This window comes from Musca autumnalis, unplaced genomic scaffold (genome assembly GCF_047663935.1).
Source record: "Musca autumnalis isolate F117 unplaced genomic scaffold, ASM4766393v1 scaffold_5, whole genome shotgun sequence".
NCBI lineage: Eukaryota > Metazoa > Arthropoda > Insecta > Diptera > Muscidae > Musca > Musca autumnalis.
The window spans coordinates 80,280,728-80,857,443 of NW_027412088.1; positions in this window are offsets into that span (position 1 = coordinate 80,280,728).

Genomic DNA, 576,716 nt, shown 5'->3' on the forward strand with positions numbered 1-576,716 from the left:
TGTAAATTGGGACATACAACAATTTTAATAAGATGTTTGTGGAAAGTTTGGAAAGAACTTGCGTAAAACAAGTGAGAACGTCGTTAAGTTTGGCCGGGCCGAACTTGTTATTACAAGTAGTTTGCTTTCGTTTATGAAGAAGACTAATTACCAAATTTCAGAAAATTTCGTCGATCTATACCGACAAATTCCTGCGGAAAGTTTTTAGACTCAAAGAAGACTTATTACCAAATTTCCGATATTTCGGTAAGATAATGTGGCTATAACCTAATACCTTTACCGACGAAGTTCATATGGAAACTTGTATACCCAAAATGAAGACTAAATACCAAATTTTAGCCATTTCAGGGGAATATTGAGGTCACAACCTTCAAAATACCGAAAATCGGGAGGTACCGTTCAATGAGGGCTATATGAAGGCGTGGACCTATACCGACAACATTAGAGGGGAAAGTTGATTAAATGAAGCGGTGGACCTATACCAATAAAATTCTGGGCGAAAGTTTTATACTCCAAATTAAGACTAAATACCAAATTTCAGCCATTTCGGTGGAATATTGAGGCCACAACCTTTAAAATACTGAAAATCGGGAGGTACCGTTCTATGGGGGCTATATGAAGGCGTGGACCTATAACGACAAAATTCAAAAGGAAAGTTTTGTACCCGTAGGAAATACTAAATACCAAATTTTAGCCATTTCGTGGGAATATTGAGGCCTTCACAATATCGAAAATTGGGAGGTACCGTTCTATGGGGGCTATACGAAGGCATGGACCTATACCTACAAAGTTCTGGGGGTAAGTTGTATACCACCAGCGAAGACTAAATACCAAATTTCAGTCATTTCGGTGTGAAAATGAAGCTAAAACCTTAAAAATGCGGAAAATCGGGTGGTACCGTTATATGGGCGCTATATCAAAACGTGGACTGGTATAGCCCATTTGCAATACCAAACATGCTAATAGTAATATAAACTTCTACACCAAATTACGAAGCTCTATCTTAAAAATTGCGAGCTGTATCTTGATTTCAACATATGGACGGACAGGCGGACATGGTTATATCGACTAAGAATTTTACCCTGATCAAGAATATATATATATACTTTATAGGGTCTCCGATGAATATTTCGATGTGTTACAAACGGAATGGCAAATTTAATTATACCCTCCGTATTATGGTGGAGGGTATAAAAACGTTAAGTTCGGACGGGCCGAATTTTTCATACGATTCAGCCTGACATATGTATTCAGAGTTTAAATTTAATATGTAGTTTTCTTTTTAGTACTAAATACCAAAATACATCCAATCTGGGCGGTTATGTGGGGACTATTCCAAATAACTATAAAAAAGCTACAGCATGCAAACAAAACAAAGAAATTTCCCTTGCCGTTGCAGTTGATAATATACAATCAACTCTCAACCGAAGTTCAGGAATTTTGCTCGCGAGAAAAAGAAACGAGTCAAGATTTCTTTTCAGATTATGTGCAGAGTACTCGGAAACTAATCGGGAAAAAAACGAATTAAATTTTCCCTTCAGAGTATGTGCAGAGTACTTGAAAATAAATTGGAAAAAATCGAATCAAAATTTCTCCTCAGAGAATGTGCAGAGCCCTCGGAAAATAATCGGAAATTATGGTAAGGAAATCTCGGAAAAAATCTGATATCAGATCCATCGGCAAAAATTGTTGATTGGGCTCTCACTTGATGCAAATTATATCAATGTATCAGTTAGAGAAAAGAATGTCTAACATCACGGTGCGCCTGAACCAACTTTAAATGAAAGGTGCAAGCACTTTGGCATATAAGTGTGTTTTCCTTTATAGTTTTGGTTTGTTTATAAAGAACTACGTTTAACTTCCATGCTACAAAATTTCGCAACCAGTATATAAAAGTATTAAAAACATGACAGAGGAATAATGTAATATCTCGAAATATCGATCCCTTTCATTGTCCGTCCATTAAAAATTGTACGCACGCTACAGGCCGAAATTATTGACCAATCTTCACGAAATTTTCACGAAAAATTGTACGGAGGGCGGGTTCAGATCAGAATAGACCCCTATAGTTTTTAGCGACGATCGTGAAATATTTAGGAGGTGAAATGGACCAAAAACAAAATGTTTTTGTAGCTTGCAATTTAACGTGATGATCAGATAATATTTTACGGGTTAAATTGACCAGAACTTTTGTGTGAAAATTGGTAAAGTTGTTAGTGAAATGACTATAATCTTTATATAATAAATATATAATATTTATTCCTGGAAACTATGTTATTATATAAGTTACTAGCAAAGTACCCGCTACTTCGTATGCGGAAAATATATATTTTAATTGATATTTATTTTCATGTAAGTACTATTCGTACCACATAAGTCCGATTTTCCTCACACCTACACATCAAGAGCCGCCATAATTGTTGAGATATTTTAATTGGGGTGCTCAGCGCTAAGACGGCTTAACCCACCAACCGCGATCCTCATGACGTTATTACCAAATAACAACAGTAATCATAATTCTAAATCTCACGAATCCAGATCTATTCGTTAGTCCAATACAAAATTGTACCATGCATTGAACCATCTTCGTAACCCTAAGACTACCAAATCCTAATTGTACCAAATTTAGTACTTTTTGTAAACATAAGTACGAATTTCCAAAACAAACTCCAACAGTAATCTAAATTCTAAATTTCAAGATTGCAGCTCTAGCTATATCCGTTCACCCAAATCCAAATTGTACCAGATAGATTTGGTATCATTTCGTACTTTTCGTACCCATAAGTACATATTTTCAAAACTACCACAGTGATTTGTTCAAACAATAAGCTTAATTCCGAATTTCAGGATTCAAGATACATCCGATAACTCAAATCCAAATTTGGTACCATTTAGTACTATTCGTATCCAAAGTACGATTCCAAATGTATCCTATCACTGAAATCCAAATTGTACCAAATTTAGTACCATTTAGTACTTTTCCTACCCATAATTAAAAATTTCCAAAACTTTATCAATCCTGCACTCCAACAGTACTCCTTATTCCAAATCTGGGGATTACAGCTATATCCGTTCACTCAAATCCAAATTGTACCAAATTTGGTACTATTCGTACCCATGAGTACGAATTTCCACAACTACCTCAACCCTACACGCAGTAATCTTAATTCCAAATTTCAGGATTACAGCTGTAAGCGATCACCGTAATCCAATTTGTACCAAATTTAGTACCATTTAGTACTTTTTGTTCCCATAGGTCTGAATTTCCAAACTTACCTCTATCCAACACTCCAACAGTAATCTTAATTTCGAATTTCAGGATTCCAAATGTATCCGATAACCCAAATCCAAATCGTACCAAATTTGGTACCATTTAGTACATTTCGTAGCCATAAGTACGAATTTTCAAAAGCACCCTAATCCCATACTCCAATAGTAATCATAATTTCAAATTTCACTATTCCTGCTCTATCCGATCACTCAAATCCAAATTGTACAGGATTTGGTACCATTTAGTACCCATAAACAAAAATTTCCAAAACTACCTCAATTGTAAACACCAACAGTAATCTTAATTCCAAATTTCAGAATTCCTCTTACATCCGTTCACCCAAATCCAAATTGTACAAAATTTAGTACCACTCAGTACTTTTTGTACCCACAATGACGAATTTAGTACTTTTCGTTGCCATAAGTACGAATTTCCAAAAGTATCCCAATCCCACACTCCAATTGTAATCTTAATTCCAAATTTCAATATTCCAGCTTTATCCGATCATATTTTACCAAATTTGGTACCATTTAGTACTTTTCGTAACCGAAAGTACGAATTTCCAAAATACCTCTATCCTACACTACGACAGAATTCCAAATTCTAAATATCAGGATTCCAGCTCCATCCGTTCCCCCAAATCCAAGTTGTACCTTACTTGGTACTATTTAGTGCCTTTCGTAGCCATATGTACGAATTTCGTAAACCACCTCCATATCTCAAAGCTACACTCCAACAGTAAAAGCAATTCCAAATTTCAGAATTCCAACTTTATCAGTTCGCCCAAATTCAAATTGTACCAAATTTAGTACCATTTAGTACTATTCGTACACATGAGTACATATTTTCAAAATCTCCTCCTTATATCAACTCATCTCCTAAACCTTGATTTTAATTCCAAATTTCAAGATTTTAGCTCTATCCGTTCACGTAATACCAAATGGTACTAAATTTAGTACTATTCATACACATGAGTACACATATTCAAAATCACCTCCTTATATCAACTCATATTCTAAATCTTGATTTTCATTCCAAATTTCAAGATTTTAGCTCTATCCGTTCAAGTAATACCAAATGGTACTAAATTTAGTAATTTTTAGTACTTTTCGTACACTTATAGCTCGAATTTCTAAAAACCCTTTGGTACACCTTTTTAGCTCTCCATCAGTGAACCTCATTCCAAATTTCAGAATTCTAGCTTTTCGCGTTTGCCTAATACTAAGGGTACCATATTTAGTAACTTTTAGTACTTTTCGTACCGTTCTAGTTCGAATTTCCAAAAACCCAGCCTTATCTGACACCTTCGGACCAAGAGTGACACTCACCCAAATTTTCAAGATTCTAGCTCCAGCCGTTTAGCCTGGGCGTTGATTATGAATCAGTCAGTCAGTGAGTCATCATTACTCAACTCTTTTATAAGTATAGATTGTAAGATTTCATTTGGTATATTTCTTCTTCGGAAAATATTTCCAAGAATGAAGCTTTTTGGTAGATTTTGGCCCAGTACGCAACAATTAAAATCACTGTTCAAAATTTAAACAAGTAATTATAAAATTGATTTTGTAATGCAATTTTCTTAAAAAATGCTGTATATAAAAAATTCTAATTTTATGTAGATATTTTTTTTGCTGATATATAATGTAAAAGGAATCATACCTTTGGTGACCCAGGGTAAAATGTGGTAAAAAGCCTTTGACGTCTTTCCTCTAAAAATGTATATTATTTTTTTATTTTGAGAATTTACAGAAAATGAAAAACGATTTCTAAAACGATCTGAGAGAATCGTTTCATAAACATGTTAATTGATTTTGCTAAACCATTGCCGAAAATTCTATATACCTAAAATGGAAGGATTCCAAGGAATCTAAAATCGAATATTACCTTAACTTTTTGAATTTTGGTTTTACATGTCGATTTGAATTAATGTGATATCTTTGACAATACTTACTGTTTGGTATTATAATGTAATAATTTTAAACTTACCTTTATAATGATATTAGCAAAAATAAAAATAAACAATGGATATGCATACACGTAAAAAATAAAACTTTATTATTTAAATTGAGATGAATTTGATGTTTAGTTGTTGTAACTTTTACTATTTTACTTCAAAATCAGGATTTTCAAAACTAATATTGAAATAAATATTTATAATCCAGAAATAAATAACTATTTATAATGCAGACAATGGTAGTAAAAACGTCTGCCTGCATCTGGTTCATAATTATCCATAACATGCGTGAAATAGACATGTTTTTCTTCTTTCTTGTTGCTGTTAATCTGTTAATATTGATATTCAGCTGTTCCAATCATTAATCATCAGATATAATGTTCGTCCGGCATTGTTTGGTTATTTTAAATTATTGAGGGAGTTAAAAGTGTTGTTATATATTTAACTAACATTGAATATATATTTAATATTATTACATAAATAAACTAATATATCACGTTGGAAAAAAGTTACACAAATTTAGACACTATAGCTCCAAATACACGCACTTTCGCAATAAGTAGGCCCTCACGACATTGGGCCTTAATGCCAAACGAAAGACTCTTCAAGGCGAAATCGCAAAACATTACATTGTTTTAAGCTCTTTCCTCTACAAAGTCATGAGTTTCTGTTGTTCATCCAATTTAATGTAATTCTTCAATGGTTTTGTGTTTAGTTTCGTAGACAAAGGAACAATTATATCATTATACCCTCATCGCGAAATTTTTAGTGGCCTCACCATTAAATTTTTCGATATAATTCGTGGAGATTAACAAACAAAAAAACTTTTTAGAAAATATAGATATTTTCAATATACCCTCAGTCGTTAGGACTATATTCGAAAAGTATAGTTTTATATCTGGTGTTGGATCGGTTTGATCTTTTTTGCAACCAGTTGTCCTTGAGGCCACTGTTACCAACAATTTTTTTTTTTTGTGGGCAAGTTCAAACTCTCTGAGGTAATAGTCCTAAAGCTCGAATAAACCCTGTTGGCATAAACAATACTTGCTAGTGAGCAATAGACATCCCAAGGGAGTAACCGATATAATTCAAACTTTGCACATCGTATTATTTCTTACAGGCTTGGAATGGACTACATCGGACCACTCCTTCGGATATCTCGCACACAACGTCAAATGAATATGCTTCATAAACACATTGGGTTTTATTTTGCGTATACACAATGGAATTTACATTTGAAATCCAGTGGGTTTTGTTAATCTAAACCTAACATTAACTCAAATTCAATACCAAACATATTGTCAGGTCTATGGCTAAAATCGCCAAACGAAGCCAATTTTAATGTTTTAAATTCGCTTACTTGTATATAAGTACTTGTTTTAAATGATCGTGTTCCATTATGCAAATACTTAAGAAACTATTACAAAGTGAAAAATGCAAAAATGCCAGATTTTGGACCGGAGCATAGGCACTTGAAAACAAACTAATTCGCTTAAGAATTTGGTATGAAGAGATTATTATGGTTGAAAACTTGCTCTTATGCTTCATAAAAATGGATGAGACGATGATATCGGTACAGACTGATAAAAATTAGTAAAAACTTGTAAATTGTTACAATTTTAAAGTTGTACAATTGTATTTTTATGAAGAACATTTCACGAAGCGAGAACTATTACAAGAACAAGTAAAAAAGTAGCAGACGGCTTTGCCGATAGAGACATACCCTCAGACTGTATATATTGAAACAATTTTTCCCAAAACCGTGGTTTTTAATATTTTTGGGAGTTTGAAAGGGCAAAAATGTTAATTAGGATTAAAGATCAAAAGTTTGAGTAGGAGATACTAAAAGGAATGGATCAAAATTAACCATTAAGGAAGTCAATCACGAGCCACTACATATGGTGCCATAGGGGTTTTTACACCCTTCGGGATGTTTGCTGAAGAAGTATGGACTTCTCCTGAAAAATCTTTGCCATCGTAATTGAGGCAGCGAATGCAAGTTGTTTCAACAAAACTCAAAGTGATTCGATAGGAGTGAACTATCCGAAATTTTGTGTGGAGGTACCGAGTGGACAAAAATATAGTCCATATTTGAATATGATCTATATCTATCTAGTAGATATATTAGTATGGACCAATTCGGCCAATTCGGCCAAAGAGTTACCGTAGGAACAAATTTTCCGAACATTTTTGAAGTTTTGTGGGGGAGGCACCTGAAGGTGTAGACCAATATGGCTTATCGTCGAACTTAAACTATGTTTGGGCAAAATAATACTAAGGCAAAATTTTGGACGGAATCGGAAGATCCATTCGAGAGTTATCTTGCGTTCCAACACCCTCAGACGGTGTCATAAGGCCTTTTTGGCTATTTTCTAAGGAAGTATGGACTTACCCCTAATGAAACTTGTACCGTCGCAGGGGTGCAACAGAAATCATAGCAATTCGTGAAATGGCCCTAAACTGAACTGTTTCGAAATTGTGTGTGGGAGGTACCCGAAGGAATGGACCTATTGAGTCCATATCGAAACCTTATCTAAGTCTGGTACACACTTTACGATAGGCAAATTATAGACCAAATTGTTTACTCCCTTCAAGAGTTATCGTGTGCACAAATTTTCCGAACATTTTCGAACTTTTGTGGGGGAGGTGCCCGAAGGGGTGGACCGATATCCCCCCGGACTTAAACTGAGTTTGGACAGATTATTACGAAGGACAAATTTTGGACGGTTAATCCGTTGAAGAACATTTTCATAAAAACACCTAATACGACTTCACATTTTTTCGAAAGTATTATGTTTACATATGTCAAAATGTCGAATGTGCTTAAAAATACATATTTCTTTATGATGAAATTGCGTACAATATGAAAAAGCATAGTTTTTGCAAAAAATAGTAATTTAATACCCCATAATTTTTAAATCTAAAATCACCAAGATCAATATTTTTGGAACGCTTTAAGTGATAAAAAAGGAAAAATTATATTTTTTATTTCCTTTAAATATTTGTGGCAAAATGCGTATACAAATATATAAGACGTAATTCATTTTGAAATACATACGTATGTATATATATTTATGCTTCTGAATCCGTTATAAGAAGGTTTGACTGTAGTTTTTTCATTAAAAAAAACGCTTGACGAAGCTTGGACTCAAACCAGTGTGGAATGAAAATTACATAGAAATCGCATAACGACGACTGCACTTCTGATCAAAAGCATGATTAGCGCCATATATGTTTCAATATGGGAAATGTTGTGAAGTAAGTTAAATTAAGATTTAAGCTTATCCAGAATGCAAATTTAGGTCTTAATCTTCTCTTGATGTCAAAAGCTTTTGTTGCAAATAATGCACAAACAGAATGAAACTATGAAACTTTATTGGCACAATTCAAATAAAGAATTTGAAGAATATGTGGAGCTATAATTTATGTTGAACTGAAATATTTTTTAAAATTGTTTAAGCAAACATATATTTTGATTGCAAAAGAAGACATCAGCAGGCCTTATAGGGTCATCTTGTTATTGAATCTTGTTGTTAAATACATATTTTGGTATTTTTTTTTTTTTTTTTGGGATAGTAATCATGGTTGGTCTGTCAGAAATTATGACGTCGTAAACCTAACCAAAAATAAGTTTTTCGACAAAAAAAAAAAAATCACGCTGTGAACAGATGTGCATAATGTACAAAAGATGGCGTGCTAAGTACGTTATCAAATTTATTGTTTAAGTGTTTTAGTTATTTAAAAAATTAAAGAACAAAATCAACATTTGAGTTTGTTATTATGTAAAATTTAAATATAAAAACATGATTCTGTAACTTGTTTGAAGTGAAAAATGTGGTCATAACGTATAGTTTTTGAGGTTTATGATGTTTACTACTTTTTACACTGTTTCTACGGGTATATGACATTTTCGACGTTTACAACTTTCTGACCGTCGAAAACATAAAAAACATCATACAGACCATCTCTGATAGTAATACGAAAAGTAATATATTTATTGCCGAAAATTGTTATATAGCAGGATATACAATATAGCAACATATAAAAAACAATAAAACTTCATGTTCAAGGCAAGTTCAACATTTTGTAAACCCTTTAATTAATGTCGGTATTTCCGCAACTGAGCAGAGGTAAAGGATCAAATATTGTTCTTATATTACACATTCATTGTAAAACTGTGCATGAAAATAAATAACAAATACTTATTTGGGAATATTATTTAATGTTATTTATTTTTATTTAATTTGATTTGTATTTATTCGTTAGAAGTAAAACAGTAGGACAGCTTCATGTTTTAATAATAGTATGACAAACGCCAAGTACGTATGAATTTGAACAAGTAAAAAGTCGTTAAGTTCGGCCGGGCCGAACTTTTTATACCCTCCACCATAAAATAATCTTAATTTAAACGGAATAATTAGGGTCCTTTCACAATTTTAGGTGTAACAACTTTTCGACAATGGATAGACTCCTACTGCCTCCCACTATTGCTTAAATTACACTGTGAACACAAATGTTGGGGCAGAGATAATTCCCTTTGGAGATGAAAGCCCTTGGTGTGTGTATATTAAAAACCCCGAAGGACAGATGCGCCGTGAGTCGAACTTCCGTGTTATGGCTTGATGAAGTTTTTGCAAGAGACCCTGTAAGCCATTATGAATTATCATTATATCTTTGTTTGTTGTTTTTGTAGAGCACTTAAGCAACAGTGAACAAAGATATAACGCTAATTCCTGATGGCCCACCGGGTCTCTAACACAAATTTCATCACGCCATAACGCGGAAGTTCGACTCACGGCGGATCTGTCCTTCTGGGTTCATAATATACTCACCTAGGCATTTCTTCCCCAAAGAGGAATTTTCCGTGCCCCAGACTTTCACTTGTTGCACAGCGTTATCTTATCTAATCTAAAAAAATGTGTTCAGCTAGGTGAAAGGTACCACCTACGGGGCTATATCAAAGAGTAAACCTATCTTTAAATTTTTTGGCGGAAAAGTTTTATAGCTGCAGGGAACTTCAAGAGTCAAATTGGGGGTAGTTTCATCAAAACAATGTAGACCCTCAAAAATGGACCCATGTTGACGAATTTTAATGAAGAAATTTCGCGACCACTGAAAATTCCCGAAAATCGGGAGGTACAGTTATATGGGGGATATACCAAAACATGGACCTATATTGACGATAATTTTTGAATAGACAAAATTGTAGCTAAAATTCTCAAAATACCGATCATTACAGCTAGTTCGGTTAAAAATTGCAGCTAAAATTCTCAAAATACCGAAAATCGGGAGATACCATTATATGGGGGCTATACCAAAACATGGACCTATGTTGACGATGTTTCGTTGGAGATGTTTTATGACCACTGAGAACTTCAAATGTCAAATTACATCTATTTCGGTTAAAAACTGTAGCTAAAATTCTCAAAATACCGAAAATCGGGAGGTACGGTTATAAGGGGGCCATACCAAAACATGGTCCTATGTTGACGCTGTTTGGTGGAGATGTTTCATGACCACTGAGAACCTCAAATGTCAAATTGCAAATAGTTCGGTTACAAATTGTGGCTAAAATTCTCAAAATACCGAAAATCGGGAGGTGCCGATATATGGGGGCTATACCAAAACATGGACTTATGTTAACGATGTTTCGTGGAGATGTTTCCCGACCACTGAGAACCTCAAATGTCAAATTACAGCTAGTTCGGTTAAAAATTGTAACTAAAATGCCCAAAATACCGAAAATCGGGAGGTACGGTTATAAGGGGGCCATACCAAAACATGGTCCTATGTTGACGATGTTTGGTGGAGATGTTTCATGACCACTGAGAACCTCAAATGTCAAATTGCAATTAGTTCGGTTACAAATTGTGGCTAAAATTCTCAAAATACCGAAAATCGGGAGGTACCGTTATGTGGTGGCTATACCAAAACATGGACCTATGTTGACGATGTTTCGTGGAGATGTTTCCCGACCACTGAGAACCTCAAATGTCAAATTACAGCTAGTTCGGTTAAAAATTGTAACTAAAATGCCCAAAATACCGAAAATCGGGAGGTACGGTTATAAGGGGGCTATACCAAAACATGGTCCTATGTTGACGATGTTTGGTGGAGATGTTTCATGACCACTGAGAACCTCAAATGTCAAATTGCAATTAGTTCGGTTACAAATTGTGGCTAAAATTCTCAAAATACCGAAAATCGGGAGGTACCGTTATGTGGTGGCTATACCAAAACATGGACCTATGTTGACGATGTTTGGTGGAGATATTTCATGACCACTGAGAACCTCAAATAGCAAATTACAGCTAGTTCGGTTAAAAATTTTATCTAAAATGCTCAAAATACCGAAAATCGGGAGGTACCGTTATATGGGGGCTATACCAAAACATGGACCTATGTTGACGATGTTTGGTGGAGATATTTCGCGACCACTGAGAACCTCAAATAGCAAATTACAGCTAGTTCGATTACAAATTGTAGCTAAAATACTCAAAATACCGAAAATCGGGAGGTACCGTTATATGGGGACTATACCAAAACATGGACCTATGCCCATATCCTTTGGAATATAAGTTTGTTGATCACTAGGAACCCTAAGTGCCAAATTATAGCTAATTCGGTCTGCAAATGTGGCGAAGAACGCCAAAATACCTCAAACCGGGAGGTACCGTTATATGGGGGCTATACCAAAGAGTGGACCGATATAGCCCATTTTCGAACTTGACCTGCCTATGGAAAAAAGACCCTCGGGTGCAAAATTTCAGCACTCTATCTCAATTATTGCGGACGCTAGAGTGATTACAACAGACGGACAGACGGACGGACAGACGGACAGACGGACATGGCTAGATCGTCTTAGAATTTTATCCTGATCAAGAATATATATACTTTATAGGGTCGCAAATGAATAGTTCGATGTGTTACAAACGGAATGACAAACTTAATATACCCTCCATACTATGGTGGAGGGTATAAAAAGGAAATAAGATTTATATGATAAAACACTCCAAAAAAGTTATTTAACACACATACATATTACTAACATTATTATTGATAATGGTAATAATGAATACTCCGCCTGCATGTCCAATCCCAAATCTATTTACATTATATTTATTTGATAAAAAATGAAATACAAAACTAAATTAACTTACCTCGATTTAGTTTTTAATATTAAATATTTTTCAATATTATAATCTGTTCGTATGTGCACACTTTTAACATACAATCACTTCACTTTGTACAAATATCACTACTTCTGAAAACGTTATTAAATTCTACTTGGAACTTTATTATTTCTAACTTTGCACTTTGAAATTAGGACTCCACAAGGCAGGTAAAAAGTCACGTGTAGAATATGACATCAACACTGCAGCCAACCTTGACTTTTTTACAAGGCTATTATCAAAAATTATCACTTCTGTCATTAACTTTGACTAAAGCTAACGAAAAATAGTATCCGCCTTAAAGTATGCAACGTTCGTTATTAAGCGTATTAACGCTATATTAAAATAAATTATATGTAGTCACAACTGTCCGCTGAACTTCGTTTATGAAACTTAAAATATTATTATGCTCTTTTAATACATTTCAAATTTCTTTAAAAATTGTATTTTAGAAGTGGTACTGTTTTGCATGAAAAACTTTACTTCTGTTGATATATTTTGATACCAATAGTACTATTTTCGGTAATTGTTTGTATTCAATGTTATACCCCAATGACAAACCAAAAACACGCCAATTAAAGGAAAAAATTGAATTTAAAAATTTTTTATTTTATTTAACCGGTGCCAAAGGTGAATTTTACTTTTCTCAATACTACACTGCAACAGTAATCTTAATTCCAAATTTCAGGATTTCAGATTTATGCAATCACTCAAATCCAATTTGTATCACAATTGGTACCATTTAGTACTCTTCGTACCTCTAAGTACGAATTTAAAAAAAAAAACCTGTGTCGTACACTTCGACAGTAATCCTAATTCTAAATTCCAGCTCTTTCCGTTGGCCCAAATCCAAATTGTACCAAATTTGGTACCATTTAGTACTTTTCGCACCTATAACCAATTCCAAAGCTACCTCAATAGTACGCCTACGCCAGGTATTTTAATTCCAAATTTGAGGATTGCAGCTGCATCAAATCATCGAAATCCAAATTGTATCAAACGTAGTACCATTAAGTAGTTTTCGTACCCATAAGTACAAATTTGCAAAACTACCTCAGTGTTATGTTCAAACAATAAGCTTAATTCCGAATTTCAGGATTCCAGATATATACGACCATTCAAATTCAAATTTGGTACCATTTAGTACTATTCGTATCGAAAGTACGAATTTCCAAACCCACCTCCATCAACACTCCAACATCAATTTTAATTCCGAATTTCACGATTCCAAATGTATCCTATCATTGAAATCCAAATTTTACCAAATTTAGTATCATTTAGTACTTTTCATACCCATAACTAAAAATTTCGAAAACTTTAGTAATCCTACATTGCAACATGTATTTTAATTCCAGATTTGAGGATTGCAGCTACATTAAATCACCGAAATCCAAATTGTACCAAATTTAGAACCATTTAGTATTTTTCGTACCCATAAGTACAAATTTCCACAACTGCCTCAATCCTACACGCCAACAGTATTCATAGTTCCAAATTTCAGGATTACAAATGTGTCTGATCACCCAAATCCAAATTGTACCAAATTTGGTACCATTTAGTACTTTTCGTATCCAAAGTACGAATTTCCAACCCTACTTCACGATTCCAAACGCATCCTATTACTGAAATCCAAGTTGTACCAAATTTAGTACCATTTAGTACTTTCCCTACCCATAACTAAAAATTTCCAAAACTTTATCAATCCTACACTCCTTATTCCAAATCTCGGGATTCCAGCTACATCCGTTCACCCAAATCCAAATTGTACCAAATTCGGTACCATTTAGTACTGTTCGTACCCATGAGCACGAATTTTCACAACTACCTCAATCCTACACGCCAACTGTAATCTTAATTCCAAAGTTCAGGATTACAGCTGCATCCGGTCACCGTAATCTAAATTGTACGTAATTTAGTACCATTTAGTACTTTTTGTGGCCATAGGTCCAAATTTCCAAACCTACCTCTATGCAATATTCCAACAGTAATCTTAATTTCGAATTTCAGGATTCCAAATGTATCCGATCACCCAAATCCAAATTGTACAAGATTTGGTACCATTTAGTACTTTTCGCATCCATAACCAAAAATTTCCAAAACTACCTCAATCCTACACTCCAACAGTAATTTTAAGTCCAAATTTCATAATTCCTGCTATATCCGTTCACTCAAATCCATATTGTACAAAATTTAGTACCACTCAGTACTTTTTGTAGCCACAAGTACGAATTTAGTACTTTTCGTTGCCCAATTGTACACTCCAATAGCAATCTTAATTCCAAATTTGACTATTCCAGCTCTATCCGATCACTTAAATTCATATTGTACGAAACTTGGTACCATTTAGTACTTTTCGTACCCAAAAGTACGAATTTCCAATATACCTCTATCGTACACTCCGACAATAATCCTAATTCTAAATTTCAGGATACCAGCTCCATCCGTTCTCCCAAATCCAAATAGTACCTTATTTGGTACTATTTAGTACTTTTCGTACCCATATATGCAAATTTCGAAAACTACCTCCATATCTCAAAGCTACACTCCAACAGTAATAGTAATTCCAAATTTCAGAATTCCAACTTTATCAGTTCGCCCAAATTCAAATTGTACCAAATTTAGTACCATTTAGTACTATTCGTACACATGAGTACATATTTTCAAAACCTCCTCCTTATATCAACACATCTTCTAAACCTTGATTTTCATTCCAAATTTCAAGATTTTAGCTCTATCCGTTCACGTAATACCAAATGGTACTAAATTTAGTACCATTTAGTACTATTCGTACACATGAGTACACATTTTCAAAATCACCCTTATATCAACTCATCTTCTAAATCTTGATTTTCATTCCAAATTTCAAGATTTTAGCTCTATCCGTTCAAGTAATACCAAATGGTACAAAATTTAGTAATTTTTAGTACTTTTCGTACACTTATAGCTCGAATTTCCAAAAACCCTTTGGTACACCTTTTTAGCTCTCCATCAGTGAACCTCATTCCAAATTTCAGAATTCTAGCTCTTCGCGTTTGCCTAATACTAAGGGTACCATATTTAGTACCTTTTAGTACTTTTCGTACCGTTCTAGTTCGAATTTCCAAAAACCCAGCCTTATCTGACACCTTCGGACCAAGAGTGACACTCACCCAAAATTTCAAGATTCTAGCTCCAGCCGTTTAGCCTGGGCGCTGATTATGAATCAGTCAGTCAGTGAGTCAGTGAGTCATCATTACTCAACTCTTTTATAAGTATAGATATTTAGAAAAGGAACGCTTGACCTATCCATCGATGCTAATTAGATTGATGTACGTGATAGGATAACAGAGTTACAACCTAGTATATACAGGGATCCCTCAGTTGTAATCACGCTAAAGATCGCAATTACAGTCTAATACTGACAAATGTTTGCATAGTATATAGTGTGTAATATTTACTATAACTTTTGTTGGAAAAATATCCAAATTTAATTTTTAATCAGTAATTTTAATAGCCTTCGTTTAATTGTTTATTTCTGTGAATATTTATTTCCCTTCTTTCATCGTTGCTTTCATGTTTTATCGAAATTTAATTTAGACAATTTTGCACTTTATTTCTATACGTTATTTATTTTTAATTATTTGGCATCTTTTAATATGTTTACAGTTAAAAATTAGCAATGGATTTTCTCTAATATAACCTAAGTTTTTTTTTCAAATTTTTACAGATCGACCTTAAAAACGTGTTTTCGTTATCAGGACAATATTACACACATGGTAGTGGTGTGGTATGTTTTGTTATAGCTCTAATATACACAGGTTACTCTAATGTATAACACATATGAGGGTGTATGGATTTATTTATAATATAGAAAATTTAATCTGCTTACAATTTGTTAAATGCGAAAAATGTTTAAAAAGACTTATGAAACAATTTAAATTATACTTTGCCAAGTTTATTCCATTTAAAAATGCATTGAAACAGGACCCACACAAAAAATAGTTTGAAATATTTTTACAGTGTTTTATTTAACTTGCTTTGGTGTCCGTTTAGTTCAAATCTAGTAACTCATTTTTAACACAGTTGCAGTTGACTTTGTACTTTTCAGATTTGGATGACAATACATAAATATGTAACCAAAACCAATATGGGTCCATTTTTTCTTATAGCCCCCATATAACGGTACGATTTAAAGTATTTTAAGGATTCTATATTCATTTTTAGGCCGACTTGGCTATAATTTGGCATTTGGTGTTTCTAATGGTACAGAAACTTCCTCAACAAAAATTGTGAACATAGGTCAAGGTTTTGGTATAGCCCCAATATAGCGGTACCATCCGATTTTAAAGTTTTTATCTACATTATCGGCCTAAATTGGCAATAATTTTGTTATGAGGTTCTCAGTGGTCAAAAAAATGAATTACTGAAAAGTTAAAAATAAAATATAATTAAAAATATTAAGTTACAGTGTTTTATTGATAAAAAGACTTAAAACTAGAAAATAATTTTTCATGACGGAGTCTCTCAAATAAAACGCTTGCATTGAATTAAAAATTGTGACAATATTAAACGGCAAGCGGTTTATATGAGAGATTCCACCATGAAAAAATATTTTCTAGTTTTAAGTCTATTTATAAATAAAACACTGTAACTTAATATTTTTAATTATTTTTTTTTTATTTACTAAATCATCATATTATAAAATCTTATATTTTAAAAAATAAATAATTTCAAAATTATTAATTGATATAGATTAATCTTTAATAAAAGAGATAAAAGTACGATCTGCGAATCTGCACCTGGAATGTTCGCACTCTTTATAGAGAAGGTGCAGTCTTCGCATTGGCAGACGTACTTGAAAAGTACAAGGCCGATATTACTGCCATACAGGAAATACGATGGATTGGGAAAGGCGTCACAACAACACCTAAAGGTGACGCACTGTATTATAGCTGCCATGACGTAAAGCATGAGTTTGGTTGCGGATTCGTAGTTAGTCGGAGACTAAAACATCTGGTATCCAGCTTCACCCCAGTGAATGAAAGACTTGCTGCAATTCGAATAAAAGCTAAATTCTTCAACATCAGCTTTATTTGCGCTCATGCTCCCACTGAAGAAAAGGACGAACAAACCAAAGATATATTTTACGAGCGCTTAGAAGAAACATATGACCGTTGCCCTGCCCATGACATTAAAATCATTCTAGGCGATTTTAATGCCAAAATTGGAAAGGAGAATATCTTTGGCCCAACAGTCGGGAAATTCAGTCTCCACAGTGAAACATCTGACAATGGTATGAGGCTGATAGACTTTGCAGCTGCAAAAAACATGGTAGTTAGCAGTACCAGATTTAATCATCTCGATATTCATAAGGGCACCTGGCTGTCTCCAGATCAAAGAACAAGTAATCAAATTGATCATGTTGTGATAGATGGAAGACATTCATCCAGCATGTTGGATGTACGATCGTTCCGAGGCGCAAACATTGATTCGGACCACTACCTTGTTGCAGCAAAGGTACGTACCCGTCTAAACGTTGCAAATAAAGCAAGAACAGACACAACGCGGAAGTTGGACATCGATAGGCTGCAAACACAACAGATAGCCACAGCATATTCCACACAACTAGCCCAATTGCTTAACACGAGCAATCCTTGTCCCGATAACATAACAACACAATGGCAACATATTGCCCACTCCATGCAAACAGCCGCAAAATCCATACTTGGATTCCAGAGACCTCCGCAAAGGAATTCATGGTATGACCAGGAGTGTCGTGCTGCTACCGAAGATAAAAATGCGGCATATAGAGCTACTTTACAATCAGTAGCAACGCGTAGCGCACGAGAGAGATATCGGGAGAAAAGGAGAGAAGAGAAACGTCTTTTCCGCAAGAAAAAGAGAGAAATGGAAAAGCGGGAGTGTGAAAAAATCGAGATGTACAGGAGCCAGAATGAAGTCCGAAAATTCTACCAAAGAGTGAAGCATCAAACAGATGGCTTTGGTACAGGCACATCCTCCTGTAGAGACCAGCAAGGTAATGTGGTAGCAGATACAGATAGCGTGCTCAGGATATGGAAGGAACATTTCTCCAATCTGCTGGTATCCAATAGTAGTGCAGACTATGATACCACAGATCAAATTCCAGAAGATGGTATAGAATGTATACCGCCCGGACAAGATGAGGTAAAAACAGCAATCACTCGGCTGAAAAATAATAAAGCAGCAGGAGCCGATGGCTTACCAGCCGAGCTGTTTAAAACCGGAGGCGACGCGCTGATAAGGTGTATGCATCAGCTAGTTAGCACCATCTGGCAGGAAGAACGCGTACCCGACGATTGGAACCTGAGCATCCTATGTCCCGTCCACAAGAAAGGAGATAAGACTGTATGCTCAAACTATAGGGGCATAAGTCTTCTCCCTATTGCCTATAAGATAGTGTCAGGGATATTGTGCGAACGAATAAAGCCAATGGTCAACGAAATAATTGGACCATACCAATGTGGCTTTAGACCTGGCAAGTCCACCATTGACCAGATATTTACCCTGCGGCAAATCCTAGAGAAGACCCAAGAGATGCAGATCGACACATTTCACCTTTTTGTCGATTATAAAGCAGCATTCAACAGTCCCCTCCGATCAAAGGTATTCCACGCAATGTCTGAATTTGGTATCCCCGCAAAGCTCATCCGGCTTTGTAAGATGACATTAACTGATACTAGGTCCTCAGTTAAAATTGGAAAGAACCTCTCCGAAGAATTTTGTACCAAAAGAGGTTTCAGACAAGGAGACAGCCTTTCGTGTGATATTTTCAACATTTTGCTGGAAAAGGTAATGCGAGATGCAAATGTCAAAAGAAATGGCACAATTTACACCAATAGCCACATGTTACTTGCCTATGCTGATGACATAGACATCATGGGACGATCAGTAAAGGAAGTAACTGATACCTTTAGGAAGGTCGAAGCAGAATCTGCGAAAGTGGGTCTGGCGGTAAACGGCGAAAAGACCAAATTGATGGTGTCGACGCGCAAAGCGTCCATAGAGCTCGGACCAACCGTGGAAGTTGGTACCTACAATTTTGAGGTAGTTAAAGACTTCGTCTACCTCGGCACTGCCATAAACACAACAAACAACATCAGTTGTGAAATAAGAAGAAGAATTGTATTGGCCAACAGATGCTACTATGGTCTAAGTAAGCAATTTAAAAACAAAGCCACATCTCGTCAAACAAAAATAACACTATACAAAACGCTGATACTACCCGTGCTAATGTATGGCTCCGAAGCATGGGTACTTGCGCAAGCAGATAAGGCAGTGCTTGGTGTGTTTGAGAGGAAAATTCTTCGAAAGATCTACGGGCCGATTTGCGTTGACGGTGAATATCGACGTCGTATGAACCACGAGCTATATAAGCTATACAAAGAAATTAATATAGTTAAACGTATCGAGATACAACGATTGCGTTGGCTAGGCCATATCATCAGAATGAGCGATGATGAACCCGCTAAAAAGGCGTATGAATACATGCCACATGGCGGTGCACGCAGAATCGGCAGGCCTAAGCTTCGATGGAGCATACAAGTGGATGAAGAAATGAAAAGGCGCGGTATTCCAAAAAGTCAAGCGAAAAACAGAGAGGAATGGAGATTTTTTCTTAGTTCGGTCTATGGAACAAATGTTCTGTCATGGGCCAACTAAGTAAGTAAGTAAAAGTACGATACGATTTCTGTTTTGTTGTGGTCAAATTATGTATGTTCTTATTACACTGTGCAACAAATGTCGGATCTTAATATGAGAGGTTTGAAATGTTCCCTAAGACATCTTAATATTTGCAACATACCTATAAAATCTTATATTTAACGTTCTTACTATCACGTTACCAATATTTGGGAGCGGTTTTTCTTAAACATTTAAACATTGCGGAGCTTACACATCTGTTGTTATTGTGTTGCAACTGGCAACCCAATTAACGTATCAGACCAGTGCTACTATTAACATTCAACTATGGATCTTTAATATCTACTGCTTCTTCGTTTGGGTTGTTCGTTCTATTTCCTCTTCATATTATTATTTTATTTCGTTTAGATAAAGTTTCTCTGGTTGTGATGTTTATTTGTGTTTTATTTACTATGTGGTACCGGCTGTTTCATGGTGGCAAATTTTTGCATATCAAAGATGTTCCATTATTTATGAAATGCATGAAGCAAACAAGGCCTGTTGGTTGGTTGGGTGACTCTCACCTAGCACAACCAGTGCGCTGCAGGGTGCGATTTGGTCGTTTAATATTAAAATTATTACGCCAAGATCAACTTGAAACGACTAAAGAAAAACAAAGGAAGAAAATATTGAGAGAGAAAATATGACCAGAGATAACACAAACTCGTTTTTACTTACTTACTTACATAGTTGGCCCATTACAGAACATTTGTTCCATAGACCGAACTAAGAAAAGATCTCCATTCCTCTCTGTTTTTCGCTTGACTTTTTGGAATACCGCGCCTTTCCATTTCTTCATCCACTTGTGTGCTCCATCGAAGCTTAGGCCTGCCGATTCTGCGTGCACCGCCATGTGGCATGTATTCATACGCCTTTTTAGCGGGTTCATCATGGCTCATTCTTATGATATGGCCTAGCCAACGCAATCGTTGCATCTCGATACGTTTAACTATATGCATGTCTTTGTATAGCTTATATAGCTCGTGGTTCATACGACGTCGATATTCACCGTCAACGCAAATCGGTCCGTAGATCTTTCGAAGAAATTTCCTCTCAAACACACCAAGCACTGCCTTATCTGCTTGCGCAAGTACCCATGCTTCGGAGCCATACATTAGCACGGGTAGTATCAGCGTTTTGTATAGTGTTATTTTTGTTTGACGAGATGTGGCTTTGTTTTTAAATTGCTTACTTAATCCATAGTAGCATCTGTTGGCCAATACAATTCTTCTTATTTCGCAACTGATGTTGTTTGTTGTGTTTATGGCAGTGCCGAGGTAGACGAAGTCTTTAACTACCTCAAAATTGTAGGTACCAACTTCTACGGTTGGTCCGAGCTCTATGGACGCTTTGCGCGTCGACACCATCAATTTGGTCTTTTCGCCGTTTACCGCCAGACCCACTTTCGCAGATTCTGCTTCGACCTTCCTAAAGGTATCAGTTACTTCCTTTACTGATCGTCCCATGATGTCTATGTCATCAGCATAGGCAAGTAACATGTGGCTATTGGTGTAAATTGTGCCATTTCTTTTGACATTTGCATCTCGTATTACCTTTTCCAGCAAAATGTTGAATAGGTCACACGAAAGGCTGTCTCCTTGTCTGAAACCTCTTTTGGTACAAAATTCTTCGGAGAGCTTCTTTCCAATTTTAACTGAGGACCTAGTATCAGTTAGAGTCATCTTACAAAGCCGGATGAGCTTTGCGGGAATACCAAATTCAGACATTGCATGGAATACCTTTGATCGGAGGGGACTGTCGAATGCTGCTTTATAATCGACAAAAAGGTGAAATGTGTCGATCTGCATCTCTTGGGTCTTCTCTAGGATTTGCCGCAGGGTAAATATTTGGTCAATGGTGGACTTGCCAGGTCTAAAGCCACATTGGTATGGTCCAATTATCTCGTTGACCATAGGCTTTATTCGTTCGCACAGTATCCCTGACACTATCTTATAGGCAATAGGGAGTAGACTTATGCCCCTATAGTTGGAGCATACAGTCTTATCTCCTTTTTTGTGGACGGGACATAGGATGCTCAGGTTCCAATCGTCGGGTACGCGTTCTTCCTGCCAGATGGTGCTAACTAGCTGATGCATACACCTTATCAGCGCGTCGCCTCCGGTTTTAAACAGCTCGGCTGGTAAGCCATCGGCTCCTGCTGCTTTATTATTCTTCAGCCGGTTGATTGCTGTTTTTACCTCATCTTGGCCGGGTGGTATACATTCTATACCATCTTCTGGGATTGGATCTGCGGTATCATCGTCTTCGCCACTATTGGATACCAGCAGATTGGAGAAATGTTCCTTCCATATTCTGAGCACGCTATCTGTATCTGTTACCAGATTACCTTGCTGGTCTCTACAGGAGGATGTGCCTGTACCAAAGCCATCTGTTTGATGTTTCACTCTTTGGTAGAATTTTCGGACTTCATTCTGGCTCCTGTACATCTCGATTTTTTCACACTCCCGCTTTTCCATTTCTCTCTTTTTCTTGCGGAAAAGACGTTTCTCTTCTCTCCTTTTCTCCCGATATCTCTCTCGTGCGCTACGCGTTGCTACTGATTGTAAAGTAGCTCTATATGCCGCATTTTTATCTTCGGTAGCAGCACGACACTCCTGGTCATACCATGAATTCCTTTGTGGAGGTCTCTGGAATCCAAGTATGGATTTTGCGGCTGTTTGCATGGAGTGGGCAATATTTTGTCATTGTGTTGTTATGTTATCGGGACAAGGAGTGCTCGCGTTAAGCAATTGGGCTAGTTGAGTGGAATATGCTGTGGCTATCTGTTGTGTTTGCAGCCTATCGATGTCCAACTTCCGCGTTGTGTCTGTTCGTGCTTTATTTGCAACGTTTAGACGTTGCTGCAACAAGATAGTGGTCCGAATCAATGTTTGCGCCTCGGAACGATCGTACATCCAACACGCTGGATGAATGTCTTCCATCTATCACAACATGATCAATTTGATTACTTGTTCTTTGATCTGGGGACAGCCAGGTGCCCTTATGAATATCGAGATGATTAAATCTGGTACTGCTAACTACCATGTTTTTTGCAGCTGCAAAGTCTATCAGCCTCATACCATTGTCAGATGTTTCACTGTGGAGACTGAATTTCCCGACTGTTGGGCCAATGATATTCTCCTTTCCAATTTTGGCATTAAAATCGCCTAGAATGATTTTAATGTCATGGGCAGGGCAACGGTCATATGTTTCTTCTAAGCGCTCGTAAAATATATCTTTGGTTTGTTCGTCCTTTTCTTCAGTGGGAGCATGAGCGCAAATAAAGCTGATGTTGAAGAATTTAGCTTTTATTCGAATTGCAGCAAGTCTTTCATTCACTGGGGTGAAGCTGGATACCAGATGTTTTAGTCTCCGACTAACTACGAATCCGCAACCAAACTCATGCTTTACGTCATGGCAGCTATAATACAGTGTGTCACCTTTAGGTGTTGTTGTGACGCCTTTCCCAATCCATCGTATTTCCTGTATGGCAGTAATATCGGCCTTGTACTTTTCAACTACGTCTGCCAATGCGAAGACTGCACCTTCTCTATAAAGAGTGCGAACATTCCAGGTGCAGATTCGCAGATCATGGTCCTTAAAACGTTTGCGGGGTTCGTCAACTTTAGAGGGGTTTGTTTTTCTTTTCTTTCGTTTTTTCATAGTAGGCAGTTTTTTTCTAGGGGAGGGTTACTAACCCGACGCCCAAACCCAAGTTTTTAACGTTCTTATGGGTGAACGCGCGGCACATGTTAGCTCACTACCTTTAACGGGTGTTAAAGGCAGTTCCCCAGGTGACACCACGGGGAGGTCAGTGTCCACTTGAGATGAAAGAGGGACCAAGATAAATCCTGGGCTTTGCCATGTTAAAACCGGTCAGGACCGTTCCTTGGTATCTTCCATCCCCTACGTCACCCACAAACTCGTTTTTACAGTGATATAAAGGGTGTTTTTTTAAGGCCGATAGAACTTGAAATTGTAAAAAATAACACAAAAAATTAAATTGTAATCAAATTTTTTTTTATTCGAAAGATCAATATGTGACATTAACATTTGAAAATGATTTCGGGCATATGGGCACCGCGGCTGTCCTTGACGAAGTACATTCTGTACGTCCAATTTTTGGCCACTTTTTCGAGCACTGCTGGCAGTATGTCACGAATAACACGAACAATGCTGGCCTCCAAGGCATCAATTGTTGCTGGTTTATCAGCATAAGCCAGTGACTTCACGTAGCCCCACAGGAAATAATCGAGAGGTGTCAAATCGCACGACCTTGGAGGCCAATTGACAGGTCCACTTCTCGAAATCAACTTATCGCCAAATTATGATTTCAATAAGTCGATGGTTGCGTTCGCCGTATGGCACGTAGCGCCATCCTGTTGAAACCACATCTCCTCCGGATCAATGTCATCCATATTTTCAAACAAAAAATCATTGATCATGGTGCGGTAACGATCTCCATTAACCGTAACGCGAGCTCCGGCCTCATTTTTGAAGAAATAAGGTCCGATGATGCCACCAGCGTGAAAACCGCACCATACGGTGCATTTTTCTGGATGTAATGGAGTCTGTAGGGTCTCTTGTGGATTGGTCTCACTCCATATGCGGCAATTTTGCTTATTAACAAACCCGTTAAGCCAAAAATGCGCCTCATCGCTGAACGCAATTTTGCGATAAAACAACAGGTCGAATCGACGACTGATTTTCTAAGTAAATTTGGATAATTTCGTAGCGTTGTTCAAGCGTGAGTCTGTCTATTCATGATGATTTGTCAGAGTATACTGAAACAAATAAAAAAAAAAGTTTCATCAAAATTTAATTTTTTGTGTTACTTTTTACAATTTAAAGTTCTATCTAGCTTAAAACACCCTCTACATTTACTTATGATTTAGTTTCTTTTCATATTTGAAACTTAATATTATTTTTTTAATAAGAAAGTAAAACATTTAAATATTTAACAAAAAAAAAGAGAAAAGACTTTCAAAACAACATTTGCTTGTTCTTGTCTTACGGAGCTTGTTTGGCTTTCTACAGAACATCTATCCCACAATCCGAACCAAGAATAGATTTCCAATCCTCTCTATTTGTTCCTTTTCTTTCAAAATTTATATTACACTGTGCAACAAGGTTTCTGTGCGGTGGAAAATTCCTTTTGGAGATGAAAGCTCTTAGTGAGTATATTAAGAACCCAAAAGGAAATTTTCCCCATAGGTCAAGTTTCTGAGATATCGCGCGATGAATTTTTTGAATTTTCGCCTATGATGCTTGAGAAAATAGCTTTATATCTCTGTTTGCCGTTATTGTAGCTTTGTTTTGAGATTACATGTCTTCAGTCAAATCGAATGGCGAATCTTTTTGTAGAACATATCATTCTTCTAACACAATTCCTTTCACGTCCTTTTCGTCCTTTCTTTCTTGAACCGTAGTAAAAGTACCACAAGATGAGATTTTACAGCATCCAAATATTCCACAAAAATGTTGCTCAGAGAATTTTAGGTACGGTTCTCATTGACAACTAATCGATATCGTCACGTTTTCATTGTCTTTTTTGACATTTACCCGGTTTTTGATCAGAAAAAACCTATGTTTTCTTTTTCTGTATATTCGTTATTATACCCTATACCACAATGTGGAAAAGGGTATAATAAGTTTGTTTTCCCAAAAATTCATGTAACGCCGCGAAATATTCGTCGTAGACCCCTCATGTGGTATACCAAACTTCATATCTCGACGAGATAAAGCGATTTAGCGATGTGTGTCCGTCCGTCCGTCCGTCCGTCTGTCCGTCCATTAAAAATTGTAATCAAGCTAGAGGCCGCAATTATGGACCGATTGTCACGAAATTTAGTATGGAGGTCGGGTTTGGACCAGAATAGAACTGATTAGTTTTTGGCGATGATCGTGAAATGTTAAAGGGATGAAATGGACCAAAAACAAAATTTTTGCTCGATTTTGTAGCCGCTCTGTAGGTCGCAATAATAGTCCGATCGGCGCGAAATTTTAAACGTAGTTTTGGTTTGAGATGAAGAAGTAGCGTGCAAGTCAACGGTATGATCGGATAATATTTAGCGGGTTAAATTGATCAAAACTTTTGTGTGAAAATTGGTAAAATTTCTAATGCACATCTTATAACTTTATCCCAAGAAGACGCGTTTAGTGGTATAGGGTATCACATGGTCGGCCCCGTCCGACTATAGTCTGTTCTTACTTGTTTGTTATGTATTGGTAGGTAGACATACCCATTGGTTATCGCTTATATTGACATCCGGGATCTATCTGAAATATTTACCATATATAGCTCACGATATGCTGAACACGTTAATGAAAAATTTTCTTGGAAAATAGATCCGGTTATCTAATATTTTGATCCGGATATAGCGATATAAAACCCGGATTTTGTACCAATTTTAAGTAACCGATTAAGCTTATATGTATACCATTAGAAAGCTAATAAAATTGCCAATCAGGAAAAATAAATTTTTTGACAGCATCTTACCTGAGTTCGGTGCTAAAACAAAAAACGCGTATTCTTGAACCGTTTTTAAGGAAAAATATCACTGCGCGTAAATATGGCGATCAAAGCTTGGTGGGTGAAATATTCTTTTTGCCGATGAAAGTGGATGAAGTTAATATTATGAACCCGGAAGGACAGTAATGCCATAGGTCAAACTTCTGAGTTATACCTAAAATTCTCTGAGCAACATTTTTGTGGAATATTTGGATGCTGTAAAATCTCATCTTGTGGTACTTTTACTACGGTTCAAGAAAGAAAGGACGAAAAGGATGTGAAAGGAATTGAGTTAGAAGAATGATATGTTCTACAAAAAGATTCGCCATTCGATTTGACTGAAGACATGTAATCTCAAAACAAAGCTACAATAACGGCAAACAGAGATATAAAGCTATTTTCTCAAGCATCATAGGCGAAAATTCAAAAAATTCATCGCGCGATATCTCAGAAACTTGACCTATGGGGATAATTTCCTTTTGGGTTCTTAATATACTCACTAAGGGCTTTCATCTCCAAAAGGAATTTTCCACCGCACAGACCTTGAGTTCCAATTTGTGGCACAGTGTTATCGGGGGTTTTGATCACGTCTACTACTTATGGCTTTGAAGAAGCCATGGCCTAACAGTTTTGCGTGTACCGCAATGTGGCTTGTGCTTATACTCAATTTTTGTTTCTCATTTCCATGATATGGCCTATATAACGCAATCGTTGTAATTCTATAGGTTTAATTATGCTGATGTCGTTATATAGCGTTTTATATTTTTCTTTCAAATACACCAAGCATGCGCAAGGCTCACTGGGTGAAATGTATAATTAAGTATCGTTTTTTAATAAAAAGTGAAAAATTAACATTTCTGAGTTAATACAATTTTGTTAAACTGGTGTTAAATTAGAAAATAATTTATTAATTAGATTCTTGTAGTGGCTTTAAAGTCAATTGGTGTTTTTCCAAGGCGTTTTACAACTAATAAATTTATTTCTTTTTTCAGGCTTCTTTAAGCATCATCAGGGCGCCATGGGCCTGCCTCTTGGCAAGTCATATACATCTCATGTTTCTTACACAAAATTGGGTACGTAATCATCAAGAAATTTTATCTGGTTTACTATTACCTAATTTATGTTTGTTTTTGTTTCAGATGTTGCTGTGTGTCTTAACAGAAGCATTATACATTAGTTGCCTCACATGACCATGATTTCCTTTAGGCCAGAGGGTGTTATAAATTCGTCTAGAAATAATAATTTAGATTTCCAGGACAGAAGTATGCCGATCTATCTCATCATAAATTGTAGCGTATTTAAACAAAATTGAGCAGTATTGCATAAATTAAATTTTTTGTCATGCAAATAGTGGCAGTTTTACATGAAAATTTTGCTCACTTCCTTTACGTACATAGGTTCTCGCAGGGGCCAGAATATTTTTGCAGAAGTTGGTTGCTGTTGCAGCTGCCGACATTTTCAACAAAAACATTAAGCCTTACACTTAAACCAACTAACTTATTTGTATTTGCATGCGGCGAAGCCTAAATAAATAAACAAACACAACCAAAATACAATCAAAATATACCAATATTTTTGATAAAAAAATTGAAGATCTTTCACATGTTTTAATTTTGAGGGAGATTTTTTCGAAATGAGTCTTATGGGGTTAGCCCTAGACACAATGTTCATAGATGAGAAAAAATACAAATAATCGCCGGAGGGATTTTCAAATAAATCGCGGTCAAAGTTCACATTTGTAGGGTTTTTTAGGTTTTCGCGATTTTGCTTGGAAACCGGAAGACCTAACGAAATGGGATTAAAGAAAATGTTGTAGCAGTGAAAATTCTCTACCAGATTGACCTAAATGGCATTTTCGGAGGTTTTACCATTTTAGAGATATAGAAGTTCAAAATGGGACAATGTACTGCCTGTATGGCCCTCTATAAAACAATGTCATGTAGGGTGCACCTTAACTAACTTTGAATGAAAACCGCTTACATCTGGGAAGTTTTCTCGGATTCTGGAACAGCAATAATCATAGATGAGAAAAATGAAAAAAAAAAACAAGAAAAAATCCCTATATAGATTTTTAAATAAATCGCGGTCAAAATTCACATTTTTAGGTTTATTTAAGGTTTTCGTCAATTTGCTTGGAAACCGCAAGTCCTATCGAAATGAGGCTAACGAAAATTTTGTAGCTTTGAAAATTCTTCAGAGAATCGTCCTAGGATTAACTATTTTTGAGATATAGGGATTTTCTTGAAAACGGTAATTCTTATCGAACTGGGACTAAGAAAATCTTATAGCTGTGAAAATTCTCTATTGGTTTTCGTAATTTTTTCCTACGTTGTACCATTTGGAAACATTCCAGTAAATTGTCAAAATTTGAACTTTTATATATTTTATATCTATATGACAAGAAAATGCTTTTTTGCGCGACACCGACGACTATTTTTCCCCATTATGATATTTCCAGTACCTAAATCGATTCCAATTCTCACTCTTATTCATTTTTTTATGGGTTTTTAGTTGGCAGCGTTGAATGTTTTGGAAATGTACCGGCCGTATGACGTGTGCGGTACAAATTTAATTAGCCATATTAACATATAAAGAATATATTGCCAGGTTTCTACGTTCAACTTAAATAAATTCCAAATCACATACAACATACAATCAAAATTTTCTATAATGAACATCCCTGTATCGAATACTTCTCTATTACGAAGTTGTTTTTAAAAAACAAGTAAAAAATTATCAGTCGGCTTTGCCGACAGAAATATATCCTCAGCATGTGTATATTGAAATCATTTTTTCCCAAAAAACGTATGTTTTCGGGGGTTTTAAAGATTTTGATTAGGATTAAAGATCAGAAGTTTTGCAGATGAGATACTAAAAGGAATGGATCGACATTGACCATTATGGAAGTAAATCTCCAGCCACTACACATGGTAGGGGATTTTTACAACGTTCGGGCTGTTTGCTCCAGAAGTATGGACTTGTCCCTAAAAAACTTTTGCCGTCGTAATTGAGGCAGCGAATGCAAGTTGCTTCAACAAAAATCAAAGTGATTCGATGTCAGGTCTTAAAGTGAACTTATTCGAAATTTTGTGTGGGAGGTACCGGATCGGTTGCTCCCTTCAAGAGTTATCGTTCGCACAAATTTTCCAAACATTTTCGAACTTTTGTGGGGGAGGTACCGGAAGGAGTGGACCGATATAGTCCATCTTCGAACTTAAACTAAGTTTGGGCAATATATTACGAAAGCCAAAATTTGAACCGAATCGGCTCATCCCTTCGGAAGTTATCGTGCGCCCCACCAGACAGACAGACAGACGGACGGACATTGCTCAATCGACTCCAAATTGTCTGAAACACATTTCGTCCAAACATGCTTAGGGTCTAAAACCATTATTTCGATGAGGCACATTTTGCCCGTATGAAAGTCTATATACCCTCGTTAGCATAAATGCTGAGCGTATAACAAGTGAAAATTCTCACCCAAAATAATCTCTCTATAACTTACTTTCGCTATAACGTAGCAATTCATCGGCCTATAAGTGCTACGTTATAGAGAAATGTACAAAACATGTCACAACATTTGCTAACGACTTTCTTTTACAACTTGTAAGAAATACCCTGGAGGCCAAAATGGAGGTAAAATTTATGCTTCCAGCCTTCTGCACATTTATAACAGAAGACAAAACTTGTTCATTTTAACAACACCATTTCGTAAAAGTTTTTCTCTCTTTTTCTTATCAGCGGTGCTGTTTATTCTTTAAGAAAAATTTGACACTACATTAACCAACACTTTGTGCCTGCTACAAAACCAACGACTTTTTTGATCCTTTAGATATGTTTGCTTTAGCACCGTCGCTTCGCTTCTTATGAAAACAAAACTTTTACTTTCGAAAAGGAAAAGTAAACTGTGAAAAATATGAAAAGAGTGCAGTCTCTCAAAACAAGCCAAGCAAAATGTGACAGACTATGCCATGAAAGTTTTGAAAATTGTGTTAGAAAGTGTTAGTTTTTCTTTTATGTATGTTTTCCATTTTCTTCTTCCTCTTTTTAATAGAGTCTCACAAAGAAAGCCACTGGGAGAGTAAATTGCAAAAAATGCGTTTCTGTTACAAATATGAGCGCAAACCATGAAATATGTTATAATAACACTGTGCTACACGAAAAATATTCAAGGGTTCTGACGCAAACAGACTATCGTGTTGGGATCCATTGACAATGATTCCTTTGGGTCACTTCGCTATTTGTTTTATAACGGTTATTGTAGTGAAGAATGCGTTTTTTTATTTCAAATTTTCAAACTTAAACGGACATATTTTTTCCAACGGATTTCTATACTTAGTTTTTGCTTAGTAATATCTTTCGAACAAGCCATTAAGTTTGTAAATCCCAAAATAATGGGTTTTTATAGTACTTTTTGGTAGTCGTAACTACTTACAAAACTCCCTACTAACCCATTATTTTAACAAGGGCATGTCGCACTGAATGACTAGTTATTCTATGACCAATATAACCACTAGAATAACTAGTTATTCTAGTTATTCTATATGAATACGACCCTGCTTCTCAACTGTCAAAAAGTCATAAAATTATCAGTGAAGGAAAAATTATTAAATTATAACATAAAAGTGTATTTTCTACAACAATATAGAAAAATAACTCATATTTTTTCACTCTTCTACTCGGTATTATTGAAATTGTTTGATTTCTCGCTGTATAAAACAATATATTTATAATTGTTCCTGCTTTGTGCTACTGCCTACATTTGCCAGTGACGTTGTTGTTTTACACTCCGCCGGGCATTTTTCTTCTTCTCTTTGATGTAAACAAACAAATGAACAAAAAGAGACCAATTGAATTTACTTCGCCTGAAGAAATAAACAATATCAATAAAAGGAACCTCTATCAAACAATGACCAGCGCAACATCGGATATCTTCTCATGGGACCGGCTTTGTAGCCTACTGGATGAGAAATTAAGTGATGTAGCTAGAAAGGAAGATATTGCAAATATAAAGGAAGAAGTTAACGAGCTTAGAAATGAAAATATAAGAATGCGACAAGAGATTACAAGACTAGAGTCAAGACTGGAACAGATAGATCGCAAAACCAGATCGTCGAACATAATCGTAAAGGGACTGAAAAGTACAAATGTAAGCGACGCGAAGTCTGAGTTCCTACAATTTTCTTCTGGAGTGCTTAACTTACGCATCGGAATTGCGAGCATTCGGAAAATAGCCGGCAAAAACCATAACTACTTCCATTTTAATCTTGAAAGTGCTTTGCAAGCGTCAAATGTATTAACAGCAAATAGCCGTCTGAAAAATGGTGAAATATTTATTCAAAAAGACTATACCAAACAAGAACAACATTCTCGATATAAACTACGGGAGCTAAGTAAATCCCTGTCAAAGTCGGATAATCAGTTAAAAATCAGACTCGGTGAATTTTGTCTGTATGTGAACGACAAGAAATATACGTGGTCTGATAGCATGTTTGTGGCCCAAAACAACAATGATGCTGTTTATTTGCGCGAATTACTGGCTTCTACAAATTATAGCCCTGATGTCATCTCCCGCACTGGCAACGTATCCCACCAGGAAGTACAATCTATCGCACCTACCCAATAGCAGTTCAACCTGTGTCGTTTACTATCATACAATATTGCAAACATGGCAAGTTCACTGAACTTTGGAAACTTCGTAACCTATTTAAACAACTTTGACGTCTTTTTCTTGTTTGAAACCCATATTCTGCGTGAAAAACGTCATATCTACACATCAATGTTTCAAAATTATTCTCTTCAATGGATCGATGCCGAAAAAATACACTCTGCTGGGCGTGCCAAAGGGGGTTGCTTATATGGATTCAAGAAAACCTTACAAAAAATATACAATTTTAAGTTCCAAACATTGCAAAATTATAATGTGATTCTTTACGCAAAATTTAATGAAAATGTATTTTATTTCATTCCTCGCTACATAAACTGCACAAATTGGAATACTGATTTTCGCATCTTTGATGATTTTTTAACCCAGTTCTCTCCTACCAACTTCTGCATTGTTGGGGATTTAAATGCCAGAATAGCCACAGAGCAAAATCTGGACAAGCATATCCTAGAACATTTTCCACATATAAATAATATTAGATGCTCAAAAGATAAGACACTTAACAGCAATGGTAAACTCTTACTAGACACCCTTGACGACGTTGGTGGGATTGTTCTGAACGGCCGCATACATGGGGATCCAAGCGGTGAGTTCACTTTCTGTGGTGGTGTTGGTAGTTCTGTGATCGACTATTGCATATGTTCGCATAGTCTGCTGGCGTATGTATACGAACTTAAGATTGGCAATAAACCTTTTTCCGACCACATGCCGTTGCATGTTACCTTTCGCGTTCCAATGATGAACAACTCTGTTTCACACAATGATAAGCCATGTTCATTACTTTGGAATAAAAGAACTGCGTCAACATATTCCCAAAAGATCAGCCGACTATCCACTGACTCAATCTTAGATGTGCCAACATGTATAGATGATATGGTCGAAAATATTAAAAGTAAAATCCGACAAGCTTACTCCGAGCCATCCAAAGGATTTGAGCCAAAGCAGGATTGGTTTAACTGGAAATGTCTACGTCTGCGTAATGTAATGATGAAGTGGTTAAATACATACAGAAGATCCAACCTACATGATGTGAGACAGAAGTACATAAGAGCTAGAAAAAATTACATGCTGTGCTGTAAAAATCGGAAAACGGAATACATTCACGAAAAGATAGACAAACTAAACTCTATCTCATCGTCCAAGGATTGGTGGAAGCTATCAAATAGCATGAAGAAAAAACATGTTTCTTTAAACTCCGAACTGAATGCAGATGATTTTCAGCAATATTTCTTCTCGCTTTTAAATTCGAATCATCTGTGCGAATTAGATTGGTGCATGCCAGAAATTATAAATCAATATTTTGATTCACCTATAGTAGTAATAGAACTTATGTCGGTTTTAAAGTCCTTAAAAGAAAACAAAGCCCCTGGTCCTGATGCCATATGCTATGAGTTTTATAAAAATGCTCCTCTTTGCTTTGTAAATGAAATACTAACCATCTTGAATATTATCTTCACTGAAGAAAGGTTCCCTAAAAGTTTTCACAATTCTATTTTACTGCCTCTTTACAAAAAAGGTGATCCTAATTGTCCAAGCAATTATCGTGGGTTGTCACTTATAGACACCCTTTGCAAAATATTCAATAATATTCTTTTAAAACGCCTTACATGTTGGATTGAAAACAATAACATACTTTCCGAGTTTCAAGCCGGCTTTAGAAAAAACTATTCTACTACAGACAATATCTTCAATCTGGTTAACATAGTACACTTGAATAAAAACTCCGGGAAAAATACATATGCATTTTTCGTAGATTTTTCGAGCGCCTTCGACATGATTCCCCGGAATTCCCTATTCTATAAACTAGCATCTGCTGGGCTGTCTTCTAAGTTTATCCGCATTTTGCAACTATATTATGCTGAGAACGTAAGTCAAATAAGATTCGGCAGCACATTATCAGATCCAATCACCGTTAATCAAGGTGTGCGGCAAGGCTGTGTTTTAAGCCCTATCCTATTCGCACTGTATCTTAATGATCTGTCAGATATTTTACCAGGGGGGGTTAACGTATCGGGAACCTGTGTTAAAATCCTTCTCTATGCAGATGAAATAGTAATTTTATCAGACTCGCCAGATGAATTACAACATATGATTGACACATTGTATATGTACTGCCAAATGTGGTGTTTAAAAGCGAATATGGATAAATCCAAAATCATGATTTTCCGCAATGGTCCACGAATCTCCAAGAAACTGAAATGGAATTATGGTGACCAGACAATAGAAATTGTTAATAACTATAAATATTTGGGTATTGAACTCACCTACAACATATCTTTCAGAAAACACCTGGCAACTAAACTGAGATCTGCTAAAATGGCTATTACGTCTACATGGACTAACTATATCAATAACCCAAAAATTACTAACACCAATAAACTAAAAATTTTTTCGGCAGCATCCAAATCAATAATGTTTTATGGCGCTCAAATTTGGGGGTATTTAAAATTTGATGAAGTTGAAAAACTTTTAAGATTTTTTGTTAAAAAAATGTTACAATTACCTAAAAACACACCTAACTATATATTGTTCCTTGAAACAGGCCTAAAAAGTTTATATTTAGACACATTGAAACTCCACTTCGACTACATAAACAGAGCATTAAATCTTCCCATTGACAGATTACCTCGAGAACTGGCAAACAAGGTTATTAGTGATTCAACATATTGGGCGTCAGAATGGACAAATTTATGCAGTAAAATTCAATATACTCCTCCGAATCAAATTGCTCCCTTATGTAGGTACTCACAAAGTATCCTGAAAACACTCAAAACACATGAATTGAGCAGTAATATTAGATTGGCAAGAGGTTCACAATTTCACGATTTATATCCGCAATTGAACTACTTTGGTGAATCCTCAATTTTACTCAATTTCTCATCTCACATGGTTGGTATTTTGATCAAGGCAAGGAGCGGCTTATTAGATCTAAACTCGCGCTGTTTCAAACGGTCTACCATAGGTACATGTACATTATGTAATGTAGGCGACGTAGATAATACATATCACTTTATTGGAATTTGTCCTGTATTGAAGGAATTCAGATATAAATACTTTTTGAAATCATCACTTGCAATGTATGAAGTATTAAATATTTTAAATGATACCAGAGGCTTTAACATTTTATACAAATATTTAATATCCTGTTTAAAATATCGGAAACTTATTTTAGATGAATTTTGCTAATGCTCTTAATAACAGAATTACAGTATTATACACTTTTAATATAAATCATTATTAATATACAATCGAAATTTTTCCATGCCATTCCGACTCACAACGTTCATGTTAAGTCGTTTATAGATTAAAACATTTTGTATATTTTTACAATTTCTATAATGTAATGAATATTTTAAAATCTATTAAATAAATAAATAAAAAATAATAACTAGTTATTTTATGGTCACAGGAAGTTGAAAAATAAGGTATAACTTAAAAAATTAATTTATTTTTTTATTTCTAGAACAGTTGAGGTTTAATTCGTTTTCAATTTCAACACACTTCAAATATTTTATTTTATTTCTTTTTTATTTCGCCATCTACTGGATTTGAACACACGAACTTCTGCTTTGTAGCCTAATACGCTACACACTCGGCCAAAAAAGAACCCGGCAGACGGTGAACGTTGAACACACAACCCTTGGATTTGTAGTCGGACACACAAGCCACCGTACTCATTACTTAATAAGAAGTAATATAAGTAGTTATTTTTGTATGCATTATTTTGTAATGGGTTACATAATGACTAACGGATCCGAATTTTTTCCGGGAAAATTATTTTCCTCGTGCTCTATGCTGCTTAGAAGACACCAAACAGTAAAATAATTTACTTTTACCGAGAAGGAAATTAAGGTATCTTTCGAAAACGTGATATCGGTTGAAAAATAGATAAGTTATGTAATTTTTTGTGTTTTAACTTTCTGGGTTTTTATGCAAGTCCGTCCCTCCGTCTGTGAGATTGGACTCTGAAATTTTGGAACGATGGGTCTTTTGTTTCGGGGCAGGTCTAGTTCGAAGATGGAATATTGTAACGAACAGCCAGTTATTTATTGTGTAGATGCATTTAGTTTGTCAAAAATAAACGAAATGAACATATCTAAAGCATGCGGGATCTTGAGTAGAGGTAGGACTTCGGGAGCCATTGAAGCTTAGCTACAGTCGGATTCGGGGTTCTCGTCCTTCTCTATACAAGCCTTGTTTAATGTTACAAATATTAATATAGACTCCCTATTTTTTTATTCGAAGCTAAATGGACCAAAATTACCTGTATCGAACTAAACATAAAGACCCCTTGCAATGATTTGAAATCTACGGTGATTAAACGAAAAACTCTGTGAAGTATGACCATCTTCCTAAAACACATAGTTTTCAAGGAATTTCAAATAAATAATATAGACTCTCCGATATTATGAGAGCTGTACCTCGTAACCCACACCATCCTACGCCCTAATGATACATATTTTAAGTTGATTAGGACCCCTGGTCAAATATTGTCACTCCCTCACAATGACCCTACTCCATTTGAAAGAAACGTCTATTAAGTTTTGTTTACAAATTCATTTTGAACTATTCAAGGTTTTATTCACAACATATTAAACTATAATACTAGGCTTACAGTGTAAGGTAATAACTATAGATTCAAGATTTTTATGTTATTTATAACATGATATAATGATATAATTTAGTTTATAAATTCAACGAAAAAGTTTGATTGTTTGGTTTTTTTCTTTGAGTGTCCTTAAAGGGTTAATATCTTAAACAAAGTATCTGGATTATTAAAAGCAAAAATATTAATATGCAAAAGAAAACAAAATAGATCAGGGGTGAGCTCGCCTGTGTGCTAGCACACAGCCAAATTGTGAAAACGTACTCTTAGTTTTTCGTGAACCATTAACAATTAAAAGTTTATGCAATTTTTTATTTATATTTTTTAATAATTTGCATTGTGGACGATTTTAGACAACATTAATGTTTAAAAAATGTTGATATAAGTAATGAAACACCAAGAAAAATAAAATATTAATTCTCTCTTAAATTTCCCTCTCTCTCCATTTTGCTCAGCCCTAAAATAGATCCACGCAGTATGTAATAGTAATTCTTGTTCTATTTGATTTTACTATAACGTGAGAGATAAAACGTAATGGGGAATAATTCCCAATTTGAGGAAAAAAAAAACAAAGGGGGGGAGGCGAGCAAAACTATTAATGAGAGTATGACACTGTTTTCTAACTTATTCTCTCTCGGTACTGTTGATCGATACCAGAAATTTATGAATGAAAGAATAACAAAAACTTACCAACATACTTCTGCACGTCGTGAAGGCCTCCAGTCGCTGTGTATGCTGATTGTTGTTGTGTTTACGCAAAATGTTTTAATGAATGATATTTTGTAGGGGTGCCAATAAATCATTAGGTATATGAATTTCTAGGATCGATCATAATAATTTTTTTTGGGAGAATAAAACTTTTGATTCATTATCTATATATTAGGCAAAGAGGGCATTAATATTTCAATTTATGTTTTTGCACATCAATATAAATACGTACATACTATTAAATCAAGGGGTTTCAATGAAATTTGCCTTTCCTTTGGTAATATATAGATAACAAATAGAGGGAAAAGAATAAGGTATAATACTTAATTATAATACTTAATGACTGCAGTCGTAATTTATGTTACCAGACGGTTTTGTTCCTTCTGCCTTGATATTTACAGTAATGCTTGTTGATGAAAAGTGCAAGTAAAACTCAGTTGTCCAGTCGTTGGAAAATTTGGAAACATCAATATTGGAGATCATAAATACTGTTGACAAAGATATGTGGTAAATTGACCCGTGGAATTTTCCCACATATAGTTATCTTCATAGATCCTTAGGACAAAGCTGTTTTTAACCGATGTTTTATTCTTCGAGCCAAATTTATTTTAATCGAATTAGTGCAGATTCCGATAGGAGATGATTACGTCATCAAACGTTTATGCGACCAAATAATGGGAGTTGTTATGTGGTTTCCAGGGAGTTCCACATGTAGTCGTGAATCTGGCGGTAAGATAATATGGGATTAGCGTGCCTTGGGGTATGAGATGAAATCCAAATATGATGTGAGCCAAGAACGTGATGATAAATGCGAATTGTTTCAAATCGTGTGGTGGTCAATTGTAGCGCTTGTATTGTTAGCAATGCTTGTGTGTTTGCAGATCAATAAAGCTGGCGGATTGGGGAAGTTAAAAATCCGACTCTACCCTTTGGGTAGAGCAGGAAGGTTATCTCTTCTTGTAGGTGTTGTTTCGATATCAAGTAGTATGTTGACGAGATTTTTTTTGTAAGACTTTTCCAAATAAGTATGTATAAAATTTTACTGTTCTATTCCAGAACACACTATGTGGCCGCTTAGTGACAAAATCACATGCACTTTTATGGTTTTATGTATAATTGAGATTTGTTGTAAGTTTGGATGACAACCAAATAATTTAAGCTGCACGGATTTACTTTGTGAAAAGTCCCTAAAATGTGGACAATTAAAATTTGCACTAATGGATCTAAAGAAAATTCTCACCTTTTTTAATAAAAGGATTTTTTTTGTTAAAGACAGAGAGATCTTGGATTTTCACTATTTAGTACTATTTAATCACTTAGGATTGAAAAAATTTTCACTGATTTTCTGGACGTATTTTATCTTTTTGATGCTGGCTGTTCAAAGTTTTGCAGAAAAAGAATTAAAGTTTGTCAAGCTATGGATAATCAGACTTCTACTGCCAAACATGAAAAGTGTGAGTAGAAAATGTCAAAAAAATGGACCATTGTGTTGCCAACATTTACGGGATGTGATCGATAATTTATCGAATATTTGCGAATATATATATTTTTTGTCCAGCTAAACAATTATGGAGAAAAATGTATTTTAAATAAAATTATATTAATAATATGATAGTTTTCTTCGTAAAAAAGGGATAATTCCAGAATCGATAAGTGACGAACTGAACAATGGTAAGAGCTGGATTGTACAGTACTTAAATTTGCATACGTATCTCAGACAACTGTATGAAATTTTGGGAGAGCGAAGGGCACGATCGTTGAAAAGTCAGGATCAAAACAAAAGATGTAAAAATGATTTTGCAATACAAATTCTCTTGCGGTCCAATATCAGTGACATAAAAACAATGAATTCTAGTCGATCAAATGCTATCTACCAAAACATTTTCAACAATGGCCTTGAACATTTAATGAAAGTATTCCATAAAGCAATATATATAAAGAGGTCGTATCAAAATTGGATGAGGAATGATATTTGTTGAATCAGCAAAAGGCGGACTGATGTTATATAGATTCATTGCAGAGCCAGAACATTTTTGTTACGGAGAATGAAAGACAAAACAAACCCTTGGTGCAGTGCCGGTATAATATCAAAGATGCTTAAGTCAAAAAGAAAAAAAAATAGAAATATTGATGTGTGACAAAATTGTTGTGTATTTCGAAATGAAGAAAAAATAAATGTTGATTTTTTTTGAGTTGGCCTAAGTGTCTACCACAATATATAGGTCCACCGCGATTACTGTTTACCGCCGAGTCCGAACGGCGTGTCTTACGACACCACTTATAAATAAGTTTTACATGGCTTAAATACTCAGGAAATGTCGTATTTTGCCAACGTTGAAAAATGTTTGATGTTGCCTGGCCGGGGAATCGAACCCACGGCCATCAGCGTGCAAGGCTGGTGTACATACCTTTGCCCCACGGTGGCAATCCTTCATTCATAATTAATAGTCGAACATATTTCTATTCCTTTTTTTTATGGAAGATGATACTTCCTGTCCTTCGAATACTTTTCATCCCTACATCTGGATAAAGAAATATATTTGTTTATGACCATTCATCAGCAACAAATATAGGTGTTTTAAATTTAAAATAAAATCAAGTGTTCAACAAAATCATTTCCTCCGCTGAAGTGTTACCACAATCCAACTTAACCTTAATAACCAAGTCATCTTCAATAATTCTCTTACCACAAATCAATAAGGAGAGGAAAACGCAAATAACTCAGCCTGCACTTAATACTCTAGAGACTTTTTTGTCCAAAATAAACTAGGATATTTTGTACTTACCGTAATCTAGAATAATTGCCACTCAACAAAGTGCATAACCAACATAACCTTGCAACAGACACTACCACAGATGCATGACGGGTGAGATAGATGGGCAGAGGCAAGTAAAAAAAATTTTTGCTGATTTGTAGGAGTGGTGGCAGCCCTCCAAAAACATCAACAAAATAAAAGCATATAGTCAAATGTCAAATCCTTAAGAATAGTTTTACTCCCAAACACGCACACAAATTTCCTTCTTTGCTTAAAACACTAACAGCAGATTAAGACAATAAGAACAAGTTTTTCATTCCTTGCATTTGCAACTCAAGGTTGCCAAGCAAACGGCAAAAAAAAAAATACACAGAATTTATGTTTTCTTTAAAGATTCCATGGATTTATGGTAGGTAAGATTAAAGAATAAAGAAACATCAAAAATATCAAGTAAAAACCATGCTAACTATGCATAACATCGTAAATGAATTAAACACTCTTCTTTATTTTCAGGTTTCTTTTATTTTTGTTGCTTTTTGCTTTTTGTTTTATTAAAATCACAAGATTGATATTTGCTTGCAGCAAACTTGTATTCTTGTTGTCCTGTTAGTATAACATTTGCAGAAAAGTAATCTTTATATATAAAACTCAATTGTCGTTTGTTGGTAATTGAATCAGTTGAAAACGGCTGGAGCGATTTGGATAAATTTTTGTGGAAATGTTAGTCATAGTCCAGTTTAGGTTTTTATGCAAAGAAAAATTGGCCACGCCCACTTTTCCGCCCACTTTTAAAAATATGTTTTATCTACGAAACTACTCAATAGATTTTCCTGAAATTTTCAGGGAGGGTAGAGTAATGGCCCCCGGTTGGAATAGGCTACATATTTGGTTAAATTTCGGATCGGGCGGGGTACCTCCCCTATGCCCTATTTTTGTAAAAAAGCAATATTTGCAACAATTACAAATGTATCGCTTTGAAAATTAATTTCCTAGTCAATGGCGATTGTGTTGTGTTGTGCTTATTTGGGGCATTAAGACTGGACAACGCGCACCTTTTTAAATATGTTATATCTACGAAACTACTGAATCGATTTTTTTGAAACTTTCAGCGAATGTACAGGGTTGGTCCCCGATAAAAATTGGGTACATATTTTTTGACTTTTGGATAGGGCGGGTACCTCCCTTATGCCCTATTTTTGTAAAAATTTATTTTATTTGCGATTCAATGGCGATTGTGTCTCCAACCTTACGTACTTATTTTGGGACTTAAGATCCGACCACGCTCACTTTCTAATTAGGTTATATCTACAAAACTACTGAAGGGATTTTCAAGAAAATCGCGATTTGTCTAAGCTATTGAATCTTTATAAATAAAAATCAAATATCGTTCGTTGATAATGGCATCAGTTGAGAACGGCTGGATCGATTTTCGACTTGGCACATGCCACTTTTACGCCCACTTTTTTCAATTTTTATCATTTCTACAAAAACTACTGAACCGATTTTCCTGAAGTTGCCAGGGAATGTACAGAGATGGCCCCGCTTAAAATAGGCTACAAATTCAGTTGAATTTCGGAAAGGGCTGGGAACTTTTTAAAAATGTTATTTTTAAAATAATTACGAATGTATCTATTTGGAAGTTAATTTGCGAGACAATTGTGGTTGTGTCTCCGACCTTACCTACTTTTTTAAGAACAAAACTTGACCATACCCACTTTTTTTATGTTACATCTACAAAACTACTGAACCGATTTTCCTGAAAATGTCAGGGAATGTACAGGCATATTTTCTTGAATTTTGAAGGGGGCATATTTAAAAAAACGCCTTAACTTTATGAATAAAAATCAAATGATGTCATAACCCAACTTAGGTTTTTTGGAAAGAAAAGTTTACCACGCCCCCGAAAACAGGTTACATATTTTATTGAATTCCAGAGGGGGCGGGGTACCTCCCCTATGCGATATTTTTAAAAAACGTTATATTTGCAAAAATTATGTATGTATCGGAATAAAAATTTAGAAAAGGTACTTCTAGGGGACTATAGGCCCGACCACGCCTGTTTTTTTATATGTCATAACTCCAATACTACTGAAGGGATTTCCATAAAATTTGCAGCAAAAGCTCAATGTTTGCTGTTGTTATGTATATTTTATGAATTTCGGAAGAGGTGGGTTACATTCCTCATGCCTTTCTGTTAAACGCTATATGTATAAGCCAAACTTATGATTATATCGGTTTCAGCATACATTTTAAGGCAATGAAGTTGTGTGAAACCTAGGTACATATATGGAGCCAAAATACCGAACCACTTTTTTAATATGTTATATCTTGAAAACTGATGACCACGCCCACTCTTTTCAAAAGATTATTTTTCCAAAACTACTGAACCTAATTTTCAGAAAATGTTCAGGAATGTCCCGTGGTCCAAAATGCTATATATTTGTAGACGAATTTCGGAGCCTATTATTTTATAATCGCTATATTTGCTAAACTTATGAGTGCATCAGGATGAAAATTAGTTTTCGAGACAACGGTGGTTGCGCCCCCGATCAAGAAAAACTATATATTTACAAATGTACTTAAATTGTGAGGTTCAACGGTGCATCAGCCATGAAAAGCTAAAACATATAAGTCTCAATAAGCGGGAGAATTCGATTAACCCATTTTTTTTTAACTTTTAAAATTAGATCGCTTTAGGATAAAGACAGGGACATGGACGTTAGAAATCCTAAAAGGCACAAATTGGCGAAAAATCCGGAAAAGGTTACAGACAAAATCTGTTGATAGATTTAAAGTCCTTCTCGGTTTGACAATGGACCGAAGACGTGAAATAGAAAATACCTATTTTTGAATTGTCAAGCATAAAGTCGATAAAAAATTGTCATTAAAACTCATTACGACGGCCAGCAACGCGGACCGGGGTCTGCTAGTGCTAGATAGGTAATGGAATAAAATGAAAAATGAAGTTTGAAATTCAACACAAAAGGTTCATTTGAAATTATGAAGAAAGGGATTTTAAATGATTGCCTTAAACTGAATGAGGATTTCATTGGATAACCAATTCTGCAATGTGTTTCAAATTTGTTCTGCCCAAAACTATTAAAATGGTCATGTATTCGATATGGAACATGTGGCGTATACGTTGTGCCACTAGTTATTTACCACAGAACTCAATGAACTATTTTATCTCCTTTAAAATTTACAGGGGTTTCCTTCTTAAAAAAATTAAAAATAAGTAACTTTTTAGCACAGATTTACACAAATTTTTCCAACGACTTTTCTGATGTTTGATTTCATGATTATTAAAGTCCGTCAGATAATTCATATTTTATTTTATTTTATTTTATTTTATTTTATTTTATTTTATTTTATTTTAAAAAATATTCAACATTTAACATATTTAAATGATTTCAAATTACGCATCTTTGACTTAGACATACTCTTACCAACTAGTTCCATAATCTGCCCCTCCAACATGACCTTGTTATTTCTAGTTTTAAAACATAACTTTCCATTATTTTGTGTTGAAGTTTGTTTTTGTTCTTCACAAAAGAATAAATGAAATTATTTTGCAGGATATGCATTTCTTTTCTTTCTATTCATAATTCTGAACAACAAGTAAAGAACATCCAGAAAACCGAAATAAGAAAAAAAGTTTACTTTATGAATGAAAACAGCCAGAAGGAATTCTACATTTGCCAATGAAACAAAATAGTAGCATCAGCATTTATCCAATTACCTCAATCTTTACAAAACACACCAAACAAAAAGTAAAGTGCAAAATAAGATGTATGAAGAATCTAAAAACGAATTGCCAAAGGCTTCAACAACAAAGTTATGCTGATGAACCATCATCATTGATGATGAAGATGATGATGTGCTGATAGCTGACCATAGTCCTTTTGGGGGAAAATTCTATCCGGTAATTAAGTCATGTGTATGGCTTTATTAATTGTAAAGAATTTTTTTTTGCAATTGAATTCAAAGATTATGAAAGAAAAGATGAAAATGAAAAAGTTTTTCCTTCATACAGCATGTGGAATCAATTTTTTGTTTAATTAATAAAATATATGAAATATTCCATGTAAAATTTAAATTCTTGAAATAATAAAAAACAATAAGGGCTATAGTCGGACATAGAGGTGGGCAATATTTGTGTTCGTGGCACCAGAAAACACGACACAACAAAAAAATACGCACATAAACAACACATTAGCGAAAACTATGTACGACAAAACAAAAAAATACGCACATAAACAACAACACATTAGCGAAAACTATGTACTACACGCTTTAGCCTTGTTGTGGTTCGATTCCCAGGCCAGGCAACATCAAATTTTCAACGGTGGCAAAATACCCCTCCGTAATTTTGGCAACATTTCTTGATTATTTAAGCCATGTAAAACTTCTCAACAAGTGGTGTCGGAAGACACACCTTTGGTACTCGGCGATAAAAAGTAGGTCCTATACTAATGAGGTAATATGAGTCGGGGTGTATACATGGATATGAGAGAAGTCTCCCTTGTCCCTTGTGGGATGATTGTGGAACAATTATATAAATAGCAAAACATGGACCTATATTGACAATTTTTGTAGAGGAGCAACTGAGTACCTCGAATGGCAAATTAGAGATCACTGGGAACCTCAAATGTCAAATTGGCAAAATTTTCCATACTCAAAATAAAAAAAATAGAATAAATTTAATAACAATTATAATAATTCATAAATTTCATTAGAATGAATCTAATAATAATAAAAATAATTATACCCTACGCCACTATGTGGGGAGGGTATTATAAGTTGGTTTTGGCCGAAATAATGGTCGTAGACCCATACTTATATATACCAAAATGAATGTCTCGACGAGCTGAGTCGATCTGGCTATGTGTGTCCGTCCGTCTGTCCGTCCGTCCGTCCGTCTGTCCGTCTGTCCATCTAATCCTTGTAATCACGCTACAGGTCGCAATTTTGGTCGGACCGTCACCAAATTTTGGGTGTTGATGAGGGTCCCGGAGAGGAAGAAGCCTATTGATTTTGGTGATGGTCGGATAATATTCAGGGGTCGGAATTGGCAAAAAACTTATTTGGGGAAAAAGTCAACGTTTTATTTCAAAGCGAATATCTCAGTATCTATAAGGGGTATATCAAAGGCAAAACCTGCTAGTGAAGGCAGAAAATATCAGCTTTACAACGATGTATAGTAGGTTGTCGTAGGTGGTCAAACAACGAAGATATCGCAATAGTCGCTAATAGAACCCAACTTTTCATTTATTCGATTTTAATTCTAATGACGAATAACACAGCTTTTGTTGGGGACCTTCCAAAAACAAAGTCTGACGATGAAAGTAGAAAATCCTGTCTTTACAATGATTTAAAGTAGGTTAGCGTAGGTGGCCAAATAACGGCGATATCACAATAGTCGGTAATACGTCCCATTTTTCCACTTTTAAAGAAATCACGCTACAGGTTGTAATTTTGATCGGATCGTCACCAAATTTTGGGTGTTGATGGGGGTTCCGGAGGGGAAGAAGCCTAATTATTTTAGTGAGGGTCGGATAATATTTAGGGGTCGGAATGGGCAAAAAACTTATTTATAGAAAAAGTCAACGTTTTATTTCAAAGCGAATATCTCCGCTTCTATAAGGGCTATATCAAAAGCAAAACCTGGTAGTGAAAGTATAAAATATCGCTTTTGCAACGATGTAAAGTAGGTTGTCGTAGGTGGTCAAATAACGAAGATATCGCAATAGCCGCTAATAGAACACAAATGTTCATTTTTGTTATTTTAATAATAATGACGAATAGCACAGCATTGATTGGGGACCTTCCAAAAGCAAAGTCCGACTATAGAAGTAGAAAATCCCGTCTTTACAATGGTGTAAAGCATGTTGGCGTATGTGGCAAAATAACGGAGATATCGCAATAGTCGGTAACACATCCTATTTTTTAATTTTTTGTAATCACGTTACTCGTCGTAATTTTGATGGGATCGTCACGAAATTTTGGGTGTTAATAAAGGTCCTACAGAGGAAAAAACCTATTGATTTTGGTAATGGTCGGATATTATTCAGGGGTTGGAATGTGATGGTTGATGGTTGGCGTACATCCCACTTTTCCATTTTTTTATTTGAGTTATTCGGACGATGCACTTAAATGCGTTTCAATAAAATTGACCTGTATTAATGAAGACATTCAGAACAAAGGCGCTAAGCTATCCCAATTTTAATATTTTGAATTTTACCAGTCAAAAGCTTATGCACAGGCGAAGTGGTGTAGGGTATCACATAGTCGGCCCCGACCCGGCTATAGCCTTGGCTCACTTGTTTTTATATTAATGTGCTTTTAGCATTCATATTAAAACTGTTTCTTTTATTGAACATAAATATTGCTCCTAAACAGACTTGAAATTTGAAATTGTTTCAATCGCTTTTAATTCGCTAGAAATATTTTGTGTTTCGCGTTGCCTATATGAATATCCCACCAAAGATTACTCTGGAGTGTAATCCTCAATATTTAGTTGACGATAAACTAAATTACCATCCACGTAAATACTAAACGGATCGGATCTCCATAGCTGAGGACGAAAACGAACCAATTTGGTCTTATTTGGATTGATTGTTAGTCAATTTTAGCGGAAAAATTCAATAATTAGAGCTGCATCACGTTCCATGCGGGTCCTTAATTTCACATCATATTTGTATGTCGTGGTCAAACATTATTAATTCTCTAACCACTGCCTGCAAATTTTTCTTTAAATTAATTTGATCCATAACAAAAAAAAAATTCAAAGCAAAACGAAACTGGCTGTAAGTTGTACAATGTACATTTTACACACATCAAAATGCTCAGGCATTCTAAGTTTTAAAATAGTACTCAGTTTCCAATTTGCAATTTAAAAATCTAGTTTTATTTTTTGTCATTGCACACACATACAAAGACCGACCACCAATCACACATTCACACAGAGAGGAAAGTTTTGTCTTAGCCAAAACCGATTGAATACAACATTGTACATGTTTTGTTGAGCATTTATTTTTTTGTTTTTGGATTTTATTTTTTCTCACTCATCTAGAAATAGGGTGACGTAGCAAATTGGCCTTTTCTCGGCTTGATGGCATTTGTAACTGAATCATGTTGATGTAAAGGATATTCACTTGACCCCAATTTAAGTTTTTGTTCTTTTGCTATTTTTTCTGTTTTTATAAGCACAATTTATCCAATCTAAAACTAACTAAATCGTGGCTTGAGAAATTGCACCAGAAAGACAAGAAGGAGAAGAATTGAAATACAAAGTGTTTATGAAGTAATTGTTTTTTATTCAATTTAAAGAAAATTGTAAAATACGTTTATAGAAGTACCGACGCGACTTATGTGGGTAAAAATATTCTTAACTAATTTGGTTTAACCAACAACAACAATGTTAAATAAGAACTATTCACGGTTCTAACAGAAAGAAATACAATGACATGGGAACGTCTAACTGAAGTCTTATATTTCAAGACCTGTCGACTTGTACTTTGGTCTTCTAAAGGAAGATCTGTTGCCCTCTAACGGAAGACCTATGATCTTCTATAGGAAGATGTGTGGTCTTCTATAGGAAGATCTGTGGTCTTCTATAGGACTTACCGACTCCTTTAGGATGTCCTGTAGATTTCTATAGAAGTAATTTGTCATCTATAGGAGGACCTGTGGTCTTCTATAGGAAGACCTGTGGTCTTCTATAGGATGGCCTGTGGTCTGCTGTAGGAGAACCTGTGATCTTCTATGGGAAATCCTGTGGCCGTCTATAGGAGTTCCTGTGGTTTTATACAGCTGTATAGGTAGACCTGTGGTCTCCTATAGGCAGACCTGTGGCCTTCTATTCGAAAACCTGTGGTGTTCTATAGGGAGTCCTGTGGTCATCTATATATACGAAGACCTGTGGATTTCTATACGAAGACCTGTGGCCTTCCACACGAAGACCTGTGGTCGTCTATACGAAGACCTGTGGTCTTTTATACGAAGACCTGTGGTCTTATATACAAAGACCTGTGGTCTTCTATACAAAGACCTGTGGTCTTCTATACGAATACCTGTGGTCTTCTGTACGAAGACCTGTGGTCTTCTATACGAAGACCTGTGATCTTCTATACGAAGACCTGTGATCTTCTGTACGAATACCAGTCTTCTATACGAAGCCTGTGGTCTTCTATACGAAGACCTGTGGTCTTCTATACGAAGACATGTGGTCTTCTATACGAAGACATGTGGTCTTCCATACGAAGACAAGTGGTCTTCTATACGAAGACCAGTGGTCTTCTATACGAAGGTCTGTGATCTTCTATACGAAGACCTGTGATCTTCTATACGAATACCTGTGGTGTTCTGTTCGAAGGCCTGTGGTCTTCTATACGAAGAGATGTGGTCTTCTATACGAAGCCTGTGGTCTTTTATACGAAGACCTGTGGTCTTCTACACGAAGACCTGTGGTCTTCTATACGAAGACCTGTTGTCTATTATACGAAGACTTGTGGTCTACTATACGAATACCTGTGGTCTTCGTGGTCTTCTATACGAAGACCTGTGGTCTTCATGGTCTTCTATACGAAGACCTGTGGTCTGCTATACGAAGACCTGTGGTCTTCTATGCGAAGGCCAGTGGTTTTCTATACGAAGACCTGTGGTCTTCTATACGAAGACCTGTGGTCTTCTATACGAAGACCTGTGGTCTTCTATACGAAGACCTGTGGTCTTCTATACGAAGACCTGTGGTCTTCTATACGATAACCAGTGGTCTTCTTTATAAGAGTGCTTTGGTCTTCTTTATAGAAGTCCTTTGGGCTTCTGTAGGAAGACCTGTGGTTTTCTATTGGAAAACCTGTGGTCTTGTATATTAATACCTGTGGCCATTTATAGAAGAAGAAGAACTATGGTCTGTGGTCTTCTATACGAATACCTGTGGTGTCTTCTATACGAAGACCTGTGGTCTTCTGTGGTCTTCTATACGAAGACCTGTGGTCTTCTATACGAAGACCTGTGGTCTTCTATACGAAGACCTGTTGTCTTCTATAAGAAGGCCTGTGGTCTTCTATAAGAAGGCCTGTGGTCTTCTATACGAAGACCTGTGGTCTTCTATACGAAGACCTGTGATCTTCTATACGAATACCTGTGGTCTTCTATACGAGAGCATGTGGTCTTCTATACGAAGATATGTGTTCTTCTATACGAAGCCTGTTGTCTTTTATACGAAAACTTGTGGTCTTCTATACGAAGACCTATTGTCTATTATACGAAGACCTGTGGTCTACTATACGAAGACATGTGGTGTTCTATGCGAAGGCTTGTGGTCTTTTATACGAAGACCTGTGGTCTTCGTGGTCTTCTATACGAAGACCTGTGGTCTTCATGGTCTTCTACACGAAAACCCATGATCTTTTTTTGAAAACCTGTACGTATGGTTTTCTATATAAATTTTTGTTATATTTTGTGTGATGAGAGACCAAGGTAATCGTAGGCCCTACCACATAAAAGACAGATTAGGGTATCAGCCATGCCTTGTTTCACCGAATGTCACAATTTTCTACCATTTACACTCAAACAAGTCAAACAGGTTTGAAATATTTCAAACCCTTTACATATTGCAACCCACCACTATATTGTTTTATATAATAACATAAATTTCTTCTATTGGGGAATCTGGGAAATTTTAAAACATAATTGAATATATTGATTATTTTTCGCCGTTGTATTTTCCTCAAATTGAAAGCTCTATTCCATTCCCTGACTCCTCCAGTGTACTTAACTTAATTATCAAGAAGTGGAGTGAAGCACAAGTTCCTACCATAAAATCAATAGGATTACTAGCTAAACTGGGTAATAATAGTCAACACCAAAATATTCAACATCCCGCTGGTTTTACTGATTACCAAGCCGTTTAACAAATACATTCACATACATATCACGGAACGGAAGTTTTTGGAGATTCTGAGAAACTACAAGGTTCATAGATGAGAAAAATCAAAAAACAAAAAAAAATCGACGGAGGGATTTTCAAATAAATAGCGGTCAAAATTCCCATTTTAAGGGGTTTTCTAAGTTTTCACGGCTTTGCTTGGAAAGTCCTTTCGTAATGTGACTAAAGAAAATGTTGTAGCAATTACTATTCTCTACAATATAGACTCTTATGACATTTTCCTATGTTTTACCATTTTTGAGATATAGAAGTTCAAAGTGGGACAATGCATTGACTGTATAGCCTCCTTATAGAACAATGTCATGCACGGTGCGCCTTAACGTTAAATGAAAACTGCTTACACCTGGGAAGTTTTTGCGGATTCTGAAACAGCAATGTTCATAGCTGAGAAAAATCTGAAAAGAAGAACAAATTCGCGGTCAAAGTTCACATGTTAAGGGTTTTTAGGCTTTCACGATTTTGCTTGGAAACGGCAAGTCCTATCGAAATCGATCTAAAGAAAATATTGCAGAGGATTTTCAATGCTACAACATTTTCTTTACTTCCATTCCGATAAGGCTTGCGCCTTCCAAGCAAAATCCTGAAAACCTAAAATAAACCTAAAAATGTGAACCCTCCAGCCGTTTTTACTTGATTTTGGATTTTTCTCATCTATGAACATTGCTGTTTCAGATGTAAGCGGTTTTCATTTAAATACATTGTTTTATAAGGAGGCTATACAGTCATTGCATTGTCCCAATTTGAACTTCTATATCTCAAAAATGGTAAAACCTAGGAAAATTTCATAAAGTTCAATCTAGTAGAGAATTTTCACTGCTACAACATTTACGATAGGACTTGCGGTTTCCCACCAAAATCGTGAGGACCTAGAAACCCCTAAAAATGTGAACTTTGTCCGCGAATCCCTCAGGCGATTTTATTGGTTTTTTGATTTTTCTCATCTATGAACATTGTAGTTTCAAAATCAGCAAAAACTTCCCTTGTGTAAGCAACTTTCGTTTAAAGTTAGTTAAGGCGAACCGTGATATGTATAGGGAAATTTAATTCAAAGCAAAGGCGAGGGTATGCAAATTCAACATGAAATGCTTCTTGTAGCTAACAAGTTTTACAAATTTTGAATGGCACCCCTTTGTTTTCGGCATTAAAATCTAAAATGTGCAAAACAAAATTAGGAAACAATTGTTATCACACATCAACAAAAAATCTAAAATGAGAATAAAAATTATTTTTCTCTAATGGAAACAAGAACTAACATGGTCGGAGGCTAGATACATACGCATTCATATCTGAATACAGACAATGCATTGGTTTTCTCCATACTGATGGCATTGAGAATCACTTCGCAAAACATCTGCTAAATTTACTTTTGGTTTATACACATGAACAATTTGCTTTAATATTTTTGTTCCCAAAAAAGGGAAATTGTTTAGGAAAATAAGAAGGAAAAAGGAAAACTATTTTTGACAGAATTTATGTGGTTCTCAACTACGTAGAGTTTTTAAGTGTTGAGTTCAAACAACTCTCCCTTACTTCTGTGAACAATTGTTGGTTTTTATTTTTCTGTGGCTAACAATTAAAAGTTATAAAACTGAATGTAATAAATGATGAAGTTTTTTTTGTTATATTTTTTCCTTTAGTTTTAAATTGAAGTTGCTGCCATAGTTTATTGGGGAGAATACCAAATATGTATATAATATGTGTTTTTAGTTAAAAACTACAACACAAAATAACAATTACTAGTTATTTTTTGTGGAGCATATATTATCAGCCATTTAATTGGCTGATATGTTAATTATGATATTGCGGCAAGATTGTTTGGAAGTCTTACCATTTTTCCGTTCTGGTACATTTTGAATAAATTTCTATGGCAAAGAAATTTGTGACAGTTTCTTGTTTTGGTAGCTTTATTTTTATTTAAAAGTATCAAACCTTTAGGTGAAATGCAAATGATGTAGTGATAAGGTTTAAATGGTGCCTGTTAGCTGCTTAACTAACCCGGCGTTCAGAAATGCCACTATTGGCAAACGATAGCAAAAATACAAACTTTTTCACAAATACATTTACAAATTTTTAAATATGTATAGAGAAAAGTGTGAATGTATTGGTGAAAATATTTTGTAACTTTGCTATTGTCTTGCCAATACTGTCTTTGTGTAAACGCCTAGTAATGTACATATCGCTCATTTATTCAAAGAGTGACACATCTCCAAAAATCAAGTTTCGAGAAAAACGCGTTTTAAGTTGGTGACTGAAATTTGACTTCCCAACTTATAAAGATTAAAAAGTTAAAAACAACTATGTTCCTGGATGTAAAAATTCTCTACAAGTGGTGTCTTAAGACACGCCGTTCGGACTCGGCAATGAACAGTAGGTCCCATATCATTGAGCTAATATGAATCGGGATGCACTCATTGATATGAGAGAAGTCTTCCTTGTCCCGTATGGGATGTTTGTGGAACAACTATTATGTTCCTGGATTATCTCAAAAAGGACAAGACTGAAACTTCTATCTAATCAATGAGAGCACGTAGGGGTAGTCATGGACATATTCTTACAAATTTCAGGTGGACAGTTTTATACGAAGACTAAATACCAAATTTCAGCCATTACGTTGTAATATTGCCACCACAGTCTTCTAAATACCGAAAATTGGGAGGTACCGTTCTATGGGGACTATATGAAGGCGTTAACCTATACTTACCTACAAATTTCAAATTGAAAGTTTTTTACGACCAACAAAGTGTAAATACCAAATTTGAGTCTTTTCGGTGAAATTTTGAGTCCACAACCTTCAAAATACCGAAAATTGGGTGGAACCGTTCTATGGAGGCTAAATGAAAGCGTGGTCAGATAGAGCCCATTTTCAATACCAAACATCCTGGGAGTGTTAGAAAACTCTGTTCCAAGTGATAAAGCTCGTTTAAAAATTGCGAGCCGTATCTTGATTTCAACAGACGGAAGGACGGACAGACGGACATGGTTACATCGACTTAGAATTGTATTATGATCAAGAATAATTTATGGGTCTCTGACGAATATATTGATGTGTTACAGAGACGTACCACAGTGGAAAAAAGTACCGATTTAGCGCGCCAAAAGTAAAAGTCGATATTTTATCGTATGTTTATCCATGATTTAGATAATTTTAGTTAAAAAGGGATCATTTTAATTCATTTATTAATATATTTGGTAATTTTTATTATTTAAGGGTAAAAATACTTAAGATTTCTATGTACATTTTTAAAAACTATGAGTGTGTTAAATTAAATTATATACATATTTTTGTGTGTGTTGAATTCATTTTTTCATAAATATTAATCACTCTCGGAATCCGAGTGTTGATCTGAATTATGATTATTTGGTAACAATGGGTCCTGCAACAAGTTAAGCACTTCGTCGGATAGCGACTCACTACTTCTACGGCTTATAGTTGTACATCGAGACAAACTGGATATTATTGGATCTGACCAAAACAGTAAACGGTTGAAAAGGTCACACAGGTTGAAAAGGTCACACATATCTCGAGATATTTTCTTGTATACAGCTCTCTATAGTTCCGAAAGCCCTTATTTCTAGACTCCATGGCCTCCTCTGACAACATTCCAATGGGTAAAACTGCACATTTGATTATATCAGCCCCACGTAATAATATTTTATGTATGCTTGAAGGCATGTAAAACCATGGTTACAATTCGACAAAAAGGTTAAATGTTTCTACAGTAATTTTTTTGAAAGCATCAGAGTTGATTGCATATCCACAAGCCATTGTTCAAAGGATGATGCCAAAATTGTTAATTAATTTTTCATTAACACCAGTTATTGCGGATGCTAAGATTGGTTTGCTAAAAAAGCGCCTAGCAGTATTGCCGTCGTTAGTTGTTCCCGATACTGACTTTGGTGATCAACAAGAATGTGCATTTTTCCCTTTAATTCATCAATGATTCGGGTCTTTCTTTCCTCAAAAACGGTCTTATCTGTACTATTTATTTTCCATTTTTTTAAATGCATCCTGTACGAAATATGCAAAACACATTCAAAACATCGTATTCTTGCAAGCAAAGTGGACAGCCCATACTCATAAAAATTGGCGTTTGGTACCAAGTTAAAAATCTGCTTAGAGTCGTTCATTATTTTTGGTGTTGCGCCACAAATTCCGCAAGTTTGTGTCGATGAATCCGTAATAGCGCTAAAGTCTTTACCGTCGATCATTGTCAGGAAAAAGTTGTGATCAACCTATATAGCAGGATCTTCAATGTTTTCAATTTGTTCTTTGATACAATTAACTTCTTTCTTGATTAAAGCAATGGTCTCTTTTTCAAAAATCAGCTTGATTGGGCGACAAAAACGAGTTGAAGAAGGGCGAGGATTCTGCCAAGCTACGATGTTACCCACTTTAAGTTGCAATGGAACTAAGCAAATGGTAAAGAGAAATTCGTCGGTTTGGTTGCCAGAAAATTGTTGCTTATAGGTAGAGTGACCTGAACTGCCATCACAACCCCATTTATAAGACATTACAAATTTTCTTTGTGAAGTTTTTTTTATAGCTTCTAAAATGACATTCTTTTGAACTTCCACAATTCTTGAACTTCCACAATTCTTGATGCTTGCAAAGCGACTTCAGCAGATGCGCCTGTAACCTTTACTTCCGATTCTTTCGGATAACACCTTTTTTTTTTTTGCTTTCTGTAAAATATTGTAAGGAGGATAGATGTTTGCATTTCGGCTTTTGGCTCCTGACTGCATCAGCATATAAGAGCTTTTACTGTATCTTCCGTCCACATAAAGTGCCAATGCTTCTTCTGGTGTGTATGGAGTCGGGGTAACTTGATTGCAAGTTAGGTTTTTTAAACTTAGAAGCTCTTGTTGGCGATGTTACTATTGCTTCTAGCACTGCAGCTGTATCCCTTTCACCAGATTTATACGAACTCACCCGAGCAGCGACTAACAACTCTTCTCTGCTTTTATTTTGAACAAGTTCTGATATCTTACGAACTTTTGATCGAGTGCTTGATTCAGAAAATGATTTATGTGGCCGTCCCATCTTCTCAGTATCATAGTTCGAAGGCCACTTATCCTGTTCCATAGTGAAATCAATACTTTTAATTAGCCATTCTGTGTGGCGACGCTCCACAATTGTTTTAATTCTGTGTGCGGCAATCCATTTCTTGTTGAAATTTTGCTACATAAATTGCGAACTATTTCTGTATTTTTTGTAGTCTGTTCATCACTATTATCAGTACTCAAACCAAGCTTATGTTTTACGTGTTCTATTACATTATTCACTGCATCGCATTTCTTGTTTGATTGGAGCCAAACTTCAAAAAGTTCACTGTGCAAAATCGGCATTTTTTCTAAAAATGTTTATAAAAAAAGATGTTGCAGTTTGTTGCAGCTAAAATTTTACAAATTTGTTAAGAACTATTTGTACTAAAAGTACCATAAAAAATCTACGCGCCATCCCGCGACACTCCCTAGTAATAGCTTTAACAACGTACACGAGTTGAAAAAAAATCGGATGTCACATGTTTTAATTGTAAAATCCGAGTTACAATAAAAAACTTCTTATATTCAAAATTTTTTTACTTACCTGTCTTCACGAAATGTTAAATACAATAGAGCTTTAAAATTACTTTGTAGGAAGACTTCACGCGACGATCGCAAATTTACTACTAAAATATATTACGAAAACCAGTTCATAAATTCTCAACGAAAAATATACCGTTATTCCGCTCTGACTGACACAATCAGATTATTTGAAGTGCAGTTAGATTCTGTGGACACTTTAGATTAATACTGTACTAATAATTTTTAAATTGGCGTTTGTGATTTTTTTCACTTTTGGCGCGCTAAATCGGTACTTTTTTCCACTGTGCGTACTCGCCGAAATGGTTTGGACCGACAAACTTTTTTGAGCTACTTTAAAAAATTACTTCGTTTTTGCTATATAATAATTCTTGTTTTTGGAAATTTGAAATGAAATCTTATATTGTTCTGAAGGTTCTGAACTAAAAATGTACTTTATTAACAGGTTGTCTGAGAAATATTAATTTTTTTAGTACTCTTTTTAAGAGAAACTTTTTGTAAAACTAAAATTCTTCTTTATGCCATGTCATTTCACTATCAAATAGTAAAGTGTTTTGGAATTCTGTAATGAATATATAGGTTTTGGGGCTTTAAATTCATTCTATATTAAAAAGATTACAAGTTCAGTATTGTGCGGATTATAAGTGCATGACAAGAAATGTCTATTGGAAAAAAATATGTCGTACATTTTGTCAAGGGTTTTCCGTAGAGTATATCTCGAAAATCAATTATCAATCAATCAATTCTGCCCTAAACGAAATTTTGTATTCCTATTTTATATCAACTTGTTGCTAAATAGTAGTAGAAAATAATGAAGAAAAATTTATCTTTGTTCATCATAATGTGCTAATATCTGATATAAATAGCATATCCATCTGATTTTTTTCCTATCAGTAAGAAATTTGTAGTTGAAAACAACCGTAACCGAAATTAATGCTCAAACATTGGTTATATGGTATTAAAATCTCCTATAATTTGTATTGTATATTGCATTCTCAGCCTTAAGGCTAACGATAAAAATGTACCTCATCGATATAATGGTCTTGACTAATTATATGTTTTGACCCTCATCAAACTATTTGGAATTGATTTAGCCCAGTTCGTAAGTCTATCTATCTCGAACAGATCAACAGATTTGGTGTAACTTTCGAACAGATCAACAGATTTGGTCCAAATTTTGGATCTCGCAATAATGTGTCCAAACTTTAAGTCATATCGGTCCACTCCTTCTGTCACCTCCCCCACAAGGCTTCAAAATATTTCCCTAAATATTTCAAATTAATATTTCAAAAAATTTCTCAATAACTTTCGAAAGTCCAAATCGATTTTTTCGAGACACAGATAAGGTTCGAATATGGATTATATCGATTCACTCATTCAGGTACCTCCCACACAAAATTTTAATTATCCGATTTGACCGAAACGTTAAACATCCAAACTTACTTCCAAATGTACATATATCAAGTATCAAGAGGGTCTACTTGAGACAACATCTTCGGATACAAGTTCACATAAGTGTAGTTTAAGGGCTGTTCGAGGAGTAATTGAACCTTTTGGTACTCCTTGCGGTCTTTTTTACAGCGATATTCTATTTTTCGTGGGTAAGTCCATAGTTAAATCTTACGGTGACCAACTAAAATGACGGATTGACACCATCACTATCAAAAGAAATGACTTCCAAAATCAGGTCCACTTCCAAAATGTACTATTTCGGTCGATTCTTTAAGGTATCTTCTGTACAAAAGGGGCAAATCTTTTACGCTTTTATCGAAGTCAAATTTATGAGCACACCATAAGCATTTATTCGTAACTTTCACTATCGTGAAGTTATATACCCTAAACGTTTCGATATTTTTCTCGGAAAGTTTATAGGTCAAAAAAAAACTACGAAATTCTAAAAATCCCTGACTACACAATTTTGGGAAGATTTTGGTTATGTACCCCGTAGTTGATCTGTCGGCAAACTCGACTGATACTTTTTTATTTGTTTTCCAGAAAACAAAAGTTATGCATTTTCATAAGTTTGCTTAGAAATGCTTAGTCTTTGGGCATAGGCCTTGGAAAGTTTTAAATGTCATCGAGTCCATAAACATCTACTCGTACAATTAAGATTGAAATGAGCGGGAACAACAACAATTGACGTATCAGACGGAGATATTTTTTCGACCATGAAATAAAATAAAATAAAATAAAATAAAATTAAATAAAAGAAAATAAAATAAAATAGTAAAGTTTTAGAGTTTTTATGACATAAAAGAATATTATTTTTTTCCCAATAATACAAAACTTTTTTTAATGGGACTGAAGTTAGTGTGTCATATCTGGATATGTAAATTAAAGAAGAAAAAACGTTATGTTAGCGCCGAACTGTTTATATCCTCCAAACTCTGTGTATCTCTGTTCACACCAAATTTGCCTCACCGACAACCCTAATTTGCATTTTTCTACAATATAGAATATATGTATTAAGCATACCTAATTCTGCTCAAAAGTTTGCCCTGTATGCTCTCATTTTCGCTCTCTGTGATTTCTTACTGCATTTGCCTTTATAATATTCTTGTAATGAAACATTTGATAAGTAAGCATCAACCAGTACTGTTGGCTTTGGAAAGCGGTCGTTCTAGTTCAATACATTCAATAAAGAACCATTATTGTTCTTACTCCAAAATCCTAGCACATCGCTTTTTCTTTCCTTTTATCCATTTCTATATTCCTTGTGATATACTAAAATCAACTAAACACCTTTAAAATAGCTATACGTAACGCTACACAACATTTTTAACTTGCATGATTTGTTCAAGTTTTCTTTCTGGAAGTTTTTTGACCTACTGGGAACCCCAAATAGCTAGTTTTAGTTAATTCGGCCATCTAAAAACTTGCAAATACCTAAAATCAGGCGGTGCCGTTATATGTGTGCTATACCACAAGGTAGGCCATACGTAAATGATGGAGAAGTTTTTAACCACAGACAAATAACATCCAATTTAGCCGAAAATGTAGAATTCGTGTTACCATTAGATAGGACCATACAAAAACGTGGACTTATGTTCTCAATTTTTGGGAGGAAGTTCCCGAAGGAGTGGACTATATAGTACATACCCGAATTTGAACTATGTTTGGAAATTTAATAATGTCATAGCATGATCGACTCCAAATTGTCTGAAACGGATTTAGTTTTAACATATATGGAGATTAAAATTATTATTTCAATGATTCACATTTCAACACCTCCCACCATAATATTCTTTATCAGCATAAAATTCTAAGGCGGCATAACCATGGTCGTCCGTCTGTCTATTGAAATCAAGATACAGCTCGCAATATTTAAGATAGAGCTTTATAATTTGGTACAGAAGTTCTTACTACTTCTGGTATGCTTGGTATTGAAAATGGGACACATCGGTCCATGTTTTGATATAGAACGGTACCTTCCGATTTTCCGTATATTGAAAGTTTTAGTTATATTCTCTCTACAAAACTGTCTCCATAAAATGTTCTGTTGAAAATTAACATGTGGCGTCCGGATTATCGAGATTATACTGTATATGAATGGGCATCCGAGCCAAAAAAATCTTCCAATTATTAAAGTGAGATTTTCTCAAGATATGAGATATGAAGTGGTTAAACCTGTCGCGGGCACAAAAAACGCCATTCAGTAATACCCACTTATGTTGGTACAATAACTGACAGATCGAATGTATTTAAGGTCTCTTCTGTATTTTGAGGCCCTTTTTGGACATTTGAACTTGCCGACTGAAATGTGGATTAGGAATTAACTGCAATACGACACAAATTTTGAACTTTTGTGGGGGAGGTACCCACAGGGAGGACCGATATGGACCATTTTAGAAGTTAAACTAAATTTTGCCGAAATATTAGGAGATCCAAAGTTTGGATCAAATTGGTTGCTCCATTCAAGTGATATCGTATTTTACATGGTGCTCTTGAATCAAATTTAAATGGAAGGTGCTTACACCTGGGAAGTTTTTGCGGATTCTGATGATGATTTCTAAGCAAAATCGTGAAAACCTAAACAACCCCTAAAAATGTCAACTTGAATCGCGATTTATTTAAAAAGCGCTCATGCGATTGTTTTTTGATTTTTCTCATCTATGAACATTGTAGTTTCAGAATCCACAAAAACTTCCCAGGTGTAAGCACCTTCCATTTAAATTTGATTCAAGAGCACCGTGTTTAGTGTAACTTTTTAAATATTGGGGAGAAGTACCGGAAGTTGTGGACCGGTATTGCCCCATGAAACTAAGTTTGGATATAATATAACAAAGACCAAATGTTGGAACAAATCGGTTAAACAGTTCCAGAGTTATTGTTCTCTCCGACCGCCACATATGGTGACATAGGGGGTTCTACACCTTTCGGGCTGTTTTCCCGAAAAATATGCACTCGCCCCTGAAAAAACGTTTACCGTTTAATGGAGGTAGCGAATGCAAATCGCTTCAACACAAATCAAAGTGATTCGAGAGCAGGTCTTTAAGTGAACTTATCCGAAATTTTGTGTGAGAGGTACCAGAAGGAAGAGACAAATATAGTCCATATTCGAGCCTGATTTATATCTGGTAAATATATTAGGATGTGCAAAGTATGGATTACATCGGTCACTCCCTTCAAAAGTTATCGTGCGCACAATTTTTCCTAACATTTTTCAACTTTTGTGGGGGAGGTACCTGAAGGAGTGGACCGATATGGCTTATCTTCGAATTTTATATTTGGACAAACTATTACGAATGCGAAATTTTGGACCGAATCTGCAGATCCATTCGAGAGTTATCTTGCTCTCCAACCACTACACACGGTGTCATAGGCGCTCTTTGCAACTTTCAGGCTATTTTCAGGATGTATAGTATTGCCGTTGATGAAACTTTTACCGTCGTATGGGGGGGGGGGGGGCAGTGAATGCAAGTTGTTGCAACAAAAATCAAAGCGATTCGAGAGCAGGTCCTAAACTGAACTTTTCCGAAATTTTGTGTAGGAGGTACCAGAAGGCGTGACCGATTGTGTCCATATTGGAACCTCATCGAAGTTTGGTAGAAATATCACGATGTGCAAATTATGGACCAAGTCGGTTATTCCCTTCAAGAGCTATCGTGCGGACAAATTTTCCGAACATTTTCGAACTTTTGTGGGGGAGGTACCGGAAGGTGTGGACCGATATAACCCATCTTCGAACTTAAACTAAGTTTGGACAAAATATTGCGATAGCCACCTTTTGGACCAAATCGGTTTATCCGTTCGAGAGTTATCGGACAGACAGACAGACGGACGGACATTGCTAAATCGACTCTAAATTGTCTGAAAAACATTTCGTCCAAACATACTTGGGGTCTAAAACCATTATTTCGATGAGGCACATTTTGCCCGTATGAAAGTTTATATACCCTCGTTAGCATAAATGCTGAGTTTATAAAAATATAATTTTGTATTTATACCCTCAGCCTTTAGGCTAAAGAGGGTATTTACACTTTGATACGACCAAAAATGTGCCTCATCGAAATAATGGTTTTAGACCCCAAGTATGTTTGTACGATATCCGTTTCAGACAATTTTGAGTAGATCTAGCAATGTCCGTCCGTCTGTCTGGCTGGCTGGTGCGCACGATAACTCTCGAACGGATCAATCGATTCGGTTCAAATTTTGGGAAATATTTTGTCCAGATTTGATTTAAGTTCTAATATGGGTTATATCGGTCCACTCCTTCCGGTACCTCCCCCACAAATGTTCAAAAATTGTCGCAAAATTTGGGCGCACGATAACACTTGAAGGGAATAGCCGATTTGGTCCATACTTTGTACATCGTGTAATTTCTACCAAACTTAGACTCAATCGGTTCACTCCTTCGGGTAACTCCCACATAAAATTTCGGAAAAGTTCAGATTAGGACCTGGTCTCGAATCGCTTTGATTTTTGTTTACGCAAGTTGTATTCACTGTTTCATTAGGGGCAAGTCCATACTTCCTGAGAAAATAGCCTGAAAGTTACAAAAAACCCTATGACACCGTGTGTAGTGGTTGGAGCGCAAGATAACTCTCGAACGGATCTGCCGATTCGGTCCAAAATTTGGCTTTCGTAATATTTTGTCCAAACTTAGTTCAAGTTCAAAGATGGCCTATATCGGTCCACTCCTTCCGGTACCTCCCCCACAAAAGTTCGAAAATGTTGGGAAAATTTGTGCGTACGATAATTCTTGAAGGAAGTAACCGATTTGGTCCATACTTTGCACGTTATGAAATTTCTACCAGACATAGATGAGGTTCCAATATGGACTCAATCGGTAAACTTCTTCGAATACCTCCCACACAAAATTTAGGAAAAGTTCAGTTTAGGACCTGCTCTCGAATCGCTTTGGTTTTTGTTGTAACATCTTGTATTCACTGTCCCCTATACGAAGGTACAAGTTTCCTCAGGGACAAGTCCATACTTCCTGAGAAAGTAGCCTGAAAGTTGAAAAACAAACCCTATCACACCATGTTTATGGCTGGAAGCGCAAGATAATTATCGAACGGATATGCCGATTCCGGCCAAAATTTGGCCTTCGTAATATTGTTTTCAAACTTAGTTTAAGTCCGTAGATAAGCCATATCGGTCCACTACTTCAGGTACCTACCCCACAAGAGTTCAAAAATATTCGGAAAAATTGTGCGCACGATAACTCTTGATGGGAGTGACCGATTTGGTCCGTACTTTACACATTCTCATAATATCTACCAGATACAGATCAGGTTCGAATATGGACTATATTTGTCCACTCCATCCGGTACCTTCCACACAAAATTTTGGATAAGTTCACTTTAACCCTGCTATTGAATCACTGATTTTTGTTGAAGCAACTTATATTCGCTGCCTCAATTACGATGGTAAAAGTTGTTTCAGGGGCAAGTCCATACCTCTTGAGAAAACAGCCCGAAGGGTGTAAAAACTCCCTATGGCACCCCCATGGTCTATGTCGGTCCATTCCTTTAAGTACCTTTTCCGCAAAATTTTTGAACTTTAATCCTAATCAACATCTTTGTCGGTTCATACGACCAAAATTTTGAAACCACCTAAATACATAAGTTTTTTGTGAAAAAAGTGTTTCAATTTGCACAGGTTGAGGGTACATTGATATAAAGGAAAAATTGTATTGACAAATTTTAAAAAATTAAGAAAAAATAGTAGTAGAATCCCACTACCAAATATGATTTAAAATTTGTTGTAATTGTTCGTAGTATAATATAAAAAAATTTCAAGAAAATCGAAGGGGTCAATCGTTGTTAAAAATTGATTTTAAATATTAAATCGAGAAAATTGCACTTAAGCCAACTGTGCAATTTTTTGTCTATTTTTATTAAATAACTGATAAAACAGCAAAACATACAAAAAGATTTTTTTTCAAATTCTACCAATATTAAAGGAGTTATGCGTATTTCTTTGCATATAGTTTTTACAGAATTTGACTTTTTCAAGGCGCGAATCTCTGGAGCCGTTAGTCAAAAAATCTGAATATATACTTAAATGTTTTGCTGATGAGCACCATCACCACAGCAAAAAATAAAAGAAATCAAAACCACATATGCACTTATATATAGTTGTTACCATACATATAATTGGATACGTATGATTTTAGTCGTTATGTATTCCCATAGTATGCCACTATAACAAGAAGGTTTTGTGGGATATACATACATATATCTGCACTACCATGCTTTCGTAATACATATTATATACATACAAAGAAAGTCTTAACATCATGTTTGCGATATGACACTTTTTAGCTGTAGTTATTAGGCTAAAGAAAAGTTTTCGGTGTACATATATAAGCATACCCCATAGATTTAAGAGAAATATGGAATTTGCTTGGAGTCTTTTATACATATATAATGCTAGATTAGACATTTATACCGAGTTAGATCCCCTAGTTCAATGACACTTTTGTTGTTTCTCTCTTAAATACGATTTTCTGTAACACACATGTATCCGTTAGTTGTCATTAGCAATGTATCAGTATACTCGTCATAATCATTCAGACATTGGCCGTACTCAAGTGTTATCTTTTCGAGGACTCTCCACTACACTTGAGCAAGCAGTGAGACGGGCAGGTAACAATAACCCTAGACACAAACAGGACATTAAAATATTATATAAAACAACTACTACAAAATACATAAAAGGGCAGAATACGGTCTTGATTTTGAACAATATAATGAAAATAAATTGGGTTTAATTTAATATTTTTCGATGCCATGTCTGGCTTTTTTAAGATAAAAAAATAAAACAAAAAAGTCTCAAGTGCAGAAATCTAAGGCACGTACTTAAATCTAATTACCGCATATATATACTTACACTTAATGTTTTATGTAAGAAAACCAAAAAACTCCACAAATTATGGTTTAAGATTATTTATTGCACCTCCCACCAAGAGACAGGATAAATTTTTCGTTGGTCCTTTGTCATGAAAAGAAATATTATTTCAAACTCCAACGAGATTGCTCCATTACTGAGTCATTTAGCTACTCCAACACCATTGCTGTGGTTTACAACATCAACATAATCTTAGACATAACCTTCATTATGATTGCTTCTGGCTTAAATGAAAGAGAGAGCAAGCAAAGCATGGATCCAAAGATCCATAACAAATTTGCATCTAACTACCAACACTTTTTACGGCTTCAAGATCCTTTCCTTTTTAGAATGTTTTTTATTTCTTAGTTTACTTATTTGTAGGAGAGAAGTTAAAATTCCCAGAATTTTACTAATTTTATAGATTTATGATGGCCAGAAAAAAAAAAAAATTTGAAAATGCTTTCAATTGCAAAACCAAATAACACTTTTCCATCATTTCATACGAGTAGGTATGGGTATAATGTTTGTTGAAATTAATTAAACCAATTTGATAAATATATCAACAATTCATTGAAATCCCGAATATGAGAATAAACAGCTTGTGTGAACATTGTTTGAAATATGTTTTGTAGGAAGTATGACATGAAATACCGCCTTAACAACATGAAAAAGTATTTTACAGTTTTAGAATGTTCTGAAGAATTGATGAACATATTATTTGGAAAGGTTACTTAGTTCAACTCTCAATAGTTTAGCTTTTACTGACCATAATTCCAGAAATTATGTAAACTTTTCAATTTTGATGCCTAGATGCAATTTTTCATAGTTCTGCTTGACACTTAAGTACTACTACTTTAGGGCTACAATATTGCTGAAAACCGCAAAGCAATATTCTTATTAGTTTATGAGATAAAGGACAAATCAATGAAAAAGCGCCGTTTTAGCCTGGTTTAGATGAGTACATAAAATCTAAACGCGATCTAAAAACCCGAAACCCAAATAGGGCTTTGTAGTCTCAATATGTACTTCCACAAAAAACCCACTAGAAGTTGTTTGCATTTTCAGTGTTGCACAGGGTTATCTAATAGGTCACAACGTCCCTTTCGTAAGAAGACCAGAAGAACTTTGTAATAAAGACACAAGTGACTTATTTTATAAGATGTCCGTTATGGACGAACTAAGAAAAGATCTCCATTCCTCTCTTTTCATTTCTTCATCCACTTGTGTGCTCCATCGAAGCTTAGGCCTGCCGATTCTGCGTGCACCGCCATGTGGCATGTATTCATACGCCTTTTTAGCGGGTTCATCATCGCTCATTCTTGTGATATGGCCTTATAAAGCTCGTGGTTCATACGACCTCGATATTCACCGTCAACGCAAATCGGCCCGTAGATCTTTCGAAGAATTTTCCTCTCAAACACACCAAGCACTGCCTTATCTGCTTGCGCAAGTACCCATGCTTCGGAGCCATACATTACCACGGGTAGTATCAGCGTTTTGTATAGTGTTATTTTTTATTGACGAGATGTGGCTTTGTTTTTAAATTGCTTACTTAAACCATAGTAGCATCTGTTGGCCAATATAATTCTTCTTCTTATTTCACAACTGATGTTGTTTGTTGTGTTTATGGCAGTGCCGAGGTAGACGAAGTCTTTAACTAGCTCAAAATTGTAGGTACCAAGTTCCACAGTTGGTCCGTGCTCTACGGACGCTTTGCGTGTCGACACCGTCAATTTGGTCTTTTCGCCGTTTACCGCCAGACCCACTTTCGCAGATTCTGCTTCGACCTTCCTAAAGGTATCAGTTACTTCCTTTACTGATCATCCCATGATGTCTATGTATACAATTTTCTAAACAAGCAAAATACTTAGTTGACTCATTGTATAAAGAATATCTGTGCACATAAGTTTCTCGAAGAATATTTTATCGTTCTCTTCTGCCTTTTGTAGATTCTTCGCACAAAAAACTTTTGACAGCAACTGAAGACTACGGTCTGAATTCGCTTTTTGTACCACCTTCCTAAATTGGCCTTGCAATGCACATAGAAAAGAAATGAAAACAACCAGTTGTAAAACAGATATGCCATAAAAACAAAAACTATGCCGTTAATAATAATTTCAATGTGGTTGCAGCTGCAATTAATATTGAAATGGGAAAAGGAATTTCAGTCGGGAAAACTGTCGTAATGTCTATGTCTGAAGAATTTTTTCTGGAACACATAAGCATCTGAAGTTGTTAGGAGTTTTTTTTCCAGGAAAAAATTAAAGCCGTCTTTGGCTGGTTATTCCTTTCTTGACTTATGTGGCCCATAGCACCACCTTCTCACAAATTTTCTCTTTATTGTCATTCCGGAATTCTTATTTTTTGTTCTTTTAAAATGACTTTTGTTCATTGTTTTTCCAAAAAAAGCAAACTCACACACTCATAGATACTTATTTTTTTGTTATTCTGCTCAATTTTTCTCCTTCTTCTGCTTCACCATCCATCCTCTGTTATAATTCATTATATGTTTCCTTACTGGTTTTACAGGTTATTTTTCATAACAAAAGTTGTTACTTCCTTTGTTGTTTGTGTTTATGGTCTTCTGTGGTTTGTTTTCCTTTTCCAAAGAAACTTGGTATACGACTAAAAAAGATTACATTGCAGGTTTTTATTACACTTGATTAATGCCTATTCAATTCAGTGAAGCGTCAACAAAAGGATGTTGTTGTTGTTAAAGGAAACACAATGCTTGGGGAAATCCCCAATAGGTAATTTGTTAATGCCATGTCTTTGTGACCAACCTGCATATAATTATGAAGTCCCTTAAAATTAGTGATAACCACTTTATGGTTTTTAGATTTTATTCAAAGTCATCAAATCAGTAATCATTTGCAAAGCTATATGGAGAAAATCACAAAATAGTGGCGTTTACATAACAAAAAGATAAAAGGTATGTCTTAATTATACACCCTGATAAGCACCAGTAAATGTCTATGGGGACTTTAGAGTGAAATCGGACACTTTTTCAAAGAGAGGTTTATGATGTCCTGTATTTTTACTTGTTGTTATGCTTCTCATCAGCCAAACATTTAAGAATATTTTCAGATCTTTTAAATACTCATAACTTCTATCTTATTGGTCCAATTTAAAAAACAAAAAGTTGAAAAAAAATTTGCCCAGTGGGCTGGATGCAATTTTCGGAATTTAATATTTAAAATCAACTATTAACAATGATTGTACTGTTCGATTTTCTTGAATTATTTATATTATTAAATTTTAAGTCCTATTTGGTAGTGCGGTTCCAATGATTACTATTTTTCAATCCATTTCTTTCTTTTGTAATTTTACGTTTGTTATATTACAACAAGTAAGAAAAGTCTATAGTCGGACGGAGCCACTACACCACTACCCTACGAATTAGCTTTCAGCAAATCAAAATTGCTTTTGGACAATTAAACTCATTGTAAGAAATAACTTTTTTGAGTCTGCAACCTTATCACATTAAGTTTAAATAATAATATAATAATAGTTCCACAAACATCCCAGAAGTGACAGGGAGTGCACCACGATTCATATTACATCAATGATATGGGTCCTGCTGTTTATCGCCGAGTCCGAAAGGCACGTCTGAAGACACCACCTGTAGAGAAGTTTTACGTGGCTGGAAAACTCAGAAAATGACGCCAACTTTACTGAGGAGTATTTTGCCATCGTTGGAAATTTGATGTTTGCTGGCCGGAATCGAACGCCCTACCTTCAGCGTGCAAGGCTGGTGTGCATACAATAGTACCACGGTGGCACCAATAAGTAATTTTACCAAGGACATGAACATATGCAAAACCATATGCAAGACTTTGTGGCCCAAATATCCCACCGAATTGACTGAAATTGTGTATTAGGTCTTCGTTGGGGGTATAAAATATTCGACCTGAAATTTATCGGTATAGGTCTATGTCTTCATATAACTCCCATAGAACCGTACCTCCCGATATCCGGTATTTTGAAAGTTGTGGCCTAAAGATTGCACTGAAATGGCTGACATTTTGTATTAAGTCTTCGTTGGAGGTAAAAAAACTTTCCAACTGAAATTTGTCGGTATAGGTCCACGTCTTCATATAGCTCCCAAAGCCAGTACCTACCGACTTTCTGTACTTTGAAGGTTATGTTCTCAATATCCCTTCGAAATGGCTAACATTTGGTATTAAGTCTCCGTTTGGGGTATTAAACTTTCCACCTAAAATTTGTCGGTATAGGTCTAGGCGTTCATATAGCTCCCATAGAACGATAGCTCCCCATTTTCGACATTTTGAAGATTGTGGCTCTGGTTACAGATTTCTCTATTTTATTGACTTGTCTGAAGTGAATTTCAAACAGAAAAAATGTACACATAAACATTTTCGAAGATATTGAAATATATGTTGCTTACGAAAATATGTATAATACATAAATTTTCCATATGCAAAAAATAATATTTGCATATGCATAATTTATACATTTGGCTTATTTCTTCTCCTCTTTCGTATTTAAATAATCATCTTCTGAAGAAAATATCACTTTAATATTTAATAGATTATTCAGCTCAGAAGCCCATTCATATATATCCCGAGATGTAGTTACTGGATCACCAATTTAGTTAGTTCATTGTCTGGCTGGTACAATAATTGCTAATTCATTTTCAAAAATTTAATACAAACAAATTTCAAGAAAGTCGAAGAGTACAATCATCCATCATATGGTAGGTATATTAAAATTGTCATTCCGTTTGTAACACATCGGAATATTCATCGGAGACCCTATAAAGTATATATATTCTTGATCAGGGTAAAATTCTAAGTCGATATAACCAAGTCCGTCTCTCCGTCCGTCTGGTGAAATCAAGATACATCTCGTAATTTTTAAAATAGAGCTTTGTAACTTGGTATAGAAGTTTCTATTACTGCTAAGATATTTGGTATTACAAATGGGCTATATCGGTCCACGTTTTGATATAGCCCCCATAGAACGGTACCACACGAAATGGCTGAAGTTTGGTCTTAGTCTTCGTTGGGGCTATAAAACTTTCCCCCAGAAATTGTTGGTATAGGTCCACGCTTTCATATAGCTCCCATAAAACGGAACCTATCGATGTTCGGTATTTTGAAGGTTGTTGCCACAATAATCCACCGAAATAACTGAAATTTGGTATTTAGTCTTCATTTGGGGTAGTAGATGTTCCATATGAAATTTGTCTGCATAGTTCCGCGTCTTAGTATAGCCCCCATAGAACGGTACCTCCATATTTTCGGTGTTTTCAAAGTTGTGGCGTCAATATTCCTCAGAAACGGGTGAAATTTGGTATTTAGTTTTCGTTTGGGGTATAGAACGTTCCCCCAGAAACTTGTCGGTACAGGTCCACGCTTCGGTATAGCCTGCATAGAACGGTACCTCCCTGTTTGCGGTATTTTGAAGGTTGTGCCCTCAATATTCCACCGAAATGGAAACTAGGCATTTGGTCTTCATTTGGGGTTTGGGGTACTAAAGGATATAGGTCTTCGCCTTCAAGTAGCCCCCACTGAACGGTACCACCCGATTTTCGGTATTTTTTTAGCCTTAGGGTTTAGCCTCATTATCACACCGAAATGATTAAAGTTTGGTACTTAGTCTTGGTCGAGGGTATAAAACTTTCTCCCAGATATTGGTCGGTATAGTTCCACGCCTTCATATAGCCCCCATAGAACGGTATCTTCCGGTATTATGAAGGTTGTGACAACAGCAACCCACCGAAATGGCTGAAATTTGGTATTTGGTCTTTGTTTGAGACAAAAGCCTTTCGAACTGAAATTCGCCGGTTTAGGTCCACGTTTCGATATAGTACCTCCCGATTTTCGTAATTCTGAAGGTTGTGACGTCAATATTCCACCGAAAGACTGAATTTTGTTATTTAGTTTTCGATGGGGTTAAAAAAATTCCAGAAGAGAATTATCAGAATAGGTCCGCGGGTTCCTTTATCCCCCATAGAAGCGTACCTCTTGATTTGCGGTATTTTGAAGGTTTTACCGAAATATCGGAAATTTGGTATTTAGTCTTTTTCGAGTCTAACAACTTTCCACCAGGAATTTGTATGCATATATCGACGTTTTGATATAGCTAGCCCCCATGGAACGGTACCTTCCGAATTTCGGAATTTTGAACGTTAGCCACATTGTTTTACCGAACTTGCTTAAAATTTTAAAATTGTTATTTAGTCATCTTCATAAACCAAAGGAAACTAATTGTTCAATTTTACTTCAATACAACTGGTAGTGGAGGGTATAACAATTTCGGCCTGGCTGAAATTAACGCCGTTCTTGCTTGTTAAAATTTGAATCGCGAAATTCCATGAAAGCCCACTGTGAATTTTTTATTAAATGGCTGATAAAAAAAATAAAAAAAAAAAATTAATTTGGACCAGTACTAGATATGTTATGAGTTATTCTTTGCATATAGTTTTACAGAATTCGACTTTTTCAAGGCGCTACATCACTGGAACCGTTGGTAAAAAAAACTCTGAAAATACCTATACTAAAATATTTTGGTGTTTATATATAAATCATCACGAGGTCTTCTGTTGATATTGGGCCTCAAAAGATTTTCGGTTGATAGCTGACCTCAAAATGTCTTTTATCTATAGAGGACCTCAAGAAGTCTACAGTCTATAAAAGACTTCAAGAGATCTTTTCTCCATAAATAACATCAACAGTTCTTCCTTCTAAAGAAAACTTCAATAGGTATTTTTCTTTTAGGCACCTCAACAGGTTGTCACATTGGTTGTCTTAAAAGTATACCCATAAACATTCATTAACATCTGCTTGCTATAACCCCAATATTTATGCAAATCGAGTTAAGTTTACTCTTACTGTTTTGCATTTTTACAAAACACCAACACATAGACACATCCTCCAACATGCACACAATATCATTTTGTTACTTGATTTGCAGTTACCCAAAGATATTGAGTTGCAATCATTTGTGTCTCTGACAACATTTACCATGCCAACTCTATGACGGGAATGCTATGTATGCCAAGTAAAACAAAAACATAACAGAACAGAACATACACTCAGACTCTCACACGAATCCCAGGAATCTTAGACAATTTTCATTGCAATGATAATTGTACTATTGATTTGAGGATTGTAGGAATAAAGTAAAAGTCAAAATACAATTAACAGAATAAGCTTTGAAGAAATGTAAATAAATTTAAATTGAGTATAGATTGAAGAAAAAGCGATTCGAATACGTAATTCATTGGTATACGAGTAAATAAGTGAATGGGCAAGATATAGATAATCAAATAAGTTTTATATAATCTTGGTATGCAGAATTTTAAAATTGCAAAGTTCTATGGAAAATTGTATTAGCATAAATAGTTATAGTATTTAAGGTATATTCCAAAATTATGGATGAATAGAAGTAAATTATTTAATGAAATTCCTTATTGTGAGTTATTCTAATGGCATGGTATTGTTAATAGAATCAATAACTTAATTACTGCAACATTTGTTGAAATTCCACATGCCAAAGTGAATTTAATAACCAATTATGCTTAAGGTGTAAAAGGGATTTATAATATCAAGCTTTATGACAATAATAATGCATACAAATTGGTTTGTGGTGGGTGATGAAGAATAAATAAAATCTAAAGATCAATTATCAAAAGAATCATAAAATATTAGAAACTATTTATTTGTGAAAAGGTTGTATTTCGATTAAAAGAGTATGATGTTTATGAACATCAACAAATTAATTGTTTAGAAAATTATTTAAATGTTTAGACAAGTTAACATTCCATGACCCATTCGGTATTGTATTCGTTGCGAAGGCATCTGGGAAATCATTGGAATTTTAATTTAGAACACATTAGCATTTTCTTGAAAAGCATTTTAAATTGTTTATTTTTATTCGTCTCCCATTTTGATTCACAACTACCTATCAAACATTCCAAGAAAATACATTTTGTAAACATACATTTTTGTTTGAATATTGTATTTAAAATATAGTTTTTAGTGCAAAAAAGGGTTATAATAACACAGCGACTTTGGTAAACAGTGAAGTTATTGAAGAAGTTACTAAAGAATAATATTGACTAGTTTAATATTCGTATGGCTAGTTCGAAAGTCATTACTCTCCCCTTTATAATGAAAAACAGTGTGTGCAAATCGGTTGTGGAAAAAAGAAGTAATGTCCGTTTAAAGTTGAAAATCCAAGAAAACCCATTTTTCACTACATTTACCGTTATAAAATGAAAAACCAAGAAAACCAAAGGTATTTTCGTCTTCTGTAGACTCCCACAAAACCGAATTTATGCATTAGAACCCCTGCAAATTTTCACTGTAGCACCGTGTAATTAATCTTATGTATTTAGAAAAATGTGTATAAATAAAAACACAAAATTCATCTCTATTGGATCGATGGAATGGGTTCAAATGCTGATGAAAAGATCAGATCTTTCACGACTTCTTTGTATGGGTTCAAATGCTGATGAAAAGCTGGGATCTTTCACGACTTCCTTTGCATTTTTTCAAATGATAATGAAAATATCGGATCTTTCACGACTTCGTTTGGACCAATGCAAATGATGCCATGAAATCACGTCATCGCATGGAACCCGTTCCCTCACATTTTGCTGGGATATATATTCAAACATGTATTAATAAAAGACTTTTTGTTAATAAGAGAAAAAAATATAATAATTAATGACATTTCATTAATTACTTCATAGCTACGTTCTATAAAAACTTGAAGAACATTACCAACTATAGCTACAAAGCCTCTGAAATTTTTGGGGGACAAATGTAAATTTGCAAGAAATTTGAAATCTGGTTGTCTAGTTGAGTTCATTAAATGAATTGCAATTATATACATCTATCTCTGTAAAATAGAAAAAGTAAGAAAGTATCAGTCAGCTGAGCCGACAGAGATATACCCTCAGCCACGTACCCGAAGAAAAAAAGTTAACACGATACTTCTGTAGGTTTTTTAGTTGTTGGGAAAATTTTCCAGGATGGAAAGGGCCGCAAAAAACTACATGTTGCAACAAAATTCAGAATGATCCAAGACGAGTGCATTTTTTCCAAACTTTGGGTAGGGTGTACCCGTAGGAGTGATCCGATATACACTACACGTCAGTAGAATAGAACACCTAAATTTTTGTTAATGTTAGCTTATTTATCCCAAAACGAATGAATCTGTGTTTTTAATCTTGTGGGGATTTAAAGACTATGATGTTCCATATCAAACACAGAAAAAAATTATGTTTCTAGCTCTTCGCGAAATGATTTTCTGATCAATTTTCCGATAGTACTATGAAAAATATGCATTTATTTTTGGTCATCAGGATAAAACAGTCCTTTTATTTTCGCGAATTTTTGAGATATTAAGTCCGAATTCAGTCGATAAAGCAAGGCTTTCTAATAATTTTTCACCAAAGAAAACCTATAAATAATTCCGTGAACTCCGAAATAACAGCGTAAAAGGGTTTAAAATTACAGATAATTGAAACATCTCGAAATATCAATAGGAGTCGCGCAGTTGTATCGCATTTCTTCACAATAAGATAGAATATGACACAGACAATCTCGACGGATACATTCGAGTGCTGCGGATGCTGATAACATGGAACATTTTCAAAATAAGTATAAAAAACGTCAACATTTCTTATAAAAACCTTGATGTTTTGTTCAATAAAATGATTTTTCTTTTTTTTTGATTGCTTGAGTGAAGTATTCCCCCATTGGCTCAACTTCATTTATTACCCTCTATTACAGAGAGTAATGTTTTTCAAAACGAACTGACAGTGTTGCAAAATTTTACTGATCGCTACTAATATCATGATTTCATCCCGGCGAAGGGAATTATCAATTGGCTTCTCATGACTTTTTTGCGAAAACCGAACTCTTTAAGTGTCTAGTATTCTCATATGAATGAGAATCACACTCACTTTTCGGCTTTTCCAAAGAAACACCAAAATCAAAATATTTTGCAACATGTCAGCAAGTATCAACTAAGAATTCCTCGAATTCTGTGAGTTGAAAAGAACACCAACACAGTTGCCTGTGAGGTTGTTATTGGAATTTTTTTTTTAACAAAGCTCCATTCGCCCGTGCCTCGGCTGTTTTTTGTTTGTTTTGTTTATTGTTGAAGATTCAATCTCATTTTCGATTGCTTGAGTGGAGTATTCCCTCATTGGCTCAACTTCATTTATTACCCTCTATTACAGAGAGTAATGTTTTTCAAAACGAACTGACAGTGTTGCAAAATTTTACTGATCGCTACCAATATCATGATTTCATCCCGGCCAAGGGAATTATCAATTGGCTTCTCAGTTTTTGAAATGAGGAACGGGCGCATGGAGCTTTGTTAAAAACAAAAAAAAAAAAAAAAAAAAAACAAAATGATTAGAAAGCCCCGCTTTATCGACTGAAAGAAAATTCGGCGCTAATATCTCCTCAATTCGCAAAAATAAAATGACTGTTCTATCCTGATTACCGAAAATAAATGCCAATTTTTCATAGTACTATCGGAAAAATGATCAGATAATCATTTCGCGAAAAGCTAGAAACATAATTTTTTCTGTGTTGGATACGGAACATAATTTTAGAGAAATGACGTCAAAGACAGAAATATTCTTCGTCAAATTTTATTATGGGTCATCAAAGAAATGATATGTCTGTTTACATTATATGTCATAGAAAAAGCAGTATCAATTTTGCTGAAAAAAACATGATAATATTTCGCAATTTTTATGATTTTTTCCCCTTCTCTTTTCGAGTTGATACAAGAAAGTAATATGAAACTTGGTTCTAGTTAAAAAGTGTCAAAAGATGAAAAATTCTACACAACATTTCACTATGAGTTTTAAAATAAACCATATATCTAGGTGTACTCTTTACTTAAGAAAATTAGATTACAAATGTATATCGTCTGCTCCGTCGGAAAAGGTCGTAAGTCCACTTTTTTTGGAAATCGCGTTTTTGTTACAGGATGATAGTACAAGTCAAAACACGTCATATGATATAAAGAAAATGGTAGTATGTGGCGTTTTTCTATATGTTTTGCCCTTGTCGGAAAAGGTCGTAAGTCCACAAAACGTACAAATGTGAGTACGAAAAGGTCGTAAGTCCACAGGGAAATGTATACTTTAAAAGATTACTACAGCTAATGTAGTTCAGATATAATGTTTAACGTCATCCATGGTTTGGGGTACAATGTAAAGAAGTAGCCTACACCTTTGGATGATAACCGGATGATATTTGGCGGAGCCTGTTGACCAAACTTTTGAACAAAAATGTGATAATTTTTATATTGCAACGAAAATTTACATTTGAAATCTAAATTCCCCTATAAGCGAACTGATTATGAAAGATGGACTTCTGGCCTTTTCATTGATATAAATTGGGATGCTGTATGTGTTGAAATACCTCATATATTGAAAAATTCAAAAAAATCAAAATTTTTACTGTTTTTACTGTCGTATATCTTACTTAACTTTATCAAATGGTAATTTGTGGTATCTCTAGGGACATTTATTCACATAACGAGATTAGTTTGTATTCTGAATTCAATAAAGTAATACCTTCTAACGGACGGGTAAGTGCAATGTTTATATTATTAAATGATTCTAAAATTTTGAAATGATATTAAACTAAGACGGCATCATGATTTTTGCTAACAAAGAGCAGTATGCATTTGGAATGGAATTAGAAAATGTTTTCATGGGTCTAGTTCCCTATGGTTTAAGGGTGATTCTGATGACGAGCTCTGATGACGTCAATACCAAACATCCTAGAAGTAATAGAAACTTCTATACCAAATCACGAAGATCTATCTAAAAAATTGCGAGCTGTATCTTAATTTCAAAAGACGGACAGACGGTCATGGTTATACCGACTTCGAATTTTACTCTGGTCGGGTCTTATTGCTTAAATATGTACCCAGGATTGGGGAAACGGAATCGTTCGTAAGTTTTATATATAGCGCATTTAAAAAATAGGACACAGGTGTAACCCGCTCCTCCGAAATTCAACCAAATACATATATAGCCTACTTAAACCAAGGGACATCCCTGTGCATAATCTGAAAATTACATGGAATAAGTACTTAGGGTTGGAGATTCAACAACCGTTGCCTCGCAAATTAATTTTCTGACCGATACTTTAAAACTTTTACAAAAAAAGCGTTTTTTGAAAAATAGGGCCTGCCCCCGCTTTCTCCGAAATTAAAAAATATAAATCCTATTTTCACCTCGGTTGTTCCTTGTATATTCTCTGAAATTTTCAAAAAAATTGGTTCAGCCGTTTTTAAGTCTATGCGGAACATACAAACATACACACATTGTCTTTTACATATAAGATTTCACACAAAAGTTTTGGTCCATTAAACCCGCTAATAATTTGCCTTAAACTCAAATCATTCTTAAAATTTCGCTCCGATCGGAATATTACTGCGATCTACAGGACAGCTACAAAGTCGGGTAAAACTTGTGGGTTTGGTCCATTTTACACCTTTCGATCATAACCGACATCTAATGGGGTCACTTCTGGTCGGAACCCGACCTCTCCAGAAAATGTCGTGGCGATCGGTCCAAAATTGAGGCTTGTAGTTTTATTACAATTGTTAATGGATGGACGGACACACATAGCTAGATCGCTTTATCTCGTCAAGATATGAAAAAATGGCAAGGGGACGAATACTTCGCGATGTTACACGAATATTGGGCAAAACAAACATATAATACCCTTTCCACATTGTTTTGTAAAGTATAAATATTTTATTTTAAAAACGTCCGTAAATTGTAAGAAAAGGTCGTAAGTCCCTACAAAAATACAAAACTGTACAAGGAAAAGGTCGTAAGTCCAAAGACATCCAATTATCTCTCAAACGCGACGGAATTTTATTAAACAAAGTACAGGTATTGAAGCGGAATAAATAAACGAAAAATACTGCCTTTACCACCATAATAAAATCTTTAATACAGAAAGCGCTGGAATGTTTTTTCTTCCTACTGAAAAATTTATTGAAAGGGACTTACGACCTTTTCCGACGGAGCAGACGATATATATTAGGATGAAATTATGTGTTTTAATTTTAGACTGTTAATTGTACATAATTCCATTCTGGAAAAAAATCTAGAAAAATTCTTTACTTTCTGGTAATATTGTTAAAGAAAGAAATGTTCCAAATGAAATTTCATTATGAGCCTCTGAATAAAAGAAATCTGTAACCATAACATATAACATTCTTAGCGGCCCTTGTTTTTGATATAGGGTTTAGGTCCATATTTTACAATTTTTATCCAGATTGTCGTTGTGATTGGACACTATAAATATGTATCTTATTGATGGGTTTTCGTTATATTTTCATACAGAAGATGTTGTGCGCTCCTTTTAAACAGCTTTTGACATTTACGGAATTAACCCTAGAAAATGGCATAAATGAGGATTTGTTATGGTCATTCATGAGACAGCTATTTATGTATTTTTTTAGGATTAATTCCGTAAATGTCACCAAAACAGGAGTTACTTACATCACTGTATTATTTTAGACCACGTAAAATCGTGCATGTGAGAGCCCATATGACACCTATATTTTAACTGGACCATAGCCGTAAACCTCTTACGTATTTTCGCATACTATACGATATAACCAAGCAATGGCTTTGTTGGGGGGATACACCAACTCGTATAGGGTGACCACAAAGATTGGTACACTTTGGTCACCTGGCTTGCCATCAAATCACCGCTCTACTTATAGTTTACCCACCGCCAGATGTTGCTCCGTTTTCTCGTTGAGGACTGTAAGTTCTAATTTATGTGTCTGCGCGGAACACCAATTAACTTGCTTGCTGGGCAATAGAGTAAGACGTCCCGAAGAGCTAGATAGTTTCACCAAGAAAAACGACACGGAGCGAGGAATTCTTTATTGTTTATTATTGTTTTTTTTTTCCAATTAGCAAGAAAACACCAGGGATATTCTTTTACAAAAAAATAAGGTTACTTTTTTCTTCTCACTGCTTTGTGTTTCTTTGACGTTTTCCTTTACAATGACAGGAATGTTCTTTACATTCTAAGGCCCATACCAAAGACATAAATACAATTAAGACTCGACAAAATGCATGCAACAAAAAAATGTTTACGAAACTATGTATAGAAACATTACCCTTAACAGGTTGCAGTTAATTCAAAATGGCAACCAAGGAGGCACATTTCATGTAATGGTATCAGAAACGAAATTTAAGAATTCAAGGATCTATTCAAGAATAATTCTATGTCAATTGGATCGGTAAATTCGGTTAAATACGTAAAAATGTATAAAAGAAAAAAATGTTATATGTATCACCATATCGTAATATAACATTATGTTAACTTCAAAAGCCATTCACTGAAGAATGATAGCAAAAAAATGTCTTATCTTGTTGTATTTATCAAAGACATAAATACAACAAGATAAGACATTTTGTTTGCTATCATTCATCAGTGAATGGCTTTTGAATTTAACATAATGTTATATCACGATATGGTGATATAACATTTTTTTCTTTTATACATTTTTACGTATTTAACCGAATTTACCGATCCAATTGACATAGAATTATTTTTGAATAGATCCTTGAATTCATAAATTTCGTTTTTGATACCATTACATTAAATGTTCCTCCTTGGTTGCGATTTTGAATTAACTGCAACCTGTTAAGGGTAATGTTTCTTTACAAAGTTTCGTAAACATTTTTTTGTTGCATGCATTTTGTCTAGTCTTAGTTGTATTTATGTCTTTGTATTTATGTCTTTGCCCATACCCATGATACAATAAGAAGGTAGCATTATCAGCCCAGCTTATGGTAACATAATGTGTCAATTGCATTGAATTTATGTCAAATTGTGACATCTTATGTTACCAAAAACGGCATTTGCTGCTACCTTCATATTGTATCAATCCCATACCTATATACGTCCGTATACCCAGGGCATGCATTCTTATGAGAACTACCGAAATACGTCGAGCGTATACTTTTTGTAAGTTGAACAAACTCAACTATGACAGAACGTTATTGTTTGTATGTGTGTGTTTTGTATTTTTAAAAAGCCCAACAAAACATGAAATACAATTCATTGCAAAGGAAAATTATTTGTTTTACGAATGAAAACATTTAAGTAAGTTTCAACGTATTTGGGTAATACGGACGGTTGTTGTGATAGAAAGGTAAAATATTTGTGTACGTCCAGTCGTTATTTAGGTTTTGCAGTAAAAACTCTTTCTCTCAAATAAAAAACTCAAAGGCAGCTACTTCAAGGACGGTCGACCAAACAATGTCGCCGTTGGTAACGAGGGGAGAAGACGTTTATGGGCATTGCCAGCAATGAAAATTATCAATGTTGCTAATGTAGTGTGTTTTCCCATAAACATACTCCCCCCTTGGGACTAGGTCCCAAAAAACTTTAGCTTTAAACAAAAATATATTTAATCCAAAAAATGAGGAATTCAAGGCTAAATAGCATTTCAGTTATTTAAACTATAATAATTATTATTGTGTAATAGTATAATTATGAAATAGGTACACAAAAGGTTTATCCTAGAGATCAATAGACAGGAACTGTAATGGTGCCAACTGAATCCATTAGTTGACTAGGGTAATTGTTTTATTGCTTCAGCGGAACCTCGCAAAAAAAGTACACCCGAAGATTGTATTTTGTGAGTATGGCATGTTAGCTTCTAATACTGGCAGTCCAAGATATATACCTTCTGAGGCATCTTATCCCAATGTGACGCTGATAGGGCCTGGGGTCCCAAATTTTGTATCTGCTGCTGCCTTTTTGGGGTAAATACGGCGTATGCAACACAGATCTAGCGGGTGCGAGGGCATGATACGCTTTCCTGGAGCTCTTACGCAGTATCGTGGTGTATTTTCGCACATTGTTTGTTGTGGAGGTCAGTACTACCTTGGTTAACAACATGAACTGAGGCCCGTCTTCGGGCAAGGGGTGACCAAAGTGTATGGTGCTATCCTGCGCTATAGGGTTCAGGAGCGCTCGGATTTTCACTGGCTTGATTAAACCGGGGCTATAGAGCATTATTTCAGCTGTCATTCTGAACCAATAGTTGCGCTCTGAATTCATAGGGTGCATGAGGGTGTGGTGTGGCAGGTGACATGTATGACAACCCCCTCTTGCCGGGCAATGCTTGATTATGTGGCCCATTCCCAAACAGTTCAAGCAGAACAGAGATTGGCGAACAAACTGCTTCTTCTTCTCTGGAGACATTTGAAGAAAGACCCGACAGTGGCGTAAAGATTGTCGGGTTTTACACACCGGACATTTAAATTGGTCATTGTAATTCATCTGAAACGGAGAATAAGTATAAATTAAGGACACAATACAATTATAGTTTGGCGTTGGGCAAGACAATATTGGCTGGTCTTTGCAGTAAGAGTTATTCCGAACGATAATTTGTGGACAGGCCGAGAAATTACGCAATTTTGGGTTTTCAGGTCCACCACTCGGACATGACCGTCCTGCCCTTTTGTGAAGGTTGATAACCCGACCGAGGCGCCATTCATTCGGGGCCAACGAGTCGCTTGAAAGCACGACGACGTCATTCAGTTGAACGTCGTCTTCTGCATGCTTCCATTTCGTGCGTTTATGTAACTCTCTTACGTATTCTGATTTCCAGCGTTGACAGAATTCTTGAGTAATCATTTTTAATCTCCGCCACCGGTTCTGAAGAGAAGTTTTGGTTTGGAAGGTATAGGTCGCTGGTTCATATCCGGCTCGAAGGACCATATGTTGGGGGGATAAAGCAACTCGTCTAGGGGGACGAAAAAAATTGGTACACTTTGGTCACCCGGCTTGCCACCAAATCCCCGCTCTACTTATAGTTCTAAATTATGTGTCTGCGCAGAACACCAATTAACTTGCTTGCTGGGCAATAGAGTAAGACGTCGCAAAGAGCTAGATAGTTTCACCAAGAAAAACGACACGGAGCGAAGAAGGCTTTAGTTTTCAACAATATTTGTATTTTATTTAATTTCGCTTTTTATTGATTTTGTTTTCAATTAGCAAGAAAACACTAGGAATATTCTTTTACAAAAAATAAGGTTACTTTTTTCTTCTCACTGCTTTGTGTTTCTTTAACGTTTTCGTTTACAATGACAGTACTCCAAGAATCTACTAATTTTTACTATTTTTCCGATAACATAAAGGAAAAAATGTTATCGTAGTAAAAAATAGTAGCTTCTTGCAGGTTCTGGAACAGAGCATTTTTCTCTTAAATAAACAACTTAAAGGCAACTACTTCAAGGACGGTCGACCAAACAATGTCGCCGTTGGTAACGAGGGGAGAAGACGTTTATGGACATTGCCAGCAATGAACATTATCAATGTTGCTAATGTAGTGTGTGTTTGTGTAGTCTTATCCTACACGCAGATAAGAGATATTGTAGGAGCAATCATATTTTAAGAACAAAATAGTGTATTTTAAAGATCTGATAATATAAATTGTTGTTTTGTTGTTGGACAAACAATATATATTTTCAGATTTTTAAAATACACTATTTTGATCTTAAGATATGATTGCTCCTACAATATCTCCTCTCTGTGTGTAACTACGTAATTTAAGTTAAATGTACTAAAAATACTCTCTTTTTTTTAGTGTCCAATCACAACGACAATCTGGATAAAGAATGTAAAATATGGACGTAAACCCTATATCAAAAATAAGGGCCGCTAAGAATGTTATATGTTATGGTTACAGATTTCTTTTATTCAGAGACTCATAATGAAATTTCATTTGGAACATTTCTTTTTTAACAATATTCTTAAAAAGTAAAGAATTTTGCAATATTTTGATCTAGTATGGAATTATGTACAATTAACAGTCCAAAATTAAAACACATAATTTCATCCTAATATATATACATTTGAAATCTAATTTTTTAAGGAAAGAGTATACCTAGATATATGGTTTATTCTTAAACTATAGTGAACTTTTGTGTAAAATTTTTGATCTTTTGACACTTTTCACCTAGAACTAAGTTCCATATTATTTCATGTCTCAACTCGAAAAAGAAGGAAAAACAATTCATAAAAAATTGGGAAATATTATCATGTTTTTTCAGCAAAATTTATACTGCTATTTTTATGACATATAATGTCAATAGACATTTCATTTCTTTGATGACCCTTAATGAAATTTGACGAAGAATATGTTTGTCTTTGACGTCATCTCTCTAAAGTTATGTTTTGCGGGACAATTTTGAATAAACTCAGATGAAGTCCGACTGTAACCCTAAAACGTGTTTTTCATTTTTAAACATTTCTGGCGATAAGATAGAATTTACAGATTTGGTGTATTCTGAGACCTATGGTAAAATTTTATGACCAACAATTTTGTAAAATATTTGGATTTGATATGATCATATTTTAAAGGAGTTTTTGAAAGATTTTCGAAAAAATTACCTAAACGACCCCTTTGATGAACCGCATGAGGGTTAAATTTTTTAAAAAGAATATTGTCCACATTCTTCTCTGTTAAGTTGCCAAAGACACTATATACCTAAAATGCAAGGATTCCATAATATCTTAACTCGAACATTTTGAAAAAACTAGAAATTTGCGGAACTTGCCCCGCCTGTCTCATATTTGTAGCTCTACTTTCATAATCTACTCAGTTTTCTTTCATCTTTAATATCGGAACATTCTACATACATTCTAAGGCCATGTTTATATTATAGCCTTTTGCAGGGTTAACCTTCTTAAAGAGGATTTATTTGACCTATACGCAAAGGAATTGACATTTGAAACCCAGTCGGTTTGTTAAATCCGGTTATATATAAACGTAGTATAATACATAAATTTCCTAAAATTAAGTAAAATAAAGCAAATGTATACAAATAAATGTTTGTTCAAAAACTTAAATCAAAATTTGTCTTTGTAAAAATGTTCAAAGGCATTTGGAAAACTTAGTCGGTGCGGAAACTTTTTTCACTGAATCGAACTAAAACACGTGTTTTCGTTATTAGAACAATACTCCGCACATGGTATTGGCAAGATATTTTTTGGTTATAGCCCTAATGTATATGTACATATGAATACATTTGTTCATGTATAACTACAAATCTTGATATTTTAATTCCTTTAAAAAGGCCATCAACCCCTTAAAGAGTGCATTAAAAAAGAGATGAAAGGCTACCCTCAATACGGGTAAAAGCTACATTCTTTAACATCTGCATTATCTCCTCCCGTGCTCCTATCGAAGACAAACAGAACAATGATATATTCTTAAGAGTGACATTAAAATTTTTGGTCTAATTGTCGAAAAAAATAGCTTCTACAGTGATACATCAGACAACCGAATGAAGATGATTAACTTCGCTGCCGCAAACACTTATTAGAACCCGATTTCGAGCCCCATCATGTTCATAAGGCCATATGACATATCATGAAAGCACTTAGCAAACTTGTATGCTCGTAGGGGCAAACATCGATTCATGTTCTGCAGCAAAACGAAAATTGCGAACTGACACCACATCACCCTGATTGCCTGGCTTCGATTTCCATTTTCCAAGAGTACCAAAAACGCATTAGCGTGATGTTGGCATAAATTTCCTGAGTATATTTTTAGCCATGTATAGTAGATGTTCAAACATTATGGTCTCCTGAAAAGATATCTTCTCTAAGAAGCCAAGACAGTTTCCTTATCTTTTGTGTGAAGATGTCCTTTGCAACTTTCGAAGCAATTCAAATATATTTTTGTTAACATCAATCGTCTTGGAATTAAATGTAAATCAAATGTAAAATCCTAATATTAATGACTTTCCCACACCATTCACACAAGTCAGGTAATTTATTTGTAGGCATTTGAAGGAACCAACGAAACGATATTAATATTGTTTGCTTGCGAATTTATGAATAATTGCAATGAAGTTTATTTGAGGCGCTCAGAGCCAAAAGGGCCTAACACTCATTTTCACAAAAAAGTAAATAAAATAAATAAAAAAAAAAATCGAACTAACTATGCTAGTGGAATCGGAACCTTTTAAAATATATACTAAAAATTCTCTATTGCATAATTTGACCCTACCACATTCTGAAAACTGTTCTGTGGATGCCAAAATGCCCTAAGCCGGTTACTTTTAAATCAGGAGTTTATTTGAAAAATAAATCAAGATAATTATGGGTGTTTAAATTTTTAATTTTCCTGAAGCGAAAAGCTTGAACTGGGATGCAATTGGACTTAACAGGGAAGAATATGCATTTATAGCATTAGATTTTATAAAATCTCTGCCGACCACCATTCAAACTACAAAAGATAGCAATGGACCTATTGTCTTAATATTCATTGCCTTATCACTAACATGTCATTCATGTATACCTAGAATGAGGGAAAAGCTTTACCTGGCCTACAGGAAAATTTGAAAAAACTGTTGCTATCTGTATAGACTTTGCGACAATTTCTCTAATTACAGAATTTATCAGCTTTTTAATTTTACCGACTTTTGTCGGTAAGTAACAAATGTGTTAGAAAATCCCACTACTTGCCACCATTCGATCAAGACAGCTTTTTAGTTTAATGGCTTAGGATTCAGTGGATTCGATTCCAAAATGTAAAGGCATTTATTATTCACTACAAATATTCAAATAACATAGATATTTTATTTCAAGAGGTTGATATTGATATCTCATATAAAACATCACGAAGCTCTTGAAGCAACTTTAAATGGAAGGTGGTTACACCTGGGAAGTTTCAAACGTTTTATAAGGTAGCGATACCGTCAATGCATTGTCCCAATTTGAACTTCTTTATATCAATAACGGTTAAACCTATGAAATTATCATAAAGGTCAATATTGTAGAGAATTTTCATAGCTACAACACTTCCTTTAGTCCGATTTCGATAGGAATTGCGCTTTCCAAGCAAAATCGTGAAAACCTTAAAAACCCCTAAAATGTCAACTTGAAAGGCGATTAATTTTAAAAACACTCCGGCGATTTTTTTGTTTTTTGATTTTTCTCATCTAAGTACATTTGTATTTTCAGAATCCGCAAAAACTTCCCAGGTGTAAGCACTTTCCATTTAAAGTTGCTTCAATAGCACCGTGACATTCATTTTATAAAAAATTAAGAACAAACTCGAGAGCCGAAGAAGAAGATATTCATGAAGAAGACCAGTAATTATTATTATTAGTTTGTATTATTTAAAACTGTAAAAATTATTTTTATTATATAACTGAAGAAATTTTGTATGTTTTTAAAAATGGAGCCAAAATGGCCTAACCCTCAGTTCCTATTAACACAGTTTTTTGAAATAGATTCGAAATGGCCTAAGCCACTTTTTTTTTTTTTTTGTTAACCGTATAATACAGTTTTTATCTAAACTTATTAAGAACTTAAAACTTTTTAAGACCTTATGATTACCATAAAACAAATATTACAACTAATATTTATTTACCATTAACCAAATTATAATATAAATATTTTAAAAACGTATTTTATTTTAACTTCGTTTTTCTCAGAACCATTTTTTTGGGCTTAGGCCGTTTTGGCGCTGAGCGCCTCATTTATACAAAGAAAGGTTATTTATTTAAATTGTACACATAAACATATGGATGAACACACATATATACATGCAACGTTCAAAATAACCCTGTAGGAAATGTCGATAGTGAATCTATACTGACTTACTACTGACATTGTCAACAGTACTACTGACAAACTGTAGACAACTAATGTAATTTCCTATAGACATTTTGTATGAACGTGTCATTCGAAAGTCAGTACTGACATTGGAACTAGTATGTCAGTAGTAAGTCAGTAGTTCCTGAAGAACCATGTGTTGACATTGGAGGTAGTGAGTCAGTAGAGACATTGGGGGTAGTGAGTCAATAGTTCATAAAGGGTCATATGGAGACATTGGTACCAGACTTTCCTTACTAAGTTTTTTTGGCTTATATAAACTTTTTATAGATTAAAAAGTTATATGGTACTTTTAAAAGAAGATGATCTTACACTTTTGTTTAAATAGTATATTTTATTAAAGAAAAATACATATTATTGAAAATGCAAAAGAAGTAAAAATTGCGTATAACGGGTTTTAAATAAGAGCTAAGTCCAAGAATTCCATATAAATTCAAAATAAAGCCAATGTTTTCGAGGCCGACTAAACATTTGAATATTTAATTAATAACAAAGTCATTTTCATTGACAGAAATATCATCGCCTTTTATTTTCTTGGCCATAACACTTTGAGCGACTTGTCTGCTCAAAATATTTCTTCTTCTGCTGCACTTAACCTTTTATCATGCGATTCGCTGAATGTTGATATAACATCTAGGAATTGAAAAGAATAAACATGTATAAAAAAACAAAATGTCCATACATTTGCTTACCTATTACAGCTGTATAAACACTGGACATTATAACTCATTATTATGTTATGTTCAAATATGTATATTGGGTTCAGCATTTCCAGCAAGACAGGACATTATATTCGCCAGGCTCCACAATCTTCTCTAAAGATTCCACAAAATGTCTAATTGTCGAAGTTTCACCAAACATGTTGTCAGCCGCCTCAGAATTTGTATTTTCATAATTGTCCATTTTTGCACTTGTCTTTTATAATTTCTTTTGGTCATAGTTGTTATTAAAAGCTGAATCACACGTTAAATCCACGATATTTTATTGATTTCTCACAAAACACTTTTTTTCACGAAGCGCCAAAATTATTTTACACCAAACAATCGTTGCGCTATCAGCTGTTAAAATAATCAATGCTTCTTCTTATTAAGATAAAACTATCAATAGTTGACAACCTGTTGACAAAGTGTTGACTTTGTCACCATAATAGTAGACAAAGTGTTGACATGTCGACACATGTCCCCATGCTTCCTACAGGGAATGCATACATACGTATACCAGAACACATTGTTGCATTACGTCCATATGTATGTTTGGTTTCATAAACGTGTGTCATATATTTCACGCAAGAAGTATGACTTAATTTGATACTGAAATCAGACTTGCTTTTACCGTAAGTGTTGCACAAGATTCTAACACACACCAAAACACGTGCAGACACTTACTAAGTCTCAAACAAACAAACAAGGGAATATTTTTAATAAATTTCTGAGTTTTACTGTCAAGATAAATTATGTGGTAAAGCTACAAAATTGAGAAACCATTATATGTAACTAAAACTCACAAACTATTGGAAATTGTGTTTGTGTATGTGTAATATACGATTGTATAAAATAAATAAAATAAAACAAATAAAATTGTTTTGGGTTTGTAATAGATTTTTTTTAAGATTTAATTTTTTGTCTTTCTTTGACTTATTGGAAAAGTTTACTACCAGCGGCAGATACGAGGTTAGTTTTATAAAACTTGGGATACTCACTTTATATGTCTGGATAGGCGACCTTACAGACGATGTTTTAAGAACTGGTAGTGGATCCAAAAATAGTTTAAAAGATCCACATTTTAGTGATCCACTTTTTTGTGATCCACATAATAGTGGCCCCAAAACTAGAGGGTTTCAAACAACAAACAAAAAAGAAGAAAACTCTAAAAGTCTGAGAGAGGAATTGGGTGCAAAATTTTGAGTGCTAAATTCGAAGTAATGGAGGAAAAATTGGTGACAAATTCTAACAGCCTCAAAGTGGAAAAAGAGGGAAATTCTAGAAAAAGAACATAACACAAGCTTCTGAATGGAAAGTAGAAAACGTAGAAGAACAAAAAAAAAAAACGTTTTAATAAGAAAATTCAGTCGGTTGATGAGAAAATTTGATCAGTTGACAAGAAATTTCTGGCTCACGACAAGAAATTTTTTGATACTGTGAAGAAAATGTCAGAATTGGAAATCAAAGGTGGCCCCATGAGAGTTATTGATAACAATCTGCAAATCAAAACTCCTGTGTTCGCTGGAACTAAATCAGTCAATGTCTACAAATTACAATTCGAAACTGTGGCTTTCAGAAGTACATGGAACGACAACGACAAGGCTGTAGCACTCCTTCTTCCATTGAAACTCACGTAATACAGAGTAATCCTGCCGAATCTTCAAACAGCTAATCTGATATTATTGCTTCACTCGAACCTAAGTACGGGAGTCAACATATGTAAGAATACAACTAAGGAAGCAGAAGACAAATGAGACCCAACAAGATTTTGCAGCTGAAGTTGAGCGTTTCACGCAGTTGAGATATCCAGAAGAGACGCATTCATTGGTGGACTCACGAAGATTAACGCATTTGCATGTGGTATTCGTGATCCAGAGATAAAAAATGCAACATGTGATGGGAATATTTGCAGAAACGCTGACATTTGCTCTGGCCCTAGAAACCAGGAGGGTAATGGCGAAACCTCAAGCTTGCTATAAGCGGAGGCTGGAAGTTTTGGAAATAATCCCAAAACTGTCGTCGACCTGGTGAAGGAAACTTTAATTCAGGATATAGGCGAAGCAACACAAGGAAAAAGAAGAAATAAAAGTACATGCTATAACTGCCGAAAATCTCCATCGCGATAGTGGAAACCAAAACTCAACGGCTAAAGGCTTCGTCAATTGTGTAATCCGAACCTAGACATTGAACACCGGTGCATCAAAGTCAATCATAAGACAGAATTTGGCAAAAGAGAAAGAACCGCCATTAACTGGGGTTAAATTACGGACGGCCACAGGGGAGACAACAACAGTTTATGTCTATCAACGGTGGAGAAGTAATAACTGGTGCGGACTTCATGACATGGTCCCATGTCGAAGTACCGATAAATGTGGATTACAACGAGAAGTTCTGAATCTGACGAAATAGTCGTAAATTTCCGTGAGCTTAAATTGCCTTCTGTCCACTAGAAAAAGCGTAAAAAGGCATCTGTCAACTATAGAAGACCTTAAAATTTTTCTGTCTACCAGCGAATACCTTAAAAGGTCTTCTGTCTTCTAGAAAGAGCTTAAAAGGTCCCTTATCTTCCAGTGAATATCTTAAAAGCTCTTCTGTCTACCAGAGACGGCCTTAAAAGGTCTTCCGTCTTCTAGGGAAGGCCTCTATAGAGGACCTTTAAAGGTCTTTTGTCTACTAAAGAAGACGTTAAAAGGTCTTCTGTCGTCAAGAAAAGACTTTAAAAAATCGTCTGTTTACTATAGAAGGACTTAAAAAGTCTTCATTATTCTATAAAAAATCTTTAAAAGGTTTTCTGTCGACCAGAGAAGACCTTAAAGATCTTCTGTATACAAGAGAATACCTTAAAAGGTCTCCTGTCGTCTAGTCAATACCTTAATATGTCTCATGTCTACTTGGGAAAACTTTAAAAGGTCTTCTGTCTACTTGAGAAGATCTTAATAGGTCTTTTGTCTTCTGGAGAAGTCCTTAAAAGGTCTTCTGTCTGCTAGAGAAGACCTTAGAAGGTCTTTTGTCGACTAGAGAAGGCCATCAAAGGTCTTTTGTCTACTAGAGAAGACCTTAAAAGGCCTTATGTCTACTTGGGACGACCTTAAATGGTCTTCTGTCTAATAGCGAATATATTAAAGGTTTTCTATCGACAAGAAAAATTTTAAAAGGTCTTGTACTTATTAAAGAAGGCCTTAAATGGTCTCCTGTCTCCTAGGGCATACTTTAAATGATATTCTGTCTACTCAGGAAGATCTTAAAAGGTTTTCTGTCTACTACAGAAGACCTTAAAATTCCTCCTGTCTTCTAGAGAAGACCACAAAGGGTATGCTGCTTACTAGCGAATATCTTAAAATGTCTACTGCCTACTAGCGAATATCTTAAAGGTCTTCTATCGACAGGAAAGTTTAAAGTCCTTTCCTGTCGATAGAGAAGACCTTAAAACGTCTTTATTCTACTATAGAAGACCTTAAAATGTCTGCTGTCTTGTAGAGAAGACATTAAAAGGTTTTCTGTCAGCTAGAGAAAACCTTAAAACGTGTTCTGTCGACCAGAGAAGACCTTGAAAGGTCTTCTGTCTACTAGGGAAGACCTTGAAAGGTCTTCTGTCTACTAGAGAAGACCTTGAAAGGTCTTCTGTCTACTAGAGAAGACCTTGAAAGGTCTTCTGTCTACTAGAGATGGTCTTAAAAGGACTTACGTCTTCAACAGAAGACCTTAAAAGGCTCGATGTCTTCTAGATAAGACCTTGGTAGGTCTTCTGTCTACTGAGGAATACCTTTAAAGGTCGTCTGCCTACTAGAGGTATTCTGTATTCTAGAGAAGACCTTAATAGGTGTTGTGTCTACTTGGGAAAACCTTAGAAGGTCTTCTGTCTGCTAGAGAAGACCATTAAAGATCTTCTGTCTACTAGAGAAGACCTAGAAAGGCTTTCTAAAGAAGACTTTAAAAGGCCCCCATTCTTCTAAAGAAGATCTTGATTGGTCTCAGGTCTACTAAGGAATACCTAAAAAGGTCTTCTGCCTACTAGAGAAGTACTTAAAAGGACTTATGTCTTCAAGAGAAGACCTTAAAAGGTATTCTATCTACTAGAGAATATTTTAAAAGGTTTTCTGTCGACCAGAAAGACCACTGAAGGTCTTCTGCCTACTTGGAAAGACCTTAAAAAGTCTTCTGTCTACTTAGGAAGATCTTAAACGGTTTTTTGTCTACTATATGAGGCCTTAAAAAGTCTTCTGTCTACTATAGAAAACCTTAAAAGGTCCCCTGTCTTCCAAAGAAGACAAGGTTAGAGAATACCCTAAAAAGTCTTCATTATACTATAGAAGACCTTAAAAGGTCTGCTGTCTTCTAGAGAAGAACTTAAAAGGTTTTCTGTTCGCTAGAGAAGACCTTAAAAGTTATTCTTTCGACCAAAGATGACTATTAAAGGTCTTCTGTCTACTAGGGAAGACCTTAAAAGGTCCTATGTCTACTTAGGAGGAGCATAAAAGTTATTCTGTCTACTAGATGAGGCCTTAGAAAACCTTCTGTCTACTATAGAAGACCTTAAAAAGCCTCCTGTCTTCTAGAGAAGACCTTGATAGGTCTTCTGTCTACTAAAGAATATCTTAAAAGGTCGTCTGCTCACTAGAGATGAGCTTAAAAGGTCTCCTGTTTTCTAGAGAAGATCTTAAAAGGTCTTCTGCCTACTAGCGAATATCTTAAAGGTCTTCTGTCTATTAGAGAATACCCTAAAAATCTTCATTATACTATAGAATACTTTAAAAGGTCTGCTGTTTTCTATAGAAGACCTTAAACGGTTTTCCGTTCGCTAAAGAAGACCTTAAAAGTTCTTCTTTCAACCAGAGAAGTCTATTAAAAGCCTTCTGTCAACTTGGGAAGACCTTAAAACGCCTTCTGTCTACTTAGGAAGACCATAAAAGTTCTTCTGTCTTCTAGAGAAGGTCTTTTACATACTAGACCTGTCTTTTAGGGACGACCATAAAAGGTCTTCTGTCTACTAACGAATATCTTCAAATTTCTACTGTCTGCTAGAGAATACTTTAAAAAGTCTTCCATCAACTAGGGAGGACTTTTAAAGTTCTACTAGAGAAGTCCTTAAAAGAGAATACTTTAAAAAGTCTTCCATCAACTAGGGAGGACTTTTAAAGTTCTACTAGAGAAGTCCTTAAAAAGTCTTAATTCTACTGTAGAAACCTTAAAATGTATTCTGTCGGCTAGAGAATATCTTAAAAGTCTTGTGTCGACAAGAGAAGACTTTAAAAGGTCTTCTGGCTACTAGAAGATGTCTTAAATAGTGTTCATTATGCTATAGAAGACCTCAAACGTTCATGGACATATGTCCACAATTTTTCGTACTTAAATTTTGAGCTACGTTTATGGGGGCTATTCCAAAACGTTGATTTATATAAACAAGTTCTGGTAGAAGAGTTTTTTAACCTTTGGAAGAACAAAATCCTGAATTACTAAAGCTTAATTTTGAAAGGGCTATAGCAAAACGCGGACCTATATAGCCCATTTTCAATACCATACGTTTTGCGGATCTACACTTGAATAATATTTTATTCAATTCGGACGCTAGTTGAATTTCCACAGACGTGCCCGCCCGTTATATCGATGGTTATTTCGATGTAATTCTACATCTCGCTGATCAAGAATATATGTGCATACTTTGTTTATGATTATTTCGACGGAATTAAAAAAAATAATATATATTGTGAAGGGTATAAAAAGCTAATAATTTCCCATGACTTATATATTTTGCCCAGTTATATTTCAAGTATAAATTTCTTAGATATGTTATCCATCCTGTTTGAGGTTTTAATAACTGTATATTAAAACAGGTATGTTTGTATGTGCCTGTGTTTGTTTATGCTTCTTAAAAGAAGTGTAAGAAATCAATTAAATTTTAATTATAAAACTCGTATATTTATTTACATATCTAAGACCGGTAAATACTTCCTTTAATGACTTCAGTATAACAAACTACAACTCTGCAGCATAACAAACTACAGGTAAAAATTAATAGGCAATCTTTGTACAAAGTATGATATCAACAGTATCATATAAATCTAATAGGCATTTAAATTGTTATGTAATTTGAAAATGAAAATGTTAAAACAACAAAAAGAAGAGTGCGACATAAAGGGCAGCTTTGAACGCCGAATACTTCGAGTGTTTTAGAGATTTTTCAAGTGGTTTTCTTCGTAATATATTTTAAGGAACCCAAAGTCGACGACTTATATTTCTTTAGGTTTTTCGGATGGCTTCATTGACAGTAGACGTGCAACAGACGTAAATGCTACCATTACCATTAGAAATGAAGAAACGTTAATTATATTTTGCATGTATGTTTCACTGAACCAGCATTTTTTTTGCAAAATACCATAGAAAAAATAATAATGTAAAAAATTCCATTGTTCCTTTTTTAGTTAAAATGATAATACGAAATGACCAAACATTTAGTTGGTCAGTAGCAACAGCACCAGCAGCAGCTGCTAAGGCATTGTTCCCGTGTTGCCTGCTAAGGGTTTGAGAATACAAAATTGATTGCTCCCAAGGACCTTATTGTGGGTATGATAAGGCCATAGAACATAGTGAAACCACAACAGTTAACAACCGAACCGAGTTCCGCTCAATACAATTCAACACAAATTTGATTTTATTCCATTAACAACACTACAGCACAACACTTAATGAACTAAGGCAGGACAGTATTGGTGAACTGTATTATTTCCCTATTTTATATCCTCCACCATACTATGGACGATATATTAAGTTTGCTTTTCCGTTTGTAAAGCATTGAAATAATCACTTGCGACCCAATAAAGCATATATAATATTCTTAAGTAGGGTAAAATTTTGAGTCAAATCCAGCATCAAGAAAAATTGAGATAGGAAGCTGAAATTTTGGAAAGATAAGCATCATAGGTTTACAGGCAGTTCAATTTCTAAAATCTGCACGGCACACGTTTGCTTATCTATACTTATAAAAGAGTTCAGTAATGATGACTCACTGACTCACTGATTCACTGACTCACTGACTCACTGACTGACTGACTGACTGATAATCAACGCCCAGACTAAACGGCTAAAGCTAGAATCTTGAAATTTTGGGTGAGGGTCACTCTTGGTCCGAAGGTGTCAGATAAGGCTGGATTTTTGGAAATTCGAACTAGAACTGTACTAAAAGTACTAAAAGGTACTAAATATGGTACCCTTTGTATTAGGCAAACGCGAAGAGCTAGAATTCTGAAATTTGGAATGAGGTTCACTGATGGTGAGTTAGAAAGGTGTACCAAATGGTTTTTGGAAATTCGAACTATAAGTGTACGAAAAGTACTAAAAGTTACTAAATTTAGTACTATTTGGTATTACGTGAACGGATAGAGCTAAAATCTTGAAATTTGGAATGCAAATCAAGGTTAGAAAGATGAGTTGATACAAGGAGGTGGTTTTGAAAATGTGCACTCATGTGTACGAATAGTACTAAATGGTACTAAATTTGGTACAATTTGAATTAGGGCGAACCGATAAAGTTGGAATTCTGAAATTTGTGAATTACTATTACTGTTGGAGTGTAGGTTAGAGATATGGAGGTAGTTTTCGAAGTTCGTACATATGGGTACGAAAGGTACTAAATAGTACCAAATAAGGTGCAATTTGGATTTGGGGGAACGGATGGAGCTGGAATCCTGAAATTTAGAATTAGGATTACTGTGGGGGTGTAGGATAGAAGTATTTTGGAAATTCGTACTTTTGGGTACGAAAAGTACTAAATGGTACCAAATTTGGTACAATATGAATTTAAGTGATCGGATAGAGCTGGAATAGTGAAATTTGGAATTAAGATTACTATTGGAGTGTGGGATTGGGATACTTTTGGAAATTCGTACTTATGGCAACGAAAAATACTAAATGGTACCAAATTTTGTACAGTTTGGATTTGGGTGATCAGATACATTTGGAATCCTGAAATTCGAAAGTAAGATTACTTTTGGAGTGTTGGATAGAAGTAGGTTTGGAAATTCGGACCTATGGGAACAAAAAGTACTAAATGGTACTAAATTTGGTACAATTTGGAATACGGTGATCTGATGCAGCTGTAATTCTGAAATTTGGAATTAAGATTACTGTTCGCGTGTAGGATTGAGGTAGTTGTGGATATTGGTACTCTTGGGTGCGAATAGCACTAAATAGTACCAAATTTGGTACAATTTGGATTTGGGTGAACGGATATAGCTGAAATTCCAAGATTTGGAATAAGGAGTACTATTGGAGTGTGGATAGATAAAGTTTTGGAAATTTTTAGTTATGGGTAGGAAAAGTACTAAATAGTACTAAATTTGGTACAATTTAGATTTCAATGATGGGATACATTTGGAATCGTGAAATTCGGAATTAAAATTGTTGTTGGAGTGTTGATAGAGGTAGGTTTGGAAATGCGTACTTTGGATACGAATAGTACTAAATGGTACCAAATTTGGATTTGAGTTATCGGATGTATTTGGAATTCTGAAATTCCGAATTAAGCTTATTGTTTGAACATAGCACTGAGGTAGTTTTGAAAATTTGTACTTATGTGTACGAAAAGTACTAAATGGTACCAAATCTGGTACAATTTGGATTTGGGTGAACGGTGAACTGGAATCCAGAGATTCGGAATAAGGATTACTGTTGGTGTGTAGGATTGATGAAGTTTTTGAAATTTTTAGTTTTATGGGTACGAAAAGTACTAAATGGTACCAAATTTTAATTTATGTGATCGGATACATTTGGAATCCTGAAATTCGGAATTACGATTACTGAAGGAGTGTTGAAAGAGGAAGGTTTGGAAGTACGTACTTTGGATACGAAAAGTACTAAATGGTATCAAATTTGGTACAATTTGGATTGCTGTGATCGGATGCAGCTGTAATCCTGAAATTTGGAATTAAGATTACTGTTGGCGTGTAGGATTGAGGTAGTTGTAGAAATTCGTACCCATGGGTACTAAAGTACTAAATGGTACCAAATTTGGTACAGTTTGCATTTGGGTGAACGGATATAGCTGGAAACCCGAGATTTGGAATAAGGAGTACTGTTTGAGTGTAGGATTGATAAAGTTTTGGAAATTTGTAGTTATGGGTAGGAAAAGTACTAAATAGTACTAAATTTGGTACAATTTGGATTTCAGTGATAGGATACATTTGGAATCGTGAAATTCGGAATTAAAATTGATGTTGAAGTGTTGATAGAGGTAGGTTTAGAAATTCGTACTATGGATACGAATAGTACTAAATGGAACCAAATTTGGATTTGAGTTATCGTTTGAACATAGCACTGAGGTAGTTTTGAAAATTTGTACTTATGGGTACGAAAAGTACTAAATGGTACTAAATTTGGTACAATTTGGATTTTGGTAATCTGATGTAGCTGCCATCCCCAATTTTGAATTTAAAATACCTGTTGAATTGTAGGATTGATAAAATTTTGGAAATTTTTAGTTATGGGTAGGAAAAGTACTAAATAGTACTAAATTTGGTACAATTTGGATTTGAGCGAACGGATAGAGTTGGAATCAAGAAATTTGGAATTAAGATTATTGTTGGAGTGTAGGATTGAGATATAGAAGTAGTTTTTGAAATTCGTACTTATGAGTGCGAAAAGTACTAAATTTGGTACAATTTGGATTTGAGCATACGGCTAGAGCTGGAATCTTGAAGTTTGGAATTAAGATTACTGTTGGGGTGTAGGATTGATGAAGTTTTGGAAATTCGTACTTATATGTACGAAAAGTACTAAACTGTCATAAATTTGGTACAACTTGGATTTGAGCGAACGTGTAGAGCTGGAATCAAGAAATTTGGAATTAATATTACTGTTGGAGTGTAGGATTGAGATATGCTACAACTTGGATATGAGCGAACGGTTAGAGCTGGAATCTTGAATTTTGGAGTTAATATTACTGTTGGGGTTAGTTTTGGAAATGCGTACTTAGTTTTAGAAATGCGTACTTATGCTTACAAAAAGTACTACATTTTGTACAATTAGGATTTAGGTGAAATTATAGCGCTCGAATCATAAAATGTGGAATTAGGTACACTTAGGGGTACGAAATGGTTCCATGTATGGTACAATTTTGTATTGGATTTTGTATTGGTACAACTTGGATTTGAGCGAACGTGTAGAGCTGGAATCAAGAAATTTGGAATTAATATTACTGTTGGAGTGTAGGATTGAGATATGCTACAACTTGGATTTGAGCGAACGGTTAGAGCTGGAATCTTGAATTTTGGAGTTAATATTACTGTTGGGGTTAGTTTTGGAAATGCGTACTTAGTTTTAGAAATGCGTACTTATGCTTACAAAAAGTACTACATTTTGTACAATTAGGATTTAGGTGAAATTATAGCGCTCGAATCCTAAAATGTGGAATTAGGTACACTTAGGGGTATGAAATGGTTCCATGTATGGTACAATTTTGTATTGGATGAACGGATAGATCTGGATTCGTGAGATTTGGAATTAAGATTATTGTTATCATTAGCTTATAACGTCCGATTTAAGAAATATGTGCCATAAATATACGTAAAAAGTTGTAAATGGCACAGGATTTGGTACAATTTGTTATTGTGTAATGGGAATTTTGAAATAATAGGAGGAGGTTCGTATGTATATATTTACATGTAAAGTACTAAATAGTTCTATAATTGGGGGAACAGATAGAGCTAGAAATGAGGATGGCGGTTGTTGGGTTAGGCCGTATTTGCGCTGAGAACCTCAATTAAAATATCTCAAAAAATGTGGATTACTCTTGATGTGTAGGCGTGACAAAAATCGAACTAAAGTGGTACGTATTAGTACACAAAATGTTTCCACCATTCTATATTATATATTGTTCATTTGTTTTATATATTTAACGCATACGAAGTAGCGGGTACTTTGCTAGTAGCCCCATATAACAGTTACAGTATTTTTATCTAATTTGAATTTAGTGTTCCCAGTGGTAAGAAAACTTCTCCAGAAAAATTTGTGGACATACATGTAAATAAATCCAAGTTTTTGAATAGCTCCATGTGCCCGTACCACCCGATCTGATCTACTTTATTTTCAAACCAGATCAAAAAAACCTGATCTAGTAAAAATTGTGGACATGTCTAGATCCAAGTTTTGGAATCGCCACCACAAAAAAGTGCAGCCTATTTGGGGTAGTCTGAAATTTTTAACTACGTTTTCAGACCGGATTAGATAGTGATCGGAAAGTTTCTCCACAAAAAATTTGAACAACTTTCTTTGGGTTGGTATAGTCTCCATATAACGAAAAGACTATTGGAAGTAACCTTTCCAATGGAAAAGGTCTTAAGAAGTACCTTTTCATTGGAGAGGGTATAAGAAGCACCCCTTCCATTGGAAAGGGTCATAAGAATCACCCTTTCCATTGGAAAGGCTCTTAAGAAGCACCTATTCCATTGGAAAAGGTCTTAAGAAGAACCTTAAAAGGAAAGGATTTCAAGAAGCATATTTTCCATGGGAAAGGGTCTTATTTAGAAGCACCCTTTCCATTGCAAAGGTTCATAAGAAGTACGCTTTTAAAGAGGTACCCTTTCCAAAGGAAAGGGTCTTAAGAAGCACCGGTTTCATTGGAAAGGGTCTCAAGAAACACCATTTCCATTGGAAAGGGGCTGAAATAGCACCCTTTCCATTGAACATGTTCATAAGAAACACCCTTTTTATTGGAAATGTTCTTTGGATACATCCTTTCCATTAGAGAGGTTCTTTAGAAGCAGCTTTTCCATTGGAAAGGTTCATAAGAATCACCCTTTCTAAGTAAACACCTTTTCCATTGGAAAGATTCTTAAGAAGCACTCTTTCCATTGGAAAGATTCTTAAGAAGTACCCTTTCCATTGGAAAGGTTCATAAGAAGAACCCTTTCCATTGGAAAGATTCTTTAAAAGCACACTTTCCATTGGAAATGTTCATAAGAAGCACCCTTTCTATTGGAAAGGTTCTTTGGAAGCAGCGTTCCCATTGGAAAGGGTCTTAAGAAACACCATTTCCATTGGAAAGGGTCTTAAGAAGCTCCGTTTCCTTTGGCAAGAGTCTTAAGGAACACCGTTTTCTTTGGCAAGGACCTAAAGAAGCACCCTTTTCAATGGAAATGGTTTTAAGAAGTACACTTTCCATGGGAAAGGGTCTTAAGAAGCACCCTTTCCTTTGGCAAAAGTCTTCAAAAGTACCTTATCCTTGAGCAAGGGTCTTAAGGAGCACCGTTTCCTTTGGCAAGGGTCTTATGAAACAATACTTTGTTTGGAAAGGGTCTTAAGAAGCTCCCTTTTTTGGCAAGTGTTTTTGGAAGTACCGTATCTTTTGGCAAAGGTCTTAAGAAGCACAGCTTTCTTTGGTTAGGGTTTCAAGAATCATCCTTTTCTCTCTGTTTTCTTTAGTACTCATGCTCCTGAACCATGTAACTTTCACTTCAGGGTTAAGGTAGCGGTCAGATGATGTTACTATGCGCTTGTGGATAATAGTTTTTTGTAAGTTTAGATGTAGCCCTATTATTGCTGCCACAAACATGGTAATAATTGCATGAATCTCCCACTGTATCTTATAATACCATTACAAAACCTTTAGTTTTTCCATTATTTATAGACTTGTGAAATATTACCCCTCATTTTTTTGCTTTTCTTTCACTTCTACATTATCATACAATCACTTATTTTCAATCATAGCTGCGAATGACTTGAAAACCGTAGAGAAATAGAAATGGCGGTAAGTCAAACAACCATTGTGGTCTACTCTCAGAGCTAGAAGTATAGCTTTTTTGTGTCGTTTGACCTCAGTGGAGAATCAAATTCAAAAAGATGGCATAGAAATAAACCAAGATCCTATTACTGGGACAATGTCCTGCCTGATTGAATGAATGAATAAACGAGTGAATGAAACAAGTAAATTCATTAAACACTCTTGGGAATTCAATTTTTCTGTCCAAGCGTAAATTTAGAGCAGAAAATAATCAGATAATTCTATTATTGATGGTAATGCTATTCATATCGACCTCAGAGAGGGTGGGAAGATGTGGTGTGGAGGATATTATTACGAAAGTAATGAGAAACTACTTCATTACAGACAACATACTTTGTTCAAATCAAATACAATTACAAGTTTATCAGTGTATACGTACACTCAAAATTATTTGTTAAAAATTACAATGAAAATCACCGTGATTTTTTGTTGATTTTTTGGAGGTGCGTAATAAATAAGAAATTAATTATAGAGCGTAATTTCAAACACAAATTTTTGCAACAACAGTAGTTTCGACAGAATATACTTGAAATTAAACACAAACTGCTTAATCTCAAACATAAGGGGTTGCAAAAACTGCAATTGCTACAGAAAGTATTTGAAATTAAACACAAACAGTGGCAAATTAATTTTCACACAACAAAGAATGAAGATGAAGAATATACTACTTGATAGTAAGCGAAAAATTCTTTTCTTTCTGTTAGTACATTTATAAAAAAACACTGTAGCTTAATTTTTAAAATTATTTTTTATTGCTTAAGTCAGGAGTATTCCCCCATTGGCTTAACTTCATCACTTTCCTCTTTGCAGAGAAAAAAAATGTTTACAAAACGCACCGACAGCTTGCAAAATTTACTGATCGCTACCAATATCATGATTTCATCCCGGCGAAGGGAATTATCAATTGGCTTTTCAGTTTTTGAAATGATGATTTTTTTAGTGAAAACGTGAACTCTTTAAGCATCGAGTATTCTCATGTTAATGAGAATGATGCTCACTTTTCGCTTTCCCAAAAAAACACCAGAACAAAATATTTGCAAGCTGACAGCACGATTCAACTAAAGAGATCAGGTTTTCACTAAAAAATCATCATTTCAAAACCTGAAAAGCCAATTGATAATTCCCTTCGCCGGAATGAAATCATGATATTGGTAGCGATCAGTAAATTTTGCAAGCTCTCAGTGCGTTTTGTAAACATTTTTATACCCTCAGCCTTTAGGCTATGAAGGGTATATACACTTTCATACGGGCAAAATGTGCCTCATCGAAATAATGGTTTTAGACCCCAAGTATGTTTGGACGAAATGTGTTTCAGACAATTTGGAGTCGATTGAGCAATGTCCGTCCGTCTGTCTGTCTGTCTGTCTGGCTGGAGCGCACGATAACTCTCGAAGGGATGAACCGATTCGGTTCAAATTTTGGCTTTCGTAATATTTTGTCCAAACTTAGTTTAAGTTCGAAGATGAGCTTTATCGGTCCACTCCTTCCGGTACCTCCCCCACAAATGTTCGAAAATGTTCGGAAAATTTGTATGCACGATAACTCTTGAAGGGTGTAACCGATTTGGTCCATACTTTGCCCATCGTGGAGCGTATACCAGACTTAGATCAGGTTTTAATATGGACTCAATCGGTCCACTCCTTCGGGTACCTCCCACACAAAATTTTGGAAAAGTTCAGTTTAGGAACATCTCTCGATTCGCTTTGATTTTTGCTTTAGCAATTTGTATTCACTGCTCTCCATACGACGGTATAAGTTTCATCAGGGGCAAGTCCATACTTCCTGAGAAAATAGCCTGAAAGTTGCAAAAAAAACCCTATGACACCGTGTGAGGAGGTTGGAGGGCAAAATAACTCTCGAACAGGTCTGCCGATTCGGTCCAAAGTTTGGCCTTAGTAATATTGTGTCCAAACATAGTTTAAGTTCGAAGATAAGCCATATCGGTCCACTCCTTCAGGTACCTCCCCCACAAAAGTTCAAAAATGTTCGGAAAAATTGTGCGTACGATGACTCTTGAAGAGAGTGGCCGAATTGGTCCATACTTTACACATCCTAATATATCTACCAGATATAGATCAGGTTCAAATATGGTCTATATTTGTCGACTCCATCCGGTACCTGCCACTCAAAATTTCGGATACATGTTCACTTTAAGACCTGCTTTCGAATCACTTTGATTTTTGTTGAAGCAACATGCATTGCTGCCTCAATTGCGATGGTAAAAGTTGTTTCAGGGGCAAGTTCATACTTCTTGAGCAAACATCCCTTAAGTTCTAAAAAACCCCTATGGTACCATATGTAGTGGCTGGAGATCCATTCTTTTTAGTATCTCCTCCGCAAAACTTTTGATCTCTAATCCTAATCAACATTTTTGTCAGTTCAAACGCCCAAAATTTTTAAAACTCCCTAAATACATGCGTTTTTTGGAAAAAAATTGTTTCAATATACACAGGCTGAGGGTATATCTCTGTCGGCAAAGCCGACTGATACTTTTTTACTTGTTTTCTCTGCAAAGAGGAAAGTGATGAAGTTAAGCCAATGGGGGAATACTCCTGACTTAAGCAATCATATGATTGAATCTTCAACTAAAACAGAACAAACAAAAAACAGCGAAGGCATTATTTTTTATTTTTAACTTATTGGTACATAATATTTTTTATTTTTTGACCCATAACCAAATTACAGCCAATGATGGCCGAAAATGAAAATGAAATCGGGCGAAACCGTTATATGGGGGCTATAGAAAAACCTGAACCCATATCCACAATTTTTGGTGGGAGCTATAAGAAAAAAATGGACTCATATTCCTTTTGGTCTCATATTCATGTATTTTCATCCAAATCTGAGAAATGTGCAAAGTTTTAGCTCGATTGGGAAAAGTTCATGTAACACCGCCAAATATCGGTCCTAGACCCCCAATGTGGTATACCAATCTTCATATCTCGACGAGATAAAGCGATTTTGACATGCGTGTCTGTCCGTCTGTCCATTATAAATTGTAATCAAACTCCAGTCCGCAATTATGGACCGATCGACACGAAATTTTGCATGGAGGTCTGGTTCAGACCAGAATAGATATCTATTGTTATTGGGAATTAGCGTGAAGTATTTAGCGGGTGAAATGGAGCAAAAACAAAATTTTCAACCGATTTTGTAGCTGCTTTGTAGGTCGCAATAATAGCCCAATCGCCTCGAAATTTTAAATAAGTTAAGAGTATATGACAAAGAAGAAGCTTATAATTTGAGATGGTGGTCAGGTAATATTTAGAGGCTTAAATGGACCAAAACTTTTGTGTAAAAATTGTGAAAATTTTTTGTATACAGTATATATTTAATCCTGGAAGATACATTCCGGGCAAGTAAGCTTTGTTTGGAAAAGGAACTCTTGACCTTTCTATTGATGCCAATTGTGTGGGTGTGCATGATTATATAACAGAGTTACAGCCTAATGTATTCAGTTATTTGTTTGTAGTATATCAATTATAGCTTAATAGTAACGACATTTTGCACGAAGTAAGAGTTTAGCTCGAAGAAGATGCCTGCAATTTTGTATAATGATCTGATATTATTAAGCGGGTGAAATGGACCATTAATTTGGTATGAAAAATATCAAAATTTTATTTTTGGTCCATATTTAAATTCCTGGAGTGCATATACCGGCAAAATAGTCTACATATGGATAAGAACTACTGACCTTTCCCCTGATGCAAATTGCAAATAATGAGTCTGCTACATAACGGGCTTACTGCCTATTATATAATGGGTTTTGTGTAGAGAACCTTATTTTCCTCCGCTACAAATTTGAAATAGTAGTCTGATCGGCGCGAAATTTTAAGTAGGGTTTGGGTTTACGACGAAGAAGAAGCTTGCAATTTAACATGATGATCAGATAATATTTAGCAGGTTAAAGGGAGCAAAACTTTTGTGCAAAATGTTTATTATGTCCTAAACGACAACGTGAGTTATATTTGGAAATCTTATAACCTTTCCATTGATGTCAATTATGTTCGTGTACGTGGTCAGATAACAGATTTACACCCTATTATATACAAGGATCCCACAGTTTTAATTGTCTGCAGTGTAATTGCATTCACGCCAAAGGTCGCAGTTATATTTCAATACTCACAAATTTATGCACGAGGTAAGAGTTTTGGTCAAGGAAGATGCCAATAATATTGGATAATGATCGGATAATATTTAGCGGGTAAAATTAACCAAAACTTTTGTTGGAAAGATATAACAATTTAATTGTGGCTCCACATTTTTATTTCTGGGGGACATATTCAAATTACGAAACGAAACTAGAAAGCCAACAATATGTAACATATGAATGGGGGTTTGGTTTGCTTGTAACGAACTACATTTAGTTGCTATGCTACAAAATATCGAGCAAAAGTAATGTAGTAACTAAAAAATTGGTCGTTTGTTTTCATTGGATGATTAGTTAAAATTAGCGAAAACTTCTTCTAAATGTATTTTGATATTTCTATGTTTATACAAATGTTAATATTTAAAAATAAAAAAAAAAAAACATGAATGTATGTATATCACGAATATTGTCAATTATTTCATATTCCATTTCAGAAAAAAGGATAATTTTTTTCGCACTACATCAACTATTTTTGATATGTAGGTTAAGAAAAAATTCTTAGTACGAATCTGGTCGCGAGCCAAACTTTGGTTGTTGCACATATTTTGGTCAAAAAATAATTTTTTCTTTGAAAAAATATTTTTTAACATGCATTATGTAGTAGAAAATATTGTAAAAATCTAAAGAATACTTCCTTCATTTTACTTAAATCTCCCAATAAAATAGACGGATTTTGCTTTATTGACATTCATATTAAAGCTTTCCCATTAAGGAAGGTAATTAGGTTGATGAAGATATATCTCAAAGCTTCTGAAATGGAAATAGAGGTCAAATAACCCATTTTAGTTTTTATGCATTTTAACATACTTGTAAATCGGGTAATTATCAAAATCATTTTGTCCGCATGTGATTTTCATGTACACCAAGACCATATCTATTATGTTGTATATATTTTTCGAAATATAGTTTGGACTCTAAGATGTAGCATCGGCTGCATCTTAGCATTAAAAAACCTATAAAATATCGCTAATTTGCGCAAAGTGCATACAATTTTTATCCGCATCCGATTTCAGTGTCCACCATGAAAATCTACATCGATATGTATCTATTTGAAGGCGATCAATCAAGAACCGTGGATGTAGCATCACACACTATTTTTATACCCTCAGCCTTTAGGCTAAAGAGGGTATTTACACTTTGATACGACCAAAAATGTGCCTCATCGAAATAATGGTTTTAGACCCCAAGTATGTTTGTACGATATCCGTTTCAGACAATTTTGAGTCGATCTAGCAATGTCCGTCCGTCTGTCTGTCTGGCAGGCTGGTGCGCACGATAACTCTCGAACGGATCAATCGATTCGGTTCAAATTTTGGGTATCGAAATATTTTGTCCAGATTTGATTTAAATTCGAAGATGGGCCACATCGGTCCACTCATTCAGGTACCTCCCCCACAAAAGTTCAAAAATTTTCGGAAAAATTGTCCGCACGATAACTCTTGAAGGGAGTAACCGATTTGGTCCATACTTTGTATATCGTAAACCTTCTACAAGAGGAAGATGAGGTTCCAATATGGCCTCAATCGGCCCACTCCTTCGAGTACCTCCCACACAAAATTTCGGATAAGTTCACTTTAAGACCTGCTATCGAATCACTTTGATTTTTGTTGACGCAACTTGCATTCGCTGCTTCAATTACGATGGTAAACCTTTTTTCAGGGGCAAGTCCATACTTCTTGAGTAAACATCCCGAAGTGTGTAAAAACCCCATATGACACCATATGTAGTGGCTGAAGATCCACTTCCATAATGGTCAATGTAGATCTATTCCTTTTAGTATCTCCTCCGCAAAACTTTTGATCCCTAATTCTAATGAACGTTTTTGTCGCTTCAAATTCCCAAAATTTATAAAAACCCTTAAATACATACATACGTTTTTTGGGAAAAAATTGTTTCAATATATATATAGGCTGAGGGTATATCTCTGTCGGCAAAACCGACTGATCCTTTTTTACATGTTTGGGATAAAATGAATATAGCTTCCTTATGAGTGAAGTTTTTAAATCTCTGTTTCCGCTTAAACGAAGATGATGCACTAGTTTCTTCATTGCAGTGGAAACGATCCGCACAAAACGCGATGAAATACGCGATATTTTCAAAAGCAATTTTAGGTGATTTTTTTTCTTTGGAATTTCTCGTAACTCGCGTTTTAGTAGAAGGCTTTTCACGAGGAATAATTTATTGGATCCGGAACGTAAAAAAAATGTGCAATGGAGTACGAGGTATCCTAGAGGCAATTGCAAAAAATATAATTTTTAGAAAAATGTTCGCACAAAATTTACGTATTTGTATGCATATCACTGTGCAACATTTTTAAGGCGATCGTGTGCAAACAATTCGAACTGAGGATTTTTTGAACGTACAGACCCAAGCGACAAGAAACCCCAGTTGGGTTTTGTTGTGTCAGATCCAGCACGGATTTTATGGCCCCACCTAAGCATGATATTGAGTTTTTAAAGAAATTCGGGGCTATATCTCTAAAACCAATGCGAATCTTCTTCTGACCTCTGAAGCAAATTTGTAGATAAGGACAGGAATAAAATATTTGGAGAAATAATGAACTCGAAAAACTACATTTATTGCCTCAAATTTCAAAATATATGCAAAAATTCCACAATTTTTATACATTTCGCCACGTATCTCCAAAACGGTTAATTTTTCTTAGTGTTTTCCTTTGGAAAAATATTCCCTGGAATATAATACACAACTCTTCAGAACATGTTGTCATTGTTGTAAAATGCCTCTATGCCGTTGTTTTCAGTACACCTTTCAACGACGATTTAATAAAAATGTCAATAATGTAGTGAAATCCGAAATGCGAGAATAAACTGTTGGTGTGAACTGTGTTTGAAATACGTGTTTAAAAATATATGATGCAAAATAACGCTGAAACAAAATGAAGTAAGCATTTTAGAGTTTCAGAATATTCTAAGGAATTGTAGAGAACTTTATTTGGAAGATTTTTGCAAAAGGTTACTCTGTTCAACTCCCAATAATTTAGACGAAACTGACCAGAATTTCAGCAATTATGTAAAATTTTCTATATTTTATAGATTTTGATGCCCTAAATGGAGTTTTTCTTATATGGTTTTTTCAAAAAATAACTTCTACTAGTTTAGGGCTACAATATTGCTAAAGACAGCAAGGCCAAATTCCCATTCGTTTCTGAGATAAAGTCCTGATAAATGCAAAAAGCGTAGATTTAGCCCGGTTTAGATGAGGCCATAAAATCCGAACTGGATCTGACAGGACAAAACCCTACTAGGGTTTTTGTAGCCTAAATATGTACTTTCAAAAAATGCATACTAGAAGTTGTTTGCATTTTCAGTGTTGAATAGTGTATTTCCATGAAGCTGTGCAGACTATATTCACAATATACGTATCAAATAATTCAGATTCGCAAGTACTACAATCCTTTATATGATTTTTTGAAAAACCTGTTTGCGGAATGAAATTAGAAGAACATTTCAAAAAACACTGTAAATCTGGCTTACCTTCTTGACCTTCTTCAAACAGTTTCGCACCTAAGTATACGACTGCGTGATCCACAGTGCTGCCCTGCATTTTATGTATTGTAGAAGCCCATGATAGTGGGTGGGATTGATAAAAAATTGTTATCAGCCATTTGGTAGCGGCGGCCACCTTAGATTTCAATTTTGCATAGTAAATTGTATTCTACTTGTTGAGACCTTTCATTTGATACCCATGTTGATGGGATTGATAAAACCTAAGTTATCCGCCATTTTGTAGAGGCCGCCATCTTTGATTTTAATTTCACATAGTACATTGTATTCTACTGGTTAAGCACTTTCATTTGATACCCATATTGCTGGGATTGATAAAACCTACGTTTTCCGCCATTTCATTGTCCATAAAATATTTACTCCTCTAATGGTATTACACTGAACTCAGTACAGTGACCCCTTTTCGCCATGACAACAAATAACACAGACACTATTTTCAAATCAATCAACATGACAGGAAATAACGAATCACCCGATATATCATCCAATTCTAGGCCACACAAAAATCTATTTATCTTATTCAATGAGGCTAAAGGACAGAAAATATTCTTAGTATTCTCAGTGTGATATTCTCTTAGCCATTTTAATAACAAAACAAATGGTATGCCATTTTTATATATTTTAGCCTTGTCATTTTCAAGTCCATGGGGTAAGAATTTTATGCAAAGCATTTCAAATATATAACTTATTCAAATTTAGGAAATGCCTTAAAGTTGAGAATTTATTTCATACCGAAACTAAGTTTACTCCAATATGTGAGCAAACGAAGCAAAGAATAAAGAGGTGTAGTGGCGTAGCTTACTTTGAATTTTTGCATCATTGTAAATAAATCTTCAAGTTGTATCTGAAATAGCAATTTTAGCTGGATTGTTGGTCTATCCATGTCATATCAAGCAGACCAATTGGTTTACTCAAATGTCTATGAGGAAGCTGCTGCTGTTGCTGTGATTTTGATGATTATTATGGTAATGTTGATGAACCAGCCGCAACTAAGGCATCATTTTGCTTCTGGAACTATTAAATTTAATGCAGCTGCAAGCAACAGGACACAGCAAACATGTATTTGTAACAATTGACCTCATTTTTCCGCTTTTTCGTATTCCCAATAGTATTCCGAAAACTATGCTTTTCCACTATTTCTGTCCAATGTGAGTAATGGGTAGTGTATCCTTTTTGGTGTTTCCTATTCTAGCAGGAATTTATGCGAATATTCTCATCTCAGCATCTTCTGCTTCCTTTCTCTTATACTCTCATGCTCCCTCTGTTTAGCCGTTGGCCATCATCTAAGGAGACATAGCTAGGAATATTTTTAACCAAATCACGCACATCACGTTCACCAATGAAACTGGCAGCTGGACACTAAACTCAAAGCTGCAGCGTTGGCAGATGAAGTAGAACATCATTATGAAACGGCATGAAAAACCACTTAAACAAATTAGATAACACAACTTGTTGTTGCTGCTGTTGGTGTCCAAAGATAGATGGCGTCCATAGTAAACGGAAAACTAAACAAAAATAAACGTTTTCAGAAATTGTCGTTTTATGGATACTGAACTAGTGACCTCATCACAGTATATTTCAAGAAGTTTTAGCGTGGTCAGCCACAGCTTGGACATGTTAGTCCAGTTGTTCATCTATAATGGAAATTTAATCAGACATATGGGTTCACATACATTAGTTCTCAATTTATTCAATAAAATGATTACTGATTTCTTTGTAGGTTAATTTATCTGTTAGATAATTGTTATAATTGTTAGATAACACCCAGTGGTAGTTTCAATTTGGCTCTGTCCCTGGATCAAACTTCAGATTTGTGTTTGCCGATATTAAATCCGTTGAACTTTTAATCGTTTAAAAATGATTAAATTATAATAGAAAGATATACAATTGTAAAGAAAAGACAAACTGCATTTTGACAAAAAAAAAAAAAAAAATCCTCCAAACGAGTGCTACTAGAAACGTTTCTGGCCTTATAATGAAAAGGAAAAAATTTATCGTCAAAATTAGTTTCATTGTTTTATAAAGTATCATCCAGCATGATTTATACACTTTTGCACGTGCTCAAACCAATTGTTGAAGTGCTTTTTCCACTCCGAATGAGACACCCTAAAACATGATTTTTAAACGATTCTGCAGCATTATTTGGCGAATAAAATCCTTGACCATGCTTTTGTTTGATGTGTGATAATAACAAGTAAAAAATTATCAGTCGGCAGAGATATTCCTTTAGCCTCAGACAGTCTATATAATACGATATACAACATTTGGATATAATAGGTACTTGCAACTTTTAGCCTCAATATACCACTGAAATGGCTGGAATTTGGAATTTAGCCCTCGTTGGGGGTATAGAACTTTCCACCCGAAATTTGTCGGTATAGGTACACGTCTTCATAATGGCCCCATAGAACGGTGCCTCCCGATTTTATTAATTTTGAAGGTTGTGGTCTCAATATCCCAAATTGCTGAAATTAGGTATTTAGTCTTCGGTGGGGGTATACAACTTTCTACTTGAAATTTGGCGGCATATGTAAGTTCACGCCTTCATATAGCACCCATAGTTGGATACCTCCCGATTTTCGGTATTTTGAAGGTTGTGACCTCAATATCAAATCTGAATGGCTTAAATTTGGTATGTAGTCTTCCTTCAGAAATTTGTCGATATAGGTCCACGTGTTCATATAGCCCCATTGAACGGTAGAATAACTTTTCGTTTATTTGTGTTGCTGTGATCGACTGGAGTGAATTCGAAAACAAGATAGTTTATTCTTCGATTTACCATACCTATCTCATGTCTGGTTTCGTTGCAGCTATAATAAATACAGCAAGCAATCTTTGTGTCTGACCTTTTCTATTGTAATTCCTGTAATGTTATCACAAATAAATTTCAGAACCTGCGTGGTCGTGGCTTTCAAAAGGTTTGCGAGAGCCGTCAATATTATTATATCATGTACTACACAATTGTCTCAAGCTTGGGAAAACATACGCTGAGCAACTTGGTTCGAGAAACGCGTTCTTCGGATTCGATTGGGGTCCGCAGTCTGTCGGTTTGTCAGCTTGGTGCGCACGATAACTCTCGAACGTATCAACCGATTTGGTTAAGAATATTATTTTCGTGATGGCCCTCGTTATGGTCCACTTCCTTGTGAACCATCCCACAAAAATGAATTTTCGCACAATTGAAGTTTAAAATATTTTGCATCCGGTTGTCTTCTCGGCACCTGTTACCACTGTACCATTTTTAGGAGACAAATTCATACTTCCTGAGATAATGCCCAAAAAGTTCTAAAAACCATGCCGGAACCAACTAAAATGTCATCACCATCAACAACGTAAACATTTTTTTCTGAACACCTTCGGGAAACTCCTTAACAAAAGTTCAATTTTTTTTTTTTGAAATTTTTATCGAAGATAGTCCATTGCGATTCTGATTACAAGTCCATCAAGCTTCTTTATATTATTATCGAAAAGAATGATTCCCAAATTTAGATCCAGTTCATTGATGGAATATGTCTGTTTATTTTGTTTTCACCTCTTCTCGGATCATTTGGCTGACGGTATATATCTGTCGACCAAGCTGACTTAAATTTGTGTGTACTTGTTTGGTAGATATTTTTGTCAAATGTATAAAGTTGCTATAACTTCAGTCTGTCTTTTGTGAAAAAAAGTGAAAGCACAAAATCGAAATTCCATTTTCGACCAAAAGTAGCCAACTAACGCTTCACGGAATCATCTCCTTCCCAAAAGAAGATATAAGTACAATTTTCATTACATTATTCCAACTGTAGCAAATTTTCATTCGAAACTGTCTTAACGAGTCTTAAACGTGCTACGTTTGTTAATTGTTTCCTTTTTCATATACATCATTGCGGCAACATAAAGGAGTAATTAGCGGTAAGCAGTATCCTTGCACATTTGTTGCAACTATATGAGAAACACTCTGATATGTACATATGTGGTGTATTACAATATTTTTTTGCAGAAATTTCACTTTTGCAACAACGTTGCGAACAACCGTGTTGCAATTTGACATTGCAAGCAACAACCTCTTGAGACTTGCATGAAAAACTCTTTTTGAATTGATTTTCCTTTTAAGTTGTTTGCATGTACCTAGTGTACATGGCATTATTTTTTGAAATTTTAACATAGTTGAAGCCAAGGTTTACCCATGTATAACTCGGGAATTGTGGTTGTATTGTATACATATTAAATGCATTTGGAAGAAATTAAATGTTTTTAAACTTGGCAAAAAATATTGGCTTTAAAAGTTAATTAGCGTTAAACTGTGGCTATATTTATGTTCAGCCGACTGAGATATACCCTCAGCCCATGTGAATTGAAACTATTTAGGGCCTTTTAATAATTTTTGGTCCTTTTTGGTTATTTGAACTTGCCGAAAAAAAAGTCGATTAAAGGATTAAAGTTCCAAAATATTGTGGAGGAGGTACTTAAAGGATTGGATCGACATAGTCCATTATGGAAGTGGAATCGCTCCCACTAGTGATTTCAGTGGGTTGTCGTGTAACTCTTGGACCAGTATGCCAGGAAGCATGGACTTATCAACGGATAACATAATATCAGTGTAAACAGGACCGCAACGAACAACATCGGTATACATTTCCAAAGGATCTTCAAACAGACCCTAAACTGCACTTTTGTGGGGGAGGTACTCTAGGGAGAGGACCATTATGGGCCATTTTAGAAGTTAAACTATATTTGGACAAATTATTAAGAAATCCAAAGTTTGGACCAAATTGGTTGTCCCGTTCAGAGATATTGTGTATACCATTTTAACGAAATTTTTCAAATATTGGGGGGAAGTACCGGAAGTTGAAGACCGGTCTTGCCCATCTTCGAACTGAAACTAAGTTTGGACAAAATATGAAGAAGGCCAAATTTTGAACCAAATCGGGTAATCAGTTCGAAAATTATCGTGCTCTCCAGCCATTACATAGGGTGCAATAGGGTTTTTTTTACACCTTTCCTCCCTAAAAAAACTTTTACCGTGCGACAGCGAATGCAAATTGCGTCATGTTATTTCATTGACCATAGGCTTGAGTCGTTCGCATAATATCCCTGACAATATCTTGTAGGCAATAGGGAGAAGTTTTATGCCTCTTAGAGCATACAGTCGTATCTCCTTTTTTGTGGACAGGGCACAGAATACTCAGGTTCCAATCGTCGGGTTCTCGTTCTTCCTGCCAGATGGTGCTAACTAGCATTATGCATACACCTTATCAGCGTTTCGTCTCCAGGTGAACAGCTCTGCTGGTAAGCCATCGGCCTTATTATTCTTCAGCCGGTTTATTGCTATCTTTACCTCATCTTGGCTGGGCGGTATACAATCAATGCCATCTTCTGGGATTGGATCTGTGGTATTTTCGCCGTCTTTGCTACTATCGGATACCAACAGTTTGGAAAAATTTTCTTTCCATATCCTGAGCACACCAGTTGTATCAGTTACCAAATTACCTTGCTGGTCTCTAAAGGAGCTGTATCAAAGCCATCAGTTTGATGTTTCACTCTTTGGTAGAACTTTCGGACTTCATTCTGGCTCCTGTACATCTCGATTTTTTCACACTCCCGCCTTTCCATTTCTCTCTGATACCTCTCTTGTGCGCTTCGCATTGCTACTGATTGTAGAGTAGCCCTATATGCCGCATTTTTCTCTTCGGCAGCAGCACGACAGTCCTGGTCATACCATGGATTCCTTGGTGGAGGTCTCTGGTATCCAAGTATGGATTTTTTGGCTGTTTGCATGGAGTGGGCAATATTTTGCCATTGTGCTGATATGTTATGGGGACGGGGAGTGCTTTCATTAAGCAATTGGGCTAGTTGAGTGGAATATGCTGTGGCTATCTGTTGTGTTTGCAGACTACCGATGCCCAACTTCTGCGTTGTATATGTTCGTGCTTTATTTGCAACCTTTAGACTGGTACGTACCTTTGCTGCAACAAGGTAGTGGTCCGAATCTATGTTTGCTCCTCGGAACGATCGTACATCCAAAAAGCTCGATGAATGTATTTCATATATCACAACATGATCAATTTGATTACTTTTTCTTTGATCTGGAGACAGCCAGGTGCCATTATTAATATCGAGATACTTAAATCTGGTATTGCTAAGTACCATGTTTTTAGCAGCTGCAAAGTCTATCAGGCTCATACCATTGTCAGACGTTTCACTGTGGATACTGAATTTCCCGAGTGTGGGCCAAAGATATTCTCCTTTCCAATTTTTGCATTAAAATCGCTTAGAATTATTTTAATATCATGGGCAGGGCAACGGTCATAAGTTTCTTCTAAGCGCTCGTAAAATATATCTTTGGTCTGGTCGTCCTTGTCTTCAATGGGAGCATGAGCGCAAATAAAGCTGATGTTGAAGAAATTTGCTTTTAATCGAATTGTAGCGAGTTTTTCATTCACTGGGGTGAAGCTCCGACCAACTACAAATCCGCAACCAAATTTATGTTTTGTGTCATGGCAGCTATAGTACACTTCGTCACCTTTAGATGTTGTTGTGACGCCTTTCCCAATCCATCGTAATGTCGGCCTTGTACTTTTCAAGTACATCTGCCAATGCGTAAACTGCACCTTCTCTATAAAGTTCGCAGATCATGGTCCTTAAAACGTTAGCTGGGTTCGTCAACGTTAGAGGGGTTTGTTTTTTTTTCTTTCGCTTTTCCATAGTAGGCTGCTTTTTCTAGGGGAATGTTACTAACCCGACCCCCAAACCCAAGTTTTTAACGTTCTTATGTGTGAACGCGCGGCACATGTTAACTCGCTACCTTTAACGGGTGTCCACTTGAGATGATAGGGGACGAAGATAAATCCTGGGCTTTGCCAAGTTAAAGCCTGTCAGGAACGTTCCTTGGTATCTTTCATCCCCTACGTCACCCAGATATCACATCAACGGAAAGACTTATTAATGCCAGCCACCTAAGTTAATAAGTAAGCCCTTTTCGTTCAAACAAAAAAATCGTCAACTTATGTCTCTGTGCAGTTCTTCTTCATTGCGTTACTGAATACAAACAATTCTGTTTGAAATTGCTATGAGAATATATATAAGTGTGGTTTTATTATTTTTATGTAGCTAAAGAAGTGAATCAGTTCAAAAAGTAACAGAATTTTTCATATCTTCCAGATCTGCCGCAACACTAACAAATGTTGACTATAATAAGCTACACTTTCGAAATGATTAACACTTTGGGTGTTTGTCAGATATAGTCGTTCATTAGAGTATTTAACTGGTTATCCTCTTCCTCATCTAGCTCTCTCATGCTCCTCTTTATTTGTATTCTTCTGACCAGGATAATACCGGTAAATGATTATCATTAATCATTTGCAGACATCACCTAATTGGTATAATCAGTACAAAGTAACTACAGACAGTGTTATTTTCAAGTTTTACGCAAAGCACCTGCTGTCCCAAGTTTTCAACAATTTTGTGGGATTAGTCATGGTTTGCGACAAGTGTTTCAAGTAGATTTCCTTCCTGCAGAGGAGGGAAGATTAGGAACTGTAAGTGGTGTTTGTAAAGTTGTGTGTTAGTCACTATACACAGATAAGTATGTGGCCTTAGAAGTATGGTAATTTCCTTTCCCACACTCTCTCATTGCATCTTTCCCTCTTTTTTTTAAAGCGGATGTGGGCAAGATTTAAGGGCTTATGGCCACTTATTGAGCACGAAAAATTACATTCTTCATTCTTGTGCTACTTTCGAAATTTTTTTGTTGAAAAATATTCCACAGTGTTCTGACAAATGACCGTCTACGAAACACTGTTTTTACTAAAGCAGTTTGCGTTGCCAACTGCAGCTCGAAAGCGAATAAACCAATCAGCATATGTTTTGGTTGAATCATTAATTATCTAATATACTATGCAACACTGAAAATGCAAACAAATTCTAGTACGAATTTTTTGAAAGTATATATTTAGACTACAAAAACCCTAGTAGGGTTTTGTGCTGTCAGATCCAGTTCGGATTCATCCAAAACGGGCTAAAACTACAGTATTTTTTTTGCATTTATAGATCCTTTATCTCAGAAAATATTAGGAATTTGGCCTTGCTGTCTTTAGTATAATTGTAGCCCTAAGCTAGTACAACTTATCTTTTAAACAGACCACATAAGAAAAACTCCCTCCGTGATAGAGGCAAATTACAACAATGGCATGTTCTTAAGAGTTGTGTAATACATTTCAGTGAATATTTTTTCCAAAGAAAATATTCAGAAAAAATTAACGGTGTTGGAGATATGGTGCGAAATGTATACAAATTATGCAAATTTTCGATATTTTATAAAATTTGAAGCAATAAATGTAGTTTTTCGAGTTCTTTATTTCTCCAGATATTTTATTCTTTCTCTTATCTACACATCTGCTTTAGAGGTCAGATGAAGATTAAACAGGTTTCAGAGATATGGTAATATTCAAAAATGTTTTACAATCGTTGAAGTTGAGGTTCACCATTTAATAAATCGCGAACTGTCAATATATTTTATATAATATGAATATATTTATATTAATTGAAGTGTTTTAGCCGTGGTCGCATAAAATGAACCATAACAAATAATTTATGTGGAAGCTGTGTTGGTGGTAATATTAAACAAGTAAAAAAGCATTAAGTTCGGCCGGGCCGAACTTTTCATACCCTCCACCATAAAATATTCATTCCTGTCCCCAACTTTAAGTGAGTACGTTAAAATGTCAGATAATGTACATAACATGCTTCATTCGGGAGGCCCTTTTATATGGTGCCTATATCTAACTGTTGACAATTTTTGGTGGGCTAGAAATTGGGAGGTACTGTTATATAGGGGTTATAATAAAACATGGGTCTATGTTGAGAGTTTTTGATGGGAGCCTTTAATGTCAAATAACTCCAAATTCGGTTAAAAAATTTAGCTAGAATCCTCAAAATATCGAAAATCGGTACATAACGTGGGAACTTCAAATGTCATTAACAGCTAGTTCGGAGGTATCTGGGCTATACGAAAATATTAACTTAAATGAACAATTTTTGTTGCAGAATTTTTGTTGACTTTCAAATTTCAAATTACAGAAAGTTCGTCCAAAACTAAAGCTAAGGTACGGAAAATCGGGAGGTTTGTTTTGGGGCTATACAAAAACATGGACCTACGTTTGGTTAAACATTTTAAGTAAAATCCTCAAAGTACCGAAAATCGGGAAGTATCGTTATATTGGGGCTATGTTGAAAATTATTGATGCAGATGTGTGGTGACCACTACAACCTTCAAATGTCAAATTACAGTTAGTTCTGTTAAAAATTGTAGCTAAAATGGCCAAATTACTGAAAATTGGGAGGTACAGTTACATGGGAGCTATATCCGAACATGGACCTATGTTGACAATTTTTGATGGATAGGTGTTGTGACCACTAAGAACTTCAAATGTCAAATTACTGCTAGTTCGGTTTAATATTGTAGCTAAAATCATCAAATTACTGAAAATCGGGAGGTACCGTTATATGGGGGCTTTCTTGACAATTTTTGGTGGAGAGGTGTGGTGACCACTAAGAATTTCAAATGTTAAATGTTCAAATTACAGATAATTCGGTTAAAACTTGTTGGTAAAATTCTCAAAATACCTGAAATCGGGCGGTAACGTTATATGGGGGCTATTCCAAAACATGGACCTATGTCCACTAGTTATATAAGTTTATTGACACTTAAGAACCCTAAATGTCAATTGATAGCTAAATCGGTCTGAAAATGTAGATAAAAACGTCAAAATACCGTAAATCGGGGGGTACCGTTATATGGGGTTATACCAAAACGTGGACCTATGTCCACAACTTTTGTTATATAAGTTTATTGACACTTAAGAACCCTAAATGTCAAATTATAGCTACATCGGTCTGAAAATGTAGCTAAGAACGTCAAAATACCGCAAATCGGGGGGTACCGTTATATGGGGGCTATAGCAAAACGTGGACCTATGTCCACAACTTCTAATATGTAAGTTTATTAACACTTAAGAACCCTAAATGTCAAATTATAGCTACATCGGTCTGATAATGTAGCTAAAAACGTCAAAATACCGTGTATCTGAGGGTACCGTTATATGGGGGCTATCCCAAAACGTGGACCTATGTCCACAACTTTTGTTATATAAGTTTATTGATACTTAAGAACCCTAAATGTCAAATTATAGCTAAATCGGTCTAAAAATGTAGCTAAAAACGTCAAAATACCGCAAATCGGGGGGTACCGTTATATGGGGGCTATACCAAAACGTGGACCTATGTCCACAAGTTTTGTTATATATGTTTATTGATACTTAAGAACCCTAAATGTCAAATTATAGCCAAATCGGTCTGAAAATGTAGCTAAAAACGTCAAAATACCGTAAATCGGGGGGGTACCGTTATATGGGGGCTATACCAAAACGTGGACCGATATAGCCCATCATCGAACTTGACCTGCCTGCAAACAAAAGACGCTCTTTCCCAAAATTTCAGCGTCCTATCTCCATTTTTGTGGATGCTAGAGTGATTACCACAGACGGACGGACGGACGGACGGACGGACGGACGGACGTGCACAGATCGACTTAGAATTTTACCCTGATCAAGAATATATATACTTTATAGGGTCGCAAATGAGTATTTCAATGCGTTACAAACGGAAAAACAAACTTAATATACCCTCCATACTATGGTGGAGGGTATAAAAATGGGTAAAAATGTGTTGAAGTTTACAAGTGTTTTTGTGTTCTTTCTTGATTTCTGGTCAAACCGCGGAAAATTCAGACCTGAGCCAAAAAAAAGAATTGAAGAATACCCCTTGGGCAACATGGTTCTAATGTATGACTTTTCGATATATACACTGCATCCCCCTAAAATCGATGCTGACATTTTGAAGTTTTGAAATCTGGGTTTTTTGAATTTTTCTTATAATTGGAGGGCGCAACCAAATAATTTCCCAAACTATTTATTGGATTGTAGAACTCGTGATTCCACGTCGTTTGATGTATATCTCATGAGTGTGCTTCATACAGCTCCCTAGTAATAAGAGTCGGAAGTCGAAATTTTGGTGCGTAAATTTTCTTTAAAAACCTATTTTTATACCCTACACCACTATGTGGGGAGGGTATTATAAGTTGGTTTTGGCCAAAAAGTTTGTAACGCATCGAAATAATGGTCGTAGGCCCATACTTATATATACCAAAATGAATGTCTCGACGAGCTGAGTCGATCTGGCTATGTGTGTCCGTCCGTCAGTCCGTCCGTCCGTCCGTCTGTCCGTCTGTCCGTCTGTCCATCTAAACCTTGTAATCACGCTACAGGTCGCAATTTTGATCGGATCGTCACCAAATTTTTGGTGTTGATGAGGGTCCCGGAGGGGAAGAAGCTTATTGATTTTGGTGATGGTCGGATAATATTTGGGGGTCGGAAAGGGCAAACAACTTAGGTGGATAAAAAGACAACGTTTTTTTCCAAAGCGAATATCTCAGCTTCTATATGGGGTATACCAAAAGCAAAACCTGACAATGAAAGTAGAAAATATCACCTTTCTAATGATGTAAAGTTGGTGCTCGTAGATGATCAAACAACGAAGATATCACAATAGTAGCAAATAAAACCCCAATTTTAATTTTTGCGATTTTAATTAGATTGACTAATATCACAGCTTTGGTTGCAAATTTTCCAAAAGCAATGCCTGACTATGAAAGTAAAAGATCCCGTCTTTACAATGATGCAAACTAGGTCGGCGTAGGTAACCAAATAACGGAGATATCGCAATAGTCGGTAATACATCCCATTTTTCTATTTTTTTGAAAATCACACTACAGGTCGCAATTTTGATCGGATCGTCACGAATATTTGAGGGTTAATGGGGGTCTCACAGATGAAGAAGCCTATTGATTTTGGTGATGGTACGATAATATTTAGGGGTTGGAATGGGCAAACACTTATTTAGAGAAAGGTCAACGTTTTATTTCAAAGCCAATATATCTATTTCTTTAAGAGGTATATAAAAAGCAAAACCTGGCAAGGAAAGTAGAAAATATCACCTTTCCAGCGATGTTAATTAGGTTGTCGTAGGTGGTCAAATAGCAGAGATATGACAATAGTCGATAATGCATCCCATTTTCCGATTATTTTGTAATCACGCCACAGGTTGCAATTTTGATCGGATCGTCACGAAATTTTAGGGGTTAATGGGGGTCTCACAGAGGAAGAAGCCTACTGATTTTAATGATGGTCGGATAATATTTAGGGGTCGGAATGGGCAAAAACTCATTTGGAGACAAATTCAAAGTTTTATTCTTTGTGAATATATTGGATTTTAGTAGGGGTATTCCAACGGCAAAACCTGTCAATTGAAGAAGAAAATATTACCTTTACATTGGCGTAAAGCAGGTTGGCGAAGGTGGTCAAACAAGGGAGATACCACAATAGTCGGTAATTCATCCAATTCTTCCATTTTTTTGCAATCAAGCTACAGGTCGTAATTTTGATCGGATGGTCACGAAAGTTTGATTGCTTATGGGGGTCCCAGAGAGAAAGAGGCATATTATTTTTGGTGGTAGTCGGATTATATTCCCTAAAAGAAATGCTTACCAGTGAAAACCGTATGCACAGCGGTAGTGGTGTAGGGTATCACATGGTCGGCCCCGTCCCGACTATAGCCTTTGCTCACTTGTTTTGATATATTTTTTTCGAACTTTATTTGGACTCTAAATTAGAATAAATTAAATTTACTCCAAGATTTTTTCAGTATTTCTTGATTTTCCGCGAAAATAGAAATACATTTAGTAAATATTTAGGCATCTACGGATAGATATTAAATGCTGTTAACGCTTTATATATACATTTTCTTATTAGAGCAAAAATTGAATTTTTAAATATTTGTTCTTTATAAGGGAATAAAACCCCCCATAACTTTGGAGCGCAGCATCCAATTTTGTGAACGCGAACAGATTTGAAACCACGACTTTTTTCTTAATCTATGTTCCAAAAATTGCGGATGTGCTCGCAAAATTTTTTTTAACATTTCTTCCAATGGAATTGCAAAAGAAATTTGAAATTTACCATATACTTTATAGGGTCACCGTGCTGCAATGGTATGCACACCCGCCTTGCACACAAAAGGTCGTGGGTACGATTCCCCGGTCAGGCAACGTCAAAAATTTCAACGGTATTTCAGCCATGTAAAACTTCTCTACAAGTGGTGTCTTAGGACACGCCGTTCGGACTCGGCAATAATAAGCAATAGGTCCCGTATAATTGAGCTAATATCAATCGGGGTGCACTCATTGATATGAGAGAAGTCTCCCTTGTCTTTGAATATTTCGTTGTGTTACTAATATTGAGACAAATATGACAAATTTTATTATACCCTCCATATTATGGTGGAGGGTATAAAAATGCATAGTTTTTATACCCTATACCACAATGTGAGAAAGGGTATTATAAGTTTGTTTTGGTAAAAATTCACCGCGAAATATTCGTCGGAGACCCCCAATGTGGTATACCAATCTTCATATCTCGACGAGATAAAGCGATTTTGTAATGTGTGTCTTCCGTCCGTCTGTCTGTCCATTATAAATTGCAGACACGCTCCAGGCCGCAATTATGGACAGATCGTTACGAAATTTTGTATGGAGGTCGGGTTCAGATCGGAATAGATCCCTATTCTTATTGGTGATGATCGTGAAATATTTAGCGGGTGAAATGGACCAAAAACATAATATTTATCCAATTTTCTAGCGGCTCTGTAGGTCTCAATAATAGTCCGATCAACGCGTAATTTTAAATAAAGTAAGAGTATATCACAAAGGAGAAGCTTGCAATTTGAGATGGCGATCGGATAATATTTAGAGGGTTAAATGGACCAAAACTTTTGTGTGAAATTTGTGAAAATTTTTAATATACAGCTTATATATTAATTCCTGGAAGTGACATTCCAGACAAGCAAGAAATACGTGAAAGTGGAAGACTTGACCTTTCACTCGATGCCAATTATGTTGGTGTGCATGATCAGATATCAGAGTTACAGCCTAATATATTCCGTTATTTGTTTGTAGTGTAATAATAAACTCGCTAGAAGTTGCAATTATACATCAATAGCCAAATTTTGCACCGTGTAAGAGTATAGGTTGAAAAAGATGCCTACAATTTTGAATGATGATCTGATATTCTTTAGCGGGTGAAATGGACCATTACTTTTGTATGAAAAATATAAAAAATTTATTTTTGGTCGATATTTTAATTCCTTGAGGACATATATATTTCGCAAAGTAGCCTACATATGGGAAATAAACTACTGACCATTTCCTCTGATGTAAATTGCAATAAAGTGTTTGTGGGTTCTGTGTAGAGAATCACATTTTTATCCCATGCTACATATTGTCCCTCCAAAACTTTATGTAACACCACGAAATATTCGTCCTAGACCCCTTATTTGGTATGCCAAAATTCATATCTCGACGAGATAAAGCGATTTAGCGATGTGTGTCCGTCCATTAAAAATTGTAAACAAGCTTTTTATGGAGGTTGGGTTCGGGCCAGAATAGAAATGATTGATTTTTGCTGATGATCTTGAAATGTTCAGGGGATGAAATGGACCAAAAACAGAATTTGAACCAATTTTGTAGCGGCTCTGTAGGTCAAAATAATAACCCGCAAAATTTTAAACAAAGTTTGAGTTTATGATGAAGAAGAAGCGTACTAACCAACGTGAAGATCAGATAATACTTAGCGGGTTAAATGTACTGAAACTTTTGTGTTAAATTGGTAAAAATTTCAATAACGTAGCGGTTAAACAACGGAAGTAGTAGTACTACATAGGTGGGTTTCATTACATTTTAGTTTGTGTGAACTAAATTTTCCTTTCCTGCTACAAACATGTCTTTGTCATGCTAGATAACTTTTTGATTTTGGTCATAAGTATTATACATTACATCTCTGATATTTGATAATTAAATTTTCACAATCATTGAAAAGAAGTTCCGTGGAGAGCGATTGTCCAGGGATAGTGGTATAGAGTATCCCATGGTCGGCTCCGTCCGACTATAGACTTTTCTTACTTGTTTGCCATAAATCCGTCAAAAATTTTTTTTTGAAAAAGTCTCTCGCTTAATTACAAGACTTTTATATGAATAAAAATCCCACAAAAATATATGAAGATCGGATCATCCGTTTTTGGGCTAAAGTGGGCACCGCATTCAAAAATGACATTTCGAGAAAACCGCGTCTAAAACTTCGATGTTACATACAAATCATAATGAATTTTCTCTTTCTAACGCTCATATCTCGGCTAATTTTTGCCCGATCAACTCGAATTTTTTGCAACATATTCTATTCTCCCTGTACTTTAAAATGAGCTATTAAAAAATTTTCGATTTTGTAAAATTTTTAAGTGGCCATAACCCCTTATGTATGTTTTATCCCTTAACCATATGGATTGCCTCGTTTTGCTCTACGTTGGGCTGACAGTTGAAGTGTTGGCGCTTATACTTTTCACGCGAGTTTTTCGTTGAAGCACCACTTTAGAAAACCAAAACCATGGTTACTTATCTATGTTTGCAATGGCAGGGAGAGGACATTTCTTCGAAATGGCTTCTGTCTCTTGTTTTCATCCTCATGTAATGGAAGCCCTAAAGCAAGTAACGATGTCAAATGGCTCCGTTTCATTTGTTGTGTGTCAAGAAAAAGAAAAATCTCACCACATCACCTCACAAAAACACACACGAACAAAAAATTGAATTCATCGATGATGGTGTTCGCTCATGTTTAAAACTGCGTAAAAACCTTAGTAATCATATATTCGAAAATGATCAGGTTAGCATTATTGCCAACGCTTTTGATTTGATGTCTTTTAGCATTTCTTTTCTTTTGCTGCCATGAATCCTTTGTAATATACTTCTGTGATGTTAAATGGTTTTAGTAGTGTTCTTACCCTAATCCTCGCAAGAAGGTAAAATTAAATCTCACAAAAAAAATGTCATTTCGACACCTCCAAATAATAGTATGCTAAGTCTAAAAAGTGAGTTTTGCAGGAGAAGCTCTCAAAGTTTGGAATTTTTTTTGAACTTCAGTACTATGCTAAGTCAATATTTATTTATAACTTCTGTTCGGATTGACCGATCATTACCAAAATTAGATAGAATTTAAGTTAAAGGACGTTCGACACTTCCAAATAATAGTTTGCTAATTCTGAAAAGCGAGTTTTGCAGGAGAAGCTCTAAAAGTTTGGAAATTTCTTTGACCTTCAGTACTATGCTAAGTAAATATTTGTTTATAACTTCTGTTCGGATTGTCCGATCATTACCAAAATTTGACAGAATTTAAGTTAAAGGACGTTAAATATAAAAATGTAAAGAACTTGAAAACATGCTAAGTCGACTTAGCATACTATTGTTTGGAGGCGTCGATTTGATTTGATAGAAAGAGTTCTTGCTTTTCTGTGCAAATTTATTTGAAATGCATATTGCAACACTTCGATGTGCAATTTGATTTTATTATTGATTGAATTTCGTATAAATGGGACTTTGATAGACTGTTAGAAGTGTAGATATAGCGTCAGAAATGGAGTTTTATCTTTACAAAATGTATAGGCGAAAATCTATAGGCCGTAATAAGAATTACTTACGCACAATCTCTAAAAATATGCGGTATAGGATCAGTGGGAGCAGTTCTCCCCTGGAGCTGCTAAAATATTTTATATTTCATTCACTTTAAACTACTTTGAGCCCAAAAACAAATCCAATTTTAAAAGTTTTTTCAAAACTTTTTCAAACAGATTTTTATACCCTACACCGCTATGTGGAAAGGGTATTTCAAGTTTATTTTTGCAAAAATGCATGTAACACCGCGAAATATTCGTCGTAGACCCCCAATATGGTATACCAATCTTCATATCTCGACGAGATATTGCGATTATGAGATGTGTGTCCGTCCGTGCGTCCATCTGTCCACTATAAATTGTAATCAAACTCCAGGCCGCAATTATGGACCGATCGTCACGAAATTTTGCATGGAGGTCCGGGTCAGACCTTAATAGACACCTACTGTTATTGATGATCGTGAAATATTTAGCGGGTGAAATGGACCAAAAACATAATTTTTATCCAATTTTGTAGCGGCTCTGTAGGTCGCAATAATAGCCCAATCGCCTCGAAATTTTAAATAATTAAGATGAAAATTGTGAAAATTTTTAATATGCAGCTTAAATCATAATTTCTGGGATACACGTTTCGGGTAAGTAAGCTATACTGGGAACACTTCTCTACAAGTGGTGCCTTAGGACACGCCGTTCGGACTCGGCGATAATCTGTAGGTCCATATCATTGAGCTAATATGAATCGGGGTGCACTCATTGATATGAGAGAACTCTCACATGTCCCGAGTGGGATGTTTGTGGAACAACTAAAACATTGATCCATTGATCTCATTTTCGTAACAATTTGCATTGTTTTTGTTAAAATTAATGTATGTATGTTAGGCCGGGGCGATTTGAAAAATTCAGTTATAGTTTTTTTGTGGGGTTTTTAGACTTTAAACACTATAAGTTACCGATTTGTTAACCGATTTAAAACAAGTAAAAAAGCGTTAAGTTCGGCCGGGCCGAACTTTTCATACCCTCCACCATAAAATATTCTGAACTAAAATGGAATAATTAGTTTTCATTCCTGTCCCCAACTTTAAGTGGGTACGTTAAAATGTCAGATAATGTACATAAAATGTTTCATTCGGTAGGCCCTTTTTTATGGTGCCTATATCTAACTATGTATGTTGACAATTTTTGGTGGGCTAGAAATTGGAAGGTACTGTTATATAGGGGTTATAATAAAACATGGACCTATGTTGACAATTATAGCTAGAATCCTCAAAATACCGAAAATCGGTACATAACGTGGGAACTTCAAATGTCATTAACAGCTAGTTCGGAGGTATGTGGGCTATACGAAAATATGAACTTAAATGAACATTTTTTGTTGGCTTTTAAATTTCAAATTACAAAAATTTCGTCCAAAAAATAAAGCTAAGGTACGGAAAATCGGGAGTTTTTTTTGGGGCTATACCAAAACATGGACCTACGTTCGATTAAACATTTTAAGTAAAATCCTCAAAGTACCGAAAATCGGGAAGTATCGTTATATTGAGGCTATGTTGAAAATTGTTGAGGCAGATGTGTGGTGACCACTACAACCTTCAAATGTCAAATTACAGTTAGTTCGGTTAAAAATTTTAGCTAAAATTGCCAATTACTGAAAATTGGGAGGTACCGTTATATGGAAGCTATATCCGAACATGGACCTATGTTGACAATTTTTTCTGGAGAGAGTCTTGTGACCACTAAGAACTTCAAATGTCAAATTACTGCTAGTTCGGTTTAATATTGCAGTTAAAATCATCAAATTACTGAAAATCGGGAGGTACTTTTATATGGGAGCTTTATCAATACATCGACCTTTCATGACAATTTTTGGTGGAGAGGTGTGGTGACCACTAAGAACTTCAAATGTCAAATGTTCAAATTACAGATAAATCGGTTAAAACTTGTAGGTAAAATTCTCAAAATACCGAAAATCCGTTATATGGGAATACCGAAATCCCTTATACCGAGGTACCGTTATATGGGGCTATACCAAAACATATATTTTCATAATTCATAATTTTTTCGAATATAAGTTTTTTGGTCACTAAGAACCCTAAATATCGAATTATAGCTAATTCGGTCTAGAATTGTTATATAAGTTTATTGACACTTAAGAACACTAAATGTCAATTTATGGCTAAATCGGTCTGAAAATGTAGCTAAAAACGTCAAAATACCGTAAATCGGGGGGCACCGTTATATGTGGGCTATACCAAAACGTGGACCTATGTCAACAAGTTTCGTTATATAAGTTTATTGACATTTAAGAACCCTAAATGTCAAATTATAGCTACATCGGTCTGAAAATGTAGCTAAAAACGTCAAAATACCGTAAATTGGGGGTACCGTTATATGGAGGCTATACCAAAACGTGGACCGATATAGCCCATCATAGAACTTGACCTGCCTGCAAACAAAAGACGGAGAGGAGTGGTGACCACTAAGAACTTCAAATGTCAAATGTTCAAATTACATCTAATTCGGTTAAAACTTGTAGGTAAAAATCTCAAAATACCGAAAATCAGGAGGTACCGTTATATGGGGCTATACCAAAACATGTACCTATCTTCATAATTTTTTCGAATATAAGTTTTTTGGTCACTAAGAACCCTAAATATCAAATTATAGCTAATTCGGTCTAGAAATGCGACTTAAATCGTCAAAATACCTGAAATCGGGCGGTAACGTTATATGGGGGCTATTCCAAAACATTGATCTATGTCCACAACTTTTGTTATATAAGTTTATTGACACTTAAGAACCCTAAATGTCAATTTATAACTAAATCTGTCTGAAAATGTAGCTAAAAACGTCAAAATACCGTAAATCGGGGGTACCGTTATATGGGGGCTATACCAAAACGTGGACCTATGTCCACTAGTTTTGTTATATAAGTTTATTGACACTCAAGAACCCTAAATGTCAATTTATAGCTAAATCTGTCTGAAAATGTAGCTAAAAACGTCAAAATACCGTAAATCGGGGGGTACCGTTATATGGGGGCTATACCAAAACGTGGACCTATGTCCACAACATTTGTTATATAAATTTAGGGACGCTTAAGAGCCCTAAATGTCAAATTAGAGCTAAATCGGTCTGAAAATGTAGCCAAAAACGTCAAAATACCGTAAATCGGGGGTACCGTTATATGGGGGCTATACCAAAACGTTGACCTATGTCCACAACTTTTGTTATATAAGTTTAGTGGCAAATAAGAACCCTAAATGTCAAATTATAGCTAAATCGGTCTGAAAATGTAGCTAAAAACGTCAAAATACCGCAAATCGGGGGGTACCGTTATATGGGGGCTATACCAAAACGTGGACCTATGTCCACAACTTTTGTTATATAAGTTTAGTGGCAATTAAGAACCCTAAATGTCAAATTATAGCTCAATCGGTCTGAAAATGTAGCTAAAAACCTCAAAATACCGTAAATCGGGGGGTACCGTTATATGGGGGCTGTACCAAAACGTGGACCGATATAGCCCATCATCGAACTTGACCTGCCTGCAAACAAAAGACGCATTTTCCCAAAATTTCAGCGTCCTATCTCCATTTTTGTGGATGCTAGAGTGATTACCACAGACGGACGGACGGACGTGCACAGATCGACTCAGAATTTTACCCTGATCAAGAATATATATACTTTATAGGGTCGCAAATGAGTATTTCAATGCGTTACAAACGGAAAAACAAACTTAATATACCCTCCGTACTATGGTGGAGGGTATAAAAATAATAACTTGTTGTTGTGTTGGATCGAAAATCTCTATGGTTTGGCCGTTATATGCCGAAATGTCCATAAAACGTGGATAAAAAACTTAAAGTCAAAATCGGGAGGCTCGTTTTCCACCGTAGACCTATGGTCTAGTAGACTTTTTGTTCAGTTCAATCCCAGGAATCAGAAACGCGAAGGGCCCATTAAGGTTTTTTTCCTTACAACAAATCGGCCCGTCCAAATGTATAAGTCTTCTACGTGCGTTAACATTAGGACCTACCATCTTCCTTTTCGTCTATATTTCTTATGTATTCTCCATCATTTTGTATTTAGATGCGAGTACTGAACGGCAGCAACGTTTTGTTTAAAGCAAATCACGCACTCTTAACGTTCAAGATAAAAATGCCAGAAAGTCATATTTTGATGGTTGGTTTACAGCTCATTTAATGAAACCTTTGCGAAACGAATGTATTAAAGATTAAATTGAATGGGATATTTTGAAAACGTTTTTGTCTGTTTCTTTTACAGATTGCTACTGTTTATTGTCAATGTATACCAAGGAATGTCCATCTTTCTTTTGTATTTACCTTGATGAACAAATAAAATGTTTAAATTCAAGCACTGAATTAAATTCCTGAATTTATTGGCAAATTTAGAATACTTTTTCATAAAGTGATGACTTTTTTCATACCTTAAATTGTGGACATTTTTCAATTTTAATTAAATTGTCAATTTATTAGAATGACAGAAAAATTTAGTTAAATTAAATAAATCGGATTATTAAAACATTTAAAACTGAAACTCTCTTTCTTGCTTCCGTTTAAGTTTGCATTCTGTATAACCCCATTTTTTATTTCCAACAAATAAATGTTGTATTGAAATATTTTAAATTCGTGTTGTTTTTTCATAGCAAAATTGCCACCGAAAGCAGGTGTCGACCACTAACCACAATTTATTCTTTACACTAGGGTAAGTTTGAACCAATGTAACCCATACATATTGGACTTTGTAATTTATTCGAGGTTTGGTTTTGGGTAGAAGGTACGCTTGACTAAAAAGTTATTGTTCTTTAGGTGGAATGATAATATGGTGGGCAGTTTTAGGTAAACGCCAAAAGCATGTTTTTGCATATTGCAAAATGAAGTTTTTTAAGCTAAGTGTAATAACTCTTGGTCTCATTTGGTTAATGGAAATACATTTAAAACAATAATCTCTTTCAAATATTAAGAAAATAATGCATTCGTAATTAAAATTGGTAAGAAACAACAGATGATAACTTTCATAAGTAGACATTTTAATTAAAAGCATTAATAGTATAGGGATTGTAACAGTTCTGCTTCTAAGACTGTACATTAAATAAAAAGACCGAGGAGTTTAATTTCATTAAAATACATATATTATACTGGGAGCATAGTCATCAAATGGTTTATGTTTAACCCTTTGAATGGACTTAGCTGAATGAGCGAATTCTGTAATTTGTATTCTAGTTAGATTCTACTTATGAGAAGCGATATTTTCGTCTAGAACAGCGTTTCTTAAAAATAGTAGTAAATTCAATTCAGAGTCGCATCTTACAACTTAAAATAGGTTTAGATTGAGGATAAATAAAATAAATAGCTTTACATTTGAATTCAAGATTTTAACGTAACATATTTAATAAAATATACACAATGGATCACGTGAGATTGAGATACCTCATTTTGGAGGATTTCGTTTTTTATGAAGCGTTACAATGAAGGTACATAATTATTTTTTAGATTTTATTAACCCTCCACCATAAGATGGAGGGTATACTAACTGTCATTTCGTTTGTATCACATCGAAATATTTGTCTGAAAAATAATTTTGTGGAACAAAAAAAGTATCACTTTTCAAAATAGCTACTTTTTGATAAGTGAAAAGTGTTATTTTTTCCACAAAATTACTTTTCAGTTTCTCTTTGTACTTAGCAAATTTTACTATCACTGTTCTCTTTCGAAAAGTTGTTGTGCTCTCTTGCTTCATTTTTCCTCCATCTTGATAAGTCTCTCCGTTCTCTTTCAAAGTGTCGATGCTATTTGTTCCACAGAACATTTGATCATCTTTGCATTATTTTCTTCTTGGCAATGATAAAAAAGAACAAAATGAAAAAATAAATAAATAAAATAAAACGAAATAAAATAAAACAAAAATTAAGAAAAATAAAACAAAACAAGTAATCGGACGGAGCCAACCATGGGATACACTATACCACTATCTCTGGACAATCGCTCTCCACGGAACTTCTTTTCAATGATTGTGAAAATTTAATTATCAAATATCAGAGATGTAACGTATAATACATATGACCAAAACTAAAAAGTTATCTAGCATGACAAAGACATTTTGGTAGCAGGAAAGGAAAGGACAATTTAGTTCACACAAACTAAAATGTAATGAAACCCACTTATGTAGTACTACTACTTCCGTTGTTTAACCGCTACGTTATTGAAATGTTTACCAATTTCACACAAAAGTTTCAGTCCATTTAACCCGCTAAGTATTATCTGATCTTCACGTTGGTTTATACGCTTCTTCTTCATCATAAACTCAAACTTTGTTTAAAATTTTGCGGGTTATTATTTTGACCTACAGAGCCGCTACAAAATTGGTTAAAATTTTGTTTTTGGTCCATTTCATTCCCTGAACAGCAAAAACTAATCATTTTTATTCTGGCCCGAACCCAACCTCCTTAAAAAATTCGTTACAATCGGTCCATAATTGCGGCCTTAAGCTTGTTTACAATTTTTAATGGACGGACACACATCGCAAATTCGCTTTATCTCGTCGAGATATGAATTTTGGCATACCAAATAAGGGGTCTAGGACGAATATTTCGTGGTGTTACATATACTTTTGGAGAGACAATATGTAGCATGGGATAAAAATGTGGTTCTCTACACAGAACCCATATATATTAGGCAGTAGGCCCGTTATCTAGCAAACACTTTATTGCAATTTACATCAGAGAAAAGGTCAGTAGTTTTTTCCCATATGTAGGCTACTTTGCGAAATATATATGTCCTCAAAGAATTCAAATATCGACCAAAAATAAAATTTTTATATTTTTCATACAAAGTAATGGTCCATTTCACCCGCTAAAGAATATCAGATCATCATTAAAAATTGTAGGCATCTTTTTCGACCTATACTCTTACCCGGTGCAAAATTTCGTGACAGTAGGCCCGTTATCTAGCACACACTTTATTGCAATTTACATCAGAGAAAACGTCAGTAGTTTTTTCCCATATGTAGGCTACTTTGCGAAATATATATGTCCTCAAAGAATTCAAATATCGACCAAAAATAAAATTTTTATATTTTTCATACAAAGTAATGGTCCATTTTACCCACTAAAGAATATCAGATCATCATTCAAAATTGTAGGCATCTTTTTCGACCTATACTCTTACCCGGTGCAAAATTTCGTGACTATTGATGTATAATTGCGACTTCTAGCGAGTTTATTATTACACTACAAACAAATAACGGAATATATTAGGCTGTAACTCTGTTATCTGATCATGCACACCAACATAATTGGCATCAATTGAAAGGTCAAGCGTTCCACTTTCAAGTATATCTCACTTGTCCGGAATGTCACTTCCAGGAATTAAGATATAAGCTGTATATTAACAATTTTCACACAAAAGGTTTGGTCCATTTAACCCTCTAAATATTATCCGATCGCCATCTCAAATTGCAAGCTTCTCCTTTTTGATATATTCTTACCTTATTTAAAATTACGCGTTGATCGGACTATTATTGAGACCTACAGAGCCGCTAGAAAATTGGATAAATATTATGTTTTTCGTCCATTTCACCTGCTAAATATTGCACGATCATCACCAATAAGAATAGGGATCTATTCTGATCTGAACCCGACCTCCATACAAAATTTCGTGACGATCGGTCCATAATTGCGGCCTGGAGCGTGTTTACAATTTATAATGGACAGACGGACGGACGGACACACATCTCAAAATCGCTTTGTCTCGTCGAGATATGAAGATTGGTATACCACATTGGGGGTCTCCGACGAATATTTCGCGGTGTTACATGAATTTTTACCAAAACAAACTTATAATACCCGTTTTCACATTGTGGTATAGGGTATAAATAAAATAAAATAGAAATAAAACAAAAATAAAAAACTCTGAAAGACAGTGTAAAACCCAGAAGCATCGATTTGTGGGGTGGTTCGTAGGGGGTTGTTCGGTGGCTGGAAGTTTGGAATGGGGTGGTTCGGAGGTTGGTAGTTCGAAATGGTGTGGTTCGCAAGGTCGAAGTTCGAAGAGTGGAAGCTCGGAATGAGGCGGTTCGGAGGTTGGAATCGATTTGTAGGGTGTTTCGTAGGGGGTTGTTGGTGGCTGGAAGTTTAGAATGGGGTAGTTCGGAGGTTGGAAGGTCGAAATGGGGTGGTTCGCAGGGTCAAAGTTCGAAGAGTGGAAGCTCGGAATGGAGCGGTTCAGAGGTTGGAAGTGAGGAATGGAGTTGTTCGCAGGCTGGAAGTTGAGAAGGGTATGGTTCGCAGGGTGGAAGTTCTGAGGGCGATGGTTCTTAGGGTGGAAGTTCGGAGAGGGGAAGTTCAGAGGGGGTGGTTCGGAGGGTGGAAGTTCGGAAAAATTAATTCGATCTTTATTATTTCTTATCATTACGGTGTTTTCAATAATTCTGAACAAAATCTCCCGTCGTAACGTTTTAAAAACTTTACTTTTTTACCAATGTACATTGGAAAAGAGGACGTTTACCCCGCAAACTTATCAAAATTTGGTCTGCAAAAACAAAATGGAAAAGGATTCTGTGGAACGAAAGACCTTAATTTTTTGCAAAGTCTTAGGAAAATACACTTTGCAGTTACAAATTTTCACTTAGCAGAAGAGGACGTTTGTGGAACAGAAATTAAAAAGAGAGCAACACTTCTTTGAAAACTTAGCAAACTCAACTTAACTTTAGCAACTTACCACTTATCAAAAAGTAAGGGCTCTGTGGAACGCAAAAAATTGCGCATTGTCAAAAATATTGCTATGTGCAAAATGAAAAGTTGCTTCGTGGAAAAAGCCCAGATATCAGTGCTAAATTTCTGTGCTAGATCAAGTATTATTATACCCTACACCACTATGTGGAAAGGGTATTATAAGTTTGTTTTGGTAAAAATTCCTGTAACACCGCGAAATATTCGTCGGAGACCCTCAATGTGGTATACCAATCTTCATATCTCGGCGAGATAAAGCGATTTTGAGATGTGTGTCCGTCCGTCCGTCCGTGTGTCCGTCTGTCCATTATAAATTGTAATCAAACTCCAGGTCGCAATTATGGACCGATCGTCACGAAATTTGGTATGGAGGTCGGTTTCACATCAGAATAGATCGCTATTTTAATTGATGATGATCGTGAAATATTCAGCGGGTGAAATGGACCAAAAACATAATTTTTATCCGATTTTGTAGCTGCTCTGTAGGTCGCAATAATAGTCCAATCACCTCGAAATTTTACATAAAGTCAGAGTATATGACAAAGAAGAAGCTTGCAATTTGAGATGGCGATCAGATAATATTTAGAGGGTTAAATGTACCACAACTTTTGTGTGAAAATTGTGAAAAATTTTAATATACAGCTTATATCTTTTTTCCTGGAAGAGACATTCCGGGCAAGTAAGCTGTACTTGGAAGAGGAACGCTTGACCTTTATATTGATGCCAATTGTGTTGGTGCACATGATAAGATAACAGAGTTACAGCCTAATATATCCAGTTTTTTGTTTGTAGTGTTATCATAAACACGCTAGAGGTCGCAATTACAGCTCAATGGTCGCGAAATGTTGCTGGAGGTAAGAGTTTAGGTTGAAGAAAATGCCTATAATTTTGCATGATGATCTGATAGTATTTAGCGAGTGACATGGACCATTGCTTTTGTATGAAAAATATACAAATTTTATTTTTGGTCCATATTTTAATTCCTGCAGGGCATATAACGGCAAAGTAGCTTACATATCGAAAAATAGCTACTGACATTTCCTCTGATGCAAATTGCAATAACGTGTCTTCTAGATAACGGGCCTACTGCCTAATATATAATCTGTTTTGTGTAGAGAACCACAATTTCCTCCCATGCTACAAATTGTATCTATCATGACAGAGAATTTTTCAGTTCAGTTTTCCAATTGGATTTTTCATACAAATATTGCAGCATTTGGTCGCTTCGCCAGCTATTTATACTCTCGGCCTCATCGAAATAATGGTTTTAGACCCCAAGTATATTTGGACGAAATGCGCTTCAGACAATTTGGAGTCGATTTAGCCCTGTCCGTTCATCTGTCTCTCTTAGTGTCTAGCTGGCTGGTGCGCACAATATGTTACCACAATGAACTATTTATATAATTGTTCCACAAACATACCAGTAGGGACATGGGAGGCTGCTCTTATATCAATGGATTTATATTAGATCATTGATATGTGACTTAGTTTTTATTGCCGAATCCGAAAGGCATGCCCTAAGTTGCCACTTGTAGAGAAGTTTTTCATTGCTGAAATACTCAGGAAATATCGCCAATATTACAAAGGGGTATTTTGCCACCGTTGAAAATTTTATGTGGCCAGGCTTGGGCATCGAAACCGGGTATTCAGGAGGCAAGGCGGTTGCACATAGCTAATTCCTAGAGGTTGTGGTGTAGGGTATAACATGGTCGGCCCCGTCCGACTATAGACTTTGCTTACTTGTTGGAAGTGTTTTAGTGCTAAATACACTCAAGAAAAATGTATTGAATTATGCCAAACTCGTAGTAAATGAGGTGTAACTCATCGAAAATTTGACACAAAATAAAATAGAAGTCGTAGAAGAAATAGAAATTGCTAGCTCAGAAAACTCATTTTTTGAATTATGTCACTCTTTGAGTAAATGAGCGATATATTCTTGATCAACACAAAATTTTGCGTCGATGTCGGTATGTCTGTCAAAATCAAGATTTAAGACACAGCCACAAATTTGGTACAGAAGATTATAATACGCCTATGAGTTGTGGTATTGAAAATGGTTTATATTAGTCCACGTTTTGATATAGGGCCCACAGAACAGTAACCTCAGATTTTCGGCATTTTTGCAGGTTTAACCACAATTGCATTCCTAAAGAGAAAGAATAGCTCACAATCTTCAAACTGAATTAAAATCTATAATTGTGTACAAAAATCCATCTCCTTAAAATCCATGATACGATCAGGAACATCGTAAGGCTACAGGAGAGAAGAACGCGGCATATAGAGCAATCCTGTAGTCAGTAGAAAGACGAAGCTTACTTACCCAGCAAAATTTTTATAGAAGTGGTTCTATGAGATGCCATGATTTCACTGGATCTTTTGCATTGGTTCAAATGAAGTCGTGAAAGATCCGAAGCAGAACAACAACTGCGCTGCAGGCCATCTCCACACATATTTGCCGAGGACTTAATCAGAGCAAGCCGTGCGATAGAACAGTGATAGTGGCACTTGATTTATCAAAACCCTCTGATACTGTCAAGCACTCAACGCTGTTTGAGGTCATCGGGCATACTACGCTCCGGCCAAGTTTGAAACGTTGGATAATAAATTATCAAGAAGTCCAATACCTGTAAAGTGAAGGTAATATTGCCGGAACTATCTAACCTATATCTCCCCTGAATTCCAACCGCAGCAGACGGCATTGAGATTGTACGATCTTGGCGTCAGGTGCCTTACCTAATGACATTTGTGAAAGGCTGAACTCCTTTTTGTCAGATTTTATCACCTTTTTCCACGGGAGGAATATACAAATATCAGCAAATAAATCTACGGCCACTCTGTTCATCACCTGGGCGGCAGAGTTGAGAACAGTAGAGTTGAATGCCATGGTCGATGGTAGCAGAATTCAGACCACAGATCCAGGCAGGCCATTGGGATCTTCATGATCCAGAAAGAGACGTCCAACGTTACAGAGATAACCCCTAGATCAACAAGCCTATCAGGCAGGTTTAAGTCGCATTCACATGGATGCAGTCGAAGATGCAATAAACAACTATCGTGTGAAAGCGGTCCTCGGAGAACATCCACCAACTATCACAGCTGAGGAGCGTCAGCTGTCAGGACAAAGCAGAGTAGTTTTTGCTGAATAAGCTCGGGATGGTGCAGACGTTTAAATTCCTATAGGACATGGATTGAAGATACCGTGCAAAACATCTACCCAGCATGCAGCAGCGGCCCGCACGACACACTGCACCTTTTCAACTGCCCTACCAAACCTACTAACAAACTAAAGTATGTAGCTTGGTGGTTACAAACCATCGAAATAGCCACATTCTTGCAACTGATAGACCCAGAGTCAGATTAAACAGAAAAATGAACATACAAACATATACACTACTGTTACAACAACAACAAACAGCAATTGTGGATGTAAACTTTTTGATGATAATTAAATTAGAGTTGTTTCATAAATTCCTTTGAATTAATAAAAAAATCATTAAAATCATATTTCAATACAGCATTTTCCATTTTCCGAACAGAACGTGAAAATTTCAGGCCTAAGGGTTGGTGAAAATGACATGTCAAAGCATTGATGGAAATGACATGTAAAAGCATTTGTGAAAATGACATGTCAAGCATTGGTGGAAATGACATGGCAAAGCATTGGTCAAAATAACTTACTTTGGATCCAAAAATAAATATAATCTTTTGGGGTCCACGCTCATATAAAATTCATCGATGAAGATGCTAAAAAGATGACATGTCAGATCAATTGCACCCATGATTGGCATCGAACATTTGGCAGGCTACTTAGTTGGCCCTCCACAGGATATTTGTCCAATACACCGAACTAATAACACATTTTCATTCCCATTTATTTGTTGCTTTATTTCTCCACTTTGGAATATTGCGCTTTTCGATTTCGCCTTCCATTTGTTTACTTCATCGAAGCCTTGGCTTCCCAGTTATGCGTCTACCGCCATGCGTCCCGTATTTTCTTGTGTATATGCCAATGCCGAGGTAGACGAAGTTTTTAACTACCTTAAAATTATTGAAACCAACTACCACAGTTGGTCCGAGTTCTAGGGACGCATTGCGCGTCGACATTATCAATTTTGTCCTTTCGCCGTTTATTGACACTAGTGCCTAGAGGAAGTGGAGCAGGGTATCACATGCTCGGCCTCTCATACTTGTTTCTAGTTCATATAGTTTTTAATGTTCTTATAGGTGAAAACGTGCGGCACATGTTAGCTCACTAGCTTTAACAGTTCCCCATGTGACACCACAGGGAGGTCAGTGTCCAATTGAGTTAAAAGAGGGACCAAGATAAATCCTGGGCTTTGCCATGTAAAAGCCGGTCATGACCGTTGCTTGGTATCTTCCATTCCCTGCGTCACCGATGTATCATGTATTCATTTGAGATGCTACAAATTATGCATATTTTAAATGAAAATAAAATTCTTAGTCTTGTAACGTTGTCCGCCCATATTATGTATTTCGAGAGTGTTTTGTAATATTTTAGGATAATATTTTTAGGGTTTTGTATTGTGGGTAGGGATAAATGTAAAATTCAAAACATTAAAATTGTAGGCATATGTCTAGTTAGTGACATAGTTTGCTTGGGTGTTAGTTGGTATCTTGGATTCTGAATGCTTAGAAAACTTCCACGCAGAAATCGATCAATATATTTCCATGTTTTGGCATATACCCCATATGACTGTACCTCCCGATTTAAGAATTTTGATATTTTCAAATACTAGAATGACTGTAATTCGGTATTGCGGATTATAATTGTGCAGAAAACTTTGAGGTCCCATTGGTATTAAGCATTGTTTAAAAAGTGTAATTTATCAATTTGCATATTTTACTCCTCTTAAGAATAAAATTTGATGTGGCGGAATAGGGTAGTACTTTTATTAACGAAAAGCCATTAATAATTAAATATATTGTGTTTTACGTCGTATAGTGGTGAGGGAGGGTATAAAACGTCGGTCCAGCCGAACTTAACATCGTTCGTATTTGCTTTTTTTATACCCTCCACCATAGGATGGGGGTATATTAAGTTTGTCACTACGTTTGTAACTACTCGAAATAATCATTGTAGACCCCACAAACTATATATATTCTTGATCAGCGTGCAATTCTACATCGATATAGCCATGTCTGTTCGTCTGTGGAAATCACTCTAGCGTCCGAACGGATCGACGTACGTGGATAAAATTTTGGGAAAATCTATTATATGTACGTAGGACTTTTGGTATTGAAAGCGGGCTATGTAGGTCCACGCTTTCGTATAGTCCCCATACAAAATAACGCGTGACGCGTCGTCGTTTTAAGAAATTTTTAAGACATTTGTCCCATTTTACCACCGAATTGGTTGTAATTTGGTATTTTGTGTCTCCACAGGCCAAAAAACATTCCTACCAAAGTTGGTTTATATAGGTCCACGTTTTGGTATTACCCCCATATAAAGTACGCGTCATTTGAATATATTTTGAATGTATTAGTTCCATTTGACAACAGAATCGGTTCTAACTTTGTATTTTGCATTTCCAGAGGCTAAGATACATTTCTTCTATAAAATGTTTATATAGGTCCATAGGACGATATCTGCCGATTTTCGGTATTTTGAAGGTTTTGGCCTCATTATCACACCGAGATGGCTGAAATTTGGTATTTAGTCTTCGTTTGGGGTATAAAACTTTCCCCCAGAAATTCGTAGGTATAGGTCCACGCCATCATATAGCCCCCATAGAACAGTAACTTCAGATTTTCGGTATTTTGAAGGTTGTGGCCACATTAATCCACCGAAATGACTGAAATTTGTGTGGAAGGTATAAAAAGTTCGGCCCTACCGAACTTAACGCTTTTCCGAACATTATTTGAACAAAAAAACCTACTTTATAAAATTTAATCTCATTTGACATTTGAAAGTGAAAAGTGCCATGACTACGTGCATAATAATGAATTTAAATGATATAAGTTTTATTTTATGAAGACTCACACAGTTGTACATACGTAATAAACATATGTAGGTCTATCCAGGTTTACACACATATGTATGTACATTAGGGTTATGACTTTTTGACATTTTTCCTCAAAAATGATTTCCTGTAGTAGAGATGAATGAACTTTTGCCTATTAATCACTATGCTATCGTTTATTCCCTTGAAATATAAAAAAAGTTCACGCACAAATCTATTTTAAAAAAATATTTTTTTGAAAAAATATATGAAACGAAAAAAATTTTTTTTTCAAAAATTTATTTTTTGTTGCTCGAATGAATAAATATAAGCCTACTAATAACTATAATAACGTTTATTTCATTCAAATATTAAAAAAGTCGCGAAAAAGTCACTTTGAAAAAATTTTAAATTTTTTGTTTTTTGTTAAAAAATTATATTTTTGAATAAAAGCGTTTACGACATTTTTACGATTCTCAGAATTGAAGAAAAATAGTGAGAAATAAATTTTATGTCATTTTAATTATCTCATGTGGCTCTAAAGTTTATTTTCAATTATATATCTGTTTTCAGTGACTTCAAAAAATTGTCCATAATTTTGATAAATTCAAATTTTAAAATCATTTTGTGCGTGAGGTTTTTTCACCGAATCACCTTATAATTAAGATTTTATATAATCATATGGCAAAACTCATCACGCTATGATACAGGGATATGAGGTTGTAAAAAAGTCATAACCCTAATGTACATATGTGTTCTTGCATAGAATTTTCATTACATGGACATCACAGCACGCAACAAAAAGATGCTGATGACAATATTGCAGTTCCCAGTAAGCACTTGTCATATTCAATTCAAAGAACGGGGCTATGCAGCCCCGAAAGCACTAAACTACTACTCTTTTTACCTTCATCGAGTGAAAAGCAAAAGGAAACATACATACCCGTAATATATTCATAGCTATAAAAAGAATGTTTCAAATTTTGCAATCACTTCATATGTGTTTCTGAAACAAGAAGATGGCAACAAGGAAGATACCGTGAAATACGAAACATGTAAAGTATGCCGGCCAAAAATTTGTTTCAATGCATTAAAAGTTACCAACTTTCTACTAACTGTTATGGTTACAACAGCTATACCGCAATGAATGGCATTTGAGTGCTAGTGTACTTTTGGTTGCGCCAATGTTGCCAGATGTTTATTCTTTAAGAAACTACAAAGAAAAAATATAATTTTCTTATTATTAGGAGTTTGCATTTGAAACGTTTGTTTAAAATGTACAGCAAAAATTCAAGCGGCATTATAAGCATTTTTCAAGTAAACAACTACTGCTACCATAAAATTCGTACTTGGTTATAAAAGCGATAGATTGGGCATCTGGTTACTAAATCATAGTAATGACATATATTTTGTATACGCCACATATTACGACACAGTGCACACATGCTCTCAGGAACTGTTTCTCTCTTCACGCACACAATTGAACTAATATAACAAGTAAGAACGGCCTTAAGTTCGGCCGGGCTGAAATTGTTATACCCTCTATCACGAGTTGCATTGAACTAAAATGGAACAATTAGATTCCTTTCGTTTATGAAGAATCAAAATGTCGATCCAAACCGATACATTTCGGGCGGAATGTTTTTAGACTCAAAGAAGAGTAAATACCGATATTTCGGTAAGATAATGTGGCTAAAACCTTCAAAATACTGAATATGAAGAGGTAAGCTTATTTGTGGAATATTGGAAGACGTAGACCTATATTAATAATTCCCTTCTGGAATTTTTTATAAACAACTGGAAGACTAAATATCAATATTATACCTACCTATACCTACAAATTTCAGGTGAAAAGTTTTATACCATCAACGAAGACTAAATACCAAATTTTAGCCGTTTCGCTGGGACATTGACGCCAAAACCTTTAAAATTGTGTGGTAGCGTTCTATGAAGGCTACATCGCTCATTTACTCAAAGAGTGACATAACTCAAAAATACGTTTTCTGAGTTAGCATTTTCTATTTTTTCGACGACTTCTACTTTATCTTGTGTCAAATTTTCATACTGATATCTCTAAAACTCGTTGAGTTACAGCTCATTTACTATGAGTTTCGCATAATTCAACACAAAAGTTTTGTGAGTTTATGAAGCACTAAAACACTTCACAACATTCTTGATCTTGAAATTTAGCACTGATATCTGGCTAGCTGTTTGCAAAATATGGTCCAAGTAGTTATTTTAGTTTTTGTGCAACAATATTTTTAAAGGGGGAAGTCAAATGGACCTACACCGACAAATTTAAGGTGGCATGTGTTATATGCCTAGCTAAGATTAAATACCAAATTTCAGCTATTTCTGTGGGATATTGATACCGAAAATCGGGAGATACCGTTCTATGGGGACTACATGAAGGTAAGGTTTTATACCGCCAGAGAAGACCAAATACCAAACATCAGCCATTTCGGTGGAATATTGAGGCCACATCCTTCTAAATATCGAAATTCAGGAGGTACCGTTCTATGGGGGCTATATGAGGGCGTGAACCTGTGCCGAAAAATGTATAGGGGAAAGTTTTATAGACACAGTGAAGACTAAGTACCGAATTTCTGCCATTTCGGTGGATTATTTTGGCCACAATCTTCAAATTACCGAAAATCGGGAGGTACCGTTCTATGGGGGCTATATGAAGGTGTGAACCTATACCTACAAATTTCTAGGTAAACGTTTTTTACCCCCCAATGAAAACTAAGTACCAAATTTCAGCCATTTCGGTGTGATAATGAGGCAAAAATCTTCAAAATACCGATAAAGCCCATTTGCAATACTAAACATCGTAGGAATAATATAAACTTCTATACCAAATTACAAAGCTCTATATAAACAAGTAAAAAGTATCAGTCGGCTTTGCCGACAGAGATATACCCTCAGCATGTGTATATTGAAACAATTTTTTCCAAAAATACGTATATATTTAGGGGGTTTTAAAAATTTTGGGCGTTTGAACCGATGAAAATGTTGATTAGGATTAAAGATCAAAAGTTTTGCGGAGGAGATACTAAAAGGAATGGATCGACATTGACCGTTATGGAAGTGGATCTCCAGCCGCAACATATGGTGCCACAGGGGTTTTTACACTCTTCGGGCTGTTTGCTCAAGAAGTATGGACTTGCCCCTACAAAAAACTTTTGACATCGTAAATGAGGCAGCGAATGCAAGTTGCTTCAACAAAAATCAAAGTGATATCAGGTCTTAAAGTGATCTTTTCCGAAATTTTGTATGGGAGGTACTGGATAGAGTGGACAAATATAGTCCATATTTGAACCTGATCTATATCTGGTAGATATATTAGGATGTGTAAAGAACAGACCAATTCGGCCACTCCCTTCAAGAGTTACCGTACGAACAATTTTTCCGAACATTTTTGAACTTTTGTGGGGGAGGTACCTGAAGGAGTGGACCGATATGGCTTATCTTCAAACTTAGGCTATGTTTGGACAAAATATTACTAAGACCATATTTTGGACCGAATCGGCAGATCCGTTCGAGAGTTATCTTGCGCTCCAACCACCTTACACGGTGTCACAGGGGTTTTTTGCAACTTTCATGCTATTTTCTCAGGAAGTATGGACTTGCCCCTGATGAAACTTGTACCGTTGTATGGAGGGCAGTGAATACAAGTTGCTAAAACAAAAATCAAAGCGATTCGAGAGATGGCCCTAAACTGAATTTTTCCGAAATTTTGTGTGGGAGGTTAGGTTAGGTTAGGGTTAGGTTGATAAGAGGGGTGATACTAGATCACCACATGCCCATGTGGACATACACTTAAGCCATAAGTAGGCCTGTTGTGCGCTCTAATTTTGGGTTATGGAAGGATTATCCTTTTTTTTTTTTTTGACTTAGTCTAGGATCTCTGTCCTATTTACATAGTCTCTGATCTTTTTGAACTCGATTGTCCTAATTTGGTCGAGTCCTGGTATAATGTCATTCCCTAGTAACTGGGTTCTCAGATTTGTGAAGGCTTGACAATGGCAGAGGTAATGTTCCAACGTTTCGTCGTCCTCTCCGCATGCTCTGCATTCACTGTTTTCTGCACAACCTATTTTGTGCAGGTGCGCTTTTAGACCTAGGTGACCTGTAAGGATTCCTGTCAGTCTACTAATATCTTTTTTACTTAGTAAAAGTAATTCTTTTGTTTTGTCCTCGTCTGGGTTTCCCCATAGGATTTTTGTGTTTTTTCCCTTCTCTCCACTACTCCAGAGGGATACATGTGCATTTTTTGCCCATGTCTTTAGTTCTAGTCGCGTAGCTTTAAACGGCTTAGCGTTTTCTAGACTTACCGTTGGTTGCTCCTTGGCTTGTTTTGCCAAGGAGTTTGCTATTTCATTACCCCTAATCCCGGTATGCCCTGGTACCCATATAATGTTTACCTTACCGTGTTGGGAGTAATTATTTATAGATTTAATACATTCCAAGACAGTTCTAGATTTCACTGTCTTGGTTGATATAGCTCTAATGGCTGCTTTGCTATCCGTAAGGATATTTACAGTGGTAGGCCTTGTGTGTGTATCGAACCAAAGCAGACACTCTGTTATCGCCCGGAGTTCCGCCTGCAGGATCGTGTTATGATCCGGCAGACGGAGGGAGATTTCCGTTTCCGGTTCCATTATATAAAGACCCAGTCCGGTTCTCCCCCCTAGCACAGCCCCATCCGTAAACCCACAGCTTCCAGCGGGAATCTGTGCTAGAGCTCCCTCGATCCACATGTCTCTGTCAGGTATTGACACTTCACACAAGGCTACTTCACTAGTTTCAGGTATACGGTCCGATACTACCTGATTTATAGATTCACCCGTTGTGACCTTTAATATGTTTTGGTGGTATGTTTGGTGGCTCTTTTCGATCCACTCGCTCATCGACTTTAGCCTTACAGCTGCGATGGCTGCCTCATACCTTACCTGAATCTCTATTGGGTGTACAAACAAAATTGTTTCTAGAGCCCTAGTCGGTGTGGTCCTCATTGCTCCGCTAATGCTTAGGCAGCATGTTCTTTGGACCTTTTGCAATATTTCCACATTGCATTTTTTGTCCATGGCTGTCCACCATACCACAGACGCGTAGGTTAGAATTGGTCTAATTACGCTTCTGTATAGCCAGTGTATCATCCTAGGATTGAACCCCCATTTTGAGCCTATCGCCCTTCTGCAGGTTGACCAACATATTTGGGCCTTGTTGGCCCTTTCTTGTATATGGTCTTTCCATTTAAGTTTCCTATCCAGAATTACTCCTAGATATTTAACTGTACAAGAGATATTTATTGTCTTATCTAGAAAAACTGGTTCCTCGTAGTGTCCCATTTTCGTTTTCCTAGTGAATAGACATAATTCTGTTTTTTCCGGGTTGACGTTCAGACCTCTCGGCCTGGCCCAGTTAAAAGCAATTTTTAGAGCCGTTTCTGCTCTACGACAGAGTTGATTCGGATTCTTTCCCCTCAGAAGTATTATAACGTCGTCTGCGTAGCAGACTGGGTCAAATCCTTCTTCGGTTAGGGTCCTCAAGAGACTGTTTATGGTGGTAACCCACAACAGAGGTGAAAGTATCCCTCCCTGTGGCGTTCCTTGTCCAACTTTGTCTCTTATTTTCACGTCGTATAGCCCGCAGCTTATCCATCTATTCCTTAGCATGTGGTTTATCCAGTTCCTTAAGGCCCTGTCAACCTGAAACTCGTCTAAGGAGTGGATAAGTGTCTCGGTGCTTACGTTATTGAAAGCGCCTTCGATGTCGATGCATACAGCAAGTGTGTACATTTTCATTTCGAAGGTTCTTTCTATGTGGTGTACTACCTCATGCAATGCGGTTTCCACTGATCTGCCTTTAACGTATGCATGTTGTTTGAATTTAAGCATATCGTTGGGGATCTTACTCTTTATCATGGTGTCGACTGTCCGTTCCATTGTTTTGAGTAAGAATGAAGTTAAACTTATCGGTCGATAAGATTTTGGTGTTGCATAACTTGCCTTGCCAGGTTTGGGTATAAAGACTACCCTTGCCTCCTGCCAGGCTATAGGAGTGTATGCAAGTTTTAAGCATGCATTGAAGATCCCGACCAGTTTGGACGCAATAAAGTCCACTTCCCTCTGTAATAAAGCCGGGAAGATCTGGTCTGGTCCAGCTGCTTTATATGGTGAAAAGCTTAAAATGGCTTGTTGGACCATTAAGCTGTCGATCTTTGGTGCTTCTTCCGATGAGTTAATACATTCCGTCGATGCCTCAGTGTTAACCATGGTATTCTGCGGGAAGTGCGTTTTCATCAGAAGGCCTAGAGTTTCTTCTGTTGTTTCAATCCTTTTTCCATTTCCATCGACCAATTGCTCGGTCTGTGTATGGTTGTGTGGGAGGTACCCAAAGGAGTGGACCTATTGAGACCATATTGGAACCTCATATTACTCTGGTAGAAAGTTTACACTGTACAAAGTATGGACCAAATCGGTCACTCCCTTCAAGAGTTATCGTGCGCACAAACTTTCCGAACAGGGGTGGACCGATGTAGCTCATCTTCGAACTTAAACTAAGTTTGGGCAAAATATTACGAAAGCCAAAATTTGAACCGAATCGGTTCATCCGTTCGAGAGTTATCGTGCGCTCCAGCCAGCAGGACAGACAGACAGACGGACATGGCTAGATCGACTCCTAATTGTCTGAAACACATTTCGTCCAAACATACATGGGGTCTAAAACCATTATTTCGATGAGGCACATTTTCATCGTATCAAAGTGTATATACCCTCCTTAGCCTAAAGGCTGAGGGTATAAAAATTGCGAGCTGTATCTTGATTTCAACAGACGGACGGACATGGTTATGTCGACATAGAATTTCACCCCGATCAAGAATATATATACTTTATAAAGTCTCCGATGAATATCTCAATGACAAATTTAAATATATCTTCCATATTAAGGTGGAGTGCTTAAAAACCATGATCCATGATCCGGTTATAAACTGAAGAATTGTAGGCATTTGTGAACTGGGTATCAGAAACAATGGATCTATGTATTTCAATAAAATTCCAAATCCGTCATTTATTACAAGAATTAAAATGTCAGCACAAACACTAAAAGTTTGAGAGAAATATTACTATTCGAACTGGGTGCCGTAACAAACTCCCAAAATGGTTTTGAGAGTAATGCTGCCTTGGTTTACGGACAAAATTTATTTGAACGTTACCCATATCATCCGCTAGATGTTAACGTATACTCGAGAAGTGATTAGAATAAAAAATGTGATTTTTTGCGTGAAATTTAGCTGAAATAGAGAATAACTCCGACCTAATTTTCCTACATTTTCTTCAACGAACTCACAAAATAAACTTGAAAAAGTAATTTCTCTTACAAAAATTTTATAAATTCCCTCAATATATGTTTTTGTTTTTGCTATAATATGCAAACCGCTAAACAGATTTGTATATTTTCCATTTGAATCTTCGCAATGTTTTGATTACGTGCATATTTTTAAAATATTTTTCAGATACATTAACAGCTTACATTTTATTCAAACAAGCCAGCAATTTGTTTACTTCTTTCTTACTTTCCGCAAAAATTTACAACTTTTTCACTAAAGTTATGGGACCTCAGTAAACATATAGTATGTAGGAAGCCATAAATTAACACTGTTTCTCAATATAATGAATAGCGATATAATTTTGCATCAGAACGCTTGAATATTTTTCTGGTCATCTTTTGTAGCACAGTGCTATTTATCGACATTTTTCGAAAAGTTTGCACCTTCTCAAGGCCAAAACTGCCTGAAGGAGGGTTCCAATGCTTTTGCGATGTATTAGAGAGTTGTTAACTACTGTCTTGGCTATAATTGTTGTCCTTGTGTTCGATCGAAAATCTCAATGGTTTGGCTGTTATATGCCAAAATGTCAAAAAAGCATGGATAAAAAACTTAAAGTCAAAATCGGGAGGCTCGATTTTCACGATGCACCAATGGTCTTGTAGACTTTTTTGCTAGTTTAATCCCAGGAATAAGAAATGCGAAGGGCCCATTAAGGTTTTTTCCTTCCATACAAATCGCCCGGCCTAATTAACATGTCTATATTGAAAAATTTAAATAATTATCATGTATACAAAATATATAGGGGCATCTGTTGGCACAATTCTCTGCAGGAATGTTGTATTCCGTCATTTCGGTAGGATAATGTGGCGGTGCCGTTCTCTGGATATATATATATATATGTATATATTTCAATTTACCTAATGTTTCATGGGCGGCGAGTGATAATAATATTGATTTCTTACCCGCTGTAAGTAATATTGGATTGCTTATATCAACTTAAAAACATTGCCAACGAAAATACCTTTGGTTAATTTGGGTCACTTCGTTTTTATACCCTCCACCATAATATGGAGGGTATAATTAAATTTGTCATTCTACTTGTAACACATCGAAATATTCATTGGAGACCCTATAAAGTATATATATTCTTGATCAGGGTAAAATTCTAAGTCGATATAACCATGTCCGTCTGTTGAAATCAAGATACAGCTCACAATTTTTAAGAAAGAGGTTTGTAATTTGGCATAGAAGTTTCTATTCTATCCTATTACTTGGTCCACGTTTTGACATAGCCCCCTTAGAATGGTACCACCCAATTTTCGGTATTTTGGATACTTTAGCTTCATTATCGCACCGAAAGGCTGAAATTTCGTAATTAGGAAGTCAGAAAAGTCGGAATTTTGCCGGTATAGGTCCACGCCTTCATATAGCCCCCATAGAACGGTACCTTGCTATTTTCGATATTTTGAAGGTTGTGGCTTCAATATTCCTCCGAAATGGCTGAAATTTTGTATTTAGTCTTCATTTGGGGTATAAAAGTACCCATATGAAAATCTTCGGTATAGGTCCTCGCCTTTATATAGCCCCCATGGAAGGTCCCTCCCAATTTTCGGTATTTTGAAGGTTGTGGCCTCAATATTCTTCCGAAATGTCTGAAATTTGGTATTTAGTCTTCAGTTGGGGTATAAAACTTTCCATATGAGTTTCCTCGGTATAAGCCCACGACTTCATATAGCTCCCATAGAACTGCACCTCCCGATTTGCGGTATGTTGAAGGTTGTGGCCTCAATATTCGTCCAAAATGGTTACAATTTGGTATTTACTCTTAATTTGGGGTATAAAACTTTCCATATGAGTTTTTTCGGTATAGGTCCACGGCTTCATATAGCCCCAATGGAACGGTACCTCCCGATTTTCGGTATGTTGAAGTTTGTGGCCTCAATACTCCTCCGACATGGCTGAAATTTGGCATTTAGTCTTCATTTGGGGTATAAAACTTTCCGTATGAAATTTATCGGTATAGGTCCACGACTTCATATAGCACCCTTAGAATGGTACCTCCCGATTTTCGATATTTTGAAGGTTGTGGCTTCAATATTCCATCATATGAAATTTGTCGGTATAGGTCCACGCCTTCATATAGCCCCCATAGAACGGTACCTACCGATTTTCGATAATTTGAAGGTTGTGGCTTCAATATTCCACCGAAATGGATGAAATTTGGTATTTGGTCTTCATTTGGGGTATAAAACTTTCAATATGAAATTTGTCGGTATAGGTCTATGCCTTCATATAGTCACCATAGAACGGTACCTCCCGATGTTCGGTATTTGGAAGGTTGTGGCCTCAATATTCCTCCGAAATGACTAAAATTTTTTTATGTAGACTTCGTTGGTGGTATTAAACTTTCCCCCAGTTGTATCGGTACAGGTCCACGCCTTAATATAGCCGCCATAAAACGGAACCTCCCGATTTTCGGTATTTTCAAGGTTGTGGCTTCAATAATCAATCGAAATGGCTGAAGTTTGGTATTTAGTATTCTTTTGGGGTATTCAAATTTAACCTCTACATATCGACGCCTCCAAACAATAGTATGCTAAGTCGACTTAGCATGTTTTCAAGTTCTTTACATTTTTATATTTAACGTCCTTTAACTTAAATTCTGTCAAATTTTGGTAATAATCGGACAATCCGAACAGAAGTTATAAACAAATATTTACTTAGCATAGTACTGAAGGTCAAAGAAATTTCCAAACTTTTAGAGCTTGTCCTGCAAAACTCACTGTTCAGAATTAGCAAACTATTATTTGGAGGTGTCGAACGTCCTTTAACTTAAATTCTGTCAAATTTTGGTAATAATCGGACAATCCGAACAGAAGTTATAAACAAATATTGACTTAGCATAGTACTGAAGTTCAAAAAAATTTCCACACTTTGAGAGCTTCTCCTGCAAAACTCACTTTTTAGACTTAGCATACTATTATTTGGAGGTGTCGATATGTCGGTATAAGTCCACGCATTCATATATCCCCATTGAACGGCACATCAATGTTTTCGGTATTTTGAAGTTTGTGGCCTAAATATTCCACCGAAATTGCTGAAATTTGTTATTTAGTCTTCGTTGGGGGTGCAAAACTTTCCACCTGAAATTTGAAGGTATAGGTCCACGCCTTCATATTGCCTCCGCATTTTCTGTATTTTGAAGATGGTGACTTCAGTATTCCACCGAAATGGCTAAAATTTGATATTTAGTCTTCATTGGGGGTATTCAACTTCCCGCTCTAAATTTGTCGGTATAGTCCCCGCCTTCTTATAGTCCCCATAGAACTGTACCTCCCGATTTTGGGTATTTTAAAAGTTGCGGCTTCAATATTTCACCGCCTTCATACAGCGCCCATAGAACGGTACCTCCTGAATTTCGGTATTTTGAAAGGTAGCCACATTGTTTTAACGAAATTGCTGGAATTTGGAATTTAGTCTTCCTCATAAGGCCCATACCTATATACGTCCGTATACCCAGGGCGTGTGTGGTGAAAAAAGTAGAACACATGTATTCCTATGAGAACTACCGAAATACATCGAGCGTATACTTTTTGTAAGTTGAAAAAATGTAACTTTGACAGAACGTTATTGTTTGTATGTGTGTGTGTTTCGTATTTTAAAAACAAAAGCCAAACAAAACATGAAATACAATTCATTGCAAAGGAAAATTATTTCACGATGCTCTTGAAGCAAATTTAAATGGAAGGTGCTTACACCTCGGAAGTTTTTGCGGATTCTGAAACTACAATGTTCATAGATGAGAAAAATCAAAAAACAAAAAAAAACGTCGGAGCGCTTAGGAGGCGATACAGTTAATACATTGTCCTAATTTGAACTTACATATCTCAATAACGGAAAACCCTACGAAAATACCAGAAAGGTCAATCTTGTAGAGAATTTTCTTGGCTACAACATCTGTCTTAGTCCGATTTAGGTAGGATTTGTGGTTTTCAAGCAAAATCGTTAAAATCAACACAACCCTTAAAAATTCCATCTTGAATCGCGATTTATTTAAAAAGCGATCCGGCGATTTTTTAGTTTTTTTTGTAATTTCAGAATCCGCAAAAACTTCCGAGGTGTAAGCACCTTCCATTTAAATTAGCTTCAAGAGCACCGTGATTGGTTTTCCGAATGAAAACATTTAAGTAAGTTTCGGTCGTGGTGGAGGGTATAAAAAGTTCGGCCGGGCCGAACTTAACGCCGTTCTTACTTGTATGTTTTATAACTGTAAATATGGTGAAAACGTGTTTTTTTACAACACAACACGTGGTCGTACGTCAAACAGTGCTGAGAACTAAATTTCAAACTTTTCGATGGAAATGTAAAATGACATCTGGCAACACTACTTGTTTTCTAGTTCCTTTTGTACACTGCGTAAACCAATAATAAATATCATAGAGCAGAACTGGAATGGAATCCGTTGGCAAATTGCCGTTCTGAAAATCCACAGAATTACATGGCGCAGAACCATAAACACCGACCTTGAGAAGATAAACAAATCTTTTGATGAAAAGAAAAACTTTTGTCAAAATTGAATGATATGTGGAATAGTAAAGTTTCTCTATTCGTTAAATTTAAAAACCAATAACATTATCTAAAATTCACAGGGAGCATCTGAGAGAATCTGGCCACTTTATTACATAACCATAAAGTTGTTTAATTTTTCCTTCGACGACGACAATCATGATGGTTGTTCTGGTTTAAAGTTGTAACAAAACTGATATCCAGCATCTGTGACAGTTCATTCTTTGTCAGAAGAAGGATATTGAGAACATGCGACATGCAAATCACATATGCAAAAAACAACGACGTCAATTATTTCTAATCTGTGGGTTTTACATGAAAGGGGTTTCTTTCGAACGAAGATAATTTCAAAAGTTTTTGGAAATGGTTCAAATTAAGTTTAGAAAAAATAACTACAATATTAAAATAAAACGAATATAGATTTTTGTTCAAAATAACATGACTTTTAAGCCTTTTGGTTTTGGTTTCCTATAAATTGTATAGGATTGGTTTTGATGGCACTTTGTAGCTTACCTCATATATATGTAGATATGTATATATACATACATAAGTGTAGTTTTTGCAGCAATACACAGGCTAACAGTCCTTTTCATGTAAAAATGGAAGGAAACTCCAAGAAATAAATTCTCAAAACAGAATCTATGATAGTCGTATCTTTTGAATGTTAACAAACCGCAGCATCAAATCTTCAAACTTTATGGCAGAATGGTTACATTTCGCATGTTGTTTATTGTTGATTTGTGACATGTTTATGATTGGAATTCGGTTAACTGCGTATCAACCGAAAATGTTTTAAAAGGGGAAACGAATACAATGACTTTGTTATGCATATTAGTTGAACGAAAGTAAGGAACGTCTTGCCAATAGATTTATAACGTATTTGTTATCTATTGACGCAGAGTGCACTATAGGTAATTAGGACAGATTTTTAGTCGATTTCTACACTATTAATAACGCGAATTTTCTATTTTCATTTGAAGAAAGAACTTGTCAAGTTAGAGAGATATGCAAAATATTAAAAACTCGCGGTATAACTCTGAATCAAAATCAAAATTTCCAAGCAAAACAAAAAATATTAAAAATGATTAAAACTCAGAGCAGAATCTAAACGCATTTTGTAAAAGTTTGGTAATAACCAATCACATATTTATGGTATTCAGTAGAATGCTGACATTGTGCACTTCTATAAACCTGACAATAAAAGTAAAAATATCGCCTTTCTAACAATGTAAAATAGGTAGTCCACACAAGATTTCACAATAGTCGCAAATAAAACCAAATTTTCATTTTTGCAATTTTAATTATAACTACGAATGTAACAGCTTTGGTTGGGGACTATGAAAGTAGAAAATCACATCTTTACAATGATGCAAAGTAGGTTGGCGTGGGTGACCAAATAACGGAGATATCGCAATAGTAGGTAATACATCCATTATTCCATGTTTTTGAATTCAGGCTACAAGTCGCAATTTTAATCGGATTGTCACGAAGTTTTGGGGGTAAATGGGGGTCGAGGAGGTTAAGAAGACTACTGATTTTGGTGATGGCCGGATAACATTCAACGGTCGGAATGGGCAAAAAGCTTATTTGGAGAAAAAGTCAACGTTGTATTCCAAAGCAAATATCTCAGCGTCTATAAGGAAAGAAGAAAATATCGCCTTTCTAATGATGTAAATTAAGTTGTCATAGTTGGTCAAACAACGAATATATCGCAATAGTCGCTAATGAAACCCAACTTTTAATTTTTGAGATTTTAATTATAATGACGAATATCACAGTTTTCAGTTGGCGACTTTCCAAAAGCAAAGCCTGACTATGAAAGTAGAAAATCCTATCTTTACAATGATGCAAAGTAGGTTGGCATTGGGGGCCAAATAACGCGGTAAAGTCCGTAATATATCTCATTATTCCATTTTTTAATCACGCTACAGGTCGCAATTTTGGTTGGATCCTCACGAAATTTTGAGGGTTAATTGGGGTCCCATAGAGGAAGAAGCCTATTGGTGATGGTCGGATAATATTCAGAGGTCGTATGTGGAGAACATTCAACGTTCAATTCATATGCGAATATCTTCTAGTAGGCGTATTCCAAAAGTAGTCAAATATAAAATTAAATATACACATCAAAGCAAACATAATATCAACACGGTTATAAAATTAAATATTAACCCATTTCGTTCTTGGTGTTCGATTTTTCAGAAGTAAAATCACTTTTTTTCAAAAAAATATTTATGGATGAAAAGGGTAACAAGTTTTAGTATATATATTAAGTCTCATGAGTCAGCAAATAAAAACAAAATCTTCCCTTGAAAACTCCCCCTCCCCTAAACTGTTGGATACGTTTTTAATCAATTTTAAAAAATTATTAAAAAATGAAATTTAAAAAGTAATCATGAGGAATTATTGCCAATATATGTTATCGCTTCACAAAATATTAAGACATGATTTATATGCGCAAGCGCGAATTTACGTATGTGAAAAGTTGACAAAACGTGGACCAGTACTGACACATTTCCGGGGAAAAGTTTTATAGGCCCAAATAAGACTCAGTACCACTCATCAACCATTTTTTCATTCAAAAATGCTAAAATAAATCATGTTTATATAGAACTTGGAAATTGGCATACGTTAGGAAGAAATTTTACGATATAAAGGGTAATTTGATTAACTCTGTTATTAAGAGCTGTAGGGCATTATCTAAGGAAATAAGGGAAGCAGGAAGGTGGAAATACTACTGCAATCGGTTACTCCATTCCAAAGCTATGGTGCGCACCATTTAAGAAAACCTTTTGAACTTTAGTAGGGGCGTTAACCGAAGGAGTAGACCGAAATGGCCCACCTTCGAAATCGAGCAAAATTTAGACAAAATATTACGAGAACCAAATTTTGGACCAAATCGGTTGATTCGCTTGAGCGTTATCGTCGACTACCGACGTCTAGACAGACATGTCTAAATCGACTTCAAATTGTCTGAAACGGATTTCATCCAAACTGTACTTTTAGTATAAAATCATTAAAGAGCGGTACCCCAGGAGTGTACTAGAGGTGGGCGAGTGTCGTGCCGTGAGTAGTGCGTGTTCGTGCCTTCTCGAAAAACGCCGTGTTTGTGCGTGTCGTGCCGGAATGCATTTTTGGCCGTGCGTGATCGTGTTTTTTTGTTCGCACTATATGACACGATCGTGCTAAATTTTTGGTCTCCCTTTAGAAGTCGTGCAAGATACCTTACTTAACACGAATATCGAACAAGAATATAAAACCGAACAAAATATTCCTAAAATTATTTGCTTCGTTTTTGTAGTCTGGTACTTATAGCCGTTTTTTTTATGGAGAGGCCAGGGTATGAGTGAAAAAAGATGATGTTTGCCATTTGTTTTCTTCATGAGAGAAGCAAATACAAAAACTACTCTGAGGGCTAACACAATATACTCTCTTTGCAAATCAGATGTTTATCTGACTGTATTATCTGTTATGAATGATGTTATTGAAAAACATCCTCTTCCCGAATTGAAAAAACTGGCTGACTGGACAAAAAACGTTGTAAGATATTTTAAACACTCGGAGCTAAACAACAAATTGTCGAAAATGTTAAAACAAGGTATAAAAACACATTGGAATTCAACATACACTGGTGTGCGAAATAATAGAGCCAATAAAGTTACAACGCATTAAACGTTTTTAAATCACTTCTGAAAAGTGTGTTATGGCGCAATTTACATCTTTATAGTGGGGCATTATCCCATAAATAAAATTCAGTCAACGTTTGTCCAATTTGGGGGTTGACCTTGTATTATGCAGGGCAGAGCCTGTAAAGAGGTGTGCGAAATAATAGAGCCAATTTAAGTAAATAAGACAATTTCTTAAGGAAATTCAAATTTTACTGTCAAAATCATAGGGAAAACGTTAGTTTTCCTCCCTAACATTATTTTCTTGAATAACCCTGCACCAAAAATTAAAATTTTAACTCCCCTTCCAGAGTTATTGAGGCTGAAAACCCATATGGGCCCAGAATCAAAGATAATGTCCCATAAAGACCTCCAATATATCGGAAATTTCAATAATATATGTGTGATTGTGAAGAAAATGTGCTAAACTACTATCAAAAATAAGAAAACATCAAAAACCGGCCGAAAAAAGTTAATATTTTTATGATGTTAGAGCAAAAAATGGGGGGTTCCTGTAAAGAATATTTCCCTTTGTAGCTCCTCTGCTCCAATAAACGAGTAAATAATTTATTGTTGTCAGCTCTAACAGATCTTAGGTGTTATTTAAGAACAGCCTACAAAATTTTTTGGGTACAGAAATCACGAATCTTAAACATAAAGAGAGAGTAAATTTATAACTGTTCTCGAAGGATACCCATCTGTGGCTACCTCCTTTATTGCTGAGTATTTCTGGCTTTATAAAACATCGGTGTTAGCTTTATTAAATGTCAAGGCTACCAGTGGTGAATGAGAATGATATCCGAAGCTGTCCGTTCAAATTAAATAAATTTTACACCACCTGTCAAGGAAAATAATCGGCCATAGATCAACCCACGCGTTTATCTACGATTACGTGTAAACATATTCTGTATTTATGTTTAAGATTCGTGATGTCTGTACCCATAAATTGCGCCATATCACACTTTTCAGAAGTGATTTAGAAACGTTTAATGTGTTGTAACTTTAGTGGCTCTATTATTTCGCACACAGGTGTATATTATGCTTGAGAGCATATACCAAGTCCAGAATGAAATTAAGAGTGTTTTGCTACAAAATAATGAGTTGGATCGTATATCTTACTTAAAGTTTTCATTGCTAGAACTTCTATTGGGTTTTCATAAAATATACAAAGAGTGTTCCGATACATTAAGCTCGGAAAAGTACCCTACTATGCACATTTTTGCCCTTTGGTCTAAAAAACTTTTGAATGTCGACCTTTAGCCAAACTAAAACCAACAAAATATTACAAAAACAGGTCAACAATATAAAAACAATAACAGTCTGCTCAATTGATACCATTGACTCTCAATTCATGAAAGACTTGAAAGCTAAAACTAAACAATCATTGCTTAAACCCTTTGTACCAACAATGACGGATCTTATAGGGACGTTTTTTTTGCCGTTTAAGAAGATGGTTTTTCATTAGCTAATGTGAAAGCAATGTTACTTGATATACAAAGTGAGAACATATGATGAGCAGGAAATTACAATGCCACATTTACACGAATTATCAGAGTTTTTGGATCAAAATGGCAAAAAGACGAAAAATTAAAATGTCTTCAATTGATACAGAAATTGATACATATTATCGAGTGCCGTATCTAGCCAGACTGATGTTTTAAAGTTTGGAAACCGTCTAATCTAAAATATTTAAAACAAATGGCCAGGAAATTTTTGACTATACTCGTCAGCTCAGTAGCGAGCGGGAGATTTTTTTCCACATCTGGAAATATTCTCAACGAAAGGCGTACTAGATTTTTGAGTTCAAACTTGGACAAAATTATGTTTTTAAATAAGAATAGAAAAATTATAAATACACTAGGGGACCCGGCGAACTTCGTCTCGCAGTTTGTTGAGTACAGAACTCAGTTTGACGAAGAGAGAAGGTACTGAGAGGCAAAGCGTTTCTGTTTTCTTCGACTCTCTCTTCTATAAACTGACAATAGCCGCGAGAAAATTAGCAACTGTAAATCGGGACAAAGATATATTTTTTTAAGCAAATAACACATTTTGCGATTTAAATAAAAATATTCGGTAGCATAGCTGAAGCAAAATAATATCATAACGCCCCTATTCGTTTCATAATCGATGGTTTTCTGCAATTCTTGTTTTCACCACTGAACACGATATTTCACTCAAGTAATTGAATTCGAAGGAAAGATGCGATTGTAGGAATTTGAATTTAATGCTGAATATAGTGCTTATTTAAATTTGCGTTTTAATCAATTAACCTATTTTGAGCAGAGGGATCCGATCGTTATCAGGTAACCACCTTCGTCAGTTTTTTTATGACTTCGTTATCTCCCTAATTCTACTTGCATTGCAACTTCGGAATTAGATGCAATGGCTCTGGAAACAGGGAGAAAGACGGTAATTGAATTTTGACTGAGACTGTACAATCCAGTAATTGGTACATTGATCCTTGTTAGCAGAGCTTTTCTATTAGTTGCCGTTCTATGTGTGTTTCGGATACTTGAAATTTTGTCACACTAACACGTGACTGTTGTCGATTACTTGGTCACCCTATATTTAATTTCCACGTAAATAACATAGTCAAATTATTATCACAAACTAATTAACGTTTAAAAGTATTTACCTATTTATGTCGCCCGATAAAGAATATTTGTCAGATAATTCGACCAAAAAATCTCCAGTACCTCCGATTTCTTGTTTTTTTCATTCCAATTTTGAATATCATCCTTTTTCGATGTACATACATACAGTGCACCAACAGTACCAGTGCACATATGTATGTATTTGGCCATTTGTAATTGCTTTCCAGCTCTGCGGGAACTAAATGGGAACTCGATGGTTTTCTGCAATTCTTGTTTTTACCACTGAACACGATATTTCACTCAAGTAATTGAATTCGAAGGAAAGAATGCGATCGTAGGAATTTGAATTTAATGCTGAATATAGTGCTTATTTAAATTTGCGTTTTAATCAATTAACCTATTTTGAGCAGAGGGATCCGATCGTTATCAGGTAACCACCTTCGTCAGTTTTTTTATGACTTCGTTATCTCCCTAATTCTACTTGCATTGCAAGTTCGGAATTAGATGCAATGGCTCTGGAAACAGGGAGAAAGGCGGTAATTGAATTTTGACTGAGACTGTACAATCCAGTAATTGGTACATTGATCCTTGTTAGCAGAGCTTTTCTATTAGTTGCCGTTCTATGTGTGTTTCGGATACTTGAAGTTTTGTCACACTAACACGTGACTGTTGTCGATTAATTGGTCACCCTATATTTAATTTCGACGTAAATAACATAGTCAAATTATTATCACAAACTAATTAACGTTTAAAAGTATTTACCTATTTACGTCGCCCGATAAAGAATATTTGTCAGATAATTCGACCAAAAAATCTCCAGTACCTCCGATTTCTTGTTTTTTTCTTTCCAATTTTGAATATCATCCTTTTTCGATGTACATACATACAGTGCACCAACAGTACCAGTGCACATATGTATGTATTTGGCCATTTGTAATTGCTTTCCAGCTCTGCGGGAACTAAACTTATTGAATTCATACTCCTCAGTATCAATATATATTTGGTACAGCGTAAATTTTGTACCGCATAAATCGGAAGTTGATCTTTCGTTTAAAAGTATACATATATGCCACAACCTCACTTCCAATGAAATTACCTCGGAGCTCTTGATTTTTCAAATAACCTACCAATTTTGTGCATTTGCACTTTTTCCTAAAAACTGTGGAAACCACTTTCGGCGTTATTATCTTCATCTTTTCAATCGGAATCTGACCGAAACCACCACTAAATTTTACAAACTATAAACTAAGCCCTCTCCTATTAACCATTTTTCGCTGTTTATTTCCTAAAAAGACGCTTGAAAATAAATGAAAATCGATTTGATTGTGAATAAAACATTCTATACAACTTTCAAGAATTGACAAAACAGAGGCGTACAATGGACCATACAGTTGGTGCATATACAATTTTCGCCAGAAACTGTCCAAATAAGTGCCAAGGTGTACTCCAAACGCGAAGCTCGATAGAAATTTGTGGAAAAATCGACTTTCCTGAAAAAATATTTTTGCAAATTTTTCGCAAATTTTCGCGATTTTTTTAGGTTTTATCCTTTTCTGTCATTAGACCATTCCGAATTGGTGCGAATTGTCAAAATCTGTTGAGCCGTTCTTGAGTTATAAGCGTAGTAACTAACATCATCCTTTTTTATATATATAGATAGATAAATGTACACCTATATCGATTTCTCCTATTTTTGTTATTTCGTGCGTGAGTGTGCGTGTTCGTGCCTTCTCGAAAAACGCCGTGTTTGTGCGTGAATGTGCATAAAAATTTTGGTCCGTGTTCGTGCATGTTCGTGCCTAACTTTTTAGGCACGCGGCCATCTCTATAGTGTACCGATGCCCATCTTTGAACTTTATCTAAGATTCGCAGAAATAATACGATATGCAAAGATTGGACCAACGCAGTATCCAGCGTTCGTGCGCCACAGCCGTAGGGATTTTTACTGCTTTCAGACCCTTTTCTTAATAAAATCAAAGCGAATAAGAGGAGACCTTAAATTGCCCTTTTCCCAAATTTTGTGTGGGCGGTACCCGAAGTCCATATTTGAAACTGATCTATGTTTCGTAGAAAGATTTCTTTCGAGAATTATCGTGTGCTCAATTTTAACGAAAAGTTTTGAACTTTGGTGTGGGTAAACTAAGTTTGGGCAAAAAATTACGAGGCCAAATTTGAAGGTCTGTTGATCCGTTCGAGAGTTCTCGTGTCCAGCCAGAACGACCGTAAGTCTGGTAAGAACGGCGTTAAGTTCGGCCGATTTTCAAATAAATCGCGATTTAAGTTCACATTTTTAGGGGTTCTTTAGGTTTTCACGATTATGCTTGGAAACCGCGAGTCCTATGTAAATGGGCCTAAAGAAAATGTTGTAGCTGTGAAAATTCTCCACAAGATTGATCTTTTCACTAAAAGTTAGCTAAGGCGCACTGAGCACTTCTATTTCTCAAAAACTGTCAAACCTATCACAGCTACAACATTTTCTTTAGGCCCATTTACATAGGACTTGCGGTTTCCAAGCAATGTCATGAAAACCTAAATAACCCCTAAAAATGTGAACTTAGTTCGCGATTTATTTGAAAATCCCTCTGGCGATTTTTGTTGTTTGTTGATATTTCTCATCTATAAGCATTGTAGTTTCAGAATCTGCAAAAAACTTCCCATGTGTAAGCATCTTCCAAGAGTAGTATCCCAACTGATAACACTGGTCAACACGACTTTTGTTTCAACCGAAGCTGTTGTTGTTTCTAAATGAAATCGGCGAGCTATTTTCAAATCTGGTCACGGTTTTTCTCCATCAGCTCTTGTTCTTGAGATATGGCTTAAAATCGGTTTTACCCAGAATTTCGTTATTTTCGGATACAAACAAATATTTTTTGCGGGTTTTTCGACACTAATATATTAAGAAGATGTTGTACGCTCGATACAAAACGTTTTTTGAAATAATTATGGCGAATATTTATCAAAAAATATAGAAAACATACGATGAATCTTGTAAAAATTGCATATTTTGAGTACTTTAAGCTGTAATTACGTCATCGGATATTCAGATATGCTCAGGGTGTCTGCTATATAGTCCTGTATTCAAAAATTTAATATAAAGCTCATAGCGCCCACGATTCGCCCATAACCTAAAAATCGTTATGAAGACTGCCATTGAAAAGCAAATGGCATATTTGGTAATGATATCACAGGTAAATGATTTCCCTTTAGCAGTCTTCATGACGATTTTTAGGGTATGGGCGAATCGTGGGCGCTATGAACTTTATATTAAATATTTGAATACAGGACTATATAGCAGACACCCTGAGCATATCTGGAATGCCATATGAAGCTTCTATGACTTCCCCCGATGACGTAATTACAGCTTAAAGTACTCAAAATATGCAATTTTTACAAGATTCGTCGTATGTTTTCTATATTTCTTGATAAAAATTCGCCATAATTGTTTCAAAAAACTTTTTGTATCAAGCGTACAACATCTTCTTCATCTATTAGAGTCGAAAAAGCAGCAAAAAAATATTTGTTTGTATCCGAAAATAACGAAATTCTGGGTAAAACTCGTAAAAACCGACTTTTAGTTATATCTCAAGAACAAGAGCTGATGGAAAAAAACCGTGACCAGATTTGAAAATAGCTCGCCGATTTCATTTAGAAACATCAACAACTTCGGTTGAAACATTCAACTTTTTCAATTTTGTTGAGCAGTGTAATACATACTGCCTTCAAAACAGCTCATATGGGTCGTCATCGTTGTTCTTTCCGAAACATGGACCAATTCCGAATTGAGCGAAATAAAAAAATAGACAATACCGGCTCGACCAAAACCTGGATATTCTGGATTTGGATAGTTAACGAACATCGGGAGCACCGATCTATGGAGGCAGTATAAAACGTTGACATGTACCGATATATTTCTGGAGGAAAGTTTTTTAACTGCAGCGAAGACTAAATACCAATATTCAGTTATTCCGGTTGAATAATGTGTCTAAAATTTTCAATATACCGAAAATTGGGAGGGACAATACCGGAAATTTTGAGGTGGAAAGTTTTATACCACCAACGGAGACTACATATTAAATTTCAGCCGTTTCGATGGGATATTAATGGCACAACCTTCAAAATACCGAAAATCGGGAAGAACGATTATAAGGGGGCTATTTGAAGGCATGTATTTATACTGACAATTTCTATACCAAAAGTCCTACGTACATACAATAGATTTTACCAAAATTTCATACTTCAATCCGTTCGGACGCTATGGCTATATCAATATAGAATTGCGCACTGATCAAGAACATATATAGTTAGTAGGGTCTAAAATTATTATTTTTAATAGTCACAAACGTAATGACATACTTAATGTACCTCCCATAGTATGGTGGAGGGTATAAAAAGAAACCAAGGTATTTTCATGGACTCCATGAAAATCGAAATAATGCATCGAATCACTGCATATTTAAAAGAGAATCGGGCTGTCTCTTTGATATGGGGCGAATCTCTTCCTCTCCCTTTGCCGAATTTCTTAAGATACGATTTTTTCATATAAGAGCTTCGGGACTTATATAGACACTAAAATTCAAACCAGCGATTTATTTCAAAATTGTTTATCTGGTCTTTCATGGCATATTATTATCCGCTATACAAGTAAAATACAACTGGCACAGTAAAACTGACAACAATGTAATGACAATGACAACAACATGTGAGATGCTACTAAAACTAAAAATGAAAAGACATTTACAAGATGTTTTCGCTGATTTTTACCTAATCATCCAATGAAAAAGAACGACAAATTTCTTTTACTTTTACTCTACATTTTGTAGCATAGCAACTAAATGTAGTTCATATGTTAGACAGTGCTAACCGCTACATTGATATAATTTGCAGCAAGAGAGAGGTCACGAGTTGCTTTTCTAGTTTCGTTTTAGTAATTTGTCTGAATATGTCCCCCAGAATTTAAAATGTGGAGCCAAAATTAATTTTGTATATCTTTCCCACAAAACTTTTGGTTAATTTTAACCGTCAAATATTAACCAATCATTATCCAAAATTATTGGCATCTTCCTTGACAAAAGCTCTTATCTCGTGCATAAATTTGTCAGTATTGAACCATTATTGCGACCTTTAGCGTGAATGTAATTACACTACACACAAATAAAACTGTGGGATTCTTGTATATAATAGGGTGTAACTCTGTTATCTGACCACGTACATCAACATAATTGACATGAATGGAAAGGTTAAAAGATCGTCTTCCAAATACAATTCACGTTGTCGTTCAGGATATTATACAAATTTTACACAAAATGTTGGTCCATTTAACCCGCTAAATATTGCAAGCTTCCTTTCCGTCGTAAACCCAAACCTTACTTAAAATTCCGCGCCGACCAGTTAAAATTTCGAGGCGATCGGACTAGTATTGGGACCTACAGAGCAGCTACATCGGATTACAATTATGTTTTTGGTCCATTTCACCCGCTACATATCGCACGATCATCACCCATAAAAATAGGTGTGTTTTCTGGTCTCCATGTCAAATTTCGTTACGATCGGTCCATAATTGCGGGCTGGAGTTTGATTACAATTTATAATGGACAGACGGACGGTCGGACACACATCTCAAAGTCGCTTTATCTCGTCGAGATATGACGAATATTTCGCGGTGCTACATGAATTTTTCCCAAAACAAGTTTATAATACCCTTTCCACATGGTGGTGTAGGGTATAAATATCAGAGTTAAGACAGATTGCCGTGGTCTATTTTCAATTGAAAAATGAACGGCAAAAACTTATCTACACTACAGAGAAATTACCCCCAATTGTGAAAGAAAATTGGACGAAAATTGTCTACCATCCAAGAATACAAAACACCGATTTACAACGATTTTTTTGTAAAATATGGTTAAAACCATAAAATTATAATATATATAAAAATATAACAAAATGTGGGCCTATGTCTACAATTTGTTGTAGATATGTTTTTTACCACTAGAAATCTTCAACGACGGATTACACCTTTTTTCGTCGGTACATGTATTCGCAGTTAAAATCTTCAAACTTTAAATTTTTAGGATTTTTTAGGCTTTCAGGATTTTGCATGAAAACCACAAGCCCTATCGAAATGGGGTTGAAGAAAATGTTGTAGAAAATTGAAAATTCACTGATATAATATTTGCTCTAACTTATTTCAATAGGAATTGCGGTTTCCAGCGATTAATTTAAAAAGCGCTCCGGCGATTTTTTGGTTTTTTATTTTTCTCATCTTTGAACAGTGTAGTTTCAGAATCCGGCATAAACTTCCAAGAGGTAATATCCTTCCACTTAAAGTTGGGTCGGGTGCACCGCGTTTTGGGTATACAATTTTCCGTGTTTATATAGCCCCCATACAAGGGTCTCTGCGGATATTCGGCATTTTTATGGTTTTAGCGTCCTTATCAAACCGGCTGAAGTTTGGTAATTATAAAATATTCCAGTAGATATTATATAATATAATAAGAATAATATATAATATAATAAGATAATATAGTATCCTTCTATCCTCCCCAATTTTCGGGATATTGAATGTTATACCCTCAATACCAAACCGAAATGGCAGAAATTGGGCATTAGGGATATAACTTTTTGCACTTTTTTGCAAATATCAAAAATACCACCACATAGCCGTGTAGAGCATGAAAAACTATTATGAAAAAAGGTGTAATTTTTTCTCTATCGCGAAAAAAGTTTCCGCACCAAATGCATTGAAGTTCAGTAATGCATTTTTTAATTTTAGCTGTTATGACAACATATTTGCTTTTAATTAAATTTTTTATTTTTTTGTAATCTAATTTAAAATCATTACCAAAGCGTTCTGGACCAATTTGTTCTCAAATCGCGCGATTTCGGACCATTTTCGGAATTTTTGACACTATTGCAATTTTTGTTTTTTCTTTATAAACTCGTGAATTTTATGTTTATATTTATTGTACCTATCGGACAAGAGAATATGGTGTCATTTGCATCAAATTCGCGAAAGTTACAGACAGTTTTTAATGACTTTGCCTGTGAGAATTGTATTTTTTTCTATGAATATTTATTCAAACAAAGCAAATTTAAAATTGTAAGTAGAAAAAAATATCAAAAGGGTTTCAGTAATTACAGTCGGCGCTGAAACTTTTTTCACCGAATCGATCTTAGAAACGCGTTTTTATTATTAGGACAAAATTCCCCACGTGGTACTGGTGTTGTATTTGTGTAAAAAACATATACGATTCTCACAGGCAAAGTCAACAAAAACAGCCTGTAACTTTCGCGACTTCGTTGCAAATGACCCCATATTCTTTTGTCCGGTAGCTACAAAAAATATAAACATAAAATTCACGAGTTTATAAAGAAAAAGCAAAAATTGCAATAGTATCAAAAGTTCCTAATATGCTCCGAAATGGCGCGATTTGAGAACAAATTGGTCCAGAACGCTTTGATAATGATTTTAAATTAGATTACAAAAAAATAAAAATTTTAATTAGAAGCAAATATGTTGTCATAACAGCTAAAATTAAAAAATGCATTTCTGAACTTCAATGCATTTGGTGCGGAAACTTTTTTCGCGATAGAGAAAAATTGACGCCGTATTTCATAATAGTTTTCCATGCTCTACACGGCTATGTGGTGGTATTTTTTTGGTTATAGCCCTATTGGGCATATAGTCTTCTTTGGGGGACATAACATTCCAGATGAAATTTTTCGGTAAAGGTTCTCGTCTTCATAAAGCCCCCATTGTACAGTAGCTCCCGATTTTCAGTATTTTGAAGCTTTTAGTCTCAATATCCCACCAAAAAGGCTGAAATTTGGTTTTTGGTCTTCCCTGTGAGTATAAAATTTTCCACCATAGGTTCACAGCTTCATATAGCCTACAAAGAACGGTACCCCCGATTTTCGGTATTTTAAAAGTTTTTGCCACATTAATGACTAAAATTTGACATTGGACTTCATCGAAACTAAAAAACGCTGCTCCAGAAATTTCTCGATAGAGTTCGACGTTTTGATACAGCCCCCATGGAACAGCACTCTCGATTATCTGTATTTTGAAAGTTTTAGCCACATTTTTCAACCTATATTTCAGTCATGTCGGGTACGAAACATCCCTTGCAATCGAATGAGGCAGTAAAGGTCAGGGTTTTGGTATAGCCCCTATATAAACACACTTTTTTTACCGAATTGGTTCTTGATTGCCAAATTTGCACACTCATGAGATTCACATCATACGAGGTAAAATCACAAGTTTTTTAATCCTTTAATTAGTCTTGTTGCGCTTCCGGATTATTAAAATCAAAAAAATCAAAAATCATACACTAGTATTATGGAGCCCATGATTTTGATTCTTTCTTTGGTTATAGGTCTATGAAATGTAAGGTTAAGTCAGAAATCGGAAAGCAACATAAAAATTTGTTGGCGTCAACTAAATTTGTTTACATAGATGCCAACCCAGATTCCACGTAAATTATTTTTAATAGTCAATATTATGAGACCTCTCCTAAAGCACTTAATTTTATTGAATTTCAGTCATATTATTTAGAATATGTTAACAGTTCGCGAATTCTTAAGGGGTGAAACTTGGAATCGAATCGATAAAACTTTTTTGGTTTTATTCTAGCCCCCATGAACTGGTTCTGTCCAATTTTATTTATTTCGAAGCGAGATTGCTGCATTTTGGCATTGTGCGTTGTCATATTCGAATTCCAATAAGTAAAACGTCGTTAAGTTAAGCCGGGCTGAACTTTTTATACCCTCCACCATAAAATATTGTTTATTAAAATGAAATATTTAGTTTCCTTTCCATCCTTTAGATGGAACAGTTTTTCGACCATGGGTAGTTCCGTCAAACAAGGTAGCTAAGACCCACAAAATAATCGGGAGGTGCCGTTACATGGGAGCTACACCAAAACACGGACGTTTGTTGACTATTTTTAGTGAAGAACTTTCGTCAACACCGAAAACTTCAAATGTCAAATTAAGGCTAGTTCGATTTTTGGTGAGGAAGTTTCGTAACCACAGAGAACCTCAAATGTCATTTACAGCTAGTTCTGTTGAAAATTGTAGCTAAAATCCTCAAAATACGAAAAGCGGGAGGTCCGCTATATGGGGGGTTTACCAAAACATGGACCTATATTGACGGTTTTTGGTGGTGATGTTTCTTGGCCACTAAGAACCTTAAATCTCAAACTACAGATAGTTGGTTGAAAATTGTAGCTAAAATCCTCAAAATACCGAATATCGGGAGGTACCGTTATATCGGGACTATACCAAAACTTGGACATATGTTGACCGTTTTTGATGGAGAACTTTTGCGACCACTGAAAACCTCAAATGTCAAATTACAGATAGTTCGGTTAAAATTTGTAGCTAAAATCCATAAAATACCGAACATTATATGGGGGCTATACCAAAACATGTACTTATGCCCATCATTTTTGGAATAAAAGTTTGATCATCACCAGGAACCCTAAATGTCAAATTGTAGCTAATTCGGCTTGAAAATGTAACTAAAAACATCAAAATAAAAACGTGGGTATAGCACACCATCGAACTTGAACTGCCTGCAAACAAAAGACGCATTTTCCTAAAATTTCAGCGTCCTATCTTCATTTTTGGGGATGCTAGAGTGATAACCGCAGACGGACGGACGTACGAACGGTCTAGCATAGATCGACTCAGAATTTTACTCTGATCAAGAATATAAATACTTTATAGGGTGCGCAAATGATTATTTCAATGCGTTACAAACGGAAAAACAAGCTTAATATACCCTCCATACTATGCTGGAGAGTACAGAAATTGTAAATATTGGTCAAACAACCAAGAAGCCCTACGTGAGCTATTTTAAAGGGTTTCGCTACATTTTCCTTCTGAAGCGGATGTAACGTAGTATTTTGGTTTTTAATATTTTTACAATCCCACACAACATCAGTATTCCGGACAGCGGCTGCCACCTCAGGGTACATATGTTTGTATTTGTTCCGATTTTCTGTGTTGGGAGCAGCATATTTCGGAATGCCTGCTACGGATTCTTTTGGTCCGTGCCGGAACAGAGGAAAACCCATGACCAATATATTTGTGCTCGGTTTGTCGCATCCGCATCTTCACCCATATCTAGCGTTCTGTGAGATGCAATATATGTCAGGAGTGGGTTCATCTAAGGAGTTGCTCTAGACTTGTCCACGTGAGGGACTACGACAGGGACTCTGTTGCTGTATGCTCCGTGAACACAGTCCCCAGTGAGTCGTCATGCGATTACGAAACACCCCCGCAGTCTCCTCGACAGCAACCGCACACACAATATTTAACACCAGCCGTTGTTGTCCCAATCCCAGAAAATGCAATCTCCTCCAACCTCCACGAGGAAAATTATCAATATAAAGTGATTATCATCAGTTAATATATTTTGCTCCTCCAAACTATACCGTGGAGGAAGAGTTAGTACTTTCATAAACCAAAGGAAGATAATTGTTACTATTCACTTCACTTCAATACATGGCTTCAATACCTTAGTTTACCATACTTTCTTCATAATAATAAACGCGTTTTCACTTCCTAATGTATAAGGATATTTTAAAATTCTTTTTCCTAAAGCACATTAATATAGAATATTATTTGATACCCTTCAATCTAATCGATAAAACATTTTATGTGATTTACACTTTTCTTTGCACTCAAATGACTGTCATGACAACTGATGATGATTCGCAATGCAACGGTTAAAAGAACAAAAAATCAATGTATTTTCCTGCAAAGAAATAAAAACCAAACAACCACAAAATGATGGCAAAGGAATATTAGAAAACAGAAAATCTGCTCGTTAACCAATGCCAAGTTGAACAAAGAAATAGATCTGAGCTGGTGTAAATTACATCGGGTCTTTCTGTGCCATGAATGGTAATGGCGAGGTTTTATTATTCTCGACACATGACAAATGAAACGGAATCACTTGACATTGTTACTGGTGGTATTCGAGAATACCAGCTACAAGTCAAACCACTTAGGGTATATGTTTCCATATCCAACCATTCAAAGCATTTCGCATTAAGGAGCGCATAATAACACTACGGTTATGTTGGCCATATTACCATCATTCAACAACATCATCCGAGGCGCTATCTTAGGTGTTGAAATGTGTTGATTTTGTGTTGCTGTGATAGAAACTCCCTATTTCAAAGACAAACACATGCATACGAGTGATACGGTGTACAAGCAATACCATTACCTGGTTAGGTAATTTCGCAGAAATGAAATGTCAGAAGAAATGTCGCATACGAAAAGGATTTTCTATTTATTGGGTGATACTGATTATTCTAATTATGTGCGGACATAAGGTGATTAATGGTAGCTTTGAAAGGAGAAGAAGAGCTAGGGAAAATGGAAAATATAGATATTGAAAATGTTAGTGATAATATAAAACTATTATAAGAACATATAAATAATATAGCGTTTGATGTTATAAATACTTCACGTTAAATTATCTTTTTTGTTCCTAAATATAGTTTAACCTATGTGGCTCACTGCACAACGCGCGAGCAAATACCATTTAACATTTCCCTCCCTTATAAATCCTGCTTAAGTAGACATATTTATATTGTCACACAGGAAGTTGGTAAGCATAGCTTATTTTCTTATGCGAAAATGCAAAACTATGCGAATAGGGTAATTATAACAGGCTTAGAGCGTATTTGAAAAAAGCTTGATTCAGGATAATAACATAAATTAAAAATTCAAAATGTTGTACGTGATATTTAAAATGAAAATTAACTATTTCGTTCCCGTGTTAACAGGAAATCATGACGCATTTTCGGCAACTATTGTTAACATACTCGTATATTATAAAATATGAATATTAGAGTTATGACTTTTTGACATTATTTCTCAAAAAAGAGTTCCTGTAGCGAGAATGAATGAACTTTTGCCTATTAATGTCAAAAATAACATTCTTTCCATTTAATTATTAAAAAAGGTCACGTACAAACCACTTCGATTTTTTCTGTTTTTACAGTGTTTTATTTAACTTTCTTTGGCCTCCGCTTAGTTCTAATATGGTAACGAAATAATGGTTTTAGACTCCAAGTATGTTTGGACGAAATGTGTTTCAGACAATTTGGAGTCGGTTGGGCATTGCTCCGTCTGTCTGCCTGGTTGGCTAGAGCGCACGATAACGCTCGAACGGTTACAACGATTCGGTTAAAATTTTGGCTTTCGTAATATTTTACCCAAACTTAGTTTAAGTTCGAAGATGGGCTATATCGGTTCACTCCTTCCGGTACCTCCCGCACAAAAGTTCGAAAATGTTCGGAAAATTTGTGCGCACGATAACTCTAGAAGGGAGTAACCGATTTGGTCCATACTTTGCCCATCGTGAAATGTGTACCAGACTTAGATAAGGTTTCAATATGGACACAATCGGTCCTCACCTTCGTGTACCTCCCACACAAAATTTCGGAAAAGTTCAGTTTAGGGCCATCTCTCGAATCTCTTTGATTTTTGTTTTAGCAACTTGTATTCACTGCACCCCATACGACGGTACAAGTTTCATCAGGGGCAAGTCCATACTTTCTGAGAAAATAGCCTGAAAGCCATATCGGTCCACTCCTTCCGGTACCTCCCCCACAAAAGTTCGAAAATGTTCGGAAAATTTGTGCGCACGATAACTCTTGAAGGGAGTAACCTATTTGGTCCATACTTTGCCCATCGTGAAATGTGTACCACTCCATCCGGTACCTCCCACATAAAATTTCGGATAAGTTCACTTTAAGACCTGCTATCGAATCACTTTGATTTTTGTTGAAGCAACTTGCATTCCCTGCCTCAATTGCGATGGTAAAAGCTTTTTCAGGGGCAAGTCCATACTTCTTGAGCAAACAGCCCGAAAGGTGTAAAAATCCCTACAGCACCGAATGTAGTGGCTGGAGAGTTCGAACCGAATACTTCGTTCGGCGACATGTTGGATATCGTATAATTTATTCGAATATTAGAAGAATTCGAAGGTAGTGCTCGGTTCCGGTACCACTCTCAGGAAATTCCAAAATATTCGCTAAAATGGTACGCGCGATATCTCATAAACGTAGCAACCGATTTGGTCAAAACTTTGGATCTCTAAATATTTTATCCAAACTTAGTTTATGTTCAAATGTGGATCGTATCGGTCCACTTCTTGGGCTACTACCCACACAATTGTTCAACATTTATACGATATTATGTTTTTCGTAGGCAAGTATGGTACAAAAGCCCTATCTATCGTCCCCAACAAATTTTGAAGCTTTAATCCAATACATATTTTTGTCGGTTCATACGCCCAAAATTTTGAAAACCCCCCTAAAAATATACGTTTTTTGGGAAAAATTGTTTCAATATACACAGGCTGAGGGTATATCTCTGTCGGCAAAGCCGACTGATACTTTTTTACTTGTTTTTAACACAGTTGCAGTTGACCAATCGAACTGAAACTTTGCACATTTTTCAGATTTGGATGACAATACATAAATATGGGCCCATTTTTTCCTACAGCCCCCAAATAGCGGTACCACCCGATTTCAGATATTTTGAAGATTTTATCTTCATTTTTGCCCGAATTAGCTGTCATTTGGCATTTGGGATTTCCAATGATACAGACATTTCCCCACCAAAAGTTGTGAACATATGTACAGGTTTTGGTAGAGCCCCCATATAGCGGTACCACCCCATTTCAAGTATTATGAGGATTTTATCTTCATTTTTAAGCCTAATTAGCTATAACTTGGCAATGGGACCCCCCATTGGTACAGAAACTTCTTCACTAAAAATTATGGACATAGGTACAGGTTTTGGTATAGCCCCCTTATAGCGGTACCACCTGATTTCAAGTGTTTTAAGGATTTTATCTTGATTTTTTGCCAGAATTGGATGTAACTTGGCATTTTGTGTTCCCAATGGTACAGAAACTTCCCCACCAAAAATTATGGACATATGTCCAGGTTTTGGTATAGCCTTTATATAACGGTACTTTCAGGCTTTTAAAGTTTTTATCTAAATTTTCGGCCTAAATCTTTATATATAAAACTCAATTATCGTTTGTTGGTAATTGAATCAGTTGAAAACGGCTTGAGCGATTTGGATAATTTTTTGTGGAAATGTTAGTCATAGTCCAGTTTAGGTTTTCATGCAAAGAAAAATTGGCCACGCCCTCTTTTCCGTCCACTTTTATAAATATGTTATATCTACGAAACTACTCAATAGATTTTCCTGAAATTTTCAGGGAACGTAGAGTGATGGCCCCCGGTTGAAATAGGCTACATATTTGGTTGAATTTCGGATCGGGCGGGGTACCTCCCCTATGCCCTATTTTTGTAAAAATGCAATATTTGCAACAATTACAAATGTATCGCTTTGAAAATTATTTTCCGAGTCAATGGCGATTGTGTTTCCGACTTTACGTGCTTATTTGGGGCATTAAGACTGGACAACGCCCACTTTTTTAAATATGTTATATCTACGAAACTACTCAATCGATTTTCCTGAAACTTTCAGCGAATGTACAGGGTTGGGCCCCGATAAAAATAGGCTACATATTTTTTGATTTTCGGATCGGGCGGGTACCTCCCCTATGCTCTATTTTTGTAAAAATGCAATATTTGCAACAAATACGAATGTTTGGGAATTTATTTGCGAGTCAATGGCGATTGTGTCTCAAACCTTACGTACTTATTTTGGGACTTAAGATCCGACCACGCTCACTTTCTAATTAGGTTATATCTACAAAACTACTGAAGGGATTTTCACGAAAATCGCGATATGTCTAAACTTTTAAATCTTTATAAATAAAAATCAACTATCGTTCGTTGGTAATGGCATCAGAAGAGAATGGCTGGACCTATGTTCGACTTGGGTTTTTATGCAAAGAAAATTTGACCATGCATACTTTTACGCCCACTTTTTTCAATTTTAAATTTTTATCATTTCTACAAGAACTGAAATTGCCACGGAATGTACGGAGATGACCCCCGCTTAAAATAGGCTACAAATTCAGTTGAATTTCGGAAAGGGCGGGGTACTTCCTCTATACCCTTCTTTTTTTTAAATGTTATATTTACAATAGGTTTTTTGGAAAGAAAAGTTTACCACGCCCCCGAAAACAGGTTACATAATTTATTGAATTCCCTAGGGGGCGGGGTACCTCCCTTATGCGATATGTAAAAAAACGTTATATTTGCAAAATGATGTATGTATCGGAATAAAAATTTACGGATTAATCTACAATCTGGGTACTTTTTTGGGGCCTATAGGCCCGACAACGCCTGTTTTTTAATATCTCATAACTCCAATACTACTGAAGGGATTTCCATAAAATTTGTAGCAAAAGCTCAATGTTTGCCGTTGTTATGTATATTTTATGAATTTCGGAAGAGGTGGGGTACCTTCCCCATGCCTTTCTGTTAAACGCTATATGTATAAGCCACACTCATGATTATATCGGTTTCAGCATACATTTTGGTAGGCAATGAAGTTGTGTGCACCCTAGGTACATATTTGGAGCCAAAATACCGGACCAGGCCCAATTTTTTAATATGTTATATCTGATGACCACGCCGATCATGACCACGCCACGCCGACTCTTTTCAAAACATTATTTTTCCAAAACTACTGAACCTAATTTTCAGAAAATGTTCAGGAATGTCCCGTGGTCCAAAATGATATATGTATATTTGTAGACGAATTTCGGGGCCTATTATTTTATAATCGCTATATTTGCCAAAGTAGTGCATCAGGTTGCAAATTAGTTTTCAAGACAACGGTGATTGCGCCCCCGATCAAGAAAAACTATATATGTACTTAAATGGTGAGGTTCAACGGTCCATCAGCCATGAAAAGCTAAAACATATAAGTCTAAATAAGCGGGAGAATTCGATTTAACAATTTTTTTTTAACTTTTATAATTCGATCGCTTTAGGATAAAGACAGGGACATGGACGATATTAAATCCTAAAAGGCACAAATTTGCGAAAAATCCGACAAAGTCCGTAACAGAAAAGAAAGGTTACAGACAAAATCTGTTGATAAATTTAAAATCCTTCTCGGTTTGACAATAGACCGAAGAAGTGAGGTAGAAAATACCTATTTTTGAAGCATAAAGTCGATAAACAGTTGTCATTAAAACTCATTACGACGGGCCAGCAACGCGGACCGGGGTCTGCTATTTGCCTATAATTTTGTTCTTAGTGGTCAAAAAAAAATTATTTATTAAAAAGTTAAAAATAAAAAATAATTAAAAAAATTAAGTTTCAGTGTTTTATTTAGAAATGCACTTAAAACTAGAAAATAATTTGTCGCTTAGCCTCAATAAATATGTTCTTTCTCATGATTGAATCTCTCAAATAAAACGCTTGCATTTAAATTATAAATGGTGGCAAAATTAAACGGCAAGCGTTTTATTTGAGAGATTCCATCATGTTAAAGAATATTTTTAAAGCACAATCAGAACATTAATCGTGGATTTTTAAAAAATATTTTCAAGCACAAGCAGACCTTTAATCGCGAATTTTTAAAGAATATTTTCAAGCATATGCAGACTATTCATCGTGGATTTTTTAAAGAATATTTTTCAAGCACAAGCAAACCATTGATCTTACATTTTCTAAAGAATATTTTTCAAGCACAATCAGACCATTAATCATGGTTTTCTTAAAGAACATTTTAAAAGCACAAGAAGGCTAAAAATCGTTTTTTAATTAATATTTTTAAAGCACAAGGATGCCAAAAATCTTGGATTTTAATTAATATTTTTGAGCAATAGAAAATTTTTGTAAATGGTGATCCCCACTTGTAAATTTCATAAAATGGAAAACTTGTTTAATTTTTGTTTTAAAGTGAAGTAGCATTAAATACGCGGTAAAATTTTCAAATCGATCGGAACAATATTGCTTAAGATATAAGCTTTGGAAGGGAAAAATTTATTGTGTGCAACATAAAAGCCAAAAACAGCTCGAAAACTAATAAACATGTTGTAATGCAAGTTTAGGGGGTTATCGAGGACATCAAAATCTATTCTATGGTAAAAAAACGTTGTCGTTTTTACTGTTAAAAGAAGTGACACTAACGGTTATATCACAAGAACTTCGAGGCTTAGACATAGATGGGCAGCATTGGAGCTAAGTTGCCATACTGAAATTTTAATATTTGCCACATTTTGTCAAAAGAATAAATGACAATAACAATGCACGACCATGCTTCGTTCTGCTGCCATTTACAGTTATACAAAAGGTGATTGCCAAAATTTATAAATTATTAAAAATAAATAACCCCTTTTTAATGGAAACACACACCTGGCTGTGTAAGCCATTAAATATTACAGCAACACACAAATGTAAGTGACAGCTCATTTTAAGAGGCCAACAAAGAAAACGACATTGAAAGGAAGTAGCGTTTGTATTGTCGGCAATTTTCTTCCACACACCCTCACACACTCTGATATGTACATTGTAAAAGGACAAATGAAATGGAAATTGACATCTAATTTATTAGCAATTTTCGGCGAATAAAGTTCGTTTCTTTTATTTTGGCAAGCTATGCACTATTGTTGCGTGATTTCAGGCTATAAGTTTTGTAGACATTTTGGGGGTGAAAGTTTTTATTCTCTATTTGCTTTTTATTTTGTTTCCTTCTGTTCGGGCGATAAAGATAAATGCCAACTACAATAGTTGGTTATGTTATATGCATTTGAGAACATGTAATGGTAGTTAATGTCTACTGTCTAGACATAAGTGGTTGTAGATAATAATGACATAGAATTAAATGTATTTCTTTTTAGATATTTTGACGATAACATTAATAATTCTGCGAAATGTAAAGGATTTTATAATATACATATGTACATAATCATGGTACCATGTATATAACTAAGTAAGCCACATCTACATACCTAGTAGTCGAATTAGTTGATAGAATATTAATTTCAAAACAATTCAAGTAATAACTAAAATATGAAAATCAAAATCTGTACTGGAATTCTGTAACTCGTTTTTTATTTACCGACAAAAAAAACATAAAAAATTAAAAGCAAAGTTATGAATAACAAGACAGAACGGCGCACAATGGTTCAGAAATCGATTTTCTGGCCAAAATTCTTTTCATCGATTTTAAACTTCTATATGGGATTCGATAGTAAACATATTGAAACTAGGGAAACCAAACAAGTAAAAATTCGTTATGTTCTGCCGGGCCGAACTTTTTATACCCTCCACCATAAAATAGTTTTTATTAAATAATTAGTTTCCTTTCACAATTTTAGATGGAACCATTTTTCGACCATGGATACACCAAATACCTAAATTATCTAATCTAATCTAAACAAGTAAAAAAGAGGTAAGTTCGGCAGGGCCAAAGTTTTAATAACCTCCATCATGAAATACTCTGATCGGTCGGTACCGCTATATAAGGGCTACAATAAGACATAGACCTATGTCCATAATTATTGTTGGAGAAGTTTCTTGATCACTGGGAACCTTAAATGGAAAATTATAGCTAATTTGGTCCACAAATGAAGCTAAAATCTTCAAAATACTGGAAATAGGGCGGTACCGTTATATGGGGCCTATACCAAAACGTGCTCCTATCTTGGCACTTTTCAGTGGAGAAGTTTTTTAGTCATTGGGAATTTCAAGTGTCAAATTTCTGTTAATTCGGCCAAAAAATGTAGCTAAAAACCTCAAAGTACCTTAAATCAGGAGGTACCGTTATATGGGGGCTATACCACAACGTGGACCTATCTTGGCAATTTTTAGTAGAAAAGCTTTCGGTTCATTGGGAATCTCAAACGTGAAATTTCAGCTAATTCGGTCAGAAAAGCTAAAAGTAGCTAAAAGTCTCAAAATACTTTAAATTTGGAGGTACCGTTATATGGGAGCTATACCAAAACGTGGACTTATCTTCACCATTTTTGGTGCATAAGTTTTTGTGAAACTCCAAGTGCCAAATTGAAGCCAATTTGGGAGGAAAATGTAGCTAAAATCCTCAAAATATGTTAAATCGGGATGTACCGTTATACAGGGGCTATACCAAAACGTGGACCTATCATGACAATTTTTGGTGGAGAAATTTCTAGTCCATTAGGAACCTCAAATGTCAAATTTCAGCTAGTTTAGTCAAAAAATATAGACAAATTCCTCAAAATACCTTAAATCTGGTGGTACCGTTATATTGTTGCTATACCAAAACATGGATCTACATATATAGCCCATCTTCGAACTAGACCTGCCTATGGAAAAAAGACACTCGGGTGCAACAGTTTAGCGTTCTATCTCTATTACGAGTATTGCGGACGTTATAGTGATTAAAATAGATAAAATCCTCAAAATGCCTTAAATTGGACCTATACTAAAACCTGGACCTATATAACCCATCTTCGAAGTTGACCTGCCTATGGAAAAAAGACAGTCGGTGCAATAGTTTAGCGTTCTATCTCAATTATAGTCCGCAATAATTGAGATAGAACGCTAAACTCGGACGGACAGACAGACATGGCTACATCGTCTTAGAAATCTGATCAAGAATATACATATGGGGATTTCTGAGTGAAATCGGACACTTTTTCAAGATGAGGTTTTTGATTTCCTTTATTTATTGCGGTGGCGATGCTGCTGATTAACAAAACATTTTAGTATATTTTCAAATTTTTTTTGACTAACGCTTCCAGAGATATCGCGCCTTGAAAAAGTCAAATTCTGTACAAACTACATGCAAAGAAATACTCATAACTTCTTTAATATTGGTCCAAATGGGACCATCTTTTTTTTGATTTGTTTGTTTTTTTATCAGCTATCGAAAGAAATATTTAAAAGAAAAATGCACAGTGGGCTACATTGCAATTTTCGGGATTTAATATTTAAAATCAATTTTTAAACATGATTGCACCCTTCGATTTTTTCAAAAAAAGTTTATGTTAAACTACGTTCAATTACAAAAATTTTAAGCCCTATGTGGTAATGGGATTCGGACGATTACTATTTTTACTGAATTTTTTAAAATTTGTCAATACAATTTTTCCTTTATACCTTCGTCCAAAATTTGTATTTCCTGTATTTTTGAATCTAAGAGTACATATTTATCATTATATATTATATATTTATCATAACAAATAGAAAAAAATCCACAGTGGACTTTAATGGAATTTTCGCTGATGCATTTTCAAAATCGAAAAATGACGCAGTTATTATGATGTTTGAGATAAATTCATAAATATAAAATCAAAACAAATATTTATAAATGAAACTTTTAATTTTTTTAATAAAATAATAAATTTTGGACAAAGGTATAAAGGAAAAATTGTATTGACAAATTTTAAAAAATTCAGAAAAAATAGTAATCGTCCGAATCCCATTACCACATAGGGCTTAAAATTTTTGTAATTGAACGTAGTTTAACATAAAATTTTTTTGAAAAAATCAAAGGGTGCAATCATGTTTAAAAATTGATTTTAAATATTAAATTCCCAAAATTGCATTGAAGCCCACTGTGCACTTTCCTTTTAAATATTTCTTTCGATAGCTGATAAAAAAACAAACAAATCAAAAAAAAGATGGTCCCATTTGGCCCAATATTAAAGAAGTTATGAGTATTTATTTGAACATAGTTCTTTAAAAATGCGATAATTTCAATAGGCGATATCTCTGTACCGTTGGTCAGAAAATAATTTTAAAATATACTAAAATGTTCTGTTGGCTAGGAGCATAAATTGAACCGAAAACAATTGAAATCAAAAATTACTTTTCTCCGAACTGTCCGATTTCACTTGGAATTCCCCATATATACTTTGTAGGGTCGCAAATGATATGTTCGATGTGTTACAAACAGAAAAACAAACTTAATATACCATCCATACTATGGTGGAAGGTATAAAGTCCGGAGAAAGGTCAAACCTACAGGGCTATATCAAAGTGGCGCTAACATTTGCAACAGGTCAACAAGGTTTCTTTCTCAGCACCCCAAATTCTGCCTGCCAGCAATTTGAGGGCCTTGTTCCTTTTTCTGATTTTATCGCAAATAGCTATGGCTGGTGCGGACGACTTAAAAAAGCTATCACGTTAGACCCAATATTTTGGGATAGTTTGTGCTCGGAATCAATATATTCAGTGGGAGCCTCATTTCTGCCGTCCAAGTGGCGAATAGTATGGCAGTGGATTTAGCGGCGGATATTTCATACTCCTCGAATGAAAGAACTGCACTAGGTCAGTTGTGTAGACATTTAACCTATCGCATATGTCATCGACGATAGGACCCGACGCCAGGATCGTACAATAATCCGCATACATTACGATCTCTATGACGTCTGGAGGGTGTGGAATTTCAGAGAGGTAGAAGTTAAACAGTTCCGGCTCTCCTCTTCGTCCTATCACTCTCGGGTTGCTCTATGAACTGCCGTTTAAAATAACACGCGCACCTCTTTTGGTCAGTTACTGTCACGCCGTTGAAGTAACAGTCGTTCTGTCATCCTTCTTTCCAGGATTCGAGAATGATTTAACCGTTGCCCACAATTTACTTAATTCTGTACCAATATTGCATTGCTTCAGGTGATCTAGCCACTTTTTCCGCATATGGTCGTCTACTAATCTGTTGACTTCAAGAGTAAGCTCTCTAACTCTCGGGTCTTCAGGGTTCGTACGACGAAGCTCATCACGCTCATTTGCTAGTCCCGTCGCCTCCGCTGGGAAATTTGGTCTTACTTCGGGTATTCGACCAGCAGGTATGTATTGAGCGGCTGTTGCAGGGATGATGCCCTGAAAGGTTCTTTCAGCTACCCGAGGATCTGAGGAGATGGGCAGCTCTCTGAAGCGGTGATTGGTAAAATCTCTGAACCCATGTCAATCAGCTTTCCCAAGGTTTAGGAAAGTACGACGTTCAGAGGTTGTGCAATCGGGTGGTCTATTTACGGAGACGACGATAGGCAGGTGGTCCGAGCTGAGGTAACTGACGGATTGCCAGGATACGTCATTTATCAGACCTCGTGACACCATGGTGATATCTGGCGAGCTGTGACAATATCCTCGTAGGAGCGGGTTCACATAACGTGCAAAACGTGGAGCTATCGATTTGCTCGGCCAGCCCAGTACCCCTCTTGTCATTACATAGAACGGAATGTCAAAGCTCATGATAAGCATTGAAATCCTCTAGCACCAGACGGTTATTGCCCTCTAAAAGCAAACTAATATCGGACATATAACGCCGGACACAGCTATTCGTCGGCGGTATGTACACAGTAAGCAACTCTATCTCGGCAGTACCATACTTTACTGCCACCCCCATACATTTCATGTATGGGTCACTAGAGTCAAGCTCAAGCGAGATAGGTGTGTACTGGACAGAATGATGTATTAGTAATGCAAATCCTCCTCCTCCGCTTCCTGTGCGATTCTTCCGCAAAACGTTACGATTTTTGGTGGAGAAGTTTCGTGGCCACTGAGAACATAAAATGCCAAATTAGAGCTAGTTCGGTTAAATATTTTAGCTAAAATTCCCAAAATACCGAAAATCGGGAGGCACCGTTGTATGGGGGCTATATCAAAACATGGAATTATGTTGGCGATTTTGGGTAAAGAAGTTTCGTGACCACTGAGAACCTCAAATTACAGCTAGTATGGAATGCAACGGCATAGTCTATTTTGGAAGCCGGTCCTATTTGGGAGTAATTTCTTTTCGGTAGTTAACGCGCCATCCAGTCATTTCAATTGGCCACCGTAGGACTCAGCGATTTTGGACCACTATGTTAGCGATTTTGGACCACTAGGATCTTCGAACAGACATTACAATGGACTTAAGAAAAAATGGTGAACTTTTGTGGGGAATGTACCCTAGGAAGTGGACCGAAGAAATTTATCTAAGATTAGCAGAAATATTACGATGAGCAAAGAACGTACCAAATCGGTTACTGCCTTTCAGAGTTATCGAGCGCTCCATTTTATCGAAAAAAGTCAAAAGTTCAAAATTTTTGTGTGGGAAGTTAAGCTTGGACAAAATATTTTGAAATCCAATTTTTGAACCGAATGGGCAAATCCGTTCGAGAGTTATCGTGCGTTACAGCTACAGCATATGGTCCCAGAGGGTTTTTTACATCCCTCAGGCCATTTTTAGGAATTATGGACTTGCCCCTAAAAAATCAAATCCATTTGAGAGCAGCTTTTAAGCTGCACTTTTCCGAAAGTTTGTGTGGGAGGTACCCGAAGGAGTAGGAGGAGGACCTTTCGGTTGGTAGTCTGGCTATCCACTGCACTCCGCCACCCCAGGATAAAATATTACAAAACCCAAATTTAGGATCGAAGCGGCTGATACATTCGAGAGTTATAGTGCGCTCCAGCCAAACAGTCTGACGAACGGATATTGCTAAATTTTCTGAACAGAACTTCAAACGTTCAAACGTACTTGAGGTCTAAAACCATTATTTCGAAGAGACGCATTTTGGCCGCATGAAAGTGGGTGTATTGGTCTAAAGACTGAGGGTATAAAAACTCACTATATATTAAATCTTGCATCTATACCCGCACATCTCTGTAGGAAAGTTGTTGCAGCCGGTACCGAAAATCGGACGGCACCGTTTATGGGGCTATATCAAACCCCTGATCTAAATACTAAATTTCAGCCATTTCGGTATGATAATGAGGTTAAAACCTTTAAAGTAGCGTTCTATGGGGGCTCTACCCAAAACGTGGTCTTATACTGACAACATTTCTTGGAGAAAGTTTTGTGGTCCCAAAGAAGAATAAATGCCAATTTTCAGTCATTTCGGTGTGATAATGATGTTAAAACCTATAAAATGCCAAAAATCGGGAGCTACCGTTCTATGGAGGCTATATCAAAACTGAGACTTTTGCTGAAAAATGTCTAGGAAAAATTGTAGAGCCACATAGAAGACTAAATATTTTCCTCCTTTTCGGTGTGATAACGAAGCAAAAATCTTGAAAAATATCGAAATTCGGGCTGTACCGTTCTATGGGCGTTATATCAAAACGTGCAGCTGTAGTTCATTACAACAAACATTGAAAACCCTTGAAAGTACCGGACTTGTACTGACAAATTTCTGGGGAAAAGTTCTGTGGCCCCCATATCCTCTGAATATTATTAATTCGCAGCTGTTTAATACTTTCAGTTTATTAATGTTTAATACATGTTGTAGCCCTCAGTTATGCTTTCTCTCATTCGAGAGTATCAGTAGCACCAATCAATTGATTATTCACTTCATTAAGGCGATCAGATGTAACCCACATATTGGAGGATTAGGCAATCACTCTTCACTACTGTACATTGTATTTCCACGATATTTATTCCAATATAGCTTACATTTTCATACAAATGAGCAATTTACTACATACTACATAATTTTACAAATTATTTCTTTTTAATTTAAATAAGAATGCATTAAAATGAAATTTATTTGAACAATCAGATCAAATAAAAAAATGCGAGCGTCGAATCAACACCCACAACAATTTAATTGTCTTGAATTGATTTTATTTGATTGGAAAATTTCAATGGACTCCCAGCGAGTGCAGAGTTTTTGCGAATTGACTTTTATTGAAATACACACGTAGTGCGTGGTCAACTACAATCGCAAAAGCCGCAAGGGCTCACTACAATCACGCCAATAAAGAATGGATAATTTTAAATCAAAACCTTGTCTTTAATTTGGTGCAGTTTCGCGGACAGTTTATATACAAATTAAACATATCCGAAATGTACGTAAATCGAAAGAAAGAAAGAAAAAATAGGTGATTCAATCAGCGTGGAGGCGCCCAATTGACACCAATATGCGATGTAATTTTTCCATCTAAGGTTCCAGTTCTGTGTGCACCTGCGTGTCTGTCTAAAAGTAACATCTATTGTATATTGGTATAATATTATTGTTACAATATTAAACAAGTAAAAAAGTATCAGTCGGCTTTGCCGACAGAGATATAGCCTCAGCCTGTGTGAAGTGAAACACCTTTGAACTTTAGTGGGGGAGGTACCGGAAGGAGTGGACCTACAAGCACCACCTTCGAACTGTCGTGCTCTCCAGCCACTACATGGTGCCATAGAGGGTTTTTACATTTTTAGAGTTGTTTTCTCAAGAAGTATGGACTTGCCCCTGAAAATACTTTTTCCGTCGTAATTGAGGCAGTGAATGAAAGTTGCTTCAACAAAAATCAAATTGATTCCAGAGCAGTTCTTAAAGTGAACTTATCCAAAATTTTGTGTGCGAGGTACCCGAAGGAGTGAACAAATGTAGTCCATATTCGAACCTGATATATATTTAGTAGACATACTGGGATGGGTAAAGCATGGACCAAATCGGTCACTACCATCAAGAGTTATCATGCGCAGAATTTTTCCGAACATTTTTGAACTCTTGGGGGGAGGTACCTGAAGGAGTAAACTGATATGGCTTATCTTCGAACTTAAACTAAGTTTGGACAAAATTTTACGAAGGCCAAATTTTGAACCGAATCTGTCCACTACACACGGTGTCATAGGGGTTCTTCGTAACTTTCAGGCTATTTTCTCAGGAAGTATGGACTTGCCCCTGATGAAAGTTGTACTGTCGTATAGAGGACAGTGAATAGATGTTACTACAACAAAAATCAAAGCGATTCGTGAACAGGTCCTAAACTGAACTTTTCCGAAATTTGATGTGGGAGGTACCCGAAGGAGTGGACCGATTGAATCCATATTGGAACCTAATCTAAGTCTGATAGAAATTTCACGATGTGATAAGTATGGACCAAATCGGTTATTTCCTTCAAGAGTTATCGTGCGCACAAACTTTCCGAACATTTTCGAACTTTTTTGGGGGGGAGGTACTGGAAGGAGTGGACCGATGTAGCTCATCTTCGAACTTAAACTAAGTATGGGCAAAATATTACGAAAGCCAAAATTTGAACCGAATCGGTTCATCCGTTCGAGAGTTATCGTGCGAGTTACGTATCCGTACCCCACCGACCCCTACGCCACTGCAAACATAAACCACATTATGATGAAATACGAAATATCAAATATCAATAATGCAAGCAAACACAGCGAAAACTAGCGACAGCAACTGAATGTGCTTCCACTGGTTTTCGACTGCAAAACAAAATGCAAAATATGCTGTGTGGACATTTTTCACTCAGCAACTTCAAGTTCAATGTTATAAAATTAATTTAGTCTTAAGATAGAATTTGCTCAATAAAGAACTAAACTAAAGTTTATTCTTTTATTTAAACGAATAACTAGATTCTTAAGAATCCATAGTTAAATCATATAACTGGCGCAGTCAAGGCGGTTTAATTCAAAAGAATTAAGCTTCAACGAACTTACACATAAACTTACAAATAAATAAGCCGTTTTTAGTTTTGAGAAAAAGAAGATAAATACATACAACAATTTAGAATGTTAACTCTTCAAAAAGTAAATATTGCAAATAAAATGGAACAATTGAAAACTATAATTAAAATGCAAGAAGAAAAGAAACAACAAATTCAACAACGAAAAGTTAATGAACCCTCTGAACTGCAAGAACATTATGAATTAGTGAATTTATGTCCAAAAAGTATGTTAGATATAAAAAAAAATAATACGATAAGACGCTACAAAAAATCTCAAAAGAAGCATACAAAACCAGAAGGCATATGGCATTATATGGAACTTCTCGCTAGACGAACAAATAAAAAACAGGAAAAGATGCAAAATTTTGAAAACAATTTCCAGAACAAAGTGTTACTATGGATGTGGCAAATAATGTTCTTAAATGATATAGCTAACATAAAGTCTTAACGGTTTTTATTTTTAACAAAAATAAACTATAAATACCAAAAAAAATACATTAAAACTAATTAAAAAAACAATAAAAAGAAAAAGACTATATTGATAAAGAAAAATAAGCTCAAACAACTGATAAAAAATAATATGAAAAAATTATTATTAACAACAAAAATGTGCAAAAAACAGGGAAAATATCTTAGAAGAAACAAGTGCCAAGAAGAGAGAAATATACACTGAAAAAATTACAACATTATAAAAAAAATGTAAAAAAAAACTAAACCAACTTTTAAATGTATAAAATACAGAAGAAAAAATACAAAATTTTAAAAATTCCAACTACAACAAGAAATGGAACAGAAGCAACATCAAATGGAGCAAACATGCAACGAGAACAGAAATAACATCAAGGAACATGAATTCCCTTTATAAGCCTAAACCTGGATTTGGAAAGAGTTCAAACAAAGAGGAAGATATATATCCAAGTATATACTAAGAATTAATATTAATTCAAATGTTATTAATAAAAAGAGAAAAAATACTATTATTATTAATCAATATTCGATAAATATGAAGAAAAATGGACAAAAAAAAAAAAAACTTATCAAAAGTATAAATTAATCAAACTAATTGTAAATTTATTGGTTTACAGTACTATATATAAGTGTGTACTAACAGTCATATGTATTTACTAACTATGTAATATTTAATGATTACAATAGAACTAATTTTTTATGTGGAATTTAATTTTTCTATTAACCGTTATCACCATCTTAAGTATGGGTAACTTTCTATGGCTATATTAGTATATAATTCAAATAAAACCACAACAATTGAAAAAAAAAACAAACAAAAACAATAATGAAGAAAGTGAATGAATAAATGTTCACTTCCTATTGAAAAAAAGGCTAACAAAATACATAATTTTTATTCCTAAAGGTTCAATGTCAAATAGAGAAATATTCAAAATATTCAATTAAACTTGTCTAATTCTATTAAAAGTTGGGTGTATTCCTCCGAAGAGTGAAACCCCTTTGACTTTTATTAAAGAAATAATGGAACCACAAATTTGAAACAAAGAAAAAATCTTATACAAAATGTGGAAATAGTTTTGATGAATTAACAAAGTGAATTTTGTATGAAAACCAGCAATAAAATCACAAACAAACATGCTTAATTTATGGATAGTATTAGTAAATTAAAAAATTTAATATGAATACATATATTGAATAAATATACAATTCTTACCAGAAATGAAAGTAAATAAAATATATTTTTTTTATAATAACTAATAAAGTTTGAATGCCAAATTATAAAATTTAAAACAAGAAACGGAACTAATATCATGACCTAAAACAGCACACTTTAATTCTTCTAATGAAATATGAAATTAGAACAAATAAAGTGTTGCGTAGTTGCAAAGGTTATGCTTGCCAATGACACCTCTGAAGAGTATCCAATTCTTAATATGTTTTATATTAGGCAAAGTTCAGAATATTTCCGTAATTTGGCAAATATCTTTAATCAAACAATATAAAATATAAGTTATTATAAAGGTTATATAATAAAAATTATAATAATAATATAAAATAATAATGAAGAATATAAAATTAAAATAAAAACAAAAAACTAAAATAAATGGTATAATAAAAAATATATATATAACAATAAAAATAATAACAATAAAAACTAGTAATAAGAATAATAATAATATATACTAACAACAATACAAAAAAAAAAATTATAATAATATATAATATTAACAATAAAAAAAATAAAAATAGTAATAAAAATAATAATAATAATTATAATTATAATAAAAATATTTACTCATAACAATAATAAACAACAATTAATAATAAAAATAATAATAATAAAAAACAAATAAACTAAAATAAGAAGTATAGTAATAAAATATCATAAAATTTATATATTCCAAACCAGTGTACCATTGTTTGAAGAAAAATTCTCCTCTCTTGGGTCTGAAGATTCAAGAGGATTAATTGTCATTTTTTGTTTTTTTTTTAAGTACTTGTTTGGGACAAATTTCAAGCTTAAAGGTAGGAATGCCAAACAAGGAAAATATCAGTGTACTTTTAGCTGAATTATCCCCAGCCGAAAACAATTAAATGGTTTTTGAGGTACTACTGATAATCAAAATTTTCTGGGTTGATCCTCTTAAGAGTGACACCCAATTGGCTCCAATTATAGAATGCCAAATGACAATGAGAAGGAATAATCAAACATTGGGAATTGTGATTGGAGCTAAAAAATGTTTAATAAAAAATACATATAATGAAAAAATTATTAATACAATAATAAAATCGTAACACTGCTTAATAGAATTGTGTAAAATGATATAAATATAGGAAAAAACTTAAGAATAAAAATGGTAACTAAAAGCCAACTTAAAAATTCAAAAAAGTAATGATGCCATAAATAAAAATTTAATGTTTCTATTTAGTAGACAAAAGAATTATGCAAAAATTGTGAAAAGTCTCTAAAGAAAAAGGGTGCCACCGTGGTGCAATGGTATGCACGCCCGCCTTGCACGCAGAAGGTAGGGGGTTCGATTCCCCGGCCAAGCAACATCAAACAGTTTTCAACGGTGGCAAAATACCCCTCAGTAATGTTGGCGACATTTCCTGAGTATTTCAGCCTTGAAAAACTTCTCTACAAGTGGTGTCTTAAGACACGCCGTTCGGACTCGGCGATAAACAGTAGGTCCCATATCATTGAGCTAAATATGAATCGGGGTGCACTCATTGATATGAGAGAAGTCTCCCTTGTCCCGTATGGGATGTTGTGGAACAATGTTTTGTTTTTGTTGCTCTAAAGAAAAAATATAAAAGTCACAAGAAAAAAAAAATAATCTTGAATTGGCTTGAAACAATGTTAAATTAAAATTTTGTTATCTTTTTATATACCTACATATACAAAACGGTAACGATATCAAACAAACAATAAATAAAGAGTCACAAGAAATTATGGAACTTGAATTGACCAAAAATTAATAAAAATAGGATCATGTATAAAGAAATGAGTAAAATACTCTATTTTATAAAATAGATAAATTCAATATAGACTTTTATAAGTTAAGCCTGATAAAAATGGGTGTACTACTATATAACAATAACTGTTTAATATTTTCAATAAAAATACCCATAAACTATACAAAACACATTGTCAAAATAATTGTCCCTATACCTAACCATAACTTTTACGAAATAGAAGATAAACAAGAAATGTTTGTAAATATTAATAATATATCCTATACTTATGATGACGATAAAACACTAAAATATCTAGTACTATCAAAGAATTGTATATTTAAAGGATATTGTAACTTAATTTTTAACAATAACACTTCATTCGAAATATTTGACGATGAAACTATTATTATTAAAAATGCTCGCAACATGAAAATTAACAATAGCTGTAACCAAAATACGAGCAATATATTAAATGGAAATAACATTTTAATGTTCTCAAATTGTAAGATTACTATACAAAATGAAAATTTTTCGAATCTAAAAGAAAACTACTTCGAGAAAATACCAGATTATAATACATACAGCAACAAAGAGTTTACAACTAAAATTACATTTAACGATATTGTCCTTAGCAATACTAAAAATATTGAAAAGATCGAAGAACTAAAACAACATCAACATATCTCATATTCCCTAATCGTGGTTATGTTTGTAGTGACGGTAACCGGTATGACAGTAATAATTTATATATTCAAAGGAAAATCAGTAAATATAAAAATTAACGAAACGATTCAGGAGAATCCTTTGACAAGAGGGGGAGGAGTTACGTATCCGTACCCCACCGACCCCTACGCCACTGCAAACATAAACCACATTATGATGAAATACGAAATATCAAATATCAATAATGCAAGCAAACACAGCGAAAACTAGCGACAGCAACTGAATGTGCTTCCACTGGTTTTCGACTGCAAAACAAAATGCAAAATATGCTGTGTGGACATTTTTCACTCAGCAACTTCAAGTTCAATGTTATAAAATTAATTTAGTCTTAAGATAGAATTTGCTCAATAAAGAACTAAACTAAAGTTTATTCTTTTATTTAAACGAATAACTAGATTCTTAAGAATCCATAGTTAAATCATATAACTTGCGCTCCAGCCAGCAGGACAGACAGACAGACGGACGGACATGGCTAGATCGACTCGAAATTGTCTGAAACACATTTCGTCCAAACATACTTGGGGTCTAAAACTATTATTTCGATAAGGCACATTTTCATCGTATCAAAGTGTATATACCCTCTTTCGCCTAAAGGCTGAGGGTATAAAAACTATTTCCCGCTAACATCCCCAAATGGGATTTTCAATAATAAGTGCAGATAAAGGACATTCTATGCCTTTCAGAAAATTACATCTACATGCATTCGGGTAGTGGAATGCCTAGATAAAATATTTTGAGTGCAAAGTTCGTCTGAACTGGTGGATAATTCAAAGAAAACCCAAAACTAATTTTATAACGACCTCTGAAAAACATGTTAAGACCACCTAGGATATTTGGACCCTAAATGAAGAAAAAACAGCTTAGCCACTGGCGGATATACTCAAAATGTATAAAGCTGATATTATCGTCTTACAATGGAACTAGAAAGGCGCCACCACAAGAACTCAAGGTGACCCACTAAATTATAGCTGCTGAGAAACAAGACATGAGATTGGGTATAAGTTATAATATCTCATAATTCAATGAGGTTGCCAAAAGACTGGCGACGATCTATTCTAATGATATCTGATAGACACTAAATAGTATAATACTTTTTATGTGCGTATTTCAAACGTCCGTCCGTCCGTCTCTCTGTTAAAATCAAGATACAGCTCGCAATGTAAGGCAGAGCTTTTTAAATTGGTATATATTTTTATATTACTACTAGCTGACCCGGTCCGCGTTGCTGGCCCGTTGTTTGGGTTCTCCGTGTAAACTTTAGTTATCTATCCAGTATTGATACACCCATAATTAGGCATCCCTCTAGAAACTTCATAATATAAATCAATGTTTTGACATAAATTCCATATAATGGTATCCCCCAAATCTATATATTTAAGATATAAAATCTCTTTTATTATACCCTTCACCATAAATCGACATTTTAAAGCACTTTGTGACCCACATATAATGGTCGGTGCACGTTAATTGACATTGCTATATATTGGATTGTTGGTCTCGGTTGGGGTCGTAATTATTACTGCAAAGAATTGTTGGTATAGATCCACGTTTTGATATAGCACCCATAGAACGGTACCGGCTGATTTTCGCTATTTTTGAGGATTTAACATCATTATCACACCGAAATGGCTGAAATCTGGTTTTAATATATTTTAAAGATGAGAGCATAAATATTCGTATCGACCGAAAGACACGCCTTTTTATTTGCGCTCGGTATGTAACAGTAATAGGTTCACGTTTTGATATAGCTCCCATAAAACAGTACCTCCCGCTTTTCGATAGTTCAGAGATATAGCCACTGTTCAGTATACGTCCTCGTTTTGATATAGCTCCCATAGAACGGTGGCGCCTGATTTTCGCTATTTTTGGTGGATTTAACCTCATTCAGGCCTATCGAACGTAACGCTTTTTTTCTTCGCGCTCTATATGCAGTGGTGGTAAAATACCCCTCAGCGAAATGTATGTTCCTTCGGGATATGTATGGCAACATTTATATAATTCATAAAAACTTACTTCTATAAATTGTAGTTGTTATTATCGACATTTTGTTGTATTTAAGAAATGTATATTTACCTAGCTATTCCAAGGACTGAAATCAATGCTCATGAAGTTTCACTTCCCACATTTTGAGATTTTATCCGTAATTATAATATTTTCAAAAATCGAACACGATCGCGGTCTTCTGATTCTAATGATGATATTGTATTGTATATCATTAACTTTGTCTGATTTCCAATGGATCTTTCTGGAATTTCGATCTTGTGACATCTCAAGTTATCCGGATTTTACTGTATTCCAAAATGTGGAGTTGATCGCGCTGTGCCACTTATTGTTTAGTGTTCAGCGTTTATAGCGTTTTTTAGGCATGCTTACAAAAATATGTATATTATCTGAAATAATAAATGTTTGCAAATTTTGTGATGACCGCGATATTTCACTTTTCGCGATATTTCACTTCCGCGAAGACCATTCAGGGTCAAGACAGTAATTACAGTAGTATTGCAAACAATCTGTAAACAATACGTTCAAAAATATCATGGACTTCAGATTTAAAAAAAAAATTTTGAAGGAGAACCTCCGGTCACTACACTTAGCCGTATTAAAATAGCTCACGACCGCGCTATCCCACTTGTTCAAGCTAGTGTTTATATCATTTTTGTGTCACGCTTACTAAAATTATGTATATTAATTGAAATAATACATTTTTGAAAACTTTGCGATGACCGCGATCATTCAGGGAAAACAATCTGTAAACAATACATTCAAAAATATCAAAGATTTCAGATTTTCTTAAAAACATTGTGGGGGAGGACCTTCGGTCACTATAAAAACAGTTCTAATTAATTGAAATAATACATTTTTGAAATTTTTGGGATGACCGCGATTTTCACTTCCGCGACGACCATTCAGGGTCAAGACTGTAATTACCATAGCATTGCAAACAATTTGTAAACAAAAGTATCTTGAATTTCGCGGTTTTCTTAAAAAAATTGTGGGGAGGACCACCGGTCACTACACTTAGCGGGATAAAAAAAGTAGATTACGACCTATTCTTAGACCTAAAAACTCCACATACAAAATTTCATAAGATTTCCCAATCGATTTTTCGGAATTTCTATATAGCGACATCTCAAGTCATCGGGATTTTACTGTATTCCAAAATATGGCGTTGACCGCGTTATCCCACATATTGAAGCCAGTGTTTTAGCGTTTTTGTAGTCACGCTTACTAAAATTAGGTATATTATCTGAAATAATACATTTTTAAATAATTTGGGATGACCGCGATATTTCACTTCCGCGACGACCATTCAAAAAAATATATAGCCTATTTTCAGCACCGGTGTTCCCAGTACATTATCTGAAATTTTCAAGAAAATCTATTCAGCCTAGGGTTTTGGGTAGGGAAATCCCGCACCGGGAATTCCCGGGAATTCTCGGTTTTTTAGTTACGGTATTTTCCCGGGAAACAAAATCATATTTCCCGGAAATCGGGAAATATCGTTTTGCCCGTCACTTTTATACTATAGAATCAGAATTCGATTAGATTTTACAGAATCAATAAACTAGAAAAGATTTGGAAATAACTTTAATCTACAAAAGTGCTTTCAGGGAAAAAGTTATAAGAGCCGCACCAAAAACATGGTCTATAACGACGGAGTTTTAGTTTGTTTTATTTAAGTGCGAAAGAATATTTTCTATTTTAAAGATCCATTTTTATACCCTTAGCCATTGGGCTAAAGAGGGTCCGGTCCGTCTTGCTAGCTGGTGCGCACGATAACTCTCGAACGAAGCCACCGATCAGGTCAAACATTTGGCATTCGAGATTTTATTCAAACTTAGTTTAAGTTCGAAGATGGACCATATCGGTTGTCCACTACTTCCGGCACCTTCCCCCAAAAGTTCAACAATTATCGCTAAAATAATGCGCACGACAACTCTTGAAGGGAATAACCGAATCGGTCATAATATTGCACATGGTAATATTAGTTCCAGGTATAGAACACAAAATTCGGAAAAAGTGTAGTTTTAGAGCTCCTCTCGTATCGATTGGAAATTTTCAGCAGTTTCTCTTTACGACCCCTTTACGACCGTACATATTGTTTCGGGGTCCATACTTCCTGAGATAATGTCTTAAAAGCTCCAGGAAACCTTGACGGCAACAACTAAAATAGAAAATTGGCAAGATAACTCCTGCAGGAAGTTTTTAATTGGTCCAAACTTTGCATATCTTATTATTTCATCTAGTCATGTATCAGGTTGGAATATGGAATATATCGGTCCAGCCCTTGGGGTACCTCCAACACAAAATGTAGGTAAAGTGCTGTTAACAGATAATTTCGAATCGCTTTAAAATTCTTCCCAAAAAGTTTTACTTGAATTGAAATCCCTGTTACGACGGCGCAATTTTTTTTTTTTTTTTGGGAGGGCAAGTCCACTATTCCTGAGGTAAAGGCCTAAAATCTCAAAAAAACCTACCGATACCAACTACATTGGGTGCTATGTAAGATAACCGTCGAAGGGAGAAATCTCCCACACTCTCTTCTTTAAATGTTTGGCAACATGTTTTGTGTGTGGCCCTAGTTAAAACAGTACACATTTTTTCGGGGCAAATCCATACTTCTTAAGACATTGGCTCAAAACTCAAAAAGCCCCTAGAAACGTCAGAAGTATTGTGTTTGTTTCTTTTCTTTAGGTCCGAGGCTGAGGGTATATCTCAGTCGGCACAGGTGATTGATACTTTCTTACTTGTTTCAAGCAATCATAAGAATAATAAAAAATACGATTTTCGAAGTCCATAAAATTGGAATTTCTGATCAATAACTTCATGTTTCAGCCAAATCACTTTCCATATAGCGATTTTCTTAGCTTTAGATAATGGAAGTGTGGGCAAAATCCGGCCAGATTGTGAATTTTTCCACATTTTTTCGTTTTTAATCGATATAATCATATAAGTTACTATGGGGAGATATAAAAATCACGGAAATATTGATCCACTCTCGTATTTTAAAATTTCCCGGGAAATCCCGGATTCCCGGGAATGTCGATTTTATGATTCCCGTTTCCCGGGAATGATAAAAACCGGGAAAACCCAAAACCCTAATTCAGCCGTTTTTGAGTCTATTCGGAACATACAAACAAACAAACAAACATACTAACATACACACATTGCCTTTTATATATTAGATTATTTATATTACTATGTTTGGTATTTAAAATGGATATATTGGTCCCTGTTTTGATATAGCGCCCACAGAACGGTACTTCCTGATTTTCGGTATATTGAAGGTTGTGGCCTCAATACCCTACCAAAAGAGAATAAAATCAATCCCACGGCGCACAGTGTTGCCGCGTGGACAAAAATCAAAAAATGTGATGTTACCTTTTACAAATGTTTATGTTTTTACTTACAGTTAACACAGCCGATACAACGAATCTGAAAGAATTTTGTCGATATGTGCATCCATAATGAAGTTATAGCTCTTTATATAAGAAAAATATTTCCCAGGTAATTTAAAGCGATAATCATATGAAAATTAGACGACATTTAAAATAACATTTTCTGAAAAGTTTGTTGATAATATAAAAAGTTTTGGATGGGGATTTGATGGGTGGGCTACGAATATAAAATTTTAGTACAAAAAGTTGACATCAACTACACATGGGCAAAGTACCGTTATCAAGAATTACAAACTTAAATTTGACAAAAAAAAAAAAAATATAAATTCTTAATATTTCGTAGAGTACATCTTTTGATTGCCACCTATTGCCACCTTGGCTCTTGATTTCCGTTAATTGGACATCTCTTCCGAAGCGAAATGTGTACTAACATTCTGCCCATCTCTGCAACCTTCTGAGATATATCGGTTCAGATTTTATATAGCCCTCATATATATCTTTTCCCGATTTTGCTACAACTTCTTCAATTTTGATCAAATAGCCTTCAAATTAGTTATGTGTTTGTTTCTTAGGCCCCTGAGTAGCTACACAAAAATCGGTTCAGATTTGGATATAGCCCCCATATATATCTATCTCCGATTTTGCTATAACTCGGTCAATTTTTGATAAATAGCCTTCAAACCTTCAAACAAGGGAGTTTCCTCAGGCTCCTCCCAGTTTTACCGTTGACCTAGGTTGATGAATATTTCCACAAGTACTTATGAGGGCACAGGAATGAAAAATACCAACTTTGGTCCATATCGGTTCAGGTTTGAATGTGGTTTCCATATATAATTTTGCCCGATGTCACTCATTTACGGATAATTACATCATATTTTCGTAATTTAATCAATATCTCACATACATTGCGTGTTTAGTGCATCGAATACATAAAATCGGGCGAAAATATATATGACAGCTGTACCCAAATCTAAACCGATTTTGTTAAAATCGGTGAAACTGAAAAATGGGCTTAAGAAACATCCCATGTTAAATTTAAAATTTTAAATATTTTTCAAAAATTTACGGATTTATAGCAAAATCGGTGAAAGATATATATGGAGGCTATATCCCAATCTGTACCGATTTTTGCGAAATCTAATCAAAATCGGTAAAAATGAACAGTGGCCTGAGGAAACTTCCCATGTTAAATTTGAAGGCTATTCATCAAAAATTGAGCTATTTATAGCAAAATCGGAGAAAGATATATATGGGAGCTACATCCAAATCTGAACAGGGACCTAAGAAAATGTCACATATAACATTTGAAGGCTATTCGATTAAAATTGACCAGGTTATAGCAAAATCGGGGAAATATATATACTGGGGCTATATCCAATTCTGAACCGATTTTTGTGAAAATCGGTAGAACTACTCAGAAAGAAATATTACGTATTAAATTTGAAGGCTATTCGATCAAAATTGACCGAGTTATAGCAAAATCGGGGAAAGATATATATGGGGGCTATATCCAAATCTGAACCGATATAGACCAAAGTTGATATTTTTCATTCCTATGCCCTTATAAGTACTTGTGCAATAATTCATCAACCTTGGTCAACTCCTTCTATTTTTGTCCACTTTTGTATGGAAGCGGCAACACCACCGGATTTACTCGGAGGATTCTTAGACCAGGGGCCGTCACCTCAACGATTATAAGTTTGTGTTCGTGTATTTCTTTCACCATGGGAGCGGCAAATTATTCCGGAATGCCTGCTCCGAACTCTTTTGATCCGTGTCGGGATAGAAATGAGCCCCGCATCACACCACCTGTCAGCATTGGTGAGTTGTAATGATGCAAGGAATGTGTGTGAATCGATGTGCCCGACGACCCGAAATAAGACCAAATTTCCCAGCAGAGGCGACGGGACTAGCAAATGATTGTGATGAGCTTCGTCGTACGTACACTGAAGACCCGAAAGTTAGAGAGCTTACTCTTGAAGTCAACAGGCTAGTAGAGGAGCATAAGCAGAAAAAGTGGCTAGATCACCTGAAGCAATGCAAGATTGGTACAGGATTAAGTAAATTGTGGGCAACGGTTAAATCACTGTCGAATCCGGGAAAGAAGGATGACAGAACGGCTGTTACTTTCAACGGCGTGGCAGTAACTGAACCAAAGAGGTGCGCGTGTTATTTTAACCGGTAGATCATAGAGCACACCGAGAGGGCTAGGACGAAGAGGAGGAGGTACCGCCACAATTTACGATGCGCGATGTTACAGATGCCATTCGAAACTCGAAATCATCCAAAGCGTTGGGCCCACACCGAATATCGGTGGTAATGCTTAAGCAACTGGATGAACCCGGAGTTGAGTATTTAACATGTGTCATCAACCTATCGTTAGCCACCCATATTGTACCAGAAGCATGGAAATTTGGCAGGGTGGTCCCGCTACTGAAGCCTGGCAATTATGCCAGCAGAGGGGAATCGTACAGGCCGATTTCACTCCTGTCGCCAGTAGCATATTGTACCAGAAGCATGGAAATTTGGCAGGGTGGTCCCGCTACTGAAGCCTGGCAATTATGCCAGCAAAGGGGAATCGTACAGGCTGATTTCACTCCTGTCGCCAGTAGCAAAGTTACTAAAGGCACTACTCCTCTCTACGATGAGAAGCTGTTTCACCGTTGCCCAACATCAACATGGATTTCGGAAAATGCATGGTACTACAACACCATTTGACGCCTTATCGACACATATCAGTGGAGGACTGAACCACAACAGGCCGTGCGACCGAACAGTTATGCTGGCTCTTTACATCGAAAGCTTTCGATACTGTCAACCATGCCAAGCTGTTCGAGGATATAGAGAAGACTACTCTCCAGCCGTGTTTGAAACGTTGGGTGATCAATTATATGTGAGCACGCCAGTCGTTTGTGGAATTCAAAGGCAGGAAGTCCAAACCCCGTAGAGTGAATCAGGGAGTTATCCAAGGAGGGGTGATATCTGCGCAACTGTTTAACCTCTACCTCTCTGAAATTTCACACCCTCCAGACGGCCTGAGATCGTAATGTATGCGGATGATAGTACGATCTTGACGTCGGGTCCTATTGTCGATGGCATATGTGATAGGTTAAATGGCTACATAGGTGACCTAGTGCAGTTCTTCCATTTGAGGAATATGGAAATATCCGCCGCTAAATCCACTGCCACCCTGTTCATCACTTGGACGGCTGAAATGAAGCTCCCACTGAACTTATTGGTCGATATTGGTTGTAACGTTCGATAGCACGTTTAAGTCGTCCTCGCAAGCCACAGCTATATGCGATAAGATCAGAAGTAGGAACAAGGTTCTCAAGTCGCTGGCCGGCAGCACTTGGGGTGCTGACAAAGAAACCTTATTGACCTGTTACAACGCAATATGCCGGTCTGTGGTAAGCTATGTGGCACCAGCGTGGTATGCAAATATTAGCGCTACGCAGTGGAAGAAGATTGCAACCTTCAGAATGCCGCCCTGAGGGCTGCAACAGCGTGCCTTCTCATAACACCAGTGGACCATCTTCATGAGGAGGCGAAGGTTTTACCCGTGCGTCAACACAACAAGATGTTATCGATGCGGTACCTGCTTGGGTGTTACCGCAGTGAGCATCCCAGTCACGATTTAGTGAACGGGATTCCCCCGCCCAGGCACGTCAGGAGAAATCTTCATGATCTAGAGAGAGAGGTCCACAGGCATAAAAGAGAACCTCTAGATCAACCAGCGTATCAGACAGACTTGGATAGCATTCATACAGACATGGTTGCGCAGGCAGTACAGAGGTACAGTGTGAATGCGGTACTTGGAGACCATCCTCCATCCATCGCAGCAGAATAGCACCAGCTGCCGAGGCGAACACGAGTGGTTTTAGTCCAGTAAAGACCCGGACGTTGCAGCCGCCTCAATTCGTATTAAGCTCGAATTGATGCCACGATACCCAACACATGCCCGGCATGTGGATTGGGACCTCACGACACACAATATTTATTTAGCTGCCCAGCTAACCCCCACTCTCCTGTCTCCTGTTTCTTTGTGGACTCAACCAGTCCAGGTTGCAGTATTCTTGAGTCTGGATACAGAAGAACCAGAGCCTGATAACCAAAATAATACCCGAACGAACATATATGCGTTGCTACAACAACAAGTAGACGAATTGTTGGTATAGACCCATGTTTTCATATTGCCCCAAACTGTGGCCTCAATATCACACCGAAATGGCTTAAATTCAGTATTTAGTCTTCGATGGGGTCTGAAATATTCCAGGAAGGAATTTTTGGTATTACTCCACGTATTCATATAGCCCCCAATGAAGGGTACCTCAGATTTTCTGTATTTTGAAGGCATAAGGAGGCCATATCCACCAAAATAGCTGAAATTTGGTATTTAGTCTTCGTTGGGGGTATAAATCTTTCCACCAGAAATTTGTCGGTATAGATTCACGTCTTCATATAGCACATAAAAAACGGTACCTGTCGATTTTTGATATTTTCAAGGTTGTGGCCTCACTATCCAATCGACGCGGCTGAAATTCGGTATTCAGTCTTCGTTAGAGTTACAAAAAATTCCTCCAGAAATTTGTGGGCACATGTCGACGTTTCGATACAGCACCCCAGAGCGATACTACACAGTTTCGGTATTTTTAAGGTTTAAACCACATTATTTAACCGGAACAACTGATATGTGGAATTTAATGTTCGCTGTGGGTACAGAACATTATAACATGTTCGGAACATCCCTTGCAAAAAATCTGCCAGTAAAGGTCCACGATTTTTTAAGGGTTTAAGATTTGTTATGAAGATTTTTGTCACATTTTTGTACCGAATTGGCTGTTGATTTGCAGTTTGAAGATAGAAAACTTACTCGCAACGAAACTTTCCGTATACACTCCACGTCACACATATGGGAAACATAGACCAAAAGTTGTTCAAAAGCCAAAATATGTATCGATGGAGCAAACAAGTGGAACGAGAGATGAAAAGGCGTGGTATTCCAGAGAGCGAAGCAACAAATAGAGAGAGTTGGAGATATTTTCTTAGTTCTGCTTATAGAACAAATGTTCTGTAATGGGCCAGCTAAGAAAGTAAGTAGGGTATATACCCTTTCATAAGTAAAAAATGTGCCTCATCGAAATAATGGTTTGACGACATTGGTTTCAGACAATTTAGAGTCAATTTAGCAAAAGCAAAGTCCATCCGTCTGTCGGGCTGGTTGACTGGAGCGCACGATAACTCTCGAACCGATTTGGTTCAAAATTTGGTTTTCATAATATTTTGTCCAAACTTAGTTTAAGTTCGAAGATGGACCAAACCGGTCCACTCCCTCGGTTATCTCTCCCACAAAAGTTTAAATTGTCTCGCAAAAATTATTCGCGTGATAACTCTCAAAGGGACTAATCTATTTGGTCCTTACTTTGCACGTCGTATTGTTTTTTCCAGACGTAGCTCAAGTTTGAATGTGGACTATATCGGTCCACTTCTTCGGGTACCTCCCACACAAATTTTCAGAAAAGTGCAGTTTAAGACCTCTTCTCGAATTGTTTTGAATTTTGTTGCAACAACTTGTATTCGCTGGTCCCATTACGACGGTACTAGATTTCATGGGCAAGTCCATACTTCCTGAGAAAATGGGCCGAGGATCCTTTGGAAATTTTTACCGAAGGTACTCCTAGTGTCCCTGTTTACAGCGATAATATGTTTTTCGTCGGCATGTCCATGTTGCTTGATATATTGGTCCAAGTTCTAAATTATATGGTGACTACTGAAATGACTGGTGGGCGCGGTATTTCTTTAGGTAGCTCCCCCGCAAAACTTTTGACTTTAATCCAAATCCCTATTTTAATCGGCAAGTTGATACGCCAATTCTGAAAACCCCTAAATACGAAGTGTTTCAATTCACATTGGCTGAGGGTATATCTCTGTCGGCAAATCCGACTGATATATTTTTAGTTCTTACAATTTACGACACAAAAGTTAAAAAGAAACATCACAAAAATATAATGCCAGTATCAAAAGAAGACTATTTCAGGCTCCGGCATAAAGTACATGTGTACGAGAAGCAACAACAACATCATCCGTGCAGTAACATGTTGTAACCAACCACCAAGCGAATAAAGAAACCTAGAAAGTACTCTTTAGTTAATGACTGAGTCAGAGAGACAAGCATAGATAAGGACACTTGGGATATTTTCAAGTGAAACGGAGAACCACGAAAAAAGAAACAAACTGAAGGCAAACATCACATATCAGCTAACAGAAGATCATGGCACCTACATTCTTTGCCCGATGAGGATGCTGATGATGGAAGCAAAGCAGTTTTGTTTATTTCTTTGAACCCTTTTTTGTTTGTTTGACACTAGCCTGCGTCAATGTTGTGTCCTCTAGGAGACAGAGTCAATGAATGCTTTGTTTGTTGCATTGCAGACTTTTAATGTTGTAGTTGCTGCTGTCGTTTTTGTTGCCGTGAACAAGTTGATGTCACACACTCGGTATAATAAATCATGTAAAGTCAATGATAGTCACTGAACTGTGGAGTGGAGAAAGTTTACAGTGAATGTGACATATGAAAATGAACATATAAAATATGTATGTGTGTGTAGAGTCACATCTGCTGCAAGTTGAAAGGATTCATCCGGCATGTTGTTGTCGTCGTTGTCTGTTTCTTGTAAATGTGGTTTGTGTTGTCGTTGTTCTTCTTATTTTGCATTTGTGGTTGCAATGTGAGCGAGTAAAACGTTTCGACGAGCTCCTACCAAGTTATGAATAAAAATTCCTTTCATTCACATTTCGTATGAATGCATCAGCTGCTAGTGGTGCTGGTGATGCTGCTGGTGGTACTACTGTGTGATACCGTTATCATTTTTTTTTAATTTGTAAGCCATTTCCGTCATCAACATTATGGTTGGCTTCCCCCTAAGGTGGTTTTCATTTCAAACTCACACAACCACACAAAGTTACAAACACACGCAAAGCTACTAGAACATCCCAGCAAACCAAATGTCGGATGTCCGACATGTCTGAACAACTTCGGAAGCAACATCGTTCAGATTTCTTTTCGATTTCTAAACGATTTTTCGGAGCGGAAATAGTTCAGATTTTTTACCGATTTCGTTCCGATTTCGGAGCGAATGTCCGAAAGAAATTTCCTTTCCGAATTTCCCAAGGATTTTCTTCAGATTTCGTTACGAAATCGGATCGAAATCGATACGATATCGCTCCGACATTTCGTTCCGAAATTATGTCAACCACTTCATACAACTTTCGTTCAGATATCGTTACGATTTCGGATCAGACATCGGACGAAGCGTCCGAATAAATAAATAAATTAATTAATTAATAAATAAATAAATAAATACAGTTTCGCTGTAGCCTTCTAAGTGAACACACGCATACGCGCAAACTACGTGCATCAAGTTTCGTCTGTAAACGATTAAAGATAACACTATATAAAACAACATTTTGTTATATTTATCTACCGGATTTGCAAATAGATACCTCCAAAAAAACAAATAATGTCGGATATCGAGGAACAAACAAAAAATATTTGTGGACAATGTTCTTTAGAAATTAAATCATTTCTTTATGTTCGTTGCCATCATTGCAATCGTCTATTCCATTTCTCCCCATGCTGCTCACTCTCCGAGAGCTCATATAAAGGCATGGGCCAACCAAAAAGAGCTCAATGGAGATGTAAATACTGTTCACTAAAATCTCCCAATATTGGATATTTGGTTTTGCCTCCGGAGAATGAAATACAACAACAAGGCAAGCAACAGAGATGTGAAAGTGACGAAGCTAGCACTAGCAGTAAAAGGTTCAAAAACTCAAGTACACCAACATCATCATTAAGCAACAACAACAACGAAAACAAAGATATGGAAGAATTAAAATCTAGTTTGTCTGGTTTGTCTGGAGAGCTGCATAAAGCAACTAACGATGAGTATCACTATGATGAGTGCTAAACTTGAGCAAAATAGTGAGAAAATTGAACAGCACACAACAGAGATGAACAAAAACATAGCAACACTAACAACACAAATTCGAGATCTGCAAAAAAGAGAGTGAAAAAACAGAACAAATAGAAAAGCTAAATAAAAAAATTGAGAGGCTTGAACAAAAAGCAATCGATAGAAACGTCGAAATAAGTAACATATCGAACATGAATATCGATGTGAAAGATGTTGTAAACAAAATAAGTGAGAAAACAGGAGTACCGATAAACAACAACGACATCGATAGAGTATACAAGATACATAAAAGGAAAAATATTATTATCGAGTTCTCAACTCTCAGCAAAAAAAGAGAAGTAATGAGTAAAATAAAAAGACACTCATTGCAAATAAGTACTGGGACTGGAGAAATGAATGAGAACGGAGAAACTAATGATATTAACACAATATATTTAAACGACGAACTCACTCCACACAATCGTCGCCTGCTTTGGCTAACCAAAACAAAAGCCAGGGAATGCGGTTGGAAATTTGTTTGGGTCAGAAATGGATGCATTTATGCCCGCAAAACCGAAAATTTCCCTTTCTTTTTAATAAATAACTCTTCTGACCTTGAAAGCATTACATCTGCAAATTAAAATTCACACCTTAATTCTGTACTTATAAACAATAAATCCCAAATTAATAAAATCTAAAAAGATATTTCTTTTCTATAAAAAGCGAGCTCAATAAAAACAATAAAAATCGTAAAAAATAGTGAAAAAATGAATTACACTGAAGAAGTTGTCAGCAATTTCAATGAAATTAAGGCAAATTGCCTGAACTTCACATTAAATATCTTACATTCGCCCACCCAATCAAAGCATATCACTTTTCTTGAGTGAATTAGATGAAAAATTGGGTGCCATTGGCAAAAAGAACAAAATATTCCTTTTAGGTGATATTAACATTGATATTATCAAACAAAACACAACGACATCAAATTATCTCAATATCCTTTCATCGAATGGATTACAAAGTATTATATCCAAACCAACGAGGGAAGACGGGAATGGGATGGCAAAAACCTGCATTGACCACTTATTTATCAGATGGGATAAACATTTAAGAGAGGTATACTCTGCAATAGTAATCACACCAATATCTGATCATCATGCGGTATTTGGATCTATAGAAAAATTAAGCTGCAAGACAAAGCAACACACGCAATCCACAAAATACGTACTCAATACTAATAATGTGAATAATCAAATAAAAACCATAAATTGGCAAGATATTATAAACCGTTCAAATAATACAACCGAACTTTATAACAATATACATAACGCGTTCAGCAAAATTTACGAGAGCTCTAAAAAAGAACACATGAATTATAAAAAACGTAATCCTCATCCATGGTTAACTGAATCGTTATTAAAGTCATGCAACATAAGAGATCGACTGTATAAAAAGTGGTGTCAAAACAAAAATAACAAAACAAACGAAATAATCTATAAAAACTTTAATAATAAACTAAATAAAGAAATTCTCTATGCAAAAAACAATCACCTATATAATCGGTTCGTCCAAAATAAGAATAATCCTTGTGAAACCTGGAAAATAATAAACGAAGTTACTGGAAAGAAGGCAAATAATATACATAGATGATCACATTAAACTCAACTTTACCGGCGAAACCACAAAGGAAACAGCAGACAAGTTTGCAACAAAATTCAACCAAAATGTGTTAGCGATAGTTCATCCATGCAATATTGAAACCTTAAGTTCCAGAGTTGACAGAAACTTGTCAAACTCAATGTTTATGGAATATGCGACTGAATCTGAGATACACAACATACTATGTACATTAAACACGAATAAAAGCGCAGGAATGGACAACATAAGAGCGGTTGATCTGAAAAATAATGCACTACCCTTACACCAATAATTACCAATCTTATAAATGGGAGTTTAAGAGAACCTGTGATACCGCAAATATTAAAACAATCTATAATCAGACCTATATATAAAGGAGGTAACAAATCAGACTACGCTAACTATAGACCAATCTCTATATTATTGAGTTGAATAATTTTATTGAAGTGAAAATACAAAGTACAATGAAGTTTGTATGTAGAATAAAAGACAAAAAGCAAAGGTTACTTATACAATGTAAAATATTAAAATGATTAAACACAGTACTTCAACACTTCCCCTTGTTTAAATGATTAATATTTAAAATATTTACGAAGTGCAGCAATCGAAGTTTTGGTAACGGTTTGGTCATCATGTCTGCAATTTGATATTCAGTTGAGTTTTGAGACACGATAATATCGCCTTCAATTACCTTTTCACGAATGAAGAAGTGCTATAAAGAAATGTGCTTCGTTCGCTTGTGAAACTCTGGATTTTGAGACAGTCTTATAGCAGCAGTATTATCGATGTGTATTACCGGTACTTCATTATAATTAATTAAGTCATTGTAGAGGCTTTTCAACCACATCAATTCCTTAGCGGCCTCACTCGCTGCTATGATTTCAGCTTCGGTTGTTGAGGTAGATACGGTTGGCTGTCTTTGACTTATCCATGATATAGGACTGCCTGCATAACATGCTACTACTCCAGTTGTTGATCGTCCTGTGCTCATACAGCCTCCATAATCTGCATCACTATAGCATTCCAATTTCTTTAAACCGTTCGTTTTGTAAATTATTCCATAGTCAAGTGTGCCAGCAATGTAACGAAGAACCCGCTTAAGTCTTTGTACATCTTCAATTGTAGGGGATTCCAGAGATCTTGACAGAACACCGACACTAAATGCCAAATCTGGCCTAGTTCCCAACATTAAATACATTATTGCTCCAACAGCTTGACGATATGGAAAATCATTTGTTGATTTTTGAACTTCTGCAACGGTCGTTGTACTTTCCATCGGAGTTGATACTGCTCTACATTCAGAAAAGTTAAATTTTTCCAAAATTTTCTTAGCATATGACTTCTGACTTATCTTTACAGAATCATCCGACTTTTCAATTTCTAACCCAAGAAAGTAATTTGCATCTTTGTGTGTAATTTTGAATTCAGCTTTAAGTTCATCTAGAAAGATCTTCAAGTCGTTTACATCAGACGCAGCAACTAAACCATCGTCTACATACAGAGCAAGAATGATTTTCTTCCCCTGTTTTTCTCTGATGTATAGACAACTGTCAGCCGAGCTTGTTTTAAATCCCAATTTGGTTAAAAAATTTCGCATTCTAGTATTCCAGCACCGTGGTGCTTGTTTAAGACCAAACAGACTTCTTTTTAGAGAACAAACTCTATTTGTTCCGTCATCAAATCCTTTTGGCTGTTTCATGAGAATTATTTCGTCCAACTCTCCATAAAGGAATGCAGTCGAAACATCGAACTGTGATAAGTACATCTTCTCTGTGACTGCAACACTTAACAGAGACCGAATTGTGGACATCCTTGCTACCGGACTAAAAGTTTGGTCATAATCAAGTCCTTTTGTTTGATTATATCCTTTAATGACTAGTCTCGCCTTGAAGGTATCCACACTGCCATCCGCTTTGGTTTTTACTTTGTAAACCCATTTTGATGGGAGAGCTTTAGCACCCTTCGGAAGTTCGGTAAGTACCCATGTTTTGTTTTCTATTAACGAATTCATTTCCTTTTCCATGGCTGCTACCCACTCTGATCTTTGGTCGCCTTTAGTAGCTTCAGAATATGAATTTGGAGTTTCTATGCTATTAACAAACTCCTGGGAAACCATAGCCAATTCGTCATGAGTTGTTTTTGAAATTATTACCTTTCTATTTCTTAATTTCCTGTAATTGCAATTCTCTTCTTCAGATTCTTGTCCATCGTTGCTTCCTGATATAGCATCTTCAAACTCACTGTCAGATGTTGCATTTCTCTCTAAATTATCTTCAGGATTGCTGCTCGTAGGTTTATCATTTTGTTCTTCTAAATTTGGTGAATCTTTGGCTAATTGATCATCTTGTGGTTCTATGTTTGGATCCGACTCTTCATTCAGTCCACTCTGAATTTCATCATCTTGAATTAAATCATTGAAACGTCTAATCTTTGACAAATCAATACGTTGTGTATCAGGATTTACGTTGGATTTTATTATGGTTTTTTCTTCTAAGCGATTATTATTTGTTTTCTCTACAAATTTAACATCTCTCGAAACATGAACATCTCTCTTTTCTGGTATATAAATACGATATCGCTCGTCTCCATCATATCCTACCAGGTATCCTTTTTCAGCCTTTTTGTCCATTTTCTTTCGCTTTTGACTTGGAATGTGCATATAACATGTCGACGCAATGATTCGCAAATGTCGGATTCTAGGTTTCTTACCATACCATTTTTCGAATGGGCTAATATCAGCTTCAGATGACTTTCCTGTTCTGTTTAAAATATATATTGCTGATTTCACAAATTCACACCATATTGATTCTGGAAATTCAATTTCGTTATTTGCGTACTTGAAAGTCCTTGCCATTTCTACGATCATTCTATTCTCTCTTTCAGCACACCCATTTTGCTGCGGGGTATATGGAGCAGTCAACTTATGAGTAACTCCATGCTGAGCAAGAATTTTTCTGACGTCATCGTTGTCAAATTCGCCACCGTTGTCGCTAATTAACGTTTTTACAGTGTGAACTTGATATTTTGCGTGAATCAACATCTCTTTAAGCGAATCTTTCACTTCTGATTTTTGTTTTAAGAAAAACCCATATCGATATTTCGTATAATGATCTTTAAATACTACAAGGTACCTGTATCCTCTGAATGAAGGTGGAAAAGGGCCACATACATCTGTTGATACTATTTCTCCTTGTTCACTAGCAGCGTCACGTCTTCCGAAAGGTTTCCTAGAAGACTTTCCAAAAATGCATGGTTCACAATTTTCACTTGTATTCTTCACTGAAATTCCCATTTCCTTTTTAAGCTTCATTTTAACATGGCGATAGTCCTGATGTCCCCAGCGTTCGTGGTATAACTGTAACACCGACTTTTCTTCAAGCAGGGATATATTTTGTGTGTGTGAATTTGGACGGACATTAAGCTTGTATAGTGTGCCATTGATTTCTCGTTGACCATGTACCACAAGTTCTTCATCGACGTACATTTTGCATTCATTTGTGGTAGATGTAAATTTGCTATTTGGGTTTCTATCGTGTGCAGCTAAAATCGAAAAAAGGTTTCGAGATATAGTTGGAACATACCATACGTCGTTTAGAGTTACAATTCTTTCCTTATTGTTGACTTTCGATAACAGCTCTATTTTTCCCTTCCCAATGGCTTTTAAACACTCTTTTCCTGCAGACTGTATTGAATTGGGTTGTTCAAATTCTTCGTATTTCACAAAATACTTATCTGAATTGGTAACATGCTTTGTTGCACCGTTGTCGAACCACCATTCCAAACTTGAATCTGCGATATTTACTTCATTTGACATCGCATGTAGTGCCACATGTGTATGATTCTTAACTGGTTGCGACTTGGAAGGCTTGCCATCTGCAATCCACTTGCGACATTCTTTTATCCAATGGCCTTTCTTCTTACAGTAATGGCAAATACTGTCCTTTTTAGCATTTACATTCTTGCTTTTGGAATACTTCTCATTGATGACTAAAGCTTCTTGACCTTCAACATTCTCAGGTTTCTTGAAATTGCGTTCATATAGGCAAAGCTGCATAATAAGTTCGTCTAAGGACTTATCCTCATCCCGAGTTATCATCATCCAACTCGATTTGAACATTTCGAACGATGATGGTAGCACGTGCAGAATCTTGCAAATAAGAAGCAGTTCTGGAAGTTTTTTATTACCTTTTAATTCCAAACCAGCGTTAATTTCTGTCCACAAACTTTTAAGTTTAGAAATGTGCGTTGAAACATCCAAATTTTCAACCCACTCAAACGAGAAAAGTGCTGTGCACATCTTGAACAATTGGTCCTTGGATGTTGCTTCGAATTGTTGGTGTAATGCTTCCCAAACATCTGCTGCCGATTCTTTGTCCATTACCTTCATATATATCTCATCAGATATGGTACTAGCAATAAGGGTTTTGGCGAGACCGTTCGTTTTCCTGTAAAACGCAGACCGAGTATTGTAATCTTTCACTACAGCTTCAGTTGCTCCCTCTTTTAAAGGTTCTGGCTTTGTAATTTTTCTTGAAACCACATCCAGAGCTCCTTCATAAAAATCTAGGAGATCTTTGACTTTTCTCTTCCAAATTGCCCAATCGCATTCTCCTGTTAATGGCTTGATGGTCTTGCAAAACTCCATGATTCTAAAGTTCAAATTCTATTCACAAATTGAAAAAAAAATTTTTTCACAATTCTTGAATTTAATTTTTTTTCTTTTTCAAATGTCATGGAGGGCCCATAACCTATTGAATTGAATAATTTTATTGAAGTGAAAATACAAAGTACAATGAAGTTTGTATGTAGAATAAAAGACAAAAAGCAAAGGTTACTTATACAATGTAAAATATTAAAATGATTAAACACAGTACTTCAACATATATTACCGGTGCTAGAAAAAGTTCTAGAAGAGATAATAGTACGAAGACTAAATGGATTTTTAACAAAATATAAAATAATAAATAAAAACCAGTATGGGTTTCAGAAAGGCAAAAATATAAACCAAATTCTTGGCCATTTCAGTAACCACATAAATAAACAACTCAGCCAACAAAACAACTGTATTGCGCTCTTTATTGATTTTAGTAAAGCCTTCGATACACTCTCGCACGAAAAAATAATCAACGTATTAGAAAAAACTGGCATAAGAGGTCACTGCTTAAAATGGTTTCAAGATTATATATCATCGAGATCATTTAACGTGAAGATAGACAATACTAACAGCATAAAATTATCTACATGTTACGGAGTTCCTCAAGGATCCAAACTAGGTCCAATTTTGTATCTAATTTACACCAACGAAATGACTCAACACCTACGCCACAGCAAGTCCTTCACATACTCGGATGATACCGCAATAATAGTTGCACACAAAGAAATCGCAGAAGCAACACACATAATGCAGAATGAGTTCAATATCATCACAAAATGGTGCCACGACAAATGCCTTGTAATCAACCCAATCAAAACGAAAATAATGCACATCAGGCCCAGAAATGTGCCAAAACCCAATATACAGATTGTCTTTCATAATAATGACTGCCTACATGCACAAATCCGCGAAGTTGAAGAAGAGCGAGAAGATAAATGTAACATTCACTTAGAACTGGTCGAAAATTATAAATATTTAGGGATTCATCTCGATCAAAACTTTAAATGGAAAACGCATATTCAAAATCTAGAGAATAAATTGAGAAAGACATCGTTTGCCCTTTATCATCTTGGTAACTGCGCTCCATACTACGTAATGAAACAGGTGTACTATTCGTTAGTAGAATCTCAGCTAAGACACGGCATTTCAGCGTGGGGAAACGCACGTTGCTGCAGATCTCTACAGGAAACTCAAAATCAATATTTAACAAGTGAGCAAAGGCTATAGTCGGGACGGGGCCGACCATGTGATACCCTACACCACTACCCCAGTACATAAGCTTTTCACTTGTAAACATTTATTCTAGGGTACATAATCCGACTACCACCAAATATATTTTGGTTTTTAATCAAAAAAATATGCCTCTTTTTCTCTGGGACCCCCATCAGCAAACAAAATTTTGTGACCATCCGATCAAAATTTCGACCTGTAGAATGGAAGAATTGGATGCATTACCGACTATTTTGGTATATCCCTTGTTTGACCACCTTCGCCAACCTACTTTACACCAATATACAGGTAATATTTTCTTCTGCCATTGACAGGCTTTGCCGTTGAAATAACCCTACTAGAAATCGATATATTCACAAAGAATAAAATTTTGAATTTGTCTCCACATGAGTTTTTCCCCATTCCGATCCCTAAATATTATCCGACTATCACTAAAATCAATAGGCATCTTCCTCTGTGGGGCCCTCTATCAACCCCCAAAAATTCGTGACTATCCGATCAAATTCCAACCTGTAGCGTGTTTACAAAAATGGAAAAAATTGGATATATTATATTTTATAATATATTTTGCGATATCTCGGTTGTTTGCCCACTTACCCCAAAATACTTTGCGTCAATATAAAGGACATCTTTTCTTCTTCCATTCATTTTGGAATAATCCTACTAGAAGCGGAAATATTCGCATATAAAAACAAAACCGTTGACTTTTCTCCACATAAGCTTTTCGCTTATTCCGACTCCTGAATATTATCCGACCTTCATCAAAATAAATAGGCTTCTTCCTCTGTGGCACCCGCATAAAATTCTAAAAACTTCGTGATGATCCGATACAAATTGCGACCTGTAGAGTGATTACAAAAAAATCGGAAAATGGGATGCATTACCGACTGTTGCCATATTCCTGTTGTTTGAGCAGCTACGACAACCTACTTTACATCATTGTAAAGGCGATATTTTCTACTTTCCTTGCCAGGTTTTGCTTTTGGATACACCTCTTAAATAAACAGAGATATTGGTTTTGAAATAAAACGTTGACCATTCTCCAAATAAGTTTTTGCCCATTCCGACTCCTGAATATTATCCGACCATCATTAAAATCAGTAGGCTTCTTCCTCTGTGGGACCCCCATTAACCCCCAAAATTTCGTGACTATCCGATCAAAATTGCGACCTGTAGCGTGATTGCAAAAAGATAGGAAAATGGGATGCATTATCGACTATTGCCATATCTCTGCTATTTTACCACCTACGACAACCTACTTTACATCGTTGTAAAGGTGATATTTTCCACTTTCCTCGCCAGGTTTTGCTTTTGATATACCTCTTAAAGAAACAGAGATATTGGCTTTGAACTAAAATGTTGACTTTTCTCCAAATAAGTTTTTTTGCCCATTCCTACCCCTAAATATTATTTGACCATCACCAAAATCAATAGGCTTCTTTCTCTTTGGGACCCCCATTAACCCCCAAAATTTCGTGACGATCCGATCAAAATTGGGACCTGTAGCGTGATTTCCAAAAAAATGGATAAATGGGATGTATTACCGACTATTGCGATATCTCCGTTATTTGGTTACCTACGGCTGCCTAGTTTACATCATTTTAAAGACGGGATCTTCTACTTTCATAGTCAGGCTTTGCTTTTGGAAAGTTTCCAACCAAAGCTGTGATATTCGTCAATATAATTAAAATCGCAAAAATGAAAATTGGGGTTTTATTTGCAAGTATTGTGATATCTTCGTTGTTTGATCACCTACGAGCACCAAATTTACATCATTAGAAAGGTTATATTTTCTACTTTCATTGTCATACCTTTTGGTATACCCCATATAGAAGCTGAGATATTCCTTTTTGGAAAAAAAATCGTTGTATTTTTATCCACCTAAGTTTTTTGCCCTTTCCGACCCCTAAATATTATCCGACCATCACCAAAATCAATCGTGACGATCCGATCAAAATTGCGACCTGTAGCGTGATTACAAGGTTTAGATGGACAGACGGACAGACGGACGGACACACATAGCCAGATCGACTCAGCTCGTCGAGACATTAATTTTGGTATATATAAGTATGGGTCTACGACCATTATTTCGATGCGTTACAAACTTTTTGGCCAAAACCAACTTATAATACCCTCCCCACATAGTGGTGTAGGGTATAAAAAATGTCATCATACATCAAACAACAACTCTCACGAAGATAGAACACACGACAGTAAAAAAATTATGTATAAAAAGCAAAATATTCTAAACATCAATGAACTGTATGCAATAACAATAACATCAGAATTTTCAGAAGATCCAACCTTGCCAAAAAAATAAACCATCAACAAAACACCAGAAGAAGATTAGAGGGTCGTTACATCATACCAAGCTATAGAAATGAATATGGGAAGTTATCTCTGGATGTCGCTCTGCCAACTATTCTGAATGAATTTCCAAAAGAGGTGTTAGAAATAAGAAATAAAATCACCAAAATTAAACATATGAAAAATTATTTGTTAAATAAGTAAGAACAAAAATTATAATGAATTAAGTAAAGAATCAGGATACACATGAAGTCTACAGCCCAATTTGAATTTTGTTAATAGTAAAATATTTAAACTTTATATCCTACAGACAAGCCAATTTGGCTTCGTAGGTCAATGTAATGTCTAAATATTTTCATGAATAAAGAAGTCCTGCGGGACATAAAAAATAAAAAAAAAAATAAAATAAATAAATAAATAAAACCAAACCAAACACACTACACGGTGCGCCCTAACTAACTTTAAATGAAATGTGCTTACACCTGGGAAGTTTTTGCGGATTTTGAAACTCCAATGTTCATAGATGAGAAAAACCAAAAAACAAAAAAATATCGCCGCACAGGGATTCAGAATCGTCTTTTCCTTGTCAAAACTCTGTAACTTTTAAACGGATAGAGATATTTTCATAATTTTTTTTTTTTGTTGGACAGATAACATAATCAGCTTTCCGATGCATTAAAATCCTTTTCGGTCTATTAGTTACAGATGAATTCAAGGTCAAAGTTAAAAATTTTGGTTTCTTTTCATATTTGGCATCAAAATGTGAGTGTTTTTGAGTTGTTCATATCGAGCCCTTCCCGCGAAAAAGATGTAAGCGACATTTTTTCGATTTTCGTGTTTTTACGGAAATCTATGAAGAATATTCCAACACACCATCTCCCAAATTTTTAGAACTCAGCCATGTACCGTTACGAAATAAGAGCAAAAACAATTTTGATGTAAGCGCCATTTTTGCTTTTTGTGTACATTTGTTTGTGACAGCGAATTGTCGCTTACATCAAGTTGCACATTTACATACCATGTCGTTGTTCAACTATATTACAAGAAATACGTTTTAATCTTATAATTCTTCGAATAAATACCTGCTATAAAATAAGTGTGCTTTGTTTTTCAATTGTAAATAAGAATTACTCTAAAAATGATTTGTTTCAAACAATTGTTTTTGATGTAACCGCCACTTCTCAAAGTAAAAGCCTGATTGCGTGACAGCGAAAAAGATGTAAGCGACACAAACTACCGTTATATTGAAGATATTCCACATTTTTTTATTTTTTCAGTAAATAGGATTTAATAACAGAACTATACCAAATTTGAATAAACAATTTTGGTTATATCAAAAGTTATTCAATAAAAACCGTCTCCTGTAAAATTAGCTTTTTGTCTAGGGTGTCCAAAACTGAAACCGGTTAACCGGTTACCCGGTTTAGAGTTACAAAACCGAAACCGGTTTTCGCCAAAAACGTCATTTTCGGTTAACCGAAAAAACCGGTTAATTGTGTCGGTTAACCGGTTTCAAAAAAATAGTAATATTTTTAATATTAAATTGAAAGTAAACTAAACTTAACTAACACAAGGCATTGCAGAGTGGATCCACTTGTATGGAGAAAGTGGCCAAAAATATTTAGAGTGTAAAAATCAAACCAATGCGCCAGTTACAGCTTTGTGATGCTGCGAAGAGTGATTTAAGAAACTACGAGCGTAACATTCTCACCCCTTTCCCCTCTGGAGGGGGTATACGGTAAGAATTGTTTTATGCTATTAGTACAAAATGACATGAACAAAGCTCCCGATTATCTTATGAAGCAAAAATAGGCTTGGGGAAACAAAACAATCTCCAAAACAACATAAAATCCAACCAATTTAGCGGATTAAAAAAATCAACATTTTTGTCTGAAAATTTGTAAAATGTTTAATATAGATCTTACAGCGTTCTTCCTGGAAGGGACGTACCGCCAACGTTAGACAAATTTGGAAAAAGATTTCTTCATCTTGCCACTGATGCCAATTATGTTTATGTACGTGGTCAGATAACAGAGTTATACGCTAATATATCCATAGAAACCCTATTCTAGGGCAGCTTTAGTCAGCGACCCACCATTTATACCCTGGCACTAGATGGCAGCTGATTTTAATACTGAATAATCTTAAACCCATGACCTACTTTGGAAAATTATTCCCGAGGTGGGCACTGGTGGGCATCATGACTAAAACCTTAGGTCAAATTAAAGTATATGATCGAATTGGCATTACAAAATACAATAAGAAAATGTGCAGCTAACTAGAATTCCTCAACACGCTAAAACACTATTTTTTTAATGAAAATTAAGCTATTACCTCCTCCTTCAAAAGCCACTATAATATTTGGTTATACGTATTAGTTCGCGATATTTTGAAAATATTTACTTGCACTTAAAATATAGGTTATACTCACAACAAAAAATATTATTAAAATGTTCCAACTTTTGAAGCTATTCTTAAGAAGATCGTGTTCGAATGAAACAAAAACTAATATATTTTTAGAAACGTCCATCTCATAGCTGTCAGTATTGTCAGATGTTGTAACAAAATTTTGACATTATTTTTTTATTTTTGGCCAATGGGTGGATCCACTGTGCATTGGCAATGTTGTAAATATCAGATACCTTTAAATTGGAAAAATATTTTGTGTAAAATGTATAGTTTGCCAATCTAGTTCAATTGAACGATCTATGAAAAAACTGCGTATACGTAATATCACAAGGTAGTTTGAATAACGTTACTCATATGTTTTTAAATTAGTACAGTAAACTAAGAACTTGTCGAATTTAAGGTTGTAAAGGGTAACGATAACAAAATACATGTTTGATTCCGGCCTGATAATTTGACGTTCTCAACACATGAGGGAGAATCCAGACTTAATAAAATGCAAACTTAATTCTTTTGGTACACAATTTTATATATGTAAGGTTTTTTACAATTTTTAGAGCACAACTTCAGTCTTAATTTTACTGTTCTCACTTCGAGGTTGAATGTCAAATAACAGGGATATTATGAGATAATTATATAATGACGAAGTCGTCTTACTTAATTTACCCCTTTCCGCATATTTTTAATCAAATATTTATCAATTATGAGCAATTTTGTACCTATTTTACAAAACCGGTTTAAACCGGTTAACCGGTTTTGAAAATTTGTGAAAACCGAAAACCGGTTTTAGAAAAAATTGAAAATTTCGGTTAACCGAAAACCGTTTTGTTTGGAAAAACCGGTTTTTTGGACACCCTATTTTTGTCGCTTACACCTTTTTCGCGGGAAGGGCTCGATATGTTCTAACTATTTAAACAAGGTCAAACACCAATAAACAAAACAAACATAAAAAACAAAAAAAAAATTTTTGAAACTTAAAAAAATGCCTCCTTGGGATTTCATTAAACTCACATGACTCTTATTAAGACTCATATATTAAACAAGTAAGAACAGACTATAGTCGGACGGGGCCGACCATGTGATACCCTATACCACTATCCCTGTGCACTAGCTTTCCGGGCTAGCTGTTATAAGATGTGCATTAGAAATTTTACCAATTTTCACACAAAAGTTTTGATCAATTTAACCCGCTAAATATTATCCGATCATACCGTTGACTTGCACGCTACTTCTTCATCTCAAACCAAAACTACGTTTAAAATTTCGCGCCGATCGGACTATTATTGCGACCTACAGAGCGGCTACAAAATCGAGCAAAAATTTTGTTTTTGGTCCATTTCATCCCTTTAACATTTCACGATCATCGCCAAAAACTAATCAGTTCTATTCTGGTCCAAACCCGACCTCCATACTAAATTTCGTGACAATCGGTCCATAATAGCGGCCTCTAGCTTGATTACAATTTTTAATGGACGGACAGACGGACGGACGGACGGACGGACACACATCGCTAAATCGCTTTATCTCGTCGAGATATGAAGTTTGGTATACCACATGAGGGGTCTACGACGAATATTTCGCGGCGTTACATGAATTTTTGGGAAAACAAACTTATTATACCCTTTTCCACATTGTGGTATAGGGTATAAAAAATGTGTAAAAAAGCTATAATTTATATGGGAAACGGTATCGAAAAAAGACAATTTTTTACCCATGTAATTTCAAAAAATTTAAAAAAAGTGTTAAACGCACCGATCGGTACTGCTACAAAAGTATAAATGGACTGAAAGAGGACAATTGGGGCCATCATTCTGTGAAAACGGAACTTTGTTCCAAGCTGCTCCCTAAAAGTTCTTGTCCACTAAAATTTGAATTTCACTAAAGCTCACTATGTGTTAACCCTACGGTAATTTGTTGAAACAGGTGTTAAAGACAACAATCCAAATACATAACAAAGAAACAGGAACACAATATATGATATAATTTCAGAGATATAGCTATTCCTTTCTTAAGAAAATGCGAAAAAATGATCGTCTTTTGGTTTCCTTAGTTTCAATGTGTTTACTATCTAATCCGATATATAGATATTAAGAATTGGTGACGACAAAAAAATGGGGGTTTGGCCAGGAAAAACGATTCCTGAACCCCTGTGAGCCGGAGTGATTTTCAAATAAATCTCGGTCAAAGTTAACATTTTTAAGGTCTTTTTAGGTTTTCACGGTTTTGCTTGGAAACCGCAGATTCTATCGTAATGGGACTGGAAAAAATGTTGTAGCAGTGAAAATTCTCTACAAGATTGACTTTTATGACTTTTTTCTAAATATTACTATTTTATCGTATCGCCTCCCTATAAAACAATGTCGAGTACGGTGCCATTAACTAACTTTAAATAAAAACCGATTTAGCAATGTTCATAAATAAGAGCAAGTAAAAAAGGCGTTAAGTTCGGCCCGGCCGAACTTGCTATACCATCCACCACGACTTGACTTGAAGTAAGACTGAATAATTCATTTCCTTTCATTTATTAAGAAGACTAACTGCCAACCGTGGTGCAATGGTATGCACACCCGCCGATCCCACGCTGAGGGTCGTGGGTTCGATTCCCCGGCCAAGCAACATCAAAAAAATTTCAACGGTGGCAAAATACCCCTCAGTAATGTTGGCGACATTTCATGAGTATTTCAGCCATGTAAAACTTCTCTATAAGTGGTGTCTTAAGACTCTATAAGTGGTGTCTTAAGACTCGGCGATAAACTGTAGGTCCCATATCATTGAGCTAATATGAATCGGTGTGCACTCATTGATACGAGAGAAGTCTCCCTTGTCCCATCTGGGATTCCAGCACTTTCGGTAAAACAATGTGGACAATTTTCAAAATACAAAATACAAAATTCGGGAGGTACCGTTCTATGGCCGCTATATGAAGGCGTGGATCTGTACGAACAATTTTCGAGGAATATTGAGGCCACAACCTTTAATATACCGCAAATTGGAGGTACAGTTCTATATTGGCTATATGAAAGCGTGAGAAAAGTTTTATGCCCCCAACGGAAACTAAGAACCAAATTTCGCCATTTCGATGTGATAATGAAGCTAAAACCTTCAAAATACAGAAAATCGGGAAGAACCGTTCTATGGGGGCTATATGAAGGTGGGGACATATACCGATATTGAAAGTTTTATACCACAAATGAAGACTAAGTACCAAATTTCTGCCATTTCGGAGTAATATTGAGGCCACAATCTTCAAAATACCTCAGATCGGAAGGTACCGTCCTATGGGACCTATATGAAAGCGTGAGCCTATATCAACAACATTTTTGGGGAAAGTTTTATACCCTCGACGAAGACTAAGTACCAAATTTCAGCCATTTGGGAGGAATATTGAGGCCACAACCTTCAGAATACCGAAAATCGGGAGGTACAGTTCTATGGGGGCTATATGATGGCTTGTGCATATACCGAAACAATTTATATGGAAAGTTTTTTACCCCAGATGAGGACTAAATGCCAAATTTCAGCCATTTTGTAGGAATATTGAGGCCACAACCTTCGAAATAATGAAAATCGGGGTATATGTAGGTGTAGGCCAAATTACAAAGCACTGTCTTAAAAATTGCGAACTGTATCTTGACGGTTTCGGGTTTGGATACCCTAATATTTATGTACTAAATATCACTAAAGTCTCTTGTGTATAATGGGGGTCCCTTTACATAGCATGGATTATGTTTTATTACTTTAATTTTTTTGTTTCCCTTTCCAATGTGCAATCCATTCAACATTTGCATCAGCATCAGTGTTGTATCTTTGATAAATCCAGAAGAAGATGTCGGAAAAGGATGCAAAAAAATTCACCATTAATGCAAATGAACAGGTTGTGGTAACTAACGCTTACGTAATTCACATAACCAAGCAAATAAAATATGTGTTAATTTCACTTTCATTCCGTTTGTTATGTGTTTCATCATTCTTTGACATTTGCATTGTTCTTTATTCACTAGGAATTATCTATACTTATAAAAGAGTTCAGTAATGATGACTCACTGACTCACTGATTCACTGACTCACTGACTGACTGATAATCAACGCCCAGACTAAACGGCTGGAGCTAGAATCTTGAAATTTTGGGTGAGGGTCACTCATGGTCCGAATAGGTCAGATAAGGCTCGGTTTTTGGAAATTCGAACTAGAACAGTACGAAAAGTACTAAAAGGTACTAAATATGGTACCCTTAGTATTAGGCAAACGCGAAGAGCTAGAATTCTGAAATTTGGAATGAGGTTCACTGATGGAGAGTTAGAAAGGTGTACCAAAGGGTTTTTGGAAATTCGAACTATAAGTGTACGAAGAGTAATAAAAGTTACTAAATTTAGTACCATTTGGTATAACGTGAACGGACAGAGCTAAAATCTTGAAATTTGGAATGAAAATCAAGGTTTAGAAGATAAGTTGATATTAGGAGGTGGTTTTGAAAATGTGTAGTAATGTGTACGAATAGTACGAAATAGTACTAAATTTGGTAAAATGTGAATTTGGGCGAACCGATAAAGTTGGAATTCTGAAATTTGGAATTACTATTACTGTTGGAGTGTAGGTTTGAGATATGGAGGTAGTTTTCGAAATTCGTACATATGGGTACGGAAGGTACTAAATAGTACAAAATAAGGTACAATTTGGATTTGGGGGAACGGATGGATCTGGAATCCTGAAATTTAGAATTAGGATTACTGTCGGAGTGTAGGATAGAGGTATTTTGGAAATTCGTACTTTTGGGTACGAAAAGTACTAAATGGTACCAAATTTGGTACAATATGAACTTAAGTGATCGGATAGAGCTGGAATAGTGAAATTTGGAATTAATATTACTATTGGAGTGTGGGATTGGTATACTTTTGGAAATTCGTACTTATGGCAACGAAAAGTACTAAATGGTACCAAATTTGGTACAATTTGGATTTGGGTGATCAGATACATTTGGAATCCTGAAATTCGAATTTAAGATTACTTTGGAGTGTTGGATAGAGGTAGGTTTGGAAATTCGGACCTATGGGAACAAAAAGCACTAAATGGCACTAAACTTGGTACAATTTGGATTATGGTGATCTGATGCAGCTGTAATTCTGAAATTTGGAATTAAGATTACTGTTGGCGTGTAGGCTTGAGGTACTTGGGGATATTCGTACTCTTGGGTACGAATAGTACTAAATAGTACCAAATTTGGTACAATTTGTGTTTGGGTGAACGGATATAGCTGAAATTCCGAGATTTGGAATAAGGAGTACTATTGGAGTGTAGGATTGATAAAGTTTTGGAAATTTTTAGTTATGGGTAGGAAAAGTACTAAATAGTACTAAATTTGGTACAATTTAGATTTCAATGTTGGGATAGATTTGGAATCGTGAAATTCGGAATTAAAATTGCTGTTGGAGTGTTGATAGAGGTAGGTTTGGAAATTCGTACTTTGGATACGAATAGTACTAAATGGTACCAAATTTGGATTTGAGTTATCGGATGTATCTGGAATTCTGAAATTCGGAATTAAGCTTATTGTTTGAACATAGCACTGAGGTAGTTTTGAAAATTGGTACTTATGTGTACGAAAAGTACTAAATGGTACCAAATCTGGTACAATTTGGATTTGGGTGAACGGATATAGATGGAATCCCGAGATTCGGAATAAGGATTACTGTTGGTAAATAGGATTTATGAAGTTTTTGAAATTTTTAGTTATGGGTACGAAAAGTACTAAATGGTACCAAATTTTAATTTATGTGATCGGACACATTTGGAATCCTGAAATTCGGATCCGTGCGGAGTTTTTTTTCCACTGTTTTCTCCCATCGGACGCCTCCCCAGGTGGTGGATAGGGGAACGCTCATCAGATATGATGGGTACCGCAAAAATAAAATATGCGGGGCGAACCAAAAAACAAAGGGAAAATGGCAGCGTCTGACCAAAAATTGGCGGCAGCAAACAGCGTCTGTACTTCATTGGAGCGGCTGAATTTGTAGACGGAAAACTTTAAACCCTTCAGAAGGCAACGGGAAACCACTGAAGTAAGATCCCTTGTAAACCATGCATCTATGAATATGAACAACAATATACGGCCCTCATTCTCCGGAAACGAGAGGGTGCTAAGAATCCCCGGAGGTAAAACAATAAATACTTTAAATATCGGAACATGGAATATACGAAGTCTATATGAATCTGGCAAATTAGCAAACACAATATCTGAAATGAAAAAACTGAATATAGATATACTAGGAGTGTGCGAAACTTGGTGGCCTGATAGTGGAGATTTCACTTCGCACAACATGAAAATCTTTTATTCTGGAAATCTGGATAGAAATCATAGGAATGGAGTAGGAATAATCATGAAGGAAAGTATAGCAAGATTCGTAACAGATTACATACCGAAATCGGACCGAACTATGTTTATACAACTCGACACAAAACCAGTAAAAATAAATATAATTCAAGTATATGCTCCCACTGCTGACAAAGGCAAAGATGAAATAGAAAACTTTTATGAAGAAATCAACGACTTACTAAGATTAACAAAATCTCACGAAATTACCATTATCCAAGGTGATTTTAATGCGAAAGTGGGAAAACACGTGGTTCCTGGAATTACGGGTCAATACGGTTTAGGATCAAGAAACGAAAGAGGTGACAGACTTGTACAATTCTGTCAAGAATACAAAATGATAATAACTAACACCTTGTTTAGCTTGCCTGCAAGACGTCTTTATACATGGAAATCGCCACTTGACAGAAATGACAATGTTATTAGAAATCAGATCGATTATATTCTTATAAATAAGCGCTTTAGCTCAAGCATAAAAAAGACGTCGACATACCCGGGGGCGGACGTGCCATCGGATCATAACCTATTAATGTCTAAATTACGAATTAAAATTTCTGCATATGCTAAGCGGACCAAACAAAAGAAAAAGATTGATATACAGAAACTACAGGATCAAACAGTTCGAGCCAATGTGAAACAACTTTTAAGCCACGTACTAACCTCAGTCAACAATGAAAATGTAGAAAATATTTCGGAATCCATAAAATGCGCCATTAAAACTATTGCTGACAATAATCTGTCCTATACAGAAAAGCCACAAAGAAAAGATTGGATGACAAAACAAATACTGGACTTAATGGAAGAACGGCGAAAATATAAGAATACGAATTACGAACTGTACTACGAAATAAATAGAGAAATACAGATTAATATACGCCATGCCGAAAATGAATATCTTAATGATCAATGCAGAGAAATAGAGAGATTGCAACAATTACATGACGACTTCAATCTTCATAAAAAAATTAAGGAAGCTGCTGGAATATACAACAGAGGAATACCTAAAGTAATATACAATGAACATAATGAACCTGTTTTGGATACTATAGACAAGAAAAACATATGGAGCAAGTATATAAAAGTCCTTTTTACTGACGAAAATCGGTCCATTTACGAAAGGCCGGTAGATCAACAATTATCTGGGACATCTATCACAAGATCGGAGGTTGAAACAGCAGTAAAGGCGCTAAAAGATAAAAAAGCATGTGGACCAGACGAGATTCCTTCCGAATTGTTGAAGTTAATTGATGGTGAAAACATTAACCTTCTGACGAAACTTTTTAATTATGTTTACGAAACTAATAAATATCCCAAAGATTGGCTCACATCCATTTTTATAACCATTCCTAAGAAAACTCGTCCAAAATTTTGTAATGACTATCGATTAATTAGTCTAATGAGCCACGCACTCAAAATATTTCTAAAGATTATTCACTCCAGAATTTACCGGAAATGTGAAAATGCAATGGGGACCACCCAGTTTGGTTTTAAAGATGGGATGGGAACACGCGAAGCTTTATTCGCCTTACAAGCGTTAGTTCAAAAATGCCGAAATTCGCAGAAGGACGTGTTCATATGCTTTATTGATTATGAAAAAGCATTTGACACGGTCCAACATGACAAAATGATAGAGATTTTATTGTCCATTGGAGTAGAAGGCAAGGAGCTTGAATGCATAAAAAGTTTGTACTGGCACCAAACAGCGCAAGTCAACGTCAATGGCTAACTGACTGAAAATATTAATATTTCTAGAGGTGTTAGACAAGGTTGTGTCCTGTTCCCTCTACTTTTCAATATATACGCTGAACGAATATTCAAAGAATCAATAAATGATATCCGGAAAGGAATATATGTAAATGGAACTTTCATCAACAACATAAGGTATGCCGATGACACCACTCTTATAGCTGATAATATGTCAGGACTTCAAGAACTCGTCAACAGGCTGACCACTTGCAGCGAAAAATACGGTCTTAAAATTAATATCAACAAATCGAAATACATGGTCATCAGTAAACGCCATACATATACTAATGCGGCCCCATTAAAAATTAATGAAATAAATGTGGAAAGAGTCCAAAGCTTTAAATATCTGGGAGTTATAATCAACAACGAATGGGACATTTCTAAAGAAATAGCCTGCAGGATTGAAATGGCTAGAGACACATTCTTTAAATATAAAAAGTCTTTACAAGCCATAATGTAAACTTGAAAACTAAAATAAGATATATTAAAACATATGTATGGTCTGTCCTATTATATGGCGTGGAAACATGGACCTTAAAATCCGTAGATATGAAAAAACTCGAAGCCTTTGAGATGTGGACATATCGACGCATCCTAAAAATATCGTGGACACACTTCATATCAAATAATGAAGTTCTCAGAAGATTACACAGAGAAAAAGAGCTGTTGAATAACATAAAGAGACGAAAAACATCATACTTGGGACACGTTATGAGAAATCAAAAATACAAACTGCTGCAAAGTATTATCCGTGTAAACTTTGAAGGAAGGCCGACAAGAGGGAGGAAACAACTTCTGTGGATCAACAACATCCAAGAATGGACCGGCATACGTGACGTCATAAACCTGCTAAGCGAAGCTAGAAACAGAGAGACTTTTGCCGATATTATAAACAATATTTAATAATTCAAACTATTGTAATATTATACTTATATTTGCATTTTGGTCGCCAACATTCGAAAATCGAATAGGCAAATAAAGAAGAAGAAATTCGGAATTATTGTTGGAGTGTTGAAAGAGGAAGGTTTGGAAATTCGTACTTTGGATAAGAAAAGTACTAAATGGTATCAAATTTGGTACAATTTGGATTACGGTGATCGGATGCAGCTGTAATCCTGAAATTTGGAATTAAGATTACTGTTGGCGTGTAGGATTGAGGTAGTTGTAGAAATTCGTACTCATGGGTACAAAAGTACTAAATGGTACAAAATTTGATACAGTTTGCATTTTGAACGGATATTTTATTTTAATTTATGTGATGTTGATGTTGGAGTGTTGATAGATGTAGGTTTAGAAATTCGTACTATGGATACGAATAGTACTAAATGGTACCAAATTTGGATTTGAGTTATCGGATATATCTAGAATCCTGAAATTCGGAATTAAGCTTATTGTTTGAATATAGCACTGAGGTAGTTTTGAAAATTTGTACTTATGGGTGCGAAAAGTACTAAATGGTACTAAATTTGGTACAATTTGGATTTCGGTGATCTGATGTAGCTGCCATACTCAAGTTTGGAATTAAAATACCTGTTGAATTGAAGGATTGATAAAATTTTGAAAATTTTTAGTTGTGGGTAGGAAAAGTACTAAATAGTACTAAATTTGCTACAATTTGGATTTGAGCGAACGGATAGAGTTGGAATCAAGAAATTTGGAATTAAGATTACTGTTGGAGTGTAGGATTGAGATATGGAAGTAGTTTTTGAAATTCGTACTTATGAGTACGAAAAGAACTACATTTTGTACAATTAGGATTTGGGTGAAATTATAGCGCTCGAGTCCTAAAATGTGGAATTAAGTACACTTAGCGGTACGAAATGGTTCCATGTGTGGTACAATTTTGTATTGGTTGAACGGATAGATCTGGATTCGTGAGATTTGGAATTAAGATTACTGTTATCATTTGCTTATAACGTCCGATTTACACAGGATTTGGTACAATTTGTTATTGTGTGAAGGGAATTTAGGAGGAGGTTCGTATTTATGCATTTACATGTAAAGTACTAAATAGTTCTATAATTGGTTTTGGGGGAACAGATAGAGCTGGAAATGAGGATGGCGGTTGTTGGGTTAGGCCGTATTTGCGCTGAGAACCTCAATTAAAATATCTCAAAAAATGTGGACTGCTCTTGATGTGTAGGCGTGACGAAAATCGGACTAAAGTGGTACGTATTAGTACACAAAATGTTTCCACCATTCTATATTATATATTGTTTATTTGTTTTGTATATTTAACGCATACGAAGTAGCGGGCACTTTGCTAGTAAATAATAAAATAGTTAAAATGAAGAAACGACACATTGATGCCAAAATGCTATTGTTGTCATAATCACCCATTATGTTATGGGTTATACGAATGTGTATTCAAACGATGTGAAAGTGAAATTTGCTTTATTGAGGTGTTCAACAACACTTTCTCTACTGAGGATAACACTTTACAACAAAATTGAAAAAAGGGAGATTATGAACGACACAAAAAATAGAAGACACAAGTATATGTGCGTTTTGAAAGAAGATCATGTTTTTATGGCCAGTTTCGAATTCAAATTCGTTCAAAATACTTCCAAACTTGTGTTTTTCGAAAAATAGCTCCTACGAAAAGTGAGATGTGTTCCTTCAAAAAAAAAAAAAACCCCATTCGAACTTCACATAAAAGTCAATTTTTATGAAAAAGTCTTAATTGGATACGCGAAAAAACAAGCAGCAGATAATTAACCTCCACATGGACCGGATATGACAAACATATATACGGTCGGAGAATACGAAATATATGGTAAAAACCAAAATTCTTTTGCAATTCAATTTGAACAAATTTAAATTTTTTTGCGAGCACATCTACAATTTTTGGTATTGAGGTTAAGGAAAAAATATTGGTTTCAAATCCGTTTGCGTTCACAAAATTAGCCGATGCTCGCAAAAGTTAAAGCGGTTCTTATTCCCATATAAAGAAAAAATATTTAAAAATGTCTTATTTGCTTTTATGAGAATATGTTTGCATAAATCGTTAACAGCATTCCATATCTATTGGTAAATGTTTAATATGTATTTAGTAAATTTATTTTTATTTTCGCGAAAAATCGGAAAATAAAAAAAATCTTGAAGTTAATCCAAATTATCCTGCCCCTGAGTCCGTACAAAGCTTAAAAACAAGTAAAAAAGTATCAGTCGGCCTTGCCGACAGAGATATACCCTCAGCCTGTGTATATTGAAACAATTTTTTCACAAAAAAAAAAAAAACGCATGTATTTAGGGAGTTTTAAAAATTTTGGGCGTTTGAACTGACAAAAATGTTGATTAGGATTAAAGATCAAAAGTTTTGCGGAGGAGATACTAAAAAGAATGGATCTCGAGCCACTACATATGGTACCATAGGGGTTTTTTACAACTTCAGGGATGTTTGCTCAAGAAGTATGGACTTGCCCCTGAAACAACTTTTACCATCGCAATTGAGGCAGCGAATGCAAGTTGCTTCAACAAAAATCAAAGTGATTCGAAAGCAGGTCTTAAAGTGAACATGTATCCGAAATTTTGTGTGGGAGGTACCGGATGGACTGGACAAATATAGTCCATATTTGAACCTGATCTATATCTGGTAGATATATTAGGATGTGTAAAGTATGGTCCAATTCGGCCACTCTCTTCAAGAGTTATCGTACGCACAATTTTTCCGAACATTTTTGAACTTTTGTGGGGGAGGTACCTGAAGGAGTGGACCGATATGGCTTATCTTCGAACTTAAACAATGATTGGACAAAATATTACTAAGGCCAAACTTTGGACCGAATCGGCAGACCTGTTCCAGAGTTATTTTGCCCTCCAACCTCCTCACACGGTGTCATAGGGATTTTTTGCAACTTTCAGGCTATTTTCTCAGGAAATATGGACTTGCCCCTGATGAAACTTATACCGTCGTATGGAGGGCAGTGAATACAAGTTGCTAAAGCAAAAATCAAAGCGATTCGAGAGATGGTCCTAAACTGAACTTTTCCAAATTTTTGTGTGGGAGGTACCCGACGGAGTGGACCGATTGAGTTCATATTAAAACCTGATCTAAGTCTGGTACATGCTCCACGATGGGCAAAGTATGGACCAAATCGGTTACTCCCTTCAAGAGTTATCGTGCGCACAAATTTTCCCAACATTTTCGAACTTTTGTGGGGGAGGTGCCGGAAGGGGTGGACCGATATAGCTCATCTTCGAACTTAAACTAAGTTTGGGCAAAATATTACGAAAGCCAAAATTTGAACCGAATCGGTTCATCCGTTCGAGAGTTATCGTGCGCTCCAACCAGCCAGACAGACAGACAGACGGACGGACATTGCTTAATCGACTCCAAATTGTCTAAAACACATTTCGTCCAAACATACTTGGGGTCTAAAACCATTATTTCGATGAGGCACATTTTGCCCGTATGAAAGTGTATATACCCTCGTTAGCATAAATGCTGAGGGTATAAAAATTAAAAATATATACAGTATCTTGAAAATGCGCACAAAAATATGAAACCAAATTCTTCAAATCCTTCGAAAGTTATCTTGCGCTCCAACTACTGCACACGGTGTCATTTTGTACCTTTCAGGCTATTTTTTCAGGAGGGAGTGGACCGATTGGAACCTCATCTAATTCTGGTAGAAATTTCACTATGTGCGAAGTATGGACCAAATCGGTTACTTCCTTCAAGAGTTATCGTGCGCACAAATTTTCCGAAAAGGAAATTGAATGACGCTTTTAAATTTTACACGCAAAAAATAGTTTTTTTTTTAAGAAAATTCACGCATCAAATTTTGGCCTTCAGACTCCAATTACTAGGATGTTGTCAGAGCACACTTATGAGATATACATTAAACGAGGTAATATCACGAGTTCTATAATCCTATTATGTGGAATAATTACAAAATTCAAAAAAAAAACCCGAAATCCCGGCTTCAAAATGTCAGCATCAATTTTAGGTGGATACAGTGGATATATCAAAAAATCATACACTAGTATCATGTTGCCATGGAGTGTTTTTTTCAGTCTTTCTTTGGGCATAGGTCTATAAAGTGTAAGATTAAGCCAGAAATCGGAAGGGACCATAAAATACTTGTTGGCTTAAACCCATTTTTCTACATTGATGCCAACACAGCTTCCACGTAAATTAATTTTAACGGCCGACATTATGGGATCCCTTCTAAATTATTTTATTTTAAAGAATTTAAGATATTCTATATAGTATGACTACTATACACTGCCGCTCACTTGAATAGAACCCCCCTGTAAATTTTTGTTCAACCTCCATTTTTTCCGAATTATACAAGATATGAAGTTTTTAAGTTTTATTATATTTTGCTTCATGTGTTTGGAGTAAACTTAGTCATTCATTTGCATTCAAACCCAATTTGTATTAGAATTATGCAAGGAAATCAAAATAAAGCCAAAAATTGAAGTGAAAAATTTGGTTCATTTGAATAGAACCCCCCTTTAAAACTTGGGAATACAGAAAGATTGTATTAGAATATCGATGCATATTCACTCTATATTGAAAACGAAGTACTTTCAGTAATATTCAGTAAAAGTATATCACTCCTGATAAAGGATACACCCGTATATCCTGCTTTGGCAAGGATTCTTTAAATAATCAGGTGTAATGCCCAACAGAGCTTGCTTTTTTCATTCAACAAGTTTATTTTTGGAAGCGTGCTGTGTCCTTCAGTCGTATATTTTACGCATAAGTCATTCCAATACATTTTAGAGAATATTTACCCCTGTAGAATATGGCGGCCCCACAAGGATACCCGCATTTCTTTTCAAAATGTTAAGTTTTGATGACTCGAAGTGTACAAAAGTTTATAAAATCGTGATGAAATTTCCACTCGGGATATCCAAAAATGTTATTCACTACTGGATACGTCTGTTTCAGAACTCCTTTATAGGTTGTCGTGCGCATTTAGGGTGAAGTAAATTGACGCCCATGTCCTTAAAAATTAGTAATGCCTTCCAGCACCATAAAAGCACATTCATCGCTACAGAAACAATTTAGAAGATGGTCTTCCATTCAATAGACGCGAAAAAAATAGATATATAGTTATTCAATTGTTTACTTAATGAGGATAGTCCTTACTAATAATGGAGGACTTGGGCGTCAATTTCTTTTACCCTAAATGCGCACGACAATTTACAAAGGAGTTCTAAAACAGGCATTTCCAATAGTGAGAAGCATTTTCGGATATCCCGAGTGGAAATTTCATCACGATTTTATAAACTTTTGTACACTTCGAGTCATCAAAACTTAACATTTTGAAAAGAAATGCGGGTATCCTTGTGCGGCCGCCATATTCTACAGTGGTAAATATTCTCTAAAATGTATTGGAATGACTTATGCGTAAAATATACGACTAAAGGACACAGCACGCTTCCAAAAATAAACTTGTTGAATGAAAAAAGCAAGCTTTGTTGGGCATTACACCTGATTATTTAAAGAATCCTTGCCAATGCAGGATATACGGGTGTATCCTTAATCAGGAGGGATATACTTTTACTGAATATTACTGAAAGTACTTCGTTTTCAATATAGAGTGAATATGCATCGATATTCTAATACAATCTTTCTGTATTCCCAAGTTTTAAAGGGGGGTTCTATTCAAATGAACCAAATTTTTTACTTCAATTTTTGGCTTTATTTTGATTTCCTTGCATAATTCCCAGCAAAAAAAAATGGAAGTGGTGCAAGTTGGAGTGAGGATTTCATTACATGCATGGATGCGCTTCCAGTGGACTAATGAAAAAGGCAATCCTTTTCCTCACATTTGGATTACATCCAACAAGCACTTTTATGTATAAACGATAAAAAATTCAATTTTCATTCAACAAATGAAATTAAAGTAATACGGCGTTTATATTATAGTTTTTTGCAGGGTTAACCTTCTTTATGAGGATTTGTTTGAAGTATATACAATGGAAATGACATTTGAAACACAGACCCACTGGGTTAACCTTGTTATATATAAACGGCCTATAAGAATAAAACTAAAATGTCTTATTAATGGCCTGTTCCCGTACTTTACAAAGTGGTAAAAGTCGTAAACGATTTTCATACAAATTTTGTGTACGGGAACGCAAAACTCGTAAAAGTGGTAAAAATTGTAAAAATGGAGTGCTTCCTAGCTGCGTGCTGCGGAAGCAAAATGGAGTGCTTCCTAACTGCGTGCTGCGGAAGCAAAGTGGAGTGCTTCCTTTCTGCGCGCTCCCTTGAAAAATTCACTGAGGAATTCATAGAAAAAGAAGCACTTCGTGACACTTGCACCAGTGATTTAACTGCTTCCGTGGATGCAAACTTTTTGCTGGGATTCTTATACAACTTGGGTTTGAATGCAAATGAATGACTAAGTTTACTCCAAACACATGAAGCAAAATATAATAAAACTTAAAAACTTCATATCTTGTATAATTCGGAAAAAATGGAGGTTGAACAAAAATTTACAGGGGGGTTCTATTCAAGTGAGCGGCAGTGTATAGAATAGCTTAACAGCTCGCGAATTTTGAAAGGGTGAAACTTGGGTTCATCGATTGTAATACATTTTTGGTTTTTACCATATATAAGTTTTCATAACATGCCACATATGTATGGCTGTTTTTAATTCTAATGAAAAAATGCATCGAATGCTGGCACAATGTTAAGCAATACTCTGGAGTTGATGGTTGTTGCTTATGATGATGGCGGTTGTCATCCTTATTTAGTGAAAACATCATTACCGACAATATCAACAAAACACATATCGCTCATTTACTCAAAGAGTGACACATCTCCAAAAATCAAGTTTCGAGAAAAACGCGTTTTAAGTTGGCGATTGAAATTTGACTTTCCAACTTAAAAAGATTATAAAACAAAAAATAAAATAACTACTTGGACCATATTTTGCAAACAGCTAGCCAGATATCAGTGCTAAATTTCTGTGTAAGATCAAGCATGATTTGAAGTGTTTAGTGCTTCATAAACACAAAAAACTTTTTTGTTGAATTGTACCAAACTTGTAGTAAAACAGCTGTATCTCGTTGAGTTTTAGAGATATAAGCGTGAAAATTTGATACAAGATGAAGTAGAAGTCGTAGAAAAAATAGAAATTGCTAACTCAAAAAACCCATTTTTTGAATTATGCCACTCTTTGAGTAAATGAGCGATATGCTACAGCAACATTGGTGGGAATAAAAGTGATATCTTCGGAAGAATGAACACAATGGCAACAACAAAGATATCTATATATAAAATTGCATTATTACAGTGAAATAATTACAATTCTCATGCTGTTCTTGCTTTTTGGTCCTTTGATGATTAACAACAACAGGCTTATTTTTTTTTTGTGGTTTATCTTATAGTTTTTTGAAAGCGTTGATGTATATATTCATACATGTAGATACATATGTAAATATATGACCCCAGTGATAAATGTTAATCTGTACTGACAAATATCAGCAGAAAAGACTAACAAAGACTAAATACCAATTGTCGTCCATTTTTATACCCTCCACCATAAAATAGTCTTAATTAAAATGGAATTTAGGGTCCTTTCACAATTCTAGGTGGAACAACTTTTCGACAATGGATAGACGCCTACTGCCTCCCACTATTGCTTAAATTACACTGTGAACACAAATGTTGGGGCAGAGATAATTCCTTTTGGAGATGAAAGCCATTGGTGTGTGTATATTAAAAACCCCGAAGGACAGATGCGCCGTGAGTCGAACTTCCGTGTTATGGCGTGATGAAGTTTTTGCAAGAGACCCTGTAAGTCATCATGAATTAGCATTATATCTTTGTTTGTTGTTTTTGTAGAGCACAGCAACAGTGAACTAAGATATAACGCTAATTCCTGATGGCCCACAGGGTCTCTAACAAAAATTTCATCACGCCATAACGCGGAAGTTCGACTCCAAGAGGAATTTTCCGTGCCCCAGACTTTCACCTCCATTTTGTTGCAAAGTGTTATCTAATCTAATCTAAAAGAATGTGTTGAGCTAGGTGAAAGGTACCACATACGGGACTATATCAAAGAGTCAACCTATCTTTAAATTTTTTGGCGGAAGAGTTTTATAGCTGCAGGGAACTTCAAGAGTCAAGTTGAGGGTAGTTTCATCAAAACAATGTAGACCCTCAAAAATGGACCCATGTTGACGAATTTTAGTGAAGAAATTTCGTGACCACTGAAAATTCCCGAAAATCGGGAGGTACAGTTATATGGGGGGATATACCAAAACATGAACCTATATTGACGATTATTTTTGAATAGACAAAAAATACCGATCATTACAGCTAGTACGGTTAAAAATTGCAGCTAAAATTCTCAAAATACCGAAAATCGGCAGATACCGTTATATGGGGCTATACCAAATCATGGACCTATGCTGACGATGTTTCGTTGGACATGTTTTATGACCACTGAGAACTTCAAATGTCAAATTACAGCTATTTCGGTTAAAAATTGTAGCTACAATTCTCAAAATACCGATAATCGGGAGGTACCGTTATCTGGAGGCTATACCAAAACATGGACCTATGTTGACGATGTTTGGTGGAGATATTTTATTATCACTGAGAACCTCAAATGGCAAATTACAGCTAGTTCGGTTAAAAATTGTGGCTAAAATTCTCAAAATACCAAAAATCGGGAGGTACCGTTATATGGGGGCTATACCAAAACATGGACCTATGTTGACGAAGTTTTGTGGAGATATTTCATGACCACTGAGAACCTCAAATGTCAAATTGCAGATAGTTCGGTTAAAAATTGTGGCTAAAATTCTCAAAATACCGAAAATCGGGAGGTACCGTTATATGAGGACTATACCAAAACATGGACCTATGTCCATATCCTTTGGGATATAAGTTTGTTGATCACTAGGAACCCTAAGTGCCAAATTATAGCTCATTCGGTCTGCAAATGTGGCGAAGAACGTCAAAATACGTCAAATCCGGAGGTACCGTTATATGGGGGCTATACCAAAGAGTGGGCCGATATAGGCCATCTTCGAACTTGACCTGCCTATGGAAGAAAGACCCTCGCGTGCAAAGTTTCAGCACTCTATCTCAATTATTGCGGACGCTAGAGTGATTACAACAGACGGACAGACGGACATGGCTAGATCGTCTTAGAATTTTATCCTGATCAAGAATATATATACTTTTTAGGGTCGCAAATGATTAGTTCGATGTGTTACAAACGGAATGACAAACTTAATATACCCTCCATACTATGGTGGAGGGTATAAAAATAGAGAGGTACCGTTCCATGGGGGTACACGGTGTGCCTTAACCAAATTTAAATGGAAGGTGCTTACACCTGGGATGTTTTTGCATATTCTGAAACTACAATGCTCAGAGATGAGAAATATCAAGAAACAAAAAAATCGCAGGAGGGATTTTCAAATAAATCGCGAGTTAAGTTCACATTTTTAGGGGTTCTTTAGGTTTTTACGATTTTGCTTGGAAACCGCGTGTCCCATGTAAATGGGCCTAAGGAAAATGTAGCTGTGAAAATTCTCCACAAGATTGACCTTTATGATACTTTCGTAGGTTTCACCGTTTTTGAGATATAGAGGTTCAGTTAAAATTTTTAGGTTTTTTTCTTAAGTCTTCAAGATTTTGCATGGAAACCGCAAGTCATATCAAAATGAGACTAAAGAAAATGTTGAAGCTGTGAAAATTCTCTACAAAATCGGATGATTTATTTTTTCCTAGGTTGTACTATTTTCAAGATATATAAGTTTAATTTGGGAAATTGCAGTAATGACATTGTTTTATAAGGATGTGATACTGTTAGTGCATTGTCTCAATTTGAACTTCTATATCTCAAAAACGGTAAAACCTACGAAAATATCATAAAGGTCAATCTTGTGGAGAATTTTCAGAGCTACAACGTTTTATTTAGGCCCATTTACATAGGACACGCGGTTTCGAAGCAAAATCGTGAAAACCTAAAGAACCCCTAAAAATGTGAACTTAAATCGCGATTTATTTGAAAATCCCTCCGGCGATTTTTTTGTTTCTTGATATTTCTCATCTATGAGCATTGTAGTTTCAGAATCTGCAAAAACTTCCCAGGTGTAAGCACCTTCCATTTAAAATTAGTTAAGACGCACCGTGGGTACCGTTCCATTTTATGTACCGCGAGGGGTTTTCCACATTTTTGGACTGAAATTGCTGTAAACTGGTGTATTGCGTATTCTCAGAGGGTACAAATGTGTATTTCTGAAAATTTCCCATTCCTTAGGAATAAGCCTTGACCTGGCGGAGGAGCTTAGTATTTTCATAAATGAAAAGAACCATAAACAAATAAATGTGGTTAAGTTCGTTAAGCCGGGCCGAATTTTTTATACCCTCCACCATAAAATATTCTGCACTAAAGTGGAATAATTAGTTTGATTTGCTTTCAGCAATTTTATGTGTATACATTTTTCGATCACGGATACCAAGAATGTCTAAATAAGATCAGAAAATATATCTTAACATGTTTTCAATCGGGCAGTACCGTTATATGGGGGCTATATTTAGTTGTGAATCTATGTTGACAATTTTTGTTGGACAAGTTTGTGACCGCTGGGAACATTAAATTTCAAATAACATATAGCTCAGCCAAAAACTGTATGTAAAATCCTAAAAACATCGAAAATCGGGAGGTATCAATAAATGGCGGCATATCTAAATATTGAAATTAGGGGGTACATTTATATGGGGGCTACAGCACGGATGAATGAATTTGTGCCTATTGTTTCGCGGCTTACCTTTTGTATGCCTTTTTGTAGTAATAAGAGTTGTTGTTTTTCGTTTTAAATTCAAGGTGTTGATTTTTATTTACAATTTAGGTTAAGTAGCAAATTTAATGTAGGTTTTAAGTAGGCAATATTTACAAATTTTTATTCACAATTCTTTAGGTTTTAAGTTTAGGCAATTTTTAGGTGATTTTAAATAGGCAATTTTAGCAGGTAAGTTTTAGGGCAATTTTTAGGCAAATTCAATTTAGGTGTAAGGTAAGTTTAAGGCAAATTCAAATAGCAAATTTCAAGTAAGTTAAGGTAAGTTTAAGGCAAATTCAAATAGCAAATTTCAAGTAAGTTAAGGTAAGTATTTGTGTGTGTGTGTTTAACTTAATTTCAGCTTGTAAGTTTTAAGTAGTAAATTGTAGTTTGTAAGTAGTTTTAATTAGGTAAATTTAGGTTTTAAGTTTCAACAATATTTTCGTGTTTTGTACTTTAACTTATTTTGTACTTTTGGTATTTGTGTGTTGTTTCTTTATGTTTATAAATTCAATGTACATTTCTGTTGTGTAAATTCACTTTAGTTTAAAATTTAGCTTTTTGTATGTTCAATGTTCTGTAATAATTTTAAGTGTGTTATAAATGTTCACTGTTTTGCACTTGTCACTGGGGGGAAACTTTAAACTTACGCGTTCGCGGTTATAAAAAACTGGCCGATGCAATAATTTGCATCAGCTTAGCTAACCGATTTACAAATCTACTTTATGCTTATTTACTTCCAATCGGTTGGAATTTACCGGTGACTGTGCATGAGTGTGTGTGAACTATTTACCATGTTTACACCTTTTAGGTTTTACATATTTTCTATTTTTTGCCGCAGTCACCGCTAACTCCAATCGACAGTGGCGAGCAAAAGTTTACACATTTATAAACATTTCTGGGCCCCCGAGTGACAAGTGTAAACTACTATACGATTCTATATATACATATATGTTGCTCCATACGATTCAAGGCCTCTGGCATATTCCTGATTGGTCCAGCGAACACGTACCCCAGCTGCGTGTTGTAGGCCCGCACATCTCCAACTCCCACCGCCACGCATCCAGTCTTCCTCAGTGCATTGTAGGTATCGCCCCCTAGCTCCACTTCTACGGGCGTGTTCCCCCTGGAATCTGGGTCGGCATTCGCGTAATTTGTGAAGCCTCTTGTCGGGTCTTCCAATAGGGACTCTGAATAAAGACGCCTGGGAAGGTCGTCGACTATTAAGGCGTTGACCCTGAGTGTCCAATTGCTGCTAACGCGTCGGGGCGCAATGGTGAATGTCGTGACTCGTGCCCCATTATACATTCGTTGCTGAAGACCAAAGCGTCTGAAGGCAGCGTATGATATTTTCGACATGGTGGCCGATTGGCTCACAAGCGCCCTCACCATTACGAAGCCCTCTATCCCCTCTGCCATAATTCGTATCATTGCGGTGGGCACAAATACCAGATCCCAGGCAAAGGCCGGCGCATTGACGGCTTCAACGTTTAGGGGCACTTCGTCCAATTGAGACGCCCCGTGCAATAAAGTGTGGTGCCGACTGTCACACCTCCGACAGCCGACCAAACTTGGACAATCGGGTGCTAAATGGCTCCTTGCCAAACAATTGCGGCAATAGCCCCGCCGCTCCACTGTTTCGTATCGCTGGAATGGGGTCTGGCGTCGGAATCGAGGACAGGAGCTGATGTTGTGGTCCTCCTGGCACAGTCCACAGGCATATTGCCAGAAACTCGGCCTTTCGTTGACCAGGCGGGGGTTTGGCCTTGCTTCCGAGCGGCTTCTACTTGGGGATCGATTGGGGCTGCGGGCGGGCTGATTTTGTACGTGGGCTGGGCGGTTACTATTGGCTGGGCGATTGGGGCTGCGAGCTGGACTGCTGGGGCTTCGGCTGCGGTCTTCATAGCGCCAATCCTGGTTTGGAAGGTAGGCTGCCATGTCTGAAATAAAAAGAATGCGAGTACTAAGTTTTTTAGGTAAGGGTCCGACTAGTCAGTCGGAGAAAAGTTTGACTATTTTTGTAATGGGTCTGCTTATATTGCCTCCAGAAGTCCGTATGTCCACTACTCGAGTATTTTGATCCGTCCCCTGATACGTCCTTATAATCCGTCCCATCTTCCACTCATTGGGAGCGAGTCTATCGTCCTTGATAACAACTAAATCCCCCTCTTTAACGTTTTCCTTTTCGTATTTCCATTTGGTTCGTCGATGGAGTTCGTGCAAATATTCTAACTTCCATCGGTTGCAAAAATATTGAGATATGATTCTAAGTCGTTTCCAACGATTTACTAAATTAATGTCAGTGTCTGAGACATCAGGCTCCGCTGGAGCAAGAATAGAAGTTCCGATGAGAAAATGACCTGGAGTCAGGGGTGAAAAATCATCAGGGTCGTCGCTAGCTGGACTTAAAGGTCGCGAATTGACACAAGCCTCAATTCGGGCTAAAATTGTTGTGAATTCCTCAAATGTAAAATTCATTTTTGGTAAACTTTTCTTTAAGTGAAGTTTAAAAGACTTAACGCCGGCTTCCCACAAGCCGCCCATATGTGGCGCACCAGGTGGGATGAACTTCCAATTAAGGTTTTGATAAAAATTGCTTTCAACTGTAGTTGATTGTAGGCTTTTCATGAGCGCGATTCTATCTCGTTTTACCAAATCAGCTGCGCCAACAAAATTTGTTCCATTATCAGAATAAACGCAAGAAGGGCATCCTCGCCTGCTGACGAATCTTGAAAAAGCAGCGAGAAATGCGTGAGTTGAAAGGTCGCTTGTAGGCTCCAAATGTATTGCCTTTGTAGCAAAACAAACAAAAAGGCACACATATCCTTTTGTGATAAAACAAGCTCTTCCCGAATAACTTTTAATGTTAAAAGGTCCAGCGAAATCGACACCTGTGTTCGTGAAAGGCCTAGATAAAAATGTACGCTCAGGCGGAAGAGAGGCCATTATTTGTTCCTGTGTCCTCTTTTATGTATTATGCATGTTTTACAATTCCGAAGTGTCTTTTTGACCAACGATTTCAATCCAAATATCCAAAATTCGGATCTTATTATTCGGGTCATCAATTGATTTCCACCATTTAACGTGAGTTTATGAACAAAGTCGACCAATAACTGACTAAAGACCGCTCCGTGCGGCAAAATTATTGGATGGCGCTCATTGTATGTAAGTGCTGTAGATTGTACCAATCTTCCATTGGCTCTCAATATTCCTTTCGAGTCTAAAAATGGATTTAATGTCAAAAGCGAACTTGTCGATGAAATCCGAGTCTTTTTCTCCAATGATTCATATTCATTCAAATAGAAGAACTTTTGAGTCTGTATTATGCTAGCTCGTTTTCCATCTTGAATCTCGGTAGCTGAAAGCTCCGTTGAAGATATTCTAAGTTGTTGTCGGTTTGATCCGGTATTTTTCCAAAGACGTAAGGCATACGCATATGATCTGTAAACCTTTGCTAGCGATGAGAAGTTTTTTAGAGGGTCATCCTTTTCCTCAAAAAGCGTGAGAGTTCTAACAGCTTTTGCTTCCAAATTTGTATCGCTTAGTATTTGATTCGATGGCCATTTTTCTTTGGGCATTTTGAGCCAATGAGGTCCATGCCACCAGAGGTCCTGAGTCTTCAAGTCGGCAGGCGAACATCCTCGACTTGCTAAATCCGCTGGATTGTCCTCCGAGTCAACATGCCTCCAATTCTCTTGGCCAACACTCTCAGAGATCTCCGATACTCTATTTCCCACGAATGTGCTCCAATGACAAGGAGGCTTTTTCAACCACGCCAAAACAATTGTGGAATCTGTCCAAAATTGGGTCGAAAAGTTGGCTATTTGTAAATTGCTCGTTATGGAAACTGCCAATTTAGACAGCAGAACCGCACCGCAGAGTTCAAGTCGAGGAATAGAAAGCTTTTTTATCGGAGCTACTCGTGTCTTGGCGGCTAATAAGAAGGTATGAGTGCTGTGATCATTATTTTCAATGCGTACGTAAATCGCAGCTCCATATGCGCTTTCGGATGCGTCACAGAATCCGTGAATTTCTACAGAGCCATCTAATGTGAATTTTATCCATCTTGGAACCTTGAGTTTTTCAATCTTTTGGCTATTTATGACGAAATTTTTCCAATTCATATGAGTTACTGGCTTCAGTGAGTCATCCCAATCGATTTTATCCAGCCAGATTTGCTGCATAATAAGCTTCGCTACTACTACCAAAGAGAAGAAATCTCCAGAAAAGAGAAGAAATCTCCAGAAATATTCCATCTAATGCCCAGTGTTTTTGTGGAAGCATCCTCAGAAATATCCAACCAATTCAGTGGTAGTAACTTTTCCTCCGGAATATCCTTTATAACGTTATGATCATTCGAAGCCCATTTCATGAGCGTAAAACCAGCAGAGTCCAAAGCTGAGACTAATTCCTTTCTGGCCGTGATCGCTTGTTCTAATGTATGACCGCCAGCCAATACATCATCAACGTATAAGTAATTTAGTATTATCTCTGCTGCTTTCGGGTGTAGGTCTTTAATATCCTCTGCTAACTTAATGAGCGTTCTCAATGCTAAAAATGGCGCGCAATTTACTCCAAAAGTTACTGTTAATAACTCGAAATCCTCTACAGGTTCTGCCGGTGATTTTCTGAATAAAATCCTTTGGTATTTTGTTTGCTTTGAATCCAAAAGTATTTGCCGATACATCTTCGTGATGTCGGCGTTGAAAGCATATTTGAAAAATCTCCATTTCAAAATTTGTAGTACTAAGTCCTGTTGTAGTATGTCATTGAGACTTGTTTTATTCGATGCTGGGCACGAAGCATTGAATACGACTCTTAGTTTTGTTGTTATTCGATCAGGTTTTATTACTGCGTGATGTGGCAAATATTAGTTTGGTGTGTAATTGATTTCCTCAGGCTTGATCTTCCTCATATGCCCAAGTTCCAAATATTCGAGAATTGATTTATCATATTCTTCCTTTATTTCGGGTGTTCTCATAAGTTTCCGTTCCATTCTATAGAATTGTGCTAAGGCAATGTTCCGGGAATTTCCCAATTCCTCACATTTTTTAAATGGGAGAGTCACAACATATCTTTCATCCTTGTTTCGTATTGTTGTATCAATGAAGTTGGTTTCGCAAAATTGGTCTTCTTCTGACCGTAAAACTTTTTTAGGGGTCTCTTCCACCTCCCAAAACGTGTAAGTATTTTCTCAATTGAAGTTGTATTCAGCAAGGCAATTTGTTTTCTTTGGATAACATTTCCAGGAATGGGTCCTCCAACGATCCATCCAAATTTAGTTCTTTGAGTTAAAATTAATCCAAAAGTTTTCATGGGAATTCCAAGTGTAAATATCAAAGGTCCTATATCCATACCGATGAGTAAGTCAATAGGTTGACTGATGTAAAACTTTGGATCAGCTAGCTCCAATGATGTTATATCTCGAAGTTGTGATTTATCTAAGTTTTGTGGTGGTAGATTTGATGGTAGAGTCTTTAAAACCGGAGCCCAAACGTCCAGTTTAAAGCTAGGGTCGAACTTGGATTTCAATGTAAACAGGCAAGATTTCGTCGAAGTCTCCGAGACAAATTGATTTAATCCAGTGATATGTACTAAGTTGTTCTTTGTTGGTAATTTCAGCAGATTTTTTAGTTTTTCCGAAATGAAAGTGGATTGTGATCCAGAGTCTATGAGTGCTCTTGCATCATAAAGTTATCCTCTGGTTTCTATTTGTACCATGGCAGTAAAGAGTAGTGTACCTCCAGGTTGTTGCTGACTAATTTGCTTTTCCTGAAGGGTCAGAGTTGTAACTGTTGCTGGTTCTAAATTGTTTGTGGACTGTATTTGTTGTGTATGAGTGGCGGCACTGTTTCTAGGTTGTGTCTCCACTCGAGCTAGGTATGTATTTGAAGATTGGGTTTCCGTTCCCTTATGTAACAAAGTGTGATGTCTCATCGTACAAGTTCGACATCCAAAACGACTCTTACAATCCTTTACTCCATGGTTCGCTGACAAGCAGTTGTAGCATAAATGAGATGTCTTCACGATATGAATTCTATCATTTACATTCTTCTTCTGAAATTCCGTACAATCTCGTATAAAGTGTGTAGATCTGCAAACTTGGCATGTTTGGGCAACTTGTTTGTTATTTTGAGTTCTATTCTGTTGTTGTATCTGGCTAGAATTGGGTCTTCCTCCCGAATTATTCGTACTCCTTGTAACAATTGTTTGAAATGTGTTAAAAAATCTAGGTTTGTTGAGTGTGGGTGGTTTCTGCTGATTGAATTTCGAAGTCGAAGGTTTTACATTTCCAACTGATTCCATTGTTTTGAATTTGTTTGTTAAAAAAGTATCAAATTGTTCCCATTTCGGGAGTATTTTGCAGTTGCTAAGTGAGTTCTCGAATTCCTCCAAAAAATTCCTCGGTAATTTTGAAGAGCAAATGTATATTAGAAGAGGATCCCATCCTTTGACATCGACTTCCAATAATTCCAAAGTTTGTATGCTGCTATTGACAGTTCTTTGTAATTTTTGTATGGAGTGACTTGAATCTGCGGAAACTCCTGGCAGATTAAAAAGTGTCTTTATTTCCTCATTTACTTGCATCCGTTTATTCTCGTAACGATCAGTAAGATTTTTCCATGCAAGCTCAAAACTATCATTGGTTAGTGGTACGTGACAAATAATTTCCTTTGCTTCCCCAGTGGTCTTCTGCTTCAAGTGGAATAATTTTTCTACGTTGCTTAGTTTTGATCCTTTGATATAAATTGCAGTAAATAAATCTCTAAATGTGGGCCACTCCCGATATCCTCCTCTAAAGATCTCTGTATCGCATGGTGGTAAGCGAGATACACCAGTAAACTCCTTTTCCGTGGCTTGTTGGGTCACCAACGATTCTCGTTTTGTAGTCTCCAACATTTGTTTATCACGAGCATTTTGTAATTGAATATTTATTGAACTCAAAGTCTTCTTATACGAATCCATCGCCTTCATATATTTCTCCCTTAACTTGTTTTTATCAATGACCTTTTCTCCTTCCTTTGTATCATGCTCCCGGCAAGCTATATAAGCCTCTTTTACTATGCTCCAATTTGATTTTAATTCCAAACGTGTTGTCTCCAATGTTTCCACGGTGTCATCTGGATTGGTAATTGAAAAAATTGAAATAAAATCCGAAAGATCGTTGACGCTGTTCGCGAATTTATCGCATAATGTTTTGTCCATTTTGCTAATGGTGCGTGAAACTTTTCAAAAATTTTGTTGTTCTACAAAATCCGAAAGAAGCCCAACGAAAAGGACTTACTTTGAAAAAGATTTGAACTTTTCTTAACCTTTTGATTCTCAAAAGTTAGAATGTTTTCTCTTTACAATAGCTGACAACGAAATAGTGGGTCAATTTTTTTCCAAAACTACGCGAAAATCTTGAATATATTTGAAGAAAATTGAAAATATATTCTTAGTCCTGATCACCGCTGTAGTTCCTCAATCCAAAGTCTGGAGAAAATCTTGAATTTTCAAGGAAAATCGTTTTTAAAACGATTGCAAATAATTTTTGATTGAGCGAAAAGTCAAACGAGAGTAGCTTGATCCAATTATAAACGAAGAAAAAATCAATTAAGCGAAGAAAAAACCGAATAAAAACGAATAAAAGTCCAAAAAGAAATGTCGGAGAAATTGAAGAAATATCCAGGAAAATTTGTAGTGATTGGCTGCTTCATCCGTCCACCAAACGAGATTTAGTCCATCGTCGAAAATGTTTGCTGGGTTGCCGCAAAAATCCAAAAGTCGAAAAATAACGATTTGTAAATCCGAATATTCCACAATTGCATAAAATCTCTTTCTAAGTATCCTTTACCAGGAGGATTTTATGGCTTTTCGAAATATTTTTGTTTTTCCAAAAAATATGTTTTAATTTGTATAGAGCCAGAATATTTGTCTAAATCGGCAAATATTCTAAGTAAACGCTAAATGTTTTTCCAACAATGCAAAAAAATTGCGGTAGACGACAGTAATTTGGTTTAAACAAGCAACGTGGAATACCAACAGGTCTCCAAACGATTAAAAACCAACGCAAAATTCATGAAAAAAAGTATAATTTACCACAAAGTGGTTAATAAGAACAAATTTTTACCAGCAAAATATTTCTGCAATAAATCACAGAAATATCTTGGGTCACATAAAGTTGCTGAAAATTTATAGAAGTTTATGAAATCATGAAACAATATAGTAAAGGGTTAGACTAACTACTTTGGCAAAAAATACTTTTTCAAAATTATCGATGTTTTGTATGCTGGGTTGATGGGCCGTCTGTCCAACGGACGCTTATTAGATTTCGCATGAAATTTAGGTTATGTAGTTTTGTATGTCTGTGCACCAGACTTTTTCCAAACGAATTTCCAAAAAATGATTTCAGGTTATGTATTGTTGTGTAAAAAGCTCTGTATCGTTCCAACAGACAAACTTATTTTCAGAAAAAATCCAAGAAAACGTTGATATGTTAAGTATATGCATGTAATTGTTGTGTCTGTCCACCAGACGTAATGTATATTTTTTCCAAAAATGTTTTCTAGGTTATGATTCTTGTTCAAGTTATGTTCCAAAAAGAAAGTATTTTTGCCAGAAAAAAATCAAAAAATATTTTTAGGTTAGTAAATAATGATATGTCTGTCCGCCAAAAATATCAAAAAAATTCGAAAAAGTTTGATTTAATTTTAGCTGCTTGAGTTTCTGTCTTCTTCAATATTTTCGTAGAATATTCTAGGTTAGGATTTATTGCACAAGCATTTGTCTGTCCACCAGACCTTGCTATTTAATTCGCTATGTATTGTTTTGAAATATGGCGTTATGTTTTTCCAATATTCGTATGTACTAATTAAGTATGTGGTTTAGGTATTCGTAGTGACGCCAACTTTCCAAAGTTATTTGTATATGTAAAAATATGACGATTATGTATTTTTCTAAACTTCCACAAGAATATGGCGATTATGTATTTTTCGAGGGACGCCAACTTTCCAAATTTATGTATATGTAAAGATTTTATATATTCAAAAAATACGGCATCTATGTATTAAGCCGAACTCCCTGTTCAGCACAAAATATATCGTTTCCACTAATTTCCCAGTCTGTCCGTCCGACAAAATGGCTCCAAAGTACAATTTTTCCCAATTTTAGGTTAGAATTTCCAAAAATTGCGCGAAAAAAAGTCTGTGGGGCAATAAGCAGGCTCCAAAAAGAGGGTCAAAGGATTTTCATATGTGGCTCAGGGCAAATATTAACGATTTGCCTGCTCCAAATATGCGTTTGATATAAAAAACTTCCACAAGTACTCACTTTGACGTTGAATTTGGGTCGTTCCTTGGTGTTGGTGATGTTTTAGTGTTGGTTGGTGTAGTTTTTTGTAGAAATTTATTTTTGCGTTTTTCGGTTGTGTTTCGATTTTTATTGTTTCCTACCCCTGTGCACTGTATATAACGTCTATTTTGTCTGTATGATTATGTATGTTAACTTTTTGTATTAATTTGTGTAAATTTGTATATTTAAATTTTTCTAAATTTTTTGTAACTCGTACCACTGTGTTATGTTCGTACCACTGTGCAACGTTAATTTGTTTTATATTTGTGTAGGGTCACTTTGTGTATGTAAAAATTGGTATTTATTGTAATTTTTTATTTGAGTATTTTTTCCACTGTGTACCACTGTTATAATTTTGTCGTTTGTACCACTGTGCACTGTTTTACTGTTTGTACCACTGTTTTTGTTCGATATTTTTTGTTAATAATTTTATTTTTATATTTTTAATTTTTTGTATATAAACTTTTGTGCCGCACTGTATTTCCTCACTTTTGTGTTTTAGTGTAGTTATCTTCGTTCCCTTTTGTTTTCTAAATGTATTTATTTTCCTTGTTCCGTTTTGTTTTATAAAAGTTCAATTTTTTGTTCACTAAAGGGAACCACTATTTAAACTTTTTTTTGTTTTTTTTTTCTTTTTTATGCCGATCTTGTACTACTCACGGGGTTATGTGTTTGTTGTAAATTTTTTTTCGCACTTTCGTGTAAATATGTATTCACTGTTTCTTTTATATTTCTTGTAAATTCTTTTTTGTGTCACTCACAGATGTTTGTATATTTTTTTGTAGTTTAACCACACTTTTTGTATGTATGTATTTATGTATGTATATTTTGCCACTTTTTCGTCCACTCACTGTTCTTGTTGTATTTTTTTGTAATTTGCCCGCACTTTTTGTATGTATGTATGTATGTACTTTTTTTGTGTTTTTAGTTATTTAAAAAACGTCACTTTTATCCGGCACTGAAGGATCAAATGTTTCGCGGCTTACCTTTTGTATGCCTTTTTGTAGTAATAAGAGTTGTTGTTTTTCGTTTTAAATTCAAGGTGTTGATTTTTATTTACAATTTAGGTTAAGTAGCAAATTTAATGTAGGTTTTAGTTTTAAGTAGGCAATATTTACAAATTTTTATTCACAATTCTTTAGGTTTTAAGTTTAGGCAATTTTTAGGTGATTTTAAATAGGCAATTTTAGCAGGTAAGTTTAAGGGCAATTTTTAGGCAAATTCAATTTAGGTGTAAGGTAAGTTTAAGGCAAATTCAAATAGCAAATTTCAAGTAAGTTAAGGTAAGTTTAAGGCAAATTCAAATAGCAAATTTCAAGTAAGTTAAGGTAAGTATTTGTGTGTGTGTGTTTAACTTAATTTCAGCTTGTAAGTTTTAAGTAGTAAATTGTAGTTTGTAAGTAGTTTTAATTAGGTAAATTTAGGTTTTAAGTTTCAACAATATTTTCGTGTTTTGTACTTTAACTTATTTTGTACTTTTGGTATTTGTGTGTTGTTTCTTTATGTTTATAAATTCAATGTACATTTCTGTTGTGTAAATTCACTTTAGTTTAAAATTTAGCTTTTTGTATGTTCAATGTTCTGTAATAATTTTAAGTGTGTTATAAATGTTCACTGTTTTGCACTTGTCACTGGGGGGAAACTTTAAACTTACGCGTTCGCGGTTATAAAAAAAACTGGCCGATGCAATAATTTGCATCAGCTTAGCTAACCGATTTACAAATCTACTTTATGCTTATTTACTTCCAATCGGTTGGAATTTACCGGTGACTGCGCATGAGTGTGTGTGAACTATTTACCATGTTTACACCTTTTAGGTTTTACATATTTTCTATTTTTTGCCGCAGTCACCGCTAACTCCAATCGACAGTGGCGAGCAAAAGTTTACACATTTATAAACACCTATTAATCACTAAAATAAAGCGTATTCAATCGATTTTAAAACATTTTTTTTTTGTGAAAAAATTTATGAAATAAAAAAAAAATTGCAAAAATTATTTCCTGTTGCACGAATGAATAAACCTAAACCTACTAATAAATATTCCATTTAAATATTGAAAAAGGTCTGTATAAACCACTTTAAAAAAGTATTGATTTTTTTATTTTTTGTTTAAAAATTATATCTATGAATAAAGCGTTTACGACATTTTTATGATTCTGAGAATTATAGAAAATTAGTGAGAAACAAATATTATGTCAGCTTGGTTATCTCATGTGGCTCTAAAGTTTATTTTCAATTATATATAGCTGCTTACAGTGAATTCAAAACATTGTCAATAATTCTGATAAATTCAAATTTTAAAATTATTTTCTGAGTGAGGTTTTCCACCGAATCACCTTACAATAAGGATTTAATGCAATTATGTAGAAACTTTAAAATAGTCATAACCCTAATGGACATATGTTAACAATTTTTGGTGGAGAACTGTTATGATCACTAAGAACCTCGAACTTCAAATTACAGGTAGTTCGGTTATATGAGCGCTTTACCATCTTAGAAATTGACCTGCCTCGGGTTCAAAAATATAGCGTTCAATATCCATTATTGTGGACGCTAGACTGATCACAACAGATTGCTAGATCGACTCAGAATCAGGGCTTCGGAGTCGGAGTTGGAGTCGGAGTCGGAGTCTAGCTAATTTTGCTGGAGTCGGAGCCGGAGTCGTGAAAAAAAGCTCGACTCCGACTCCGGGCAACAATCTGTTCTACATTTATCAAAATTTGTCAAATCAATTTAAATTATTTAAATATTCATAATTAAAAAAAAACTCTTAATCTCTATTTTGAATACAAAATGCATATCGGAAACATTTGTGGGTCAATTGATTGGAATAATGTTTGCATGTTCCAAATATACTTAGGGAAGATCTTTTAGAAGATTTACAGGCCATTTTATAGAAGACTCACTGGTCTTCTCTTGTTAGTTTTTATTAGAAGTCATCTATGTCTGGTGTGAAAGAACCTGTTGGACTTCTATGAAAGACCATGTAGTACTTTAAGGGAAATCATACGAAAGACCTACTAGACTTCTTGCTGAATTTGTATGAGAAAAGTTAGAATCTTCTTAAAGACGATGTTCCTGCTATTTTTTAACGACATATTCGGTCTTTTGAAGAACCAAGCGTCTTTTATAAAGAAGTCTGCTTTTTTAAAATAGAATAGTGTGTGGTTATCTATAAGTAAACCAACTTAATCATTTCTCTCTTTATTTAAGGGGATATTCCTATGCTATCCTGTTGTTCTTCGATGAGAAGAGATCAAATGATTTTTCGATTAAGTCATGCATCTGGGATAAATTTGCCAATATATTTATACTGAGGAATGAAAAATATTTAACAAATTGACGCTAAATTATGAGCATTACCTCTATAAGATGGTGGATATATAAATTTCCAGAATTTAATCATTTCCGATTGTCAGTTCGGCTTAGCCCTACTAAACGTTGGTTTTACTTGTATGCTTTTTGAGGTGGTAGACAAAAGTTACTGTCCACCATAAGATACTAACTTGTCATTCCGTTTGAAACACATCGAAATATTCGTCGGGAACTTTATAAAGTATAAAGATGTAAAATTGCCGGTATAGGTTTACGATTTAGTATAACGGCACGGCCCGATTTTATGTATTTCGAAGGTTTTCTTTTGTCGCATTACGTGGTGCAATACGTAAAAATAACTATGGACGGACAATAAGAGATAGGCCTACAGGTGTAAATCAAAATTCTTAACGGTTTGAAGAAAATGATCCCTTTTGACATAAAGGTTTCAAGTAACCTTAAGCACGAAAGTGTATGTTAAGGGGCAATACGCTATTTTGGTCTTCTATCACGTTGCGGTGTTAAAATATCGTTAATTTTCAATAACTCAAAAAAATTACAAAGAGTGTTACCGGTCAGTAATTATGGTAATTTGGTATTTCGAGTCTCATTGGGTACATAAGTCAAATTCGGAAAATTCGGTGTTCAGGTAGAGAAACTTTGTAACGATACCGTCCGATTGCAGTTGCTTTGAAGGGTTTTGCTACACGTTCTGAAGTGGGAAGTATACTGCAGTGCGTGTTACTTTGTATGTCGTATTGTCAACGAGAAAAGAAACGAACAATATAGGTCTATGTTTTGGTATCCTCCCAATGTAATTTATCTTGAAAGCTCAAACTGAGATGACTGTAATTTAAGTTGTGAATTTTATTTTATCTATTTTCGGAGTCGACTCCGGAGTCGGAGTCGAGAAAAAAATGGACTGGAGTCGGAGTCTGACCACAAATTGCTCGATATATATATATATATATATATATATATATATATATATATATTCAGTTGACAATTTAAAAACACGAAATAAGAAAATAATCATCCCCGTTTACATTGTTAACAAATTAAATTAGCTCAAATACTAAGAATTTTAGCACCAAGCAAAAGTCGTACATCAATTATAAAGACAAAGTATTTGTTAATATCATTAATCCTAGTACATGTTTTTAAGTTTTATTAAATCCTACGATCGATTTAGAGTGACATCAGTACTTCTTTACAATCAATAGGGTCAATTCTGGAAACTTAAATCAGATTAAATGGGATAGAAGCGTAAAAATTATTTTTATGAAACCAAATGACAAAATAATTAACTAAACTTTACAAAAACATTTTGTTCGATTTAGCAGATATTGCAAATTAAAACTACAACACAATCCAATGCTTTGATGTGTGCATTATACCACGGATGTGTGTTAAAAAGAAAAAAAACATATAAAATATTTAAAATAATTCGAAAATTTAAAGAAAAATATTTTCTTGTGGATATTTTGATACACGAATTTCAAAATGAGTTTATTTTTAGTGTTCCGACTGTCTACTCGATTGAGAAAAATATTTGGAAGCTTATTCTTCCAATGAAAAGTAAAGTTTGTACCCCATAAATAAATTGTCACTTGGTGATACAAATTGTTTAAAAAAGTTATACATAAATGTTTTCCAAGAGCAATGTTTAGAATATCAAAACAATACCAACGAAGGCATAAAATTTATTAGAAGAGTGTAATTTTATAGATGCAACAAGTTCTGTGCGGATCCAGACCTTATATAGCGAAAAAGCCCCACTTACCGGTTCTTGTCTACTACACGAATAATAAAACATAACGCATCAATGTATCCGTGAGTGTGTGGGGCTTATCTTTCAGACATGAATCTTTTTTTTATGGTTTGTTTGCGATTTTACTGTTCTATGGAGTTGTTACTACCTAGCGAATGATGTACTGGTCAAGGTAAGCATTGTTCTTTCTGCCAAAACTCTGACTTCAAGCATAAAAGGATAAAATTTGCGTTCACTGCTATTTATTAATGGTTTCAATAACATTGGTTTGCTAGAACGTAGTCCAATAATAATCAATAAATCATCTATAGTGGTTTTAAAGCTTGAAAACTTCTCCAGATGATATGTTCTTCCAAACATCTTTAGAGCTTTTCAGAACAAGCGGAGACATATTTTATACTACAGTTGTACAGAACCGGGTAAAAATATCCTAAGTCGATTGCAGAATTCAGCTGAAACCAGGAATATGCACAAGGATTAATTATTTTAACAAATACGTTGTCTTTATAATTGCTGTACGACTTTCGGTTGGTGGTAAAATTCTTAGTATTTCTGTTAATTGCATTTTTTAACAATGTAAACGGGGTTGATTGTTTTGTTTATTTTGCGTTTTTAAATTGTCGACCGAATGGACTCAAAAGCTGCGTAAATACTTTTTTGATATCCCTTTTTGTGTCGGAGATATAAGTCAATTAAATAAATTTCATTAGGTGTACGACTTTCGCTTGGATCCACTGTATATATATATATATATATATATATATATATATATATATATATATATATATATATTGTACAGATTTCCCCAAAAGGACGAGGAATCTGTAATTATTGTTCCAAACTACCGACGTAATTTAGAGCTTTGAAATGTTTGTTGCCGGCAAATGCAACAACTACAACACAGCAAATATTGGACACCACAAGTATATGAATACTTACGTGATGTTTATTTGGCACAATGAGGAAAAACACTTATTTTAAATTCGTAAAATCACTGCCAGACGACATATGGTTTTATTGTTTGGGTTTAAATTGGGGGTTTATAATTTTGGCGATCGGGGCGATCTTGACACTTTCACGACTACTCGAAAAGTAAAGAAAAGAGATGGCGGCAAATTATTAGAGGTGGGAGACTATCGATTATAAATCGATATCGATCAGCCCCTTCTCTATGTCCATTAGGGCGGATTGCAGCGGTTGGGGTGGAACCTTAACATTCTCCCCCCCTTGCACGGGTGCAACCTTCACTACAGACGCCAGCACTTTCATTTGATCTGCGATCTCCTTTAAGATCTTTTTGGTGGTTTCCTCTTCAGACATTTCTGGTGGCTCTACCTTTGGATTCGCCATTCGTGGGTTACCCTGTTGCGGTTTGGTGCTGCTATTGGGTTTGACATTGTTGTTGGCGTTGGGGTTGGTTTTGGTGTTGTTGTTGGTTTTGGTGTTGTTGTTGGTTTTGGTGTTGTTGTTGGGAGGACATGTTGACATACGTTGCCTGTTGTTGTTGCCCCGCTGTTGGGTTTTGTTGGTTGGCGGGCGGTTGGTGATTTGTTGATTGTTGCCCCGATGTTGACTCTTGTTGGTTGGCGGGCGGTTCGTGGTTTGTTGGTTTTGGTTGGTGCCCCGCTGTTGAGTCTTGTTCTTTGGCGGGCGGTTGGTTGTGCTTTGGCTCTTGCCCCGCTGTTGACTGCTGTTATTTGGCGGGCGATTGGCCGATGGGTAATAGGGTTTGGTCTGCCTTTTTTGTCGGAAAACTGCCGGCATGGCCACTCGATTTTCGGGATGCAATAGGGTATGATGCCTTTCCCTGCATATTAGGCACTTTCCGGGGGAATCGCAAGCCCTCACGAAATGGTCCCGGGACAGGCAATTCATGCAATATTTGTGCACTCTCACCGCATATTCCCTGTCCTCCGGAATCATTCGTTTAAACATGGCGCATGAGTTGAGTTTGTGATGCCTGTAGCACACGAGGCACTTGGTGGACATCTCCCTTTGACCATTTATGTTCTGGAAAGAAAGATGTAGAACAAACCAACAAAATTTTGACCATACGACATATGGCCCGTTAATAAAATGATCTATCTTTCCAAACACAAAGACGACACATAGGACTACTTATTTTTCTCTACGGGTAGAACGCATAGTTTAGAAATTGGCCTCGTTATTATGCCATCAACAGTCTTTATATCTGCTACCCTTACGTGTTCATTGTCACCTATGTATGTCATTATTATGCGTCCCATTTTCCAATCGTTTGGGGGCAAGTTGTCCTCTTTTATGAGAACGAAATCGCACTTTTCTAAATCCCGTTCAGGATATTGCCATTTATATCGCTTATGTAATTCTTGCAAATATTCAGTTTTCCATCTCCTACTGAATTCATGATGCAAGACCTTGAGCTTTTCCCACCGATTGATGTCAGAAATATTATCTAAGGGTAATTCTGGTGAAAACAATAAAGGACCCCCTCTAAGAAAATGAGCAGGAGTCAATGCTTCTAGCTCTTCAGGATCTTCGGACAAAGGAGAAAGGGGGCGGGAATTCAAGGCACTTTCTATTCTAACTAGAACGGTGCTGAATTCTTCGAAATTGTACTTTTGTTGGCCACTTAACTTTTTGAAATGAGTTTTAAAACTCTTTACTCCCGCCCCCCATAAGCCACCCATATGTGGAGCACCGGGCGGAATAAATCTCCATTCGAAGCCTCTAATGGCATATTTATTTGAAAGGGATTTTGCCGAAATTTTGATAAAAATATCGAACTCTTTCATCAATTCTCTGCTCGCACCAACGAAATTAGTGCCGTTGTCAGACATGACGCATTTTGGCAAACCTCTTCTGCCAATAAATCTTGCAAAGGTAGCTTGGAACGCATCAGACGTTAAACTTGTGCACGCTTCCAGATGTATTGCCTTTGTTGCAAAACACACAAAAATACAGGCGTATGCCTTTTGAAATGGAGAATTTTTGAGGTTACCAGCTTTAACTTGAAATGGACCGGCAAAGTCCACACCAGTATAAGTAAATGGTAAGGTAAGCATTGCCCGTTCTGGTGGCAATGCTGCCATCAGTTGTGATTTGACATTTTGTTTGTGCCGGGCGCACACCAAACAATTATGCACACATTTTTTGACGGTTCGTCTCAGTCGAGGGATGTAAAATTGATTTCGAATCGTCGACATCATTAATTTAGTGTCAGCGTGCAATAATATTTTGTGAACAAAGTTCACGAAAAGGCCACATAAGTGTGAGTTTGTCGGTAAGATGATCGGAAATCTTTCATCGTGCCTCATGTTAGAATTTGTTAATCTCCCGTTTACTCTCATGAGCCCCTCGTTGTCTAAAATCGGATTCAAAGTACGTAAAGTACTTTGACGTGAAACTAACTTTTCGTTTTCTAAGTCGTGGTATTCTTGCTTATAGTGCAATTTTTGAGTAAGTCGAACTAAAACTCTTTTAGCATGATCAATTTCTTCATGCTGGAGCTCATTCGTCTCGGGCACCTTAGTCAGTTTTCTCGCTCTATTGACAAAACGATATATATATGCGATGATATGGGTTGTTCGCTGATAGGACGAGTACTTTTCGAAAAACTCTCTGTCACTATCTTTTCTCTCTTTCAAGTCAATGCAATGCACCATTACCCTTCTTGCTTCTGGTGGATCAAGAACTTCTGGATTGGATTTTGGCCATTGGGATTGTGGACTTAACAACCACTTTGGACCATTCCACCAAAGAGAACTTTGGGACAAACTAAATGAATTACATCCCCTTGTACCTAAATCTGCTGGATTACACTCAGATATCACATGTCTCCAAGTAGCATTTGGGACGTTTTCAATTATATGGGCCGTTCTATTTGCGACATACGTGGTCCATGCGGACGGATGCCTTTTCAACCAAGATAATACTATCGTTGAATCTGACCATAGATTAATCGAACCACTTGGTATTTTTTGTGTCTCAACTATGTGCTTTACTAGACCAGAAAGTAGTTCTGCACCACACAATTCTAATCTTGGAAGACTTAATTTTTTCAATGGGGCTACCTTGCTTTTCGCAACAAATAAATTAACGGACGTATTGACTTCGGTCTCTGTCCTAAGATAAACGGTAGCACAGTAAGCTTTCTCAGAAGCGTCGCAAAACCCATGTATTTCAATCTTACTTCCAGGGCGAAATTGTACCCATCTTGGAATTCTTATCGATTCTATCCCGTCAAATTGCTCAACAAAGGCCTTCCATTTCAACATAATGGATTCTGAAACGACCTCATCCCAAGTAACCCCATCTAGCCATAAATCTTGCAATAAGATTTTGGCTTGTATAATAATCGGTGCCAACCACCCTGCTGGATCGAATAATTTTGAAACGGTTGAAAGAATTTTTCGTTTCGTAACATCTCCCACCACCGAAAGTGGTTCTGTTTTATAGGAGAATGTGTCTGTTAATGCATTCCATCGAATGCCTAGGGTTTTTGTTGCACTGCTATCCTCAATTTTTAACAGTTCCTCGTTTAACAAATCTTGAGGAGCTACATCAGCCAGCAGAGCTGGGTGATTTGCGGTAATTTTCTTTACTGGAAATCCTGCCGATTCCAATGTTAAAATTACCTCCTTTTGTGCCTGCAGGGCTGAATCAATAGTATGACCGCCTGCTAATATGTCATCGACATATGTTTCTTTTCGTAATATATTTGCTGCTAGCGGCCGCTCAATTTGCCATTCTGTGGCCACCTGCAATAACGTTCTTATTGCCAGATATGGAGCACAGTTAATACCAAATGTAACGGTATTTATCTCGAAATCTTCAATTGCACTGTTTTCATGTCTTCGAAACAAAATTCTTTGATACGGTCTATCAGATTCATGTATCAGTATTTGTCGGTACATCTTCTCAATGTCACCATTGAAAACATATTTATAAAGGCGCCAATTTAGAATAACTGAAGTTAGTTCATTTTGTAAAATTGGGCCCGAATATAAAACATCATTGAGCGAAAACGAACTTTTTGTTTTGCTTGAGCCATTAAACATTACCCTAACTTTCGTGCTTGTGCTTTCCGGGCGAAAGACAGCGTGATGGGGCAAATAATATGAATAATACTTATTATCAATTTTCCTTTCTTTGGAAGTACAGGGTTTCATGTGTCCTAAAGTGATATATTCATTTAGAACATCTCTGTACGTATTGGCGAGAGCTCTGTCTCTGTTTAATCGCTTTTCCATGTGTTCATACTGACATAACGTCTTGAATCGAGACGATTCCAAAAACATGGAGTGAGGATATTCCTTTTTAAACGGAAGTTTTACTACATATCTTCCGTCCGAGCGACGGTACGTTGTTTCTTTGTACAACTTTTCGCAATATGATTCTGACTCTGTTGGGATAGAAGCCCGTTCGTTCCCAGAATTTCCTTAATAAGGAACTTAAGTCTTCTTCTGAATTTGAAGATACTTCGACTGTTGCCAATGAAATACTGTCGTATTTTATTGGACCATAAATATACCATCCGTAAATGGAGTTTTGTGCAATCATATTGCCTAGAACATTTTTCCGAATACCGTTTAGTAATATAGATGGAAGTATATCGCTTCCCATCAGCATATCTATTTGGGCTGATTCCGCGAATCCGGGATCAGCAAGTTTTAAATCATGAACTTCTCTTAAGTTCACATCTGGAAGGGACCGAGTTGGAAGCAAGCTGGTGAGGTGTCGTACGACTATGACTTCCGCTTCCTATTCAAAAGATGTTTTGTCCGCGCAAAGAGTTATGACGCAAGACTGATTTGCGTTAGTAACTATGGTACCACTTAACCCACTTATTTGGAAGTCAGCTGCGTTTGTCTTTATTCCTAGACGCTTTACTACTTTACTCGTCAAGAAAGTTCTTTTAGATGCAGAATCTAACAAGGCACGTACGGTGAAGCTTTGCCCAGAATGCCTAATTTGCACCAAGGCCGTTGGTAGCATGACATCATCGTGATTAATTGTGACAAGGGTTTGAATATTGGAGGCCGAAATTGCGTTAGAAGAGCAGGGCAATTCATGTTGTGACTCGTTGTTTGTAAAATGTGTCTCTGTCTGACGATTTGTCTGAGATCGAGTGTGATTGTTTGACTCATGCGCTACGTTATTAGCGTCTGATTGTGAGCTGTTATTAAAATGCAACTTTGTATGATGCTTTTTCTTGCAATACATACATCTATGCATGCTGACACAACCTTGACTATTGTGTCCACCCGTTAAACAATTATTGCATAATCGTTTTTCTTTTACAACTTCAACTCTCTGTTTCACAAACATACTGTTAAAACGTGGACAGTTTCTTAACAAATGATTTTTTCTACATAAGACACATCTGTTTAAATTCGTCACGTTTGCAGTGTTTGAGTGGGCTCCATATTCGAATTGTGAATATTGGGGAGCTGATTGAATTTTATGGCGATTAATTCTTTCTAATACCTGATGCCTATTCGTAAGAAAGTCTTCCATTTGAGTCCATTTTGGTAATTCAGAGTGAGATTCAAGTGATTGTTCCCACAATGTTAATGTCTCTATTGGAAGCTTAGAAGAACACAAATAAATTAAAATTGGATCCCACTGACTCACACTAATTTCGTGAGCTTTTAATATTGCAAGACAGTCGCTTATTGTTGATTGGATCCTTTTTATACCCTCCACCATAGTATGGAGGGTATATTAAGTTTGTTTTTCCGTTTGTAACGCATTGAAATACTCATTTGCGACCCTATAAAGTATATATATTCTTGATCAGGGTAAAATTCTAAGTCGATCTGAGCACGTCCGTCCGTCCGTCCGTCCGTCCGTCTGTGGTAATCACTCTAGCATCCACAAAAATAGAGATAGGACGCTGAAATGCGTCTTTTGTTTGCAGGCAGGTCAAGTTCGATGATGGGCTATATCGGTCCACGTTTTGGTATAGCCCCCATATAACGGTACCCCCCCGATTTACGGTATTTTGACGTTTTTAGCTACATTTTCAGACCGATTTGGCTATAATTTGACATTTAGGGTTCTTAAGTGTCAACAAACATATATAACAAAACTTGTGGACATAGGTCCACGTTTTGGTATAGCCCCCATATAACGGTACCCCCGATTTGCGGTATTTTGACGTCTTTTGTTTGCAGGCAGGTCAAGTTCGATGATGGGCTATATCGGTCCACGTTTTGGTATAGCCCCCATATAACGGTACCCCCCCGATTTACGGTATTTTGACGTTTTTAGCTACATTTTCAGACCGATTTGGCTATAATTTGACATTTAGGGTTCTTAAGTGTCAACAAACATATATAACAAAACTTGTGGACATAGGTCCACGTTTTGGTATAGCCCCCATATAACGGTACCCCCGATTTGCGGTATTTTGACGTTTTTAGCTACATTTTTAGACCGATTTAGCTATAATTTGAAATTTAGGGTTCTTAAGTATCAATAAACTTATATAACTAAAGTTGTGGACATAGGTCCACGTTTTGGTATAGCCCCCATATAACGGTACCCCCCGATATACGGTATTTTGACGTTTTTAGCTACATTATCAGACCGATGTAGCTATAATTTGACATTTAGGGTTCTTAAGTGTTAATAAACTTATAAATTAGAAGTTGTGGACATAGGCCCACGTTTTGGTATAGCCCCCATATAACGGTACCCCCCGATTTGCGGTATTTTGACGTTTTTAGCTACATTTTCAGACCGATGTAGCTATAATTTGACATTTGGGGTTCTTAAAAGTCAATAAACTTATATAACAAAAGTTGTGGACATAGGTCCACGTATTGGTATAGCCCCCATATAACGGTACCCCCCGATTTACGGTATTTTGACGGGTTTAGCTACATTTTCAGCCCGATTTAGCTATAATTTGACATTTGAAGTTCTTAAATGTCAATAAACTTATGTGACGAAACTTGTGGACATAGGTCCACGTTTTGGTATAGCCCCCATATAACGGTACCCCCCGATTTACGGCATTTTGACGTTTTTAGCTATATTTTCAGACCGATATAGCTATAATTTGACATTTAGGGTTCTTAAGTGTAACTAAACTTATAAAACAAAAGTTGTGGACCTAGGTCCAAGTTTTGGTATAGCCCCCATATAACGGTACCCCCGATTTACGTCATTTTGACGTTTTTATCTACATTTTCAGACCGATTTAGCTATCAATTGACATTTAGGGTTCTTAAATGTCAATAAACTTATATAACTAGTGGACATAGGTCCATGTTTTGGAATAGCCCCCATATAACGTTACCGCCCGATTTCAGGTATTTTGAGAATTTTACCAACAAGTTTTAACCGAATTATCTGTAATTTGAACATTTGACATTTGAAATTCTTAGTGGTCACCACACCTCTCCACCAAAAATTGTCAAGAAAGCCCCCATATAACGGTACCTCCCGATTTTCAGTAATTTGATGATTTCAGCTACAATATTAAACCGAACAAGCAGTAATTTGACATTTGAAGTTCTTAGTGGTCACAACACCTCTCCATCAAAAATTGTCAACATAGGTCCATGTTCGGATATAGCTCCCATGCAACGGTACCTCCCAATTTTCAGTAATTTGGCAATTTTAGCTACAATTTTTAACAGAACTAACCGTAATTTGACATTTGAAGGTTGTAGTGGTCACCACACATCTGCATGAACAATTTTCAACATAGCCCCAATATAGCGATACTTCCCTATTTTCGGTACTTTGAGGATTTTACTTAAAATGTTTAACCGAACGTAGGTCCATGTTTTTGTATAGCCCCAAAACAAACCTTCCGATTTTCCGTACCTTGGCTTTATTTTTTGGACGAACTTTCTGTAATTTGAAATTTAAAAGTCAACAAAAATTGTTCATTTAAGTTCATATTTTCGTATAGCCCAGATACCTCCGAACTAGCTGTTAATGACATTTGAAGTTCCCACGTTATGTACCGATTTTCGATATTTTTTTAATCGAATTAGGAGTTATTTGACATTAAAGTCTCCCATCAAATACTGTCAACATAGGCCCATGTTTTATTATAACCCCTATATAACAGTACCTCCCAATTTCTAGCCCACCAAATATTGTCAACAGTTAGATATAGGCACCATAAAAAAGGGCCTCCCGAATGAAGCATTTTATGTACATTATCTGACATTTTAACGTACTCACTTAAAGTTGGGGACAGGAATGAATATTTTATGGTGGAGGGTATGAAAAGTTCGGCCCGGCCGAACTTAATGCTTTTTTACTTGTTATGTCTTCACTTCTTTCAGACTTTGCTGGCGCAATTTCGAATAAAAGTTTGATTTGGTTGTCAACTAACAGACGTTTATTTTCGTAGCGTTTTTTTAATGCATCCCACGCTAAGGTAAAGTTTAAATCGGACAAAGGGAAACGATCAACGATCCTACCAGCTTCACCTTTTGTTTTATTTTTTAGGTAATATAATTTTTGCGCTGATGTCAATTGATTGTGGGTACCATATATGGCCATGAACATGTCTCTGAAAGTTGGCCATTCTTCATAACTTCCGTAGAAGTCTTTCGTATCACAAGGTGGCACTTTAATGCACACCTCAGATAAATCAAAAGTTGTATTTTGTTGGTACATAGCGTAACTATGGAACAGGGATGGATGTGTGGAGTCTTCTCTGTTCGTATTGTTAGAAATATTTCTTTTCTTTTTTATAAGTTCCATTAGATTGGCTCTCGTTAATTGATATTTGTCCCGAACGGACTCGTACTCTCGTTTTGCCTCTTTACGACATTCATTGTCTATTGCCTTGTCTTCGGCCAAATAGACGCTCTCAAAGGCAGTACGGACGTTATGCCAATCCTCATCAATCGATTCTAATTTGGTTTCTATTAATGATTCTGATAATTCATTTTCTGGGGTATCTAATATTTTGGTACACATTCCCACCAGATTTTCGATTTCGTAAATGAGACGAGAGCAAATCGTTGATTCCATTTTATTATTGTTATTATTATTTTTATATATTATAGATTAAGTTGTTATTGTAGATATTTTATTTATTTATTTATCTATTTATTTATTTATGTATATTTTATATTTTTTATTTGCACTATTTGCCTTTGTATAACTTTTAAATTTCTTTTGAATAAAGAGATTAAAGTTATTTTGATATATTTATTTATTGGCTTTAATAGTATTTTATAATATACTCCTCGAAAGTTTATTTTTTAAACTTTGGGAGTAAAAATCCACTATATATTTATATGAATATTTATTTTTATTAATATTATTTTTTATTAATAGATTATTATTTATTTTTAGTTTATTTTAATTTTATTTTCAATTTGTTATTATTTAATAATTAAATGGAATACAATGAAATGCAAAATGTCTTTACGTGCGTTACGTTAAGTTACGTACGTTACGTTCAATAGTATACGTGTCTTTACGTTTATCACTAATTGAACGAATGTTTATAGGTATTCAATGGTATTCGGTTATCGGGTATTCTCCAAGTGCATGCCACTAATATAATAAACAACAAACTGATGTCTGTCCGTGAATTAGTGAAATAACTTTATTTTAATAAATGAAAGTGTTATTTCTTTATTAATGTGGCGAAAATATTGTAAAAAAATATACAAATATTTTCAATAAAGTTAATGGCTGCAAAACAATATGAATTGGTGTATTCTGTTTTCAACTTGGTGTTAGTGTTGTGCTATGTCGTACTTTGATGAACAAGAAGAAGACAATAGCAAATATCAACACAGATAAAGGGAAAATATAATTTTTGAAATTTTTTATAATTTTCGAGAATATAATGGCAAATCTAGGCCGCTAATTCTTTTTAAAAGGCTCGAAGGACCATGTACAGATTTCCCCAAAAGGACGAGGAATCTGTAATTATGTTGCCTTGAATGTTTGTTGCCGGCAAATGCAACAACTACAACACAGCAAATATTGGACACCACAAGTATATGAATACTTACGTGATGTTTATTTGGCACAATGAGGAAAAACACTTATTTTAAATTCGTAAAATCACTGCCAGACGACAGATGGTTTTATTGTTTGGGTTTAAATTGGGGGTTTATAATTTTGGCGATCGGGGCGATCTTGACACTTTCACGACTACTCGAAAAGTAAAGAAAAGAGATGGCGGCAAATTATTAGAGGTGGGAGACTATCGATTATAAATCGATATCGATCAGCCCCTTCTCTATGTCCATTAGGGCGGATTGCAGCGGTTGGGGTGGAACCTTAACATATATATATATATATATATATATATATATATATACACTCCACGTCAGTAGAATAGAACACCTAAATTTCGGTTAATGTTAGCTTATTTATTCCGAAGAGAATGAATCTGCGTTTTTAATTTTGTATTGGATCTAAAGTCGATAATGTTCCATATCAAACACAGAAAAAATAATGTTTCTAGTTGTTCGCGAAATGATTTTCTAATCATTTTTCCGATAGTACTATAAAAAATAGGCATTTATTTTTGGTCATCAGGATAGAACAGTCATTTTATTTACCCGAATTTTTGAGATATTAACGCCGAAATTTCTTTCAGTCGATAAAACAAGGCTTTTTAATCATTTTTCACCAAAGAAAACCCACAAATTTTTCCGCGGACACCGAAATAACAGCGTTAAAGGGTTTAAATTGACAGATATTTGAAACATCTCGGAATATCAATAGGAGTCGCGCAGTTTTGTCACATTTCTTCACAATAAGATAGAATATGACACAGACAACCTCGACGGATACAATCGAGTGCTTCGGATGCTGATAAGATGGAACATTTTTAAAATAATATCTGTCAATTTAAACCCTTTAGCGCTGTTATTTCGGTGTCCGCGGAATAATTTGTAGGTTTTCTTTAGTGAAAAATGATTAGAAAGCCTTGCTTTATCGACTGAAAGAAATTTCGGCGTTAATATCTCAAAAAATTGGGTAAATAAAATGACTGTTCCTGATCCTGATGACCAAAAATAAATGCCTATTTTTCATAGTACTAACTGAAAATTGACCAGAAAATCATTTCGCGAAGAGCTAGAAACATAATTTGTTCTGTGTTTGATACGGAACATCATAGACTTTAAATCCCCACAAGATTAAAAACGCAGATTCATTAGTTTTGGGATAAATAAGCTAACATTAACAAAAATTTAGGTGTTCTATTCTACTGACGTGGAGTGTATATATATATATATTATATGGTCGCAAACGATTGTCCCATGGCGTTAAATTCGGTGGTGCTGAACTTTTAATACACTCTACCACAAATTATATTGGAACCATCTGAAACCTAACAACTAAGAACGGCGTTAAATTCGGCCCTGCTTAACTTGTTTTGCCCTCCACCACGATTTGTATTGAAGTAAAATGGAATAATTAGTTCCAGCAATTTCGGTAAAACAAAATACCGAAATTCGGGAGGTACCATTCTATGAGTGCTATATGAAGGCGTGGACATGTATGGACAAATTTCGAGGGGAAGGTTTTATACTACCAATGAAGACCAAATACCAAATTAGAGCCATTTCGGTGGAATATTAAGCCACAACCTTTTAGATATCGAAAATTGGGAGGTACTGTTCTATGGGGGCTATATGAAGGCGTGGACATATACCGACAAATTTCATATGAAAAGTTTTGTACCCCCAACAAAGACTAAATACCAAATTTCAGCCATTTCGATGGATTATTGTGGCCACAACCTACAAAACACCAAAAATTGGGAGATCCCGTTCTATTGGGGCTATATGAAGGCGTGGACTATACCGACAAAATTGATATAGGAAGTTTTATACCCCAAATGGAGAATAAATATCAAATTTTAGCCATTTCGATGGATTATTGTGGCCATAACCTACAAAATACCAAAAATCGGGAGATACCGTTCTATGCACAGTGGATGCGCCCAACGACAAAAATCAAAAAAATCATGTCGTCGTTTCAAAAATTTAAAAATGCAAATAGCTTCAAAACATTCCAAATTTTTCGAAACTCAACTTATTTTTTCCATTTTTCGCAGTTCTTAAGGAGAAAACGCCTCATGAACATGACTAATTTTGAAGAAAAATATGTCTTTAAAAATGAGAAAAAATACTTATATTCTAAGCGTATTTATGAAACAAAGGACTATTTTTAACGGCTTAACTTAAGATGACTCATTTAGTAAATTGCCTAAGCTTCATTTTTCTAGTTATGAAAATTCCTTTAAATCGCAAGGGTTGCCAAATATGTTGGTTATAATATTGGTAAAAATTAAATTATTTAATATAGATGTATGGATTTCCTTGAACTTTTAGTCAGTTTCAACAAATTCGAACAAATGGCCACTAGTGCCAAATTGTAGCCTAGCGCCTGTTGATTTCAAAACTGTATAGACTTTTTGCGGAAATTTGCGGTTTTGGCAGTTATGACCAAAAGCTTAACACACATTTATAGTTGCTGAATTTATATTTTTTGGAATACTTTTAAGTAATTTTATTATCCTTTCTTAAATTTGGTTTCAATATAACGTTTTTTGTGCTATTAGCGATTTCTATGGTCATGGTAACTTAGACCTGTAATGAAAACTCGCGAAAAAAAGATTTGGGGGAATCACTTTAACAAATAATTTATTTTATTTTTGGGACACCCTAATGTTGGACCACGCTAAAAAGTGGAGATTTTTCCCCGCATTGAGTAAAAAAAATCATTATTACAAGTAATTCTGCAGACAAATGTGGGTAAATCTTATAAAGTACAAAAAAAGATGGTAACCCTATATGGAGGCTGTGGTCAAAAGTGGACCGATACGACATTTCTTTATAAGATAATGTTCTGAAATCTGAGATCATTATAAGAATATAGTCGCTTAGAATATTTGGTTGACATCTGCCCAAATAAATCGATATATAAATCATTGGGGAGTAAACCAAATCATGGACCAATACTGAAAATTTTTCGTGGGGATGCTTACAATACAATAATAACTCCTGGTACCGGATTACAGCAAATTTGGTTGAACAATGTCTTGGTAACAGTAAAATACTTAAATTCAAGATGATTCGTTTCATGGGAAACACGCGAAATTTTGGACCGAGGACCTCAATATTTTACGTAGAGTGTTTTTAGGCCACTATGACCCATTGATAACAATTTCAGTTCGATATAGCATTTAGAAGTATTTTTGTCACACCTTCCCATGTAAGTGCCACCACTGTGCTATGGGGGCTATATGAAGGCGTGGACTATACCGACAAAATTCATATGAAAAGTTTTATACCCCAAATGAAGACAAAATACCAAATTTCAGCCATTTCGGGGGAATATTGAGGCCACAACCTTCAAAATACCGCAAATCGGGTGGTACCATTTTATGGGGGCTTTATGAAGGCGTGGGTCTATACCGACAAATTTCATATGAAAAGTTTTGTACCCCAAATAAAGACAAAATACCAAATGTCAGCCATTTCGGAGGAATATTGAGGCCACAACATTCCAAATACCGAAAATCGGGAGGATATGAAGGCATGGACTTATACCGACAAACTTCTTGTAAAAGTTTTATACCCCCAACGAAGACTATGTACCAAATTTCAGTCATTTCGGTAAGATAATGAAGATAAAACCTTCAAAATACCGAAAATCGGGTGGTACCGTTCTATGGGGGGCTATATCAACACATGGACCGATATACCCCATTTGCAATACCAAACATCCTAGGAGTAATGGAAACTTCTACGCAAAATTACAAAGCTCTTTCTTAAAAATTGCGAGCTGTATCTTGATTTCAACAGACGGACGGATTGACAGACCGAATTTTACCCTGATCAAGAATATATATGTACTTTGTAGGTACTCCGATGAAATATTCGATGTTACAAACGGTATGACAAATTTAATTATACCCTCCATAAAAAATACCCAGAATCGAGCGGTACCTTTCTATGGGGAACATATAAAAACGCGGACATGTACCGACAATTATCTGCCTGAATATTTTATAGCTACAAAGAAGGCACATAGCAAATTTGAACTATTTCGGTTCGATACATGTGATAGCAAAACGTACGAACTCTATACCAACCATTCCCTGTGGTAATATTTGACACCCCTGATACCAAACATCGTAGGACCATGATATGTATAATATGGAGGAGGTACTGTATTTGAGATAAAAAAAATTAATAATGTCCTTGAAAATGTGAGCAAATATGGAACCTACTGTGAAAAAATTCACGTTTTTTTTCTATACAGTACATTTTTGGAATGAAAACATTTGCCTTTTCCAGAATCTGCAAGAATCTACAATTTATTTACAACAATAACAAGTTTTCCTTTATATTATCGAAAAAATAGTAAAACCTAGTAGATCCTTGCAGTTCTATAACAGACCAAATTTTTACACAAAAGTTGTTGTCCATTTTACGCTCTAAATATTATCTGATGTACTTTAAAAAAAATTCTGACATCGATTTTTTAACAAACACCCTAATGTACTTATTCACACCATATATTCAAACCGACAAGGAAAGCAGTAAACATTTTTGAAACAACTGTGATGTGAAGATGACGAAAAAATGTTTCTTTAATGGGAATTGTGTTCATCTTTGGGGTTCCTGTACAATCAAGGAATGCACTTCAAATCTTGTATCAGCTGATTCAATGTAACGAGGCAATAAGACATATGCATAGTTACAGGTATTAATCATGACTGTTTTTGTAGGTACCGACAGCCACACATTCCTTATTTTCGGAAGAAAAATAATGAAAACGAATGCTTTTGTACATCATCAGAACGAAACAGAGCAAACAATACATAGAGCAGAAAGAGAAAGCTTTCCAATTTTTGGTTGATTTTTCATTTCGTGGAAAGAACGAATGAACGATGGATCTCAATTGTTATACTGCCCTAATTTCTTTGAATTTCAAATTAAATTTCCATCAATAATGAGGAGAATATAGTTCGTTCTTAATATAGCTCCTTCTATTTTCGGTTGCTTTCTATTAACATACAAAGTGAGTTTTATTTTTCTTTTTTAAGTTCTTGCAAAAAGGGGATAATTCGAAAAACATTGCATTTTCACTTGAATGATTGCAAATTCCTCAAGGCTGCTGCCATACATTTTTTTGGAAGATAATTTTACTAGTTTCTTCTCTGTTAGGAGATTTTAGTTAGATGTAATTTCTTAAAGGAATGTTAAGAATTTTGAAGAATGACCAACAATTTGGAAAAATTGCAAAATTAGTTGTGCATATTTTTTGTTTTTTGAAAATCTGCTTGTCGAATTTTTAAGTGAATAAAACATGGGATAGATGCAGAAAACATAATACAAAATTCATAAGCAATTAGTATATGGAAAGGGTATTATAAGTGTGTTTTGGTAAAAATTCATGTAACACCGCGAAATATTCGTCGGAGACCCCCAATGTAATATACCAATTTTTATATCTCGACGAGATAAAGCGATTTTGAGATGTGTGTCCGTCCGTCCGTCCGTCTGTCCATTATAAATTGTAAACACGCTCCAGGCCGCAATTATGGACCGATCGTCACGAAATTTTGTATGGAGGTCCCTATTCTTATTGGTGATGATCGTGAAATATTTAGCGAGTGAAATGGACCAAAAACATAATATTTATCCAATTTTCTAGCGGCTCTGTAGGTCTGAATAATAGTCCGATCAACATGTAATTTTAAATAAGGTAAGAGTGTATCACAAAGGAGAAGCTTGCAATTTGAGATGGCGATCGAATAATATTTTGATGGTTAAATGGACCTAAACTTTTGTGTGAAAATGTTTAATATACAGCTTATATCTTAATTCCTGGAAGTGACATTCCGGACAAGTGAGATATACTTGAAAGTGGAACGTTTGACCTTTCAATTGATGCCAATTATGTTGATGTGCATGATCAGATAACAGAGTTTACTTACTTACTTAGCTGGCCTTTTACAGAACATTTGTTCCATAAGCCGAACTAAGAAAAAATCTCCAATCCTCTCTGTTTGCTGCTGTATTTTCCCAATCTGGGATATGTAGCTTTGTGATATCTCGTTTCACTTGTTCGCTCCAACGAAGCTTTGGCCTTCCAGATCTGCGAGAACCTCCATGTGGCCCGTATTTATACGCCTTTTTAGCGGGTTCATCATCACTCATTCTTATAACATGGCCTAGCCATCGCAATCGTTGTATCTCGATTCGTTCAACTTAATTGATGTCATTGTATAGTTGATACAGCTCGATGTTCATACGACGCCGATATTCGCCGTCAACACAGATTGGCCCGTAGATCTTTCGAAGAATTTTTCTCTCAAACACACAAAGCACTGCCTTATCTGCTTGAGCAAGTACCCATGCTTCGGAACCATACATTAGCACGGGTAGTATCAGTGTTTTGTACAGTGTTATTTTTGTTTGACGAGAGGTGGCTTTATTCCTAAACTGCTTACTCAGCCCAAAGTAGCATCTGTTAGCCAACACTATTCTTCTTCGTATTTCACAACTGATGTTATTTGTTGTGTTTATGGCGGTGCCGAGGTAGACGAAGTCCTTTACTACCTCAAAATTATAGGTACCAACATTCACAGATGGTGCGGTGTTTATGGACATATTACGCGTCGATACCATCAACTTGGTGTTTACGCCGTTTACTGCCAGACCAACTTTAGCAGATTCTCTTTCGACTTTTGAAAAGGTGTCAGCTACTTCCTTTACCGATCGACCCATGATGTCAATGTCGTCGGCATAAGCCAGTAACATGTGGATGTTCGTGTATATCGTTCCATTTCTTTTGACCTTCGCGTCTCGTATGACCTTTTAAAGCAGGATGTTGAATAGATCACACGACAGGCCGTCTCCTTGTCTGAAACCTCTTTTGGTAGTAAACTCTTCGGAGAGGTTCTTTCCAATTTTAACTGAGGATCTCGTCTCAGTTAATGTCATTCTACAAAGTCGAATGAGCTTTGCAGGAATACCAAAATCAGACATGGCTTGGAACACCTTTGAACGTATAGGGCTGTCGAATGCTGCTTTATAATCGACGAAAAGATGGAAGGTGTCGATCTGCATTTCTTGGGTCTTTTCCAGGATTTGCCTCAAGGTAAATATCTGGTCAATGGTGGATTTGCCAGGTCTAAAGCCGCACTGATAGGGTCCAATAATTTCATTGACCATAGGCTTTAGTCTCTCACACAATATGCCAGATACTATCTTATATGCAATAGGGAGCAGACTTATGCCCCTATAATTGGAGCACACAGTCTTATCACCCTTCTTGTGGACTGGACATAGGATGCTCACGTTCCAATCATCGGGTACGCGTTCTTCCTGCCAGATGGTGCTAACTAGCTGATGCATACACCTTATCAGCGTGTCGCCTACGGTTTTGAACAGCTCGGCTGGTAGGCCATCAGCTCCTGCCGCCTTATTATTCTTCAGCCGGTTTATTGCTGTCCTTACCTCATCTTGGCTGGGCGGCATACATTCAATACCATCATCTGGGATTGGATCTGTGGTATCTTCGCCGTCTTCACTGCTATCGGATACCAACTGTTTGGAGAAATATTCTTTCCATATCCTGAGCACACTATCTGTATCAGTTACCAAATTACCTTGTTGATCTCTACAGGAGGATATTCCTGTTCCAAAGCCATCAGTTTGATGCTTCACTCTTTGGTAGAATTTTCGGACTTCGTTCTGTCTCCTGTACATCTCCATTTGTTCACACTCCCTCTTTTCCATTTCTCTCTTTTTCCTGCGGAAAAGACGTTTCTCCTCTCTCCTTTTCTCCCGATACCTCTCTCGTGCGCTACGCGTTGCTACTGATTGTAAAGTAGCCCTATATGCCGCATTTTTTTCTTCGGTAGCAGCACGGCACTCCTGGTCATACCACGGATTCTTTGGTGGAGGTCTCTGGTATCCAAGTACTGATTTTGCGGCTGTTTGCATGGAGTAGGCAATATTTTGCCATTGTGCTGATATGTTATCGGGACGAGAAGCGCTATCATTAAGCAATTGGGTCAGTTGAGTGGAATATGCTGTGGCTATCTGTTGTGTTTGCAGCTTGGCGATGTCCAACTTTCGTGTTGTGTCTGTCCGTGCTTTATTTGCAACGTTTAGACGTGTACGTACCTTTGCTGCAACGAGGTAATGGTCCGAATCTATGTTTGCTCCTCGGAACGATCGTACATCCAACACGCTCGATGAATGCCTTCCATCTATCACAACGTGATCAATTTGATTTATTGTTCTTTGGTCTGGAGACAGCCAAGTGCCCTTATGAATATCGAGATGCTTAAATCTGGTACTGCTAACTACCATGTTTTTTGCCGCTGCGAAGTCTATCAGCCTCATTCCATTGTCTGATGTTTCACTATGTAGACTGAATTTCCCAACTGTTTGTCCAAAGATATTCTCCTTTCCAATTTTGGCATTAAAATCGCCTAGAACAATTTTAATGTCATGGGCAGGAACACGGTCAGATAACAGAGTTACAGCCTAATATATTCCGTTATTTGTTTGTAGTGTAATAATAAACTCGCTAGAAGTCGCAATTCTACATCAGTAGTCCCGAAATTTTGAACCAGGTAAGAGTATAGGTCGAAAAAGATGCCTACAATTTTGAATGATGATCTGATATTCTTTAGCGGGTGAAATGGACCATTACTTTTGTATGAAAAATATAAAGATTTTATTTTTGGTCGATATTTTAATTCCTTGAGGACATATTTAAAAAACTACTGACCTTTCCTCTGATGTAAATTGCAATAAAGTGTTTGTTAGATAACGAGCCTACTGCCTAATATATAATGGGTTTTGTGTAGAGAACCACATTTTTATCCCATGCTACATATTGTCTCTCCAAAAGTTTATGTAACACCACGAAACATTCGTCCTAGACCCCTTATTTGGTATGCCAAAATTCATATCTCGACGAGATAAAACGATTTAGCGATATGTGTCCGTCCATTAAAAATTGTAAACAAGCTTGTAACGAATTTTTTAAGGAGGTTGGGTTCGGGCCGGAATAGAAATGATTAGTTTTTGGTGATGATCGTGAAATGTTCACGGGATGAAATGGACCAAAAACAAAATTTTAACCCATTTTGTAGCGGCTCTGTAGGTCAAAATAATAACCCGCAAAATGTTAAATAAAGTTTGAGTTTATGATGAAAAAGAAGCGTACAAACCAACGTGAAGATCAGATAATATTTAGCGGGTTAAATGCACTCAAACTTTTGTGTGAAATTGGTAAAAATTTCAAGAACGTAGCGGTTAAACAACGGAAGTAGTAGTACTACATAAGTGGTTTTCATTACATTTTAGTTTGTGTGAACTAAATTTTCCTTTCCTGCTACAAAAATGTCTTTGTCATGCTAGATAACTTTTTGGTTTTGGTCATAGAATTATACATTACATCTCTGATATTCGATAATCAAATTTCACAATCATTGAAAAGAAGTTTCGTGGAGACCGATCGGAAGTTTTTTCCGACGTGTCTGACCGACTTCGGTCCGAACTCTGTCCGACTAGTCTGACGAACTTTTTCCCGTCCTCTCTCTCCCTCTCTGAAGGGAATTTTTCCCTTGTTCTGCTTTGGCAAAATTAAGTGTAAATAAGCAGAGAGAAAAGAATTGTACATGTTTCGATCGCACATTGTAAATGTGTAATTGTTGATGTGCGGACGTTGATGCAGTACGAACGAAAAAATGAGTGTTCGGCTTTTAATTTCTGTGTCGGAGAACAAATTTGGTTTATTTTGGTTATGCGTGTTGATGCATGATAGTGTTTAAATGTTATTCATAGTAATCGGCACTATTCCGTGGAAAGTCATATGTTTTATACTTGTATATGGCCAAAGTTAAGTTTCTTAAATGTTTTATGTGTATCAAAATTTGTTTGCATGTGAAGACATGTATTTTTTCATTTATTAATAACAGTTGTTTTACATATTTCACAGATCGTGTTGACGAATTTTTTGTTCTCCACAGTTTGTTTTTCCACCAAGTCGCGCATTTAACACAGAATAATATGATATTAAAACCTTTCATATGTTTATAGTAGATAAACTTTTAAAGGATTTGGATATTTCATGAACTAACTGTGTATTTTCAACATCTTTTAATAATAAAAACAAATTCTGGTCGAATGATGGAAAATAAATCAGAAGTTCATACGATAGTTCGGTCCGAAAGTCGGCTAAAACATCCGATTTTCATCAGAATTTCGGTCAGAGAACACGTCAACCACGACAAATGACTTTCGGTCAGAGTTCGGATCGAATTCGGATTCGAACTCGGACGTTTCATCCTACTTTCGGACCGAACTCGGTCCGAACTCTGATATTTCTTCCGATTTTGGTTTGTTGGGTAGTTATGTCCTCGCTAACCACTCAGTCACCCAGCCTCTCTGATATGTATGTGTGTCACGTTGGCACTAAGGGGGAAAATAATGATTTTAACGTTGTTGGCATCCAAGTTCGACAATTGCAAAAATTCAGTTTGTTTATGCTCTTCGTGCGGTTCAGACGTTTAAAGCGGTACTTTGGTATTGAAGCGCTGTTAATACCTTAACGAAAGACATGCAACACGTTGGGCCTATTAAAGACGTTGACTGCAGATTAGGCCGGGGCGAATTGAAAACCTTAATGGGCCCTTCGCGTTTCTGATTCCTGGGGTTGAACTGAGCAAAAAAGTCTACTGGACCATATGTCTACGATGAAAATCGAGCCTCCCGATTTTGACTTTAAGTTTTTTATTGACGTTTTTGGATATTTTGGCATATAACAACCAAACCATTGGGATTTTCGATCCAACACAAAGACAATCATTGTAGCCAATACAGTAATTGAAAACTCTCTAATACATCGCAAAAGCATTGGAACGCTCCTTCAGGCAGTTTTGGCCTTAATAATGTGCAAACTTTTCGGAAAATGTCGATAAATGACATTGTGCTACAAAATTTGACCCGAAAAATATTCAAGTGTTCTGATGCAAAATTATATCGTGTTGGGATCCATGGACAACGACAATGCCTTTATTTCGTTTGGGTCACTTCGTTTTATTTTTTTATAACGGTAAAAGTAGTGAAAATCTGGGTTTCTTACATTTTCAAATTTAAACGGGCATATCTTATTTTTTCCACAACGGATTTCTTTTGATCCTTCTTCCTTTAAAGGGGTGAATAATGTCTTTTGAATAAGCTATTATTGTTTTAAATCGGTTAACAAATGGCTAAGTTATAGTGGTTTATCTCTGAAAAACCCCCACAAAAAAACCTATAAAGGAATTTCTCATAATTTTCAAAAATATTATGTTTTTTTGTTCTGTTCCATATTTATTTTGAAAATTATGAGAAATTCCTTTATAGGTTTTTTGTGGGGGTTTTTCAGAGATAAACCACTATAACTTAGCCATTTGTTAACCGATTTAAAACAATAATAGCTTATTGAAAAGACATTATTCACCCCTTTAAAAGGAAGAAAGATCAAAAGAAATCCGTTGTGGAAAAAATAAGATATGCCCGTTTAAATTTGAAAATGTAAGAAACCCAGATTTTCACTACTTTTACCGTTATAAAAAAATAAAACGAAGTGACCCAAACGAAATAAAGGAATTGTCGTTGTCCATGGAGGTGGCATGTCATAACGTCCAGGGTTCCAGGGTCATATTGTCCATGGACGCTATGACACCAAAAAAAGTGTCGTAGCGTCCATGGACATAATGACACATTTGGGAGTGTCATAAAGTCTAAAAATTTGCGACACTACGTCCATAGACATTATGACACTTTTGGAGTGACATAATGTCAAAAAATATCAAAACTTAAAATTTCGATGAAAAGAACCGTTATTTAGTGAGTAGTTTACTCAGAAGCCGTTTTGTGATGTGCTATTGAATTGGAGATGAAGTCGCTTTGAAACAAGCTTTGGAATGCGTGTTTCCAGGAGTCACCCAAAAAGGCTATTGGTTCACTCAGGGTATTGTGCGTAAAGTACATAAAATCAAGGGCTTCGGAAATGTTGTAAAGCGCAGATAAGAATGCAGAAAGTGGTACAGAAAATTTTTAAGTCTACCATTAGCAAATCCGGAGCAAATTGAAGAGATGTTTTTAACACTTAAAAATGAATTAGAGAATTTTTTCCCAAAACAATAAGGAAATTTTTAATACATTTCTGAAATACTTCGAAAAACAGTGGATGAGAAAGGTATGACAAATTATTCTCGGTGGTGGTGAGCAGGATAAAGGGAATAAAAAATCGGCGGCCGATTTTTCATTCCCTTTGTTTATGACAAATAAAGACGGACGACACTGTGAAGAATTCGGTGCGGAAAACGGTAAATGCAAATGTAATGAAAAATCGGCCGCCGATTTTTCATTACATTTGCATTTACCGTTTTCCGCACCGACTTCTTCACCGTGTCGTCCGTCTTTATTCGTCATATCGTTTGATGAGGATGTCTCATATCCTGTTTCTTTGGCGCAAGCTTCGGCGGGTAATTTGAGTGTTTTGCCGAAAAAACGACGAATTCAAGAAAGTAAAAACTGTAAAATCAGTTGTCTTACCGAAAAACCCAACAAAGGCGTTATGACTCTATCTGAGTTCTTCGAAGCTATTATAAACAAGGAAAACGATATTGTTAATAATGACATCATAGAGGATGCTGATAGCCAAGATATTTCTGAATCGGAGACTCAGGAGGATACAGAAACATCTCCGAGTCAACCTACAGAGGTCCTTAAATGTGTTATTTGTGTGCAGGAACCGAGAAATATTTTGCTTTAACCATGTAAACATTTCAAGATTTGTTCTTATTGTTTTGAAAAGTTAGATGCAAAGTCCAAAACAAATCGATCACCTTTTCTTTGCCCTTATTGCAGACAAATTGTTGAAACAAATTTAAAAATTTATCAATCAAATTATGAATTATGAATAACACTTTTATACCATATTTTTTTATTTTTAAAGTGTCATAAGGTCCATGGACATTATGACATTTGCAAAAGTGTCACAATGTCCATGGACGATATGACACTTTTTTTGGTGTCATAGCGTCCATGGACATTATGACCCTGGACGTTATGACATGCCACCTCCATGGATGCCAACACGATATAATTTTGCATCAGAACACTTGAATATTTTTCGGGTCAAATTTTGTAGCACAATGTCATTTATCGACATTTTCCGAAAAGTTTGCACATTATTAAGGCCAAAACTGCCTGAAGGAGCGTTCCAATGCTTTTGCGATGTATTAGAGAGTTTTCAATTACTGTCTTGGCTACAATGTTTGTCTTTATGTTGGATCGAAAATCCCAATGGTTTGGTTGTTATATGCCAAAATATCCAAAAAACGTCAATAAAAAACTTAAAGTCAAAATCGAGAGGCTCGATTTTCACGGTAGATATATGGTCCCGTGGACATTTTTGCTCAGTTCAATCCCAGGAATCAGAAACGCGAAGGGCTCATTAAGGTTTTTTTGCTTCCACACAAATCGCCCCACCCTACTGCAGATGCTGCGGATTTATGTCAAAAAAGTTTGCCTTCAAAGATATAAAATACATATGGGTACGGGTACTGTACGGTTTAATGTTTTGTATTTATTTTTTAGTTTTAGAATATTAGAAAAAAAATTCAATGAATTTCTTTTAATTGGTTTGCTGGTTATTAGGCCTTTGTGTGATGATTGTATTTGATGTGTACAAATGTGATACAAATGCATGCCCCACAATTTTTGTGGTTAAAGGAAAATAGAGATATAACAAAACAAAGAAGCTGAAAAATCCACAAAACCATAATGGAAAACAAAGAAAGAGAATAGGCAGGATATCGTATTGAAAACAGAATTGCTAAAAGTGAGTGTTTGGTGGTCGTAGTACTCGCAACCAACCAAACACAAAGACATACTTTTCAACAACACTTGGGAACCCTTGTATGAGTATATTGCATATAAGCCAGCTGTACAAAATACTTTTGTACATACTTGTTACTTTTTGTGTCCAGGCGCTGGAAATTCTGATAATTAAAAATAAATTTCCCGCTTGAGTTTCCAGCCGCCTAAATCAATAAATATTCCTATGAGCATTAGTTATAAATGGTAAATTATGTTCAGGGCACTTAGAAGATAGCGTTATATACCACATGCAGTGGGAGCTGCTATCACTAGTGTTGTGTGTGCATTATGAGCGGTCGCACTTAAAATTTTATGTCTCTTTTTATAACACACATGATGCTGGAAAATTCTTCATTGATCAACGGATTGTTTGGTTTGGTCAATGAAGGGTTTAGAGATAAGAATTAGTGATAGTCTAGGTTAAGAAATAATTTGTAGATTAGCTGCTAAGTGAAAATATTGAAAATAAAGAGTTAGTGTGAAAAAACCACTCAACCAAAGCAGATCGTCTGCTATCAACTGTAAGCACTGTATTTATGTGAATTTATACAAGTATATTATTAACAGCAACCTTAGAAATTATTATAATAATGTTGGAAATGAAAAATATAAAATATTCATTGTATATTGGATTGCTGAAATATAAAGAAGACTTTTGGATTGAGCGTACAAAGCAGCGGTGGGATACACCAAAGCCTACACATATATCCTGTAATTTTAAAGATGATGAAAGGCAGAATTCAATAGGAACATTTCAAGAAATAAGAAATCCTGAAATATGAATTTTAAATCATTTTATATTTCGGAATCCCAAAGATATTCTAACAAGAGATTTATGAAGAGGCAATGAGGATACTTCGAATGCAAAGATTGAAAATTTGGCCCAATTGAATACTGTGAAGAAGAGATCAAATTGAACTGTGTTTGCGGATAATTCAAAAATCCCTCAGCAGATGAATGAGATGTTGCAGAGAAAAAGTAAATCGTGAAGCATCTCTATGGAATCCTGAAGTATTGGTGCCCTTAATGAAGCAAGCGATTGCGAAAGAATATGAACTAAAGAGTGACAAATTAAAGGATGCTTTACTCATAAAAGAATTTAAAAAAAATTAGTGTGGCATACATATGTAAGTGGTGGGGTTCATCCCAAGAATATCTAAATGTGAAGGTACGTAAGTAAACTAATCGTAGAATCACAATGCTAACATTGTTTGCAATGCTAACTCAGTTTTACCGTAAACAAAATCTTCCGTGTTAAATGTAAAGGTATTTTGAGGGTCAGTTGCACCCACTTCAAAAAAGTTTAAAAGGATTTAAGTGTAAATATGTATGGCTGGATCTTTAGTCGATATATATTTACATCGCACATGTCCTTGAATGTAGTTGGGAACGAAAAACAAAATCATTAATGAAATGTCACATTCATAAAAAAATCTTGAAATGCTCGTAAAAATATTAGTTTCTGCGTTGAAAAATTATACATGTGTCAACAATCAGAATGTGGCTTGTTTTTGAAGAGTTCCAACCAGAATATTAAAATATGTTCGGTACATCCCAATCAAATTGCTTGATTAGAGATTAAAAAAAAAACACTTATGGATGTTGTTTTCGATAGTGGTGTATTAACATTATGTTTAAATTACAATGTTAATGAATAATGTGTGATATAAGCCTAACCCAAAATTTTAGATGTAGAGAAAGAAGATGTCCATGAAATTTGTTAAAGAGCTTTAAAATGCTGGTCTTGTTCAGGACTCATCATCCTCGTATTCTAACCATAATCTTTTAGCTAAAAGAAGGTGGTGAATACAGAATGGCATAGATTTCAGAGATCTGAAAAGGAAAGTTATTCCAATGCCGAGATGGGGAGGTGAAATTGAGAGATAACAAGGCTAAGGTCTTCACTGGTCCAGTTGCGCAAGTGAATACCAACAAATTTATGTATGGCGACTTCTTTTAAACTAAACGTTATACAGACAGGGTTGAATAATGTTACTGTGAAAATGATCGCGATATGTTTCCTGAGTATGGTTGGATAGAAATGCTGAATTGAGTCAAATAAATTTTATAATCCTGAAAAACAGAAATTCAAATGGGAACACCTAGTTTAGGATTTGAGTCCTTAACAAAAGTGAATTCATATTTATGAATATTATGAGGAATATTTTTCAATGTAGATCATAGCAATTTCTTGCATGAAAAGAGTAGCGCAATGTTGTTAGATACTGTATAAAACATTTCGAGAGCTTTGCTTGGAGTGGGAATTGTCAGAGAAGTGATGAATGATAAAATGCTAACCTTGTTCAGGACTCATCATCCTAGTATATAACTCATAATCTTTTAGTTAAAAAGATATATGACAAATACTGAAAGGCATAGATTAGAGATCTGAAAAGGAAAGTTATTCCAATGCCGAGATGGGAAGATGAAATTGATTTATAAAAAGGTGACAATGATCTTCACTGGTCCAGTTGTGCAAGTGAACAATATGTATTATAAAATCTCGTTGGATGATGACGTCTTATTCTCACAAATCGAAATAAAGTATGACTAAAGTTCATCATTTATTGTCACTTATGAGTCGTAGTTTATAATATACATAGTCTTTTTTTAATGTGAAATAATTGATTTGTTTCTAATTTCTAATAATTTGAAATCAGTGGGAAGAAAAAGGAAAGACATTAAAAACTTAAGTTAAGATATGTTATCTAATATGAGGAATTCGAACTAAGTTCAAAGGGTATAAAAAAGGTTTTTTGAGACATCCAGTTTCAAGAGATATACATGAAATAGGATACTTTTGGTGACGTAGGGGATGGAAGATACCAAGGAACGGTCCTGACCGGTTTTAACATGGCAAAGCCCAGGATTTATCTTGGTCCCTCTTTCATCCCAAGTAGACACTGACCTCCCCGTGGTGTCACCTGGGGAACTGCCTTTAACACCCGTTAAAGGTAGTGAGCTAACATGTGCCGCGCGTTCACCCATAAGAACGTTAAAAACTTGGGTTTGGGCGTCGGGTTAATAACCCTCCCCTAGAAAAAACAGCCTACTATGAAAAAACGAAAGAAAAGAAAAACAAACCCCTCTAAAGTTGACGAACCCCGCAAACGTTTTAAGGACCATGATCTGCGAATCTGCACCTGGAATGTTCGCACTCTTTATAGAGAAGGTGCAGTCTTCGCATTGGCAGACGTACTTGAAAAGTACAAGACCGATATTACTGCCATACAGGAAATACGATGGATTGGGAAAGGCGTCACAACAACACCTAAAGGTGACGCCCTGTATTATAGCTGCCATGACGTAAAGCATGAGTTTGGTTGTGGATTCGTAGTTAGTCGGAGACTAAAACATCTTGTATCCAGCTTCACTCCAGTGAATGAAAGACTTGCTGCAATTCGAATAAAAGCTAAATTCTTCAACATCAGCTTTATTTGCGCTCATGCTCCCACTGAAGAAAAGGATGAACAGACCAAAGATATATTTTACGAGCGCTTAGAAGAAACATATGACCGTTGCCCTGCCCATGACATTAAAATCATTCTAGGCGATTTTAATGCCAAAATTGGAAAGGAGAATATCTTTGGCCCAACAGTCGGGAAATTCAGTCTCCACAGTGAAACATCTGACAATGGTATGAGACTGATAGACTTTGCAGCTGCAAAAAACGTGGTAGTTAGCAGTACCAGATTTAATCATCTCGATATTCATAAGGGCACCTGGCTGTCTCCAGATCAGAAAACAAGAAACCAAATTGATCATGTTGTGATAGATGGAAGACATTCATCGAGCGTGTTGGATGTACGATCGTTCCGAGGCGCAAACATTGATTCGGACCACTACCTTGTTGCAGCAAAGGTACGCACCCGCTTAAACGTAGCAAACAAAGTACGAACAGACACAACACGAAAGTTAGACATCGGTAAGCTGCAATCACAACAGATAGCCACAGCATATTCCACTCAACTAGCCCAATTGCTTAATCAAAGCCCTCCTCATCCCGATAACATATCAGCGCAATGGCAAAGCATTGCCCACTCCATGCAAACAGCCGCAAAATCCATACTTGGATACCAGAGACCTCCACCAAGGAATCCATGGTATGATGAGGAGTGTCGTGCTGCCACCGAAGAGAAAAATGCGGCATATAAGGCTACTTTACAATCCGTAGCAACGCGTAGCGCACGAGAGAGATACAGGGAGAAAAGGAGAGAGGAGAAACGTCTTTTCCGCAGGAAAAAGAGAGAGATGGAAAAGCGGGAGTGTGAAAAAATCGAGATGTACAGGAGCCAGAATGAAGTCCGAAAATTCTACCAAAGAGTCAAGCATCAAACTGATGGCTTTGGTACAGGCACATCCTCCTGTAGAGACCAGCAAGGTAATTTGGTAACTGATACAGATAGTGTACTCAGGATATGGAAAGAACATTTTTCAAATCTGTTGGTATCCAATAGCAGCGAAGACGACGAAGACAGTCCCAATCCCAGAAGATGGTATTGAATGTATACCGCCCAGCCAAGATGAGGTAAAGACAGCAATAAATCGGCTGAAGAATAATAAGGCAGCAGGGGCCGAAGGCTTACCAGCCGAGCTGTTCAAAACCGGAGGCGACACGCTGATAAGGTGTATTCATCAGCTAGTTAGCACCATCTGGCAGGAAGAACGAGTACCCGACGATTGGAACCTGAGTATCCTGTGCCCCGTCCACAAGAAGGGAGATAAGACTGTATGCTCTAACTATAGGGGCATAAGTCTACTCCCTATTGCCTACAAGATCGTGTCAGGGATATTGTGCGAACGACTAAAGCCAATGGTCAACGAGATTATTGGACCATACCAATGCGGCTTTAGACCTGGCAAGTCCACCATTGACCAGATATTTACCCTGCGGCAAATCCTGGAGAAGACCCAAGAGATGCAGATCGACACCTACCACCTTTTTGTCGATTATAAAGCAGCCTTCGACAGTCCGCTGCGCTCAAAGGTATTCCAAGCCATGTCTGAATTTGGTATTCCCGCAAAGCTCATCCGGCTTTGTAAAATGACTTTAACTGACACGAGGTCCTCAGTTAAAATAGGAAAGAACCTCTCCGAAGAGTTTGGTACCAAAAGAGGTTTCAGACAAGGAGACAGCCTTTCGTGTGACCTCTTCAACATCCTGCTAGAAAAGGTTATACGAGAGGCAAACGTCAAAAGAAGTGGCACAATCTACACCAATAGTCACATGTTACTTGCTTATGCTGATGATATAGACATCATGGGTCGATCAGTAAAAGAAGTAACTGATACCTTTATAAAAGTCGAAGGAGAATCTGCTAAAGTGGGTCTGGCGGTAAACGGTGAGAAGACCAAGTTGATGGTGTCGACGCGCAATGCGTCCATTGAGCTCGGACCGACTGTGGAAGTTGGTTCCTATAATATTGAGGTAGTAAAAGACTTCGTCTACCTCGGCACCTCCGTCAACACAACAAACGACATCAGTTGTGAAATAAAAAGAAGAATTGTATTGGCCAACAGATGCTACTTTGGATTAAGTAAGCAGTTTAAAAACAAAGCCACATCTCGTCAAACAAAAATAACGCTCTACAAAACACTGATACTACCCGTGCTGATGTATGGCTCCGAAGCCTGGGTACTTGCGCAAGCAGACATGGCAGTGCTTGGTGTGTTTGAGAGAAAAATTCTTCGAAAGATCTACGGACCAATCTGCGTTGACGGTGAATATCGACGTCGCATGAACCACGAGCTGTATCTGCTATACAACGACATCAATATTGTTAAACGTATCGAGATGCAGCGATTGCGTTGGCTAGGCCATATCAAAAGAATGAGCGATGATGAACCCACTAAAAAGGCGTATGAATACATGCCACATGGCGGTGCACGCAGAATTGGCAGGCCAAGGAATAGATGGCGCAAACAAGTGGATGATGAGATGACAAGGCGCGGTATTCCAGAGAGCAAAGCAACAAATAGAGAGGAATGGAGATCTCTTCTTAGTTCGGCCTATAGAACAAATGTTCTGTAATGGGCCAGCTAAGTAAGTAAGTAAGGATACTTTTGTAGTTAATTTATTATTTCAGAAAAACATATGTATATGTTATTATTTATTCAGAGTTGGATATAAACAAACACAACATGTGAGGAGCAGTAAAAAGAACCGTTTTATGAACAATATTTGAAATATAAAGTAACCGAAGATAAGAAAGTTGAAACCCAGTGTTCAATAAAATATATTAAAAATGTTCAGTTGATGACAGTCTATAAAACTCAGTTAAGGATTGTATAGTATTCTTGTAATTTTTCTAAAGCAAAAGATTCTGTTGAGATCAGATTATGAAGAGTCCTGCGATGTTTTTACAAAAATAAGTAAAGATTACATTTAAAGCCTTCTTCGTTTATATAAGAAGAAAGGAGGAATACATAATAACATAGGTGACATATTTCTACAAATTCTAATAATGTGATTCATTGCAGAATGAAGTACTAGAGTTCATAATTGAGACATACTGCAATGCCGAGGAAGAATGGCAGAGAAAAATTAATATTGGAAAAGACAGTTCAACATATTCGTCGGCATAGTGCATATAAATTTATCCCGATTTATCATGGGATACCATTCGGAGATGGAAACGACCTGACAGAATTACTATTTGATATTTCGACGTCGCAGATTGCAGAAATCATAACCAGGGATCGTTTATGAAACAATAAACATGTGGATTGGAAGTTGAATTAAAAGACATTATAAGCATATTGCACACGAGGACGTGCGCAAGGGAGCGTGGCCGAGTTGTAAGCACTGTATTTATGTGAATTTATACAAGTATATTATTAACAGCAACCTTAGAAATTATTATAATAATGTTGGAAATGAAAAATATAAAATATTCATTGTATATTGGATTGCTGAAATATAAAGAAGACTTTTGGATTGAGCGTACACAACTATCAAAATACAGACTAGCTGCGGCAGTCTGTTGGATGCAGCGTGCATCCCAAAACTTTATTTACACCAGCCATATAGAAGTTTTGCAATATCTTCGCCATTATCTCCATTGAGGCGTATGTTGTTGAAATTTTTGCAGCCAGTATGGATGGCAAAGGACTACCATAACAAGAAGTTTCCAAAGAATAAAAAGTAAGCATCACTTCAATGAATAACTAAAGGGGAGGGAGACAAAAGTTAAAATAGTGGCAAATTCAGTTACCGACTTTTAGCTACACTTCTTTTACTATTTTTATACCCTCCACCATAGGATGGGGGTATATTAAGTTTGTCACTACGTTTGTAACTACTCGAAATAATCATTGTAGACCCCACAAAGTATATATATTCTTGATCAGCGTGCAATTCTACATCGATATAGCCATGTCCGTCCGTCTGTCTGTCCGTCTGTGGAAATCACTCTAGCGTCCGAACGGATTGACGTAGGTTGATGAAATTTTGGGAAAATATGTTATATTTACGTAGGACTTTTGGTATTGAAAGCTATGTAGGTCCACGCTTTCGGATAGCCCCCATACAAAATGACGCGTGACGCGTCGTCGTTTTAAGGAATTTTTAAGATATTTGGCCCATTTTACCACCGAATTGGTTGTAATTTGGTACTTTGTGTCTCCAGAGGCCAAAAAATATTCCTAAGAAAGTTGGGTTATATATACGGTGACCAACCGTACTCTATTATAAAGGACAGTACTCTATTTTAGGTGTCCGTACTCTATTTTTTCAACGTACTCTATTTGTCCTCTATTTTCATCATATGTACTCTATGTCCTCTATTTTTGATTTGTCTGACAAATCACCTGGTCTGACAAATGATGTCGTTTCTCTTGGATGTACAAAGTTTGCCATAAAATATATTGAGTGTTTGATAGAGAGCGGGAAGGATAGAGCTTCTCTACAATCAATTTAACAAAAACTCAATTTACTTTACGACTAACCTTTTACGTGTGACTACCAACGTTTCGGCGTCGAGACATTTTTGTTTCGACTCTGACTCCGAAGATAATTTCTAATAGCGATCAATATGAATATAATATACACATGTTTCCAATTTGTTTCCTATATATTGGCCTTTTTCTGAGGTGTTCCTTGAAATGAACATGTGTCGAATATTATACACAACTACAATTGTAACTCTGTGAAACTCTGTGTAACAGGTTCTGAAGTGGGCAGGCTTTTGCTCGAGAATATGAGCAATTTGAGGTCATCTTCTTGGAATAACATTGATCATATTCTAGATCAAGAATGTGTGGGATCTAAAAGAAATATTCCAAAATATTTATACATTTCTTATCGTATATTAAGAAATCGATCCAGCTTGCACATTCACGCCAAAGTTGAAACCCTAATTCGATTGTCATGGAGTTTTAAGTTTGTTCGATGAATTTTATATGAGCGTGGACCCCAAAAGATGCTATTCATTTTTGGATCCAAAGCATATCATTTACACCAATGCTTTGACTTGGCTTGACTTGACTTTGGCTTGTCATTTCCACCAATGCTTTGGCATATCATTTTCACGAACCCTTTGCAATGACATTATCATTACGTCTAGAGTTTTAACAACGTTGATTGTGATTTCGAATCTCCGTCAACATCAAGCCTTGTAAATAATTAATTTTATATATTTAGAAAAATGTCTATAAATAAAAACACAAAATTCATCTCTATTGGATCGATGGAAATGGGTTCAAATGCTGATGAAAAGATCGGATCTTTCATGACTTCGTTTCAACTAATGCAAAAGATGCCATGAAATCACGTCATAGCATGGAACCCATTCCTTCAAATTTTGCTGGGGTATTAATTGGACCAAAAAAGTTCTTGAAATTAATTTTTGATAAATGTAGAAAAAATTTTTACCCGGAGTTGGAGCCAAGTTATTTTTTCGACTCAGTCTCCGACTACAGCATAATTGCTCGACTCCAACTCAGACTACGACACCCTATTGACTAGTGACTATAGGATGTTGCTTCATCGCGTGGTCATCAACTGGAAAATTGTGAAAAATGGTCGGACTAACATGTTCACAAGTAAATTCCATATTTTTTTTTTGCAAATTATTTCTTCAAGTCCTGTAAAAAGCGCTATACATGGTACGTCATACCGTACTGAGTACGCTTAGGCATTGTTGTCAGGTCCAGAAACTTATGTAGTAGCCCTCGTATGTGTACTCTATTTTCAACCAAAAATATTGGTCACCGTAGTTATATAGGTCCACGTTTTGGTATAGTCCCCACATAAGACCCCTTATAAAGTACGCGTCATTTTAATATATTTTGAATTTATTAGACCCATTTGACCAAAGAATCGGTTGTAACTTTGTATTTTGTGTTTCCAGAGGCTAAGAAACATTTCTACCATAAAATGTTTATATAGGTCCACGTGTTGATATAGCCCCCATAATACAATATCTCCCGATTTTCGATATTTTGAACGTTTTAGCCTCATTATCACAAATTTGTAGGTATAGGTCCACGCCATCATATAGCCCCCATAGAACGGTACCTTCCGAATTTCGGTATTTTGAAGGTTGTGGCCACATTAATCCACCGAAATGACTGAAATTTGTGGTGGAGGGTATAAAAAGTTCGGTCCCACCGAACTTAACGCTTTTCTTACTTGTTTCTTCTTTGTTTGTCTTTGTGGCGGTTGTTTAACATTGGTAAACACGACTTTTGTTTCAACCGAAATTGTTGTTGTTTCTAAATGAATTCGACGAGTTATTTTCAAATCCGGTCACGGTTTTTCTCCATCAGCTCTTGTTCTTGAGATATAGCTCAAAATCGGTTTTTAAGAGTTTTCATTTCCGGTTATTATTATAATTATTTATTTATTTATTTATTTTTTTTTTTTGAGAATATATGTATTTGAAATTAATATATTTGTTATGAAGTTCTCAGTGGTCAAACAAATAATTTACTGAGAAGTTAAAAATAAAAAATAATTAAAAATTAAGTTATAGTGTTTTATTTATAAATGCAATTGAAACTAGAAAATAATTTTTCATGATGGAATCTCTCAAATAAAACGCTTGCCGTTTAATATTGTCACAATTTTTAATGCAAGCGTTTTATTTGAGAGATTCCATCATGAAATAATTTATAATTATAGCCAATTTAGGCCGAAAATGTAGATAAAAACTTTAAAATGCCTGAAATCGTGTGGTACCGTTATAGAAGGGCTATACCAAAACCTGGACTTACAATAATTTTTGGTGGGGAAGTTTCTGTACCAGTGGGAAGTCCAAGTGCCAAGTTTCAGCCAATTCGGGTTGAAAATGAAGATAAAATCCTTAAAATACCTGAAATCGGGTGCTACCGCTATATGGGGGCTATAAGAAAAAATGGACTGATATTGGTTTTGGTTTCGATTTACATAGACTGAGGGTATATGTCCGTCGGCAAAGCCGTCTGGTACTTTTTTACTTGTTTCTTCTTAGTTTCAAAGAAATGCCACAACTTTTTCACCAGCCACAAATATCTCATTATTCGCTAGCACTTGCACTTCTCGCATTTTTGTGAAAAATCACAGCTGTCACCAACAACTCAACAACTAGGCACATTATACAACTAGATTGTAATGATAATCCGCATTTCGTGGCATTTTTTAACACAGCTCAGCAGTTTAGTTTAACAGTTTGTCGGACAGTAATATTTTTCTCTGCATTTCTTTTATGGTTTTGGTCAAAATTTTAGATTTCCTATTGAAAATGGCAACAAAGGGGAAAGAAAAATAAATAAAAATCTCCAACAAGTACTTTTTACAAAAAATATATATATTTTTTATTTTTTCTTGGTTTATTTTACAGATCAAATGTTGGTGAAAGGAACTTGTGCAGAAAAAAATACATTTTGAATCGAAGAACAACAACAGCTATGGTTACCAAAATATAATAGAAATCACAAGTCTTGCAGCAAAAATTGACCCAATCAAAGGAGGAGTAAAAATAAAAATAATAATAATAATCAAATGCCTATGACGATTCCCCATCAACAAAATATGAAGCTTCCAGAAAGAAACCCATCAACTCAATGGAAAATATGAAATCTAGTTAAGGTGTTTACATTGTATGTTACAAAGAATATCAAAAATTAATAACGAATGTAAATAAAATCTATATAAATAAAAACCAAATGACGTTCGTTGGTGATGACGGCTGGACCTATCTGCATAATTATTTTTTTCGAAATGTTCGTCATAACCCAACTTGTGTTTTATGCAAAGAATATTTGACCACTCCCACATTTTTAAATTTTCAATTTTAATATTTTCTACAAAAACTACTGAACTGATTTTCCTGAAATTGTCATGGGATGTACAGGGATGGCCCCCGGTGATAATAGGCGACAAATTTGGTTTTGGAGGGGCGGGGTACTTCCCCTATACCCTATTCTTTAAAAATGCTATATTTAAAATAATTACGAATGTATCGGTTTGGAAATTAATTTGCGTGACAATCACAAGTTGTGTCTCCGACCTTACCAACTTTTTAAGTACAAAAAGACTTGACCACGCCCACTTTTTGAAATATGTTACATCTACAAAACTACTGAACGGATTTACTGAAATTTTGAGGGAATGTACAATGATGGTCTCCAGAGGAAGTAGAATGCATATTTTCTTGAATTTCGAAGGCGACGGAATACTTCCCCTTGCCATAATTAAAAAAAAAAACCACCATATCTCTATGAATAAAACTCAATTTACCGCGCCCACTTTTTAAAAAAAAAACGCATAGTTGCAAAAACTATACATGTTTCCGTTTGAAAATTTACGGACTAATCTACAATGTAGTACTTCTTTGGGCCAAAAGACCCGACCACGACTGCTTTTTTAAATATGTTATATCTCCGATAGTACTGAACAGATTTCTATCAAATTTGCAGCAAAAGCGCAATGTTTGCCGTTGTTATGTATATTTTATAAATTTCGGAGTAGGTGGGGAACCCTCCTTACGTCTTTCTTTTGACGCTATATCTATAAGCCAAGCTTATGAAAAATTTTAGGAGGCATTGGGGCTGTGTGTACCCTAGGTACATATTTGGAGCCATAATACCAGACCACGCCCCCTTTTTTAAATATGTTATATCTTTAAAATTGATGACAACGCCCACTCTTTTCAATACATTATTTTCCCAAAACTATTAGGTTCAGTAGTTCATGCAATTTTCAGAAAATGTTCAAGAATATTCCGGTGTCCAAAATGCTATATACGAATTTCAAGACCCCGAACGGCGTTGTAATTTGCAACAACTTAAAAAATTGGAATTTATATATCATGATTTGAAAATTCTTCTGCTATCATTCCGACATTTTGTAGCATGAAAGGTAAATTTAGTTATTTACAAACAAAACGATAAAGCAGCCCACTTATATGTTTGACAGTAGTTTCGTATTCTAACTGCTATATTGATATAATTTGCATCAAAAGAAAGTAAACAGTTGGTTTTCAAGTTTTGTTTCCGAAATTTGTCGGTATATGCCCCAGAATTTAAAATGTGGGCCAAATTATTAAATTTTTAATATTTTTCCCACACAAATTGTGGTAAATTTCGACCGCTAAATATACCCGATCATTATCCAAAAATATTGGCATTTTCTTTAAAATTCTCGCAATGCGTGATATTTTCTTAATATGAATTCGTTTGTCTTATATGTCAGCTTATGCTTTGTTACTACTCGATAATCCAGACAATTCGATAATTCGGATACTGCAGAAACATGTGGTGTCCGGATTACCGAGATTATACTGTATGTATATGCAAAGAAATAGAAAGAACTACTCATAACTTCTTTAATATTGGTCCAAATAGATTTTTTGTATTTTTTGTTTTTTTTTCAGCTATCTAATAAAAAATAGAAACAATTGCAGTAAGCCGCTATAAATTACAAAAATCGTAAGTCCTATTTTGTAGTGGAATTCGAATAATTAATATTTTTTTTTTATTTGTAAATACACATTTTCTTTTATACCAGTGTGAAACATGTGTTAATTTAGTATTTAAATTCCAATAAAGATCTGAGCAAAGCAGCAACACAAAAATAGTTAACATTTTCGAATTTAATTTCCTTCTAATTCATTGACACCATTAAATGAACTAATGAACTTCGGACGGATATCTCATTATCAGAGGCAAGCAAATATACCATTATCGGAGGTAAGTTGTACACATTTTTGTAATTGACACTTTCATTTCATGCAAACAGCAGTGTAAAATCGACATCAGTGTAAAATTAACGGTCCGAAACAAAATTCTAAAACATGTTGCAAGTGAACACATTTTCAGAGAAGTTGTTTTGTCCTCCTAACCTAACGCCATGAAAAATGTAACACCTGCCTAAACGGCAATGGTGGTCAGTCCATAATTGAAAACAGGCAACTGCTGTGTTCCTATCTATGTTAATTTCAAAACTTGTTTTTAACCAAAAATTCTGTTTGCCTGTCTATCGCCCTGTTTGGTTAATTGTTCTGTTTTTGTGCAATGACACAACAAAATTCACAGCCAATGGCTATTGAAGGTTTCTTTATGGCAATCCGAAATAATGTAATTACTTCAAATATTATTTTACAGTTTATTACTGTTTCCTCTTCTACTTAATACAATACACGAAGGTCTTCTCACAGAAGAATTGTAGGACTTCTCAAAGAAGACTCGGAGATTCTATTGTCTTTTCATAGAATTCTCGAAGGTCATCCCATTGAATACATTTTCATAGAAGATTTCAAAGTATTTCCATAGAAGATTCGAAGATACTCCAATAATAAACTCGAAAGGTTTTACATTGAAGACTCTATAGAAGAGTGGAATGTCGTCTCGATGTTCTTCCACGTTCTACACATGGAAGGCTCGAAGTTCTTTCCGTCGAAGACCCCAAGCTCTCTCTAAAGACTGGAAAGTCCTCTGACTGAATACTGGAAAGTCTTCTCATAGAAGTCCAAGAGGTCATATTATAGAGAATTTAAATCTCTTCCCATAGCAGAACAGAAAGTCTTCACATAGTACATTTTAAGTTATTCCCATAGAAACAACGAAGGTCTTCTCATAGAAGGCTTGAAGGTCTTCTCTGAGAGGGTTTTCTCGTAGAAGAGAGAAGGAAGACTCGAAGGTCTTCCCATAGAAAGGCTCGAAGTCTCCTAAAAAACTCGCATATATTCTTATATAAGCGTCAAAGATCTTCTCATAGAATACTCGACGTTCTTCCCATTGAAGAATTGTAGGTCTTCACAAAGAAAACTCGAAGTTCTCCACATAGAAAACTCGAAGTCCTTCACATAGAGAACTCGAAGTTTGACACATAGAAGACTCTAATATCATCTCATAGAAGACTCGACGGTCATCTCATAGAAGTATTGTTGGTGTTCCCATAGAAGACTTGAAGCTCTTCCTATAGAACACTCGAAGTCCTTCATGTACAAAACTCAAAGTTCGACAAATAGAAGGCTGGAAGATCTTCTCATAGAGGACTCGAAGGTTACTATATAAGACTCAAGAACTTTTTATAGAAGACTCGAACACTTCTTTTAGATGACTTTATGTTCCACACATAGAAGACTCGAAGATCTTCTCAAAAAAGATTCGAAGTTAGTCCAATAGAAGAATCCAAAGTCCTCCAAAAGAAAACTCGAAGGTCTTTTCGTAGGAAACTTGAAAATGGAGAGATCTAGTGGACTGAAAGCTCTTCTAATATAAAACTGGAATCTATCCTGATAGAAGACTGACAGGTCTTCTAATAGAAGACTTGAAAGTCTCTCCATAGAGGATTGGAAGGTCTTCTCATAGAAGACTCGATAGACTTCCAGAGAAGATTCGGAGACTCGAAGTTCTTCCCATAGAAGACCCAATATTCCTCACATAGTAGACTCGTAGTTCTACAAGTAGAAGACCTGATGACTCGAATACCTTTTTAAAGAAGACAGGAATCCTTTCTCATAGAAGACTCGAAGATCTTTCCCAAGAAGATTCAAAAGTCTTTCTAAAGGAGACTCGAAGGTCTTCTCATAGAAGGCTTGAAGGTTTTATCATAGAAGACTCGAAGGTTTTCTCATTGAAGTCTCGAAGTTTCTCTCATAGAAGACTTGAATAAAAGAGTGGAAGGTATTCTCATAGAAGAATCGATGCACTTCATAGAAGATTCGAAGGCCTTCTCATAGAAGAATTCAAGGTATTTCGGTAGAAAACTCATAGATCTTCCCATGGCAGAATTGCAGATCTCCCCATAGAATACTAGAAGTAGAATTCGAAGTTCTCCTCATAGAACATTCGAAAATCTTCTGATACATGATTCGAATGTCTTCTGATAAAAGTCTACAAGCTCCTTTCAAGAAGCCTGGAAGGTCATCTCATGGAAGTCCCAACAGTCTTCTCATAGAATACTCCAAATCGTATTTTCACAGAAGATTCGAAAGTCTGCTCATAGAACACTAAAGGTTATTTCCAAAGGAAACTCAAAGAATACTCAAAGTTCTTCTCATCGAAATTACCCTCATTGAAGTCTCTAAGGTATTTTCATGGGAAAATCATGGGTCAAAAAAAAAAATCTCAAAGGTCTTCTCTTAGAACAACAGAAATTATTTATCTTTATATAGGATTTGATGGAGTCTCACGATAACGTTCTTGTAGAATATTAAAGTGTCAATTATTATCTCAATTTAGCATAAATTTTAAAATCTATTTCTCGTCTCAATAGTTTTACCACGCACTACAAGTGTTCCCTCTCGAAACTTTTTTTAAACATTTTCAATTGACCAAACTCTAAACTGCTGGTAATATGTTTGCTATGGACCGCCTTTCAGAAAAAACAAACCCCTATAAAACTGACAAATTAAGGCTAAAACAAAGCACACTTTATACCATCACATGGAGCCAGGCAATGGGAATTCTGCATGAATGTAATATTTTTTGTTAATGCAAAACTTTAGTAAACTGAAGTGTTTGATAAACTTCGTTACAGTCCACACCTCCTCCCTTTCGAACTTGAATGTTTTAAAAGTGGCCAAAATGAAAAACCCCTTGAGTTTACATGAATATTGATTTAGGCAGGATATTTTATCACACCAAAACCTTGTTGAAATTTATACACACCTCGCGGGTGCACACCTATACATTTACATTCTACTACAATGCAAGTGTAAATTTTGACATGAATGACGCTGACGGTGTTTTTGTGTTTAAGGACAAGAGTGGGTATGATTTCAAGTACTATGGATTTCCAAGGAAGGCATACGAGGCAAACTTTGTGCAAATGAACACATACATACATCCATATTCACACACATGTCAAGTCATTGCCATGATGTAAAAATTTAATTAAACTCACATTTTCAATTTCCAGTTCAGCAGTTTTTCGAGATTTCTTTATAGGTTTTGTGTCAAACTTCGTTTGAACGTGCCATCCTTTCTGTTTGTGGCAATTCCATTTAACGGACATCAACACTTTTCCCTTGGAACAAATTGGTATAGATTTCAATGATAAAAAAGATAAATTATCATCAATCGAAACTAAATAAATTTTGAAATATTACGAATGTAACCATTTTCTCGTTGAAAAACAGACCTCATCCCAAGAGTTGGTGGTAGTGGGGACGGTGTTTGCTTTATGCTCAAATGCCTCAATAAAGTTCCAATGTGCATTGTAACAAAATGTCACACACAAAGGATGAAAGTAACATAGTTTTGTGCAGTGATTACAAAAATTCAATAATTTGCATACAAAAATTTAAAAACGGTTCTGAGGAGCTTAAAAATTTAAAAACAAACAACTTAAACTTGAACCTTCTTTGTTACTGAATGTTTGTTTTAGATGTTTCAGTGTTCAACGATGTACCCTATGGCACCACTATGGCACCACTTTGATTTCTGTTGAAGCAACTTGCATTCGCTGTCTCAATTACGACGGAAAACGTTTTTTCATGGACAAGTCCATACTTCTTGAGAAAACAGTTGTCAAAACCCCAATGGCACCATATGTAGTGGATGGAGAACACGATAACTCTCGAAGTGATCAAGCGAATTGTTCAAAAGTTTGGCCTTCTTCATATATTGTCCAAACTTAGTTTCAATTCGAAGATGGGCAATACCGGTTCACAACTTCCGGTATTTCCCCCAATATTTAAAATATGTCACTGAAATGGTATCCACGATATCTCTTGAACGAGGTAACCAATTGGGCCCAAACTTTGGATCTCCTAATATTTTGTCCACAATTATAGGCATGTCACAGAAACAAATTCCGATCGAAAGTGGAATTGATTCCGTATTTAGCTTCTTTAGAAACCGAAAAAGGAAACATTTTTTCGGAATGAAACCACTTTTGGTTTCTCAAGTGGAATTGTATTTTTTGGAAACATGTCACATTAAAACACTCCAAGAATAATTAAAAATAATAAAAATATTGTTTTATTAACAAAATCATATTTTTTATTTTTTATTTAAAAAAAAATCGCACATTTCCATTATTTCTCAATCAACGAAACCAATTATTAACAAAGTATTGCCACATATTTTCTCATGAAAATCACATTTTTCTTCAAACAAAAATTAACTAGTTGTAAAAACTAAGCAATCTGGTATTACGAATAATAAATTAAAGCAAAGATAAAAGAGAACAAACAAGTAAATAAGTATCAGTCGACTTTGCCGGCAGACAATATCGAATCTACAGATTATGAATTTTGTAGCCCCTTTTTGAAATTTTCCGACAAAAATATATTTGGTTTGAAGCACATAGGTGTTGCGGAGGATGTACTTGAAGAAATGGACCGACATATGTAGTTCATTTTGAAAGCGGATATTTTTTTGGGATTCATTCCTTTCTATAGATGTTGTGCCCCCAGTCATTTCAGTTGGTCACCGTATAATATAGAGGTTTTGGGCCACGATGTCATGAAACATTGACTTTCCCACGAAAAACATAAAATCGTGTAAACAGAACCACAAAGAATAGCATCGGTATAATTTTGCAAAGGTTCTTCGAACAGATCCTGAACTGTGCTTAAAGAAAAATGTTCAACTTTTGTGGGGGAGGTAACCTAAGGAGAAGACCGATTCCTGAAGTAAAACTACATTTGGACAAAATATTAGGAGATCCTAGGTTTGGACGATTGCTCCGTTCAACAGATATAGCGCGTACTATTATAGTGAAATTTTTTAACTTTTGGGGTTGAGGAGAAGTACCGTAAGGTGCGAATCGATAGTGTCTATCTTCAAACTTAAACTTAGTTTGGACTAAATATTACAAAGGCCAAATTTTGGGCCGAATCGGCTGATCCGTTCCAGAGTTTGTAACGTGACCGTTACAAACGATCTATCTACCTATACGCCCGCTTTTATTTTTTTAACATTCCCATTAAACCAACCGCAACCTCTCATTAACAAAATAAAACCAATACCGGTTTTATTCCATCAGCACTAATCATCCTAATATTCGTTTAACTCAAGGTACTCAAGGTACTGCTCGCAGTCCGCTCCCCGCTCCGAATCAGCGACGCCTTAGCCAGGTACCCGCTCAGGGCCTGGACATAGCTACACGCTCAACAGCTCGCAGTCCGCTCCGAACCAGCGACGCCGCAGCCAGCTACCCGCTCAGTGCCTGGACATAGGAACACGCCCAGCAGGTCGCAGTCCGCTCCGAACCAGGACGCCCGTATGCAGATACCCGCTCAACGCCCGTACGCCGCTACACGCTTGCAACCCACTCAGCGTCTGGACATAGCTGCACGCTCGCAGACGGCAGCTCGCATTCCGCTCGCCGCTCCGAATCAGCGACAACTCGTAGTTCACCGTCAACGCTTGCGGCCAGCTACTCGCTCACCAGTCAACGCTCGTAGCACGCTTATCGCCCGTCACCAATTCACCGCTCACCGTCAACGCTTGCGGCCAGCTACTCGCCCACCAGTCAAAGCTCGTAGCCCGCTTCTCGCCCGTCACCAATTCACCGCTCAGCACCGTCAACGCTTGTATCTAGCTACTCGCTCGTAGCCATCCCGTTGTCCGCATCCAGCTCATAGCTCGTGGCCAGCTACTCGCTTGTAGCCATCACCCTGCTCGCATCCAGCTCACCGCTAAGCAACTCGTAGCCAGCTACTCGCTCGCCATTCAGCGCTCGTAACCAGCTAGAGATGGACAGTGGGTAAATACCCAATGGGTAAATACCCGGTAAATTGGGTAAATACCCATTTGTGGGTATTTATTTGGGTATTTACTATAATGAATCGCTAATACAACATCTTAGACCTTATTTCTGGGTTTAGGTTATGAAATCGATTCAAAATGGATAGTTTTACAATACTTTAAACAAATGTTGGGTCAAAACTCATTAACTGCGGAAGCACTTGACGTAGGCTGACAAAATTTGGCTCAAATCTTACTTATATCAAGAGAATATCTAGCATTGAAAATGGGGTCACTGGGTCCATGTTTTGATATAGCCCCCATATAACTGTAACTCCCGATTTAAGGTATTTTTTGTCTATTTGCCTCATTGCACAGTCATAGTGGCTGAAATTTGGCACAGTGTGTTCTCAATATGTAGAAAATATCCTTGCAAAAATTTGTTAACATAGGTCCACGTTTCCTAATATCCCCCATATAAGGGTACCCCGATTTTGAGTATTTACCCAAATGTTGGGTAAAAACTCTTTAACTGCCGAACCACTTGACGTAGGCTGACAAAACTAGGCATAAATCTTTCTTATGCCAAAAGAACTTCTGGTACTGAACATGGGGTCTCTGGGTCCATGTTTTGATATAGCCCCATATATCCGTACCTCCCAATTTAAGGTATTTTTTATTTATTAGCCTTATTGTACAATCATATTGACTGAAATTTGGCATAGTGAGTTCTCAATATGTAGAAAATATCCTTGCAAAAATTTGTCAACATGGGTCCACGTTTTCTAATAGCCCCCATATAGGGGTACCCCGATTTCGAGTATTTATCCAAGTGTTAGGTATAAACTCATTAACTGCCGAACTACTTGACGTAGGCTGACAAAATTTGGCTCAAATCTTACTTATATCAAGAGAATATCTAGCATTGAAGATGGGGTCTCTGGGTCCATGTTTTGATATAGCCCCCATATATCCGTACCTCTCGATTTAAGGTATTTTTACCTATTAGCCTCATTGCACAATCATATTGGCTGAAATTTGGCATAGTGAGTTCTCAATATGTAGAAAATACCCTTGCAAAAACTTGTCGACATAGGTCCACGTTTTCTAATAGCCCTCATATAAGGGTACCCCGATTTCGAGTTTTTACCCAAAAGTGGTCCTATGTTGACAAATTTTTGCAAGGATATTTTCTATTTCAGCCACTATGATTTCAAATTTCAGCCACTATGATTGTACAATGAGGCAAATAGGCAAAAAATACCTTAAATCGGGAGGTACGGTTATATGGGGGCTATATCAAAACATGGACCCAGAGACCCCATTTTCAATGCTAGATATTCTCTTGATATAAGTAAGATTTGAGCCAAATTTTGTCAGCCTACGTTAAGTAGTTAGTTAATGAGTTTATACCCAACACTTGGGTAAATACTCGGGTATTTACCCACTTATTTAAAGTATTGTAAAACTATCCATTTTGAATCGATTTCATAACCTAAACCCAGAAATAGGGTCTAAGATTTTGTATTAGCGATACAATATAGTAAATACCCAAATAAATACCCACAAATGGGTATTTACCCGGTATTTACCCACCGTGTGGGTATTTACCGGGTAAATACCCGGTAAATACCATCTCTATAACCAGCTATTATCTCGTATTAAACCAGAACCAGACTAGTACCCCGTGTGACTCGCCAGCGCACCCGTATACCAAAGCAGAGGAACCGAGGGTCCGATCTTCCACCAGACTTGTCCAATTACGTATATATAATTATATAGCTATCTGAATTACCTATAAGTATCCAACCATATCTGAAATTCCACTCACGTACTATTCATTACATTAACACCCAAGAGTCAAATAAAGAATTGAATTTATAAAACTCGTGTTATCACTTAAGGTTTGTGGGTCCTTGAATCTTTATGATGCGGTAATTTAATTAATTTAACCAAATTTTGACGGACAAAAACAAGGCAAAAATGAATTATTTTAGAATAATTTTAATCGTTTAAACTTCACATTAAAAAGAAAATTGCTCTTATTTATAAATATTTGGAATAACGAATATTTTTTATTAAAAATATATGAGAAACAATGTTACCTCATTATCCGGGAAAATCGATTTTCCGTGATAGCTCCTGTCCCGACCATTACGGATAATCGAGGTCCGACTGTACTACACGTTGTGCCATTGTGGATTTTTACAACTTTCTGGCTTTTTTCTTAGGAAATATGGACTTGCCCCTAAAAAAACTTGTACCGTCGTAATGGGGCAGCGAATACAAGTTGCTACAACAAATATCAAAACGATCCGAGAGCAGGTCCTAAACTGAACTTTTCCGAAATTTTGTGTGGAAGCTACCCGAAGGAGTGGACCGATAGAGTCCATAGTAGAACATTATCTATGTCTTGTAGAAATTTCACGATATGCAAAGTATGGACCAAATCGGTTACTCCCTTCAAGAGTTATCGTGCGTACAAATTTTCCGAACACTTTCGAACTTTTGTGGGGGACGGTCATTGCTAAATCGACTCCAAGTTGTCTGAAACGGATTTCGTCCAAACACACTTGGGGTCTAAAATCATTATTACGATGAGGAACATTTTGCCCGTATGAATGTGTATATGATAATATTCAAAAAAGTTTTTCAATCGTTGAAGTTGAGGTTCGCCATTTAATAAGTCGCGAACTGTTAATATATTTTATAAAATATGAATATATTTATATTAATTGAAGTGTTTTAGCTACGATATCATAATATGGAATATAACAAATAATTTTCGTGGAAGCTGCGTTGGTGGTAATATACAACCAGTAAGGAAAGAATCAAAGTCGGGCGGGGCCGACTATATGATACCCTACACCACTGTGAATATGTAAAATATAAATCGGAGCTATATCCAGATCTTAACCGATTTTGATATAATTTGGCACATTTATTTCCAGACCGAATTCAGTCACACATTCCAAATATCATTGAAATCGGACTTATATAGCTTGTTTGGAGCAGCAAACACGCGAAATCGGCCGTAAATATATATGGGTGCTATATTCAAATCTGAACCGATTTCGATATAATTTGGCACATTTATTTCTAGACTGAATTCAGTCACACATTCCGAATTTCATCGAAATCGGAAATATATAGCGTGTTTGGTACAGAAAATACGTGAAATCGGCCGAAAATATATATGGGAGCAATATCCAAATCTGAACCGATTTCTATATAATTTGGCACACTTATATCTAGACCGAATTCAGTCAAACACTACAAATTTCATCAAAATCGGACGTATATAGCGTGTTTGGTACAGAAAATACGTGAAATCGGCCGAAAATATATATGGGAGCTATATCCAAATCTGAACCGATTTCTATATAATTTGGCACACTTATATCTACACCGAATTCAGTCAAACATTCCAAATTTCATCAAAATTGGTCGTATATAGCGTGTTTGGTGCAGCAAATAAGTGAAATCGGGCGAAAATATATATGGGAGCTGTATCCAAATTCTCTAACTTTTTTTCTACCGAATCGGTATCGCTAAACACCGAATACCATCGGTTGAAATACCGATAGTGCTATTCTGTAATTAATGGTTACCGACTTAAAAAATCGGTAGCATTTACCGACGAATATCGGTGGAATGACAAGTGTCAAAAAAATAATGATGTTTCATTTTAATTTCAAAATGGATGGCATGTAAGTAATGCAAAATGTAAATTTGTTTTTTTATTTTAATATTTCAATTTTTTTTCTTCATTTATAGGAAAAAACCACGATGTCCTAGGGCAAGCATGGCCCAACACTCAGCGCTGCTCAGTTTCCTGGAGTCGGAGAAGGGCTTGGCCGAAGGCAAGTTTGCGGCTATGCATGGGAAAGAAACAGCACGAAAAAAATGGCAAGAGATTTCTGAGCTCAACAAGATACCTGGAGCGGTGAAAACCTCCGAACAGTGGCAAACGGCAAGGACACATTTTTCTTTTATTTCTCATTTTTTAATAAATTTTCTTTCTTAATTTTGGCGCGACCTCAAATCGAAAACCTCTTCAAAATTCAAGACGCTAAACAGAGAAAGAAATGCCACTGGAAATAGGCCGCTAACAAAGGGATTCCTCAACCCCATCGAAGAAAGAGTAGTCGGCATTGTTGGATGGGACTACATGATGGGCAATGAAGAATGTCCTGACAGTCTGGAGATTAAAGAGGTATGTTTTTATTATAATTTTTAGTACAATGTTTTGTTAATATGTATATCGTTTTTTTAGGCTAAGGATCTTAATGCGTTGCTAAATGACGACACAGTCCAAGATGACAGGGACATCTTTGAAGTGGAAGCACTAGACGATGAGATTGAGGTTTCACCAAGCCAAAATGCATCCAAACATAGTACAGACAGAATTTCAAACGTGAAAGGTCTAAAAAAGGACAATAACAAAGAGGAATTCCTTAAGATAGCAAAAACACAAGCGGATGCGTTATTGGTATGTATAATTTTCCAAGAATATAGAATAGAATAAATGGGATATCCGTTGGTCATCTTATAAGAGACCAGCGGGTCATCTTATAGGAGACTAGTGGGTCATCTAATAGGATACCACTGGGTCATCTTAGAAGAGACCAGTGGGTCATCCTCGGTTGGCGATGCAGACCGATGTTTTTTAACATGTTTATTAAACTTTTTAAAAAAATGTCTATTGTTTTTCATTTTTAGATCCTCGCGAATGCCAAAAAGGAGACGGCACAAGCAATGGTAAAAATATTAGAAAACTTTGCATTTCTTGGCGAAATTTTGGCGTCTCAAAATATAATAGAAAATTGTGTCACTAAGATCGAGCGTCGCTTAAGAGACATTGGGGAATGAATTCCTCTTGTATTCCGCATATACATACATATATCTGATTCAAATTGAATTTTCACCATAATTATTTAATTTTATAATACATTAATTTATTATTTTACAATATATGTTATGTTTTATTATACATTCTGTATTATTTCTTTGGAGCTTGCGATTTTAATATGCAATTTATTTTGAACAATTTTAGGTATTGAATGGATTTATCTGCATTTTGGAAAGTATAGATACTGAACTTTTGATCCATGTTATAATAATTGTTCCACAAACATTCCAGAAGGAACGAGGGACACTTCTCTCATATCAATGAGTACACCCTTACTCATATTAGCTCAATGATAAGGGACCTACAGTTTATCGCCGAGTCAGAACGGAGTATATTATGACAGTGGCTGAAATACTTAGGAAATACTGAATATACCATTGAACATGTGATGTTGTCTGGAAACTCATCGTAGAAGCCACGGTGGCAATGGCATGCACAAAAAAGCTCACTATACTCATTATTTGTGTTTCTAACTCAAATTGTGGAGTTATTTTCAAATCCGGAAGCCGTTTTTCTCTAACAGCTCTCGTTTCTAAGTAAGGACACTATTTTTACCCAGATTTTAGTTATCCTCCCCAATCGAAATATTTTTTTTTTGTGTTTTTTAAACATGAGTTTGTTAAGAAGATGCATTGTGATCGATCCAAAGAGTTTTTGCTATGTTCGTCATGGATATGCGTGAGAAAATGTAGAAGACCCATATCGGACTTTGTAAAAAGTGGGTGTTATGAGTACTTTAAACTAGAATTACTTCATGAGAACAAGCCATGGGTATATCATATATATCCAGGACTATCTCCCAGTGGCAATTAATGTTCTCAAAATATCTCGCTTGGACAAGGATAACGAAAATCTGGGTAAAAATAGAAAAATAGAGTCCTTACTTATATTTCGAAAACGAGAGCTGTTACGATGAAACAAAAGTCGTGTTGACCAGTGTAATAAGTTGAATACTCGAGTATAGTGACCATTTTTGTGCATGCTATTGCCACCGTGGTTTCTACGCTGAGCTTTCAGTCAACATCACATGTTCAATGGTATATTCAATATTTCCTGAGTATTTCAGCCACGAGAAACTTTTCTACAAGTCCCGGTCCACACTAGAGCAATTTTTATGACATATTTTTATGAAATTATGCGTACTTAGATCGAGTTCCATACTAAAGTAATTTTATGAAATTTCTGTAGTGGGGAACTCGATCTAAGAACGCCTAATTTTATGAAATTATTTCATTGAAATCGTTCTAGAGCTGTCATAAGACACGACGTTCGGACTCGGCGATAAAAAGTAGACCCATCTCTTAGAGCTATTATGAATCGGGAGAAGTCCCCCCAGTCTTCTTGGGATGTTTGTGGAACAATTTTTAATTTGCATTTTTTTAAGATTTCTTTATTAAAATACGTTTTCCTTTAAACAGGTTTACTGATCTATATACTAACAAGTAAAAAAGCATTAAGTTCGGCCTGGCCGAACTTTTCATACCCTCCACCATAAAATATTCATTCCTGTCCCCAACTTTAAGTGAGTACGTTAAAATGTCAGATAATGTACATAAAATGCTTCATTCGGGAGGCCCTTTTTTATGGTGTTGACAATTTTTGGTGGGCTAGAAATTGGGAGGTACTGTTATATGTATAGGGGTTATAATAAAACATTGGCCTATGTTGACACTTTTTGATGGGAGCTTTTAATGTCAAATAACTCCTGATTCGGTTAAAAAATTTAGCTAGAATCCTCAAAATATCGAAAATCGGTACATAACGTGGGAATTTCAAATGTCATTAACAGCTAGATCGGAGGTATCTGGGCTATACGAAAATATGAACTTAAATGAACAATTTTTGTTGCAGAATTTTTGTTGACTTTTAAATTTCAAATTACAGAAAGTTCGTCCAAAAAATAAAGCTAAGGTACGGAAAATCGGGAGGTTTGTTTTGGGGCTATACAAAAACATGGACCTACGTTCGGTTAAACATTTTAAGTAAAATCCTCAAAGTGCCGAAAATCGGGAAGTATCGTTATATTGGGGCTATGTTGAAAATTGTTGATGCAGATGTGTGGTGACCACTACAACCTTCAAATGTCAAATTACAGTTAGTTCTGTTAAAAACTGTAGCTAAAATTGCCAAATTACTGAAAATTGGGAGGTACCGTTACATGGGAGCTATATCCGAACATGGACCTATGTTGACAATTTTTGATGGAGAGGTGTTGACCACTAAGAACTTCAAATGTCAAATTACTGCTAGTTCGGTTTAATATTGTAGCTAAAATCATCAAATTACTGAAAATCGGGAGGTACCGTTATATGGGGGCTTTCTTGACAATTTTTGGTGGAGAGGTGTGGTGACCACTAAGAATTTCAAATGCCAAATGTTCATATTACAGATAATTCGGTTAAAACTTGTTGGTAAAATTCTCAAAATACCTGAAATCGGGCGGTAACGTTATATGGGGGCTATACCAAAACGTGGACCTATGACCACAAGTTTTGTTATATATGTTTATTAACACTTAAGAACCCTATATGTCAAATTATAGCTAAATCGGTCTAAAAATGTAGCTAAAAACGTCAAAATACCGCAAATCGGGAGTACCGTTATATGGGGGCTATACCCAAACGTGGACCTATGTCCACAAGTTTTGTTATATATGTTTATTAATACTTAAGAACCCTAAATGTCAAATAATAGCCAAATCGGTCTGAAAATGTAGCTAAAACCGTCAAAATATCGTAAATCGGGGGGTAACGTTATATGGGGGCTATACCAAAACGTGGACCTATGTCCACAACTTTTGTTATATAAGTTTATTGACATTTAAGAACCCTAAATGTCAAATTATAGCTACATCGGCCTGAAAATGTAGCTAAAAACGTCAAAATACCGCAAATCGGGGGGGGTACCGTTATATGGGGGCTATACCAAAACGTGGACCTAGGTCCCCATTTTTTGTTATATAAGTTTAGTTACACTTAAGAACGCTAAATGTCAAATTATAGCTATATCGGTCTGAAAATGTAGCTAAAAACGTCAAAATACCGTAAATCGGGGGGTACCGTTATATGGGGGCTATACCAAAACGTGGACCTATGTCCAAAAGTTTTGTCACATAAGTTTATTGACATTTAAGAACTTCAAATGTCAAATTATAGCTTCATCGGTCTGAAAATGTAGATAAAAACGTCAAAATACCGCAAATCGGGGGGTACCGTTATATGGGGGCTATACCAAAACGTGGACCTATGACCACAAGTTTTGTTATATATGTTTATTAACACTTAAGAACCCTATATGTCAAATTATAGCTAAATCGGTCTAAAAATGTAGCTAAAAACGTCAAAATACCGCAAATCGGGAGTACCGTTATATGGGGGCTATACCCAAACGTGGACCTATCTCCACAAGTTTTGTTATATATGTTTATTAACACTTAAGAACCCTAAATGTCAAATAATAGCCAAATCGGTCTGAAAATGTAGCTAAAACCGTCAAAATTCCGTAAATCGGGGGGTAACGTTATATGGGGGCTATACCAAAACGTGGACCTATGTCCACAACTTTTGTTATATAAGTTTATTGACATTTAAGAACCCTAAATGTCAAATTATAGCTACATCGGCCTGAAAATGTAGCTAAAAACGTCAAAATACCGCAAATCGGGGGGTACCGTTATATGGGGGCTATACCAAAACGTGGACCTATGTCCACAACTTCTAATATATAAGTTTATTAACACTTAAGAACCCTAAATGTCAAATTATAGCTACATCGGTCTGATAATGTAGCTAAAAACGTCAAAATACCGTATATCGGGGGGTACCGTTATATGGGGGCTATACCAAAACGTGGACCTATGTGCACAACTTCTGTTACATACGTTTATTGATACTTAAGAACCCTAAATGTCAAGTTATAGCTAAATCGGTCTAAAAATGTAGCTAAAAACGTCAAAATACCGCAAATCGGGGGGTACCGTTATATGGGGGCTATACCAAAACGTGGACCTATGTCCACAAGTTTTGTTATATATGTTTGCTGACACTTAGGAACCCTAAATGTCAAATTATAGCCAAATCGGTCTGAAAATGTAGCTAAAAACGTCAAAATACCGTAAATCGGGGGGTACCGTTATATGGGGGCTATACCAAAACGTGGACCGATATAGCCCATCATCGAACTTGACCTGCCTGCAAACAAAAGACGCATTTTCCCAAAATTTCAGCGTCCTATCTCCATTTTTGTGGATGCTAGAGTGATTACCACAGACGGACGGACGGACGGACGGACGGACGTGCTCAGATCGACTTAGAATTTTACCCTGATCAAGAATATATATACTTTATAGGGTCGCAAATGAGTATTTCAATGCGTTACAAACGGAAAAACAAACTTAATATACCCTCCATACTATGGTGGAGGGTATAAAAAATGAACAATTTATGTAAAATATTGTTCAATAATTTGATTTTGAATACGACGAGCAACAGATAATAATGACCGACCTTCTGGAACATATTCCCTGTCATTTATTATGGGTTCACGTTCAAAAATAGTATTATCTTGAATAGACTCCCGATATTGGCACTTCATGTTGTGTAAGACTGTACATGCATTAACAATTCTTCCAGCGAATGCAGGGCTGTACTTGTGGCACTTTGCCACCTTACACTTTGTGAAAAGATAACAAGTAAATAAAATTTTGGAAAAAACATAGTTCGTTTGAAATATAAAAAATTGAGCTTTCAAAACTTTTGATAGAAATAGTTTTAATTCGGAAAATTATATCGAAAATATAAGAAGCTAAATTTAAAATTTATTTTTTTTTTTGAAATTAACCATTTTTTGTGAACGCCATCGAAGATTAACATCAATTATCCAATTGAAGATAACAAAATTTAGCAATTGACCGAATAAGAAATCGCACATCCATTGTTCTTCCTCATCAAAAATCTGCTGAAATAAAAGTGTCCTGCGCGTATTCCTATAAGCATATGGGAAAGAATTTCAATTTAAAGAAGATTGATATGCATATTTGGCTGTACGTCTCTGAGGAAGATTTTTGCTATCAAACTTCACGCCATTCAATGGACCAATATTTTTCAAATTTGTAAATCCCTGAAATTTGTAAATCGCTGAAGTCATCAATTTATGCAATATTCTATTTTTGAATTTAAAAGATTTTTGGAAAATAATCACGACAACGTTACTGAATCAAAACTTCCGGAAATATAAAACTTCACCATCACATTCCTCCTACATGCAAATTTCAAGTAACGATTGTGCAACGCCATATCATTGTGAATATTTGGACACTTCATACCATAGATTTAATAATTTAGTACACCATTTCCACATACTATCACTATTAATATTATTAGTTTCAACATTTAATCCTACATCTACGATGCAGCGATCGCTTCTTGGCAGTAAAATAAAGAAATATGTAAGTTAATCTTATATATTTTGTTACACTTAAATCTAACAATTTTAACATTATACACTAAAACATCTTAATTTCAATTTAACGTTATTCTTAATTACAATTCTATTAAAGACCACCATCTGTGGCATTGAAATATTCCTAGTTATATCCACTTGTTTCATATTGTTTCATATATACACTGAAGAATATAAATGTTATTGTTAATCATGAAATTTAACCAAATATCGCATTATTAATGATGAAACATAAGGCAATCTGCGTAAACATGATCATATAATATCTCGACGTCCTTTCGTTCCTATTTTCTTTAATTTCCTCTATCTAAATTCACTATCTTCTTTAAAATAAATTATGTAACCGGCAGTCCAAAAAACCCTCCCATTTTCCCTGAGCAAGGCCGGAACGGAGTTTAGGACAGCGGTTTCGTTACATACTGTAGTACTCTATGGCGGCAAAGGCACCTCCATGTATTTTTCATGACACCGAAAGCCCGTTCAATACAGTTTCTAGTTTTGCATAAAGCTTCATTATATCCAAACCTTGCGGTGCCGGGAGTTTCATTAGGTAAAGGAGTCATAAGCCATGGTTCCAGCGGATATCCCATGTCGCCTAAAATAGTTTCTGTTATAATATAAGTGATAATAACTGCAGGCATACCTATCAAAAATGACCTCCTCTCGCCATTGTTAAATGCATTTTCCAAAAGAGTTCTAACAGGGCTAGAACTCCAGATATAACTATCGTGTCTTGATCCGCCATATTGAGCGTTAACATTTAAAATTCATAAATTAGGATCGCAAATCTAAAATAAATGCGTTATTTTATTATTTATACATTTTTGATAACGTACCATTTGCACATTTAGCGAGTGATAACCGTGATGGTTCACATATGCTCCTTCATTTCTTGTAGGAGCTAAAATTGCAACGTGGGTGCAATCAATAGCGCCAATACATCCTTCAAATAAGTACGGGCTGTTTCGAAATGTAACCCACTGCGGCAAAAGAACATTATTTATGCTGTCCCAAACTACCTCCGATTGCATGCACTATATCATAAATTGTATCCTTCTTTAAGCGATACAGCTTCTTAAACTCCAAATCACTTAGATCGCATGGATCATCAACATTTCTTAGAATTCGCCTTTCCTGTGTACGAAAATTTATTTCCGCGCGATTTTCTAAATCCATACCTACATATATATTCAAATGCCATTTTTAATTTTGTTTTTAAATTTGTTTGGAATATGAACGTTTTTTCTATGTCGGTAGACTTAACAACAGCTATTTTTTCATCGGTAACGTACCGATGATTTTGGGTAATTACCGACGTAACTTACCGACAAAAATCGATAAAATATGTATACAGAATAGCAATTACCGACAAATGTTGCTAACTACCGACAGTTGTCGTTAATTTCGTCGGTAAGGAGCTACAGAATTCCACTACTGAACCGATTTTCACCAAAAGCAATAGCGTTCTTCCTATGGCTAAAAAAGTTGTAGTCCCCAATTTTCAGCTGAATCGGACAAAAAATGCGACCTGTACGTTGCGAACAAAAATACATGGACAGACGGACAGACAGACGGACGGACATGCATAAATCGACTCAGAAAGTGATTATATGTATATCCCCAAAAGGAACTTTGGGTCTATTTCGTTTCCTTTTGTATGTTACATACAAATGCACAAAGACATAATACCACATAGCGGTGTAGGGTATAAAATGGGAAAAATGTGTTGAAGTAAACAAGTTTTTTGTGTTCTTTTTTGATTTCTGGCCAAACCACGCAAACTTCGAACCTGTGCCCAAAGACTAAAGAATACCTCTTGCGCAACATGGCTCTAGTGTATGACTTTTCGATATATACACGGCATCCCCCTAAAATCGATGCTGACATTTTGAAGTTTTGATTTCAGTGTTTTTCGAATTTTTCTTATATTTAGAGGGTGCAACTAGATAATAATCCAAACTAGATAATAGGATTGTAGAACTAGCGATTCCACGTCGTTCGATGTATATCTGATGAGTGTGCTCCGTACAGCTTCCTAGTAATAGGTGTCCAAAGGCGAAAATTTGGTGCGTAAATTTTCTGAAAAAACCTATTTTTTGGCTTTTAAATTCACAACTGTCGTACAGGTACCCCTGAACCCCGCGTCATTTTGGTTTTTTTACGTGCCGGATCTAATAAGCTCTTCCGCGTTCGAATCCATCCACTAAAACGCCGGATATAGATACCTTGAAAGTAGGAAAATATGCAAACATATATTTTGACAATTCCTCTAATTGAACTGCGATTTTCTTTGATTATTTTTACATAAATGTAATCCTTAATACGCGAATACAACATTTGCCAAAAAGTTGTGCCACAAATTACAAAGATTCAGGAGTAATATCCCTATTTATTGACGAATCTGTGTAAAATAATTTATATTGACGTATTTTTAATAGGCGGCCATTGAAATCGGATGCACCTTATAATCATATGCACATCGCGTAATTTTTGCCCACTTAAAGGTTTTTTGAATAGTAAGATGCAACGGACGGCACACTTTAGCCGCTGAGTGAAACATGGGAAATCCATGCATATTGATAGACATGGACTACCTGTATCTGAAAAGCACATGCACCTCAACTGACTTAAAACAATTCGAGAAAAATACGGTTTTTAACTTCTATGTTTTTTCTTTGATTGTAATTTCAATATTACTCTCTACTTGTTATTTCTATTGCTTATCACAGAAAGCAAATATACTTTCACGATGACTAATTTCTTTTCTTGTAGAAGTTTAAGCAAAATTCTTCAGGATTTGGATCGACATTTAGCGAAATAATAGAATAACTCCCAACATTTGTTTTTCAAATTTTTCGCATTTAACCAAAAATATATTTTTGAAATAATTTCCAACAATAAGTTTCCGTTCTTTGTTGTTGCTGTAATATACAACGCGATCTTTATAATTTTGGTCTCACATTTTTCTACGCGTTGTCTAGATTCTGTACGTATTTGTAAATTATTTTTTTAGAGGTTTTTTGGACTCTGATTTAGAATAAATAAAATTTATTCCAAGATTTCTTCATTATTTTTTGACTTTCCGCGAAAATAAAAATAAATTTAGCAACTACTTTAGCATCTACGGATAGATATCAAATGCTGTTAACGATTCATATATACATGTTCTTATTACAACACAATAGGCATTTTTAAATATTTTTTCTTTATAAGAGAGTAAAACCCCATATAACTTTTAAGTGCAGCATCCAATTTTGTGAACGCGAACAGATTTGAAACCACAATTTTTTTCGTAACCCATGTAGTCCGGTCAAAATAGACATTGAAATAGCAAAAAATCCCACAAAGCTGAATTTTGGTGGAGAGCTAGGGTTTGCCATTAGAAGCAACGTCTTAAAAGTCCCCATCGATCCCATGTGTGCAAATTATTCGGGGTCAAAGGTCAAAATTTAAGGGGTTTTAGGTTTTCGGATTTATTTTTTGAAAACGGTTGATCTAATCATAAAGTGACTAAAGTAAATATTGTAGACAGAAAAATTATCTACAAGTTTGAACTTATAATTTTTTTCTTAGAAGGAACCATTCGTGAGATATAGCTGTTCTAAAAAACACATGATTTTTATGCACTTATAAGGGAAATATGCACATATTCAGACAAACCGGCTAAAATAAGCGAAGTAATCGGGTCTGTCCCCCAAAAAAATATATATTTTCTTGAAGAGCGAAATTATAGCTATCTTCTACAAAAAATTCCAACAAATTCGGAGTGTGTTTAGTAGAGTTATTCAATGTTAGAGTCATTTTATGCAAAAATAGCCCATTTAACCCACATGTATAATCGAAAGCCCAACGGGAACGACCCCAACGAAAACTCTCCGATTTTTTTCAAGTTTTGTCAGAAGGTAGGGTTTGTTGCGCTGATTACGGAAATGTATAATTTTCAACGGTTGCGGATCCGGTTCGCCGGTTATTAGACCCGAAAGGCCAAATTTAAAAACCGGGTTAGACCCGGTTCTACTGAACCGATTACTGCAAAGTGGATATCGTTTGAAAGCTTACGGAAGTATCTAACACATAGTGTCGTTACTTTAACCGGTTCGCCTCATAATGTACTAACGCGGCTAATTTTTTATTTGACCTTTAGATCGAGATATCTCGAAAATGGTGAGTCTTTTTTAAGAATCATAAAGAGCAATCTTGTAGACAATTATTGAATCTACAACTTTTACTTTAGCGAGCTTTTGCTTAGTATTACCGTTTTTGAGAAAAATTAAAAAAAAACTGAATAATGCCTCCAAAAATGACCTTTGACCCCGAATAACTTGTTTTGCACACATGGGATCAATGGGGACCTTTAGGACGTTGTTTCTAATGGCCAACCCTAGCACTCTACCAAAATTCAGCTTTGTGGGAATTTTTGCTATTTCCCCCTTATACGCATGTCTATTTTGACCGGACTAATGTACCAAAAATGGCGGATGTGCTCGCCAAAAAAGTTTTTATTTTTTTTCTATGTAATTATAAAGGAAATTTGAAATTTACCATATACCCTCGTTAGCATAAATGCTGAGGTTATAAAAATGAAAGAACTCATACCAGATATTTTTATACCCTACACCACAGTTTTGGTGAAAATGCATGTAACACCGCGATATATTCGTCGGAGACCCCCAATGTGGTATACCAATCTTCATATCTCGACGAGATAAAGCGATTTTGAGATGTGTGTCTGTCCGTCCGTCTGTCCATTATAAAATGTAAACACGCTCCAGGCCGCAATTATGGACCGATCGTCACGAAATTTTGTATGGAGGTCGGGTTCAGGCCAGAATAGATCCCTATTCTTATTGGTGGTGATCGAGAAATATTTAGCGGGTGAAATGGACCAAAAACAAAATTTTTATCCGATTTTGTAGCGGCTCTGTATGTCGCAATTAATGTCCGATCGCCTCGAAATTTTAAATAATGTAAGATTATATGACAAAGAAGAAGATGGTGATCGGATGATGTTTAGAGGGTTAAATGGACCACAACTTTTGTGTGAAAATTGTAAAAATTTTTAATATACCGGTAATATCTTTATTCCTGGACCACACATTTCGCCCACATAAATAATATTTGGAAGGACAACTCTTGCCCTTTCAATTAATGCCAATTATGTTGATTTATGTGGTATAATGAGTTTTGTGAAGAGAACCACATCTTCCCCCCATGCTACAAATGTTCTCTATCATGACAGACAAATTCCCAATTCTTACAAATTGCGTGGAACCCTATCATATTACCTGTCCAATTGTTCAAAATTTAAAGATGTAGCAGAAATTGCTAAACAACGCCAATTTTCAAATTTAAGAATATTTCTTAAAATGTACTGTATATAATTGTTCCACAAACATCCCAGTAGGGACAATGGAGCCTTCTCTCATATCAATGGGAGGACCCCGATTAATATCAGCTCAATGATATGTAGACAGCGGAATTTTATGCAACACCTATTTTTGTCAAATTTGCATATTTTTGGCCTCTAATTAAATTCCAATCGAAAATTATGCATATGCGGATATTATTTTTGCATATGGAATATTTCTGTATTTCACATATTTTCGTATGCTACATATATTTCAATAATATCTTCTAAAATGTTTATTTGTACATTTTTCTGTTTGAAATTCACTTCAGACAAGTCAATAAAATAGAGAAATCTGTAACCAGAGCCACAATCTTCAAAATGTCGAAAATGGGGAGCTTTCGTTGTATGGGAGCTATATGAACGCCTAGACCTATACCGACAAATTTCAGATGGAAAGTTTAATACCCCCAATGAAGACTTAATACCAAATTTTAGCCAATTCGGAGGGATATTGAGACCATAACCTTCAAAGTACAGAAAATCTGTAGGTTCTGGTTATGGGAGCTATATGAAGACGTGGAAATATAACGACAAATTTCCAACGAAGACTGAATACAAAATGTCGGCCATTTCAGTTTGATATTGAGGCCACAACGGTTCTATGGGAGCTATATGAAGACCTGGACCTATACCGATAAATTTCAGGTCGAAAATTGTGATGAACGAATACTTAATACAAACTTTCAGCCAATTCGATGGAATATTTAGGGCACAAAGTCTTACATATGGTTTAGCAAATATGTCAAAATAAGCAAAAAATTAGGTCCAGACTAAATGTCCGTTCTAAAATTACTTATTGGTGCCACCATGGTACAATTATTTGCACACCCGCCTTGCACGCTGAAGGCCGGGCGTTCGATTCTCGGCCAGCAAACATCAAATTTCCAACAATGGCAAAATACCCCTCAGTAAAGTTGGCGACATTTTCTGAGTATTTCAACCATGTACAACTTCTCTACAGGTGGTGTTTTAAGACATGCTTTTCGGACTCGGCGATAAACAGTAGGCCCCATACTATTGCTGTAATATGAATCGTGGTGCACGCCCTGTCCCTTCTGTCATGTTTGTGGAACAATTATCATATTGTCATTTAAACTTAATGTGATAAGGTTGCAGACTCCAAAAATTTATTTCTCAAAATGAGCTTATTTGTCCAAAAGAAACTTTGATTTGCTGAAAGCTAACTCGCAGGGTAATGGTGTAGGGTATCGTATGGTCGGCCCTGTCCAACTATAGCCTTTGCTTACTTGTTTTTTTTTTCTATGTAATTGTAAAGGAAATTTGAAATTTACCATATATATCGTGTTTGGTGAAGCAAATACGTGAAAACGGGCGAAAATATATATGGGAGATATGTCCAAATCTGAACCGATTTTCACCAAAAGCAATAGCTTTCTTACTATGCCCAAAAAATTATATTCCCCAATTTTCAGCTGAATCGGATAAAAAATGCGACCTGTACGTTGCGAACAAAAATACATGGACAGACGGACGGACATGCATAAATCGACTCAGAAAGTTATTATATGTATATCCCCAAAAGGAACTATGGGTCTATTTCGCTTCCTTTTGTGATCTGGAAGTGCATAAAATTATGATTTTTACAAGTGAATACTGAAAGATGCACTCCATTAGCACTGTATTTTAACTAACCCTTTAGGGTAGAAGTGGATGCAGTCCAATTTGCATCCAAAGCTAATGTTTTGTGAAATTTTCTCCTCGTGAGTTACCGTAAAAATGTTCCCAACTTTTGGTTGTATTTTTTATTTTATATAAAAATTTAGAAACTAATGCACACTTTTTCTATCTTTGAAAAATTTCTGTAGTTGTAGGTACATACATCACTAAGCAACTGCTGGTAAAATGTATCGAACGGAGTGCCTTTTTCACGGCTCCCTTGAACTGCATCCGGATGCAATTGAAATGTGAGAAATGGATATCAATCGTTGGATCGCACCAAATGCTGTTAAAATATGAGGAATTGGAGTGTCTTTTTCACGACTCTAATTGAACTGCATACAGATGTTGTTAAAATGTGAGGAAAGGATGTCATTCATTGAATGCGGTTAAAATGTACCCAGCAAAATGTTCGATGCCAAAGATGACATTCAATCATGGGTGCAAGTGATCTAGCATGTCATCTTTTTAGCATCTTCATCGATGAATTTTATATGAGCGTGGACCCCAAAAGATGACGTTCTTTTCTGGATCCTAAGCATGTCATTTTAACCAATGCGTTGACATGTCATTTCCACCAATGCTGTGGCATGTCATTTCCACCAATGATTTGACATGTCAATTTCACCAATGCTTTAACACCTCATTTTCACCCATGCTTTGACATGTCATTTCAACCAATGCTTTGGCATGTCATTTTCACCAACCCCTTGGCATGAAATTTTCATGTCTTGTTTGGAAAATGGAAATGCTGTATTGAAATATGGTTTTCATGAAAAACAAAACTCTTTATTAATTCCAACGAATTCATGAAATAGCTACAATTAATTTATCAGTTTAGTTTTTCAAAAGTTTACATCCAAAATTGCAATGTAATCACCACCGCTGCATCGCAAAAGATTACTTCCTCCGTTCTCCGCAACTGATATTCTTTCATCTTACAAAAGGTTTTTTCAATTATCTTCCCATCACCAGTTCAGATTTCAACATGGACTTCAAATGCACTCCTTTAACAATTTTTATTTCGTAAATTACTTTTATTTTATAATTTTGTTATTTTATAACAACATTTTGGTAATTTATACTCTTTTGTTTAGTGACGGAAATATGTAGGGATCTACAACCCGGCTTGCTTTAGGGATTTCTAAGAACAAAATGTAACGAACGGGGAGGAGAGACTTTTTATGGAAAATACCATTTATGCTTAATTAATTATACCCTCAGCCTTTAGGCTATGAAGGGTATATACACTTTCATACGGGCAAAATGTGCCTCATCGAAATAATGGTTTTAGACCCCAAGTATGTTTGGACGAAATGTGTTTCAGACAATTTGGAGTCGATTGAGCAATGTCCGTCCGTCTGTCTGTCTGTCTGTCTGGCTGGCTGGAGCGCACGATAACTCTCGAAGGGATGAACCGATTCGGTTCAAATTTTGGCTTTCGTAATATTTTGTCCAAACTTAGTTTAAGTTCGAAGATGAGCTATATCGGTCCACTCCTTCCGGTACCTCCCCCACAAAAGTTCGAAAATGTTCGGAAAATTTGTACGCACGATAACTCTTGAAGGGTGTAACCGATTTGGTCCATACTTTGCCCATCGTGGAGCGTGTACCAGACTTAGATCAGGTTTTAATATGGACTCAATCGGTCCACTCCGTCGGGTACCTCCCACACAAAATTTTGGAAAAGTTCAGTTTAGGAACATCTCTCGAATCGCTTTAATTTTTGCTTTAGCAACTTGTATTCACTGCCCTCCATACGACGGTATAAGTTTCATCAGGGGCAAGTCCATACTTACTGAGAAAATAGCCTGAAAGTTGCAAAAAACCCCTATGACACCGTGTGAGGAGGTTGGAGGGCAAAATAACTCTCGAACAGGTCTGCCGATTCGGTCCAAAGTTTGGCCTTAGTAATATTTTGTCCAAACATAGTTTAAGTTCGAAGATAAGCCATATCGGTCCACTCCTTCAGGTACCTCCCCCACAAAAGTTCAAAAATGTTCGGAAAAATTGTGCGTACGATAACTCTTGAAGAGAGTGGCCGAATTGGTCCATACTTTACATATCCTAATATATCTACCAGATATAGATCAGGTTCAAATATAGACTATATTTGTCCACTCCATCCGGTACCTCCCACTCAAAATTTCGGATACATGTTCACTTTAAGACCTGCTTTCGAATCACTTTGATTTTTGTTGAAGCAACTTGCATTGCTGCCTCAATTGCGATGGTAAAAGTTTTTTCAGGGGCAAGTTCATACTTCTTGAGCAAACATCCCTGAAGTTCTAAAAAACCCCTATGGTACCATATGTAGTGGCTGGAGATCCATTCTTTTTAGTATCTCCTCCACAAAACTTTTGATATTAAATCCTAATCAAAATTTTTGTCAGTTCAAACGCCCAAAATTTTTAAAACTCCCTAAATACATGCGTTTTTGGAAAAAAATTGTTTCAATATACACAGGCTGAGGGTATATCTCTGTCGGCAAAGCCGACTGATACTTTTTTACTTGTTTTTTTTTTTTTTTAATTGTCTCTTTCCAAAAGTAGTTTCTTCTTTATTTTCAGATTCTTGTTCCTTTTCGTTTCGGACTTTTTTTTCAAATTCCAAGAAGCGAGATTTGATTGATTTCATTCTATGTCAGATTTAGAACAGACAAGGGAACTTTTAAAATAGCAATGTGTGCAGTCCGATTCTATTTTCAGCTCGATGGTTGGGACTTCATATAATAGCAATTGTTTAGAAGTTTTAGTTGTTTGATATGCAGGAAATGTAAGACAACATCACGACGACAGTTCTAACAACTTTGGTCTGTTCCAGAAACTGCAAGAATCTACTTATTTTTACTACGATAACAATTTTTCCTTTATGTTATCGAATAAATAGTACAAATTAGTAGATTTTTGCAGTACTGAAACATACCAAAATGAAAATAAACAGGTGTGTAAATAAAAACACAAACATCATCTCTATTGGATCGATGGAATGGGTACAAATGCTGATAAAAAGATCGGATCTTTCACGACTTCCTTTGCATTGGTTCAAATCCTAATGAAAAGATCGGATCTTTCACGACTTCCTTTGAACCAATGCAAAAGATGACATGAAATCACGTCATCGCAAAGAACCCCTTCCGTCAAATTTTGCTGGGTAAGGAATGGAGTGCGTCTTTCACGACTCCGTTTGAACTGCATCAAAACATGCCGTGAAAGAACTAGTATACATTGCACTACTTCCAATTGATTTTGCTGCGGTATAATGATATTCTTCAGTTAGCAGAATCCACTTCTCCTAGGAATAAGCCTTGACGAGGCGGATGAGCTCAGTACTTCCACCATAGATAGAAAATTACACTGTACAACAAAATTGAACTTTTTTTTAAAATTACAAGAAACCCCGCACAGATTATGAAAGAGGCCCGAAAGAAAGAAGACACGTGTATCGGCGTTTTGAAAGTTTACGTCGAGAAGTAACCTAATTAGGCGTGACAAGTTCCGCCCATTTCTACAGGTTTTGAAATATTCGACATTAGATTCCTTGGAATCCTTGCATTTTAGGTATAAAGTGTCTTTGGCAATATTACTGACAACAATGCGAGTCACTAAAAGGGTCTTTTTGGTCTATTTTTTCAAAAACGTTTAAAAACTCCTTTAAAATGAGATCGTATCAGATCAAAATATTTGTCATAAAATTTTACTATAGGTCCCCGAGTACACCAAAACTGTAAATCGTAACTAAACGCCAGGAATCTGCCAAAAAAAATCACTTTTCTCTTGTACTTTATCTGAGTTTATTAAGTTTTGTCCCACAAAACTTCATTCCGAGCAGCAGTAGCTGCCATTATTATAGTATTTAGGACCATGCCAAAATCAGGGATGTTAGGACTCGTATGTCAGATATATATTCACTGGACAATAGTCGTAGACTATCCCCGCATTTTCACAACAATATCAGGAATCTATGCCTTATCCGGATAACGTTATTTTAGTTTATAGTACTAAAATACGTAATTTTGCAAAGTCCGATCTGGGTTATTAATATTTTCCCTATATATATTCACCATAGATATTCCAAAAACAGTTTGGATCGAGCACACATAATCTTCTGAAAGAATTTTTTATGAAAAACATCAATAAAATATATTTTGTGACCGCAGATAACGAAACTGTGAAAGAGGTAGAATATGGTCCTAAATCATATATAAAAAGCGAAAGCTTCGGAAGATGTTAAATATTATAGCTACTAATTTCTTTTGTTCAGAGACTCATGATGAAATTTGATTTGGAATATTTCTTCTTTTGACACAATCCACAAAAAGTGAAGAATTTTAGGAGATTTTGACTCAGTATGGAATAAATTTTAATAAAGAGTCTAAAAGTTTAATAAATAATTTCTACCTATAATATCTAATTTTGTAACGTCATTTTCTTAACAAAGTGTTTTACTTAGATATATAGTTTGTTTTGGGACTTACAGTGAAATTTTGTGTAGAATATTTCTTCCTTTAACGACTTTCGTCTAAAACTAAATATCATGTTACTTTCATGCAGCAACCCGAAAAAAGAACAAAACTAATTTATTCAAAAAATATTTGGGTGTTTTGTTGGCAAATTTGATGTACATATTTCCTTGATATATATTGCAAATACATATTTCATTTATTCGGCGACTTATATTGAAATTTGATGGAGAATATTTTTGTCTTTCACGTCTTCTATTTAGAATGAAGTTAAAGTACAACATTAACCCTAAAACGTGATTTTACTTTTGGCAGATTCCTGGCGGTTAGGTACGATTTAGAGTTTTGGTATATTCGAGGACCTATAGTAAAATTTTATGACAAATAATTTTGTAGAATATTTTGATCTGATACGATCTCATTTTAAAGGAGTTTTTAAACGTTTTTAAAAAATGGACCAAAAAGACCCTTTTAGTGACTCGCATGAGGGTTAATTTTTTCATAAAAAGATACCCCGCATTGTTGTCAGTAATATTGCCAAAGACACTTCGACGCCTCCAAACAATAGTATGCTAAGTCGACTTAGCATGTTTTCAAGTTCTTTACATTTTTATATTTAACGTCTTTTAACTTAAATTCTGTCAAATTTTGGTAATGATCGGACAATCCGAACAGAAGTTATAAACAAATATTTCCTTAGCATAGTACTGAATGTCAAAGAAATTTCCAAACTTTCAGAGCTTGTCCTGCAAAACTCGCTTTTCAGAATTAGCAAACTATTATTTGGAGGTGACAAACGTCCTTTAACTTAAATTCTGTCTAATTTTGGTAATGATCGGTCAATCCGAACAGAAGTTATAAACAAATATTGACTTAGCATAGTACTCAAGTTCAAAAAAATTTCCAAACTTTGAGAGCTTCTCCTGCAAAACTCACTTTTTAGACTTAGCATACTATTATTTGGAGGTGTCGACTTTATACCTAAAATGCAAGGATTCCAAGGGCGGAACTTGTCATGCCTATTTAGGTTACTTCTCGACGTAAACTTTCAAAACGCCGATACACGTGTCTTCTTTTTTTCGGTCCTCTTTCATAATCTTGCCCAATTATTTTGTAATTTTTTTTGTGTGGTACAGTGTTATTATGGTCCATTTTATTTAAAAACAAATCGTGGAGGATTTTCTAAAAGGTACGGCTCGGCCGCGAAAGGCTTATTTACTACTTTTCTTTGAAATTCGTCATTTGTGTACAAAAAATATGTTTAATTTTTGTTCACAAAATTAATCGACTACCGTCGGGAAACGTCCTTAAAACAAATACACGATATATCAATTCCATTGACCATAAAATAATCATTCTTCGAATGGTATTACACTGAATTCAGTACAGTGACCCCTTTTTCGCCATGGCAACAAATGACACAAACAACACTTTGATAAATATTTTCAAATAACAAATCACTCGAAATATCACCGAATTCTATGCCACACAAAAACCGATTTATCTTCTTCAATGAGACTACAGACAAATTTTCTTAGAATTCTCAGTGTGATACTCTTCGAACCATTTTAATAACAAAACAAATGATATGCAATGTTTATATATTTTTGCTTCGTCATTTCCAAGTCCGTTGGGTAAGGATTTTATGCAAAACATTTCAAATACATAACTTATTCAAATTTAGGGCATGCCTTAAAGTTCAGAATTTATTTCATACCAAAACTAAGTTTACTCAAATATGTGAGCAAACGAAGCAACGAATAAAGAGATGTAGATGTAGATGGTCTCTCCATTGTAAATCAAGGAATGCTATTTGTTTACTCAAATGTTGATGAGGAAGCTGCTTCTTTTGTTGATGATTATTATGATAATGTTGATGAGCCAGCCGCAACTAAGGCATCATCCTTTGGAAACAATGCTTCCGAAACTATTAAATTTAATGCAGCTACAAGCAAAGCATCCAACCAACATGTATTTGTAACAATTGACCTCATTTTTCCCTTTTTATTTTTCCAATAGTTTTCTGAAAACTATGCTTTTCCACTATTTATGTCTAATGTGAGTGATGGCTTGTGTATCCTTTTTGGTGTTTCCTATTTCAGCAGGAATTTATGCGAATATTCTCATCTTCTTCTGCTTCCTTTCTCTTATATTCTCATGCTCCCTCTGTTTAGCAGTTGGCCATCATCTAAGAAGACATAGCTAGGAATATTTTAAACCAAATCACGCACATCACGTTCACCAATAAAACTGGCAGCTGGACACAAAACTCAAAGCTGCAGCCTCGGCAGATGAAGTAGAATATCAACATGAAACGGCATGAAAAAGCACTTAAGCAAATTAAATAACACAGTTTGTTGTTGCTGCTGTTGATGTCCAAAGATAGTTGGTATCCATAGTAATTGGAAAACTAAACAGCAATAAACCTTTTCAGAAATTGTCGTTTTATAGATACTAAACTATACATTTCAAGAAGTTTTAGTGGTGTGGACAGCCATAGCTTGGACTTGTTAGGTGCGTTGTCTATCCATAATGGAAATTTATTCAGACTTATGGATTCACAGATATTTGTTCTCACTTTTTTCAATAAAATGTTTATAGGTTTAGTTGGAGGTTAATTTATCTGCTAGATAATTTATAATTTGACATTTAGTGCAGATTAAATGATTTATTTATAAAACAAAGACATAAAATTGTAAAGACTAGACAAACTGAATTTTGATAAAAAAGTTTTTGTATAACAATAACATTGAAAACCAACCCAAACTATAGCAGATAATCGATGTGTGTGAGAGAAATGGAAAGGGTCGAAATTACTGTAAAAAGCGGCGAAATACGAGTGGATTGAGGGTAGAAGTAAGAACAAGTAAAAAAGAGTTAATTTCGACCGGGCCAAACTTTTTATACACGGTACGTTTTAACTAATTTTAAATGAAAGTTGCTTACACCTGGGAAGTTTTTGCTGATTCCGAAACTTCAATATTTATAGATGAGAAAAAAAAACATTTAAAAAAGTATCAGTCGGCTTTGCCGACAGAGATATACCATTAGCCAATGTGAATTGAAACTTTCATCTACTGACAGCTCGAATTTATTTAGGGTCTTTCTGAATTTTATGGTCCCGTTAATGGGATATCGTGCATACCAATTTAGTGACATTTTATAAATATTGGGGGGAAGTAACGGAAGTTGTGGACCGGTATTGTCCATCTTCGAATTGAAACTACTTACTTACTTAGCTGGCCTTTTACAGAACATTTGTTCCATAAGCCGAACTAAGAAAAAATTTCCAATCCTCTCTGTTTGCTGCTGTATTTTCTGGGATATGTAGCTTTCTGATATCTCGTTTGTCTTGTTCGATCCAACGAAGCTTTGGCCTTCCAGATCTGCGAGAACCTCCATGCGGCGCGTATTTATACGCCTTTTTAGCGGGTTCATCATCACTCATTCTTATAACATGGCCTAGCCATCGCAATCGTTGTATCTCGATTCGTTCAACTACATTGATGTCATTGTATAGTTGATACAGGTCGTTGTTCATACGACGCCGATATTCGCCGTCAACACAGATTGGCCCGTAGATCTTTCGAAGAATTTTTCTCTCGAACACACCAAGCACTGCCTTATCTGCTTGAGCAAGTACCCATGCTTCGGAACGATACATTAGCACGGGTAGTATCAGTGTTGTGTTACTTTTGCTTGACGAGAGGTGGCTTTATTCCTAAACTGCTTACTCAGCCCAAAGTAGCATCTGTTAGCCAACACTATTCTTTTTCGTATTTCACAACTGATGTTATTTGTTGTGTTTATGGCGGTGCCGAGGTAGACGAAGTCCTTTACTACCTCAAAATTGTAGGTACCAACATTCACAGATGGTGTGGGGTTTGTGGACATATTACGCGTCGATACCATCAACTTGGTTTTTTCGCCGTTTACTGCCAGACCAACTTTAGCAGATTCTCTTTCGACTTTTGCAAAGGTGTCAGTTACTTCCTTTACCGATCGACCCATGATGTCAATGTCGTCGGCATAAGCCAGTAACATATGGCTGTTCGTGTATATACAAAGAGACTACACCGAAACTGAGCAGAGCATACGGTTTAATATGCGCAAACTAAGAAACGAGGTACTTCAAAGGAAAAATGACGTCAACGTTAAATTGGGCGAATTTTCTATTTTTATTAATGAAAAACGTTACTATTGGTCACAAGGAAGAGTAGTTGCATCGTCAGAAAATGATGTTACTTATTTAAAAAGCATAATTGGAGATTCTTTATTTGATATAATATCCAAAGATAGCTACAATAAGAATACTGTTAACACTACAAACATTCAATAGCAATCAGAATCGTGTCATTTGTTGTCATATAATGTCGCTAATCTTCAAAGGGCTATTAATTTTGGTAATTTTTTAAACTTCATAAATCAATTTGATATTTTCTTTTTATTCGAAACCCATGTTGAATCCAATAAAACAGCGTATTTCTCATCCTATTTTAAAAACTTCTATATATACTGGGTTGAAGCTACAAAAGTAAATAGAGCAGGGCGTGCAATGGGTGGATGTTTGTACGGTTTCAAAAGGAATATACAAAATAAATGGAAATTAGATTTCACCACAATCAATAGTATTACGGTCATAAAAGCCAACTTCAGTGGTTCCGCTGTATATCTAATACCTACATATCTGAATTGCACAAGATGGAAGATAGATGCAGAAAGATTTGAACGTTTTTTAAAAGAATTTAGTCCAGATAATTTTTGTATCATGGGCGACCTAAATGCAAGAATTGGGGAAGAGCAGTTTCTGGAAGATGATTTTCTTGAAGATTATGCATCTAACATAAATGGCTCTCGTCAGTCAAAAGACAAAACTGTCAATACGAATGGTAGAAAATTGTTACAAATTGTTGAAGACATTGGAGGTGTTGTTTTGAATGGCAGAACGTCAGGAGACACTGATGGAAACTTTACTTTTTGCGGCGTAATGGGGAGTTCTGTCATAGATTATTATATTTGTTCGTTAAACTTTCTGAAATTTGTATCAAATTTAAAAGTGGATATGCAAGTTTTTTCTGATCATATGCCTCTACATTTAGTGATTGAAGTTGAGAAAAACAATCATATGATCCAAAATCAGCATTCCTCTATTCATAAAATGTACTGGAAAGAAAAGTATAAATCTCAATACAAACAAAATTTGTCAGCACTATCACATACTCCTTGCAATACTGTTACCTTCTCTGCAAATGATATGGTCGCTAACATTGCATCTAAAATTAGGCAATCTAATATAAATGAAGCAAATAAAACCATTTTTGCTCCAAAACAGAAATGGTTTGACTGGAAATGCTATCGATTGCGATCAGTCCTTATGAAAAACTTAAAGAGTTATAGAAAATCTTGTACGTTAATCAATCGTAAACGTTATATCTTATCGAGAGCAAAATTCAGATCATTGTGTGATAAGAAAAAACAAAATTTTTATAATAGTAATCTACGCAAGCTAGATACTATAAATTGTAGTAAAGACTGGTAGAAATTATCCAAATTTATGAAAAATACTAATCATTCGCCTAAATGTAACCTTAGCGCAGAACAATTCAGAGGTCACTTTGAACAAATATTGCAAACTAAAGATGACGATCAAGCTATTAACTGGTGTCTGCCATATTTTGTAGACCCTTTCTTGGATTCTCCAATTGAGTTTATTGAGCTCCTCAATGTCATTAAAAAGCTAAAGAAGAACAAGTCCCCAGGACAAGATGGCATACCATATGAATTTTATCAAAATGCACCACAAAATTTCCTACATGAATTACTCTGGGTCTTTAATAAGATCTTCCTACTGGAAGATATTCCTGTAACATTTACACAGTCCATACTAATACCTCTATTCAAGAAAGGTGATCCAAATATTGCTGCAAATTACCGTGGATTATCACTTATGGATACAATATCAAAAATTTTCAATTCTATTTTATTAAATCGCATAACAAGTTGGTTGACAAGAGAGCAAGTTTTAAATGAGTTTCAGGCCGGTTTCCGGAAAGATTATTCCACAGTTGACAATGTTTTCAATCTCGTAAATGTTATATATCTTAACAGAAACATAAACGCTTTTTTTGTAGATTTTTCAACAGCGTTCGATTTGATACCTAGAAACAGTCTCTTTTACAAACTGTCTTCTATGGGTCTATCAACAAAAATAGTCAAAATACTGCAAGGTCTTTATAACAACACAACGACAAAAGTATGGGATGGCAACCACTTTTCAAAGTCATTTAATGTTAACTCCGGCGTAAAACAAGGCTGTATACTTAGTCCGACTCTCTTCTCCCTTTACCTAAATGATCTACCAGATGTACTACCCGGTGGAGTCAATATCGGAGACTTAAATATAAAAATTTTACTATATGCAGATGATATAGTAATTCTATCTGATTCTCCCGCTGTTCTACAAGATATGATAGATGTTCTAAATCAGTATTGTATCAAATGGTGTCTGAAGGTTAACTTGTCAAAGTCAAAAATTCTTGTTTTCCGCAAAGGTAGTAGAATAACATCGAATCTGCACTGGCATTATGATAGACAGGAAATTGAAATTGTCAACCGCTACACCTATCTAGGTGTCCTATTAACTTACAACCTATCATTCAATGCTCATATACAAAACAAACTCAATTCATCAAAAATGGCAATAAATTCGACATGGTCAAAATACATAGCTCATCCTAAAATATCAAAGACGAATAAATATAAAATCTTCACAGCATGCTCAAGATCCATTATGTTCTATGCAGCCCAAATATGGGGTTTTCAAAAATATGATTGCGTAGAAAAATTATTACGCTTTTTCATTAAAAAAATGCTATATTTACCAAACAATACACCCAATTACATGCTTCACCTTGAAACTGGTCTTCCCACTCTTTATATTTCAACGTTAAAATTACATTTTTCTTATATAAACAGAGTTCTACGATTACACCCACACAGACTCCCACGCATCCTTGCGGAAAAAGTTATCGACCAGAATATTTACTGGGCAAAAGAGTGGTGTAACATTCGTGAGAAGATCCAATACTCTCCTACCAATAACAATGCACCACTATGTATTTATTGGAAGGATATTATTGAAGCTCTGAATAATCACGAACGAAACGAGATGTGTAATAATGCAATGAATTCAGAATTTCATGATCTATATTCTTCTTTGCAATATAATCAGATATCAAATCGAACAAAACATCTGTCTACATATGCGACAGGATTGATTATCAAAGCTAGGGGCGGTTTACTTAACTTAAACGCCAAAAACTTCTCTGGTAATAATAACACAAGTCCCCTATGTTCAATCTGCAATAAAAATGAACCGGAAAACACATACCATTTTATTGGAACATGCCCAATTTACATGCAATTTAGAAACAGATTCTTTGGAAAAAATATTCTTGAAGATTATGAAGTTATTGATATATTAAATGGCACGAATTGTATATCTTTATTTAACTATATTAATGCAAGTCTTAAATACAGAAACCTTATTCTAAATGAATACTATGTATAAAACTAAACTACTATTGTATTATATATGTACATATATAAATAGATTATATATAAATTGGCTAACAGCAGTATCGCTATGCCTGCTTATAGATGTAAATTACAATGTTAACATATTTATCTATTCATTTTGAAAACTCAATATGTAATGTAAAATTTATCATCTATTATCATAATAAAAAAAAAAATATATATCGTTCCATTTCTTTTGACCTTCGCGTCTCGTATGACCTTTTCCAGCAGGATGTTGAATAGATCTCACGACAGGCCGTCTCCTTGTCTGAAACCTCTTTTGGTAATAAACTCTTCGGAGTGGTGTTTTCTTATTTGAACTGAGGATCTCGTCTCAGTTAACGTCACTCTACAAAGCCGAATGAGCTTTGCAGGAATACCAAAATCAGACATGGCTTGGAACACCTTTGAACGTATAGGGCTGTGGAATGCTGCTTTATAATCGACGAAAAGATGGAAGGTGTCGATCTGCATTTCTTGGGTCTTTTCCAGGATTTGTCTCAAGGTAAATATCTGGTCAATGGTGGATTTGCCAGGTCTAAAGCCGCACTGATAGGGCCCAATAATTTCATTAACCATAGGCTTTCGTCTCTTTAGTCTCTTATATGCAATCGGGAGCAGGCTTATGCCTCTGTAATTGGAACACACAGTCTTATCACCCTTCTTGTGGACTGGACATAGGATGCTCACGTTCCAATCGTGTCGCCTCCGGTTTTCAACAGCTCGACTGCTAGGCCATCTACTCCTGCCGCCTTATTATTCTTCAGCCGGTTTATTGCTGTCCTTACCTCATCCTGGCTGGGCGGTATACATTCAATACCATCTTCTGGGATTGGATCTGTGATATCTTCGCCATCTTCACTGCTATCGGATACCAACACTTTGGAAAAATGTTCTTTCCATATCCTGAGCACACTATCTGCATCAGTTACCAAATTACCTTGTTGGTCTCTACAGGAGGATATGCCTGTACCAAAGCCTTCAGTTTGGTGCTTCACTCTTTGGTAGAATTTTCGGACTTCGTTCTGTCTCCTGTACATCTCTATTTGTTCACACTCCCTCTCTTCCATCTCTCTCTTTTTCCTGCGGAAAAGACGTTTCTCCTCTCTCCTTTTCTCCCAAAACCTCTCTCGTGCGCTACGCGTTGCTACTGATTGTAAAGTAGCCCTATATGCCGCATTTTTTCTTCGGTAGCAGCACGGCACTCCTGGTCATACCATGGATTCTTTGGTGGACGTCTCTGGTATCCAAGTACTGATTTTGCGGCTGTTTGCATGGAGTGGGCAATATTTTGCCATTGTGTTGTTATGTTATCGGGACGAGGCGCGCTTTCATTAAGCAATTGGGTCAGTTGAGTGGAATATGATGTGGCTATCTGTTGTGTTTGCAGCTTAGCGATGTCCAACTTTCGTGTTGTGTCTGTCCGTGCTTTATTTGCAACGTTTAGACGGGTACGTACCTTTGCTGCAACGAGGTAATGGTCCGAATCTATGTTTGCTCCTCGGAACGATCGTACATCCAACACGCTCGATGAATGTCTTCCATCTATCACAACGTGATCAATTTGATTTATTGTTCTTTAGTCTGGAGACAGCCAAGTGCCCTTATGAATATCGAGATGCTTAAATCTGGTACTGCTAACCACCATGCTTTTTGCAGCTGCGAAGCCTGTCAGCCTCATTCCATTGTCTGATGTTTCACTATGTAGACTGAATTTCCCGTACATTGAACGGGGTGCCGCATTTGAAGCCGGATTTCAGGTGTTTTTTGTATTTTTTATGTAACTGGGACGCGCATTCGGATATTTCGAAAAACCAGTTATAGGATTAAAGAACTCGCGATTTCGCATAATCTGATATGTAGCCCACACAGCAGCAGAGTAATCTACTGCCAAAGGCCAAAATTTAGTGCGATATTTTTTCTAAAAAACCTATTTTTTGGGTACAGTATTTACAATATCGTTTTGAGTGTGCTGGTACCCCGCGATATTTTAGTTTTTCGACGATCCGGATCATATGAATCACAGATTGTAAAAATCCATCTACTAGAACGGCGGAAATGGCTACTGCAAAAATTGAAAAATTTGCGAAAAATGTTTTTCAAAATATCGCTGACTAATTCGCGTTTTATGTCGATCGTTTCCATTTCAATGATGAAAGTGAATCATCACTCGCGTTTGTTCGAAAACAGCGGTTTGAAAAATTTAGTGACATGGGAGCTGTATCCGATTTATCCAAAAAATACTGTGTGATGCTACATCCACGGTTCTTGATGGATTTTATTGAAATATGTTTAGATCGATGTATTTTTTCACGGTTGATAGTGAAATCGGATGCGCATTAAAAGTGTATGCACTTTGTGCAAAATATAAGCGTTATACAGTTTGATGCACACTAAACTGCAGACGATGCTACATCTTAGCAGCCAAAGTAAATCCTGGCAAATGTGTACAAATTAAAAGAGAAGAATTCGCTGTATTGGTAAACCGCATGCGCATCAAGTGATTTTGAGGATTTCGCAATTTATACGCATTTCAAAATGAACATTACCCGATACAATTTTATTTCAAGATTATACCCCATTTAAAGGAACCCAACATTTATTTGAAAGATATCCATATCTTCTGCTAGATGTTAGCGTGTTTTCGAGAAGTGATTAGAATAAAAAATGTGATTTATTGCGTGAAATTTAACTAAAATAGAAGAAAAACTCCGACCTATTTTTCTTACATTTTGTTCAACTAACTCACAAAATAAATTTTAATATATATTTTCTCTTACAAAAATTTTATAAATTTCCTCAATATATTTTTTTTGCTATAATATGCAAACCGCTAAACGGATTTGTATAGTTTTGGTTTCATTTGAATCTTCGCGATGTTTAGATTACGTACATATTTTTTATATATTTTTCAGATGCATAAACAGCTTGAATTTTATTACAACAAGTTGTAAACTACCAATTGTTTTGAATGCTTTCCTAATTTCCGCGAAAATTTACAACTTTTTCACTAAAGTTATGGGACCTCAGTAAACATATAGTATGTAGGGAGTCCCTAATTAAGAGAGTTTCTCAATATAATGATTAGAGTCTTTTAAAGATATTTTCTTTTTATCAAAATTGAAACCGCCATTACTTTTGCGCGCAACAACCAAAATTAGTATCTCGAACAGATTTAAGAATGGGATTTTTTTCCCAATCTATGTACCAAAAATCTTTCATGTAGCTTAAAAAAAAATTTTTTAATTTTTTTATAGAAAACTAAAAAATCTTGTCTTTTCTTCATATATTTTGTTTTACCTAAACAAACAGACGCTGACATGAGAGCTGGTCGCTCCGAGTCAAACGCTCATGGGATTCAGTAAGATCATCATATTTTTAGAGTGCAGTTGCACATGTACATACTTGTGTATTTCTGACATTAAGAGCATTGTGGAATATATGAATATGACATAGCCTACTTTGAAAGTAGTTTTTAACAGTTTACGGAAAAATGGGCCAACATGACCCCTCCATTGGCGCACTATATACCTAAAACTATTCAATTGCTGCTTCCAAAAATATATCCAAAACTTTCATAAATATACTACGTCTAAAACATACTTTCATTCTTTTGTACTGCAATGTAATGAGGGCTTATTACTCATGTCTTGACTTCTTCCGTATGCTGTCAATCAATTTAATTACATGGTATGTTAACAAATTACAAAAAAATAACATACACTGTACTTCAGTCTGTCTTTTGTGAAAACAAAAAATCGAAACTCCATTTTCCACCAAAAGTAGCCTTGAAGCATCTCCTTCCCAAAAGAAAGACATCAGGAAACGAACAATTTTCATTACATTATTCAGACTGCAGCAAATTTTCATTCGAAACTGCTTTAATGAGTCTTTAATGTGTTATGTTTGTTAATTTCTTCCTCTTTCTTATACTTCATTGCGGCACCATAAAGGAGTAATTAGCGGTAAGCAGTATACTTGCACATTTGTTACGACGACGTGAGCATCATTTTGGTATGTGGTGTATTAAATTTTTTTTTTTCTGCAGAAATTTCAATTTTGCAACAATGTTGAAAACAACTCTGTTGCAATTTGAACATTGGAAGCAACAACCTCTTGAGACTTGTATGAAGCACTCGTTTTGAGCTGTTTCTCGCTTTAAGCTGTTCACATATGCATTGTGTATGTATGTGTGTTTAAAATTTCTCTTCATTATTATGGTAATAATTGTTGGTAGTTGGTCGTTGTTTTTGTTACCCACATCCATTTTATGGCAGCAAGGATGGAAATAGCGTTTCTTTTTCTTTCCTCAAGAGTTGAGTGAACAAATCGCAAATGTCTTCATTTCAAAGGAATTTTTCGTGAGTATATAGTAAAACAATAATGTATGCGTATTGAGATCTCTGCTTAGAAATGAAGTTGCATTTTTAAAGAAAAAACAGTTTATACAAAATTGGAAAACGGTATATTAGTATGTGCAAAATTCATAGCCACATGATGTATGATTTGTTTGCCTATGAGTATTATCATGTAGGCTATCATTAGCAACTGGAGCCTCATGAGACGAGTAACCCAGCACAAAATCATGTTAACAAGCTACCTGCCGTAGTAAGCAACACTCGATTTAGATATCGTGATTTGAAACAATTAAACAGCGCTATAATTTTGAGCGTGCCGCACTTAATACACCCCACCACAAGTTGTATCGAAGCAAAATGGAATAAATAGAATAACTAATTTCCTTTATATTATGAAAGTACTAAGCTCTTCCGCTACGGCGTCCCTAGCAAAACATTTTATAAACTTTTATTTAGGTAAGAAAATGTGACAAAGATTAAAAAATCGATAAGTTCGGTCGGGCTGAACTTTATATACCCTCCCCTATAAAATATTCCAAACTAAAATTGAACAATTCGTTTTCTTTCTGTCCACAATTTTAAGTGCAGAAGTTTTCGACCGCTGATACCCGAAATGCCTAAATTATGTTATGTTCAGCCAGAAAATGTATACTTACTTACTTAGTTGGCCCAGTACCGAACATTTGTTCCATAGACCGAACTAGGAAGAGATCTCCAATTCTCTCTGTTTAGTGCTTCGCTATCTGGAATACCGCGCCTTGTCATCTCTTCATCCACTTGTGTGTACCATCTAATCTTTGGCCTTCCAATTCTGCGTGCACCGCCATGTGGCTCGAATTTAAACGCCGTTTTAGCGGGTTCATCATCGCTCATTATTATGATATGGCCTAGCCAACGCAATCGCTGCATCTCGATACGTTTATCTATACGGATGCCGTTGTATAGCTGCTACAGCTCGTGGTTCATGGGACGTCGATATTCACCGTCAACGCAGATTGTTCCGTAGATCTTTTGAAAAACTTTTCTCTCAAACACTCCAAGCACTGCCTTATCTGCTTGCGCAAGTACCCAGGATTCGGAACCATACACCAGCACGGGTAGTATCAATGTTTTTTTAAGCGTTATTTTTGTTTGACGAGTTGTGCCTTTGTTTTTAAAGTGCTTACTTAAGCCAAAGTAGCATCTGTTGGCAATACAATTCTTCTTTTTATTTCACAACTGATGTCGTTTGTTGTGTTTACGGTGGTGTCGAGGTGAACGAAGTCTTTTACTACCTCAAAATTATAGGAACCAACTTCAACAGTTGGTCCGAGCTCAATGGACGCATTGCGCGTCGACACCATCAACTAGGTCTTCTCGCCATTTACCGCCAGACCCACTTTAGCAGATTCTTCTTCGACCTTCATAAGGGTATCGGTTACTTCTTTTACTGATCGCCCCCCTCAAAATACCGAATGTTGGGAGGTGCCGTTATATGGGGGCTATACCAAACCATGGGTCTGTGTTCACAATTTTTGATGGAGAAGTTTTGTTACTTCTTAGAACCTTAAATGTCAAAAAAACGTTCTGTCAAAAATATTAGGTAAAGTCTATCAGAATATCGTAAATCGGGAGGTCTGTAATCCATGCTTCAAGAACTTAAGGACCTTGCTCAGATAATCTTGATTAATCTTCTTTAGCATCACCATTGAAATTACGTCAGGTCCAAGCGTTTTGGATGATTCTGCGCCTCGGATTACATCGGCAACATCACCCATCGTAAACTTATTTATTGTTATACCCTCAGCATTTATGCTAACGGGGGTATATACACTTTCATACGGGCAAAATGTGCCTCATCGAAATAATAGATTTAGACCCCAAGTATGTTTGGACGAAATCCGTTAAATACAATTTGGAGTCGATTTAGCAATGTCCGCCCGTCTGTCTGTCTGTCAGGCTGGCTGGAGCGCACGATAACTCTCGAAAATTTGGCTTTCGTAATATTTTGTCCAAACTTAGTTTAAGTTCGAAGGTGGGTTATATCGGTCCACTCCTTCCGGTACCTACCCCACAAAAGTTCGAAAATGTTTGGAAAATTTGTGCGCACAAAAACTCTTGAAGGGAGAAACCGAGTTGGTCCATACTTTGCAAATCGTGAAATTTCTACCAGATTTAGATGAGGTTTCAATGTGGACTCAATCGGTCCAATTCTTCGGGTACCTCCTACACAAAATATCGGAAAAGTGCAGTTTAGGACCTGCTCTCGAATCGCTTTGATTTTTTCTATAACAACTTGTGTTCACTGCCACTATCAGGAGCTAGTCCATACTTCCCGAGAAAATAGACTGAAAGGTGCAAAAAAAACCATGACACCGTGTGTAGTGGTTGGAGCGCAAGATAACTCTCGAACGGACCTGCCGATTCGGTCCAAAATTTGGCCTTCGTAATATTTTGTCCAAACTTAATTTAAGTTCGATGATAAGCCATATCGGTATACTCCTTCAGGTACCTCCCCCACAAAAGTTCAAAAATATTGCAAAAATTGTGCGCGCGATAACTCTTGAATGGAGCGACCGATTTGGTCTATACTTTACAAATCTTAATATGTCTACCAGATATATATCAGGTTTGAATGTGAACTATATTTGTCCACTTCTTCGGGTACCTCCCACACAAAATTTCGGATAAATTCACTTTATGGCCCGCTCTCGAATCACTTTAATTTCTGTTGAAGCAATTTGCATACGCTGCCTCCTTTATGTTGGCAAGAGTTTTTTCAGAGGCAAGTCCATACTTTTTGTGAAAATAGCCTAAAAGGTGCAAAAAAACTCATATGATACCGAGTGTAGGGGTTGGAGCGCAATATAACTCTCGAACGGATCAATGAATTTGGTCTTCGTCATATTTTGTCCAAACTTAGTTTCAGTTCGAAGATGGGCAATATCGGTATTTCCCCCAATATTTAAAAAATTTCACTAAAATGATATGCACGATATATCTTGAACGGGGCAAACTTTTGATCTCCTAATATTTTGTCCAAATTTAGTTTAACTTCTAAAATGGTCCATATCGGTCCTCTCGTTAGTGTACCTCCCCCACAAAAGTTCTACATTTATGTCTAAGTGCAGTTTAGGGTCTGTTCGAAGATCCTTGGGAAATGTATACCGATGCTGTTCGTTATGATCCCGTTTACAGCGAGATTATGTTTTCCGTGGACAAGTCCATGCTTCCAGCCATACTGATCCAAATGTTATACTATGACCCTCTAAAGTGACTAGTGGGCGCTATATCCATCAAAAAGAGATTTCCCTCAAAATAAGATCAATTTTCATAATGGACTATGTCGGTCAATTCCTTTAAGTAACTCCTCCGCAACATTTTGAACTTTAATCCTAATACACATTTTTGTCGGCAAGTTCAAATGTCCAAAAATAGCCATTCTGTACATAGATGAAAGTTTCGATTCGTATAGGCTGAGGGTATATCTCTGTCGGCAAAGCCGACTGATACTTTTTTACTTGTTATTTATTTAAAAAAGAACAAAGCCAACAACAACAAGCAAAAAGTTGTTAAGTTCGGCTAGGCCGAACTTTTTATATCCTTCCCCATAAAATATTCTTAACTAAAATGGAATAATTAGTTTTCTTCCCTGTCCACAATTTTACGTGCAAAAGTTTTTTGACCACGGATAACCCAAAGGGTGGACCAAACTTGACAGTTTTTGGAGGAAAAGTTTTCGAAAAAATAATTTTTGAAAAGCTTCTTAAATATTGTGAAGATTTTAATATTCTGTACTGCCATCAGTTTGGATTTAGGAAGGGTTGTGGTACTTCTGATGCAGTTCTTAATGTAATGAAAGGTATCTGCAAAGGTCTAGATGACGGATTCACTGGAGTAACTGGATTATTTTTTGACCTGACAAAGGCATTTGATCTAGTCGATCATGAAATTATGCTTGAAAAGTTACAACTTTATGGTGTTCGTGAGTCAGAGCTACTGCTGTTTAGAAGCTATTTTACAAACAGAAAACAATTTGTCCAAATCAATGAATACAAAAGTAAAGAAGGTTTGGTAAAATATGGGGTGCCTCAAGGAAGTGGGCTAGGGCCATTATTGTTTTTACTTTATATTAATGATTTGGCAAACTTAGACTTAGTTGGACAACTTTATATGTTTGCTGACGATATATGTTTGCTTTACCCCTACAATCATGATATGGTTTTAAAAACCAATATTGAACGGGATTCGTCATTGCTATTTGAATTTGCAAGAATTAATGGACTTATAGTTAATCCAGTCAAAACAAAGATGGTCAGATTTCGATGTAGTCCAACCAACGTTAGATTTGATGTGCTTATTGACGGTAACACCATAACTGAATCTGAGTCTGTTAAATACTTAGGTATAACTCTCCAAAGCAATTTATCATTCAACTTGCATGTCGATGAGATCAAGAAGAAAATAGCGCCAGCCATAGGAGTTTTGTATAAACTAAAGAAAAAGCTTAATGAGAGAACAAAATACTTAATATTTAACTCATTGATATACTCCCATATAAAGTACTTGAATATTGTTTATGGATTTAATTGTACTAATGCGTCTTTGAAGTCACTCCAAGTACTTCAAAACAGAGCCTTGAAGATTGTTCATAATTTACCACACCGTTTTCCTACAAATATATTATATCAGAATGTAGCCAAAAATGTGCCACGAATCCAATTTAACTACGACTACCAACTACTTTTATACGTATACAAATCAATTAATAATATTGGTCACTGTACTATTCAATTTAAACAAAATCAAAACATTATTAACACGAGAAATCGGTTAGATCTTTGGGTTGCAAGATGCAGGTATGAGAAAACAAAGCAACGAATTGATTTTATTGGGAGCACAAAATTTAACGAGTTACCACCTTCCATTAAAAATATCGAAAGAATTTCATTGTTTAAAAAAGCTTGTAAGGATTTCCTAATAAATAAGTATGAAAACCCTGAATTGAACTAAAAATTTTATAGGAAAATTGTAAAAATACTTTATACTTAGAATATAATATTAATATTTTTATATATTTATAAGATTCAATTGTTGTCAACAGCCTCTACAATGCCGATATGGCGCTGAGGCATAATATTTTGCTGAATTTAAATAAATAAATAATTAAATAAAAAAAAAAAAGTTGTGTAACTGCAGAGAACCTTGTAACGCTCCAAAAGTCGTGATCTCGGATCTCTCGTGTTTGGTTACAGGAAATTGATTAAGTTTTAAAAAATAAACTTATTTCAAACGAATTTTGAATTAAATTTTAAATTAACTGCCGAACGTCATACACTAGTGCCAATTGGTATGACTACCACAGCAATGAACCCCCCTAGTGGGAACCGTGTTTTAACCTGAAGTTGGTTGCACTAGGTTGGCGCAGCCACTACCGCCACGCTATAAAAGGAGATGCCTTTCCGCCACTCGGCACAGTTGTCTGTTTACCGCTGACGAGTTAACTGGGGTATGACAAGTATCAATCTTTTAACTCTGTGGTATAGTAGTGAGTTAAATGATAAGTACAAATCTCTTAACTCTTTACTGTTGTGTGTGAGTTAATTGGGGTACCGAGAGCAACTGACGTACCGATGTCTTAACTCTTTGGTGTTGTGTGTGAGTTTATTGGGGTACTGAGAGCAATTAACGTACCGATCTCTTAACTCTGTGCGGCGGTTTGTTTGTTTATTGGGGTACTGAGAGCAATTGACTTACCGATCTCTTAACATACTTCGACAAATTGTGATATTGATGTCATCGCCTTAACGAATGATTATTAAGACACCAGCATATGACAGTTAAGAGAGATAGTGATTCGCCAAACAGTTACTACCACGTGCTGCCGTTGGAAAACAATAATCACTCCCGTACCCGCGAACAATTACGGGATAGTCGGGTGTTCAGCTCTCCTGTTATTAAGAACTACGATTGATCAACTACGATGCCGATGGGTAGGTCCGTCAAACAATGTAGCTAAGACCCTCAAAATTCCGAAAATCCGGAGGTACATTTATATATGGGGTTTTACCAAAACATGGACCTATGTGGGCAATTTGTAGTGGAGTAGTGTTGTGACCGCTAAGAACCTTAAATGTCAAATTACAGGTATTTTGGCTAGAAATTGTAGATAAAATCCTCAAAATACCGAAAATCGGGAGGTACCGTTATATGGGTATTATATCAAAGCATGGACCTATGTTGACAATTTATGGTGGAGAAGTTTCGTGGCCACAGAGAACCTCAAATGTCAAAGTAAAGTTATTCGGTAGGTACCGTTATATGGGGCCTATACCAAAACTTGGACCTGTGTTGACGGTTTTTGGTGCAGAAGTTTCGTGACCACTGAGAACCTCAAATGTAAAATTACAGCTCGTTCGGTTAAAAAATTTGGCCAAAATCCTCCAAATACCGAAAATTGGGATGTGCCGTTATATGGGGGTTACACCAAAACTTGGACCTATGTTGACGTTTTTTGACGGAGAAATTTCGTGGCCACTGAAATACTCAAATGCCAAATTGCATCTATTTAGGGTAACAATTTTAGCTAAAATCCCCAAAATATCGAAAATCTGGAGGTACCGTTATATGAGGGCTATACCAAAACATGGTCCTATGCCCATAATTTTTGGAATATAAGTTTGTTGATCGCTAGAAACCCTAAATGTCAAATTAAAGCTAATTCAGTTTGAAAATATGACTAAAAACGTCAAAATACCTGAAATCGGGTGGTACCGTTATATGGGTGCTATACCTGCAAACAAAAGACGCATCTTCCCAAAATTTAATAAATTAATAAAGAAAATTATAAAGCACTAGCAATAGAAGCTATCGGCTAATCATCGTAAACTGTGGTGGTTAATCCTCGGCAAACGATCGCAAAGCCTTTTTTCGCCCGGTCGCTATGGGGTGATGCTCAAAACCCATGGTTTCGGGTTCTTTTATCTAACTACAGTTCAGGGATATATTTGTATGCCCTCCACCAAAGAATGAAACAATAACGGAAAACATGTGAACTATTGGAAGTACAATTTCTAAAAAAAATTCTTAAATTTACCATTTCGGAGGGATGACCACGGCATCTCCTAGCTATGACGGTGATCGGTATCTCCCGATTTTCGGTATTTTCAGGTTTCAAGATAAAATTTTCGATCCAACTATATGTAATTTAACATTTGAATTTCACAGCCTTCACAAAACTTCTCCACTAAAAATTGTCAACATAGATCTTTGTTTTGGTACAGCCTCCATATAACGGTACCTTTTTAGCTACAAGTGTTGACCATTTTAGTTCAAAATATTTTTTATGATGATGGTGTAAAAGTTCGGCTTGGAAGAACTTAGCTATTTCTTAAAAAAAAAAATTGAACAGCGCTATCTATACGGTACATGTTCCTTTTGATCGTCTTTTTACAACCTTTTTATTCCGCTGCGACCATTATATTACTATTTGTCCTTTGCAACTTCAATATTTTATATAAATATATATTTTGTTAATAACTGTTAAATTACAATTTACTAAAGCACTCCAAAGTTTATTATCTGTTATTATCAACGGATATGCGAAAACGTTTAACTTTATGGCTGCGTGAACATAGCTTTTTAGGCGTCCTTAAGTTTATATCATACTTTTACTAAGCATTAGCAATAAAAATTATTCCTGAAGTATATATCCCTATTTCATTCTTGTCGTTTTTTACCGTACTAACCACGAAACAAATTTATTCTGGTCCATTAGGAAAACGTCAACAGCAGCACCAACATTACAAATTCATTGAACATCATTGCGGAGAGTTTATTTTGAAACTTGAAAATAATATTTGCGTAAGTGATACTTAACACAAATTTCTGCATTGTACAAAAACGCACACCAACGACTAAACCAACTTACAGAAAAAGGCATTACTATCATGACACTAACACAATTTACAGTGGATGTACAGCATTTGGATAATGCAAAAATTCCGACTTATGAAAATTTATTATTGGAAATTACAACCACTGCAAAAAATTTGGAATGTATTTTTCGACCATTATGGGTTTTTGATGCACTTTTTATATCCTCAGCATTTATGCTAACGAGGGTATATGAAGAAAAGACAAAATTTTTTAGTTTTCCATAAAAAAAAATACAAATTTTTTTTAAGCTACATGTAAGATTTTTGGTACATAGATTGGGAAAAAAATGCCATTCTTAAATCTGTTCGTGATACTAATTTTGGTTGTTGCGCGCAAAAGTTATGGCGGTTTCAATTCTGATAAAAAGAAAAAATCTTTAAAAGACTCTAATCATTATATTGAGAAACTCTCTTAATTAGGGGCTCCCTGTGCATTTTCGCGGAAATTAGGAAAGAATTCCAAACAATTGGTAGTTTGCAACTTGTTTTAATAAAATTCAACCTGCTTATGCCTCTGAAAAAAATATAAAAAATATGTACGTAATCTATACATCGCGAAGATTCAAATGAAACCAAAACTATACAAATCCGTTTAGTGCTTTTCATATTATAGCGAAAACAAAAAAATATATTGAGGAAATTTATAAAATTTTTGTAAGAGAAAATATTTATTAAAATTTATTTTGTGAGTTAGTTGAACAAAATGTAAGAAAAATAGGTCGGAGTTTTTCTTCTATTTTAGTTAAATTTCACGCATTAAATCACATTTTTTATTCTAATCACTTCTCGAAAACACGCTAACATCTAGCAGAAGATATGGATATCTTTCAAATAAATGTTGGGTTCCTTTAAATGGGGTATAATCTTGAAATAAAATTGTATCGGGTAATGTTCATTTTGAAATGCGTGTAAAGCGCAAAATCCTCAAAATCACTTGATGCGCATGCGGTTTACCAATACAGCGAATTCTTCTCTTTTAATTTGTACACATTTGCCAGGATTTACTTTGGCCGCTAAGATGTAGCATCGTCTGCAGTTTAGTGTGCAACAAACTGTATAACGCTTATATTTTGCACAAAGTGCATACGCTTTTTATGCGCATCCGATTTCACTATCAACCGTGAAAAAATACATCGATCTAAACATATTTCAATAAAATCCATCAAGTACCGTGGATGTAGCATCACACAGTATTTTTTGGATAAATCGGATACAGCTCTCACGCCACTAAATTTTTCAAACCGCTGTTTTCGCACAAACGCGAGTGATGATTCACTTTCTTCATTGAAATAGAAACGATCCACATAAAACGCGAATTAGTCAGCGATATTTTGAAAAACATTTTTCGCAAATTTTTCAATTTTTGCAGTAGCCATTTCCGCCGTTCTAGTAGATGGATTTTTAGGATCTGTGATTCATATGATCCGGATCGTCGAAAAACTAAAATATCGCGGGGTACCAGCACACTCAAAACGATATTGTAAATACTGTACCCAAAAAATAGGTTTTTTAGAAAAAATATCACACTAAATTTTGGCCTTTGGCAGTATATTACTCTGCTGCTGTGTGGGCTACATACTCAATATACATATCAGATTATGCGAAATCGCGAGTTCTTTAATCCTATAATTGGTTTTTTGAAATATCCGAATGCGCGTCCCAGTTACATAAAAAATACAAAAAACACCTGAAATCCGGCATCAAAATGTCAGCATCGATAAAATGTGGATGCAGAGGAAATTCTGGAAAGTGATACATTAGAAGTGTAATCTTCATTTCGTATTCTCCTACTTTTACTTTGGACAGATGTCCGTCATTTGAATGGTTTAATCAGAAATCGAATAGCAATGTAAAAAACCTGTTTAGCTTCAACGTGTTTTTACCTATGTTTTTTCCTTTACGCGGTCGTAACTACCACGTAAATTAATTTTTTTTGCTAAATTTTTGAGGTTTGTACAAAAACATCTAAATTAATCCAGCAATAGTCATAGTTACTGGTAAACTACAATAGTTCGCGTATTATAATAGTGCAAACCTTGGCTTCATGGAAACTAAAAAATTTTGACTTTTCCTCATATATACTTTCATACGGGCAAAATGTGCCTCATCGAAATAATGATTTTAGACCCCCAGTATGTTTGGACGAAACGTGTTTCAGAAAATTTGAAGTCGATTAAGCAATGTCCGTCCGTCTGTCTGGCTGGTGCACACGATAACTCTAGAACGGATGAGCCGATTTGGCCCAAAGCTTGGCTTTTTTAATATTTTGTCCAAACTTACTTTAAGTTCAGAGATGGGCCATATCGGTCCACTCCTTCATGTACCTCTCCCAGAAAAGTTCGAAAACGTTCGGAAAATTTGTGCGCACGATAACTCTTGAAGGGAGTAGCCGATTAGGTCCATACTTTGCACATCGTGAAATGTATACCAGACTTTCCATAAATATACCTGACATTCCAATACGGACTGAATCGGTCCTTTCCTTCGGGTAATTCGCACACAAAATTTCGGATAAGTTTAGTTTAGGGCCTGCTCTCGAATCGCTTTGGTTATTGTTGCAACAGCTTGTATTCACTGCCCCCGTACGAAGGTGCAAGTTTCATCGGGGGCAGTCCATACTTCCCGAAAAAATAGCCTGAAGTATGCAAAAAACCCTATGACACCGTGTGTAGTGGTTGGAGCGCAAGAAAAACCTCGACCGGATCTACCGATTCGGTCCAAAATTTGGCCTTCGTAATATTTTGTTCAAACTTAGTTTAAGTTCGAAGAAAAGCCATATCGGTCCACTCCTTCAGTTACCTCCACCACAAAAGTTCAAAAATGTTCGGAAAAATTGTTCGCGATAACTCTTGAAATGAGTGACCGATTTAGTCCATACTTTACACATCCTAATATGTTTACATGATATAGATCAGGTTCGAATGTGGACTATATTTGTCTACTCTTTCGGGTACCTCCCACAGAAAATTTCGTATGAGTTTACTTTAAGACCTGCTCTCGGATCACTTCGATTTTTATTGAAACTATTTGTATACGCTGCCTATATTACGACGGTAAAAGCGTTTTCAGGGGCAAGTCCTTACTTCTTGAAAAAACAGCCCGAGATGTTAAAAAACCAGTATGGCACCAAATGTAGTGACTGTAGAGTACGATAGCTCTCGAACTGATCAACCGATTCCAAAAGTTATACGATGACCCACTGAAAAAGTTATACGATGACCCACTGAAAAGACTAATCGAAAAGATATAACTCTCGAAAAAAAAATCCAATTCCATAATGGACTATGTCGGCCCAATCCTTTAATTACCTCCTCCGCAAAACTTTTGAATTTAAATCCTAATCCACAATTTTCGGCAAGTTCAAATGTCCAAAAAGGGCCACAAAATTCTGAAAGGCCCTTAAAAGCATTCGATCTGTCCGTAGAAGAAAGTTTAAATTCACATAGGCTGAGGGTATATCTCTGTCGGCAAAGCCGACTGACACTTTCTTACTTGTTAAGTTTACTTTGGGCATAAAATCCATAAAATTCCACAAATAGAGAGAAATCGTTATATGGCGGCTATACCAAAACATTTACCTTGTTGAACATTTTTGGCTGTATTCTATGTAATACTGAATTTGGTCCGAAAGACTTACTGGCATTCAATGTATGAATAATAAATGAATTGAAATGAGTTTGACAAAAAATGCAGTTACAATTCTCAAAATACCTGAAATCCGGATTAACAGTTATATTGGGACTGTACAAACAAAATATGGGCGTAGGTTGACAATTTTTTGTAAAGAAGTGACCACCAAGGACTTATATTGACAATTTTGGTGGAGAAGTTTCGTCACTGCATGGAACGGCAAATGTCAAATTACGTGCCGTTCAGTAAAAAATTAAGCTAAAACTTTCGAAATACCAAAAATCGGGAGGTACTGTTATATTGGGGATATACTAAAACATGGTATTATGTTCACTATTTTTAATGAAGAAGTTTCGTGACTGCAGGGAACCACAAATGTCAAATTACGGGTGGATAATTTTCGTGACTGCAAGGAACCTCACAAAAATGTAGCTAAAACCCTCAATATACCGAAAATCGGGAAGAACCGTAATATGGGAACTATACCAATACATTGGCAAATATAGCCAACCAACTTGACCTGCCTATGAAAAAAATTAACCGGGTGCAAAAATATAGTGCTCTGGCTCAATTTTTGTGGTTGCTAGACGTATGTATATTACTGGATCCTCTCTGAATTTTGTCCTGATCAAGAATTCATGGGCAATATTTTTGAAAATAGAGTTGGATGCAAGGTTTATGTTTTTAATAGCTCGCGATTTGTGGTTGTATATTATACAAATTAAATGCTTTTGGATAAAATGTAATGTTTTTGGACTTGGAAAAAATATTGCCCTTAAAAGATTATTTGCGTAGTTGCTGTGGCTATATGTATGTTAAAAAATAGTTAAGTTGGGTTGAATCCTAGGTGTCTTTTTATACCCTACACCATTATGTGGAAAGGGTATTATAAGTTTGTTTTGTTAAAAATTCATGTAACACCGCGAAATATTCGTCGGAGACCCCCAATGTGGTATACCAATCTTCATATCTCGACGAGATAATGCGATTTTGAGTTGTGTGTCCGTCCGTCTGTCCATTATAAACTGTAATCAAACTCCAGGCCGCAATTATGGACCGATCGTCACGAAATTTTGTATGGACGTCGGGTTCAGACCAGAATAGATCCCTATTTTTATTGGTGATGATCGTGAAATATTTAGCGAGTGAAATGGACCAAAAACATAATATTTATTCAACTTTGTAACGGCTCTGTAGGTCGCAATAATAGTCCGGTCAACGCGAAATTTTAAATAAGGTAAGAGTATATGACAAAGAAGCAGCTTGCAATATGAGATGGCGTTCAGATAATATTTAGAGTGTTAAATGGACCATAATATTTGTGTGAACATTTTTAAAATTTTTAATATACATCTTTATTCTTGGCAGAGATATTCTGGGCAAGTAAGTTATACTTTGAAGACGATCTTTTGACCCTTCCATTGATGTCAATTATGTTGATGTAAGTGATCAGATAACAAAGTTACAGCCTAATATATCCAGCTTTTTGTTTGTAGTGTTATCATAAACACGCTAGAGGTCGCAATTACAGCTCAATAGTCACGAAATTTTGCAGGAGGTAAGAGTTTAGGTTGAAGAAAATTCCTATAATTTTCCATGATGATCTGATATTATTTAGCGGGGGACATAGACCATTACTTTTGTATGAAAAATATACAAATTTTATTTTTGGTCCATATTTTAATTCCTGGAGGGCATATACCGACATAGTAGCTTACATATGTAAAAACTAGCAAAGTGCCCGCCACTTCGTTTGCGGAAAAGAAATAAAAACAACAACAAACAATACTTAATACCGAAATGGTGAACACTGATTGTTTTGTTGTACTACTACCTAAAATCGCGAAGTATTTTAATTTATGGCTTTCTGTCCTTAGGGTTCAAAAAAATTGTCGCATAGGTCTACGTTTCCAAATTAACTTTCTAATGCGTTCAGAATAAAAACACAATAAAAATACAATATTCAATACAATTTTTCTAACCCACGACCCTATCTAAAATTTTACAGTTTTATCCCTACTTGTTCGCCCAATGCCTATTTCATTACATGTAGAAACATGCCATATACATATTTAATGTGCGAATTTTTATAACCATTGTGATCTAAACCCAACAGTGACTCGTAACACAAATTTCTTAACGCTGGATTTACCACTTCATTCATATCGGTGTTCCAATGTGTAGTAAAATTTAGTTATTCTAAAACATTTGTTGTATATTACCCTTGAGTGATATGCGTACACTAATATTAGCATTCCAAATTATATGATTTCGGCTTTAATCCTACATCCAAGACCAAATTTAATACTTATGGTAGCCTTATAGGAGGTATTTCCAATACCACCTCCACAGCTCAGTGCACAGAGACCTTCGTACCAAACTTCAGAATATCAAAATGGTACCAAAAATGCTACTTTTCGTACACTTGGGTATAAACTTCAAAAATTACTCCGTATATAAACGCTATACACCAACCGTGATTCTCATTGCCAGCTCTAGCTGTTCACCTACTAAATTACTCCCTCACACCAACAGTGGCTCTAGTTTTTGAATTCGAACTCAGCCCCCAACTACCAAATTTAGCACTTTTCTTGTTTTAGTACTTTTCTTGTATTTGTGGAACGTATTTCTACAAAATTGAGTACCACCCGATGTCAAATTTATTACACCATAAGCATTAATTTCCGAGATTTCTTCCTCATCCCCATTCTACACACCAACAGGGATCCTAATACTAAAATTAAGAAATTTAGTTTTATATTTTAACAAATATCAAAAAGTTAAAAATTTTTGTTCCACTTAACACTTCTGGAACACATAAGTACGCATTTCCAAAACTACCTCTATATCTCAATCCTACACACTAATCTAAATTTCACGATTTCAGTTATATCCGTCCACCAAAATTGTAATTGTACCAAATGTAGTACCATTACGTACTCTTCGTACCCATAAGTCCGAAATTTCAAAATTACCTCAACTCTACACATGAACAGAAATCCGTTCAACCATTCAAAATTGTACCAAATTTAGTACCATTTAGTATTTTTGTACACATAAGTACAAATTTCTAAAACTAACTCAATCCTGCACTACAAAAGAAACTTCAATTTAAATTGCAGCTTTCTAGCTCTATCCGTTCAATCAAATCCGAATTGAACCAAATTTAGTACTTTTCGTACTTATGAGTACAAATTTCCAAAACTACCTCAATCCTATACACCAACAGCAATCTTTATTCCAAATTTCAGCATGTCTGCTTTATTCGTTCACTCAAATCCAAATTGTACCAAATTTAGTACCATTTAGTACTTTTCGTAAACATCGTTCAAAATTTCAGGATTACATCTCTATCCGTTAGACCAAAGTCTAATTTTACTACATTTAGTACTTTTTGTACCCATAAGTACGATTTTCAAAACTACTTCCATTCTACACTTCAACCGTACCTTAATTGCCAATTTCAGGATTCCAGGCGTACTTTTCGTATCCATAAGTATGAATTTCCAAGACTACCTCAATCCTATACTCCAACAGCAATCTTAATTCCACATTTCGGCATTCCAGCTCTATCCGTTCACCCAAATCCAAATTGTGCCAAAATTAGTACTTTTGTACTCATAACTACTTCCATTCTATACTTCAACCGTAACCTTATTTTAAATTTCAGGATTCCAGGTCTATCCGTTCGCCCGAATCCAAACTGTACTAAATATAGTACCATTTAGTTATTTTAGTATTCATTATAACAAATTTCCAAAACTACCTCAATCCTATACTCTATCAGGAATCTTTATTCCAAAATTCAGGATTCAATCTCTATCCGTTCACCCAAATCCAAATTGTACCAAATTTAGTACCATTTAGTACTTTTCGTATCCATAAGTACGAATTTTCCATACTACTTCCATTATACACTCCAAGAGTAAACATCGTTCAAACTTTCAGGATTACATCTCTATCCGTTAGACCAAAGTCTAATTGTACTACATTAATACTTTTTGTACCCATAAGTACGATTTTCAAAACTACTTCCATTCTACACTTCAACCGTAACCTTAATTCCAAATCGCAGGATCCGTTCACCCAAATCCGAATTGTACTAAATTTAGTACGATTTAGTACTTTTTGTATCCATAAGTACACATTTCCAAAACTACCTCCATATCTCAAACCTACATCCCAAAAGTAGTCTTATTTCAAAATTTCAGGATTCCAGCTTTATCCGTTCATCCAAATTGTACCAAATTTAGTACTTTTCGTACACATGAGTACACGTTTCCTCCTTTTATGAACCCTTCTTCTCAATATTGATTCTCATTCCAAATTTCAAAGTTTTGACTCTACCCGTTCTCATAATACGAAGTGGTACCAAATTTAGTATATTTTAGTACTGTTCGCACAATTATAGTTAAACATATTTAAATCCTACACTCCAACAGTAATCTCAATTCCGAATTTCTGCATTCCAGCTCTATCCGTTCGTTTCAAATCCAAATTGTACCAAATGTAGTACTTTTAGTAAACATAAGTACCAAAAATACCCCTATATCTCAAGCCTTCACTTCAACAATAATCTTAATTCCAAATTTCAAGTTTCCAGCTGTATCCGTTCACCCAAATCCAAGTTTAGTACCATTTATTACTTTTCGTACACATAAGTACGAATTTCCAAAACCACCCCAAATTTTTCAATCCTACACTCCAACAGTAATCTTAATTCCAAATTTCTTGATTCCACCTCTATCCGTTGAGTCAAACTCAAATTGTACCAAATTTAGTACCATTTAGTACTTTTCGTAAACATAAGTTCGAATTTCTAAAACTACTCCCCATATTTCAATCCTACACTCCAACAGTAATCTTAATTCCAAATTTCTTGAGTCCAGCTCTATTCGTTCCGTAAAATCCAAATTGTACCAAATTTAGTACCATTTAGTACTTTTCGTAAACATAAGGACGAATTTCTAAAACTTCTTAATTCCAAACTTCAAGTTTCCAGCTGTATCCTTTCACCCAAATCCAAATTTACTACCATTTAGTACTTTTCGTACACATAAGTACGGATTTCCAAAAGTACACCCATATTTAAATCCTACACTCCAACAGTAATCTTAATTCCAAATTTCTGGATTCCAGCTCTATCCGTTCGGTCAAATCCAAATTGTACCAAATATAGTACCATTTAGTATTTTTCGTACACATAAGTACGAATTGCCAAAAGTACCTTCATATTTAAATCCTACACTCCAACAGTAACCTTAATTCCAAATTTTTGATTCCGGCTCTATCCGTTCGGTCAAATCCAAATTGTACCAAATTTAGTACCATTTAGTACTTTTCGTACACATAAGTATGAATTTCCAAAAGTATCCCCCATATTTAAATCCTACACTCCCACAGTAATCTTAATTGCAAATTTCTGGATTCCAGCTCTATCCGTTCGGTCAAATCCAAATTGTACCAAATTTAGTACCATTTAGTACTTTTCGTACACATAAGTACGAATTGCCAAAAGTATCCCCATACTTTTATCATACACTTCAACAGTAATCATAATTCCAAATTCAGGTTTCTAGCTCTATCCGTTCACCGAAAGCCAAGTTGTACTAAATTTAGTACCATTTAGTGCTTCATACACATAAGTACGAATTTCCAAAACCATTTCCTTATATCAACACCACTTCCCGAACTTGACTCCCATACCAAATTTCAAGATTCTAGCTTTATCCATTAAAAATAGGCAAATGGTACCAAATTTAGTAACTTTTAGTACTTTTCGTACACTTATAGATTGAATTTCCAAAAACCCTTTGGTACATCCTTCTAACTCATCATCAGTGACCCTCGTTAAATCTGTTCACGCAAATACAACTTGTATCGAATTTAGTACCATTTAGCACTGCTTCGTGCACATTAAAACGATTTTCCAAAGCTACCTCCTCCTCAATTCTAGATTCCAACAGTAATCTTAATTCCAAATTTCAGGATTCCAGCTCTATCCGTTCACCCAAATCCAAAGTGTACTAAATTTAGTACGTTTCGTGTACTTATAGTTAGAATTTCCAAAAACTTTTCTTTGTTACTTTCCATTTGTGACCCTCGTTCCACATTTCAGGATTCCAACTCAATCCGTTCACCTAATTTCAAACTGTACTAAATTTAGTACCATTTCGTACTTTTCGTACCCTTATAGTTCGAATTTCCAAAAACCTTTCATTTTTACTTTTCATCAGTAATCCTCATTCCAAATTTCGGGATTCCAGCTCTATCTGTTCACCCAAATCCAAATTGTACTAAATTTAGTATCATTTATTATTTTTCGTGCACATATAGTTCGAATTTCTAAAACCTTTTCCTTTCCTTACTTTCCATTAGTGACCCTCTTTCCAAATTTCAGGATTCCAACCCAATCCGTTCACCCAAATTAAAATTGTACCAAATTTAGTACCATTTCGTACTTTTCGTACGCTTATAGTTCGGCCCTCATTCAAAATTTCAGGATTCCAGCTCTATCCGTTCACTCAAATCTAAATTGTACTAAATTTGGTACCATTCAGTACTTTTCGTACACTTATAGTTCGAATTTCCAAAAACCTTTCATAGTTACTCTTCATCAGTGACGCTCATTCCATATTTCGGGATTCCAGCTCTATCTGTTCACCCAAATTCTAATTGTACTAAATTTAGTACCATTTAGTACTTTTCGTACCCTTATAGTTCGAATTTCCAAAAACCTTTCATTATTACTCTTCATCAGTGGCCCTCATTCCAAATTTCAGGATTCCAGCTCTATCCGTTCACCCAAATCCAAGTTGTACTTAATTTAGTACCATTTAGTACTTTTCGTACACATTAGTACGATTTTCCAAAACCATTTAATTACATCAACACCACTTCCCAACCTTGATGTCCATACCAAGTTCCACGATTCTAGCTATATCCGTTCAAAATATACAATTGGTACTAAATTTTGTAAATTTTAGTACTTTTCGTACACTTAGAGGTCGAATTTCCAAAAACCCTTTGGTACATCTTTCTAGCTCTCCATCAGTTACCCTCATTCCAAATTTCAGAATTCTAGCTCTTCCCGTTTGCCTAATACAAAGGGTACCATATTTAGTACCTTTTAGTACTTTTCGTACACTTCTAGGTCGAATTTCCAAAAACCCAGCCTTATCTCACCCCTACACACCAACAGCAACCTACCCCCAAAATTTCAACTTTCTAGCTTCAGCGGTTTCGTCTGGGCGTTGATGAATCAGTCAGTCAGTGAATACCTCACCTCACTGCTCTTTTATATATATAGATAACTACTGACATTTCCCCAGATGCAAATTGCAATGGTGTGTCTGCTAGATAACGAACCTACTGCCTAATAGAGTTGGGTAATCTAGTTCCTAGTTCCTTGTACTAGTTCCAAAACGTATAAGTAACATCATGAAATGTAACGCGTGATGTTAAGTATACGCAGCTTGTTCAAAGAAAAAATGTGGGGCATTGGAACTGCGAAGTGAACTAGATAGTTCCATATAGTTCCTTTGGCACAACTCTACTGCCTAATATATAATGGCTTTTGTGTAGAGAACCACAAATTGTCTCTATCGTGACAGAGAATTTTTTAGTTCAGTTATCCAATTGGATTTTTTATACAAATATTGCAGCATGTGGTCGTTTCCCCAACGATTTTATACCCTCAGACTTTAGGGTAAAGGGAATATATACAAAATACGACCAAAGATGTGCTTCATCGAAATAATGGTTGTAGACTCCAAATATGTTTGGACGAAATTCTTTTCATACAATTTTGAGTCGATTTAACCCTTTCCGTTCATCTGTCTCTCTTACTGTCTAGCTGGTTGGTGCGCACGATAACTCCCGAACGGATCTACCGATTCGAACCAAATTTTACATTTCGTAATATTTTGCCCAAACTTAGTTTAATCTCGAATATGGGCTATATCTGTTCACTTCTTCGGGCATCTCCCCCACAAAAGTTCAAAATTTGTCTGAAAAATTGTGTGAACTAGAACTGTCGAAGTGAGCAATCCCCTTTACGATGGTACAATTGCAATAACAATTCCATACTTCCAGAGATTATTGCCGAAATGCTCCAAGAAACCCTGAAAAACGAACAAGAAACCTAACTAAAACGGCAAATCCGCAAGATAACTCGCAAGAGAATTTTGTGATTGGTCCAAACTTTGAACATCCTATTATTTCATCCAGTCATGTCCTTAGAGTAACCCCCACACAAAATTTGGGGAAAGTGCAGTTTGAGGACCCGTCTCGGAGCTATTTTTTTTTTGAAGAAGGTTCTTTTCAAGGTCCCTATTGCAACGGTAAAAATTTTCCGGAGTAAGTCCATACTTCCTGAGATAATGGTCAACATTTCCAAAAAATAATTCTCAAACTTTTTCAAAAATCAGAAGTTAGCTTACAAAAATTGATTTGGTGTAGCCTTACATTACGATACCTACAGATTCCGGTATAATTATTATGTTTGTTTCTTTTTTGGTCAGATGCTGAGGGTATATCACCGTTAGCGCAGCTGAATTATACTATCTTCTTTGGTGTGTAATTGAATATGAATAATTTTGGGATTTATAAATTTGTTTGCATGCAAATTATTTGAATTTCGATTCATTATTAGTTATTTCTACCGGTATAAAATATGTATATAACCACAATGAACTATTTTCGAAATGCCCTGAAAATCACAAAACTGCGTGCATTATCAAGCATAGTGAGGTACAAGTGCACAATTTTTGAACGATAGATCTTCAATAAACTCACAATTTTCCCAAATATCAAATATCAGAGATGGCACATTGCATTGTATATATATTTATTTGTATAAGTGTATTCCTAAAAGGAACCTGATATTTAAAGACAATTTAAAGATGTAGCAGGAGATGCTAATCACAGCGAATTTTCCAATTTTGGCATATGTAAAATTTATATAATTGTTCCGCAAACATCCCAGTAGGGACAAGGGAGGCTTCTATTATAACAATGGATTCATATTAGGTCATTGGTATGTGACTACTTTTTATCGCGAATCCGAAAGGCGTGTCCTAAGTTGCGACTTGTAGAGAAGTTTTTCATGGCTGAAATACTCAGGAAATATTGCCAACATTACTAAGGGGTATTTTGCCACCGTTGAAAATTTGATGTGGCCAGGCCTGGGAATCGAAAGCGGACATTCAGCGTGCAAGGAAGTTGCACATAGCTAATTCCTAGAAGTTGTGGTGTAGGGTATTACATGGTCGGCCCCGTCCGACTATAGCCTTTGCTTACTTGTTTTGTTTTCTCTAGATTTTTGATTAAACATTTTAACGATGTTCCTATCGAAATAAAAGCAGAAGACAACTTAATAAGAATCATCTCATCAATGTATAACTTTTCAAAATTTGATCTGCGTCTATCATTAAATGATGCTGTCATTTTGAAGCCAGATTTTAAGGTTTAACAACAAAATATCATGTATAGGATTGTAAAACTCGCGATTCTGAGTTATTTGATATATATGTATGTCGTAAATGTAGTCTACACAGCTTCATAGAAATCTGTATCCAAATACGGAAATATCGTGTGAATATTTGTCTAAAAATCATATTTTTCGGGCATAATTTTTACAATTGTTGCTTAAGTTAGAATTGATAATTTGATTTAAATGGGCCCTATGAATTGCACAGGTGTGTGTATTCGTTTAAATCTCCTCATCCCCATTTATTATACTCCTATAATAGTATGAGAGATTTCAACGCATATTCACTTGACAACCGCCCTCTTCAAGCATCCATGCAGATGTCATCACACAATATAAACAAACAAAAAAAAAAAAAAATCGACCGGTTGAATCGCATGCAACAACTTAGTCCGCGCTTTATCGTAAGCATCTCTTGTACACATCGTTGTGAATAATTATTTCGCAAAGGTAATATTGTTTACCTATGAATAAATACACGGCAATTAAACCAATCTTTTATTAAACTATCGTGCTTTGTTTCTTATTTCATTACATTGATTTACCGACGGTCGCTCGTTACGCATTGGGCGTATTGGCTCCATTGGGGATCCTCGATACACTTGTTCCCCCCAGTCCCTATAGTGCGGACTAAACAATTGTCATTCGATATTCTCGTAATTGATTGTAATTTTTAGTTTTCTACATTCCGACATTTGATAAATCTCCGTGCACTCGCTGATACGAGAGAAGTCACCCGTGTTCCTTCGGGGATATGTATGGGAACATATATGTATATAATTCTTAAAAACTGACTTCTATAAATTATAGCTGGAATTATCGATATTTTGCTGTATTCAAAATGTTACCTTTATCTATCTATTCCAAGGATTGAAATCAATGTTCATGGAGTTCATGAAGTCCCACTTCCCACATTTTGAGACGTTATCAGTAGTTATAATGTTTTAAAAAATCGGATCCGATCGCGGTATTGTGATCCCAATGATAATACAACCACAATTACCATTGTATAATATATCATTATGTCTAAGCTACTATTTTAGACATTTTGAACAACTTTGTCTCATTTCCCAATAGATTTTTCTGTAATTTCGGGATTATCGGGATTTTACTGAATTCCAAAATGTGGAGTTTATCGCGCTATCCCACTTACTGGGAATTTTTTCTCAACGTATGTACCTAAAATATTTGATGTAACGCGAAAAAATATAATTGACAACATTTTCCATACATATGGTAACTTGGGTCGGCTTCGCCACTGGGGTGTCTAAGCCATCACCGATTTTCTTAAAAATTACAAGTGATAGAAAAAAATCGTTAAAGGGAAAATTTTGAGTTTATCGAAGATCTGTCATCTCCCATAAGTTGGCATTTGTGTCAAACTTATTATTGCGATATTTGTGATATCTTGTTTACCTTTAGTTTTATCAAAAATATATTTTATACAGTTAACTTTTATTAGATACTACCAAACCTCGGTCCGTGGTCGTAATGGATTTTTAATTATAACTTTTTATGCTTGACGATTCAAAAATATGTATTTTCTACCTCATTTCTTAAATTTATCAACAGATTTCGTCTGTAGCTTTTATTTACTCGTGCAGACTTTGTCGGATTTTTTCGCCCATTGATGCTGTTTAGGGTTTATTATCGTCCATGTCCCCTGTGTTTATCCTAAAGCGATCTAATTATAAAAGTTAAAAAATGGTTAGGTCGAATTCTCCAGCTTATTGAGACTTATATGTTTTAGTTTTTCATGGCTGATGGACTGTTGAACCTCACCATTTAAGGAAATTTGTAAATATATTGTTTTTCTTGGTCGGAGGCGCAACCAACGTTGTCTCGAAAATTAATTTGCAAGCCTATAGAGAGAGGAAGAGAGGAAGTGTCCCGCCCCCTTCGAAATTCATTTAAATTTATAGCCTATTTTAAGCTGTTACCATCCCTGTACATTCCCTGACAATTTCCAGAAAATCGGTTCAGTAGTTTTTGTGGAAAAGATTAAAATAGAAAATTAGAAAAAGCGGACGTGGTCAAATTTTCTTTGCATAAAAACCTTAGTTGAATTATGACGAACATTGCAAAAAAAAAAAAATTATCCCAATCGGTCCACCAGTTCTCAACTGATGCAATTACGAACGAACGACATTTGATTTTTATTTATAAACTAGCAAAGTGCCTGCTACTTCGTATGCGTTAAATATACAAAACAAATAAACAATATATAATATAGAATAGTGGAAACATTTTGTGTACTAATACGTACCACTTTAGTTCGATTTTCGTCACGCCTACACATCAAGAGCAATCCACATTTTTTGAGATATTTTAATTGAGGTTCTCAGCGCAAATACGGCCTAAACCAACAACCGCCATCCTCATTTCCAACTCTATCTGTTTCCCTAAAACCAATTATAGAACTATTAAGTACTTTACATGTAAATACATAAATACGAACCTCCTCCTATTATTTCAAAATTCCCTTTACATAATAACAAATTGTACCAAATCCTGTGCCATTGACAACTTTTCGTATATTTATGGCACATATTTCTGAAATCGGACGTTATAATCAAATGATAACAGTAATCTTAATTCCAAATCTCACGAATCCAGATCTATCCGTTCATCCAATACAAAATTGTACCATACATGGAAGCATTTCGTACCCCTAAGTGTACCTAATTCCACATTTTAGGATTCGAGCGCTATAATTTCACCCAAATCCTAATTGTACAAAATATAGTACTTTTTGTAAGCATAACTACGCATTTCTAAAACTAAGTACGCATTTCCAAAACTAACCCCAACAGTAATATTAACTCCAAAATTCAAGATTCCAGCTCTAACCGTTCGCTCAAATCCAAGTTGTGCCAAATATACTACCGTTTAGTACTTTTCGTACATATAAGTACGAATTTCAAAAACTTCCTCAATCCTACATCCCAACAGAAATCTTAATTCCAAACTTCAAGATTCCAGCTCTAGCCGTTCGCTCAAATCCAAATTGAACCAAATTTAGTACTTTTCGTACTCATAAGTACGAATTTCCAAAACTTCTTTCATATCTCAATCCTACACTCCAACAGTAATATTAATTCCAAATTTCTTGATTCCAGCTCTACCCGTTCGCTCAAATCCAAGTTGTACCAAATTAAGTACCGTTTAGTAGTTTTCGTACATATAAGTACGAACTTCCAAAACTTCCTCAATCCTACACCCCAACAGTAATCTTAATTCCAAACTTCAAGATTCCAGCTCTAGCCGTTCGCTTAAATCCAAATTGTACCAAATTTAGTACTTTTCGCACTCATAAGTACGAATTTCAAAAACTACTTCCATATCTCAATCCTACACTCCTACAGTAATCTTAATTCCAAATTTCTTGATTCCAACTCAATCCATTCGCTCAAATCCAAATTTAGTACAATTTAGTAATTTTCCTACCCATAACTAAAAATTTCCAAAATTTTATCAATCCTACAATTCAACAGGTATTTTAATTCCAAACTTGAGGATGGCAGCTACATCAGATCACCGAAATCCAAATTGTACCAAATTTAGTACCATTAAGTACTTTTCGTACCCATAAGCACAAATTTTTAAAACTACCATAGTGCTATGTTCAAACAATAAGCATAATTCCGAATTTCAGGATTCCAGATATATCCGATAACTCAAATCCAAATTTGGTACCATTCAGTACTATTCGTATCCATAGTACGAGTTTCTAAACCTACCTCTATCAACACTCCAACATCAATTTTAATTCCGAATTTCACGATTCCAAATGTATCCTATACTGAAATCCAAATTGTACCAAATTTAGTACTATTTAGTACTTTTCCTACCCATAACTACAAATTTCCAAAACTTTATCAATCCTACACTCTAACAGTACTCCTTATTCCAAATCTCGGGTTTCCAGCTATATCCGTTCACCAAAATGCAAACTGTACCAAATTTGGTACCATTTAGTACTTTCGTACCCATGAGTACGAATTTCTACAACTACCTCAATCCTACACGCCAACAGTAATCTTAATTCCAAATTTCGGGATTACAGCTGCATCCGATCACAGTAGTCCAAATTGTACCAAATTTGATACCATTTAGTACTTTTCGTATCCAAAGTACGAATTTGCAAACCTCCCTCTTTCAACACTCCAACAGCAATTTTAATTCCGAATTTCACGATTCCAAATGTATCCCATCATTGAAATCTAAATTGTACCAAATTTAGTACTTTTCCTACCCATAACTAAAAATTTCCAAAACTTTATCAATCCTACACTCCAATAGTACTCCTTATTCCAAATCTCGGAATTTCAGCTATATCCGTTCACCCAAATCCAAATTGTACCAAATTTGGTACTATTTAGTACTATTCGTACCCAAGAGTACGAATAACTACAACTACCTCAATCCTACACGCCAACAGTAATCTTAATTCCAAATTTCAGAATTACAGCTGCATCAGATTACCGTAATCAAAATTGTACCAAATTTAGTACAATTTAGTACTTTTTTCCCATAGGTCCGAATTTCCAAACCTACCTCTATCCAGCACTCCAAAAGTAATCTTAATTTCGAATTTGAGGATTCCAAATGTATCTGATCACCCAAATCCAAATTGTACCAAATTTGGTACCATTTAGTACTTTTCGTTGCCATAAGTACGAATTTCCAAAAGTATCCCAATCCCACACTCCAATAGTAATCTTAATTCCAAATTTCACTATTCCAGCTCTATCCGATCTTTTCGTACCCAAAAGTACGAATTTCCAAAATACCTCTATCCTACACCCCGACTGTTATCCTAATTCTAAATTTCAGGATTCCAGCTGAATCCGTTCCCCCAAATCCAAATTGTACCTTATTTGGTACTATTTAGTACCTTTCGTACCCATATGTACGAATTTCGAAAACTACCTCCATATCTCAAACCTATGCTCCAACAGTAATAGTAATTCCAAATTTCAGAATTCCAACTTCATAGGATCGCCCAAATTCAAATTGTACCAAATTTAGTACCATTTAGTACTATTCCTACACATGAGTACACGTTTTCAAAACCACCTCCTTTATCAACTCATCTTCTAAACCTTGATTTTCATTCCAAATTTCAAGATTTTAGCTCTATCCGTTCACGTAATACCAAATAGTACTAAATTTAGTAACTTTTAGTACTTTTCGTACACTTATAGTTCGAATTTCCAAAAACCATTTGGTACACCTTTCTAACTCTCCATCAGTGAACCTCATTCCAAATTTCAGAATTCTAGCTCTTCGCGTTTGCTTAATACAAAGGGTACCATATTTAGTACCTTTTAGTACTTTTAGTACAGTTCTAGTTCAAATTTCCAAAAATCCAGCCTTATCTGACACCTTCGGACCAAGAGTGACCCTCACCCAAAATTTCAAGATTCTAGCTTTAGCCGTTTAGTCTGGGCGTTGATTATCAGTCAGTCAGTCAGTGAGTCAGTGAGTCAGTGAATCAGTGAATCAGTGAGTCAGTGAGTCATCATTACTGAACTCTTTTATAAGTATAGATATTTTAATATTTATTTTTCTCCCACTTGTTTCTTAATTCACTGACCTCAAGCTCGCTTATTGCAGTTTTTATGGTCCTCGATGAAATGGCCCTTATTGTTAAATGCACAATTTATATTTAAAAGTTTAAGTGAACATTAACACACATATACGCCATTGTTCTCTGTTTCATATTTATATAGTGTGTGTAACAATTTCACTCTTACACACACCGTCATGGAAAGTTTTACAAAAGGATCTGACGAACATGGACTTGACAGGACATTATAAACGTTCATGGTTCATTCGCCACTATATCGTTACGTATATATATTTATTCTTTCTTTGTGGCTTGGTTTGTTGGTCCGTTGGCAACGTATCGACCATGTTCGACTCGCACTGTTTGTTCTTGACTAAAATTCTTGAAGACAATTGTCGAACGCCGTTAAGATGAACGGGATTGTAGACACACTTTCTCAGAATCTAACGCCATTACTAGTCATAGCAAAACATTCAATTCCGCAAAAGGACAATGATGATAGCTGTGTGAAATAGGAACAATGATGACAAAGATGATGATGGGCGACCAGGCCAACAGAGGGTAATATCTTAGAAGAATATAAAGTGATGTTAGGTAATGGTGTCAAGTGGCTTCGTTTTACTTGTTAGATGGCAGTGATGAGGAAGAAGAAGAAGAAGTAGAAGATGAAAGAATAAAAATTCCTAATGCTGTTAATTATACCCTCCACCATATGGAGGGTATAATTAAATTTGTCATTCCGTTTGTAACACATCGAAATATTCGTCGGAGACCCTATAAAGTACATATATTATTGATCAGCGTAAAATTCTATGTCGATTTGACCATGTCCGTCTGTCCGTCCGTCCGTCCGTCTGTCTGTCTGTTGAAATCAAGATACAGCTCACAATTTTAAAGATAGAGAGTCAAAATTTGGTATAGAAGTTGTTATTACTTGCAGGAAGGTTGGTATTGAAAATGGGATATATCGGTCCACGTTTTGATATAGCCCCCATAGAACGGTACCTCCCGATTTTCGGTATTTTTAAGGTTTTAGCTTCATTATCACACCGAAATGGCTGAAATTTGGTACGTAGTCTTCTTTAGGGGTATACAACTTTCCCCAAGAATTTTGTCGGTATCGGTCCACACCTTCATATAGCCCCCATAGAACGGTACCTCCCGATTTTCGGTATTTTGATGGTTTTAGCTTCATTATCCTACCAAAATGGCTGAAATTTGGTACGTAGTCTTCCTTAGGGGTACAAAACTTTCTCCCAGAATTTTGTCGGTGTCGGTCCATGTCTTCATATAGCCCCCATAGGACGGTACCTCCCGATTTTCGGTATTTTGAACGTTGTGGCCTCAATATTCTACGAAATGGCTGAAATTTGGTATTTAGACTTCGTTGGGGGTACTCAAACTTCCCCTTTAAATTTGTCGGTATAGGTCCACGCCTTCATATAGCCCCCATGGAAAGGTACCTCCTGATGTTTCGTGTTTTGAAGGTTGTGTCTTCAATATTCCACCAAAACGGCTGAAATTTGGTATTTAGTCTTCCATGTGACATAAAAATGTTCGCCAGAAATATGTCTGTACATGTCCACGCTTTCATATTGCCCCATTTCTGACTAAAATTCGTCGGTATAGGTCCACGTTTCGATATAGTCCCCATAGAACGGTACCTCCCGATTTTCGTAATACTGAAGATTTATACTATTATTTATTTATTATTTCGTCTTCCATGAGTAATAAAATATTCCAGAAGAGTATTATCAGTATAGGTCCACGTCTTCCTATATCCCCATAGAAGCGTACTTCTTGATTTTCGGTATTTTTTAAGTTTTAGCCACAATATCTTACCGAAATATATGAAATTTGGTATTTAGTCTTCTTTGAGCCTAAAAACTTTCCGTAAGAAATTTGTCGGTATAGATCGACGTTTTGAAATAGCCCTCATAGAATGGTGCCTCACATTGTTTTACCGAAATTGCTGAAATTTAGTATTAAGTCTTCTTCATACACGAAAGGAAACAAATTATTCCATTTTACTTCAATACAACTTGTGGTGGAGGGTATAACAAGTTCGGCCCGGCCGAACTTAATTCCGTTCTTACTTGTTTTCAATTCCTTTTGACTCTCTTGACTAAGTTGCCTGTGTGGCATGGGACTGGTGTAGGTTACACAGTTAAGGGAAATTCACGTGCATAGAGAATGGAAAAAGGCGACAACTTATTTTAAAGATATTTATGAGGAACCTTATATAAAGATTAAGAGAACCCAAAATGAAAAAAAACAAGAAAATTTAGTCAAAAAAGTCAAATTACATGAAATCGGGCAGTATCGTTATATGGGTCTATACCAAAATATGGACCTATGTGCACAATTTTTGGTAGATACGTTTTTTGATCACCTGTGACTGTAAATAAAATACTTGAAATCGTGTGGTAGGTACCGTTATATGGGTGCTATACTCGAATATGGATCCATGTCGACTTTTATGGAAGATACGTTTTTTGGCCAATATGAACCCTAATCTCATTCGGTTTGAATTTTTACCCAAAAACGTAAAAATACCTGAAATCGGTCTGTACAGTTATATGGGGATATGCCAAAACATGGACCTTTTTGACCACTATGAACCCTAAATGCCAAATTTTGACCACTATGAACCCTAAATGCAAAATGATAGTTAATGTGGTCTGAAAAAGTACCTAAGAACGTCAAAGTACCTGAAATCGGCCGGTATCGCTATGTGGGGATCTACCAAAATATGGACGTTATGTCCATAGACAATTAGTAGAAAATTTTTTGACCTCAAAATACCGAAAATTCGAATGTACCGTTAAATGGGGTATATACCAAAATGTGGGCCTATGTTAATAATATTTGGTGGAAAAATTTCTTGACTGCAGGGAACCTCAATGGACAAATTACGGGTAGTTCAGTCAAAAAAGATAGTTCATATACCGAAAATGGGGAGGTACCGCTATATGGCGGCTGTACCTAAGCAGAACCTATGTTGAACATTTTTGGTGGAAAAGTTTCGTGACTGCAGGGAAGATCAAATGTCACATTACGGTAGTTCAGCCAAAAAATGTAGCTAAAAACTTCAGAATACCAAAAATCGGGAGGTATCGCTATATGGGGGCTATACCAAAACATGGACCAATCTTGTTCAGTCAAAAATGTTGTTCAAACCTTCAAAATACCGAAAATCGACAGCGTTTTGAGGGGTGTGTAGGGCCCACCGGACTAAATTTTTGGAAGTTTATGTTAGCGAAAATTTGTTATTTAACTATGATGTAAAGCTATTAATAGTACTATTTATACTGTTATTATTTTTTCATTGAAATGGCGTAAGACTTCTTGTCCACTTTCCGCTTTTTTAGAGCACTTTGCACCATAACTCGGAGTTTATATATGTTCAAAACATATAATTTATCAAGTAGAAGACCTCCGTCAGAATACTTCAGAAGTAGGCTATAACTCACAACTACAGTATATAAGTATCATTCAATTCAGTGATATCAATACGGAAAGACCAACGTAGTTTAATGACCAAAAGAAAGGGAATACAGTCGGAAACCCTTAGCAATATCTAAGGGCCTGTTTATGTATGTCGAGAAGAAAACGAATGCGGAAGAAAAACTACCAAATTTGAGTGTGTATTTCAAATTTGTTTTTTGTTTTGAAGCAAAAGCAAATGAAATAATATTTCAAAAACTAAAGTTTGGGTGTCTTTCATGCGCACACATTTTCGTTTCGAAATACATAAACTGGGGGTTAAAATTATAGGGCCTGTTCATGTATGTCGATAAGAAAATGAATGCGCAAGAAAAACTACCAAATTTGAGTGTGTTTTTCAAATTTGTTTTTTGTTTTGAAGCAAAAGCAAAGGCAATAGTATTTCAAAAACTAAAGTTTGGGTGTGTTTCATGCGCACACATTTTCGTTTCGAAATACATAAACTGGGTGTTAAAAAATTATTTTTTTTGTTTACAATTACAGCCTGTTCATGTATGTCGACCGAAAGGTTTCTTGCGCTTCGGAATTGGAAAAATATCATTTTCTGTTCATGTAAACGCCTTCGAAACGAAAATCTATGCGACCGACAAGCCATACGAAATAACACGTATACGTACACTTTTCCATTAAATTTGGGTTTATGTATTTCGAAAGGACTGTCTCTTATAGAAAGAGAATGTCAAAATCACTCACATGCTTTATAGCTGCCGAGTAGAACGTAAACTCGCGAATAACGCCGAAAATCTTAAAACAAATTTATGCAACACATTCTTGAAACAAAATAAAAATTTTATAGACACGTTTTAATGGCGCATTTATTCAATATTTTGAAGAAATCAATAAAATAAAATAATTCAAAATACCGACACATTTTATTTTTAAAACAAAACAAATCACACATATTCCAATGTTTGGGATTTATATATATATATATATATATATATATATATATATATATATATATATATATATATATATATATATATACACACTTACATACAGCTGCTTTTTGTTACGTGCTCCAATATTTCCCTCAGAACTCTGGATATACGCAGTATTGATTTACAAACGAGCGCGCTAAATATACATTCGTATTCACTTTATCAGTGATATTGGTCATTTCTGGATTGTGGCCTGTTGTGCAGTGATATTTGCAAATTTTAATATCTTTTTTCGTGAAAATATCTGTATTCAGACTGGAAAGCTTGGTTTGTTTACAAATACTAAGATCATCAGGTGGACTACAACAGCTGTGCTCTTCCTTCAAACCACCATCATACCTAGTAATCGATAACAGACATTCTCTTGCTGCCTGTTATCGGATTATCGCTTAACATATGCTGAACAGTGTTACCAGATGAACAGTAAGCGACTACTGTTGTCAACATCCCCAGAACAGGAAAATATACCCAAAAAATTTTCGCCTTACCAAAATATGAACCCTGATAGACAACAAGATGCTTTCTCTTGGGTTAAACTGGCTGATTTATTGGACGACAAATTGAAAGATGTTGCCAAAAAGGAAGATCTGGCTGCCATAAAACAAGAGGTAGAGGATTTAAAAGCCGAAAATGCAATGCTGAAAACTGAAGTTAAGAAGCTTACGTCCCGTATTGAGCTCATAGACAGACGAACCAGATCGTCCAACATAGTGGTGAGTGGACTTTTATGCAACAATTCCCAGGCCGCTAGAAAAAGTTTTAGTAAAATATGTAAAGATGAGCTGAAGATTGAGGTTAACATATTGAAAACTAGAATGCTGTCCTCTGGCAAATCTTTTATCTTCACCCTTGATACTCAGGGCCAAGCCCAACATGTCATCGACGCAAGGAGGAGACTAAATGGAAAAAAAAATTATATTCAAAGAGATTACACTGCCGAAGAACAGACGTGCAGATACAACCTAAGAAAATTTTCCAAATCACTGTCGGGATGTAGAAATAATATAAAAGTTCGCTGAGGAGAATTTTGTACATATGTCAATGACAAAAAGTACATATGGCTACATGAAAGAATAATTGCACCTTCTCAACAAGATGCAGATTTTATCATTAATATACTGATTGAAGCCGGTTCACCTTTGGAAGTTTATTATAACCAAACTGTTAATTCAAATTCTGATTCTTCTAGGCGATAGCAGTTTGATTCGTGCCATATAGTGTCTTACAATGTCTCAAATTTACAAAGTTGCATGAACTCTGGGAATTTTGTAACATTTCTAAACAAATTTGATATATTTCTTTTGTTTGAGACTCATGTAGTGTTAAACAAACAATTCAATTTTTCACATTTTTTTCAAAACTATGTTCTGCATTGGGTCGATGCTATAAAAATGAATAGATATGGTAGAGCAAGTGGTGGCTGCCTATATGGTTTCAAAAAAGAAATTAAGCATAAATTCAACCTTAAATTTATAACATCATATGATTATCCATTTTTACTTTTCAACATTTGTGGTAAACCCTTTCACTTAATCCCTATTTATTTAAATTGCACCAAGTGGAACCTTGATGCTGATAAATTCAGTTCCTTTTTACTAAAACTTAATCCTTTAGATTACTGTATTATGGGTGACATGAATGCGAGAATAGGAAATGAACAGGTTCTTGAAAATAATATAGTTTGTGATATCGCTCACATTTATCCCCACAGAAGATCTAAGGATACAACTGTTAACTCTCGCGGCGAGTTAAAAGGCGATGTTAATGTGCCGAGTAACTATAGAGGTCTTTCCCTAATTGACTCGGTATGTAAAATCTTTAATTCTCTACTTTTAAATAGAATATCAAACTGGCTGACTACTCATAATGTCCTAAATGAATTCCAAGCGGGGTTCAGAAAAGATTACTCCACAATAGGCAATATTTTCAACTTAGTCAGTATTGTCAATTTAAACGCAATCAAAAATAACGTTACGTATGCTTTTTTTGTTGACTTTTCTTCAGCCTTTGATTTGATCCCCAGTAATAGTTTATTTTATAAACTTTCTGCATTAGGAATGTCAACAAAGATTGTCTCGATTATAAAACTTCTGTACAAGGATACTAAAACCAGAGTATGGGACGGAAATACGTTCTCTGAATATTTTTCTGTTGACTCAGGTGTTAAACAGGGTTGTATTCTCAGTCCGGTTCTGTTTTCACTCTATGTTAATGACCTGCCGAATATTCTTCCTGGAGGTGTGAACGTTGCAAATTCATGCATAAAAGTTTTATTGTATGCTGACGATATTGTTCTTTTGTCTGACACTCCTAATGATTTGCAGAATATGATAAATGTATTACAACAATATTGTCTCACTTGGAGCTTAAAAATTAATTTATCGAAATCTAAAATAATGGTATTTAGAAAAGGTTCAAGAGTTTCGAGTAATCTGAATTTTTATTACAATAGTCAAGTCATTGAAATTGTCAACAGTTATAAGTATCTAGGGGTTGACATTTCATATAATCTCTCTTTTAAAAATCACATAAAGAATAAACTGTCAGCATCTAAAATTGCCATTAATTCCACTTGGTCAACAAACATAAAAAATCCAAAAATATCACAAAAAAATAAATTAAAAATATTTGAATCTTGCTTGATATGACGATGTTGAAAAGTTGTTTCGATTTTTTATTAAGAAAATTTTATATTTACCCAACAACACGCCAAACTATATGTTGCATCTCGAAACTGGACTACATTCCCTTTTCTCTGCTACACTAAAAAGTCATTTCTGTTACATCAATAAAATCTTACAGTTAAATACAAATTGACTTCCCAGAATATTAGCTCAGGAAATATTGGAAAAGAATATTTCATGGGCCAACGCATGGTCAAATTTATGCCATGATATAAACTATTATCCATCCAATAATAGACTGCCTATATGTTCAAACTGGAAAGAAATTATTGATGCCTTGTATAAAAAAGAAAATCTTGATTTTGTTTTGGCTGCCAGAAACTCACAGTCCCACGATCTATACCCTCATCTTGAATACAACACAATCCCACCTCTTACAGTTGACCTTTCACCACGTATATCCAGTCTAATTATAAGAGCCAGAGGTGGTTTACTTGATCTGAACTCAAAAGCATTTAGAAATAATAATAATAATGGTATATGCTATATCTGCAACACTAATGAAATAGAAAATACTCTTCATTTTATTGGTGTCTGTCCCATATTGAAAGAATTTAGAAAAATGTATTTTAATAAAACTGTTCTCAGTGTAAACGAAACATTAGATATTCTAAATGGCACGAATCTTTCTTCTCTCTATTTATTTCTTGAAAGCTGTATAAATTATAGAAAACAAATAATGAATTACTTCAATTAAATATGAATTAAACAAAATATGTTAATATTTGTATAAATTGGCAAACAGCATTCTTGCTACGCCAAGTATAGATGATATATTAATTATATGTATGTATATACTTTACTGTGTTATTTAAATAATATCTATCTATTAATAAATAATAATAATAATAATATTCCAATGTTTGTATGTATATGTGGATTTTCTTTTCATTTCTCATTTGGCTCTCATTTATGGAACATAGTTGTACAAATGTACATTCAAATTAGTAGTATTTCGCAAAGGATACGTAACGGCAGTCGCACGATAGTTTGCGAAATACATGAACGCATTTTTAGACGGAAGCGAGTGCCTGATTTCCTTTCGTAGTTAGTTAAGAATTGATCTATGCATTGGGAAGGTTGGGACATCGGGGCGTCATCCACATGTGTTTTTTGTGTTTTGTATTGAAGGTAGAATTCAGATATAAAAGTGATGGAAAGAAACGCCAAGACACGTGTCTTCTTATTTGGCCTTCTATCATGCTGCTGTGTCAGTGTTATTATGGTTTCCACGAGATCCTGTTAAAATTCTAGCGACAAGACGTGGGCTTGTTCATAAACCAATTCTGGAGCCCAATCGTGGGTGTGTTAATGGACAACTTCTGACTTCCAATCACGGTCCTATTTATATTAATATTCTGGATTCCAAACTGTGTCTTTTAAATATATATATTCTAGCGACCAAACGTGAATTTGTTTATAGAAAAGATATGGCATCCATTCGTGTATATTTTAAGAGAGAAACTCTGGCGCGCAAATGGGTTGTCTTCATAGAAAAACCAGTAAGGAAAGGATCAAAGTCGGGCGAGGCCGACTATATGATACCCTACACCACTGTGAATATGTAAAATATAAATCGGAGCTATATCCAGATCTTAACCGATTTCGATATAATTTGGCACATTTATTTCCAGACCGAATTCAGTCACACATTCCAAATATCAACGAAATCGGACTTATATAGCGTGATTGGTGCAGCAAATACGCGAAATCGACCGAAAATATATATGGGAGCTTTATCCAAATCTGAACTGATTTCGATATAATTTGGCACATTTATTTCTAGACCGAATTCAGTCACACATTCCAAATATCATCGAAATCGGAATAATATAGCGTGTTTGGTGCAGCAAATACGCGAAATCGACCGAAAATATATATGGGAGCTATATCCAAATCTGAACCGATTTCGATATAATTTGGCACATTTATTTCTAGACCGAATTCAGTCACACATTCCAAATATCATCGAAATCGGAATAATATAGCGTGTCTGTTACAGAAAATACGTGAAATCAGCCGAAAATATATATGGGAGCTATATCCAAATCTGAACCGATTTCGATATAATTTGGCACATTAATTTCTAGACCGAATTCAGTCACACATTCCAAATTTCATTGAAATCGGACGTACATAGCGTGTTTGGTGCAGCAAATACGTGAAATGGGAGCTATATCCAAATCTGAACCGATTTCGATATAATTTGGCACATTTATTTCTAGACCGAATTCAGTCACACATTCCAAATATCATTGAAATCGGAATAATATAGTGTGTCTGTTACAGAAAATACGCGAAATCGACCGAAAATATATATGGGAGCTATATCCAAATCTGAACCGATTTCGATATAATTTGGGACACTTTTTTCTAGACTGAATTCAGTCAAACATTCCAAATTTCATCAAAATCGGACGTATATAGCGTGTGTGGTACAGAAAATACGTGAAATCGGGCAAAAACATATATGGGAGCTATATCCAAATCTGAACCGATTTTCACCAAAAGCAATAGCGTTCTTCCTATGGCTAAAAAAAATTTTCAGCTGAATCGGACAAAAAATGCGACCTGTACCTTGCGAACAAAAATACATGGACAGACTGACGGACATGCATAAATCGACTCAGAAAGTGATTATATGTATATCCCCAAAAGGAACTATGGGTCTATTTCGTTTCCTTTTGTATGTTACATAGAAATGCACAAAGACATAATACCCCTTACCACAGTGTGGTGTAGGGTATAAAAAATCATGGATATTTTCAATGACAAATGCTTGGAAGATTGGAATTTCCTGCAGAAGTTCGGGCGTCCAATCGTCCCCAAATATATGTTGGTGCCCAATTCTGGAAAAAAGAAATTTTGATGCCAAATCGTAAATCTTATCATAAAGAATATCTGAAATCCAACAGTGGTTGTTATGATAGAGAACTAATGCTGAGTAATAGTGAGTCTATCCGTCATGAAGTTCTGGCGCCCAATCGTGTGTTTGTTAATGCTATGTTCTGTCGCTCAATCGTGCATCTGTCATTCAGTCGTTGGTCTTATCTTAGAGAAATTATGGTTTATCTTCGTGGATCCTTTATGAAAATGAAATTCTGCGCCCAATCCAATGTCTAAACATGAGTACAAAAACTTTTAGGTTGTGTAAAGAATTCTTTTGTTAGCAAAAACCATGAACGCAATTTTGCCCAATCTACATTTTTTATACCCTCAGCCTTTAGGCTAATGAGGGAACTTACACACTATCCTACGACCAGAATGTGGCTCATCGAAATAAAGGTTTTAAGGTACAAGTATGTTTGGACGTCCGTCCGTCCGTCTGTCTGGATGGCTGGAAAGCCCGATAACTCTGGAACGGATCAACCCATTCTATCCAAAATGTGGCCCTCGTAATATTTTGTCCCAACTAAAATCAAGATTGTCCATCTTCTGATCCACTACTTCGGAAACCTTCCACAGAAAATATTGCGACAGGTTTATCTTTCCTGACATATTGGTCCAAAAGCTCTAAATTATACGGTGGCTAATCTATTGGAAGGAATTGTGATCATTAATCCAAATCCATATGCACGACCAAAAAGCCCAACAATTTCTGAAAATTCTCTAACTACATAATTTTTGACGAAAAGTATTTTGGTGGTGTAGCCGGTATGCGATCTGTCCATTCAATTCACACAGGCTAAGGATATATCCCTACCAATTTAATCGTTGAAATTTTGAGGAACAATAATCGGTTTCCCATCAGTTTTTATACCCTATACCACAATGTGGAAAAGGGTATTATAAGTTTGTTTTGGTAAAAATTCATGTACACCGCGAAATATTCGTCGGAGACCCCCAATGTGGTATACCAATCTTCATATCACGACGAGATAAAGCGATTTTGAGATGCGTGTCCGGCCGTCAGTCCGTCTGTCCATTATAAATTGTAAACACGCTCCAGGCCGCAATTATGGACCGATCGTCACGAAATTGTATGGAGGTCGGGTTCAGATCAGAATAGATCCCTATTCTTTTTGGTGATGATCGTGAAATATTTAGCGGGTGAAATGGACCAAAAACACAATATTTATCCAATTTTCTAGCGGCTCTGTAGGTCTCAATAATAGTCCGATCAAAGCGTAGTTTTAAATAAGGTAAGAGTATATCACAAAGGAGAAGCTTGCAATTTGAGATGGCGATCGGATAATATTTAGAGGGTTAAATGGACCAAAACTTTTGTGTGGAAATTGTGAAAATTTTTAATATACAGCTTATATCTTAATTCCTGGAAGTGACATTCCGCACAAGTGAGATATACTTGAAAGTGGAACGCTTGACCTTTCAATTGATGCAAATTATGTTGGTGTGCATGATCAGATAACAGAGTTACAGCCAAATATATTCCGTTATTTGTTTGTAGTGTAATAATAAACTCGCTAGAAGTTGCAATTATACATCAATAGTCACGAAATTTTGCACCGGGTAAGAGTATAGGGCGAAAAAGATGCCTACAATTTTGAATGATGATCTGATATTCTTTAGCGGGTGAAATGGACCATTACTTTTGTATGAAAAATATAAAAATTTTATTTTTGGTCAATATTTTAATTCCTTGAGGACATATATATTTCGCAAAGTAGCCTACATATGGAAAAAAACTACTGACCTTTCCTCTGATGTAAATTGCAATAAAGTGTTTGCTAGATAACGGACCTACTGCCTAATATATATAAGGGGTTCTATGTAGAGAATCACATTTTTATCCCATGCTACTTATTGTCTATCCAAAAGTTTATATAACACCACGAAATAATCGTCCTAGACCCTTTATTTGGTATGCCGAAATTCATATCTCGACGAGATAAAGCGATTTAGCGATGTGTGTCCGTCCATTAAAAATTGTAAACAAGCAATTATGGACCGATTGTAACGAATTTTTAAGGAGGTTGGGTTCGGGCCAGTATAGAAATGAATAGTTTTTGGTGATGATCGTGAAATGTTCAGGGAATGAAATGGACCAAAAACAAAATTTTAACCAATTTTGTAGCGGCTCTGTAGGTCAAAATAATAACCCGCAAAATTTTAAACAATGTTTGAGTTTATGATGAAGAAGTAGCGTACAAACCAACGTGAAGATCAGATAATACTTAGCGGGTCAAATGGACCGAGACTTTTGTGTGAAATTGGATTAAAATTTCAATAACGTAGCGGTTAAACAACGGAAGTAGTAGTACTACATACGTGGGTTTCATTACATTTTAGTTTGTGTGAACTAAATTTTCTTTTCCTGCTACAAAAATGTCTTTGTCATGCTAGATAACATTTTGGTTTTGGTCATAAGTATTATACATTACATCTCTGATATTTGATAATTAAATTTTCACAATCATTGAAAAGAAGTTCCGTGGAGAGCGATTGTCCAGGGATAGTGGTATAGGGTATCCCATGGTCGGCTCCGTCCTACTATAAACTTTTCTTACTTGTTTTCTTTTGTCTTCGTAAAGTCCTTTACCTTATTTGTCCAATACACATTTTAGCTGAGATAGTGCAAAATACGGCTTTTTTTCTAATGGTTATATCTCTTATTCGAAGTGAAGTAATTTTGTAACAGGAGACCAGTTGAAAATAATCCTAACGAACAGAAATTATATCAGAAAAACTGGTTGATATAGTTTTAATGCAAATTTTAATTTTAAATATAATAAAGAATTTTTAATTGTTATGCTATTCAAAATAGTTCATTACAAAAAGATGTTAGAGGAAATATACAACAATTGAAAACACCAAAGATTAAGCAACGATTATATCTTTCATTGTTGAATTGCTCGTATCAAAAATTTCAAAACCAAAGAATCGCAAGAATTGATTTTCCAGATGTTGTTCATAAGCCAAAGTATTGGACGTTATATACCAAAAAGTTCAATAAATATAAATAAACGTATTGTTTTGAAGTCAGTAACTGAAAACTTGAAAGAAACTATGCAGACAATTACCCAAGAAGCCTAAATTGTTCATTATTTTTGACAATAAGTGTACAGATGTAGTTAACTTATCCTCTGTAATACTTCATCCAATACTTTACATATTTCTTGCCGAATTTAAAGCCGTTTAAAATTTTACTCAAAAATGAAAAAAATGTGTAGCATAGGCTAATATCCTATGGAAACTAAAATCATTTCGAGGGGGGAAGTCGGCGACCCAAACGTAAACCTTTCTTAACATTTGTTGTTGTTGAAGAATCTCAAATGTCAAGATACGGGTAGTTTAATAAAAAATGTACTTTAAACCCTCAAAGTGCCGAAAATCGGAAGGGGCCGTTACATGGCCCTAAACATGAACCTATGTTGACAATTTGTTTATCAAAAAGTTTTGTGTCTGCGGGGAACCATACATGTCAATGCCGAAAATCGAAAGGGGCCGTTCCATGGCCCTAAACATGAACCTATGTTGACAATTTTTTTTATCAAAAAGTTTCGAGACTGCGGTGAACCATACATGTCAAATTCAGTCAGAAATGGTATTAAAACCCCCAAAAAAACGAAAATCCCGAACTACCGTTTATGGGGCTACACCTAAGCGTGGACCTAGGTTGGCAATTTTTCGTGCAGAAGTTTCGTGAATGTAAGGAATCTCAAATCTCAGGTTACGAGAAATTAAGTCGAAAAATGCCACCCAAACCCTCAAAATACCGAAATTCGGGAGGTGCCGCTTATGGGGGCCTATGTTGACAATTTTTAGTGGCGAAATTTCGTGACTACAGGGTCTTCTGAGATGTCAAGTTACGGGTAGGTCAGTCAAAAATTTGTTAACAACCCAAAAAATACCGAAAATCGGGAGGTACCGTTATGGGTCCTATGTTGAAAATTTTTTGTGGAGAAGTTTCGTGAGTGTGGGGAATCTCAAATGTCAGGGTACGGGTAGTTCAGTCGAAAAATGTTGACAATTCTCAATAGAAAAGTTTCGTGACTACTCGTACCGTTGACAATTTTTGGCAAAGAAGTGTTGTGACCCCTAAGAATTACATCTAGTTCGGTTAAAAATTGTATCCTAAAAATACTGAAATCGGGACATTCCTTTATTTGGGAGCTATACCAAAATATGGGCTGATATAGTTCATCCTTGAACTTGACTTGCCTATTGCAAACATACAGGGTAATCATGAATAAAAATTCCGTGCGGATTTTTTCCCTTTTCCCAATTTTAAAATTTTTTATTTCCATATGTATGTGCAAAAAGGAAATATTTTTGTCGAATCGACGAGAATATTGCGCAATTAAGCGATTCTAGTAGTTTTCAATATTTTGAAATATTGATTTTAAAAGAATTTGGCATTTCAAAATTATATTCCTTGCGGAAAATTCCGCGGGAAATATTATAAATAGCCCTGATATACTCGGGTGAAAAATATAGCGTTCTAGCTCAATTTTTCCTGACGCTAGGTTGATTGTAACATACCAACCTGATCCAAAAACCTTACATATGAAATTTTATGGCGATCGGTTAAGGTTAACTCGTGCAAACCTAGCCAAAGGAGCATTTTCACGAAAATTTTCTAAATGCCACAATTATGGTCCGACCGATGAACAAACTTTACCAGTTTATTATTTGGCTAAAAAACGATTTCTACAAATAATTTTAAAAATCGGATGGGATTTTGATAAAGCTATATAAGGCCCAAAATACCCAAAATCCGAAAAATATATATATTGGAGCTATATCAATCCGATCCGATTTTCAAAATTGTTTGTAGAAATCGTTTTTTAGCAACTATATTCAACTGGTAAAGTTTTTTCATCTATCGGACCAGTAGTGGCTTGCCCAATATTCAAGTAAACTTTCTAACCTTCTATACTGGACATGACGTGCAAAGTCAATTCTAAGTTCGAGTTATGAATCAACTGATTTGTTCCGAGTCATCAAATCCCACTTTCGATGAAAAGGACTCAAAAAACTCAATTCTCACAACTTATCTCGATTTCTTACCATTAAATTGTGGTAGTTGTTGTTTGTGACTTTGACCGAATGGTTGAATTAATGTGGCCAATGTACCGTGACTTGATAACAAATCAAGTGGATAACTAAGGAGGAAAAGGGAAATGTTAGAATGACAAGATGAGTGGACATTAACTTTATTGCTTTACGCCATGAAACAGAATTGGTAGCAAAGAGTAGCCAACAGTCATTCGAAATGCAGCGGTGGTGGCAGTATGACATGGAAAAGTTCCGCCAAAGAAATATGACTTCCACTGGTTATATTTGCCATAAAAAGGATACGATATTTCAATGCAATCATCATTTGCACTCCAATGTTCATCGTCCTTGTTTTTATTCCTCTTTCTTTTATTATTATACACATTCATTCATTCGACGGAGTTGTAAAGAAAACACTTGGAATTTGTAAGAAATATAAACAGAGAGTCCGCTGTAGTTGTAGCTGAAGAAAATGCAGAAAATTTTTACAGCAACCCATCGTCCTCCGACATCAATTGATTGCTTTAGTGACACAAATTTCCAACATCAAACATTCGTCCTTATACAAACAGGCAAATAAATATTCAACAAATCATTTGAAGTAAGAAATTGGAATTGTATTGAAATTGAATAGTTTACCATACCAAAATTTATGAATTTATGATAGTCACAGTCGTTGTATAGGATGAAAACAATTCTTAAAGAAGTATTGTATTATGGACCAACAATCTTTCTTTTTAAGAAAAGAAACAAGTAAGAATGACGTTAAGTTCATTTTATAACCCCATGGTACCGTTCTGTGGGGACTATATCGTATATATAAGTACCAAATTTCAGCCATTTCGGTGGGTTGTTGTGCCACAACCTTCAAAATAGGAAAATCGGGAGATACCGTTTTATAGGGGCTATATGAAGGCGTGGACCTGTAGGGACAAATTTCTGGGGGAAAGCTAAATACCGAACATCGGGAGGAACCGTTCTATAGGGCAATATGCGTGCACCTATACCATCAAATTTCAGATTGAAAGTTTCGTACCCCCAACAAAGGCCCTATCGCCCTATGTTCAACATGAACCTTTGTTAAATATATTTATTTGCATCTGTATTTAGATATATGTAACAAATAAAAAGGACATATATATATATAACAAAGGCTAAATACCTGACCGGCTTTAATATGGCAAAGTCCAGGATTTATCTTGGTCCCTCTCACATCTCAAGTGGACACTGAAAAGTGTGAAAAAATCGAGATGTAAAGGAGCCAGCATGATGTCTGACAGTTCTACCAAAAAGTGCAGCATCAAACTTGGTACAGGCACCTCCTCCTGTAGAGACCAGCAAGGTAATTTTGTAACTGATACAGATAGTGTGCTCAGGATATGGAAAGAACATTTTTTCAAACCTGTTGGTATCCAATAGCATCGAAGACGACGATCCAAGATCCAATCCCAGAAGATGCTATTGAATGTATACCGTCCAGCCAAGTTGAGGTAAAGACAAAAATAAACCGGCTGAAGGATAATAAGGCAGAAGAAGCCGATGGCTTACCAGCCGAGATGTTCAAAACCGGAAGCGATACGCTGATAAGGTGTATTCATCAGCTAGTTAGCACCATCTGGCAGGAAGAACGAGTACCCGACGATTGGAACCTCAGTATCCTGTGTCCCGTTTACAAGAAAGGAGATAAGACTGTATGCTCTAACTATAGGGGCATAAGTCTACTTCCGATTGCCTACAAGATCGTGTCAGGGCTATCGTGCGAACGACTAAAGCCTATGGTCAAGGATATAATTGAGCCATACCAATGCGGCTTTAGACCTGGCAAGTCCACCATTGACCAGATATTTACCCTGCGACAAATCCTGGAGAAAACCCAAGAGATGCAGATCGACACCTACCACCTTTTTGTCGATTAGAAAGCAGCCTCCGACAACCCACTACGTTCAAAGGTATTCCAAGCCATGTCTGAATTTGGTATCTCCGCAAAAGTCATTCGGCTTTGTAAAATGACCTTAACTGACACGAGATCCTCAGTTAAAATAGGAAAGAACCTCTCCGAAGAGCTTTGTACCAAAAGAGGTTTCAGGCAGGGAGACAGCCTTTCGTGTGATCTCTTCAACATCCTGCGGGAAAAGGTTATACGAGAGGCAAACGTTAAGAAAAATGGCACAATCTACCACATGTTACTTGCTTATGCTGACGATATAGACATCATAGGACGATCAGTAAAACAAATAACTGATACTTTTGTGAATATCGAAGGAAAATCTGCTAAAATGGGTCTGGCAGTAAACGGCGAGAAGATCAGGTTGATTTTGTCGACGCGCAATGCGTCCATTGAGAACGGACCAACTGTTGAAGTTGGTTCCTATAATTTTGTGGTAGTAAAAGACTTCGTCTACCTCGGCACTGCCGTAAACACAACAGACGACATCAGTTGTGAAATAAAAAGAAGAATTGTGTTGGCCAACAGATGCTCCTTTGGTTTAAGTAAGCAGTTTAAAAACAAAGCCACATCTCGCCAAACAAAAATAACACTATACAAAACACTGACAATACCCGTGCTGATGAATGGTTACGAAGCCTGGGTACTTGCGCAAGCAGACATGGGAGTGCTTGGTGTGTTTGAGAGAAATATTCTTCGAAAGATATACGGACCAATCCGCGTGGACGGTGAATATCGTCGTCGCATTAACCACGAGCTGTATCTGCCATACATCAATATAGTTAAACGAATATAGTTAAACGAATCGAAATGCAACGATTGCGTTGGCTAGGCCATATCATAAGAACGATCGATGATGAACCCGCTAAAAACACGTATAAATACGGACCGCTTGGTGGTGCACGCAGAATTGGCAGGCCAAGGAATAGATGGCGCAAACAAGTGGATGAATGGATGAAAAGGCGATGTATTCCAGAAAGCGAAGCAATAAACAGAGAGAAATGGAGAAATGTCGGCTTTGTCGACAGAGACATATCCTCCGTCTGTGTCGTAATGAAAAGAAACAACCCCAGCATGGTTGTTTTCCAAAACATTACTGTTATGATAATGCGACAACTATGCGAAAAAAGTTTAAAAATTATCCGCTAACACGTCTGAACCTGTTCTTAAGTTTAAATGTTTGAGAAGTAAGTGCCGGAAGAAGTTTAGAAGAACAATTATCATGTGCAAAGATTGGACAAAATCGTACCGTGGCCGTAGGGTTTTTACAGCATTTGCAAGAAATACTTGCGGTAAAAAATTGCACACGATCCTCGAACAGATCCTAAGCTGCACTTTAGCAAACATGTTAAACTTTTGTGAGGGAGGAACCTGAATATGTTTTCAAATATAGACCTTCTTGGAACTTGATGTACGTTTGGAATAAAATTTACGAGTTTCGGCCGAATCGGATACTTTGTTTAAACCAGGGTTTCGGAGTCGGGCCATAGTAACTTGTAATCTAATTTTCTTAAGAAAATAGATATTTGGTTTATTCTGAAACTCATAGTGAAATTTTGTGTAGAATTTATCTTCTTTTGAGGCTTTTCACCTAGAATTAAGTTTTATATTACTTTCAAGTATCGACTCGAAAAAAGAAGAAAAAAATTTCATCAAAAAAATGGAAAATATTTTCATGTTTTTTTTTCAGCAATATTGATACTGATATTTGAAAACAAGTAAGAACGGCGTTAAGTTCGGCCGGGCCGAACTTGTTATACCCTCCACCACAAGTTGTATTGAAGTAAAATGGAATAATTAGTTTCCTTTCGTGTATGAAGAAGACCTAATACTAAATTTCAGCAATTTCGGCAAAACAATGTGAGGCACCATTCTATGGGGGCTATTTCAAAACGTCGATCTATACCGACAAATTTTTGACGGAAAGTTTTTAGGCTCAAAGAAGACTAAATACCAAATTTCCTATATTTCGGAAAGAGAATGTGGCTAAAACTTGAAAAATACCCAAAATCAAGAAGTACGCTTCTATGGGGGTATAGAAAGACGTGGACCTATACTGATAATACTATTCTGGAATATTTTATAACTCTTGGAAGACGAAATAACGAATTTCAGCCATTTCGGTTGGATATTGACGTCACAATCTTCAGTATTACGAAAATCGGGAGGTACCGTTCTGTGGGGGCTATATCGAAACGTGGACCTATACCGACGAATTTTAGTCAGAAATGGGGCAATATGAAAGCGTGGACCTGTACAGACATATTTCTGGCGAACAGTTTTATATCACATTGAAGACTAAATACCAAATTTCAGCCATTTTTAGTGGAATATTGAAGACACAACCTTCAAAATACGAAAAATCGGGAGGTACCTTTCCATGGGGGCTATATGAAGGCGTGGACCTATACCTATACAAATTTAAAGGGGAAGTTTGAGTACCCCCAACGAAGTCTAAATACCAAATTTCAGCCATTTCGGTGGAATATTGAGGCCACAACGATCAAAATACCGAAAATCGGGAGGTACCGTTCTATGGGGGCTATATGAAGGCATGGACCGATACCAAGAAAGTTCTGGGGGAAAGTTTTATACCACCAACGTAGACTATGTACCAAATTTAAGCCATTTCGGTGTGATAATGAAGCTAAAACCTTCAAAATACCGAAAATCGGGAGGTACCGTTCTATGGGGGCTATATGAAGGTGTGGACCGATACCGACAAAATTCTCGGGGAAAGTTTTATACCCCCAAAGAGGACTACGTACCAAATTTCAGCCATTTTGGTAGGATAATGAAGCTAAAACCTTAAAAATACCGAAAATCGGGAGGTACCGTCCTATGGGGGCTATATCAAAACGTGGACCGATATATCCCATTTTCAATACCAACCATCCTGCAAGTAATAAAAACTTCTGTACCAAATTTTGACTCTCTATCTTTAAAATTGCGAGCTGTATCTTGATTTCAACAGACAGACGGACGGACTGACGGACGGACGGACGGACAGACGGACATGGTCAAATCGACATAGAATTTTATGCTGATCAATAATATATATACTTTATAGGGTCTCCGACGAATATTTCGATGTGTTACAAACGGAATGACAAATTTAATTATACCCTCCATATGGTGGAGGGTATAAAAAGTGAAAATTGACGAAGAATAAATTATGAATATTTTTTGAATATTTTGACGTCATCTCTCTAAAATTATGTTTTGTGGGACAATTTTGAATAAACTCAGATGAAGTCCGAATTTTAGAGCTTACTGGCGATTAGATAAGATTTACAGGTTTGGTGAATTGATAAGTAAAGTTGATATTGGAGCTTGAGGTCATAAGTTTATTTTTATTTTTTCATCATTCTAATATTTTTATTGAAAAAAAGTTTTGCCTGACAATAAAAATCCTAAAAAAATAATATTTTACAGTGATGGTTGTACATACCAAAATTGCAACTGTATAATGAGCAACGCATTGCGTAATGCATCAATTAAACATAATATTATTATTGAACAAAAAATTCTAGTTTTAAAAGCGTTTCATTTTTTAAAACTATTCGACCTGGTCGTGGAAAAAGCGATCCTAAAGTACATTCGTTACTTTCGTGGTTTTAAATACACTCCAAATGGGGATACATTTTTTTAAACTCTACTTTTCGAACCGCTGGAAGACATTACCTCGGAAAATTAATAATGGAATAACTGCACTGGAATTTTCGAACCTACCGCAATTATACAGTGAGAGAAGAAAAATAACTGCTAAGAAATATGAAGAACTACAATATTTAAAACAAATACCTTTGCAATGACATTATCATTACGATGAGAGTTTTAACAACGTTGGTTTTGATTTCGAGTCTCCGACAACATCAACCCTATTGTAAATAATTAATCTTATATATTTAGAAAAAAATTATAAATAAAAACACAAAATTCATCTCTATTGGATCGATTGAATGGGTTCAAATGCTGGTGAAAAGATCGGATCTTTCCCAACTTCCTTGCATGGGTTCAAATGCTGTTGAAAAGATCGGATCTTTCACGACTTCGTTTGAACCAATGCAAAAAATGCCATGAAATCACGTAATCGCATGGAACCCCTTCCTTCAAATTTTGCTGGGTATCTGATCATCATGTTAAATTTCAAGCTTCTTCTTTATCTTATAGTCAAATTATTCTTTCAATTTCGATCCGATTGGACTATTATTGCGACAGCTACAAAATCGGAGAAGAATCTTGTTTTTTACATCTAATGGGCCTCTTCGGATCGGAACGCGACCTATGTATAAAATTTCGTGACGATCGCTCCATAATTTTGTCCTGAAGTTTTATTAAAATTTTTAATGGACGGACACATAATAATATCGCTTTATCTCGTCGAAATATGAAAAATGGCAAGGGGTATCTGCAACGAATACTTCGCGATGTTACATGAATATTGGACTCAACACACTTATAATACCCTTTCCACATTGTTGAGTTACGTATACATATTTTGTGTTAAAAAAATACGTAAATTGAAAGAAAAGGTCGTCAGTCCCAGGAAAAATACAAAATTGTACAAGGAAAAGGTCCAAAGACATCCAATTATCTCCCAAACGCGACGGAATTCGATCAAACAAAGTATAGATATTGAATCGGAATAAATAAACTAAGATTACTGAATTTACCACCATAATAAAATCTTTAATACAGAAAGCAGTGGAATGTTTTTTCTTCCTCCTGAAAAATTTCTAAAAACTGACTTACGACCTTTTAGTACGTGGCAGACGATATTACCTTTATGGTTTGTTTACATTTCAATTTAAAGTCATTTGTAATAAAACTTTACGAATAGAAAATTTATTTTTGTTATGTTATTTGAAACTTGAAGTTTTAGAAAAAAGTTTATCCTGTTTTTCAGGCAATGCTATTAAAAGTTATTTTAAATATCTCGAATACGTTCTCTCTTAAGACCGCAAATGTATAAAATTTGGAAAATTTTACCATGTTCTTTGTTTACCTGTTATCATAGTTGACATGCTGTTATGATTTGAATGCAGGATATCAGAAATCACATTTCGCATACATTAAATGGAAATTGTGTGAGCAGGTGGTTAATAGGGTGAATCGGTGGACGAGATTGAAATATCGTTGAAATTAAAAAAGTGCTTGTAAGAAAAATGTTCTTGCTTGAGTATTTTTATGACCTTTGTTGTAATAAAAAAAAGAGGATACATAGAATAAGAAATTTAGGGCTGTAGAAAACATATCGAACTTTTCATTGAATACTTTGTGGAATATATTATTTCTTTGACTTTGACTATTCCGACAACCTAATATTGTTCACATCATGTATCAACATCTATTGTATTGTTTTTTTGTGAATTCTCATGTATGTATCACTTCTTAACAGGGTGCATAATTTATGCACTATTCCAACATTCCAATTCGAGCCCACACACATCCATTTTAAAGCATTTTAAAGTATGCACATTAGGGTTATGACTGTTTTACAACCTCATATCCCTGTATTATAGCGTGATGAGTTTTTCCATAAGATTACATAAAATCATAATTATAAGGTGATTCGGTGAAAAAACCTCACGCACAAAATGATTTTAAAATTTGAATTTATCAAAATTATGGACAATTTTTTGATGTCATTGTAAGCAGATATACAATTGAAAATAAACTTTAGAGTCACATGAGATAATTAAACTGACATAAAATTTATTTCTCACTAATTTTCTTCTGAGAATCGTAAAAATGTCGCAAACGCTTTCATTTAAAGATATAATTTTTTACAAAAAACAAAAATTTTTAAATTTTTTCCAAGTGGTTTGTGCATGACCTTTTTCAATGTTTGATTGAAATAAACATTATTATAGTTATTAGTAGGCTTATATTTATTCATTCGTGCAACAAAAAATATTTTTTGAACATTTTTTTTCGTTTCATACATTTTTTCAAAAAATTATATTTTTAAAATCGATTTGTGCGTGAACTTTTTTTATATTTCAATGGAATAAACGATAGCGTAGTGATTATTAGGCAAAAGTTCATTCATCCCTGCTACAGGAAATCATTTTTGAGAAAAAATGTCAAAAAGTCATAACCCTAATTCACATAGCATGATCTTTTGAATAGGTCCAACCAAGCCGAAGAAATCTTTCACATGAATTTACACTTTTACTCAAAGCCTTTTTCTTACAGCCACGTACCACACATGCCGATTGCTCACAAGCATAAAAATAAAACATACCTCTTTGCAAAAGTAAGATGAGTTCTGATTTACGAGGAGGATTCGCCTTAAAAGTCAAATTCATAAAGTTTGAAATATTCACTAAAGTTCAGGTGATAAGTGAATGAAAAACTCTTCGAAAGATTAGTTATCAAATTTGTTGTTGTATCTGAATACCGGTGTCCCAAAACGTGAACCTATTATGTCCGCAATTTTTGGTGTAGATTTTTAAGTTAAGTTTAAACCCTAAATGTCAAATGAGCGGAACCATTTTATGGGGGTATTCAAAAACGAGGACATATTTCCCCAATTCTTGATGAAGAAGTCTGTTTAGCACTGAAAACTTCAGACGCCAAATTTTAGACAATTTCGCCCGAAAATGTAGATAACTTCAGACAGATAATATAGATAAAATCTTAAAAATAACTGAAATCGGGTGGTACCGTTATATTAAACCTATACCAAAACATGGACTTTTGCCCAAAATGTTTAGCAGAGAAGTTTTCTGACCACTTAGGGCGTCAAATGCCACATTACAGTTAATTCGGCCTGAAAATATTTCAAATGGGCGTTACAGTAGAGCGACCCAAAACAGAAAAACAAAATTTTTTGATTGGGTTTCCTACAGCCTAAATTTGTTCCATTTAACCCAAAATCCTTATGTATGAAAATGTATCGTAACGCTAACCTGTGCTAATTTGTATGGTGCCAAATTTGCATTTTCACGAAAATTCTGTAAAGGCCGCAATTATGGTCCAATCGATGAAAAAACTTTAGCAGTTCATTGTTGTGGCTAAAAAAGAATCCTGGAAATAATTATGAAAATCGGGCCAGATTTTGTATATTTATATTCTTTTTTTGATTTTTCTCATCTACGAAAATTGCTGTCTCAGAATCCCCAAAAACTTTCCAGATGTAAGCGGTTTTCATTTAAAGTTAGTTAAGGTGCACCCTTCATGTCATTGTTTTATAAGGAAACGATACAGTCAGTGCATTGTCCCAATTTGAACATCTATATCACAAAAATTGGAAAAACTACGAAAATACCATAAAAGTCAATCTAGTTGAAAATTTTCCCTGCTATAATCCCATTTCGATAGGGCTTGCGGTTTTCGAGCAAAATCGTGAAAACATAATAAAAACCTAAAAATTTAAACTTTGACCGCGATTTATTTGAAAATCCCTCCGGCGATTTTTTCGTTTTTTGATTTTTCTCGTCTATGAACATTGTAGTTTCAAAGTCCGCAAAAACTTACCAGGTGTAAGAACTTTTCATTTAAAATTAGTTAAGGCGCACCGTGCTAGGCAAGCAGATGAGGAATGCCTAAGTAAGGAGGATATAGATAGAAATGTCTACAAGTTAACCGAGGCACTAGTAAAGTCATTCGAAGAGAGTTGTCCCCTTCGAGAAATGAAATCTTCCTACGAAAAACCCTGGATGACAGGGGAGATTCGTAACAAGAGCAAGGAGGTCCGCAGATTTTATAATAGGACCAAACGTAAAAACGCAGTTGTATTCTGGCACAACAACCAGGCAATAATACATGGAACGGACATTCGGCACCATGATAAAGAGTAACATCCTCAACGATATGCTTAAATACAAATACGTTAAAGGCAGATCAGTGGAAACCGCATTACATGAGGTAGTACAGCACATAGAGAGAACCTTTGAAATGAAGATGTATACACTCGCTGTATACATCGACATCGAAGGCGCTTTCAACAACGTCAACGCCGGAACGCTTATCAACTCCTTAGACGAGTTTCGGGTAGACAGGGCCCTAAGGAACTGGATTAACCACATGCTATGGAACGGATATATAAGCTGCTGATAGATATGACGTTAAAATAAAAGACAAAGTTGGACCAGGAACGCCACAGGGAGGGATCCTATCACCTCTGTTGTGGGTTACTCCCATAAATAGTCTCTGAAGGACCCTAACCGAAGAAGGATTTGACCCAGTCTGCTACGCAGACGACGTTACAATACTTCTAAGGGGAAAGAATCCGAATATACTTTGCCGAAGAGCAGAAACGGCTCTCAAAATTGCATACAACTGGGCCAGACCGAAAAGTCTCAACGTCAACCCGGAAAAACGGAATTATGTCTATTCACTTGGAAACGAAAATGGGAAACTTCGAGGAACCAGTTAAATATCAAGGAGTAATCCTGGATAGAAAGAACACATTCAAGAAAGGGCCAATAAGGCCCAAATGTTTTGGCCAACTTGCAGTAGGGCGACTGGCTCAAAATGGGGGTTTAATCCTAGGATGATACACTGGCTAAACAGAAGCGTAATTAGACCGATTCTAACGTACGCGTCTATGGTATGGTGGACAGCTATGGACAAAAAATGCAATGTGAAAATATTGCAAAAGGTCCAAAGAACATGCTGCCTAAGAAGTAGCGGGGCAATAAGGACCACACCGTTTAGGGCTTTAGAAACAATTTGTTTGTACATCCAATAGAAATTCAGGTAAGGTATGAGGCAGCCATCGCAGCTACAGGGCTAAAATCGATGAGCGAGTGGATTTGAAAAGGCCACCAAACATACCACAAAAACATACTTAAGGTCACAACGGGTGAATCTATAAATCAACTAGTATCGGACCGTATACCTGAAAATAGTGAACTAGCCTTGTGTGAAGTATTAATACCTGACAGAGACATGTGGATCGGTGGAGCTCTGGCACAGATTCCCGCTGGATGCTGCGTATTTACGGATGGGGCTGTGCTAGGGGTGAGAACCGGACTGGGTCTCTATATCATGGAACCGGAAACCAAAATCTCCCTCCGTCTGCCGCATCATGGCACGATTCTGCAGGCGAGCGATAACAGAGTGTCCGAATTGGTTTGATACTCACACAAGGCCTGCCACTGCAAACATCCTTACGGACAGGAAAGCAGAGATTAGAGCTAAACAACCAAGACAGTAAAATTTAGAACTGTATTGGAATGTATAAAGTCTGTAAACAATTACTCCCAACACGGTACGGTAAACATTATGTAGGTACCAGGGCATACCAGGATTAGGGGTAACGAAATAGCAAACTAAAACCATGGCCAAAAATTCACATATATCCCTCTGGAGTAGTAGTAGTAAAAGAGACATCAGTATACTGACAGGCATCCTTACAGAACACCTGGGGCTACAAGCGCACCTGCACAAAATAAGTTGTGCAGAAAACAGTGATTGCAGATCGTGCGGAGAGGACGGCGAAACGTTGGAAAACTACCTCTATCATTGCCAAGCTTTCACAAATCTGAGAACTCAGTTACTAGGGAACGATACAAGGACTCGACCAAATTAGGACAATAGAGTTTAAAAATCTAAGCGACTACGTAAATAGGACAGAGATCCTAAACTAAGTCAAAACAAAATCAGGAATTTAACTAATAATTCCTTACACCTTAAAAGATAACCTTTTCCATAACCCAACAGCGTACAACAGGCCTACCTGTTTGACTACTAGAAATGTCAAATGACAAGTATGTCCTTCAAAAAATGTAGCAAAAATACCTAAAATCAGGAAGTACCGTTATATTGGGGCTATACCCAAACGTGGAGCTATGTTGGAGAAGCTTTGTGACCACTGGGAACCTGAAATTTCAAATTAGAGGTAGTTCTACGTAAAATCTAGATGTACCTTTACATAGGAGCTATACCAAAATAACCCAGTAGAAAATCGACTCTTCGGTGACATTTTCATTGACGATGCGTTGGCGAAATTTCCAAAATTGTCATGTACGACAAGTTGAATGACCATATCTTGCAGTGAGTCTTGGCAAAAAACCCGAAAAATGCTTAAAAAGCGTGCTTTGAAGTTTTGTACACATGTTTATGCAAATAGAAAATTTTCTATTTGTAATAAATGTAATAATATAAAATTCGTAAACCGCGTCACGAACTAAACTGTTTTTATTTATTGCGCATTAATTAGAAAAGGGTAAGTTAAAGTAAGTACATTAAATTGCATTTAAAATAATTGTAATATTTCTTTAAATTCGTGTATTTAGGTTGAAGTCAAAGCAGAGGTTTGAAAATCCCAATATGAAGCTCGGTAAGATTTTAGAAAATATTAGTGGCAATTTACAAATTTGATTTATCATAGTTTCTTTTTGCAGAATCCGTAAATAAGGATATGTAGATCTCCCTTCAGTCGGCTGGGGTAAGAAGTACAGTGTGCCAAAAGTAGGGAGTTTAGTCATCGAAGTTGTCTTCAGTGACAACTTCGCTTACCCTGTAGCTCAATTTGTCTTACACGAATACTGGGACATTTGTGTGAAAATTTCGTCGATGATTTCACATTGCTGTCTGCAAGGTGTCTTCAGGGATATAACATTGTCTTAAACGATTCGTCAATGTTGTCTTCAAGACACCTTCTACTGGGAAGCACCTATGTTAAAAAATTTTGGTGGAGAAGTTTTGTGACAACTGGAAACCTCAAATGTCCAACTACAAATAGTACGGTTATATATGGACCTATTCCAAAACGTGGGCAGATATAGCCCATTTTCGAATTTGACGTGGCTATGAAAGAATACACTCGAATAAAAAATCATGTGGTTATAATTCAATAAATTAATGGATTACACCCAGTCTAATTATCAATATTTCTTTCGAATACCATTCCTACCTCGTCGAATGAAATCCATCCAAATCTAACCAACATTAATTATGTTGAAAATCATGTTCTAGTGTATGTGGTGTGGTAAATATGTACATACATATATATTTATGCGCATTGCAAATATGACACACTTATACCAAAATTTCACTACATATATTCATATCACTCATTTACTCAAAGAGTGGCATAACTCAAAAAATGGGTTTTCTAGTTAGCAATTTCTATTTTTTCTACGAATTCTATTTTATCCTGTGTCAAATCTACACGTTGATATCTCTACAACTCAACTCATTTACTACGAGTTTGGCATAATTCAACAAAATTTTTCTTTTTGAGTTTATAAGTACTAAATCACTTCAAATCATACCTGGGCCCTATTCCACGAAACAACTTATCGCTTTTCATTTTGCACTTATCAAAAAGTAGTTATTTTGAAAAGTGATAACCCCTTTTTGTTCCACAAAATTACTTTTCAATTTCCCTTGCACTTAGCAAATTTGTCTATCACTGTTCTTTTAGCACAGTTGTTGTGCTCTCTTGCTCAATTTTTCCGCCATCTTGGTAAGTCTCTCAGTTCTCTTGCAAAGTGTGAATGATATTTGTTCCACAGAACGTTTTATCATCTTTGCATTATTTTTTACTTGGCAATAATAAATAAGACATGTAAAATTGAGACGAGCGAAAAAATGAAAAGAAACTGATATTATTAAAAGTAAATAAAATAAAATTAAATTAAATAAATTAAATTTAACTGAAATAAAATGAAGCAAAATAAAATAAAATAATATAAAATAAATAAATAAAATAATATTAAATAAATAAAATAAAACTAATAAATAAAATAAAATAAATTAATATGAAATAAAAATAAAATAAAATAATTAAATAAATAATAAAATAAATAATAAATAAATAATAAAATAATTAAATAATAATTAAATGAAATAAATTAAAATAAGATCAAAATAAATCAAATGAAGTAAAATAAAAAATAAAATGAAATAAATTAAAAAATAAATAAAAATAAAACAATATAAAATGAAGTGAAATAAAATAAAATTAAGTGAAATAAAGTAAAGTAAATTGAAATAAAATAAAGTTAAAAAATAAATAAAATAAAGTAAAATAAAACAAAAAAAAATTAAGTGAAATAAAATAATCTAAAATAAAATGAAGGAAAATACAAATAAAATACAATAAAATTAAGCTAAATAAAACAAGTAAAAAGCGATATGTTCGGCATAGAGTAATTAGTTTTCTTTCTCCACAAAGTGGAGAAGTTACTTGCCAAATTATAACTAATTCGTTCTAGAAATGTATCTAAAAACCTTAAAGTAGCTGAAATCGGACGGTACTGCTATATGGGGGCTGTAAAAAACGAAGACCTATATCCATAATTTTTTGTGGAGACGTTTCTTGGTGATTGACTGAATTATACCTAATTCGGCCTGGAAATGTTGCTAATAACGCCAAAGCTGAAATTGGGCAGTATATGGGGGCTATAATAAAATGGACCTATGTCGGTAAGTTTTGGAAGCATATTATAACTAATTCGTTCTGAAAATGTAGCTAAAAACCTTAAAGTAGCTGAAATCGACGGCACTGCTATATGGGGGCAATAACAAACTTCCAACTTGATTTAAGACACGTGTGAACAGCATTTCATTCCCCTATCTCAACTCGTTCGGAAGATAGCGTGATTACAACAGACGGACGGACGGATGTGGTTAAATCAACTTAGAATTTTACGCTGATCAAAAATATATGTATATACCTTATAGGGTCGCAAATGATTATTTCGATGAGTTACAAATGAAATGACAAACCTAATATACCCTCCATATTATGGTGGAGGGTATAGTAATAAATAAAAATAGTCTCTCAAATAGAGTTTAGTCTAATGGTCTGTTCCTTTACTTTTGAAAGTAGTAAAACTGGCAAAAGTAGCAAAAGTTGTAAACTGCTATAATATGAATTGTATGGTACCTGAAGTAAAGGAACGCTTTTCGAGTAAAAAGTGGTAAAACTTAAAGATTCTTGCACGTAAAGGAACAGAGCTTAAATGTAAAATCGAGAAACATCGATTTGTGAGGTTGTTCGCAGGGTGGAAGTTCGGAATGGGGTTGTTCGTAGGGTGGAATTTCGGATAGTGAGAGTTCGAAGTAGGATGGTTGATTCAGGGGGTAGAAGTTCGGAAAAATCTTTACAATTTCTTGTCATAACCGTGTTTACACTATTTCCTAACAAAATCACGCTTTAACAATGTACATTGGCAAAGAGAACGTTTACCTCGCAAATTTAAGGCAAACTTATCAAAATTTGATCTGCAAAATCAAAATGCAGAGTTTTCTGTGGAACGAAAAAGCAATTTTTTTGCAAAATCTTAGCAAAATACGCTTTGCCGTTACAACTTTTCACTTAGCAGAGATAACGTTTGTGGAACAGAAATCAAAAAAAGAGCTACATTATTTTGAAAATTAAGCAAACTCACTTTATAATTAGCAACTTATCACTTATCAAAAAATAATGGTTCTGTGGAACAGTTGACTTTGAGCATTGTCAAAAATATTGATAAGTGCAAAATGAAAAGTTGATAAGTTGTTTCGTGGAATAGAGCCCTGATCTTGAACATACATTTAGAAATGATATCTGGCTAGTTTTTTTACAAAATATGGTCCAAGTAGTTATTTTAGTTTTTGTGCACTAATCCTATTAAGTTGGTGGAAATGGTATTATAAGTTTGTTTTGGCAAATACTCATGTAACACATCGAAATATCGGTCCTAGACCCCCAATGTGGTATAACAACTCATACCAGAATAGACCCCTATTTTTATTAGTGATGATAGTGAACTATTTAGCGGGTGAAATGGACCAAAAACATAATTTTATCCGATCAGTCAGATCGTCTCGAAATTTTAAATAATTTGAGAGTATAGGGCAAAGAAGAAGCTTGAAATTTGATATGGTGATCAGATAATAAGGGTTAAATGGACCACAACTAATATGTGAATTGTAAAAATTTTTAATATACAACTTATATCTTTATTCCTCGAAGACACATTTCGCCCACATGAGTTATATTTGGAAGACAATCTCTGGACCTTTCCATTGATGTCAATTACGTTGTTGAACGAGGTCAGATAATATACATTTATTTGTAATAATAATATATACAGTTATTTGTTTGCAGTGTAATCATAAACACGCTATAGGTCCCAATTATAGCTAAATAGTCACGAAATTTTTCACGAGGTAAGAGTTTAGGTCGAAGAAGATGCCTGCAATTTTGGATGAAAATCTGATATTATTTAGCGCGTGATATGGACCATTACTTTTGTATGAAAGATATAAAAAAATTATTTTTTGTCCATATTTTAATTCCTGGAGGGCATAAACCAGCTACGTAGACTACATATGAAAAAAGAGCAATTTACGCTTCCCCTGATGCAAATTGCGATAATGTGTCTGCTAGATAACCACAGTTTTCTCCCATGCTACAAATTGTTTCTATCATGACAGAGAAATTCCCAGTTCTGGCATTATTGCAAATTGCTTGGAGCCTCGGCTTATTAATAGTCCAATTGGATTTTTACAAATATATTGCAGCATGAGGTCGCTTAGCCACTTTTTGCAAAATGTACTCGGTGTCGCTATTGTTAAAGTTTTTTTTTATACCCTCCACCATAGTATGGAGGGTATATTAAGTTTGTTTTTCCGTTTGTAACGCATTGAAATACTCATTTGCGACCCTATAAAGTATATATATTCTTGATCAGGGTAAAATTCTGAGTCGATCTGTGCACGTCCGTCCGTCCGTCCGTTCGTCTGTGGTAATCACTCTAGCATCCACAAAAATGGAGATAGAACGTTGAAATTTTGGGAAAATGGGTCTTTTGTTTGCATGCAGGTCAAGTTCAATAAACTTATATAACAAAAGTTGTGGACATAGGTCCACGTTTTGATATAGCCCCCATATAACGGTTCCCCCGATTTACGGTATTTTGTCGTTTTTAGCTACATTTTCAGACCGATTAAGCTATAATTTGACATTTAGGGCTCTTAAGTGTCAATAAACTTATATAACAAAAGTTGTGGACATAGGTCCACGTTTTGGTATAGCCCCCATATAACGGTACCCCCCGATTTACGGTATTTTGAAGTTTTTAGCTACATTTTCAGACCGATTTAGCTATAATTTGACATTTAGGGCTCTTAAGTGTCAATAAATTTATATAACAAAAGTTTTTGACATAGGTCCACGTTTTGGTACAGCTCCCATATAACGGTAATCCCCGATTTACGGTATTTTGACGTTTTTAGCTACATTTTCAGACCGATTTAGCTATAAATAGACATTTAGGGCTCTTAAATGTCAATAAACTTATATAACAAAACTTTTGGACATAGGTCCACGTTTTGGTATAGCCCCCATATAACGGTACCCCCCGATTTACGGTATTTTGACGTTTTTAGCTACATTATCAGACCAATTTAGCTATAAATTGACATTTAGGCTTCCTAAGTATCAAGAAAGTTATATAATAAACGTTTTTGACATAGGTCCACGTGTTGGTATAGCCCCCATATAACGGTACCCCCCGAATTACGGTATTGTGACGTTTTTAGCTACATTTTCAGACCGATTTAGCTATTATTTAACATTTAGGGTTCTTAAGTGTCAATAAACTTATATAACGACCCTCCGCCCGCAACTAATCAATTTCATATCCACTGTAAAACATTTTGTTGTTATTCAAATACTTGAATACAACAAAATATGGACTAAAGCTGAAATAAACACAAAGATGTATATAACAAAAGTTTTTGATATAGGTCCACGTTTTGGTATAGCTCCCATATAACGGTACCCCCCGATTTACGGTATTTTGACGTTTTTAACTACATTTTCAGACCGATTTAGCTATAAATTGACATTTAGGGCTCTTAAATGTCAATAAACATATATAACAAAACTTTTGGACATAGGTCCACGTTTTGGTATAGCCCCCATATAACGGTACCCCCCGATTTACGGTATTTTGACGTTTTTAGCTACATTATCAGACCGATTTAGCTATAAATTGACATTTAGGGTTCCTAAGTATCAATAAAGTTATATAACAAAGGTTTTTGACATATGTTCACGTTTTGGTATAGCCCCCATATAACGGTACCCCCCGATTTACGGTATTGTGACGGTTTTAGCTACATTTTCAGACCGATTTAGCTATAATTTGACATTTAGGGATCTTAAGTGTCAATAAACTTATATAACAAAAGTTTTTGACATAGGTCCACGTTTTGGTATAGCCCCCATATAACGGTACTCCCCGATTTACGGTATTTTGACGTTTTTAGCTATATTTTCAGACTGATGTAGATATAATTTGACATCTAGGGTTCTTAAATGCCAATAAACTTATATAACAAAACTTGTGGACATAGGTCCACGTTTTGGTATAGCCCCCATATAACGGTACCCCCGATTTACGGCATTTTGACGTTTTAGCTACATTTTCAGACCGATTTAGCTATAAATTGACACTTAGGGTTCTTAAATGTCAATAAACTTATATAACTAGTGGACATAGGTCCATGTTTTGGAATAGCCCCCAACCCATTTAAGTCACATTTCTAGACCGAATTAGATATAATTTGATATTTAGGGTTCTTAGTGACCAAAAAACTTATATTCGAAAAAATTATGAACATAGGTCCATGTTTACAAGTTTTAACCGAATTATCTGTAATTTGAACATTTGAAATTCTTAGTGGTCACCACACCTCTCCACCAAAAATTGTCAAGAAAGGTCGATGTATTGATAAAGCCCCATATAAAAGTACCTCCCGATTTTCAGTAATTTCACAATTTTAGCTACAATATTAAACCAAACTAGTAGTAATTTGACATTTGAAGTTCTTAGTGGTCACAACACCTCTCCATCAAAAATTGTCAACATAGGTCCATGTTCGGATATAGCTCCCATTTAACGGTACCTCCCAATTTTCAGTAATTTAGCAGTTTTAGCTAACTGTAATTTGACATTTGAAGGTTGTAGTGGTCACCACACATCTGCATCAACAATTTTAAACATAGCCCCAATTTTTTACTTAAAATTTTTAACCGAACGTAGGTCTATGTTTTGGTTTAGCCCCAAAACAAACATCCCGATTTTCCGTACCTTAGCTTTATTTTTGGACGAACTTTCCGTAATTTGAAATTTAAAAGCCATCAAAAATTCTGCAACAAAAATTGTTCATTTAAGTTCATATTTTTGTGTAGCCCACATACCTCCGAACTAGCTGTTAATGACATTTGAAGTTCCCACGTTATGTACCGATTTTCGGTATTTTGAGGATTCTAGCTACAATTTTTAACCGAATTAGGAGTTATTTGACATTAAAGGCTCCCATCAAAAACTGTCAACATAGGTCCATGTTTTATTTTAACCCCTATATAACGGTACCCCCAATTTCTCGCCTACCAAAAATTGTCAACATACATAGTTAGATATAGGCACCATAAAAAAGGGCCTCCCGAATGAAGCATTTTATGCACATTATCTGACATTTTAACGTACCCACTTAAAGTTGGGGACAGGAATAAAAACTTATTATTCCATTTTAGTTCAGAATATTTTATGGTGGAGGGTATGAAAAGTTCGGCCCGGCCGAACTTAACGCTTTTTTACTTGTTTTAAAGATGTGATTTTCTACTTTCTAAGTCAGGCTTTGCTTTTAGAAGGTCCCCAACCAAAGGTGTAATAACCGTCATTATTATTAAAATATCAAAAATGAAAAGTTGGGTTCTATTTGCGACTATTGCGATATCTTCGTTGTTTGACCACCTACGACATTCTACGTTACATCGTTGTAAAGGTGATATTTTCTACGTTCATTGTCATGTTTTGCTTTTGGTATACCCCTTATAGAAGCTAAGATATTTGCTTTGGAAAAAAAGTTGTCTTTTTACCCAAATACGTTTTTGCCCATTCCGACCCCTAAATATTATCCGACCATCACCAAAATCAATAGGCTTCTTCCTCTGTGAGATCCCCATTAACCCTCAAAAGTTCGTGACGATCCGATCAAAATTGCGACCTGTAGCGTGATTTCCAAAAAATGGGTAAATGGGATGTATCACCGACTATTGCGATATCTCCGTTATTCGGTCACCTACGCCGACTTGGTTGCATCATTGTAAATAAGAGATCTTCTACTTTCATAGTCAGGCTTTGATACTGGAAAGTCCCCAACCAAAGCTGTGATATTCGTCATTATAATTAAAACCGCAAAAATGAAAAGTTGGGTTTTATTTGCGACTATTGTGATATCTTCGTTGTTTGACCACCTACGAGAACCCACTTTACATCACTAGAAAGGTGATATTTTCTACTTTCATTTTCAGGTCTTGCTTTTGGTATATCCTATATAGAAGCTGAGATATTCGCTTTGGAAAACAACGTTGTCTTTTTATCCAAATAAGTGTTTTGAACATAACGACCCCTAAATATTATCCCACCATCACCAAAATCAATAGGCTTCTTCTCCTCCGGGACCCTCATCAACACCCAAAAGTTCGTGACGATCCGATCAAAATTGCGACCTGTAGCGTGATTTCCAAAAAAAATGGAAAAATTAGACGTATTGCCGACTATTGCAATATCTCCGTTATTTGGTCACCTACGTCGACCTAGTTCGCCTCATTGTAAAGATGGGATCTTCTACTTTCATAGTCAGGCATTGCTATTGGAATCTCCCCAACAAAAGCTGTGATATTCGTCATTATAATTAAAATTGCAAGAATGAAAATTTGGGTTTTATTTGCCTCTATTGCAATATCTTCGTTGTTTGATCACCTACGGGAACTTACTTTACATCATTAGAAAGGTGATATTTTCCACATTTATTGTCAGGTCTTGCTGTTGGTATACCCCATATAGAAGCTGAGATATTCGCTTTGGAAGAAAACGTTGTCTTTTTATCCACATAAGTTTTTTGCCCATTCCGACCCCTAAATATTATCCGACCATCACCAAAATCCGGGACCCTCATCAACCCCCTCCGGGACCCTCATCAACACACAAAATTTCGTGACGATCCGATCAAAATTGCGACCTGTAGCGTGATTACAAGGTTTAGATGGACAGACGGACGGACGGACACACATAGCCAGATCGACTCAGCTCGTCGAGACATTCATTTTGGTATATATAAGTATGGGTCTACGACCATTATTTCGATTCGTTACAAACTTTTTGGGCAAAACCAACTTATAATACCCTCCCCACATAGTGGTGTAGGGTATAATGAATTACACCCAGTGTAATTATCAACATTTCCTTCGAATACCATTCCTACCTCGTCGCATGAAATCCATTCAAATCTAACCAACATTAATTATGTTGAAAATCATGTTCTAGTGTATGTGGTGTGGTAAATATGTACATACATATATATTTATGCGCATTGCAAATATGACACACTTATACCAAAATTTCACTACCTATATTCATATCGCTCATTTACTCAATGATTGACATAACTCAAAAAATAGCAATTTCTATTTTTTCTACGACCTCTATTTTATCTTGTGTCAAATCTACACGTTGATATCTCTGTACAACTCAGCTCATTTACTACGAATTTGGCATAATTCAACAAAAATGTTTTTTTGAGTTTATGAAGTACTAAACCACTTCAAATCATGCTAATCATACTTGATCTTGCACAGACATTTAACTATGATATCTGGCTAGTTGTTTACAAAATATGGTTCAAGCAGTTATTTTAGTTTTTCACTAATCCTTTTAATTTGGCAAGGTAAATTTTAATCGCCAACTTAAAACACGTTTTTTCTCGAAACTTGATTTTTATACCCTACACTACTAGGTGGAAAGGGTATTATAAGTTTGTTTTGGCAAATATTCATGTAACACCTCGAAATATCGGTCCTAGACCCCCAATGTGGTATACCAATCTTCATATCTCAGGTCAGGTTCATACCAGAATAGACACCTATTTTTATTGGTGATGATATTTAGCGGGTGATAATAATAATTTTTGTCCGATTTTGTTGCTGCAATAATAGTCAGATCAGTCTCACTGCAGCCTTGTTGATGATCGGACGTGTTTACTCTCGCTTTTTGTTACTGTTGAAAGTTTACATAAATTCTCAATAAGACTGTCGTTGTCTTTTTTCGCGACATGTCTGCAAAACGCAAAAAAAGAGCTATAATTAATCCGGAGCCACCTCCCAAAAGAAACTATTTTCTACCACTTCAAGCATTATCTGAAGATGATTCGGAAATCGAAGAAGCGAGCGAAACTGTTAAGGAGTTTGTTCCTCCAATAAAAGTCATTGGTCAAAATCTTGAATTTGTGAATGCTCTACTTCTCAGCAAAGGGTTTGAGAAATATCGTCTTAAAAAAATGTCTATTGGAGTTAAAATTTTGTGTGAGACAACATCTCTACATGCCGATGTTAAAAAAGTTTTGGAAGAAAACAGTTGTCAATTTTTTTCGCATGACAAAATATCCGATAGGTCTTTTAAGGCTGTAATTTACAATCTTGAATATAAAACATCTACAGAAGTTAAAAATGAATTGAATTCCCGTGGTTTAAAATGCAAAGAAGTCAAAGTAGTAACAAAAATGTTTGATGGTTATACCGATACCATTTATATTGTTTCTTTCGAAAATGGTTCTGTAAACCTTAACATTTTGATGAGAGATCACAACAGTCTCTTTCGTACAATAGTCAAATGGGATTATCACAAAAAACCCAAAAACAGAATTGTTCAATGCAGAAACTGCCAAATGTTTGGCCATGGTGAAAAGTGGTGCTCCGTACGTACAAAATGCGCCAACTGCGCCGGCAAACACAAAACTCTCAATTGCAAGTCAACATCAAAAAATAAATGTGCCAATTGCAACGGCGAACATAAGTCTACCGATGTCAACTGTCCAAACCGACGCACGTTTTTAGAAATTAGAGAAAATATCAACAGCAGACACTCTCAGAGATCAGCAAAGTACCGTAACTCTCATCAAAATAACAAACCTATATCTTATGTCAGAGACATAAACTCTCACAAAATCCAACCAGAATTTCAAAAACAACAACAACAACCACATTTTGTTTTCAACAACAACAGCGTGAAACCTTTAACAAGTACTTCTTCGAAAAATGTTAACTACAGTTCTGCAGCACAACAGAATAATTTGTTTTCTGAGAGCGAGATATCTCAACTCACCACTGATTTATTACAGCAATTAAGTTTATGTAAAACTAAATCTGAGCAATTCAATGTTATTGCTCAGTTAGCAATTAAATATATTTACTCCAGTAATAATGTATAACATGGATGAAAAAATTAATGTTCTTATGTGGAATGCTAGAAGCATCCGCGATAAAAAAGATGAATTATTTCATTTTCTAACAGAAAAAAAGATTGACGTTTGTATTATAAGCGAGACTTGGCTTGAAACAAAAGACAAATTTAACCACTCTGTATATCGTTGTTTTAGAAATGATAGAGTAAATCGAAGGGGGGGCGGTGTCGCTATATGTGTTCACAGAAGCATTAGAGTGCGCCGTATACCCAACATTAAAACTAAATTAATAGAAAATTTAGCACTCGAGTTAATCATAAATGACAATGATAGTTTTAAAATTATTGGAGTGTATTTCCCAGGGGGACCATCTAATATTTCTTTACAAGGAGAATTCAAAAGTGACTTGAGGAAATTGCTAAGCCTTGGCGATAAATACTTTATTTGTGGTGATTTGAACAGCAAACATAGGGACTGGGGTTGTTTTAGGGCAAACTCATGGGGCAATATTCTCTCTGATCTTTCCCTGTTCCTTCCCTTCACTGTCAAATTTCCAAGTAACCATACTCATTTCCCCAGTGTTTCACGATATAGACCATCTACCATTGACTTAATTCTTACAAATGCTTCACATTTAATTGAAAATATTTGTGTCGTAAATGCATTAAATTCTGATCATTTACCTGTGTCGTTTACAATTAACACTGCTTTATCAAAACATGACAATTTAGTTCATGACTTTTCAAAAACAAATTGGAATAGATTCAATAAGCATATTGTTGACACCTTACGGGAAAAAAGTGTTTTTCAAAATGACATACTTTCGACAGATGATATTGACAATCGTATTGCCCACTTATCTAAAACCGTTTTATCAGCGGTAGATGTTTCAACTCCTAAAAGGCCCATCGTCAATACATTTTCTAGACTACCAAACTATATCTCGGAGTCTATTAAAAAACGAAACTATTTTAGACAACAATGGAATAGATATCGTCATCGGAACGATTTTCGTATCTACAAAGAGTACGATCGTCTTGTCAAATATGAAATATGTTGTTTCAGAAATGAAATTTGGGATAACAAATTAAAAGAACTAGATACACGTTCCAAACCATTTTGGAATATTTCGAAAATCATTCGAAAGAAAAAACATATTATTCCAAACATTTCAAACCACGACCAAACCAATATGTCTAAAAGTGAATTATTTGCACAACAGTTCCTTAACAATCATAAGTGCTCAGAGCAAATTAAATGTCATGACACAGAGCGTCGAGTCTCGGAAGTTCTCGCGGATTTTGACAATTCCACTTGCATTTCTCCAAATTTAAATATAGAACTGACATCTGTTAAAAATATTATCAAGGATATGAAAATTAAGAAATCCAGTGGATTAGATAATATTAAAAATTTGTTTATAAAAAACTTTTCAGACTCAGTGCTAACTTACTTAAGGGATATTTTCAATGCCTGTTTTAAATTACAATATTTTCCAGCTGATTGGCGTAAAGCTAAAGTAATTCCTATACCAAAACCTGGTAAACCGCCTGACTTAACTACAAGCTATAGACCCATTAGTCTACTGAGCAACTTTAGTAAAATTTTTGAAAAATTAATTAAAGAAAAACTTTGGCATTATGTAATTCAACTGAATATATTACCTGACGAACAATTCGGATTCAGACCTACTCTCAGTACTATTCAACAGGTTAAACGTATTACGAATTATATTAATCTCCAATTCCAAGCAAAACGTTCTACAGCAATGATTTTATTAGACGTTGAGAAAGCATTTGACACTGTCTGGCACAGTGGACTAATATATAAGCTCATCAATTTCAAATTCCCAACATATTTAATAAAAATAATACAATCTTTTCTTGATAAAAGGTCTTTTTGTGTTCAAATAGATAACGAAGTATCTAACTATTTTATCATTCCCTCAGGCGTTCCTCAGGGATCTGTTTTAGGGCCTTTACTCTATCTTATCTACATGTCAGATTTCCCTAAATCAGCTAATTGTGAATACTCTTTTTTTGCGGACGATTCCGCAGTATTAAGTTCTGGATTATTGGCACAGGATATACTATCCACTATCCAGATATCGCTAAATAAAATTGTGGAGTTCTCTACAAAATGGAAAATTAAAATAAACGCCTCAAAATCCCAGGCTATATTTTTCACTAAAAGACGAAAGACTTGTTTTATTCCACAGTCAAACCTATCAATGCTTGGCAACGATATACCTTGGTCAACTTCGGTTAAATATCTTGGAGTCATTTTAAATACACGACTGACATTCAATGACCATGTCTCGCATATTATTAGCAAAATGAACATAGCAATCAAATTATTGTATCCACTAATAAATCGTAAATCTCAATTAAGCATTGAAAATAAAATCTGTATTTTGAAGTCCATTTTCCAATCCATTGCTCTTTATGCTTGCCCCGTATGGGGTGAATGTGCTCAAACTCATATCAAAAAAATTCAAATTTGTCAAAATAAAATATTAAAAATGATGTTAAATCTGCCTCGATATTTTAGTACAAAACAAATCCACAAACTAACTGATACTGACCTTATTTTGCAAAGAATCAAAACTATATCACAAAATTTCAAAACGAAATGCTGTCAAAATGAAAATAGTCTTGTTAACTCATTGTTTTCTAATTAGATACATATTTTTATTTATACTTTATTGAAGGTTTTTTGTCATCTTTTCCTTCTCCATTTATTAACTTAGTATAAACTATGTACAAATGTATGTGTTGCATTAAATGTTTAATTATAGATGTAAGGTTTTTAAACCATCTCTTTATGTACAAATTTTAACGTAAGCAAAAATAGCAGATCGTCTCGAAATTTTAAATAATTGGAGAGTATATGGCAAAGAAGAAGCTTGAAATTTGAGATGGTGATCAGATAATAAGGGTTAAATGGACCGAAAATTATGTGTGAAAATTTTTATATATACCTTATATTTTTATTTCTCGTAGACACATTTCGCCCACGTGAGTTATATTTGGAAGACGATCTCTCGACCTTTCCATTGATGCCAATTATGTTGATGAACGAGGTCAGTTAACAGAGCTACAGCCTAATATATACAGTTGTTTGTTTGTAGTGTAATCATAAACACGATAGAGGTCGCAATTATAGCTCAATAGTCACGAAATTTTTCACGAGGTAAGAGTTTAGGTCGAAGAATGCCTGCAATTTTGGATGAAAATCTGATATTATTTAGCGCGTGATATGGACCATTACTTTTGTATGAAAGATATAAAAAAATTATTTTTGGTCCATATTTTAATTCCTGGAGGGCATAAACCAGCTACGTACCCTACATATGAAAAAAGAGCTATTGACGCTTCCCCTGATGCAAATTGCGATGATGTGTCTGCTAGATAACGGGCCTACTCCCTAATATATAGTGGGTTTTGTGTAGAGAACCACAGTTTCCTCCCATGCCAAAAAATTGTCTCTATCATGACAGAGAAATTCCCAGTTCTGGCATTATTGCAATTTGCTTGGAGCCTCAGCTTATTAATAGTCCAACTGGATTTTTCCAAATATATTTCAGCATGAGGTCGCTTAGCCACTTTTTGCAAAATGTACTCGGTGTCGCTATCGTTAAAGTTTTTTTTTAATATTAATTTTGGTGCATGCAAAGGGCACCCATAACCTCCTGACGTATAATAGAATATGAATTTTTCCGGCCAGGTAACATAAAATTTTCAAACGGTGACAAAATACCCCTCAGTAATATTGGTGATATTTCCTGAGTATTTCAGCCTTGAACAACTTCTTTACAAGTGGAGTCTTAGGACACGCAGTTCGTTCGGACGCGCCGATAAAATGTAGGGTCCATATTATTTAGCCAATATGAATCGGGGTGCCCTCATTAATATGAGAGCAGTCTCCCTTGTCCCTTCTGGTAGTGGTGTAGGGTATCACATGATCGGCCCCGTCCGTCTATAGCATTTGCTTACTTGTTTGAGATGTGTCACTCTTTGAGTAAATGAGGGATATGTACATTAGGGTGGTGTTATTTCATATGGTACAAAAAATGTCGGATTTTTTGTTTGAGGACGACTTCGGCGACCCATATCTCTGGAAAGGCTAAAGCTGCATATTTGCTTGTGACATAAATAGAAGTACAATATGTTTATAAATATATTTGTTATCTATACTCGTATATATAAATTTGAAATTTGTTTGTACGTTTGTTTGTTTGTGCCTTATAGAATCAAAAACCGCTGAACCGATCTTCTTGAAATTTTTAAGGTTTATTGCTACATCGCCTGGAATGAAAATAGGCTATATCATTTTCTTAAATTCCGCGTTGATCTGGAGATATAGCATCAAAACCGGAGGTACCTCCAAAAAATTAAGATTTTGTATGCAAATATCTTTAGAACTGTTACAGATACAATCTCCAAATTTGGTATATGTGACGGAATTTGATGTAGAAATAAATTTACCAAATGATTTTTAAATCGGTTCAGATTTGGATATAGCTCCTATTTACATATATTTTCGGCCGACTTTTTTATTTCATGCACCAAACACGCTATATATGTCCAATTTTGCTGAAATTTGAAACGTGTGACGAAATTTAGTCTAGACATAAATGTGCCAAATTATATCGGATTCGGTTCATATTTGCATATAGCTCCCATATATATTTTCGGCCGATTTCCTGTATTTGATGCACTAAACACGCTATATATGTCCATTTACGCTGAATTTTGGGATGTGTGACGGAATTTGGTGTAGACATAAATGTGCCAAATTGTATCGAAATCGATTCAGATTTGCATATAGCTCATATATATATTTTCGGCCGATATCCTGTATTTGATGCACCAAACACGCTATATATGTCCAATTTCGCTTTTAATGTGTGTGTCCGAATTTAGTCTAGACATAAATGTGCCAAATTATATCAAAATCGGTTCACATTTGAATATAGCTCCCATATATATTTTCGGTCGATTTTCTGTATTTAATGCACCAAACACGCCATATATGCCCAATTTCCCTGAATTTTGAAATGTGTGACGAAATTTAGTCTAGACATAAATGTGCCAAATTATATCGAAATCGGATCTGATTTGAATATAGTTCCCATATATACTTTCGACCGATTTGATGCACCAAACACGCTACATATGACTAATTTTCTACTAATTTTTACTATTTTTTCCGATAACATAAAGGAAAAATGTTATCGTAGTAAAAACTAGTAGCTTCTTGCAGGTTCTGGAACAGAGCAAATGTATTTGTATGCAAAGGATTGAATTGACAAAATATAAACCTTTGAAATACATAAAATTGAACAACACCGTCTAGACTTAAATTTTGTGGGAACACAAAATTCTAATTAACAACTAATTCGATGAAACAATTTGACTAAAATCTTTATATGGGGGTTATATAAAACTTGGACATATACAATCTGATTTTAATTGCAAGCTATTTTATATATCGTTAAGAAAGATAGAACGTTTTATAGCCCAAGTGAAATTCCAATTTAAAGCCATTTCAGTGGATATTGGATCCAAAACCCTCAAAATACCGATATCGGGAGATACCGTTCTATGGGGGCTGTATGAAAGCGTGGACCTTTACCGACTAATTTCATGTGGAAAGTTGTATACCCCAACGAAAATTAAATACCAAATTTAAGTTATTTCAGTGGGATATTGAGACCACAACTTTCGAAATAACAAATATCGGTATACACCATGCAACACTGAAAACGCAAACAACTTCTAGTATGGATTTCTTGAAAGTACATATTTAGACTACAAAAACCCTAGTTGGGTTTTGTCCTGTCAGATCCAGTTCGGATTTTATGGCCTCATCTAAACCGGGCTAAATCTAAACTTTTTTGCATTTATCAGGCCTTTATCTCAGAAACGAATAGGAATTTGGCCTTGCTGTCTTTAGCAATATTGTAGCCCTAAACAAGTAGAACTTATCTTTTGAAGAAACCACATAAGAAAAACTCCATCTAGGGCATCAAAATCTAAAAAATATAGAAAATTTTACATAATTGCTGAAATTGTGGTTAGTATCGGCTAAACTACTGGGAGTTGAACCAAGTAACCTTTGGCAAAAATCTTCCAAATAAAGTTCTCAACAATTCTTTAGAACATTCTAGAAACTCTAAAATGCTCACTTCATGTTGTTTCAGCGGTATTTTGCATCATATCTTTTATAACACGTATTTCAAACATAGTTCACACCAGCAGTTTATTCTCGGATTTCGGATTTCCCTACATTATTGACATTTTTATTAAATCGTCGTTGAAAAATGTACTGGAAACAACGGCATAGAGGCATTTTACAACAATGACATGTTCTGAAGAGTTGTGTATTACATTCCAGGGAATATTTTTCCAAAAGCACATGTTCAGAAAAAACAAACGGTTTTGGAGATACGGTGCGAAATGTATAAAAACTGTGGAATTTTTGCATATATTTTGAAATTTGAGGCAATAAATGTAGTTTTTCGATTTCATTATTTCTCCAAATATTGTATTCTTGTCCTTATCTACAAATTTGCTTCAGAGGTCAGAAGAAGATTCGCATTGGTTTCAGAGATATAGCCCCGAATTTCTTTAAAAACTCAATATTTAACCATGTTTAGATGGGGCCATAAAATCCGAGCTGGATCTGACACAACAAAACCAAACTAGGGTTTCTTGTCGTTTGGGTCTGTACTTTCAAAAAATCCTCAGTTCGAATTGTTTGCACAAGACAACTTTAAAAATGTTGCACAGTGATACCTTAAAATCTTAGGTGGAAAGTTTTTTATCCCATACAAACACTATATACCAAATTCCAGCCATTTTGGTGGGACATTGAGGCCACAACTTTCAAAATAACGAAAATCAGGAGGTACCGTTCTATGGGTGCTATATGAAGACGTGGACCTATACCGAAAAATTTTAAGTGGAAGGTTGTTTGCCCGATGCGAAGACTATATTCAAAATATCAACCATTTCGGTTTGATATTGAGGCCACAACCTTTAAAATACCGAAAACCGGGAGTCACAGTTTTATGGGGGCTATATAAAGACGATAACCTATACCAAAAAATTTAAGGTGGAAAGTTTATTATCCCCAAACGAAGACTAAATACCAAATTTCAGCCATTTCAGTGGGATATTGAAACCACAACCCTCAAAATACCGAAAATCTGGAGATACCCTTCTATGGGAGCTATATGAAGGTGTGGACCAATACCGACTAATTTCAGGTGAAAAGTTGTATACTCCAAGGAAAACTAAACACCAAATTGCAGTCATTTCGATGGGATATTGAGGCCACAACCTTCGAAATACCGAAAATCGGGAGATACCGTCCTGTGGGCGCTATATGAAGGCGTGGACATATACCGACAAACTTCATGTGAAAAGTTGTATACCCCCAATGAAAACATAATACCAAATGTCGGCCATTTCGGTGGGATAGTGAGGCCACAACCTTCGAAATACCGAACATCGGGAGGTTCTATGGGGGTTATATGAAGACGTGGACCTATACCAACAAATGTCAGGTGAAAAGTTTCATATCCCCAACGAAGGGGGAAAGCTTTATACTCCCAACGTAGACTAAATAACAAATTTCAGGCATTTCGGTGCGATAATGAGGCTAAAACCTTCAAAATGCCGAAAATCGGGAGGTAAAATTTCGAGTTGTATCTTTATTTTAATAGACGGACGGACAGTTGGACATGGCTATATCAATTTAGAGTTTTATGCTGATCAAGAATATATTGCTTTTTATAGGGTTTCCGATGAATATTTTTATGTATTACAAACGGAATGACAAATTTAATTATACCCTCCATATTATGGTGGAGGGTATAAAAATACGTAAGTAGTATTTAATTTGAGATATAAAACAATGTCCTTAAAATGTGAGCAAATATGGAACCGATTGTGAAAAAAACTCAATGATAATGAGCTTGACTACTCGCTCTACTATGTCGTTCACAACTTTCGGATTGTTCACCATCCTTTGTTCCCCCTGGTTATTGATGTTCTGCGGCCAAGTTGCAGGATCTTTTTCTAGATATTCAGTGTTAATGTTGAATCTCTTTAACAACACTAAAGTTCCAGAGGTCGCCAATTTGCCAAAAAAACGAGTTTTTTTTAAATTGTCAAGCTCCAGTGGAATGTATTAACATCTTTCTATCCTGCTCAAACTTTGCCAATCCTAAAATCTGTTTCAAAGAAGTGCTTTTGAGGTGCGTCATTAAAAAAATCTGATTTCGATTTTTTAAAAACTACCCTAATGTATTTATTCACACCATATATGCAAACCGACAAGGAAAGCAGTATAAACTATTGAAACAACTGTGAAGTGAAGATGACGAAAAAATATTTCTTTAATGGGAATTATGTTCATCTTTGGGGTTCCTGTACAATCAAGGAATGTACTTCAAATCTTGTAGCAGCTGATTCAATGTAACGAGGCAATAAGACATATGCATAGTTGCTGGCTGTTTTTGTAGGTACCGACAGCCACACATTCCTTATTTTCGGAAGAAAAATCATGAAAGCGAAAGCTTTTGTACATTACCAGAACGAAGCAAAGCAAACAATACATAGAGCAGAAAGAGAAAACTTTCCAATTTTTGGTTGATTTTTCATTTCGTGGAAAGAACGAATGAAAGATTGATTTCAATTGTTATACTGCCCTAATTTCTTTTGGTTGGTTGCATAACCAAACACACATTTTTCCAAATTAAATTTCCATCAATAATGAGGAGAATTTGTTCTTAATGTAGCTCCTTCTATTTTCGGTTGGTTTCTATTAACATACAAAGTGAGTTTTTTTCTTTTGTGAGTTTTCTTTTTTCAGTTCTTTCCCTTCCACCATTATAATGCAAAAGGTGGATAAATTGAAAAACATTGAATTTTTCACTTGAGTGATTGCAAATTCCTCAAGGAAGATGACATACATTTTTTGGAAAATAATTTTACTAGTTCCTTCTCTGTTAAGAGATTTGAAGTAGATGCAATTTCTTAAAGGAATGTTAAGAATTTTGATGAATGACCAAAAATCTGGAAAGAATTGCAATATTACTTGTATACACTTTTTGCTTTGTTTTTTTTTTTTTTTTTTTTGAAAATCTGCTTGTCGAATGTTTAAGAGAAGAAAACATAGTACAAAAATTTGCAAAAAAAAATTTAAGAAAGTAAATTTTTCCACACATTTCTATAGAGCTTCGCGTTAGGAGTATACCGTGACACTTTTTAGGACAGTTTTTGGCAAAAATTGTATATGCATCATTATACCCACAGCATTTATGCTAACGAGGGTATATAAATTTTCATACGGACAAAATGTGCCTCATCGAAATAATGGTTTTAGACCCCAAGTATATTTGGACGAAATGTCTTTCATACAATTTCGAGTCGATTTAGCCATGTCCGCCCGTCTGTCTGTCCGGCTGGAGCGCACGATAACTCTCGAACGGATCAACCGATTCGGTCCAAAATTTGGCTTTCGTAATATTTTGTCCAAATTTAGTTTAAGAACGAAGATGGGTTATATGGGTCCACTCCTTCCAGTACCTCCCCCACAAAAGTTCCAAAATGTTTTGAAAATTTGTGCGCACGATAACTTTTGAAGGAAGTAACCGATATGGTCCATACTTTGCACATCGTAAAATTTCTACCAGACTTAGACGAAGTTCCCATATGGACTCAATCGGTCAACTTCTTCGGGTACCTCCCACACAAAATTTCGGAGAAGTTCACTGACTAGTGGGCGCGAAATGAAATTACTAGTGGGGGCGATATCTATCGAAAATATATGACACCCAAAAGAAGATCCACTTCCATATTGGATTATGTCGGTCCATTCCTTTAAGTACCTCCTTCGCAATACTTTTGAACTTTAATCCTAATCCACATTTTTGTCGGTTCATACCCCCAACATTTTGAAAACACACTAAATACATAAGTATTTTTGGGAATAAAATGTTTTAAATTAAACAGGTCGCAAAGGCGACTGATACTTTTTTACTTGTTTATTTTCAAGCGTCTTTTAATAAAATTAACAGCGAAAAGATTGTTAAAAAGAGAGATTTTAGTTTAGAGTTTGTAAAGATTAGTAGTGGTTTCGGTCAGATTCCGATTGAGAAGATGAAGATGATAACGCAGAAAATTGTTTCCACAGTTTTGAGGAAAAAAGTTCAAAATCCACAAAATTGAAAAATCTAGAGCTCGGAGATAATTTCATTGGAAGTGAGGTTGTGGCATATGTATACTTTTAAACCGTAAGTAAAAACATCTTCGAAAGATCATCTTCCGATTTATGTCGTATAAAATTTGAGCAGTACCAGATATACATTGATACTGTCTAGATTCTGTCATGATACTAAACAAGTGGGAAAAGCGTTAAGTTCGGTCGGGCCGAACTTTTTATACCCTCCACCACAAATTTCAGCCATTTCGGTGGATTAATATGGCCACAACATTCAAAATACCGAAAATCGGAAGTTACCGTTCTATGGGGGCTATATGACACCTATATATACCTACAAATTTCTGGGGGTTTTATATCCCCAACGAAGACTAAATACCAAATTTCAGCCATCTCGGTGTGATAATGAGGCCAAAACCTTCAAAATACCGAAAATCGGGAGATATCGTCCTATGGGGGCTATATGAAAACGTGGACCTATATAAACATTTTATGGTAGAAATGTTTCTTAGCCTCTGGAAACACAAAATACAAAGTTGCAACCGATTCTGTTGTCAAATACATTCAAAATATATTAAAACGACGCGTACTTTATATGGGGCGTTATATGGGGGCTATACCAAAACGTGGACCTATATAAACCAACTTTGGTAGGAATGTTTCTTGGCCTCTGGAGACACAAAATACCAAATTACAACCAATTCGGTGGTAAAATGGGACAAATATCTTAAATATTCCATAAAACGACGACGCGTCACGCGTCATTTTGTATGGGGGCTATACGAAAGCGTGGACCTACATAGCCCACTTTCAATACCAAAAGTCCTTCGTACAAATAATAGATTTTCCCAAAAATTCATTCACCAACGTCAATCCGTTCGGACGCTAGAGTGATTTCCACAGACGGACAGACGGACAGACAGACAGACGGACAGACGGACGGACATGGCTATATCGATGTAGAATTGCACGCTGATCAAGAATATATATAGTTTGTGGGGTCTACAATTATTATTTCGAGTAGTTACAAACGTAGTGACAAACTTAATATACCCCCATCCTATGGTGGAGGGTATAAAAATTACACTGCCGCTCACTTGAATAGAACCCCCCTGCAAAATTTGTTTTCAACCTCCATTTTTTCCGAATTACACAAGATATGAAGTTTTTAAGGTTTATTATATTTTCCTTCATGTGTTTGGAGTAAACTTAGTCATTCATTTGCATTCAAATCCAATTTGTATAAGAATTATGCAAGGAAAACAAAATAAAGTCAAAAATTGAATTAAAAAATTTGGCTCATTTGAATAGAACCCCCCTTTAAATGTTGTGAATACAGAAAGATTGTATGAGAATATCGATGCATATTTACTCTATATTGAAAACGAAGTCCTTTCAGTAATATTCAGTAAAAGTATATCCCTCCTGATTAAGGATACACCCGTATATCCTGCTTTGGCAAGGATTCTTTACATAATCAGGTGTAATGCCCAACAAAGCTTGCTTTTTTCATTCAACAAGTTTATTTTTGGAAGCGTACTGTCTCCTTTAGTCGTATATTTTACACATACGTCATTCCCATACATTTTAGAGAATATTTACCACTGTAGAATATGGCGGCACCTCCAGGATATCAGCATTTCTTTTCAAAAATTTTGATGACTCGAAGTGTACAAAAGTTTATAAAATCGTGATGAATTTTCCACTCGGGATATCCGAAAATGCTTCTCACTATTGGAAATGCCTGTTTTAGAACTCCTTTGCTAATTGTCGTGCGCATTTAGGGTGAAAGAAATTGACGCCCAAGTCCTTCATAATTAGTAAGGACTCTCCTCATTAAGTAAACATCTGCATAACTATATAACTATTTTTTTCGCGTCTATTGAATGGAAGACCATCTTCTAAATTGTTTCCGTAGCGATGAATGTGCTTTTATGGTGCTGGAACGCATTACTAATTATAAAGGACATGGGCGTCAATTTACTTCACCCTAAATGCGCACGACAACTTATGAAGCAGTTCTGAAACAGACATATCCAGTAGTGAGTAACATTTTTGGATATCCCGAGTGGAAATTTCATCACGATTTTATAAACTTTTGTACACTTCGAGTCATCAAAACTTAAATTTTTGAAAAGAAATGCGGAAATCCTGTAGGGGCCGCCATATTTTACAGTGGTAAAAGTCTCTAAAATGTATGGGAATGACGTATGCGTAAAATATACGACTAAGGGAGACAGTACGCTTCCAAAAATAAACTTGTTGAATGAAAAAAGCAAGCTTTGTTGGGCATTACACCTGATTATGTAAAGAATCCTTGCCAAAGCAGGATATACGGGTGTATCCTTAATCAGGAGGGATATACTTTTACTGAATATTACTGAAAGGACTTCGTTTTCAATATAGAGTAAATATGCATCGATATTCTCATACAATCTTTCTGTATTCACAACTTTTAAAGGGGTGTTCTATTCAAATGAGCCAAATTTTTTAGTTCAATTTTTGACTTTATTTTGTTTTCCTTGCATAATTCTTATACAAATTGGATTTGAATGCAAATGAATGACTAAGTTTACTCCAAACACATGAAGCAAAATATAATAAAACTTAAAAACTTCATATCTTGTACAATTCGAAAAAAATGAAGGTTGAAAAAAATTTTGAAGGGGGGTTCTATTCAAGTGAGCGGGAGTGTATGTCCCCAATGAAAAGGAATGTGAATTCAATCAAATTAGTTCCCGCAGAGGTGGAACGCAATTGCAAATGGTCAAATACATACATATGTACATTAGGGTTATGACTTTTTGACATTTTTCCTCAAAAATGATTTCCTGTAGCAGGGATGAAGGAACTTTTGCCTATTAATCACTATGCTATCGTTTATTCCATTGAAATATAAAAAAGTTCACGCACAAATCGATTTTAAAAAATATATGAAATGGAAAAAAAAATTGTTTAAAAAAATTATTTTTTGTTGCGCGAATGAATAAATATAAGCCTACTAATAACTATAATAACGTTTATTTCATTCAAATAATAAAAAAGTCGCGAAAAAAGTCACTTAAAAAAATTAGAATTTTTTTGTTTTTTGTTAAAAAATTATATTTTTGAATAAAAGCGTCTACGACATTTGTACGATTCTCAGAATTGAAGAAAAATAGTGAGAAATAAATTTTATGTCATTTTAATTATCTCATGTGGCTCTAAAGTTTATTTTCAATTATATATCTGTTTTCAGTGACTTCAAAAAATTGTCAAAAATTTTGATAAATTCAAATTTTAAAACCATTTTGTGCGTGAGGTTTTTTCACCGAATCACCTTATAATTAAGATTTTATGTAATCTTATGGCAAAACTCATCACGCTATGATACAGGGATATGAGGTTGTAAAAAAGTCATAACCCTAATGTACATATGTATGTATATCGAAAAAGTATGATACTGAAAATTGGAAAGAAACAAGTAAGAAAGCATCAGTCAGCTGTGCTGACGAACATATACCCTCAGCCTCTGACCAAAAACAAAAATGAAGCAAACACAAGTTTAAAAAGCGAGTTTAAACCAAGTTTGGGAAAAAATTGAGACTTATCCTTCATACTAGCAGTTTCAGTATGTGCCGGCAGGGTTTCATGAGGTTTTAGGTCATTATCCCAGGAAGAATGGACTTACTCCGGAAAAAATTGTACCGTTGTAATAGGAACCGTGAACAATCAAATAGATCCGAAACGAGTCCTTAAAGTCCACTTATCCCAAATTTTGTGTGGCAGGTACCCGAAGGACGTGACCGACTGGACTGGATTAAATAAGGCGATGTCCAAAGTTATCTTCAGGATTTGGCATTTTAGATGGTACCGCCAGGGTTTCTTGGAGCTTAAGGCCATTATCTCAGGAAGTATGGGCTTGCCCTCGAAAAAAGTGTACAGTGGTAAAGGGGCCGCAATGACAATCTTCGGAAAAAAAAAATTCAAAACCATCCGAGAGATGCTCCTAAATTTAATTTTTTCCGAATTTTGTCTGGTAGGTCCGTATTCAAACCCGATCTATATCTGGAAGGAGTAATACAATGTGCAAAGTTTGGACTAAATCGATTGCGCCCTTCGGTAGTTATCGTTCACACCATTTTACCACACACCATCGAATTTTTGTGGGAGAGGCACCCGAAGGAGTGGACCAATATGAATAGAAAGAATAGAATACAATAGAAAGAAATAAAGGTACGGAAGGTTTTTTAGCGAATTATGGACAAATATTCTGTACCGGGTGACATATTAATTTGTGATGTTGATTTGACTATGTTATTTACAATGCTGCGAGTCAGAAGTCTTTTGGCACCAAACCCGTAATGTAACATGACCTCGAAATTAATTACAGGTTGACCATGTAATCGCATGAGTACAGTCACGTGTTAGTGTGGCAAGACTTCAAGCATCCGAAATAGACAAAGGACGACAACTGATAGAATAGCTCTGCTAACAAGGAGAAATGTACCAAGTACTGTATTGTGCAGTCTCAGTGAAAATACAATTACCGCAGTTGTCCGTGTTATTAGAGCCATTGCATCTAATTCAGAGATGAACAAGAAGAGCGCGCCCCTCTTATTTAAATTAGGAACCTGCATACACTCTCCGTGTTCACCTCAGATTTTATCAGAGATCAATTTAAACATAGAAGTCAGAAAGAACAGCAGACGAAGATGGTTACTTTTATCAAGTATCGGAGTAATCGGACACCTCTGTGAGAAATAGATTAATTGATTAAAACGCAAATTTAAATTAGGTCCAATAACCCAAAATCCCCCCAAAAAATACTTCACGTTCATTATTTTTGGTACTTCCATGATATGTTTTTTACATATGTATGTGTTTACACATATACACAAAGTGACAACACATATGTAAAAAGCATATCGTGTAATGTAGGCATTAGTAATGAAACACTATAATATTCTATCACAATAATGAATTATCAAATGATAGAAAGAAAACCATCGATTATGAAACGAATAGGGGCGTTATTATACTACTTTGCTTCAACTGTGCAACGCAAAATGTGTTATTTGCCATAAAAAAAATATACCTTAGTCCCGATTTACAGGTGCCTAATTGTCAGTTTATGGGACAGAGATTCGAGGAAAATAGAACACTTTGCCTCCCAGTACCCTCTTTCTTCAACAAACTGACAATTATCGAAAGTACATTTGTCTAATGTGCATCTGCTTCAAAAATCGTCGTAAATAGTTCAAAACAAAGAAACATTTGAAATTGAACTCGACAACGAGATAGCAATAATCTTTATATGTAAAACTCAATTGTCGTTTGTTGGTAATTGAATCAGTTGAAAACGGCTAGAGCGATTTGGATAAATTTTTTGTGGAAATGTTAGTCATAGTCCAGTTTAGGTTTTTATGCAAAGAAAAATTGGTCACGCCCACTTTTCCGCCCACTTTTATAAATATGTTATATCTACGGAACTACTCAATAGATTTTCCTGAAATTTGCAGGGAACGTAAAGTGATGGCCCCCGGATGAAATAGGCTACATATTCGGTTGAATTTCGAATCGGGCGGGGTACCTCCCCTATGCCCTATTTTTGTAAAAATGCAATATTTGCAACAAATATGAATGTATCGGTTTGGGAATTTATTTGCGAGTCAATGGCGATTGTGTGTCCAACCTTACGTACTTATTTTGTGACTTAAGAACCGACCACGCTCACTTTCTAATTAGGTTATATCTACAGGGGATTTTCAAGAAAATCGCGATTTGTCTAAACTTTTAAATCTTTATAAATAAAAATCAAATATCGTTCGTTGGTAATGGCATCAGTTGAGGACGGCTGGACCGATTTTCGACCTGGGTTTTTATGCAAAGAAAATTTGACCATGCCCACTTTTACGCCCAATTTTTATACCCTCCACCATAGTATGGAGGGTATATTAAGTTTGTCATTCTGTTTGTAACACATCGAACTAATCATTTGCGACCCTATAAAGTATATATATTCTTGATCAGGATAAAATTCTAAGACGATCTAGCCATGTCCGTCTGTCCGTCTGTTGTAATCACTCTAGCGTCCGCAATAATTGAGATAGAGTGCTGAAATTTTGCACCCGAGGGTCTTTTTTCCATAGGCAGGTCAAGTTCGAAGATGGGCTATATCGGTCCACTTTTTGGTATAGCCCCCATATAACGGTACCTCCGGATTTGAGGTATTTTGACGTTCTTCGCCACATTTGCAGACTGAATTGGCTATAATTTGGGATTTAGGGTTCCTAGTGATCAACAAACTTATATCCCAAAGGATATGGGCATAGGTCTATGTTTTGGTATAGTCCCCATATAACGGTACCTCCCGATTTTCGGTATTTTGAGAATTTTAGCCACAATGTTTAACCGAACTATCTGCAATTTGACATTTGAGGTTCTCAGTGATCATGAAATATCTCCACGAAACATCGTCAACATAGGTCCATGTTTTGGTATAGCCCCCATATAACGGTACCTCCCGATTTTCGTTATTTAGAGAATTTTAGTTAAAATTTTTAACCGAACTAGCTGTTATTTGCCATTTGAGGTTCTCAGTGGTCATGAAACATCTCCATCAAGCATCGTCAACATAGGTCCATGTTTTGGTATAGCCCCCATATAACGGTACCTCCCGATTTTCGGTATTTTGAGAATTTTAACCACAATTTGTAACCGAAATATCTGCAATTTGACATTTGAGGTTCTCAGTGGTCAAGAAATATCTCCACTAAACATCGTCAACATAGGTCCATGTTTTGGTATAGTCCCCATATAACGGTACCTCCCGATTTTCGGTATTTTGAGAATTTTAGCTACAATTTTTAACCGAACTATCTGCAATTTGACATTTGAGGTTCTCAGTGGTCATGAAATATCTCCACGAAACATCGTCAACATAGGTCCATGTTTTGGTATAGCCCCCATATAACGGTACCTCCCGATTTTCGGTATTTTGAGAATTTTAACCACAATTTGTAACGGAAATATCTGCAATTTGACATTTGAGGTTCTCAGTGGTCATGAAATATCTCCACCAAACATCGTCAACATAGGTTCATGTTTTGGTATAGCCCCCATATAACGGTACCTCCCAATTTTCGGTATTTTGAGAATTTTAGCTACAGTTTTTAACCGAAATAGCTGTAATTTGACATTTGAAGTTCTCAGTGGTCATAAAACATCTCCAACGAAACATCGTCTACATAGGTCCATGTTTTGGTATAGCCCCCATATAACGGTATCTCCCGATTTTCGGTATTTTGAGAATTTTAGCTACAATTTTGTCTATTCAAAAATAATCGTCAATATATGTCCATTGTTTTGGTATATCCCCCCATATAACTCTACCGCCCGATTTTCGGGAATTTTCAGTGGTCACGAAATTTTTTCACTAAAATTCGTTTGAGGGTCTACAGTGTTTTGATGAAACTACCCTCAATTTGACTCTTGAAGTTCCCTGCAGCTATAAAACTTTTCCGCCAAAAAATTTAAAGATAGGTTGACTCTTTGATATAGCCCCTAGGTGGTACCTTTCCCCTAGCTGAACACATTTTTATACCCTCCACCATAGTATGGAGTGTATATTAAGTTTGTCATTCTGTTTGTAACACATCGAACTAATCATTTGCGACCCTATAAAGTATATATATTCTTGATCAGGATAAAATTCTAAGACGATCTAGCCATGTCCGTCTGTCCGTCTGTTGTAATCACTCTAGCGTCCGCAATAATTGAGATAGAGTGCTGAAATTTTGCACCCGAGGGTCTTTTTTCCATAGGCAGGTCAAGTTCGAAGATGGGCTATATCGGTCCACTTTTTGGTATAGCCCCCATATAACGGTACCTCCGGATTTGAGGTATTTTGACGTTCTTCGCCACACTTGCAGACTGAATTGGCTATAATTTGGGATTTAGGGTTCCTAGTGATCAACAAACTTATATCCCAAAGGATATGGGCATAGGTCCATGTTTTGGTATAGTCCCCATATAACGGTACCTCCCGATTTTCGGTATTTTGAGAATTTTAGCCACAATGTTTAACCGAACTATCTGCAATTTGACATTTGAGATTCTCAGTGGTCATGAAATATCTCCACGAAATATCGTCAACATAGGTCCATGTTTTGGTATAGCCCCCATATAACGGTACCTCCCGATTTTCGGTATTTAGAGAATTTTAGCTAAAATTTTTAACCGAACTAGCTGTAATTTGCCATTTGAGGTTCTCAGTGTCATGAAACATCTCCACCAAGCATCGTCAACATAGGTCCATGTTTTGGTATAGCCCCCATATAACGGTACCTCCCGATTTTCGGTATTTTGAGAATTTTAACCACAATTTGTAACCGAAATATCTGCAATTTGACATTTGAGGTTCTCAGTGGTCAAGAAATATCTCCACTAAACATCGTCAACATAGGTCCATGTTTTGGTATAGTCCCCATATAACGGTACCTCCCGATTTTCGGTATTTTGAGAATTTTAGCCACAATTTTTAACCGAACTATCTGCAATTTGACATTTGAGGTTCTCAGTGGTCATGAAATATCTCCACGAAACATCGTCAACATAGGTCCATGTTTTGGTATAGCCCCCATATAACGGTACCTCCCGATTTTCGGTATTTTGAGAATTTTAACCACAATTTGTAACCGAAATATCTGCAATTTGACGTTTGAGGTTCTCAGTGGTCATGAAATATCTCCACCAAACATCGTCAACATAGGTTCATGTTTTGGTATAGCCCCCATATAACGGTACCTCCCAATTTTCGGTATTTTTAGAATTTTAGCTACAGTTTTTAACCGAAATAGCTGTAATTTGACATTTGAGGTTCTCAGTGGTCATGAAATATCTCCACCAAACATCGTCAACATAGGTTCATGTTTTGGTATAGCCCCCATATAACGGTACCTCCCAATTTTCGGTATTTTGAGAATTTTAGCTACAGTTTTTAACCGAAATAGCTGTAATTTGACATTTGAAGTTCTCAGTGGTCATAAAACATCTCAAACGAAACATCGTCTACATAGGTCCATATTTTGGTATAGCCCCCATATAACGGTATCTCCCATTTTCGGTATTTTGAGAATTTTAGCTACAATTTTGTCTATTCAAAAATAATCGTCAATATATGTCTATTGTTTTGGTATATCCCCCATATAACTGTACCGCCCGATTTTCGGGAATTTCCAGTGGTCACGAAATTTTTTCACTAAAATTCGTTTGAGGGTCTACATTGTTTTGATGAAACTACCCTCAATTTGACTCTTGAAGTTCCCTGCAGCTATAAAACTTTTCCGCCAAAAAATTTAAAGATAGGTTGACTCTTTGATATAGCCCAGTAGGTGGTACCTTTCCCCTAGCTGAACACATTTTTTTAGATTAGATCAGATAACACTGTGCAACAAAATGGAGGTGAACGTCTGGGGCACGGAAAATTGCTCTTGGGGAAGAAAGGCCTTGGTGAGTATATTATGAACCCCGAAGGATAGATCCGCCGTGAGTCGAACTTCCGCGTTATGGCGTGATGAAATTTTTGTTAAAGACCCTGTGGCCATCAGGAATTAGCGTTATATCTTTGTTCACTGTTGCTTAAGTGCTCTACAAAAACAACAAACAAAGATATAATGCTAATTCATGATGGCTTACAGGGTCTCTTGCAAAAACTTCATCACGCCATAACGCGGAAGTTCGAATCACGGCGCATCTGTCCTTCGGGGTTTTTAATATACACACACCAAGGGCTTTCATCTCCAAAAGGAATTATCTCTGTCCCAACATTTGTGTTCACAGTGTAATTTAAGCAATAGTGGGAGGCAGTAGGAGTCTAATCATTGTCGAAAAGTTGTTCCACCTAAAATTGTAAAAGGACCCTAATTATTCCATTTTAATTAAGACTATATTATGGTGGAGGGTATAAAAAGTTCGGCCCGGCCGAACTTAACGACTTTTTACTTGTTTCAATTTTCTATTTTTATCATTTCTACAAAAACTACTGAACCGATTTTCCTGAAATTGCCAGGGAATGTACAGAGATGGTCCCCGCTTAAAATAGGCTACAAATTCAGTTGAATTTCGGAAAGGGCGGGGAACTTCCCCTATACCCTACTTTTTTAAAAATGTTATATTTACAATAATTACGAATGTATCTATTTGGAAGTTAATTTGCGAGACAATTGTGGTTGTGTCTCCGACCTTACCTACTTTTATAGGAACCACAGACTTGACCATACCCACTTTTTAAAATATGTTACATCTACAAAACTACTGAACCGATATTCGTGAAAATGACAGGGAATGTACAGGCATATTTTCTTGAATTTTGAAGAGGGCATATTTAAAAAAACGCCTTACCATTCAAATGCTGTCATAACCCAACTTAGGTTTTTTGGAAAGAAAAGTTTACCACGCCCCCGAAAACAGGTTACATATAAGCGATATTTTTTAAAAAAACGTTATATTTGCAAAAATTATGTATGTACCGGAATAAAAATTTACGGATTAATCTACAATCTGGGTACTTCTTTGGGGCCTATAGGCCCGACCAAGCCTGTTTTTTTAGTATGTCATAACTCCAATACTACTGAAGGGATTTCCATAAAATTTGCCGTTGTTATGTGGGGTATTTTTTGCCGTTGTTATGTGGGGTACCTTCCCATGCCTTTCTGTTAAACGCTATATGTATAAGCCAAACTTATGATTATATCGGTTTCAGCATACATTTTGGTAGGCAATGAAGTTGTGTGCACCCTAGGACCGGACCAGACCCACTTTTTTAATATGTTATATTTTGAAAACTGATGATCACTTTTTTCAAAACATTATTTTTCCAAAACTACTGAACCTAATTTTCAGAAAATATTCAGGAATGTCCCGTGCTCCAAAATGCTATATATTTGTAGACGAATTTCGGGGCCTATTATTTTATAATCGGTGTATTTGTTAAACTTATGAGTGCATCAGGTTGCAAATTAGTTTTCGAGACAACGGTGGTTGTCCCCCGATCAAGAAAACTATATATTTACATATGTATATATTTACATACATACATATGAAAAGCTAAAACATATAGATCTAAATAAGCGGGAGAATTCGATTTAATCATTTTTTTAACTTTTATTATTAGATCGCTTTAGGATAAAGATAGTGACATGGACGATAATAAATCCTAAAAGGCACAAATTGGCGAATAATCCGACAAAGTACGTAAGAGAAAAGAAAGGTTACAGACAAAATCTGTTGATAAATTTAATATCCTCTCGGTTTGACAATGGACCGAAGAAGTGAGGTAGAAAATACCTATTTTTGAATTAAAACTCATTACGACGGGCCAGCAACGCAGACCGGGGTCTGCTAGTAGTATTATAGGTTTGAGCCAAAACCATCAATTCAGTACCTAACATAGTGCGAGACGAAGTTGACCGGGTGCCTAGTATTTTTATAAGAAGACCTCTCTGTCTTCTCTGAGGAGTCTTCGTGGCCCTCTATGGCCCTCTGTAGGAAAACCTCCATGGTCTTTTACGAGAAAACGAAGGGGAACTGCATGGAAAGACTTAATTTACGACCTCATGAACTCCTATTGAATACTATCTAATGTATCTCATGACTTTTCCACAATGCGGTCAGTATTTTTATTTTTTTGTTTTTACTTACGTCATCGGCTAAATTTTTGACCGAACAGTTCTCCCTTAATTTATCATTTGATGTTCCCATTGGTCGCAAAACTTCTCTGAAAAAAAAAAACAATAATGACAGATTGTATTCATGTTTTGATATAGCTCCTATATAATGGTACCTCCCGATTTTATATTTTCTGGGGCTTTTCGCTATCTTTTGTCGGTATAGCCCCCATAGAACGCTAAGACCCGATTTTCAGTATTTTGAAGATTTTAACCACATTTTTCTCATTATTTTCTTATGGCAGTTATATCGGCTTTGAAAAACTTTACAAGTACACCCCGCCAGTGCATTATCTGCACTACTTTGTAAAGCATCCGAATATTCTAGGTGTAGATTCGCAGATCATGGTCGTTAAACTTATAGGTGTTTCTTTATGGTTTTTCATTGTTGGCTGTTTTTACAGATATGGGTTGTTAACTCGACGCACAACCAAAAATTGAATCGTTCTTATATGAGAACACGCGGCGCATGTTAGTTCACTATTTTTAATACGTGTTAAAGGCATGTCTCCTGGTGACAGCGCGGAAAGGTCAGTGTCTACTTGAAATTAAAGAGGAAGCAAGATAAGTTCGGGCTTTGTCATGTTGAAGCAAGTCAGGAACTTTGCTTGCTTTTTTAAATTCAATATCGATAGATAGTTTTGTCTTTTGATATTATCGGATTAAAATCTGCTATCCTAAAATTCATTGACACAAATATAACTTTCGCGGCTTTTCGGTTTGGTGGATGTGAGAAAGTCAGTCCGCAGTCACACGTACAAATTTTTCAGAAAAATAATATTTATTTTTACAGTGTTTTAACTTGCTTTTGTGTCTGTTTAGTTCAAATCTTGTGACTTATTTTTAACACAGTTGCAGTTGACCAATCGAACTGAAACACTTTTCAGATTTGGATAAGAATACATGAATATGAAACCAAAACCAAAATGGGTCAATTTTTTCCTATAGCCCCCATTTAGCGGTACCACCCGATTTCAGGTGTTTTGAAGATTTCGTCTTCATTATACCCTCAGTATTTATGCTAACGACGGTATATACACTTTCATAAGAGCAAAATGTGCCTAATCGAGATAAGGGTTTTAGACCCCAAGTATGTTTGGACGAAATCCGTTTCAGACAAATTGGAGCTGATTTAGATATGTCCGTCCGTCTGTCTGTCTGGTTGGTTGAAGCGCACGATAACTCTCGAACGGATTAACCGATTCGATCCAAAATTTGGTTTCGTAATATTTTGTCCAAACTTAGTTTAAGTTCGAAAATGGGTTATGTCTGTCCACTCCTTCCGGTACCTCCCTCACAAAAGTTCGAAAATGTTCGGAAAATGTGTGCGTACGATATCTCTTCAAAGTAGTACCAATTTGCATATCGTGAAATGTCTACCAAACTTAGACACGGTGCTATTGAAACAATTTTAAATGGAAGGTGTTAAACCTCGGAAGTTTTGGCGGATTCTGAAACTACATGTTTATAGATAAAAAAATTCAAAAAACAAAACAATCGCCGGAGCGCTTTTCAAATAAATCGCGATTTATGTTGGCATTTGTAGGGGTTGTTTAGGTTTTCACGATTTTGCTTAGAAACCGCAAGTCCTATCAAAATATGACTAAATAAAATGTTGTAGCTATGAAAATTCTCTACAAGATTGACCTTTATGGTGTTATCGTGGGTTTTACCGTTTTTGAGATATAGAAGTTCAAATTGGGACAATTCAAATTCAATTCAATTCTGTACCGCCCCCTTATAAAACAATGTCATGACTGCAAATTCCCAACTTAAACTTATATATCTAAAAAAGTCTTACAACTTTGGATAAGTTACTTATGCCACTCTTTAAGATTTTCTCAGGTCCCATATCGATAAGACTTACCGTATTCAAACAAAATCGCGAAACCCTAACAAAAAAACCTAAAAATGTAAACTGAGCTTCTTTATCTCAAAAATGGTACAGGCTGGGAACAAATGATAAACGTCAATCCTCTAGAGAATTTTCACAGCTACAACATTTTCTTAAGCTCAATTTCGATTGGACTTGCGGTTTCCACCTAAAAATGTGAATTTTGACCGCGATTTATTTAAAATTCCCTACAGCGATTTTTTCTTGTTTTTGGATTTTTCTCATCTTTGAACACTGCTGTTTCGGAATTCACAAAAACTTTCCCTGTGTAAGCGGTTTTCATCAAAAGTTAGTTAAGGCACACCCTTCATGACATTGTTTTATAAGGGGGCGATACAGTCAGTGCATTGTCCCAATTTGAATTTCTATATCTCAAAAATGGTAAAAACTACGAAAATACCATAAAGGTCGATCTTGTAGAGAATTTTCATAGCTACAACATTTTCTTCAGTCCTATTTTGATAGGACTTGCGGTTTCTAAGCAAAATCGTGAAAACCTAAACAACCCCTAAAGATGTCAACTTAAATCGCGATTTTTTTAAAAAGCGCTCCGGCGATTTTTTTTGTTTTTTGAGTTTTCTCATCTATGAACATTGTAGTTTCCGCAATCCGCAAAAACTTGCAAGGTGTAAGCACCTTCCATTTAAAATTGTTTCAAGAGCACCGTGTAGATGAGGGGCCAATATGGACTCAATAGGTGAACTCCTTCGGGTACCTCCCACACAAAATTTCGGATAAGTTCAGATTAGGACCTGCTTTCGAATGGCTTTAGTTTTTGATTTTGCATTCACTGCCCCCCATACGACGGTACAATTTTCATCAGGGGCAAGTCCATACTTCCTGAGAAAATAACCTGAAATGTGAAATGTTTTAGTTTGAAGATATGCCCTATCTGCCTACTCCTTCAGGTACCTACCCCACAAAAGTTTAAAAATGTTCGGAAAAATTGTGCGTACGATAACTCTTGAAGGGAGTGACCGATGTGATCCATACTTTACACATCCTAATATATCTACCAGATATACATCAGATTCAAATATGGTCTATATTATGGTCCACTCCTTCATGTACTTCCACACAAAATTTCGGATAATTTCACTTTAAGACCTGCTCTCGAATCTCTTTGATTTTTATTGAACCAACTTGCATTCGCTCCTTCAATTACGACTGTAAAAGTTTTTTCAGAGGCAAATCCATACTTCTTCAGAAAACAGCCCGAAAGATGTAAAAAACCCCCTATAACACCATATGTAGTGGATGGAGAGCACGATAAGTCTCAAACTGATCAACCAATTTGGTCGAAAATTTGCTTTCGTCATATTTTGTCCAAACTTAGTTTCAGTTCGAAGATGGGCAAAGTTTCAATTCACATAGGCTGAGAGTATATTTCTGTCGGCAAAGCCGACTGATACTTTTTTCCTTGTTTTTAGTTCAAATTGGCTGTAACTTGGCCTTTAAAGTTCCCAATTGTACAGAAACTTCCCCACCAAAAATTGTGGACATGGGTCAGATTTGGGTGTAGCCCCACATAACGGTACCACCCGATTTTAGACAATTTAAAAATTTTATCTACATTTTCAGTGGTTAAACAATTTATTTACTAAAAGATTAAAATAAAAAATTATTAAAAAATTAAGTTTCAGTGTTTTATTTACAAATGCACTTAAAACTAGAAAATAATTTGTCGCTTAGCCTTAATGGGTATATTATTTCTCATTATGGAACCTCTCAAACAAAACGCTTGCATTTAAATTACAAATGGTGGCAAAATTAAACGGCAAGCGTTTTATTTGAGAGGTTCCATAACACTGTGCAACAAGAAAATTATTAACCATATTCTGACACCGCAGCGTGATTGAAGACCAAAAATGAGATGACACGTGTCTCGCCGGTTTTTCGTATCTCATCAACTTTCGCGGTTATAGGCCTCCAAAGGTTTGAGGCTTTGCTGTAAAAAGGATCATTTAGTCACGAATATATCTTCCAAACCGTTAGGAAATTTGAATTAATCTCAGAGGCAAAGTTTAGCTCTTGTCTTAAAGAACAAAAATTGTGAACACAATTGTGAAACTTCATTTCCCAGGTCAAAATCGCCATGGTCCAATTTCTTTTAAACTTTTTTCTCAAGATTTTTTATAGAGGTATCAAACCGATCAAATTTAAAGCATGCAACCAACTACAAAAATGTACCTCAGATCTCAATTAACATCTTTCTGGAATATACGAACTCTGTAGAAACGGATCTTAATTGTCAAAATAGCAAAAAAGTTGCGATTTTTCTCCTCTTTTCTCGGCTTCTGCTCCATAGAAACTATACCGTTCAAAATTCAAGAAAACAATCAACCACAATAGTTTAGCAATGGCAGCAATAAACAACTTTCTGGAACATGCGAAATGTCTATGAACGGTTCTTAATGGTAAAAATAGCAAAAATATTTTGAAAATATCCAATTTTTATACCCTACACCACTATGTGGTAAGGGGTATTATGTGTTAGTGCATTTGTATGTAACATACAAAAGGAAGCGAGATAGACCCATAGTTTCTTCTAGGGATATACATAGAATCACTTTCTGAGTCGATTTATGCATGTCCGTCCGTCCGTCCGTCCGTCCGTCCGTCCGTTCGCAACATACAGGTCGCATTTGTTGACCGATTTCGCTGGAAATTGGGGAATACCATTTTTTAGCCGTCGGAAGATCAAGTTCGAAGATGGGATATATCGGTCCACGTTTTGGTATAGCCCCCATATAACGGTACCCCCCGATTTACGGTATTTTGACGTTTTCAGCTACATTTTCAGACCGATTTGGCTATAATTTGACACTTAGGGTTCTTAAGTGTCAACAAACATATATAACAAAACTTGTGGACATAGGTCCACGTTTTGGTATATCCCCCATATAACGGTACCCCCGATTTGCGGTATTTTGACGTTTTTAGCTACATTTTCAGACCGATTTAGCTATAACTTGACATTTAGGGTTCTTAAGTGTCAACAAACATATATAACAAAAGTTGTGGACATAGGTCCACGTTTTGGTATAGCCCCCATATAACGGTACCCCCCAATTTACGGTGTTTTGATGTTTTTAGCTACATTTTCAGACCGATATAGCTATTATTTGACATGCAGGGTTCTTAAGTGTCAATAAACTTATATAACAAAAGTTGTGGACATAGATCCACGTTTTGGTATAGCCCCCATATAACGGTACCTCCCGATTTACGGTATTTTGACAATTTTAGCTACATTTTCAGACCGATTTAGCTTTATTTTGACACTTAGGGTTCTTAAGTGTAAATAAACTTATATAACAAAAGTTGTGGACATAGGTCCACGTTTTGGTATAGCCCCCATATAGCGGTACCCTCCGATTTGCGGTATTTTGACATTTTTAGCTACATTTTCAGACCGATGTAGCTATAATTTGACATTTAAGGTTCTTAAATGTCAATAAACTTATATAACAAAAGTTGTGGACATAGGTCCACGTTTCGGTATAGCCCCCATATAACGGTACCCCCCGATTTACGGTATTTTGACAGTTTTAGCTACATTTTCAGACCGATTTAGCTATATTTTGACACTTAGGGTTCTTAAGTGTCAATAAACTTATATAACAAAACTTGTGGACATGAGTCCACGTTTTGGTATAGCCCCCATATAACGGTACCCCCGATTTGCGGTGTTTTGACGTTTGTAGCTACATTTTCAGACCGATGTAGCTATAATTTGACATTTAAAGTTCTTAAATGTCAATAGACTTATATGACAAAACTTGTGGACATAGGTCCACGTTTTGGTATAGCCCCCATATAACGGTTCATTTAAGTTCATATTTTCGTATAGCCCAGATACCTCCGAACTAGCTGTTAATGACATTTGAAGTTCCCACGTTATGTACCGATTTTCGATATTTTGAAGATTCTAGCTAAATTTTTTAACCGAATTAGGAGTTATTTGACATTAAAGGCTCCCAACAAAAACTGTCAACATAGGCCCATGTTTTATTATAACCCCTATATAACAGTACCTCCCAATTTCTAGCCCACCAAAAATTGTCAACATACATAGTTAGATATAGGCACCATAAAAAAGGGCCTCCCGAATGAAGCATAAATGTACATAAACATTATCTGACATTTTAACGTACTCACTTAAAGTTGGGGACAGGAATGAAAAGTAATTATTCCATTTTAGTTCAGAATATTTTATGGTGTAGGGTATGAAAAGTTCGGCCCGGCCGAACTCAATGCTTTTTTACTTGTTTTTATATGTTTTTCTCCGAATCTGGTCCAAAGATACGCAACCGCCCAAAAATTAAGGATACAGCCAACTACAAAAATATAACTTAGATTTCAACAAACAAGTTTCTAGAACAAACAAGGATTCTAGGAACGACTCTTCAAGCTCAAAATTCGATTATTTTAGATCATTCTGTCCTGTTCAGGTCCGTAAATAACAAATCTTTCAAATTTCCTGAGTTTTTAACAGTTTGTTATTTCCAAACCTGAGCAGGGGGAATGTTAAAAATAATTTAATTGTTCGTGAATTTCAGCCCTAAGAATCATTCCTAGAGTCTTTGTTTGTTCTAGAAACTTGTTTGTTGAAATCTAAGGTATATTTTTGTAGTTGACTGTATCCTTAATTTTTGGGCGGTTGCGTATCTTTGGGCCAGAGTCGGAGAAAAACATATAAAAATTGGATATTTTCAAAAGATTTTTGCTATTTTACCGTTAAGAACCCTTCATAGACATATCGTATGTTCCAGAAAGTTGTTTGTTGATGCCTTTGCTACACTATTGTGGTTGATTGTTTTCTTGAATTTTGAACGGTTTAATATCTATGGAGCAGAATCCTAGCTATTTTGACCATCAAGATCGGTTTCTTCAGAGTTCGTATGTTCTAGAAAGTTGTTTACTAAGATCTAAGGTACAGTTTTCTATGTAGTTGGTTGTTTGCTTCAATTTTGATCGGTTTGAAAGCTGTATAACAAAACTTGAGAAAAATTTTTAAAAGAAATTTGACATGGCGATTTTGACCTTGCAGATGAAGTTTGATGGGTTGCATGTGTTTACAATTTTTGTTATTTGAGACAAGAGATACAACTTTGCCTCTGAGATAAATTCAAATTTCCTAACGGTTTGGAAGATATAGTCTTGTTTAAGTGACCCTTTTTACATCAAACCCTCAAACCTTTGGAGGCCTATAACCGCGAAAGTTGATGAGATGGGGGAAAACGGCGAGACACGTGTCTTCTCATTTTTGGTGTTCTATCACACTGTGGAGTCAGAATATGGTTAATAAAACATGACTCAAAAAATTACACACAGTGTAATGAAGAAAAATATATTTAGTGAGGCTAAACGACAAATTATTTTCTAGTTTTAAGTGCATTTATAAATAAAACACAGAAACTTATTTTTTTTAATTATTTGACAGTGTTTTATTTATAAATGCTAGAAAATAATTTTTCATGATGGAATTTCTCAAATAAAACGCTTGCATTTGAATTAAAAATTGTGATAATATTAAACGGCAAGCGTTTTGTTTGAGAGATTGCATCATGAAAAATTCTTTTCTTGTTTGAGGTGCATTTATAAATACACGTCAAATTACTTAATTTTTTTAATCAGTTTTATACCCTCCACCATAATATGGAGGGTATAATTAAATTTGTCATTCCGTTTGTAACACATCGAAATATTCATCGGAAACCCTATAAAGAATGTATATTCTTGATCAGGGTAATATTCTAAGTCGATATAACCATGTCCGTCCGTCCATCCGTCTGTTGAAGTCAAGATACAGCTCGCAATTTTTAAGATAGAGCTTTGTAATTTGGTATAGAAGTTACTATTACACCTAGGATGTTTGGTATTGCAAATGGTCTATATCGGTCCACATTTTGATATAGCCCCCATAGAACGGTACCACACGATTTTCGGTATTTTAAAGCTTCATTATCCCACCGAAATGGCTGAAATTTGGTACTTAGTCTTCGTTGGGGGCAGGGTTTCGGAGTCGGAGTCGAGAAATTTTGCTGGACTCGGAGTCTGAGTGGAAAAAAATAACTCGACTCCGGCTTCATACAAAATTTTTTCCACGTTATAGAAACATAACATTAAATTTGGAACAAGAACTTTTTTTAAAAATCAATGTTCATTTTAAAAGAAATGTATAAGAAAATATACATATGCAAATTATATATTATACTAAGTTAAAGGACAATTCGCAGGATATTTACTATCCTTTGAAGTGTAGTCTATTCATCCCTATTTTGTTGATACAATTGTTTCGTTACATTTTTGCAAACAAAAGTAAAGTCCTATGACAATCGAATTAAGATTGGACCTTTAACCTCTTTCGTCAGAAGTCTTACTGGTCTTCTTACAAAGATCTATTGGTATTCTCATCTTGTTTTTTTATGAAAAGTCATCCTTGTCTTCTATTAAAGACATTGTGGTCTCTATGGGAAATCTTACTGAATACCCTGTGACACAAAATGGAAGTTAAGATTTGGGGGAGGAAAATTCCTTTTGGGAATGAAAGCCCCAATTAAGAACCCCAAAGGAACCCATAGCTGAAATTTCTGAGTCATGACATAATGATTTTTTGATTGATCCCCATCAATCATTGAGAAAATAGTTTTATATCTCTGTTTGGAGATATTGTTTCATCATTTTTAGATGGCATGTTTTCAGTTAAATGGAATGAGGAACCTTTCTGTCGAATATGCTGTCCTTCTAGTTCAGTTTCTTCCATGTCCTTCTTGTTCTGGAACTCAAAAAGTAAAATAAAATAATTGTTCTACAAAAATGTTCCACGTATAATGATATGTAGGTTTCCCATATCCAAGAAATCGACATTGTCACTTTTTCATTGTCCTTTATCAGTTTTACCCGTTACTTTCTCAAAAAACCGTATGTTTATGTATTTCGGTAAATTTCGCATAATCTATTAACTAGGTATCAAATTCGGATGGTTACGCATCTGAATTAGGCATCATAAATTCGTTGTTAACCACAGATTCATTCCGCTATAACTCAGAAGTCTGGCAAACGGCGAATCTTTCTTATAGGATTCATTATACACTCTATGAGGGCTTTAAATTCAAATAACCGGATCTGTCCGTCAGGAACATATATAGTTCATGTGTATCCGAGTTTTTACAAAATCAATTGCATATACGAAATTCAATGAAATACATAATCATAGAGTTTTCATGAGAAAGGATCGGGTAAAAGTGATAAGGGACAATGAAGACATGGCAATATCGATTTCTTGTCCTAGTGGATCGACCCTACACAAAATTTTCCTAGCAACATTTTTGTAGAATATTTCCATGCACGAAATCTCATCGTTTGCTAATTTTTCAATTCCAGAAAACATCCATCTGCCTACGTGCTGAGCCGTGTACACAATATATCTCAAATATTTAAATAAAATTATCCACTCCTCACCAAAGTTCAAAATGTGAGCGCTGAATTTTAGTTTAAGGGGTGATCCCTACTTATAAATTTCAGAAAAAAGTAGAAAGTATAATTAGCATTTAAGTCGATCGGAATAATATTGCCTCAGTATGAGCGTTGGATGGGAGCAATTTATTTTATTTTGTATGCAGCATATAAACTGTGTTTTTTTTTATTAGTTTTCGAGATAGAGTTGGCACCGCAAAATGCTTTAATAAAAACAAGGTTTCGTAGACGACCTCAAAACTTGGTAATATTTTTTCTCTTTCAGATGAAAAAAAAATCTGCTAAAAAGTTATGTGGTTTTCTCGGAAAAAAATCATGAAAAATGGCTGGGGGTCTCCTTTTGGGGTATACAATTTCCCCCCAGAGTTTTGTCAGTATAGGTCCACGCCTTCATATACGCCTAGGTTGTGGCCTCAATATTCCACCGAAATGGCTGAAATTTGGTATTTAGTCTTCCATGGGGTTATAAAATATTCTAGAAGTTAATTATCAGTATAGGCCTACGTCTTCCTATATCCGCCATAGAAGCGTACCTCTTGATTTGCGGTAGTTTGAAGGTTTTAGCCACATTATCCTACGGAAATATCAGAAATTTGGTAGTTAGCCTTCTTTGAGTCTAAAAACTTTCCGTTAGAAATTTTTCGGTATAGATCGACGTTTTGATATAGCTACCATACAACGTTATCTCCCGAATTTCAGTATTTTGAAGGTAAGCCACATTGTTTTACCGAAATTGCTAAAATTTTGTATTTATTCTTCTTCATAAACAAAATGAGAACTAATTGTTCCATTTTACTTTATTACAATTCGTGGTGGAGGGTATAGTAAGTTCGGCCCGGCCGAACTTAACGCCTTTCTTACTTGTTTATTGTATATTTTTTTAAATAGAAGCAATTGTTTTACTGCTTTATATTTATTCGTGTGAACCATTCGGGCAAAATGTCAAAAAGCATAGACATTTCCGCCATTTTCATTTCCAAATTAATGTTGATGACAAATTAAAGAGCAGTACACATTGTCAGTTTTGAATGTCGATATTTCTCAAGTATCGATAACTGTCCAACGATCCAGCAACCACAAAACATTTGCGGTTGTATGATGAATGATAAAAATGAACGGCCACACTAGCAAACAACAAAGCTGTCATTCAGAACTGATAATGTGTACCCAGCTTAACGATAATATAAATAGCAATCAATTTTTTTTAATTAAATATTGAAAATATCTAATGTTGGGAATATCGATAGTTTGCCAGCTCTACGTACGAATGGTCTTCACTGTTGTGGACCATGAACTTCACATAACGATATAAAAATAGAAAATTCATTATTAAGCCCCAGCTTTTTTAAATGCCAAATTATTGATATAGAACACACTTACATACAACACACTCTTCATGCTTGTTTGTCGAAACTCATTAACACCAATCAGAAATTTTTTATAAAGTTAAAATTTCATTCTTCCTTGGCATTGTTGAAAACATGAAAAAAACTGCAGCCTTCATATTTCAATTAATGCAAAAGTTCTCGTCATCATTCTTTGTAGCAATTTTCTTTTAAGTTTTTTCTCTATTGGTCTTTCGATCCAACGATTAAAACAAAACTTTATGAGCAGTTCCGTAAACAGTCTTCAATAAGAAAATAAAAGTTCTAAAGGCAAAAGGTGTCGGAGAAGTGTAAGTTGTAACGAAACTATTAAAAACATGCTATGCAAAAACTTAAAGAATGTGGGAGAAAATGGGACTAGGAGAGGGAGAATACTTAACTTTTCACACGCTTTAAGGATGTAATAATGAGAAGCAAGTAAACAAGTCATCAGTCAATTGAGTGACACGTACACACACAAATGCATACACGTCGTCGTCAAGGATAAAGTATAAGTTTTAAAAATCATTCCAATAACAGTTTTTCTCAACATTTTTTCTGGTGTTCTTTAAAGCGTAAAATAAGTATAAGGTTTCTTTATTAGTTGAGGAAATATATTTGGTTGTTCTAGTGATGTGACGCACTACACTTTTATACTCTCCACCATAGTATGGTAGGTATATTATGTTTGTTTTTCCGTTTGTAACGTATTGAAATAACCGTATATGGTGTATATTCTTGATCAGGGTAAAATATTGAGTCGATCTAGCCATTTCCGTCTGCCCGCCTGTTGTTATCACTCTAGCGTCCGCAATAATTGAGCTAGAACACTATGTTTTTTCACCCGACTGTTTTTTGCCATGTACGTGTACGGCCCACGTTTTATTATAGCCGTCATATAACGGTACCTCCCGACTTTCGGTATTTTGAGGGTTTTAGCTACAGTTTTTAATAGACCTACCCGTATTTAGGCACTTGAGGTTCTCAGTAGTCACTAAAATTCTCCACCAAAATATTGTCAAAATGGGTTCATGGTTTGATACACCCCCATATAACGGTACCTCCCGATTTTCGGTATTTTGAGGGTTTACGATACAGTTTTTAACGGACCTACCATATTTAGACACTTGAGGTTCCCATTAGTCACTAAACTTATTCACCAAAATATTGTCAACATAGGTCCATGGTTTGGTATAGCCCCAATATTGAGGCATTTTTACTAAACTACCCGTTATTTGACATTTGTAAACTTCTCCACCAAAAAACAAAAAAGTCGTACTTGGAATTCAGGAACCAGAATTGCAAAACCCGTATAGTGAAACAGAGAGGCAGGGTGATATCTCCGGAACTGTTTAACCTCTACCTTTCCTTTATTCAGCCTCCTCCGAACGCTATCGAGATCGTATGCGGATGATTGTACGATCCTGGCCTCAGGTCCCTTCCCTGATGACATCTGTGAAAGACTGAACTCCTATTTAACTGGTCTTACCACCTTTTTCCACGCGAGAAATATGTAGATATCAGCCACTATATCTACGGCCACTCTGTTCACCACATTGACGCCACCTTGTCAACTGCTCTGTCAAACCTACTCATCTAACTGCAGTGGATCTGTGGATACATCCCATCGTAGCAGCCACTTTCCAGCCAGATCGAGGAGAAGTAAAAACACACAAACCTACAATAATAAACACTGTTACAACAATCAACAACTGCAAACAAAAGTCAATTTTTTAGTATATCCCTCATATAACGGTACCACCCGGTTTTCGGTATTTTGAGCGTTCTGAGGTATAGGATTTAAGCTACATTTTTATACCCTCTACCATAACACATCGAAATATTCGTCGGAGACCCTATCCAGTATATATATTCTTGATCAGGGTAAAATTCTAAGTCGATATAACCATGTTCGTCTGTCCGTACGTCCGTCTGTTGAAATCAAGATACAGCTCGCAATTTTCAAGATAGAGCTTTGTAATTTGGTATAGAAGTTTCTATTACTCCTAGAATGTTTGGTAGTGCAAATGGGCTATATCGGTCCACGTTTTGATATAGCCCCCATAGAACGGTACACCCGATTTTCTGTATTTTGCAGGTTTAAGCTTCATTATCACACATAAATGTTTGAAATTGGGTACTGAGTCCCAGTTGGGGGTAGGAAACTTTCCCCCAGAATTTTGTCGGTATAGATCCGCGCCTTCATATAGCCCCCATAGGACCGTACCTCCCGATTTTCGGTATTGTGAGGGTTGTGGCCTCAATATTCAGCCGAAATGGCTGAAATTTGGTATTTAGACTTCGTTTGGGGTACAAAAGTTTCTCCCAGAGATTTGTCGGAACATGTCCAGGCCTTAATTTAGTCCCATAGAATGGTACCTCCCGATTTTCGGTATTTTGAAGGTTATGGCCACAATAATCCATCAAAATGGCTGAAATTTGGTATTTAGTCTTCGTTGGGGGTTTCCAACTTTCCCCTCTTAATTTGTCAGTATGGGTCTACGCCTTCATATAACGGTACATCCCAGTTTTCGGTATTTATAAGTTTGTGGCTTCAATATTCCACCGAAATTTATGCAATTTGTTATTTAGTCTTCGTTGGTGGTATAAAACTTTCCCCCAGAAATTTGTCATCACAGGTCCACGCCTTAATTTAGCCCCCATAGAACGGTACATTGGTATTTAGTCTTCATTTGGGGCATAAAAATTTGTCGGTATAGGACCACGCCTTCATATAGCTCCCATAAAAAGGTACCTGTCGATTTTCGGTATTTTGAAAGTTGTGGCCTCAATACTCCTCGAAATGGCTGAAATTTGGTATTTAGTCTTCGTGGGGGGTTTTCAGCTTTCGCCTGTTAATTTGTCGGTATGGGTCTACGGTACATCCCAATTTTCGATATTTAGAAGGTTGTGGCTTCAATATTCCACCGAAATTGATGACATTTGTTATTTTGTCCTCGTTGGAGGTATAACATTTTCCCCCAGAAATTTGTCCGCATGTGTAATTGGAAGCCCAACGGGAACGACTCCAACGAAAACTCTCAATTTTTTTAATTTTTGTGCGAAGGTAGGGTTTGTTGAGCTGATTTCGGAAAAATATAATTTTCATGGGCGGCGGATCCGGTTCGCCGGTTATTCGACCCAAAAATCCATATTTAAAAACCGGGTTAGACCTGGTTCTACTGAACCGATTACTGTTAAGCAGATATCGTTAGAAAGCTTATAGAAATACCTAACACATAGTGTGGCTATTTTAGCCGGTTCGCCTCATAATGTACTTACCCGGTTAATTTTTATTATACCCTCCACCATAGTATGGAGGGTATATTAAGTTTGTCATTCTGTTTGTAACACATCGAACTAATCATTTGCGACCCTATAAAGTATATATATTCTTGATCAGGATAAAATTCTAAGACGATCTAGCCATGTCCGTCTGTCCGTCCGTCTGTCCGTCTGTTGTAATCACTCTAGCGTCCGCAATAATTGAGATAGAGTACTGAAATTTTGCACCCGAGGGTCTTTTTTCCATAGGCAGGTCAAGTTCGAAGATGGGCTATATCGGCCCACTCTTTGGTATAGCCCCCATATAACGGTACCTCCGGATTTGAGGTATTTTGACGTTCTTCGCCACATTTGCAGACCGAATTAGCTATAATTTGGCACTTAGGGTTCCTAGTGATCAACAAATTTATATCTTAAAGGATATAGGCATAGGTCCATGTTTTGGTATAGTCCCCATATAACGGTACCTCCGGATTTTCGGTATTTTGAGAATTTTAGCCACTATTTTTAACCGAACTACCTGCAATTTGACATTTGAGGTTCTCAGTGGTCATGAAATATCTCCACCAAACATCGTCAACATAGGTCCATGTTTTGGTACAGCCCCTATATATCTGTACCTCCCGATTTTCGGTATTTTGAGAATTTTAGCTACAATTTTTAACCGAACTAGCTGTAATTTGCCATTTGAGGTTCTCAGTGGTCATGAAATATCTCCACCAAACACCGTCAACATAGGTCCATGTTTTGGTATAGCCCCCATATAACGGTACCTCCCGATTTTCGGTATTTTGAGAATTTTAGCCACAATTTGTAACCGAACTATCTGCAATTTGACATTTGAGGTTCTCAGTGGTCATGAAATATCTCCACCAAACATCGACAACATAGGTCCATGTTTTGGTATGGCCCCCTTATAACCGTACCTACCGATTTTCGGTATTTTGAGCATTTTAGTTACAATTTTTAACCGAACTAGCTGTAATTTGACACTAAGGGTTCTCAGTGGTCATGAAACATCACCACGAAACATCGTCAATATAGGTCCATGTTTTAGTATATCCCCCATATATCGGTACCTCCCGATTTTCGGTATTTTGAGAATTTGAGGTTCTCAGTGGTCATAAAACATCTCCACCAAACATCGTCAACATAGGTCCATGTTTTGGTATGGCCCCCTTATAACCGTACCATTTGAGGTTCTCAGTGGTCATAAAACATCTCCAACGAAACATCGTCAACATAGGTCCATGTTTTGGTATAGCCCCCATATAACGGTACCCCCCCATTTTGGGTATTTTGAGAATTTTAGCTACAGTTTTTAACCGAAATAGCTGTAATTTGACATTTGAAGTTCTCAGTGGTCATAAAACATCTCCAACGAAACATCGTCAACATAGGTCCATGTTTTGGTATAGCCCCCATATAACGGTATCTCCCGATTTTCGGTATTTTGAGAATTTTAGCTGCAATTTTTAACCGAACTAGCTATAATGATCGGTATTTTGAGAATTTTAGCTAAAATTTTGTCTATTTAAAAATAATCGTCAATATAGGTCCATGTTTTGGTATATCCCCCCATATAACTTTACCTCCCGAATTCGGGAATTTTCAGTGGTCACGAAATTTCTTCACTAAAGTTCGTTAAAAAGGGGCCATTTTTGAGGGTCTACATTGTTTTGATGAAACTACCCTCAATTTGACTCTTGAAGTTCCCTGCAGCTATAAAACTTTTCCGCCAAAAAAATTAAAGATAGGTTGACTCTTTGATACAGCCCCGTAGGTGGTACCTTTCACCTAGCTGAACACATTTTTTTAATTAGATTAGATAACACTGTGCATCAAAATGGAGGTGAAAGTCTGGGGCACGGAAAATCCCTCTTGGGGAAGAAAGGCCTTGGTGAGTATATTATGAACACCGAAGGACAGAACCACCGTGAGTCGAACTTCCGCGTTATGGCGTGATGAAATTTTTGTTCGAGACCCTGTGGGCCATCAGGAATTAGCGTTATATCTTTGTTCACTGTTGCTTAAGTGCTCTACAAAAACAACAAACAAAGATATAATGCTAATTCAAGATGGCTTTCAGGGTCTCGTGCAAAAACTTCATCACACCATAACGCGGAAGTTCGACTCACGGCGCATCTGTCCTTCGGGGTTTTTAATATACTCACCATTGTCGAAAAGTTGTTACACCTTAAATTGTAAAAGGACCCTAATAATTCCATTTTAATTAAGACTTTTTTATGGTGGAGGGTATAAAAAGTTCGGCCCGGCCGAACTTAACGACTTTTTACTTGTTTTAGATCGCGTGATCTTGAAAATGATAAGTCTTTTTTAAAAATCTTAAATCTACAACTTTCACTTGAGCCTACTTTTGTTAAGTCTTGCCGTTTTTAAGAAAAATAAAAAAAACTAAATAATGTCTCCAAAAATGATCTTTGACCCCGAATAACTTTTTTGCACACATGGGTTCGATGGGGACTTTTAGGGCGTTACTTATAATGGTAAACCCTAGCTTTCCACCAAAATTCAGCTTTGTGGGAATGTTTGCTATTCCCCCTTATACGCATGTCTATTTTGACTGGGCTAAGAAAACAAAGGCTAACTTTTATTTATACAACCATTATTACAAATTTGCAGATATGAACTATTTTTGAAGCCTATTTCTTATCTATACTCTTCTAACAGAATACCTTTCAGTCAATTTCCAATGATCCTTTCTTACTATGAGAAGACCTCATACTCTTGCAAGGAAATACCTAATATATTAGGTTAAAAATTCTAAATGTCTTCTATGAGAGACCTCGGGATCTCTTATAAAAATAACTAATGGTCTTTTATGACTAGAATTATTTTCTTAATATTTGAATTTTAAAAGAAATTAGTTTGTACTCTGAAAAGCCCGATTAAAACCCTGTTAGTCGTAGAAAAACTGTTTCCCACTAACATTGCACAAAGGAAGACTTCTCGTCTTTTCAAAAAGTGTCAAGCGACTTGCTTGAGAAGGAAAGCGTATACAAGAGTCGACCTATAAAAACTATTGCCTCCTGTACATCCCAAGGTGCTCATTGTGAAAATTGTCAACGATAAAGTTTTGAAACAATCTTCTTGTAAACTTTACGACAATGAAGTGAAACAGATATGCATTGTAGAAACACTAACAACAACTGCAACTAACCGGAAGATGGCGAAAATTCTTTCTTTGCCAAAGAATAACACTTGCAAAATATGCATGTACTTTGTGATATAAGAGTGTGAGTTTCATCATTTAGTCGTAGACTTCATAGCTGTTGTCAGAGTTGCAGGAAAGTATTTTTGTCATATGAAAGATAATTTAAACGCTGACTCATTAGGCGACGACAGTAGAACTAGTGGCTGGTGTCTGCAAGATCTGCATCATTGACAATGACGTCGTAGCGTTGGTAACAACTTGTTGTGAAAAGTCGTAATGAAACTTAAACAAATTGTGATATTTCCCTTATGTTGTGTTGCCACTATCGCAAAATAAAGCAACGGAACTTATTTGTGTTGACAAGACTTGGTCTCAGTGGGAAGCTATAGATATGATATACATACAGTGACATGAATGTAAACCTTCATAAGAACTGCAATAGGTGCTTAAAGTGTGTCTGACGGAATTTGTGTTGATGTTGTTTTTAAGAGTTTTTGGTGGTAATGTTCTTTTGTTTTTAATTGTCCAAGACTTTTGTTTGCAGAGGGAGTAGAATGAAGTTCTGGTTAATTTTTAAAAGTTGTGACATGTCAATTATGTTCCTTGTCAGAAGTGGGTTAAATGAAATTGAAAACAGGACTGAAAAAACATGGCTCAATATATAGGAAATGGAAGGGATACAATATGATATTGTTCATAAATGATAAATGGCTTCTATTCCTATCAAAGTAATTGGAAGTATGCTAATTTTGTTTTTCCGTTTTTCTTGGTCGCGGTAAAATTCTGAGGCGATATATACATGTCAGTCCGTCCGTCTGCGGTAAGAATTCTAACAGCCACAAAAAATTAGATAGGACGCTGAAAATTTGAAAAGATGCCTCTTTTATTTGCAGCAAGTTCGAAGATAGGCTATATCGGCCACGTTTTGGTATAGCCCCCAAATAGTGGTACCGCCCGATCTCAGTTATTATCAAGTTTTTATCTGTATTCTCTGTCCAAACTGGAAGTTATTTGGAATTAATAGACCAAAGTAATAACACAACTGTCCATTAAAAAATATCATTTGGTATATTTGAAAATACTTAAGAACGGGAGGTACCATTATATGAGGGCTATAACAAAACATGGACCTATGTTGGAAATTTTTAATGGAGAAATTTTGTGACCACTGGGATTCTTAAATGTCAAATTACAAGTAGTTCCGACAAAAAATTTAGCTAAAATCCTAAAAACAGGGAAAATAGCCATGTACCGATATATGGGGCTATACCCAAACATGGACCTATGTTGACAAATTTTGGTGGAGAAGTGTTGTAATGACTTGAAAACCCAAATGTCAAATTGCATGTAGTTCGGACAAAAAATGAAGCTTTCATCTACGGACAGATCGAATATATTTCTGGTATTTTCAGAATTATGTGGCCCGTTTTTAACATTTGAACTTGACGACAAAAATGTTGATTACAATTATAGTTCAATAATGTTGCGGAAGAAGTACTTAAATGAATATAACGACATAGTCCATTATGGAAGTGGAACTTATTTTGGGAGTCACAAAAAAATTATATCGCTGTAAGCAGGAACACAACGAAAAGCATCGGTATACATTTCCAAAAGATCTTCGAACAGACCCAAAACTGCACTTAGACACAAATTTTGAATTTTGTGGATGGTACCCTAAGATGAAAGCCGATATGGATCATTTTAGAAGTTAAAGTAAATTTAGACAAACTATTAGGAGATCCTGAAAAAGCTTTTACCGTCGTGATTGAGGCAGCGAACGCAAGTTGCTTCAAAAAAATCAAAGCGATTCGAGAGCAGGTCCCGAAGTTTTGTGTGGGACGTATCCGAAGGAGTGGACAAATGTAGTTCATATTCGAACCTGATATATATCTAGTAGATATATTAGGATGTGTAAAGTAAGGGCCAATTCCCTCACTTCACTTTTGTGGGGAGATAGCTGAACTTTTGTGGGGAGATACCTGAAGGAGTTGACCGATATGGCTTATCTTCGAACATAAACTAAGTTTGGACAAAGTATTACGAAGGCCAAATTTTGGACCGAATCGCAGATCCGATCGAGAGTTATCTTGCGCTCCAACCACTACATACGGTGTCATAGGAGTTTTTTTTCGCAACGTTCAGGCTATTTTCTCAAGAAGTATGGACTTGCACCTGATGAAATTTATCGTGCGCAGAAATTTGCCGAACATTTTGGAAATACACCAAATAATGAAGTTTCGTGACTGCAGAAATGTATCTTAAATCCTGAAAATACCGAAAATCGGGAGGGAGGTACTCTTATATGCGGTCTATACCAAAACGTGGACCTACATATATTGACAATTTTTGATGGAGATGTTTTGTGACCACGGGGAATATCAAATGTCAGGTTACAGATAGATCGGTTAAAATTATAGCTAAAATCCTCAAAATACTAAAAATAGGGAGGTACCTTAATATGGGGGCTATATCAATACATGGACCAGTGTTGACTATTTTTGGTGGAGAAGTTTTGTAACCACTGGGAACCTCAAATGTCAACATACAAATATTTGGGGAAAATTGTAGATAAAATCTTCAAAATACCGAAAATTGGGAAGTACCGTTTTATGGGACTATTCCAAAACATGGGCTGATACAGTCCATCTTTGAACTTGACCTGCCTATGGAAGAAGATAATCGTGTCGGCCACGATTGAATACATTAAACCAGTTTTTATACCCTCCACCATATTATGGAGGGTATAATTAAATTTGTAATTCCGTTTGTAGCACATCGAAATATTCATCGGAGACCCTATAAACTATATGTATATATTCTTGATCAGGGTACAATTCTATTTGGTCTTCATTTGGGATATTAAACGTTCTATATGAAATTTGTCGGTATAGGTTCACGCCTTAGCATAGTTCCCATAGAGCGGTACCTCCTTTTTCCGGTACTTTGAAGGTCGTGCCCTCAATATTCCACCGAAATGGTTGAAATTTGGTATTTGGTCTTCATTTAGGGTTTTAAGTTCGCGGGTTCCTATATCCCCCCTATAACCGTACATCTTTCTTTTTGGTATTTTGAAGGTTTTACCGAAATATCGGAAATTTGATATTTAGTCTTCTTTGAGTCTAAAAACTTTCCGCCAGAAATTTGTAGGTATAGATCGACGTTTTGATATAGCCCCCATGGAACGTTACCTCGCGAATTTTGAACGTCATCGTCAACATTAGGGCAATACTTACATCAGCTGATGACCGTAGTTTATAAGTAAATATTTTAGTTTTGTTTTGACGTGTTTTTGCGATTTTTGTAAGTTAATTCTTAGTGCCTAAGGAAACCCTCTGTAATACTAATTTATTGTGTGTTTATTCATATTGTAGATCACCCAGAATATGCAATTTACGAAATTGCGAAATATCGATTAATAAAGAAAATTTAAAAATTAAACATGACCTCGAAATTGAATAATTACACTTTCATACGGGCAAAATGTGCCTCATCGAAATAATAGTTTTAGACTCCAAGTATGTTTGGACGAAATGTGTTTCAGACAATTTGTAACGTGACCGTTTCATACAATTCTCACATCTCATTCGACCCACATTGATATCCAACCCACCTTAATATTTCCATTATACCGTCAGTACCAAACATACATACAAACTTACCCCATACTCAATAGTGGCCTATCATCCATCATATACAATATGTTGGGTTCAGTGCAGTCAACTACAATCCCATTCAATTATAATTCTCATTCACTTCGTGCAACCACCCGAATATGTATTCTGGTTTTATTCACCCAGGTCGTCGATCACCAGCCGAACAAAGTACGAACAGACGTGTGGCTCGTCCGCAGTCTACCATACTAGTTAGCTACGATTCGACCCAGCTCATAGCAAGCTCTCAGCTCTTAGCAAGCTCCCAGCTCATAGCAAGCTCTCAGCGCGTACACGCTCCCAGCTCTTAGCAAGCTCCCAGCTCATAGCAAGCTCTCAGCGCTTACACGCTCCCAGCTCTTAGCAAGCTCCCAGCTCTTAGCAAGCTCCCAGCTCATAGCAAGCTCTCAGCGCTTACACGCTCCCAGCTCTTAGCAAGCTCCCAGCTCTTAGCAAGCTCCCAGCTCATAGCAAGCTCCCAGCTCATAGCAAGCTCCCAGCTCATAGCAAGCTCTCAGCTCACAGTCAGCTCAAGCTCATAGCAAGCTCTCAGCGCTTACACGCTCCCAGCTCTTAGCAAGCTCACAGCTCTTAGCAAGCTCCCAGCTCATAGCAAGCTCCCAGCTCATAGCAAGCTCCCAGCTCATAGCAGGCTCCCAGCTCATATCAAGCTCCCTGCTCATAGCAAGCTCTCAGCTCACAGTCAGCTCAAGCTCATAGCCAGCTCCACGCTCTTAGTCAGCTCCCATTAACTGATCTCTTCCCCACAACAACCCGCGCCGAGGCACACACCCGACGACTACCGACAGCAACCCAAATATCCGACGATTGCCAACGAGCCAACAGCAACACGAATACCACAGGGCCGAGCTACATACCCAACGGGCCGACATCAATCCGAATGCCACATACCCGACGATTGCCAACGAGCCAACAGCAACACGAATACCACAGGGCCGAGCTACATACCCAACGTGCCGACATCAATCCGAATGCCACATACCCGACGATTGCCAACGAGCCGACAGCAACCCGAATACAACAGAGCCGAGAAACACACACGACGATTGTAGACGAGCCGACAGCAATCCGAACACCACAGAGCACCACAGAGCCGAGCCACACACCCGACGACTGCCGAGTTGACAGTCACCCGAATAGCCGACAACATCCGAATACATCAGAACCGACGCAAGCATACTCGATTGCCATCGAGTCAACAACAACAACATCCCGGCTACCATTGAGCCCACATCTAAAACCCGATCACCATCGAGCCGATTACAACAACCATATTGTCATCTATCCATTGGTTATCTAAGATACACCTCATCCATATTCCTCACACATACTGTTCGTCTATCAAACACCAAGAGTTTTATAATAAACATTGAAATTGTAAACACTCGTGTTTTACTTAAGGTTTGTGGGTCCTTAGGTCGACCCAGGCAGCGACTGAGCTTACCTCAGCCCTAGACAAAACCACTCGTTATAAATTTGGAGTCGAATTAGCAATGTCCCTCCGTCTGTCTGGCTGGCTGGTGAGCACGATAACTCTCGAATGGATCAACCGATTCGGTCAAAAATTTGGCTTTGTTAATATTTTGCCCAAACTTAGTTTAAATTCGATGATGGGCTATATCGGTCCACTCCTTCCGGTACCTCCCCCACAAAATTTCGAAAATGTTCGGAAAATTTGTGCGCACGATAACTCTGAAGGAAGTAAGCGATTTGATCCATACTATCCACATCGTGAAATTTCTACCACACTTAGATGAGGTTCGAATATGGACTCAATCGGTCCACTCCTTCGGATACCTCCCACACAAAATTTCGGGTAAGCTAAGATTAGGACCTGCTCTTGAACCGCTTCGACTTTTGTTGCAACAATTTGTATTCACTGCCCTTCATACGACGGTACAATTTTCATCAGGGGCAAGTCCATACTTCCTGAGAAAATAGCCTTTAAGATGCAAAAAGACCCTATGGCACCGTGTGTAGTGGTTGGAGTGCACGGTAACTCTCGAAGGGATCTGCCGATTCGGTCCAAAATTTTGCCTTCGTAATATATTTTCCAAACATAGTTTAAATTCGAAGACAAGCCATATCGATCCACTCCTTCATGTACCGCCCCCACAAAAGTTCAAAAATGTTCGGAAAAAGTGTGCGCCCGATAACTCTTAAGGGAGTGACCGATGTAATCCATACTTTGCACATCCTAATATATTTACCAGATATAGATCAGGTTCGAATATGGACTATAGTTAGTACCTGGTACCTCTCACACAAAATTTCGGATAAGTTCACTTTAAGACCTGCTCTAGAATCACTTTGATTTTTGTTGAAGCGATTTGCATTCGCTACCTTCATTACGACGGTAAACGTTTTTTTTCAGCGGCCAGTCCATATTTCTTGGGAAAACAGCCCGAAGGTGTAAAAAACCCCTATGTCACTAAATGTGGCGGTCGGAGAGCACGATAACTCTCGAGCTGTTAAACCGATTTGGTCCAACATTGGATTTTCTTCATATTATATCCAATCTTAGTTTCATGGCGCTATGACCAAAATGCTATTACGATATCACTTGAATGGGGCAACCAATTTTTTCCAAACTTTGGATCTCCTTATATTTTGTCAAAATTAAGCTTAATTTTTAAAATGGACCATACCGGACCTCCCTAGGGGTACCTCACCCACAAAAGTTCAACATTTGTGTCTTAGTGCAGTTCATTCCTAATCCAGATTTTTGTCGGCAAGTTAAAATGTCCAAAAAGGGCCACAAAATTCTGAAGAGACCTTAAATACATTCGATTTGTCCGTAGGTTAAAGTTTCACTTCACATTGGCTGAGGGTATATATCTGTCGGCAAAGCCGACTGACACTTTTTTATTTGTTTTAACTAATTTTCGTGTATACGTTGTTTTATTCCCCAATACCATTTGTACCAAATAAAACAGGGTTTGTTTTAGATTTTTAATTTATTTTATTACTCTTCAATGCTTGATGTACTTTATCATTCTTATTCAGAACCTTTAATTACTAAGCACATAGCTTTCCTTCTCTATTAAACATACAGCTTTTCCTTTACTTCTTCTTTAACTGAGTGTTCAGGTTACTGCCTCCTCTATCACAACTGGCTGATTACCCCAAAATGCCCTCACATTTATATTCCATTCCATCTCGTAGTATATGTCTCTAGAAGATCTGGCAACATCTAGAATCCAACCGTGCAACAAACAAACAGCATTACTCACATATACAGGCGTAGGGCGATAAACACAAGAGAATCGAACAAACAACAAAGACGTCATTCAACTATCAAAACAAGCACGAAAGGGTACAACAAAAACAATGCAAACTAAGCGATAATTGCACGAATTTACTTACTTACTTACTTAGCTGGCCTATTACAGAACATTTGTTCTATAGGCCGAACTAAGAAAAGATCTCCAATTCTCTCTATTTGTTGCTTCGCTTTCTGGAATGCCGCGCCTTTTCATCTCATCATCCACTTGTTTGCGCCATCTATTCCTTGGCCTGCCAATTCTGCGTGCACCGCCAAGCGGTCCGTGTTTATACACCTTTTTAGCGGGGTCATCATCGCTCATTCTTATGATATGGCCTAGCCAATGCAATCGCTGCATCTCGATACGTTTAAAAATATTGATGTCGTTGTATAGCAGATACAGCTCGTGGTTCATGCGACGTCGATATTCACCGTCAACGCAGATTGGTCCGTAGATCTTTCGAAGAATTTTTCTCTCAAACACACCAAGCACTGCCATGTCTGCTTGCGCAAGTACCCAGGCTTCGGAGCCATACATCAGCACGGGTAGTATCAGTGTTTTGTAGAGCGTTATTTTTGTTTGACGAGATGTGGCTTTGTTTTTAAACTGCTTACTTAAACCAAAGTAGCATCTGTTGGCCAATACAATTCTTCTTTTTATTTCACAACTGATGTCGTTTGTTGTGTTTACGGAGGTGCCGAGGTAGACGAAGTCTTTTACTACCTCAATATTATAGGAACCAACTTCCACAGTCAATGGACGCATTGCGCGTCAACACCATCAACTTGGTCTTCTCACCGTTTACCGCCAGACCCACTTTAGCAGATTCTCCTTCGACCTTCATAAAGGTATCAGTTACTTCTTTTACTGATCGGCCTATGATGTCTATATCATCAGCATAAGCAAGTAACATGTGACTATTGGTGTAGATTGTGCCACTTCTTTTGACGTTTGCCTCTCGTATAACCTTTTCCAGCAGGATGTTAAAGAGATCACACGAAAGGCTGTCTCCTTGTCAGAAACCTCTTTTGGTACAAAACTCTTCGGAGAGGTTCTTTCCAATTTTAACTGAGGACCTAGTATCAGTTAAAGTCATCTTACAAAGTCGGATGAGCTTTGCGGGGATACCAAATTCAGACATTGCGTGGAATACCATTGATCGGAGGGAACTGTCGAATGCTGCTTTATAATCGACAAAAAGGTGAAATGTGTCGATCTCTAGGATTTGCCGCAGGGTAAATATCTGGTCAATGGTGGACTTGCCAGGTCTAAAGCCACATTGGTATGGTCCAATTATTTCGTTGACCATTGGCTTTAGTCGTTCGCACAATATCCCTGACACTATCTTATAGGCAATAGGGAGTAGACTTATGCCCCTATAGTTAGAGCATACAGTCTTATCTCCCTTCTTGTGGACGGGGCACAGGATACTCAGGTTCCAATCGTCGGGTACTCGTTCTTCCTGCCAGATGGTCCTAACTAGCTGATGAATACACCTTATCAGCGTGTCGCCTTCGGTCTTGAACAGCTCGGCTGGTAAGCCATCGGCTCCTGCTGCCTTATTATTCTTCAGCCGATTTATTGCTATCTTTACCTCATCTTGGCTGGGCGGTATACATTCAATACCATCTTCTGGGATTGGGACTGTGGTATCTTCGTCGTCTTCGCTGCTATTGGATACCAACAGTTTTGAAAAATGTTCTTTCCATATCCTGAGTACACTATCTGTATCAGTTACCAAATTACCTTGCTGGTCTCTACAGGAGGATGTGCCTGTACCAAAGCCATCAGTTTGATGCTTGACTCTTTGGTAGAATTTTCGGACTTCATTCTGGCTCCTGTACATCTGGAGTTTTTCACACTCCCGCTTTTCCATCTCTCTCTTTTTCCTGCGGAAAAGACGCTTTTCCTCTCTCCTTTTCTCCCTGTATCTCTCTCGTGCGCTACGCGTTGCTACGGATTGTAAAGTAGCCCTATATGCCGCATTTTTCGCTTCGGTGGCAGCACGACACTCCTGATCATACCATGGATTCCTTGGTGGAGGCCTCTGGTATCCAAGTATGGATTTTGCGGCTGTTTGCATGGAGTGGGCAATGCTTTGCCATTGCGCTGATATGTTATCGGGATGAGGAGTGCTTTGATTAAGCAATTGGGCTAGTTGAGTGGAATATGCTGTGGCTATCTGTTGTGATTGCAGCTTACCGATGTCTAACTTTCGTGTTGTGTCTGTTCGTACTTTGTTTGCTATGTTTAAGCGGGTGCGTACCTTTGCTGCAACAAGGTAGTGGTCCGAATCAATGTTTGCGCCTCGGAACGATCGTACATCCAACACGCTCGATGAATGTCTTCCATCTATCACAACATGATCAATTTGATTTCTTGTTTTCTGATCTGGAGACAGCCAGGTGCCCTTATGAATATCGAGATGATTAAATCTGGTACTGCTAACTACCATGTTTTTTGCAGCTGCAAAGTCTATCAGCCTCATACCATTGTCAAATGTTTCACTGTGGAGGCTGAATTTCCCGACTGTTGGGCCAAAGATATTCCCCTTTCCAATTTTGGCATTAAAATCGGTCATATGTTTCTTCTAAGCGCTCGTAAAATATATCTTTGGTCTGTTCGTCCTTTTCTTCAGTGGGAGCATGAGCGCAAACAAAGCTGATGTTGAAGAATTTAGCTTTTATTCGAATTGCAGCAAGTCTTTCATTCACTGGAGTGAAGCTGGATACAAGATGTTTTAGTCTCCGACTAACTACAAATCCGCAACCAAACTCATGCTTTACGTCATGGCAGCTATAATACAGTGCGTCACCTTTAGGTGTTGTTGTGACGCCTTTCCCAATCCATCGTATTTCCTGTATGGCAGTAATATCGGCCTTTTCAAGTACGTCTGCCAATGCGAAGACTGCACCTTCTCTATAGAGAGTGCGAACATTCCAGGTGCAGATTCGCAGATCATGGTCCTTAAAACGTTTGCGGAGTTCGTCAACTTTAGAGGGGGTTGTTTTTCTTTTCTTTTGTTTTTTCATAGTATGCTGCTTTTTCTAGGGGAGGGTTACTAGCCCGACGCCCAAACCCAAGTTTTTAACGTTCTTATGGGAGAACGCGCGGCACATGTCAGCTCACTACCTTTAACGGGTGTTAAAGGCAGTTCCCCAGTCGACACCACGGAGGTCAGTGTCCACTTGAGATGAAAGAGGGACCAAGATAAATCCTGGGCTTTGCCATGTTAAAACCGGTCAGGACCGTTGCTTGGTATCATCCATCCCTTACGTCACCCAATTGCACGTATTTAGAAAAACAAATAAAATCAAATGTAGACCAATAACATGGAAAGTAAGAATGGAATGATTGAGAAAAATCCAGACGGTAGTAGTTGTTGTTGTAAAATCAATTTTTTCCAATTTGTAAAAATTTACGTTACAATTACATTTTTGAAATGAAAGGAAATTCATTTAAGTTAACTTAAATCTATCAGTTACATTCGTAACAAGTGCGTTACAAACGGAAAAACAAACTTAATACACATTCCATACTATGGTGGAGGGTATAAAAATGAGTTAGATGTTCCTACTACTCGCGATGTTTCTTCGATATTAAATGACAACAATTGAAATCATTAATTTATAATTTTTTTTGTTCAGTTTTGTGGCTTTCAGAAATGCGGTCTTTCGGACTAACAAATTAAAGCAATTATCTTTTAAGCCATAATCGTTGATGCGGATGTTGTTTGTTTTAACAGACAAAAGCATTACAACCGTATTATTTGGCTAATTCAAAAGAAATGTTTTGATATTTTATCAAATACCCTACGCTGAGGTGGGGAAGTTAAATCAAATGTATTATTGCTTTTGGTGCGCAACTTTCAAAATAATTGACGTTTTAGATTTGCGATTGTTCTAATCAACTTTCCAGTTATTGTTTCTTATTTCATGTGCAGAAACATTTTGAGACTTGGCAACTTTATGAGACTTTTCTTCTTTGTTTCCCTATAGTAAGTGGGAACTAAAATGACACCCAAGACAATGTTTAATGTTCTTTTACGTGAACGTTTTTCTCGGGTCTTGGGGATAAATGGAAACTAAGTTGAAGCCTGGACCTCAGCGTGTTAAAATCAATCAAGAAAGTTTCTGTTATCTCCATACGCTGCCCTTTATCTTATGAAAAAAAAAATCATAAATAATAATTTAATCGGCGTTCTACTTTGAAGGGTGTATAGAATTCCTCTTGATCGAACTCTATTTTCATCTGCATTTAATTTGTATTTGTTTATATATTTATTTAACTAAAATATTATTGAATAAACGCACACACGCATGTATATACCGAACGATGTCAACAATGAAAAGTCTATAAATGAAAGTGGCGCGTGAAAAGCCAAAAATTCATTTAATTTTTCGTATTCATTTGGCAAATGACAAAATTATACAATAATAACATTCATACACTTATGGTCGGCGATTTGATTAGAAAATGAAACCAACATTTGAAGCTGTGTAATGTAGATGGTAGATTAGTATTAAATGTCTGATAGAATTGTAGACAAAACACATGATTTGGCAAAATATGGGTAAAAAAAATTATATTTTTCTCAATATAAAACCTCTTTCCTTTTGATAGTAAGAATTTAAAAAGTTTATTATATAGAATTCCCTTTATTTATCACGGTGTGCCTTAACAAATTTAAATGCAAGGTGCTTGCACCTCGGAAGTTTTTGATGATTCTGAAACTACAATGCTCATAGATGAGAAATATCAAGAAACGAAAAAAATCGCCGGAGAGATTTTCAAATAAATCGCGATTTAAGTTCACATTTTTAGGGGTTCTTTAGGTTTTCACGATTTTGCTTGGAAACCGCGAGTCCTATGTAAATGGCCTAAAAAGAATGTTGTAGCTGTGAAAATTCTTAACAAGATTGACCTTTATGATATTTTCGTATGTTTTACCGTTTTTGAGATATAGAAGTTCAAATTGAGACAATGCACTGACTGTATCGCCTCCATATAAAACAATGGAAATTGCAGTAATATTTCCCAAATTAAACTTATATATCTTGAAAATGGCACAACCTAGAAAAAAAATAAATCATCCAATCTTGTAGAGAATTCTCACAGCTTCAACATTTTCTTTAGTCCCATTTTCATATGACTTGCGGGTTTCAAGCAAAATCGTGAAGATTCAAGATAAAAACCTAAACATTCTCAAAAACGGTAAAACCTACGAAAATATCATGAAGGCTAATCTTGTGGAAAATTTTCACAGCTACAACATTTTCTTTAGACTCATTTGCGGTTTCCAAGCAAAATCGTGAAAACCTAAAAAAAAAACTCTAAAATTGTGAATTTTGATAGCGATTTATTTAAAAATCTCTCCGGCGATTTTTTCTGTTTTTTTATTTTTCTTATCTATGAACATTGCTGTTTCAGAATCCGCAAAAACATTCCATGTGTAAGCGGTTTCCATTAAAAGTTAGTTAAAGGGCACTGTGCATAATATTGTTTTATAAGGGGACGATACAGTCAGTGCATTGTCCCAATTTGAACTTCCATATCTCAAAAACGGTAAAACCTACAAAAATATCATAAAGGACAATCTTGTGGAGAATTTTCTCTGTTACAACATTTTCTTTAGACCCATTTACATAGACCTCGCGGTTTCCAAGCTAAATCGTGAAAACCTAAAGAACCCCTAAAAATGTGAACTTAAATCGCGATTTATTTTAAAATCCCTCCGGCGATTTTTTTTTTGTTTCTTGATATTTTTCATCTATGAGCATTGTAGTTTCAGAATCAGCAAAAACTTCCGAGGTGTAAGCACCTTCCATTTAAATTTGTTAAGGAACACCGTGTTATGTGTTGTTCAATTCTTAACATTTTATAAATTTACATAACCCTACATCTACTATCTAAAACCTTTTGATATGAAAATACCTTGGCATAATCAATAGAATTCATGAGAATTTATTCATTACAAAAGGTTATTTGCATAACAAAATAGGAAGATTTTTCTCTCTCACACGCACAAAAGAAGGTTAGAAGGTTAAAAGAGCACAATAAAAAATGTTTTCAAGTAATTGAATAAAAACACCTATTGTAAATACACATCGAACATTTGTAAATACTGAATAAAAATGATTTTACCCAGATGCAAAGTGTTGTTCGATAGATAAAGCGACCCTTAAAGGAACGGACACATTGTATGATAGGATAAATAGAGATTAAAAGTTTAAAATGGATATGGAAATGAAAGGAAAACATATTGCTTAATGTTATTGGCACACATGGATATACATAACCAAAGATGACCTGTCAGAATGTATGATGTATACTTACATACTTTTCTGATTTATTATACATACGTCGAAAACGTATATAATTATAGAAACGAGGATATATTAACCCTGTTAGAAGAAAGAAGCTTATTCATTCGTCCTGAAGATCTCTAGGATAATGAAAAACTATCTGATAAAGACATGGATGCCAACAGGAAATCACAAGGTCGCTGAACTGGTTTTTGACAAAAGTAGAATTATAGAAGCGAGGATATATTAATATATTGGTAGGAAGAAACATTATCTGATAAAGACATGGATGCCAAAAGAAAAATACCACATTCAGCCCCCAAGGTCACTGAACTGGATTGACATAAATAAAATAAAAACAAGTAAAAAAAGTATCAGTGGGCTTTGCCGACCGAAATATACCCTCAGCCTGTGAGGAGTGAAACGCCTTTTTCCCAAAAAAAAAAAAAAAAAACAAGTAAAAAAGCATTAAGTTCGGCCGGGCCGAACTTTTCATACCCTCCACCATAAAATATTCATTCCTGTCCCCAACTTTAAGTGAGTACGTTAAAATGTCAGATAATGTACATAAAATACTTCATTCGGGAGGTCCTTTTTTATGGTGCCTATATCTAACTGTTGACAATTTTTGGTGGGCTAGAAATTGGGAGGTACTGTTATATAGGGGTTATAATAAAACATGGGCCTATGTTGACAGTTTTTGATGGGAGCCTTTAATGCCAAATATCTCCTAATTCGGTTAAAAAATTTAACTAGAATCCTCAAAATATCGAAAATCGGTACATAACGTGGGAACTTCAAATGTCATTAACAGCTAGTTCGGAGGTATGTGGGCTATACGAAAATATGAACTTAAATGAACAAATTACAGAAAGTTCGTCCAAAAAATAAAACTAAGGTACGGAAAATCGGGTGGTTTGTTTTGTGGCTATACAATAACATGGACCTACGTTCGGTTAAACATTTTAAGTAAAATCCTCAAAGCACCGAAAATCGGGAAGTATCGTTATATTGGGGCTATGTTGAAAATTGTTGATGCAGATGTGTGGTGACCACTACAACCTTCAAATGTCAAACTACAGTTAGTTCTGTTAAAAATTGTAGCTAAAATTGCCAAATTACTGAAAATTGTGAGGTACCGTTACATGGGAGCTATATCCGAACATGGACCTATGTTGACAATTTTTGATGGAGAGGTGTTGTGACCACTAAGAACTTCAAATGCCAAATTACTGCTAGTTCGGTTTTATATTGTAGGTAAAATCATCAAATTACTGAAAATCGGAAGGTACCGTTATATGGGTGCTTTCTTGACAATTTTTGGTGGAGAGGTGTGGTGACCACTAAGAATTTCAAATGTCAAATGTTCAAATTACAGATAATTCGGTTAAAACTTGTAGTTAAAATTCTCAAAATACCTGAAATCGGGCGGTAACGTTATATGGGGGCTATTCCAAAACATGGACCTATGTCCACTAGTTATAAATGTTTATTGACATTTAAGAACCCTAAATGTCAATTGATAGCTAAAACGGTCTGAAAATGTAGATAAAAACGTCAAAATGCCGTAAATCGGAGGTACTTTTATATGGGGGCTATACCAAAACGTGGACCTAGGTCCACAACTTTTATTATATAAGTTTAGTTACTCTTAAGAACCCTAAATGTCAAATTATAGCTATATCGGTCTGAAAAAGTAGCTAAAAACGTCAAAATACCGTAAATCGGGGGGTACCGTTATATGGGGGCTATACCAAAACGTAGACCTATGTCCACAAGTTTTGTCACAGAAGTTTATTGTCATTTAAGAACTTCAAATGTCAAATTATAGCTTCATCGGTCTGAAAATGTAGCTAAAAACGTCAAAATATCGTAAATCGGGGGTAACGTTATATGGGGGCTACACCAAAACGTGGACCTATGTCCACAAGTTTTGTTAAATAAGTTTAATGACACTTAAGAACCCCATATGTCAAAATATAGCTAAGTCGGTCTGAAAATGTAGCTAAAACCGTAAAAATACCGTAAATCGGGGGGTACCGTTATATGGGGGCTATACCAAAACGTGGACCTATGTCCACAACTTCTAATATATAGGTTTATTAACACTTAAGAATCATAAATGTCAAATTATAGCTACATCGGTCTGATAATGTAGCTAAAAACGTCAAAATCGGGGGGCACCGTTATATGGGGGCTATACCAAAACGTGGACCTATGTCCACAACTTTTGTTATATAAGTTTATTGATACTTAAGAACCCTAAATGTCAAATTATAGCTAAATCGGTCTAAAAATGTAGCTAAAAACGTCAAAATACCGCAAATCGGGGGGTACCGTTATATGGGGGCTATACCAAAATGTGGACCTATGTCCACAAGTTTTGTTATATATGTTTATTGACACTTAAGAACCCTAAATGTCAAATTATAGCCAAATCGGTCTGAAAATGTAGCTAAAAACGTCAAAATACCGTAAATCGGAGGGTACCGTTATATGGGGGCTATACCAAAACGTGGACCGATATAGCCCATCATCGAACTTGACCTGCCTGCAAACAAAAGACGCATTTTCCCAAAATTTCAGCGTCCTATCTCCATTATTGTGGATGCTAGAGTGATTACCACAGACGGACGGACGGACGGACGGACGGACGTGCTCAGATCGACTTAGAATTTTACCCTGATCAAGAATATATATACTTTATGGGGTCGCAAATGAGTATTTCAATGCGTTACAAACGGAAAAACAAACTTAATATACCCTCTATACTATGGTGGAGGGTATAAAAACAAAACTTATACATATGGGGATTTCTGAGGGAAATCGGACACTTTTTCAAGATGAGGTTTTTGATTTCCTTTATTTTTTGCTGCGGTGATGCTGCTCATTAGCAAAAAATTTTAGTATATTTTCATATTTTTTTTTGGACTAACTAAAAAGTCAAATTCTGTAAAAACTACATGCAAAGAAATACTCATAACTTCTTTAATATTGGTCCAATTTGAAAAAATCTTTTTTTGTATGTTTTGTTGTTTTATCAGCTATTAAAAAAAATAGGGAAAAAAAATTGAACAGTGGGCTTGGATGGTATTTTCGCGATTTTATGATTAACAGTAGAACAACACTAGCTTGAATTATTATATGTTGTATTTATATTAAAAAAATTTTAAAATTGTAAATGCGAATTTTATGACCAGTCATTTTGTTCTTCGACATCAACCGAAAAAAATTACCTTAGAAAATGCATTAGGAATCGGAACGAATTCGGAATGACGTTCTTAAGATTCTTTAGAAAATGTGCAGTGATTCTTAAAATAAACTTATGGAAAATCGGTCCAATTTCTAGGAAAATATTAGAGAAATCGGCCACATTTCTAAAAAAATTCAGAAAATTTCAGACAAAATCTGATATCAGAGCCTTCGGAAAAAATTGTTAGCTGGGTAGCTACATATTTTTTTAGTGTACGTATGTTGTAATGCTAATTTGATCAAATAATTCAATTTGAACTTAGGTTTTAGTCATGATGCCCACCAGTGCCCATCTCGGGAACAATTTTCCAAAGTAGGTCATGGGTTTAAGATCATTCAGTATTAAAATCAGCTGTCATCTAGTGCCAGACTATAAATGGTGGGTCGCTGATTAAATCTGCCCAAGAATAGGGTTTCTATGGATATATTAGCGTATAACTCAGTTATCTGACCACGTACGTTAACATAATTGGCATCAGTGGCAAGATGAAGAAATCTTCTTCCAAATTAGTCTTACGTTGGCGATATGTGCCTTCCAGGAAGAACGCAATAAGATCTATATTTAAAATTTAACCAAATTTCAGACAAAAATATTGATTTTTTTTTAATCCGCTAAATTTGTTGGATTTTATGTTGTTTTGGGGTTTGTTTTGTTTCCCCAAGCCTATTTTTGCATCATAAGATAATTGGGACCTTTGTTCATGTCATTTTTTATACCCTCAGCATTTATGCTAACGAGGGTATATCACGAATATTGTCAAATATTTCATATTCCATTTCAGAAAAAAAGGATAAAATTTTTTCGCGCTACATCAAAGATTTTTGATATGTAGGTTAAGAAAAAAATTCTCAGTACGAATCTGGTCGCGAGCCAATTTTTGGTTGTTGCGGACAAAAGTTATGGCGCTTTTATTTCGCTTTTTAAGAAAGAAAATATTATAAAAACGCTAATTATTTTAATGAGCACAATTGTTACAAAAAAGTTCTCTCGAAGTTACTTCAGCGAGTAGATTGCATAATACCTGCAAAATGTTACACAGAATTCGCGGAATGTACAAAAAATTGATAAATTATTGAATATAAGTCTACTTTTTTTCAAAATTAAGGCCCATTTAGTGGTCATAAAATTACAAAAAAAAATTGTTGTGGATCCAAACTTCACGGCAAATCAAATGAGACTACAATCATACAGATTGGTGTTATAGTTTGGATGTTACAGCCAAAATAAGCACATATTTCGGTCAAAAAAATTATTTTTTGTTTAAAAAAATATTTTTCACATGCATTATGTAGTAGAAAATATTGTAAAAATTTATAGGAATACTTCCTTCATTTTGCTTAAATCTCCCAACAAAATAGACGGATTTTGCTTTATTGACATTCATATTAAAGCTTTCCCATTAGGGAAGCTAATTGGGTTGATGGGGATATACGTCAAAGCTTCTGAAATGGAAATAGAAGTCAAATAACCCATTTTTATTTATATGCATTTTTAAATACGTGTAAATCGCGTAATTATCAAAATCAGTTTGTCCGCATGTGATTTTCATGTACAGTAATACCGTATCTTTTAATTTGAATATAGTTTTCGAAATTTAATTTGGTGGCTAAGATGTAGCATCGGCTGCATCTTAGTGCCTAAAAACCTATATAACGTCGCTAACTTGCGCGGAGTGCATATGCCATTTGTCCGCATCCGCTTTCAGTGTCCACCATAAAAATCTACATCGATATATATCTATTTCAAGGCGGTCAACGAAGAACTGTGGATGTAGCATCACACACTATTTTTTGGGATAAAATGAATGTAGCTCCCTTATCAGTGAAGTTTTCTAATCTCTGTTTCCGCTAAAACAAATATGCTGTATTAGTTGTTTCATTGCAGTCGAAACGAACCGCAGAAAACGCGATAAAATACGCGATATTTCCAAAAACAATTTTAGGTGATTATTCTACTTTGGATTTTCTTGTAACTCGCGTTTTAGTGGATGGATTTTCACGGAGAATGATTTATTAGATCCGGAACGTAAAAAACTAAAATGTGCAATCAAGTACGAGGAAATCGAATGACAATTGTAAAAATTAGGCCCGAATAATATGATTTTTAGAAAAATATTCACACAAAATTTCGTCATTTCGATACATATTTCTGTGAAGCTGTGGAGGCTACATTCACGATATACGTATCAAAAAGCTCAGAATCGCAAGTCTATAATCGTATTAAAGCCTTTTTGAGAAATCTGTTTGCGGAACGCGACTAGAAGAAAATGTCAAAAAACACTGTAAATTTGGCTTCAAAATGTCAGCGTCATTTATTGGTAGACGCTGATGAAATTTTGAAAAGTTATACATTAGTGAGATTATCCTTATTTAGTTGGCTTCTACTTTTACTTTGACAGGAAAATCGTGAGAAGTGTGGTTTACTCAAAAATCGAGAGAAAACAAAAAAAGACACGTTGGCTTCAACCCATTTTTACCCATTTTCTAACATAAATATAGCCACAGCTTCCACGCAAATTAACTTTTGAGGCCAATATTTTTTGCCACGTCCAAAAACATTTCATTTTATCCATAAACATTTAATTTGTATAATATACAATCACAAGTCGCGTGTTCTAAAAGGGTAAACCTTGGCTTCAGCTATGTTAAATTTTCAAAAATATTGGTGATATACACTTTCATACGGGCAAAATGTGCCTCACCGAAATAATGGTTTTAGACCCCAAGTATGTTTGGACGAAATGTGTTTCAGACAATTTGGAGTCGATTGAGCAATGTCCGTCCGTCTGTCTGTCTGTCTGGCTGGCTGGAGCGAACGATTACTCTCGAACGGATGAACCGATTCGGATCAAATTTTGGCTTTCTTAATATTTTGCCCAAACTTAGTTTAAGTTCGAAGATGAGCTATATCGGTCCACTCCTTCCGGTACCTCCCCCACAAAAGTTCGAAAATGTTCGGAAAATTTGTGCGCACCATAACTCTTGAAGGGAGTAACCGATTTGGTCCATACTTTGCCCATCGTGGAGCGTGTACCAGACTTAGATCAGGTTTTAATATGGACTCAATCGGTTCACTCCGTCGGGTACCTCCCACACAAAAATTTGGAAAAGTTCAGTTTAGGACCATCTCTCGAATCGCTTTGATTTTTGCTTTAGCAACTTGTGTTCACTGCCCTCCATACGACGGTATAAGTTTCATCAGGGGCAAGTCCATACTTCCTGAGAAAATAGCCTGAAAGTTGCAAAAAACCCCTATGACACCGTGTGAGGAGGTTGGAGGGCAAAATAACTTTCGAACAGGTCTGCCGATTCGGTCCAAAGTTTGGCCTTAGTAATATTTTGTCCAAACATAGTTTAAGTTCGAAGATAAGCCATATCGGTCCACTCCTTCAGGTACCTCCCCCATAAAAGTTCAAAAATGTTCGGAAAAATTGTGCGTACGATAACTCTTGAAGAGGGTGGCCGAACTGGACAATACTTTACACATCCTAATATATCTACCAGATATAGATCAGGTTGAAATATGGACTATATTTGTCCACTCCATCCGGTACCTCCCACTCAAAATTTCGGATACATGTTCATTTTAAGACCTGCTTTCGAATCACTTTGATTTTTGTTGAAGCAACTTGCATTCGCTGCCTCAATTGCGATGGTAAAAGTTTTTTCAGGGGCAAGTCCATACTTCTTGAGCAAACATCCCTGAAGTTGTAAAAAACCCCTATGGTACCATATGTAGTGGCTGGAGATCCATTCTTTTTAGTATCTCCCCCGCAAAACTTTTGATCTCTAATCCTAATCAACATTTTTTGTCAGTTCAAACGCCCAAAATTTTTAAAACTCCCTTAATACATGCGTTTTTTGGGAAAAAAATTGTTTCAATATACACAGGCTGAGGGTATATCTCTGTCGGCAAAGCCGACTGATACTTTTTTACTTGTTATTAACATCATAAAACAATTCTTACCGTATACCCCCTCCAGAGGGGTAAGGGGGGAGAATACCACGCTCGTGGTTTCTTAAAACACTCTTCGCAGCAGCACAAAGCTTTAATCGGCGCATTGGCTTGATTTTTACACTCTAAATATTTTTGGCCACTTTCACCAAACAAGTGGATCCCACAGTGTGTTGGTCGTATGAACCAACAAAAATATGGATTGGATTAAAGCTCAAAATTTGCGGGGGGATATCAATAGATAGGACTTTTGTACCTGCGAAAAACATAATATCGCTGTAAACATATACATATAAGCACCACCTTCGAATTTCATCTTATATTCGAAGAAATATTACGATATCCAAAGTGTGGACGAACTCAGTATTCGGTTCGAGCTCTGCCATGGGGGTTCTTTTACACATTTCGGATTGTTTTCTCAAGAAGTATAGACTTGCCCCTGAAAAAACTGAAAAAAATTGAGGCAGCGAATGCAAGATGCTGCAACAATAATCAAGGAGTGGACTAATATAGTCCATATTCGATCCGGATCTATATTCTGTAGACATATTAGGATGTGCAAAGTATGGACCCAAGTATGGACCAGTCACTCCCTCCAAGAGTTATCGTGACCACAGTTTTCCCGAACATTTTTGAACTTTTGTGGGGGAGGTACCTGAAGGAGTGGACCGATATGGCTTTTCTTCGAACTTAAACTAAGTTTGAACAAAATATTACCAAGGCCAAATTTTGGAGCGCAAAAATTTTCCGAACATTTTCGAACTTTTGTGGGGGAGGTACCGCAAGGAGTGGACCGACATTTTCGAACATAAACTAAGTTTGGACAAAATATTACGAAAGCCAAATTTTGGACCTAATCGGTTGATCCGTTCGAGAGTTATCCTGCGCTCCAGCCAGACACACAGACAGACGGACGGACATTGCTAAATCAACTCCAAATTGTCTGAAACACATTTCGTCCAAACATACTTGGGGTCTAAAACCATTATTTTGATGAGGCACATTTTGCCCGTATGCAGGGATTCTTCAATATCATACTGTGCCTTATTTCCTCAACCTCGTATAAGAGTTTAAATGCAATTATTATGAAATTATATGTACTCAATTTTCTACTAATTGGATTTAAAATTTTACCCAGCGACCGACTTATCAAAAAATTAATCGTTGAGGAAGTATGGCAGCGATATGGAGAAACTTGAAGAAATACATACCACTATGCCTTGCGGAGTCAAATCGATCGAAACTAGTGGAAAGCATATTCTAAATTTCGTTGGCACTTTTCATTTATAATGTAGAGTTTTAGTTAAACCGATTTTTTGGCAACGATAAATTACAGATTTGTACTAAAGAACTCCAAAAATTATGTTATTACGGAATTAAGGAAATCTTGCGTTCCAGGAAAAAATGTTTATGATGCTGGCAAATTTGTTTACGTCTTACATTTTCTTCTTTTTTGCAAAAAAATGGAATTAACTCGTGAACATTTTCGTGCTATAATTTTTCACAATTTCGAAGTGGATTATCACGGCAAGAGTGCATCGATCAAATTAAATCTTTGCGTGTCGATAGAGGACCATTCTATAGCACTATGAAAAACTGGTGTAATGAATTCAATAGTGGCCGATACTCGCTAAAAACTAATGACCAATAACGGCCGTTGTGCCAGAAAAAATTACGCCGTGCGTGAACGGATAATGTAAGATCGCCATGTTTTATACCGTGAGATAGAGGCTTCCTTGGACATATATTCCAACAACTAACATTTGATATTGCATGAACCTCTGGGGTTTTTCTCGTTGGATCCCACTTCGATCCGTGCAAGAAATTTCGAAAAAGTACTATCGCAGTGCTTCAAAAGACGTTTATAAAATGGAGCCAGATATATGCGTATGAGCCCGAAAAATACCAGCAATCGCCAGAAGATGTTGTAAAAGCGTGTTTTGGAGGTGTCTCAATCGAGGTGGAAAAGGTGCTTCAATAACACTGTGCAGCAGCATTTTTTGGGGGATGAAAAATTTCTTTTGGAGATGAAAGCCCTTTAAGGGTATACAAAGAACCCAAAAGGAAATTTTCGCCATAGGTCAAGTTTCTGTGATATCGCGCGATGATGTTTTTGATTTTTTCCCTATAATACTTGGTAAAATGGCTCCATATCTCTGTTTGTCGTTGTTGTAGCTTCATTTTGAGGTGACATGTCTTCAGTCAAATCGATTGGCGAATCTTTTTGTAGAACATTTCATTCTTCTAACTCAATGACTTTCATGTCCTTTTCGTCCTTTATTTCTTGAACCGTAGTGAAAGTACCACAAGATGAGATTTTTCAGCATCCAAATATTCCACAAAAATGTTGCTCAGAAGATTTTAGGTACGGTTCTCTTTGACAGCTAATCGAGTTTGTCCCGTTTACATTGTCCTTTTTGACATTTAATCGTTTTTGGTTCAGAAATAACTATGTTTTGTTTTTCTGTATATTCGTCATTGGTTATTTATTGATATATAGACATAACAATTGGTTATTGCTTATGTAGACTTCTGGGGTACTTCTGAAATAGTTACCAAAAATAGCTCTTGTAATGGTGAACACGTTAACAACAAATTTTCTTGGAGGATAGATCCGGTTATCTCAATTTTTGATCCGGATATTCCGACATTAAAACGGATTTTGAACCGGTTTTAAGTAACCGATTAAACTTATATGTATACCGTTAAAAAGCATATAGAGTTGTCTATCAAATTAAATTAATTTCACCAAACAAGTGGATCCCACAGTGTGTTGGTCGTATGAACCGACAAAAATATGGATTGGATTAAAGCTCAAAATTTGCGGGGGGATATCGATAGATGGGACTTTTGTACCTTCGAAAAACATAATATCGCTGTAAACAGGGTCACTAGGAAAACCTTCGGACATATAAGCACCACTTTCGAAATTCATCTAATATTCGAAGAAATATTACGATATCCAAAGTGTGGACGAACTCAGTATTCGGTTCGAGCTCTGCCATAGGGGTTCTTTTACACATTTCGGGTTGTTTTCTCAAGAAGTATAGACTTGCCCCTAAAAAAAACTGAAAAAAATTGAGGCAGCGAATGCAAGATGCTGCAACAATAATCAAGGAGTGGACTAATATAGTCCATATTCGATCCGCATCTATATTCTGTAGACATATTAGGATGTGCAAAGTATGGACCCAAGTATGGAACAGTCACTCCCTCCAAGAGTTATCGTGACCACAGTTTTCCCGAACATTTTTGAACTTTTGTGGGGGAGGTACCTGAAGGATCGGACCGATATGGCTTTTCTTCGAACTTAAACTAAGTTTAAACAAAATATTACCAAGGCCAAATTTTGGAGCGCAAAAATTTTCCGAACATACCGTTTTTAAGGAAAAATATCAGTACGCGCACATATGGAGATCAAAGGCTGGGGGGCGAAAAATTCTTTTTGGCGATGAAAGTCGATGAAGATAATGCGATGAACCCGGAAGGACATTCATGCCGTAGGTCAAACTTCTGAGTTATGGCTCGATCAAATATTGTTAGGTTATTTGTCATGTAGGTATGTATAGTTTTTCAAGAAAGAATTCATTTCGCTATAACTCAGAAGTTTGACCTACGGAATGACTGTCCTTCCGGGTTCACCACATTATCTTCATCGACTTTCATCGCCAAAAGAATTTTAGCATTATTTTTTATATTCAGCCGCAAAATTCACATTTAGCATTTAGCATTTTTTTAGAAATGTTCAATTATTAATTTTGCGTTTTCTATCCACGAAATCTGAGATATTTTAAGACTTTTTTATAAAAAAATCTGATAAAATTTGGTTTAATTGAAAGGAACAGCTGTTTGAACAGCTCAAAACAACAATGTTTTTGTGTTTTGCTCTGATTTAAAGGAATGAAAATGTGAAAAAGCAAACTAACTTTAACTTTGGTCCGACCGATCTTTGTAGAGTTACTTTTTGTTACAAAAGTACCAATGTCACTATTTTAGGTGGAGACCACTGGGAACCCCAAATACCTAATTATTCAGTCATCTAAAAACGTGAAACTTCCTGAAATCGGGCTGTACCTTCATATGGGGGCTATAGCAAAAATTGGGCCTATGTACTCGAACTATAAATACCAACTGACGTGCCGTTAACTGGTTGCAAACAAATATATGTTTGGATCCAAACATAAATTGTTTGTGTCCAAACAAATATTTGTTTGCAACATTTTATAACATATCTCATATCTCTCATAGAACATATTTTGTATGGGTGGAGAGAGGAGTTTTGTCAAAGAGAGTAACAACAGGGCTCTCGCGGATGCGGAATGCTGTTGTATAACAAAGAGCTGTGTGTATGGTGTGATAGGAGACGCAGAAACTTTGGCCAAACACGTGTGTTTCGTGGCAACGTAGCAAGCGAAAAAGAAAAGAAAAAAATAATTATGTTGTACTTTTTTCAGTTGCCTAAATAAAATCGTTGAGTAAATAAATCATTGTTTCGTGTTTTTTTTTAAGAAATGGTGCTTTTCAGTAAATTAAATGCACAATACATTTTATAATTGTACATTTTATAATTGAATCAAAAAGGTGAATGGAAATATTTTATTGGACAAGGATTAAATCGCATTTATATTGGTAATTACAGCAATACATTTTTCATATACATATGTACATACATACACATGTACGTATGTTTGAAATATGGATGTACCTATTTATTACATTTATAATTATTTAATTCCAGATGCCTATTTCAACTCTGAGGAAAATGTGTTTTATTTCACAGCTAAGGAGAAGCGTTGATCGATGTAACTTTTTATAAATTATTTCATTTCTTTTTTCTTTTATTAAACTCTGTTATGTATTTCTTTGGAATTTTTATGTACCTATGTGTCAGTTGTTGCTTATTTCCATGCGTTTCAATAAACAACCACCATAATTTATAAAGGTGTGTATATGTTACAGATATCCAGTGAGTGCTTATTGAGAGCAAGTGAGCATACATTTCAATGTGTTTTACAATGAAATTTACGCTCTCTTGCTCTCAGTAAGCGCGCACTGGTGCATGCGTTTGTTTTTTGTGGCTTTTGGGTTTGTATTTGTTTGCACCCAAACATATGTTATGTTTGGGACTGCTTGCAAACAAATATATGTTTGCTACAGAATATGTTTGGGACATATGTATGTTAGAGAGACCTTTTTTGCTGTGTGTATATTTTTCTATATTAATTGTTGTTGTGTTCTAATTTATGTAACATTTTGTAATATCAGCGTCTTCATATAAATATTATATTTTAAATTGATTAAAAATCTTAAAAAAAAATAAGAAATAAAAAAGTATGTATAATTTTTATTCTCTTAGTATAAGTTTTGATAAACTGGAAGACAAAAAAAGCACTCATATAGTTGTTTCATTACTTTGAGTTTTCAGATATAAGCTCTCACTGAATTTAAGGAATAAACTGCAAACATTATAATTGGAATAACTAAACTTTAAATATCCTGTTCCCTAACTTATGTGACGTATACGTAGTGAATATAAATGTAATATAACTTATACGCACGTCTGTCAGAAAAGAAATCCAACGAAGGTAATTTTTTTCTCACATTTTACATTGACATTAAATCCATTTAAATATATTTTCACTTTTACACCAAGCGAATACGTTGCTGTACCGAAGGATGAATATTTATAAATTTTCTCTAGTCAGTTATATATTTGTTGGGAAAAACTCAGTGTTTAACTTGAGGCAAAATGTAAAATTAATCTACATATTTTACATCATAAAGTGGTTACACGTGGTCGTGTTTTGGGATGACAGTACTTTTAATAACTTAAAAGATTTCAACTGTTTGTTGCCTTTTGTAGGTGGTTAGAAATTCAAAAAATTGCCCCATATTTTTGCCTTTCTTCTCCAATCTGCTTGCGCAACTATCTCTGGAACCATTGGTTGTCTAAAGGTAGTACCTGACCTACCAAACAGAATGCGGGTCGCTTTAGACCTTTTCAACAGTTCGGCTAATTTCTTCTATATTTCTTATTGTATTTTGAGCACTATTCTCTATCTCCACCTTCCTTTTAAACCGTCTCCCGTTATCCCTTTCTATGTTTTTCTGAATGAACACAATGGATTTCTGGACATCGAGTGAAAAATATATCTAGAATAATGCCAACTGCGCATCCGGCAACCTAATCAATCCATACTACCTGAAAACTGTACTCTAAGTCTTACAACATAACCTGTTAACCAAATAGTTTCTTAAAGATACTTCTTTGTAGTGCTGAAAGGTATCATGTGACGGTCTCGTCCCGACTGTAGGCTTTTTATATCTTTTTTAATGTTTCGATACCTTTCTTAGATTCGTCTTTCATCATTCCATTTGATACTACTGTAGTTTCAAGTTTAAGAATGCCTTAAAATAGGATATGTTTAAATATGCAAAAATACACTTTGTGCTTACCTCCTGCTTAACATATTCACCATCTCTCCCTTGTATGAAAATGTATGAGCTGTCTGTTCTAGGTCATACACTTACATATATTTATGTATGCTTTGCAGTGTATGTGTGTGACTCAGTGCATGTGTTCCAAAGGGCATACAAATTTCTGCTTTCGTAATTCATAAGAATACTTTTTCCCAACACGTACTTAAAGCATAGCACTGCATACTTTTACTCTCTTGGCTATCCAATAGTACCAAACATCACCAGCAACAGCATAACTATTATGGGAAATTGTGAAAATTCCAAAAGAAAACTGTTTCATCCCCAACATAGCAGCAACCACTTGAGAATGTACACGGAATGTAACACCTAAGACCACCTCACACTTAGTTATTTGAGCCTTGCTTTATGTTATTTTACTGAACACAAAAAATGAACCTACTGACGTTAAAAGGCTGAAGTCACATGTGGGTTATTTGGCATATCTTCATGTAGTCTTGCTGCCCAGTTATTTTTGCATTTATTTTCTTGCACTGCATCCACGCTTTAACGAAAAAAAGAAAAAAAAAAGAAAAGTATTTTTCAATAAGTTTTCTCTATAAGACGATGAATCTATATAAATAAAGTTAGGATAATATTCAGTAAAAGGTGAAATACAGTTTAGAAGTGTTCTTTAGTAGGTCGATTAATGCTCATTTTTTGTGTAAACAAGAAAAAAGTGTGTTAATTTTTGGTGGTACACTTTTTATACCTTCAGCATTTATGCTAACGAGGGAATATACACATTCATACCGGTAAAATTTGTCTCATCGAAATAATGGTTTTAGACCCCAAGTATGTTTGGACGAAATGTGTTTCAGACAATTTGGAGTTGATTTAGCCATGTCCGTCCGTCCGTCTGTCTGTCTGGCTGGAGCGCACGAAAACTCTCGAACGGATCAACCGATTCGGTCCAAAGTTTGGCTTTCGTAATATTTTGTCCAAACATAGTTTAAGTTCGAAGATGGGTTATATTGGTCCACTCCTTCAGGTGCCTCCCCCACAAATGTTCGAAAATGTTCGGAAAATTTGTGCGCACGATAACTCTTGAAGGGAGTAACCGATTTGGTCCATACTTTGCCCATCGTGAAATGTGTACCAGACTTAGATAAGTTTTTAATATGTACTCAATCGGCCCACTCCTTCGTGTGCCTCCACACAAAATTTCGGAGTTTAGGACCATCTCTCGAATCGCTTTGATTTTCGTTTTAGCAACTTGTATTCACTGCCCCCCATACGACGGTACAAGTTTCATTAGGTGCAAATCCATACTTCCTGAGAAAATAGCTTGAAAGTTGCAAAAAAACCCCTATGACACCGTGTGGGGTGGTTGGAGCGCAAGATAACTCTGGAACGGATCTGCCGATTCAATCCAAAATTTGGCCTTAGTAATATTTTGTCCAAACATAGTTTAAGTTCGAAGATAAGCCATATCGGTCCACTCCTTCAGGTACCTCCCCCACAAAAGTTCTAAAATGTTCGGACAAATTGTTCATACGGTAACTCTTGAAGGCAGTGGCCGAATTGGTCCATACTTTACACATCCTAATATATCTACCAGATATAGATCAGTTTCAAATATGGACTATATTTGTTTACTCCATCCGGTACCTCCCACACAAAATTTCGGATAAGTTCACTTTAAGACCTGATATGGAATCACTTTGATTTATGTTGAAGCAACTTGCATTCGCTGCCTCAATTACGATGGTAAAAGTTTTTTTTCGGGGACAAGTCCATACTTCTTGAGCAAACAGCTCGAAGGGTGTAAAACCCCCTATGGCACCGTATGTAGTGGCTGGAGATCCATTCTTTTTAGTATCTCCTCCGCAAAACTTTTGATCTTTAATCCTAATCAACATTTTTGTCGGTTCAAACGCCCAAAATGTTTAAAACCCCCTAAATACATACGTTTTTTTTTGGGGGAAAATGTCTCAATATACACTGGTTGAGGGTATATCTCAGTCGACAAAGCAGACTGATACTTTTTTACTTGTTATGCCGTTTATAAAATATATTGATTAATGTGGCGCTATATTTGGTATATCCATTGACATATACCAACATTTTTAATAACTAAACTTCTTCATAAAGGACTCAAAATATTAAATTAAGTTAAACTAAGTTTGGAAGAAATTTTTGAAAAAGTTTTAGAGTTATCTTGCACCAAAGACATTTTAGTGTGTGCTGGCAGGGATTTGGAGCTTTTGGGCCATTATCTCAGGAAGTATTAACTTACTCCGGAAAAAATTTTACGGTTGTAAATGAGGCCGCTAGAACAACCTACTGAAAAAAGAATCAAAACGGTGCGAGAGGAGCTTTTAAACTTCACTTTTTTTCGAATTTTGTGTGGGAGGTACCCGAAGGAGTGGATAGATATAGTTCATATTCCAACCTGATACATGACTGCATGAAATAATATGATGTGCAAAGTCTGCACCAATCAGAAACTCCCTGCGAGAATTATCTGGCGGGTTTGCCATTTTGGTTGGTGCCGTCAGGGTTTCTTGGAGCTTTTAGGTCAATATCTCAGGAAGTATGGACTTGCGCAAGAAAAAATTGAAACGTCGTAATGGGAGCGGCAAGGACAACTTACTGAAAAAAAAATTCAAAACGATCCGAGAGGAGTTCTTAAACTTCAGTTTATCCGAATTTTGTGTGGGAGGTACCCGAAGGAGTGGACCGTTATAGTCCACATTCGAACCCGATCTATATCTGGAAAGAATAATACGATGTCCAAAGTTTGGACCAAATCGAGAGAGTTACTTTGAACTTTTGTGGGGGAGGTACCCGAAGGAGAGGACCGATATGGCCCATCTTCGAACTTAAACTAAGTTTGGACAAAATAGTACGATACCCACAATTTCTATGAAATAATGGCCCAACTAAAGTGACTGGAGATCACGATGATCTTCGAAGGAAGTGTCCAATATGATCTTAACTGTCTATATATATCGTCATATTTGAAATATCCCGTGCGGAGTTTTTTTTCCCTTATATTTCTTTCTCCCATCGGGCGCCTCCCCAGGTGGTGGATAGGGGAAAGCCCATCAGATATGACGGGTACCGCAAGAATAAAATATGCGGGGCGAAACAAAAAAAAAGGAAAAAGGCAGCGTCTGACCAACAATTGGCGGCAGCAAACAGCGTCTGTACTCCATTGGAGCAGCTGAATATATAGACGGAAAACTTAAACCCTTCAGAAGGCAACGGGAAACCACTGAAGTATTATCCCTTGTAAACCATACAATATGAATGAAAACAACGAAACATGGCCCTCAATCTCCGGTAATAAGAGGGTGCTAAGAATCCCCGGAGGTAAAAGAAAACAAAAACCCAACGTAGGAACATGGAATGTCCGCAGCCTATATGAATCAGGAAAACTAGCCAATGCAATTTCGGAAATGAACAGACTAAATATTGACATTCTTGGGATTAGTGAAACCTGGTGGCCAGATAATGATGAATTCTGCTCCCAAAACACAAACATATTTTACTCCGGAAATAACAACAAGAATCATAGAAATGGAGTAGGCGTAATAGTAAAAAATAGCATAACGAAGTTTATATGTGGTTTTGTCCCGAAATCTGACAGAACAATGCTATTAAAAATAGAAGCCAAGCCAATAAACATCAATATCATTCAAGTATATGCACCCACAGCAGATAAAAGTAATGAAGATATAGAAGCCTTCTATGCAGAAATTGAGGACTTAATGAAAATGACAAAACACCATGAACTTATGTTAATACAGGCCAAAGTGGGTAATGATTTAGTATGTGGTGTTACTGGACAATATGGATTGGGTGAAAGGAACGATAGAGGTGACCGGCTAATTAATTTCTGCCAAGAATATAACATGCTGATAACAAACACAATGTTTTGTCTACCTAAAAGAAGGCTTTATACCTGGAAATCCCCCAGGACAGAGAGGGAAATATAGTCAGAAATCAAATAGATTATATTCTTATAAACAAGAGGTACGGCACAGCCATTACAAAAACGTCAACCTATCCAGGGGCAGATGTACCATCAGACCACAACCTCCTAATGACGAGCATATGTACCAAAATTAAAACAGCAAAGAAAAGAGCACAACGAAAGAAATTAAATATTTAAAAACTGAAAGATGAAAATATTAAGACAAATATAAAAGAGCGCGTCAATTCGGAGCTAAGTAAGATCAACACAGAGGATGTTGAAAATATGTGGAAGTCCATTAAGGTAACTTTAATATCTATAGCAGACAATGGTCTAGGATGCTGCAATCGACCACAAAAACAGAAAGAATGGATGTCAGACGAAATACTGCAACTAATAAATGAACGTCGTAAATATAAAAACATAAATTATGAAAGGTACTGGGAATTAAACAAAGAAATACGAATATCAGTACGCGCTGCAAAAAACAACCATCTTATAAACCAATGCAAGGAGATAGAAAGACTACAAAATCTACATGACGACTTCAATCTCCATAAAAAATTAAAAGAAGCATCGGGAGTTTACCGGAAAACAAATTCAAAAATCTTATATAACAGCAATAATGAAGTTGTGTTTAGCACTGAAGAGAAGAAGCTAATATGGATTGAATATATAAAACAGCTATTCACAGACGACAACAGATCCACTTACGAATCCATTTCCTCACCACTCACAGGAACCTCAATTACAAAGCAAGAAGTGGAGTCTGCAATAACGTCCTTAAAAGACAGAAAAGCTTGCGGTCCAGATGAAATTCCTTCGGAAATTCTGAAGTTAATAGACGACGACAACATGGACATTCTAACAGTACTGTTCAACTGAATTTACGATACGGGCCAATATCCTCGAGACTGGCTAAAATCAACATTCATAACTATCCCCAAGAAAAGTCATCCAAAATATTGCAGTGATTACAGACTAATAAGTCTAATGAGTCACGCGTTAAAAATATTCCTCAGAATAATTCACTCACGAATTTATAAGAAATGCGAAAGCGTCATGGGCATAACGCAATTTGGCTTCAAACAATGCATGGGAACACGTGAAGCACTTTTCTCTGTACAGACACTAGTTCAAAAATGCCGAAACGCAAAAAAGGATGTTTTCTTATGCTTTGTTGATTACGAGAAAGCCTTTGATATAGACCAAAAAGAGATCCAATGTATAAAAATCTGGTACTGGCACCAATCAGCACAAATAGAAATAAGCGGAGAACTGACGGAAACCATCATTATATCTAAAGGTGTCAGGCAAGGATGTATTCTTTCCCCTTTACTCTTTAACATCTACTCTGAAAAAATATTTCAAGAGGCTTTTAACAACGTTCGAAAAGGTATATATTTAAACGGAATGTTCCTTAATAATATAATATATGCGGATGACACAACAATACTGTCTGATAGCATGCTTGGACTGAAATATCTAATGCATCAACTATCCACATACAGCCAATCTTACGGGCTAAAAATTAATATGCGAAAAACGAAATACATGATAATCAGCAAAAACAACAGTTACAATGATATCACGCTGCAAGTACAAGACGCCTGCATCGAAAGAGTAAAGAGCTTTAAATATCTTGGATTTAATATCAACGAGAAATGGGATTGCTCAGGAGAAATTAGAAGTCAGATAGAAATGGCAAGAGACGCTTTTTATAAATACAAAAAAATTTTGTCAAGTCATGATATTAATCTCACAACAAAGCGACGATTTATAAAAACGTATGTTTGGTCAGTTCTGCTATATGCCGTTGAGACTTGGACTTTAAAATCAGCAGACATAAAAAGATTGGAGGCATTCGAAATCTGGATATATAGGCGTGTACTGAGAATATCATGGACTGATTTCATACCAAATGCCGAAATCCTGAGAAAAATGCACTGCGAGAGGGAGTTGATCGATTTGATAAAGAGAAGGAAGACAGCATACCTAGGACATATTATGAGAAACCCCAAATACAAATTGCTACAAAATATACTACGGAGGAAGAAAATAAACTATATGGCTAGACAATATCCAAGCATGGACTGGAATTCGGGATTCTGTAAGACTTCTAAGTGATGCTAAAGACAGGGATGCCTTTGCAGAGATCCTGAAAAACATATGAAATTATAATATCTTAAGCACATAATTTATTTTTGCAATATTGTTTTGGTCGCCTATAATTCGAAAACCGAATTGGCTAATAAAGAAGAAGATTTGAAATATCCTCATATTTGCATCTGTTGTTTATAATATATAGAAACAAAATGTATCTCTTGAAGATGCCTATAAAAGGAAATGAATTATGTGTACGTACAGAAGTCAATGTTACAAATGGTGGTGATTACGACTATGATTACTATGACATAACTTTTAAGTGAAGAGGTCAAGGAACAAAACGTTTTACAACGTTGTGCAGTTTTGCAGAATACAAAAATTGAAAGCATTTTTTTCTGCTCTGCATGGTGTTAAGCAGCATTTGGCACTGATGGTGCAACTTTATAACATTTAATTTTGTCAAGGAAGAGTATTTGCAGTATGCATTTGATTGTTGATATGAACTTTTGACTTTATGCAGTTGGAGAAAACTTAGCAACAAAACAAATGAACGTCTGCCTTTGATCCGTAAAATGAGTTGAAGTATCATGTATTCAATGTAAAATAAAATATATGCATTATTTGTAAAAGATTGCCAACATAAATATAAATGCGGGTACTTATCGAAAGTACCAGGCATACATATGGATGTGTGTATTATTTTCTCTCAATTTATTTCACACTATCACAGCAACATTCAATAAAATATTCAAACATCTTAAAAGATTTAATTGTATTTTATTTGAACAACATCAATAAAAGAAGGAAGTATTAACTTAGCTCGGAGAAGTCAGGTGCGTAATACATTTTATGTGATGATTTTTTTACCCTCCACCATAGTATGGAGGGTATATTAAGTTTGTTTTTCCGTTTGTAACGCATTGAAATACTCATTTGCGACCCTATAAAGTATATATATTCTTGATCAGGGTAAAATTCTGAGTCGATCTGTGCACGTCCGTCCGTCCGTCCGTCTGTGGTAATCACTCTAGCATCCACAAAAATGGAGATAGAACGCTGAAATTTTGGGAAAATGCGTCTTTTGTTTGCAAGCAGGTCAAGTTCGATGATGGGCTATATCGGTCTACGTTTTGGTATAGCCCCCATATAACGGTACGCCCGGATTTACGGTATTTTGACGTTTTTAGCCACACTTTCAGACCGATTTAGCTATAATTTGACATTTAGGGTTCTTAAGTGTCAATAAACTTATATAACAAAAGTTGTGGGCATAGGTCCACGTTTCGGTATAGCCCCCATATAACGGTACCCCCCGATTTACGGTATTTTGACGTTTTTAGCTACATTTTCAGACCGATTTAGCTACAATTTGATATTTAGGGTTCTTAAGTGTCAATAAACTTTTATAACAAAAGTTGTGGACATAGGTCCACGTTTTGGTATAGCCCCCATATAACGGTACCCCCCCCCCCCCCCCATTTTCGGTATTTTGACGTTTTTAGCTACATTTTCAGAATGATGTAGCTATAATTTGACATTTAGGGTTCTTAGGTGTCAATAAACGTATATAACAAAACTTGTGGACATAGGTCCACGTTTTGGTATAGTCCCCATATAACAGTACCCCCGATTTACGGTATTTTGACGTTTTTAGCTACATTTTCAGACCGATGTAGCTATAATTTGACATTTGGGGTTCTTAAATGTCAATAAACTTATATAACAAAACTTGTGGACATAGGTCCACGTTTTGGTATAGCCCCCATATAACGGTGCCCCCCGATTTACGGTATTTTGACGTTTTTAGCTACATTTTCAGACCAATTAAGCTATAATTTGACATTAAGGGTTCTTAAGTATAAATAAACTTATATAACAAAAGTTGTGGACATAGGCCCACGTTTTGGTATAGCCCCCATATAACGGTACCCCCGATTTACGGTATTTTGACGTTTTTAGCTACATTTTCAGTCCGATTTAGTTATAACGGTACCTCCCGATTTTCGGTATTTTGAGAATTTTACCTACAAGTTTTAACCGAATTATCTGTAATTTTAACATTTGACATTTGAAATTCTTAGTGGTCACCACACCTCTCAACCAAAAATTGTCAGGAAAGGTCGATGTATTGATAAAGCCCCCATATAAAAGTACCTCCCGATTTTCAGTAATTTGATGATGTAAACCGAACTAGCAGTAATTTCACATTTGAAGTTCTTAGTGGTCACAACACCTCTCCATCAAAAATTGTCAACATAGGTCCATGTTCGGATATAGCTCCCATATAACGGTACCTCCCAATTTTTAGTATTTTGGCAATTTTAGCTACAATTTTTAACCGAACTAACTGTAATTTGACATTTGAAGGTTGTAGTGGTCACCACACATCTGCATCAACAATTTTCAACATAGCCCCAATATAACGATACTTCCCGATTTTCGGTACTTTGAGGATTTTACTTAAAATGTTTAACCGAACGTAGGTCCATGTTTTGGTATAGCCCCAAAACAAACCTCCCGATTTTCCGTACCTTAGCTTTATTTTTTGGATGAACTTTCTGTAATTTTAAATTTAAAAGCCAACAAAAATTCTGCTACAAAAATTGTTCATTTAAGTTCATATTTTCGTATAGCCCACATACCTCCGAACTAGCTGTTAATGGCATTTGAAGTTCCCACGTTATGTACCGATTTTCGGTATTTTGAGGATTCTAGCTACAATTTTTAACCGAATTAGGAGTTATTTGACATTAAAGGCTCCCATCAAAAACTGTCAACATATGTCCATGTTTTATTATAACCCCTATATAACGGTACCTCCCAATTTCTAGCCCACAAAAATTGTGAACATACATAGTTAGATATAGGCACCATAAAAAGGGCCTCCCGAAGGAAGCATTTTATGTACATTATCTGACATTTTAACGTACCCACTAAAAGTTGGGGACAGGAATGAAAACTAATTATTCCATTTTAGTTCAGAATATTTTATGGTGGAGGGTATGAAAAGTTCGGCCCGGCCGAACTTAACGCTTTTTTACTTGTTTAATCTCAGATTTACCATTGGAGAAGGCTGCCTTCAATTGGTCATAATTCCTTTTCATCAAAGTGCTTGCCATCAAAGAGCATGTGGAGCGATATAGAAGGCCTTAAAAGGTTTTCTGTCCACTAGAAAATACGTAGAAACATGGGCGTAGCCAGGTAGGGGCAGAGATAAAAATGAAACGTTTTTGGACTTGGCAAAAGATATGATTTTAAATGTTGATTTGCGTGGAAGCTGTGTCTATATCTATATATATAAAAGAGCTTAGTGATGAGTGAGTGAGTGAGTGAGTGACTGACATATCATCGCCCAGACGAAACCGCTGAAGCTAGAAAGCTGAAATTTTGACTGTGGGTTGCTGTCGGTGTGTAGGGGTGAAATAAGGCTGGGTTTTTGGAAATTCGACCTAGAAGGGTACGAAAAGTACTAAAAGGTACTAAATATGGTACCCTTTGTATTAGGCAAACGGGAAGAGCTAGAATTCTGAAATTTGGAATGAGGGTAACTGATGGAGAGTTAGAAAGATGTACCAAAGGGTTTTTGGAAATTCGACCTATAAGTGTACGAAAAGTTACTAAATTTGGTACCAATTGTATATTTTGAGCGGATCTATCTACAATGTTCATATTTGGTATGGAAATCAAGGTTGGAAAGTGGTGTTGATATAAGGAAATGATTTTGGAAGTTCGTACTTATGTGTACGAGTAGTACTAAGTGGTACTAAATTTGGTACAATTTGGATTTGGGTGAACGGATAGAGCTGAAAACCTGAAATTTGGAATTTAGATTACCGTTGAAGCGTACGATTGAGATAAGGGTGTACTTTTGGAAAACATACTTATGTGTACGAAAAGTACTAAATGGTACCAAATTTGGTACAATTTGGATTTAGATAGACATGGAAACCTGAAATTTGGAATTAAGATTACTGATGGAGTGAAGGATTGAGGTAGTTTTGGAAATTCTTACTTATGGGTACGAAAAGTAGTAAACGGTACTAAATTTGGTACAAATTGGATTTGGGTGAACGGATAGAGCTGGAATCCTGAAATTTGGAATTTAATTACTTTTGGAGTGTAGGATTGAGTTAGTCTTGGAAATTTATACTTATGGGTACGGAAAGTACTAAATGGTACTAAATTTGGAAATACGTGTATACCATAAATATACGAAAAGTACTAAATCGTTCTAAATTTGAGCTGGAATTCTACAATTTGTTCTTAGAGCCACTGTTTGTGTGTGGGGTTAATATATGCAGATAGATGGCTTTGGAAATACGTACTATGAAAAGTACTATTTGTTTTTGTGTAAAGGGGTTTTTGCAAATTCGTTCTAGAAAGGTACGAAAAGTACTAAAGGGTGTTAAATTCTGAAATTTTGAACGAGAGGTCACTGATAGAGATTTATAGAGATGTACCAAAGGGTTTTTTAAATTCGGCCGATAAGTGTACGAAAAGTACTGAAAGTTTCTAAATTTGGTACTAATTGTACATTTTAAACGGATATAGCTACAATCTTCAAATTTGGTATGGGAATCAAGGTTGGGAAATGGCGTTGAAATAAGGAAATGGTTTTGGAAGTTCGTATTTATGAGTACGAGCAGTACTACTACTGTAGAATTGAGGTAGATTTGGAAACTCGTGCTTATGGGTACGGAAAGCACTAAATTTGGTACAATTTGGATTTTAGTAAACGGATAGAGTTGGAATTAGGAATTATGATTGCTGTTGTAGTGAAGGATTGAGGAAAAGTTGTACGTATGGATACGAGAAGTTCTAAATGTTACTAAATATGGTACAATATGGATTTGGGTGAACGGATAGAGCTGAAATCCTGAAATTTGGAATTAATATTACTGTATATGTGTAGGATTCAGGTAATATCGGAAATTCGTACTTATGGGTACGAAAAGTACTGAATGGTACTAAATTTTGTGCAATTTGGATTTGGATGAATTACTGGAGCTGGAATCCTGTCGAAGAGTAGGATTCCGGTAGTTTTGAAAAATCATACTTATAGGTACGAAAAGTACTAAATGATACTGAATTTAGTACAATCCTCCAATATGAAATTATGATTATTGTAGCCCTGTTGCATTAAGGAAGTTTTGAAAATTCGTATTTACGGGTACGAAAGTTCTAAATTGTTCTAAATTTCGTACAATTTGGATTTGGTTCTATCCGTTAGATAGAGCTGGAATCCTGAAATTTTGAATTAAAATTGCTGTTAAAGTGAAGAATTGAGGTAGTTTTGGAAAATATTACTTATGGATACGAAGAGTACGAAATGATACAGCTGGAATCTTGAGATTTGAAATTACGATTACTGTAATTATTTTATATTAATGTCAGTGTATGGTTGAGATATATCATCAAAATACGTACCATAAGTATACGAAAAGTACTTAATGGTACTCACTTTGTTTTTGGGCATAGGGACAGTGGTGGAATTAGGGTGAGTATTGGTGTGCAACGTTGGTCTCGCTTCTAATGTGTAAGAGTGAAATACGGCTGATAATAAAAATAAATATTGATTTAAATTGGTATTAGTGCAACAAAATTTTCAGTGTTTTCCATTTCCATTTCCATATTATATATTGTTTATTTTTTTTAAATTCTTTCCGCATACGAAGTAGCGGGCATTTTGCTAGTTTATGTTATAAAATGGGATTGAAGCCAAAGTCTTTTGTTGTTTTCTCTCGGTTTGTGATTAAAACACACTTATCACGATTTCCCTGTTAAAGTACAAGTAGGAGCTAACTAAATAAAGATCATCGCACTAATGTATAACTTTTAAACATTTGATCTGCGTCTGTCAGTAAATAATCCTGACATTTTGAAGCCAGATTTTAAGCGTTTTTTGATATTTTCTTCCAGCCGCGTTCCACAAACAACTTTTTTTTTAAATATCATTTCTAGGACTGTAGTACTCGCGATTCTGAGTTATTTGATGTGTATATCGTGAATGTATTCCGCACAGCTTCACAGAAATCTTTAAAAGGTCTTCCGTCCACTATGCTCGACTTTCATTGTCTTCGGTTTTCTAGAGAATACCATTAAATAATGGTTTTAGACCCCAAGTATGTTTGGACGAAATCTGTTTCATACAATTTGGAGTTGATTTAGCCATGTCCGTTTGTCTGTCTGGCTGGAGCGCACGATGACTCTCAAACGGATCAACCGATTGGGTCCAAAATTTGGCTCTTGTAATATTTTGTCCAAACTTAATCTAAGTTCAATGATGGGTTATATCGGTCCAATGCTTCCGGTACCTCCACCAGAAAAGTTCGAAAATGTTCGGAAAATTTGTGCGCACGATAACTCTGGAAAGGAGTAACCGATTTGGTCCATACTCCGCACATCGTAAAACTTCTTCCAGACATATGACAGTCGTTCCACCCATTGGCCAACAATAAACCAGTAAGGAAAGGATCATAGTCGGGCGGGGCCGACTATATGATACCCTACACCACTGTGAATATGTAAAATATAGGTGATATGTATCAATTTGAACTGATTTATATACATATATATACACATCCCAAATTTCATCAAAATTAGACAGAGCGGGCGAAAATATACATGGGAGCTATATCCAAATCTGAACCGATTTCGATATAAGTTGTTACACTTATTTCTAGACTAAATTCAGTCACACATTCCAAATTTCATCAAAATTGCACGTAAATAGCGTGTTTTCAGCAAATACGTCAAATCGGCCGAAAATATATTTGGGAGCTATATCCAAATATGAACCGATTTCGATGTAGTTTGAGACATTTATTTTGAGACCGAATTCAGTTACACATTCAAAATTTCATCAAAATCGGACGTATATAGCGTGTTTGGTGCAGCAAATACGCCAAATCGGCCGAAAATATATTTGGGAGCTATATCCAAATATGAACCGATTTCGATGTAGTTTGGGACATTTATTTTGAGACCGAATTCAGTTACACATTCAAAATTTCATCAAAATCGGACGTATATAGCGTGTTTGGTGCAGCAAATACGCCAAATCGGTGGAAAAATATATGGGAGCTATATCCAAATCTGAACCGATTTCGATATAATTTGGTACATTTATTTATAGACCTAATAAATTTAAATGTCAAATTATAGCTACATCGGTCTGAAAATGTAGCTACAAACGTCAAAACACCGCAAATCGGGGGTACCGTTATATGGGGGCTATACCAAAACGTGGACCTATGTCCACAACTTTTGTTATATAAGATTATTGATACTTAAGAACCCTATATGTCAAGTTATAAGTAAATCGGTCTGAAAATGTAGCTAAAAACGTCAAAATACCGCAAATCGGGGGGTACCGTTATATGGGGGCTATACCAAAACGTGGACCTATGTCCACAAGTTTAGTTATATATGTTTATTGACACTTAAGAACCCTAAATGTCAAATTATAGCCAAATCGGTCTGAAAATGTAGCTGAAAACGTCAAAATACCGTAAATCGGGGGTACCGTTATATGGGGGCTATACCAAAACGTGGACCGATATATCCCATCTTCGAACTTGATCTTCCGACGGCTAAAAAAATGGTATTCCCCAATTTTCAGGGAAATCGGTCAACAAATGCGACCTGTATGTTGCGAACGGACGGACGGACGGACGGACGGACATGCATAAATCGACTCTGAAAGTGATTCTATGTATATCCCTAGAAGGAACTATGGGTCTATCTCGCTTCCTTTTGTATGTTACATACAAATGCACTAACACATAATACCCCTTACCACATAGTGGTGTAGGGTATAAAAAACTGAATGACAAATTTTTAGTACAACATCTGGCAACTCTAACAGTTATGACATGGACATTATTTAAAGTTTATTAGTTTTCGTCTCATTCGAACGAGCTCTTGTTAAAAATAGCTCCAAAATTCGGAACATTTGACTAATATTTTTTGTTGTGAGTACAACTTACAATTTACGTACAAGTAAATGTATTCAAAAGTTCGCGAAACTAATACGTACTGCAAAATATTATAATGGATTTTGAAGGAGGATGTAATTTTTTTAACAGATAGGGTTTTAACGTGTTTTGGAATTGCAGTTAGCTGTATGTTTTCTTAGTGTATTTTGTAATACCAATTCGATCATATATTTAAATTTGACCTAAGGTTTTAGTTATGATGCCCACTTCGGGAATAATATTCCAATGTAGGTCATGGGTTCAAGATTATCCAGTACACGTACACTAGCATATTTGGCACCAATGGAAAGGTCATTCTCCTTCAATATATATAATTTACGTGGGAGGTACGTGGCTTCCGGGATAAACGCTATAAAATCTTTATTAAAAATTTTACCAATTTTTATATGGACTATATTTGTCCACTTCTTCGTCCACACAAACATTCGGATAAGTTCACTTTGAGACCTGCTCTCGAATCAAACCATTACGACGGTAAAAGTTTTTTTAGGGACATACTTCTTGAGAAAACAGTCCAAAAGGTGTAAAACCACTATGACACCACATGTAATGGCAGGAGAGTACGATAACTCTCGAACTGATCAATTTCAATTCGAAGATGGGCAATACCGGTCCACAATTCCGGTACTTCCCCCAATATTTAAAAATGTCACTTATCTCTTGAACGGGGCAACCAATTTGGTCCAAACTTTGGATCTCCTAACATTTTATCCAAATGTAGAGTTGTGCCAATTGAACTATATTGAACGACCTAGTTCACTATCTAGTTCAATGGACACAATCGTTTGTATGAACAAACTGCGTATACGTAATATCACACGTTAGTTTGTATAGTGTTACTCATACGTTTTTGAACTAGGGCAGGTCGTTCAATTGTCCAACTCTAATAAAATCGACGCTTATTGGTCTGCTAGCTTTTGACAAAATATTCCTTAATGTAATTGCTGCATTCTACTTTTGACACCATCAAAGAGCTAGCTTGTACATGAGTACAAGTACATTTTAGTCACGGACGTGAACATCAATGTGTCTTAATCTTCTTCTGCATTGTATACTGACACTTTTAATCACACATATCAACAAAGATTCATTCATTACAACATAAACGTAATCTTGTCATAGACTTCAGCATTTCATCATTAGTGACGTCTGGCCAATAACATTTCATGTTTCGTCATTAAGAAAGGGATGTCTTTAAGGGTAATTATTTTCAATGAAACAATGTTATTCCATCCCACTCTTATTTCCCTCCTGCTCAATTAAGATGTATGTGGTTGGTTATTGTTGATTGTTTCTCTGGATTTCATCCTTTATGCGACAGAAGTGACAAGACATGCGTTTTACCTTAATTTTCCAGTGATTTATGTAAACAATTAATTTTTGTTTTTCAGCTTGTTTTTTATTGCTTTCTGTCTTTCCACTGTTTATTCTCGTTGGTGTACAAATTTCTTACAAGAAATGACATAATATCCGACATTAAGTCTTGTCAAGTGACAATGTTACGCAGAACATATCCTGTAGTTGTAATGATTCTCTAGAGATATGTATAAAATAAAAAAAGTAAAATTCGTTAAGTTTGGCTGGCCCGAACTTTTTATACTTTCCCCCATAAAATATTCTTAATTAAAATGAAATAATTAGTTTCATTTGTTGTCCACAATTTTAGGTGCAAAATTCTTTCGACCACGGATTTGGGTTATCCGTGCCTAAATTATCTAATCTAAAAATGTGATAAATCAGGTGGTACCTTTATCTTGACCTTTCTTGACAAATTTTGGTGGAAAAGTTTTGTAACTGCAGGGAACCTCAAATATCAAATTACGGGTAGTTTCGTCAAACAATGTAGCCCTGAAAATACCGAAAATTAGAGGTACCGTTATATGGGGGCTGCACAGTGGATCCACCAATTGGCCAAAAATAAAAAAAAAATTAATGTCAAAATTTTGGTAGAAAATCTGGCAACTCTTACAGCTATGACATGGACCTTTTTACAAATTTTGAAAGTTTTTGTTTCATTCGAACGCGATCTTCTTAAGAATAGCTCTAGAAGTCGGAACAATTGACTAATATTTTTTGTTGCGAGTACAGCCTATATTTTAAGTCCAAGTAAATATATTTAAACTATTATAGTGGATTTGAAAGGAGGAGGTAATAGCTTAATTTTTAATAAAAAATAGCGTTTTAGCGTGTTGTGGAATTCTAGTTAGCTGCATATTTTCTTAGTGTATTTTTTAAATGCCAATTCGATCACAAACTTAAATTTGACCTAATGTTTTAGTCATGGTGCCCACCAGTGCCCACCTTGGGAATAATTTTCCGAAGTAGGTCATGGGTTTAAGATTATTCAGTATTAAAATCAGCTGCCATTTAGTGCCAGACTTTAAATGGTGGGTCACTGACTAAAGCTGCCCTAAATAGGGTTTCTATGGATATATTAGCGTATAACTCTGTTATCCGACCACTTACATTAACATAATTGGCATCAGTGGCAAGATCAAAAAATCTTCTTCCAAATTTGCGATACCTGTCTTCCACGAAGAACGCTACATGATCTATATTAAAAATTTTACCAATTTTCAGACAAAAATCTTGATTTTTTTAATCCGCTAAATTGGTTGGATTTTATGTTGTTTTGGATATTGTTTTGTTTCCTCAAGCCTATTTTTGCATCATAAGATAATCGGGAACTTTGTTCATGTCATTTTGTATTAACAGCATAAAACAATTCTTACCGCATACCCCCTCCAAAGGGGAAAGGAGGTGGATGTTACGCTCGCGCAAAGCTGTAACCGGCGCATTGGCTTGATTTTTACACTCTAAATATTTTTAGCTGTACCAAAACATGGACCTATGTTGATATATAGTGAAGCAGTTTCGTGGCTACTGAGATCCTCAAATGTCTAATTATAGCTAGTTGGTTTAAAAATTGTAGCAAAAACCCTAAAAATACCGAAAATGGGGAGATACCTTTATATGGTGAAGAACTTTCATGACCACTAGTGGAGAACTTTCTTGACCACTGAGAACTTCAAATATCACATTACAGCTAGTGCGGTTAAAAATTGTAGCTAAATCCTCAAAATTCAGAAAATCGGGTAGTACCGTTATATGTGGGCTCTACCAAAATGTGGACCGATATAGCCCATCATCGGAGTTGACCTGCCTGCAACCGAAAGACGCATCTTCCCAAAATTTCAGCGTGGATGCTAGAGTGATTAAAACAGACGGACGAACATGCATAGATCGACTTAGAATTTTACCCTGTAGGCCTATTCTGTAACTTTTTAATAAACCGACAACGTTGTCGACACTAAAAATTGTTTGCAGTACACGGTGTGCCTTAACCAAATTTAAACGGAAGGTGCTTACAACTGGGAAGTTTTTGGAGATTCAGAAACTACAATGCTCATAGATGGGAAATATCAAGAAACAAAAAAATAGCCGGAGGGATTTTCAAATAAATCGCGATTTAAGTTCACATTTTTAGAGGTTCATTAGGTTTTCACGATTTTGCTTGGAAACCGCGAGTCCTATGTAAATAAACCTAAAGAATATGTTGTAGCTGTGAAAATTCTCCACAAGATTGACCTTTATAATATTTTCTTAGGTTTTACTGTTTTTGAGATATAGAAGTTCAAATTGAGACAATGCACTGACTGTATCGCCTCCTTATAATACAATATCATGCTCAGTGCGCCTTAACTAACTTTTGATGAAAACCAATTACACATAGGAAGATTTCGCGGATTCTGAAACAGCAATGTTCATAGATAAGAAAAATAAAAAAAAAACAGAAAAAATCGCCAGAGGGATTTTTTAATAAATCGCTATCAAAATTCACAATTTTATGTTTTTTTAGATTTTCACGATTTGGCTTGGAAACCGCAAGTCGTATCGAAAGACCGACCTTTAGGTTTTTTCGTGGGTTTTACAATTTTTTAAGATATAGAGGTTCAGTTTAAATTTTTGGGTTTTTCTTAAGTCTTCAAGATTTTACTTGGAAACCGCAAGTCATATCAAAATGGGACTAAAGAAAGTGTTGAACCTGTGAAAATTCTCTACCAGATTGGATGATTTATTTTTTTCTAGGTTGTACCATTTTTAAGATATATAAGTTTAATATGGGAAATTGCAGTAATGACATTGTTTTATAAGGAAGCGATACAGTCAGTGCATTGTCTCAATTTGAACTTCTATATCTCAAAAACGGTAAAACCAACGAAAATATCATAAAGGCCAATCTTGGAGAATTTTCACAGCAACAAATTTTCTTTAGGTCCATTATGATATGACTTGCGGTTTCCAAGCAAAATCTTTATGACTTATATTAAAAAGGGTTAAACCCACGAAAAACCCTAAACGTCGATCTTGTAGATAATTTTCACAGCTACAACATTTTCTTTAGACTCATTTCGATACGACTTGCGGTTTCCAAACAAAATCGTGAAAACCTAAAAAACCATAAAATTGTGAATTTTGATCGCGATTTATTTAAAAATCCCTCCGGCGATTGTTTCTGTTTTTTTTATTTTTCTTATCTATGAACATTGCTGTTTAAGAATCAGCGAATTCTTCCCATGTGTAAGTGGTTTTCATCAAAAGTTAATTAAGGCGTACTGAGCATGATATTGTTTTATTAGGAGGCGTCACAGGCAGTGCATTGTCTCAATTTGAACTTCTATATCTCAAAAACGGTAAAACCTACGAAAATATTATAAAGGTCAATCTTGTGGAGAATTTTCACAGCTACAACATTTTCTTTATGCATTCTGGGAGAAAAAGGTAATGCACAAATTCAGTGATATATAGATTTCAATATTCATTATTGTTAACACGGCGCATGTCCTAGGAAAATAATGCATTCTTTTCTTGAGTTCTACGAATTGTCTGTGTACTGATTCCATTACCATTGGATTTGGGAATGCAGTAGGTAATCAATGTGCAATTTTTTGTTCATTTGCATTCTATTCTCGATTACAAAGGTAATGCTTTCTCCATTTTCCCACTGGGATGTGTTCGGTTTAAGTACGAAACAAACGGAGAGACAACATAGAGAACTGAATGGTGTTTTTTGTTGTTATAAAGTATAAGTGTATTCTATATTATACTTATTTATTCATTATATCCAAATTGTTATTAAATAAATTATATTTTAAACTAGGGGACCCGGCGAACTTCGTCTCGCAGTCTGTTAGAAGTTCAATTGCAAATATTTCTTTGTTTTGAACTATTTAGGACGATCTTTGACGCAGATGCCCATTAGACAATTGTACTTTCGATAATTGTCAGTTTGTCGAAGAAAGAGGCTACTGAGAGGAAAGTGTTTCTATTTTCCTCGAATCTCTGTCTCATAAACTGACAATTGGGCAACTGTAAATCGGGACTAAGATACATTTATTAAACAAATAGCACATTTTGCGACGCACAGTTAAAACAAAGTAGTATTGTTACGCCCCCATTTGTTTTAGAATCGATGGTTTTCTTCTTATCACCCTGCCGGCACATGCTTAAACTGCCAGTATGAAGCATAACTCTCAAATTTTTCAACAATTTTTTCCAAACTTGGTTTAAACTCGCTGTTTAACTTGTGTTTGCTTCTTTTTTGTTTTTGGTCAAAGGCTGAGGGTACAGCTAACTGATACTTTCTTACTTGTTTCTTTCCTATTTTGAATATCATACTTTTTCGATATACATACATATGTATGTATTTGACCATTTGCAATTGCTTTCCAGCTCTGCGGGAACTAAACTGATTTTTAGTGGGATATCATTTGTTAGCAACATGACAGGACTAGACAGTATCAATATATATCTGGTACTGCTCAAATTTTTACTTACGGTTTAAAAGTATATATATTGTACGGTAACATGGGGCGGCTGTGCCACCGGGGTGGCTTCGCCACTGCAGATTTTGTTGAAAACTACAAATGCTACAAAAAAACCGTTAAAAGGAAAATTGTGAGTTTAGCGAAGATCTATCATATCCCAAAAGCTGGCATTTGTATCAAATATATGATTGAGGAGGCAAACAGTTTTGTGTTTTTCAGAGTATTACAAAAAAAAGTTCATGGTAGGTATATTTTGTTACATCTGGCTTGCCTTTGGTGATATCCAAAATATATTGTATTCCCTTTTAAAGACAGCTCCTAAATAATAGAAATCCAAATAATTTGTATTAAAGAATAATTATAAATGCCAAGATTATTCATATTATGAAAACAGGTTGGGGGTGGGGGCGCCTATGCCAGGATGGGGAGGGGTGGGTTAATGTGAGAAATTTGTCGGGATTAACTTATATTGTTTATGTTATAGATATGCACACTATAATGTGAAGCCAAAATCAAATATTATGCTAAACGTATCGTATTGACGTAATATTATATCTTTTGTATCTAAATTCAACATACTAACTTCAATTGAATGCTAGGATCTGTTTCTTTTTGTAAATTTTAGTATAATTTTTGATTATTCAATAGATAAAACGTCCCTTTATGGTACAATTTTGATAAGGAAGAAGTATGGTAAATGAATATTTGGAGTCCCTTTGCGTAGGCATCCACGTCGGTGGCAAAGCTGCCCCATGGGTGGGGCGGCTTAGCCACTTTTTAGACATTTTGTAAATTCTCAAAAATTATATTTTAAAAACAAAATTATAAACTTTTATATATCAAAACTTATAGCCAAGATATGCTTATATTTTTTCCAAAAATAATATTTGAAAAAACTTTAACGGTGTTGAACAAAAACGTGGCACACCCTCCCCATGCTTCCATATATGCCACAACCTCATTTCCAATGAAATTACCTCTGAGCTCTAGATTTTTCAAATAAACCACCAATTTTGTGGATTTTGTACTTTTTTCCTCAAAAATCTGAAAACCATTTACAGCGTTTTCATCTTCATCTTTCTAATCGGAATCTGACCGAAACCACTACTAATCTTTACAAACTCTAAACTAAACTCTGTTTAACAAAGTTTTCACTGTTAATTTACTAAAAAGACGCTTTAAAAAAAATTAAAAGTGATTTGATTGTTAATAAAATATGCCTATACAACTTTTAGAAATTGACAAAACCGAGTAGTACAATGGACCCTGACAGTTGGTGCATATACAATTTTCACCAAAAACTGTCAAAAAAAGTGTCACGGTATACTCCTAACACGAAGCTACACATTAATGTGTCAAAAAATATTTTTGCAAAATTTTCGCGATTTTTTTAGGTTTTATCCTTTTCTGCCATGAGGCGATTCCGAATTGGTAAGAATAATATTTATTTTATTTTTTTCAAACTATGGTGGCATGAATCATATTTTTTCTCTGCGTCTGTTAATTATGTTGTTAAAATCAGTTTCTCGAAAAAATAACAATATCGACTGTCGTTAAAAAATTACGGAATATGCCCACTGATCAAGAATATTTATTCTTTATAGGGTCGCAAATAATTATTTCAATACGTTACAAACGGAAAATTAAACTCAATATACTCTCCATACTATGGTGGAGGGTATAAAAAGTGTGTCATAAGGTTCCTAAGATATGGTTGAAAGTAACGGTAACGGTCAACACGATGCTCTTGGACCAACTTTAAATGGAAGGTTCTTACACCTGGGAAAATGTTGCGGATTCTGAAACTACAATTTTCATAGATGAGAAAAATCAAAAAACAAAAAAATCGCCGAAGCGTTTTTTAAATAAATCATGTTTTTAGTTTTTTTTTTAGGTTTTTGGGATTTTGCTTGGAATCCGCAAATGCATTTTTTCAATTTTCAGTTTGTGTCATTTCTACAAAAACTACTAAACTGATTTTTCTGAAATTGCCAGGGAATGTAGAGGGATGGCCCCCGGTTAAAATAGGCTACACATTTTGTTCAATTTCGGAAGGGGCGGGGTACTTCCCCCATACCCTATGTCTTTAAAAATGATATCTAATATATATATATAATGATATCCGTATAGACTCAATAACGGCTGAACCGATTTTCTTGAAAATTTCGGGGAATGTACAGGAAACACCCGTGGAGAAAATAGGCTATATATTTTTTTAATTTCGGAGATGGTGGGGTACCTCCCTCATGGCCTATTTTTATAAAAACCCTATTTTATCACGCCCACTTTTTAAATACGTTACATACCCAAAACTACTGAACCGATTTTCCTGAAAATTTCAAAGAATGTACAGGGAGGACCCTTGATTAAGATAGGCTATACATTGTGTTGAATTTCGGAGGGGTTTGGTAGCTCCACTATGTCTGATTTAATAAAACCGCTATTTTAGCAAAATTGAAACGAGTGATTGAATTAATTCTTCCGAACAACCCCCTCTGAACCACCCCGTTCCGAACCACCCCGCTCCGAACTTCCACCCTCTGAACCACCCAGACCCGAAATACCACCTTCCGGTCCACCCTGCTTCGACCTTCCACCCTGCTGCGGACTTCCACCCTCCGATTCACCATGTTCCGAACTTCCAACCTCCGAACCAACCCGCTCGGAATTTCCACCCTCCGAACCACACCCTCCGATCCACCCCGCTCCGAACTTCTACACATCGAACCACTCGGCAACGAACCACACTGCTCCGAACTTCCACCCATCGATTCTCCGACCCTATGTACTCATTTTGGGACCCTAAGACCCGACCACGCCCAATTTCTATCCCTGAAATTTCTGAGCCGATTTTCCTAAAAATTTCAGGGAATGTACCGGGATAATCCTGGTGAGAATAGGCTGAATATGTCCCCTGGTGCTTGGTGAAAATAAACTATATATTTTGTGGAATTTCGGCGGAGCGTGGTTTGACAATTAATTTGATAGACAATGGTGGTTTTGTCTCCGACCCGAGGGACTTATTTGTGGCTTTAAGACCCGGCCACGCCAACTTTTTTAATTGTTTTATATCTTCAAAACTTCTAAACCGATTTCCATGTAATTTTCAGATGATGTAAAGGGATGGTCCTTGGTGGAAAAATGCTATAAATTTTGTTAATTTTCGGAGGTGCGGGTTATACCGTGCGTCCTATTTTTAAATGCGCTATATATGTAAAATATACAAACCATAAGACCCGATCACTCCTACTTTCTTAAATATGCTACAAATCAATGGAAATACCAGATGTTATGCATAGCGAAGATTTGGTCTTATTGGAAAGCAAGTATTTAAATTAGAAGGCAACATACCGATAGCTATAGCTTCATGAGGTATATATGATGTACATTATAAGAAGGTGGAAGGACGACACAGTTGGCCCTTAAGCCACTGAACATTCATGTGAATGAAGGACACATATGCAATATCAAATACATGTTATCCCCTGGAACGAATTTACAATGGCACATAATAATTTAAGAAACAATTCACCCTTAGATTTCAGACAAACACTTCCAGTTATACTATTCCAGCAGATTAAATAAATGCATGCCTCAAGTCATCAGCTTTTTGGCGGTGTGTTAAAATTGCATATCGACACAAACAAATTTGAAGATTTTTTATATATAATCACTTGCAGATCCCGACTAATAAGCGATGCAATAAAATACAATCGCTGACTTAAGGTAACATAAAACTGCTTCAAGGGCCAGCAACGCGGACCGGGTCGGCTAGTATCTATTTAAAAATTGCATCAAAATATTTAAAATTGTATTTAAATTATTATACGGCATAAAAAAGCTCGGTGCAACACAATATTCTACTCTGAAGTTTTGAAATCTTCAGTTTGGAACCCAAAAGTGAAAATTGGTATGAATTGTTCAACGACGCAACTTCGAAACAACACAATGTGAAACGGCGCAAAACGAGGTCTTAGTGTATGTTCATTAATAACTTAAGTCAAAAATATAAATATTTTCCTCCCAGCAAAAATCCTCATTACAAACCTCCTTTCCCACCCATTATTTTAACAAGGGCATGTCGCTCGAAATATCTGGTTATTATTAAATAAGTAGATACTGAGTAGATTCTGACTACTTATTTCAGTGGTTACAAAATAACCAGATATTTCGCGCGATGGGAAAGGAGGTTGTAATGAGGATTTTTGCTGGGCTCAGTCAGCTCCACGAAGTTGTGACGCAAAAATTAAAATGCGATTATCTCAAAACGGGATAATTACGTATGGAACACTGAAGCATGACACAGACGATATGTATATTTTTCAGTTTTCATATTTTTATTTTATTTCAAATAAAAAACACTTAACCAAATTCGTTTGAAATTGTTCCGCATCAATAATTCTATTCACCTACCTTTAGCTTTTTCCCGATAGTTTTTAGTTTTCCAAGCATTTCGCTCTTTTCAACTATGAAAAACTTCCAGTAAACGGCAGATTAATGAGTTCTAGGTAAAAATAAAACAAACACGGCTGTAAAACATGTTCAACTAATTGACTCTTTCCAAACTAAGAAGAAAGAAAATGTTACGACAATCGTCATTTGCCAAGCAGTTGACTGCAACTATTGCACACTTACACCTAACAAGTAAGAATGCCGTTCTGTTCGGCTTGGCCAGACTTTGTATACCCTCCACCACGAAATATTTTGAATTACGGAATAACTAGTTTTCTTTCTGTCAAGAAGGTACTAATGCAAACAATTTTAAGTACAGAAGTTTTTTGACCACTTGGAACCTAAACGTTAAATTACAGATATTTCGGACAAAAATGCCGCTAAAATCTCAAAATGTCTAAAATCCGGAGGTATGGTTACATGGGTTTGAAATATTATGTGGGTCATAAGTTGACAATTTTTGGTGGAGAAGTTTTGTAATCACTCTTCAAATTACAGGTAGTTCAGGCACAAAAATGCTGAAATGATAAATCTAAAATCCTCAAAACACTTAAAATACTTTTCATATACAGAACCATCATCAATGTATCTCAAAAGGATGAAGTTGAAGCATTTGTGTGGAATTGAAACTTTTGAATATGAAAAATGCCACAATGTTAGTTAGAGATTTATTACCGTCCCTCAACAAAAAAATATAGAAACGAATCCAAATAGAATTTAGTTCGCATTCGTATTTAGGCTGCATTGTTGTGAATTTTAAACTTTATACTTCAGATACAAAACTTTTTGTCACGTTTAAATTCGCAAAAAGATGACTTTAGCACAATTAATGTGTAAGTACGTACGTAGACGAAGAGAAGAAGCATGTGAATAGCCGGAAGTAAAAGTAGAATCATGTTGAGAACTTTGTTTAAAATGTTGGTCCACCACAATGTACAACCATAGATAATGGAATCAACTTTTTTTGGAATTTGAAACAGCAGTTGCTAAAGTTGAATAACATGCGTGTTCACAGTTGGAATGTGTCTGTATGTGTGAAATTATGTGGTTAGAAGCACGTCACATTTATGAAATCTATTTTGTAGTATGTAGTTTGATTTCAATACGTTCATCTCGTTTTTAGGTTCACACAAAATATGTAAAGTGAAATGCATATTTATAGAAGATTTTCTCATATGAGTATGCACAGAGTAGAACTTTTGTTTTAGTTTATAATTCTACTTATCGCTGCATATTACCAACTGTGTACATTAGGGTACTGACTCAAAAATTATTTCCTGTAGCAAGAATGAATGAACTTTTGCCTATTAATGACTAAAATAATGTTTATTATATTTAAATATAAAACACACAAAACACAAAACACTTTGAATACTTTTTTTTTTGTTTTTTTTTTTTTTTTGAAAAAAATACTATGACTTAAAAAAATCCCAAAAAATGATTTCCTGTTGCACGATTGAATGGAATTTTGCCAATTATTTACTATAATAACTTTTACCATTTAAATATTGAACAAGTAAAAAAGCGTTAAGTTCGGCCAGGCTCAACATTCATGCCCTCAACAATGAAACACATAATATTTACTTTTCCTTCCTGTCCACAATTTTGTGACCACAGAAACCTAAATGCCTATTTAAGATCTGAAAATTTATCAACAATTTTCTTCAATCGGGTGCCACCTTTATATGGGGGCTATATCAAAATGTGGACCTATGTTGAAATTTTTTGGGGGAACAATTTTATGACCACCTCAAATGTCAAACTACAGATAGTTCGGTCAACATATGTAGATACACTCGAGACAATTGGAGACAATCTCAATAAACAGGTAGTTCGGACAACAATTTTTTGAAATCGAAGTACCTTAAATCGGGAGGCACCGTTATATGGGGGCTATATCAAAACATTGACCTATGTTCACAAATTTCAATAGAGAGGTGTTGTAACCGCTAAGAACCTCAAATGACAAATTACGGCAAGTTTGGTTAAAAGTTTTAGCTAAAATCCTCAAAATAACGAAAATCGGGTGGTACAGCAATACCAAAACATGGACCGATGTTAAAAATTTTTAGTGGAGAAGATTTGTGAGCACTGGGAACCACCAATGTCAAATAACATGTAGGTCGGCCAAAAAGTAGTTAAAATTCTCAAAATATCTATAACTGGAAAGTACCGCTATATGGGACCAATACTAAAACTAGAACCTATGCTGACAATTATTGGTGGATAAGCTTTCTGATCACCTCACGAAAACCGGGAGGTAACACTATACTAAAACATAGACAATGTTGACAATTTTTAGTGGAGATGTTTTATGGGCTCTGGTAACCTCAAGCGTAAAATTCCACGTAGTTCGGTGAAAGAATATTGCTAAAATAGTCAAAATACCGAAAATCGGGAGGTACAGTTATATGGTGGCTATACAAAAACATAGACCACCTTAAAACATTTTGGTGGAGATATTTTGTGACCACTGGGTACCTCAAATGTTAAATTACAGGAAGTCCGATCACAAAATGTAGGTTAAACCCTCAAACTACCGAAAATCGGGAGGTACCGTTATATGGGGGCTATACCCAAACATGAACCCATGTTGACAATTTTTGGTGGAGAAGATTTGTAAGCACAGGGAACCTCAAATGGTAAATAACAGGTAGTTTGGTCAAACAGTTTTGCAAAAAACCCTCAAAACAGCGAAAATAGGGAGGTACCGTTATATGGGGGCTATACCGAAATATTGACATATGACATATTTTTGGTGGAGATAGTTTGTGGCCTTTGGGAACCTCATGCGTGAAATTCCAGGTAGTTCGGCCAAAAAAATGTTGCTAAACCCCTCAACGTACCGAAAATCGGGGGATACCATTATATGAGGTCTATACCGAGACATATACCTATGTTGAAAATTTTTGGCGGAAATGTTTTGTGACCACTGGAAACCTCAAATGTTAAATTACAGGTAGTTCGGCCAAAAAATGTAGCTAAAACCCTCAAAATACCGTAAAATCGGGAGGTACCGTTATATGGATGCTATACCAAAACGTGGCCCGATATAACTTGATCTGCCTCTGGCAAAAAGACATTCGGGTGTAGAAATATAGCGTTCTGTTATTATTATTATTGCGGACGCTAGATTGATTATAACAGACGGACTTTGCTATATCGATCAAGAATATATATTCTTTATGTGGTCGCAAATGTTGATTTAAAGCGACATATGTATATGTAATGATATAAATATCAATTTTAGTGAGAAACAAAAATTTACTCCATATTTGTTATATCGTGTGGATCTAAATATTATTTTCACTTATATGTCTGCTTATACTGACTTCAAAAGTTTGTCAAAAAAGCTCATATAAAAAAATTTCAAATAACTTTGTCGGTGAGCTATTTTAACGAATCACCTTATAATTAAAATTTTATCTAATCTTAGGTAAAAACTCATTAATATATGATACAGGGATACGAGGTTGTAAAAAATCATAACCCCAGTGCATATCCTCGTGTGTGTAGTACGGTTTTCTACTGAAAGAATGACACTAACATCTGCCAACTGGGTCACGTGGTCGGAAGTAATTCACAGCTGCGATAGGAGAATGAATTGTATATAAATATGTTCACATATGATTGAACAAGTGAAACAACCGTGCTCTGACACAGCATTAACACTTTTACCATCACATATAGAACTTATGTTGGTATTTGTATACGCATATCTGCTCCTAGCAAACCAAATGTCGGATGTCCGACATGTCTGAACAATTTCGGAAGCAACGTCGTTCAGATTTCGTTCCGATTTCTAAACGATTTTTCGCTGCGGAAATAGTTCAGATTTTGTACCGATTTCGTTCCGATTTCGGAACGAATGTCGGAAAGAAATTTCCTTTCCGAATTTCCCAAGGATTTTCTTCAGATTTCGTTACGAAATCGGATCGAAATCGATACGATGTCGCTCCGACATTTCGATCCGAAATTATGTCAACCACTTGATACAACTTTCGTTAAGATATCGTTATGATTTCGGATCAGACATCGGACGTATCGTCCGAATTTTGCTCCGATTTCGTTAAGATGTCGGTACGATTGGTTTGCTGGGCTGTTACCTTTCATTTCTATGTGTATGTAAGCAGGGACGTACGCAGGATTTCATTTCGGGGGGGGGCCCAACTTCACCAAAAATGTTATGTATGTTATGTATAACCTTAATGTGGGTAAAAATTGCGCGATGTACATAAGAGTATAAGGCGCATCCGATTTCAGTGACCGCCTATAAAAAGTACGTCATTATAACAAATTTTAAACAAATTCGTCAAGAACCGCGGATGTGCTACCAAATTCTATTTTATACGAAATACGAATATTAATCCAGAATGTCGGTAATTTATGCCACACGGTTTTGGAAAATAATATAATCTCGTATAAAGGATTACATTTATGTAAAAATAACCAAAGAAAATCGAGGTTCAATGCGCAGAATCTTCAAAATATAATTGTGCAGAATTTCCTACTTTCAAGGCATCTATAACCGCCGTTTTAGTGGATGGATCCGGCGCGTAAAAAAACTAAAATCACCCGGGGTTCAAGGGTACCTGAGTCACAGTTCTAAATTTTGTAGCCAAAAATAGGTTTTTAAAGAAAATTTACGCACCAAAATTTCGACTTTGGAATCCTATTACTAGGGAACTGTATGAACAACACACTCATGAAATATACATCAAACGACGTGGAATCACGAGTTCTACAATCCAATAAATAGGTTGGGTAATTATCTGGTTGCGCCCTCCAATTATAAGAAAAGTTCAAAAAACCCATATTTCAAAACTTCAAAATGTCAGCATCGATTTTAGGGGGCTGCAGTGTATATATCGTTGCCCAAGGGGTATTCTTCAATTCTTTCTTTGATCTCAGGTCTGAATTTTCCGTGGTTTGACCAGAAATCAAGAAAGAACACAAAAAAACTTGTAAACATCAACACATTTTTATCCATTTTTTAATATTACCACCAACACAGCTTCCACATAAATTATTTGTTATGGTTCATTTTATGCGACCCCAGCTAAAACACTTCAATTAATATAAATATATTAATATTGTATAAAATATATTGACAGTTCGCGACTTATTAAATGGTGAACCTCAACTTCAACGATTGTAAAACATTTTTGAATATTACCATATATAACACACTAATTTCACTGCCATTAAAAACGTTTTGTATCATTGTAAGAAAATAACATTCTTTAAGTGCATAAAAACACCAAAGCTTTACTATTTTATCAATGAAAGCCAAATAAACATTCAGAAAGTTACATTAAAAAAATTATCAGGAGCTGGGCGATGCAATCTACGACTCATTAACTCCGAATCCAACTCGTAGTACTGTTTGAAACTTTGCAAAAACATTTTAGCTAAATCCTGAAAAAATAAGTTGAGTCGAAAAACTCCATCTGATACATCAATTGTTTCCAACAACCAATCACTTCTGTCAGCACAGCGGAGGCAAACTTATAAAAATTCATAACTTTTGATTTCTGAAAAACAAGAAAAAGTAACAGTCGGGTTTGCCTACATAGATATACCCTCAGCCTGTGTGAGTTGAGACTTTTATATATAGACAGATCGAATACGGGATACATAGCCAATTTTTGTTTTGTAAATTGTATACCCAGTCTCCTTTCTTGTATGGGTGTACAACTTCTCGATTGTTGGCTTTCTAATCAAAAATGTGACTGATATCGTCCATTTTGGTAGTGGGCCTAATTTTAATTTGGTCGGCGTAAGATTTAGAGCTTTTGGACCAATACTGATATAACCATTGACTCACCCACAAAAAAATACAATATCGCTGTAAACAAGCCCTCAAGTGAATCGATCCATATTCGAAAGTACTCTAGGTCTCGAAAAAATCGAATTGGACTTTGCTCTCGATTTTAGGGAAACATTTTGAAGTCTGGCTGGGGAAGTGTCCAAAGGAACAAAATATTGCGAGATCCAAATTTTGGACAAAATCTTTTGATCTGTTCGAGAGTCATAATGGGCTCGAGCCATACAGACTGACGGACGGACGAACTGGGATAAATCGACTCCAAATTGTAACGCGGGTTACATTTTTATCATTAGCCTAACAGCTGAGGGTACAATATCATGGTGCTCTTGAACAAACGTTAAACCGGGAAGTTCTTGCGGATTCTGAAACAGCAATATTCATAGACGAGAAAAATCCAAAAACAAAAAAATGGCTGTAGGGATTTTTTCGATCAAAGTTCACATTTTCAGGTTTTCGCGACTTTGCTTGGAAACTGGAAATCTATCGAAATGAGGCTAAGGAAAATGTTGTAGCTTTGAAATTGGTTCCTTGGTTGTACCATTTTTGAGATATATAAGTTTAAGTTGGGAAATTGCTGTCATGACATTGTTTTATAAGGAGACGATACAGTCAGTGAATTGTCCCAACTTGAATTTCTATATCTCAAAAATAGTAAAACGTTGCAAAATATCATAAAAGAACAAGAATTTTCACTGCTACAACATTTTCTTTATTTCCATTTGGATAGGGCTTGTGGTTTTCCAGCGAAATGGTCAAACCCTAAAAAACCCTAAAAATGCTTTTTTTTATTTTTTCCATCTATAAACCCAGATGTAAGCTTCATTCGTTTAAAGTTGATTCAAGAGCACCATTATATACAATACAAATAACAGCATATTTTAATACAATACCAAATAACCAAAGTTTGAGCATTAATTTCGTTAACGGTTGCTTTCAGCTACGAATTTGTTACTGATAGGAAAAAATTCAGATGGACATGCTATTTATAGCAGATATCCTCACTTTACGATGCACAACAATAAATTCTTCTCCATTTTTTTCTCCCAGTATTTAGCAATAAGTTAATATAAAATAGGAATACAAAATTTTGATACAGGCAGTATATCAATTTGCTAATTGGTATACTCCACGGAAAACTCTTGATATGTCGTACATATTGTGCAATAGGCACTTTATTTTATGTACTTCTAATCCGCACAATAATGAATTTGTAATCCTTTTGAATACGAATTCCAAAACACAGGCATGATATAAGGAAGAACTCAGTTTTACTGGAAGTTTCTCTCAAAGAGCGTTGAATACAAAAAAAAATCTATATTTCTTCAGACAACTTGTTGATAAAGTACATTTTCAGTACAGAACTTTCAGAACAATATCAGTTTTCATTTGAAATTTCAAAGACAAAAATTATTTTAGAGAAAAAATCGTAATAATTTGTTAAAGTAGTTCAAAAAATTTTGTCGGACCAAACCATTTCGGGGGGGGGGGGCGGGCCCCCCAATTTCCCAAGAAGAATCTACTTTGACACCCAAAAAAATTTTACAGTCGTAACAAGGGCCACAAACACAAAAAAATAATTCAAAAAAATTTAAACAATCCGAGACGAGTCCTTAAACGGCACTCTTTCCAAAATTTGTGTGGGAGCTATCCGAAGGAGTGTTCCGATGTAGCCCATATTCGGACGTAATCCAAGTCTCTAAAAAATAATATGATGTACAAAGTTAAAACCAAACAGGTTTCTGCCTTCGAGGGTTATCTTAGGCACTAGTCAGTTTAGTTGGCGTCGTATCAGGAAATATGGACTTGCCCCAATAAAATTGCACCGCCGTAATAGGGGCCGCAAGGCGAACATGTTTCAAACAAATTCAAAACGGTTCGAGAAGTGCCGTTAAACTATAATTTTCCCAAAGGAGTGGGCCGATATAGTCCACATTCGAACTTTCGAATCTATAAATGAAAAAATACCAATATTTCGAGGTACTGTTACAATACTATTTCGTGAAAACATTTTTCAGTATTAAACTATAACTGCGAACTTTAATAATAATTGTTCCACAAACATCCCAGACGGGACAAGGGAGACTTTTCTCATATCAATAAGTGCATCGCGATTCATATTAGCTCAATGACATGGGACCTACTGTTTTTTCGACGAGTGCGAACGTCGTGTCTTACGACACCACTTGTATAGAAGTTTTACATGGCTGAAATACTCAGGAAATGTCGCCAACATTACTGAGGGGTATTATGCCACCGTTGAAAATTTGTTGATGTTGCCTAGCCGGGGAATCGAACCCACGATCTTCAGCGTGCAAGCTGGGTGTACATACCACTGCACCACGGTGGCAATGGTTACTATACACACAATTAAAACTGTGGAATTTCCGTGTATACTAGGCTGTAACTCTGTTATCTGAGCACGTACATCGACATAATAGCCATCTGTGGAAAGGTCGAGAGATCGTCTTTCAAAATAAATCACGGGGTGGAATGTGTCTACCAGGAATAAAGATATAAGATATATATTTAAAAAAAAATCCAATTTTCACATAAAAGCTTCGGTCCATTTCACCCGCTAAAAACTATCTGATCATCATGTAAAATTGCAAGCTCCTTTTCTGTCATAAGTTCACACCTTATTTCAAATTTCGCGCTGATCGGACTATGATTGCGACCTACAAAGCAGATACAAATTCGGATAAAAATTTAGTTTTTGGTCCATTTCCCCCACGATCATCACCAATAACAGTAGCGATCTATTCTGATGTAAAACCGACCTCCATACCAAATTTCGTGACGATCGGTCCATAATTGCGGCTTGGAGTTTGATTACAATTTATAATGGACAGACGGAAACACGGACGAACGGACGGTAGGGCATACATCGCTATATCGCTTTATCTCGTCGAGATATGAAAAATGGTATATAACTTTGGGGTTCTACGACGAATATTTCGGGGTATTACATGAATTCTTAGCAAAACAAATTTATAACACCCTTCCCACATTGTGGAGTAGGATATAACATATTGCTTTTGTGTCATGAGTTTGCTTTAAAAGCGTTGGGTACCGCAATGTGGGGTTATACCAAATCATTGACATATACCAAACATTTTTAGTAACCAAACTTCTTCATAGAGGACTCGAAATATTATGTTACAATAAACTGAGTTTGGAAGAATTTTTTGTAAAAGTTTTAGAGTTAGTAGGCAGGGTTTTGGAGCTTTTGGGTCATTATCTCAGGAAGTATTAACTCACTCAAGAAAAAATGTATCGTTGTAAATGAGGCCGCTAGAACAACCTACTGAAAAAAAGAATCAAAACGATGCGAGAAGAGCTCTTAAATTTAAGTTTTTTTTTCCATATTCTAACCCGATACATGACTGGGTGAAATAATACATAGTGCAAAGTCTGTACCAATCAGAAACTCCCTACCAGAACTATGTATTTTGCGGATTTACCACTTTGTTGGTGCCGTCAATGTTTCATGGAGCTTTTAAGTCAATATTTTAGGAAGTATGGACATGCGCAATAAACAATTAGGAAATTTTCTTCACGTGAGTTACCGCAAGTATGTTCGCAAATTATATATTTTTAATTTTATAGTAATAAAGTTTTGGAAATCTTTACACCCTTTTTGTGGGGATTTTTTAAAGGATTTTAGACCAGACGTGGATTTTTTAAGGATTTTCGATCAATCGTGGATTTTTTAAAGGATTTTAGATTAAACGTGGATTTTTTAAAGGATTTTAGATCAAACGTGGATTTTTTGAAGGATTTTAGACCAAACGTGGATTTTTAAAGGTTTTTAGATCAAATGTAACGAACGGTGTGCCTTTTTCACGACTCCTTTGAACTGAATCCGGATGTTGCTAACATGTGACAAATAGATGCGATTCTTTAGATTGCACCCAAATGCGGTTTGAAGTGCATCCAGATGCTGGTAAAATGTGAGGAATTGTAGTGCCTTTTTCACGACTCCGTTGAACTGCATCCGGATGTTGCTATAATGTGACAAATGGATGTGATTCTTCACATTGCATCCAAATGCCGTTAAAATGTGAGGAATAGAGTGCCTTTTTCACGACTCCGTTTGAAATGCATCAAAAATCTAATACAAGACCTGGACCCAAATGCACGATTTTTCGTGAAGAAGTTTTTAACCACTCAGAACAGTAAATGTCAAATTAAACTCAATTTAAACCGAAAATGTAGATAACAACTTCAATATACCTAAAATCGTTATGGGGCTGCACAAAACATTGCCACACGTCGACAATTTTTGTAGGGGAGAACTTTTGTGACCACTTGGAACTTCAAATGTAATATTAGATTAAATTGGGATGTACCAGTATATATGGCTATACCAAAACGTAGACTTACGTACATATGTTGAAATTTTTTGTTGGAGAAGTTCTGAGACCACTGGGAAACTCAAATGTCAAATTACAGATAGTTCGAAAAAAAATGTACCGAATATCTTCAAAATATCTAAAATCGGGAAGTACCTTTATATCGGGGCAATAAAAACATAGTTGATAAGTCTTGGTAGAGAAGGTTTGTGACCACTGGGGAAATCAAATGTCACATTACAGGTCGGTCAATATATGTAGCTAAATTCTTCAAAACACCTAAAATCGAGATTTATGGGGGCTATACCAAAGCATGGACCTATGTTGACAATTTTTGGTGGAAACATTTTGTGACCCACGAAAACCTTAAATGCCATTCGGTCAAAATATGTAGCTAAAATCCTCAAAATACCTGAAATCGGGATGTACTGTTATATAGGGCTATACCAAAATATAGACCTACATATGTTGACAATTGTTCTTAGAGAAATTTCCTGACTTCAAAGACCGTAAAATGTCAAATGACGGGTAGTTAAATAAAACAAGGGGAGCTAAAGCCATTGAAATAGCGAAAATCGGTAGGTACAGTTACATATGTATATGGGGACTATACCAAAACTAGAGCCCATTTTGACATTTTTGTGGAGTTTTGTGAACACTGGGAACCTCAAAAGTCAAATTACAGATAGTTGGCAGACCAGAATTGACACCTATTGTTGTTCATGACGTAGGGGATGGAAGATACCAAGGAACGGTCCTGACCGGTTTTAACATGGCAAAGCCCAGGATTTATCTTGGTCCCTCTTTCATCTCAAGTGGACACTGACCTCCCCGTGGTGTCACCTGGGGAACTGCCTTTAACACCCGTTAAAGGTAGTGAGCTAACATGTGCCGCGCGTTCACCCATAAGAACGTTAAAAACTTGGGTTTGGGCGTCGGGTTAGTAACCCTCCCCTAGAAAAAAACAGCCTACTATGAAAAAACGAAAGAAAAGAAAAACAAACCCCTCTAAAGTTGACGAACCCCGCAAACGTTTTAAGGACCATGATCTGCGAATCTGCACCTGGAATGTTCGCACTCTTTATAGAGAAGGTGCAGTCTTCGCATTGGCAGACGTACTTGGAAAGTACAAAGCCGATATTACTGCCATACAGGAAATACGATGGACTGGGAAAGATGTCACAACAACACCTAAAGGTGACGCACTGTATTATAGCTGCCATGACACAAAGCATGAGTTTGGTTGCGGTTTTGTAGTTGGTCGGAGGTTGAAACATCTGGTCTCCAGCTTCACCCCAGTGAATGAAAGACTTGCTACAATTCGATTTAAAGCAAAATTCTTCAACATCAGCTTTATCTGCGCCCATGCCCCAACCGAAGACAAGGACGAACAGACCAAAGATATATTCTACGAGAGCTTAGAAGAAACATATGACCGTTGTCCTGCCCATGACATTAAAATTGTTCTAGGCGATTTTAATGCCAAAATTGGAAAGGAGAATATCTTTGGACAAACAGTTGGGAAATTCAGTCTACATAGTGAAACATCAGACAATGGAATGAGGCTGATAGACTTCGCAGCGGCAAAAAACATGGTAGTTAGCAGTACCAGATTTAAGCATCTCGATATTCATAAGGGCACTTGGCTGTCTCCAGACCAAAGAACAATAAATCAAATTGATCACGTTGTGATAGATGGAAGACATTCATCGAGCGTGTTGGATGTACGATCGTTCCGAGGAGCAAACATAGATTCGGACCATTACCTCGTTGCAGCAAAGGTACGTACCCGTCTAAACGTTGCAAATAAAGCACGGACAGACACAACACGAAAGTTGGACATCGCCAAGCTGCAAACACAACAGATAGCCACAGCATATTCCACTCAACTGACCCAATTGCTTAATGATAGCGCTTCTCGTCCCGATAACATATCAGCACAATGGCAAAATATTGCCCACTCCATGCAAACAGCCGCAAAATCAGTACTTGGATACCAGAGACCTCCACCAAAGAATCCGTGGTATGACCAGGAGTGCCGTGCTGCTACCGAAGAAAAAAATGCGGCATATAGGGCTACTTTACAATCAGTAGCAACGCGTAGCGCACGAGAGAGGTATCGGGAGAAAAGGAGAGAGGAGAAACGTCTTTTCCGCAGGAAAAAGAGAGAAATGGAAAAGAGGGAGTGTGAACAAATGGAGATGTACAGGAGACAGAACGAAGTCCGAAAATTCTACCAAAGAGTGAAGCATCAAACTGATGGCTTTGGTACAGGAATATCGTCCTGTAGAGATCAACAAGGTAATTTGGTAACTGATACAGATAGTGTGCTCAGGATATGGAAAGAACATTTTTCCAAACTGTTGGTATCCGATAGCAGTGAAGACGGCGAAGATACCACAGATCCAATCCCAGATGATGGTATTGAATGTATACCGCCCAGCCAAGATGAGGTAAGGACAGCAATAAACCGGCTGAAGAATAATAAGGCGGCAGGAGCAGATGGCCTACCAGCCGAGCTGTTCAAAACCGGAGGCGACACGCTGATAAGGTGTATGCATCAGCTAGTTAGCACCATCTGGCAGGAAGAACGCGTACCCGACGATTGGAACGTGAGCATCCTATGTCCAGTCCACAAGAAGGGTGATAAGACTGTGTGCGCCAATTATAGGGGCATAAGTCTGCTCCCTATTGCATATAAGATAGTATCTGGCATATTGTGTGAGAGACTAAAGCCTATGGTCAATGAAATTATTGGACCCTATCAGTGCGGCTTTAGACCTGGCAAATCCACCATTGACCAGATATTTACCTTGAGACAAATCCTGGAAAAGACCCAAGAAATGCAGATCGACACCTTCCATCTTTTCGTCGATTATAAAGCAGCATTCGACAGCCCTATACGTTCAAAGGTGTTCCAAGCCATGTCTGATTTTGGTATTCCTGCAAAGCTCATTCGACTTTGTAGAATGACATTAACTGAGACGAGATCCTCAGTTAAAATTGGAAAGAACCTCTCCGAAGAGTTTACTACCAAAAGAGGTTTCAGACAAGGAGACGGCCTGTCGTGTGATCTATTCAACATCCTGCTGGAAAAGGTCATACGAGACGCGAAGGTCAAAAGAAATGGAACGATATACACGAACAGCCACATGTTACTGGCTTATGCCGACGACATTGACATCATGGGTCGATCGGTAAAGGAAGTAACTGACACCTTTGCAAAAGTCGAAAGAGAATCTGCTAAAGTTGGACTGGCAGTAAACGGCGTAAAAACCAAGTTGATGGTATCGACGCGTAATATGTCCATAAACACCGCACCATCTGTGAATGTTGGTACCTATAATTTTGAGGTAGTAAAGGACTTCGTCTACCTCGGCACCGCCATAAACACAACAAATAACATCAGTTGTGAAATACGAAGAAGAATAGTGTTGGCTAACAGATGCTACTTTGGGCTCAGTAAGCAGTTTAGGAATAAAGCCACCTCTCGTCAAACAAAAATAACACTGTACAAAACACTGATACTACCCGTGCTAATGTATGGTTCCGAAGCATGGGTACTTGCTCAAGCAGATAAGGCAGTGCTTTGTGTGTTTGAGAGAAAAATTCTTCGAAAGATCTACGGGCCAATCTGTGTTGACGGCGAATATCGGCGTCGTATGAACATCGAGCTGTATCAACTATACAATGACATCAATATAGTTGAACGAATCGAGATACAACGATTGCGATGGCTAGGCCATGTTATAAGAATGAGTGATGATGAACCCGCTAAAAAGGCGTATAAATACGGGCCGCATGGAGGTTCTCGCAGATCTGGAAGGCCAAAGCTTCGTTGGAGCGAACAAGTGAAACGAGATATCACAAAGCTACATATCCCAGATTGGGAAAATACAGCAGCAAACAGAGAGGATTGGAGATTTTTTCTTAGTTCGGCTTATGGAACAAATGTTCTGTAAAAGGCCAGCTAAGTAAGTAAGTAAGTTGTTCATGATGATCGTGAAATATTTAGCGGGTGAAATGGACCAAAAACATAATTTGTGTGAAAATTGTGAACATTGGACATATCCCGGGTAAGCACTCTATACTCGGAAAATAAACTTTTGGCCTATCTATTGATGTGAAGTGTGTTGGTGTACATGATAAGATAACAGAGTTACAGCCTTATATATCCCATTATTTGTTTGTAGTGTAATTATAAACACGCTAGGGGTCGCAATTATATGTAACTCAATAGTCACGAAATTTTGCACGAGGTAAGACTTTAGGTCGACGAAGATGCTTACAATTTTGGATGATGATCTGATATTATTTAGCGGGTGAATTGCCCCTTCCACTGATACAAATTGCAATAATAAGTTTGGTAGATAAGGGGCTACTGCCTAATATAAAATGGGTTTTCTGTAGAGAACCACATTTTACTCCCATGCTATAAATTGTCTCTATCATGACAGAGAAATTCCCAGTTTGTGGATTATTGCAAATTACGTGGAGCCCAAGCGTATTTATTGTCCAATTGGATTTTTTATACATGTTCAACAAATGGATAGTAACTAAAAATTGTAACCTTTTATTAAAAAAATGAATTACCGTACCAACTGTACAAATCTGCCATTACTTTGTCTATTCTTTCGTCAAAAAATACCGGTATTCCACTTTTCATGTCTTCATCGCCACTTTTTTTCAAAATGTACTCGGTGTCGCTACCGTTTTTTTGAAATATTAATTTTGGTGAATGTGAAGTCACCCACTAACCATCTCCTGGCGTAATTTGTGTGGCTGACCGACTAATAATCAACGCCCAGACGAAACGGCTGAAACTAGAATCTTGGAATTTTGGGTGGTGGTTAGTCTTAGGGCGAAGGTGGTCGATAAGGCTGGGTTTTTGGAAATTCGTCCTAGAAGGGTGCGAAAAGTACTAAAATGTAGTAAAAATTGTGTAATTTGTGTGGCTGACCGACTAATAATCAACGCCCAGACGAAACGGCTAAAGCTAGAATCTTGAAATTTTGGGTGGTGGTTAGTCTTAGGGAGAAGGTGGTCGATAAGGCTGGGTTTTTGGAAATTCGTCCTAGAAGAGTGCGACAAGTACTAAAATGTACTAAATCTATATATATAAAAGAGTTGAGTGATGATGACTGACAGATCTGCAACACCCAGACGAAACGGCTAGTTTTGGGGCGAAAGTGGTCGATAAGGCTGGGATGCGAAAAGTACTAAAATGTACTAAAATAGTATAATTTGTGTGGCTGACCGACTAATAACACTGTGCAACATTTTTAAGGTGATCTTGTGCTAACAATTCGAACTGAGGATTTTTTGAAAGTACAGACCCAAACGACAAGAAACCCTAGTTGGGTTCTGTTGTGTCAGATCCAGCTCCGATTTTATGGCCCCATCTAAACATGGTTAAATATTGAGTTTTGAGAGAAATTCAGGGCTATATCTCTGAAACCAATGCGAATCTTCTTCTGACCTCTGAAGCAAATCTTTATATATAAAACTCAATTGTCGTTTGTTGGTAATTGAATCAGTTGAAAACGGCTAGAGCGATTTGGATAATTTTTTGTGGAAATGTTAGTCATAGTCCAGTTTAAGTTTTTATGCAAAGAAAAATTGGCCACGCCCACTTTTCCGCCCACTTTTATAAATACGTTATATCTATGGAACTACTCAATAGATTTTCCTGAAATTTGCAGGGAACGTAGAGTGATGGCCCCCGGTTGAAATAGGCTACATATTTGGTTGAATTTCGGATCGGGCGGGGTACCTCCCCTATGCCCTATTTTTGCAATAACTACAAATGTATCGCCTTGAAAATTAATTTCCGAGTCAATGGCGATTGTGTCTCCGACCTTACGTGCTTATTTGGGGCATTAAGACTGGACAACGCCCACTTTTTTAAATATGTTATATCTACGAAACTACTAAATCGATTTTCCTGAAACTTTCAGCGAATGTACAGGGTTGGTCCCCGATAAAAATAGGCTACATATTTTTTGACTTTCGGATCCGGCGGGTACCTCCCCCATGCCCTATTTTTGTAAAAATGCAATATTTGCAACAAATACGAATGTATCGGTTTGGGAATTTATTTGCGAGTCAATGGCGATTGTGTCTCCAACCTTACGTACTTATTTTGTGACTTAAGATCCGACCACGCTCACTTTCTAATTAGGTTACATCTACAGGGGATTTTCAAGAAAATCGCGATTTGTCTAAACTTTTAAATCTTTTTAAATAAAAATCAAATATCGTTCGTTGGTAATGGCATCAGTTGAGAACGGCTGGACCGATTTTCGACCTGGGTTTTTTTTCAATATTTTTTTTCAATTTTCTATTTTTATCATTTCTACAAAAACTACTGAACCGATTTTCCTGAAACTGCCAGGGAATGCACAGAGATGGTCCCCGCTTAAAATGGGCTAAAAATTCAGTTAAATTTCGGAAAGGGCGGGGAACTTCCCCTATACCCTACTTTTTTAAAAATGTTATATTTACAATAATTACGAATGTATCTATTTGGAACTTAATTTGCGAGACAATTGTGGTTGTGTCTCCGACCTTACCCACTTTTTTAGGAACCACAGACTTGACCATACCCACTTTTTAAAATATATTATATCTACAAAACTACTGAACCGAAATTCGTGAAAATGTCAGGGAATGTACAGGCATATTTTCTTGAATTTTGAAGAGGGCATATTTAAAAAAAAACGCCTTACCTTTATGAATAAAAATCAAATGCTGTCATAACCCAACTTAGGTTTTTTGGAAAGAAAAGTTTACCACGCCCCGAAAACAGGTTACATATTTTATTGAATTCCAGAGGGGGCGGGGTACCTCCCCTATGCGATATTAAAAAAAAAGTTATATTTGCAAAAATTATGTATGTATCGGAATAAAAATTTACGGATTAATCTACAATCTAGGTACTTCTTTGGGGCCTATAGGCCCGACCAAGCCTGTTTTTTAGTATGTCATAATTCCAATACTACTGAAGGGATTTCCATTAAATTTGCAGCAAAAGCTCAATGTTTGCCGTTGTAATGTGGGGTACCTTCCCCATGCCTTTCTGTTAAACGCTATATGTATAAGCCAAACTTATGATTATATCGGTTTCAGCATACATTTTGGTAGGCAATGAAGTTGTGTGCACCCTAGGACGGGACCAGGCCCACTTTTTTAATATGTTATATCTTGAAAACTGATGACCACGCCCACTCTTTTCAAAACATTATTTTTCCAAAACTACTGAACCTAATTTTCAGAAAATATTCAGGAATGTCCCGTGGTCCAAAATGCTATATATTTGTAGACGAATTTCGGGGCCTATTATTTTATAATCGGTGTATTTGTTAAAGTTATGAGTGCATCAGGTTGTAAATTAGTTTTCGAGACAACGGTGGTTGTCCCCCGATCAAGAAAAACTATATATTTACAAATGTACTAAAATGGTGAGGTTCAACGGTCCATCAGCCATGAAAAGCTAAAACATATAGGTCTACATAAGCGGGAGAATTAATCATTTTTTTAACTTTTATTATTAGATCGCTTTAGGATAAAGACAGTGACATGGACGATAATAAATCCTAAAAGGCACAAATTGGCAAAAAATCCGACAAAGTCCGTAAGAGAAAAGAAAGTTTACAGACAAAATCTGTTGATAAATTTAAAATCCTTCTCTGTTTCGGTTGGGTACGTGGTTGTTACATTACGATGGAGGTTGCGTACCAAACATGTGTGTTTGACGAACTTTTCGAATCTCGTTGGGTACACTTACATAAACACTAAAATGGATTTTTAATGTGTTCGTGTACATAAACTTTATAATTTTTTTTAGTGTTTGTGTACATGTACGGTACCTTATGATAAGGTACTGTTTGTTTCCGAACACTGGCCAAAATGGAGGATTGAGTTAGTCATTGAAATTCGTACTTTCGTACAAAAAGTTTAAATGGTACTAAGTTTGGTATATGAAATTCGGAAATTTGGTAGTATAGTCGCTCTTGGTGTGTAGGATTGAGTTATGGATGTCATTGTGGATATATGTACCATAAGAGGTGGAGCTGAAATTGTGAAATTCGGTATTAGGATAACAGTTGGGGTATATAGTGGAGATAAGGAGGATGTTTTGGAATTTCATACATATTTGGTTTTGGAAGAATATATAGAGATGTAAATGTGTATCGCTGTTGCGATATAGTTTTTGATATAGGGATGTAATTTAAACTATTACCTATTTTAAGTACTAAGTTTGGTACCGTTTTCGTGTTGCATTAAGGGATATAGCTGGAATTAAAATTTTTGTATTAGGTTCTGTGTTAGTGTTTAAATGCATACAAATGTCGCTGAGGGCTCAGCTATTGAGCTGGTGTTGGAAATACGGAAATTAAAATTTTAAAATTTTTAAAATTTTTGTATTAGGTTCTGTGTTAGTGTTTAAATGCATACAAATTTCGAAATTAGATATGGATGTCGCTGAGGGCTCAGCTATTGAGCTGGTGTTGGAAATACGGAAATACATTTTGATATCACAAATTTCGAAATTACAACTATTTCGGTTGGACAACGTGGATACAATTTTTAAACTACCCGTAACGTTGTAATGAAACGTGAACTGAAATTTAAATTATTAACGTGTAGGATGCGATAAGGCATTTTTTTTATTGGAAATTCGAGCTAAAGGTAAGAACGGTATTTAAATGAAATTAAATATCAATTAAAATAGGTATTTGTAAATCAAAATTTTCAGTGTTCACCATTTTCATATTAAATATTGTTTATTTGTATATTCTTCCCTTTCCGCATACGAAGTAGCGGGCATTTTGCTAGTTTGTAGATAAGAACAAGAATAAAATATTTGGAGAAATAATGAACTCGAAAAACTACATTTATTGCCTCAAATTTCAAAATATATGCAAAAATTCCACAATTTTTATACATTTCACACCGTATCTCCAAAACCGTTAATTTTTTCTTTTGCAAGTTATATTATCTTTTGCATGTTATTGTTGTAAAATGCCTCTATGCCACTATTTTCAGTACATTTTTCAACGACCATTTAATAAAAATGTCAATAATGTAGTGAAATCCGAAATGCGAGAATAAACTGGTGGTGTGAACTGTGTTTGAAATACGTGTTGTAAAAGATATGATACAAAATACCGCTAAAACTACAAGAAGTAAACATTTTAGAGTTTCAGAATGTTCTAAAGAATTGTTGAGAACATTATTTGGAAGATTTTTGCAAAAGTTTACTTGGTTCAACTACCAATAGTTTAGCCGATACTGACCAGAATACCAGCAATTATGTAAAATTTTCTATATTTTATAGATTTTGATGCCCTAGATGGAGTTTTTCCTATATGGTCTGTTCAAAGGATAAGTTCTACTAGTTCAGGGCTACAATATTGCCTAAGACAGCAAGGCCAATTTCCTAATCGTTTCTGAGATAAAGGCCCGATAAATGCAAAAAAGTGTAATTTTAGCCCTGTTTAGATGCGGCCATAAAATACGACCTGGATCTGACAGCACAAAACCCTACTAGGGTTTTTGTAGTCTAAATATGTACTATCAAAAAATGCACACTAGAAGTTGTTTGCATTTTCAGTGTTGCATAGTGTAATTAACGCCCAGAAGAAACGGCTGAAGCTAGAATCTTGGGTGAGGGTCAGTTTTAGTGCGAATAGCACTAATAATTGTACGATTTGTGTGGCTGGTACCATTTGGCCGACTAATAATCAACGCCCAGACGAAATGGTTAAAGCTAGAAACTTGAAATTTTGGGAGAGTGTATCTCTTGATCCGAAGGTATCTCTTGGTCCGAAGGTATGGGATATGTCTGAGTTGTTGGAAATTTGAACTAGAACGGTATGAAAATTACTAAAAGGTACCAAATATGGCACCATTTGTAAATGGCGAACCGGTAGAGCTAGAAATCTGGAATGAAATCTGTTAGTGTACGAAAAGTATTAACATGTACTAAATTTGGTAACATTTGGTATTATGTGAACGGATGGATCTATTAGCTTGAAATTTGAAACGAGAATCAATGTTGAGAAGTAGGGTTTTATAAAGAGGTGGTTTTGGAAATGTGTACCCATGTATATAAAAAATACGACATTTGGTACAATTTGGATTTGGGTGGATGGATAGAGTTGGAGTCCTAAAATTTGGAATTGAGATTGTAGGATTGAGGTTGTTTTGAAAATTCGTACTCACGGTTAGGAAGAGTAAAAATTGTTCTAAATTTGGTACAATTTAGATTTGAGAGAACGGGTAAAGTATGAATCGTGAAATTTGGAATTAAGATTACTATTGGACTGTAGAATTGAGGAAGTTTGGAAAATTCGTAATTATGGGTACGAAAAGTACTAAATGGTTTGTGTTTGGATTTGAGTGAATGTATAGAGCAGGAATCCTGAGATATTGAACTAAGATTACTATCGCAGTTTACGAAAAGTACTAATTATTTAAATAAAAATAAATATTAATTAAAGTTGGTATTAGTACAAAAAATGTTTCAACGTTCTCAATTTCCATATTAAATATTGTTTACTTTTTATATATATCCTTTCCGCATACGAAGTAGAGGGCTCTTTGCTAGTTTTATATATAGATTTAAGCTTGATGTGATAAGACGGCAGAATCTACAAAGTTATATTTTACAATAAGTTTATTTGTTCCATAAAGGAATTTTGATTTGCTGAAAGCTAATTTCCAGGGGTAGTGGTGTAGGGTATCACATGGTCGGCCCCGTCCGACTATAACCTTTGCTTACTTGTTTTAGTTAATTTTGTTAGCTAACGATTTAAAAAATATATGAAATTGGTGGTACCGTTAATTGTGACCACACCAAGATATGGATCTACATATGTATGTCCACAATCTTTTGTGGAGGAGTTTTTTAAACACGTTGAACGCTAAATTCCAAATGATATACAAATGTATATTTAAATATTAGGGGGTCTATTTCCACAAATTTTTCAGAAATGGGTACTATTTAAAAACATGGACTTATGTCCACAAATTTTTATAGATAGGTTTTGAACGCTAATAACCTTATATACATTTCAATTCATTCGGTTTGAAAATATATGTAGCTAAAGCACCAACGTATCCCTTATCAGGTGGTACCTACGCTATTCCAAACATGAATCTATGTCCACAATATTTGTAACCCTAAATGCTAAATTATCTATGAATGTCTGAGAATGTAGCTAAAATCGTAAAAATATCTGAAATCGGGCGGTCTCGTTATATGGGTGCTATATCAAAACGTGGACAGATATATCTTATATTCTTACTTGATCTGTCTATGGAAAAATGCACACGGATGAAAAAATATTGTATTCTAGCTCCATTACAACAGACGGCTGTGGCTAGATTGACTCAGAATTTTACTTAGATCAAGAATATATACAGTTAATCAACAAAGTCGGGCTTAATCCCATAGTCGTTGTCTTAATATTTTATTAAAACAACTTTAATTTATTAGTGGGAAAAAATAGCGATGTTTACCAAGGGGTAAGGCAGGGAAGACTATAGTTTCAGATCTCGCCACAGATCTTCATCAGTTCCCTTGTTTCTTGTTTTTCAACAAGAAACTTTTTATAACCAAGTGTCAATTGCCCGCTCAAATAGATACGTGTGCAAAGAAACACTCTGATCGAGAATTTCTTTGGCACTACCTAAACTCGAGCAACTTCAATTGCAAACAAAACCAAATCTTTCCCACTGCTATATGTTCGTTGATTCTCAGCGAAAAACACATAACTAATTCCTATCTGGGATGTTTGTGGAACAATTATCTATCTATATATATAAAAGAGCTTGGTGATGAGTGAGTGACTGACAGATCATCGCCCAGACGAAAGCTTGAAATTTTGAGTGTAGGTAGTTGTTGGTGTGTAGGGGTGAGATAAGGTTGGGTTTTTGGAAATTCGAACTAGAAGGGTACGAAAAGTACTAAATGGTACTAAATTTAGTACAATTTGGATTTGGGTGAACGGATAAAGCTAGAAACCTGAAATTTGAAATTAAGATTACTGTTGAAGTGGTGGATTGGAAATTCATAGGAAAACTACTAAATTTGGTACAATTTGGATTTGGGTGTACGGATAAAGCAGAAAAACTGAAATTTGGAATTAAGGTCAGTGTTGACGTGTATGATTGAGATATGAGGGTCGTTTTGTAAATTCGTACATATGTGTGGAAAAGTACTAAATGGTACTAAATTTGGTGCAATTTGGATTTGGGTGAACGGATAGAGCTGGAAACCTAAAATTTGAAATAATTATTGCTGTTGCAGTACAGGATTGAGGTAGTTGTAGAAATTCGTACTTATGTGTACGAAAGGTACTAAGCGGTACTAAATTTGGCGCAATTTGAATTTTGTTGGCAGAATAAAGCTGGAAAACTTCAATTTGGAATTAGGATTACTATTGAAGTGTAGGATTGAGATATGGAGGTAGCTTTAGAAATTCGTACTTATGTGTATGAAAAATACTAAATGGTACTAAGTTTGGTACAATTTAGATTTGGGTGAACGGATAGAGCTGGAAACCTAAAATTTGGAATAATGATTACTGTTGGAATATAGGATTGAGGTAGTTTTGAAATTCTTACTTATGTGTACGAAAATACTAAACGGTACTAAATTTGGTACAATTTGGAGTTGGGTGAATGGATAGAGTTGGAATCTTGAAATTTGGAATTAAGATTACAGTTGAGGTGTAGGATTTAGTTATGGAGACAGCTTTGGAAATACGTACTTATGTGTACGAAAAGTACTAAACGGTACTAAATTTGGTACAATTTGGATTTGGGTGAATGGATAGAGTTGGAATCCTGAAATTTGGAATAATAATTACTGTTACGTGGAGGATTGGGACAGATTTCGGAAATGCGTACTTATGTGTCCGAAAAGTAGTAAATGGTACTAAATATGGTACAATTTAGATTTGGTGAACGCATTGAGCTAAAATCCTGAAATATAGAATTAAGATTACTGTTGGAGTGGAGGATTGAGATAGTTTTTGAAATTCGTACTTTCGTACGAAAAGTATTAATTGGTACATGAATATATGTGGAATTCTCTTTGCTGTTGGTGTGTAGGGTTGAGATACGGAGGTGGTTGTTGGTGGATATACGTACCAAAAGTGAACGAAAATTTCTAAATGCCACAGAGTTTGGTTCAAATTGTTATTATGTAAATGGGTAGAGCTAAAATTGTAAAATTCGTTATTAGGATAGCAGTTGGCGTTTAGAGTGGAGATAAGAAGGAGGTTTTTGAAATTCGTACTTAAGTATACGAAAAGTACTAAATACTGATATAATTGGTTTTGTGAGAACATATAGAGAGTGATATAGTTTTGGATATAGTGATGTAATTATTGAAACTTATACCTATTATAAGTACTATATTTGGTACCATTTTGATGTTACATAAAATGATATAGCTGGAATTTCGAATTATTGTATTAGGGTATATGTTGGTGTTTAGATAAGGAGTTTTTAAAATGCATACAAATTCTGAAGTTAGGCACGGAGATCGCTAATGATTGAATTATTGAGTTTGTATTTTAAATACGAAAAGTACAGAATTGTACTAAATTTGGAGTTGGGTGAAGCTGGAATCACACAGTTATTGTGCGAAGAGTACGAAGGTGCAATAAATTTAGTATGGGGCTAAGGCAGAAATCGAAAGGGAACATAAAAAAGCTTGTTGGCTTCAACCCATTTTTTCCTATTTTTCTACATTGATGCCAACACAGCTTCCACGTAAATTAATTTTAATGGTCGACCTTATTGGATTCCTCCTAAAACACTTCATTTTAAAGAATTTCAATCATACTATATGGAATATGTTGGAATATGTTAACAGTTCGCGAATCCTAAAATCCTAAATCTATCCGCTACATTGATAAAATAAGCATCAAAGAAGTGGTAAATAGTTGGTTTTCAAGTTTTGTTTCCCTAATTTGTCGGAATATGCGCCTGAATTTAAAATGTGAACCAAATATTATAATTATATTTGGATATTTTTCCCACAAAAGTTATTGTCAATTTCGCCTCCTAAATAAATCCGATCATAATACACAAATATTGGAATTTTCCTTGACCAAAACTATTGCCATAATTGCAATATTTTGCACGATCATCACCAAAAACTATAGGGGTCTATTCTGGTCTAAACCCGACCTCCATACAAATGTTCGTGAAGATTGGTCCATAATTGCGGCCTGTAGTACAATTTATAATGGACGTACGGACCGATATACATCTCAAATTCGCTTTATCTCGTCGAGATACGAATTTTGGTACACCACATTGGGGGTATGCGATGAATATTTCGCGGTGTTACATGAATTTTTCGAAAAACAAACTTATAATAGCCCTTTCACATTGTGGTGTAGGGTATAATTATACAGTTTTTTGTGCAAATTGTTTGCTATATATATACAAAGTTTATTTGCGATTTATAACAAATACAGACTAAAATAAGAATTACCTTTTACTTTGAGGTGTCAATAAACGAATTGCAAAAATTACAAAATCTATATTTTATTGAGAATTAACACAGTTATGTTCCTTAATGATTTGTCTTTCCATTTTTTGACATTCATTTGAGATTTAATGAGCATAGTTTAACCAAAATTAAGCCTCGGCATGTTACGCTCTAAGGGCACTGGTTCCCCAATTTTTAGTAAATCTTGATCTTTTTAGTAAATCTTGAATTCACTAGTTTTTTTATATTTTTTTATTTTATATTACACAACTAACAGACAATTTCATTTAAGAGTCTATCATAGACCCACTTGCATGGAATTCAATTAATAATAGAATCGAATGAATATTCCTCACAAAAAATTTGTGCAACATGCATTTTAAGCACATTTGCATAAAAGAACTCTTTCCATCAAATCAAATGACATTTTTATTTGATTTCATTTTACCTTAAAAGGATTACGGTAAAAAACTATTAAAACCTTTTAACAACACATAAGGATATTACAACGGATTGATAGTAGCAAAAGAAACGAAACGCTAAAAGACATCAAATCAAAATCTTTCCCATAAAAGCTAACCAGATCATGTTCGAATATATTATTATACTGAGGGTTTTTACGCAGTTTTCAACATCATCGTGAGTAAACACCATCAGAGTTGCATTCAATTTTTGTTCGTGTGTGTTGAGTTTTTTATTTTTCTTAACACATAACAAATGAAGCGGAATCAGTTGACGTCGTTTCTTGCTTTTGGACTTCCATTTCATGGAGATAAAAACAAGAGGCAGGAACCACAGCGAAGAAATATTCTTTCCCTGCCATTGCGACAATGGATAAGTAACCATGGTATGGTTGTATAAGGTGGCGTTTTAACGAAAAACTCGCGTGAAATGTTTAACCAGCAACACTTCAACTGTCAGCATAACGTGCCGCAAAAAAAAAACGTAAACGTATGGTTAAGGTATAATACTTACTTACATCTTAGCCACATCCGCACTAAAAAAGCGGAGAGTGGCATAGAGATTGTGTCGGAAAGAAATCAACACACTCCCAAGGCCACCTACTCATATTTGTATAGTGACTAACACACAACACAACAGTTAATTTTCCTCCCTCCTCCGACAGATGGACACTTGAGGCACTCACTTGTTGTTGTTGCTGCTAATTTTGTTGCAAACCATGACTAATTCCACAAAATTTTAGAAACCTGAGGACGTCAGGTGCTTTGCGTAAAACTTGAAAATAACATTGTCTGTAGTACATTCTACTGATTGTACCAATTAAGTGATGCCTGCAAATGATTAATGATAATCTTTTACCTGTATTATCCTGGTCAGAAGAACACAAATGAAAAAGAGGATGGGAGAGAAAGAGAGATGCACAGAACCGAAGGAAAGTCTGTTAAATACTCTAACGAACGATTATATCTGGCAAACACCTAAAGTGTTAATCATTCTGAAAGTGCAGCTAAATGTCGTCAACTCTTATTTTTGCTGTTGCAGATGTGGGAGATATGAAAAATGCTGTTGTTTTTTGAATTCGCTTTGAATTTGAATTCGAATTGTCTTATCCCCATTATTATAAGTCTTCTTTTGTAATAGTTTGGATTTACCGAACAGATTTATAGCGTTCCGGTTAACTTAAAGTTAAAAGTGATGATTGAATTTCAAGGAGGAGCTTCTTCGCATTAACTTTCAATGTAAAAAATATATTTTTAATGCCTCCAAATTGGTTTATTTTGCGTTTTCAAATCCATCAGATAGTAAAAGAACACATATAATACTGGCCCTTAGTGTAACAGGCCATATTTGTTATACCCTCCACCATAGTATGGAGGGTATATTAAGTTAAGTTTTTCCGTTTGTAACGCATTGAAATAACAATATGCCACCCTATAAAGTACATATATTCTTGATCAGGCCAATATTCTGAGTCGATGTAGCCACTCTAGCGTCTGCAATAATTAAACAAGAACATTATATTTTTGCACCCGAGTATTTTTTTCATAGGCAGGTCAAGTTCGAAGGTGGGATATATCGGCCCACGTTTTGGTATAGCCCCCATACAACGGTACCTCCCGATTTTCGGTATTTGGAGGATTTTTGCTACAATTTTTGACCGATCTACCTGTAACTTGACAGCTGAGTTTCCTAGTGATCACAAAACATATCCACCAAAAACTGTCAACATAGGTCCATGTTTTGGTATAGCCCCAGTCCAATTGTTTAATCAAAGCACTCCTCATCCCAATAACATATCAGCGCAATGGCAAAGCATTGCCAACTCCATGCAATGAGCTGCAAAATCCATACTTGGATACCATAGACCTCCACCAAGGAATCCATGGTATGATTGGGAGTGTCGTACTGCTACCGAAGAGAAAAATGCGGCATATAAGGCTACTTTATAATCCGTAGCAACGCGCAGCGCACAAGAGAGGTATCGGAAGAACAGGACAGGGAAGAAACGTCTTTTCCGCAGGAAAAAGAGAGAGATGGATATGCGGGAGTGTGCAAAAATCGAGATGTACAGGGACCAGAATGAAGTCCGAAAATTCTACCACACAGTCAAGCATCAAACTGATGGCTTTGGTACAGGCACCTCCTCCTGTAGAGAGCAGCAAGGTAATTTGGTAGCTGATGATAGTGTGCTCAGATCCAATCCCAGAAGATAGTATTGAATGTATACCGCCCAGCCAAAATGAGGTAGAGACAGCAATAAACCAGCTGAAGAATAATAAGGCAGCAGGAGCAGATGGCTTATCAGCCGAGCTGTTCAAAACCGGAGGCGACATGCTGATAAGGTGTATTCATCAGCTAGTTAGCACCATCTGGCAGGAAGAACGAGTACCCGACGATGGGAACCTGAGTATCATGTGCCCCGTCCACAAGAAAGGAGATAAGACTGTATGCTCTAACTATAGGGACATAAGTCTACTCCCGATTGGCTACAAGATCGTGTCAGGGATTGTGCGAACGACTAAAGCCTATAGTCAAGGAGATAATTGGGTGATACCAATGAGGCTTTAGACCTGGAAAGTCCACCATTGACCAGATATTTACCCTGCGGCAGCCTTCGACAGCCCACTACGTTCAAAGGTATTCCAAGCCATGTCTGAATTTGGTATACCCGCAAAGCTCATCCGGCTTTGTAAAATGACATTAACTGACACGAGATCCTCAGTTAAAATAGGAAAGAACCTCTCGGAGGAGTTTTGTACCAAATGAGGTTTCAGGCAAGGAGACAGCTTTTCATGTGATCTCTTCAATATGCTGCTAGAAAAGGTTATACGAGAGGCAAACGTCAAAAGAAGTGGCACAATCTACACCAATAGCCACCTGTTACTTGCTTATGCTGATGATATAGACACCATGGGACGATCAGTAAAAGAAGTAACCTATACCTTTATGAAGGTCGTAGGAGTATCTGTTAAAGCGGGTCTGACGGTAAAAGGCGGGAAGACCAAGCTGATGGTGTCTACGCGCAATGCGTCCATTGAGCTCGGACCAACTGCTGAAGTTGGTTCCTATAATTTTGAGGTAGTAAAAGACTTCGTCTATCTTGGCACCGCCGTAAACACAACAAACGAAATCAGTTGTGAAATAAAAAGAAGAATTGTATTGGCCAACAGATTCTACTTTGGCTTAAGTAAGCAGTTTAAAAGCAAAGCCACATCTCGTCAAACAAAAATAACGCTCTACAAAACACTGATACTACCCGTGCTGATGTATGGTTCCGAAGCCTGGGTACTTGCGCAAGCAGATAAGGCAGCGCTTGGCGTCTTTGAGAGAAAAATTCTTCGAACCATCTACGGACCAATCTGCGTTAACGGTGAATATCGACGTCGTATGAACCACGATCTGTATCTGCTATACAACGACATCAAGATAGTTAAACGTATCAATATACAGCGATTGCGTTGGCTAGGCAATATATTAGGAATGGACGATTATGAAACCGATTAAAAATGCGTATAAATTCGAGCCACATGGCGGTGCACGCAGAATTGACGCAAACAAGTGGATGAAGAGATGACAAGGCGCGGTATTCCAGAAAGCGAAGCACTAAACAGAGAGAATTGTAGATCTTTTCTTAGTTCGGTCTATGGAACAAATGTTCTGTAATGGGCCATCTAAGTAAGTAAGTAAATCCTGCCGGCACTTACTAAAATGGCTTTGAAAAAAGTTTTGGAGGTTAAATTTTGTTCATTAGATATATAGATATGTACCTCTAGCACCTACTACTAGGCATGCATTTTTGTTTAAAAAATATCAAACGATTCGGCACAATTGATACAATTTTCTCCAAATAAATAAATTGACGCTTCGATTCCAAAACTAATAGGACAACGACGCAAAGTGATATGACACAAAGCGAGGTCTTGGTGTATATATATTCATATTCAGGGTAAAATTTTAAGTCGATCTACCCATGTCCATCTGGCAGTCTGCTAATCACTATTGTTCCTACATTTTGGTATAGCCCTCATATAACGATAACTCCGCATTTTATGTATCTTGAGGTGTTTTGTTAAATATTTTGACTGAATTTCCTGTACTTTGACATTTCAAGTGATCACAGAAATTCTCCAAAAAAATTTTTAACATATGTATGTCCATGTATAGTTCCCTTATAAACCAACCTCCAGATTTTAGGTATTTTGAGGATTTTTCTACATTTTTTGGCTGAACTACCTGTAATTTAACATTTGAAATTTCGAGTGGTCACAAAAATTATTCACCAAAATTTGTTAACCTGGGTTAACACCTAATTTTGGATACTTTGAGGATTTTAGGTAAATTTTTTTGCGGAACTACCTGATATTTGATATTTGGGGTTCTTAACGGTCAAAATTTGGTCTACCAAAAATTGTCCCGTTTTGGTATAGCCCCCAAACATAACGAAACCTCCCGATTCTTGTTTATTTGAGGAATTTAGCTACATTTTGTGACCGAACTACCAATAATTTTTCATTTGAGATTCCAAGTGGACAGAAAAATGTGCCACCAAAAATTTTCAACATGTTTTGGTATAGCATTTTCAAAATTTTAGCAACATGTTTTAACCGAACACATTGTAATTTGACATTTGAAGTTCCCAGTGATCGCAAAACTTCTTTACAAAAATTTCAATATTGGTTCATGTATTTGTATGGCCACACATAATGGTACCTCTGGATTTTATATTTTATCTACATTTTTGAGCGAACTACCTGCAAATTTACAGTTGAGATTCCCAATGAACACTTAACTGATCCACTAGATTTTTCAACAAAGGTCCACATTTAGATATAGGCCCAAACATATGTGGGGATGTGTCTCATTTTTTTCGTAGCATAGTGTATGTACATATGTATATATTCTCGTTTGCCTAAAAACTGAGGGTATAACCACTGTTCCATGCAAATAGCCAATTTACATTTTTCTTATAACTTAGAGCATCTGAAAGGCAAAATTAATATATTCAATAGCACGAAGGGGTCTAATTACGAAAATTCCAGGAAATAGGGATATTGGTTAAACAAAGTGTGCAAATGAATTTTTGGAAATTGTTTACACACCACAATCTAAAAGCTCCGGTGTTCATAGCTGTAAAATAATGCATTCGTTACAAGGATTTTGTTTAAATTGAAAGGAATTTCATTCAATTAAAAAGGCATGGATCATCATAATGATCATCAGTAATTTTGTTATTTTATGGCCAGATATGAATGCGGGAAATGAGATTGTAAATTGGTTGACTATTTCAAATTATTCGTAATTAGTGAAAAACAGGAAGGCAAATTGTATGAAGTGAAGATAGAATTAACACGTTCTATAAAGTTCACGAACACACCTCTCCTACATGGCTATCAAAACAAATTTTAAATTTCAAGCCATCCCATCAACGTTGTAACTAAAAAGTTTTACAAATATAACACATACATATACACCCATACATATACGCATAGATTACCCTGCAAGCAAAAACTATCGCGGAAGTGACTTAGGCGTGTCGCCCAGGGCGATGAAAACAGTCGCGGCGATAGTCGCGGAAGGCACCCTGGAGTGTCCTCCGTTGTGAAGAAATGAACCACGCCGGCATGTCGTCTTGGAGGTCACTCCAGGGACATTTCTGGAAGATGGTTTCCGCGATAGTTCTTGGAATTAAAAGAAAAATATTTTTTTATTTTTTTCGATTTATTTATATTTTAATTTTTTTATTCTTTTAATTTTACTTATTTTTTAATTTTTTTATTTCTATTTTTAAGTACGCTCTGGTGGAGAAATTATTCTTTGGAAATTACGCCTACATTAATTTTGTCATTTTAAAAATGTGAAGTTTTGTTGCCTGACTTGGGAAGCGAACAGAGTGCAAAGCGAGTATGCAAAGTGCAAAGTATGCTTACCACTGCACCACCGCACAGTGGTCCCACTTGTATGGAAAAGAGTGCCAAAAATAGTTCTAATCGAGCTACCGCGTCCAAATTTTAAACATAGGTTTATAACAAGCCAAAAAGATAGAAAACCACAACTACAGTGGATGTAGGTCCACATTTGGGTATAGCTCCCATAGAAAGGTACCGCCCGATTTGTTGTATTTTGCCGATTTTGGCCACATTAACCAACCGATTTGGATGTTATTTTGCATTTTGAGTTCTGAGTGAATAAACTACCTCCTTGCAAAAAATATTCAATATAGGTCCACGTTTAGGTATAGCCGCCATATAAATGTACCCTCAGATTTTCGATATTTTGACAATTTTAGCGAAATTTTCCAACTGATTTGGCTGTAATTTGGCATTTTGAGTTCTGAGTGAACCAAATACCTCTATGCAAAAAATGGTCAATATGGGTCAACGTTTGGGTATAGCCCCCATATAAACGTACCTCCCGATTTTCGGAATTTTGACGATTTTACCCACATTTTCCAACCGATTTGGCTGTAATTTTGCATTTTGAGTTCTGAGTGAACAAAATACCTCCTTGTCAAAAATGTTCAGTATAGGTCCAAGTTTAGGAATAGCTCCCATATAAACATACCTCCCGATTTTCAGAATTTTGACGATTTTACGGGCGTGGTATAAGAGGTATAACATAGCGGGTGGCAGATGGGGGCAGCTGGACTTTTTTTAGTCGTAAACTAGAGACTTTTCCCTGCATTCTAAAAAAAAAAATTTCGAAACTCACAAATGCTCACAACATTAGTAAAACTCAACCTAAATTAATTGTAATTATATTAAAAATAGCAGAAAAAGTCATTTATTAATAATTTATTTTTAATGAAGATAGAAAACGAATTATGAATTTGTTTTTTCGTAAAAATATTGCCAATGCCATCGCCTATAAGTTTCATTTTGAAAATGGCACATTTACCTCTCCAATTTTTTATAATTTTACTCATAACCTACGAATGCTTTGCGGATGTATTTTTCGTTTTTAAGGGCTCACATACAAATCACAACTTCTTCGACTTAACTTGGCGTATAACCGCTGTTAATTTACAAAAATTGTTAAAAATTTGATATGTTTAGGGAATATTTATTTCAACGGCAATAAAATTTGTCGCCATAAATTTTTCGATTTTTGTCCACGGGCGGAACCACTGTGCACCGTCTCATATAATAATCACCTAGAAAATGTTCTATATTTGTTCAATGTGTTGAATCATTAAATAAATGTAAACAATAGCCTTGGATGTCACTCCAAAATGTCGCCACACGCGATAAAAGGTAATCACAAGAAGGCAATAGAAATTGTTTGTGTAATTCACCAACGATCTTCCTTAGCGTGTCTCCGGAGTGACTTCCTAGGCGAGGGAGTGAGTGAGTCACTTCCAAATGCTGGCAGGGTTACTGTAGCATCCATTTTACATTCTCTAGCTTGGTAGTGGTGATTTTAAATACGCTCAGCAGCACTTGTTACCCATCGTAAGCACGTCAATGCACGACACATAATTGGATTTCGTTTTAGTGCAAAATTTCGTTTAGCAAACACACGCACATACTCTCATCAGATGAGAAACTAAACGGCGAAATAGTGAATGGCAGTATGATAGCCATGAATAACAAATTTAATGATACCAAATAAATGGATTACGACGAGTGCTTCGTCGAAAGAAGATTGTGGCTTTTAGGAAGTTTTGTCAAAAAAGGGAAATCAATTTTGAAAGAAATGGGTATCTAATTGAGTAAGTTAGTAAGTTGAAACTAATCGAATTATTGAAGGGTTTTGCAAGTATGGGAAACATTAAATGTAGATGTGATCTTTCCCCAAGATATGTCGGTGGTGGACCATAATGAGCGGTTTAACCCTATTAAACACCGTGTACGAGAAAAAGTTGTCACAAAGAAAACCGTTCATCCGAAAGAACGATTTTAAAAAATCGTGAAATACCTTTATGTGAGGCGCTCAGCGTCGAAACGGCCTAGACCGCATGTTCAAAGAAAATCAACTATACTGATATAAACGGAACCACTTGAAAAATATATTAAAAAACTCCATATTGTGTTGTTTTAGCAGGTTGTATAATCGGCTGCTATACAATGCAATATGGAGTATTTTTACACCCTCATCCTTTAGGCTAGAAAGGGGACACAGAAAAAAAAACACTTTAAACGTGTTGTTTTTTAAATTTGAAAACAACAAATATGAGATTAAGCTTGACTTACCTACAAATACTAAGAGAAAAATTACTGCATTTAGGAATAGTGTTCGTAAAGAAATGTGAAAGTGATTTTGCATCTCATGAAAACCTTACATATTTTTGAAATAAAAATAGTGGCGTTCGGATGGATATTAAAACAAGTAAGCAAAGGCTATAGTCGGACAGGGCCGACCATACGATACCCTACACCACTACCCTGCGAGTTAGCTTTCAGCAAATCAAAGTTTCTTTTGGACAAATAAGCTCATTGTAAGAAATAAATTTTTGGAGTCTGCAACCTTATAACATTAAGTTTAAATAACAATATAATAATTGTTCCACAAACATCACAGAAGGGACAGGGCGAGCACCACGATTCATATTACAGCAATAGTATGGGGCTTACTGTTTATCGCCGAGTCTGAAAGGCATGTCTTAAAACACCACCTGTAGAGAAGTTGTACGTGGTTGAAATACTCAGAAAATGTCGCCAACTTTACTCATCGTTGGAAATTTGATGTTTTCTGGCCGGGAATAGAACGCCCGACCTTCAGCGTGCAAGGCGGGTGTGCAAACAATTCTACCATGGTGGCACCAATAAGTAATTTTATAACGGACATTTAGTCTGGACCTAATTTTTTGCATATTTTGACATATTTGCTAAACCATATGCAAGACTTTGTGCCCTAAATATCCCATCGAATTGGCTAAAAGTTTTTATTAAGTATTCGTTCATCACAATTTTCGACCTGAAATTTATCGGTATAGGTCCAGGTCTTCATATAGCTCCCATAGAACCGTACCTCCTGATACCCGGTATTTTGATGGTTATGGCCTCAATATCAAACTGAAATGGCTGACATTTTGTATTCAGTCTTCGTTGGAGGTAAAAAAATTTCCACCTGAAGTTTGTTAGAGTTGGGCAATCTCGTTCATTTGAAAGATCCGGATCCCTATCTCGTTCAGTGGACACCGGTAATTTCTTTGACAAAACTGCGTATACTAAATTTCACACGTTGGTTCGTATGATGTTACTCATTCGTGTTTGAACGAGGACAGTGATCCGGATCGTTCAATTGAACGAGATTGCCCAACTCTAAAATTTGTCGTTATATGTCAACGTCTTCATATAGCTCCCATAAGCAGAACCTACCAAATTTCCGTACTTTGAAGGTTATGGTCTCAATATCCCTCCGAATTGGCTAAAATTTGGTATCAAGTCTTCATTGGGGGTATTAAACTTTCCATCTGAAATTTGTCGGTATAGGTCTAGGCGTTCATATAGCTCCCATACTACGAAAGCTCCCCATTTTCGACATTTTGAAGATTGTGGCTCTGGTTACAGATTTCTCTATTTTATTGACTTGTCTGAAGTGAATTTCAAACAAAAAATGTACACATAAACATTTTAGAAGATATTATTGAAATATATGTAGCATACGAAAATATGTGAAATACAGAAATTTTCCATATGCAAAAATAATATTTGCATATGCATAATTTATACATTTCGCATATTTTTGCATATGTGATATACATATTTCGATTGGAATTTAATTAGAAGCCAAAAATATGCAGAATTTTACAAAAATAGGTGTTGCATAAAATTCCGCTGTCTACATATCATTGAGCTGTTTAATCGGGGTGCTCTCATTGATATGAGAGAAGGCACCCTTGTCCCTACTGGGATGTTTGTGGAACAATTATATACAGTACATTTTAAGAAATATTCTTAAATTTGAAAATTGGCGTTGTTTACAATTTCTGCTACATCTTTAAATTTTGAACAATTGGAAAGGTAATATGATAGGGTTCCACGCAATTTGTAAGAACTGGGAATTTGTCTGTCATGATAGAGAAAATTTGTAGCATAGGAGGAAGATGTGGTTCTCTTCACAAAACTCATTATATCTTAGGTAATAGGTCCGTTACCAAGCAAACATATTATTGCAATTTTCATCAGAGGAAAGATCGGTAGTTAATTTTCCTATATAGGCGACTTTGCCGGTATATGGCCTCCAGGGATTCAAATATGGGCCAAAAATAAAATGTTTTTATTTAGCATACAAAAGTAATGGTCCATTGCACCCGCTAAATAATATCAGATCATCATCAAAAATTTTAGGCATCTTCTTCGACCTAAACCCCTACCTCGTGCAAAATTTCGTAACTATTGATCTATAATTGCGAACTCTAGTATGCTTTTGATTACATTACAACCAAAACACTCGATATATTAGGCTGTAACTCTGTTATCTGACCACATAAATCAACATAACTGGCATTAATTGAAAGGGCAAGAGTTGTCCTTCCAAATACTATTTATGTTGTCGGAATGTGTGGTCAAGGAATAAAAATATTACCGGTATATTAAAAATTTTCACAATTTTCACACAAAAGTTGTGGTCCATTTAACCCTCTAAACCTCATCGGATCACCATCTCAAATTGCAAGCTTCTTCTTTGTCATATAATCTTACATTATTTAAAATTTCGAGGCGATCGGACTATAATTGCGACATACAGAGCCGCTACAAAATCGGATAAAAATTTTGTTTTTGGTCCATTTCACCCGCTTAATATTTCTCGATCATCACCAATAAGAATAGGGATCTATTCTGATCTGAACCCGACCTCCATACAAAATTTCGTGACGATCGGTCCATAATTGCGGCCTGGAGCGTGTTTACAATTTATAATGGACAGACGGACGGACGGACGGACAGACACACATCTCAAAATCGCTTTATCTCGTCGAGATATGAAGATTGGTATACCACATTGGGGGTCTCCGACGAATATTTCGCGCTGTTACATGAATTTTTACCAAAACAAACTTATAATACCCTTTTCCACATTGTGGTATCTATATATATAAAATTGAAATTTGTTTGTCTGTCTGTTTGTTTGTTTGTTTGTGCCTTATAGACTCGAAAACCGCTGAACAGATCTTACTGAAATGTTAAGTGTACATTGCTACATGGCCTGGATCTACAGATATAGCATCAAACCCGGAGGTACCTCCAAAAAATTTAGATTTTGTATGCAAATATCTTTAGAACTATTACAGATACAATCTCCAAATTTTGTATGTGTGACGGAATTTGGTGTAGAAATAAATTTACTAAATTTTATTCAAATCGGTTCAGATTTGGATATAGCTCCCACATACATACATATATTTTCGGCCGATTTCCTTATTTTATGTACCAAACATGCTATTTATGTCCAAATTCAATGAAATTTGGAATGTGTGGCGGAATTTGTTTTAGAAATAAATGTGCCAAATTATATCGAGTTTGGTTCAGATTTGGATATAGCTCCCATCTACATATATTTTCGGCCGATTTCCTTATTTTATGCACCAAACACGCTATATATGTCCAATTTCGCTGAAATTTGGAATGTGTAACGGAATTTGGTCTAGACATATATGTGCCGAATTATATCGAAATCGGTTTAGATTTGGATATAGCTCCAATATATATTTTTGGCCGATTTTCCACATTTGATGCACCAAACATGCTATATATGTCCAATTTCGCTGAAATTTGGAGGGCCTAACTGAATTTGTTCTAGAAATAAATGTGCTAAATTATATCGAGATCGGTTCTGATTTGAATGTAGCTCCCATATATATTTTCGGCCGATTTCCTGTATTTTATGCACCAAGCACGCTATATATATCCAATTGCGCTGAAATTTTAAATGTGTGATGGATATTGGCCTAGAAATATATGTGCATATTTATTTTGAAATCGGTTCAGATTTGGATATAGCTCCTATATATATTTTCTGCCGATTTCGTGTATTTGAGGCACCAAACACGGTATTTATATCCAATTTCAATAAAATTTGGAACGTGTGACTGAACTTGGTCTAGAAATACATGTGCCAAATTATATCGAAATCGGTTTAGATTTGGATATTGCTCCTATATATATATTCGGCCGATTTCCTTATTTTATGTACCAAACATGCTACTATGTCCAATTTCAATGAAATTTGGAGTATGTGTCGGAATTTGTTTTAGAAATAAATGTGCCAAATTATATCGAGTTTGGTTCAGATTTGGATATAGCTCCCATATACCTACATTTTCGGCCGATTTCTTTGTTTTATGCACCAAACACGCTATATATGTCTAATTTCGCTGAAATTTAGAATGTGTGATGGATATTGGCCTAGAAATAGATGTTCCAAATTATATCGAAAACGGTTCAGATTTGGATATAACGCTCATATATATTTTCGGCCGATTTCATGTATTTGATGCTCCAAACACGCTATTTATATCCAATTTCAATAAAATTTGGAACGTGTAACTGAACTTGGTCTAGAAATACATGTGCCAAATTATATCGAAATCTGTTGAGATTTGGATGTAGCTCCCATATATATTTTCGAGCGATTTTCCGCATTTGATACACCAAACACGCTATATATGTTCAAATTTGCTGAAATTTGGAATGTGTTACAGAACTTGGTCTAGAAATAAATGTGCCAAATTATATCGAAATCGGTTCAAATATGGATATAGCTTCCATATATATTTTCGGCCAATTAGCCACATTTGATGCAAGAAACACGCTATATATGTATGTCCAATTTCGCTGAAATTTGGAATGTGTTTTAGAACTTGATCTAGAAATAAATGTGCCAAATTATATCGAATTCGGTTCAGATTTGGATATAGCTCCTTTATATATTTTCGGCCGATTTCCTGTATTTTATGCACCAAACTCGCTATATATGTCCAATTTCGCTGAAATTTGGAATGCCTAACGGGGTTTGGTCTAGACATAAATGTGCCAATTTATAACGAGATCGGTTCAGATTTGAATATAGCTCCCATATATATTATCGGCCGATTTCCTGTATTTTATGCACCAAACACGCTATTATGTCCAATTTCGTTGAAATTTGGAATATGTGACGGATATTGGCCTAGAAATAGATGTTCCAAATTATATCGAAATCGGTTCAGATTTGGATATAGCGCTCATATATATTTTCGGCCGATTTCATGTATTTGATGCTCCAAACACGCTATATATGTCTGATTTCAATGAAATTTTTAACGTGTGACGGATATTAGCCTAGAAATATATGTGCCAAATGATATCGAAATCGGTTTAGATTTAGGTATAGCTCCCATATATATTTTCGTCCGATTGATGAACTTAATGCCCCAAAAACGCTGTATATGTACGATTTCAATGACATTTGGAATTTATGACGAATATTGGCCTGGAAATAGATGTTGAAAATTATATCGGAATCGGTTCAGATTTGGATATAGCGCCCATATACATATATTTTCGGCCGATTTCATTTATTTGATGCACGCTGTATATGTCCGATTTCAATGACATTCGTAATGTGCGACGGAATTTGGCCTAGAAATAATTGTGCCAAAATATTTCGAAATCGGTTCAGATTTAGATATAGCTCCCATGTATATTTTCGGCCGATTTCATGTATTTGATTTGATATATACGTCCCATTTCAATGAAATTTGTATCATATCAATATTGGAGTAAAAATTATCAATAACAGAAGCAGTTATCCTAAGAGTAATTTAAGATGTCCCAATAGGCTGAATAAATTACAAGTATCCTCAAACTTAAGGTACTCAATTTTAGTGTTGTTCCTAATTTAATTATCTTCTTTAAAGGAGAGAGTGAACTCAGGAGTGTTAGAGTATATACAATTTGTAAATGTGACCTACGTAGGACTCATTCATTTATTTTTCACTTAGTCGGGGTAGCGAAGCGCACCGGGTTAAGCTAGTCTATATATATATAAAATTGAAATTTGTTTGTCTGTCTGTTTGTTTGTTTGTGCCTTATAGACTCGAAAACCGCTGAACAGATCTTACTGAAATGTTTAGGGTACATTGCTACATGGCCTGGAATGAAAATAGGCTATATCATTTTTTGAAATTTCGCGTTGATCTGGAGATATAGCATCAAAACCGGAGGTACCTCCAAAAAAATTAGATTTTGTATGCAAATATCTTCAGAACTGTTACAGATACAATCTCCAAATTTTGTATGCGTGACGGAGTTTGATGTAGAAATAAATTTACCAAATTATATACAAATCGGTTCAGATTTGGATATAGCTCCCATACACATATATTTTCGGCCGACTTCTTTATTTTATGCACCAAACACGCTATATATGTATGTCCAATTACGCTGAAATTTTGAATTTCTCACGGAATTCGTTCTAGAAATAAATGTACCAGATTATATTGAGATTGATTCAGATTTGGATATAGCTCCCATACACATATATTTTCGGCCGATTTCCTTATTTTATGCACCAAACACGCTATATATGTCCAATTTCGCTGAAATTTGGAGGGTCTGACGGAATTTGTTCTAGAAATAAACGTGCTAAATTATATACATATCGGTTCAGATTTGAATATAGCTCCCATATATATTTTCGCCGATTTCCTGTATTTAATGCACCAAGCACGCTATATATGTCCAATTTCGCTGAAATTTGAAATGTGTAACAGAATTTTGTCTAGACATAAATGTGCCGAATTTTATCGAAATCGGTTCAGATTTGGATATAGCTGCCATATATATTTTCGGCCGATTTTCCGCATTTGATGCACCAAACAGGCTATATACGTCCAATTTCGCTGAAATTTGGAATGTGTAACGGAATTTAGTCTAGGCATAAATGTGCCGAATTATATCGAAAACGGTTCAGATTTGGATATAGCTCCAATATATATATTCGGCCGATTTTCCACATTTTATGCACCAAACACGCTGTATATTACCCTAGACAGACGGCAGCGTTAATTTGCATTAACTGCCTTAATTCAAATTAATTCGTGCATTATCCACATTCTTAATGCACAAAATCAAAGGAAATTTAAACTGAATTTAGCAATTTCAATATGGCAATGCTGTTGAAAATCAATTGTCTATTGTCAAATTTCCATGTTTAAGAAAATAAAAAGGGAAAGCAAATCAGCAATTTTCGCGTTTCTTCAAAATAAGTAGTGGTCTTTCGCGAGTAGAATAGCAGCTAATCGTTTTTCAAGCCTTCTAATAAATCTCTTTTTCAAATTTTTATTTTCACAAAAAATTTCATTACCCGCCATACCAATTCTATCGAAAGTTATATCTTCCTCAAATGTTTTTTAAAGTTTTGCAATATTTTTATAATATTAAAAAGACTCAAAAATATCGCGAATAAATTAAATTTATTTTTGCTTCATCGTGGTGAAAATATCAAAGGTAGAAATTGTATTTGTTTCGCATATTTTGACGAACTTTTGTAAAGCTTCATGAAGTGGTCTGCTGGGTACAAACAAACAACAAAAACAGCTGTTTCATAAATGCAGATACTATCGTCTGTCAGGGTGAAAAATTAATTCAAATTAGGACATTTTTAATGCAAATTAAATCTGCCGTCTGTCTAGAGTATATGTTCAATTTCGCTGAAATTTGGAGGGTCTGACGGAATTTGTTCCGGAAATAAATGTGCTAACTTATATAGAGATCGGTTCAGATTTGAATATAGGCTCCCATATATATTTTCGGCCGATTTTCTGTAGTTTATGCACCAAGCACGCTATATATGAATGTCCAATTTCGCTGAAATTTGGAATGTGTTACAGAACTTGGTCTAGAAATAAATACGCCAAATTATATCGAAATCGATTCAGATTTGGATATAGCTCCTGTATATATTTTCGGCTGATTTCCTGTATTTTATGAACCAAACTCGCTATTAATGTCCAATTTCTGTGAAATTTGGAATGCATAACGGGATTTGGTCTAGACATAAATGTGCCAAATCATATCGAAATCGGTTCAGATTTGGATATTGCTCCTATCTATATTTTAGGCCGATTTTCTGTATTTGATGCTCTAAACACGCTATATGTGTCCAATGTCGCTGAAATTTGGGATGTCTGACGGAATTTGTTCTGAATATAAATGTGCCAAATTCTATCGAGACCGGTTCAGATTTGGACACACCACATATGTCCAATTTCACTGAAATTTGGAAAGCGTGACGCAATTCGTTCTAGAAATAAATGGGACAAATTATACCGAAATCGGTTCAGATTAGAATATAGCTCCCATATATGTATATTTTCAGCTGATTTTCCGTATTTTATGCACAAAATGTGAATGTAAGACGGGATTTGGTCTAAAAATAAATATGACAAATTATATCGAGAGCTGTTCATATAGGAATATAGCTACCCATATATATTTTCGGTCGATTTGCTGTTTTTGTTACGTATGTTCAATTTCATCAAAATTTTGAAGACTTAGCAGTCAGTAAAAGTCATCATTATTTACAGAAGTTCTTATAGTTGGGGAGAAATTGACCAAGGCTGTTAAGTATCATATCTTTGAGAGACTTCTTAAGATTTATGTTTTATTATGATATATCTAAATCATTAGGAATACTTATAGGCGGAAAGGCTTTCGAAGGAGGTTTACCTCCTGAAACTTAAAAAAATACCATAGTAGCTCCATAACAATCCTGAATAGGTATATAACTCCTTTATACCTCCTTCGTTAAAATATTAAAAACGTTAATATAATTAGGGCATTCCATTATATTTTATCGTAGTCGGGGCAGCAAAGCGCGCCGGGTTCAGCTAGTAGGGTATAAACAGCACATGTATCTTATGTGAAGTACCTGTGCAGTATCAGTGTTCAATTGGGGTCCGGCGTGCTGTCGGTGTGTGTCGATTTGCTTACTCAAACAATTAGAAAAGGGAACATTTGCTTTTGTTTTGAAAAATGTCATGTCAAATGTATAGCCACACATTACGGTAGGTACAGATTTTAAAGCTAACTCGAGATACAAAATTGTGTTTGGTTTTGCAGTTTTTTTTTAAGTGGCTGAGGGTATATCTCCGTCTGCACATCTGATTGATACTTTCTTACTTGTTAATATTTATTTCAAAAGGTTCCGGGTAAATCAGTATAGTCAGTTTGATTTTTTGAACGTGTGTATGTGAAGCGCTGAGCGCCTCATATGGTTCCTATGCCAAAACGTAGACCTTTGTTGACAATTGTCGATGGAGAAGTTTTGTGACCGCTGGGAACCTAAAATGCCAACAGTTAGTTCGTTTAAAAACGTAGCTAATAGCTTGAAAATACCTAAATTCGGGAGGTACCGTTATAAGGCGGAGAGGAGAAGTGTTGTGACCACTAAGTACCACAGATGTCAAATTCATGCCAGTTTGTTTAAACATTTTGGTTAAAATTGTAAAAATACCGAAAATGGGAAGGTACCGGTATATTGGGGCACTTCCAGAGCAATGACTTATGTTGACAATTTTTAGTGAAGAAGGTTTGCGACCACTGGGAACCTTAAATGTCAAATTACAATTCTCAACACCTAAAATCGGGAGGTACAAGTAAATGGGGGTCATACCAAAACATTGGCATATATGCACACCACGAATTTTAAATATCAAATTATAGGTATTTCGGTAAAAAAAAACAGTAGCTTAAATTTTCAAAATACCAGAAATCAGGAGGTACCGTAGTGGACAGTTTTTGGTGAAGAAGTCTTGTATCCTCTTGGAACCTTAAATGCCAAGCAGCAATAACTTCCGTCAAAAAATTAGGTACCGAAAATCGGCAGGTATGGTTAATCGGTTATATCAAAAATTAGAACTATCTTAACTATTGTTAGTGGAGCAGTTTCGTTACTATACGGAACCTCTAGTGTCAAATAATAGGCAGTTCGGTCAAATAATGTAGCTAAAATCCTCAAAATGCTCAAACTCGGGACGTACCGTTATATGGGGCTATACAAAAAGATGGACCTATGTTGACATTTTTTAGGGAGAAGATTCGTGACGATTGGGAACCCTAAATGCCAAACAGCAATTAACTCGGTAAAAAAAATTAGCTAAAATCTTCAAAATACAGGAAATCGGGAGATAACGTCATATGGGGTCTATTCCAAAACATTGAACTTTTTTGACAATTTTGGTGGGAAAAGTGTTGTGAATACTAAGAAGCTCAAATATCAAGTAACAGCTAGTTCGGTTATAAATTGTAGGTCAAATTCTGAAAATACCGAAAACCTGGAAACACCGTTTTAAGGGGGGCTATAGCAAAAAGTGGGCCAATATAGCCCACTTTCGAATTTGGCCTGCTTATGGACGGTTGTTGTTGTTGTTGTTGTTGTTGTTGTAGCAGCATATAATGCTGGGTTGGCAGCCGCTGGCCGAAACACTTTTGGTTTCGGGTCAATCCGGTACGTAAGAACCCGCTGCCGTGGGACGGTTGCCAATATATAGCGCCCACGTTTTGGTTTAGCCCCATATAACGTTATCTTCCGATTTTCTGTAAAAAGATACCGTCTGACTTTAAGTATTCGACGGTTTTAGCTACATATTCACACTGAATTAGCTATAATTTTTCACTGAAGTTTCGAAGTGATCAAAAAACTTTTCCACCCGAAATTGTGGACATAGGATATGCGACAAATATTGCTTATTTATTTAAATTAGTATGAATTAATTAAAATTTACACCCCATTGGATTGAACCATAACAACTTAATCCCCACCATGAACAATGTTTCTTAACAACGCACAGTGCGAAATATGAGCACTTTAGCGGAACTTTGCTAATAACTTTTAAAGGAAAGGGCGTAGATTCCTAACATTTTGCAAAAATGTCTCTTATATTAGTGGATAGTGCGGGGCTCAAATTGGGCCACATAGGCCCGCGGTTTCCCGTAGCGTTCATGTAACGCCGGCTGCTGTTTTACGTTTTTCATTCATTTTTCAATCGATTTTGCTGCAAATTGGTATATTGAGTTTTCAGCGGATAGAAAACTTATGTACACAATATTTTCAATATAGGTTCGCGTTTAGGTATAGCCCCCATTAAACCGTACCGGTAGATGGGACCTATTTTAAATGTTACAGACACATTGTCCAATGTATTTGGTTGTATTTTGGCATTTTATGTTCTTCGTAGATAGAAAACCACTGTGCGAAATATAATCATCTTAGATACGCGTTTTGGTATAACCCGCATATGACGGGTTCCTTTATGTTAGGTAATTTAAATGTTGAAGACAAACATCCTCACATAAAATCTGTCAACATAGGTCCACTTCTGGGTGAAGCCCCACCACCCTACACATACAGTTAGGAGTAAAACGTCAATATTTATACCCTATACCACAATGTGGAAAAGGGTATTATAAGTTTGTTTTGGTAAAAATTCATGTAACAGCGCGAAATATTCGTCGGAGACCCCCAATGTGGTATACCAATCTTCATATCTCGACGAGATAAAGCGATTTTGAGATGTGTGTCTGTCCGTCCGTCCGTCCGTCTGTCCATTATAAATTGTAAACACGCTCCAGGCCGCAATTATGGACCGATCGTCACGAAATTTTGTATGGAGGTCGGGTTCAGATCAGAATAGATCCCTATTCTTATTGGTGATGATCGAGAAATATTAAGCGGGTGAAATGGACCAAAAACAAAATTTTTATCCGATTTTGTAGCGGCTCTGTATGTCGCAATTATAGTCCGATCGCCTCGAAATTTTAAATAATGTAAGATTATATGACAAAGAAGAAGCTTGCAATTTGAGATGGTGATCCGATGAGGTTTAGAGGGTTAAATGGACCACAACTTTTGTGTGAAAATTGTGAAAATTTTTAATATACCGGTAATATTTTTATTCCTTGACCACACATTCCGACAACATAAATAGTATTTGGAAGGACAACTCTTGCCCTTTCAATTAATGCCAGTTATGTTGATTTATGTGGTCAGATAACAGAGTTACAGCCTAATATATCGAGTGTTTTGGTTGTAATGTAATCAAAAGCATACTAGAGTTCGCAATTATAGATCAATAGTTACGAAATTTTGCACGAGGTAGGGGTTTAGGTCGAAGAAGATGCCTAAAATTTTTGATGATGATCTGATATTATTTAGCGGGTGCAATGGACCATTACTTTTGTATGCTAAATAAAAACATTTTATTTTTGGCCCATATTTGAATCCCTGGAGGCCATATACCGGCAAAGTCGCCTATATAGGAAAATTAACTACCGATCTTTCCTCTGATGAAAATTGCAATAATATGTTTGCTTGGTAACGGACCTATTACCTAAGATATAATGAGTTTTGTGAAGAGAACCACATCTTCCTCCTATGCTACAAATTTTCTCTATCATGACAGACAAATTCCCAGTTCTTACAAATTGCGTGGAACCCTATCATATTACCTTTCCAATTGTTCAAAATTTAAAGATGTAGCAGAAATTGTAAACAACGCCAATTTTCAAATTTAAGAATATTTCTTAAAATGTACTGTATATAATTGTTCCACAAACATCCCAGTAGGGACAAGGGTGCCTTCTCTCATATCAATGAGAGCACCCCGATTAAACAGCTCAATGATATGTAGACAGCGGAATTTTATGCAACACCTATTTTTGTAAAATTCTGCATATTTTTGGCTTCTAATTAAATTCCAATCGAAATATGTATATCACATATGCAAAAATATGCGAAATGTATAAATTATGCATATGCAAATATTATTTTTGCATATGGAAAATTTCTGTATTTCACATATTTTCGTATGCTACATATATTTCAATAATATCTTCTAAAATGTTTATGTGTACATTTTTTGTTTGAAATTCACTTCAGACAAGTCAATAAAATAGAGAAATCTGTAACCAGAGCCACAATCTTCAAAATGTCGAAAATGGGGAGCTTTCGTAGTATGGGAGCTATATGAACGCCTAGACCTATACCGACAAATTTCAGATGGAAAGTTTAATACCCCCAATGAAGACTTGATACCAAATTTTAGCCAATTCGGAGGGATATTGAGACCATAACCTTCAAAGTACGGAAATTTGGTAGGTTCTGCTTATGGGAGCTATATGAAGACGTTGACATATAACGACAAATTTTAGAGTTGGGCAATCTCGTTCAATTGAACGATCCGGATCACTGTCCTCGTTCAAACACGAATGAGTAACATCATACGAACCAACGTGTGAAATTTAGTATACGCAGTTTTGTCAAAGAAATTACCGGTGTCCACTGAACGAGATAGGGATCCGGATCTTTCAAATGAACGAGATTGCCCAACTCTAACAAACTTCAGGTGGAAATTTTTTTTACCTCCAACGAAGACTGAATACAAAATGTCAGCCATTTCAGTTTGATATTGTTGTTCAGTTGTTTTATGGCTTTGCGAACAGAGGAGACCCCAAACTTTCTGATCATATATATCTTAACACGGAAATGTACGGAACTCACTTTTGAAATATCCACGGAAAATAAAAAAAAATTGAAAACCTCAAAAAAGCACTTCTTTCCTATTAAAGTAGTATGAAAACAATAAGAGTTTTTTGCATTTTTTTTTAAAGTAAAATATCATAATTGTTTTGTAAAATATTAAGAATCATGGATTACTGACTTACCATTTGTCCGCACTACGCTATTTTTTTTTTTTTTAATGAAAACAAATTATATTTCTTAGAAAAAAAATTATGAAACAAAAGTGCAACTTTAAGTGCATTTTTAAGTCGTTTCGCGGAGTAAATCGCCAAACTGATTATGGATCATTTGCAGTGAAGTACTTAGCTAACGAATTCAATAAAAAATCAATTAATTTTATGTACTTCGAAATTCCTTAAAGTTTCACTAAACTTCCCATAATTCGCACTGTGCAACGGTCTGATATCATATTTTCCATACCATTACTCAATTACTTGAAACACATTACCTTAACTGTTTGCGATTTTTTCTTTCAATTATCCAATACTAAGCATAATTGAACATGTAAGGGACGATTGTGTTTTTTTGTTTATTTGCATTCACATATAAGTTTTCTTCTTAGTTGGGTTGATAGAATTATTTTCATCTTTTATTCTTTTTCTTGTGAATCTTAACATAATAGGCTTAAGTCAGTTGCATTGCAGTAAGATGTTTAAAGAATTTTCTTGAGACAATATTTTCTTAATTGTATTTAAGCACATAATAAAGACAATTATGTGAATGCCCATTATGTCGGCTTATGTGATGTCAGATTAGATGTTATTTGTATAGCTGGAAAAATATTACATCCCATTACAATCTTTACGAGCAAATACCATGATCATATTATCAACAATATTCAGTACAGAAACAATGAAACAAAACCGAAACAATTCTGAACAATTGCAAGAAGTTTGCACGATTTCATTCGTTGTCATCCACAGTCTGTTCTTTTCAACTTTTTTCCTTTTTCTCTTTTTTTGCAAATGAAGACAACGATTACGTTCAGCATGCTGGCAGGCATGGTTATAAATCATGTAAATATCGATGAAAGCCAACATAGTAGAAGTTCGACCATACCTACGGTGACCAACCGTACTCTATTTTAGAGGACAGTACTCTAATTTAGTTGTCTGTACTCTATTTATATAACGTACTCTATTTGTCCTCTATTTTCACTGGACGTACTCTATGTCCTCTATTTTTGATTTGTTTTGCATTTGTTTTGCATGTGAATCCAACGAAACCAGAGAACCAACCCTAGACAGAAATAGTTTAACTTAAAATTAGTTGAATTTTTGTTAACGTATTACAAAATTCTCGTCCTTTATTTTGGCCTGTAGGTTTTCTCAATGTGTACTAGAGCTACTACAGTAGAATCTCGATAATTCATAATCCAAGGGACCGATCATTTTATACGAATCATCGAGGTTAAAATGCGACGGAAATGGCTTCAAGGGATATATACAAAATTTTCTAAATTTTTAAGTTTCAAAAATTGAAGCCCTTTTTCCACTCCCATTGATCATATTTTTTCAAAATTTCTAGCACCGACCGACACGGGATCCAAAACCACAATTTTTTTCGTCACCGATTGTTAATTTCTATATGGAATTCGATATTAAAGATATTGAAACTAAGGAAACCAAAAAAATAGATAAAAATATATTGGAAGTTGTGGGTGCGACGTGTTCCTATTAATTATTACCGTAAAATCACCGTACCGTTTACACAAAGTGAACTACTTTATTTTTCCTCAGATACCAATTTGTAATGAAATTTCAAATTTAGTGGAGAACAACATGGAACAACGTTTCATTTTCGCAAGAAGATACTTTTGTACACGTACCGTTCCATCCGCATAACACATTTTTTTTTAATTTATTGAAATTACATGGGTAAAAATGTGTGTTTTTTCTTACCGTTTTCCCATAAGAATTATGAGTTTTCTTAAACATATGAGTTTTATGAAAAAAAGGAGTAATTATTTTTAATTTTCAAACCAATTTTTTCGTTTTGTTTTTATTTATGTTTCAATTTTAGTTTACAAAACACTGATATTTTGAACCAATTTTTACATTATTGAAAATAATTGTATTTTATTTTTGTTTGTTTTCAAAATAGTCAGGCTTAATCCCATAGTCGTTGTTTTAATATTTTATTAAAACAACTTTAATTTATTAGTGGGAAAAATGGCGATCTTTTACCAAGGGATAAGGCAGGGAAGTCTATAGTTTTGGAGACCAGGCACTGTCGAAAGTGTGGTTTATTGCGGTAATGAGCAACGAAAACAATTTTTTTGTTGAGCCTCAACGAACGCATATCTGTGGGAAGGATTTGGTTTTGTGTTAAGTGAAGTGGTACGGGTTTAGGTAGTGCCAAAGAAATTCTCAGTCAGAGTGTTTCTTTGGATACGTATCTATTTCAGCGAACAATTGCAACATGGGTATAATAATTTTTTTGTTGAAAAACAAGAAACAAGGGAACTGCTGAGGATCTGTGGGCAGATGCAATATAGATATAGTCTTCCCTGCATTACCCCTTGGTAAACATCGCCAATTTTTTTCCCACTAATAAATTAAAGTTGTTTTAATAAAATCTCAAAATAACGACTATGGGATTAAGCCTGACTTTTTTGAAAAACAAGATAGAAGTCGCCATCCCAAATAAAAAAATGCTTTTTATTAATTATACCCTACACCACTATGTGGGGAGGGTATTATAAGTTGGTTTTGCACAAAAAGTTTGTAACGCATCGAAATAATGGTCGTAGACCCATACTTATATATACCAAAATGAATGTCTCGACGAGCTGAGTCGATCTGTCCGTCCGTCCGTCCGTCTGTCCATCTAAACCTTGTAATCACGCTGCAGGTCGCAGTTTTGATCGGATCGTCACGAAATTTTGGGGGTTAATGGGGGTCTCACAGATGAAGATGCCTATTGATTTTGGTGATTGTCGGATAATAGTCAGGGGTCGGAATGGGCAAAAAACATATGTGGATAAAAAGACAACGTTCTTTTCCAAAGCGAATATCTCAGCTTCTATATGGGGTATATCAAAAGCAAGACCTGACAATAAAAGTAGAAAATATCACCTTTCTAATAATGTAAAGTAAGTTCTCGTAGGTTGTCAAACAACGGAGATATTACAATAGTCGCAAATAAAACCCAAATGTTCATTCTTGCGATTTTAACTACAATGACGAATATCACAGCTTTCGTTGGGGACTTTCCAAAAGCAAAGCCTGACTATGAAAGTAGAAGATCTCATCTTTACAATGATGCAACCAAGTCGGCGTAGGTGGCCAACTAACGGAGATATCGCAATAGTCGGTAATACATCCCATTTTTCCATTTTTTTTTTTTTTTTTTGGAAATCACGATACAGGTCGCAATTTTGATCGGATCGTCAAGCAATTTTGGGTGTTGATGGGAGTCCCGGAGTGGAAGAAGCCTATTGATTTTGGTGATGGTCGGACAATAATTAGGGGTCGGAATGAGCAAACAAGTTATTTGGAGAAAAAGTCTACATTTTATTCCAAAGCAAATATCTCAGCGTCTATAAGGGGTATATAAAAAGCAAAACTTGGCAATGAAAGTAAAAAATATCGCATTTGAAACGATGTAACGGAGGTTGCCGTAGGCGGTCACACAACGAAGATATCGCAATAGTCGCTAATAGAACCCAACTTTTCATTTTTGCCATTTTTATAATAATGACGGATATCACACCTTTGGTTGGGGACCTTCTAAAAGCAAAGCCTGGCAAAGAAAGTAGAAAATCCCATCTTTAAAATTATGCAAATTACGTTGGCGTAGGTAGTCAAATAATAGAGATATCGCAATAGTCGGTAATTTATCCATTTTTCCACTTTTTCTGCAATAACACTACAGCTCGGAATTTTGATCGGATCATCACGAAATTTTCTCAGAGAGATAGAAGCCTATTGATGTTGGTGATGTCGATAGCAGTCAAATATACAATTAAATATTAATTATTTTGGTTCAGTTCGCCTTAAGTCATTTGGTATAAAAGCCAGATAGTTGAAAACTTTCGTATCTCCCTAAAAGAAATGTTTTCTAGTGAAAAGATTATGCACAGAGGTAGTGGTGTAGTGTGTCACATAGTCGGCCCAGTACCGACTATAGCCTTTTCTCACTTGTTTTTTTTTTTTAATTTTTTTTTTATATTTTCATTTTTATGATTTGACCTTTTAAAGATTTTTTAATAGATTCGAACATACAAAAAATACAAAAACACTGGTATTTTGATACAAAATATGAAAAACTCATAATTTTAACTTTGACCTTGAATTCCTCTGCAAATACTAGACCTAATTTGATCGTTTTTGATTCACCGGAAAGATGATTGTGTTATCTGTCAAAAATTATGAAGTAAATTCCATTTTTTGGCAAATTGATTCTTTCAAGACACTGTAAACCCCGCAACACATGGTCGTATGTCAAACCGTACTCATTACGTTGAGGCCAAAATATGTGAAACTCTCAATGAAAATGTCAAATGGCGCCTGGCAATATATAGACCAGAAACTTATGTAGTAGTCCTCGTATATGTACTCTATTTTCATCAAAAAATATTGGTCACCGTAACCATACCGAATGTTTATGCTCTCATAAATAGGGGAATTTTTTAGAATCATTGAAATAATGTCAAACTAACATTGAACTCAAGATTTCAGACAGAAGGAGATTCCAGGCGATGATTCCAGGCGATGATTCCAGAAGATGATTCCAGGCGCTGGAATATTAGGTATTTTTAAAGATAATGCAAAACGTATTATAGCTGCCATAAGTTTTGTTTCAAGATTATCGTTAACAAAACATCGTCTTCACATTCAAACCGGTGGATAAATGTCTAGCGATAATCCAGATAAAAGATAATTATATTTTATACCTGATTTTTGCTCCTCTTAATGTAAGTGCTATCAGGCCGTAGATTTATTTTACGGAGGTACCAATTACCAGTGGGAATCCCAAATAACCCATTTTAGCTAAAATCAATCCAATACCAAAACATGGACCTAGGTCCATGACAATTTTTTGTGGAGAATTTTTTTTGACCACAGATCAAAAAATGTTTCAAAAATACTCAGAATACGTAAAATTGGAAGGTACCGTTATATGGGGGCTCTACCAAAATATATGGGGGGTATCGTTATATTGGGGGTATACCAAAACATTGACCTATATTGAAAAATTTCGGTGCAACAGTTTTGTGACGACTGGGAACTCAAATGGTAGTTCGATCGAAAAACGTAGCAAAACAAGTAAGAGAAGGCTATAGTCGGACGGGGTCGGCCATGTAATACCCTACACCACTTCCTCTGGGCACTATTTTTCCATGACATTTATATTAAATGATTCCGACATGTTGTGTGTTAAATTCTTTATTTTCTAATGGACAAACGGAGCGGACCGTTTTCTTCACAAATTAACATTTGCATTAGAAAAACAAGTAAGCAAAGGCTATAGTCGGACGGCGCCGACCATGTGATACCCCACACCACTACCCCTTGGAATTAGCTTTCAACAAATCTAAATTCCTTTATGGAACAAATTCTCTTCTCTCATATCAATGAGTGCACCCCGATTCATATTGGTTCAATGATATGGGACCTACAGTCTATCGCCGAGTACAAACGGCGTGTCCTAAGATGCCACTTGAAATAATCAGAGAATGTCGCCAACATTACCATACATTTCTAATAAATATTCTCAAATTGGAAAATTGACATTGTTAAGCCCCTACTTCAACATCATTAAATTTTCTTTGAATATCAAGTTCCTTTTTGGGTTCCCAAATACAATGACACTTCTCCAATTTATTGAACACCACAAATGCTATATAAAAATTGCCAAAAATTGTGCACTTGTGCCACACTTATGCTTGATAATGCACTCGGTATTGTGCTGTTCGGGGTAATATCATTGTGATATAAACTTACTAGCAAAATGCCCGCTACTTCGTATGCGGAAAGGATATAAAGAACAAATAAACAATATATAATATGGAAATGACAAACACTGAAAATTTGGTCGCACTAATACCAATTTTAATCATATATTATTTTTATCTTAGTACTGTACCTACCCCTTAAGTTCGATTTTCAAAAAGATCAGCCGTATCTCACCCTTATACATTAACAGCGAGGTCAACGTTGCACACCAATACACACCCTAACTCCAAAAAATAAAAATTCCCTACACCCAAAAACAAATTGAGTACCATTAAGTAATTTTCGTATACTTATGGTACGTATTTCGACGACATATCTCAGCCATACACGGACATTAATACAAAATAATTACAGTAAATTCCATAATAATTACAGTAGTTCCAAATCTCAAGATTCCAGCTGTATCCGTTCGTCCAATTCCAAATTGTACCAAACTTAGTATCAAGTCGAACTCTTCGTACCCATAAGTAAGATTTTCCAAAACTACACACGGTTCTCTTGAAACAATTTTAAATGGAAGGTGCTTACACCTCGGAAATTTTTGCGGATTCTGAAACTACAATGTTTATAGATGAGAACAATCAAAAAACAAAAAAAATCGCCGGAGCGCTTTTTAAATAAATCGCGATTTAAGTTGACATTTTTAGGGGTTGTTTAGGTTTTCGCGATTTTGCTTAGAAACCCATTTCCTATCAAAATGGGATTAAAACAAATATTGTAGCTATGAAAATTCTCTACAAGATCAACCTTTATGGTATTTTCGTAGTTTTTACCATTTTTGAGATATAGAAGTTCAACTTGGGACAATGCACTGACTGTATCGCCCCCTTATAAAACAATGTCATGTAGGGTGCGCCTTAACTAACTTTTGATGAAAACCGCTTACACAGGGAAAGTTAATGTGAATTCTGAATCAGCAGTGTTCATAGATGAGAAAAATCCAAAAACAAGAAAAAATCGCTGTAGGGATTTTTAAATAAATCGCGGTCAAAATTCACATTTTTAGGTGTTTTTTAGGTTTTACAATTTTGCTTGAAAACCGCAAGTCCAATCGAAATGGAGCTAAAGAAAATGTTGTAGCTGTCAAAATTCTCTAGAGGATTGACTTTATTATTTGTTCCCAGCTTGTACCATTTTTGAGATAAGGAAGCTCATTTTACATTTTTGATTTTTTTTGTTAGGGTTTCGCGAATTTGCTTGAATACGGTAAGTCGTATTGACATGTGACCTGAGAAAATCTTAAAGCTGTGAAAATTCTCTACAAGACTGGCTTAAGTAACTTATCCTTAGTTGTAACATTTTTTTAGATATATAAGTTTAAGTTGGGAATTTGCAGTCATGACATTGTTTTATAAGGGGGCGATACAGAATTGAATTGAATTTGAATTGGCCCAATTTGAACTTCTATATCTCAAAAACGGTAAAACCGACGAGAATATCATACAGGTCAATCTTGTAGAGAATTTTCATATCTACAACATTTGTTTTAGTCCCATTTTGATAGGAAATGTGGTTTCTAAGCAAAATCGCGAAAACCTAAACAACCCCTAAAAATGTCAACTTAAATCGCGATTTATTTAAAAAGCGCTCCGGCGATTTTTTTTGTTTTTTGATTGTTCTCATCTATAAACATTGTAGTTTCAGAATCCGCAAAAATTTCCGAGGTGTAAGCACCTTCCACTTAAAATTGTTTCAAGAGCACCGTGTACATCAATCCTTCACTTTAGTAGTAATCTTACTTCCAAATTTCAGGATTCAAACTCTATCCGTTAAACCAAATTAAAATTGTACTAAATTTGGAACAATTTAGAATTTTCGTACCAATTTTCAAAACTTCCTCAACGCAACAGGGCTACAATAATCATACTTTCAAATTGCAGGAGTTTGCATAAGTTTGCTTTTTCAAAACAACCTGAATCCTTCTCTTCGACTGTAATCGTAATTCAAAATTTCAGGATTCCAGCTCTATTAATTCACCCGAATCCAAATTGTATCAAATTTAGTACCATTTCTTTCCCAAACAAAAATTTCAGGATTCCAGCTCTTTAGGATTCCACCTCTATCCGTTCACCCAAATCCAAATTTATTACGGCTCGTAATCATAAATACGAACTTCCAAAACCATATCCTTATTTCAACGCCATTTCCCAACCTTGATTCCCATACCAAATTTGAAGATTCTAGCTTTATCCATTAAAAATATGCAATTGGTACCAAATTTAGAAACTTTTAGTACTTTTCGTACACTTATAGGTCGAGTTTCTAAATACCCTTTGGTACATCTTCCTAACGCTCCATCAATGACCACTCATTCCTATTTTTCATTGTAATTGATTATTTTTGTAATATATACTACTGTATAAATGTTTATCAATTCTTGAAAAGAGTTCACCTATTTACTAAGTAATACACTTGAGATGTTCGACTAAGGACCTGTGTGTAATAAGAATTTAGATTACTATTTGTTTATTTGTAGTTAAATATATTATATGCCATTAATAAATAAACATTAAAAAAAACTAACTCTCCATCAATGACCACTCGTTCAAAATTTCAGAATTCTAGCTCTTCGCGATTGCCTAATACAATGGATTCCATATTTAGTGCACTTTAGCACTTTTCGTACCTTTCTACGACGAATTTCCAAAAACCCCTTTACACAAAAACAAATTGTACCAAATTCTGTACAATTCGATTTTCCAAAACAACCTTAATCCTTCACTTCAACAGTAACCATAATTCCAAATAACAGGATTCCAGCGCTATCCGTGCACTCAAAACCAAGTTGTACCATTTGGTACATTTCGTACCCATAAGTACGAATTTCAAAAACTACTTCCATCTCAATCTTATACTCCAACAGCAGTCTGACCGAATTCCAGGATTCCAGCTCTATCCGTTCCCCCAAATCCAAATTGTACCACAGGTACACCACAGTCCTACACTCCAATAGTTATCCTAATTTCAAATTTCAGGACTCAAACACTATCCGTCACCCAAATCCAAATTCTACCTCTATAGCCTACCGCGAACGGGTTGCAAATTCTAACTCTTTCCGTTTACTGAAATTCATACTTTAAATTAAAATAAATAAAATTAAAATACTTAAAATTCAGGATTCCAGTTCTATCCGTTCACCCAAATCCAAATTGTAATAAATTTAGTACCATTTAGTACTTTTCGCACACATAAATACGAATTTCCAAAATTTCCCCAATCCTATGCTCCAACAATAATCTCAATTTCAAATTTCAGGATTCCAGCTCTGTCCGTTCACTCGAATCCCTATTGTACCAAATTTAGTACTTTTCGAATACATAAGTACGAATTTCCAAAACCACCCTCATATCTCAGTCCTACACTTCACAGTAATCTTAATTCCAAATTTCAGGTTTCCAGCTACATACATACGTTCACCCAAATCCAAATTGTACTAAATTTAGTACCATTTAGTACTTTTCGTACCCATAAGTACGAATTTTCAAAACTACCTCAATTCTACACCACACCAGTAATCTCAATTCCAAATTTCGAGATTCCAACTATATCCGTTCACCCAAATCCCCATTGTCCCAAATTTAGTACCATTTAGTACTTTTCATTCACATAAGTAAGAATTTCCAAAACTTCCCAGTCCTACACTCCAACAGTAATATCAATTCCAAATTTCAGGAATCCAGCTCTATCCGTTCACCCAAATCCAAATTGTACTAAATTTAGTACCATTTAGTACTTTTCGTACACTCAAGTTTCCAAAAACCCTTTGGTGCATCTTTCTTACTCTTCATCAGTGATCCTCAGTCCAAATTTGAGGAATCAAACTCTATTCGTTCACCCAAATCGAAACTGTACCAAATTTAGTGCTATTTAGTATTTTTCGTACCCTATGTACGAATTTCCAAAACTTCCACAATACTAAACTCCACCAGTAATCTCAGATCCAAATTTCGAGATTCCAGAGCTATCCGTTCACCCAAATACCCATTATACAAAATTTAGTTCCATTTAGTACTTTCCGTACACATAAGTACTAATTTCCAAAACCACCCTCATATCTCAATCCTACACTTCAACAGTAATATTAATTCCAAATATCAGCATTCCAGCTCTATCCGTTCACCCAAATCCCTATTGTACCAAATTTAGTACTATTTAGTACGTTTCGTACACATAAGCACGAATTTCCAAAACTACCCTCATATCTCAATCCTACACTACAACAGTAACCTTAATTCCAAATTTCAGGTTTCCAGCTCTTTACGTTCACCCAAATCTAAATTGTACTAAATTTAGTACCATTTAGTACTTTTTGTACACATGATAGGTAATTTTCCAAACCATTTTCTTTTAGAAGCACCACTTCCCAACCTTGATTTCCATACCAAATTCCTATATTCCTGGGGCCTATTATTGATTTCATTAATTATTTAGCGATTTCTTCAAATTACAGATTTTGAAATTGAAAATTGAATAGTTATGACTGTACATCTCCATATACGATAAAATTCTTAATTGCAAATAAATCGTGGTAATATGCACAATTTTATTGCACTTTCATTGATTTGCAAACATTTAGTTATTACCAAAAAGTGAGGTCCATACAGTTTTTAGCTGTTGTTATTTCTGGCCGATTTCTGAATTTATTCCCCTAATGTTGTCTTCAACAGCAACTCATTTGTTCAACAAACCCAACATCATTTATTGAAAGAATTTTTGTTTTAATTTTAAATTGAAAATCAAAATTTTTACAAATGCATCGTTTGTAATCATCTTTTCTAACTGTATTTTAACGAATGAAAATCTTTTGTGCGACACCTGTTATGTGAAAACTAAATCAGGATCGGTTTGTATTTTTCGCGTAATTGATGTTTATACCATAATCACCAACTGCGACATCTGTTGCAATGGAAGATAACAAATGTCTTGTCTTTCTATTATTTAGTGGTTTACGATCAAATAAGTGCGCCTAGAAGTAAACTACAAAATTTGAAATTATGTGTGATCGTTTACGGTATCATGAAGTTATAGCATTGTTAATTTGACACATGTCTTGCAGAAGGCCAACTAAGTGAATAAGTACGTAATAATAATGAAAAATAAGGATTTTTGTTGTTGTTATTTTTTGTGGTTCCAGGACGAATTTTCTAAAACCCGGCCTTATCTCGCACATTTGCATCAACAGTGACCCACTGGTAAAATTTCAAGCTCCTAGCTTTAGCCGTTTTGGCTGGGCGTTGATGATGAGTCAGTCAGTCAATCACTTATCACCAAGCTCATTTATATATATAGAAGATATGAGTGAAAGACAATAAAATTTAGTTTCCATGAAGCCAAGGTTCGCACTGTTATAATAAGCGAACTATTGTAATTAACCACACGGAGAAAAAAAAAAGCTTCTCTAACATATGTTCCAAACATATTTTGCAGCAAACATATATTTTTTGCAATCAGTCCAAACATAACATATGTTTGGGTCCTGCAAACAAATTATATGTTTGGGTGCAAACTAATTATACTTTGCAAACAAATACAAACCCACAAGCCAAAAAAAAACAATCAAGGGAGCGTAAACATCATAAAGGACCATCTTGTAGAGAATTTTCACAGCAACACAATTTTTTATAGCCCCATTTCGATAGAACTTGCGTTTCCAAACAAACCTAAAAATGTGAACTTTGACCACGATTTATTTAAAAATCCCTACAGCGATTTGTTTCTTATTTTTGGATTTTTCTCGCCTATGAACATTGTTGTTTCAAAATTCGAAAAAAAACTTCCCAGGTGTAAACGGTTTTCACTTAAAGTTAATTAAGGCGCACCATGTATGACATTGTTTTATAAGGTAGCGATAGAATCAATACATAGTCCCAGTTTGAACTTCCATATCTCAATAACGGTAAAACCTATCATAAAGCTCAGTCGTGTATAGAATTTCATAGCTACAACATTTTCTTTAGTACTGTTTCGATAGGACTTGCGGTTTGTAATCAAAATCGTGAAAACCTAAAAAACCCTTAAAAATTTCAACTTGAATCGCGATTTATTTAAAAATCGCTCCGGCAATATTTATACCCTCCACCATAGTATGGAGGGTATATTAAGTTTGTCATTCCGTTTGTAACACATCGAAGTAATCATTTGCGACCCTATAAAGTATATATATTCTTGATCAGGATAATATTCTAAAACGATCTAGCCATGTCCGTCTGTCCGTCCGTCTGTCCGTCTGTTGTAATCACTCTAGCGTCCGCAATAATTGAGATAGAGTGCTGAAATTTTGCACTCGAGGGTATTTTTTCCATAGGCAGGTCAAGTTCGAAGATGGGCTATATCGGTCCACTCTTTGGTATATTCCCCATATAACGGTACCTCCCGATTTTCGGTATTTTGGGAATTTTAGCCACAATTTTTAACCGAACTAACTGTAATTTGCCATTTGAGGTTCTCAGTGGCCATGAAATATCTCCACCAAACATCGTCAACATAGGTCCATGTTTTGGTATAGCCCCCATATAACGGTACCTCCCGATTTTCGGTATTTTGAGAATTGTAGCCACAATTTTTAACCGAACTATCTGCAATTTGACATTTGAGGTTCTCAGTGGCCATGAAACATCTCCACCAAACATCGTCAAGATAGGTCCATATTTTGGTATAGCCCCCATATAACGGTACCTCCCGATTTTCGGTATTATGAGAATTTTAGCTACAGTTTTTTACCGAGATAGCTGTAATTTGACATTTGAAGTTCTCAGTGGTAATAAAACATCTCCAACGAAACATCGTCAACATAGGTCCATATTTTGGTATAGCCCCCATATAACGATGTCTCCCGATTTTCGGTATTTTGAGAATTTTAGCTGCAATTTTTAACCGAACTAGCTGTAATGATCGGTATTTTGAGCATTTTACCTACAATTTTGTCTATTCAAAAATAATCGTCAATATAGGTCCATGCTTTGGTATATCTCCCCATATAACTGTACCTCCCGATTTTCGGGAATTTTCAGTGGTCACGAAATTTCTTCACTAAAATTCGTCTACATTGTTTTGATGAAACTACCCTCAATTTGGCTCTTGAAGTTCCCTGCAGCTATAAAACTTTTCCGCCAAAAAATTTAAAGATAGGTTGACTCTTTGATATAGCCTCGTTAGTGGTACCTTTCACCTAGCTGAACACATTTTTTAGATTAGATTAGATAACACTGTGCAACAAAATGGAGGTGAAAGTCTGGGACACGGAAAATTCCTCTTGGGGGAGAAAGGCCTTGGTGAGTATATTATGAACCCCGAAGGACAGATCCGCCGTGAGTCGAACTTCCGCGTTATGGTGTGATGAAATTTTTGTTAGAGACCCTGTGGGCCATCAGGAATTTGCTGTTGCTTAAGTGCTCTACAAAAACAACAAACAAAGATATAATGCTAATTCATGATGACTTACAGGGTCTCGTGCAAAAACTTCATCACGCATCTGTCCTTCGGGGTTTTTAATATACACACACCAAGGGCTTTCATCTCCAAAATTAATTATCTCTGCCCCAACTTTTGTGTTCACAGTGTAATTTAAGCAATAGTGGGAGGCAGTAGGTGTCTATCCATTGTCGAAAAGTTGTTCCACCTAAAATTGTGAAAGGACCCTAATTATTCCATTTTAATTAAGACTATTTTATGGTGGAGGATATAAAAAGTTCGGCCCGGCCGAACTTAACGGCTTTTTACTTGTTTTTTTTTTTGTTTTTTGATTTTTCTCATCTCTGTACATTGTAGTTTCAGAATCTGCAAAAACTTCCCAGGTGTAAGCACCTTCCAGTTGCTTCAAGAGCACCGCGTTGATTCAATTATATAATGTACTAGCCAAACCCGGTGTGCTTCGCTACCCCGACTAAGATAAAATATAGTGGAATGCTATAATTATATTAACTTTTTTTATATTTTAACGTATGAATATAGGAGAGTCCATTCATGGCTGTCATGGAGCTACTATGGTATATTTGTATGTTTCAGTGGGTAACACTCCTCCTAAAGCCTTATTATCTTAAACTATTAATTTCTCTTTATTTCTACAGATTGGATTTAGATTTACCTGATTGAATTAATTTAAGAATAGAACCACTTTTGAAAACCTTAAGTTTGAGGATAGTTTTAATTTCTTTTCTTATTTTTTCCAGGTCATATACATATTAACATATTGTGATATCTTAAATTACTCTGAGGATAACTCCCACTTTCATTTATAATTTTTACTCAAATAATGATGATTCAACATTATTCTTAAGAAGTCTCTGAAATATATGATATTTAATAGCTGTAGACTTGGTCTATTCCTTCCAAACTATATGTACTTCTGTATATCATAATGACTTCTACTGACTTCTGAGTTTCTTCAAAATTTCATTGAAATTGGACATACGTATCAAAAACATGAAATCGATCGAAAATATATATGAGACCCATATTCCGATATGAACCGATATCGATATTATTTGGCATATTTCCTTTTAGACCAAATCCCGTCTCACATTCCAAATTTCATTGAAATTTAACATACATAGTGTGTTTGGTGTATAAAATACAGGAAATCGTCCGAAAATATAAATGAGACCTATATTCAAATCTTAACCGATTTCGATATAATTTGGCAATTTCAGCGAAATTAGTCATATGTAGCGTGTTTGGTGCATCAAATACCTTAAATCGGTCGAAAATATATATGGGAGCTATATTCAAACCTGATCCGATTTCGATATAATTTGGCACATTTATGTCTAGACTAAACTCCGACACACATTCCAAAATTCAGCGTAATTTGACATATATAGCCTGCATCAAATATAGGAAATCGGCCGAATATATATGGGAGCTATATGCAAATCTGAACCGATTTCGATATAATTCGGCACATTTATGTCTAGACCAAATTTCGTCACACATTCCAAAATTCATCGAAATTGGACATATATAGCGTGTTTGGTGCATCAAATACAGGATATCGGCCGAAAATATTTATGGGAGCTATATTCATATCTGAACCGATTTTGATATTATTTGGCACATTTATTTCCAGAACAAATCCGCCACACATTCCAAATTTCATTGAAATAGAGTGTTTGGTGCATGATGGGAGCTATATCCAAATCTGAACCGATTTTAAAATCATTTGGTAAATTTATTTCTACATCAAATTCCGTCACACATACCAAATTTGGAGATTGTATCTCTAACAGTTCTAAAGATATTTGCATACAAAATCTAAATTTTATGGAGGTACCTCCGGTTTTGATGGCACAAACAAACAAACGTACAAACAAATTTCTATTTTATATACGAGTATATAGATTGGACATTTAATTTACTAAAAATCACTTATTTATTCACTCACTTTACCGTCTTCACTCGACGATTGCATTTGGAAAACTGAAGAAAAAATAACAACATAATTAATACCATTTTTTTCCTCTTCCCTTTCTACATTGGTTAACAACAACAAAGAACGAAACACACTTGTTTTACCGCATACAAACCACCAAAGCTTCTGCGTCTCCTATTACACCATAATCACAGCATTCCGCAGCCGCGAGAACCCTGTTGTTACTCTCTTTGACAAAAAGCTTCTCTCCACACATAAAAAACATGTTCTAACATAAAAAATACAAATAAAATTGAGATATGTTACAAAATGTTGCAAACATATATTTGTTTGGACACAAACAAATGATGTTTGGATCCAAACATATATTTGTTTGCAATCAGTCCCAAACAAATGCTTGTTTGGGTCCAAACATATATTTTTCTGCGTGTTCATGAAAAAGCTCAAAAATTTGACAGAAAATTAATTTCTGTGGAAGTTATGACCGCGTAAACGAATAAAAACAGATAAAAACACGTTGAAGCTATCGAGGTTTTATACGTTGCTATTCGATTGCTGGTTAAACCATTCAAAAGATGGACATTTGTCCAAAGTAAAAGTAGAAGAATACAAAGTGAAGATTACACTTCTAAGGTACCACTTCTAAAAATTTACACTGCATCCATCTTTTAATGATGCTTACATTTTGATTTTAGCTGTTTTTAAATGGTTTTATTTAGCTCACCCCGTTTGTTTTATTATTTATTATTTATTCTTGGGTCAAATTTAGTAATTCAAATTTCACCCTCTTCCTGTCAACCGATTAATCTGAAATTTTGTATACACTTTAGATTTTGGTGACAATACAATTATATTTATTCATTATCATTATAAATTCAAGATGGCGGCCGCTACAAAATGGCGGATAACGTAGGTTTTATCAATCCCATCAATATGGGTATCAAATGAAAGGGCTCAACAAGCTCAACAACAATATACTATAAAAAAAAAAATGTGCTCAGCAAGCAGAATACAAAATACTATAAAACATTGAAATCCAAGATGGCGGCCGCTACAAAATGGCGGATAACGTAGGTTTTATGAATCCTATCAATATGGGTATCAAATGAAAGGGCTCAACAAGCAGAATACAATATACTATAAAAAATTGAAGTCTAGGATGGCTGCCGCTACAAAATGGCGGATAACGTAGGTTTTATCAATCCCATCAATATGGGTATCAAATGAAAGTGCTCAGCAAGCAGAATACAATATACTATAAAAAACTGAAATCCAAGATGGCGGCCGGTACAAAATGGCGGATAACGTAGGTTTTATAAATCCCATCAATATGGGTATCAAATGAAAGGGCTCAACAAGCAGAATACAATATACTATAAAAAAATGAAATCCAAGATGGCGGCCGCTACAAAATAGCGGATAACGTAGGTTTTATCAATCCCATCAATATGGGTATCAAATGAAAGGGCTCAACAAGCAGAATACAATATACTATAAAAAATTGAAATCCAAGATGGCGGCCGCTACAAAATGGCGGATAACGTAGGTTTTATCAATCCCATCAATATGGGTATCAAATGAAAGGGCTCAACAAGCGGAATACAATATACTATAAACAATTGAAATCCAAGATGGCGGATAACGTAGGTTTTATCAATCCCATCAATATGGGTATCAAATGAAAGGGCTCAACAAGCAGAACACAATATACTATAAAAAATTGAAATCCAAGATGGCGGATAACGTAGGTTTTATCAATCCCATCAATATGGGTATCAAATGAAAGGGCTCAACAAGCAGAATACAATATACTATAAAAAATTTAAATCCAAGATGGCGGCCGCTACAAAATGGCGGATAACGTAGGTTTTATCAATCCCATCAATATGGGTATCAAATGAAAGGGCTCAACAAGCAGAATACAATATACTATAAAAAATTTAAATCCAAGATGGCGGCCGCTACAAAATGGCGGATAACGTAGGTTTTATCAATCCCATCAATATGGGTATCAAATGAAAGGGCTCAACAAGCAGAATACAATATACTATAAAAAATTTAAATCCAAGATGGCGCCCGCTACAAAATGGCGGATAACGTAGGTTTTATCAATCCCATCAATATGGGTGTCAAATGAAAGTGCTCAACCAGTAGAATACAATGTACTATATAAAGTTAAAATCTAAGATGGCGGCCTCTACAAAATGGCGTATAACTTAGGTTTTATCAATCCCCTCAAAATGGGTATCAAATGAAAGGTCTCAACAAGTAGAATACAATTTACTATACAAAATTGAAATCAAAGATGGCCGCCGCTACCAAATGACTGATAACAATTTTTTATCAATCCCACCAATATGGGTATCAAATAAAAGGGCTTGACAAGAAGAATACAGTGCACTATACAGTACATCTTATACACCCGAAAGCCATACAGTTTCCAGCTAAGTACAATTACGGGACGGCTGAAAGAAGAATGATGCCTTTAATACTATCATGGGCTTCTACTATACATAAAACGCAGGGCAGCACTCTGGATCACGCAGTCGTATACTTAGGTGCGAAACTGTTTGAAGAAGGTCAAGCCTACGTGGCTCTTAGTAGAGTAAGATCTTTGCAGGGACTACGTATAGAGGAGTTGGACTGCAATAAACTAACGGGCAAGAAACCTTGCAATAATGAAGCACTAAACGAATTAAACAGAATGCGAAATAAAAACTAAAAACTAGAAAATAAAAATAGGTAAAAAACTTTTTAAGTTAAACGGTTTTATGTTAAACATACATTGCAATGTTTAAGATAAATGTACTAAAAACCAAAAAATAATAAAATAGATACAGTCGTGGGAATTATAAACATATGCATAGACTAGACTAAAATAAAACCGTGGGGCACGTCAATTGTCTACAAATTATCGACTTTATGTGCGATAGATGAATCGTTTAATTCGTCGTTAGGCAGTTGGCCCGCAGATGGTGAGGAAATTACTTACTATTTCTTGCTCATGGAAATTCCAATAGTTATACACTCCATGTAAATAAAAGAGATGTTTCAACTAGTTTATCGTTGGACATTCACACTGCTGCCTGGCGAGGAAGCGTTTCACTGCTCGTAGTTTGTCTTTAATCGACAAAGTACTACTCGCTCACCACTATGAAACCCTAAAACTCGCTTATAATCGAGCTTGCTAGCTTGTGCCACCGTGGTGCAATGGTATGCACGCCCGCCTTGCACACAGAAGGTCGGTGGTTCGATTCCCCGGCCAGGCAACATCAAACATTTTTCAACGGTGGCAAAATACCCCTCAGTAACGGTGGCGACATTTCCTGAGTATTTCAGCCTTGTAAAACTTCTCTACAAGTGGTGTCTTTAGACACGCCGTTCGGACTCGGCGATAAACAGTAGGTCCATCATTGAGCTAATATGAATCGGGGTGCACTCATTGATATGAGAGAAGTCTCCCTTGTCCCGTATGGGATGTTGTGGAACAATGTTTTGTTTTTAGCTTGTTTCCACATTCTAGCCCTACTTATCACACGTCCATCGTTGTCGGTTGAACAACTGCCTAATCATAGTGTAACATTACAAAACAAACATTTTAATCAACGATTGTAGACAATTGACGTGCCCCACGGTTTTATTTTAGTCTAGTCTATGCATATGTTTATAATTCCCACGACTGTATCTATTTTTTTATTTTTTGGTTTTTGGTACATTTATCTTAAACATTGCAATGTATGTTTAACATAAAACCGTTTAACTTAAGAAGTTTTTTACCTATTTTTTTTACAGTGTTTTATTTAATTTGCTTTGGTGTGTGTTTAGTTCAAATCTGGTAACTCATTTTTAACACGGTTGGAGTTGACCAATCGAACTAAAACTTTTCACATTTTTCAGATATGGATGACAATACATGAATTTGAAATCAAAACCAATATTGGTCTATTTTAACAGTGTTGTACAGTGTTCAATTTCACATGCTTTTCAAATCTGGTAACTCATTTTTAACACAGTTGTAATTGACCAAGCGAACTAAAACTTTGCACACTTTTCAGATATGGATGACCATACATGAATATGAAATCAAAACCAATATTGGTCCATTTTTACACTGTTTTACAGTTTTTTTTATCTAATTTGCTTTTCAAATCTGGTAACTAATTTTTCACACAGTTGCAGTTGACCAATCGAACTTAAAATTTGCACACATTTCAGCTTTGGATCGCAATACATGAATATGAAATCAAAACCAATATTGGTCCATTCTTACAGTGTTTTTACGGTGTCTAACTTAACCCCCTTTTCAAATATGGTAACTGATTTTTAGAACGGTTGCACTTGACCAGTCGAAGTAAAACTTTGCACACTTTTCAGATTTAGATGACAATACGTGAATATGAAACCAAAATCAATATGGGTCAATTTTTTCCTATAGCCCCCATATAACGGTACCACCCGATTTCCGGTATTTTGCTTTTCAAATCTGGTAACTCATTTTTCACACAGTTGCAGTTGACCAATCGAACTAAAACTTTGGAAACTTTTCAGATTTGGATGACAATACATGAATATGAAATCAAAACCAATATTGGTCCATTTTTACACTGTTTTACAGTTTTTTTTATCTAATTTGATTTTCAAATCTGGTAACTCATTTTTCACACAGTTGTAGTTGACCAATCGAACTAAAACTTTGTACACTTTGTACCCAATGGTACAGAAACTTCCCCACCAAAAATTATGGACATAAGTCTATGTTTTGGTATAGCCTCAATAAATATATTCTTTCTCATGATGTAATTTCTCAAATGAAACGCTTGCCGTTTAATTTTGTCACCATTTATAATTTAAATGCAAGCGTTTTATTTGAGAGATTCCATCATGAGAAAGAATACATTTATTGAAGCTAAGCCACAAATTATTATATTATTACTATGTATTTCTAAATAAAACACTGAAACTTAATTTTTTTAAATTATATTTTTTCTATTTTTGATTTAACTGCGACGCGCATTCGGGTATTTAAAAAAACAATAAACAAAAAAATCCAGTTGGATAATTAATACGCTATGGCTCCACGTAGTTTACAATAATGCAAAAACTGGACTTTCTCTGTCACTTTATAGCATGGGAGGAAAATGTGGTTCTCTACACAAAACCCATTATATATTAGACAGCAGGCCCGTTATATAGCAGACAAATTATTGCAATTTGCATCAGGGAAAAATTCAGTAGTTCTTGTTCCATATATTGGGTACTTTGGCGGTGTATGCCCTTAAGGAATTCAAATATGGACAAAAAAAAAAAATTAGGCTTTAACTATGTTATCTAATCATGTACACCAACACAATTGTCATCAAAAGAAAGGTCAAGAGTTACTTTTCCAAACATAGCTTACTTGCCGGAATGTGTCCTAGAGTATTAAAGATATCAACTGTTTATAAAAAGTTTTCACAATTTTCACACAAAATTTTGTCCATTTAACCCTTTTAATATTATTTGATCACCATCTCAAATTACAAACTTCTTCTTTATAATATACTAGCTGAACCCGGTGCGCTTTGCTGCCCCGACTACGATAAAATATAATGGAATGCCATACTTATATTAACGTTTTTAATATTTTAACGAATAAATATAGAAGACATGAAGGCGTTATATACCTATTCAGGGTTGTTATGGAGCTACTATGGTATTTTTGTATGTTTCATGAGGTAACACTCTTCCGAAAGCCTTTCCGCCAATAAGTATTCCTAATGATTTAAATATATATCATAATAAAACATACATCTTAAGAAGTCTCTCAAAGATATGATACTTAATAGCTGTAGCCTTGGTCAATTCCTTCCCAACTATATTTACTTGCGTAAATAATGATGACTTCTACTGACTACATATACATACATATGTTCAATATGTAACAAAAACATGAAATCGACCGAATATATGTATGGGAGCTATATTCCTATATGAACCGATATCGATATAATTTTTCAAATTTATTTTTAGACCAAATCCCGTCTCTCATTCCAAATTTCATTGAAATTGAACATACATAGCGTGTTTTGTGCATAAAATACAGAAAATCAGCAGAAAATATATATGGGACTTTATTCAAATCTGAACCGATTTCGATATAATTTGGCACATTTATGTCTACACCAAATCCCGTTACGCATTTCAATTTTCAGCGAAATTGGACATATATAGCGAGTTTGGTGCATAAAATATTGGAAATTGGCCGAAAATATATACAGGAGCTACATCCAAATCTAAACCGATTTCGATATAATTTGGCACATTTATTTCTAGACTAAGTTCTGTAACACATAAAAAATAGGAAATCGGCCGAAAATATATATAAGAGCTATATCCAAACCTGAACCGATCACGATATAATTTAACACATTTATTTCTAGAACAAATTCCGTCAGACCCTCTAAATTTCAGCGAAATTGGACATATATAGCGTGTTTGGTGCATAAAATGTGGAAAATCGGCCGAAAATATATATTGGAGCTATATCCAAATCTGAACCGATTTCAATATAATTCGGCACATTTATGTCTAGACCAAATTGCGTTACACATTCTACATTTCAGCGAATTTGGACATATATAGCGTGTTTGGTGCATCAAATTCGGAAAATCGGCCGAAAATATATATGGGAGCTATATCCAAATCTGAACCGATTTCGATATAATTAGTCACATTTATTTCTAGACCAAGTTCTGTAACACATTCCAAATTTCAGCGAATTTGGACATATATAGCGTGTTTGGTGCATCAAATTCGGAAAATCGGCCGAAAATATATATGGGAGCTATATCCAAATCTGAACCGATTTCGATATAATTTGTCACATTTATTTCTAGACCAAGTTCTGTAACACATTCCAAATTTCAGCGAAATTGGACAAATATAGCGTGTTTGGTGCATCAAATTCGGAAAATCGGCCGAAAATATATGTGTATGGGAGCTATATCCAAATCTGAACCGACTTCGATATAATTTGGCACATTTATTTCTAGACTAAGTTCTGTAACTCATTCCAAATTTCAGCGAAATTGGACATATATAGCGTGTTTGGTGAATAAAATGCGGAAAATCGGCCGAAAATATATATGGGAGCTATATCCAAATCTGAACCGATTTCGATATAATTTGTCACATTTATTTCTAGACCATGTTCTGTAACACATTCCAAATTTCAGCGAATTTGGACATATATAGCGTGTTTGGTGCATCAAATTCGAAAAATCGGCCGAAAATATATATGGGAGCTATATCCAAATCTGAACCGACTTCGTTATAATTTGGCACATTTATTTCTAGACTAAGTTCTGCAACTCATTTCAAATTTCAGCGAATTTGGACATATATAGCGTGTTTGGTGCCTCAAATACATGAAATCGACAGAAAGTATATATAGGAACTATATGCAAATCTGAACCGATTTCGATATAAATTGGCACATATATTTCTAGGCCAAGTTCTGTAACACATTCCAAATTTCAGGGAATTTGGACATATATAGCGTGTTTGGTGCATCAAATGCGGAAAATCGGCAGAAAATACATATGGGAGCTATATCCAAATCTGAACCGATTTCGATATAAATTGGCACATATATTTCTAGGCCAATATCCATCACACAGCCTAAATTTCAGCGAAATTGGACATATAAAGCGTGTTTGGCGCATAAAATAAGGAAATCGTCCGAAAATATATGTGTATGGGAGCTATATGCAAATCTGAACCGATTTGAATATAATTTGGCAAATTTATTTCTACGTCAAATTCCGTCACACATACAACATTTGGAGATTGTATCTGTAATAGTTTCAAAGATATTTGCATACAAAATCTAAATTTTTTGGAGGTACCTCCGGTTTTGATGCTATATCTCCAGATCAACGCGAAATTTCAAAAAATGATATAGCCTATTTTCATTCCAGGCCATGTAGCAATGTACCCTAAACATTTCAGTAAGATCTGTTCAGCGGTTTTCGAGTCTATAAGGCACAAACAAACGAACAAACAAACAAACGTACAAACAAATTTCAATTTTATATATATAGATAGATTCTTACCTTGTTAAAAATTTCGTTTGGACTATTATTGCGACCTGCAGAGCAGCTACAAAATCGGTTAATGCCAATGACAATAGGTGTCTATTCTAGTCTGAACCCGACCTCCATGCAAAATTTCGTGACGATCGGTCCATAATTGCGGCCTGGAGTTTGATTACAATTTATAATGGACAGACGTACGGACGGATACACATCTCAAAATCGCTTTATCTCGTCGAGATATGAAGATTGGTATACCAAAATGGGGGGTCTCCGACGAATATTTCCCGGTGTTACATGAATTTTTCCCAAAACAAACTTTTAATACCCTTTCCACATAGTGGTGTAGGGTATAATAAAAAATACCATAGACATTATAACTTGCTCTCGTTAATTTTTACCGAACAGGTTGCGGTCAATGTTCACATTTTCAGGGTTTTCTGAAAATGCTCTACAACTTTTAGATATTAAAGTTCAAATTCAGACAATGCACTGACTGTATCGCCTCCATAAAAAACAAGATCATGCACTGAGCGCCTTAACTATCATTAAATGAAACCCGCTTACTTTATTTGAAAATTTTGCCATTTTAGGTGAAGATAATTTTTAGTATTAATTTTTAATTAATTTATCGTTGGAAATCGAGCTTTTATGATCAATAATGAATCTGAAAAAGGAAAGCCCACAAGTCGAACCCACACACCCACATGTTTCGTCTTTTGGTAAAGAAGGCTCCTCAGACATATCGGATGTGGGACTGCTTCGCTATCATCTAACTTTGTTTTTTTTTTTCAATTCTGAATTTTTTGTTCAGTAATTGTATGGCTTTCATTACAAACGCTTCGCGTAGTCTTTGAAAGTTATTAGTTTGGCTCTGAATACTAACACGCCGTGAAAGACTTTTTTCCTTGTGTTTTTCAAGGACGTTGGTTCAAACCCCTGCCTGGCTCAGCTGATTTTATTTATTTGAAAATGTTGCCATTTTAGGCGAAGATAATTTTTAGTATTGCTTTTTAATAAATTTCTCGTTGGAAATCGAGCTGTATGATCAATAATGCATCTGAAAAATGAAAGCCCACTTACACCTGGGAAGTTTTTGCGCATTTTGAAACAGCAATGTTCATAGATGAGAAAAATCCAAAACCAAGAAACACTGTTAAAATAAATCCCGATAAATTTTTTGTTGAATTATGCCAAATCCGTAGTAAATGACATAAGACAAAATAGAAGTCGTAGCACAAAAAGAAATGACTAACTCAGAAAACGCATTTTTTGTGTTATGCCACCCTAGGTGCAAAAATTTGTCGACCACGGTTACTCCAAATACCTAAATTATGTAACATAATCTAAAAAGATTTATTTAATAAGGTGGTACCTTAATATGGGGGCTATATCCAAGTGTTGACCTATCTTGACAATTTTTGGAGAAAAAGTTGTGTAACTGCAGGGAACTTCAAATTTTAAATTACTGGTGGTTCTGTCAAACAAAGACCCTCAAAATACCAAAAAATTGGGGCCTTGTATGGGGCTATACCAAAACATGAACCCTTGTTGACGATTTTTAGTGAAAATGTTTCGTGACCACTGAGAATCTCAAATATCAAATTACAGCTACTTCGGTGAAAATTTGTACCTAAAACCCTCAAAAGCCGAAAATGGACATGGTCCTATGTTAAAAATTTTTGGTGAAAAAGCGTTGTAACCACTAAGAACCTTAAATGTGAAATTACTGCTGGTTTTATGACAAAAAGACACTCTGGTGCAAAAAAGGAGCGTTCTAGCTCAATTATGGTACACGCTAGAGTGATTACAACAGACGGGCATGGCTACATCGACTAAGAATTTGATTCTGATTAAGAATATACATACTTTATAGGGTCGCAAGTTATAACTTCAATTCGTTACAAATGGAAAAACAAACTTAATATACTCTCCGTACCATGGTGGAGGGTATAAATATATGTATGTTTATATGTGTGATTAATAACCACGAATGTAAACTCACTTATTTAAACAGAACTTGACCGCATATTTTTTCTTTTGGTCACAAAAAATTGAATATGCTAAAAAAAAAATTGTCCAGTGAATTTATGAAACATCAAAAATAATACATTGATAAATATGTGTGTGTGTGTATGTATACGAGTATATAGATGCAGTATGGTTGTTACATACTGCTGCAACGGTATACCAAGTTAATATTATGTACATATATGAATATATTGGTGGCTTTATCGAAATTAATGCATTGTTCTGTGGAATGTTGTCTCTTGTTGTAATAATTAACATCTCTGACGAAAAATACATGTAAATTTATGTATATACTAGCTTATCCCGGTGCGCTTCGCTACCCCGACTAAGTGAAAAATAAATGAATAAGTCCTACGTAGGTCACATTTACAAATTGTATATACTCTAACACTCCTGAGTCCACTCTCTCCTTTAAAGAAGATAATTAAATTAGGAACAACACTAAAATTGAGTACCTTAAGTTTGAGGATACTTGTAATTTATTCAGCCTATTGCGACACCTTAAATTATTCTTAGGATAACTGCTTCTGTTATTGATAATTTTGACTCCAATATTCATAGAGATATGTCAATAATGATAAAAATTTCATTGAAATGGGACGTATATATCAAATCAAATACATGAAATCGGCCGAAAATATACATTGGAGCTATATCTAAATCTGAACCGATTTCGAAATATTTTGGCACAATTATTTCTAGGCCAAATCCCGTCGCACATTACGAATGTCATTGAAATCGGACATATACAGCGTGATTGGTGCATCAAATAAATGAAATCGGCCGAAAATATATATGGGAGCTATACCTAAATCTAAACCGATTTCGATATCATTCGGCGCATATATTTCTAGGCTAATATCCATCAAACGTTAAAAATTTCATCAAATACATGAAATCGGCCGAAAATATATATGAGCGCTATATCCAAATCTGAACCGATTTCGATATAATTTGGAAGATCTATTTCTAGGCCAATATCCGTCACACATTCCAAATTTCAACGAAATTGGACATAATAGCGTGTTTGGTGCATAAAATACAGGAAATCGGCCGATAATATATATGGGAGCTATATTCAAATCTGAACCGATCTCGATATAATTTAGCATATTTATTTCAGGAACAATTTCCGTCAGACCCTCCAAATTTCAGCGAAATTGGGCATATATAGCGTGTTTGGTGCATCAAATGCGGAAAAATGGCCGAAAATATATATGGAAGCTATATCCATATCTGACCCGATTTCGATATAATTTGGCACATTTATTTCTAGACCAAGTTCTGTAACACATTCCGAATTTCAGCGAATTTGGATATATATAGCGTGTTTGGTGCATCAAATGCGGAAAATCGCCCGAAAATATATATGGGAGCTACATTCAAATCTGAACCGATTTCGATATAATTTGGCACATTTATTTCTAGACCAAACCCCGTTACGCATTCCAAATTTTAGCGAAATTGGACATATATAGCGTGTCTGGTGCATCAAATGATGAAAATCGGCCGAAAATATATATGGAAGCCATATCCATATCTGAACCGATTTCGATATAATTTGGCACATTTATTTCTAGACCAAGTTCTGTAACACATTCCAAATTTCAGCGAATTTGGATATATATAGCGTGTTTGGTGCATCAAATGCGGAAAATCGCCCGAAAATATATAAGGGAGCTACATCCAAATCTGAACCGATTTCGATATAATTTGGCACATGTATTTCTAGACCATGTTCACTCACACGTTCCAAATTTTATTGAAATTGGATATAAATAGCGAGTTTGGTGCCTCAAACACATGACATCGGTAGAAAATATATATAGGAGCTATATCCAAATCCGAACCGATTTCTATATAAATTGGCACATATATTTCTAGGCCAATATCCATTAAGCATTCTAAATTTCAGCGAAATTAGACATATATAGCGTGTTTGGTGCATAAAAAAGAAATCGGACGAACATATATGTAGATGGGAGCTATATCCAAATCTGAACCAAACTCGATATAATTTGGCACATTTATTTCTAAAACAAATTCCGCCACACATTCCAAATTTCATTGAAATTGGACATAAATAGCATAAAATAAGGAAATCGGCCGAAAATATATGTATGTGGGAGCTATATCCAAATCTGAACCGATTTGAATAAAATTTAGTTAATTTATTTCTACATCAAATTCCGTCACACATACAAAATTTGGAGATTGTATCTGTAATAGTTCTAAAGATATTTGCATACAAAATCTAAATTTTTTGGAGGTACCTCCGGTTTTGATGCTATATCTCCAGATCAACGCGAAATTTCAAAAAATGATATAGCCTATTTTCATTCCAGGCCATGTAGCAATGTACCCTAAACATTTCATTAAGATCTGTTCAGCGGTTTGCGAGTCTATAAGGCACAAACAAACAAACAGATAGACAAACAAATTTCAATTTTATATATATAGATGTATGTATATTAACAATATATGAATATAGTTCATATGATATTGTATGGAGTATTATCAACGAACAGGGACGTGTGAGAATAACTCGATGTTAACATTTTAAAATTCCCTTTGACATGTTTCCTTATAAAAACAGATAAAATCTTCATGTGTATGGTTTTGGTTGCGTATGATCATCATAAATTTATTTATAATTAGACATCGGATTTTGCATATTTGCATATTTTTTATTAATAAAGATACGAAAATTCTGATTGGACCAAAATTCGTTTTGAAGAAAACTGAATGCAATGACAGGCTCATATTTTTTATTTTTTGCATATTTGCATATTTTGCATATGCACAAAATATGCAAAAAATATGCAAGATATGCAAAAAATATATAAAATATGCAAAAAATATGCAAAATATGCAAAAAAAATATGCAAAATATGCAACTAATTTTTTTGACGAAAATCGTCAAATTAAATTTGGAAAGTCATCAAAAAGTGCTCTAAATTAAGTTTATTGTCGTTAAACGTCGATTTCTTAACAGATTATTATGTTATTAATTATTATTCCGCCACAGCAATAAATCTGGACTAAAAGACTTAGAAAATTTCCTATAACCCAGCCTTCTTATTACAACATAAGTTGCTTTCTAATACAAATTTGTTCAAAAACTCAATCAGAAATGTCAAAATGAACGTATCCAAATATGTTTATAGTTTCTGCTCGGCCAAATTGTGTGACAGAATAACAAATGAGCTAGAAATTAAGACTAAGACAATATTGAATATTACATAAAATCTTTCATATTTTACTAAAAACATATAACATATAAAAACATATACAGGGCAATCGTGAATATTTCCGTCCGAATTTTCCCCACGGAAATAATTTTAGAAAGTGAAACTCTTTTAAAATCAATATTTGTTAAAAGTTGAAAGCTACTAGATTCGCTTCATGATGGCATATTCTAGTCGAATCGACAAAAATATACAAAAATATATAGAAAAAAAATTTTGAAATTTGGGAAAGGAAACAAATTATGCACGGAATTTTTATTCATGATTGCACTGATAACTATATTTTAATACCCTAAGGGTATTTTGTCTTAGTGAATGAGTTTGCAACATGCAAAAGGAAACGAAATAGACCCACAGTTCCTTTTGATGATCTGCATAGATTCGCACTTATCCATCTGGTCAGGTCTTTTTGAAAACAAAGTACAGGTCACATTTATAGACCAATTCGCATAAAAATTAGAGATTTTTTGGTCCTAGGGCGATCCCTATTTGTTTTGGTGAGAATCGATTCAGATTTGGATATTGCTCCCATATATACAATATAATCTCGATAATCCCTACACCACAGGTTTCGACGGTGTCCGAATTATCAAATTGTCCGGATTAACGAATAGTAAAGAAAATAAATTATTTTCTATGATTAAATAACTCGTGGGACAAGTTTGAAATTTAATTTTTACAGTGTTTTATTTAACTTGCCTTGGTGTGTGTTTAGTTCAAATCTGGTAACTCATTTTTAACACGGTTGCAGTTGACCAATCGAACTAAAACTTTGCACACTTCTCAGATTTGGATGACAATACACGAATATGAAAACAAAACCAATATTGGTCCATTTTTACACTGTTTTACAGTGTTTTATCTAATTTGCTTTTCAAATCTGGTAACTCATTTTTCACATAGTTGCAGTTTACCAATCGAACTTAAAATTTGCACACTTTTCAGATTTGGATGACAATACATGAATATGAAATCAAAACTAATATTGGTCCATTCTTACAGTGTTTTTACGGTGTCTAACTTGACCCCCTTTTAAAATCTTAGATTTGGATGACAATACATGAGTATGAAATCAAAACTAATATTAGTCCATTCTTACAGTGTTTTACGGTGTCTAACTTGACCCCCTTTTCAAATCTGGTAACTGATTTTTAACACGGTTGCAGTTGACCAATCGAACTAAAACTTTGCACACTTTTCAGATTTAGATGACAATACATGAATATGAAACCAAAACAAATATGGGTCCATTGTTTCCTATAGCCCCCACATAACGGTACCACCCGATTTCCGGTATTTTGCTTTTCAAATCTGGTAACTCGTTTTTCACGCAGTTGCAGGTGACCAATCGTACTTAAACTTTGCACACTTTTCAGATTTGGATGACAATACATGAATATGAAATCAAAACTAATATTGGTCCATTCTTACAGTGTTTTTACGGTGTCTAACTTGACCCCCTTTTAAAATCTGGTAACTGATTTTTAGCACGGTTGCAGTTGACCAATCGAACTAACACTTTGCACATTTTTCAGATTTAGACGACAATATGAATATGAAACCAAAACCAATATGGGTCTATTTTTTCCTATAGCCTCCATATAACGGTACCACCCGACTTCTGGTATTTTGAGGATTTTGTCTCCATTTTTAGCCCGAATTTGCTGTAACTTGGAATTTGGAGTTATCAATAGTCCAGGAACTTCCCCACTAAAAATTGTGAACGTAGGTCAAGGTTTAATATAGCATCCATTTAACTGTACCACCGAATTTCAAGCATTTTAATCTACATTTTCTACTCAAATGGACTGTGGCATTTGGGGATCTCAGTGGTCAAAAAATGTATTTACTAAAAAGTTAAAAATAAAAAAATAATTTAAAAAAATTAAGTTTCAGTGTTTTATTTAGAAATGCACTTAAAACTAAAAATAATTTGTCGCTTAGCCTCAATATATATATTCTTTCTCATGATAGAATCTCTCAAATAAAACGCTTGCCGTTTAATTTTGCCACCATTCATAATTTAAATGCAAGCGTTTTATTTGAGAGATTTTATGATGAGAAAGAATATATATATTGAGGCTAAGCGACAAATTATTTTTAGTTTTAAGTGCATTTCTAAATAAAACACTGAAACTTAATTTTTTTAAATTATTTTTTTATTTTGAAAATTAAGATTCCTTGAAATCTTTGCCTTTTAGGTGTATACTGCCTTTGGCAACTTTAATGACAATATTGCGGCGAACATTTTTCTTAATATATTTATTTATGTATATCCTAGACAACAAGACTAATGTGTTATAAAAGGTGTTATATTTTTGTACTCGATAATTTTTTCTAAATGTTTCTGAAACAATTTTTACAGCAACTCCTCCATTAAACAACTGTCCAAATTCGAAACATTTGTAAAAATTAGTTCAAATTATCGAGTACACGGTCAGGTATAAGTTAATTAATTGTATATTTTCTTTTCGACTGTGTTATCAAAATTGTTTTCCTGTAGCAGGAATGAAAAAACTATATTTTTTTAGCATTCCAAATGCTTTTCTAGCAGAAATATGTTTTTGCCATGTTAAAGATAATTCCAAGGGTTTGACTAATTTTACCACTACCACGCTATTGTGTGGTTTTTCTGGGTGATGTCATTTTGCACTAATCTTTTGGCGTTCTTCGCATCAATTTTAACTATATCCCATTTAAATAAAACTTGTTGTTTTTAAAAATTTGAAAACAACAAAACCCGAGATTAAGCTGAAATTATTTTACAACAATAATAAATACACATCTCAACAAAACTGGCAAAAGTGAATCTAAAAATAATGCATTACTTTTCGCCGAGGAGTGAACATTTCCCAATTCTGCATTAAGCGGTTGTATACTTACAATATACATATAAAATTATGTATTTTTAGTGCATTAAACTAAGACCATATCATCAATATTAAAGCTGCAGTTAGAGCATTTTTCCAAAGAAACTTTTTTACCACAAATATAGGACTAAACACTATAATATATATTAAAATCTAATAGGTGGATATTCAAAACGTATACTTCTAATTATAGTTATATTCCAGAACCTGGAATCGTAAACCCTTTTTCCAAAAACTAGAAAAAAATTGCGCTTTTATCTAAAGAAAAATAGCGATGACTAACTCTAGCTCCTTTTTTTGCTAGACAATTTTGGCCGATTAGACTATCACCATATTTGGACATGTTGATTTTGACATTTCTGATTGAGTTTTTGAAATTTTTCCATTATCTATCTACATTTGTATAGAAGGCAAATTATGTTGTAATAGGAATGCTCGGTTATTTGTGAAAACTGATTTAAGTCTTGTTAGTCTAGATTTATTGATGTGGCGGAATATCTGGAGAGTCTCAATAACATAATAATCTGCAAAAAACTATGTTAAACGTCAAAAAACTTAATTTAGAATGCTTTTTTGATGATTTCCTAAATTTAATTGACGATTTTTGTCAAAAAAACAGTTGCATATTTAGCATATTTTTTGCATATATTTTGCATATTGTTTGCATATATTTTGCATATTTTTTGCATATTTTTGATATGACCCCAAATATCGAAAAATTGACCCTCAAAACGCCTAGATCCAAAATTTGAGTCCAATCGGATAAGAAATAAAAAACATGCTAAAATCCGATGTCTATTTATAATGTAAATGCATATATCTCATACGTTAAGGTGCACACAACTTTCATAAGTTATCAATAATATCAATGACTAGTGAGTGGACCCGGCGAACTTCGTCTCGCAGTCATTAAAGGTACATTGAAGTTGATTATTTGCCTTGCAATTAATTTATTGTCATGGCTATTGCGAGACGAATTTGAAATGAAATTACTTAAATTCGAATACATTTTATATTTGTTGTTGGAGGGTATATTTAAAGTTGTAACACTTCGAAATATTCTTCGCAGACCGTATAAAGTACTATTATTGATCACCATAAAATTCTTAGTCGATATAGCCTGTTGAAATCAAGAAACAGGTCGCAGAGCTCCCGATTTTAGGTGTTTTTAAGGGTTTTAGTCACATTTTCTTACCGAACTGGCTCAAAAATTTCGTATTAATTCTTCTTTGGAGCTACATAATGTTCCCCATACATTTTTCAGTATAGATCCACGTTTTGATATAGCCCCCATAGAAGGTACCTCCCGATTTACAGTATTTTGAACATTTTGGCCACATTATCGTACCGGAATGACAGAAGTTTGGTATTTAGTATTCGATATGGGTAATAATTCATACCGAGAATTGTAGGTATAGGTAGTGTACTCTCTAATATAGGCCCCATAGAAGAGGTACATTCGATTTTGAAGCTCTTGGCAAACATTACTCATTTTAATACCCTCCATCATAAGATGTTTGCCATTCACTTCATTCATTCACTACAACACTACTTTTTGCCTGAGAATAAAGTATATATTTGACCAGTATATTATTGACCACCGTGGTGCAATGGTATGCACACCCGCCTTGCACGCTGAAGGTCGTGGGTTCGATTCCCCGGCCAGTCAACATCAAAATTTTCAACGGTGGCAAAATACCCCTCAGTAATGTTGGCGACATTTCCTGAGTATTTCAGCCATGTAAAACTTCTCTACAAAGTGGTGTCTTAAGACACGCCGTTCGGACTCGGCGATAAACAGTAGGTCCCATATCATTGAGCTAATATGAATCGGGGTGCACTCATTGATATGAGAGAAGTCTCCCTTGTCCCGTATGGGATGTTTGTGGAACAATTATTATATATATTATTGACCAGAATACACTTCTAATTCGATTTAACTATGTATGTCCGTCTGTCGGTCTGATGAAATGAACATAGAACTCACAACGAATTAAATTTTATTTAGTCACTAGCAGACCCCGGTCCGCGTTGCTAGCCCGTCGTAATGAGTTTTAATTCAAAAGTAGGTATTTTCTACCTCACTTCTTCGGTCCTTTGTCAAACCGAGAAGGATTTTAAATTTATCAACAGATTTTGTCTGTAACCTTTCTTTTCTCTTACGGACTTCGTCGGATTTTTCGCCAATTTGTGCCTTTTAGGATTTATTATCGTCCATGTCACTGTCTTTATCCTAAAGCGATCTAATAATAAAAGTTACAAAAATTATTAAATCGAATTCTCCCGCTTATTTAGACCTATGTATATGTATTAGCTTTTCATGGCTGATGGACCGTTGAACCTCACCATTTAAGTACATTTGTAAATATATAGTTTTTTTGATAGGGGACAACCACCGTTGTCTCGAAAACTAATTTGTAACCTGATGCACTCATAAGTTTAACAAATACACCGATTATAAAATAATAGGCCCCGAAATTCGTCTACAAATATATAGCATTTTGGACCACGGGACATTCCTGAATATTTTCTGAAAATTAGGTTCAGTAGTTTTAGAAAAATAATGTTTTGAAAAGAGTGGGCGTGGTCATCAGTTTTCAAGATATAACATATTAAAAAAAGTGGGCCTGGTCCGGTCCTAGGGTGCACACAACTTCATTGCTTACCAAAATGTACGCTGAAACCGATATAATCATACGTTTGGCTTATACATATAGCGTTTAACAGAAAGGCATGGGGAAGGTACCCCACATAACAACGGCAAACATTGAGCTTTTGCTGCAAATTTTATGAAAATCCCTTCAGTAGTATTGGAGTTATGACATACTAAAAAGAAAACAGGCTTGGTCGGGCCTATAGGCCCCAATGAAGTACCTAGATTGTAGATTAATCCGTAAATTTTTATTCTGATACATACATAATTTTTGCAAATATAAAGTTTTTTTTTAAAAATATCGCATAGGGGCGGTACCCCGCCCCCTCTGAAATTCAATAAAATATGTAACCTGTTTTCGGGGGCGTGGTAAACTTTTCTTTCCAAAAAACCTAAGTTGAGTTATGACAGCATTTGATTTTTATTCATAAAGGTAAGGCGTTTTTTTAAATAGGCCCTCTTCAAAATTACATTCCCATTTTCACGAATATTGGTTCAATATTTTTGTGGATGTAACATATTTTAATAAGTGGGTATGGCCAAGTCTTTGGTTCCTAAAAAAGTAGGTAATCTCGGAGACACAACCACAATTGTCTCGCAAATAAACTTCCAAATAGATACATTTGTAATTATTGTAAATATAACATGTTTAAAAAAGTAGGGTATAGGGGAAGTTCCCCCCCCCTTTCCGAAATTCAACTGAATTTGTAGCCTATTTTAAGCGGGGACCATTTCTGTACATTCCCTGGCAATTTCAGGAAAATCGGTTCAGTAGTTTTTGTAGAAATGATAAATATAAAAAATTGAAAAAAGTGGGCGTAAAAGTGGGCATGGTCAAATTTTCTTTGCATAAAAACCCAAGTCGAAAATCGGTCCAGCCGTTCTCAACTGATGCCATTACCAACGAACGATATTTGTTATACCCTATACCACAATGTGGAAAAGAGTATTATAAGTTTGTTTTGGTAAAAATTCATGTAACACCGCGAAATATTCGTCGGAGACCCCCAATGTGGTATACCAATCTTCATATCTCGACGAGATAAAGCGATTTTGAGATGTGTGTCCGTCCGTCAGTCCGTCCGTCTGTCCATTATAAATTGTAAACACGCTCCAGGCCGCAATTATGGACCGATCGTCACGAAATTTTGTATGGAGGTCGCGTTCAGATCAGAATAGATCCCTATTCTTATTGGTAATGATCGTGAAATATTTAGCGGGTGAAATGGACCAAAAACATAATATTTATCCAATTTTCTAGCGGCTCTGTAGGTCTCAATAATAGTCCGATCAACGCGTAATTTTAAATAAGTTAAGAGTATATCACAAAGGAGAAGCTTGCAATTTGAGATGGCGATCGGATAATATTTAGAGGGTTAAATGGACCAAAACTTTTGTGTGAAAATTGTGAAAAATTTTAATATACAGCTTATATCTTAATTCCTGGAAGTGACATTCCGGACAAGTGAGATATACTTGAAAGTGGAACGCTTGACCTTTCAATTGATGCCAATTATGTTGGTGTGCATGATCAGATAACAGAGTTACAGCCTAATATATTCCGTTTTTTGTTTGTAGTGTAATAATAAACTCGCTAGAAGTCGCAATTATACATCAATAGTCACGAAATTTTGCACCGGGTAAGAGTATAGGTCGAAAAAGATGCCTACAATTTTGAATGATGATCTGATATTCTTTAGCGTGTGAAATGGACCATTACTTTTGTATGAAAAATATAAAAATTTTATTTCGATATTTTAATTCCTTGAGGACATATATGTTTCGCAAAGTAGCCTAAATATGGAAAAAACTACTGACCTTTCCTCTGATGTAAATTGCAATAAAGTGTCTGCTAGATAACGGGCCTACTGCCTAATATATAATGGGTTCTGTGTAGAGAACCACATTTTTATCCCATGCTACTTATTGTCTCTACAAGAGTTTATGTAACACCACGCAATTTTCGTCCTAGACCCCTTATTTGGTATGCCGAAATTCATATCTCGACGAGATAAAGCGATTTAGCGATTTGTTTCGTCCATTAAAAATTGTAAACAAGCTCAAGGCCGCAATTATGGACCGATTGTAATTTTTTAAGGAGGTTGGGTTCGGGCCAGTATAGAAATGAATAGTTTTTGGTGATGATCGTGAAATGTTCAGGGAATGAAATGGACCAAAAACAAAATTTTAACCAATTTTGTAGCGGCTCTGTAGGTCAGAATAATAACCTGCAAAATTTTAAACAAAGTTTGAGTTTATGACGAAGAAGAAGCGTACAAACCAACGTGAAGATCATATAATACTTAGCGGGTTAAATGGACTGAAACTTTTGTGTGAAATTGGTAAAAATTTCAATAACGTAGCGGTTAAACAACGGAAGTAGTAGTACTACATAAGTGGGTTTCATTACATTTTAGTTTGTGTGAACTAAATTTTCCTTTCCTGCTACAAAAATGTCTTTGTCATGCTAGATAACTTTTTGGTTTTGGTCATAAGTACTATACATTACATCTCTGATATTTGATAATTAAATTTTCACAATCATTGAAAAGAAGTTCCGTGGAGAACGATTGTCCAGGGATAGTGGTATAGGGTATCCCATGGTCGGCTCCGTCCGACTATAGACTTTTCTTATTTGTTTTTATTTATGAAGATTTAAAAGTTTAGACAAATCGCGATTTTCTTGAAAATCCCCTGTAGATATTACCTAATTAGAAAGTGAGCGTGTTCGGATCTTAAGTCACAAAATAAGTACGTAAGGTTGGAGACACAATCGCCATTGACTCGCAAATAAATTCGCAAACCGACACATTTGTATTTGTTGCAAATATTGCATTTTTACAAAAATAGGGCATAGGGGAGGTACCCGCCCGATCCGAAAGTCAAAAAATATGTAGCATTTTTTATCGGTGACCAACCCTGTACATTCGCTGAAAGTTTCAGGAAAATCGATTTAGTAGTTTCGTAGATATAACATATTTAAAAAAAGTGGGCGTTGTCCAGTCTTAATGCCCCAAATAAGCACGTAAGGTCGCCATTGACTCTGAAATTAATTTTCAAGGCGATATATTTGTAATTGTTGCAAATATTGCATTTTTACAAAAATAGGGCATAGGGAAGGTACCCCGCCCGATCCGAAATTCAACCAAATATGTAGCCTATTTCAACCGGGGGCCATCACTCTACTTTCCCTGCAAATTTCAGGAAAATATTTTGAGTAGTTCCGTAGATATAACATATTTATAAAAGTGGGCGGAGAAGTGGGCGTGGCCAATTTTTCTTTGCATAAAAACCTAAACTGGACTATGACTAACATTTCCACAAAAAATTATCCAAATCGCTCTAGCCGTTTTCAACTGATTCAATTACCAACGAACGACAATTGAGTTTTATATGAGGCGTTCAGAGCACACTTCGACTAACTCCATAAAACAAAAAGTTGAGAAAAACGATGATGAAGTGTATGTGGTTTTTTAAAATTCCCCTGATAATATGGATTCAAATTTATAATGTAGAATGCATAATAGCAGGTATAGCTTTCATCTAACGGTATATAAAATAAAATAAAAAGAATAGTAAACAAACAGTCGTTAGTAATGTGTGGTAATGGTGGAGTTAATCGAAGTGTGCACTGAAAAAGTAACAAAGTTAGGTGTTTAATTTTTTTTTTTCATTGTTTAGTAAAGAAAAACTTATTTAATATATACATATATTACAGATTTTACATAAAAATTAATGTTGGCAGTTCGGTTATATTATAATATTTGTAATTAATTCATGTTAGTTTTATGTTAGCGGCATTCTTCGTTAGGATGATTCAGCTGTATTATAAATAATGTCTTCTCCATCAGTATGTGAGGATTCTTCATTTTGATGTGTTAACAAGTTTTTGTAGAAATCATGTTTAACCGGAGGAATGAATTTTAGGAGGTCCATCATGTCTCTCCATTTTTCTTTTGTCACAATTCTACCTTTAGTATATAATAAAGGTTGATCAATATTTTTCAAACTTTGCGGTCTACCCACTAAAGATTTTTTTATATTAATGGTTTGAAATTCGGTGTCTTCATTATAATCACATTTGAACTGTATGAGGTAGGGTTTGGACCTTTCTAGCTTTATCCAGCGTATTTTAAGCCAATTTACTGGTTGGCCTGTGACAGTTACTTTTCTGTTAATGATAGACTGTTCTAAAGGTTTTGTTGACAAAAAATCGTTGTGAGTCATTTCTATTAGCTGAAATGGCTCTTTCTTTTTACATGTTTTGATTATATGGTACCAATCCTCCGGTGAAAAAATGTTTTGATTTTTTTTCGCGCATGACTAGATTATGGCAAAATCTGAGTCATTGGGCAAATAGCTGTGTCCACTTACTAAAAATTTCATTTCAATTGATTCAGCCTTGATTTCCGTACTTTGTACAAGTTTTAATAAACTTAAGACGGTTTTAATATTTCTGTTTTGTCCGGTACATGAATCCGAATATGTTATGACCTTTTCAACGTTTGGAGCATAAGTCTTTATGTACTTTATTAGACAAGATGAAACTTCTTGCGAGCCACGAGAACCTTCAGTTTCTGGCCAAACAAACATGTGGCTTTTATTTTTATTAAATTCATGACATCCAAAATTATAAACATATAAATTTCGCTTATAATAAGCTACGGATGTTGTCAACTTGGGGAAGGCTAAAGCTTTCTCCAAGTCAAAAGAAAATACGAAAAATTTTTCCGATGTTGCCATTCTATCGGAAGACATTTGACTGTGAGCTCGTTCAGCCTCTTTTAAGTGATTTTCTTTTTCAATTTTTGCTATCTTAATTCCCTCATCGTCTGCAGATTGAATTTTTATTTCAAAAGCATCACAAGTTTGACATGTATCCTTTGCTGGTTGTTTGAAATGTAAATTAAATTTTTTAGAGAACACATTATAATAATATTTTTCTTTCACTGGTTCTACGTTTTCTTTTTCGCATTCTGTGACGTATAGTTCATACATTTTCTTTATATTTAAGTCAGGATTTAAATATTGTCGTCTTGGATTATGAGCTCTGGTGTAGTGACTACTGTAGGCTGGAAATGTCTTTATATGCTTTATAACATGTGTATCATCTATTTTATTCCTTGCAACGCGGCCTTTGCGCTTATCAACCAAAGATGTAACTTGTTCTTTAGAAAAACAATCGAATATACGCCCGTCACTCACCTGATAGGTGTCTTTAAAATATTTTTTACAAACTGGAATATCAAGACTCTCCTTACGAAAGTAATATGTAACCGAACGTGATCTTGGTTCTTTAGTGTCATTCATTGGGCGTCTTCTTTTTATTTTGTTTACTTTAATACAACCTCTTATGAAAATATTTTGTTCAAGTTGACTAGGTAAATTATAAAATTCTTTCATAGCAGCCTCTCTCTCATCCGAATCAATTTTTTGATTGCAATTTTGTCGGCATCTGCATTGTAAATCGACAAATGTTTTTGCAGGTATTAAATTGTCTCCCCTATTCCTGTATGCCAAACCTTTAATCCTCTTATGCTTTTGTAAATTTCGTTTCCATTTAACAGGGTTACGACTTCTTTTTCTCCCAATCAATGTTTTTGTTGGGTTTGTACTGTTGCAATCGGATGTATCCGAAGAAAACGATAAACGTCTTGCTGGACCATTCTTTCTGTTGGCAAATCGTATTGAAGAATCATCACTGCTTTCCTCACTATCATTATTAGTCTCACTCATCTTGAATATAACAGTATAATATTATTTCTTGTAAAACAATCTGGGAGTAATGTTGAAAACAATAAGAAGAACACAGTAACGTCAGAGTTCGAGATCACTGCTATACTAATTATCATTTGCACTGTGCTTCTTTTAAGTATTTACAAATGCGAATTTGTTACAATTATTTTTAAGAGTATGCATTTGAGCAGTAATGCTCACAGAGAAAATATCCCATTTAAGAGAAATTAGAAAAATTGATTTTTGGAAGTTCCCAGTCCCTCTGTACATTTAAGTTCTTCAAAAATATCAGTAGTTTAAACAATTACAAGAAATAGAAACAAATTCAATAATAGTCACTTTTTTGTGCTTTAACCAGAGATGGTCTACATTAGGTTTTCGATGGTCAGAAAGTTGTAAACGTCAAAAACATATACCAGTAGACGTCATAAACCTGAAAAGTGCTATGTTAATACCATATTTTTACTTCAAACTAATTGCAAAAGTTTGTTTTTATATTAAAATGCATAGTAAGAACTTTAATGTTAATTTTCTTGAATTGTTTAAATAACTAAAATTGAACAATAAATTGGATGACGCACAAGTTATGTATTCAAATATTTATGAATTAAATTTTGTTCTTTACTGTTTATGTTTTTTTATTTATTTATCATTCCATAATTTATAAACTGTTTCCATTTTCACCTTTTATTAATTTCTTATATTACATTCTCCTTTAGTTATTCTCTTAACTCATTCTCCTTTACTTATTCTCTTCATTGAACCTTCTCATTAATATCAAATCATTATTGTTATTGTAATCTACTTTCTCATCAAATCATCATTGTTATTGTAATTAACTTTCTCATGTAATCGTTATTCTTTTATGTTCTAAATTTTGTTTTAAATATTAAAGTCATTTTTAAGGAGAGTTCAGTTGAAGTTTGGAGTTAAAATTACACGGTTGTAACGTTCAAGAAAATATGCTTTAAATAAAGAAATATTAATTAAATAAACTATGTGTTTTAATTAACATAACTCAAGTCATCTACCGTACAATCTGTTCACAAAGTTATTTTGTTTTTTGTCGAAACATTGTTTTACCTAGGTTTACGACGTTTCCGACGTATGTAATATACGTCAAAAATCTATGTCATATACGTCATAATTTCCTACAGGCCATCTATGGTTTCAACAAAAGCCGAAAGACCATTGAAAGTAGTGTACACGTTGCGAGCAGAGCTACATTGAAATGTGGAGTTAATCGAAGTGTGCACTGAAAAAAGTTGCATATTATTCGGTGGTCAAAAAAAATTTGTTATTTTAAGGTACTTATCTTTATTATTCTGGAATGATATTATTATCATAAAAAGATATGGCTATATCAAAGGCTTTGACACTAAAATCTCAAATTTTTAGAAAAGTGGAGTTAGTCGAAGTGTGCACTGAGCGGCTCATATATAAAGATTTGCAGTAATCCTAATATAATTTTCTAACTGAATTAGCTTTAATATCACATATAAAGTTTCCAGTGGTCAGAAAACTCCACGAAAAATTTTTGGCATACATCCCCATTTCGGTATACCCCAAACATAACAGTACATCCTGATCTAATTTGCCATTTAAGGAGGCTAGTGTTTAAAAAACTTATCGGCAACAATTTTAGACATTAGTCCATATTTTCTTCTGACAGAAAGTGCAGTAATTGGTATTGTGGGTTGTCAGATTGGACCATGCCGGTCGATGTGAATTTTTATACCCTCAGCATTTATGCTAACGAGGGTATATGGTAAATTTCAAATTTCTTTTGCAATTCCATTGGAAGAAATGTTAAAAAAATTTTGCGAGCACATCCGCAATTTTTGGAATATAGGTTAAGAAAAAAGTCGTAGTTTCAAATCTGTTCGCGTTCACAAAATTGGATGCTGCGCTCCAAAGTTATGGGGGGTTTTATTCCCTTAGAAAGAACAAGTATTTAAAAATTTCATTTTTGCTGTAATAAGAAAATGTATATATAAAGCGTTAACAGCATTTAATATCTATCAGTAGATGCCTAAATATTTACTAAATGTATTTCTATTTTCGCGGAAAATCAAGAAATACTGAAAAAATCTTGGAGTAAATTTAATTTATTCTAATTTAGAGTCCAAATAAAACTCAAAAAAAAAAATAAATAAAAAATACGTACAGATTCTAGACAACGCGTAGAAAAATATGAAACCAACATTTTAACTATGTATAAGATTTATAACTGCCATATTACAGCAACAACAAAAGACGAAAACATATTGTTGGAATATTAGTTCAAAAATATATTTTTTGTTTAATACGAAAAATAGAAAAAACATTTTTGGGAGTTATTCTACTATTTCGCTAAATTTCGATGCAAGGACTGAGGAGTTTTGTTTAGACCGTCATGTCGTACGGACGTACTGTGAATGCCGGTGACAAAATTGCGTTTTTTGTGCTTTCAGAGAGAGAGAGAGACTCTTGCAAAATTATAATATAAACCTATTTGTGCTTAAAGAATTTATATTATAGACTAAATCAAAAAACTAAGTTCACTATTTTTTTTGTAATATGAGCGGGAGCACAGCTCCCTCCTCTAATAAATAAATAAAAAACCATGTGAATCAATTAAGATCAGAAAAAGAAAAAGTGTTGATATTATGGAGAACAACAACAAAATATTAAGAGGCAATTACTACGCTTCGCTCTGTATTGATGATGACTTCGAATGTGATTCATCATCACTGGCTAAATTCGAAGAACACGTGTTGAAGAACACTAACAATGTACGTGAAACAACTGACGATTCTACGTCACAGCATAACAACAACGATATAACATCACTAGATGACTCAATAAATGGAGAGAGCCCTACTTCAATTTCCAAAAACAAATCTAATAGTAATGATCCAAACATAAGCAACGATCAAAATGTAAACAATAATCAAAACAAAAAGGAAAAAATTCCGCCAATAAATATATTTGACATTGAAACCGATGAGATTATAGAATTCGTTAAGAATGGTCTAAAGATTTCTGATTTCAAAATTAAACAATACCCTAATAAGAACAAAAATACACTATTTGTAAAATCCTTGAAAAGCTTTGGTCGTGTTACAAATTATCTTGCAAAAACCAAAACCAAGTATTATACATATACACCAAAAGGTGTTAAAAATAAAACTTTTGTATTAAAAAATATTGAACAAAAAATAAATCCCGAAGATATACTTGAAGAACTCCGTAGGTTCGAAAATGAAAAACTTACATTTGTCAAAGTCAGTCCCTTTCATACAAATAAATCTAAAAGGGAGGGTAAACCTCTACCAATGTTCCTGGTTCAAATAAAACCTGAGGGAAATCTAAGAGATTTGAAATCAATTACTGAAATCTTTTTCAGAATGGTCAAGTGGGAACCTTTGAGAAAGGATGATATTCCACAATGCCACAGATGCCAAGGTTTCTTCCACAGTGCATCCAAATGTTATCTAGAACCCAAATGTGAGAAATGCAGTAAATCTCATGCCATCGGAGAATGTAATACGCCAACTGTTGAGGCAAACGAAAGAGAAAAACTATATTGTGTACTTTGCAAAAAGTACGGTCACCCCGCTTCATATAAAGGCTGTGAAGCATACAAAAAGCTTAAACAAAAGATTATGGGAAGAAAAACAAATAAACTTCCAAATAGAAACAACCAGTTTTTAGGTTTAAATAAAAACTTAAGCTATGCAAAAGCAGTAAGAAACGATGTAATATATGAAAATAATATAATGGAAAACACTAGCAAAGACATTTTTCAAAGTCTTCAGTATTCTATTCAAAATATAGCAAACCAAATCTCTAACCTACAAAAACAATTGCAAAACCAAGCATCTAGAATAGATGCTTTGTACTCTGCTTTAGAAATAAATTAATGGTTCCTAATAATTCTGTAATAAACAATAATAAATTAACTATAATACATATAAATGTAAATTCTTTAATAAGACTGAACAGAAGATATGATCTTCAACTTTTCTTGAATAAACACAAACCAGATATTATGTTACTTAATGAAACAAAACTATGTAGTAGAAATAAAATATTATTCCAAGGATATAATTTGGTAAGAAAGGATAGAGATACTGGAACTAGAGGAGGGGGTACAGGAATTTTAGTAAAAAATAATTTAAAGCACCAATGTTCATTTTCATTTCAATTTTCAACACAAAATTTCAAACCCTTGAGGCATGTGTAATTAGACAACGAAATATTATACAGATGTAAGCTCTATGCCTCCACCTTACCATCGTTTCCGCGCAGTCATTCATTTTTGGACATATTTATTGTCGACGCTAGGGTATATGTTCAAAAAAACATCAAATAGTACTAATTGTTTAGAAACATTATACTACGATAGTGACCATAGTGCTTTAAGAATGATCGTATTTAAGAATGCCCAATTAGATCCATTTGATTTTTTTCAATCGAGTCCAAATGCTGTACTAAATTATAAAAGAACTAACTGGAGAGAATTTGAAAAGCGTATTACTAATGAATTGAATAATGAGTGCTTCATTCCAAACAACAGAAACTTGTCAAACTATGAAATACTGTTGCATTTAGAACGTCTGAACAAAATAGTAATCAACGCTATAGACAAAAGTGTACCGGCCTTTAAAGAAACAGATCAATTAAAACCGTATCTTAACCCAGTTATAAACAGTTTACAAAAGGAAAAAAGTCGTATTTTAACAATAATAAAAAAACATAACAGATTTTTGAATATTCTCAATCCCGATGAAATTCAATATTACAAAAATAGACTAAAGTTGGTACGAAAACTACTTCAGGACAATTTTGTAATATCTATGAACAAACAATTTGAACATAAATTGTCTAAAATTAATTCCTCTAACCAGGCCAATAAATTCTTTGAAATTAAAAAAATCCTAAAAAAACATAATGCCAACAGCATTGATGTATTAAAAATTCCCACTACTGACGTGTGCGTATTACGTCGCGCAGAAATTGACCATCATAAACTGGAAATTGAAAATGAAACCAACAAATATGTTATTAGAAATGAAGGCGATATATTGAACTGCATTGGATCCTACTTAGAAACTGTGTATGCCCCAAAAATCACAGACGACACAAACATAATACATGATCAAGTTACAAATGTCTTCAACTCTTTTTTAAGCCAGAAAGAGAGATACGAAGACCGATTAACCAGAATAACAGACTTTAGTGATACCAACTTGGCAAATAATATCAATGATTCTTCTACATTAGGCTATTTTACATCCAGAGAAGAAATTTAGTATATATTCGCCAACCTGAAAGGTAAACTATCGTATGGTGTAGATAAAATGCCAAATATAATTCTAAAGAAAATACCGGCTACACTTATATTTGAATACCTCACATTATTCAATAATATGATCAACAACGCCTTCTTTCCAAATACCTGGAAAATCGCCAAAGTTGTGATCCTCCCCAAAAAAGAAAAGGACACATCTAATCCGAAAAACCTGAGGCCAATAAGTTTACTTCCCAATATTAGCAAAATATTCGAAATGTGCACAAATAATATAATAAATAAATATTGTAGACATCTAAATATAATATGTGATAAACAATTTGGCTTTAAACATAAGCATTCTACAATTCATGCAACAAACACGTTAATTTCAAATATACAGTGGAACTGGAATAAAAAAATGTGTACGGGGGCCTGTTTAATAGACTTCGAAAAAGCATTTGATAATATCTGGATACATGCATTAATATATAAAATGATCAAATATGACTTTCCGTTTCATCTTTTAGTCTTAATATATAATATTTTTTTTTATTTATTTATTATTGTTTGACTGCAACTAGTTCATTAAGACTAACAAGCAATTTTTATCGTATTATACATAGTTAACGTATACATATACATATGCTAAATAATAACAATATGTACAAAATTAGGATCCTAAGAGATCATACGGCTTCTTCCGGTTCAATCTTCGTCGTATACCTTCTGGATTACTGAGGTTTACGGCTTCTGGATTCACATGTGCCCTGATTCTGGCGTCATGTTTTTTTGCAACGTGCTTTATTTCTTCAGATACTGTTCTCACCTGAAGGTCTCTGTGTATGTCGCTGTTCCTTACGAACCAGGGGGCGTTGACAATATTCCTTAGAACTTTATTTTGGAATGTTTGTATATGATTGATGTTATTCTTTTGGGTACATCCCCAGAGTTGTATTCCATAGACCCAAATTGGTTTTAACTGTTGATTGTATATTAATAATTTATTTTCTGTTGATAATACAGACTTTCTGCCCAAGAGACTTTTTAATTTTATCCACTTAATATTCAGTTCCTCTGATTTTTTCTTTACATGCTCCTTCCATTTTAACTTTGCGTCTAGTGTCATTCCTAGATATTTTGCATTATTTGAGAAAGGTATTTGATGTCCGTCTATGTACACAGGCATATTTTGAATGTGTTTGTTTGTGAAGTTGATATGTATTGACTTGTTGTGGTTTAATTTTAATTGCCAATCTCTTGTCCATGTACTTATACAATCAAGCGCATGCTGTAATTTATTGTTTGCTTCAAATTCAGAATCTGCCACAGTTAGAATCGCAGTATCATCAGCGAAGGTTGCAACGATGGAATTTTGAGGCTCTGGTATATCTTTAGTATATAAAAGGTATAGAATGGGCCCAAGGATACTCCCTTGTGGTACTCCCGTGTTTATTTTTTTCAAATTCGAATATGAATCTTCCTGTTTAACTCGAAAAAATCGATCTTCTAGGTATGATTTCAAAAATTGAACATAGTTTTCGGGTAAGAATTCTCTTAGTTTTCGTATTAATCCAGCGTGCCAGACCTTATCAAAGGCTTGTGATATGTCGAGAAAAACAGCCGAACAAATTTTTTTATTTTCCAGGGATTGTTCAATGACGTTTGTAATACGATGAACTTGATCAATGGTTGAGTGGGAATTTCTGAATCCGAATTGGTGGTTGGGAATCAGGTTATTATTAGTAATGATGGGTTTCAATCGGTTTAAGAATATTTTCTCTAGTAGTTTTGATATTATTGGTAACAGAGATATAGGCCTGTATGAGGTAACTTCTGTTGCAGGTTTACCAGGTTTTAGGATCATTAGAACTTCGGCAGTTTTCCAAAGTTTTGGAATATACTTTAATTTGAGACAGGCATTGAATAATTGGGTTATTTTTGTGAGACAATTGTATGTGAGTTTTCTCAGTATTTCCGTTGTTATAAGGTCAAAACCTGGACACTTTTTAAGCTTCATGTTTTTATTTATTTCATTGAGAACCTCGCCGATTGTCACTGGTGCAAATTCTCCATCCAAAGATTCACCTATCTGTTCAATACGTTGTGATTCAGCATCGTAAGTATCTGTAAATGTATTTTGCAAATGGTTTGAGAATAGTTTAACCTTTTGATTGTTTGTTTTGGCCCATTGTGTGCTGTTAATTCTTAAGGGAGTCTTTGGTATGACAGAGCGTGATATTTTTTTAGTAGCCTTCCATAGGGAATAATCAGTATTTTTATCACATGTAAGTGTTTGAATATGTTTATTAAATGAAGTATCTTTGAACTGTTTTATATCTGTGCTCAGTTCTTTAGATAGTTTGTTAAGAAGCGTTTTATATGATGGATGGCGTGTTTGTTGCCATTTTTTACGTACTTTACGTTTCTGTAAAATTTTTTCCCTAATATAAGCCGGATATCGATTTTCCATGGGTGTAATAGTTCTATAGGGAGTACTCTGCCATGCTGCGAACTGAATTATATCTGTAAGTTTCTCAACTTCGTGTTCTAACTCATCTGGTGTTGATGGTTCTTCGTAATGAATATCAGCATCCCAGAGGATAAACTGAAACTGTTGCCAGTCGGTGAAATTATTCGTTAGAAATGGTGGAGGGTTCTTTGGAGAGATGTTTTCAAATAGTGCAAGGAAAACTGGAGAATGATCTGAATTTAAATCAAATCCGCTTTCTACGTGTAACCGTGAGATTGGTATTTTTTTAACAACAAAGAAATCTATCAAATCGGGAGTTTTATTTACATCGGTTGGCCAATAAGTCGGGCTACCAGAACTGACAATTTTGCAATTTGTATTATTTGCTGCGTTCAATAATTCTCTTCCTTTTGTAGTTGTTATTCGAGATCCCCAAGTAGTGTGCTTTGCATTAAAGTCACCTCCAATTATAAATCTTGTATTATGTTTTTGAAACAGAAGTTTGTATTGTTCGGATTTGATTTGATGTCTCGGTGGACTATACAAAGAGGTTATAAGTAAATTTTCAGTTTTTGTATACAATTTTATAGTTGTTGCTTGAAACTCGTCGGTTTGAAGTTTGTCTTCTTCAAAGTGTTTGACTTTTCCTGACAATAACAGCGCTACCTCCTCGCGCGGTGTTCATTGGGTGTATGGTATGATATGTTTCATAATTTTTGAATTTTATAAATGAATGTTTTGTAAAATGTGTTTCGGAAATTAAGCAAACATCTATTTTCTCGTTGTTCAAGACAACTTCCAGTTCTCGTTGGTGCTTTTGTAGCCCATTGGCATTCCATAGCATTATTTTTAATGAATTTGACATTTTTATTGGTTTTTCCATATTTGTTCTACATGAGTTAAGCGGAGTTCAATATTTTTGAAAAACTCCTCTTGTGCAGAAAGTCTACTAAGTATTTGCGACAGAACGTTATTTGGTTCTTCAGGTATTACTGGTTTGGCTACACTCGAGTAAGAGCGTTGAGGAATTGAAGGTGTTTTATCATAAGTAGGCATTCTAATATTAGAGTGTATTTTCGTTGGTAAGTCTTTAGATTTCAATTTTCTGTCTCTCAGCTTTTGCAGTTCTTTTGCAACTTCGCATCCTTTGTATGATGCGGGGTGTTGTTTACCACAGTTACAACATTTGGGATGGTCTATTTCCGTGTTACATTCTATTGAACTGTGCTTTCCAGCACATTTAACGCAACGTGAAGGTTTGTTGCAATAATTTTTAGTATGTCCGAAACCTTGACATTTTTTACATTGGGGTATTATTTTTTGCTGTTTAATTTGTTCAATTTTTACAGACGTGTCACATATTTGACGGATTTTAAATATTTTAGATATATCGTCCGATGAAGCAAACGACACTATAAACATGTTCAGTGGTTTTTTAGTTTTAAATTGCAATTTATTTATGACTTCAAGTACATTGTATCCTTGAGATGTCAAATCATTTTTTATCCATTCGACGTTGACTTTATGATGCAGATTTCTAACCATAACTTTAATGGGCCTAGTGCTTTTGTTTTCGTAACTGTGCCATGCAATTCCGTTCGACGATAGGTATTTTGTTAAACTCCTATAGTCGTCTGAGTTAAACGTGTTTACTTTGTATGATTCATTACCGAACATTTTAAGGAGCAAGGAGCCTTTCACTGTGTTCTTCAATTCTTCGTGGAATTTTAAATAATCACTCACCCCAGATACAATTACGGGAGGTGGTCTGAGTTTTTCATTACTCATTTCATTGGTATCATTATTATTTTGTAAAGTTTGTGCAATTTTATTGGTTTGTATGTTTGGAGAGCAAGTCTCGACGTTTTTATTATGTTTTTTGTTCTTCTTCTTGTTTCTTTGTAATATCCAGTCCGTTTCACGCGTTAGTTCATCTTCATCAGTTTGATACTGAATACTTTGTATTTCATTTGTTTTATTTTCATTGTTGCTTGAAGAAGCTTTTGTATTCGATCTAGTACAATCGATCGTTTGTTTAAGTCGATCATTTTCCTCTGTAAGTTGGATACAATGCTGTTCTAATGCATATATTTGCTGCATAAGTTCAGTATTAATACGTTCTAATTCCTTCATTTTGTTCACCCGGAGTGCTGTTAAGCTGTTGCGTGGAGAGTCGGCAAAAGGCATTTCACTAACGCTCATTTTTCGATTTAACTGACCGTTACTTTTTCAATGTCGATAAAACCGTCCGAATAAGCAGCTGCCAATCAGCTGTTGTTTAATTTCCGATATGGCAACGCTACCGATCTGTCACCAGTATTTGTTAAACAAGAACAGCTGGTGCTGTTTTGTTTTAGTTTTGTCCTTTGTCTCTATCGGCACAAATTCTCTTATATTATTATT